The sequence below is a fragment of the Ursus americanus genome, chromosome 12 (assembly GCF_024610735.1).
Source record: "Ursus americanus isolate L20-20 chromosome 12, mUrsAme1.1.p, whole genome shotgun sequence".
Taxonomy (NCBI): Eukaryota; Metazoa; Chordata; class Mammalia; order Carnivora; family Ursidae; genus Ursus; species Ursus americanus.
Window position 1 is genome coordinate 70281763 of NC_142138.1, and position 563352 is coordinate 70845114.

The 563352-nt window shown below is 43.7% G+C and overlaps 27 protein-coding genes, 3 non-coding genes and 2 pseudogenes across 86 annotated transcripts in view; 16 read left to right on the forward strand and 16 right to left on the reverse strand.

Moving 5' to 3' along the window:
- Window positions 1–5186, reverse strand: part of ENSA (endosulfine alpha) — a 7200-nt gene extending 2014 nt beyond the window's left edge. The window contains exons 1-3 of one of the 2 annotated variants that reach the window (XM_045790622.2): window positions 4976–5185; window positions 3133–3258; window positions 1702–1868 (exon numbers count right to left, since the gene is read on the reverse strand). In XM_045790622.2, coding sequence (XP_045646578.1) covers window positions 1702–1868; window positions 3133–3258; window positions 4976–5032 — 350 coding nt within the window. In that variant the 5' untranslated portion in view covers window positions 5033–5185. Of the gene's footprint in view, window positions 1869–3132; window positions 3259–4975 lie in introns of both variants that reach the window. The other variant, XM_087866254.1, reaches the window with a different exon arrangement.
- An 11555-nt stretch (window positions 5187–16741) lies between these two features.
- GOLPH3L (golgi phosphoprotein 3 like) lies at window positions 16742–56702 on the reverse strand. The gene is made up of 5 exons (XM_045790620.2): window positions 56497–56702; window positions 54434–54628; window positions 33008–33139; window positions 30873–30987; window positions 16742–19524 (listed from the first exon to the last, which is right to left on the reverse strand). The coding sequence occupies exons 2-5, from the start codon at window positions 54614–54616 to the stop codon at window positions 19097–19099; spliced, it is 858 nt and encodes a 285-aa protein (XP_045646576.1). The 5' UTR covers window positions 54617–54628; window positions 56497–56702; the 3' UTR covers window positions 16742–19096.
- An 891-nt stretch (window positions 56703–57593) lies between these two features.
- HORMAD1 (HORMA domain containing 1) lies at window positions 57594–75544 on the reverse strand. The gene is made up of 14 exons (XM_045790677.2): window positions 75406–75544; window positions 74526–74670; window positions 71193–71256; window positions 70601–70637; window positions 68802–68822; window positions 68510–68536; window positions 66913–66980; window positions 66250–66401; window positions 64564–64823; window positions 63146–63212; window positions 62989–63065; window positions 62192–62275; window positions 60100–60171; window positions 57594–58197 (listed from the first exon to the last, which is right to left on the reverse strand). Exons 1-14 carry the CDS (start codon window positions 75436–75438, stop codon window positions 58117–58119), a joined length of 1188 nt encoding a protein of 395 aa, XP_045646633.2. The 5' UTR covers window positions 75439–75544; the 3' UTR covers window positions 57594–58116.
- Window positions 75545–86207: 10663 nt separating this feature from the next.
- CTSS (cathepsin S) lies at window positions 86208–107547 on the reverse strand. 2 transcript variants are annotated; one of them, XM_045790618.2, is made up of 8 exons: window positions 107395–107547; window positions 106377–106503; window positions 104441–104563; window positions 103218–103367; window positions 100412–100639; window positions 99314–99479; window positions 97870–97972; window positions 86208–86663 (listed from the first exon to the last, which is right to left on the reverse strand). In XM_045790618.2, exons 1-8 carry the CDS (start codon window positions 107418–107420, stop codon window positions 86564–86566), a joined length of 1023 nt encoding a protein of 340 aa, XP_045646574.2. In that variant the 5' UTR covers window positions 107421–107547; the 3' UTR covers window positions 86208–86563. The 2 variants fall into 2 exon arrangements, with proteins under 2 accessions (XP_045646574.2, XP_045646575.2); XM_045790619.2 differs by having other exon boundaries at window positions 106377–106500; window positions 107395–107544.
- Window positions 107548–114731: 7184 nt separating this feature from the next.
- On the forward strand, window positions 114732–115606 carry LOC123787763 (glyceraldehyde-3-phosphate dehydrogenase pseudogene; annotated as a pseudogene).
- Window positions 115607–124910: 9304 nt separating this feature from the next.
- CTSK (cathepsin K) lies at window positions 124911–136272 on the reverse strand. The gene is made up of 8 exons (XM_045790617.2): window positions 136162–136272; window positions 134514–134637; window positions 133915–134037; window positions 133673–133828; window positions 132506–132724; window positions 127995–128160; window positions 127646–127751; window positions 124911–125606 (listed from the first exon to the last, which is right to left on the reverse strand). Exons 2-8 carry the CDS (start codon window positions 134634–134636, stop codon window positions 125507–125509), a joined length of 993 nt encoding a protein of 330 aa, XP_045646573.2. The 5' UTR covers window position 134637; window positions 136162–136272; the 3' UTR covers window positions 124911–125506.
- ARNT (aryl hydrocarbon receptor nuclear translocator) lies at window positions 136163–202178 on the reverse strand. Of its 8 annotated transcripts, none has more exons than XM_045790611.2 (23): window positions 201981–202177; window positions 183558–183669; window positions 176694–176738; window positions 172198–172242; window positions 169080–169124; window positions 166765–166978; window positions 163114–163327; window positions 160986–161088; window positions 159469–159534; window positions 158990–159075; window positions 157185–157261; window positions 152519–152653; window positions 150205–150279; window positions 145673–145824; window positions 143200–143310; window positions 142986–143058; window positions 142704–142815; window positions 142425–142527; window positions 141892–142039; window positions 140919–141081; window positions 140413–140579; window positions 139565–139664; window positions 136163–136280 (listed from the first exon to the last, which is right to left on the reverse strand). In XM_045790611.2, the coding sequence occupies exons 1-22, from the start codon at window positions 202003–202005 to the stop codon at window positions 139575–139577; spliced, it is 2361 nt and encodes a 786-aa protein (XP_045646567.1). In that variant the 5' UTR covers window positions 202006–202177; the 3' UTR covers window positions 136163–136280; window positions 139565–139574. The 8 variants fall into 8 exon arrangements, with proteins under 8 accessions (XP_045646567.1, XP_045646565.1, XP_045646568.1 ...); XM_045790609.2 differs by lacking the exon at window positions 136163–136280 and adding an exon at window positions 137668–139410; XM_045790612.2 differs by lacking the exon at window positions 136163–136280 and having other exon boundaries at window positions 137668–139664; window positions 140919–141078; window positions 201981–202178.
- On the forward strand, window positions 147731–147921 carry LOC123787782 (U2 spliceosomal RNA). Its single transcript, XR_006778319.2, has one exon. It is a non-coding gene; the product is annotated as a U2 spliceosomal RNA (small nuclear RNA).
- Window positions 202179–207985: 5807 nt separating the features above from the next.
- LOC123787762 (SKA complex subunit 2 pseudogene) lies at window positions 207986–208386 on the forward strand (annotated as a pseudogene).
- A 4884-nt stretch (window positions 208387–213270) lies between these two features.
- Window positions 213271–234537, forward strand: CTXND2 (cortexin domain containing 2). 3 transcript variants are annotated; one of them, XM_087866257.1, is made up of 3 exons: window positions 213271–213469; window positions 224285–224353; window positions 233075–234537. In XM_087866257.1, the coding sequence occupies exon 3, from the start codon at window positions 233148–233150 to the stop codon at window positions 233313–233315; it is 168 nt and encodes a 55-aa protein (XP_087722383.1). In that variant the 5' UTR covers window positions 213271–213469; window positions 224285–224353; window positions 233075–233147; the 3' UTR covers window positions 233316–234537. The 3 variants fall into 3 exon arrangements, with proteins under 3 accessions (XP_087722383.1, XP_087722382.1, XP_045646563.1); XM_087866256.1 differs by lacking the exon at window positions 224285–224353 and adding an exon at window positions 229514–229669; XM_045790607.2 differs by lacking the exon at window positions 224285–224353 and having other exon boundaries at window positions 213281–213469.
- LOC123787783 (U6 spliceosomal RNA) lies at window positions 216582–216684 on the reverse strand. The gene has a single exon (XR_006778320.1). It is a non-coding gene; the product is annotated as a U6 spliceosomal RNA (small nuclear RNA).
- A 7881-nt stretch (window positions 234538–242418) lies between the features above and the next one.
- Window positions 242419–274092, forward strand: SETDB1 (SET domain bifurcated histone lysine methyltransferase 1). 5 transcript variants are annotated; one of them, XM_045790600.2, is made up of 22 exons: window positions 242419–242547; window positions 243613–243883; window positions 244695–244846; window positions 256708–256742; window positions 257165–257264; window positions 258105–258230; window positions 258392–258593; window positions 259107–259180; window positions 260277–260467; window positions 261591–261720; window positions 262392–262566; window positions 262650–262808; window positions 263636–264271; window positions 264709–264825; window positions 268727–268896; window positions 269452–270080; window positions 270934–270962; window positions 271066–271198; window positions 271428–271593; window positions 271978–272189; window positions 272453–272541; window positions 272687–274092. In XM_045790600.2, exons 2-22 carry the CDS (start codon window positions 243624–243626, stop codon window positions 272802–272804), a joined length of 3903 nt encoding a protein of 1300 aa, XP_045646556.1. In that variant the 5' UTR covers window positions 242419–242547; window positions 243613–243623; the 3' UTR covers window positions 272805–274092. The 5 variants fall into 5 exon arrangements, with proteins under 5 accessions (XP_045646556.1, XP_045646555.1, XP_045646554.1 ...); XM_045790599.2 differs by having other exon boundaries at window positions 242447–242547; window positions 243586–243883; XM_045790598.2 differs by lacking the exon at window positions 242419–242547 and adding an exon at window positions 242561–242735 and having other exon boundaries at window positions 243586–243883.
- Window positions 273385–283782, reverse strand: CERS2 (ceramide synthase 2). Of its 3 annotated transcripts, none has more exons than XM_045790606.2 (11): window positions 283767–283782; window positions 277139–277312; window positions 276603–276720; window positions 276294–276412; window positions 276021–276078; window positions 275865–275915; window positions 275570–275662; window positions 275248–275376; window positions 274946–275052; window positions 274663–274816; window positions 273385–274483 (listed from the first exon to the last, which is right to left on the reverse strand). In XM_045790606.2, exons 2-11 carry the CDS (start codon window positions 277309–277311, stop codon window positions 274343–274345), a joined length of 1143 nt encoding a protein of 380 aa, XP_045646562.1. In that variant the 5' UTR covers window position 277312; window positions 283767–283782; the 3' UTR covers window positions 273385–274342. The 3 variants fall into 3 exon arrangements, with proteins under 3 accessions (XP_045646562.1, XP_045646559.1, XP_045646560.1); XM_045790603.2 differs by lacking the exon at window positions 283767–283782 and adding an exon at window positions 282141–282291; XM_045790604.2 differs by lacking the exon at window positions 283767–283782 and adding an exon at window positions 282141–282272 and having other exon boundaries at window positions 277139–277355.
- A 4194-nt stretch (window positions 283783–287976) lies between these two features.
- On the forward strand, window positions 287977–296533 carry ANXA9 (annexin A9). 9 transcript variants are annotated; one of them, XM_087866260.1, is made up of 14 exons: window positions 288004–288081; window positions 288180–288332; window positions 288784–288869; window positions 289050–289146; window positions 289907–290001; window positions 290206–290319; window positions 290530–290620; window positions 291825–291904; window positions 292078–292137; window positions 292678–292762; window positions 292905–293000; window positions 293084–293142; window positions 295808–295930; window positions 296161–296533. In XM_087866260.1, exons 3-14 carry the CDS (start codon window positions 288795–288797, stop codon window positions 296221–296223), a joined length of 1038 nt encoding a protein of 345 aa, XP_087722386.1. In that variant the 5' UTR covers window positions 288004–288081; window positions 288180–288332; window positions 288784–288794; the 3' UTR covers window positions 296224–296533. The 9 variants fall into 9 exon arrangements, with proteins under 9 accessions (XP_087722387.1, XP_045646550.2, XP_087722384.1 ...); XM_087866258.1 differs by lacking the exon at window positions 296161–296533 and having other exon boundaries at window positions 288000–288081; window positions 295808–296121; XM_087866259.1 differs by lacking the exon at window positions 296161–296533 and having other exon boundaries at window positions 288000–288081; window positions 288180–288290; window positions 295808–296121.
- A 557-nt stretch (window positions 296534–297090) lies between these two features.
- On the reverse strand, window positions 297091–306179 carry MINDY1 (MINDY lysine 48 deubiquitinase 1). 3 transcript variants are annotated; one of them, XM_045790591.2, is made up of 11 exons: window positions 306028–306179; window positions 305553–305925; window positions 301638–302454; window positions 301212–301269; window positions 300740–300804; window positions 300174–300332; window positions 299728–299830; window positions 299246–299388; window positions 298314–298505; window positions 297853–297996; window positions 297091–297630 (listed from the first exon to the last, which is right to left on the reverse strand). In XM_045790591.2, the coding sequence occupies exons 3-11, from the start codon at window positions 302088–302090 to the stop codon at window positions 297550–297552; spliced, it is 1398 nt and encodes a 465-aa protein (XP_045646547.1). In that variant the 5' UTR covers window positions 302091–302454; window positions 305553–305925; window positions 306028–306179; the 3' UTR covers window positions 297091–297549. The 3 variants fall into 3 exon arrangements, with proteins under 3 accessions (XP_045646547.1, XP_045646549.1, XP_045646548.1); XM_045790593.2 differs by lacking the exons at window positions 305553–305925; window positions 306028–306179 and adding an exon at window positions 305020–305494; XM_045790592.2 differs by lacking the exons at window positions 305553–305925; window positions 306028–306179 and adding an exon at window positions 303556–303847.
- A 1143-nt stretch (window positions 306180–307322) lies between these two features.
- Window positions 307323–326658, forward strand: PRUNE1 (prune exopolyphosphatase 1). 3 transcript variants are annotated; one of them, XM_045790585.2, is made up of 8 exons: window positions 307332–307612; window positions 314905–314997; window positions 315532–315734; window positions 317329–317513; window positions 318637–318795; window positions 319700–319794; window positions 321715–321873; window positions 324750–326658. In XM_045790585.2, exons 1-8 carry the CDS (start codon window positions 307574–307576, stop codon window positions 325176–325178), a joined length of 1362 nt encoding a protein of 453 aa, XP_045646541.1. In that variant the 5' UTR covers window positions 307332–307573; the 3' UTR covers window positions 325179–326658. The 3 variants fall into 3 exon arrangements, with proteins under 3 accessions (XP_087722394.1, XP_045646541.1, XP_087722392.1); XM_087866266.1 differs by lacking the exon at window positions 307332–307612 and adding an exon at window positions 312165–312186; XM_087866268.1 differs by lacking the exon at window positions 321715–321873 and having other exon boundaries at window positions 307323–307612.
- A 71-nt stretch (window positions 326659–326729) lies between these two features.
- On the forward strand, window positions 326730–334665 carry BNIPL (BCL2 interacting protein like). Of its 6 annotated transcripts, none has more exons than XM_087866273.1 (11): window positions 326730–327343; window positions 327817–327873; window positions 328126–328224; window positions 328647–328711; window positions 329010–329234; window positions 331260–331442; window positions 331636–331738; window positions 332107–332238; window positions 333041–333127; window positions 333312–333410; window positions 333886–334665. In XM_087866273.1, the coding sequence occupies exons 1-11, from the start codon at window positions 327300–327302 to the stop codon at window positions 333920–333922; spliced, it is 1131 nt and encodes a 376-aa protein (XP_087722399.1). In that variant the 5' UTR covers window positions 326730–327299; the 3' UTR covers window positions 333923–334665. The 6 variants fall into 6 exon arrangements, with proteins under 6 accessions (XP_087722399.1, XP_087722400.1, XP_087722401.1 ...); XM_087866274.1 differs by having other exon boundaries at window positions 328132–328224; XM_087866275.1 differs by lacking the exon at window positions 327817–327873 and having other exon boundaries at window positions 333886–334664.
- A 29-nt stretch (window positions 334666–334694) lies between these two features.
- On the forward strand, window positions 334695–337192 carry C12H1orf56 (chromosome 12 C1orf56 homolog). The gene is made up of 2 exons (XM_045790588.2): window positions 334695–335861; window positions 336669–337192. Exons 1-2 carry the CDS (start codon window positions 334827–334829, stop codon window positions 336687–336689), a joined length of 1056 nt encoding a protein of 351 aa, XP_045646544.1. The 5' UTR covers window positions 334695–334826; the 3' UTR covers window positions 336690–337192.
- Window positions 337193–338900: 1708 nt separating this feature from the next.
- Window positions 338901–345151, reverse strand: CDC42SE1 (CDC42 small effector 1). Its single transcript, XM_045790584.2, has 5 exons — window positions 345013–345151; window positions 341567–341881; window positions 340904–341014; window positions 340107–340195; window positions 338901–339547 (listed from the first exon to the last, which is right to left on the reverse strand). Exons 2-4 carry the CDS (start codon window positions 341618–341620, stop codon window positions 340121–340123), a joined length of 240 nt encoding a protein of 79 aa, XP_045646540.1. The 5' UTR covers window positions 341621–341881; window positions 345013–345151; the 3' UTR covers window positions 338901–339547; window positions 340107–340120.
- MLLT11 (MLLT11 transcription factor 7 cofactor) lies at window positions 345089–351901 on the forward strand. 4 transcript variants are annotated; one of them, XM_045790581.2, is made up of 3 exons: window positions 345089–345227; window positions 346000–346072; window positions 350605–351901. In XM_045790581.2, the coding sequence occupies exon 3, from the start codon at window positions 350611–350613 to the stop codon at window positions 350878–350880; it is 270 nt and encodes an 89-aa protein (XP_045646537.1). In that variant the 5' UTR covers window positions 345089–345227; window positions 346000–346072; window positions 350605–350610; the 3' UTR covers window positions 350881–351901. The 4 variants fall into 4 exon arrangements, with proteins under 4 accessions (XP_045646537.1, XP_045646538.1, XP_045646539.1 ...); XM_045790582.2 differs by lacking the exon at window positions 345089–345227 and adding an exon at window positions 345234–345537; XM_045790583.2 differs by lacking the exon at window positions 345089–345227 and adding an exon at window positions 345234–345531.
- A 774-nt stretch (window positions 351902–352675) lies between these two features.
- Window positions 352676–384384, forward strand: GABPB2 (GA binding protein transcription factor subunit beta 2). Of its 4 annotated transcripts, XM_045790579.2 has the most exons (9): window positions 352677–353255; window positions 357408–357547; window positions 359202–359369; window positions 359910–360104; window positions 363424–363562; window positions 369808–369924; window positions 372124–372309; window positions 379000–379127; window positions 379281–384384. In XM_045790579.2, exons 2-9 carry the CDS (start codon window positions 357440–357442, stop codon window positions 379578–379580), a joined length of 1341 nt encoding a protein of 446 aa, XP_045646535.2. In that variant the 5' UTR covers window positions 352677–353255; window positions 357408–357439; the 3' UTR covers window positions 379581–384384. The 4 variants fall into 4 exon arrangements, with proteins under 4 accessions (XP_087722395.1, XP_045646535.2, XP_045646536.1 ...); XM_087866269.1 differs by lacking the exon at window positions 359202–359369 and having other exon boundaries at window positions 352676–353255; XM_045790580.2 differs by lacking the exon at window positions 369808–369924.
- A 6433-nt stretch (window positions 384385–390817) lies between these two features.
- Window positions 390818–403740, reverse strand: SEMA6C (semaphorin 6C). Of its 3 annotated transcripts, none has more exons than XM_045790576.2 (20): window positions 403496–403740; window positions 401413–401462; window positions 399561–399732; window positions 398119–398233; window positions 397761–397824; window positions 397548–397604; window positions 397112–397213; window positions 396791–396881; window positions 396468–396587; window positions 396210–396298; window positions 395671–395888; window positions 395255–395386; window positions 394822–394974; window positions 394412–394585; window positions 393981–394127; window positions 393622–393699; window positions 393438–393493; window positions 393222–393266; window positions 392757–392852; window positions 390818–392338 (listed from the first exon to the last, which is right to left on the reverse strand). In XM_045790576.2, the coding sequence occupies exons 3-20, from the start codon at window positions 399676–399678 to the stop codon at window positions 391290–391292; spliced, it is 2904 nt and encodes a 967-aa protein (XP_045646532.2). In that variant the 5' UTR covers window positions 399679–399732; window positions 401413–401462; window positions 403496–403740; the 3' UTR covers window positions 390818–391289. The 3 variants fall into 3 exon arrangements, with proteins under 3 accessions (XP_045646532.2, XP_087722404.1, XP_045646533.2); XM_087866278.1 differs by having other exon boundaries at window positions 403492–403740; XM_045790577.2 differs by lacking the exon at window positions 392757–392852 and having other exon boundaries at window positions 403496–403739.
- Window positions 403741–414217: 10477 nt separating this feature from the next.
- LYSMD1 (LysM domain containing 1) lies at window positions 414218–423564 on the reverse strand. Of its 4 annotated transcripts, XR_015726413.1 has the most exons (5): window positions 422757–423564; window positions 417509–417873; window positions 416907–417111; window positions 415960–416039; window positions 414218–415590 (listed from the first exon to the last, which is right to left on the reverse strand). XR_015726413.1 is itself a non-coding variant. In XM_045790573.2 (3 exons), the coding sequence occupies exons 1-3, from the start codon at window positions 422934–422936 to the stop codon at window positions 416973–416975; spliced, it is 684 nt and encodes a 227-aa protein (XP_045646529.1). In that variant the 5' UTR covers window positions 422937–423563; the 3' UTR covers window positions 415873–416972. The 4 variants fall into 4 exon arrangements, 1 of the variants encoding a protein (XP_045646529.1); XR_015726412.1 differs by having other exon boundaries at window positions 415960–417111; window positions 422757–423563; XR_006778314.2 differs by lacking the exon at window positions 414218–415590 and having other exon boundaries at window positions 415873–416039.
- TIPE2 (TNF alpha induced protein 8 like 2) lies at window positions 414798–415872 on the forward strand. Its single transcript, XM_045790574.2, has one exon. The coding sequence runs from the start codon at window positions 414798–414800 to the stop codon at window positions 415350–415352; it is 555 nt and encodes a 184-aa protein (XP_045646530.1). The 3' UTR covers window positions 415353–415872.
- A 121-nt stretch (window positions 423565–423685) lies between the features above and the next one.
- Window positions 423686–425894, forward strand: SCNM1 (sodium channel modifier 1). Its single transcript, XM_045790572.2, has 7 exons — window positions 423686–423905; window positions 424144–424214; window positions 424457–424545; window positions 424645–424742; window positions 424857–424945; window positions 425390–425584; window positions 425734–425894. Exons 1-7 carry the CDS (start codon window positions 423855–423857, stop codon window positions 425831–425833), a joined length of 693 nt encoding a protein of 230 aa, XP_045646528.2. The 5' UTR covers window positions 423686–423854; the 3' UTR covers window positions 425834–425894.
- A 657-nt stretch (window positions 425895–426551) lies between these two features.
- TMOD4 (tropomodulin 4) lies at window positions 426552–431274 on the reverse strand. Of its 2 annotated transcripts, none has more exons than XM_045790571.2 (10): window positions 431139–431274; window positions 429943–430107; window positions 429579–429735; window positions 429146–429262; window positions 428515–428604; window positions 428218–428348; window positions 428010–428117; window positions 427470–427613; window positions 427068–427212; window positions 426552–426670 (listed from the first exon to the last, which is right to left on the reverse strand). In XM_045790571.2, exons 2-10 carry the CDS (start codon window positions 430063–430065, stop codon window positions 426648–426650), a joined length of 1038 nt encoding a protein of 345 aa, XP_045646527.1. In that variant the 5' UTR covers window positions 430066–430107; window positions 431139–431274; the 3' UTR covers window positions 426552–426647. The 2 variants fall into 2 exon arrangements, with proteins under 2 accessions (XP_045646527.1, XP_045646525.1); XM_045790569.2 differs by having other exon boundaries at window positions 431111–431264.
- A 379-nt stretch (window positions 431275–431653) lies between these two features.
- VPS72 (vacuolar protein sorting 72 homolog) lies at window positions 431654–441793 on the reverse strand. The gene is made up of 6 exons (XM_045790568.2): window positions 441587–441793; window positions 437932–438084; window positions 437633–437747; window positions 437069–437245; window positions 432536–432680; window positions 431654–432222 (listed from the first exon to the last, which is right to left on the reverse strand). Exons 1-6 carry the CDS (start codon window positions 441701–441703, stop codon window positions 431835–431837), a joined length of 1095 nt encoding a protein of 364 aa, XP_045646524.1. The 5' UTR covers window positions 441704–441793; the 3' UTR covers window positions 431654–431834.
- A 3569-nt stretch (window positions 441794–445362) lies between these two features.
- Window positions 445363–482580, forward strand: PIP5K1A (phosphatidylinositol-4-phosphate 5-kinase type 1 alpha). Of its 3 annotated transcripts, XM_045790562.2 has the most exons (16): window positions 445364–445888; window positions 455609–455647; window positions 464942–464973; window positions 466517–466597; window positions 468212–468342; window positions 468779–468896; window positions 469079–469231; window positions 470216–470515; window positions 473747–473952; window positions 474734–474817; window positions 475644–475692; window positions 475900–475984; window positions 477036–477182; window positions 477382–477511; window positions 480595–480643; window positions 480923–482580. In XM_045790562.2, exons 1-16 carry the CDS (start codon window positions 445807–445809, stop codon window positions 480923–480925), a joined length of 1689 nt encoding a protein of 562 aa, XP_045646518.1. In that variant the 5' UTR covers window positions 445364–445806; the 3' UTR covers window positions 480926–482580. The 3 variants fall into 3 exon arrangements, with proteins under 3 accessions (XP_045646520.2, XP_045646518.1, XP_045646519.1); XM_045790563.2 differs by lacking the exon at window positions 455609–455647; XM_045790564.2 differs by lacking the exons at window positions 477036–477182; window positions 477382–477511 and having other exon boundaries at window positions 445363–445888.
- On the reverse strand, window positions 459271–459376 carry LOC123787784 (U6 spliceosomal RNA). Its single transcript, XR_006778321.2, has one exon. It is a non-coding gene; the product is annotated as a U6 spliceosomal RNA (small nuclear RNA).
- A 4188-nt stretch (window positions 482581–486768) lies between the features above and the next one.
- Window positions 486769–496141, forward strand: PSMD4 (proteasome 26S subunit ubiquitin receptor, non-ATPase 4). Of its 4 annotated transcripts, none has more exons than XM_045790565.2 (10): window positions 486769–486866; window positions 491682–491855; window positions 493090–493204; window positions 493587–493673; window positions 493861–493929; window positions 494099–494314; window positions 494707–494815; window positions 494983–495114; window positions 495198–495265; window positions 495853–496141. In XM_045790565.2, exons 1-10 carry the CDS (start codon window positions 486841–486843, stop codon window positions 496021–496023), a joined length of 1167 nt encoding a protein of 388 aa, XP_045646521.1. In that variant the 5' UTR covers window positions 486769–486840; the 3' UTR covers window positions 496024–496141. The 4 variants fall into 4 exon arrangements, with proteins under 4 accessions (XP_045646521.1, XP_045646522.1, XP_045646523.1 ...); XM_045790566.2 differs by having other exon boundaries at window positions 491682–491822; XM_087866279.1 differs by having other exon boundaries at window positions 486779–486861.
- A 34484-nt stretch (window positions 496142–530625) lies between these two features.
- On the forward strand, window positions 530626–540031 carry ZNF687 (zinc finger protein 687). 3 transcript variants are annotated; one of them, XM_045790553.2, is made up of 9 exons: window positions 530626–531475; window positions 534511–536633; window positions 536771–536949; window positions 537289–537465; window positions 537554–537716; window positions 537866–538198; window positions 538293–538405; window positions 538624–538765; window positions 538911–540031. In XM_045790553.2, exons 2-9 carry the CDS (start codon window positions 534528–534530, stop codon window positions 539406–539408), a joined length of 3711 nt encoding a protein of 1236 aa, XP_045646509.1. In that variant the 5' UTR covers window positions 530626–531475; window positions 534511–534527; the 3' UTR covers window positions 539409–540031. The 3 variants fall into 3 exon arrangements, with proteins under 3 accessions (XP_045646509.1, XP_045646510.1, XP_087722406.1); XM_045790554.2 differs by lacking the exon at window positions 530626–531475 and adding an exon at window positions 531550–531682; XM_087866280.1 differs by lacking the exon at window positions 530626–531475 and adding an exon at window positions 532689–532999.
- A 237-nt stretch (window positions 540032–540268) lies between these two features.
- Window positions 540269–563352, reverse strand: part of PI4KB (phosphatidylinositol 4-kinase beta) — a 26196-nt gene continuing 3112 nt past the window's right edge. The window contains exons 2-13 of one of the 4 annotated variants that reach the window (XM_045790558.2): window positions 557707–558643; window positions 553160–553204; window positions 550533–550760; window positions 549238–549465; window positions 547312–547421; window positions 546667–546771; window positions 546321–546444; window positions 545288–545553; window positions 542614–542746; window positions 542242–542362; window positions 541523–541585; window positions 540269–541131 (exon numbers count right to left, since the gene is read on the reverse strand). In XM_045790558.2, coding sequence (XP_045646514.1) covers window positions 540950–541131; window positions 541523–541585; window positions 542242–542362; window positions 542614–542746; window positions 545288–545553; window positions 546321–546444; window positions 546667–546771; window positions 547312–547421; window positions 549238–549465; window positions 550533–550760; window positions 553160–553204; window positions 557707–558615 — 2514 coding nt within the window. In that variant the 5' untranslated portion in view covers window positions 558616–558643 and the 3' untranslated portion in view covers window positions 540269–540949. The remainder of the gene's footprint in view (window positions 541132–541522; window positions 541586–542241; window positions 542363–542613; window positions 542747–545287; window positions 545554–546320; window positions 546445–546666; window positions 546772–547311; window positions 547422–549237; window positions 549466–550532; window positions 550761–553159; window positions 553205–557706; window positions 558644–563352) is intronic. The other 3 variants (XM_087866281.1, XM_045790555.2, XM_045790556.2) reach the window with 3 other exon arrangements.

Consider the following 563352-nt stretch of genomic DNA (forward strand, 5'->3'; position numbering starts at 1 on the left):
AAAAGTGAATGGCCGGTCAAGAAAGAAGTATACACACCTGCCATCACCCCGCATGCGCATCAGCAAGTTCACGGTCATTCTCATTGGGCCAAATGTTTGGCATATCGGAATTAATGAGGTGAGACGGCAAGAGAGGATTACAGAACCTTGCCCTCTTGAACAGTTAGTTCTCACCCTGGCCCTCTCTGTACTAACTAGCAGTAGGATTCAGGCCAAGTGAAGTAGACTGAAGGTGCCCGCCACCTGCACCCCTCTCCTCCACCTGCTCACGAATCCGCATTGCTGCTTCTCATCCCACGGGAGCTGAGTTACTGAGCTCTAGAAAGGCAGAGATTTCTTGGAGATCTCTCTCCCTGACCACCTCCCCGCACCAGCTTCCTCCCAGGTGAACCATCCCCTAAGAACCTGCCGCTCTCCCTGCGTAGTACCAAGGCCCGGAGGCTGGCTTCAGCTTGTCCCTTTTCTTCTGCTCTCCCTAACAATACACTTGACGTCTGATTACATCTGAAACGTGGGACTCCACCACATGTGCGTGACTGAGCATGTGTCCTCAGGCCTGCAGATGGGCTGCCAGAGCAGCTTTTTGGCAGCAAAGATCCAGACTGGAGGCCGGGAGAGTGGGTGCAGGCAGAGGCAAGAAGCTTCCATAGAAGCTAGCTTCTTAGAACTTTTTCCTTGAGCCTTGAGACCGTGATACTTATGAGGCCCTCTTGACTGAATTTATAACTCCCACATCTCAATGTCCTCTCTCCCCATGTAGTCTTCAAATGGTTCCCTCTGTAGGCTCACCCACAGGTCTTCCCCGCTTAGTTTTACAATGAATAGCAAAGACTTTTTTTTCAGCTGGAGGTTAAACGATTTTTAAATTTGAATCAATCTTATCTATATTCAGTTCTTTTATAGATGAGGAAATGGAAATCCATAGAGGTTAAATGACTTGACCAAAGTTACACATCAGCTCTGCTCAGACAAGTGCAACTAGAACGCAGATAACTTCAAACCCAATGCTCTTCCCACTACCCCATACTTGCAAAAGCAACATACTGGAAGAGAGAGAGAAGGTGCCCATTTCGCGTAAATGATGTTCTCCAATCTTTACATTACTTAGGAGCCAGGGCAAACTGTCAGAGACACTCAATGAGTAAGGGAGGTTAAGTGGGCATTGTAGTTTTAGGCAAGCAAATCACTTTTTCTTTTTGAGGATTCTCTAAACCTGCCATAATGGAAACACGAAGCAATAGCAGCCTAAGGGAAAAAACACTTAGAAGCACAGAAAACAGATCTCATTCAATCTACCTTTCCCAGCTATGTCAGGTTAGCCTCTGGATGTAAACCTACCAAATTATTCCCGAGGCTTAGCCTAACCAATTTTGGGATATTCTCTTCCAAAGGAAAAATCACATCTCCCATTTCTCATACAAAAGAAAAAAGAGCATTTGCAGCATTATCCAATCCTAGTCTCTTATTCCTGGGCCCCTACCTGGGCTACAGTGAGGGTGTGGAAATCTCAATTTAATCAAAGAAATGAACTCAGAACCCCTTTCCAACCCACATCACCTTCTCAGCAGCCCCCAGCAGAATCACAGTCATTTCTGGCTAGCAAGCTGAGAAGAGCTAACTAGGCGCTCATTCCATCCCTGCCTATGATATATAAAAGTCCAGTGGGTGAGGAAGGGGACGGGGGGGGAGGGCCCAGGTTACCCCGCAAGCTTGCTGGTGACGAGCGAGGACTTTCTCTGGGGCAGATCCTGTGGGGTGGGGATGTGGTCACCAGTCACCAGGTTCTTGTCTGGTCCTGCACTTGGCAGCTGCTTATTCTTCATCTTGGCTTTGGCCATGTTGTAGTCTCCTGAGTCAAAGTACTTTTGCTAAGAGACAAGAGGAATGTTTAAGTGAGTGAGGAACTCTGGCCTACCTCAAAAGCAAGGAGACTCACAACCATTATAAACCCTCATCAACTTAGATCTTTCCAGTCTTCCTTGATTAACCTCACGCACACATAGTTCAGCATTAATTACACGTACTTATGTCTTCTCCCCAATGTGTTCTGACTTTTTCAGGTATGTAAGCAGTTTCCTAGCTATTAGGAGTTAAGAGATAGCCCCTACATCCTTCATGCACCCACCAGTACAGGATGGTTCTACCAAATTACTGACTATTCATAAAAGCTTACTGAGGGGTCAGTCTCCAATGGACTTGGTGCGGAGGAAACAAATGATAAGATATAGAGAAGCGTCAATCTGGGGCTATCCTAGCAGTCAGCAGGAGATCAACCTCAAGTCAACAACCTCAAAATTAAAAACGATTCCCTCAGACCATGAATAGAAACTGGGCTTGTTCATGAGGATAATGTACTTTTCCTCTGACTCCCACGGCTCCCACACATGTTCCATGGCTGTGACAGCCTGCCCACGCCTGCCTTGCCTACAGCAAGGTAAACTGCAAATCAGCATCACATCATCATCTGTGACTAACACTCAGTAACTAGGATTCTCCACAGGGATCTGTTTTACTGTCCATTTCACCACACCTAGGAACACACTCCAGTTTAATGACTCACAATCCTCAGTTAGTTTTAGGTACCTCGGGACAGAGAACCCGGGTCAGGAGCTAGATGGCTATGAAGGCAGATTCTCCCTTGGTGAGGAGGACCACTCTGGATGGAAAAATAAGTCTCTTGAGGGAGTACAGTTAATGGCTGGTACTAATTTCAAGGATCTGAAGAAATCTATTTCAAGTTGAAGAAATCTATAGGACAGATGGTTTGATCTTTTTTTGAAATCATGCACCCCAAAATTGAGCTCTAATCTTAAAACATGCAGTCCTAAAACTCCCACCATCTAAACACACAAATGCCTGGGGGAGTCAGCATTTCAGTTTCTAACGTCCTTCTTTCCGTCAATCCCCCAATGCCCCCACACCCAAATGTCTCAACTTAAGCCTTAATATCCTGTATGATACCAAATCAGGGATTTATAATCATTTGCCTTGCTCTTTACAAGTTTCTAATTCTTCTCTGCTACTGCCCAACAACAAAACCTCCAGATAAGCATTCAGGAGAAGCTCTACAGTTCTCATCCCTAAAGCCCCCTTGGGCTCTGAAGTAAGAGTATAAGAGATTGTGTCCCATACCCCCTTCTGGAGTCTCTTCATGAGGAAGTCGGAGCCTCCAGGCTTTTGTCCTAGGCTTGGATATTTGGCCTTTAGCTTTGCCTCCTCAGCTCTCTCAGGGAGAATACCTTCTTTCTCCTGTGTGTCCTGGAGGAAACAAAAGGGCCAATTAAATTAAAAACTGAGAAGCAACTGCTTCTAATATCTAATAACTTTTATACTATCAACTTTTCCTAGAGATGCACCCTCTTGTGAACATACTGTCTCTATTCTGCTCCTAAATAAAGCTAGACCTTTGTTCAAATCCCTGAAGCTCAAGATGACTGTACTGTGAGGAAAAACAAAAACAAAAACAACCAAGCTGCTTCTCACACTACACCCAAGGAACCACCTCAGTGACCTGGGAGTACTGGGTTAAAGATAACACCTAAACAAAATACTTCAATCAAGAGCAAACCATAGCTCATTCAGCACAGAAGCTAGGGAAGACAGAGAGAAAAGAGCTAACCAGGGTTTCTGGTGACCCAAGATGAGTAGCAGTTCTCTGGCAGTCCCTAACACACAGTACAGGTCAAACAGAAAATCAAAGGGGATAATTCTACTGAGATGTTCCTCTTATCCAGAGTCTAAGGTAGTGATCTGATAAGTCTCTCTTTGGAGGAGACCAGAGCTATGTGGCCTTCTCCAAAAATCTCCACCTTAGTAATGGAACAACATCGCTTCAGCATTTCCATAAACATTAGGTAGGAAGGTGACAGGTAAACAGAGATGAAAATGACACTATTGTTAACCCCAGGAGAATTAAGATACAGGAGGCTCACTAGTATTTACCCACAGTTGTTGCCAAAAAGTCAACACCTTCCCAAGTGGGGCAAGTAATGGAAGTTTGGGGAACATGCCAAGAGCGTGTAACCGGTTTGCAGGAGGCTCACACAGTTGTTATTACTCTCTTCTTGCTTTTTGTGAGCCCCAATGCTCTTTTCTTTGGTGACTTTTTACAAGGACCTGAAGCTAAATTGTGGCTCTTTTTAATGGAATATATTCCCTTCCCTTGACAATCCGGCACAGTTACAACCAGGTGCCTTTCATGAACTCCTAAGCTCAGTACTAAATGTTGTAAGTCAAATACAAGCCCCAAAAGAGGCTTACTTGGGGTGTTTTCATCACAGAACTGTGGGTGAACTAAGGCCCATTGCCTTGGAAGTCGGGGGGGGGGGTGGAAAAAGGGTGGCGTCTTTCTTGTCACGACTCTTTCGATGTCTTTTCTAGGTTTAACCTCCATTATTCTGTATGGAACTCTAGTCCTCTTCAAGCCTATTCGTTCCTGACTGTGAGTGGGCAACCGACCACCCCCAAACGTCAAAATAGGTCTCTTGAGAAAGTTGCCGCCTTAAACTAGCCATGATAATAATTACTTCTTCTCCCTTCTCCCAGTGCTGGTCTTTTAAACATCTTTACCTCCACTTCTACCTTTCTGATGCGGGCCCCAGCCTGGTTGTTGGGTCATTTGCCTCCATTAACCAATGATACACATAGCTTCCCGGTACCACCAGCCCCCTTTCATTCACCCAGTCTTTCCAAACACCCGCCCCGCGCCCAAGCTTGGCCAATGATAGCATAGCTTCAATGACTAGAGCGGTAGGCCTCTTGGCCAATCAGGAAGAGCACGGCACTGACAGACAAAGGGCCCAACTAATCAGAGCCAGAGCTGCGAGCTGTGTTGAAGCTCACCCGGCGTGATGCAAGAAGTGGCCAACCCCTGCAGAGCTTGAGACCATGGCGACCAATCCGCACTGCTGGGAGACCGTCTCCCGCCCCCTCACAGTCGCCCCCGGCTCGCCCGCCCGCACCCCCTCCATTTCACCTGCTTCTCCTCGCCGGTCTCCTCCGCAGGGTTCTCTTCTTCTTGTTTCTGGGACATGGCGGGACCAGGACTGTGGAGTGCAGGGGGCCTGGGAAGTCAACCGGAGAAGGGAAGGGGGAGGGGAAACGGGGACAACCTGCGCTGCTGCTTCGGCTCCTGTCAGTAGGTTTGCTCAGTCAAAATGGCGGCCCTTCCCTGTGACGTTGTGGCCGCCCCTTCCAATGAGAGCCAATGGGAATGGGGTAGATGGGGCAATGACGTAACGATCTACCAATAGTCACTGGCTAAAGGCGGGGTCTTTGGAGGCGACAGGCAAGCTGGAACACCAATCTGAAAAGAGAGTGAGCCCCAAGGACCAATTGGAAGCCCGTGGGGGATTTTAGGGGACGGCGCTGCTAGCTTTGGCATTTTTGTTCCTTTGGTGGGAGCAGATATTCTTCAGCTCTGGCACCCGGTGCCCGGAAGGCTTTGCTGAACTTCAAACTGGAGAGCGGAAGGATGGAGACCTTTTATTTTCAGATGGAGAGGATTAAGCTTTGCGCAGTGTTAGGAGAAAATTATCACTCTCCAGAAAATAATTTGGAGGTCAGAGTGCACCTTAAATTGGTACACGTTACTATTGTAATATATGTACTTGGCGTGTGGAACGGAGAGACTGGGACCCCAAACCAAGTTGTCCGCAGAGATGGCTTTACGTTCCATGATTTAACTCATCTGTACAGTTTTATACTTGTTCGGGGTCAGCCCATGGAGAATAAGTTCCTTGAAACGGAAATACAGTTCTAGGTACATACAGTTAACACAAGTTAACGTATCCTGAGTCACAGTTAACAATATTTCTTGAGTGTTGGTGTGTAGATGGTAATGTATTAGTTTTACAGGGGTACGTATAGAGTAAGACAGTCTTTGCCCTTAGAAAGCTTAGTTTAGTGGGCATGTGGGGAGGGTTGTCACAGTGTGCCAGGTGAAACCCAAATCCGTGAGATGAGATTATAGATACTGGAGCGTTAGTTCACATTTTATATTAAAAACATTAATACTGATAACACTGCAAAATTCATATTAAAATGTAATTTTCCAGGCAGCTTCTTGTGACAGCCTTGGGGCTATCTGCTCATTTTTCTGTATAATTAGGTGTACTTCTGGAAAAGTCTGAGAGGCATTGTAATACACAGATTATTATAGAAGGCAAAATCTGGTAAGCATTGAAATAAAAATGTTAAAGTACTTATAAGGGTTCAAAGGAACACTAATTCAGTTTCGATTCCACCCCCCCCCAAAAAAAAAAGACTTCATGAAGGAGGTGATATTTGAAACAAGTTTGTTTGTTTGTTTTAGGAGAGTGTGGTGTTGGGGGGGAAGGGGCAAAAAGAGAATCTTAAGCAGGCTCCATGCCAGCGCAGAGCCTGAAGGGTGGGGGGGCTCAATCCCATGACCCCAAGATCATGACCTGAGCTGAAATCAAGAGCAGGACCCTTAACCAACTGAGCACCCAGGCACCCCTGAAATAAGTTTTAAAGAACTTAGCAGTTTGCTGGGTAAAGATGAAGGAAGGAAGGGTATTCTAGATGAAGGGCTCAAAATGAAGGCCAGAAAAACAGAATTGAATTCAGATATGTAGGGCTTTGAATGCCAGGATAAGGAATTTGTGAATAATTTAGTAATCCATCAGAGACATTTAAGATTTTTAGGCCAGAGACTGGCAGATCAGAACTTCCCTTTCGGAAGATTAATTAGGAGGTAATAAATAAAAATAATTCAGAATTCTAGGCAGAAAGACACCAGAGACCTGGCAGTCTAGCCAGGAGTATACTGCAATATTCTAGGTGGGAGATAATTGGGATTTAAACTGGAAATGTGATAGTTTAGAGTAGAAAACTATGAATCTAATTGAGAAAGTCTGTGGCAATGGAGTCTATGAGATTAACAGCTGAGTGAATATAGGGAATGAGGAGGCCATGTGCTTCAGGGTGACTGCAGAAACAATAAATTCAAGAAGAGGAGTCAATTTGGGAATGGAATCGGAAACAGAAAATGAGGTGTTCAATTTTGACTTTTTAAAACCAGTGGGCTATTTTGTAGAGATATCCAGGCAATGAAGCGTTAGATAAAGACCTCTGAGATCTCCTCCAGAGCTAAAATTTTCGAGGTCTAGGAAATGTAGACCTAGCGTCTGGGAGAAAAGTAGAAGGTAACTATGAATAAAACTTCTTCACATAGGGTGCCTGGGTAGCGCAGTCGTTAAGCGTCTGCCTTTGGCTCAGGGCGTGATCCAGGCGTTCTGGGATCGAGTCCCACATCCGGCTCCTCTGCTGGGAGCCTGCTTCTTCCTCTCCCACTCCCTTGCTGTGTTCCCTCTCTCGCTGGCTGTCTCTCTGTCACATAAATAAATAAAAATCTTAAAAAAAAACAAAAACAAAAAGTGACATAAATGTAAATAAAGTTGTGGAAGTAGATGAGATCACCAAAGGAGAAAGAAAAAAGGAGCCCCAAGATGGAAACCTGAGCAAAAGTTGGCGAGGGACACAGACACAAAAGATCGAAGGGGTAGGAGAAGAACAAGGAGAAAAGTGACAGAGAAATTAAAGATGGAGAGGACAGGGGCACCTGGGTGGCTCAGCTGGTTAAGCATCCAAGTCTTGATTTCACTTGGGTTGTGATCTCGGGGTCCTGGGATCAGGCCCTGCGTCACCCCCCACCTCCGTTGGGCTCCATGCTCAGCAGGGGGTGTGCTTGAGGATTCTCTCTCTACCTCTCTCTGCCCCTCCGCACCACTTGCAACATGCATGTGTGCGTGTGCTCTTTTTCTCTCTAGAGTGAATAAATAGATCTTTAAAAAAAAAGATGGTGGGTACAAAACTAAGTGCATGTGGTTGAAGTGTGAGGAGGTGGTAACAATATTTAACTGTAAAGCAAAGAAGGGAATCAGCAATGAATTGAAGAGGAAGCAGCAGAGGATTTTCTTTTTTGGAAAACAGGAAAAATTCAAGCATATTTTCAGAAAGGGCAAGGCGCTAATTGATAGAAACTAAAAATGTAATTATCCATTTTAAAGAGGAGATAATGAAAGAATTAAAGTCTCAGAGGACAGCATTAGATCAAGAGGGAGAGAGGCCGACAGGTTGGAGGGGAATGTACAGAGAGATTTTGAAGTACCTAACATTTAGGGAAGTCACATTGCATGGCCTTGCTTTTCTGAGGTCAATCTTTTGAGAATAAAAAGGATGGCGGGGTGGGATAGAGAATCTAGGAAAAATGGGGGTAGAAACAGCACTATAGAAAATAGTAATGTTTTGAAACAGCAAGAAAGATCCGAGATTAGATGGGAATGAATTTCTAATAGTCCTAATCACCATGACTTTGGTCAATAACTCTTGATTGCCTTGGAATGGAGAAAATAGACATCCTGTTAACAAGGGAAAAGGACTGGAAAAGAAGGAACAGTGGAGGGAGGACGATGAGAAGTCCAGATTGCTTTGCTGGTTTGTTGAAATAGCTGACCATGGCATCTAGGCTCTTTAGGAAAGACAGAGTAGAAAGGAGATGAAGAACTGGTCATGACGCAGATGAAGCTCAGATTTGGTGGGAATGACAGGGAGAGGCAGAAGAGTAGGAGGCTGCAGTGAGAGGGGAGTTTCAGTGTGTATCTAGGAAGGTGGAGAAATTACAGGTTATGATGAGCTCTAGCCTATAATTATACTTGATGCAGATATGGCATGGCTATAAAGTCACAGACTTTGATGTAATCAAGTAAATGTGAAGTCACAAATGTTGAAGTCTCAGAGCATAATCATAGGGAAGGAGGTTAGGACAGGGTAACCCTGAACCCTGTGTTGGGAATAAGCTGTAAGTCTTCAGCATATATATGTTATTTAAATATGTAAGGCACCACGTTGTAATACCTACAATATTAGTAAACATCTATGACACTTACCAAATGAGTTGTATTTGTAAGTGTTTAAAAGAACATTTCTGGCTGACCTGGTCAAGGAATGTTTCAGACAAGGTAGAACCTAAACTGGGACTGTAAGGATGAATAGGAAGGTTGGAGATTGGGGGGGGGGGGAGGAAGACAATTTAAAGGACCACCTTATCTTATAAAAGGTTAGAGGGTAAATGAGGACAATGGAAAAGAGAGAGAGAAACTATACGAAGAGTAACAACTTCCTAGAGGGAGAGAGACCCTACTAGCCCAATCTGTATTTTTGAAAAGCTCCCTAAAGAGAGTCTACGGCTAAGGCTGATCTGGGAACCTGTGTAGAAGCAGCAAAACACGAAGCTGTTCAGGTTGCTGGGGTCCTGAGGAGACTAGTAATAAGTCCTGCTAAAGTTTTGGGGTTTCATGAAGACAAAGGGGAACCCAGTTTCAAGCAGGAAAACGGTATTGTTAGACTTGGGATTAGGCAAGATTTAACTGTGGTAGCTGTGTGGAGTGGACTAGAGGGAGGGGGAGGCCAGCTGGACCTCTGACTGTGGTAGTCCAGGCAAGACTTGAGAGGCCTGGGGCGCCTGGGTGGCGCAGTTGTTAAGCGTCTGCCTTCGGCTCAGGGCGTGATCCCAAGTCCTGGGATCGAGCCCCACATCAGGCTCCTCCGCTGGGAGCCTGCTTCTTCCTCTCCCACTCCCCCTGCTTGTGTTCTCTCTCTCGCTGGCTGTCTCTCTCTCTCTGTCAAATAAATAAATAAAATCTTAAAAAAAAAAAAAAAAAGACTTGAGAGGCCTGATCAAAGACAGGCCATGTGAATGGAGAAGAGCAGAAGAGACAAATGATACTGGATGTGGGAAATAAAGTTAAGGAGAGGACCAAGGGTGAATCCCAGGTTCCTGAGTGAAGTGCCATTTACAGAAAACCAAGTCCAAGGAGAAGAGCAAATTGGAGGAAAGGAAGTAAGGAGAGAATGGGACTTGACCTCCTTAACTTTCAGGGATTCTTCTTGCCTCTGTCTGAATTTCTTAAGTCGGGACCTAAATCTGTTCACAGAGCATGAGATGGGCTATCTGGAGTAACACTGTAAAATGTGTCTATGCTTTAGCTACGTTCTACAGAAGAATGGCTATTAAAAAGAAGTGAGACTGCAGAAATACCTGGGTTTAAGACCTATGCTATTAGCACCCTCTGATGGGCCAAACTGAGAATACCAGGAAATTAACCAAGCTCTAGCCTCTCCTTGCCTCCTTTACAAACATATACTTTTAAAACGGGCCTAAGGAGTATAGCCTAAGGAAAAGTAGCTAAGTGATCAGAATAGAACAATGTTAAAGACAATTTTTTTAAGGATCTTATTTATTATTTGACAGAGAGTGAGAGGACACAAGCAAGGAGGAGTCGCAGGCAGAAGGAGAGGGAGAAGCAGGCTCTCTGCTGAGCGGGGAGCCTGATGCGGGGCTCGAGCCCAGGACCCTGGGATCATGACCTGAGCTGAAGGCAGATGCTCAACTGACTGAGCCACCCAGACGTCCCCTTTGCTCATTTCAAAGTCTTCTATCATTTTTTCCCTGAGAACAGAAAAGCCTCTCTTTTCATAAGCACCTCACCTTGGCCTTCCATTGCATTGAAGTTCCATTAAAGTGACAACATATTACTCAGAAGATACCAAATCAATTATTATCAGTTGCCATTTTAAATTTGGGTTAAGTAATCAGATAAACTTTAACTAACAGCTACAATGTGAAATATTGGCCCAGGGAAGGCCCTAGAGAAAATCACAGAAAAGGAAGAAAATGTACCTAGTGTCAGCTACTGATAGCAGCTTACTCTTTGTTGTAGTTTTTGTATTTAAAAGAGTATTCAGCCAAAAGGGGGCAATTATAACCCCAAAGAATGGATCACTAATGAAATTTAATGTGCTACCTGAGACTTGTGAGGGAGAGTTGGAGCAAAGGGCTTTCAACCTTAAAACCCTGTCAATGGAGGTGGGGTAGAGAAAGAGGTAGGAGGCTGGAACAGGAGAAGGAAGCAAGCTTTTTTTGGGGGGGGGGGTGCGGGGAGAGCGAGAGAAAGCATGAGCAGAGCAGAGGAAGAAGCAGACATCCCCCCTGAGGAGGGAGCCCAACACAGGGCTTGATCCCAGGACCCTGAGATCATGACCTGAGCTGAAGGCAGACACTTAACCTACTGAGGCCCCAGGTGCCTGAAAGAGGCGAGCTTAAGGAGAGTATCACAGTTGGGTTTCTTGGGCAGCCAAGCAGGTAGCAGATTTTCTTTCTTCAAACCTCCATTTTCCCTCCCTCCCTCCTCATCCTCATTTTCTTTCCCTCTTCCCTTCTCCTCTTTTTAGATCATCTGGACCTCTCCTTTCCAACTTCGTTTCCTCCACTAAGCTGCTTTATCTGAAAAACCCTGTTAAGGTAAAACTGGTCAGTGTTGTTAGAAGTTACCCTCAGAGGGTAGTAACTGGGAGGGAGCACAAGGCAGGTTTCTGAAGTGCTAGTAATGTTCTGATTCTTAATCTTGGCGCTGGTTACATGGGTGTGTTCAGTTTGTGAAAACTGAGCTGTACACTTAATACATGTGTACTGCTCTGTAAGTGTATTTCAATGTAAGTCTTAAGCTAACACAAAACAACCCCCCCCCACTTGTTTCACTTGCTTCAAGGAAGTGATTGGATAATAAAAGGGGGTATAGAGGAGTGTAGAAAATGATCTTCATATTTTTGCCCACAATCACCAGCCACTGTTCCCAAGGTCTCATGACTCCAGTTTTGGCATATTGACAAGGGCCAGTGGCAGTAGGAATGGAAAGGCACAGAAGAATGAGCCATCTCAGTTACCTTAAACAAACAAAAAGACGGAATCGAATACACAGAACTAACTGGGAGAGGTTTGGGGGATAGGCAAAATAGAGAAAGGAGATTAAGAGGCAAAAGCTTCCAGTTATAATGTTTTATGAATGATGAAAAGTACAGCATAAGGGGGCGCCTGCATGGCTCAGTCAGTTAAGTGTCTGCCTTCAGCTCAGGTCACGATCCTGGAGTCCCGGATCCAGCCCTCATCGGGCTCCCTGCTTGGCGGGGAGTCTGCTTACCCCTCCGCCCCTCATCCTGCTTGTGCTCTCTCTCAAATAAATAAATAAAATCTTAAAAAGAAAAAAGAAAAGTGTAGCGTAGGGAACATAGGATCTTGTAATAACGTATGGTAACACGTGGTGACCACACTTACAGTAGTGAGCACTGTGTATAGAATTGTTGAACCACTCTGTTCACCTGAAAATACACATTTATGTCAACTACACTTTAATTTAAAAAGCCATCTTTTTTAAAAAGATATTTATTTTAGAGAGGGACGGAGGGAAGGAGGGGGAGAGAGAGAGTGTGTACCAGGGGAGGGGAAGAGGGACAGAGAGAGAGGGAGAGAAGCAGAACTCTGCACTGAGCCTGGAGCCAGACTCAGGGCTCAACCCTAGGACCCTGACACCATGACCAGAGCTGAAACCAAGAGTCGGAGGCTCAGCTGACTGAGCCGCCCAGGCACTCCAAAAAATCATCTGTTTTTGAAACATGTCTTGTATTGCCTTAAGCATTTAAAAATAAGTATTTCCTCAGTCTTTTAAATGTTCATGATGTTCTTAAGAATCTGGGGCGCCTGGGTGGCTCAGTCAGTTAAGCACTGGCTCTTGATTTCGACTCAGGTCATGATCTCAGGGTCCTGGGATCCAGCCTGGTGTTGGGCTCTGCACTCAGCGGGTTGTCTGCTTGGAATTCTCCCTCTCCTTCTCCCTCTGACCCTCCCTGCTGCTCTCTCTCTCTCTCTCTCTCAAATAAATAAGTAAACCTTAAAAAAAGAATCCATTCAGCTATTCTGCTACCTTCTGTACTTTTCCCTCTTTGATCATAACCATCTCTCCCACAACCAAACAGAAGTCTAATTTAGTTTTTTTTTTTGTTTTTTTTTTTAAATATTTATTTGAGAGAGAGAGAGAAAGAAACAGAGAGTGAGCATGGGGGTGGGGAGGAGCACAGGAAGAGGGAGAGAGAAATGCAAACAGACTATGCACTGAATGCAGAGCTTGACGTGGGGCTCGATCCCACAACCCAAGAGGTCATGACCTGTGCTGAAACCAGTCTGACGCTTAACCTACAGGCGCCCCTAATTTAGTTTAATATAAATCAGTTTAACCTAAGTTATCTACGAACTTTTTGGCCTCCACCTGAAGTTTAAGAGAAGCTGAGGTGACAGAGCTGGGGATAAATTTTTGTTTTTAATATTAGGCTAACTCAGAAATATTTTGAGGTATGATGGCTTTAAATATCCAGAAATCTTTGAAGAAGTACTCATCTTAGCATGGGAGTGGGAGGAATTTCAACATCTCTGAAATGCAAGAAAAATTATGGCTTTGAATTTTTCCCCATCAAATCAGGAAAATGATGCACATCTACTGGGCCTATTTATGTGTCAGAAACATGTAGATTTGGTCAAGAAGTCCTTCTGAAGGGGTAAAAGCCCCTAGAATCCTGATTTCTAAAGTAAGTTCAGATAAACTATGCTATTATACTTAGGGAGGTTCAAGTAGGTTGAAAAAAACCAAAGTGGTAGACAGATTATTGATAGGGGAAAAAAATCTACACAAAACGTGTCTATTTGAAGAGCTCTTAGGGAGTACTTGATCTCCCCTCCCCAGTTGAATCAACTTCTTTATAATTTGGAATGTAAAGGAAACTAATGGCAGTAAGTTGTACTGCTAGAAATAGATTTTTGCCAGGATGTGACCCTTTCTTTGTCTGACTTGCATTCTGAGAAAATTTTACTGCTTCCTGGGAGAGATGGCTCCCTTTCTCGCTTAATACACAGTCATGTCTGTCTGGCTTTTTTTACTGGAATTCAATGAAAAAAAAGGGAAGACAGACCAAAGCCTGGGGAAGAATTGGGGACACAGGAACAGTGATCATGTATATATGTAATAGATAATAGGGGAAAAAAAGTTCTACCTTATTTCAGCATTAAAGCAATTATTTTTAGTATTTAGGGAGTAAGACATTTTTAGAAGTCATATGAATATATGTCTACAGATATTTTCGCTGTATGGAAAAGGGGAAGAACAAATTTTTAATCTTTTTAATTAGAATCCTCTTCACAGTTTTTAAAAAATTTGATGTCAGAAAACATGCATGCAAGGAGAGAAAAAAATATTTAGTGTTATAAAAAAATAACAAAACAACTCTTTAACCTAGAATTCTATATTTAGTGAAATTATCCTTCAAAAGGGAAGGATAAATACTTCCTCAGACAAAAACTGAGGGAATTTATGTGCAGCAGATATACCTTTTAAGAAATATTAAAAGCAGGGGCGCCTGGGTGGCACAGCGGTTAAGCGTCTGCCCTCGGCTCAGGGCGTGATCCCGGCGTTCTGGGATCGAGCCCCACATCAGGCTCCTCCGCTATGAGCCTGCTTCTTCCTCTCCCACTCCCCATGCTTGTGTTCTCTCTCACTGGCTGTCTCTATCTCTGTCGAATAAATAAATAAAATTAAAAAAAAAGAAATATTAAAAGGAGTTAGAAGGAAAATGATATGTCAGAAATTCGGTTTTATATAAAGAAAAGCATCAGGGAAGGAATAAATGAAGATAAACAAAAACAGATAATTTTCTAGTTTCAAAAAACTTTTATTTTTATTTATTTTTTAAAAGATTTTATTTATTTATTTGACAGAGAGCGAGCCAGAGAGCACAGGTAGGGGGAATGGTGGAGGGAGAAGGAGAAACAGGCTTCTGCCCTGAGCAGGGAGCCCAATGTGGGACTTGATCCCAGGACCCTGGGATCATGACCTGAGCCGAAGGCAGCCGCTTAACTGACTGAGCCACCCAGGCGCCCCTCAAAAAACTTTTAGTTAACTTCAATATATTTCCTTAGAATGGTATCTTTTAGAAATCTAAAGACATGTGAATAAGCACACATATTCACAAATTCCAGCACATGACAAATTATTTTGTACATACTGTTCTCCTGCCTCAACTAGCTCAGCTCTTCCTCCTCAACCTGAAAAGATTCTTCAAGACTGAGTTTAAATGGAGGCAGGAGAGAGTGGTGGCTAAAAGCATGTGTTTGAACTTAAGCTCTGCATTTGTCCTTAGGCAAGCCTTATTACCTGAGTTTTCCTTAAAATAACATTATAGGATTTAGTGTTGTGAGGAATAAATAACACAAAGTAGCATAGTACCTCACAAATGCTCAGTACATGGAAGCTACTATAAATTAATATAACTCCTCTAAGTCTGTCCTAATGGTCCCAGGAAGAAGGTTACTTCTTTCTTTGTGCGTCCAAATATTAACTTTAGGGGCACCTGGGTGGTTCAGTCGGTTGGGCGTCTGCCTTCAGCTTGGGTTGTGATCCCAGGGTCCTGGGATAGAGCCCCATGTTGGGCTCCGCAGGGAGCCTGCTTCTCCCTTTCCCTCTGCCTGCCATTCCCCCTCCTTGTCCTCTCTCTGTCAAATAAATAAATAAAATCTTAAAAAAAACCCCACAAATATTATGTTTCTATTAGAGCACTTATCAAAAAGTATCTTATTTGCCCACTTTAATGTGAATTCTTGGGAGTGAAATTGTGTCCTACACACTTTTTATTGTCAACACCTAGCAAGTGCCAGTTTTTGGCACTTGTAAGTGCCAAATTTGTAAGTACTCAATATTTTGGGGATGAATGAATTACAAGCAATAAAATATCAAGCGGTGTTCTCAAAATTTAACATGCAGCTTTTGGAGACTGTATTTAAAATGCAGCTTCTTAAGCCCCTAACCTACCAGAGACGGATTTACTAGGAACCTGCATTTTAGCAAGGTAACCCCCACCCCAAGGTCATTTTTGGTGCAGTACTCTTTGCACCACATTTTGAGAAACGTATAAAGGATGACTTAAGGGAACAATGCTTTGCCTGAAATAAAATTAACAAGTACAAATAATCCTAGTAAATATATTCTCGTCCCTTGTGCTGGAGACATTATAAAGAAGGGAAGAATAATAAGCCAATTACAAGCACAATTATCTTTTTGTAGATGCCACCTTTAGGCAACAGGCTTGAGCAATGAAAACTTGAGCAAGGCAGAAGGGCCCACCATAACCCCCTGGCCGAATACAGACAGGCCATCAGGTGACACACCTCAAAATATCCAAAGACCCCAACTAACCAAGGGGCTACTTACAAACAGGCACAGTTACCCAAAAAGGGAAAATCCCCTACATCCCCATACCTCCTCACCTTCTCCTTTTAAATACAGTCCCCACAGTCTCTGCTTTGCTGTCCTGCCCACCACTCCCTTGCAGTGTATTCAGTAAACTTCTATCTTCTTTGTTCTGCTTCAGGTGAAATCCTTTCACCACTTGCACCTCCAGATTCCACCTGACTGGGTTGCCTCACATCTAATGGGGAGAGACACCATATTTTTCACATGTTGTTAACTCTGGCACAGTGAGGTATGTTACCTGTGTTGTGAACTTAAGACTTTCAGCTCTTAGATAAGTTTAGGTGTCACTTGCAAGTAGATATTAATAGGACAGAACATACTCCTTTTCTTCATGATAATAATGTTATAATTGGGTAAATTATTTTGATTGAGAAGGAGACATTATCCAGACTACAACATTAGCTGCTCTTCAGGTTAGCCTTGATGTGCCCTGCCCCCCAGCCTACATATGTTACAACTCTATTTGTGTATTCCTAATTTTCTACACAGGATGAAACAGGCCGGTCTCCTGGTGTAAAGGGATAGTGTTACTGGCCTTGTGTGGAAAGTTCTTATTTCCAGTTAAAATAACTGAAGTTGTAACACCAGAGAACCAATAATTGATATTTATTATACAGAAATGTGAAGGCCATATGCATTAAAGCAGAAGGTGTTTTGCAGTGAATACAGATTCAAACTGAAGACATCCTCATTGAGATACAATATAAAAATAAACACTGACCAAGAGTTGCAAGAAAGAACTCAACTTCTACCCCCCATCCCCCCAATCAAGCTGATACTTTCCACAGGAAAACCTGGTTTCAATTCGTGCTGAATTGTTCAAATGGAAAGGAAAACTAAATCAGGTAGATACAACACATGGACTGGTTTTTGTACTTTCAGAGAGCCAGACTGAAACCCTACTCAGGCTCACATTTAGAATTCATTTCACACTAAAACTTGTATGTCTAGTCACATAAGCAACACCTGAAGTGAAAAACTTAATTGAGTTGAGTTGGGGAATTTGGTGGGGCTTAAAAGGTTTGAGGGAAGGGATGAAAGTTGCAATCATTTGGGGCGCCTGGGTGGCCCAGTCGTTAAGAGTCTGCCTTCGGCTCAGGGCCTGATCCCAGGATCCTGGGATCAAGCCCCGCGTCAGACTCCTCTGCTGGGAGCCTGCTTCTTCCTCTCCCACTCCCCCTGCTTGTGTTCCCTCTCTCACTGGCTGTCTCTCTCTCTGTCAAATAAATAAATAAAATCTTCAAAAAAAAAAATTAAAAAAAAAAAAAAAGCTATTTTCTAAAAAAAAAAAAGTAAGTTACTGAAGGTCTGGTATCAGGTCTGGGTTGTCTGTATTAGCCCTCTGACAACCTGTTTCTCTGTAATGGTCAAGAAGCATGATCCATTAAAAAATATTAGCATAATAACTGCTTGACCTTAGCACAACTTGGTGCCTGTCCTCTTTATACTCCCAAACACTAGACTTTATATCAGCATGCTTTGACCCAAATTGCTCTTCTAAATAGGATTTGTCCTAATCTTCACTTTGTACTCACTACTGAATTGAAAAAATTGAAACTTTTTAGAGATTTGGGTAGATAGATGGTTGTGTTAAAACAAGACTAATGACTAGAAGGGTAACTGGATTAAATACAGACAAAAATACTCCTAGTACCCTTAAATATAGACAGAATCTATCAATTTATGAAGGAAGGTGAAAATGGGGAGCAAGAACATCTGGAGTTTAGATGGACTGTCTGGACTCAGGATGCTGCTGTTCAGCAACTGAAATTTCTAACTCCCCTCAATTCAATCAGAGACATGTAGAGGAATCTGGAGGAATCACGGCAGTCATGTGCTAAGGGGTGGAAATTCTCAGGCTACCTCCCTCCCTTGTAAATCATACTGCTGACTGAAGGACATGGTTGAGAGATACATTTTTTTTTTCATTCAGATTTTTGTCCTAATGAATGAGGGAGTAGGATAATGCGAAGAGATAGTATAGAATATATTTCTGATTCTAGGGCTGTGAGAACCAGGCAATCAATTTGTAATATTGTCATTTGGTTAGAAAAGGAAAGATGAAAAAATCATTAGTGGGACCTACAATCCCAGAGACCATCTGCTCCAAAAATAAGTTTTGTTTTCACTGCCCCTTATTCAAAGAGACAGTTATTTCAATAACTACATACTTAGTAGAGTCTGAAAGACAAAGACTGTGAAAACATGTACTTAAGGTAGAAAACAGGGGTGCCTGGCTGGCTCAGTTGGTAGAGTATGTGACACTTAATCTCAGGGTCATGAGTAAGCCCCACATTGGCAGTGGAGCCTACTTTAAAAAAAAAAAAAAGAATAGAATACAAACTTTAAAAAACTTAATAAATGGTTTGCTCTATATCTCATTCACATTTTCTTTCTTTTTTTTTTTTTTAAAGATTTTATTTATTTATTTGACAGAGACAGCCAGCGAGAGAGGGAACACAAGCAGGGAGAGTGGGAGAGGAAGAAGCAGGCTCCTAGGGGAGGAGCCTGATGTGGGGCTCGATCCCAGAACGCTGGGATCACGCCCTGAGCCGAAGGCAGACGCTTAACGACTGCACAACCCAGACGCCCCTTCATTCACATTTTCTGACTGGAGAACTCCAAATCCCACTTAGATATTCCTGCTTATCCAAAAGCACACTGGGTGGAAGTAAACCAAGAAATGAGAGAAAATGATTATTGGGTGTGTGTGGGTTCACCTAGTTTATTCACCTCTGTAGTGGAAAAATACGGGGAAATAAAGTCTGTTTACAATGGCCAAAGTTTATGGAGAAGCCCTGAAGCTGCTCTCCCCAAATCACAAATCTGATTCAAGAGAAGGAAAAAAAAAACAAACGAAAAACATCTCATCACACAAAACTCAGTGTGGTGTCTCTGACAGTCACCAGCCAGCAGGGGAAAAAGAAGAAACCCACCCACTGGCTTTAGGATTTATTGAAGGCTGCCAGCACAGCCCAGATCATCTCTGTAGCACTGTGCTTTGTCCCCTCCACTTCAGGGTCCAGTTCTACTAGGTCCTTGGCTCGATTCATAGCCACATCATACTTGTCATCTGTCAGAGAGGAGAAGACATTCTCTAGCACATCAGAGGAGTGGGCTAGCACCAGGAGTGCTAGTGTTCGCTTGTCCATACGCTGAGGGTCATTTACCCACCGCTCTAGGACACTATCTTGAAGTTTTTTCACTAGTCGCTGTTTCTCTGTTGTATTGGTCACTGGATGAGTAGTCATGTCAAATAGGAGGAAATTCTGCTTCTCAGTGGTTAGAATACCCTTTTCTACTAGGTTCTTTGCAATTCGCTCTCTTACATTTCTTAGCTGGTACTGTAATTTGAAGGGGTTCCAGGTCTCACCTTTGGGGGAAAAAAAAAAGAAGACTTGAACAACACTATAACTAGACCTAACTAGACCTAACACGACATCTACAGAACATTCCACCCTAACAGCAGAATACATATCCTTCTCAAGTGCACATGGAACATTCTCCAGGATAGACCATATGCTAGGCCATAAAATCAGCCTTAACAAATTTAAAAGGACTGAAAACATTCAAAGTGTGCTATCTAACCACAACAGAATTAAATTAGAAATTAATAGACAAAAATTTGGGAAATTCAAAAATATGTGGAAATTAAACAACACACTCCTAAATAACCAATTGGTCAAAGAAGAAATCACAGGGAAATTTAAAAAAATGCTTTCAGTTGCATGAAAATGAAAACACAACAGACCAAAGTTATGAGCTGCAGCTTAAAGCAGTGCCAAGGCAGAAATTTATGACCCCAAATGTTGTATTAGAAAAGGAGATGTCAAATCAATAACCTAACTTTCTACCTTAAAAAAAGTAGAAAAAGAAGAGCACATTAAACATGAAGGAAGCAAAAGAAGGAAATAATAAAGATTAAGAGAGGAGATAGATAGAAACAATGAAAACAATAGAGAAAATCAATAAAATCAAAAGTTGGTTCATTGAAAAGATCAACAAACTGACAAACCTAGACTGATCAACAAAAAAGAGAGAAGACTCAAATTACTAAAATTACGAATGAAAGAGGAAACATCACCACTGACCTTAAAGAAATAAAAAGGACAGTAAGAGGACACTATAAACAACAGTATGTCAACAAATTAGATAACCTAGAAAAAATGAACAAATTTCTTGAAACACACAAATTACCTAAATTGACTCAAGAAGAAAGACAAAATCTGAATAGATCTATAACAGTAAATAGATTGAATAAGTAATTTAAAATTCCCCCTCAAAAGCATGGTTAACATGGGTTAGTGGTAATTCTACCAAATGTTTAAAGAATACTACTAATCCTTCACAAACGCTTTCAAAAAAACAGATGAGGAGGGAACACTTCCTTAAGTATTACTCTGATACCAAAACCAGACAAAGACATCACAAGAAAACTATAGACCAATACCCCTTATGAATATAGGTACAAAAATATTCAACAAAATACTACCAAAAAGAAAATCAAGCACATATAATAAACACTATGTAACAAAATTAGGTGGGATTTATACCAGAAAGGCAAGGTTGTTTTAATACCCCAAAATCCAATTATGTAACACATCATATCAATAGAATGACAGAAAAAAACAAATGATCATCTCAATCGACACAGAAAAAGTATCTGACAAAATCCAACATACTTACATGATAAAAACACTCAACAAACTAGGAATAGGTAGAAACTTCCTCAACCTGATAGACAGCATTTACAAAAAACCCACAGCTAGCTTCATACTTAATGGTGAAAGAGTCAGTTTTGTCCTGCTAAGATCAGGTACAAGACAAAGATGCCATTTCCATCACTTCTATTTAGCACTGTACTGGAGGTTCTAGCCAGGGCAATTAGGCAAAAAAAAAAAAAAAAAAAGAGAAAAAAAAAGGAAAGAAAGAAAGAAAGAAGGAAAGAAAGAAAGAAAGAAAAGCATTCAGACAGGAAGAAGTTAAGCTATTTTTATTTTCAGATGACATGATCTTGTATACAGAAAAATCTAAGGAATCCACTTAAACTATTTCAACAAATAAATTTAGCAAGGTTGCAGGATACAAGATTAATATACAAAAATCAATTGAATTTCTATTCATTAGCAACAAATAATCTGAAAATAAAATTAAGAAAACAATTACATTTTTAATAGCATCAAAAAGAACAAAATACTTAGGAATATATTTAACAAAAGTAGTATAAGACTGGTACACTGAAAATTACAAAATATTGTTGAAAGAAATAAAGATCATCTAAATAAATGGAAAGACATCCCATGTTCATGGATTGTAAAACTTCATATTCTTAAGATAGCAATATTCCCCCATACTGATCTACAGATTCAGTACAATTCCTATTAAAATCCTACCTTGCTTTATTGTAGAAACTGACAAGCTAATTTTATAATTCATATGGAAATGCAAAAGACCCAGCATGGCCAAAAAAATCTCGAAAAAGAAGAATAAAGTCGGAGGGCTCACGCTTCCTAATTTCAAAGCGATCATAAAACTATAATAATAATTAAAAAACACCAAAAACAAGCAAAACCTACAATAATCAAGAGAGTGTGGTACTGCATAAGAATAGACATATAGATCAAAAAAAGAGTCCAGAAATAAACCCATACATTTATGGTTAAATGATTTTTGACAATGGTACCAACATAAATCATGGAGGACAGAACAGTGTGAGGACAAACAGTGCCAGAACAACTGTATTTATGTTTTCATGCAAAAGACTGAAGTTGGAGCTCTACCCCATACCAACTCAAAATGGACGATAGACCTAAATGAAATAGACAAAGCCTCTTAGAAGAAAACACAGGAATACATTTTTAAAAAAGATTTTATTTATTTGAGAGAGAGGGAGCACATGTGTGCAAGAGAGAGAGCACAAGTGGGAGAGGGAGAGGCAGAGGGAAAGGGAGAAGCAGGTTCCTCATTGAGCAGGGAGCCCAATGCAGGGCTCAATCCCAGGACCCTGATATAATGACCTGAGGTGAAGGCAGACGCTTAACCAACTGAACCACCCAGGTGCCCCAGGAATAAATCTTCATGTTAGGTTAAGCAATCATTTCTTAGCTATTACACAAGTAATAAAAGAAAAAAAGATTAATTGAAAAGTATTAAAATTGAAAAGTTTATGCTTTGAAGGACACTATCAAGAAGTGAAAAGACACAGAATGGAAGAAAAGTTTTGCAAATCCTGTATATGATGAGATTTGTATCTAGAATATATTTGAAAAGTACAAATCAATAGTAAAAAAAGGTAAACCTAATTAAAAAATAAGTAAGGTATTTGAATAGACAATTCTCCAAAGAAGATATACAAATGGCCATACATAAAGATGGTCAATATCATTAGTATAAGGAAAATCCAAATAAAAATCACGATATACCACTACATACTCATTAGGATAGATAAAATAAAATAAAAAAGAGAATAACAAGTATTGATGAGAATGTGGAAGAATGAAAACTCATACATTTAAAATCTAGTATGGGGTGATAGTGGGGAGACAAAAATAGTATTTGAAGTGGGCCCTAATGACAAACTCAAACTGGACATAGATGATAAGGTTCTTTAAATTGTTAATCATTGAGGTATGACATCAGGGATGATGACAGAGTATGAAGTGCCAGACATTCATATCTTCACGTAGACAACAATTACACTAGAACCTAGAATCTTTTCTTTTTCCTTTTTTAAACTGGGTTCCACGCCCAGGGTGGAGCCCAACACAGGGCCTGAACTCACAACACTGAGATCAAGAGCTGGATGCCTCACTGACTGAACTACCCAGGAGCCCCTAGAATATATCTTTTTAATAACTATTTGGAACTCTGGAACCAATATGAATGCTCGTAGGTTCCAGGCCGAGGCTTGACTGGCAAAATGTGGTTCATATAGGCCAATTTCAGCCTTCGGCATGATAGTGGCTACTTAGCCCCTACCTCCCAGCCCTGTGATAGGAACCTATAGGGAGGGCAATCTGTGGTTTTGGTGAAGCTTGCTGGAATCAGGGTGGGCAATAAGGACCTTGTCCTTGAAATATCAGGATCTGTGTTCTGATTACAGATTGCAGTTTCTCATGGCTGACATGAAACTAGAAGCTGGATGCCACTGTTCAAATCCCCACCAGCTAAAGCAGTTTCCAGGGGATATAAAGGATAAGCACTGTGGGGTTGTTTCTGTTTTTACACTAAAAAACGTATCCTTGCTCAGGATAAGATGTACCTCACAAAAAACCCGAGTCTGAAGCTTTCTCCTCAGTCTGATCCACAGCACAAAGACACTGTGCAATAGCAAACCCTGGGAAATGGGGAGACTGATTTCCAGAATTACCACATTATAAGATTCAAATGTTCAGTTTTCAAGAAAAAAATCACAAGGCATACAAAGAAAGAGCAAAGTATTACACATTCAAAGAAACAAAAGAAATGGACATAATATGTGTCTCAGCAAGTTAGATATCAAATTTACCAGACAAAGACTTGAAAACAACTGTCTTAAAGATGCTCAAGGGCTAAGAGAACACATGGACATAGACAGGGAAACAACATATGAACAAAATGAAAATATTAATAAAGAGAGAGAAATCATAAAAAGGAACCAAAAAGAAAGTTTGGAGCTTACATACAATAGCTGAAATGAAAAATACACTATATGGGGTCAAAAGCAGAACTAAGTAGGCAGAAAAAGAATGAACAAACCTGAATATAGGAAGCTGAAATTATATAGCCTGGGGAACAGAAAGAAAAAAATGAGAAAAGTAAACAGAACCTAAGGGACCTCTGGTACACCATCAAATGGACAAATACATGCATTGTGAGAATCCCAGAAGGAGAAGAGAGAGAAATGGGGCAGAAAGACTATCTGAAGAAATAATAGCTGAAAACTTTCCGAATTTGATAAAGGACATGAATCTATAAATCCAAGAAGCTTAAGGAACTCAATGTCAGATAAAGCATCCATACTGAGACATATTATAATCAAACTGTCAAAAGCCAAAGATAAAGAACCTTAAAAGCAGGAAGAAAGGAGTCATCACATACAAGGGATCCTCAGTAATATTATCAGCTGATTTCTCATCAAAAAAAATTCGGAGGGCAGAAGGCAGTGGGCTGATATATTCAAAGATATAAAAGGGAAAAAAAAAAACAGTAAAATGAGAATTCTATATCCAGAAAAACTGTCCTTCAAAAATGAAGGAGAAATTAAGACTTCCCAACATAAACAAAAACCGAGGAAGTTTATTAACACGAGACTTGTCCTGCAAGAAATACTAAAAAGGAGAGGACCCTGGGTGGCTCAGTCTTGGTTTTGGCTCAGGTTGTGATCTCAGGATTGTGAGATCAGGCTCCATGCTCAGTGGGGAGTCTGCTTCTCTCCCTCTCCCTCTGTCATTCCCCAGCTCATGCTCTCACTCTAAGATATATAAATAAATATTTTAAAAAAATACTAAAAAGGAGTCCTGCAGGTTGAAATGAAGGGAAGTTAGACAGTAAGTAGAAGCAATATGAAGAAATAAAGATCTCCAAAAAAGGTAAATACATGTACAAATATAAAAGCTAGTATTGGTTTGTAACGCTACTTTTTTTTTTTTTAGATTTTATTTATTTATTTAACAGAGATAGAGACAGCCAGCGAGAGAGGGAACACAAGCAGGGGGAGTGGGAGAGGAAGAAGCAGGCTCATAGTGGAGGAGCCTGATGTGGGGCTTGATCCCATAACGCCGGGATCACGCCCTGAGCTGAAGGCAGACACTTAACGAATGCGCCACCCAGGTGCCCCTTTTTTTAAGATTTCTTTTAGAGAGCAAGTGAGTGAGCATGAGCCAGGGGAGGGGCAGAGGAAGAAGGAGAGAATCTCAAGCAGACTCCCCGCTGAGCATGGAGCTGACTTGGGGCTTGGTCCCACAACCCCAAGATCATGACCTGAGCCCAATCAAGAGTCAGGACACCCACCACCCAGGTGCCCCTATATGTTTTAAAAGATAAATACATTAAAAAACAACTAATTTATGTTACTGGGCACACAACATATAAAAATATAATCTGTGACATTAAAACAGAAAGAGGGTGGAATGCAGCTTTATAGGGGCAGAGTTTTTATGTTGTTGAAGTTGGTATAAAATCCAATTAGGTTGTTGAAACTTTAGGATGTTAAATTCTATGGTAACAATAAAGAAAATATCTATATAAAAGAAAATGAGAGGGAATACAAATGTTTCACTACAAAAAACCACCTAAACACAAAAAAAGACAATAATGCAGGAAATGAAGGACAAAAACCTATAATCATGCAGCAAAGAAACAGCAAAATGGCAGAAGTGTCTTTTTATGAGTAATTATTTTTATTTATTTACTTATTTTTAAGATTTTATTTATTATTTATTTAAGAGAGAGCAAGTGGGAGAGGATGAGTGGGGGAGGGGAGGGGCAGAGGGAGAGGGAGAAGCAGGCTCCCCGCTGAGCAGGGAGCCCAACACGGGGCCCAAACCCAGGACCCTGGGATCATGACCTGAGCTGAAGGCAGACACTTAACCAACTGAGCCACCCAGGTGCCCCATGAGTAATTACTTTAAATGTAAATAGATTAAGCAATTCAATACAAGACAAAGATTGGCAGAATGGGTTTTAAAAAACATCATCCAATTATATGCTATCTACAAGAGACTCACTTTAGTCACATTATTGACCAATAACTCTTACGAATATTGATGCAAACATCCTTAATCAAATATTAGCAAATTGAATCCAACAGCATATTAAAAGGATTATTTACCACGAACAAGTAAAATTTATCCCACGAATGTAACATAAAAAAATCAAATGGGGAAAGGATCTGAATACTTTTTTCCAAAGAAGATAAAAGATGGCCAACAGACACATGAAAAAGTGCTCAACATCTCTGATCACCAGAGAAGTGCAAATCAAATCACAATGAAATATTACCTCACACCCGTTAGCGTGGCTGTTATCAAAAAGACAAGAAATAACAAGCATTGAAGAGGATGTAGAAAAAAAGAGAACCTTTGTGCACTTTGTGTGAGAATGTAAACTGGTGCAGCCACTACAGAAAACAATACAGAAGTTCCTAAAATGTTAAAAATAGAAGTATCATATGATCCAGCAATTCCACTTCTGAATATTTATTCAAAGAAAATGAAAATGCTAACTGGGAAAGATATATGCACTCTGATGTTAAGTGAAGCATTATTTACAATAGCCAAGACATAGAAGTAAACTAAATGTCCATCAATGGATGAATGGATAAAGAAAATGTATACACACACACACACACACACACACACACACACACACACTATGGAATATTATTCAGCCATAAAAAAGAAATCTTGCCATTTGCAACAACATGGATGGAACCTGAGGGCAGTATGCTAAGTGAAATAAATGAGACAGAGAAAGACAAATACTGTAATGATCTCACTTACATATAGAACCTAAAAAACAAAAACCCAAAAGGAGTGCCTGGCTGACTCAGTCAGGGAAGTGTGTGACTCTTGATCTCAGGGTTGTAAGTTTGAGCCCCACAATGAGTGTAAAGATTACTTAAAAATAAAATCTTAAAAAAAAAAAAACAAAAACAAAAACCCCAAAACAAAACAGAAAAGTTCACAGATACAGAGAACAGATTGATGGTTGCCAGAAGCAAGGGATGGGGGGGTGGGCAAAATGGGTGAATGTAGTCAAAAGGTACAAACTTCCAGTTATAAAATAAATAATTCCTAGGGATATAATATACAGCATGGTGACTGTGGTTAATAACACTGTATTGTATATCTGAAGGTTGCTAAGAGAGATCTTAAAAGTTCTCATCACAAGAAAAAAAATTGAAACTATATGTGGGGATGGATGTTAAGTAGACGTATTGTGATCACTTCACAATTTACACTAATCCTGAATCAATGTGTTCTACATCTGAAATTAATACAATGTTGTATGTCAATTATACCTCAATAAAAAAATAAATAACAGAATACATCACATTAATAGAGTGAAAGAAAAAAGCCAAATAGTCATCTCACTTGACTCAGAAAAGACATTTGGCAAAAATGAACCCACTTTCAAAAAAACAACAACAACACACTTTCATGACAGAAAACTAGGAATAAAAGGAAAATTTCTCAACATTGTAAAGGATAGGTATGAAAAATCCACAGCTAACATCACATTCAATAGTGAAACTGGAAGCTTTTCCTCAAGGGTCATGAACAACACAAGGATGACAGCTTTCCCCACTGCTATTCAAACCAGAGCTGTTAGAGAAGGGAAAAAAGATGAAAGGCATCCAAATTGGAAAGGAAAAGCTAAAACTATCTCTGTTTGCACATGACATGATCCTATCTATAGCTGACCCTTGAACAGCCTGGGAGTTAGGGGTGCCAAACCCCTGCACAGTCCAAAATCTGTGTGTAACTTTTAATTCTTTAAAAACTTAACTAATAGCCTAAACTGAAAGCCTTACTGACAACATAAACAGTCAATTAACACATATTTTGTATGTTATATGTATTATATACTGTGTCCTTATAATAAAATAAGCTAGAAAAAATGAAATATTAAGAAAATCATAAGGAAAATACATTTAGAGTAATGCATTATATTTATTGAAAAAAATCCATGTATACAGGGACCTGCATGGCTCAAATCCATGTTGTTCAAGGGTCAACTGTATAGAAAATCCCAAAGAATGCACAAAAATGCTACTAGAGCTAATAAAATAATTCAGCTAAGGTGCAGGGTACAAGAAAAACACACAAATATCAATTGTTTCTACATACCGGTGAAGAACACAGGAAATTAAGAAAGCAGTTCCATTTATAATAGTGTCTAAAAGAATTAAATACTTAGGAATAAGTCTAACCACGGAGGTGAAAGATTTCTATGCTTAGAACTATAAGACATTGCTGCAAACATTAAAGATGACCTAAATATGGAAAGACATCCCATTTTGATCGACAGGCAGACCTGACATTGTTAAGATATCAATACCACTCAAAGAGATCTACAGGTTCGAAACAACCCCTAACAACATTCCAATAGCCTTTCCCACCAAAACGGGGAAGCTGATCCTCAAATTCACATGGAATTGCATGAGACCCAGGATAGCCAAAACAATCCTGAACAAGATAAAGTCATGGGACTCATACTTCCCAACCTCAAACCTTACTATAAAGCCATAGTAAGTAAAACAGTATGGTATTGGCACAGGACAAACATAGATCAATGCAACAGAACAGACAGCCCAGAAATAAATCCTCACGTCTATGATCAACTGATTTTCAACAAGGCTACTAAGATTATTCAATGGGGAAACAGCAGTCTTTTCATGGATATGAGACCAAAAGTGCAGGCAACAAAAGAAAAAATAGATAAATTGGATTTCATCAAAATTAAGAACTTCCGTGCGTCAAGGATTACCATCAAACAAGTTGAAAAGACAACCTAAAGAATAGGAGAAAATATTGGTAAATGATGGATCTGATAAGGGATTAATATCCAGAAAATATAAAGAAGTTCTAAAACTCATCAACAATAATAACAACGAGGAGCCAACAGGGTGGCTCAGTTGGTTAAGCGTCTGCCTTTGGCTCAGGTCGTGATCTTGGGGTCCTGAGACGGAGTCCTGCGTTGGGCTCCCTGCTCAGTGGGGAGTCTGCTTCTCCCTCTCCCTCTGTGTGTTTGCTAGCTCTCTCTCAAATAAATAACTAAATATTCAAATAAATAAATAAATAAATAAAATCTTTAAACAGAAGCAATAACAACAGACTCCAGTTAAAAAATGGGCAAAGGACTTGAATAGACATTTTTCCAAAGAAGATCTATAAATGGCCAATAACCTATGAAAAGATGCTCATCATTGGCCGTTAGGGAAATGCAAATCAAAACAACGAGATATCCCTTCATGCCTACTAGGCGAGCTATAATTAAAAAAACAAAACAAAACAAAAAACAGAACAAGTGTTGATGGCAATGTAGAGAAACTGGAACCCTCATGCATGGCTGGTGAGAGTCTAAAAGGGTGCAACCTGTTTAGAAAATAGTTTTGTGGTTTCTCAAAACAGAACTATCATATGACACAGCAATTCTACTCCTAGGTATATATCCAAAAGAATGGAAAGCAGGGACTTGAATAGATATTTGTATACTAATGTTCATAGCAGCATTATCCACAATAGCTAAAAGGTGGAAACAACCTAAGTGTCCATCAACAAATGAATAATAATAAAAAAAAAGGGTAGATCTAATCAATGGAATTGATTGGCCATAAAAAGGAATGAGACTTTGATACATGCTACAACATGACCAGACCTTGAAAACATTATGCTTAATGAAGTAAGACAGATATAGAAGGACAAATATCATATGATTCCACTTTTATGAGTTACCTAGTACAGGTAACTTCATAAAGACAACAAATAGAAAAGAGGTTGCCAGAGAATGGGGGGCGGGAAGAAATAAGGATGTTTGGGATGATGAGAAAGCTTTGGGTATAGAGATAGGTGATGGTTACATAACACCTTGAATGTATTTAATGTCACTGAATTATACATTTATGAATAGTTAAGACAATAAAGATTATGTTATGTGTATTTTACAGTAAAAAGAATTAACTATACACCCAGAAGAAATTAAAACACATCCAAAAAAACATGTCTGTGAATGTTCATAACAGTACTCATAACAGCCTAAAAGTGGAAATAATCCAAATGTCTATCAACTGATGAATCAATAAATAAATGTGGTACATCTACACAACGAAATATTCTTTAGTGATAAAAAGAAGTCAAGGTAAAACTGGGCAAGTTCTAATAAGATTGGTGGATTGTATCAATGCCAATATCCTGTGGGTCAGATTATATAATAGTTTTGTAAAAGGTTATCACTGGGGGACTCTGCGCAGAGTGTATAAGGGATCTCTCGGTATTATTTCTTACAACTGCATGTAAATCTACAAATATCTCAATAAAAATTTCAATTAAAAAAATTGAACCAGAAGGTGACACTGGCTGTGATCTCAAAGTGTCCTGTTTTCTCCTAAAATTCTACTTACTTACATTAAAGTTTTTGAACTTGCCCTTAAAAAAAAAGGAGGATGAGGTATTGGTACATGCTAAAACATGGATGAACCTTAAAAATATTGTATCTTAAAGCCAGTTACAAAAAAAGTTGTACATTTCATTTATATGAAATATCCAGAATAAGCAAATCTATAGAGATAGAATGTAGATTAGTGGTTGGCTAGAGCTGGGCAGGAGGCTTGGGAAAAACTGCTAATGAGTATGGGGTTTATTTTTGGGGTGATGAAAATGTTCTAAGTTTAGACTGTGATGATGGCTGCACAATTGTGTGAATATACTAAAATCCATTTAATTGTGTACTTTCCATGGGTCAACTGTAAGGTGTGTGAATTATATATCAATAAAGATGTTAAAAATTTTTCTTGTGAAGAATACTGTTAGAGAGCTGGGGTGGGGTGGCAGAAGTAAAATGAAACTTTGGAAAATTTTTTGTATTGATTAACCATGCCTTTTCTGTCCCTCTTTAATAGTTAAACAGTGAACCATATATTTCTTACCCAGCAGCTTGAAATCCTGTACTCATTTTCTTGAACTAGTAGGATAAAGATTACAAAGTGTGGAATTTTTGAACCATTTTGAGCCATTTTACCTGTGAGTAGCTCTATCCATGTCTGGACGGTTTCTGTAGGTTCAGTTGCTTTGATGTGTTTGAGAGTTTCATCCAGTAAAACATCCCCTGTTGGGCTATCTGACTTTAGCAGTACCTTTAAAAGAAGAATCAAGGGACCCTGGTTCATTTACTTAATTCAAATTAAAATCTTTCAGTATACCATATATACATTATTGGTCAAGTGTTGTAGGAAATGCAAAGCAACATAGTATACTGTCCCTTTCCTCAAGAAGTTTAAAATCTAGTATGGGGTAATAGTAATGAGACAAAAATAACATTTGAAGTGGATCCTAGCAACAAACTAGATATAAATGATCATGGAGAAAATACACAATAATAACTCTTTGGGTCTGGAAAACCAACTTGGCTTTTTAAAAAATATTTTATTTATTTATTTGAGAGAGTGAGAGAGAAAATGAGGAGGGCCGGGGGGGGGGGGACGGTACAGGGGGAGAGGGAGAAGCAGACTCCCTGCTAAGCAGGGAGCCCAATGTGGGACTCAATCCCAGAATGACCTGAGCCAAAGGCAGACCCTTAACCAACTGAGCCACCCAGGCACCCTGGAAAACCAGCTTGTGAAACAATTAATAAAGGTAGGAAAGTCAGAAAAGGAATCAGTTTTGGGGGAAATGTTGATTAAGTTTAGTTTTAACTGATAAGGGATAGCCAAGTTGAAATGCCTACTCAATAGTTAAATAGGGTAGAAAAAGAAGGCCTAGGATTTGATAGGTTAATATCATGGAGGTGATAGATGAAGCTGTGAGGTAAATGATATCTCCAAAGGGACAGGAAGTTATGCAAAAGGATACAAACTGAGACTTAGATGTTAAGGAATGGAGAGGTATAAGAAATAGGGTACAGCCAGAGAAGCAAGAAAATGTAATATGACAAAGGCCAAGAATGGAGAAAACCTCAAGTAGGAGGTGGTGGTCAAAAATGTCAAATGTCACATGTAGCTTAAAAGAAAAATAAATTGAAGACAAAAGAGAGGGTGGTGATGGGGCACCTGGCTGGCTCGGTTGATAAGAGCATGTGACTTTTTTTTTTAAAGATTTTATTTATTTGAGACAGGGGGATAGTGAGAGAGCAAGAGTGGGGTGGAGGGGTACAAAGAGAGGGAGAAGCAGGCTCCTGGCTGAGCAGAGAACCCGATGCAGGGCTCGATCCAGGACGCCAGGATGATAACCTGAGCCAAAGGCAGATGCTTAGCAACTGAGCCACCAAGGCGACCCCCCCTGCACCTTTTTAAAAGATTTTATTTAATTGACAGAGAGTGCAAGTGACACAAGCAGGGGGAGCGGCAGAGGGAGAGAGAGAAGCAGGCTCCCTGATGAGCATGAAGCCTGCTGCGGGACTCCATCCCAGGTCCCCAGGATCATGACCTGAGCCAAAAGCCAGATGTTTAACTGACTGAGCCACCCAGGCGCCCAGAGTATGTGACTCATGATCTCAGGGTTGTGAGTTCAAGGCCCATACTGGGCATAGAGCCTGCTGGTGATACCTAAACAATGTAGTTTTGGTAGAGTTCTGAGTATGACAGTGAAGTTATGGGTGGAAAAAATAAGTAGTAAAAAATAGAGACAGGAGTATAGCTCACATGGTGGACCCGACTTGCTATAAATGGAAGGAGAAAAATCTAATGGTTATCTGAGCATGACTAGAGTTCAACAAAGACTAACCTGACCGATGTTTGCCCCCTCCTATATAACACTCCATTTCATAATGTTATAAATATACAGGGCGTAATAACAGCATCTTAAAGTGATTTTTCTGAATTAAAAAGACAAAACCATAACCTTCTTATAACTCTTTAGATGATGGATATTTGAATTTCTCCCTCTGCTATAGGTTAATTAAACCTGTTAGACAATGGGACAACTGAGTCAGTGGTATTTATCTTGTTTCACTACTCAGATCTTCCCATTCCCCCCAGGGGCACCTGGGTGGCTCAGCTGGATAAGCGTCTGACTCTTGATATTAGCTCAGTTGATCTCAGGGTCATGAATTCAAGGCCCTCGGGAAAAAAACAACAACAAAACTTCCCATTCCTCCAAAATGGACCATTGGTATCTGCCCTTTTGTAAGTTAGGAGGATGTCCACAGAGATGCTGTACCTTTCTGTCCAGAAGTCGCTTCTTACGCATTGTGGGGGGTTCCAGATAGATTCGACCCCGCATGGCCAGCTCTATCAGGATACCCCCTCGCAGGCCAGATGATATGCAGTCATTCCAGAAAGATGTGTAACCCTAGAAAAGGCAAAAGAGAAGAGAGAGAATGTTCTGAAAGGGTTATAGACTTGCAGCAAGCACCTTAAGGATGGCTTACTTTGTTGTGATTCATTTCATGTCACATTACATGAACTCAAAGCACAGAGTAAGAAAATAGAATCTCTTTAATCCCCTTAATCTAAACCCCCCCCCCAAATAAGGTTTTCTGTCTGACTTCCAGCTCTTTGTGAATTCCCATGGTTCAGCTGTTAGTTGATAACTGGCATGTCAAATTTTAATTTTTGAAAAGAATTTTGGCTTCTTGGAAATGTTTCCATGACACCCTAAATTTCAGAGTAGAATATAAATAAGGAGAAAAATGTATACACCATTTGAGCCTTTTACTCCTCCAAGACATGTTTTATTTGCAAGCTATTTTGATGGGTGGTGTGGTAGAAACCCAGCTCTGCCACTGACCACTTAAGTGCCTTGGTATGTTATTTAACCATTTTCAAGTGCAATGTCCTCATCTATAAAACAGGGACACTACTATCTATCTTTCTAAGTTTGTTGTGAGGAATAAATTAGATGTTACATACAAGAAGGCATTTAGTAGAGTGCCTGGCATATAGTAGGCACTTAAATATTAGTTTCCCTTTCCTAGGAGCTATGGGGGTACAAAGACATAGAAGAAATACCCACTGTCTTAAGAAACAAAAAAACCTAACTGGAAATACCATAAAAAAGTGAGGAAAATTATGTGATAATATAAATTTTAAATAAAAGCTCAATTGAAAAAGCAGCAGAAGACTGGCAAAAATGACTACTGGAAGTTTGATTTAGATGATAGTTTTTCAAACTATAAATCACATTTGGGCTAGTCGGAAACTTTTATGGAACTTGAACTGGGGTTTGAAGAACAGGTTGAATTTTTCAGAGAAGGGAGGGTTTTCCAGATGAAGATGAAGGAAATCACCCAAATTCTACTATTTGTCAAAAGGGCATTCTAAGCAAAAGCATAAAGGAAAGAGACATCAAATATGTTTAGAGATCTAACTCAAGGACATGAGATCAAGCTGGCTGGGGCCAGGCTGTGGAAAATCTTGATGCTCTGAACTTTTACTGAAAGGCAATATTGAATCCTGAAGGTTCTGAGCAAGGAGTTACGATTAACACAAGAAGACCCGTCAGTTATTAGAACTGTTCAACACTAGCCATCTTTCGGTGCAGCACTCCCTCTCCTGGGAGAGAAGACGGGTGAGATGTTGGCAGGAAAGTTTTAGCATGGCTTTAAAGTATCACTTTTAATGTTCACTATATAAATCACTATTTAAAGATTTTTATTTTACTTATTTACTTAGTTTTTAATTTTTTTAAAAAACAAGCTCCATGCCAAAATGGAGCTTGAACTCATGACCCCAGGATCAAGGGCCTCATGCTCCACCAACTGTGCCAGTCAGTTTTTGTGCCAGTCACAACTCACTATTAATAGTAGTAATGTCTAATATTTATTGGATACTTACTATGTAGATTTGCATTTAGCTTTTTTTGCATGCACTATCTGATCACATCTTCACAACAACCGTACAAGGGAGGTACTACTATCCACATTTTAAAGATGAGGAAACTATGGGGCGCCTGGGTGGCACAGCGGTTAAGCGTCTGCCTTCGGCTCAGGGCGTGACCCGGCATTCTGGGATCGAGCCCCACATCAGGCTCCTCCGCTGGGAGCCTGCTTCTTCCTCTCCCACTACCCCTGCTTGTGCTCCCTCTCTCACTGGCTGTCTCTGTCAAATAAATAAATAAAATCTTTAAAAAAAAAAAAAGTTGCATGTTACACTGACTGAGCCAGCTAGGTGCCCCCAGCTGGGACCACATTTAAACCAAGCTTCCCCATTTTATCTCAACTCTGAGGTTTATTTCTGACTATCCAATTCCTGGATCTCAGGACTGATTTGATAATTTGTCCCAGGGCAATGTGGTGTTCATGTTTGTTTATTGCTCATCTCTAGGATTTTAAGTTTGGTGCTGAAGATTTCTTATTTTCCAAAGTCCCAACAGTACTTTAGAAATTATGTCTATTCAAGACTTAATATCTCTGACCACTATACTGTCAGAGACAGAGGTCTTCTAATTCCAGTTTTCCCATTATAGCCAGGATGATCTTTATGCTCAAAGCTAATAATGATATAACTCTCTTCCCCTCTGCTTAAAACTCTTTGAAATGCTCCTCCCAGTCAAGTCCAAATTCCGTAGTGTAACACTCAAGCCAAGAGGTTACTCACTGGTCTCTCCCTGGTGTCTTTTCCCTAGAACACTATGCTCAGCTTTCCAGAACTATTTTTTTTAAGTTTATTTTATTAGTAATCTCTAAACCCAATGTGAGGCTCAGACTCATGACCCTGAGATCAAGAGCTGCATGCTTCTCAGACTGAGCCAGCTGGGCGCCCCCAGAACTATTTAAGTACTCTTAATATATCATTTTCGCCTATTGGCCTTTGTACACATTGTTCTCTCTGTCCAGAAGAACCAGTACCCCTCTTTTCCCAATTCCTCCTTGTTCTTAAGGACTGTGTACAGGGATCACCTCTTCTATGTACCTTCTCTGACAATGTCTTTCCTTCTACTCCACCCTCTAGGTTAGGCTCCTCACCTGGGTGTGCCTATATATACTTCTCCCTTATCATTTCTTTTATCACACTGCAATCAACTGTCCTCAGTAGACTATAAATTCCTTAAGGAGAGAGTACCTGACTAATAATACATAGCATTTCCCAATGTTTCTTGACAGCCTAAATTTAGGATTTGAAGTAAATATGTTAACCTGGCAAAAGCTCAGTTTGAACCATAAACATCCCTAAACCTATCCACATTTCCTGTGGGCCTGATCTTAGATTCAAAACTGGGATTAGATCCATCTACTACCTGCCTCATGGCTACATCAAAAGAGTCATATTTAGAACTCCTCTTTAAGGAGGGTGTAGTCTTTTTTAAAGATTAATCATTGGTTTCATGCAATTCAGCTGCCTAATTAAGGTTAAACTATAACTTTCTTCAGGACACATAATTTATTTAGGCATAACTTTTATATAATCTTGGTAATTTTATAAATCTCAACAGGTGTGCAAACACATCAGCCAGTATTAAAGCAATTAGAGGAAACTAATTTGTTTGTTTTTTTCATTTCTTCCTGACCACACAACTTCTGTTACAGTAACAGTGATGTCAGATTGTCAAGAGAACTGTAAATGAGAAGCACTGTAAATAAAGAAACAATGGAAAGCAGGATGTAGAAATTATGCTTTTTAATATCACTCCCATCATAGCATCTAACGTAAAAGTCCCCAAATGAGTTTTTTTAAACTTTCTTTTTATTGAGTCATGCATCATAATAGAAAAAAGCTTAAAAATACACACATGGAGTTTTAAAAGATAATTATAATTTTAAGGTCCATATTCTTCTAAATAAATACATCCAGCTGTACTGGTGAATTCTGAAACCATCTATGATAAAGATTCTGTGTTAAAGGGCCAGTGCTTCAGTATGCAGGCTGATCTCACACACGCATACTAAAGCTCACCATTAGTCATCAAATTTGGTTATCAAAGTCTCTACACACGAGGGAAAAGAGAAAAAGAAAATTTTAGGATTTACTAAAACAAATGGAATCACACATTGCCTCATGAACAACAGAGAATCTTGAAGGCTTGGCAGAATAAGATCTTTGAATAGTGGACTTTGTTTTGTCTTAATTAGAAATGTAATAAATGATTATAAAAAAAGGAAAAAAGACCATATTATAGAAATGTATAACTTATAAACTGAAAGTTTATCTGGAGGGAATAACAGTCTACTGTGTATTTTCTAGATTTTATATACATATTCTATCTTTATTATTATTATTTACAGAAACTTTTACAGAATACTGAGTGGCAACTTTTTCACTTCACCATTATTTTGGCTCTCTCTCCACATGAGTAAATACAGATCTACCTCATTCATCATAATGGCTACACAGTATCGCACTTTAAATGTACTATAATTTATCTATTCAAGACTTTACTGGCGTACATTTGCTTAAAATTTTTGTCGTTACAAAAAAAATGCCATGAAGAAATATCATTGTGTGTGTTTCTGTTGAATAAATTCCTAGAAGAAATTTTGGGGTCAAAGATTATACATATTTACATTTTTTAAAAGAGAGTTATTTATTTGAGAGAGAGAGCATGCACGGGCATGGGGGGGGGCAAGGGACAGGAGGAGAGGGCCGGAAAGCCCTAAGCAGACTCCCCGCTGAGCCAGGAACCTGACTAGGGGCTCCAACCCAGGATCCCGAGATCACAACCTGAGCTGAAACCAAAAGTCGGATGCTTCATCTACTGTGCCGTCCAGGTGCGCCCCAGATCTACACTTTTGGCACTGTCATTTTGTTCTTTAAAAAGGTAGGGCAATGAGATTTCTCTCTCTTTTTTTTTTAGATTTTATTTGAGAAAGCACGAGCAGGGGGAGGGGCTGAGGGAGAAGCAGACTCCCCGCTGAGTGGGGAACCCTACATGGGGCTCAATCCCAGGACCCCAAGATCATGATCTGAGACGAAGGCAGACGCTTAACAGACTGAGCCACCCAGGTGCCCCAGCAATGACACTTAAGTAAATTCAGACAGTCAACATTTTATGCTGAATTTCCATCTAGTCAAATATTCCTTATTTAAACTTCCTTAAAGCCACGCCTTAAAACAACTCTGAAAGTTAAAAGATTTTAAAGTTGCCTGGTTGTGGTAAAAAGGACAGAAAACAAGAAACTTAAAGCATCATTAAAAACTATGCTTACAAGGAGTTTTAAAAAATAATGTTAGAAAATTCTTGCGAATTTTCGCCTGGCTGGCTCTGTTAGGAGAACATGCGACTCTAGAGGCGCCTGGGTGGCGCAGTCGTTAAGCGTCTGCCTTCGGCTCAGGGCGTGATCCCGGCATTCTGGGATCGAGCCCCACATCAGGCTCCTCTGCTGGGAGCCTGCTTCTTCCTCTCCCACTCCCCCTGCTTGTGTTCCCTCTCTCGCTGGCTATCTCTCTCTCTGTCAAATGAATAAATAAAATCTTAAAAAAAAAAAAAGAACGTGCGACTCTTGACCTTGGGGCTGTAAATTCAAGCCCAATGTTGGGTGTAGAGATTATTTAAAAATAAAATCTGGAAGAAAAAAAAGAGACAAAACAAAACAAAACAAAAAAAAATTCTTATGATAAAGTTTAATGAAAAACAGCCAAATACATAACTGCACATTCAAGATTATCACAATTACGTAAAATACCTTACTTTAAAAAATGAGGCTGCTTTAAAAAATGGTTTTCTAATTTTTCCAAGTTATATACACTGAGAAAATATCATTTTATTAGAAAAAAATCTCAGAAAAAAATAATCTTTTCCTCTCTCCAAATATAACATTAGAACTGCTTCGCCTTCCATGAGAGAAGAAATCTTACCGTCTTTTTTTTTTTTTTTTAAGATTTTATTTATTTATTTGTCAGAGAGCGAAAGAGCACAAACAGGGAGAGCCAGCAGGCAGAGGGAGAAACAGGCTCCCCGCTGAGCAAGGAGCCTGATGGGAGATTCAATCCCAGGACCCTGGGATCATGACCTGAGCCAAAGGCAGATGCTTAACAGAATAAGCCACCAAGGTGTCCCCTTCCTGCGTCTTCTTAAAGTCTTTTCATATTATATGCCTAATGTCTGTATAATGACTTCTAGGGGATGTCAAGAATTACCAGAAATTAAAAAAAAAAGAATTATCAGAAAATTACACAAGCAAAACTAATTTTTTTCCTCTAAAAAATTACTTTAAAAATAGTTATTACTGTTTTTCTTTAAAGTGCTTTATTGCAATATTGGCTTCTAAGATTTGAATTAAATTCCTCTTATATAAATTAATGTGATTCATTCTAACTCCAATTAATATTTCTATGCCCACATAGCCAATAGAGACATTTCATAAAAGAGATTAAGCATTAAAAACTTACTCAGCTTAATCATAACGGGGAATGAGGAACTGTGACCTGGATGTTATTCCGGTTTAACACACGATCTCGGCATGACTAAGGATAGACTATTAACCTAAACAAATGGACAAAATTTCTCAATCATGAGAAGAATCTTCATGAAGATTATATCCTTTCAGGCTTATTCAGGAAGTTGGGTGAAATAAACAAAGCTAGTCATAATGATCAGTTTATTAATTTTCTCAACTTTGTTGAGTTTTTTCTTAAAATAAAGCCATTATCAAAAGTTCAGGGAAAAAAAAAACATGACAATGCTTTATCAGTGAAAAAGAAATTCAAAATAAAGGAAAGCAACTGGTAATCTTTGGATAGTCCTACATAAGCTTTAAGTCTCATTCTTGCCAACAAAAATATGCTGAATTTTTTACTTTAAAAAATTTGAAAGTGATTATAGCATCAAAACAAGTAATTTACATGCCTTTCTTTTCCCACAATTTGCTACTTATAAGGAAAAGGATAGTGCTACACACTATCCAAACAGAAAACAGTTGAGAAAAGGGAGTAAAAATCTGAAAACACGTACGTAACTCTAAATCTATTTCCCCGCAACTCCCAAGTAATTTAAAATAGATTTAGAAACACTTCCTAAGGCAATTATGGCATCAAACCTCAGAAGAGCAAAACTTAAGTAAATGCAGATTCATCTTGTTTTCAAACAGCTCTTTCTCCCTGATTAAAAAGTAGTATAGATATATTTTAGAAAATTAGGAAAGAAAAAAATCATAAGAATATAAATGACCCATAAATTTCATCATCCTATTATCTTTTGGGTATATGTAAAACCAGATTTTTCTTTATACATACAGTACACATGTCTGCTCTCCTAAACACTAATTTTCCCATATGCTTCTTCCCCAACTTCAATTTTGGGCTTTCCTTCAGACAATAGCTTTGTGTGAATTACGAAATGATGGAACCTATATATTACAAGTTTTCATACAACATTGGGGAATAAAGATAGAACAAACTGTGAGAGTGGTAATTTCATCATCTTTCATAACAGGGAGTCAACAGGATATTGTGTAAAATGGAATCATGTGGTTAAGAAAATGTCATTTTTTTTTCTTTTTAACATTTTTGGCTTAACGTTCCCAACACACACAAAATAGAGAGACTATAAACCTCTATATATCCATCATCTAGCTTCAACAGCTACCAATATAATCATCTCTCTTCTATAACTCTCCCTGCTCATCAGATTATTTCAAGACAAATCCAAGTTATTTTAACATATCATCTATAAAATATTACCATACTCTCCTCAAGGCAGGAAGGTTTAAAAAAAACTGTAATAATATCACCCCTAAAAATTAATAAGATTATTTTAAAAAATTAACAAGAATTCCTTAATTTTATCAAATATTCAGTAGGCCTTCAAATTCCACCAAATGTTTAATATATATATATATATTATATATATATATATATAATTTTTTTTTAAGATTTATTTATTTTGAGAGAGAGAGAGAGAGCAGGCACATGTGTGTGGGGGGGTGGAGGGACTGAGGGGAGGGACCGAGGAGGAGGGAGAAACTCAAGCAGACACTGTACTGAGTGTGAAGCCCAAAGCAGGACTGGAGACCCTGAGAGTATGACCTGAGCCAAAACCAAGGGTCAGCTGCCTAACTGACAGTACCCGTATATATATACATACATATAAATATATATTTACATATATACATACATACACACACATATGTACATATATATACACACATATACACACACACATATATATGTACATACATATATATATACACATACATATACATACACATATATATGTGTGTGCATGTGTGTGTGTGTGTGGTTTTTTTTTTTTTAAGAGATGGGGAGAGAGGGAGGGGAGGGGCAGAGGGGCAGAAAGAGAGGGAGCAAGAGAATCTTAAGCAGACTTCACGCCTAGCGAGGAGCCCGACTTGGGGCTTGATCTCACAACCTTGAGATTACGACCTCAGCTAAAATCAAGAGTCAGATGCTCAACTGACTGAACCACCCAGGTGTCCTGCTTTACACTTATTTTATTTTATAGATATAATATTGACTTCATAGTGCTATTGTGAGAATTAAATTACATATATAAAATATTTAACTCAGAGACTGACATGTATAAATGCTCCATAAATAAAGTAAAATAAGACAAAGAGAAATACTGTATGATCTCACTTATATGTGGAATTAAAAACAAATCAGGGGTTGCCAGGGGTAGGGGGTGGGGGTGGGTCAAAAGGTACAAACTTCTAGTTATAAAATAAGTAAGTCCTGGAGATGTAACGCTCAGCATGATGACTGCAGTTGATAATACTGTATTATATATTTGAAAGTTGCTGAGAGTTCTCATCACAAGAAAAAAAAATCTGTAAGTCTGTGGTAATGGATGTTAACTAGACTTAGCATAGTGACCATTTCACAATGTATACATATTGAATCATTATCTGTCAATTATACTTCAGTTAAAAATAACCATATAAATTTATAATTTAAAAATTGGGAAGTAAAGGAATAAAGATGGGAGAAGGTATAGGAGAGATGTTAATTTTTATTTTTTATAGCAAGAAGTCAGCTGGATATTGTCCAAAATTAAAACATTCAGCTAGAAAAAATGACCCCAACCTCTTAATAATCTTTCTTAAGCTTAGAAAGCAGTGTTTTAGGAGATACCTCTGATAATAAAAAAAATGTTTGAAGTTCAATAATAATTCCATCAGTTTCACTTCATTTTCTTATGTTGAATTTAAGTAAAATTTTATTTATTATATTTTACTTTAAAAATAGCACAATAAGGGGTGCCTGGGTGGCTCAGTTGGTTAAGTGTCTAACTCTTGATTTCAGCTCAGGTCATGATCTCAGAGTCCTGGAATCAAGCCCCAGGTTGGCTCCGCACTCAGCATGGAGTCAGCTTGAGATTCTCTCTCCCTCTACCCCTCCCCCTGCTCTCTCTCTCTAAAAATAAGTATAAAATCTTTTTAAAAAAATCGCACAACTGGAATGATTGATTCCATTTTGTTAAAAAGATGGTAAGGGTAATGTTATTTGAATTTTACATAAAAGGGTAATTTAGGTTAAACTGAATATTGCTTTTCTTCATCACAAAATATTCACTGAAAGGTCCCACAAAAGTTAAAAAAAGAGCTTATGAAAAACATAAAGCTATGTATGTGTGGACCTTGTTTGGCTCCTGATTCAAACAAACCAGCTATAAAAAAATTGTCTGCTTGAAGATTCTCTCCCTCTCCCTCCACCCTTCCCCTCACTCGCCAGTATGAGTGCACTCTCTCAAATAAATGAATAAATCTTTAAAAAAATGTAGTAAGTGGTAGACTTTTTTTAAAAAATAGTATTTAAAAAAAAAAGATTTTATTTATTTGAGAAGGAAAGAGAGAAAGCACAAGCAGGGGGAGCAGCAGAGAGTGGGAGAAGCAGGATCTCTGCTGAGCAGGGAGCCTAATACAGGGCTTGATCCCAGGTCCCTAGGATCATGACCCAAGCCGAAGGCAGACACTTAACCGACTGAGCCACCCACGTGCCCCTAAGTGGTAGACTTTGAATCTGAATGTAGATATATCTGATTCCAAGTCCTGTGTTTTTATTTTTTTTTAATTTATTTTATTTAATTAATTTAATTTTTTTAAAAACTTTTTTTTTAAGATTTTATTTATTTTTTTGACAGAGACAGCCAGCGAGAGAGGGAACACAAGCAGGGGGAGTGGGAGAGGAAGAAGCAGGCTCCCAGCAGAGGAGCCTGATGTGGGGCTCGATCCCATAACGCCAGGATCACGCCCTGAGCCGAGAGCAGACGCCTAACGACTGCGCCACCCAGGCGCCCCTCAAGTCCTGTGTTTTTAAACAATGCGTATCAGAAAATTAGAAAATACACTAACTAAGTACATTGGGAGATAAATGCAAGGGAACTTAAAGAATGGGAAGGTCATTGTTTTGTGATGTTCCTTCTCATCACTGGATTTGTGATGGACTTTAAAAGGAAATGCAGAGGCACTTACGTGGCTCAGTCGTTAAGCGTCTACCTTCGGCTTGGGCCTTGATCCCAAGGGATCAAGCTGTGGGATCGAGCTCCACATCAAGCCCCACATTGAGCCCTACATGGGGCTCCCTGCTCAGCGGGGAGCCTGCTTCTTCCTTTCCCACTCCCCCTGCTTGTGTTCCCTCTCTCACTGTCTCTGTGTCAAATAAATAAATAAAATCTTTTAAAAAGGGGGGAAATTTATTTAAGATTTATTTTTAATTTTTAAAAAAGATTTTATTTATTTATTTGAGAGAGAGACAGAGATAGCAAGAGAGAGCACGAACAGGTAGAAGAGGGAGAAGCAGGCTCCCCACTGAGCAGGGAGCCCAATGTGGGGCTCAATTCCAGGACCCCGGGATCATGTTCCAAGCTGAAGGCAGATGCTTAACCAACTGAGCCACCCAAGCGCCCCATGATTTACTTATTTTAGAAAGAGAGAGAGAGGGAGAGAGAGTATGAGCAGGGAGAGGGGCACAGGGAGAGGGAGAATCTCAAGCAGACTCCCTGCTTAGCCTGGAGCTGACCTGGGACCCTAAGATCAGGACCTGAGCCAAAATCAAGAGTCGGATGCTTAACCAACTGAGCCACCCAGGAGCCTGAGGAAATGCAGAATTTAAATTAAAACAAACTACAGGGAAGGTAACAAAAGAGAAATGTGGGGATTCTGGGAAGATGACAGAGCAGAAAACCAGAAATCTTTGTCTGATGTGATCAATTTTTTTTTGTAATTATGCATCTCTGTGTGTGTATATATATATGCACAGAAAACAGTCTATAAGCATATATAAAAATATTTTAATAGCAGTTATCTTTCTGTGGTGACATTATGGGTGATTTTTATTTTCTTTAAACTTTTTACAAAAAACTGAGGTATAGGGGGCCTGGGTGGCACCTGGGAGTCTGCTTCTCCCTCTGCCTGCCACTCCCCCTGCTTGTGCTCTCCCTCTCTCTTTCTCTGTCAAATAAAATCTTAAAAAAAAATACAATTAAAAATTGAGGTATAATTTATAGAGAGTGAAATGCACAGATGTTAAGTTCAGTTTGTTTGACAAATGCATATATCCATGTATCTCATTCCCCTATCACTAAGTTTTCTCATGTAGACTTCAGGACTTCCTAGTATAATCTATTTTGCTTTTTAAAAAATTTTATAAGATTATTTATTTATTTATTTATTTGAGAGAGAGAGAGTGGGGGAGGGAGGAGGGGCTGAAGGAGAAACTGAAGAGGGAGAAGGAGAAGCAGACTCTCTGCTGAGCAGGGAGCCCAATGCAGGACTCGATCCCAGGACCCTGAGATCATGACCTGAGCCAAAGGCAGATCCTAACCAATTGAGTCACCCAGGCACCCCTATTTTGATTTTAAAATAAAAATAAAGCTATTTTTTTAAATCTTCGACATACTTTTTTTTAAAAAAGTCAATAATAGCAACAAGGGGTGAGCACAATCTACCAATGAGCACATGGAAGCCTGAAAACCATTGATTCAGTTGGAGGGTTTATTTTTATTTTTTTGCCATTCCCACTTTAAACCTTCTGGACAACTGTGAATAGGTGAGGACAAACATAGAAAGTACAAAGTAACATCCAAGGAATTTCCTCCTCTTCATGTTTTTGTTTTTATTTTTTTCCTTTTCCCTGTTCTTACAGCACTTTTTGTACCTTTCTTACAGCACTTACATATTGTATCTAGTAGTATGGTTATTGTATACAGATCTTTTCTCCCATGTCAGATTCAAATGCTTCTTGAGGAAATATAAACACATCTTAATTACTTCTCTTTTCCCTTATTTTACTCAGTGCCTTGGACAGAGCAGGTGCTCAACTAATGTTGGCTGACTTGAACTGAAGGAAAAATCACATCCTTATAATAGTTTTAATGACACTTTCTGAGGCTGAAGTGTACTCCAGGGGCGTATAAATAAATAATTACAAAATTATCTCCAAAATCTATTTCCTCTCAAACCTTTCTAAATCATTGTTATGGGGTGAAGTGTGTCTCCCCAGAATCCATATGTTGAAACCCTAACCCCTAATACCTCAGAACATGACTGTATTTGGAGATAATGCCTTGAAAGACGTGATTATGTTAAATAAAGCTGTTAGGGTGGCAGCTCCTAATCCAATCCGACTGGTGTCCTAATAGGAGGAAGAAATTTGGACACAAGGACACTAGGGATACACGCACAGAAGGAAAACCACGTGGGGACACAGTGAGACGATGAGCAGAGAGGCCTCAGGAGAAACTGATCTTGGACTTCAAGCATCTAGAATTGTGCAGAAAAAAAGTTCTGTTGTTTAAGCCACTTAGTCTGTGGTATCTTACTATGGCAGCCCTGGCAAACTGAGCAACATACTCCTACTGAAAAACCTAGACGGAACTTATCTTACGTTTTAAAATTAAAGAAAAAAGTACACTACCTACTCATTTGTATCTTTTTCGTTAATAGTCTCCTCCTTCTATAATGAAGATATATGACATGGGCTGTAATCTATGGCCGGCATTGTGAACTGAGAAAGAAAAATATAAAATGCCTATTTAATTACACACTAAACTTTCTGAAGACATGGTTATAATAAATCAAATCAAATATTATTTACTGCCTGAAAAAAATTTTTTTTAAGATTTTATTTATTTGTCAGAGAGAGAGCGGCAGGCAGAGGGAGAAGCAGACTCCCTGCTGAGCAAGAAGCCCGATGCGGGCTTGATCCCAGGACCCCAGGATCATGACCTGAGCCGAAGGCAGACGCTTAACTGACTGAGCCACCCAGGTGTCCCGTGTTTACTGCTTCTTTAAACATTTTTCATTTTGAAAATTGGGTTCTTTAAACTTCTTAATTGGACTTATTGCTCCTTATGACCAGAGTACCTTGACAGAACAAAGAAAAATGAAAAAATGTGTAAGACGTTCATATTTCCTCCTTAAATTGTGAGGTAATGGGATGAAATATAAAACAAAACCATATCATTCAGACTTGCTAAATGGTACTTTCCCTTATTTTGCCATTATTGATGTCAACTTAATATTTTTTTATGGGATCCCAAAATCTTTAAAAGCGAAGCTTGCTAAAAAAACAAAACATAAAAACAAAAAACACAAAACAGAGTGAGCTTTGCTAGAGTATTAAACATTCAAATAAGAAAGCCATGGATAAGACTTGAAAAATAACTTGGGCCAAATATTACTGCAGAATGTAATAATCTTCTATCTTACTAGGAGGTATAAGTTAAGCTCTATATGAAGCTATCCTAGAAAATGAAATTCTTGGGTTTCCACTAAGCATTAGTAATCCTGAACAATTAATTCTCTTTGTTCAGCAAGAAATACAAAAAAATATGTCATATGTGCTTTGCAAGCATGTCCTTTTAAAAACTGTCTTTAGAGTCAATTTGAACATAAATTCCACCACTTATTGGCCAATTAACCAATTAACTTTGCTTTCATAAAGAGAAGACAATATTTGCCTTGCAGGATCAAGCATGAGAAAGTGCAAAATGTTTTGAAAACTCTAAGTTATACAAACACAAAAAATGGAGGACACAAAAGACATGGAATGGCTCACATCAAATTTATAGGTTCAGTGGCTACAACCAAAGGTCCAAATATAAGTAAGGGGTTTTTATTTTAATATCTATACCAGATATTTTGGAAGAGAACAGTGTGCAATTAGGGGTTGGGGGATAGGGAGAGGCAGGCTCTCAATGAAATAGCTTAAACTATTATTTCCTACTGTTAAAACAGGACTTTGGTCTCCCAGTTTATTTCCTTTTGTACCCATAGTAAATTTGGGGGGGTTATATGAATGGATATAATAAAACAATAGTTTTTTTTTTTAACAGCCTATGTTAATAAAAACCACAAAACCTGACAAACAAGTCCTTCTGATACACTTACTTGCCCTATTCACAATGGCAACGACTACTGACAAGGGATTTATTGTTCATTTTGTGCAATCAGGAAACTAAAAGACCAGGCAGTGACCTAAATGAGACTTTTAGTCTTTTGATTTTAATAAAATGTTTTAGGACTGAGCAACTTTTTAAGAGGAGCACTTTTCTCCATTGATAGCCAGTCAGTGACAAGTTGTATACTGACTTCTTGCGTTTTTTTTTTTTAAGTTTATTGATTAGTTTACCAAAATTTTTTTTACCAGCTTTAAAAAAGCTTGTCCTTCTAATCTCCTGTTGCTAATAAATTATAATGAATTAATGAAAACTGAAGGATGATCATTAGTAGCTTGAAAAAGTTGGGCATTAACATATTTTATAACTTACAAGTTTTATCCAGTCTGATTTATCATTTTTCTTTTTTTAAAATATTTTATTTATTTATTTGACAGAGAGAGACAGAGAGAGCACAAGCAGGGAGAGCAGTAGGCAGAGGGAGAGGGAGAAGCAGGCTCCCCAACGAGCAAGGAGCCCGACGAGGGGCTCGATCCCAGGACCCTGGGATCATGACCCAAGCCAAAGGCAGATGTTTAGCCGACTGAGCCACCCAGGCGCCCCATATCATTTTTCTGTATGTATGAATACTGGCATTGTTTGAAAGAACATAACTGATAAATGTAAGAATAGTCTTAGTAGCACCGTTTATAATGGACTCCTGAATGTCTGTTAACCAGTAGATTCAATGAATAGTGGAATAGTGATATAACCGAAATTCTATATTGCAGTGAACTGAATTAAATTATATGCAACAACACTGATGATTCTCGAACATCCTATTGAACAAAAAAATACTTAACAGTATCAACCAAATAACATACAGTTTAAAAACAGGCAAAACTAAAATACATTGTTTAGGAATATACACACACATGTTAGAAGTATAGGGAGGTGAAGCAGCATGTGATTAGGGAAGGACACAGAGGATGACCCCACAATGCTGATAATGTTCTTTTGGGGGTGGTTACATGATTGTTTGCTTTAAAATTACTTGTTAAATTGTACATATGTGTTTATATATTTTTTTAGATATGCTGTATTTCACAATTTTAGAAAACTTTATAAAATACATGACTGAATACTGAATGTCCAGCTAAGTTTTGGTAGTTGAGTTTGAAAACATCTGAGTTCATTTAGAGGAGATGAGATGCCTTCAAATACCTGTGGTTATTCCAGTTGCAAATCACTGAAATTATCACATTAAGCTGATTTTTTTTTTCTTCCTAGAACCTGTTTCTCCTCAAAAACTACCTCTTGCTCATCTTCAGAATTCCGGTTAAGAGTTATCACATCCCAGGGGCACCTGGGTGGCTCAGTCGTTAAGTTAAGCCTCTGCCTTCGGCTCAGGGCGTGATCCCAGAGTCCTGGGATCAAGCCCTACGTCAGGCTCCTCCGCTGGGAGCCTGCTTCTTCCTCTCCCACTCCCCCTGCCTGTGTTCCCTCTCTCGCTGGCTGTCTCTCTCTCTCTGTCAAATAAATAAATAAAATATTAAAAAAATAAAAGAGTTATCACATCCCAGAATTCTTTCCAGTATCTCTTTCCTCCCCTCTCCCACTAGCATTTTCCACCACGCATCTGGGTTAGGTACCTTTCCTCTTTGTTCCCTCTACCCAGAACACAGTCACACACACATTACATGTACTGCAATGGTCTGCTAGCATTCCCAATCCCCTTCCCAACCTCTCCAGCCACTCTCATCCCACTAGACTATAAATATCTCAAAAGCAGGGACAATTGTCTTTGTTCTCTTTCAATATCTAGCACTTTATATATGAGACATTCAGTAAGTTTTTGGTGACCAAATGAATGAAAATATATTTCCATAATTCCAACGAGCAATACTTCTTGCCAATTTTGACTCCAGTGACATGAGAAATATGACTAAAACCTTTTATGTCACAGCACGTAAGTATTCAATAAATGGCATTACTAGGAGAAATCTTTGCAAGGAAGGGAAGAGGGTTAAAACACTATCCACAAATTAAAAAGATTACTGCCAAAAGTCAAAAGCTCACTCCTCTTATAAGTAACTTAATTTAATAATAAAGATTTCATAAAGGAGAAGTTTCAAATATCCTAGCAATTTAACTAAAGTATTAACTGTCCACAAGTCAATAATATCTATATTAAAACTCCTACCAAAGGGAATAATGATAAATAAATAGGATTTTGATTTCAACAGAAAATAAATCTATATTATTTTGGTCAGGTTGGTGCTCAAGTTTAATTTTCTCAGTTGAGGGCAGTGTTGTTGAACTGAGATTTTTATTTTATTTTATTTTCATTTTATTTTACTTTTTAAGTAGGCTCCATGCACAACGAGGGGCTTGAACTCACAACCTTGCTATCAAGAGTCTCATGCTGTACCAACTGAGCCAACTGGAGGCCCCTGATAACATCTAATTTTAAATGTACTCAAAAGGTTAGACTTCAACATATACTTAGATTTCGTGATTATTTTCACAAGACGGTGAAGCTTAACACAGTTGACCCTTAAACAACAGTAGGCTATTTGCAGCTAAGCTAAGCAAAAAGTTACACATGGATTTTCAACTGTATGGGTAGTAGGCACCTCTACCCCCCATGTCGTTTAAGGGTCAACTGTATTTTTTTAAAGATGTATTTATTTATTTGAGAGAGAGAGGGAGAGTGTAAGTGCATGGTGGGGAGGGGCAGAGGAAGAGAGTCTTAAGCAGACTCTTCGCTGAGCCTGGAGCCCCAAGCCGGGCTTGATCTCACGACCCCAAGATCACAATCCCAGCCAAAACCAAGAGTCAAACATTTAACTGACTGAGCCACCCAGGCGCCCCTGCCACAGAATAGCTTTAAAATACAGTTGACCCTTGGGGCACCTGGGTGGTGCAGTGGGTTAAGTGTCTGATTCTTGGTTTAGGCTCCGGTTGTGATCTCAGGGTTGTGATATAAAGCCCCACTTCAGGTTTCGGGCTCTAGGCTCACTGCAGTCTGCTAGTCCCTCTCCCTCTGCTCCTCCCCTGGCTCTTGCACTCTGTCTCTCTCTCTCTCTTGCTCACTCTCTCAAATAAATAATCTTTCTTTTTTAAAAGATTTTATTTATTTGTCAGAGAGACAGAGAGGGAGTGGCAGGCAGAGAGAGAGGGAGAAGCAGGCTGCAGGGAGCCCGATGTGGGACTAGATCCCAGGACCACAGGACCATGACCTGAGCTTAACGACTGAGCCACCCAGGCGTCCCACATAAATAAATAATCTTAAAAAAAACCCCAAAAAACAAAAAACAACATTCTATGGCAGCTACGCTTCAGAGGAATCTCTCTCTCTCTCTCTTTTAAGATTTTATTTATTTATTCGAGAGACAGAGCAAGTGAGAAACAGCATGAGCATTGGGGGAGGGGCAGAGGGAGAAGCAGGGAGCATGAAGCAGGGCTTGATCCCAGGAACGCAGGACCATGACCTGAGCCGAAGGCAGATGCTTAACTGACTGAGCCACCCAGGCGCCCCGCCTCAGTAGAATCTTAAGAAAGGGATGGCAATAATATTTCACAAGTGATTTGACTATATGTGACCTACTGTCATTCTTTTCTAGGCCTACAATTCTTCAAATATTAGTTTCTTTATATTAGTTTCTACTCTATTATTTTCTATTTTCTACTTATTATTATTTTTTTTTTTCTAGGATTTATTTTAGAGAGAGAGAATGTGCACAAGCAAGGGGAAAGGGAGAGAATCTCAAGCAGACTTCTGAGTGCAGACCCTGACATGGGGCTTGATCCCAGGACCCTGGGATCATGACCTGAAGGCAAATGCTTGACCAACTGAGCCACCCAGGCATCCCATGTTTTTTTTAAAACAGATACAATTTAAAAAATTATAGTATTGTGTTCTAAACAAAGAATCTTATGGAAATCTTGAGCAAAAGTTAACTTTGGGACTTTGAGATGCAAAGTTTAACACTTAGGATTTTTTTGACATGTCACAAACCTCAAGCCATTATATACATATTAAAACATATATTCACAAAGAACACAGAGCAAAAATATAATTAAGTCCTTAATTTGGACACAAAAATGAAATGGGCTTTGCTGTTTTCATTAGGCTGATCCCCTTACTTAAAGGAAAGAATCTATAACTATAGAGAACAAATTGATCATTGTGAGGGGAGGTGGGTGGGAGGATGGGTGAAATAGGTTAAAAGGATTAAGAGTACACATATCGTCATGAGCATTGAGTAATGTGTAGAACTGTTCAATCACTATATTGTACACCTGAAACTAATATAATACTGTATGTTAACTATACTGCAATAAAAATAAAAATAAATAAATAAAGAGTCTAAAAGTCTCTGCCTGGCACTCAAAATTTGCCACACTCTAGTCTGAATCTAATTTGCCAATTTTGACTCTCATTGTTCTCCAAGAATACTTCAGTCATAGTGGTTACTTAATTATCTCCCAAACTCATCAAGCTCATGATAATTTCAGGTTCCCTCATCCAGAATGTGTTTCCTTCACTCCATTTATGTTAATCCTATCTGCTCTTAAAGGCCCAGCTTGTTTTACTGCCTTCATTCTTTCCCCGATTATTCCAACCCATTACATTCTCCCTTCCTTCCAACTGTCTTGGCTCTTACTGTTCTAACATGGAAAAACTTGCTGGATTTTTACTGTTATTTACCTCTTTAGAAATCTTCTGAACTGTGAAATATAATACATACACAGAAGAGTGCATGAAACAAAAGTGAAAAAAGCTCAATGATTTATCTCTAAGTGAATATACATGAAACTTTCCCCAAGTACAGAAACAGAAAACTGTTAGTACCCAGAAAGCCCCCTCATGTTCTTTTCTAATCACTAATACCCTCCTCCTCTCTCATCCCCTACAAAAAGGTAACCACTATGCTAACAGCTACGGTAAAACCTTTCTTGCTTTTCTTTATAGTTTTAGTCATCTAAACATACAACCCCAAACACTATAGTTTAGTTTTTTTGAATTTTATATACATGGAATCATACAGTATGTCTTTTGAGTCTGGCTTCCATTACTGAACATTACATGAGAATCACAAATGTTTTGTAACTGTTCATTTTCATTCTGTAAGATGTTCATACTCATTTAGATAAATGGACGATTCATTTTTATCCATTCCACAGTTGATGGACCTTTGGATTACTTAACTTTTAAAAAGTATGTATGTCTTGTCTCCCCAGCTGGCATGCAAGTTTCATGGGGGCAGCGACCATATATTACACTATTTTATATTTATGTTACTATTTGCATAATGCTAAGCGCATAATGGTGCCCCCAATCACACTAAACAATGATTAAATAAATCTATGAGTACTTTAGGAGGTGAGAAGAGATAGTTATATTACTGGCATTTTGAACAACACTACTGCTTTAATAAATCAGAAGGTTTGACCTCTCCTACTTATTTACACCTAAGAATTTATCATTTCTTGTTCTTCTTGAGCCAACTGAAAGCTAAAAATGTAATTTACCAACTATTTTCAAAAATAAAATTAGAACAACTCAAAAGGTAATTATTCAAAAGGTTAATTATCTTTTCATCTTTGTACAGTATCTCACCAGAGCTCCTTTACTTTTATTCTATTTCCTTATATTAACTACCAACTATTATAAATTTAAAAACACATAAAGAGAAGTCCAAAGTTAGATTCTCTACAAAACAGAAGCAAAAATTCTAGTATCTAGGGTCAGCAGGAAATTAATCATTCCCATTCAAAAGTAAAACAAGGGGCACCTGGGTGGCACAGCGGTTAAGCGTCTGCCTTCGGCTCAGGGCGTGATCCCTGTGTTGTGGGATCGAGCCCCACATCAGGCTCCTCTGCTAGGAGCCTGCTTCTTCCTCTCCCACTCCCCCTGCTTGTGTTCCCTCTCTCGCTGGCTGTCTCTATCTCTGTCAAATAAATAAATAAAAAATCTTTAAAAAAAAAAAAAAAGTAAAACAAACCAAATAGCTTTTTAGTTCTAATATGCTCTTCTACAGTCAGTGAGCATTTCCTTGGCATTGTGTAAACATCTCAATACAGTATTTATACTACCTAATCTTCAGACCTACTCTCTTGGAGAGTCAGTTTTGCACTGTCATTGGCTTGATTTTCATAAAACTAGAGCTTCATCAACTTTCTCAGCAAATAGGAAAGTACACCCGCGGGCAAGATTTTCTGATATATCTGTGTCTTGGAAGTACGTATGTGCATGTCTCTAATATCAGTTTTAGCAATACACAGGCTATAAGAAGTCTTGTAAGTTTTGTTCAAGTAATTTGACATGACAAAAAATAGAGAACAGAAAAGTGGTAAAGAAAATGTAAAGTCTAAGAAACAAGGATAATCCCAAATTAAGGAATCAATGCAGAAAAGAACATATGTTACTAGGTGTATGTAGCGAATTCATTACTAGCTAAGGATAATTATCAAAGCCAAATTTACTCTTTTTTAATGTAAAGTAACATTTTAGTTTAAGTTTTCAAAACCAAGGCCAATAATAAATGTGACATTATTATTATTATTATATGTCCTAAAGGCTTTCTTGGAAAAGCCCTGGAAAAGAAGTAGATTGTTCAAATATTAACAGTTATAGTTCTTCATAACCTCTTCGTGAAGGAAGAAAGTGAAACACAATGAAAGTTAAATTACAAATGAAGGATAATGTGCTACAGTATGAAAACCAACAAATATGTGATTATACCATAAGACTTGCTATCTCAAGACTAATTCTATTGTAAAGTGTTCTATTAATAAGGGAAAACTCAGAAAGAGAAATCTGCAATTAATTTAAAATTTTTTCTAAAATTAAAATATTCTTTTATCAGTTGTTATTTAGTTTCTAAAGATCCACAGACTAGAATTAAAAAAAGTTATTTCTACTGCATTGTAAGTTGAAACCTATCCACTGTTTATTTTTGTAAAACAGCTAATCATACATGTTTCTTGTCATTTAAAAGATTTTCCTCCTCATAGTTCAAGATAATTTCAATGTGTGCACCCTCTTTCTTAGTTTAATAGGAGGCTATTTCACCATTAATTTCACTTGGGAAACTGCAAATACAAAAATTTTACATGTTATACTCTCTCGTATCTTCTAAAATTTTGGAGGAATTTTGTAATTAAATTACACTTCAAGTAAATATACTTCTGGATTTTATCCTCCAAGTATCAGCCACCCTCCCAAACTCCCCCAGCCCCCAGATGGCTAGAGCACCATTCTATAGCCAATTGAGCATTAATGAAAAATATTTTGTCAGATTACTTCCTAAAAACATTCAATATTCAAGAATCTTTGGGAGAGCCCAGCAAACCCAACTGTGTTACCTCTTTATCTTTCAGTCCCAGGAGCAATACTTCTTCCATAAGGGTAAGGCGAATATCCTTAGAGTCACCAGAGTCCTCGTTGTCTGGACTCCTGTCTCGATTAGTGTCTTCCTCACTTTCTACCTTCTTTTCAGAGTTCTTGCCTACCTCAGTGCGACGGGCTCGGTGAGTTAAAGTGGTCATTCTCACCTGTTTCTGGGGGGTGATGAAAGAAAATATGTGTAAGTGAGCTTATGCAAACAAAAACATATACATATTCATACAGACCCAGTACAAATATGAAATATATATAAACTTAAATAGAAAAAGAAAGAAGTAATGACCAGAAAAATTAGGCGGGTAACACAGTATGTTTTCCAAAGTACAATAGCTTGAAGGCACAGAAGGCATTGACAGAAAATCAAATCAGTAATTTTAAAGACTGGTACAACTGATCTATCTATCTTCCTTCCTTCCTTCCTTCCTTCCTTCCTTCCTTCCTTCCTTCCTCCCTCCCTCCCTCCCTCCCTCCCTTCCTTCCTTCGAAATGATCATCTTTTAAGCCTGCTGATTTTGTGCGCATAATTTATTATCCAGGAGTATATATACATCATTGTAACTCCTCTTTCACAGAATGAATCCTCCCCAAGTAAATAACATGGAACAGCAAAAAATTGTGAGACTCCAGGCCCAAAATTCATGTAATAATTTATATGTAACTTCTATAAACATTCAATGGCACATCATAAAATATAAAAAAAAGAAAGTAAAAAAATAAGAAAAACTAAATATATATATTCTCATATTTTCTTCCCATAATAACTCATCTCATGCACTCCCTTTGGAAATCACATCTACAGAGTAACACTCAGAAGATCATGTGTATAATTCCATATAGACAGAAAACTTTCATCGCTATCCCTAGCTAGCCATCTTGCAAACACTCAAATAGCTGCCAACAAAAAGTATCAGCAAGAGAATGTTAAAAAGATTAACAACTTCTTTCTCAATTGCAAAAAAAGTCAAAGCACATGCCCTTTTATACCATGTACAACAGATGTTTTAAAAATCTAGTCAAGAGAAATGGCACTAAATCATGTATGATAAAGTTTAAAGTTAGCATACTTTATTTTAAAATAAATCTAAACGTCAGTTTTTAAGATGACATACAATAAATCTTTTTAACCAGTAATTATTTAAAAGAACATCTTTTTCAAGATCAAAAGAATACATTCAAGAGCTTCTGTGATTGGATCCTGTTCTAGCAATATTTCCCATTACGTTACTTTCAATTACGTACTGTTAACAAACCATTTCTAAAACATGTCCCATGCTGCCATTTCTGCTCCTTTGTACATGCTGGTGTTCTCTCCCCTTTCCTTTCCTCTTTATATTCTACCCATTCTTCAAAGGCCTAGTGAGGATCCAGGTAAAGCCTTAAGTGAATCCCCTTCTCCATTACCCTTATGTCCCATGGCCAGAATTGGTCTCTCTCTCGGCTGTACTTTCACAGAACTTTATTTATACTTACATCCTTTAAAGTATTTATTATAGTCTTTCTTTTGGTATGGCTGTCTCTCAACTGTAAACTTCTTGAGGGCAGGGACATTGTCTTCTTGGGTTTTTATAGTCTCCATAGCAACTAGCACAATGTCTTTAACGTTGTAACTGCTCAATAAATATATACTGATTAAAATGAATACTCAGAAATGCATGTGAACATTTTTAAATAGAAATACAAGTGAAGTGACTTACAAAAGATTCTTTGTACAAGGCTATATTTCAAATACAATTCTTGGTGGGAGGCGGGAAGAAGGGTGAAGGAGAAAAAAAAAATGAAATAAATGCTTAAGGGAACAGGGTTTATTTCCTAACCCAATCCAAGAAACTTAAGTCTTCAGAGAAAAAAAAGGGGGGGTATTTTGAGGAACTGACACCCCCTGGACATTTACTAGTTAAAAATTCTATTTGGAAAAAAAAAAATGACCAAAAAGTAACTAAATAAGACCTCCCTCTCCCCATAAAATAAAAAAATCTGTAGGCTTTTTTTGGACATTAGGAAATGTATATCCTCCGTTGCTTACCTGTCGTTACTCCTGGGTTACGGCCGGACGCAGGCAGCAGCTTGCGCTCTATTTTAGGGGGACACCTGTTCCCCCACGTCCCTCCCGCCTCGTCCTAGTAGGTGAAAAAAACTTCTCAGCCACGCAGAGAGCACAAACTTCCTGATCCTTCGATGCAGAGAAGGAATAACACATCAGCTTCCTTAGGATCCCTAGGCAACCTACCTTGGTGTTTCTTCATTGGACCAATCAGAAACCGCCAAGGTTGAGTTCAGCCAATCGGAGCTTACAAGGGGAGGCTCTCCTCGGGCTATTGTGTTGCGATCCCGACAAACACCACCAAAAGGAGGCAGGTTTGGGTCAACCTGACAGCTGGTCAATCCAATGAAGTAACCTTGGTAAAAGGGAGGTGCGCTCCCCACCCCCATTAAACTGGCCAATCAAAGCGTTCAGTGAGCAAGCGCAAGCTGCCCATCTACAAACGTTTTTGTTGGTCGATCTGTGGAGCAGGTGTGTTAACTGCAGCAGCGTCTTCTAGGACAATTAGGTGAGATGTGCTAGGAGCCAAAAAAAGCTAAGAATAAATAAACATTTTAAAATTGGTTGTTTTCGACAAGTAGCATGTCCCTAACTTTCCTGTTCCAGAAAAACCTGATCTGGGTCAGTCTGTGGACGTTTACTTGGTATACATTAAGCAGGATGGGTACATTTCTACCATTACATGCACACCAACCTTCTCTGTTAGCACTTGTTACTGGCAAACCTATGGATAATCTATGTTTTATAATATGGCTGCTGAAACTGCCAGAAGCATACACACCAAGTTTTAAGTCTTCCTTTTTTAAGGCAAAAGAAATGGTGGAAGCTGAAACCAGGTCCCAGGTTTCTCACTGAACGCACAGTACTTTTCACACTACCATTCAAAGGTTCTGGGAAGTGTGCTCGACTCTTGCAAAGCACCATCTATCAAAATGATCTCAAAATTAGTACCTAAACATTTTCTGCTAATTAAATAAAAATTAGAAGCCATGAAAGAGTCTAGATGCTGAACAATATTTTATTTATGCTGCCCGAAATGCCAGACCTTAAAAATCGGTCCTCATTTTGCCTTGAAAAAAAAAAAAAGTTAAAAAAGATAAAGAACCAATTTTTAATGGTATGTTATATATTACCATGTTAATACACTCCATCAAAGTACGGGAGAACATTGTTTTAATGACACAGGGACAAACAGCCAGTTAAGTGTTATAGTTTTAACATAAGTAAAAAGTAAACTCCTACCAAAATTTAATAACAAAATAAACATTATTTTTTAAAAATTGGCTCTAGAGGGCCTTAAAAGTTAATACATGTTTAAAGGAAGTATCCACCAATATGGAAGATAGATCAATATTGAGTAGATAATGAACAAAATCAATTATGACACTGGTACTTTTGGTTTTATTCAAAAGTTCTCTTGCATTGTCTCAGATAAGATAAAGGATCACAATATGACAGCTAAAAATTCATTTTAGTGTACTAACTGCTTAAGACTACATATAAATTTTCACAGGTAGGCCAAATACACGTTAAAATAGTAATACAGTGTCCTGTAGTTTAAACGTTGAGAACTTCACCAACATGCAGAAGAGAAAATAATTTTTATATATGCTCCTTTGGTTCACTAAACTTTCTTCTTTTTGGCACTGACTCTTGACTAGAAGAATCAAAGTGATGAAGGACCTGTCAAAAGAAAACAACTACTAAGGATACTTTCCAGTTTACATGTCTTTACTTTTAGGTTTTTTTCACGTCTCTGAGGTTTGTTTGCTCCTTCCTTCCCCCCCTTTCTTTTTAAAATTATACATAGTGTAACTATTTCTTACTAAGATAGGATACCTGAGTTCTTTAAAAAGTAGGGTAAATTTTATTACTGATATATCTTCTGATGGCTGCTGAAAGTATATAAATTATAAAGTGTAAGGTCTTCATTAGGGTTGTTGGAGAAGTCAAAAACATAGATCTAACATTATGTCCTCAAAATAGTAAAATATTTTGGGGGGATAAGAAGAAAAAAAGATTTTAAAATGAGCTGCAGATAGAGAAACATTCTATGTTGGCACCATGTAAGATTTAAATCATGTATTCTTTTTGTATTCCTGGTACTTAGCAATGCCTGATAGAAACTAGACATCACTGCACACTTTTGAATGAACGGGAGGACAAATAAAGAAAACCTGGGGCGCCTGGGTGGCTCAGTCAGCTAAACATCTGCCTTCTGCTCAGGTCATGATCCCATGAATAAATAAATGACCCCGAATAAATAAATAAAATCTTAAAAAAAGAAAATTCCTAAAAGTATTCCCTGAGTTACTTAACTTTGATTTTTTTTGAAAAAACTAATGATACAAATTGAATGATTTGGAAAAAAAATCAAAGCTTAATACGCTGGGAAAAGTTAGACAACTTAATATGTTAATGAAATGTCAGGTTATTTCATTCCCTTAACTTATATAAATTGAAAATAATATTAACTACATTTTTGAGATTACCCTTTTAACATTAGATTTTTTAAAAGCAGTCTTAGATATTCAGTTGTCTAAATGTTAACCTACTAATAATACTAAAAATTCTAGTTGAAAATATATTTATCTCAGAAATGACAAATACAAGATCTGATATGGTAAAATAAAGTCCTAAATTTGAAACAACTGTTAAAAAAATTAAGGTCAAGAAAATTTTTCTTTCTCCTAAGGTACTAAGAGGAGATGCTATTTTTTAGGGAACAAGTTCATTTAGTAACTTATTTATACTTCATTTTTGTTCTCTAGGAAGCTCAGCTCAAATTTGTGACCCAATTTTAGCTCTACATAAATTAAATGGCCTAAATATTCTTATACTCTCATTTTCTCATTCTACTCATATTTTTCTGGACATACTGATTTTAATTTTTTTATTAATTCCTCCAACTACTTCAAATTATTCATGAAATCAGTAAATATTTACGTGGAAAAAATTAATAAACATAGCACATCTTATTTTAAAATCACCTCTTTTTTTAGAACAAATTACATATAAACAAGATTTGGATATCAGTACTTTGAGGTAACATCCAGGGATATTATCATATTTATCATTTAAAATTTAATCTAGGGGCACCTGTGTGGCTCAGTTAGTTAAGCATCCAACTCTTTTTTTTTTTTTAAAGATTTTATTTATTTATTCGACAGAGATAGAGACAGCCAGGGAGAGAGGGAACACAAGCAGGGGGAGTGGGAGAGGAAAAAGCAGGCTCATAGCGGAGGAGCCTGATGTGGGGCTCAATCCCAGATCGCCAGGATCACGCCCTGAGCCGAAGGCAGACGCTTAACCGCCGTGCCAGCCAGGCGCCCCAAGCATCTAACTCTTGACTTTGGGTCAGGTCAGATCTCAGGGTTGTGAAATTGAGTCAGGCTCTGCGCTGGGCATAGAGCCTGCTTAAGATTCTCTCTCACTCCCTCTCCTTCTGACCTTCCTCCCTGCTCTCCCTCTCTAAAAAAAAATAAATTAAAAATAAAGAAAGAAAGAAAAATAAAATTTAATCTATAGTAATCATAGTCTGATACTTGCCATTTTATTCAACCTATATATTATCATAAGACTTACTGTTTTCCCAGGTTCGAGCTGACTTCTCTTCCGATTTTCTTTAGAAGATTTTACTGGCTGATTTCCATTAGCCTCCACAAAGATGGAATAATTACTAATTGGTTATTTCTCAAAGAACAACCAACACTTGATTTTTTAACGATAGGCAACTATATGCAGTTTTTTTAAAAAAAGCTTTCCTGAGATATAATTCAGATGCCATACAATTCATTTGAAAGTTTACAGTTCAATAATTCTAAGTATATTCAGATTTGTGCAACCATCATAGTGGTCAATTTTAGAACACTTTCATCACTCCAAAAAGAAACCCTGAGGTTGGTTGATTTGTTCCTTCCTTCATTCTCTTTCTTTTTAAAATTATACCTAGTGTAAGACAGAATACCTGGGTTCTTTGAATGTAGAGTAAAGCTATCACTTCCTGATTCCCCCCTTCTCCCACTAGCTCTAAGACTTTCTCTCGCTATAGAAATCCCTATTCTGTACTTTCAGATAAATAGAATCATATAATATGTGGACTTCTGTGACTGGTTTCTTTCATTTAGCATGTTTTCAAGGTTTATCCAGTTGAAGCATACATCAGTACTTCATTCCTTTTATGGCTGAATATTAGTCCATGGTATAGATATATTACATTTGTTTATCCATTTGTCTGTTGATGGATATTCAGGTTTCTTCCACCTTTTGGCTATTGTAAATAATGTTATCAATGTGGTTTTTTAAATGAATATTGGATGATGACACATTATTAGCTGTCATATTATTATTCTCTAAAAGGACATACTTATTTTCTGATGCTAAAAATGTACTTTTTCAACGATAACTTTCTTACTGTATATACTATTAAAGATTTTCATTTCTTGCCTTTTCCTAACAATAATTCAGCCATGATTCTCCAAATCAGGGGTACTGTGGCAGATAGTTCATATTCAAAAACATGGGCAATTTCAGAAATGAATGTCCCCAAAGTATCTTAATGTCATATTAATATCCTAATGAAGGATACTTATCCTAAGTAGAAGCTGCCTCAAAGACCATTTTGCTGCTAGTTGTACTAATTTTTGAAATTCTTTTATTTTTTGCTTTCATCAGCATACTAGTTTGAATACTGCCTTCTGCCAGTTCAAACTTCCTATGGAGAATGTAGAAAAAGGGGGCCTGGCCAGCTCAGCTGGAAGAGCATATGACTCTTGATCTTGGGGTCATGAGTTCGAGACCCAATTGTGGATAGAGAATACTAAAAATAATAAATAAAAACTTTAAAAAAAAAGAATGTGGAAAAAAGGACACCAAAAAATGGCACTATAATCAATGGTGTGCTGGTAAATGTTTAACAACAAGTTCTCCAGGAGTAACAAATCCTGAGTTGAGGCATTTGTTGATTTCCATGCTGTGAATATTCTCTTCATGTCCAATTTCAAGCTACCAATATGATGTCACTGAATGAGGAGTTGGGGAAAAAATACCACTATACCACTGTTAGAATGTGCTATTTGTTTCCTAAATTTAGATATAATGTTTTACAGAATGGTTTTTCTTCATCTCTGAACCTTTGAGTAACTTAAAGGTCTAAAATAAAATATAAATTTCCATTTAGTAAAAATAGAAAACTAAAATAAAGCAGTGGGTTTTTTGCTTAAAACATGAGATTCATTTTATGCAAAAATATATACTAAACATTCATTTTTAATGTCTTATTAACAAGACAATCTATTTACAGGATAGAACATGAGAATATTTTGGCATTCTAGGCCTAGTCTGGATGACAGTGTCATTTCTCAAAGCTTTTTCTGAATTCTCCTCTTTTATGTACCTACAATAAAATTCCCCATTCTCTCCTTTGTTCCATGTAGCCTATTCAAACTTCTATCATGGCCCTCTATCACTGCTTGTTGACCTCCAATTACTAAATTTTTAGCTAAGAGAAGGAACTATATTCATGTTATATCTCCAGCACCTAGTAAAGTACCTGACACATAATAGGTGCTTACTAAATATTGGTCCAGTAAAGGAAGGATTAAGAAGCAAAATAAACTCACATGTGGGAAAAAATTATAAGGTTAGAATGGAAAAAAAAATCTAAAGGTACACTTACTATTTTATTCTGAAAGATTTTTCCACTTCTTGTTTTGCTTTCAGACACATCAAGTTCAGATGTTTTACTGACTAACTGTTCAACCTAGAAAATAACACAAAATCACATACCATAATAAAAACTTTCCATAACACAATAATGGGGCTCCAAAATTCAATACCATAAAATCTTGGGTCTTATGTTAATGAAAACCGTGAATTTTAAGTAGTTCTTACTGTCACAAAAAGTGCAAAGGTAAAGATAGTGAAACTGACACTGCATGTAATTGCTCACTCACTGAACTGAAAAAGTCTCAAACGATCATCAGGCGCTACACTACTCTTCCAGAAGATAAGGACGTCAGCTCCCTCCCACTGGAGAAAGGGGAAGTGCAGAGGAAGGTGGACAATAACCAGTCCCATTATTTTCAAGTTCTTTTTATCTAAAGGTTATATCAAGATTTTATTGTCTATGGAAAACAAAATTAATCACGTCTGCTCCAGGCAACAAAAAGTATTATATTCTCCATTTGTAAATACAAAAGGCAGTAGAATAATTGCTTAAAGATTCTATCTAGCTCTGAAATTCTGAAATGCTATGAACAGTATTTAGGTTTATTACTAAATAAACCCAGTAAAATACTCAAAACTTTTCAACATATACTTTTCAAATTTTGTTAAAAAGCATTCTTAAGACCTAATTTTCTTCTAAAAGACCTTGAATATAATAAAAAACCCTGAAAATTAACTAAATAAGTATATAAGTAATAGTCTTCTGAAAAAAAAAGTTAAAAGTGAGATGAATTATCAAATTTATACCTGAGAATGAGAAATGGAAAGATCTAGACTTTCTTTAGACCTCATAATTTCATCTTCCTCACAAACTAAACTTGGTTCTGTTAAAAAAAAAAAAGAGTTAAAGTGTTATAAAATTGAATTGGAAGTGAGTTAATCTACGTTTTCATTAATTTCTTACCTCCAAGTTCAGAAGATCCAGGGTGTTTTTTCTGCTCTTCCATTTTAGTTTCAATGTCAAAATCATCCTACATAATTACATGAAGAAAAAAATGGATACATTTCAAAAAGCAATTAAAACAACTGGGTAGAAGTATTTATGAACAAATGTGTTTTACGCGAAGGTTAAATATAACATAACACTACAACTTACACTTGCTAGAAATAAAGTCCTATAATTACCATAAAAAGGTACCATATTTATCCAAAGTATAAACTATTACTTTACTTTGCAGGGTTGTTTTAAGGACTAATATACAACTTTCTCAAAATATATAATGGTTCTAAGAATCCTTAGCTCTCACTATTGTTTGAGGGCAATGAATTAGACAAGTTTATACAACTACTACTTCTATATCTCCAGAATTTCTATATAGATGGCTATCATATACTCTGAATAAAAAATGCCCCAACCCTCTTCAGGGAGTTAGTGAATAAGCCCAATCATGGTATGACAGAAATAGCAACAAGTTTAATATCTACTTTATAATTCTTTTTCTCTTTGTGACATACATCAAAGAGCTTTAAATATTTTAAAGAATGCTACATAAATTCCAGCTATACTTGTTTATAAACCATCACTGGGATTTAGGTTTTGAGAAGACTTCTTCTTTGACTAAACTGGTTGAAAACTGAATTTTCTATTTGTTAGAATGTGATAGAACCTAAATTAGAAAAGTTAGTCTCTCTATATAAATACTGAGGTTATCATTTAGAATAAAATGAGGTAACAGAACAACAAAGATTAGATTTAAAAACAATCACGTTAATGTGAAAGATTTCCTGGGAGTGAGGCAACAACAACAACAAAAGCCTTTTTTATACTTCTGTTCATCCATTCATTCAACCAATACTGAGAATGCACACTGTACACTAAAGTGCTAGGCACAGGAGGATTACAAAAATGAAAGACACTTTCCCTGCCTTCTGGGAACTTCCAGGCTGCTTCAGGACAGTGACTTTGCAGGCCCCAAGGAAGTTCAAGCACAGGTCTAAAATGAGCACCTAGTAGGGGTATGTATGGTAGGAAGGATTCCAACATTATTTGGGCAATTGGAGCAGTTCAGTGGTTTTCAAATTATGCTCCAGACCAAAGAGTTTCCTCAGAGTCCACTCTGAGGGTAGTTGAGGGAGGCTGGGCCTCCAGGACCATTCCCTGCTTCATTCCGAATAGTTGTGCTTTTACATTTCTGAGAATGCTTGCACCAAGGTAAAAAGTTTTAAAACAAAAAGCCCATACCTTCTTTAAGATCCCTACCGACCCTGAGTTTATGATTATAATACAGTATTTACATAAATATTAATGAGAACTACTAGTCTTCAGAATTGAGGCAAACATTTGTTACTATTGTACTTTATAACTCTTTAAAATGTACTGACACTTATATAATGCTCCTGTTCATCCTCTACATCATCTTTGTCCATGAGAATTTTTTGAAGTGGTGTTTTAAATTGTTTTGGTGATAATATAGCTGAATCAATATTTTCCATTCGTTCTCTCTCAGTAGTCACTTTTACTTTGAAGGTGTGAAAAGGTGTTGGGACTTCTCCCACATTTAAGTACATAGGCTCCCCTTCAAATATCACTCCTTCACAATCACCATCCTTAAAACCAGGAGGCTGGTAATCTGGAGGTGTAACTGCAAAAAATAATGATGTTCATGAAATTGAAGAGAGCATCATCATCATCATCATCATCAAAACAGATTGAAAACATTTCAAATAGTAGAGAAAGGAAACCTTTTTTTTTCTTCACTTGACTGACTGTATGACCTTGAATAAATTATTTATCATCCTTGATTTCGTTTTCTCATCTGTGAAATGCAGATAATAGTAGTACCTACCCCATGGGGTCACTGTGGGTATTAGATGAATTAAAGTGTGTAAAATGCTCAGACCAGAACTGGCACATTATAAGTATTCAATAAATGTTAGTTATTATTATTGTTGTTGCTTTATGTTCTTCTAGAAGATATTACGCATTTAAAATATATATTTCATATATATGTATATCCTTAACAAAACACAAATAAGATCATGTTGTTCGATACCTAGCTGTTTTTTTTTAGAGATTTTATTTATTTGAGAGAGAGAGAGAGAGCATATGTGTGTGCGCATGCGGAGGGAGAGGGGGGCTTGAGGGTGGGGAGGAGCAGAGGGAGAGGGACAAGCAGACTGGTACTGAGTGCGGAGGCCCAAAGTGGGGCTTGATCGACTCTGAGATCATGACTTGAGCCGAAATCAAGAGTCAAGTCTTAACCGACTTAGCCACCCAGGTATCCCTATACCTACCTAGGTATTTTTAACATTTCTTTTTAATCTATATTTAACATTCCTTGGATAAATTACCAGCACATTCTTTTTAATAGCTTGCACGGTATCCTCATAAACATATAACGTTGCATGTTTGTGTTAAGTATATTCCCAAGATATTTTTCTAGCTAAAGAATTTCTGGATTAAAGAGAACGTGCATCTAAAATTTTGATACTGCTAAATTGTCCTCTAAAAATGTTGCACCTGTATACATTCCCTCAAGAATTTATAAAAGTGCCTGCTTTCCCCCACACCCTTGCCAATAATTGATTTACAAATTTTACTACTCTGGTTAAGTGAAAAGTGGCATATCAACTGTTTCATTTCTATAATTATGAGTGAGGTTGTACCTCACATGGATATGTTCGTATCACTGGAAAAGTTTGTGTATATTTGAAAGTCTATTTTTTCAAATCTTTTTTTTTTTTAAGATTTTATTTATTTATTGGCTAGAGAGAGAGTGAGAGAGAGAGCACGAACGGTGGGGAGGCACAGAGGAAGAGGGAGAAGCAGACTTCTCGTTGAGCAGGGAGCCTGATGCAGGGCTCAATCCCAGGACCCTGAGATCATGACCTGAGCCAAAAGCAGACATTTAATTGACTAAGCCACCCAGGTGCCCCTGAATCTTTTTCAAATACTGATATTAAATGAAAATTTTATAATTTCAAAAACTATATTACAATTTAGGTGCTTAAAATCATTTGGGATGGAAACCAATTGTTTCAATAATATAACATTGACACCAATAGTACCTTCATCGTAGTAAAAAAGTTTCATGGTCAAACAAACATCATTAGGTAAAGGTCCCAGATTTTGCATTAGAATATAAATCTTGCGAATGAGGAGAATACTTGCTTTCTTGGTGTCAGCAGACGACATACTAGATTCATTGCTTTTGTTTTTACTAGAAGAGAATTACACGTTAATTTCTTTTATGACACCCATAGCTTCTAGTAACAACTTCACGTTTTACTATTTGAGATTCTTATTCCTATTATATCACTAAATTTTTAAGTTGAAAGTTACCATAAAATGTGTTTTAATGACACTATTATTAAAATTTAATATCACTAATATCATTATTAATAACGTTATAAACTAATAATTTTATTTAAATTAATATGCATTTTATATGAGATGGTCAAAAGAAATGAGTGAGGGACTTTAATTAAATTTCTAATCACTCAAGCATACAATAGCTTTCCTACTCTTTGGCTCTGTTTCACAATTAAAATAGTATATAATTAGCCACACATTCTGGGCTTGCAGCTACTCGAAGGATATTTTGTACAGCCGCACCTCAATGGTTAACTGGGGATGTTTGAGAAGTTTCAGAATTAATCCTGAAGTTTAGCAATACAGTATTAATATAAATAAGTGGTAATCTGTAATACAAAAAGAAAATGATAAAATACCTTATGAAGTCCATGATTGGTCCATTATTAGTATACTTGAATTTAAATTGGTAACATTCTGAAATTGTCTTAAATAGAAAACATTGCAATTATGTATTTGATATACAGTACTGGTGGCCAAGTCGTTATATATAGCTTTTGTATGACTCTTAACATTGATTTAATAGATTTTTCTGCCATGTTAATCCTTACTGGTCCACTGAAACTCTCAAGTCCTAACAGTAAATTCCCATGATTTGGGATTTGGGGCTTCAGTTTTAAGAGAGATATATATTCTCCCACTAATTGCAACGTATATCATATACACCAGAGGGAAGGAACTCCTTAGCAGGCAGGTAAGAGGGGCAGTATTATCTCTTACTCAAGCAGAATGGCTTTAAGCACAGGGCTTAAATCCTTGCTGTATGTAACCAGAAGCAAGTTATTTAAGTCTTCTAGGTTTTAGTTTCCCCAGCTAATAAAAGGGGTTGAAAATAGTATCTATCTCATTGGTGGTTGTGAATATTTAACAAATAGGATAATTTATACAGAGCCCTTAATAAAGTGCCTGGCACACCGAACCATCAATAAGTATTAGTGAATCAACAAGGTTGCTCTTTTACTGAAAGAAAAAATGTTCAACTATATAAAACGTCGGAAACTAAATGACTATTTTCTGAACAATTAGTTAGCTTCTGAACAATCAACTAATTCACAGCTGTTGTCCATGAGATTTTTTGTCCCCGTGGACATATATTAAGCATTAATTGCAGGCATGAGTATCAAAGAGAAGACACACTGCCAGCCCTCTTGAAGCTTTTTTTATTGCTTCCTTTACATTTCAGTGCTCACATAGGAACAGGGATCAGCTCTCTTTAAAAAAAAATCTGCTTCTCCATGACTGAACGAAAAACTATATTATAAATAGTGATACTGTAATGGTTAAAGCACCAAGATCATGGACTGGCCTTCTTAGGTCCGAATTCTGGTTCTGCCACTGTGACCTTAGGCAAGAAAACTTGTATCTAGGTTTCCTTATCTATAAAGTGGAAATAATGGTAGTTACCTCTTGAAGGTTATGATGAGTAAATGAGACAATTCAAAGAACAGAGCCTAATAATAGCAAGTACTCAAAAGATCTTTCCCCTTTGTTTCTTATTACTGGTTTTCCCTGTCACTTCTTATAATCCCTTCTTTGTCAGATGAACAGTTGGATGTGACTGGATTGGGATGAATATTCAAAGCTCAAGGATAAGTATCTTATTTTTGTCAAATTCAACCCCTTTCATAATTTTATAAAAAGAATGTTATATAGAAGCAGAAGGCAGGAGACTTAGGTTATTTCTAAGGGGTTTTGGATTTGTGGCCCAGGATCAGTCACAAAATCTCTCTGGTAGTAAGTATATTAATCTGTTTAAAGATAACAATACAAGCCTTGTCTTACCTCAAAAGAGCCCTTATGAGGTTCAAATGTGAAAATACATGTGAAAGTGAATACAATTAAAGGCATAAGATAAAAAAAAGAAAAAGAAAAAAATAAAAGCATAAGATATTATAATTTATGTTATTTTTTGATATTAGAGATACTATGTTTCTTTACTAACTTAAGCACACCTACCTGAGGGTCTTCTGGATTGGTGTATACCTATTTAAAAATAATTCATAATTGAGTTATATAAGACTAAGTATTCAAGGAGAACTAAATTGGATGTTTAGACTAAACTATTAAATGGATTCAGAAAAACAAAATATAAAATGACCCCCCCAAAATATTAGTTACTTTTTTCCCACTGAATAGATCATTTGTTTGAATAAAGTGACATAATCAATGCTGGTTTTAATGTTATTTAAATAAGCAAGGCCGAATTTGACTGTCTTTAAGAAAGAACATACAATTTAAAAATACTTACAGCTAGAACAACCATCCTTAGCTGAAATATAACAAAGAACAAAAATCTTACTTTTACTTTATAAAATATTTTTTCATGATGGATCACAAGAATTCTTTGTCCTATTTCAACATTTATTCCTCATAAGAAATAATATTGCAGAAAATATGATGTATATAAAGCAACACCCTGGATGTTCTTCCTTATTCCCCCAAATATCTATTTCTAGTTGACTTACTGAAGGTTGACATTCATGTCTTTGATGTAAGCAAATACAGGCATTTCTGCCAGTTACAAGGAAAATATATACTGTGAAATAACACGTTAAACCTTACCAGTGTAAGAACTGATTTTGAAAAGAGAAAAGCAGAGTTCAGGACTCTGTTCCTTTAATAAAGGGAAGAGGTTTTGAAGACCATAGGAATAGAGAATCGCAGGAAATAACCCACTCAGGTAATCTGTCAAAAATCTGAGTCATCCTTGGTTTGGATCTTTTCCTTACATTCTACAACCAATCTATCAAGTTCAATCAGTTCTACTGCCAAATATATCCCGAATCTTTTCATTTCTTTCCTTCTCTGCCATGCTGGTTCACCAGAACTGCATTAACAGATTATGCACCATTCTCCTTGTTCTCCTTCTCCTGTATATTGTCTTAACAACAGCGGGAGTGATTTTTAATTTAAAGTATAAATCAAATGATGTCACATTTCTACTAAAACCTTCAAATGGCTTTTATTTGCACTTAAAATAAAATTCAAACTCCTTCGCCTATACAGTTCTGAATGCCCTGGCCCTGCTTACCTTCTCAGGCTCCTCTAGGCTATTCTCCCTCCCCTACTGCTCATTGCATCCCATTCCCATTCACACTGGCCTTCTTTTTGTTCCTTGAACTTTCTAAATTCCCCTTCAACTCTGTATTTGCTGTTCTGCCAGGAATATTCTCTCCCAAAGTCAATGCCCGGCTGGTTTCTTCTCAATCAAGTCTCAGCTTAAATGTCACTTACTCAGGACCACCCTATCTAAAGTTACCCCACCTCTCCACCTGTGACACACTTTCTTGCAATATTTTATTGGCATTTAACACAATTGGAAATCATCTGATTTACTTGTTTTATTGACTGTTTTCCCACTACAGAAGGGACCCTCTTTGTCTCATTGATCACTGTTAGTTCACCCAGCTCCTACCTAGAATATGTGTCTAGCACATAGCAGGCACTCAATATTTAATTAGTATTAAATATTTAATGCCTTAATAAGGGAGGTTAGTGACCATGGATAAAATTTTATCTTTTTTACAATTTTGTTTAGAGCTTGACTTCTTCATATATGCTGATATAAACATAAGTATATAAAAATGCTTATAGTCAACAGTAAACACTTATTAATTGAAATTTCACTTATTCAGAATTTGTGACAATTTAACCTAGATCACACGGAAATTTATTTTTGAACTCTCACAAAGAAATAATTTATTAAATTATTAGTATAAACAAAATTGTAGAAGGCATGTAAATTAATAAATGAATTATTTTAAAAGACTTTTTAATTCATTAAGTTTTTGTAAGTTAGTATGTGTTACTAAAACAAATACGTGTTAACAGTTAACACTGGCTTGGCAAAATCTGTCAAGTATTAATTCTATTGGCTTAAAATGAGTTGAATATTAGTCTTTAAAATATTCAAATGTTCAAACTTTTGAGTAATTTGGACTGGCCTATGCCCAAGTTAGTTTAAATTAATGTTTTACTTTGTGGCAATTGCTGTTACATTTGTAGAGTATAAACTGTAGGAAAAAAGATAAAGAAATATTGACTTACGTATTTTTTTTGTAAAGCATCATAGCATCCTAGCATCCTAAAAAATAACGAAGGATTCATTTTTAGACTGAATGCATTTCCAGAAAAGAATTCTTTTAATAAGTCTCCATGTTATCTCATTACTAAATAATACAAAATTTTCTTATTAAAGCTCCCCTTTTTTTTAAGATTTTATTTTTTTTTAAGCAATCTCTACACCCAATGTGGGGCTCAAACTTACAACCCTGAGATCAAGAATCACATGTTCTACTGACTGAGCCAGCCGGGCTCTCCAAAGCTCCTTTATTAACCACCTTAAAATAGTAAAACAAATAGTGGCAGAAATATAAACTGTTGATAGAGGATGGCTCGGGATAGGAGGTAAAATATCTGACAGCTACTCATGGGGAACATTAACAGGAAAATGAATGCTGTTCACATGGAGCCTAAAATAAAGGAAAGTTTTAAGCAAAAATCCAAAGACCTACAAAAATGGTATCTAGTTGAAGGGAGAATTACTAAAATTGGGTTAAATACTGAAAGGTATCCAAGGTATAAAAAAAAAATGTGATTTAAGAAAAAAATTAACATCATTAGGTATTCTTTTACTTACCACTTCACTAACTGTGTAGATCCTGGACAGTTTTTATCTTCTCTCAGAATTTTGACACAAAGATCTAAACACCAAAATGATATAAATATAGAGTTGCTTAAGATTAGTAAACAACTAGGGGCGCCTGGGTGGCACAGCGGTTAAGCGTCTGCCTTTGGCTCAGGGCGTGATCCCAGCGTTATGGGATCGAGCCCCACATCAGGCTCCTCCGCTATGAGCCTGCTTCTTCCTCTCCCACTCCCCCTGCTTGTGTTCCCTCTCTCGCTGGCTGTCTCTATCTCTGTCGAATAAATAAATAAAATCTTTAAAAAAAAAAAAGATTAGTAAACAACTAGAAATTTAACTGAGGATTATTTTCTTCAGCTGTGTATGAAATATATTATTAAATGGCAATGACCTTCCAGATGATTGGTATTAATATAATTTAAAAGAAGAAAGGTTTTATGGAAACAAAGATTTTTTTATCCTTATTATAAAATGGCATCATAATGATTAGGATACATGTTGATGGGTAGAAAAAAAATAATTTTTCAAAGTTATAAGATATTTAAAGTTAGATATAATGCTTTCACACAATCATTACCCAAGAGTCTCAGACTATTTGCATGGGCCCTTATCCCAATTAAATACTTGTAAGAGACCAAGAAGTTAACTAGCTATCAGAGATAGAAACCTGCAAGAAAACAACAGGTAATACAATGGAAAGGACTGAGATCTCTGTCTCAGGTTTCTTATCTGAAAAACAGAGATAATATCTAACTCAAAGTCCGGTAATATGAATTAACAAGATATAATACATACCATAGCACTTAACATATTACCCAGCATATAGTTAGCACAAAATTAGGTACATACTATCACTGGGTAATGAATTACTACTGTAGTATAAATAGGTTATATTATTTTTACTTCGTTAAAATAACACAAGAACATATACTACCACTGTACAAAGCTATTAATAATAGAATGCTTGTATCTACTTAGTTCGTCATTATAAAAGTAACGTCAGGTAAAATTAAACTTGAGAAACTGAGGAAAAATTTTATGATTAAGTGCTTCTAAAGGTATTAATATACTTAAAAAAAAATTCATGTATTTCAGTGAGAGAGAGCATGCAGGGGGGAGAGAGAAACTTAAGCAGACTCTGGGCTGATTGCTGAGCCCCACACGGGGCTGATCTCACGACCCTGAGATCAGACCTGAACTGAAACTAAGAGTCAGATGCTGAACCAACTGCACCACCCAGGCACCCCTTGAATATACTTTTTAAAAAACACTGGGGCGCCTGGGTGGCACAGCGGTTAAGCGTCTGTCTTTGGCTCAGGGCGTGATCCCGGCGTTATGGGATCGAGCCCCACATCAGGCTCTTCCGCTATGAGCCTGCTTCTTCCTCTCCCACTCTCCCTGCTTGTGTTCCCTCTCTCGCTGGCTGTCTCTATCTCTGTCAAATAAATAAATAAAATCTTTAAAAAAAAAAAAAAAACCACTTAGTCCACACAAAAACTTGTACATGAATGTGGCATAATTTATAATAGCCAAAAAATGGGGTTGCTGGGTGGCTCAGTTGGTTCAGCAACAGACTTTTGATTTTGGCTCAGGTCATGATCTCAGGGTCATGAGATAAGCTCCACATCAGGCTCCATGCTCAGTGCAGAGTCTGCTTGAGGTTCTCTCCCTCTACCCCTCCCTGGTCCTGCTCGTGGGTGCTCTCTCTCAAATTTAAAAAAAAAGAAAGAAAGAAAAAAAATGTAATAGACAAAAAGTGGAAACAACTGAAACAAATGTTCATCAACTGATGAAGGATAAATAAAATGTGGTATATCCATATAATGGAATATTATTCAGCAATAAAAGAGAATGAAGTACTAATTCATGTTACCATATGGATGAACCTTAAAAACAAATTAAGTGAGAGGAGCCGTTCACAAAGGACCACATATTGTATGATACCATTTACATTAAGTGTCCAGAATAGGCAAATCCATAGAGACAGGGAGCAGGTTGGTGGATGCCTAGGACTGGGGAGGTAGGGGAAGTGGAGAGTCACTTAGTGGGTATGGAGTTCTCTTATGGGTTGACGAAATGTTCTAAAATCGACTGTGGTAATGGTTGCACACCAATTTGAATATACTAAAAATCATTCAACTGTGCATTTTAAATGCATGAATTATCAGGTTTGTGAATTATATCTTAATAAAGCTATTATTTTAAAAAATATCTAAACAAAAAATTACAGTATTACAGTTTTATCTATTATTTTCCCCATTTTAATTTTTTAACATAGATTTAATTAACATATAGTGTATTATTAGTTTCAGAGGTAGAGTTCAGTGATTCATCAGTCTTATATAATACCAGTGCTCATTACATCACGTGTTCTCCTAATGTCCATCACCTAGTTACCCCACCTCCCTCCCTCTCCCCTCCAGCAACCCTCAATTTGTTTCCTATTTAAGAGTCTCTTATGGTTTGTCTCACTCTCTGATTTTGTCTTATTTTTCCCTCTCTTCCCCTATGATCTTCTGTTTTGTTTCTTAAATTCCACATATAAGTAAGTTCATATGATAATTGTCCTTCTCTGATTGACTTATTTCACTTAGCATAATACCCTCTAGTTCCAGATACCTGGGTGGCTCAGTCAGTTAAGCATCTGCCCTCAGCTCAGGTCATGATCCCAGGGTCCTGGGATGGAATCCTGCATCAGGTCCCTGCTCAGCGGGGAGCCTGCTTCTCCCTCTGCCTGCCGCTCTCCCTGCTTGTGCTTGCATGCACTCTCTCACTCTCTCTGATAAATAAATAAATAATCTTTAAAAAAAAGAAAAAAAATACCCTCTAGTTCCATCCATGTCATTGCAAATGGCAAGATTTCATTTTTTTGATGGCTTAGTATTCCATTGTGTGTGTGTGTATACATCTTCTTTATCCATTCAACTGTCGATGGACATCTGGGCTCTTTTCATAGTTCGGCTATTGTGGACATTGATGCTATAAACATTGGGGTTCAGGTGCCCCTTCGGATCACTACATTTGTATCTTTGGAGCAGATACCTAGTAGTGCAATTGCTGGGTCAAAAAATCACAGTGTTAAAGCAAGCCAAAATAAAAACATGTTTAAATAAAGAGTTTTGTGTGTGCGTGTGTTTTTAAATAGGCTCCGTGCCTAGCATGGAACCCAACACAGGCTTGAACTCAAGACCCTGAGATTGAGACCTGAGCTGAAATCAAGATTTGGACACTTAATCCACTGAGCCACCCAGGCACCTCTAAAGAAAGTTTTAAAATGAACATTACATTTAAAAAATTGAAACAAAAAAACCATAAACATGACATTACCATCTAGATATCTTGTTCCATAAGCACATTCCGGAAATATTCCTCTCAAATATGTGATGCAGGATACTGAAACTGCTAGGAGCCTCTTCACTAATACTAAGGACTGTTGTTCTGTTGATATCTTATTGGGAAACACCAGCGCACTCTAAATTCAAGGAAAATTAAAACATTTTATTTAGATTAATTAAAACATTTTATTTAGATTTATAAAAAATAACATCTTCCTGAACTTTGAGTAGATCTAATTTTGCATATGCATGTTACTTTCCCTAAGAATCCTAACCATAAAAAAAAAAAAAAAAAATTCCTAACTATAGTGGTTAGTAATCCCCAAAAAGTCAGGGTGGCTTCTAAGATGTGAGGGTAATTCCAGGGTTTCAGCCTAAAGATAGAATGCAAAAAGTGGTTAAGAATCATGGTAAAAATCCTCCTGCAGGTTGACTGTCTGTAAGTGCATAATACATGATAGACAGCACTTCTTTTCTCTTTAGTTACTGACTAGGTTTGACACAGGTAACTATAATACAAGAACTGTGCAAAGATGAGAATTTTATCTTTGTGAGGCATAGACATTCATTTCCTAGGAATGGACTGCTAAGAATGATAATTTTATCAAAGCAACAGAATAGCATTTATTAACACCTAATGTAAATTGAATATGAACCAGTTATTTAATGCAATGCATCAAATATCTAATACAATTCTCCACTGACTCTATAAAGAGTTTAGTAAATATCTTCATTTCTTAAAATATGGAATTTTCTGATCTCATTAAACCCTCAAACAGTTGACTCTAACTTTAGACTATAAAAACAGCTGAGACTTCAAGAAACAATAAAATTAGCTAAATTAAAATATATTAAAATACATGAAATCATACCATGGAAGTTCTTTGCAATTGTGCAGTGGCCATCTTCTGATAAAGTCTTTTCTTCAATTCAACCTAGTGACACAAATACAAGCTTTAACTTCAGATCTTATTTTTATCCCTAATTTTCTTTTTTTTTTTTTTTAAGATTTTATTTATTTATTTGACAGAGATAGAGACAGCCAGTGAGAGAGGGAACACAAGCAGGGGGAGTGGGAGAGGAAGAAGCAGGCTCATAGCAGAGGAGCCTGAGGTGGGGCTCGATCCCACAACGCCAGGATCACGCCCTGAGCCGAAGGCAGACGCTTAACCGCTGTGCCACCCAGGCGCCCCTATCCCTAATTTTCTAGTTTACTACATGTAAAGTCAGAAAGAACTTTACGTAAATAAATGAAAACAAATTTTGTGAATAATTTCATGTAAATAAATTTTACATTAATAAATAAATCACAGTATTCAAGCATTGACTACATTGCTACAGTTAGGTAGGTATTAGGTATGAAAACTGCCCCTGCCAAACTCTTTAAAATAATCTTAAAATTTTTGTTCTGGATGTGTCTGAGGGTGTTGTGGATGAGATGAACGTTTGAGTTGCTGGACGGAGGAAAGCAGATCCTCCTCCCTAGTGTGAACATGCTTCAATTGACTGAAGACCTGAATGAAACACAAAGCCTACTCTGAGTAAGAAGGAACCCCTCCTGGCTGACTGTTATGCTGGGACATCGGTCTTTTCCTGCCTTTGGACTCAAACTGAAACTTCGACTCTTTCTTGGGTCTCCAGCTTGCTGACTACAGAGCTTGGAACTTTTAATTGTGTGACTAATTTCTTACAATAAAAATCTTTTGTATACGTATACCTGAAACAACAATAACAACAACTGTGGGGGCGCCTGGGTGGCTCAGACCGTTAGGCGTCTTCCTCGGGTCCTGATCCTGGGGAGCCGCTGCTCTGGCTCCTGCTCAGTGGGGAGTCGGCTTCTCATTTCCCCTCTGTCCCTCCCCCCTGCTCGTGCTCTCATGTGCGCGCTCTCGCGCTCTCTCGGGTGCTCGCTCTCTCTCTCTCAAATGAATAATAAAAATCTTCAAAAAATAAAAATAAAATAAAAAAATCTTAAAATTCTTGTTTTAAGTTTGTAGTTTCAAAATGACTGAATCAGGTAACGTTTCCTCCCTGAACTTCAGCATGGCTCTCGATATAATAACATATCGTCCTACTGTGTGGTACAACCACAAAAGACGAACAGAAAATATTCCAGATTTTGGCTGATTCTGATTTCTCAATTATAACTGATCTTTTCATGTAAGTTTCCATTTTTTTGGTCCCCAGTTTCACTTTTCTTAATCAGACAATTCAACTGGAAGAGGTCCCAGAAGAGACGATTTATTGTGTTTTAATCGATCCTGACGAAGGCTGGACCAGATGCCATAGTTAACCCTCGTCTCAAGAACCTCTTGTGAAAAACAAGTAGGTCCACGTTTCCCCCCGTATGTTTCACCATTAACTCTTTAAGTAACTTAAAAGTAGTTGGGAGGTGTTAGAAAAAGAAATTAAAAAGCCAACAACAAAAACGAACACGAAAGAAAGAAAACAAACAAACAAATACATTACGGAACGTCTGAGGGCTGGCGCCGGCGACCTGGAAAGCTGCACCCTGCACCACGCCGCACGCACTTCGCCTGATGCGCAGGCGTCTTCCTTCAACGGTCGCCCGCAGAGGCGCCACCGCAACCGTGTGACCTCCAGTTGCTTTCCCGCCAAGAGCCGCGCAAGGCGCTCTGGGAATCACGAGAGGCTGAAGAGCCACTCTCAGCCCGAGAAATGCCAGTTTGCCAGCAGGCTAAGGTTAGGTAATTGCATGCGCCAAGCCTTCCCGAAATACTGAGCTTTCCTACAGTGACGAAAGTATTCTCAACCGCCGTTTAATCTTGTTAATTTCTGATTGTTTTCTAACTGTCGATTTTGTTAGTGGATCTGCCACAGACGCTTTCCCACCCTAGTCTCTCTCGTGTCTTGGGGAAACCAGGTGCTCTGGCAGTCTCCTGCTTAGGTATTTCTGCTGTGCTGTCTGTGGGGACAGTGGATAGCTTCGAGGGTAGTTACTGTCTCATTTAGAAACAATAATGAAGTCAGAGCTGGTCAGTAGTTGGAGATTGCTAAAGAGTACAAGCTGTTTACAAATTGTTATATATCCGAATAAATTGTGTTAGCAGTGTAAACATATCATAATTATTCATCAACTTTGATTTGTCTGCATCACCAGTTAGGAAACAGCCACCCCAGTATGAAAAGATTTGCCCAGAGTCAGTGTGGAGAGGAATGAAGTCTAGAACCTTGTTTTCAGTCAAAAATTGTGAAAATCCCCTGGTCTCATGATTATTTTGCTTTATAGTTCTCTCACTCTTGAAGTTTCAAGGGGCTTTCAAAATTCACTATTTTATTCTTCTATCTTACTCCTACTTTGCTTCTTTTAAGACCTTTGTCTTAGGAGGAAAACACAAGCATTTCTCCTGTTTTAGAGATGAGAAAACTGATTCAGGTAAACTTGGTTTCCTGAGACCACAACCAATTTCAGCCCTGCCAGAGGGGGAGCCAGGACACCACAATAATGGACAGGTCAGGTTTATGATTTGGTGCTTCATATTAAATTTACCTGTTGAGTTATCGACAACCATAGAGAAAAAAAAGTAAATAGCTCATCTCGAATCACAGAATCAAAATAATGCTGTAGGGGATGAATAATTTCTCCTCTACTTTCTTAGGGTCTCGGGCTGGACCTATGAATTTAACTGACAGAAAACAGAGTAACAGGAAAATATATACAAATTTTAATTATATCTTCTTTACATGCGCCTGGGAGTCTTCACAAGAAAAGTTAAGGCCCAAAGAAACAGAGTTGAATGCTTATATACTGAGTTGGACAAATAGTGAATTGTGAAAACGTGACCAGGCAAAGGGGCTTGGGCTGGAACAGTTATATGAGTGAAGTGACTAGAAAGATAGGGGTTAGGTTAACAAGGTTTGATAGATTTATCTTGGCCTCGACCTCATGCCCTTGGTGACAAGAAATTCTCTTTCCTTCTAATATAGGGAGGATATCTTTCACATGGGCATTTTATCTCCTGCTGTCAAGAAAAGGAAGGATATTCAGAGTGTCCTTCTTGCAGCTGCTATTTTTCAAGGGCTTTTAACTCAAAATAGTCAGTATGCCAGAGCAGCATGTTTTTGGGTGCTGTGTTCTGAACTCCTTCAATACAATCAGTAACTACTGATTTAACTAACTATATCACTGGCTGTATTTTGAGAATGAAAGTGGAGAAACTGGTGATGTTGATACAAGACCTCTAAAACATCGATTACCATAATAGTAAGTAGATAACATTAAAAAGAGCAGTACAAATACATTAGAAACCTGAAGTTAAATACTAAAAGAAACAGCTAAAAGAATTATCATTGATTTAGAAGTATTATTGATTTAAAAAATAATTGGTTAAGGGTCGCTTGGGTGGCTCAGTCAGTTAAGCATCTGCCTTCAGCTCAGGTCATGATCCCAGAGTCCTGGGATCGAGTCCAGTATCAGCCTCCTTGCTCAGCTTCTCCTGCCTGCCTTGCTGAGCTTTTCCCTCTGCCTACCACTCCCCCGCTTGTGCTCGCTCTCTCTCTTTCTCTGACAAATAAATAAATAAAATCTTCAAAAAAAATTTGGTTAGGAGAATGGGACGTTAGGTTTTTACAGATACTCACTATAAAACAACCAACCTTCAGTTATGCATAGTGTTAATCACAGTACCATTTTGAATATGCCTCTGAATTGTTTGATAACAGCTACTAGGTACTTACTGTAGAGAACATAACATTTTTGCTGTCTAGAAATTCATAAATTCTCGGTTATATTACGCAAGTACTGTGCAAATACACCTATCTATATACTATGGATCAGTTTTTGTACAATTTATCATTTGCTGTTTGAAATTGTTGGGGAGGAAAATCTTTTCCTGTATCCTTTTCAATTTTGTACTTGGGGGCCTGCAATTTAAATGAACAACAGACGGATCAGCAAGAGGGAAAAACAAATTTAAGTATGTATATATGCAAGGAGTTCACAAAGAAATGTGACTCAAGGATGTGGTTAGATTTTGGAGTTTATATGCCATCTTAATAGGGGATGGGGAGGAGCAGAGGGGAACTTATGACAGAACATATGACTTGCAGGAAAAATGAATGGGCCCTTAGGAGAATAGGTGGGATATATGACAGTGTCTCTTTAGGTGATTTCTTATCCAGGTGCTGACTTGTGCTGACTTCTTGTCTTTGGTAATGGGTTAATCGTCCCTTGTTGTGAAACTCCTTCGGAGGGGATTCAGGACAGTTGAATTTTGGGGGGAAGCTTTGCTTTTAAGAAAATAAAAAGAATGGAGAAAAAGCCTCTTCCTACAGTCATGGATTTTCAAATTTCTTCAGTTCAAAATATTCCTTATGCCACTGGGGCGTAGTCTGGATCCCTTCAAAATTAATGATAAAAAAGTAACATGCATGTATGTTTAAGTTGCCTGTATATGCATAATAAATTCTAGAAAGATATACAAGAAACTGATAATAGTGATTACTTCTGAGGAGGAGGGATCTAAACCTTTAGGGGAAAGGAGTGGGATAGAAATTTTTCACTGTTCTATATAGTCAATCTTCATTATTCACAGACTTCATTAAAGTGAATTTGCCCAGTTACTTAATTAATTTGTAACCTCCAAATGAAAAAGCAATTCAAGGAAACCACAAGAAAGTAAATCCATGGAACGGAGCTCTTCTACTGGACTACATGGAATCCCCCAATATCATGAGGACACACTAGAGTTCTGGGCTAATAAGCCAGGACATATCTGAGCAGAAAGAAAATGCCAGTAGGTAACTATTAGAGCAGCCATTTATGTGAGCCCAAGTTGTAGTTCTGACAGCCCAGTTATGAAAAGTGACTTATGTACAAGGTGCCAATCTGTCAAATAAATGGAGACTAAATTAAAAAAAAAAGAGCAATTCAATATGGTGCTTTTGAATTCATTTGCAGACATGTGCAGAGTGGCAAAAAAAAAAATTAGCATCTTTCTAAATCCACATTCCCAGACAAGGTTGAACAGGATGATATTCAGCCTTCTTGTTTCAGCTCTCATATTGTAAACAAGTGTCCTTTTCGTGGCCTACTTAGTACCATATTTTTGCATTTTTTAAAATGTTTTTGCATTGCTGTGCCTTTTTCTTTTTTCTTTTTTTTTAAATAGATTTCTTTTTTAAAAAGATTTTATTTATTTATTTGACAGACAGAGAGAGAGCACAAGCAGGGGGAGCAACAGAGGGAGAGGGAGAAGCAGGCTCTCCACTGAGCTGGGAGCCCAATGTGGGGCTGGATCCCAGAACCCTGGGATCATGACCCGAGCCAAAGGCAGATGCTTAACCAACTAAGCCACGCAGGTGCCCCTTTCTCTCTCTCCCTTTCTTTCTTTCTTTCTTTCTTTCTTTCTTTCTTTCTTTCTTTCTTTCGTGTGTGATTTCACTGTTTAAAATGGATAGTGCTTAAGTGCTATCTAGTGCTCCTAAGCATAAGAAAGTTGTGATGTGCCTTATAGGGAAAATACACGTATTAAATAAGCTTTGTTCAGGCATGCATGCAGTGCTGTTGGCTGTGAGTTCAATGTTAATGATGTCAACAAAATATATTGAATAAGGTGTCTTAAACAGAAACACACATAAATTAAGGTTATATATTAATCAGTTGATGAAAATGTTGTAACCAGGGGCTCACAGAAACGTAACCCTCTATTTCCCTTAGAAGCAATGGTTCAGTATTTGCTAATGCAGTGTTCACGGTATTATTTGCACGTAACTACTGCAAATAATGAGAATTGACTACTATATACTGACAAGGTTCAGAACTCATTACCCCAAAATATGACACCCTGGCATATTAAATATTTTAAGTTGAAGGAATTGGAGAAACGGCAGGTGCAGGAAGGATTCTCTTATCTGTCCCAGTTCCTCTGAACCAGTTCATAGAGACAGCAGGTGACAGAAGGACTCTCTGACCTCCTTCTTTTCCTCTGAAGCATGTCCTAAGACCCTCATTGAAAGGTGCTCTCCCTGAACCTAAAGGGAAGGAGCATCCTTATCTCCACAGACAAAGTGATGCCAAGAGAAATCCAAATCAATAAGCCTTAGTAAGATACCTGCAGTTTGGTACCTTTAGTTTATACCCTTTTGTCCTCTCACATTTTTCCAGGACTTTTTCTTTTTCTTTTTTTCCAGATTTTATTTATTTATTTGCTAGAGAGAGAGCATAAGCAGGGGGAGCAGCAGGCAGAGTGTGTAACAGGCTCCCTGCTGAGCAGGAGCCTGATGCAGGACTCGATCCCAGGACCCTAGGATCATGACCTGAGCCAAGGAAGATGCTTAACTGACTAAGCCATCCAGGCATCCCCGGGACTTTCCATTCTTCATCAAGCATAGTATAAAAACAGTCAGGTTTATTTCTTCTGGTCTTCATTTCCTTATGAAGGCTCCATGTCATGTAAAACTTATATTAAATATGTATGCTTTTCTATTGTTAGTCTACCTTTTGTCAGTCCAATTTACATGGCTCCAGGGACAGAATCTAGGAGGGTAGTAGGAAAAAATATTTTTTTCTCCCCTGCAATCCTTTTATTTTTGAGCCATGTGAATATATTAGCTGTACTAAGAAAAAAATTAAACAAACAAGTAAATAATCTCAGGAACTGATAGCTACCTGAATATTATAAAATTTTAGGTTACTGTTTTATTAAAGCAAACTCTTTCATTAATTATCTTTATCTCAGTAAAGTAGAAAGGAAGAGGAGCAATATCCAGATCAAAGTATAGGCCTAGGAGGGATAGGAAAGAGAGGGAAGAAGGAAAAGAAAGTTTTGAATAATAGGTTCCTTTAAATTTTAATAGAAGTTTTAAAATAGTTTCTACAAGTGCTAGATTTCCATTATTGTGAAAGAACTATTAGGATATAGTTTTACTTCTAACTCTTATAATGTGCTGGTCATTCATTTGCATTCATCCATCACTCCTGTATTTTTTTCTTTCAATAAATAGTGACAGACTACTTTGAGACAGGCACTGTGCTATGTTCTAAGTACAAAGTGGTAAGTAAACAAGAGTCGTGATTTCTGCCCTAGTTCAACCTATGATCTAATGAAGGAGACAGATGTTATACAAAGAAGTATATAAATACATATATAATTATAATGTGATATAAGGTTTGAAAGAAAAACGCTGGATTCAATGAGAGTCAAAGGAAAAGAAACAATTTACATGAGAAGCTGGGTCATGGAAGGCCTAAGGAAATGACATTTGAGTTACAACCACAAGGATGAGTGGAAGTTACTGGAAGAGTGTGGCCGGAAAGTATTCTGGGCAGAGAGAACAACCCTTGCAAAGGTCCTAATATAAGAAGTGCTTCAAAAACTGAAGGAAGGCCAGTATGGATCAGCACATAGCAAATGAGGAAAACTGACTCCAGGTGCGATAGGAAAGCCAGGATATGCAGAATTTAATAGTCAATGTTAAGGAATTTGTGTTTTATTTCAGGTGTAATGGGAGCTATTGAATGCTTATTGGGAAAGATATTATCAAATTTATATTGGTAAATGATCACCTTGGCTGTTGGTTGGAGAGCTGAATTGAAGGTTGGGAAGGGGGGCAGGCATCAGCAAAGATACATTGATTCATCTTGTGTCGTTATGTTTCTTTTTTTTTCTTAAAGATTTATTTATTTATTTGAGGGGAGGTGGGGGAGGGACAGAGGGAGAGACTCTTAAGCAGACTCTGTGCTGAGCGCCTGATGCGGGCAATCTCCTGACCCTGAGATAACAACCTAGAGGTCACGACCTGAGCCGAAACCAAGAGCTGGACACAACCAACTGTGCCATCCAGGCACCCCAGAGTAGTTATGTCCTTTAAGGATTGCTTTCATTTTAAAAGATGCGTGTGTTCTGATTTATGAAGTCTCTCTGGTAACTTAGAGTGTGACTATTTGAGGCATCATCAAGATTCTCATCTAGAGAACAGTAAGAAAATAATTTTATTCAAGGAAATAGTCTCTGTCTTCATATTTTTCTTATATGTTCATAGTGGCATTGTCCAGTGGATTCCTAATTCTGCAATGTTTAAACCCTTGTTTCTTTACCTTTATTATCCAGTTAAAAGATTTGTCGGCTTTTACTTTATGATGACTCCCAAATTTGCTCCTTGTTTGTTTTCTTTTTCTTTTTTCACAGCTGCTACAGTGGTCAAGGTTTTATATCACCTCACATATGTACTTACTCTAGTACTTTCTAGCTAGTGTCCTTTTCATTTTCTTCCAATCATCCCTATGTATAGGTTCCAGAATAAGTTTATTCTTTTCTTTTTTGCTTTGAAGTTTTAGTTTTTTTAAAAAGCTCTTCATTTCTATAAGTTTGAAATTACTTATTGCTAAAAATTTCCCTTTATGTTGCACATAGAATAAAGATCTTTGTTAAATATTTCCTTACTCTCTTTATTTAGTTCAACGGTTCTTCACCTGGGACCCAGGGTCTATGGATAGAGTTCAGAGAATTTGTATGGGAAAAAAATTACATCTTTATTTTGTAACCTCTAACTGAAAGTTATCATTTCCTTCAATTCTGAATATAGCTTATAAAACAGTAATATTAGCAATACTTGTAATTTTATCACCAAAAGAAAAAACAGATATTTATATATATCATATATATATATCATATATATATAAAACATTATAGTTTCCGCATATATCTGTCAAATATCATTTATACTCATAACTACTTCAAATTTAAGATAGTTATTAATTCTTGTTATAAAGGAGCACATGTATTACTGTGGCACAGATATATATTTTAACTTTTTTAAAAAAGATTTTGTTTATTTATTTGGCAGAGAGAGAGTGAGAGAGAGCACAAGCAGGGGGAGTGGCAGACAGAGGGAGAGAGAGAAGCAGTCTCCCCACTGAGCAGGGAGCGCGATGCAGGGCTTGGTCCCAGGACCCCGGGATCATAACCTGAGCTGAAGGCAGACGCTTAACCAACTGAGCCACACAGGTGCCCCCCCCCATATTTTAACATTTTAATAACTGTATTTCAATAAAATTGGTTTCCTTTGTATTCCTATATAGTTTATTTTATGTATTTAAAAACATTATTTTGAGAAAGTGTTTATAGGCTTCATCAGACTTACAAAAGTTAAAACCTACCTATGTTTTTGTTCCATTTACAGTGCTTAAAAAATTGTGGGCAAAATAAAACCGAAAGAATAATCTATTAAATATTTTTTTAATAAACACTGTCATTTTTCGTCTTCTTCTTCTTCTTCTTCTTCTTCTTCTTCTTCTTCTTCTTCCTTCTTCTTCTTCTTCTTCTTCTTCTTCTTCTTCTTCTTCTTCTTCTTCTTCTCCTTCTTCTTCTTCTTCTTCTTCTTCTTCTTCTTCTTCTTCTTCTTCTTCTTCTTCTTCTTCTTCTTCTTCTTCTTCTTCTTCTTCTTCTTCTTCGTAAGCTCTATGCCCAGCATGGAACTTGAGCTCACAACCCCAGAGATCAAAATCCCAAGGCTCTATGAACAGAGCCAGCCAGGCAACCCTTGACTAAATATTTTTTAATTACAATGTTTCTCTACACTTTTGATGGTAGTCATATATTATGTTCATGCTTTTATAGTTAGCAATTCTTGTTCTTTAAAGTGTTCTTTATGGGGGCACCTGCATAGCTCAGTTGGTTGAACATCTGACTCTTGGTTTCGGCTCAGGTCATGATCTCAGGGTCGTGAGATTGAGCCCCACGTCAGGCTCCCTGCTCAGTGCAGAGTCTGCTTGGGATTCCGTCCCTCTTCCTCTCCCTTCCCTCCTCCCAGCTGCCCTCCTCCCAGCTCACGCACTTGCCCTCTCTCTCAAATAGATAAATAAATACCTTTAAGAAAATAAAATGTTCTTAACGGAGAGGGAACCAAAGATAGTGAAATTAGTTTAAGTTCATTTTAGTATCAACTTATTACATCATCCCACACATTTTTCATGTCATAGGCATGAACTGATTAAAATTTGTGTATTTATTTTTTTAGAGGGGGAGGGACGGAGAGAGAGGGAAAGAGAGAGAATCTCAAGCAGGCTCCGTAACCAGCACAGAGCCTGTTGCGGGACTCCACTCACAACCCTGAGATCATGACCCGATCTGAAATCAACAGTTGGTCATGTAGCCCACTGAGCCGCCCATGCGCCCCAAAATTTAAAGTCCTTGCTGTGTCTTCAGAATCTACTCTTCTAGAGTAGTTGGGATAAAGCTCAATCTGACTTGGATAAAAATATCATTAATGGAATTTTTTTTTAAGTGGGCTCCACGCCTAGCATTTATTGACTGAGCCACCCAGATGCCCCAGTAATGGAATATTTTAAGAGATACGGTTTGTTTTTTTTTATTCAGTTCGAGCTAATTATTTGCCCCCAAAAGGTTCTGACCAAATTGTTAATGACTAGGTAAAAAGAGTTTGAAATAGTATATTAATTGTTGACCATTAAAATGATTCTTCCAAAGTGCTTGAAAACAGATTGCGTCTTAAGAATTTGCCTACCTTAAAAAAAATTATCAAATCCTTTAATGTGCAAAGATATAATCTGAGCCCTCAGGACATTAATAACCTAGTAGTTTCCTCCATTAAATTTGCCAAAGCCCTTCACCAGCATACTATAATTTTCATCTTCATGAGAGATTGTAATAGTTACCTAAGGATAAGAAAATAATTGTATGTGGTAATGATACAAAGTTGAAAAGAGATATTTATTAAGCATTTATATGACATCATTTTACAAAAGGATATCAGGGAACTTAAAAAGACAAAGTATGTAAAATAAGACAGTGACAAAATAAACATGACAGATTTCTTAGGTTGGCCAATTCTCATACAGCTATGTCTATAGTGCATCATTAATTTATGTGCAAAATTTTTCCAATATCTGCAAAGCTAAAAAAATAGAAGAGTCAAACTACATATTCTATTAGTACAGTGAATATACATTGGTCATGACATACTTATTTCTACAGGTTACAGCAGGTAAAATTAAGTTAAGAGAAAGTGTTTCATGTCTTTGGACTTATTATAAAATGAAGAGACCCTCTAGATTTCTGGGTAAGAGGGATAACTAGCAATTCCACAGTGATTTCCACTGTTTCTTGCCATCCGAATATATCCTTGGTCACCAAAGTTGAGGCCCCAGCTTTAGAAAAAGAAATAACACAAAATTACAAATGAATATAATCAAATCACATTATCAACTTTTTATCTCCTAGATTGTTTTTCTCCTAAAGTGATTATATATGAAAAGCTATAAAACAAAATTAGAACAAAATAATATAATAATTTCTCCAGGGCTTTTAGGCAATTTTCAAAGGATATTTTGGAAGGCTTTAGTGCTATATTGATGAATAGACTTAATACCTAAGGAAAACAGTATAAATTCCATCCCAAATCTTTAATCCTCCTACTTTGTAAACATGCCTCCTGCAGGGAAAGTGTGTTATTGTCCTTTCTAAGGCCCCATCACTAAATGTTTTTGCATAACAGGATCATAGGTTATAATTTTCTATGAAACTTAGATTCCTTTAGAGAATGTCAATTAAGAAATATTTTTGAGTGGCTACTATGAAAAAGGCATAAGGTATGGCATTCCAAAGTAAGCAATAAGAAGTGCAGCTCTCAAAGAGCTCTTTGATTTAGAAGTGGAGCTGAGGTAAGACTTTCTCACAGGAAAAGCTGTGGGAAAATGGAATACACTATCTTAGGAGGAGGTGAGCTCACTGGCTCTGGAAGTGTTCAAGGAGAGGTTTGCATAACTTGTTAGAGACGTTTCAGAGGGAATTCGTGGGTCAGGTAAGGGTTCTTGCTTTTTGATTTCATGAACTTTGAGAATTAAAAAAATTTGCAAATTTGTGTAAAGTTACCAGTATTTTATAGGCATTTTAAAGATTTTATTTATTGATTGATTTTTAGAAAGAGAGAGAGAGAGCGAGTGAGCAGGGAGAGGGGCAGGGGCAGGAGGAGAGGGAAAGAGAATCTCAAGCAGACTCGGCACTGAGCGTGGAGCCCAGTGCAGAACTCGATCCCATGACCCTGAGATTGTGACCTGAGCCAAAATCAAGAGTTGGACGCTTAGTTGACTGAGCCACCCAGGCACCCCAAAGTTACCAATTTTTAAATTATCAAGTATGGACATAAACCCCCCCACAAAACATGCTGTTTATATCACCATCATATTGTAAAAGAAAGGATGTTTCAACACCAAAACAAAGCTTAAGAGGACACAGTCTTTAAGGATAGTCCTTTGAGCCAACTAAATTTATATATTTATGAAGGATACACCAAAACATTCCTTTTTCTCAGTTTGCCACAGACTAGTGAAAAAACTGATAAGATTTTTGTAAGAGAAATATTTTCTTAAGTGTTTTTATGATTCTGAGATTTTGTAATTGTAGATACACAAATAATTATAATATGAAGTAAATTCATTAGGTGCTATAACTAGGATACAAATAAAAGTGTGAATTTGAGAAAATGCCTTACTATGCTTGTATTTGGAGAGCAGCATTTAGTTGAAAGGAAAATTGGATGTCTTTAAGGTAGTAGGGGACAAAGAGGGTAGAAAGTTGATTTGAGGCTATGTTGTGAAGAGCTTAGAACAACAGGCAAAGGAGCCTGTCGTTTTAATTCCACAGGCAAAGGGAAACCGTTGCAAAGTTTTGCTCAGGACTCAAAGGAAAGGTTGGTTGTGTCTTTGCGTGCAGTGGACAAACTAAGAAATGTTGCTCCGTCGCCAGCAGACAAATGGCATCATTTAAAATGGCTGTGCTGTAACAGGCTTAAATGTTCTCTGTATCAGCCATTCAGCGGACACTTTACGGGTCTTATTTTTCTCTCTTGTATTATTTAACAAGGTTGTCCTCACTTCTCTCCTGGCCTTAAGATAACACATGTCTGATTTTTCCCTTCTCTCTCTGTTCACTCCTTGTTAAACTCTTTCATGGGCTTCTTGATTGTTTCTTTTCACTTATTGCCACTTTGCTGCTTAAAATCCTTTAGAATAAAATCCAAACTCCACTGTCACCTCTTATCGATGGATGCAGTATTCGTTTAGTTTTCAAAAGCAGTGATAAATCCTGGTGAGGCTATTATTAATATTAACAGCCATCATTCACTGAGCACTTAGCTCTGTGCTAAGCCCCGTAACTTATAGTACCTCACTTAATCATCACCCTGGGAGGTGGGTAGTATCTTCCTTGTACTGAAGAGGAAAATGGTCAAAGTGGTAAAAGAGCTTGCTCAGTTGGTTAATTATGAAGCCAGGGCACAAATCTAGGATTGCTTTACTCCAAAGCCTACTCTAACATTTATACTATGCCTAACCCTACATTATTCCTGTGAGGTAGCATGAGGGATGAAATTAGACCAGAACATCCAGGACCTTATATAATTGATATCTTACGATATCTTGCTTTGTAATTATTTCACTGCCTAAAAAAAATAGGTAAAAAAATTTTAGACAAACTGAGTTTGGACCTAAGTTCTGGTAATGAAAGTTGCATTGAGTTGTAATTACTAGCAGTATGAACTCAGTCAGTGAGGTCCTATTCAGAATCTGGATATCTTACCCTTCCCAGCTTCATAGACCAAGATCAACTGTCCCAAACTTTGTAGAAATCCCAGACCTCTTTTTGACTGAGTCTTGCTAACCTTCCCTTAAAGAATAAAACTGATTAAAAATCTCAAGCTAAATAAATCTGAGGACAAGTTCTTTCCTTCAGAGCTGTGCAAGGTCAGCTCCAAATGTTCATTTCGGTCCTTACCAAGTTGTTTATTTTTATTGGCTCTATAGCCCTTCATTTAAACTTTCTTAACTCTGTCAGTATCAGGAGTTTCCTATTCTGTATTATGGAGATAAAATGCTTATCTCATAGATTACCTTAAAAATTAAGTGAGAAAATGTATGTAAAGTACTTGCACAGTGTCTCTGGGTAGTAAATACTCAGTAAGTAGAGATGGCTATGTCTGTTATTATCCACATATGAGTCCATTTGATTGGACTCAAGTAGAGTCCATCTCCTTTAAAAAAAATACAGCCTTTTTCTTGGGGTAACCAACAGTCCAGTTGCCAGGGACTATTCTGGTTTAAAAAAAAAGTCCTGGCCTGGGAAACCCATTAGTCTTTGACATGGTGAGATGGTTGGCCATCCTACCTTCTCCCTGCATATTGTAGACTACTGACTTGTTAGACATTCTTTCTAGAATGTACGCCAGCTTCCTTGTAATAAACTGCAGTTCTGAGTTTCCTGGGCTGTGCCAGATACCATTCTAGGCATTAGGATTATGGAGGTAAACCAGATAGACAGAGTCTTTTCAAAGCCTACATAGGAAACATACAACAAACAAACAAAGAATATGATAAAATATAAGTACTATAAAGAAAAATAAAGCAGAGTAAAGGGATACGGAATGTTGGGAACCAGGGCTACATTTTAGCAGGAGTAGTCAGGGAGTGTTCTCTGAGGAAATATTTGAGCAACGATAGTCAGCGAAGATGCAAATGATGCAGAGATCAGGAAAAAGCTCGGAATAAACTTGATGTGTGGACGTAGCAAGTGTACCTTGAGAAAAGAGACGGAAAAAAAGCTAGCGCTCTTGGAGCTGAGTGAGACAGGGGAATGTAGTGGGAAATGCTGGAGAGACAGGCTGAGGCCAGAAATTGTCATGGTTTTATGGGTCACGGATTTTATTCTGAGTGTGAAAGAAAGCCATTAGAGCATTTGGGACAGGAGAGCAACATAATCTGCTTTATGCTTTGGAAAGATCATCCTGGCTAGAGGGTTGACCATAAACAAATAAGAGGAGAAGTGACTACTAGTTAGGAGAGTATCAGTAGACCTAGAGACGGACGGTGACTTGAACTAGAGTGGTAACGGTAGAGATATTCAGAAATGGTAATATTTGGGAAAATTTAATGATGATAGAAATGACAGAATTTGCTGATGGTGTAGGAGTAAGGTATCAAATGAAGAAAGAAAGGATGGTTCCAAGGTTCTGACCTGGGGTAAATGTTGTTGGCGTATACTGAGATGGGAAAAATTGGAGCAGTGGCAGGGAATCAAGAGTTCTGTTTTGGACGTGTTAAGTTAAAGAAGCTTACAGATACGCAGGTGGAGAGGTCAAATAGTAGGCTTTTGGACGCGGAGTCTGGAGCTCAGAAAAGAGGTTAGGGCTGAAGGTACAAAGTTGAGAGTCATCAGCTGCTTGTTGTTTAAAACCGTGACACTAAATGAGATCATCAAAAGAGTATAAAGAGAGGGGCGCCTGGGTGGCTCAGTCGGTTAAGCATCTGCCTTCGGCTCAGGTCATGATCCCAGGGTCCTGAGATCGAGCCCCGCATCGGGCTCCCTGCTCGGTGGGAAGCCTGCTTCTCCCTCTCCCACTCCCTTTGCTTGTGTTCCCTCTCTTGCTGTCTCCCTCTGTCAAATAAATAAATAAAATCTTTAAAAAAAAAAAGTATAAAGAGAGAGAGAAATTGAGGCCTGGGGCATTATAATATTTAAAAGTGAGGAAGAATAAGAGGAACGACAGAACTGAGGAGACTGAGAGGTAAAAGAGGATGAAACCCAGGGGCGTATGGTCCCCTGAAAGTCAAATAAAGTGTTTCAGAAAGTAGAGAATAACCATACATCAAACGTTAAGAGTGCAGGAAGATGAGGCCTAAAAGCTATTTAATGAGGCAAGATGGAGGTGAAGGCTGATCTTCACAAGAGTGATTTCAGTGGGGCAGTGGGAATAAATACCCTATTTGAGTTATAAACCGATATGCACATTCTTAATCTCTTTGCAGAGAAATCTCTAAGAAAAATCGTTAGATTATAACTTTTTCCTTTTTTAACTCTTTTCCAGCCTTTGATTCCATGGAGAGGAGGTGGTACGTATGAGTTTAATGTAGACCCCTATGATGTTTAATGTAGAACATTAACTCTAAGAGTTCATCTCTTGAAAGATCAGACAGTAGCTTTCAGTGAGGGAAAATGGAATCTGTTCTTTTTTCCAACTTGTATTATACTAACTTAATCCGTTTATGATGAAAAGGAGGCATTCCAGTCTTCCATCCATCAACTGCATCCACTTACTTCATTACCTAGAGGCCCATCTATTTTGCAACTATTTATCTTATAGAGTTCATCAGATATTGCTTAAAGGTGTTCTGGGTGCTTTCTTAGTTTTGGGGGAGTGTGCGTGTGTGTATGTGTGTATTTAAGGTTCTCGTGAGCTTATGAATGGTTAATGCCTTAAATTTTTTCCCCAGGCTAAAATTATTCTATGCCCAATAACTTTGGGCCTCCATTACTCATTGATCTGTAGATTAGATTAAACTCCTCCCTTTAAAAAAAAAACATAATTGACATACAATATCCCATTAGTTTCAAGTGTGATTTCACAGTGATTTGTTATTTTTATACATTACAAATGATCCTCATGTCTAGTTACCACCTGTCACCATGCAAAGTTATTAACATATTACTGACTATATTCTCTGTACTGTACATTATATCCCCATGACCTATTTATTTTATAACTGGAAGTTTGTACCTCTTAATCCCCTTTACCTATTTTTCCCATCCACCCAAACCCTTCCCCTTCTGGTAACCAATAGTTTGTTTCCTGTTTCCAGGAGTCAGTTTCTGTTTTGTTTTATTTTTTAGATTCTACATATAAGTGAAATCATACAGTATTTGTTTATCTAACTTATTTCACTTAGCATTATGCTAGGTTCATACATGTTGTCACAAATGACAAGATTTCATTCCTTTTCTACAGCTCAGTAATATTCTCTTGTATGTATATACCCCATGTTCCTTATCCATTTATTTATCAATGAACATTTAAAGATTTTATTTATTTGAGAGAGAGAGCAAGTGAGAGTGCATGCACGCAGGGGGGGGCAGAGGGGGAGGGAGAGGGAGAAGGAAAGAATCGCAAGCAGACCCCCCCCTGAGCATGGAGCCTGATGTAGGGCTCGATTGCATGACCCTGAGATCATGACCAGAGCTGAAACCAAGAGTCAGAGGCTTAACCCGCTGTGCCACCCAGGTGCCCCAAGGGAACTAGTCTCCTATCGAAGATCTGCCTGGCTTCAAAGTTACTGCTTTTCTCACTGTACTATAGTGTATTATATAAAGAAGCTAAATACCTATGTCCAGAAAGGGGAGAAAAATTCAGGGACATGGATCAATGTTATACACCTACCAGAAAGATTAAGTATAAACAAAAGGAAGATGGAAAAGAAGCCAAACAGAAGATTCACATTCTTTTACTTGAGGTTAACTTGGTAGCATTGAAAATGACATATAACCTTTGAAGAGCTCACTAAGACAGATCTGATGACCTAAGAGGATTTCGTTTGAGTCCACTTCTTGTGGAGTCTGGAATTCACGTCCCTGTGCAGTCTCTCCTGGTTAGTACCCAGTGCCAGCGATCGCTGTGGTCTCTCATAATTTGGTCCCTTTTGATCTCACTTCTCTAACGGTCACTTTATACTACAGCCTTTATAAAAGAACACGCAGTTCCCTTAACTCACGTATTTTTTTCACCCTGCGCTTTTGCACATTTCGCTTCCTCTGCTCTGAGTGTTCTTTTTCATGTGGCAAATTCCTTCTTGTCTTTTAAGAATCCGTCAAATAACCTAGCTAAAAGGCCTTCCCTGACTTTCCAGGCTAGGCCAAGTACTCTTCTGTGCTTCTACCCTTGATCTTAGCGTTTACCACATTCTCCTGCAATGGTCAGTACGTGCACATACTGTTAGGCGATGAGTAATTTGAAGGACGATAGAAAGGCTGTATTTTTCATTGCCAAATCTGCTTGGCACTCTGTCATTTGATTGGTACTCAGTATATGTTCGTTGAATCAAGGTATGAATGAAGATGCAAAAACAAGTAAGAGACTATTCTACCTTTAAGAAGTTGACATTCTAGTAATGGAGCATACTTTACAGAAATAGCTAGGATTTCTAAAGCATTTCTTTCTTTTTTTTTTTAAAGATTTTATTTATTTATTCGACAGAGATAGAGACAGCCAGCGAGAGAGGGAACACAAGCAGGGGGAGTGGGAGAGGAAGAAGCAGGCTCATAGCAGAGAAACCTGATGTGGGGCTCGATCCCACAACGCCGGGATCACGCCCTGAGCCGAAGGCAGGCGCTTAACCGCCGTGCCACCCAGGCGCCCCCTAAAGCATTTCTAAAGCTTTGAAGTTAGAGAAACAATTCTGAGTAAATTCATGGGGTATGGAGGAGATAGCATGTGAAGTAGGTTTTGAAGAATGAATAGGATTTTTAGTGAGGGTTTTTTTTTTTTTCATTTTAAAAGTAATAAGGTACTTGTTAAAGACTTTTGAAAGTACATAAAGGTAGACAAAGATAACCATTATTAACATTTGGTATAATTCCTCCTGGACCTTTAGTATAACATAAATCAGAGAAATTAGGCATACTATTTTAAACTTAACACTTATATTATATGTACATTTTATGTTTATATGTATTCTCCATTTAAAAACATATTCCAAGTATTTTATAGGGTTATTAATAATAGTCTGAGTAAATATAATTTCTAATACATGGTCTTGGTTGTGTAATAGTTTAATATTGTCCCTATTATTAGGTATTTTCAGTTGTTTACTGGCTTTCACTATTAAAGAAGAAGAATGAATGCTACAATTTACATAAATTGGGTATGAAGCTTTCCCCATATTTAGGATTATTTTCTTCATATAGATTCTAAGAAATGAGGAAAAATTGGACAAAGAATGTGAACATTTAAAATGGTTTTGATTCATATTATCGAATTGCTTTCAAGAAGGATTGTAACAATTTAATCTTCCACTGGAATGTATGAGAGTGCCCGTTTCACCATAGACAGGTGGGATTTCTGTAGGCAGCAATAGGCTTTAATGGCATTTCAGAAAGATGAAACAGCACAAGCAAAAAAATAGAAATAGCTAAGTATCTATACACTTAGGGAATGATGAGTAAGTAGTTCACTGTGGCCAGAGTGTAAGTATGGGTGCATGAGAACATAGGGGAGGAAAAGTCTAGAAAGGTATGTTGGAAACTAGATAATGGAGAATCTTGAACGCCTGGCTAGGACTTCGTTTAATGTAGAGCATCATTATGGTGACAATGATAAACTATTAAGAATGTTTGACCACGGGTTTGCATGATCTATATTTTAAGAAGATACTTCCCTAGCTGGGTGAGAATGGAATCTGAATTAGAGCAGGAATAGAAAGAAATATGAGATACGATTCAGAGGCTGAATGGACAGGGCTATGTGTGTTGAAGGAGAGAAAGGAGAGTCCAAGATGATACCAAGGCTTTGATAACCTGAAGATTGTGATGCATTACTCAAAACAGGGAATTATTTCCCCTTGGGCTTATTCCAAAATACTTTTCAGGGACGGAGGATGGAAGGGGAGTTTAGATGGAAGGAGAGAGGGAATTTGAATTTAGACATGTTGAGAGAGAGAGAATGTGTGTATGTGTGTGTGTGTTGTGAATAGCAGTAGGGTAGGCAGGTGGGAAATTCGGATTTTTTGTAAAGATTTTATTTATTTATTTGAGAGAAAGAGTGAGTGCGCGCGCGAGAGAACACAAGCGGGGAAGGGCAGAGGGAGAGGGAGATGCAGAGTCCCAGCTGAGCAGGGAGCCTGGCATGGGACTCGATCCCAGGACCCCGGGATCATGACCCAAGCTGAAGGGAGATGCTTAACCAACTGAGCCACCCAGGTGCCCGGAAATTTCAAAAGATTTATTTATTTATCTATTTATTTGAGCGAGAGCACACGTGTGCGTGATGGGAGGGGCTGAGGGAGAGAATCTTCAAGCAGATTCCCTACTGAGTGCGGAGGAGGGGCAGCTGGGGGCCTGAGGCTCGATCTCATAACCCCTGAGACCACAACCTGAGCTGAAACCAAGAGTCTGTTGCTTAACCGACCGAGCCCCTCAGGTGCCCCGGAAATTTGGATTTTTTAGCAAAGCTGTCAAGTTGGAAGTTGGACATGGAAGTCTGTTGCTTAGTAGAGAGGTTGTTTTCTAGAGATTGTGAATTGGCTACCATCCACATAATGGTAAGAGCTGAAACTCGAGTTGCCGATGACTTTGCTTTGGTAAAGCTAGAGCGTAAGGGACAGGTGGAAGAAAACAGGAAATGAAGCTACGTCTGACACAGCAGAACGAGGCAGGATGGTGTTATGTCTCATGCTGTAGACGCCAAAGAAATCAATGCAGCAGAGAGTTTGTAAAGCCGAGAAATCTTTCACATTTCTGTGCCATTGCATATCCTTTTTTAGGTGATTGGGCCACTTATTTTCCTCCTCTAACACATGAGCAATTCCACTCATCTGAAAACTTAATGCAAGTAAGTAGTGCCTTCTCTGTGAAACTTTCAGGCAGTTAGGCATCCCCTCATCTATGGCCCCATAGCCATTGAGACACATATCATTATACCCTGACGTGCTGTATTTTATTGTTTGAGTCCCCACCGGACTATTATGTGAGCTCTTTTAGGACAGGATGAGTTCTCATTAATTTTTGTATTTCCAGGGCCTAGATAATGCCCATCACATTACAGACGCCTGGTAAATGCCCAGTGAATGAATACGTGCTGAGGAGGGGTTTTGAATTTAAACACTAAAAGATTTAGGGGCGCCTGGGTGGCACAGCGGTTAAGCGTCTGCCTTCGGCTCAGGGCGTGATCCTGGCGTTGTGGGATCGAGCCCCACATCAGGCTCCTCTGCTGTGAGCCTGCTTCTTCCTCTCCCACTCCCCCTACTTGTGTTCCCTCTCTCGCTGGCTGTCTCTATCTCTGTCGAATAAATAAATAAAATCTTAAAAAAAAAAAAAAAGAAAAAAAAATAAACACTAAAAGATTTAAATGGTCTTCAAGAAGAGCAGTTTCAATAGAGAAGGGAAGTTAGAATACACTATAGGAAGTCAACAAGAAAAAAGATGTCAGTGAAAAAGTTGCTTCACATAAAAACATTATCACTGGTCCAGGCCCAAGCTGATCAGTGGTGTGAACAGGTTACAAGCGAACCAAGATGTTATTTTCCGCAACTACTTTCCCAACAGACCATACAAATACTACCATCTTCTGCGCGTGCCGTGTGTTGTGCTAAGGATACAAGGACAATACAGACCTTTACCCCAAAGGTGCATACAGAATATTAGAGCGATAGACAGGAAAACATATAATTTAAATATAATGTATAAAATATTCCAGTATGCATCAGACATTTTGGGAGCATAGAAAAAAAGACATTTTACCCAGCCCAAGGATTTAGAGGGGAATTCCTGGTATGCCTTAGCTGGTTTTGAAGGAAAAGGAGAAATAAATCAAGTGAGGAGAAAGAATGAATGTTCCCAGCAGAGGGAACAGCATAACCAAGATATGAAGGTATTAAAGATAAAGTGGTGTGTACGGGAACTCTGTATAGTTCAAGGTACCTGGAATGAAATGTGTAAGACAAGTGCCAGCAACTGAGCCTGGCAAGGCAGAGAGACACCACAACATAGATGACTTGTCTTCTCCGCTAGGGAACATTAATTTTATACCAGATGGTACTCTGTAGAAGAGCTGTCAGCCCAGTTTGTCATATTTGAGACACACCAGTTTGGAAGCAGTAAAGATGGATCTGAGAGTAAAGGAGATCAGTTTGAAGGCTACAGGACTAGTCCAGGCAAGAGATGTCTGAACCAATACAGTAACGGAATAAATGGAGAGGGGACAGAAGCAAGGACAGACGTGTGGAAAATTAGATCGACTTGTTGCTTGATTAGATTGGGAGGGGCCTACAATAAATCCATAGTATCTAATTGGGTGGGGGGACAAAATGGTAGAGAGGGTACTGAATTTCTTGGACATATTGAGTTCGGAGAAATTAAGATACATGGAAGGCGCTATGTCCAGATAAATAAGCCCGAATTTCAGAGCAGAGATTAGAGCTAGAGCTTGAGCTCTGGAAGCTACTAGCATATAAGTTATAACTAAAATCATAAGAAAATGTAGGTTAAGAAGAGTAATGGGCAAAGGATGGAGCCCTGGAGGAAAGACCAACATGTGGGGGCTAAGCAGAGGAATAGATATTTATAAAGGAGACTGAGAAGGAATGATCAGAAAAGTATTCTAGAAGATAAATCATGAAAACACACTGCTGAAGCCAGAGTAGGAAGTGAAGAAATGGGGGCACTGAGTAATTAATTTAGAATGTCACTTATAAGAAGCTATAAATGTTTATCACTGTCATTATCATCATCATCATCATCATCCCAGGAAAGCATTTGTTGAAGCTCCATCGAATTCCTTATTTTAATTAAATATACACTAAAGTGCAAATATTTTACCTGTTTTTCACAAGCCAGTAGTCTTTCCCATTAAGGTTACCGTAGCCAACCACTAATACACCATGATTCACATTCTGAGTACAGGATGGGTCATAGTAGACGCCTGAGAATAAAATATAGGTGGAGAAGAAGAGTGAACAGTACGTGGCAATGAAGGACATTTGCAAATGCTATTGCTTTTAGTGGACTGTTTTGTATACATGGCAAGCAAGTTGAGTCATAATTTGAGGAACGTATACTCTCATAAAACTATGTACAGTTCATAATTCTTCGCCATCAATGCTGTATTTGTCAGTTTTCTTGCCGAGTTTGGCATCAATTCAATCACAGTTCCCTCAGAAATCTTTGAAAACGGCTACCTTTTTCTAATTATTTTTTTAAAAGATTTTATTTATTTATTTATTTGAGAGGGAGAGAGCGTGAGTGAGCACAAGCAGGAGGAGGGGCCGGGGGTGGGATGGGGAGAGAGAATTCCAAGCAGACTCTGTGCTGAGTGTAGACCCTGACACGGGGCTCGATCTCACTATCCTGAGATCATGACCTGAGCTGAAATCAAGAGTTGGATACCAACTGAACCACCCAGGAGCCCCCTTTTCCTAATTATTATTATTTTTTTTAAAAGATTATTTATTTATTTATTTATTTATTTATTTATTTATTTATTTATTCGACAGAGAGAGAGACAGCAAGAGAGGGAACACAACAAGGGAAGAGGGAGAGGGAGAAGCAGGCTTCCCGCTGAGCAGGGAGCCCGATGTGGGGTTCGATCCCAGGACCCTGGGGTCATGACCTGAGCCGAAGGCAGACGCTTAACGGCTGAGCCACCCAGACGCCCCTCCTAATTATTTTTAACTTATTTAGAGTCAGTTATACTGTATTTCTTTGTATATATTCCTAAATTGTTTATTCCGTATATTTTTATCCTTTACTAGATGAGATGATCTTTGGGTGAGTTGTTTTTTTTTTTTTTTTTAATAAAACAGTATAGCCGTTTACTTGGCTTAGCACGGTGCTCGAGCACTGGCAGGCGCCCTCCTTGTTCACCGCAGAGCTACACCGATGGCACTCGGTGGCTCCAGGGCTTAGGAGCCCGGGCTCTGGAGTCAAAGCAGCATGGTTTCTGATCCTAGCTGACCACCTCCAGACTGTATGACTCTGGGCAAGTTAAGCGTCTAAGACTTGTTCATTTGTAAAATAGGGTTACTGTGAGGATTAAATAAGATAATGCATGGAGAGAATTTATCATAGTCCTTGGCATGTAGTATTAGTAAATTTTAAAGAGTATTACTTTACTAATTAGAACTGGATTTAATTTAATTTAAACATGAAATGGAGGATTCTGTTTAACCTGAATATTCAGAGGTGGGGTGATAGGGAAGGATAATATTCTTTCTTACAGCGCAGGTCAGCATATAACAAGAAGAGAGCATATCTGAATTTTTACCACTTCTGTACAGGAAGAAAGAAGAGTGTCTTGCATCAATAGCAACAGACACGGGTCCTTTATTGGCCACAGCTTCTTTCAAGTCATCTTCACTGCCAGAGGGAAGTTCAGTATACTTTGAACATGTGGCAGCTCGATTTTTTGAGTCATACCTGCACTTTCCATCCTGCAAAACAAGGTATAAATCAGAGAACGAAGTACACTTCGACTTCCTTTATATCACCAGCATCCTCAGTCTGGATTTCAAATATGTTTTCTTTCCTCATTTAGCCTTTCAAATGTCTAAGGTTCCTTCCTCCTTTTAAAGGAAGAAAAATCAAATCTTCCAAAACCAGTAACAGAGGAAATGCATAACGATTATACTGTTTTAAATTGCGAACACCTTCCTACATCCAAAAGTTGCTGGATCATGTCCCTCAGACTCTCAGGTGGACTGTGGGGTGGACTGTGTGAAGATCAGAGACTCTGTACCAGAACTTGAAAATCTTTTTGATGATATAATGCCTGCAAGACAATCTTCAGTCTAAACGATGGCTTATCAAGACCATATACTCTGCAAAACACTTAGAGTGTATATTTTAGGAGGAAAAGAGAGGTTACAAATTCACTTCTGTTGTGCATATATCTATGGTTTTTTAAATGCTTAGTAGGACACAGAACTTGAAAGAAATAAACCAAAATAATGGTGGTTAAGGTAGGAGGTTTTGGAGTAGTATTTTTTTATCTTTTCTAAATTTTCTGTAATATGGATATATTAATTCATCTAACAGAACATGTCATGAACTTGTGGGGAGGAAGAAGAGAGCATTATTTAGCTTTTTAGTAGGTAGGAGAATGATGTGGTTGAGCATGGGAGGCCGTAGGAAAAACAAGTTGAAATACCAGGCAGATGGACAGAAAGAACGGTTTTACATTGTGTCACTGATGAATTAAGAGAACTACTGAAAAAGGAAGTGAGCTCTTGTGAATTTAAGAGTCCCTGATCAGGATTTTCATACAGGGCTTCTCAAGCGATTGGCTTGGTTGTGAGTTTAGTTCCGTTAGTCAAGGGATGGCATAAGGTCCCAGGGCAGCACAAAAAGGTGGTCTGTGACGCACCGTGGCTTTGTAGGGATAGGAAGCTTCTGAATCGATGCCGTTGTTATCGATAATATACTGGAAAGCCTCCGTCATGAAGCCTCCATTGCAACCTTTATTCCCATACGTTTCAGTTGAGCAATCTACCAGGTTCTGTGCACTCAGAGACACCAGATTTCCTGTTTTCAGCTTCAGCTGTGCTTCCAGGGCCCCCACAGCACTGAAAGCCCAACAAGCACCGCAAGCACCCTAAAACAGAGACGAGGTCACAAAGGTAATCATAGAGAGTCTAGGAGGAGAACTTCCATAACACAAAATGGGTACCTCCCAACATGTCTGCCCTGTCGGTTGCTATAGGAACAGCTCCCCCACGACAATTTCTTCATTTCTTAGACAGGGACAGGAAGACTAAATACTTGGTTGTTCTCTGAGCAGGGTCTAATATTGATAGAGATTTGCAAATGGCCGAACTCAGAACATAACTGCCGTAGTCAAATATATTAAGAAACAGTACCGACTGACCACGCACCAGATCCCAGCTATCTTCACCCGTAAAAGTAAGGTAGACGGGCATCTACAGTACAGTGATATTGAGAGGAGCTAGGATGATTCTTCTGACCTAAAATACCCTTTCTCCTGTCAAAATATAAGGTTAAAATTTTTCAAACATTTTTAGCTTCATAATTTTTTGATCAAAGATAGATTACAGGGAAGCATAAACAAACAGAAAACACGAAGCTGCTTTAGTTAGGAAAGGTCCAGAGCCCTATTTTTCTCTCTCTTCTTCCTTCTTTCCACCTTGCTCTCAACCCAAAGGAAGCAAATTGAATTTGCTTTTGGTTAAAGCAAAATCGCCCATTAAAATGCAAGCATCCAGGGAAAGGAGCTCATTAGATTATTTATAGTTAACACCTAAACGTGTACTTGGCTGGATCTCCCCAAACTTTTATTTTATTTATTTATTTATTCTTTTTAAGTACCCTCCATGCCCAACATGGGGCTTTAACTCACGACCCTGAGACTGAGTGTTGCTTGCTCTACTGACTGAGTCAGCCAGGCGCCCCCAAACTTTCATTTTATTTTTATTTTTATTTTTTTTATTTTTATTTTTTTTAAAGATTTTATTTATTTATTTGACAGAGATAGAGACAGCCAGCGGGAGTGGAGAGGAAGCAGGGGGAGTGGGAGAGGAAGAAGCAGGCTCCCAGCGGAGAAGCCTGATGTGGAGCTCGATCCCATAACGCCGGGATCACGCCCTGAGCCAAAGGCAGACGCTTAACCTCTGTGCCACCCAGGCGCCCCCAAACTTTCATTTTAGACAAGCTCTAGTAAGAAACACAAAACTAATTGCAAGAAAAATAAATAGGAAGAAAAGAATAAGATATTAGCAGTACCAGTCACTTCTTAATTTTTACTTTTGGGGCACCTGGGTGGCTCAGTCAGTTAAGCGTCTGCCTTCCGCTCAGGTCATGATCCCAGGGTTCTGGGATCGAGCCCTGCATCAGGCATCCTGCCCAGCGGGGAGTCTGCTTCTCCCTCTCCCTCTGTCCCTCCTGCACTGTGCTCTCTCTCAAATAAATAAATAAATAAATAAATAAATAAATAATAAATAAATAAATAAAATCTTTTTAAAAAATATATTTACTTTCTTCATTGGTTACCAGGTGGGGCTGCTGCTCATGACACAGCTTCCTCTCCCTTACCCTGACCTCTAAGGTGATACATGTGTTTTACCCTTAGTTATCCCTAACTAGTTTAGGATTTTTGCTGCTTTTTTTTTTTTAAGTAGTCTCCATGGCCAGTGTAGAGCCCAATGTGGGGCTTGAACTCATGTCCCTGAGATCAAGACCTGAGCTGAGCTCAAGAGTCAGATGCTTAACCGACTGAGCCACCTAGGCACCCCTTAAAGTGAACTGAAGGAAATACAAAAACATAGGAACAAATTTATAAAACCCATGGTGTATTTCTTTTTTTCTTTCTAAAGATTTTATTTATTTATTTGACATAGAGACAGCCAGCGAGAGAGGAAACACAAGCAGGGGGAGTGGGAGAGAAAGAAGTAGGCTCCCAGTGGAGGAGCCTGATGCGGGGCTTGATCCCAGAACGCTGAGGATCACGCCCTGAGCCAAAGGCAGACGCTTAACGACTGCGCTACCCAGGCGTCCCCCCCATAGTGTATTTCTTATCGTAACAATGCAAGCCTAGTCATCAGTTAACTTGACTGGTACAATTTGTAGGCCACTCTTAGCTCTAGGTTTTTCCTCTCCTTCAACCCTGAAATGAAGGGAAAAACTCCTGATCCATATTCGCTCACGCACACAATACTGTTTCTCAAGCAATTGTCTTGGTAGAAGACCCAGTGCAGTTGATCGATAGTATGAACACTAAACATCTGTCTTCAAGAAACATATTTGCTCAGTTCACAGTTTTGTTTAATGTGGCTCTAACCATTGGTATTCTAATTATCAATTTAGATTTACATAAGTATGGTCACTTACTCTAAAAGGTTGTGAGTAATCTTTAGACAATGCTTTCTAGAATTAATAAAAAAACGAAAGCAATAGTAGCCTGCAAGTTTCAAATATTCCTCTAAAAAATTTGTTGAGGAAAGTGGTCACAGTAGGACTAAACAAGGACTAAACTATGGAGAATACAAATAAAGTATGATATGTGGTCATTGTCCTCAAGGACCTTAGAGTTTAATTGGGAAGATGAGAATAACAAAAATCATTAGAAATAACATTCGGGAGATTCCACTGCCAGGCTAAGTATTGACAGAAGATGGAGCTCTTCCTGGGGTACAGAAGCCTGGGATGACAATACTCACCTGGTACTTCACTTGAGTAACACACCCCTTCTCTCTCCAGTCCACAGAATCAGGCAATTTCTGATTCGAGTTTGACTTGTAAGTGACATTTCTCGGCCATTGGCTGGGAACTCTCAGGGAACTCATCAAAGATATCACTTCTTCACTGGTCTGCAAGATAAACATATATATCCTTTCACTTGTGACCTTCTTTTCAATATTCTAATAAGTGTAACTGTGGATCTATTTAACAACTGAGAAAAACCAGTGGTAGTTGTGACCAACACAGGTTCTGCTAACTATCTGATAGGTGAACCATCTGGGTCTCTTTCACACTCTGTCTTAGCACCCAATTAGGCATTGGGAAGAAGAAGAAGAAAGTGGTAAAAACTAGAAGTAATAGGGTGGCAGATTTTTGGTTTAAAACAAGGCAGAATTTTTTTTAAAAAGATTTTATTTATTAATTTGACATAGACAGCCAGCGAGAGAGAGAACACAAGCAGGGGGAGTGGCAGAGGAAGAAGCAGGCTCCCAGCGGAGGAGCCTGATGTGGGGCTCGATCCCAGAACGCCGGGATCACGCCCTGAGCCGAAGGCAGACGCCCAACGACTGCGCTACCCAGGTGCCCAAGGCAGAATTTTAAACAGGGGTTGTCTAAAAAGTGGACTGAACTGGTTTTCCTTGTGAGAAAGAATTACAAAGGAGATGCCTACATTTAAGAAGAAATTTAATCTACCCCAGGTTCTCTTCCAAGAAGTACTATGATTCTTAATTTTGGCCTCAACAGCAAAGTTCTGTAGGATAGAAAAAAATTTAAGAACTAACGTGAGAGTATTTGTGATATTAAATACCTACGCTCCCTCATTAAGAAAGCAGGTGGACCATATTGAATTATCAGTTTAGAAGTACATAAGTATGGTAACTTACTCCAAAAGATCGTGGGTAATTTTTGGGCAGTGCCTTCTAGAATTAATAAAAAACAAAAGCAATACTAGCCTGTGAGTTTCAAATATACCTCTAAAAAAGTTATGAAGAGAAGTGGTTACAGTAGGACTAAACAAGGAATCTACAAATTATGTCCTTAAATTCTACTGTTTTCTAACTTCGTGCACACACACACACACACACACACACACACACACACACACACACACTCCTTTGCTGTTTACCTTCAAATTGCTTTTGGGGAGATGGAAATCATGCATACCCAAAGATAAAAGCGGGATTATTTGTAACTTACTGACCATGTCTCCCAGATGGTTCATGCCTAGATCATATGAATGCATTCCCAGTGAGTGTTCCAGATTGTGAAGCATCACAAATTTTAGATTCTTTTCCCAGATAAGACGCCGGGCTACTTCCTCATTCTAAAATGTAAGGAAGAAGAGCATAGTCACAGGCATATCTTGAAGATATTGTAGGTTCAGTTCCAGACCACTGCAGTAAAGCAAATATCACAGTAAAGTGAATCAAATGAAGGGTTTGGTTTCTCCATGCATATGAAGTCACGTTACACTGTACTACAGGTTATTAAATGTGCAATAGCATTATATTATTTGAACTTTGAGATCAATTATAAAGGTAGAATACTAATCAAAAGTAATTTTCATTCCTTCCAAGGGACTGGAATCATTGAAAAGAGAGATAGTATTCATTTAACCAGATAGTGGTGCTAACTGAACATCTTCCTCTAATTACCCTTGAAATGAGAGGCTTGTTTCTAAGGGGGATTGGATGAGGGTAAAATTCATCACTACTAAGAAAACAACTCAGTGCACATCCTACTAAAAGTGTCATTTTTGTACAAAAATAATGTATCAAATAAATTAATACATAATTCTTGCTTACAAAGTCAGAAATATATATATGTATGTGTATTTATATATCTTAAAGATTTTATTTTTAAGTCATCTCTATACCCAACATGAGGCTTGAACCCACAACCCTGAGATCAAGCGTTACATGCTCCACTGACTGAGCCAGCCAGTTGCCCCTCAGAAATATTTTTAAGTAGGCTCCACACCCAACATGGGGCTTGAATTCACGACCCTGAGATTAAGAGTTGTGATTAATAGTCTCCTGACTGAGCCAGCCAGGCATCCCCAAACTCAGAAATATTAGTTACAGGACTTAGTTTTTTGAAGCACTAGGATTAAGGTCTTTTTTTTTTTTTTTTAAGATTTTATTTATTTAGGGGCGCCTGGGTGGCACAGCGGTTAAGCGTCTGCCTTCAGCTCAGGGCGTGATCCCGGCTTTATGGGATCGAGCCCCACATCAGGCTCCTCCACTATGAGCCTGCTTCTTCCTCTCCCACTCTCCCTGCTTGTGTTCCCTCTCTCGCTGGCTGTCTCTATCTCTGTCGAATAAATAAATAAAATCTTTAAAAAAAAAAAAAGATTTTATTTATTTATTTATTTGACAGAGAGAGAATGAGCAGAGGGGGAGGAGCAAGGGGAGAGGGAGAAGCAGACTCCCCACTGAACAGGGAGCCCAACATGGGGCTCCATCCCAGGACCCCAGGATCATGACCTGAGCTGAAGGCAGATGCTTAACCAACTGGGCCACCCAGGCGCCCTGGTTAAGGTCTTAAAAATCAATAAGTATGCGCTGAAATAAAAACAAAAGTACATCAGGGGAATTGAGTCAAAAAAACACATCTTGTAGGGCTTCTATACACCAGGGACTGAAATAGGTCTTCTCGTCCTCAAACTTGTACCCTATCCCTCTTGACCTGGAACCTGCATTCCAACAACTTTGTTTGCTCCCTGGCTTCTGTGAATTCTTGGCTCACATGTCACCTTTGATGAGTGTGCTTCCGTCATGTATCAGGAATAATCACTCCCAACCCCTCACAGCCGTCTCCCAGAGCCCTCCGGCCCTAGGTCTCGCTAGACCACGATGCCTTGCTTTATTTTTCTCTCCTGCACTTGTCACCACCTACCACACTACATATCTGCTTCTTTAGTTCCTATCTCCCCTGCTAAATATGAGCTCCACAAAAACAGGAACTTTGCTTTGTTTCCTGCTATATCTCTGGGTCCAAGAATAGAATCTGGCAAGAAATGAGTGCGTAAGCATTTATTGAGATTTTTGCTTGTAAGAATATAATTTGGAGGTGGGGGGGGGGAAGCATAGGATCCTTGAGCAAAAGCGAATTGCTCAAGCGACAATCGCACCTACCTTTTCCTTGTATTGTTTGCCGTAGGTTTTCTTCCAGAGACTCCAGTGATGATCCAGAGTGGGGTCTCTGGCTACCTGCGCCGCCGCATGGGAACATGCCAGCAGCGCCCACACCAGCCATGTCCTTCTGGCAGAGGACAGGTAACACGAGAAGAATAGTTACTAGCTGCATGTATCGTGCGCAAGTGTTTACATTAAAAAATAGCATGGTGACGTCTGTCAAAAGGGCAATACAAATTAGAATTACACAGGAAACTTTCTGGGATTTATTGTCACAGGGAGTAACTGTAGGTTTAATGACTGGACTACCACTTCCAAGACTTAGTAGCACTTTAAAAAGTGATTTTCAGAAATTTCCTACTACCTGGTACACCAAACTTTCATCCAACGTAGGGGGAATTGGGTAGGGGAGGGGACCTCAAAAGGAGGGCAAACCTTTGAAAAATCAGTTTATCTTCATAATTTTTGAATACATGGCTCTTCTTAACTGGTCTATTTAAGCGTCCACAACATTTAGAGATAGTTCAAAGACAATTCTCATGTTTTGCTTTCAAATCCCAGAGTCATTTTACCTTTCTATCCAGTTCTTCCAATAATCAAAATACCTATTTCAAAGGAAGCACTTATGTACTTTTGAAAACACCACCTCTATATTTAATACAAAAAGACAAAAAAACAGTAATTCAGTGACTACTTCCCCCAAACTGGATTCTACTTCCTTTTCTGTTTCTTTTAAATTCAAAACAGCTGGAATTTGAGACATGTAAATCTTCAAATTACATTCCAATGAAAGCTACGTTTTCAGCCTCTGGTTTAGATGTGCAAGCAGCCATTAACTTTTCAAAAATAGATTCTTTTTAGTCAAAAAAACAAGAGGCAAATTGAGCGGCACAATATTTTCGTTTACTTCCTGAAACCAAAGCTTTTTTAAAGCCTGGCAGGCCCAGCAAGCTAAAGAGGCACAAACGGAGGGTTTAAATTAAGACCAAATAGCAGAAAAAGACCAGACGGTACGTACCTGGCAGAACCGGCAGGTGCTCCCATACTAAGAAAGCCGGCAGGCGAGCCCTCTCCGCAGGTTTTAAGGCAGCAAAGAGACTTCACTTAGACTTTAAAAAGATACGGGTCTTGTCACATGAGGCATCCACAATGAGGAAGTGAACTTTCATTTCAGTTTCATTTAAAATCTAACCACATCAGCTATCTCTGGCCCTCACCCTTATGGTTTTGGAGCCAAAACAAAGTGGGTGCAGTAAGCCATGAAAAAGACCCCCCCCCGTGGAGCCAATCAGTACAACTCAACAAAATGGGAGCAGAGCAAGTTTACCTTTTACTCCTTCTTCATTTTGATAATTCACTTTACCTCAAAACACCAACTTTCAGAAGGAAAAATTTAGTTATGAAGAGGTCAGGATTAAGCTCCTGCAATCCCAGTTTCCTCCAGAATTTCCTGCAAAAACTTGTGACTATCCATGATTACTGTTGTCTCGTTCTTACTCAGCTATTCCTTGGTTCATCAATTTAAAATACCTTTTTTTTTTTTTTTGAAAGATTCTATTTATTGTTTGAGAGAGAGAACAAGCGGAGGGAAGAGACAGAGCGGGAGGGAGAAGCAGGCTCTCTGCTGAGCAGGGAGCCGAATGTGGGGTTCGATCCCAGGACCCTGGGATCATGACCTAAGCCGAAGGCAGATGCTTAACCGACCGAGCCACCCAGGCGCCCCTCAAAATATCTTTACTGATAGTAATATATGTTAGCATATTCATGGAAAGAAAATATGCCTAGGTATATCTAAGTGCTAGCGTGGTTAGCTGGGTGGAGCGGGGGCAAGCTGAGCTAGCATTTTTTATAGTTTGCATATCCCTACTTACCAATGAGGTTGAGTATCTTTTCACACATTATGGACCATTGGAGTTTTCTGTGAAATGCCTGTTCATATGTTTTTGTTTTTCTATTGTGTTGTTGCATTTTCTTAGTGTTTTGTAGTTGTTTTATATATATCTATATAAATATATATAAATACATAAACAAACAAATATATATATACACATATATATATTCTGGCTACTAATCTTTGACAGTTCTATATACTAATATATCTTATTTATAGATACTATATACTAAAAATATCTTCTCTCAGTCTTCCACAGGTGTCTAGCTTATATTAACTTTTTCTATATGAAATTTTACAATGTTGGTGTAGAAAAATTCACCTCTACCTTATGATATATGCTTTTTTTGGTTTCATTTAAGAAAATGCTTTTCATTCCAATGTAAAAAAGATACACTCACCTAATTCTCATAGCGTTAGAGTATTATGTTTTTCTTTTTTATAGTCATTGCTTTTAGGTCTTTATTTCATCTGGAATTTAGTTTTTGTTTATGGTGTCTAGTAGGGAGCTTACTTTATTTGCTTTCCCGTTGTGATGGGAAGCCTCTATCGTATACCAAATTCCCATGTATACACAGGTCAGTTTCTGAGCTCACTGATCTGTTTTTTTTCTATTGCTCTTTCAATACCACACAGTTTTAATTAAAACAGCTTTGAATATCTCTTGATGTTTAGAAGGACAAGTCACCCCTGCGACTCTTATTTTTTTCTTTTTCAAAGTTGTTTCAGCATTTTGTGCATGTTAAGTTTATCATATGAATTTTTAAAACCAGTTTATCAAGTTTTCTGAAAAATTCTGTCAGAGCTTTATTTGAATTGCTATATTTATATTTATATTGAATTGCTATGAATATAATTGAATTGCTATATATGTAATTATGTACATATGTATATAAACTTGGGAAGATTCAATGTCATAATGTTGAATCTTCTATTCTGTAGTAGACGTCTTCAGGCTTGTAGTCATTTAGCTTTAAAAGAATCTTTTTTACATATTTTACACATATATACAAATAGGGATAATAGTGAAATGAGCCTCCATAAAACCATTATCCTGCTTCAAGTTATCGATATATGACCAGCGCTGTTTATTTACACTCACAGTACCCAGATTATTTTGGAGTAAATCTTAGACATCAGATTATTCCCTATAATAAATAGTCCACTGTGTATCTCTAAAAGATAAAGATTTTTTTAAAGATTTTATTTATTTATTCGACAGAGATAGAGACAGCCAGCGAGAGAGGGAACACAAGCAGGGGGAGTGGGAGAGGAAGAAGCAGGCTCATAGTGGAGGAGCCTGATGTGGGGCTCGATCCCAGAACGCCGGGATCACGCCCTGAGCCGAAGGCAGACGCTTAACCGCTGTGCCACCCAGGCGCCCCTCTAAAAGATAAATATTCTTAAACCAATATAACTACAATACAATTATCACATCTGAAATAAATTAAACAATAATTGCTTATTCCCATCGAACATGTCAGTATTCGCATTCTCCTGTCTTAATACATTTCTAAAAATAGCTTGTTTGAATTGAGACCCAAATCAGATTCATACATCACAAAACATTGGGCTACTTTTGTATCATTATGAATTCATGGATTTAACCATATTTTGGTGTTTGGATCCATTACAGTTTTATCTTTATTGGTACTCATATTGTCTCATCTTTGGGCAGTGGAAACTTAACTCAAATTGGCTCCTGAGTTCTTGAGTCTCAGTATTTGGCATGACAATAATACTCTTTAATAGGTTCTTTTCTTTCTAGTATGACAAGCCACTGTAGGCTTATTTTGAATAATTCCTGCCCTAGACCTGGAATCAGCCATTTCTCCAAGGGCATCTGGTTCCTTTTAGTGGAAATGATGTTTAAATGCATAATCTAGACACCAGGAATGTCACTGAGCCAGACTGACCATTGTTTCTAAGCCTTTCAGTAGACGGAGCTAGGGAGTTTTATTTATATGTAATTGAGTAGTATATCAGATATTATACAACTCTCATGTATATTATATATAATTATTATATAGATTAAGTAAATCCCAAGCTCCCACTGATACTTCAAATCCAAATTCAAGGCTATGGAGTATTTACCTAATTTCACCAGTCTTTCATCTGTACCTCTTTCAAACATGCTGAAAATTTCAGTTCTCTGAAATATCAACATAAATACTCATTTAATTTATCCCGTAATATTCCATAGTAACAATACCTAGCCTACCACCAATAAGATTATTACTGAGAATAATTTTAAGATTTTATAGGGGGACAGATTCCCCCCACTTAGGCCATATTCTGCTCAGGATGTAACAAGTCAATCATTTTGTTTTAAGTCACCTGCGATGATTCCCTGTATGGCTGTGCCACCACCTGTATACCCCGTTAGGTTCACTTGTTTCATTTTACTTCTGATTTTTTCTCTTTTTGAGAGAGTGTGTGTGCACACACGGGGGAGAGGGTCAGTGGGAGAGGGAGAGAGAACCTTAAGCAGGCTCCAAGCCCAGGGCAGAGCCCAACGTGGGGCTCAATCCCATGACCCTGAGATGAAGACCTGAGCCAAAACCAAGAGTCAGATGCTTAACCGACTGAGCCACCCAGGTGCCCCTCATTTTACTTCTGATTTTTACAGACTCCTTTTAAATTTATGTAATTTTGTTTTATAATTATGTAAAACACGTGTGGATCCAAAGCCAATGCAGCAACGTGAGGTAAATTCAGAGAAGTCTAGCTTGTAGTCCTGTCCTCTCCACACTCTTCCCTTCCTCCCTTGGTAACAGGCACCCGGTTAAACAGTTTATGGTTTATCTTCCCATTTTAAAAAATTAGAAAACATGCAAATGTATTAGTATCCCTCCTTTCTTAAGTGAAAGGTGATATAATACACATATTTTTCTCCACCTTGGTTTTCTCCACTTAACATTGTGCTAAGACAATTTTTCAGTACTGAGAAACAGGCAAGAGTCTGGACACTGTCTAGTAGACCTTGAGGCAGGATTGTCTGATTTTATGAGTGCACAACTTCGATGACTTCACATTGACTGGCTAGTTTACAACTCTGTAGGGAGAGTTAGGTCGTAAAAAATTAATAACACGCCTGGGTGACTCAGTCAGTTAAGCTTCTGCTTTCAGCCTGGGTCATGATCACAGGGTCCTGGGATCAAGTCCCGCATCGGGCTCCCTGCTCAACAGGGAGCCTACTTCTCCCCCTGTCTGCCTCTCCCCTGCTTGTGCTCTCTTTCCTCTCTCCCTCTCTCTGAAAAATAAATAAGTATAATCTGCCAAACATGAATAACTATGCAGATGATTCCTATACATAGCAAAGCAAATGAGTTGTGTCTAGTAGATGCTACTGAATAGAGAACGTAAATAGCTGTCTCTTTAATTCTTATTTAAACTGGCTTTAATATCTTACTAAGATCCCTTATCAATTGATGACTTGAATAAAATGTTGACACGTGTTCATTTTATATTCGTATAAGTCATACTCTCAAAATTTCGGAAACCACACTTCGGCAATTAAATCCTGAAATGACTCAACAGTACTATATATAGTCCTCATTTACTTTTATGGCCATTTAGCATCTTTTGAACAATCTTGTTATGTTTGGAAAATTTCCCACACTAGTAATTTTTTTTTAGGCTCTAAAACTGTGGGAAATAAATTCTGTTGTTATAAACCAGTTCGTGGCATTTTGTTGTAGAAACCTGAGCAGACTAAGGCATCTGTCCTCACATATGAACCTCATACTTAAAGCACCTAGTTTTCTTCGTGTTTCCAGAACATCTATGCTGATCATCCTGTGCACTTCATACTCACTTTATTATTACAACAGTCCCGGCTAACATTTGCTGGATGCCAATTATGTGCCAGTGTGTGTGCCATACTCTTCATGTATGATTATTCAACCTTTACAACACAACGAATTAGATACAATTACTGTCCTCATTTTACAGAGGGAAAATTCAAGTTCTGAGAGGTTATAAAACTCGTCCTCTGTCAAGAGGAGAGAACTGGTTGCTGACCTGGGATTGAACCCAGTTGTAAAAGTAGCGCTTTTCCCACTGTTGTTTTGCTGAGTAGGGAGCCCAATGCGAGGTTGCCAGATGTGGGTTCGATCCCAGGACTCCAGGATCACGACCTGAGCCAAAGGCTGACACGTAATCGACTGAGCCACCCAGGCGCCCCTAGAACAGACCTTTAACTCTCAGCCTCTGCTCTAGTCAAGCTGGTCTTGTGGGCCTCCCCCATCGTGTGGTCATTCATATCTTTCTTGAAATGGCTGTCTCCATTCCTTGACCTATCTTGCAAGACCTACCTCAAGTATTGCCTTTCCATGGAGACTTCTCTAATCATCTCTCTCATCTTTCTTTTCCATATGCTTTTATGACACTTACAAATTATACCACCCAGTTTGAACTTACTCTGTATCTTTATGAGACAGTTTTATCTCACGAGCTAACTGGAGAATACAGAATCCTGTATTACTCATCTTTGTATTGTTCTGTGGCTTAACACACGTTTAGTCTGTAACACTTATATTCGTTGGATTGATTTTCATAATTACATCTTCTGTATGTTTTATCTTCATTTCTGATTCATTCTCATTTGGCAATGGCTCCTGAGGCTTTTTTTTTCCTGAGGCTTTTAGCCTCAGGTTTCTCTGCTGCTTTTGTTCTCCTGGTATATAAAAGTCTATAAAAATATAGTGTTTATTTATTTATTATTTTTTTAAAAATACTTTATTTATTTATTTATTTGAGAGAGAAAGAGAGCACAAGCAGGGGGAGAGGCGGAGGGAGAGGGAGAAGCAGGCTCCCCGTGGAGCAGAAAGCCCAATGCAGGGCTTGATCCCGGGACCCTGAGATCATGACCTGAGCCGAAGGCAGACACTTAACCAACTGAGCCATGCAGGTGTCCCCCCAAAAATATAGTATTTAAATACATCGAGGGAACATGTTATTACATAGTCTAACCCATGTACACTTAATGCATTTTATAAAATTAAAAATCATTCTGCAACATTCTACAGCTGTAAATTGGGTTTTTGTATGGTAACTTCCTTTGAAATGGGACACCCTTGCTGTTGCAAATTTACTTAACTACCGATGGTCCGAGACTTATAATTTTTCAACTTTATGATGGTGCAAAAGTGATAGGCAATCAGTAGAAAACTTGCTTCAAATTTTGAGTTTTGCTCTTTTCCTGGGCTCGCGATACGTGGTGTGATGCTCCTGGCGATGCTGGCCAGCTGCAGGGAGACGCAGCTGTGCGTCAGCCGCAGGGTCACGAGGCTGAGCGACCAGTGCACTTGGAACCACTCCGCACCCACACAACATTTCATTTCTCACTTTCAGTACAGTATTCATTAGGTGTCCGATGCTTTATTATAAGATAGGTTTGTGTTAGACGTTGCTACGCCGTTGTAGGCTGATTCGAGCCCCGAGCACGTCGGAGGTAGCAAGGCTAGTCTGTGGTGTTCAGTAGGTTAGGCTACTAAATGCATCTTCAACTTACCAGACGTTTATGCAGATGTTACCCCATCATAAGTTGAGGAAGATCTGTAGAGAGATTAAAAGCAAACAAACCCCAAGGATCTGCTGTTGTACATTTCTGTATCTTACACAGAGTGCTGCGTCCCTTCTAACACAGATGATCGCATATGAAGAAACATCTGAATGATACGGAACAGGGAAATGAAAGCAGAAATAGGAAGCTTAGTGCCTTCTCCAGGTTTTAAAGTCACCCTCTTTTAGCCCCACACCCTCCAAGTTAGCTGCTTCAGGTTTCTCTGAGGAACTGTCTTACTTAGTCTTAAAGAAAAGGGCTCTGAATTTTAGGATCATACTGATGTTAATTTACCCTCAAGTGATTAACTTTGTGCTGGGAATTTAATAACAGACATCATTTCCATAGTTAAAATAGCTCACTTATGGGGCGCCTGGGGGGCTCCATCGGTTAAGCGTCTGCCTTCGGCTCAGGTCATGATCCTGGAGTCCCGGGATCAAGCCCCACATCGGCCACCCTGCTCAGTGGGGAACCCGCATCTCCCTCTGCCCCTCACCCCGCTCACACTCTCTCACGCGCGCTCTCTCTCTCAAGTAAATAAATAAAATCTTAAAAAAAAATAAGTAAAACAGCTCACTTATCACTGACCCTTCTGCCCAAAAAATACACAAAGATGAGATGAATACCCTTAAAAGAGTATAGGAGACTAGAAAATTAATTACCTTTATGTTAAAATTATCCAGTTTACACTTTGAGGAATGCAAACAGGCCTCTCAGCTCCTCCCCATTCGACAGACAGCTGCATCTTCTTGTGCAGCGCCAGCTGCGTCCATCCCCGAAACACAATGGCGTAGGTCAGAATAAACAGATTTGGCTCTATTTGGCACCTGGTCACCAGGGCTGCTTTTAACTCTGGCAAGTGGGTATTGTTGCCCTTAGCGACCCCTTCATTGACCTCAACTACACAGTCTACATGTGCTGGTATGACTCCCCTCCTGGCTAAGTCAACAGCACAGTTAAGGCTGAAAACGAGAAACTTGTCATCAATGGAAAGCCCATCTCCTATCTTCCGGGAGAGAGAGCCACCACCATCAAATGGGGTGATGCTTGTGCTGATCATATTGCAGAGTTCACTGGGGTCACTGGGGTCTTCACCACCATGGAGAAGGCTGGGGCTCACTTGAAGGGTGGGGCCGAGAGGGTCATCACTCTTCCCCTTCCTGTTAATGCTCCCATGTTTTTGACGGGTGTGAACCATGAGAATCATGACAACTCTCTCAAGATTGTCAGCAGTGTCTCCTGCACCATCAACTGCTTGGCCTCACTGGCCAAGGTCATCCAGGACAACTCTGGCATCATGGAGGGACTCATGACCACAATCCATGCCATCACTGCCACCCAGAAGACAGTGGATGGCCCCTCTGGGAAGCTGTGCCGTGATGGCCGACTGCATCTCTGCTTCTACAGGTGCCCCAAGGCTGTGGGCAAGGTCGTTCCTGAGCTGAAGGAGAAGCTCACTGGCACAGCCTTCCGTGTCCCCATCCATGAGGTATCAGTTATGGATCTGACCTGCCTCCTGGAGAAAACTGCCAAATACAATGACATTAGGAAGGTGGTGAAGCAGGCATCGGAGGGCCCTCTCAAGGGCGTGGCGGGCTACCCTGACGACAAGGCTGTCTCCTGCGACTTTAACAGTGACACACCATCTTTGATGCCGGGGCTGGCATTGCTCTCAATGACCACTTTGCCAAGCCCATTTCCTGGTATGACAATGAATTTGGCTACAGCAACCGGGTGTTGGACCTTATGGTCCATATTGCCTCCAAGGCATAAGAGCCCCCTGGACCACTAGTCCCAGTGAGAGCAAGAGAGAAAGGCCCTCAGCAGCTAGGGGAATCCTTGCCCCAACTCATCCCCCAACATGCTGAGAATCTCCCCAACTCTACACAATTTCCATCCCAGAACCCCTGAAGAAGGGAAAGGGCTTGGGGAGCCCTACCCTGTCATGTGCCATCATCAATAAAGTATGCTGTACCCAGCCAAAAAAAAAAAAAAAAAAAGGAAACAGGGTTCTTGAATCATTGGGAAAAATAGATATGTTCTAAATTAAAAATATACATTAATTCTAATACTTTCTGCATAGATTATGTGCTTGGTGCATTTGTCACTGGAAATATTTGATCCCAGTGGATACACCCCATTATCCTGGGTGCTTCTTTGCTTCTTTCTGTCACCTGGCAATGTTTGCTCTAAGGAAGAAGGTTAATTTTACCAAGAGATCATCTTTTTCTTTTTTTTTTTTTTAGTTATCTCTACACCCAACGTGGGGCTCAAACCCACAACCCCAAGATCAAGAGTCGCTCGCTCCACTGACTAAGCCAGACAGGTGCCCCAATTTTACCAAGAGATCAAAATAAGACATAACTGAGGAGAACTTGGGGTGCCAAAGATAAGATCCTTCCTCCAGGAGTATAATGGCTGTGACATACTTGGTGTGTTACCAGTTAATTGCAAGGTAAGTCACAATAAATTTGTTAGTAGTAATAAAGTACCACAATTTGCCAGTGATATATTTAAGAATTAGAGCCGATTCAGGTTATCTCTGAACAACATCACTTTGATATAAGTGCATTTCAATACGCCTTCTGGGAGAGGAAAGGGGAGAGTCTATAGTAGCTACCAGAGACTGACATTATTTTGTGAATATGTCATGAAAATGTCTTAAATGTGAACAGCATCTGTCTTCTCTGTAGTGCTAAAGAAAAGTTGAAAATACCTGAGCCAAGGGCGCCTGGGTGGCTCAGTCCATTAAACGTCTGCCTTCAGCTCAGGTCATGATCCCAGAGACCCCAGGTAGAGCCCTGAATCAGGCTCCCTGCTGGGCAGGGACTCTGCTTCTCTCTCTACCCCTCCCCCTGCTTGTGCTTTCTCTCTCTCTCAAATAAATAAAGTCTTAAAAAAAAAAAAAGGAAAAAAGAAAATACCTGAGCCAGAGGATGTCTGACGGTGTAAATTATTTTTGTCAATCAGCTTCCATTTCCCCTTCTTGTGGCAATAGAAGGGGATTTTAAAGTGGGGACCATCCCCCAAGACACACACACTCCTGGACTTCAGAACAACTACAGCCCTAGTTCCAAGGATGGGTGTATGTCAAGATTAGCCTGTCAAAGCTTGGCATCGCTTTGGCTGGGAAAATTTTTTTTGGCTGTGGTAACTAGCAGAAGGAATTGAACCTTTTATGGAAACTATGTTGCCAAAGAAACCCCAGCCTAACTGTCTGTTGCTTGTCTAGGCTCCCAGCTTGTACCACAGCTGGAGTTGAGTAGTCTCCAGAAAGGGCATTTTCCCCATGCCCACCTCTGGCGTAGCCATCTAGAATAAGGACACGCAAGATCATGTAGCAGGAAGAACCAGAGGTCATGGTGGACAATAAGGAAGATCCTTATAGACAACAGACCTGGAGATTCCCAGTTGGCTGGCCAAGAAACTCACTCCACCACCACGGAGAATCTTCCATATGCCTGCCTGGCAGGATATAATATATGCGGTAGAACAACGATACCTGTGTGCTATTTTCCGTCCATTCTCCCCTTTCTAAGTTAGACTTTTCATCATAGTTACCCTGTTTCTTCTTCATTATTTTTTAGATATGTTAGATATTAGATAAGTTTTAAGTTGCCAGGTCTCAAGGGGCCATTCCCAAACTGATGAAGCAGACTATATACACCAGCCAAAATACCCTGGTCTTGTATCTGAGCACAATAACCAGATGAAGCCCTGGGCTTTCTCACTGGGGAGGGGACACTGGTAAGTACTTTTTTATATAGGCATGAACACTTAAAATATTTTATTAAGTAATCTCTTAACGCCCAATGTGGGGCTTAAACTCATGACCCTGAGATCAAGAGTTCCATACTCTTCCGACTGAGCCAGCCAGGCGTCCCTAGACACGAACATTTCTTTTTTAATATTACACTTATTTTTTTTAAAGATTATTCATTTATTTATTTGACAGAGAGAGAGAGGCAGCAAGAGAGGGAACACAAGCAGGGGGCGTGGGAGAGAGAGAAGCAGGCTTCCTGCTGAGCAGGGAGCCTGATGCGGGGCTCGATCCCAGAACGCTGGGATCATGACCTGAGCCGAAGGCAGACGCTTAATGACTGAGCCACCCAGGCGCCCCAGGAACATTTTTTAACAACAACTATTTACCCCATATTTCCTTTTCAGCAGAATTCTTATTTTGTTTAGAGAAATGCTCTTCATAGGGCCATGGGCTGAAATGAAGTCAGAGAGGTAGCCTCAGACCAGATCATATTTGCAGCCACTTAAGAATTTTGTATTATATTCTAAATTCACTAAAATATAAGCTCCATGAGGTCATGGATTTTTGTCACTGCTGAATTCCCAGAACAGTGCTTAGCTTCTTAAATGAAAGTGTAGTGGGAGGGCTTTGCCCACAAAGTGATGCGATCTGTCGCACAGGGAACAGACTAGAGTGTGGGCTACAGTAAAGCAGTGGTACATGGGAGTGGGGGTTACTGGGGCTACCACAGAAGCCCGGGGGAGAAAGGATGGGGTCTTAAACTGGGACGTCATGGTGGAGGTAAAGGAGTGGCCGGATTCACATATTTTGAGGATGGAGCCCCAGAATTTGCTAATAGAGGCCATAAGAAAAGTAGAGAAGACAGGAATAACAACAAACAGTGATTGAGCAATGTTTAGTTCAAAATTACATGGCTGGATAATAAAGTTTTCAGTAGTCGCTAGAAATGCTTTGATTCTTTTTTAAAAAATTGTGATAAAGTACACATAAAACTTACCATTTTAATGATTTCTAAGTATACAATTTAGTTGCATTAAGTACATTCATAATGTTGCATAACCATGACCACATCTATTTCTAGAACTTTTTTTAAAAATAGATGATTCTTTAGAGTTTTAGATTTACAGCAAAATTAAGCTGAAAATACAGAGAATTCCAAAATATTCTTTTTTAAAAAGATTTTATTTATTTGAGAGAGAGACAGAGCACAATCGGGAGAAGGGGCAGAGGAAGAGGAAGAGGGAGAAACAGACTCCCTGCTGAGCAGGGAGCCCAATGTGGGGCTTGATTCCAGGACCCCAAGATCATGACCTGAGCTGAAGCGAGACACTTAACCAACTGAACAACCCAGGCCCCCCCCAATACATTCTTTGTCCCCATAAACCCACGACCTCCCCAACTTAGAACGCTGTCATCATTCCAAACAGCAATGCCGCACCCATTCAACGATATCTCACTGTTCTACCCCCTCCCCAGCCTCTCCACATAGCTAGAGCTTCTTCTACTTTCTGTCTCTAAATGTGCCTGTTTTAAATGCCTCAGATTAAGTGGAGTTGCTAGTCCTTTTGCGTCTGGCTTCGTTCGCTTATCATGTTTTCAGTGTTCTTCCATGCCGTAGTATGTATCGGTTATCATGCTGTAGTACGTAGTAGCTATCATTTCATTCTTTTTGAAGGCTGAATGATAATCCATTGTATGTATATACCACATTTTCCTTATCTTCATTCATCTGTTGGGGGAGACTTGTTTTTGCCTTTTGGCTATTGTGAGTAATGCCGTGAAGAACACTGGTGTACAAATATCTGTTTGAGTCTCTGATTTCAATTCTTTTGGATATATATCTAGAGTGGAACTGCTAAGTCATATGGTAAACCTATGCTTGAGAAACCATCATACTGTTAACACAGCAGTTGCGCCATTTTACATTCCCACCAGCGATGTTTCAGAGTTTCCATTTCTCCACATGCTCGCCACACTTGCCACACACTTTCGTAATAGCCATCCTGCTGGGTGTGAAGCGGCATCTCATGGTTTTGATTTGCACTTCCCTAAAGACTAGTGATGAGCACATTTTCATGTGTCTATTGACCATCTCTATATCTTCTTTGGAGAAATGTCTATTTAAGTCCTTTGCCCAGTTTCACATTGGGCTGTTTTGTTGTTGTTGAGTTGTAGGAATTCTTTATATATTTTGGATATTAATTATTAGATATCTGATTTGCAAAAATTTCTCCTGAGGGTTATCTTTCACGCTCTTGAGTGAGTTTGATGCACACTTTTTGATGTTGATGAAATCTATTTATCTGTTTTTTTTTTCTTTTGTTGCTTATACTTGTGGTATCATGTCTAAAAAGCCAAGATTTATCCCTATATTTTTTTCCTAAGAGTTTTATAGTCTTAGCTCTTACATTTAGATTTTTAAACCATTTTGAATTAATTTTGTGAATGGCGTGAGGTAGCATTCTAACTTTATTCTTTTACACGTGGTTATTCATCTGTCCCAGCACCGTTTGTTGAAGAGACCATTCTTTCACCATTGAATTGTCTTGGCGCCCTTATTGAAACTCGATCGAACATAAATAAAAGAGTTTATTTCTATATTCTTAATTCTGTTCCACTGATCTGTAGCTTCTTGGCAGTAATACACTGTCTTGATTACTGTTGGTTTGTAGGAAGTTTTGAAATTCAGAAATGTGAGTCCTCCAACTTTATTCTTTTTCAAAATTGGTTTCGCTATTCTTGGTCCCTTGGATGCCCATGTGATTTTAGTGTCAGCTTGCTAATCTCTACAAAGAAGCCAGCTGGAGTTTTGATATGGATTGTTTTGAATCTATAGACCAATATGGGGAATACTGCTGTCTTAATGATATTATCTTCCAATTGGGATGTCTTTCCATTTATTTAGGTCTTCCGAAATTCCTTCACCAGTGTTTTGTAGTTCTCAGAGTATAAGCTTTGCACTTTAGATTTGTTCCTAAGTATTTTATTCTTTTTTTTTTTTTTAAGATTTTATTTATTGGACAGAGAGAGACACAGCAAGAGAGGGAACACAAGCAGGCGGAGTGGGAGAGGGAGAAGCAGGCTTCCCGCTGAGCAGGGAGCCCGATGCAGGGCTCGATCCCAAGGCCCTGGGATCATGACCTGAGCCGAAGGCAGATGCTTAACAACTGAGCCACCCAGGCACCCCTATTTTATTCTTTTTGATGCTATTGTAAATGGCATTTTTTTTCTTTTTTTAAATATTTTAATTATTTGACAGAGAGAGAGCGTGTGCGCACAACCAGGGGGAGCAGCAGGCAGAGGGAGAAGCAGGCTCCCCGCTGAGCAGAGAGCCTGATGCTGGGCTTGATCCCAGGGATCATAACCTGGGCCTAAGGCAGACGCTTAACTGACTGAGCCACCTAGGCACCCCAATGGCATTTTTTCTTGATTTCATTTTCGGTTTGTTCTTTGCTACTGTATAGAAATAAAAACAATTTGTTTACTGATCTTGAAACCTGCAATTTTGCTGAGCTCATTTATTAGTTCTAATAGTTTTTTAGTTAATTCCTTAGAATTTTCTCTATAAACATCTTGTCATCTGTAAAAGCATAGCATCTTTACCCTGATAATCTATATATAAAGAGAGTCTTAGGAAACCATGACTTTAGGCTTAGGTTTCACCCAGAAGTGAAGAACTAGGTTCCTGAAGTCCTTGGACAAACTCAGCTTATAAGTATTATAAAGCCTGTCAATGACTCATAGAGATTTTTCAAGAGCTGAAGAGCCTGAACATTCAGCCAAAAGGATATGTACTGTAAAAGAATAAACCTGCCCAGGATTTCTAGAATATCTGTACCATTAAAAGTTTAATGGGCTATCACTTATATGTTTTCATTCCTCATCACAGCATCTCTGAAGGAAAGCGAGAAATAGGGCATATTGCAGTGGTTAAGCACACTAGGACCTTAGATTCAGAAAGAACAAGCTATCAGCCAAATCTAGAATATGAGATATTCTACTGGGCAAATGATCTGGCTTCTCCATGAAATCAATTATAGGAAGAAAAAAAAAAGTATGTGTGTTTGGGGGTGTGCAGGTAGGGATGTGACTGTCAAACAATACAGTACACTTAATAACAACCAAGTGCAATGTGTAAAACTGTTTGGATACTGACTTGAATAAACTTAACGGTAAAAAGATACCTTTAAACAACTGGAAAATTTTAAAAATGGACTGAATAGTAAATGATAATAAGAAACAATTGTTAATTTTGTTTGGCATGTTAATGGCATGGTGATTATATTAAAAAATTCTTCCGAGATGCATAATGACTATGAGTGAAATGATATCTGGGGTTTGCTTTAAAATACTAAATTAAAAAAAATGGAAGCGGAATGGATGACATAAGATTGGAAAATGTTGATAATTGTTCAAGATGGATAATGGGTACATGAGGCTTCACTCTGCTACTCTCTCTCCTTTTGCATATGTTTAAAATGTTCCATAACATAAATTTAAAAATACTAATAAAGTGTATAAAAGGAGACAGAAAAACAAACGTCCTGGGTATGAGTCCTGGCTCAGCCATTTACTAGCTAGCTTATCTTGGGCAAGCTATTTGACATCTGTAAAATGCCAATAACAAGGGTACTATGTGTAAGGCATTGAACATGGTATGAGCTGCATAGTAAAGCCCAATAAATGTTAGCTAATATTGGTATTATTAAAGAAATAAAACATTATAAACTGACAGGTTTAAATGTATGATCACTTTAAAAGTTTTTTTGTGTTAAAATATCAATCATTCATTGCAGTCTTTTCTGTAACTGAGAACATTGGAAATATAAATTTTGACTTATTGGGATTCACTTAAATTAATTGGAATTTCATGCATCTATAAAAATAATAACAATTCTAGGTCAGGGTCTATCAACTCTAGCATCATTTTGAAGTTTTATCTAATGCAAACAGACAGGAAGAAATTAGAGATAAAAATCAGAAAGAAAGGGGTAAAATTTACCTCTGTGGGTGATATACTTGTATATTCAAAAAAATCCAAGAAAATCAACTGAAAAATGTATAAACAAAAAGAGAATTCAAGGTAAGGTATCTGAGTATAAAAACTAACATAACAGAAATCTACAGCTTTCAAATATACATCTAATCAGAAATTATGTTGGAAAAGACCCCATTTAAACTGCAAAATTTTTTTTTAAAACCTGCAATAATAATAATAACAATAATAAAAGGTAAATATCCTGGGTTGCAAAAAAGGTTAGCAAGAAATGAGCAATATCTTTAAGGGCACAAAACAGTACTTAAAAAATTTAAAGGCATTTCTTATTCTTAGATAGGAAAAGTCAGTAGTATACAGAGGTCAATTTTCCCTAATTAAGGTATAAATTTAATGTGATCTAAATAAAAATACTAGTGGAATTTTTGATAAATTGACAAGCTGATTCTGAAGAGCACATGGAAAAAAGTAAAAAGCAAGAATATTCAGGAAGAATTCTAGAAAAGGAGGGTGATAAGGGGAAGACTAACCCATTAGGTATGAAAACGCAGTATAAATGTGTGGTACTGGTCATGTATAGATATACAGATTAATGTCCCAGAAGAGAAAATCTAGGTATAAATTCAAATACATACAGGAACAGAGTAAATTTGTTGTCCACATATCTGTACAAAAGGAAATTCTAAAGGATGTTCTTTAGGCAGAAGGAAAAAAAAAATCCCAGATCAAAACAACAGAACAGTGTAGATTTGCCCAGAGGGGAGTCAGACATCTCTCCAGCTCATCTTTAGCACTTTGAAAGCTCAACAAAAACTACTTGCAGATTGCGGAAAGTTCTCCATCACGCCTACACATTTGAATAAGCTATTCTTTGGGCCTGGAAGGCCTTTTCCCACCTTCCCATCTGCCAAACTCATACATAACCTTCAAAAACGTTCAGGAGTCGTTCTTCTGTGCAGTATTCTTTCTTTGAGAAGACACAGAACATGTGCAGTGTCTCCTAAATGTTGACTCGTCTCCAATTTCTTCTATTTCCATTTTGTTCTCCATCTGTTATTTGTTCTTTACAACACTGCCTTGCCAGAGGGATGTTGCTAAAATATAGATCTGATCATGTCTCTCTCCTGTTCAAAAATATTTGATGCCTACTAACTGCCTGTTTCTGTAAGTTACAGTATGAACTTCTTGAGACATGGAAGGCATTCAAGGCCTTCCCGGATTTAACTCCCATCCACTTTACTCACCTCACTTCTACTATAGATGCCTTTGCACCTCTTAGGTCACACCAGCCCTCACCACTCCTTCCGCTCTCTAGGCGCCTCTGTTCACCCAAAACATTCTGCCTGATAGGCCCTCCCTCCCTCTACTCCATCCCCACACCCATCTTTTCTGCCCATTCAGATCTTTCAAAGCTCTGTTCTCACTGAAGCCTCATCTAAAATCCCATTAAGAAGTAATGATTCATTCCTGAGCTTGCATAATTAATATTTATTTCTTATGGGTGGTGTTATTAGTTTATATGTCTGTCACTAGTCTATAACATTCTCGAAGTCAGAGCCATGTCTTACTATTTGTTGCATCCTCCTCACCTTAAATACACTGCTTACCACAGGGTAATAAATATTTACATACAAAAATAATTTTTGTGTAGAATGAAATAAAATAGTGCCTGACACCTGATTAGAATTGAATAAATGTGAACTCTTTCTAGTGGTGATAATAGGTACTCAACATTTTGTGAAAAATGGCAAAACTGGTTGTGCTGATTTATTATTAGTCAGCCACTTTCTTTTAGAGTTAATACTGCTTGGAAACGATAATAGAGTTTTAGTTTCCTCTTTTGATGACAGCAAATGTTTAGACTGTAGAACCTCAGGAAGGGCCTTAAGATATTTGTCAAGACCTACGTTTACGTGTCACTTACTCTGGTTCCCCTACACATAGAACTAAACATTGAAGTCTCCTTATATCCATGGAATCCCTGAAATTTAGAAAGCTCTTAGTACACAGTAAGGACTTCATAAATGTTGGTTGAAGAAATGAACAAATACATGAATTAGGGTGAAATGTTTATGTGAGAGACTCCAAGTAAACTGGGAGCACATCGAATATAAGGAATACATATTTTTTGTTTTTGTTTTGTTTTAAAGTTTTATTTATTTAAATAATCTTTACACCCAACATGGGGCTCCAACTCACAACCCCAAGATCAAGAGTTGCACATTCCTCCAACTGAGCCCGCCAGGTGCCTCAGATACATGTTGGTTTTTTTTCATCTTTCTGTCTCCAGCACCTAGCACAGTATCTGACGCAAAATGCATGTTTACTAAATAGGTATTTATTAAATTAGAGACAAGAGATAAATACTTGGTTTACTTTAAAAATGCAAAGAAGGAAAAAGAAAACACATTTCTTGTATCACATAAACTGGTACCAAAGATTTATGAATAGATTTATGAATTGGGGTAGAAAACATAGAAATTTCTATCTTCAGGATACAGAAGAAGTGAAGTTGGAGACTGAGAGGTCAGGTCACCTTAGTCCTCTAGGTGGTTAAAGCTAACTAGCCACTGTGAATGAGAATCTGCCCGAAGATCTCTAGCCTCTGACTCTTCACATAGCATCAGCTGCAGGACAGCAGTCCGGGCAGGCTGTGCTCACATCTTCTAGCCCAAGAATGTACATCTGTTAGGGAAATTCCTACTGCGGCCACAGTGAAAAAGAAAGGCCTTGGGTGGAGAGAAGGAAAGTAGTAGGGGTGTCACTTGACGCACAAACGGGGGAACTGAATGGACAATCTCTATATTGCTACATCTGCTTCAAAAAAGACACACCGACTCCCTTCCAAAGTACGTCAGTATGTCGTACCATCGTGGAAGGAACGGAAGAGCAGGATGAAGTTGGCTGGCTGAAGTCACATCTTGGGGAAGCTGGCCAGGTTGGCAATGCCACAAGCGTTGTTCTTATTCCGAGCCATGAGGATATAGCCTTTGTTTCCCCAGTTTTCTCCCCAGCTGTAGGACCAATTAAGGAAAATACTTAGTACCCTCAGTTTATTTATTCATTAAACACTATTGTGCTAGGTACTGATGGTATAAAAAAATGAATAAAACAGTTTTTACCTTTGAAGAGTTTAAAGTAAAGGAATGGAGAGAAGGCATAATGCTATAGGCCTCAAAGGTAAGAGAGACTGCTTGTGATCAAAGGATCAAAAAGGCTTATGCAAATGGGATGCCAGCAGAGGACTATGAAATGAATACTAGAGGCAGGAGAGCATGGGACATGTGTTAAGATCATGTGGCCGAAAAATAGGGTGCCTGACAGGGTATAGTAGGAAATATGTCTGGAAAGGTAGACTGAGATCAGTTTGTATTATCTTTACTGCCAGGCTGAAGAGTTCGACCCTGTGGCCCATCGTAGTGGAGGAGACACTGAAAGTCTCAGACTGGGAGTGTAACATGGTCCAATTGGTGTTTAAGGAAGAGTAATCTTGAAAACATGAGTCTAGAGCATAAGAAAGAAGTAAGAGAGGCTGAAGCAGGTGATCTTGGTCTTACTGGGTAAACCCAATAGGAGAGATGAATGAAGCTATGAGAATGAATTAGATTGCTAAGGGAACAGTGGCGAGAATGAAAGACAAGGCAGTGCGAGAGGGAGACCGGTCTACATATCTTCCTAAATTGTTTTCATGCGTTTTCTTTTTCCCCAATCAGCGAATTCCCCAGTTACCCAATACATTTTACTTAAGACCTGTACCCTACTCCTATTCCCTTCTCTATGGGTCTCCAGTGATCCTGATCCTGCTTAAGTGTGTCCCTTATTCCTCCCAGAAATCTTGGATGCAGGCTCCACCCTTGGCACCTGACCAGGAAGGACAGAGTAAGTCCTTGGGACTGGGAGTCGAGAAAGGGAGAACATAGGACAGAAGCTGTGGGAGAAGGAGCACCTTCCTAAAAAGGTGCTTGGGTTCAGCCTTAGTTGGGACTGTGACCTATACTGCCTACCCTGTCAGTCCTCTAGGTAGCAGCCCCACTTGCTCACAGCACTGTTTTGGCCTGTGAACTCGCCAGCATCTAGGACTCCTGCTCCCTGGAGCCACCAAGGACAGGAAGTTTAGTTAGTGCTGTTGCCAGGCCTGTATTGGCCAATGAGAAAAGGAAAAGTATAATTCTCATTAAGTCTACCCCCCAAAGTCACAAGGGCCTAAAGAAAAATGGGGAGCCGAAGTACTGTATAGTTTTATTTACTCCCAATAATAGGGAAGGAAACACTAATTTTTGTTGTTGTTGTCATATCTACTTTCCAAAAAGTGTTTCTCTTCACAGACTTCAAAATCTTTGGCCAGTTTTTATATATGTTATCCTAAGTATATCTGGACAGGCAAAAAGTTGCACAAGAGGATACTAAACCTTTACGTTGGTTCCCTATCGCTTCCAAACAGACTGATGATGGAAAGCTTCCTAAGAAATTGATCACATTATAGAAAAAAGAAAGAAAAAACTATATAATTAAAAACCTCCTGCTGGTTTCTTGGTGTTCCTGTATGTTCTGGATGTAGTTAGCTCTGTCTTTCTTAGGGGGCTGTGAGATCACGGAAGGCGAGCATTCTGTTCATTTCTGTATAACTAAGCACTTTGCATGTGGAGCACCCAACACAGACTCTGAGTACTGCTGTCTGGCCATTACGTGTTAGAATTAAGAGCCTGTAGGGGCGCCTGGGTGGCGCAGTCGTTAAGCGTCTGCCTTTCGCTCAGGGCGTGATCCCGGCGTTCTGGGATCGAGCCCCACATCAGGCTCCTCAGCTGTGAGCCTGCTTCTTCCTCTCCCACTCCCCCTGCCTGTGATCCCTCTCTCACTGGCTGTCTCTCTCTGTCAAATAAATAAATAAAATCTTAAAAAAAAAAAGAATTAAGAGCCTCTAATTGGGAAGGGAGAACTAAAAAGTCTGAGACAACTTTCTCTTGAAGTGAGAGAAAGAAATATTGGGAAGTTGGAGTTGAGGCTGAGTGTTAATAGGGTGATTGCATGACAAACTTAGTATCCTCATCATTACCTGTTTTTAATGATCCAGTGCTTGTTTCCTTTCTGGATGCCATATCCCACTGCCAACACCGCGTGGTTCAGATTATCGCTATTACAGTTTTCATCGTAGTACACACCTGGGAAACAAACTATCAAGGTGAAGCTTTCTGCATTCCAAGGGCCACCCTGAAGAATCCTGCCCTGTCAGGAGGATTGGTGACAGAGAGATGTGCTGCACTGTAGTAGCTGTTCCGTTTCCCTTGGTCAGACTCATCTAAACGTGGAAACTAAGTACTGCCAATGCCCAGTGGCTTTCGAGAAGCTGCCAAGCCCCCATCATAAGAGATGGCTGATTGTGCTCTCTAGGAACAGCTCCTTACCTTTGCTGTAAAACTGGAAGGAGGTCAGGCTTGCATCAATGGCCACAGAGATGGGTCCCACTCGGGCCACGGCCCTCTTCAGGGCCTTCTCATTCCCCTCAGGAATCTCTCTGTACCCTCTGCACTTAGCTGCCTTGCCTGTTGGGTTGTACATACAACTTTCATCCTGGAAAAAAGGAGGTTAAAACAGAAGTAGGACAAAGCAGCAGGCCAGGAACTGGTGGGTGAGAAACTCCACCAATGCTCTGAGTGATGTCGGTAAACTGACAGGGGCAGCAGGCCTACAGTCTTTAGAGAGGGTCTGTTCTCTCCTCGCCATTTTAGATAACTATAAAAAAAGAACATGAAAAGTGGATACCTTGCACATACACAAAAATCAGCTCTGGGTGGTTTTAAAACATAAATGTGAAAGGATATACTGTAAAACTTAAGAGAGGGAGTATTTTTATTCCCTCAGGGTAGAGAGAGATTTCTGGAACAAGGTGTTTTAAAAGCACAGATCATCTTTCTGGCCATGTAGTATGTGCAAGCCTCGGAGGGCAGGGAGTCACCACTGCTCTGTGGGGAGGAGGCCAAGGCCCGGAGAGAGGGAAGACCTGGGCCCTATACACATATACCAGGGGAACTAGTGTGAGGCAAAGAGTTTTGGCTGGTGTTCTTGAAAGCACATAATATGACATTAAAACAAATTAATAAAGAACTTAGCAATTTAGCCTGTGGATTTCCAACATTATGTTTCGGAGGTCCAGTTAACAATAGTATGTTTCACTGGCAAGCCACAGTTTCGAAGTCTTATGGCAAACTATGTCAAGGTGGTGTAGTCTCTTTTGCAATTAATTTTCCTACAGGCTACCCTTTCAAAAACCTAAAGCTGACTCTGTAAGAACACGTTATCTAACTATTAACAATAATGGCAGCATTTGACATGATATTCTAAGATTACAGTAGTCTCCTGTCTTAATTTCTCAGGATTCCTTTGTTTTCTGCCGTATGATCCAAACCTTGATGCCTCCTAGTGCCAAAAATTGTTCAAATCTATAAGTAAATAAAAATATCTCAGGAATGGATTTGGAAGAATGTCATGTGATGATACTTTAAAGTCAGAATTAGCTGCATTATGGCTGGAACGAACATAAATTACTGTATTATCTGACTGCTTTTATTTTATTTTTCTTCACCTCCCTCCATTCATTCATGTGTTTATATGAGAAGTTCTTTTACTTTTAGATAATAATTGCTTTTAACAACTGTAAAGTAGATACAAGCTCAAGATTCAGAATATTAAAAATATAGAATATGGATGTGCCTGGCTGGCTCAATCGGTAGAACATGTGACTTTTGATCTTGGGGTTGTGAGTTCGAGCAAGCCCCACACTGGGTGTGGAGATTACTTAAAATCTTAAAAAATAATAAAAATAGTAAAAATGGACTACATGTCTTATATGGCTCATTCTTCATTTTAATTGATTATGAGACCAAAGTCATTCCACATTGCTGTCAAATGCTGAAGAGATCATTTGAGGGGGCAGGAGAACAGAAATTAGAAGTCAGATGCTCTTTTTCTTCCAAATTAAGGTTTCAGATATTATGTAAATTTCATTTAAATTATTCAAACTCTGAGCTATTAAACTGTCTCTCAACAAACTGATTAATATAATACCATGTAATCGATATAAGCTGTCAATCGATGAGTAATCAACTATTAGCTCTGATGCTATTTAATTTCTTTTTCTTTAACATAGTTACACAATCCTTTAAATTGGCTGCCTGGATTAATCGATATGGAAAAAATTGTAAACACAGACCTGGTTTTGGGTGGGATTTCTTTTGTATATACTTTTGGGATTTAATTTTTTTAAAGATTTATTTATTTGAGAGAGAGAGAGAGTGCATGAGTGGGAGGGGCAGAGGGAGAGGGAGAGAAAATCTCAAGCAGACTCCACACTAAGCGTGGGGACCGATACAGGGCTCAATGTTATAACCCTGAGATCATGACTGAGCCGAAACCAAGAGTTGGTCACTCAGCCGACTGAGCCACCTGGTTGCCCCAGGATTAAAATTTTTGATATCAAGTGACAACAAAAAGTTGTTGAAAGAATATTTAACAATTTAAAAGAGAATATTTTGGGGCACCTGGGTGGCCCAGCTGATTAAGTGTCTGTCTGTGCTTCAGGTCACGATCTCAAGGTCCTGGGATGGAGCCCCACGTCAGGCTCTCTGCTCAGCGAGGAGTCTGCTTCTCCCTCCCCTTCTGTGCTTGTGTGTGCACTCTCTCACTCTCGAATTTATAAGTCTTTACATAAATAAGTAAATAAATAAATAAGAATATTTTGCTACATTATCTCACTGATTAGCCTGATGTATTCAGAATTTAAAAGTTAATCTGTTAGGGCAGCTTTAGTATGGTGCCCTAAAGTTAGCACCTTATAGTAAGTAGTAGCCCCAGAAATCAAACATGGACTTAGGACCCAGGAGTTCTGAAAATTGTATACAGATTAAAGAAAATTTATTTTAGGTACAACCTCCAATATTTCTGCCTTGTATACCTGACAGCTAAAAAACCACAACATGGAATAATAATACCATGAAATTTACAAATTAATGTCTGTTTTGGTGTGGCCAATGTCCATGAAAATGTGAAGTGACTTTCCTATATAGGTTGTTGAGTATCCAGTGAAATGGATTTGTTCAGCCATTTACATTAATGAGCATTTATTGCAACAGACACCATCTGAGATGGGATCAGAACTAAACATGAATGAATAACACTCATTGCTACTGGATTTTTTAAAGGCACAAATTACAAAGGAAAATAATTTTACTAGTCTGAAATTAAGAACTTCTCTGAGTTGAAAGATATAAAAAGACAAGTGTTCACCTACAACACACACAGTATTAGTATCCAGATATCTTTTTTAAATTCCTAAAAATCAGTGGGAAAAACAACTAATTAAAAATGTACAAAAGATATAAACAGTGAATTCACTGAAGAAATGCAGATGGCCAGATAAGCATACTAATAAAGATGGGAATCAATGGGAATTTTTATACACTTCAGGTGGGAATATAAATGTTTCCAGGGGCGCCTGGGTGGCACAGCGGTTAAGCGTCTGCCTTCGGCTCAGGGCGTGATCCTGGCATTATGGGATCGAGCCCCACATCAGGCTCTTCCGCTATGAGCCTGCTTCTTCCTCTCCCACTCCCCCTGCTTGTGTTCCCTCTCTCGCTGGCTGTCTCTCTCTCTCTGTCGAATGAATAAATAAAAAAATCTTTAAAAAAAATAAATAAATAAATAAAAAATAAATGTTTCCAAACACTTTGGTAAACAATTTGTCATTATCTAGTGGGTTGAAGATACATGTACCCTAAGACTCAGACAATTCTGTTCCCAGGTATTATATCCTACTAAAGAAAACTGCACATTTGCACAGAAGACATGCTGGAAGTGTGTGTAGCAGATGAACAGACACAGTAGATAAATCTTGGTGCTGCTACATGACTAGTGGTATGAATTTGAGCATGCTATTTTCTCTCCTTCAGTGTCAATCTCCTCACCTATAAAGAGAGGATAAGTTTACCTTACATGTCTGTTATGAAGATTAAATGAGAAAATGAACTAAGCACATGGCTTAGTACATAGTAACCATCAATCTTTTTTATTTTTTAAAGATTTTATCTGTTTACTTGAAAGGGAGAGAGAGAGTGAGAGTGAGAGAGAGAGAGACGAGTGGGGGGGGGTAGAGGGACAAGCAGACTCCCCTGCTGAGTGCAGAGCCTAACGCAGGGCTTAACCCCAGGACCCCAAGATCATGATCTGAGCTGAAGTCAGATGCTTAACCGACTGAGCCACCCAGGTGTCCTGTAGCCATCACTCTTATTACTCAAACTTGCTATCTCTGTTTCAAAAGCTCCTATTACAAAAGCCCTATGCAACCCTATTATCTATCAACCCCATGTATATAAAAGCCCTTAGATCTTCCTTTTAGATAAGAAAGGTCTTCTTCCGATTACTAAAGGAGGAAGTAAATTAATCTCTAAAGTTAAAACAAGTATGAAGCAACTTATTTTTTCTCTCATTACGTACATGTCAGCATGTTAACTTACATAATTTGCATAAACATTCCCGTGGGTTCATGCTGAGATCATGCAAAATAAAGGCATACGATTCAGCAAATTAGTGTGGTACGATTCAGCAAATTAGTGTGGTACGTTTGGGATCTGTGATGGGAGCGAAGGAGCTGAGCAGGAGGTTGCAGAGGCATACTCAGATGTCTGTGGGGTCACCTGTGCTCTGTTTCCTCCAGGGCAAAGAGATGGATAGGGTTATGGTGGCCTGAGCCCCCCCAATCTCCTGGGCTGTGGCAATCTTCTTGGCCTTCTATGGGAAATTATCCTATCAACAAGGCAGTATAGGGGAACAGAAAACAAGATTTCTGGAATTGTTTCTAGGACAAAATACCAGGAAAGGAAGAGCCATTACTGAGCTGTGTAACTGCATGGTGCGGTCTTACCTGTCCCACATATGGGTAGGCATCTTCAGAGTCAATGCCCCGGTTCTTCTGCACATACTGGAAGGCATTGGTCATGTAGCCCCCTCCACAGCCATCATTCTCAGAAACACAATCCACCAGGTTCTGGGGACTCAGATTTAAGAGTTTGCCAGTTTTCTTCTTGAGTTGGCCCTCCAGGGCACCCACAGAGCTAAATGCCCAACAGGAACCACACTGACCCTGAAAGGCGTAACAGAGCAACTGTCAGTGACTGCTGTTCACCTTTTTGTTTCTTCCCTCTAAACTGCCTGATGCAATTCCAGCACACATGTCCCCTTTTCTGTGAAGTCTTCCTCTTTCCCTTTGTTTAATATTTGTTACATTGTTCTATTGTTATTGTTTGTATTGGTAACATTGTTACCACTGTCCCCATTAGCTGTAGTGGAACAGAGTACTGGCTTTGCAACCTAGAAGATATGCGACCTTGGGGAAGTTACTAAACCTCTCTGTGCTTTATCTGTAAAATCTGGATAATAATATACTCAATTATGGGTTATGGAGACTTAAAAAGTTAATTCATGTAAAGGATTTAGAAGTTTCTGACACACAACAATCTCTCAAAAAGTGCTATTACTATTAGTGTTTGTTCAGTTCGATTATACATTTTTCTTTCTTCCCTGTTCTATTTTTTAGGACTGAGGATTTCTTGAGGACACGGGTAATGTCTTAGTCATCTTGACTCTCCACTGCCTAGCACTCCTGGTAGGTTCTGAAAAAGATGTATTTATTGAATGAATGTTAAATCAGTTGTTGATCTGGTTGATATAATCGGCATTGCTAAGGTTGAGGGAAAAGTGGCATTCTCTGGCTGGTGAGGTGTTAAGATCATAAAAAAATTTTTTGGAAATGATACTCTGTGACCTAGCAGTTCCAATTTTAGGGTTTATTTTGCATAAATATTTGCACATATACATGAAAACATATTCACAGGGTGCTTACAGCAATACTACTTGTAAAAAAACAAACAACATAAACATACAAAAATAGGTGATGACTTAAATAACAGAATAAGCTGTATTCTCTTAGCATTGGGAGAGATCCCTTAGTTCCTTGCCCTCTCTTCCTAGTTCCCTCCTACTGTAAGAACAAAGAAGCAGAAAGAGGTCATGCCAGGAGAAAGGACGGTACCTGGTTCTTGACAGGAGTAACATATCCTTTCTTCCGATAATCAATGGAGTCTGGGGCTCTGCTTTCCCAGTCTGGGATATAGAGGGTATCATTATTACGGGAATGAGAGGGGGGTACTTTGAGTCCAGTCATCTTCTGAACCACCTCTTCACTGGTCTGGGACAAAGAACAAAAAGGCAAGGCATTAGCAGGGAACTAAGGCAAACAGGGCAGGTAGGCCCAGGAGCCGAGGTTCAACTCACCATGTCCCCCAAGTGGTTCATGGCCAGTTCATATGTATGGACACCAAGAGAGGCCTCAAGATTATGGATGGAAATATGCTTCAAGTTTTTTTCCCAAATTAAACGCCGAGAGATTTCATCCACCTAAACAGAGCATAGTCAGTACTGGCACAGACTGTGTCCTGTGTATAAAGTTACATAAGTAATACTGTGGAGGTTTTTAGGAGAAAAGATGAAACTTACAATCATTCAGTTTACAGTCTAGTTGGGGAACTCACCATGGGATTAAGAGGATACAAAAAGAAATATGCAAACAAATACAAAAAAAATAGAATGCAAAGCTCTGGAGAGATGTATAGAAAATTGCTTATGGATGAAAAGCATTCATCTGAGAATTCTTCCCCAAAGAGAAATGTGACAGTTATAAAGAAAAAGCCAGAACTTGAGGGAAAGTGAGTCAAGGAGAAGGAATGAATCTGTATGTTGAGTTAGAGAACAGGGGCAGGTTTGCTTGGTTGGAGTGGTTAAGGTATCCAGATTGAAGAAGGGAATCTGGATGCTAAGCCTGGAAGTCTCACGTTCCACCTCCCCGACCGTGCTACCCTCCAGGTCCCAGGCACCTTGCTGTTATACTGCTTCCCGTAGGTCTTCTTCCATAGCTCCCATTGAGTGTCCAGTATCTCCTCAGGATATAGAGCAAAGCTTGCCATGGGCAGCAGCAGCAGAACCTCGAGCCCCCACATCCTGGGGAAGGGGATAATTAGGGGACATTCTTCTGTGGGCCAAGGGGTTCACAGACTGGCTTGGGATGAGGAAATAGCTGGAGCTATATTCCCAGACAGGTGGTTCTTAACCCTTGGCAGTCATGAACTCCTTTGAGAAGCTAATAAAATTTTGTAACCCATTATATTCCCACTCACCCGAAAAACGCATGCACACACAATTCTGGGGAATTCATGAACCCAAAGATAAGAACACCTTCCTTGGGACCGTGATGCAAAGGAAAACAAGGATTTATAAGGAAGGAATCCAAAGAATTGAGGATGATCTGCATACGATAAAACAATGATAGGAAGGATCTGGGTTTGGTTGGGTGCCAATACATCTGGTTCCAAGCTTTTTGACCTAGGAAGATTACACACACACACACACACACACACACACACACACACACACACACACAAACTTGCCGAGAAAGCCAGAAATGGGGTAGAAAATGGACAATCAGAAGGGACCCAGCACCTGTTTCCTCCAATGTCCCCTGCAGACCTGAAGGAGATGGACAAGGCTGGAGGTTGGAAGGGGGTTGGAGAATACACAAAGGAAAAATTTCCAGCTAAGTTTTGCTTCCTGACCATTTCTTCAAGGTATTATTTACTCCCTTGCCCCAAGTTCGGGATACTTTCCCAGATCTTGCCATGAGACGACCAGGAACAGCTGACAGTATTTCCTATTCTCTAGATGTTTATTGTCTCCTTAGTCTCACACATTTCTTCCTCCTTTCTCTTCCTGCTCCCTCCTCAGGCAGGAAACTGCCCCTAATCTCAACCAGATGCTGTGGGCAGGAAAGTTTTTCTTTCTTTTCCTGACAACAAAAAACCTCTGTGATTGCGTCACAGGACAAAAGCTTCAGAACCAAAGTTTGTTAGAAGAATGTAAGACAAAAAGCAGTGTTCTGTGATCATTAAATTCACAGCTTTTCAGTTTACTCTAGCTTCACTCATTTCTTACAGCGGCTTAATTCCGTGTTCTCCGTTTTAAGAACAATTTACAGTCTGAAGCAAGTTATACAGCTTCTATCATTTTTGAATTTACAGTCCCAATTTTGTGTAATCTTTGCAGACTGGCAAAACATTCAACAAGACATTTAATATCTGGAGTGTTAAAGGCTTTGAGACAGAGTGGAAAAGCACCTCTGGGCACCAGTCCTCCTCCCCGCTAGTAAGTTAACCCTTTTGGTACCTTTGGGCAAAACAGAAGACCCTACAAGGAGAGGCCCCTCTTCAAGGGATGGGCAAAGGATTCCCTGTATCTTTAGCTTTCACTAATAACTATGTATACACACATATAAATCATAGTAGGAATCCTAAAGATTTCCAGGCAAATTTTGTTTAGCCAGGAAATGACCTAAGATGGGCATATTGCTGTTTTCACCTACACAACCTACAAATCTCAACCTTATCCCCAAGTCACTACATCCATAATACTCCTAAAATGGAGAAAGCAAGGAATGAGAAGCTAAAAGATCTAGCAAGTAGAAAATGTTACCTGCTGATAGGGATCTGTGCTCTAGGCTCCGTTCGCTGGGGAGTGTGGATATGTGGGCGGATGACTAGGGGTGCTGGATTTATTCCATCAGGATTGCGGAAGTCAGTTTCAGCTGTGGGCTGGAAAATTTGAATAGGGGAGGGAGGCGGGGAAAGAAATGCTGAGAGAAGCAGGGCTGGGGAGGGAAGGAGGCAGCGGATTTGCAGTGTTTCTGTGTGCGACTGGAGTGTGCCAGGGTGGAGAGTTGCTAGGTATTTAGTTTCACATGACTGTCTTTGAGGGCAGACAAAAACAAACAAAAAAACCCACTCTGACACACATTACACAAGTTGGGGCTTACCTTCACTTTGATGGTTAATAGGACACAGTCCTGGTCTCCCCCATCCTTCTTTATTATGTAGTATTTATTATATTGGGGATTACATTTTCTCCTGTCCTTTTCCTGTTATCACCCATCTCTCCAACTTCAAAACCTTAATTTTCAAATTTGTGTCTGACTCTCACAGCAAGGATGAGGGAATAAATTACAGAAGACTAGAAAAGAGTATGTAGGAAGCCAAAGGCTCCAAAATCACTTGAGTTTAACAAGCTTGTTGGCTAAAAGTTGTCAGTAGCTCTCCCAGACTAATAAGGTTTTGCTGAGGTAGGATATGCCCAGAAAGTCAAGATGAAACTGGTTCTAAAAGTAACAAAAAAACCCAGCACTCCTAGTTATTAATGACTTTACTTGAATCAATGCCATGAGCACTGACAAACTTGCATGTGACTTCTTTGTTGCTAAAATTCTCAGATGGTGGGATGCCTGATGAACATTATCTGTTTCAATTATTAAAATCCCTGATCCAAGACCAGTCATGTGAGCTTCTCCAAATGATTCCCCCAACATCCAGGCATGTGACAGATCATAAGAGTCTAGTTCAGTCCCTAAACCACATCCCCAAATTCCCACTTTCTTCCATAAATAGAGATGGGGGAAGAGGAAAAGATGGTCCTTGGAACAGAAAAGATAATACATAGGACAGACTCAGTTTCTAGCTGGATTGCACACATCGACCCTCACGAACACAGGGTGTTCTTTTAAGATTATGAACCATATGGTCCTAGAGGGAAACCAAGTCCAGACCTGAAGAGTTTAAATTTCCCCATCCCTAATTCCTTTTAATCCAGGTGAGCAGGACATACTGGGGGAAGGAATCCGATGTGCTCTACTGGTCTCAAGTCCCATCTCTGTCTGCTCTGCAGGACCGGGCAATTCCCCAACCCCCATCTCACGGTCAGATGTCCCTGATGATTCTACTCAGAATGAGTCAGGATCAGGAGGACAATCAAGGAGTGCTGAGTGATCAGAGCCCTGTGATTTCTGAATCCTGAAATTACAGACACACTGTGCTTTGTGTTTGCATATTTGGAGTTCAAACTATGGATTCAACTAGTTGTGAGTATTTGTTGTTTATGAGCTGGAAAGGAATAATAAAGCCGCAATCAAGATCACACAACACAAGAAAGTTTACAAAAGGAAAAAATATTTTGTTTTTAAAATCTTTGCTACATGTCATTATTTTTGCCACTGTAAAGCTCAGCACAGATGCCAGCAGTACAGAAATGGCCAACAAGAAAAAACAATCAAAAATAAAACCCTGAAGGAAAAGCAGAAACAAAACCCCCAGAGCATCTTCTCCCTCCCCTCTCCTTCCCCAAAAGCCCTATAATAACTGTACAATATTATAGTCCTGATCACATTTAAAAACAGTCAATTATTAAAAAACAAGGATTCCATTGGAAACTCAACTTTTTGGTTTCTTAAATTGTGATATAAATATATATATGTATACGGTATGTGTGCACATAGAATAAAAAAATAAACTGTCTCCTTTTCAACTCCACTACCTGGCACCAGACTGGAGACAAAAGGGAGAGAAACCCAGTAATGATGCTCTCTCAGCCTCTCTAAGGCCATCTGTGCTCCTCAGTCTCCTATGGCTATGTTTAATATGTCTTCTCCTTATTTAATTCAGTCTTGCACTTAAGATACTGGCCTGAGCCAATTAAAATAAAAAAAAAAAAGTCTGATACACATGACTGTTACCTGAGGAAGGTAAAGAGTGAGAGTAGTAACCGGTATCTGCATTTTATATGGCTATAGTTAACTCAGTAACCCTGTCAGAATGGGAGTCCAGGCCCCATCTACCACATGGATTTATACTCTTGCATCATAAAGCAAAATCCAATCTTAAGACTGGAGGGAGCAAAGAGGAAGAACTATAGGTCCAGAAAAGACCTAAATATCAGTTTCTAGCCAGACTGAATTGAGAATGGGATGAAAGAGGCTACTTTGCAAGAAGGCTTGGTATTTGGTTTGAACTCCAGCAGTGAAGATTTCATTGGGACTGCTAATCCAAGAAGTTGAGTTTCCATGCAGAAATAACCTCTACAGAACACACATTGTATGTGATTCTGACAGAAAAATGCAGCAAGTATGGCCAAGTATGGGGTTTTTGAAAGGGGTTTATCTTCCCACCCTAAACACCTGTAATGTTTGCAGATCTTCCATATAAGGTGAGAGCACCAACAGTGGGAATGACCCAGCTTTATCACTAAATATGTTTGATGAGAGACCAACCACATCAACAGAAGACTTTATATATTTGCTTACAGTTGCATACTGGCTGGGCATAGATGTAAGTGCAGCAAAGACATTTATTTAAATACTCTTTGGCTGCAATACTAAGTGGAAAATACCTAGAAGATTTAACTCCTTAGGACTCTTTGAAGAATACACAGAAAAACAAAGATAAAATCTGGGACAAATTTTGCATAACTCCCTAATAGGGAGAAAGAAACAAACACAGAAACACACGTGTGCACATATGTGCGCGCACACACACACTCTCTCTCTCTTTCTCCCTCTCCCTCTCTCACTTCCTCACTCACCAGGCAGCAGAAAGAGCCTACACTCACTTCCTGAAGCCCTATATATACCTACCATGTTTCATGGTCCTCAAATATGAGGACATTTCTCCTCTTCCCCACCTTATTCAGAATTTCTTTCCAAAAACAAGCCACAGTATACAAGGCAAACAGTGGATGTCAGGTTCTCTAACCTGCCTCTTGACCCTAGCACAAATAATTTCTGCACAAATCTCTGGTCAGGAGACATAAGGAAAGGCATTCTTAACTTCACCCAGCCTTAGTTTTTCAAAGGATCCCCAAAGCCTTCAGGATTCGCCCTATTTCTTCTATAAATGTTATCTTGGAGGCAGAAGGGCAAGGAAAGGCCAGAAGGGGAAAGGGGTACACATTAGGGGTGAGGGAAGGGAAGGGAGAGGGACTTTTATTCTCTTTACAGAAAGATTTGCTTTTTAAAAACAAACAGTGATTTTTCTCCCCCACCCCTTATCCTCACCCCAATACTTCTATTCTGAAAAGGAGGGAAACATAGTTAGGTCAGGAAATTCTTCGTTGTTGTAGCTGTTGCTCTGGTCTCCAAGCATGGACAGCATCTCCTGATAAGAGAAACAGAGCAAGTCTGGTCACACACCTTAATCCCTTACGTTTACTGAGCGTCTTCCCAACACTCCCCTGAAGCATCACCCCTTGCCCCACAGAGTTTCTGCAGGGTTAGGCTCCCTGAGCCTTCCCTACTCCCAGGAATTCTTGGACTCCTTTAAATGACAATTTTGTTCCTAGTTCCTAGTTCCTAGTCCCTTCCTCCTACAGTTCCACATTTTTCCTCTTTTCTAGTCTTCCATATTTTCAAAAGGAGAAAAATCTGCTTGCCACATTCCATATAACCCCCTATGAACACATATGGAGTATCTCTTACTCTACCTGTTTTCTACCCAAACCTGTCTGCCTTCTTTCAACCTGTGTTTTAAATAAGCTCTTCTTTTGTCCTAAGATTACTCCATGTGCTCTTGCAGTCCCCTCAGGACTGAGGTAAATGGGCCTTTATAGCTATAATCAGTATGTTTATACCCAAGCTACTGTGCAGCGGGGATGTGGCTCTCCTTGCATGGGCTAAAATGACTTCCTTTAACATGGTGCCTCACATCACTAACGATGGTCTGGTTAAAGGCTGTGCATCACACGGTAAGGTCCAGTTAGTGACATCTATCCCTACCCATTCCCACTCTGGCTTCTCCCACATTCTCCCAAACACCTCAGTCCACATGCATACTTCCTTCTCTGTCTCTGCTCCCTGGCCCTTTCTCCTCCAGTTTCTGATTTTCTGAAGTCTTTTCACCCTCTCACCTGGAAGACCTCAGGCTGGCCAGGTTGCTGTGCTGATGGCTGCTGAACATGTTGCTCGTTAGAACTCGACCGATGATGAGGCTGCTGGCCCTGCCACTGTGGCCAGACACCTACACCCTCTGCTGTCCGTGTCTGGAATTGTCCTGTAGTCTGTCCAGTCTCAGGAGCTAGAAATACAGCAAGGACGAACAACCAACCTTAAGCCACTAACTCCACTGGCGAGGAGAAACTAGTACGTAAAACCTAGCCCCAAATTAATTTTTCTCTGGTTAGCCTTTCCAAACAGTCCTTTGATCATTTAGATTAAATTTGCTTATTACTTAATATATAATACCTTATGTACTTTTTTTTATCTGTGCTAAAGTCCTCCTCATGTGGGTACATTTTAAGTTCCAAATGGACTGTCACTCTGCACCCAGGACATAAGCAAACTATTTTAACTACCAAACCCTTTCTCTTTAGAGGTGTCATTTTCCTGTTACCCTCCTTTCTCATCTGAAACTTACCAAAGCTGGATCCACGACTGGTGAGACTAGGGTAGGCAGCAGCACCAGGTGATGCAGTAGAAGCACCAGGAAGGGACATGGGGCTGAAGGAGGACGGAGTCTGAAAGTTGCCCACACCAAACTGGGAAGAACGAGTCTTGGCTGTAGCCTGAGTAGCCACCTGCTAAAGAAAGGGATAGGGAACAAATGGAACATTAACATTATTGCATGTGTCACTCCTATGAGTCAAGTCTCTGTCAATCACTGGATTCTTCTGAGCCAAGCTCATCACTTATTTCTTACTCTGTACTTCCTCTAATTAATGTCAATCTTCTTTGACACTACTTTTAGGCAGGTATGACAAAGTGCAAAGAGCAAAGAACTATGGAATTAATAAACTATACATTGAGAGTTGTGAGAATTTTTTCCAGTTTTTATTTTCCTATACATTTCTTATGCAATTGAGATCACAGGGCATGTAACAATTTTGGAGTATGCTTTTTGGTTTGGGCTTTTTTACTGAAAAAATTACTGTACAATATAAGCATATATTATATATGAAAGAATATGAGCTTTAAGCTTATCATATATAATATATATTTATAGCCTTATATAGGCTTTTAAACATATTTTTTAATAGACATCACTGTGTGTAAATTATAGTTAATTTTCTCCTTTATTCCTATACTTTCTAGTACAAAATGGAAACTCAGAATTGACTCCAAAACAAATCTGTAAATCAAACCTGTTTAACATGTTCTGTGTGAGCAATTCTGAATAAGAGTGAGTACGTGACAACCAGAGTCTGAGTTCTGGGGATTATCTATGTTTTTAATTATCTAGCTACTCGCAGCAAAGAGAAAAATTGGAAGGTAGGGGTGGGGGTTAAGGAGAAAATATCTAAGATAGATGACAATAATTTCACATATGGAAAAAAGCCCAACCAACCAAATAAAAACTAGTACACAGGGAACAGACAGAAGAGAAGCTTTACCTGGGCAGAGAAGCCTGGGCGGGTGCTAGGGGTCCAAGTTGGGGCTGCTCCCTGGGGCGGGTTGGAGTGGCGGGAAATCTGGGCCAGCATCTGCCCTGCAGAAGCTGATGGCTGGACGATGGTTACAGGAGGGGCCAGACCACTATTTCTAGGAGTGAACAAATAGTGCAGTAAAAGATTAAAAGGATGGGTTTACCACAAAATCTAGGAATCACAGGACAATCTAGTGCTATTACTAGGTCCCCTTGACTTCCCTAGGGTTAAGGAAAACTTGATAACAGAATTTGGAAAAGATGAGAAAAACTGACAGTCACACACCAATCAGGACACACAGAGATGGAACCTATAACAACCAACAGGACAGGTGCAAAGAAATAGGGAAGAAAAAAAGCAGCTTGCCTCATCTTAAGCCCTACAAGTTTTCTACTGCCTTGTCTGAAATAACCAGAGAAAGCTAGGGAAGAATAAAACTTGGATTCAGCAACTGAATGCCTCAGTTGGCCCGTAAAGCAGCACATACATAAGGGGCTCACCTGAAATTCTCTGCCGGCCGGGGGGTAGGAGGGAATGTGTTGCCCTGTGAGAATAGCTGTTGGGTGGCAGGGACAGTGCTGGAGGAGATGCCTTTACTCTGATCTGTGGACCAAAAGGAGTGGGGGGAGGGCCAGTCAAGGGGCTGTAGTACATTAGTTCAGCAAGTTCCTATTTACTCATGAGGTATTATGATTCAGTGGAAAGATGTCGGGCAGCAGCAGGCACATCAGTAAATGATCTAAATGAGAACTTAGAAGTAGAATGAGAGAGAAACGTACCCGCATTGATGTTGGAGTAGATTTCTGAAAATCTCGGATCTCTATCCTGGGCAAACAGACCATCTGTCTTCTCGAGGGGCTTGCTGTGTTCTGGCCCTGCGGCTGTCACAGGCTGAACAGAAACATGGGGGATACGATGATAAAAATAACCATGAAAGATTTAACATGACAACTCAATAACCCCAACATTCACTTAAAGATACACATGCACTCTAACTGGCATTGGGGGACATTTCTTAAGGAAATGATCACAGTCTTCTTCAAACTGGACAACACACTTACCTGGGAATGATTGTAGCCAGCCAGTCCATCTCTTGCTGATACCACATCCAGTTCTGTTTGCTGTTGCTGCTGCCTACATGTTAAAGACCAGTGAGGAGAGAAGTTTTTTTTTTTTTTAATGTTGGGAAAGGGCTTAAAATAAACAAACAAACAGGACTGCAGATGCCCACTCCCTGGGCCACTGATCATTTACGATTCTTCCACCATTTCTCACCTGGATGCCAACTGCCCTGAGCCTATCTCCAGGGGTAAATTAGCTGTGGGACCTAGCTGTGGTCTCTGGATTGTGTTGGACAGTGTAGGCCTTGGTTCCTGGCTGGAGTTCCTGAAAAAATGGGAGAGCAGACAGAACAGAGGGGGGAAAAAAGGATCTGACACTGTACATAAAACTGTACAGATTCACTTGTAGGTGAAGCAATAACTAATAAATTCCCTTTTGAAGTCTAATCCTTCAAGTAACCTATGACTTCAAATTCAGCAGATATTTCATACCGTGGGTGACAAGAAGCAAACAAAAACTATGTCCTATGGCACAAGGGTTTATCTTGTTTGGGTTCTAACTCCTTTTAGGTATTCAATATCTAAATCGTATATATATATGTGCATCCGTATACTGTGTTTTTAAAAAGCATAAGTAAAAAAACTGACAGTAAATATACAAGCATTAACAACGACTCTTTCTGGGTAGCAAAAATTTTTTTCCTTCTCTTTATAGTTTTCCATACTTTGCAAATTTTCTGTAAAAAATATTTTAAAAATTTTAAGATTTAATTAAAATAAATTGTGGTAGGGGAAAACAGTAAGTAAATATGGAGAACACCATTATTTCCAAAAAAAAAGTTCTTAGAAGTACTTAAAATTTCAGGGGCGCCTGGGTGGCACAGCGGTTAGGCGTCTGCCTTCGGCTCAGGGCGTGATCCCAGCGTTATGGGATCGAGCCCCACATCAGGCTCCTCCACTATGAGCCTGCTTCTTCCTCTCCCACTCCCCCTGCTGTGTTCCCTCTCTCGCTGGCTGTCTCTATCTCTGTTAAATAAATAAATAAAATCTTTAAAAAAAAAAAAAAAAGAGAAGAAGTACTTAAAATTTCAAATTTAAACAAAATGGAAACACAAAACAATGGTTAGTCTGTAATACAAAGATGCAAAAACAAAAAGAAACCCCAGAAAACTACAGTGACCATGACCATATACCTGAGTCCTAAGTAAATATAATTTCTAACTCAATCCACTCTGCTATACTAATTAGAAAAGAATTAAACTTTAAAAGCCCTAAAAGGAGGATGACACAGACTCAATGTTGTCACCAGGTATTATATATACTTGATCATTGTTTCCAAGCAGATATTCAAGAGCTAGGCTTAGGGCCAATTCTATATAGATAGATTAAATGAAAAAGAAGTAATCTGACAACTAACATCGACTGGGATGGGTATAATAAAAAAGATAGTAAGAATGTGGAGAAACCGGAATGCTCATTACATTGCAGATGGAAGTATAAAAGGGTACTGAAGCTTTGGAGAACAGTTTGGCAGTTCCTCAAAAGATTAAACACAGAGTTACCATGTGACCCAGCAATTCCACTCCTAGGTATATACCCAAGAGAATAAAAACATACCCACATAAAAACTAGTATATAAATGTTCATAGCTGCATTCTAGTCAAAAAGTAGAAATAACCCAATGTCCATCAACTAATGAATGGATAAAATGTATCCCCATACAAAGGAACAATTTGGCAATAAAAAAAATGAAATACAGATAAATGCTACAACCCAGATTACCCTTAAAACATTATACCAAGCAAAAGAGGCCAGTTACAGGGAATCATGTATTGTTATGTTTCCATTCATATGAAATGTCTAGAACAGGCAAATTTATAGACAGAGAATAGTTTAGCTGTCATATAGGGCTTGGGGAAGGGGGAGGATGACTGTTAATGAGTACAGAATTTCTTTTAGGGGAAATGAGCATGTACTGAGATTAGACTGTACAACTCCGTGACATACTAAAAAACTGTACGCTTTAACTGGGTGTACTACATGGTATGTGCAATCTATCGCAATAAAACTGGTTTTCACAAAGTTGAGAAAGAAAAGCTCAAACAGAAAGGAATCAAGGAACAGAAACTAACAACAGTGGATGTAGCCATGCTCTAAAGTAAATCACGGTCCATGGGCCAAATCCAGTCCATTGCCTGTTTTTGTAAATAAAAGTTTGTTGGAACATAGCCATCTTTGTTCATTCCATTTGTCTAGGACTCTTTTCATGCTACAATAGCAGAGTTGGATAATTCAACAGAGACCATATGCTACACAAAGCTAAAATAATTACTACCTGGCCTTTTACAAAAAGAGTTTGCAGACACCTGCTCGAGAGGAAAATCATACCAGAACAGAGCAATAAACTGGTATATAAAACAATATCCTTTTTAGAAAGCGTTGAAGCATAAAACTGAAATACAAACCCTTCACATCTCAGAACTTACTCTCTAAAGTACTGTTTGTTAAAAACCTCATTCTACCTGGATGAACCACCCTAAATCCTATAGCAACTTGGAAGATGAGGAACTTCAAACTAATGGTGTTTACTACTATAAAAGCAGAAGAGTAGGAGACAGCTTGATAAGGCTAAGCAGACTTGGTCCACAAGAAATCCCAACATCGGAAAAGGCCTTTATGGTACATACTTCACATTGGTGTTGGTACAGATGATGTACTCAATTTCATCTGAGTAAGGGTTCTGGAAGGTAAAGGAGCTGGTTCTCATCCAGAGCCATTCTCGGTTCTTAGACCGAAACCGGAACATGACAGATAGCACCTGGCCTTTTAACTTCACCACCTGAAAAAGTTTTCATGTTATCAGTGAAACCCACAAAAATTTTCTTTAGAATTTGTTTTTAAATTTCCCATTTCTAGAAACCTAAGATTCGTGTGTTACTGTCTTTCAAGTACCAGTCTCTTTCAACGTTACTGATGAAACAACATGCGGAGTGAAAGCTAAGCACTAAATAATGAGGGGGTATATTTATTTTTCTTCTCAGAGTCCCAAGCAGCTATCTGACCACTCTAGTCAATGTCAAACAGGAGTAACAATTTTTTCCAGAAAAGTAAAGTCTGTTTTCCCCCACTTCTCTTGGAAAGTCCCTTAAGGATATGTGCATCTAGCTTTACGAGTCTACCATAGAAATTTGTAGTTTGATATTGAAATGGTTTACATGTTACTCCTCAATCCTACCTAGGTATTCCCCCCAAACTTGAGAATTGTTTTCATAGCACCCATGGAGGTTTCTACAAGTAAAACTAAGTTGGCTTTAGTCTTGTTTTGCTTTTGTTTTTTTTTTTTGCTTTTGTTTTTTTTTTTTTTTTGCTTTTGTTTTTTAAAATAATTTTAGATTATTTTAGTTTCTAGTCTTAGGAAATAGAAAAATATCTTTTGACCTCCCTTCCTAACAATAAAAAAATAAGATTGGCAGCTAACATTTATTTTGTAGTTACAGATGTCAAGCACTGGGCTATGTGATTTTCTATTTTAAGAACATCAACATTTATTTAACATGATAAAAAAGAAATGAGATATGAACATTTGCATTTAAACAATACTAGACAGTCTAATTCTCACATGTGCTCACTGTGTAATATATAGAGAATGACTATAATTACATTTGTACATAACTAAGTACTGTATTTGAAACCTGCTTACTAAGTTTATATCTATTCCAATGAAGTATAAGCCCAGTGCTTCAAAATACCTACACTTTATATTGTTTAAGTGTGGAAATAACTGCTGACATTAAAGCTGACTGAGAAATAATTATAGCAGAAAATGGGACATACTTCACTTAGCAATAATAAAATGGCACATTTTATACACACACACACACACACACACACACACCTTTCACAAATCAAGTGTGCAACACAGCACTGCAGTAACCAAAATGGAGGAGGAAAAGAAGAAAACAAGCTAATAACTTCGAGATTATGTAGAGTATATAGGCGTCATTAAAGCTGTTTTGGAATAAACATTTTCCAGAAGTGATAAAATGATACTCTGTGGCCAAAAGTTGTCAGAATTAGGAATTTCAAGAATTTAAAATACACTGTACAGGGGCGCCTGGGTGGCTCAGTCATTAAACGTCTGCCTTCGGCTCAGGGCGTGATTCCGGCGTTCCAGGATCGAGCCCCACATCAGGCTCCTCTGCTGGGAGCCTGCTTCTTCCTCTCCCACTCCCCCTGCCTGTGTTCCCTGTCTCGCTGGCTGTCTCTCTGTCAAATAAATAAATAAAATCTTTTAAAAAAATAAATAAATAAAACACACTGTACAATATCTTCTCACACTGCTGAAGGTCCATGTCCTTAGTTTTGAATGGATTCAACAGAAGTCAGAATAGTTTTTCAGAATGGTTTTTCTGAGCCTACACAGACACAAAATGTGATTCTTCCATGAGCTGCAGCTGAGTGCATGGAACTGGTAATGCTGAGGACTCAGGAGAAGACATTTTACTGCCATCATCTGATTTTCTCTAGAAGTTGGGCTAGTGTTTTAAATGCATTATCTTATTTAATCTTCCCAATAACCGTCTGAATTTAAGTACTGCTATTATACCTATTGTGTAAGAACACTACTGAGGCTAAAGAGGGAAATTAGTCTAATATAAAAAACTGCTTCCTAAAGCCAAACCTGTACTGAAATTAAATTCACCAGGTCTTTTCAGAATCTGGTGCCTGAAAATAACAAAGAGTCAGTTTATTCTTGGCCTTCTGGCTAAGATCAAGTGTTGTATCTGTTCATATCAGTTTAATATCTGATATGTCCACTATCAGAGGACAATATATTAAATGGATTTTTGGAGCAGTGAGATGGAATAGGAGATTGCTCCCTCCACTCCATGCGTCAACCTGGTATTACAAAACCTCCAGGAACGGTGCACTCCCTCAGGGGAAATACTTAGGTGCCTAAAGTCAGCTTGCGCTGCAGAGGAAATATATCACGTGGGACTGTATGCGTTGGAATGTTTCTGCCTCCCAGTGAGTGTCTGAGCAGGTGGCTTGTGTCCGGCCTCCTGGAGGGGGAGGTGTATATATATGCACCATGGTCTTCTTAACACTGTACGGGGAGCATGAGTAGAAGTATGATTATGCCAATGGTGGAAATGGTTTTTGTTCATTTTTCCTTTCTTTTCGTTTCTGTCTTCAGTGATTTCCTCTCCTAGGTTTTGCTTTCTTGTACTTAAGTTGACTATTTTTTGAGTTTCTTAGGAAGATTTATTAAAGAAAAAAAAAAGAGCTTGCAATTAAAAGTTAACTCTTGCCTTTGGCTTCCCGAGCAGTGCCATGGAGGATGGCAAAAACAAGTGCCTAATAAAAGGCAGCAAAAAGGAAACCAAGAAGAAAGTGGTTGACCCATTTTCTAAGAAAAACAGGTACGAGGTGAAGGCACCAGCTATGCTCAGTGTAAGAAAATACTGGAAAAACAGTAGTCGTGAGAACGCAAGGAACCAAAATCACATCTGATGGCCTCAGGATCGTGTTTCTGAAGTGAGCCTTGCCGATCTACAGAATGATGAAGTTGCACTTAGAAAATTCAAGCTAGGGGCGCCTGGGTGGCGCAGTCGTTGGGCGTCTGCCTTCAGCTCAGGGCGTGATCCTGGCGTTATGGGATCGAGCCCCACATCAGGCTCCTCCACTGGAGGCCTGCTTCTTCCTCTCCCACTCCTGCTTGTGTTCCCTACCTGGCTGGCTGTCTCTCTGTCAAATAAATAAATAAAATCTTTAAAAAAAAAAAAAAAGAAAGAAAGAAAATTCAAGCTAATTATTGAGGCTGTTCAGGGCAAAAACTGCCTAATTTCCAAAGCATGGATCTTACCCGTGACAAAATGTGCTCCATAGTCAAAATACAGCAAACCATGAAGCTCACGCTGATGTTAAGACTACCAATGGTTATTTGCTTGTCTATTTTGTGTTGGTTTTAACAGAATTTTTAAAAAAGATTTATTTTTTATTTGAGAGACAGAGAGTGCATGCGTGTGTGCACATGGGGTGGCAGGGGTGGGAGGGGCAGAGGGAGAGAGAGAATCTCAAGCAGACTCCTTAGTAAGGAGCCTGACCCAGGGCTCAATCTCACAACCCTGAGATCATGACCTGAGCTGAAATCAAGAGTCTGACGCTTAACCAAATGAGCCACCTGGGCACCCTTATTTTGTGTTGGTTTTACTAAAAAATGCAACAATCAGATTCAGAAGACCTCCTATGCTCAGTACCAAGAGGTCTGACAAATTTGGAAAATGATGATGGAAATCATGACCTGAGAGGTGTAGACAAATGACTTGTAAGAAGTGGTCAATAAGTTGATTCCAAACAGCATCAGAAAAGACATAGAAAAGGCTTGCCAATCTCTCCACTCCACGATGTCTTTGTAACAAAAGTAAAAATGCTGAAGAAGCCCAAGTTTGAATGGGAAAGCTCATGGAGCTTCAGAGTGAAGGTGTTAGTTCTGGAAAAGCCACTGGGGATAAAACTGGTGCTAAAGTTGAACGAGCTGATGGATATGAGCTACCAGTACATAAATCTGTTTAAAATTCAGACACTAAAAAATCTTTAAAAAAAAAAAAAAAGGGGGGGGCGCCTGGGTGGCACAGCGGTTAAGCGTCTGCCTCCGGCTCAGGGCGTGATCCCGGCGTTACGGGATCGAGCCCCACGTCAGGCTCCTCCGCTATGAGCCTGCTTCTTCCTCTCCCACTCCCCCTGCTTGTGTTCCCTCTCTCGCTGGCTGTCTCTACCTCTGTCAAATAAATAAATAAAAAATCTTAAAAAAAAAAAAATAAATAAAATTCAGACACTGGTGACAAATAAAAAATCTTATTTGTGAAGAGTTAACTCTTACTGATCTAGGAAAGAACCATGAAATGATTATTTCTACCACCACCCATAGTTTAGTGAGGCCTGGAATATTTTAAGTAACTTAAAGAGTCTCTTGGTTACAGCTAGCTGGATACAGGACAGTGAGTAGCCAAAGCCAAAATATCTTGGACATTACTCATAGTTTCAAAATACTGGTCCTTTTCTGTTCCTTAAAAATACAGGTTTTGTACTAAAGAACATAAGATTATGATGCCTGTCACAGTACTCAATCAGTAGCCAATAAATGTTTGAGGAATTAATATGATATCAAATATTAGATAAAAATATTATTCAGATCCAAACCAGGGGAAAAAGTTACCTGTTGGAAGCTATCTCTTAGAAGCTGCTGGTCTTCAGGATGACAGAATTCTACAATATTCTTTCCTAAGAGTTCCTAAAAGTGAAAAAAGAAGAGTAAAATGGACACTTATGATCATCTAACTTTCCTGGCCTATTAGCAAATGACTTGGATTTTATTTCTCCTGTCTCTAGCCTAGGATTATAGTAAGTGTGGAGGGGGAAAAAAAAGAATATGAACATTATATATTTATTTTAGCTGCATTTTTATAGATTTGAGGTCTAATATACACATATAATTCACTCATTCTAAATCTACAATTTGATGGCCTCTAACATATTTATACAGTTGTGCAACCACCATTATTACCACAAATGCAGTTTCAGAAAATGTCCACTGCTCCCAAAGTTCCCTTTTGCCTGTTTGTAGTCAACACCTGCTCCCAACTTCCTAGCCAACCAGTGACCTGCTTTCTGCTTTAGTACTGCCTTTCTAGAAATGTCATACAAATGGAATCATATATGTAGTCTATTGGGTCTGACTTCTTACATGTAACTTAAGACTTTTGGAGCTCACCTATGTTGTTGCATGTATCAGTCATGTATTCCTTTTTATTACTCAGCAGTGTTCTAACATGGATATATCACAGCTGTGTATCCATTCACTAGTTAATGGACATTTATAGCTTTTCCACTTTGGGGTTACTGTGAATAATACAACTATGAACACTTGTATATAACTCTTAATGTGAACAGAGGTTTCATTTCTCTTGAGTAAATGCTTAGGAGTGGAACTGCTAGGTTGTGGGATTAAGTATACATTTAACTTTTTACAAAACTATTTATCCATTTTTCCAAAATGTTTTTCCAAAGTGGCTATACCATCTTATAGGTCTGCCAAGAATGTATAACAGTTGCAATTTCTCCTCGTTCTTACACCACTTTCTGAGTAGAGTGGACCGACGGTGGTATCTCACTAAGCGCATCCCAGTGGGCGTACAATGGTATTTCACTGTGGTGTTAATTTGCACTTTCCTATTGACTAATGATGATAAGCATTTTTTTTTTTAAAGATTTTAAGTAATCTCTACACCCAAGATGGGCTCAAACCTACAACCCCAAGATCATCGATGCCCCATTATGAGCATCTTTTTATATGCCATTCATGTTTCTTCTTTGGTGAAATGTCTATTCAAATCTTGTGTCTTTTTTTTTTTTTTTAACTATTTATCTTAATAGCTATAAGAGTTCTTTTGTATATTCTGGATACAAATCCTTTTTCAGATATATGATTTGCAATATTTTCTCCCAGTTTATGGATGGTCTTTTCACGCTTAATCATGTCCTGTTAAGAGGGTAAATTTTAATTCTGATGAAATCCGACTTGTAAGTTTTTTTCTTTTGTGAACCATGCTTCTGGCATCATAGAAGAAATCTTTGTCTAACTCAAGATCACAAAGATAATCACCTATGTTCTTCCAGAAGTTTTATAACTTTAGCTCTTGTGCATTTATGTTTTTGAGTTGATCTCTGTCTATGGTATGGGGTAAGAGCCTACGTCCTTTTGTGGGGGGGGGGGGGAATATCCAACCTTTCCATCACCATTTGTTGGAAATAATCTTTTCCCCACAGAATTGTCTTGACATCTTTGTTGAAAATTAGTTGACCATAAATGTGAAACAAGACTCTATTCTCGTCTATTGATCTATACATGTATCCTTACACTGATATCACACTACCTTGATGACAACAGCTTTATAACAGGTGTTTAACCAGGTAGTGTAAATCCTCCGACTCTGTTCTTTTTCAAGACTTCTTTTTGACCAGCTTCTTCACAGAGCCATAGCCAGAAGTCTGTCACAGTTTTGAAGGTTTATATAATGATTTATTTTTCAACTCTGGTATAGCTACCTGCTCTGCTGAATGAGAAATCTCCATAAAATCATAATAACCAGCACCAAACTTGCATATTTTGTGGGTTACTATGGTACATAACCCAAGTGATTACATAAATTATCTAACAATTGTCATACAATTATAACTAATTAAAATGAACAATTTTGCATTATTATCTGTATGAGAATCAATAACAAAAAATAAATACATATTCATGCCTACTGCTCCCATGTGAAAGCAGACATATTTTTCTAGATTGGATGAATAACATTGGTAGAAACCTGAGAATAAATTTAGCTACAAACAGAATAGGATCATCTCTTTTTCTGATCTGGGCCTGATATGTTTTGGCTATTTTGGAATACATGATTGGATAATCTTAACAAAGCCAAAGGAAAACAGGCTTAAGCATCAGTGGTGTAACAGCTCCAGCTCTTCACCTGTGGTTGGTAGCCAACAGTAGCCACACAGCGGTGATCCACAAAAGTGAAGATTCCCTCAATGTTGTGCCGAGAGATGAACTCTGTTGGTTGACAAACATTACTCATGTCTGTACAGTTGGGAGAACTAGTTACCTGAAATTAAAGAGATAAAAACAAGATAAAATGATACCATTCTTTACAGATGCATTTTCCATCTTGTCATGGTCATATACATAGACATGAGGCTCCCAATTTTAGGGATTTCTGAGCTTCCACATCTCATCCAGAAAGAAAAAACATGACCATCAAAACCAGGGAGGGCAAAAGGACTACTCCCACTCTCACTAGTTCCACTCTCACATATGAACTCTTTACCAACTTTGTGAAGAAAGATAAAAATTCATTCCACCCAAAACTCACCTACTTTCATTTAGCTAGGCTGTGTTCATTATTCAGATTGGAAAATTAGTCCCCAGTGACCAAGAAACTTATCTAATTTTATGAGAAGAATAAAAATAATTCCACTTTTCTAGTCATGTAATGATAAAATGAAAAGATCGCTCTTCTCCTGGGGCAGCTGGGTGGCTCGGTCAGTTAAGCATCTGCCTTCAGCTCAGGGCATGATCCCAGGGTCCTGGGATCAAGTCCCGTATCGGGCTCCTTGCTCAGCGAGGAGCCTGCTTCTTCCTCTGCCTGTTGCTTCCCCTGCTTGTGCTCTCTCTCTCTGACAAATAAAGAAAATCTCCCCCCCCCCCAAAAAAAATCTCTCTCCTCCTGTATAGGAGCAGAAGAAATTAGTTAGAAATAGAAAATTCAGCACTGTGAAATTCACAGTATGAAAGATAAGGGGAAAAGATCTCCCTCCCTCTCTCAACCTTTTTCAGCTTCTGGTATCCAAGAGAAGCAAACTATGAATGCCACGTTCTTCCCAAAATCTGGAGTTTCACAGAATTCATTTGTATTCAGAGAGTAAAAGAAAAATTACATGAGTAAGTCCTGAATGAGATTTCTTCTCATTTAAAAGGGACAATACGGGACTTCCGGGGAAGATGGTGGAGTAGGAGGACCCTAAGCTTACCTTGCCCCATAGAAACAACTAGATGACAGCCACATCAGTGTAAATAACCCAGAAAAGGACCCAAAGACTGGCAGGACAAACTCTCCACAGCTAAATGTAGAGAAGACAGCAGGAAGAGTAGAGACATAGTCAGGAGCTAAATGGACCCACTAAAAGGCCCCATGGACTGTCTGCAGGAGGGAGGACTCTGTGGGCACAAAGAAGGGAGAGAAACAGACTCTCACACCAGGGAGTCCCCACAGGGAAGACAAATCCCAGTAACACTTGGCTTTGAAACCAGAGGGGCTGAATTTCAAGAATTTTTACAAACAGCAGGGCTTAAAACCTGGAACACTAAACATTAGCAGGCTCATGAGAAAGCTGGGAGGGCAAGAGGAAACTAAGTCCCCACCCTTAAAGAGAGAGCACAACAAAGAGCCCCATGGAAATACAGCATAGAAGCAGCACTCTGAAAATCACCTGGGGTATACGGGAGGGAGATTTGTTTACTAATGTCAGAACATGTGCTGGAGGAGCAGGGATCACTGGGAAAATTCTCCAGTAGTAAAGGAGCTGGCTGGTGCCATTTCCCTCCCCTGCCCACCCCCCTCTGGCACAAACACACGGACACCTGCAGGAGCCAGTGTGATACTAAGACTCACTACTTCACTTGCTAACCGCATGCCCCACCCATGCATACACATGTGGGCACACCCCCTCAAGCCGGGCTGCAACTCCAGGTCTCCTCCCATAGCAGACCCCTGCAAACCTTGCTAACACCATGCACCCCACCCCTGCATTCTCCTGTAGTTCACTGCTACTTATATCTGCAAAATGCCTGGTCTGACTCAACTTAAGCCCACGGTAGCCCAAGACTGGCCCACTAACAATACAAGGACCAAACCCTGCCCACAACAGACAAAGAGAGCCACTGCAAACAACTGGACTAAAGGCAAAAGCTGCTCAGCCACAACAGTAGGGCACATGCAACACACATAGGAGACACCCCTGAAGCACCAGATTCTGGTGAACAGGGGACATTGCACTGCAGGCCACTACTTTCAAGAGCAGGAGATGTACCTGAATTTCCTAACACAAAGAAACAAAGAGTTAGACAAAGTGGGGACACAGAGGAATAGGTTCCAAATGAAAAAGGACAAAATCACAGCAAGAGACCTAAACAAAACAAAGATAAATAATATGCCTGATGGGAGAATTTAAAGTACACTGGACTTAAGAGAATGGAGGACCTCAGTGAGACCCTTAATAGAGACAGGAAAACATACAAGAACCAATCAGAGATGAAAAACTCAATAACTAAAATTCAAAATACACTAGATGGAATAAATAGTAGACTAGAGGAAGCAGAACAGATCAGCAAGCTGGAGGACAAAATAATGGGAAGCAATCAAGCCTGCTTGAGAGTGAGGAAGAGAAGGAAAAATATAAAAATGAAAGCAGACTTAGGGAACTCAGTGACACCAGCAAGCATAAGAACATTCACATGATAGGGATCCCAGAAGGAGAAGAGAGAGAAAAGGGGGTAGAAAATATTTTGAATAAATAACAGCTGACGACTTCCCAAATCTGGAGAAGGAAATAGAAAGCCAGGTACAAAAGGCACAGAGAGTCCCCAACAAACTCAACCTAGGAAGTCCACACCAAGACATACAGTAATTAAAGTGGTAAAAAGTAGAGATAAAAAGAGAATTTTAAAAGCAGAAAGAAAAAAGAAACAGTTACATACAAGGGAAAACCATAACATAATCAGTAGATTTTTCAGAAGAAACTTTGCAGAACAGAGGAAGTAGAATGATCTATTCAAAGTGCTGAAAGAAAAAAACCTGCAGCCAAGCATGTTCTCTATCCAGCAAGGCTATTACTCACAACAGAAGGACAGATAAAGTTTCCCAGACAAGCAAGAGTTACAGAAATTCATGACCACTAAACCAGCCCCAGAAGAAATGTTAAAGGAACTCTTTGAGACCATAAGTAGGAATAAGAAAAGTAGGAAACACAAAACCAGTAAAATTAAATATGTTTATAAAAATCAGTCAAGGGATTCACAAAATAAAAGGGTGTAAAGTATGACACCAATATACCTAAAACATGGAGGGGAGAGGAATAAAGAATGGGTTCGAACATAAGTGACCATCAACTTAATATAAACTGCTATATGCATAAGATGTAATACACAAACCTAATGGTAACCACAAACTAATCCAGTCATAGGTATGCAGAAAATAAAGAGAAAGGTGGGGCAGGTGGGTGGCTCAGAAGGTTAAATATCTGCCTCCGGCTCAGGTCATGATCCCAGGGTCCTGGGATCAAGCCCCACATGAGGTTCCCTTCTCAGCAGGGAAGTCTGTTTCTCCTTCTCCCTCCGCCCCTGCTCATATTCTCTCTCTTGCTCACTATCTCAAATAAAAAAATAAAAAAATAAATAAATAAATAAATAAATAAATAAAATCTCTAAAAATAAAACACAAACCAAAAACAGAAACAAACACAAGAAACAAGTGTTGGCCAGGGTGTGGAGAAAAAGGAACTCTCATGCACTGCTGGTGGGAATGCAAACTGAGGCAGCCACTGTAAAAACAGTATGGAAGTTCCTAAAATAATTAATAAGAGACCTACCATATGATCCAGTCATTCCACTACTGGGTATTTACCAGAATTAAAAAACAAAAACACTAATTCAAAAAGATACATACACTATGTTACTGCAGCCAAATTATGGAAGCAGCCCAAGTGTCCATCAACAGATGAAGGGATAAAGATGTGTACATATACAATGGAATATTACTCAGCCTTAAGAAAGAATGAAATCTTGCCATTTGCAACATGGATAGATCTGGACAGTATATAATTCTAAGTGAAATAAGTCAGTCAGGGAAAGACAAATACCATTTCACATATATGTGGACTTCAAGAAACAAACTTACAAAAAAAAAAAAAAAAAAAACACAAAGAAAAACCCAGACTCTTAACTATAGAGAACAAACTGATAGTTACCAGGGGGAGGTGGGTCTGGGCATAGAGGAAATAAGTGAAGGGGACTGAGTACATTTTTTCCCTTTGCAAGTTTTTATTTGAATTCCAGTTAGTTAACATACAGTGTAATATTAGTTTCAGGTATTGAATTTAGTGATTCATCACTCACATACAACACCCAGTGCTCATCACAAGTGCCCTTCCTAATATCCATCACCTATTTAACCCATCTCCCCACCCAAGAGCACACTTATGATGAGAACTGAGTAATGTATAGCTCTGTTGAATCAATGGGGACCCGGATGGCTCAGTCGGTTAAGCGTCTCTTGATTTCGGCTCAGGTCATCATCTAGGGTCATGAGACTGAGCCCCGCGTCAGGGTCTGCACTGCGTGTAGAGCCTGCTTAAGATTCTCTCTCTCCCTCTCTTACAGAAAAAAAAAAAAAAAAGAATTGCTAAATCATTATACTGTACACCTCATATAACAAATATGCTAATAAATTAATATGACACCATATGTTAACTACACTGGAATTAAAGTTTAAAAAAATAAATGTACAAAAAAGACTAAAAAAAAAGGAAAAAGGAAAGGAAAGGAAATAGATGATATAGATGTGGAAAATTCATACTTGCCTGCAGTCTGCCAATGGCCACTAGGCAAAATTTGCTCCCCTGGCCAGCCTCTGGATCATCATCTGGGAGGGAGACACCTTTAGGAAGATGAAGTTAAAAGGTTTAAGAGGGATGTCAAACTCAACTGCCTTCAATTCAGATAGAAAAAGATTTAAAATACATGTAGGTATGAAGAGACGAGATATAAAATAAGAGTGCCAAATGATAAGAATAAAGATAAACAACTGCACAGAATGTTTTAAGTATTTTTACATATATTAATTCATATATTTTACCCATATTAATTGTAATAAACTACAGAGTACAAGTCCCACTCAAAGTATTCTAAAAAACTATGCTGATCAAACCAAACATATGAAGACAGTCATTTATTCTAGGACTATTCCATAGGCAGAGAACAGATGTCTTGCCCAACTTGCGGTTTTAACATAAGCAAACAACTAAAAATGAAATTAAACCAACATCAATAGTTAGTTACTTATGTCCTTTGGAAAAGAGAGAAGCCAAAGTTTCAATGTTTTATGTGGAAAGGGAAAAAGGTTGCATTTTCTCTCTAGTCTTTGCATATATATCATCTTTTTACCAAGAAAAATATCATTTGAGAGCAACAGAGAAGTATAAAAGACCATGTATAATACGGCAAATGTATGGTTTATTCAGTATATACACTAAAAAGCTCAAATGTCATTACACCTAAAATTAATTTTTCTTAATTACATTTAACTACCACTTATTGAGTGCGTACTATATGCCAGGCACTGGGCTAAGTGCTTTTCTTACATGAACTCTAATCCTCAAAATAACTCTACATGGGATATATTATCTCCAAATTATAGATGAGAAAACTGAGGGGTTCTTTTTATAAAGATCAAGTGTCTTACCCTAAGTTATACCATTAGTAAGTAACAACGCCAGAATCAAACCCAAGTTTTTCCAAATACAAAGTTTCATCTCTTCCCCAAATATACCACCTTGCCTCCCTTTTCTCTTAGTTTACCTCTCCTTACAATCCCACTTCTCAATAATACCCATCCAGCAGGGAAGTAATAAAGTTGCTAAGATCTGGAAATTCTGACAAACCAGTTTAAAAGGCTGATCCCTGTACCCCAACCACCCTTCTTACATTTTCTGTTTGACTTCGAGTTCTAGTAAAGCTAATGTGCTGACATCTTGATTTAAAGCCTTTTAAGAGAATATCCCACTTATAAGTTACTACAATTAAGTCATTTCCCTCTTCTCCCTCAAAGTCATAATCCGACTTTAAAAAGCTTTCCCAAATTAGCTGCACTCAATGCCAATTGTTTCTTTGCACACACGTACTTAGAAAATAGGTATTCAGATATATTATTATGAATCTGCACGCTTAAAAATTGCATTCTGTGGGGCGCCTGGGTGGCGCAGCGGTTAAGCGTCTGCCTTCGGCTCAGGGCGTGATCCCAGCGTTGTGGGATCGAGCCCCACATCAGGCTCTTCTGCTATGAGCCTGCTTCTTCCTCTCCCACTCCCCCTGCTTGTGTTCCCTCTCTCGCTGGCTGTCTCTATCTCTGTCAAATAAATAAATAAAATCTTTAAAAAAAAAAATTGCATTCTGTGACACAGCTAACACTAAATCATTTTCAAGTCTGAGTAATCCATCTCCCCAGCTGGAATATAAAGGAGGGGCAGGAGCCTGCTTTTTCTTTCCTATTTTCTTATAGTTTATACCACAGTACAGTTCACATACCAGGTACATGATAAATATCAGCTAGCTTTCTCAGACTCTGTGACAAACCTGCTGCGCCATGGGAGAAATCCAACTTTCCTACCTGCTGGGGGCCAGGCCTTGATGTAGCCTGTGCAATGGACCACCACAAAGTGAGGCTCCCCATCCTTCACAGAGCCAAGTCCATTCCTAGAAGAAGTACATATGTGAGGAGAAAACCCACCCGGTAACATTTAAAAGGCAATGCTGGCTTAGCTCTTGGATATTTAGAAAACAGGCTACTTTTTGACTTTTCCCAGCCAAAAGTGACTACCAATATCTCTGACCCTTGCCAAAGTAAAGAAACAGAAAGGTACTGCAGCAGGAAGAAAGTTGGTAAAGGGGTAGGGCAACTTCTTTTAACAAGATGAGCAAAAGAAGTTACAAAAGTGCAGGAAAATATTGCCAGAAAAAAAGTAACTGGGAAGTGAAGGATGAAGGTGAGGGCTGCTGAAGAAAGTACTACAGTAAAATAGCTGAAGAGGTGGTGCTCCCTACAGGTACGTGGACATCCCTTTGGTTTCTCCTTGTTTAGGATCTCACCTGCATCTGTTCCTCACAAAGCTCAACCTATTCATGGAGACTGGGTCCACTGAGCTACTGCCACACCTGTTTCAAAGAACAGAGAGATTAAAAGCAAGTAAGCTGTGCTATTAAAGAACCCCCATCCATTAACAGCCAGAAAAAGGGGTTCTAAATACAACTAGACACAGAAAGATACAGAAGTCGGGCTTGATATTTTTAAATTTGTAACTGCCCAGAATTTGAAGTTCAAAATGTTCCACATACTCTTCAATTGCAGAAATTCTCCACATCGGGGTCAGTATACTTTTTGTATCAAGGACCAGATGCTAAATATTTCAGCTTTTGTGGGTCATACAATCTGTTGCAACTAGCCATCAGAGCATGAAAACAGCCATAGACAATATGTAAACAAATGCACATGGCTATGTTCCTATGGCTTCTTTTACAAATAAAGAGTTGTGGTTTGCAGACTCCTGTTCTATACCACAACCCAATCTATTTGCAACATTTCCTTATTATTTATCTTACTCTTGCCCATGTCTCTACATAGGCCATGCCCACATATTGCGACATTCTCACCCACCCTCTCTACCTTCCTTAGCTCATTTCTTTAAAATAATGGATAAAACTTAGAGTTTAATGTGTGCCATGAACTATTCTAAGCATCTTTACATATGTTTATTATCTCATGCTTATTAACAACTTTATGAGGTTGATATTAATATAATTCCCAACATTAGACGAAATCACAACACAAAGTAGTCATGTAATCTGCTCAAGGTCTCAGAAGATAGTAAGTGGCAAACCTAGTAGTCTAGATTCAGAAGTTACTCTAAACCAGTAAGCCATATAACTCTCAGGAAACCTTTCTTAATATCCTACTCATCATTTCTAATAAGCATCCTCTCAGTACAATGTAGGCAATTTCCACCGTACAACCTGAACTTACTTTGCTACTTTAAGAGGTATCTTTTCTACCTATGTAGAATGTACCACCATCTTTCTTCAGAATACTAAAAAAGTATAATTTATAATTATAAACACTAAATACTAACTGAAAGATGTAAGAAAGTATCAACACTCTATGAAAAAAAGAAAAATGCAGAAATGGGCTGAGTACATGGATGTTGTCTTGTGATGTCCTGGGAAAAAATACAGGTTTTGGAATCCAACTACTCTGGATTAAAATAAAATCCTATACCAGACCTTATCTCTGTAATCCTGGGAAGTTAATTTTGAGGCTTTTTTTTTTTTTTTAAACAGCAGAATAGTAACCATGAATTCAACCCCAAAGGACAGATGTGGGAAATGAGATGACAGTGATAAGTCTCTTATAATATCTGGCATAGGAGGAGTTCATTAAATTTTTAGTTTCCTTATCAAACACTTTATTCTATTATAATCCGTGTGGGTCTTGACAGTTAAATTTAATCCAACTAGAGCTTGGATTTAAGTTTACTTCCCCTAACCAAAATTCAAACCCCCTGCTCTTAATTTTTCTTCTATCAAATCACAGTCCTCAGCCTGACACTCACCTCATACGGCAAATAAATGATCTCCTTGAGCCCATACACATCCTCATGGAAGACTGCTGACCTTCCTTTTTCACTGTTCCAGTCTTCAGATCAAGGATACGCCCTGAAAATGATGTGAAAAATAGTCTGGAGTGTGTTCTTGTATGTGGTGAAAAGGGACAGGAGAGACACTGGAGGCAAAGATAAATAAGTATCCTACTCATGCCCTCCAATCTCCTTGCTTATAAAAGAAGAGGACAAGTAGGGGATGGATTTTTTTTCAAGTCCAAAATACCTCAACTCCCATCAATGAATGTTATTCTTAGATTCAAAGGCAGGACTGGAGATAACATTGTGCAAGGAAGGAAGGTGGGAGTGGAAAGTAGTATTCGCAAGCAAGAGGCCCGGCTATATTCTTGGGTCTCATTTTTATACACATGCACATACATGTGTGCGCACACATGCAGACTGAGGGAATGTTATTGTTTAAAAACAAATAATTTTGTATGCTATAGTAACACAATATCTATCTCCAGCCAAAACTGTGCCTCCCTTTATTATATAGAAATGAACGGCGAGGGCGCCTGGGTGGCTCAGTTGGTTAAGCGTCTGCCTTCAGCTCAGGTCATGATCCCAGGGTCCTGGGATCGAGTCCCACATCAGACTCCCTGCTCAGTGGAGAGCCTTCTTCTCCCTCCCTTTGCTGCTCCCCCTGCTGTGTGCTCTCTCAGTCAAAGAAATAAATACAATCTTAAAAAGAAAAAAAAAAAAAGAAACGAATAGCAACTTTTGGAAAAAAGAACTAGAAACATGAAATCCATAAAGACCTAAAAGAAGGGAAAACAAAAACACAATTAATAAAACCGAAATCTTGCCATTTGCAATGACATGGATAGAACTAGACAGTATTATATTAAGTGAAATAAGTCAATCAGAGAAAGACAATTATCATATGGTCTCACTCATATGTGGAATTTAAGAGACAAAACAGTATCATAGGGGAAGAGAGGAAAAAATAAAACAAGAGGAAAAAAAAAATAAAACAGAGAGGGAGACAAACCACAAGAGACTCTTAATCACAGGAAACAAACTGAGGGCTGCTGGGATGGGGGGGATGGGGTAACTGGGTGATGCACATTAAGAAAGGCAGTGATACAGTAAGACTGATGAATCATTGACTTCTACCTCTGAAACCATAATACATTATATGTTAATTAATTGAATTAAGTAAGTATAAATAAATAAATAAAGGACTTTCTTGTATTACCAATTTTTAAAAAGATTTTATTTATTTATTTACTTACTTACTTACTCATTTATTTAATGAGAGAGAGGCAGAGAACACGGGAGCACACGTGTGTGCTTAAGCCCAGGGAGGGGCAGAGGGAGGAGGAGAGAGAGAATCTCAAGTAGACTCCGGCTCAGCATGGAGCCTGACACGGGGCTTAATCCCAAGACTCTGAGATCACGATCGGAGTCGAAACCAAGAGCTGGGACACTCAACCAACTGAGCCACCCAGGCGGTCCTTAATTAACAGTTTTGATTTGCTTTCACTTTAAATTTTTTTCCAGAGTTGTTTAAGAAGCAGATGTGTTTCCTATAGCCAAACTCTGGCAAAAGGACTGAATAGATTTAAAATAGGGGAAAGAAACAAAAATAAAAATAAGACCAAAAAATAGTACAGATATAAAAAAACAACAGTAACAACTTATATACTGATAACCATTCCCCTCTAAAATAAAATCTATTAACATAGAACCCAGTATAAAGCTAAAGATATGCGCAAACAGGTAGAAAAAATACCAAAAAAAATTATGAGATTTGTCTCAAATGAGACAGAAAAATGGATAATTTAATTCTTTTAGAAGGGAAAAAACAGTTCATTGTAGATTTGGTTTTTACTGTTTTATTTACAGTAATAAACTTTTATATGTGCACTGTCACTAAAGAAACATTTTCTAAGGATAAGCTACAAATTATATTACCTGCGTGTGGATAGAAAAAAATTATTATATTCATTATGGGAGAAAATTTCTAGAAGCCCTGCTAGCTAGATTCACTGAACAAACTGAAGAGCTAAAACACCTCTTCTGTTTCAGGAAAAAAAGAAAGGGCTTCCCATTTCTTTTCAATCCACATAATTCATACCTGTCAGGGCATTTTCGGAGGTGGAAAGCTGTTCACGAAGTTTGTCCACGTCATCTGGATGCACCTGATCATAGAGTGTGCTACCAAACCATTCAGACTGTGGCTGGTTCAAAACTGGGGTCACTGAGTCAGAGACATAAACCACCCGGCCTGTTTCACATGAGACAATAAACAGAAAGCCATCTGCTGCCTCCAAGATCAAATGTTTGAGTTCCTGCCCAAAGAAGAGAAATAAAAGTTAATACTGAACTCTTAAAAGCCAAGTATTATTCATGGAAGGAAGGAAGACATTTAAGGCCTTATTTATGCACCTCTCCATAAGCAATTGCTGGCTCCTGCCTGATCCACAGACCTAGCTTTGCACTCTAAATGTAATTGCCTTCACGACAGCTTTTTCTAATAGATATTTCCTCAATCTCTCTATGTCACTATTCACCTCCTCCTATCTCAGGACTCAAGATGGAGAATAAAAAAGGTTTCCCACTAACAATAATTTAGTCCTTGATCTCACCCCCCTGGTCTCTTTTTCGGATCTTGCTCTACAAACACTCCCATTTTCACTCTCTTTCCCCTCAGATCTATAAATATGATCAAGTTTTCTCAATTCTATACAAATCTTTCCTCAATTTTGCCCAACTCATCTCTTTTTCAGTGCCAGGTTTATATTAAGAGTAATGTTATATTCACTGGTTCTATTCTCTTACCTTTCATTTATTTCTCAATCCCACTACAGTTGTCACTCTAAACCATTCATGTTGTTTGCAGCAGGTTTAGCAGTGTTCTCCTGACTGCCAATTCAAGTCCCCTTTCCTGGGTCTTTATCATGTTACTCAATCTCTATCCAGAATCTAGTAATGTTGTCCATTCCATCCTTTTATTTTCCTCTAGCTTCTACGACACCATCCTCCAACTTTTGCTGCCTTTCTAAATGTCCCTTCTCTGCTTCAGGCACCCTTCCCTTTGTTCAAGTCTTAAGTATAGATATTTCTAAGGTTCTAAAGTTCTCTTCTCTATTTATACCATACTCTCTCCCTGCAAAATTATATCTACTCCTCTCTGCTATGAAATGATGCCCAAGTCTACATCTCCAGACTCACCTAAATTTTTTCTTCTTTAGCTTTAAGTAGACCTAAATTCCAACCAAATAACTGTTAAACATTTTCAACTTAGATATTCTACCAGCAACTCAATTTCAACATCTCAAAAGCAGTCACATTTCCCCCTCCAAAGAACAATCCTCTGTGCTCTTCTAGCATTTCCTTTCTTGATTAACAGTATCACCTTCCTCTCAGGCTATAAGATCAAAATCTAATTACTCTCTCTCATGCTCTAGTTATAACTGTTTTATCAATTCTATTTCCAATACTACATCATTGTCCTAGTCATCTTATGCCAAGACTAAGGAAACGGTCTCTCTGCGTTCATTCTCTCAAATCCAGCCTTAAAATGCTCTACATTGACTAATACATTTTTGGGGGAGAGTGATGAGAGAGGGGCAGAAAGAGAAGGAGAATCCCAAGTAGGCTCCACGCCCAGCACAGAGCAAACTCGGGGCTCAATCTCATGATTCTGAGACCATGACCTGAGCCAAAATCAAGAATCAGACACTTAACTGACTGAGCCACCCAGGCACCCCATTGACTGATACATTTCTGATGGCTCCCTATTGCCTAAAAATTAATACCTAAATTCTGTAACATAACACCTAAATATTCCATGATCAGGTCCCAGCCTACTCCCTATTATCATCTCCCAAGGCTTGCTAAACTATTTCATTTGCCTTGAATAATCCAATCATTCTCAATAGGCATTTGCTCAAATTATTCGCAGTATTTATGACACTAATCCCTTACCTCTCCTTTTCCATGTTTATACTTCTACAGGACTTTAATATCGTACCTCTATGATAGAACTAATTGTGTGTTTATATTGTGATTTATTTACATGTCTCTTTCCACTAGTGACTATATAAACTGGAGTCTGTTCAATCAGTATCTCTATGTATATTGTTAGAACAAACTAACTATTTCAAAGTACATATATATATATAATCCATGCTATGTGTGTTTTCATATAGACACTCCTATTTGGAAAATTATTCTTATTGCTTTCTTCCAAACCACATTCCTTCCTTCTAATCCTCCAAATAAAAGGGTGACATTATAGGTCAATTTTTTCTTTCCTGCATCTTCCAGAATTTTCTGCAATAACCATGTGTTATTATTTTTTTTTAAGATTTTATTTATTTGAGAGAGAGAGACAGAGAGAGAGATCACAAGCAGGAGGGAAGGACAGAGGGAGAAGCAGACTCCCCACCGAGCAGGGAGCCTGATGCGGGACTGATCCCAGGACTCCCGGATCATGACCTGAGCCGAAGGTAGACGCTTAACCAACTGAGCCATCCAGGTGTCCAACCCTGTGTTATTTTTAATAATCAAAACAGAATATGCCTTTCTTACTCTTAGAAGTCTTTGCTAACCATCCCCATTCAAACCTGGTCATTCTATTCACTTTAACCATCCCTCCACTATATATTTATCTAGTCCCATATAAATTATTAATAAGTTTTGAAGAAAGGTTATTTCTCAGGGTGCCTGGGTGGCTCAGTCAGTTGAGTGTCCGACTCTTGGTTTCGGCTCAGATCATGGTCTCATGGGTCAGGAGATCCAGCTCCGCAGTGGGCTCCACGCTCAGTGGGGAGTCTACTTGAGATTCTCTCTTTCTCCTTCTGCCCTTCCCCCTGCTCACATTCTGTCTCTCCCTAAAATCAATCAATCATTTAAAAAAGGTATTTCTTCTATGTATGTATTTTCCTCTTATTTTTCACTTATGTGTGTATCCACCCACTCAAAAATTCATATTCAGACTGACTTCCACTCACTCACATATTCATATTCAGACTAAGTCCCTGAGAGGCCAGAAATGTTTCCGCCTTCCCTATTCTTCTCACTACATGTAACAGAGCACATCTCTAAGGAATGATAATTGCCCTGTTAGACTCCTTTTATCACCAAAACCGAAAGCTACTTCAGGAATGAAAAATAGATTTCTTCCATCTTCTATAACCCTAAAGCCAAGGGAGAAAACTGGTTCCATGGACACAGTCATTTCTTCTTCCTACAATTCTACTCTTGTTTCACCTTTTAGGCTACATTCATGAGTGAAGTTTAAAATACATATAAGCTTGGGGCACCTGGGTGGCTCAGTTGGTTAAGTGTCTGCCATCAGCTCAGGTCATGATCCCAGGGTCCTGGAATTGAGCCCTGAGTGGGGGGAGCGGGTCCCTGCTCGGGGGGAGTCTGCTCCTCCCCCCAGCCCTCCCCCCTGCTTGTGTGCACACACTCTCTCAAAATTGATAAAACCCTTAAAAAAATTAAAATACCTATAAGCTTGCTAAATAATTTGCACAAGTCTTCTGTACTTCTCACTGTTCCAGTGCTAATGAATATTATAGCCAGGAATTCAAACTACTTTCCCATGGTCTGAATTTTTCCTTAACATATGAATTCTTATACTTTAAGCAATCTACAGACTCAGCTTGGCTCTGACTCTCAATATAAGGCACTAGTTAGAATTATGGTCATCTACCCTCCAAAAAATAAAAATTTTCAACAGATTCTAGACTATCTCAGAGTTGTACATCCCAGAGACCTGATCAGTGAGGAACGAAGGCTTGTAGGTGCCATCAGTGGATGTATTCCCAGTTCCTCGCAAGGATTTCATGTGAGACACTGCCATGCGTAAGATAGTTAGCTTGTCTGGTTTTCGAGCCAGGGCACTACAGGTGGGCACCATGTCTGATAGTTCTGTGATGTAGGCTGTCATCTTGTTCCGTCGCCGCCGTTCAATTTCACTATGATTTTCCCTGCATGGAGAGAGGAGAAGCCCCACCCAGGTGGTCACATCTGGCCATTTGGGAGCAGGGAAGAGTGATATAAAAACGGAGTGAGCTGCTGAAGAAATGTAGTTTTTAGATTTAGGAGTGCTTAAGTCTCAGAAGGTAGAGTCAGGTTTGCCAACCTTCTCATGCAGAACAGGCATGGAATAGAAACCAACAAGGCAGACGGAGAATAAGCAGATACCAGCAGTTCTCCCTATGTCCTGGAAACTTCACATCCTATGTAAATTACCACTCCCCCAGAACAAAACAAAACAAAAAACGTTTTAAGAAGTGATAGTCTTAAAAGATGTTGATTTCATTTACTTTAGTTCCTGAGAGGCAAATAATCTTGGCTTGGCTGACTCCATGTTAACTAATTCAACTTTTTAAGGCTGAAAATAAAATGACCAGTTTTTTCCAACAGAAGTATATTGCCCAACAGCCGATAAAAAGAATTGATAGTATAGATTCCTTTGGTCTATAATATGTTGCCTGTTCTAAGCTTCTCTCTTACTCTTAACACTAGAAGGCAGAACTGGAAGATTTTGAAGTTTTATTTGTCTCACTAATGTACAAAGTCCTACCTTCTCTATCTGGGTGTGGCGCCAGTGTACTGAGCTCAAGAGATTTTAAGATATCATTTACTAAAGGTCCCTTCTGGGTCCCCAGTTGGAGCAAAATGAATTGGAGAGTAAAAGTAGAGTGGGGAGGAAAAGGCCTGAAAACAGACAATTTGGATCTCAACAGGGTAAGTGGATCACATCTCCAATGCTGATTTCCTCAAAATCAAGACAAAATCTTATCATTGTTAAAAATAATTTGGATTTCTGAAAAGCCCCACAGTTCCTCAGTGTCTTCCACAGGGATGCCCCAAGGAGAACCAAACAATGTGCTGCATTTCTGCTTCTCCTTGAGCAGCTCTTGCTTTATCTTTTTTATTTACTTTCATTACCACTTAAGGATCCTATCTGAATAGAAGTTTTGTCAAAACAAAAAGAAAAATAAAAACAACTGGTCTAACATAAATCTCTTTGTGAGAAGAGCAAACTAAGGTTAAGAAGTTAACTAAGTGACTTTCCCAAAGGCAGCACTCATTCCCAATTAATGCAATGGCTTTCCCACCATACCAAGCGAGATCAGCTTCCTGAAGAGTTAAAGAGTTAGCAGGAAATGACAACAAAATGAGCTTGTGGCCCTGCTAAAAAAGGTAATGAGATGAGGGGGGAAAGTAGTAAAAATAGGTACTGGTATCAGTGAACTATCTCCTACCGAGTGGTCCCAAATCACAGAAGCCAGAAAATAAAAAAATTTGGGCACACCATTAGTATCCTAGTATTTCTACCTTATTGACAACAGTCTCCAAAGAGAACTCTAGAGTCTCCTTTTCAAATGGCAAAAAGGTCTCACCACTTAAGTCCCCATTTGTTAATTTGCCTGAGAAACATAACATTCTACTTTCAAACTTAAAGCAAATTTAAAGCAAACTTAAAGTCCTAGTATCTGACAGATTTCTGGCACTGAAGTCCAGAAGGCTGCTCTTTTAAAAAGCCACATCAAGGCTGCTAAAACTTTTCTGGGAAACCACAAAAGATTCAATCACCAAAGCAAGACCAGTACTGCTATGACGCAGTAATCTAGCCTGTGAGTCTACACAGGAAAATAAGGGTGTGCTTTCTAGGGAGTTGTGGAATAAATGCTAAGGCCTAAATGTTGGGAACCAATTGCAAACAGATAAATTTATTAGTCTTTTGATAAAAAGTATGCCCCTGCTAAAGCACCAACTGGCACCACTGCCCTGCTTCTGAAGCCTTTTATTCTGTGAAACAGTGCCGAGATAAAGAAGAAAAGAGAAAACTATAAAACTAATAGCAATGTCTTAAATTCCTTAGTAAAGTTCCCTCAACTCACCCACTTTCTGATGGGGGAGGCCAAAGTTCCTGTTACACACAAACTTCTAAAAAATCTTGTCCTCTCTTGCCACAGATAAGGAAAAACACAAAGAGAAAGGGGAAGAAAAGAGCAGAGTAAGAAAAAGGAAAAAGCAGCATCATCTGCTTCATCATGCTGAAAGACACTGTTCTCCTACCTGGCGAGTCTCTCTTTATCCGCAGAGCTCTGCTCATCATCCGACCTAAAAATAGAATTAATGAACTAAGCTAAAATTAAAATAAAAAGAAAGAAAAAAAGAAGGATGGATGGATGGATGAATTGATGGAAGGAAGTAGAGGGGAAAGGAAAGGAAATAGGAAATAGAACAAAATAGATGCAGAGAAGGGAAAATTAAAATATGGACAGGAACCTTGCCTGTAACTCTACAAAACCATTTGTTAGGATAAAGAAAAAGAAACTTACAGGACAAAGGCTGACACAAAAGCAAGGCCAACATTCATTATAAATTAACATAGTCTGAACAACAGAAAGCATTTTGCCAATCAATCTCTGTAGAGATCAACGATATATAGTCTGAACAAGAACCAAACAATGGAATATCATTCTCACACACTGCTCCCAATCTGGAAATAAAATTATATCCAATACGCTATTTTTTTAAGATTTATTTATTTGGGGGAGGGGGAAGGTGCAGAGGGAGAGGGAGAGCAGACTCCCCACTAAGCACAGAGCCTGATGTGGGGCTCATTTCCAGGACCCCGCGATCACATCCTAAGCCGAAATCAAGAGTTGGTAGCTTAACCAACTGAGCCACCCAGGCGCCCCCACATGTTATTCTATAATAAAGAAAAAATCAATCAGTAAATCATGATAAGAATGTCAAACAAATGATTACAAATAGAATCTCTCTGTAAGATGCAGACACACACACATGCACTCACAGACAAAATAACCAAACAGGCTTCACTGGAGAAATTACATAAATAAAACTGAAGAATTAGGTTTCTGGCACATCCCCTATCATTGATTTGATACTGAAGTAGTAAATTTCTATGTATTCACTCTCCCATTTCTTTGCAGTGCTGATCCCCAGTGCCAACTCCCCCTCCCCTGGAGGGGGCTACAAAGGATTACCACTACGTTTTTCTGGAAAACTGAAAATAGTAAGGGTTGGTGGCAACTGAAGAAACATCAAGGTGTTGGTAGGCCAGTATATCAGTAATCAGTTCCGTTCCATTAAAAACAATATATATAGATATAAATACAGATATAGATTAAGAAGCCTCAAATAAAATGTCTAAGTACGTATGACATATTAACAGGCTAAAACACTATTTCATTACTAAAAGTGACATGTACATGGGGCACCTGAGTGGCTCAGTTGGTTAAGTGGCTCAGCTGGTTAAGCATCTGCCTTTGGCTCAGGTCATGATCTCAGGATGGTGAGATGGAGCCCCACGACAGCTCTGTGCTTGGTGTGGAGCCTGCTTGGGATTCTCTCTCTCTCTCTCTCCCAGCCCCTCCCTCCCATGCTCACTGACTCATTTGTTCTCTCTCTCTCTCTCAAATAAATAAATCTCAAAAAAAAAAAAAAAGTGACATATACAATAACTGGCAATACGTGGGAAAGTTTCTACGAAATGCGCAACAGGGAAAAAAAGAGACTCAAAATAACACAGTAGTAGGAACAAAAATATGAAATTTACGTATATTGATGAGAAACATAGAGAACTGCCTTATATTCAGTAAAGTTTCATGTTCATTGGTTATCATGGTTCCTTAACAAACTACAAATCCTTTTTTCAAAGAATTGAGAAAATACATACATTTTCAGCTTTACAGACCTTCTACTGAATTCCCAAGGAGAATATGTGAGGTGAACTGGCACAACAAATCATCTCTTACAGGAATAAGTTGTTTGAAAGAAAGTTAAATATCTGAAATTCCTACTATTACTACTCCTACTACTACAAATCGATAATCCCTTAACAACTCAAGTAACTCTGAATGAAATATGTGAATGTATAAATATTCATATTAAGTAGGACAAATGAAGACTAAAATAATTCAGGTCATGTCTTCATAGCTTTTTGGAATTTCAATCAAGAGACTGTTAACCTGTATGACCAGTACTGTTTGATGGCTTGACTTTCATTCTTTTTTTTTTTTTTTTTTTTTTTCTTATTTAAGCAATCTCTACACCTAATGTGGGGCTTGAATTCAGGACCCTAAGAACAGGAGCTGCAGGCTCTACTGACTAAGCCAGCCAGGTGCCCATGATGGCTTGACTTTCCAATGCAGCTTGAAAACCTATTCCCCAGATATCTATAATTAACTTCTCATTTTACAGATGGTTTAAACCCTAAAGTATTTATAAGTATCTATTTCAATAAGTAAATTATTTGAAAATCTCTTAAGTTCACTCCTTTCCTATTGCCATTGCCTCCACTCTAGCCCAGACACTCATGATTCTATAGCTATCTTATTATTCACCCTCTCATCTACCTCCCTGACTATAGTGCTTCTCTTTAATCAATCCTGTACATTGCTACTAGAGAAAAATCCCATGTGCATTTTATTTATTAAAATCTCTTATTCAAAGCCCATGATGGCATCTTACTGCTGCAGATAGTTATAAGCTACTATGACTGGTATTTCTTAGCCTTCTACATCAGTGCTTCTCAAGGTATGGTCCCCAGACTAGCAACATCCACAATAAAGTTAAGCTCTGGATTTTTGATTATTCATTTTGCTGAGGTGGCTGCAAACTGAATTTTTAAAAAACAAACTAATTTACTGTTTAAAATATACAGAATGAACTTTCTAAAAACAAATACTTTGCTTTTTATTCATAAATCCTTCTCAACTCATATGGTTTAGCTGAGAAGGATTTATGAATAAAAAAAGTATTTTTCATAATCTTAACAAAATTTAAATAAATTTGTTACAATCAAAATTCATCTCCACAAAAATTGTTTCTGTTGCCATTTTTAAAGGAAAACTATTATCTGTACATATTTTGTGGACCCATTTAATAAATGCAATCAAGAAATCCTAACTGTGTTCCTGTGGACACCCAGCAAGCACACTGTATAGCTGCTTATCATATACAGAAAAACACTGCGTAAACTGTATCATCAGTTTGAAGCCATGTTATCTGAACATAAACAGTAACTGTCATACTAAATTTTGTCAGTTTTCAGAGTAGGATGACGACTGGACAGAGAATTTAACTCCTAATGAGATCAAATTAAACTCAATACACTTGAACTGCCTGGTCCCAAAACATGGCCCAAGATGCTCTACTACATTACCTGGCAAACCGCTCCTTATCATTAGACATCTGATCATCATCACACCTAAAGAAGAAAAATAAGATTAGCCCAAAGCATTATACTTGTTACATCTGAAATAAAAACTAGAAAGGAGTAAAAATATTCAACAGAAAAAAAAAAAAAAGCCAATGGAAAAGCATCACAAAGCAATAGAGATAGTAATACCATCCCAAAGAATTTAAGAAACTCATGACTGTTATTTGTCAGGTTTCCGATGTTCTCCTTTACCCTTACTTATCAGAAACTCCAAAAACAGATGATGATCTCATGAGGGCACAGATGACTGCCCTGTCACCACCTCTCTGAAGTTAGGGATAGTTTTGTTTTAATTATGACAAAAAAACATGAAACATAAAATTTACCATCTTAACCAATTTTAGAGTACAATTCAGTAGTGCTAACTATATTCACATTCATATCTATAGAACTTTCTAATCTTGCAAAACTGAAACTCTATGTACACTAGCCATCATCTTCCCACCTGCTCCCCACCAAACCCCCAGCTCCTGGTAACCATCACTGTACTTTCTGTCTCTAATTTTGACTACTTTAGATACTTCATATAAGTGAGATCATATAGTCTTCTTGTGACTGGCTTATTTTACTTAGTATAATGTCCTCAACATTCATCCATGTTGTAGCATATGCCAGGATTTCCTTCCTTTTTAATGCTGAACAATATTCCATTGGACATATATGCCACATTTTCTTTATGCATTCATCTGTCAATGGATATCTGGGTTGCTTCCACCTCTTGGCTATTGTGAAAATGGGGCAGTGCACAGGAGTGTGCAAATACCTAAGACCCTGCTTTCAGTTACTTTGGATATTTAGAACCAGAAGTGGGGCTGCTGAACCATACGATGATTCTGTTTTTAATTTTTTGAGGAATCTCCATACTGTTTTCCACAGGGTTAAATTTACAATTTACATTCCAACCAACAGTGCACAAGAGTTCCCTCTTTTTCACATCCTTACCCAACACTTATTTTCTGTTTCTTTGATGGTGGCCATCATCATGAGTGTGAGGTGGTATCTCAATGCAGTTTCAATTTGCATTTCTCTAATGATTAGTGATGTTGAACATCTTTTCATATGCTTGTTGGCCTTTTGCATACCTTCTTTGGAAAAATGTCTATTCAAGTCCTTTGCCAATTTTTAATCAGGTTGTTGTTTTAATTATTGAGTTGTGGTAGTTCTTCATATATTATAGGTATTAACCTCTTATCAGATACATGATTTGCAAATATTTTCTCCCATTATATGCGTTATCTTTTCACTGTTTTCTTTCATGCACAGAAATTTTTCAGAGATAGTTGTAAATTATGACATAAACAATGTTCTTTATTTCTCTGATCAAGGAAACACAATCCATTCATCCCAACAACTTCTACTTAATAAGCCAATAAATCATATCTGCTAAATACAGAAACTACAGGATTTGTTGAGGGAGGAAAACCTAACTTTAAAAACACTACTCTCTGGATGATCTAAATTTTCCTCTTCTCACTGCCACAAGATATTAACAAAGATCTATCAACTTTGGGCAGAAAGTGCTTTTGGGGGGCGCCTGGATGGCAGAGTCATTAAGCGTCTGACTTCAGCTCAGGGCGTGATCCCAGCGTTCTGGGATCGAGTCCCACATCAGGCTCCTCCGCTAGGAGCCTGCTTCTTCCTCTCCCACTCTCCCTGCTTGTGTTCCCTCTCTCGCTGGCTGTCTCTCTCTGTCAAATAAATAAATAAAATCTTTAAAAAAAAAAAAAAAGAAAAGAAAAGAAAAAAAAAAGAAAGTGCTTTTGGGAGACAGGTAAGTCTCACAAAATTTGCAGTTAAACCAGCATATTAAATTAGAGCCAAAATTTATACTGCTCCTTCACAGGCTGTAAATCCTCAACTAATCCAACCCCAAGAATTTTCAGTTTTTGAAAATAGCAGGACAGCAGAAGAATGGACAAACATGGAGATGTAACTGAATTCCAGCTCAAGTACAAATGGTCTGTTCCTAGGACACAGAATATGTTTTAAATCAGATGCTGCTAATTCCTAGTGAAAACATGTAACCTAAACTGAAATGAGAGACCTATCATTTACATATTAACTTTGAATCTCAAGAGTGAGTTTTCTAGATCCTTACTACTGAAAGTATGGTCAGTGCCTGGAAGCAGATTCCAAAAATGAATCAGAACACAGAACCCTGGGCCCTACTCGAGGCCTACTGAATTACTTTTTTTTTTTAAGTAATCTCTAGACCCAATATGGGTCTTGAACTCACAACCCTAAGATCAAAAGACGCATGTTCTACCAACTGAGCCAACCCAGACCAACTGAATTAGAATCTTCACCTTAATAGGAAACCCCAGGTGGCTTTGCATACACAGTAAAGTCTGAGAAGCACTACTGTGGATACTAGTAAACTCTGACATTGTACCTGGAGTTTCAAAGCCTTGATATTATTAGAAAGGATTTTATAGGTGTCTAGAGAATATAACAAAATGACATTTGAACAAATCAATGAAAACAGATGATAAATTACAACTTTCAAAAGTAGCATCCACCAAGGAGATTTAGTGACTTATGGATACAATGCAAGGAAGACTTTCACACACTGACCAGAGTGGAAAATTCCAATTGTTTTAAAAAAAAAAAAAAGATAAAGAAACTTGGTGATGCCTCTCTCAGACATAATGACCCACTAGGTAAAATGAATTGTGACAGTCTTTTTTTATGGTTGGGGAAAGAACAAATGAACCTTTCTGGATCTGCATATAGTTTGTGACTACTAAATTTTGTGGAAATGAAGACAATGACTCAGGGCCAGAACTAACTGAGAAGTATAAATAAGTCTACTAGTGGGGCACCTGGGTGGCTCAGTCATTAAGCATCTGCCTTCGGCTCAGGTCATGATCCCAGGGTCCTGGGATGGAGTCCCGCATCAGCCTCCCTGCTCTGCAGGGAGCCTGCTTCTCCCTCTCCCACTCCCCCTGCTTGTGTTTCCTCTCTCGCTGTCTCTCTCTGTCAAATTAATAAAGTCTTTTAAAAAAAAAAAGTCTATCCTCCCCCCAAAATTGAAATATCATCCCCTCTTCACATTTATTAATACTCATGAAGTCTCAAGAGCTCTTTTGGAGAATTATTTTCTGCAATGTTCTGCAACTATTTCTTCATGGTAGCCAAGTTACGGTTGTTGTTTTCAAGAATATCTGGAAGGGTTCAGCAACTAGTTAGTAGTGAGAAGTATAAGCCTAAATAAAAATTACCAAAATGAAAAAAAAAAGATGTCTCTGACAGAACTTAAGCATTATAAAACTAAACAATGGCAAGGAATTTACAATATGGACATTCTCCTTGCAAAAACAAAAACTGAGGACATTATGAATGTATGTACACACATATACATTTAAATACACTTACATATGTACTGAATATGTCTAGAAGGATACTCAATAAACTGGAAACTGTAGTTGTCTAAGGGGAAGGGTCTGAAGTGAAAGAAGACATACCTGAACTACACACAACTTTGCGCTGTTTAAAAACTTACAAAATATATTATTTTTTAACATCTAGTTAGTAAGACAAATGAAATCTGGACAATCACATAATAAAATAATGGCTTTTTTTTTTAACAGGGCTCCTTTACTTATTAAATATTTGTTACTCAACAAAGTAGACCCACCTAGGTAATATTTTCAACTTTGAAAAGGAAAAACGGCAGGTTGCAGTCAAGGTTATCTTTCTTTCTTTGACTCTTACTGCTTTTCTTACTTAAAAACAAAGCCAAATAATTTATCTTTAGCAGAAATAAATATTTCCCTTCTTTGAAAGAACTCCTCCATCAATATATCAAGAAGTCCATTTTCAGTGCTCCAGAAGATTCATTATTCAAGGATACAAATTCCAATTCCTGCTCTGTAGAAGTCAACGGGTATCAGAAAGTATGGAAGATACATTAATGACCCCCCCCCCCCAATGAATTATACCTTAGCCTCCCAACACACTGGCTCAGGACATGGACATAAAATTTGCTTTGGCCAATGGAACAACAGCAAATGTCAATACAAAGCAGAGGCTTGATAAGCACTTAGACCGGGACTTGCCCTTCAGATTGTAGCCATCAGCATGTAAAGAAACTCAGTTTGACCTCAAGGATAAAAGACCACAAAGAAAACAGAACAACCATCCAACCAATCCACAGCATTGTGAGAAATAGTAAGTTGTTGTTGTTTTTAAACCACACAGCAACTAACTGTAACAGAGGGTCTTGGAAATTCTCTGACCTCTCTTCACTGAGCTTCTTCCTCTGGAGCCATTAACAAAATGCTTAAAAAATTTATGAGGTATAATACAATAGAAAACTTTAGTTTTAGGATAAAGCACTCACCTTAGGCCTAAGGACAAAAATATTACAGGTCAGAAATATAAAGATCATGAACTAATTTTTAATATCAGAAATCTAGAGAAAAAATTTAAAATCTTACCTCAAAAATTTACTGTTCCCTTCTCCATCATCATCAAAATCCAACCTGGGTAAAGCCAACAATAAATATTATAAGCCCACTGACAATACAGAACACTAAGAAATTACAAATTCTTGGGGCACCTGGGTAGCGCAGTCATTAAGCGTCTGCCTTCGGCTCAGGGCGTGATCCCGGCGTTCCAGGATCAAGCCCTGCATCGGGCTCCTCCGCTGGGAGCCTGCTTCTTCCTCTCCCACTCCCCCTGCTTGTGTTCCCTCTCTCGCTGGCTGTCTCTCTCTTGGTCAAATAAATAAATAAAATCTTAAAAAAAAAAAAAAAAGAACACTAAGAAATTACAAATTCTCAACCCACAAGCTATCTGAACACCCACCCAAATGGAATAGGAAAAGAGCAAGAGGACAGAAGTCAAATGAAGATATGTGACTTCCCCCTTGTACCAAACTCGGCAATCAAAAGAGCACCCACTGCTACCTTACATTTTCCTAAGTTGGCAGTCCACCTTTGCCAAAGTTTTGTATCAGAGAATAAGAACCTCTACCAAAGGAATAGGCATCCACTCAAAAATGAAAATAAAAAATTAATATGAGTAAGTCAGGTCCATTTTTCAATTCTATAGTCTAAGCTATGTTATTAGATTTCTGAAACATATTCCAAAAGAGTGATGTTACATAATGGAGCAATTTAAGGTCTCAGAAGATTATTAATTAATGCTTCTTTACATCACACATTGAATAAACATGTAATATATGCTACAGTCAAGACAATGCTAGATGAGAGGAAAACAAGAGACTTGCCCTCAAGGGATCCTCTACAAATATAAAACAAATGAGAATAGGAAGGTGCCATGTGAGGAGCACAAGCAATATGCTATGAGACATTTAATGAAAGCAGCAGTGACTTTCATTTCAAGGGATTAGGGAAGATTATAGGTAACAAGGTAGGCCAATCTCCTATTAATCTCTGTACTCTATTAAACTAAAATGTTACCACCTTAACCCGGTGATCACTCTTGGCATCTCTAGTAGCCTCATAACCTGGCAACTCTACTAGCCTCATAACCTCACATTATGAGCCTCTAGATGGATTATATATGAAGTACACAGTGTTAATACTGAAAGTGTTCATTCCTCTTCCCCCCTGTAGTCCCCTAACTACTTGTCAAAATCTACATAATAACTCCATTTCTAAGAATCTACCCTAAAGAAAATAAGAGAAAAAATTTATGTACAAAGATGTTCATTGAGCACTACATATAATAGCAAAATCTTCAAAACAACTTAAATGTCCCAAAATAGGAACTTAGTACATCCATTTATGTAACTTAAAAATCATGTTTTTAAAAAATATTTAACAATATGAGAAAAAGGTTACATATGGTTAGGTAAAAAGACCAGGCTATATAAAACTATATAATTATAGATTACAACTACTAAAAAGATCTAAATATAAAGAATGAAATTATACTAAAAAACTGATAGGTGATAACGGAGTAGTAGGATTATTGCTATTCTTTCTTTGTTTCTATTTTCCAATCTTTATTTAAAAGAATGTGTATTAATGAGACAGAAGAAAGAGAAGTTAAGGAGTTAATCCCACTTACAACTGCACCCAAAACCATAAAATACCTAGGAATAAACCTAACCAAAGAGGCAAAGGATCTGTACTCAGAAAACTACAGAACATGCATGAAAGAAATTGAGAAAGACACAAAGAAATGGAAAAACGTTCCATGCTCATGGATTGGAAGAACAAATATTGTTAAAATGTCTATGCTACCGGTGCGCCTGGGTGGCACAGCGGTTAAGGGTCTGCCTTCGGCTTAGGGCGTGATCCCGGCGTTGTGGGATCGAGCCCCACATCAGGCTCTTCTGCTATGAGCCTGCTTCTTCCTCTCCCACTCCCCCTGCTTGTGTTCCCTCTCTCGCTGGCTGTCTCTATCTCTGTCAAATAAATAAATAAAATCTTTAAAAAAAAAATGTCTATGCTACCTAGAGCAATCTATTCATTCAATACAATCCCTATCAAAATACCATCAACTTTTTTCACAGAGCTGGAACAAATAATCCTAAAATTTGTATGGAACCAGAAAAGACCCCACACAGCCAAAGATATGATGAAAAAGAAAACCAAAACTGGTAGCATCACAATTCTGGACTTCAAGCTCTATTACAAAGCTGTAATCAAGACAGCATCATACTGGCACAAAAACAGACACATAGATCAATGGAACAGAATAGAGAACCCAGAAATGGACCCTCAACTCTATGGTCAACTGATCTTTGACAAAGCAGGAAAGAATACCCACAAGAAAAAAGACAGTCTCTTCAGCAAATGGTGTTGGGAAAATTGGACAAGCACATGCAGAAGAATGAAACTGGACCATTCCTTACACCATACACAAAAATGAATTAAAAATGGATGAAAGACCTAAATGTGAGATAGGAATCCATCAAAATCCTAGAGGAGAACACAGGCAGCAACCTCTGTGACCTCGGCCACAACAACTTCTTGCTAGACACATCTCCAAAGGCAAGGAAAACAAAGGCAAAAATGAACTATTGGGACTTCATCAAAATAAAAAGCTTTTGCACAGCAAAGGAAACAGTCAAAAAACCAAAAGACAACCAACAGAATGGGAGAAGATATTTGCAAATGACATATCAGATAAAGAGCTAGGATCCAAAATCTATAAAGAACTTGTCAAACTTAACACCCAAAGAACAAATAATCCAATCAAGAAATGGGCAGAAGACATGAACAGACATTTCTTCAAAGAAGACATACAAATGGCCAACAGACACACGAAAAAATGCTCAACATCACTCAGCATCAGGGAAATACAAATCAAAACCACGAGATACCACTTCACACCAGTCAGAATGGCTAAAATTAACAAGTCAGGAAATGACAGATGTTGCCGATGATGCAGAGAAAGGGGAACCCTCTTAAACTGTTGGTGGGAATGCAAACTTATGCTGTGAACTCCGGAAAACAGTATGGAGGTTCCTCAAAAAGGTGAAACTAGAGCTACCCAAGACCCAGCAATTGCATTGCTGGGTGCAAAGATACAAATGTAGTGACCTGAAGGGGCACCTGCACCCCAATGTTTATAGCAGCAATGTCCACAATAGCCAAACTATGGAAAGAGCCCAGACGTCCATCAACAGATGAACGGATGAAGATGTGGTATATATATACAATGGAATACTATTCAGCCATCAAAAAAAAAAGAAATCTTGCCATTTGCAATGACATGGATGGAACCAGACAGTATTATGCCAAGCGAAATAAGTCAATCAGAGAAAGACAATTATCATATGATCTCACTGATATGTGGAATTTAAGAAACAAAACAGGATCATAGGGGAAGGGAGGAAAAAATAAAACAAGACAAAATCAGAGAGGGGGACAAGCCATAAGAGACTCTTAATCATAGGAAACAGAGGGCTGTTGGAGGGGTGGGGGAATGGGGTAACTGGGTGATGGACATTAAGGAGGGCATGTCCTGTAATGAACACTGGGTATTATATTAGACTGATGAATCACAGACCACTATCTCTGAAACCAATAATACATTATATGCTAATTAACTGAATTTAAATAAAAATAAATTAAATTAAAAATAAATAAAAGAATGTGTAGTAATTCTTTTAATATATTTTCCTGATTATCAATAATACCCATTCATTTCAGAAAATGTGAAAATAAAAACAAGTCTCCCATAATCTCATCATCCAGAAATCTGATGAGTATCCTTTCAGTTTTGCTATGCACACATTACACATATTTCTTTCTGACACAGTAAGTGGTATGTTACATAAACTATAACCTCCCAACATATTGTGAACTTTTTTCTGTACTGATACATACTTGTCACCTCCAATAGCTGTACAGTATTCCATTTCATATATAATATACTCAACCAATCCTCTAATTTTGATACTTATAGTGCTTCTAATTGTTTGCTATTATACGTAACCATTTACACTGTGTTTAAAAGAGTGAACTCTAAAGCTAACCTTCCAAGGTTAATATCAAAGATCTTCCACTTACTGGCTTTAGAACCTTGAGTAAGCTACTTATTCAATGAGTTAAAATGTGTAAAACTCTTGGAGACATAGCAAGTCTTAATATGTTACTCATGTTACCACCTAAACCCAATGATCACTCTAGCATTATTATTAGCTGGTGAAATTTAAAGATTAGCTATATTAGCTACACAATTTTTCTTTTTGAAAGAGAGAGATAAAGCTAGTGTGCATGTGTGAGTCGGGGGAGGAGACAGAGGGAAACAGAACCTTAAGCAGGCTCTAGGCCCAGCATGGAGCCCGATGCAGGGCTCCATCTCATGACCCTGAAATCATGACCCGAGATGAAATCAAGCTGGACATTCAACCAACTGAGCCACCCAGGTGCCCCTTAGCTACACAATTTTTAAAAAGAAAGCAAAAACAGAAATTTAACAACAAAAAAACAGACAAAACACTACCCATTCTCCCAGGCTTTTTTTTTCTTTTTTAAGATTTATTTACTTACTTGGGGCACCTGGGTGGCTCAGTCGCTTGGGTGTCTGACTCTTGGTTTCAGCTCAGGCTATGGGTCATGGGATGGAGCCCTGAATCAGGCTCTGAGCTCATCAGAGAAGATTCTCTCCCTATGCCCCTCCCCCCACACACAGGCACTCCCTCTCTCCTAAATAAATAAATCTTTTTTTCTAAAGAGTAATACACAAACTATACTAATAAAGAAAAAAATCTTAAAAGCAGCAAGACAAAAGAGGTCCTTAACTTACAAGGGAAAACCCATAAGGCTACTAGAGATTTCTCAACAGAAACTTGGCAAGCCAAAAGAGTGGCATGATATATTCAAAGTGTTGAATGGGGAAAATCTGCAGCCAAGAATACTCTCTATCCAGCAAGGCTATCATTCAGAAGAGAAGGAGAGATAAAGAATTTCCCAAACAAAAACTAAAGGAGTTCGTGACCACTAAACCAGGCCTGCAAGAAATATTAAAGTGGACCCTGAGTGCAAAGGAGAGACCAAAAGTGAAAAAGACAAGAAAGGATCAGAGAAAATCTCCAGAAACAACAACAGAACAAGTAATAAAACAGTTATAAATACATATCTATCAATGATTACTTTGAATGAAAATGGACTAAACACTCCAATAAAAAGAAACAGGGTGTCAGAATGGATTAAAAAAACAAGACCCAACTATATGCTGCCTACAAGAGACTCATTTTAGACCCAAAAACACCTGCAGATTGAAAGTGAGGGGGTGGAAAAACATCACACAAATAGATGTCAAAGAAAGTTGGAGGAGCAATACAAAGACAACGTAGACTTCTAGGTTCTTGTATTGTTTTAGACCTGCTTTGGTATCAGGGTAGTACTGGCCTCATGGAATGACTGTGAATGTGATCACCCTATTCCGTTACTTCTAAGATTCTGATAAAGACTGTCATTACTATTTTTTAAATTTTTGTGGGGTTCGCCAATGAAGCCATGTGCCTTGGGTTCTTTTGTGTTGGGAGATTTTTGATTCCTAATTCAACTTTCATTCACGTTATTGGTTTAAAAAGATTTTCTACTTCTTAGATTCAAGATTCATGATTCAATCTTGGTAACTTGTGCATTTTTAAAAATTATGGTTTTTTCCTAAGTTATCGGATTTGTTCTTACATAATTATTCAGAGTAATCTGTTCTCACACTATGTATTTCTGTGGTTATCTATTGTACGGTTTCCCTTCCATTTTGGTTCTCATTCTGGTTTTTGAGTCTCCTTTTTTCCCTGAATGTAGTTAAAGCATTGCCAATTTTTTTTTTTTTTTGTAAAAACTTGTCACTACTTTCAGTGTTATGCTATTGTTTATTCTGTTCTCTTATTTATTTCTGATTTTTATTTCCCTCCTCTACTAAATGTCAGCTGTTTCTTCATTTTCTAATTCCTTGTGTTCCTTGAGTTTTTTAATACAGGCATTTATAGTATAAATTTCATTCTAACATCTGTTTTCACTGCATCCCACAGGTTTTAGAATATTGTTTTCTTTTGTTTTGAGGCATATTTTGATTTGCCATTTGATTTCTTATTTGGCCCACTGCTTGTGTCATAGTGTGTTATTTAATTTTTACGTACTAAATATTTAATATTTACACTGCACATTTTCCAGCTTTATTGTTGATCTTCAGTTTTGTACTCTTGTGGTTGGAAAATACACTTGATATGATTTCAGTCTTCTTAAATTTGTAATATTTGTTACGCTTCTTTTTATGTGATTTAACCAGGGGATTCTTCTGTGTGTACCTGAAGAAAATGTGTATTCTGTTTTTCTTGAATGGAATGTTTTACATATATCTTTTAGAACCACATATTCTGAAGTATGATTCAAATAAGAAATACTCTTGTTGAAGAAAAAAAAAACTTTAACTGAGGGTACTCATTTAAAATAAAACATATCAGAGGGAAGGTGCGGGGGATGGGTGAAACAGATGAAGGGGATAAGAATACACTTGTCATGATGAGCACGTGAGTAACGATGTACAGAATCACTGAGTCACTATATTGTACACCTGAAACTAATATAACACTGTATGTTAATTATACAGTAATTAAAGTAAAAATCTTAATAAAAAATAAAATTAAGAATAAATAATTTTTTTTAAAAACCCTGCACATAAGAAATTTAGATAAAAACAATTCTGTAAAAGGATAAAATTCCAGGGATTGAAGAGCAGTATCTGACAGCAGTGTAGTTAGTAACCACTTGAAATGAGAGGGTTGGGCATAGCAGGAAGGATTCAGCCACTAACTAAATCAGGCTTGCTTATAGGAGAGCCATTCATGACACGATACCCAAACTCACCCTGGTCGCCGCTTAATAGCCCTGTGGACAATGGCTCCTCCACCTTGAATCCCAGGCCCAGGGTTTCCTGAGGCAATGGCTGGACCCAGTGACGGCACATCTGATGTCATTTCTATCAGAGAAAAATGGAAATATACATTTAAGAAAGATAGTCCTTTCTTATCATCATCATCATCATCATCATCATCATCATCATCACCAATTTCACTAGAAGAAAGCTTCATGGTATGGATGAAATCCCAGTAGCTTGCTAGAAAACCCATATGCTTATATCCAGATTGCTCTTCTTGAATTCTTACACTGGTGAAAGTGTACATTCCCAGAGTTTGGAAGAGGGAGTACTATATTCTATCTGCTGCCTTCACTTTTAAAAGCTTGTGATAGTAACATAACGCTAATCGAAAACACACACACACACATACACAATCAGTTTACACATTTTACTCATGCAACAAACATACATAACTTAGATCCTTTTATTTATTTAGAAAATATAGAGAAGAACCCAAAATAACTGGAAGTCTAACTCCACCTAGCAATAACAAAGCAGCACTCTCCTTTCCTCTCCCAAAGTGGTGTCAGTGAAAGCCAGCTAAAACAGGTTTAAATAAGATCTAATATCTGGGACACCTGGGTGGCTCAGCCGGTTAAGCATCTGCCTTCAGCTCAGGTCATGATCCTAGGGTCCTGGGATCAAGTCCCACATCAGACTTCTTGCTCAGCAGGGAACCTGCTTCTCCCTCTGCCTGCCGCTTCCCCTGCTTGTGTGCACACTCGTTCTCGCTCTCTCGCTCACTCTCACTCTCTCACAAATAAAATCTTTAAAAAAAAATAAGATCCAATATCACATAATACAAAATTATTCAAACTTCAATTTTAAGAAAGAAAATCACTCATTATACCAAGAACCAAGAAGATCTCAAATTGAATGAAAAATAACAATGATATGTCATAGCTGTTAGAATTATCTGACAAAGATTTTAAAAGCAGTCATGATAAAAATGCTTCAACATTAACACAGGTGAAACAAATCAATCGAAAGCCTCAGCAAAGAAAGCTCAACAAAGACATACGATATAAAGAAGAATCAAATAGAAATTTTAGAACTGAAAAATAACTGAAATAAAAAGTTAAGTGGATTGATTCAACAGCAGAATGGAGAGAATAGAAGAATCAGTGAAATGGAAGACAGAACACTAGAAATTACCCATTAGAGTACTGGGAAAGAGAAGAGAAAAGAGGGCAAAACTGATGTCTGAAAATTTCCCAAATTTGGCAAGAGATGTAACCTACACATTCAAGAAGTTGAGTAAACTCCAAAAGGATAAAACTAAACAAATGTATTCCAACACACATCACAATTAAACTTCTAAAAACTAAAGATAAAGTTTTGTAAGTAGCTAGAGAAAAATAACACCTTACCTACAGAAGAAAAATAATTCAAACAGCAGCAGGTTTTTCATCTGAAACCATGGAGGCAAAAATACTGTGGCATGATATCTTTTAAGTTTTGGGAAAAGAACTGTCAAACCAGAATCCTACAACCAATGATAGCGAAACTATCATTCAGGAGTGAAAGGGAAATCAACACTCTCTGATGATGTAAAACTAAGGAGAACTTGCAACCAGCAGACCTACCCTTAAAAAATGGCTAAACAAAATTCTCTAAACAGGGAAGAAATTATAAAACAAGGAATTCTGGAACATATCAACATATATCAAGAAATAAAAAAGAACACAGTATGCAAAAATATGGGTAAAATCCATAGGCTTTCCTTCTCCTTTTGAGTTTTCTGAATTACATTTGGTGGTTGAAGCAAAAAATACAACACTGTCTGCTACTATGTTTCTGAACATATACAGAGGAAATATTTATGACAAATTAAGAATGGGGATACTAAAGGGAGGTAAGATGTTAACACTTAAAGTGATAAAATGATACCACCCATAGACTGTGATGTTATGATATATAATGCAATGCCCAGCAACTACCAGAAAAGCTATACAAGGAGATACACCAGCAAACATTACAGATAAATCAAAATGCAATTCTTTTTAAGATTTTACTTTTATTTTATTTTTTTTAAGTTTATATATATTTTTTGGTAATGCCTACACCCAATGTGGGGCTCAAACCCACAACCTCAACATCAGGAGTCACACACTCTTCCAACTGAGCCAGCCAGGTGCTCCTCAAAATGGAATTCTAAAAAAACGTTGAAATAACCTACAGGAAGGCAGAGAAAAAAATAGAGAAACAGAAACCCAAACAAACGAGGAAAAAACAACAACACAGACTTAAGCCCTAACATATCAATTTTATTAAATGTAAACGGTCTAAATACACCAATTAATAAAAAGAGATCAGCAGAACAAATAAAAAAACATGACACAGTCTACAAGAAAGTTGCTTCAAATGTAACAATAGAGACAGGTTGAAAGTAAAAGGATGAAAAAAGATATATCATATAAACACTGATCAAAGGAAAGCAAGAGTAGCTAGCTGTATTAATAATAATCAGATAAACTCCAAAGCAAATAAAATGACCAGAGACAAAGCACATTATATAATATTCAAGCCACCAAGACTCTTGGCAGCTATGCACCAAACAACAGAGCTGCAAAATCTGTTAAACAAAAACTGATAAAACAGAAAGGAGAAAATAATTATAGCTGGAGATTTCAACACCCCTCATTCAACTGCCAGAACAATTAGAAAATCAGCAAAGATATAAAAGATCTCAATGACACCCTCAACCAACAGGATCTAATTAACATTTACTGAAACACTCTACCCCACAATAGCAGGTACACATTCTTTTCAAGTGTCCCCAGAGTATAAATCAAGATAGATATATCCTGGGTCATTAAACCTCAACAAATTTACGAAAATGAAATCATAGATTATATTCTCCAACTACAATGGAATTAAATTAGAACTCAGTAACGGAGAACAAGAAAATCACCATATACCTGGACACTAAATGACACATTTCTAAATAATCAGTGAGTTAAAAAAGAAGTCTCAAGTGAAATTAAAAAAAAACATAGAACTAAAATGCAATTAAAATACAAGATAGTAAAATTTGTGGAACATAGCAAAAGTTATACTAAGAGAAAATTTTGTAGCACTAAAATGCTTACATTGGAAAAGAGGAAAAGTCAAGTCAATCATCTAAGCTTCCACTTCAAGAACCTAGAAAAAGGGCAAAATAAACGCAAAGCAAGCAAAAGGAAGTAAGAGACAACGTAAATCAATGAATTTGAAAAGAGAAAAATACTTTAAAAAATAAAATCAAAAGCTGGTTCTTTAAATAGATCCCAAAAACGGACAAGGCTTAGCAAGACAGGGAAAAACAAAAATAAAAACAAAAACCAAAAAACAACCAATATCAGAAATGAAAAGAGAAAAAATATGAAAAGAGGGATATCACTACAGACCTCAAAGAAATGAGAAAGAAGTGGTAATACTAGGAATAACTTACAAACATAAATTTCACAACTTAGACAAAATGGACCAATTCCTTGAAAAAAAACACAGACCCAATACAAAACAGATGACTTGAATGGCCCCATAAATATTAGGAAATTGAATCCATAATTTAAAAGCTCTCAAAAAAGAAATCTCCAGGTCCAGATGGAGAACTCTACCAAACATTTAAAAAATTAACCAGAAACTGGTTGAGAAAGGCGACACTTACCAATTCATCTTACAAAGCTAGAATTACCTTGATACCAACACCAGAAAAGGTCAGTCAGTACAAAAACAAAGCAAACAAACTGACAAATAACTAGAGATCAATATTTCTCATGAAAACAGATACAAAAATTCTTAATATAGCAAATAAAATTCAGCAATATGCAAAAGAATTATATAACATGACTAAATGTGATTTACTCCAGGGAAGAAGACGGGTTCAATATTTAATAATCAATCAACATAATCCACCATATTAATAAGGTAAAAAAAAAAAAAGGAACCAATGATCAACTTACACAAGAAAGCATTTGATAAAATCCAACACTCATTCCTAACTAAAAAAAAAAAAAATTAGGAAAATAAAAATAGAGGGAAATGTCTTTAACTTGAAAAAAGAATATACCCCTCCCAAAACAATAACAATAACAACAACAACAAAAAGGCCTAAACCTCATATTATACTTAATGGTGAAAGACAACACTTTCATGATTGGGAAGTAAGCAAGAATGTTCCCTCTTATCATTTATTCAAACATAGTGTGGGAAACCCTAGCCAGTGCAAAAAAAATGCAAGAAAAGGAAACAAAAGGCATAAAGATCAAAAAGGAAGAAATAAAACTGTCCCCATTCACAGATGGCATGGCTGTCTTTGTAGAAAATTCTAAGGCATCTAACAAAAAAACTCACATAGCAAGTAAGTGAATCCAGCAAAATTGCAGGATACAAGGTAAGTATACAAGAATAAACTGCTTCTATACATTAACAACTAATAGACACCAAAATTAAAAATACAAAGGTATCTACAGGCACGCCTGGGTGGCTCAGTCAGTTAAGCAGCCAACTCTTAGTTTTGACTCAGATTGTGATTTCTGGGTCCTGGGATCAAGCTCTGCATCAGGCTCTGCACTCAGCAGGGAATCTGCTTGAGGATTCTCTCTCTCCTTCTCCTCTTCCCCCTGCTCACACTCGCTGTCTCTTTCTCTAAAATAAATAAATAAATCATGGGGCGCCTGGGTGGCTCAGTTGGTTAGACATCTGCCTTTGGCTCAGGTCCTGATCCTAGAGGCCCAGGATCAAGCCCCACATCAGGCTCACTGCTCTGCAGGGACCCTGCTTCTCCCTCTGTCCCTCCCCCCAATCGTGCTCTCCCTCGCTCGCTCTCTCAAATAAATAAAATCTTTAAGAAAATATAAAATAAAATAAATCTTTTTTAAAAAGCTATTTGCAATCACTTAAAAAAAGAAAAAAATAAGTATAAATACAACAAACATCACAGGACCTGTATGCTGAAAACAACACAACACTGATGGAAAGAAATCAAAAGATCTAAATAAATAGATATACCATGCTCATTATTTCAAAGACTCAACATAAAGATGTCAATTCTCTTCAAATTGATATACAAGTTTAATGTGATTCCTATCAAAATTCTACCAAGATGTTTTTATAAACAAGATAATTCTAAAATTTTTAAGGAAAGGTAAAAGAACTGTAATAGCTAAAACAATTTTGACAAAGAAAAGTGGGAGGAATCAGTCTACCCAATTTCAAGGCTTATTATATATCTAGGTAATCAAAAGTATGGAATCTTAGCAGAGGGACAGACACAGAGCAATGGAATCCAGAAAGAGACCCACAAAAATATGCCCAAATGATTTCTGACAAAAGTGCAAAAACGATTTAATAGAGGAAAGACTGTCTTTTCAACAAATAGTGCTAGAGCAACTGGACAACTGTAGATGAAAAAAACTGAACCTCAACCTAAGCTTTGCCCTTTATATAAAAATTAAACAGAACGGATCACTATGTAAATGAAAAAACTATGTAATGTTTAGGGGGAAAAAAGGAGAAAATCCAGGATCTAGGTCTAGGCAGAGTACCTAGATTTGGCACCAAAAGCATGATCCATGAACAGTAAAACTGATAAATTGGATTTCATTAAAATTAAAAACTTTTAGTCTGTGAATGACTGCCAGAAGATGAAAAGCCAAGTAACAGTGGAAGAAAACACTGAAGGAGAGGACTTACATCCAGAATATAAAAAGAACAGTCAAAACTCAACATTAAAAATGCGGTCTGACTACAACAGGGGCAAGACATGAAGAGACAGTTAACCAAAGATATAAAAATGGTAAATAAGCATATGAAAACATGGTCAACACCATTAGCTATGAAGGAAATGCAAATTCAAGCCACACTGAGATGCACTACATACCTATCAGAATGGCTAACATTAAAAAAATAAATAAAAAATACCAAATGCTGGGAAGGATACAGAAAAAGTAGATCACTTATACATTGCTGGTAGATGTAATACAGTACAGCCACTTCAGAAAATAGTCTGGAAGTTTTTTAAAAAACTTAGGACGCCTGGGTGGCTCAGTCGGCTAAGCACCTGACTTCAGTTCAGGTCAAGATCTCAGGGTCCTGGGACCAAGCCCGGAGTCCTTTCTTTTAGTTTGTTAAAGGCATGAATTACAAGTTTTCTCAGGTTGAACCATCTTTGAGTTTCTGGAATAAACCCTACTTGATAGCTGCGGTAGATTGAATAATATAAAAATGCATGTCCACACAGAATCTCTGAATGTGTCCTTACTTGGAAATAGGGTTGCTGAAGATATAAATAGCTAAGAATGAGGTCATAATGGGTTAGAGTCGGTTACAAATACAATGACTGCTTTTTGTGGGTTTTGTTTTTTTTTTTAAAGATTTGAGAGAGAGCAAGAGTGCACAAATAGGCACATGCCAGGCAGGAGGAGGGGGAAAGGGAGAGGAGAGAAAGTCTCAAGCCAACTAGCGCTCAGCACGGAGCATTCAGCACTGAGATCAGAACCTGAGCAGAAAACAAGAGTCAGACACTGAACCCACTGCACCACGCAGGTGTCCCTGACTGCTTTCTTTATAAGAGGAAGGAGAGACACATTGGATACAGAGACACACAGATTTACATGCATGAGCTAGAAAAGAGGGAGAGATTTCTCCCACAGAGCCTCCAGAAGAAACCAAAGCTGCTAACACCTTCATTTCAGATTCTGAGCCTCCAGAACTATGAAAGAATACATTTCTGTTGTTTTAAACTCCCCAGTTTGTTAATTTGTCACAGCATGCCTGGGAAACTAACACAATAACGATGTACGATTCTTTTAATATACTCTGGATTTGAATCACTAATATTAGATCCTTTCAAATGGAAGAACTTAGGGTAGCATAGTTAAGGAGTATTCTTATTGCACTGAAATCCAGTACCTTCTATTAAAATCACAATTTCACAGCCTTGCCAGAGGAAAGCATCCACATCCTAGAGACCAAATGGAAAGCCAGGGATTTGGGTGAAGTCACTAACCTCTGCCTCTAGAGTTCTTCCAGCCTGGGTCCTGGGCCTCCAGGTCCTGGGCCCAAGCCGCGGCCTCCAGCCCAGCCATCCCTGAAGCAGACCAGCTGCCCCCACAGCCCATTTCTCCTGCCTAGCGAGGTTTTATGCAATTCGGGAGTTTTTCCATAAACTGACCCTGGTATTAATAGAGGCTTCAGGAGATTTTTGTTAGAAACTAAGGATCTCCCTTCAACTCTGAACAGCTTTTTCCCTCAATTCCAACCCAAAGATTTATGTACCTTTCTAGTTCACTCAAATTTGTGGGTGGCTTCTCTCCCTTTCCTACTCTAAATTCTTTAGTCCTATGTTAGCTTTACATCTCAGAAACAGTGAAATGTATGGAAGTAAGAAAAAAAAAATCACAATTTCACAGAAGTTACAGAAAAAATAGTAAATACAACGTATTTTAGTCATATTTAGTCAACATAATCTCTCAAATTTACAGAAAAGTTATTTCTACATGTAACTTCCTTTCCTGAAATAGGAGAAATAATACAAAAATAAGTCACTGAAAACACACAACAGAGGAAAACAGGAGTGATAAAGGAAGCATTAAAAGTTGGGCGGGGGCCCGGGTGGCTCAGTCGGTGAAGTGTCTGTCCAACTCTTGATTTCAGTTCAGGTCATGATCTCAGGGTCATGAGATCAAGCCCCGCATTGGGCTCAGTGCTCAGCGTGGAGTCTGCTTAAGATGTTCGCTCTCCCTCTGCCCCTCCCCTGACACACACTCACCCTCTCCCTCTCCAATAAATAAATAAACAAAAATATTTTTTAAAAAATTTGGATAATAAAATGTTCAAAAAGAAACCTTGGGAACAATAATTCATCATATTCTTAATGTCTGAAATATGAACTTTGGATGGGTTTTTAATGTTTTATTTATTATTCCTAAAATCTACCTCCAAATTATATTAGTAATAAATTGCAGCTAACCTAAATACACAAAACCTCTTTTATGCATGTCTTTTATCACAAGCTCAAGCATTTATAACTGCCTTTAATAATACTGGATAAAGAATGGACTTAAGTACTCATCATTAAAATGATGATGCAACATCACAAACTATAGTAACCAAAACAGTATGGTACCGGCACAAAGACAGACACACAGACCAATGGAATAAAACAGAGAGCCTAGAAATAAATCCTCACATGTATAGTTAAATGATTTAACAAGGGTTTCAAGACAATTCAGTGGAGAATGGACAGTTTTTTTCAACAAGTGGTACAGGGAAAACTGTATATCCACAAGCAAAAGAATGAAGTTGTACCCTTACTTTACATCATACATAAAAATTACCTCAAAATAGATCAAACTCCTAAATGTAAGAACTAAAACTAGTTAACAGTTAGAAGAAAGCATAAGAGGAAAACTTCATGACAATGAATTTGGCAATTTCTTGAATATATCAAAAGCACAAGCAACAAAAGTAAAAAATCGATAAATTGGACTTTATCATTAGAAACTCTGTGCATCAAAGAACACTATTGGGGTGCCTGGCTACTCAACAGGTACAACATGCGACTCTTGACCTCGGGATTGTGGGTTCAAGCCCCATGTTAGGTGTAGAGATTACTAAAAAATAAAATCTTTAAAAAACACCACACTATCAACAGAGTAAAAAGGCAACACATGGAATAGGAGAAAAAATTTGCAAATTATATATCTGACACGGAATGAATATCGAGAATATGTAACTCCTACAACTCAACAACAACAAAAAACATAACCTGATCTTAAAATGTCCAAAAGACTTGAACAGACATTTCTTCAAAGAAGATACACAAATAGCCAATAAGCATATGAAAAGATGCTCAACCATAACCAGTCATTAAAGAAATGCAAATCAAAACTACAATGAGACATCACTTCACACCCATTACAATGGCCACCATCAAAAAAATTTCAAAATTATTTTTTTAAAAATTTAAAATAATAAAAAATAAATGGGTGCCAGTTGGCTCAGTTGGTAGAGTACATGACTCTTGATCTCGGGGTCGTGGGTTCTGGCCCCATGTTGGGCACAGGGCATACTTAAAACTTCTTTAAATTAAAAAATAACAAGTACTGGGGCACATGGATGGCTCTGTCGGTTAAGCGTTTGCCTTCGGCTCAGGTCACGATCCTGGAGTCCTGGCATGGAGCCCTGCATCAGCTCCTTGCTCAGCTTCTCCCTCTCCCCCCACCCCTTCACCCCTCCCCCCGCTCATGCTTTTTCTTGCTATCTCTCTCTCTCAAATAAATAATCTTTAAAAATAAAGAAAAAGTATTGATGAGGATGGGGGGAAACTGGAACTCTTGTACGCTGTTGGTGGGAATATAAAATGGTGCAGCCCCCACGGAAAACAGTATGGAGAGTCCTAAAAAAATCAGAAACAGAACTACTTTATGATCCAACAATTCTACTTCTGGATATATACTCAAAATAATTGAAAGCAGAGTCTCAAAGAGATACTTAGACAACATCCACGTTCATAGCAGCATTATTCACAATAGCCAAGAGGTGGAAGCAAGCCAAGCGTCCACTGACAGATGAATGGATAAAAAATTGGGGCATGTACATCCAATGGAATACTCCTTGGCTTTTTAAAAAAAAGGAATTCTGCAATAACATACAATACTGATGAACCCTGAAGATATTAGCTAAGTGAAATAAGCTAGTCACAAAAGGAGAAATACTATATGACTCTACTTAAATGAGGTACCTAGAATAGTCAAATTCATTGAGACAGAGCATAGAATGGTCATTTCCAGGGGCTGGGAGGGATTTGGAGAATGCGGAGTTATTATTTACTGGGTACAGAGTTTCAGTTTTGCAAGATGAAAGAAGTTTTGGAGGTAGAAGGTGATGATGGCTCCACAACAATGCAAACATTATAAGGCCACTGTACTGTACACTTAAAAATGTTAAAATGGCAAATTTTATGTTATGTGCATTGGGCCACAATAAAAAAAAAAAACTGTGATATATCGGAAAAATTTTGAGGTGGATCTATATCATTGAAATGGAAAGTTATCCACCATATATGATTATGGAAAAATAAGCTACAGAAAAAATATATAATATATTCCTTTTTTAAGTTTATATGCATAACAAAATCCTGAAAGAATTCATTTAATATTAATTGTATACCTACTATATGCTGGGCACTGTTGCAGATCCTAGAGATAAAGCAATAAAAAGAAAAGACAAAAATCCTAACCCTTACAAACTTTACATGCTAGTGGGAGAGAGAGATCAACAAGAAAAAGAATTAAAACATAAACTGGGATGATAATTTGAAAGTGACATTTTATAGGTAAAAAATGGATAAATATCAAATTTCAAAATCAAATTTCATATGATTCAACCTAATAATACGTTATATAGTGATAACTGTGGAGAAAAATAAACCAGGGGAAGTAAAATCACAAGTCTATAATGGTTAAGGGCACCTGGGTGGCTCTGTCGGTTAAGCATCTGACTCTTGTTTTCAGCTCAGATCATGATCTCAGGATTGTGAGATCAAGCCCTGCATCAGAGTCCATGCTCAGCACTGAGTCTGCTTGAGATTCTCTCTCTCACTCCTTAGGGGGAAAAAAAGTATATAAAAGTTAAAGGATAGGAGGATAGCAATTTTAGATAGTGAGGAAAGACATCACTGAAAAGGTAAAAGGAGATAGGAATAGGAGACAAGAGATAAGAAAAAGATAAGGGAATAAACCATGCAGGTATCTGGGGGAAATGCATTCTAGGCAGAGTGCAAAGATCCAGAGGTGAGAACATGCCTGTTAAGTTCTACAAATAGTGTGGATGACATCATGGCTAGAATGGAGTGAGCCAATGTTACACAATAAACTAACCGTGGTTATCTCTGGGATGGCATTTAGAAACTTCTACATTTGATTTTCTGTATACCCTTATTATTTTGCCTTTTACATTAAGCATGTATTACTTTTACAACTGGGAAATGCATGATCCCAATTTTTAAAAAAGAAAATGGGAGTCGGGGGAGACGGCACACACTGAAAATCTGAGAGAACAAAGCTTAAACTTTAAAATTAGATAAATCTGGATTCTAATCCTAGCATTACCACTTACCACCTGTATGACTTAATCTGAGTTTATCTATAAAATGTAGGTAATAATAGTACTGACTTTTTCCGAAGATTATATTAGATACCGCATGTGAAAAGTACTTAGCATAGCACTTGACACCCTGAAAGTACTCCTTAAATAGTAGCTTTATAAAAATATATCAAACACGAAAATGTTAATTGATTTTGATATTAATTTTTTTCATTACAAAAGTAATATATTAAAATACGGACATACAGAAAACCAAATGTAAAAGTCTCTAAAAATATTCAACAATACAGAAGAAAATAATCAAAAGGAAGATCCTCTACACACATACTCCAATCCCACGTTTCCCTTATGGGTAATTGCTATTAACATTTTGATATGAATCTTTCCAGATCTTTTTCTGTACACCATATATCACAGGTTTTTTGGTGATTTTTACATAAGAAAGGGAGAGATATTATATTTATTCTCAATCTTTTGTTTTTTCCATAAAACAAAAAATTTGAAGGTATGTCATGTCAATAAATAGCTCACTTTGTATATGTATATGTATTATGTATACTTTTACATAATCAAAACATTTTATATGTTTAAACATAAACATGTTTTAGTGGGGAAAAGAAAAGATGTGATAACCAATCAGATAAATACATGAAAGAATCCAAACACTTCCAGTTGCTTAGCCTGGGGAACCGGAAAAACTGTGATAGTCATGGAAGATACAGAAAAGTTAGGAAGGAGATACCCGTGAGCATATATATAAATTGTATGTTAAAGATTATTCAAATAGAGATGTGTTTTAAACAGATGAAAATATGGCAAAGAAGCTATGTGAGAAGACAGGAATGACAAATTTTAGAGAATCTTTTTTTTTTGGAGAATCTTTAATACATGTAAGATAAATGAAGGAAATAGGATATAGTAGCTAGCAAACAGATATTTAAGGTGGGAAAGCAAGTAGGTGAGCAAATACAAATGAAGGAAGTTTATTAGTTGTAAGTTCCAGCCCCAGCAATGAGACTAGAAAAGAAGTATAATGAACGAGAAAAAGAAAATGAGCAGGCAAAAGAGACAAAGAGTCGTCAGTGGGGGAAAAAAAAAAAAAGCAGAGCAGTATCTCCAAGAGGCTCATCGAAAAGGCACAATTATGGGATATGAAGAACTAGGAGACCAATTCCAGTAAGATGCCTAAAAGTTATTTAAAGAGCTGAGAAACAGGGGAGGGCATCTGGGTGGCTCAGTGAGTTAAGCGTCTGCCTTCAGCTCAGGTCATGATCCTGGGCTCCTGGGATAGAGTCCCAAATCAGGCTTCCTGCTCAGCAGGGAGCCTGCTTCTTCCTCTCCCTCTGCTCCTCCCCCGTCCGTGTGCATGCTCACGTGCTCTCTCTCTCTCTCAAATAAATAAAATCTTTAAAAAAAAAAAAAAAACACACTATCTCTTAAAAAAAAAAAAAAAAGAATATTGACTATGGGGGCACCTGGGTGGCTTACTCAGTTGAGTGTCAGATTCTTGATTTCAGCTCAGGTTACGGTCTCAGGGTTGTGAGATCCAGCCTCCAGATGGACTCAGTGTTGAGTCTGCTTGAGATTCTGTCTCCCTCTCTCTGCCCCTCCCCCTACACAGGCATGCTAGTGTTTGTGCTCTCTCAAAGGAGTGCTTCAGTGGCTCAGTTGGTTAAGCATTCAAGTCTTGATTTTGGCTCAGGTCATGATCTCAGGGTCCTGAGATTGGGCCCTGAGTTAGGCTCTGCACTGGGCATGGAGCCTGCCTGACAGTTTCTCTCTTCTTCTCCCTCTGCCCCTCTCCTACTCTCTCTCTCTCTAAAAAATAAAAAAATTTAAAATAAAAGAATGTTGACTGTGTAGACAGACTGCCAACAATCAAATTGTCTCTACTCCCACTAGCTATGAGATTTCAGACAAACTATTCACTCTGTACCTTAGTTTCCTCATTTGTAAAACAATAATATTAATACATACTTCATAAGTCTGTTGTAAAAATTAAACAATACATATGAGGATTAAATGAAATAATGTATTTGGAATAATAGCTGACATAATTTTATTAATAATGCTAGCTATTATAAATTAATTCATGTCAATGGCTTAATCAGTATTACTCTTTCAGAGGTATTTTTATGTTAACCACGCATAAAGATATGAACCCCCATTATTCACTTACTCAACCAACCCTTATTGAACTCTAGTCCTACATCCTTGGCACCACTGTGAGCAGTGGAGTACTGTGGTGAAAAAGGAAGCTAAAAGTCCTGCTCTCATGAAACTTAAATTCTAATTACATTGTTAAAATCCTAAACCTAGTCTGTCCATTCAACTACAGTGAAAATGTAGAGGAGAAAATACAAAATGAAGAAATGATGAAGAGGGGCACCTGGCTGGCTCAGGTGGTAGAGCAAGCAACTCTTGATCTCAGAGTTCTAAGTCTGAGGCCGATGTTGGGTGTAGAGATTACTTAAAAATAAAATATTTTTTAAAAATGATGAAGAGATGTAAAAGTTTAGAAAATTAATTTGGAAAGTGAGAGATGGTTTCTAACATACAGAATAGCCAAAACAGGAAAGTGCAACTTGGCATAAGTAGGAACTTAATAAATGTTTAATCATTCTTAAAAACAGATGGCTCTAGAAGCAGGGCCTATCACTGGGTGTGGATCATGGGCCCAGATACACTCCCATGAGCTCAAGCCTTATATTTCAGAAAGGCCTTAAATGTATTCTTTTACTGTTACATCTAAATGAAATCAGCTAAGGGCACCTGCCTGGCTCAGCTGGTAGAGTATGTGACCCTTGATTTGGGGGTTTTAAGTCTGAGCCCCACTTTGGGTGTAGAGATTACTCAAAAATAAAATCTTTAAAAAAAAAGTTATTAAATACATACATACATACATACATACATACATAAAATCAACTCTACACCCCTCAGATAAAACAGTACCACCAGGGAATTAACCTTTAAAATAAATATTGTGGGGGCGCCTCGGTGGTTCAGTCAGTTAAGTGTCTGACTTTTGATCTCAGCTCAGGTCTTGATCTTGGGGTTGTGACTTTAAGCACCACACTGGGCTCCACGCTGGGCATGGAGCCTACTAAAAAAAATAATAGTAATAAATGAATGAATACTTGAGTGAATAGCTTGAAGGGAAAAAAAAAAAGATGGTTCCAAAAACAGTTGCCACAATCAAGGATTCAAATTTTACTAGTTTTGGAATGAAATACCCACAATATGTCATGGCCTAAGTAAAATACAGGAAAAAAGGGTTTGTTTCCTTGACTGTTACGATTTAGTTTTTGAAGATTAACCACCACTTGGCACTACGTCGCGACCAATAACCTACTGTTATTTCTTTAGAAGAAATTCCTCTATCACAGAGAACCACAAAAGGCTTTCATAAAACATCCAGGAAACACGGTATTCTCATCTGTTAGTGGACTATCGGAGTAGAGGGGTAGGGCTATAATGCAAAAAACTAAAATTAGAGACCACTATTTCATAAAAATAAGAAAGCTAGAGTTCCAATAATGCGTAAGTATCTACTTCCTAGTGTCTAAGAAAATAGAGACAAGTGAGGTTGGTACCACAAATCTAATGCATAGATCTACACAGATCTAATATGCAGATCAAAGTTCCTTTTCAAAATGTTAATTGTATTTCAATTGTTGAATTAGTAAATTATATTTAATATACTTTTCAAAAAAGTTTTTGCAGTAAAGTATCTTGACATCTAACTTTTACACCACATAAATTCCTATTTTTCCCATATCTGAAAAAAGGAAAAGTAATGGGTAAGAATATTGTTAACTAATGCTTTCAAAACTATAATTTACATAGGTGAAGTTTATGTAAGAAGAAAAATTTTTCCTAAAAGTCAGCTTCCCGAACCCAGTGTTCCTTCCTTTACCTTCTGCCACATTCTCCATCCACAATTAGTGGTACCTACTAGCACAAAAAGAGGTGAGATGAGACTACCAGAATGAAAGGAAGAAATACCTACACTCCTACAAATTCATTCAAATCTCTGGTTTGAATACTGAATTGGAAGTCAAGTACCTAATCTCTTCCCAACCAGTGCCTTAGCCAATGCATTATGAATCATACATGCAAATTAAAAAGTGTTCCTCAAGACTGTTAGTATTTCATGGATAAAAAAGACAGCCTAACACTTCATGAACCACCTATCACCCACTTCTACTTGCCAATGGTATGTAGAATTAATGAAAAATAATAGAATATGGGGAATTATCAATCATGCAGAGAAAAGGCCCTTATCACATTAGACCAATTACTTCAACATAACTCTTAGAGAGTAGAGAATAAGCCACATCTTACTCTACTTTTGATCCAGCACCATGTTAAGACATAGTGAAAATGCAAAGGAACCAGGTCCCCTACAAGATACTGAAGGGCCACCAAAAGTCTCTAAACTACACTCTAAGTACAGTTAACATAATCATCAAGCATTATTATTAACACTGAAGATTAACTTATACGGAGCTTAAGAGAGATAAGCTAAATGATTACAAAAATCTTTTGCAGACATTTGTGAAGATAGAATTAACAAGAACTATAGGGAATCTTTTTTTTTTTTTTAAGATTTTATTTATTTATTTGACAGAGAGAGAGACAGCCAGCGAGAGAGGGAACACAAGCAGGGGGAGTGGGAGAGGAAGAAGCAGGCTCCCAATGGAGGAGCCTGATGCGGGGCTCGATCCCAGAACGCTGGGATCACGCCCTGAGCCAAAGGCAGATGCTTAACAACTGAGCCACCCAGGCACCCCAGAACTACAGGGAATCTTAACCAGCAAAAAGATAAAGTAGAAAAAATTCAACAAAATATGTATGTTTCTAGTCCCTAAAATGGCTCTAAGGAAATGTCTGACCATTCAACAAAGAATTCTGACCTGAAAACCATTTACTTTCTTTTTTTAAATTAATTTATTTCAGAGAGAGAGCACACAAGCGTGCAGCTAGCAAGTGGGGAAGGCGGGGAGGCAAAGGGAGAGGAAGAGAGAGAATCTCAAGCAGACTCCCCACTGAGGGCAGAGCCTGCTGAGGGCTTGATCCCAGGACCCTGAGATCATGACCTCAGCAAGAGTCCGAGGCTCAACGAAATGCACCACCCAGATGCACCAAAAACATTTATTTTCTTTTCACTGAACACAGTACACGTCCACCCTGTGACCCTCCATTCATAGTCCACATTTCCCAAAACCCAACAGGCTATAGAAGTCCACCATGCATCTATGATCACTTCCTTTGATAGAGAGTCAAAAGAAGAAATGAAGGGAAAAAATACATTTTCTAGTTACCAGGTGTTGAATGTTGTATCAACAACTTGGGAGAGATGTGAGAATTTTTCAACATCAAAAAGGAAATCTAAAAATTGCAGAAGCAGGCTGTCAAAGGATAATAAACAAAATCAAATGTTTCATCAGCAAGGATTCTACACAAATGCCATTTTCTGCTTCAGATTTAAGCTGCTATGAATCAACTAATGAAATGTGGTAAAGAAACGGTCATTCTGGTCACTGTTGTTGAAAAAACAAAATAAAGCAGCCCCACCCACACTGCTGGAAAAAAGCTTCCGACATATGCACTGAACTTGTTTACCCAGGCCACCTCTTAATAAGAGAAATGCTTCGCAACTTGACTACGGTTATGTAACTATTTTGCAATGTGTTATCAGTTTAAAATTGTGTTTATTCACTCCCTAGTTTTAACACAAAGGTTATTTTACTACAAGGTCAGGTTTGCCATAATAATAGCATCTTTCTATTTTATTCCATCATCAGCACTTCTGCAAAAGAACTTTAGCCATTAATTTTATCTACTTTTCCTCTCAAAAAATTTAACAGATTTTACAATATATTGACATGTGACAAATTAACTTCTTTAAACAGCTCTGTTCCCAGAAATAGGGTAGTAAAGACAGTAAATTTCATAGTTATTCAACTGTTATAGCAAAACTTGGGTACCACAAAATAATACTCATTTCAGAGACATGGAAAAAATCCAATGTCAGTTTCAACACGGGAACACCCGTGAATCCCTTTCACTGCTGTATTCTCAAGTAATTCAGCCCCAGCTTCTGGCTTCTTATTTAAGCCTACCGAAGACAGGGATTTCTGAAAAAGGATTTTATTTCACAAGAGAATGGCTGAGGTCTGCAAGGTAAACTAGGATCCGTAAAATGAAATACTTCCCTGAGAAAAATAACTGTAATACAATGGAAAGAGGGCTAGGGCTAGGAATTTGGAGACTTGATCTGTGTAGACCTGCCCCAATACATCCCACTCCATTGCTTAGATATGACTGGCTGGATTTTTTAATATTCAAGCTTCCCCTTTTGAAGAGATGTTCACTGAAAAATGACATGAAACAACTTTTCTTTCAAAAGAACCCTCAAACTTTTCTTTTTAATTTTTTAAAGATTTTATTTATTTATTTGACAGAGAGCACAAGCAGGGGGAGTGGCAGGCAAAGGGACAGGGATCATGACCCGACCCGAAGGCAGAAGCTTAACCACTTAACCGACTGAGCCACCCAGGCGCCCCCTGAACTTTTCTTAAAGAATGGGAACTGCCTCGATCTACACCCAACAAGATTTTAAACCTCGGGTTCTGGACGCTAGCTGTTGGCAAGACCCGCTCTGAACACCAACCATTACACAAACTTCTGTCCTCAGCAGCTGAAGACACTAGAGGCACTTAATACATAAACTCAAGTTTCAAAGGACAGCGGGGGTGGGGGGAGGTACAGCCTAGAGAAAGTATATATTCAAAGATTTTTAAATTAAAATTAAATTTTAAACATGTAACGTTTGGAAGTTCAACACCTCAGCCGAACAGCAACGTGGTCCAGTGTTTGTAAATTCAAATTACTTTTAAAGTAAAACGAGCCATTCTGCCCAGTTATTCTGCATCAAGCAGCTCCAGTGGGCAGAGCTGAAAGAGGACCACATCACACACCAGAAAGCCGCCAGGAGAGTGGAGGCAGGCCAAGCCCAGAGCGGAGAGCCGCTGCAACAGAACTCGCCCTAAAGAACTCCCACCCGCCCGCTCCCTCCCTCCACCCCAGGTCCCCCCAGTTCCCTCGGGTCGGCCCCTCCCCCCCACCGCCACTCCCCTCCCCCACAACCCTCAGCCACCCCCGCTCGTCCTTGGGCCCTCAGCCCCAACTACTGCCCCTGAGCCCTGGGTCTCCTCAGCTGCCAACCCCTTCAGCCCCTCCTCCTTTAGAGGCGCCCCAGTCCTCCTTCTACTCACCGGGGTTAGCAGCAGTCGCCGCCATGGCCGTAGATGCCACTGCCGTCGCGCCACCCCCCTGTGGGAGGAGCCGCCGCCACCGAGCCGGGGGAGGGGGAGGGGAGAGCCACTCCCCAGACGCGAGGCCCTACAGCCGCCACCGCTACAGCCGCCACCGCTACCGCGGAGTCAAAGATGGCGGCTGCGGCAACCCCCCACCGGCCCCAGCCCCTACGGAGGACAGACCCCGCCCATAGAGTGGGTGGAGTCATTCCCCCCTCGGCCCGCCTGCTCTGGGAAACTGGCCAATGAAAACGCCAAGAGGTGGGGCTGGCCACTGCGCCTGCCGGTCCATTGGAGGAGGGAGGGCAAAAAAGAAGGCCAGCTGTCTCTCTAATCCCGCCTCCTGTGCGTCAGAGGTCAGTGATCGAGTGACGTAAGTGAAAAAAATTTTACTAAAAAGCTTGGCTGGGTGGTGCGTTCGCTCGGCGGACAACTGTGCAGACGAATTGTTTCGTAAATCGTCTTTAGGTGCTCTAATGCTTCAACTTTACACAGCGATTTGTAATCTTTTCTAGATTTGTTCCTGCTTTCAGGACCCTGGTGAAAAAAAATTCAATAACTAATTTTTGAGTGCTTTACACTGGTCGTGTAAAACAATCTGGGCGCTTAAGGTCTGGTGAGGGAGATACCGAGAGCCGAAACAGAAGGCTATGTATGAAGAAGGTATTTTAATCAAGAGTGGAATGACTTCCTTTGGTCAATGAAAGGGACACATAATAGTGGGTTTTTAGTAGGGAAGTGATAAGATGAGGAATGAACGGATTTTTTAATAATAGGAAGCACTGAGCGTTCGGGCCAGACGCTATCCAAACTGCTTTGTGTGTTGACTCATTTAATCCTCCCAACACTGTAATGTAGATTCTATTACTATTTCCATTTTGCAGATAAGGAAAAAAGCAAAGAGATTAAGCAAGTGATAACCAACTAGTAAGTAATGGTGTGTGACGCAAACTGAAGAAGTCTGATTGTAAGAACATGTTTTAGCGCTACAAGATACTACCACCTTACATATATTTCACAAATTGTTTAATATAAATTTAATTCGAATTTTAACAAATTCCATTACACTATTGAACATGTTCACATTCTTATAGGTTAAATATGTACTATAAAGATTACATTGATCCATTCCTCTCATTAGTTAACAGTACAGTTTATCTCTGCTGAGGTATTAACATAATTTGTATATTATTATTTACATTGTTAAAATTATTTTTCCTTTATTGCTATTTTGTTGTGTTGTATTTCCAATTCACCAAAAGAGAAAAATCACTCAAAAGATGTTGACACATAAGAAGTAGTGATGAAGAAAGTAACAAGTGCGGAATTTCAGTTCAAAATGATGTAGTAAAGGTAGCTAGCTATAAAACAAGACTGCTGTTTAGATATAGACTGCAAGTTTTGTGCCTTTAGGTACGTTCATCCAAGCAGCGATAAATAAATGAATAAATAAAAATTTAGATAGAAAGTGCAAGTACGAATATCTATAGGTCACCTGGGTGGCTCAGTCGGTTAAGCAGTTAAGTGTCTTCCTTTCAGCTCAGGTCGTGATCTCAGGGTCCCGGAATCAAGCCCCATGTCAGGCTCCCTGTTCAGTGGAGAGCCTGCTTCTCCTTCTCCCACTGCCTCTCCCCCCACTTGTGCTGCTCTCTATCTCAAGTAAATAAATAAAATCTAAAAAAAGAAAAAAAGAAAAAGAAAAGAAAGTACAACTGTGGATATCTAAAAGTTGGATTTTATTGGACCAACAATCTATTTGTCCATTGCCCACTACACCTTGGCTGTTAGGAACTTTTGCCTAACAGTGACTCAAAAAGCCATCAAAGCTTACAAGTCATTTTTGAACCAAATATAAAAACCTCATTGCCTTGTAAAGTGTATTTTTCCAGAGTGAGTGTAAAATAATGTTTTCCAGTATGAAATGAATTTGTGGATAAAAAAAGATCAAGTTACATCCCTGGTTAAAAAATGGCAAAAGTAGGGGCGCCTGGGTGGCACAGTCGTTAAGCGTCTGCCTTCGGCTCAGGGCGTGATCCCAGCGTTCTGGGATCGAGCCCCACATCAGGCTCCTCCGCTAGGAGCCTGCTTCTTCCTCTCCCACTCCCCCTGCTTGTGTTCCCTCTCTCACTGGCTGTCTCTGTCAAATAAATAAATAAAATCTTTAAAAAAAAAATGGCAAAAGTCATTTTGTTTCAGTGATGCTTGTATAACTAGCTACAAAGTCAATCACAAATGTTTTGCTTGGAGAAAGTATAACAAGCTATTGGCAAAAATCCCTGATCAAATACCACATAGAATCATGCATGGTATACAACATGAAAAGGCAATATTAGCCCTGTACTTGCTAACAGTGGACACCACTGATACCCATAATGTTTGTAATATTTCAAAAGGTAAAAACCTTATATGTAGGTTGGGAGAATGCCAAGAGAAATAAAAATATTGACACAGGAAAAAAATTGAAGTTGCAAAGAGGACATTTTCACTCAGAAAAAAATTTCATTTAAAAAATAATTATTTTGTGAGGTATGAGAAAGTCTGAAAGATATCTTGGGATCAGCACTGAAGGAGTTGTAGTCTTGGTGTCATTATATCCTGTAATAAACAAAATGTCCGTCCACTTTCTGTTTTATTCAGAGAAGAGTTGGTAGCCAAACAGCATTCCTCCTGATTCTGATCAAGCATAGAACAAATTAGTACAAACTGTAAATATATAAAATAGCAGCCAGTAAGCATAATCTTTGAGAAGAAATAGATAAATATTAGAAGACAGCTTTTTCTGCAGTGAAGTGAGGAGATAAGTACTGAGGAAGATGCTCTCACAAATTTTTTAATAAGGACTGGAGTAAAAGATCCCCTTTTGGGACGCCTCTGCCTCAGGCTCAGGTCATGATCCCCGGGTGCTGGGATCAAGTCCTACGTCAGGCTCCTTGCTCAGCAGGGAGCCTGCTTCTCCCTCTGCCCACTCTGCCTTCTCTGCCTGCCGCTTCCCCTGCTTTTGCTCTCTCTCTCTCTCTCTCTCTGACATATAAATAAATAAAATCTTTTTTAAAAAAAGATCCCTTTTCTACTATAAGATGATACTAACAAAAACCGTATTTTCAAGTAGATTTATCTGAGCACTGTTTTCATTCTTTTTATTAACTTGAATTTATTACTTCAAATTCTAAATGACATGATTTTTTTTTGTTTCCAAATGGTGATTTTATCAGATTGTTTGAACATTAAATTTATCCTCCTTTGCAATCCAAAATAGTTACCTGAAGTTTGCCGTGTGTTCGTTTACTTTTCTTGTTTATTTGTTTTCTAAACTCTTTGGCACTATTTTCTAGGGGTGTTGAAACTGCCTTGATACAGGTCAGGAGAGAACTTTTCTTTTGTGCTGCCAATTCTGATAAATGCCATGATTTTTAATCTTAAGAACAAAGTATCAGGATTTTGTAAGAAAACCAGACTGTTATGCAAATGCCTTGACTGCCAAGAGTTTATTATTTCCCAATACGTGATAATTTTATTTCTTCACCAGAGAAAAACAAATGAATGACATGTTATTGAACGTATTTTAAACCACATCAAGATGGTGCAGTTGAATGGGGGAGAAACGCTGTCAGAGCTGAATATAACCCATGCAATGGCGTACAATGCCTGCTCCCTCCCACGTTGAAACATGCAACTTTTGAGGTTGCTCTATGCCCTTCTGCATAACATCTAACAAACTACTGAAAGCTGCCTTCAATTAAAACCTCTCTATAATACTAGGTCCATGTTAGATCCAACTATTCAGAATGATCTGAATGAGTGATAGCCATCACTCACTGCAGTATCTGACAAAGCCACTGTGAATTCAGATTTTCTAATTTTAGTAGAAATGAAAATTAAGAAGTTGATTAACAAATGACCTACTGTGGGCGGCTTGGGTGGCTCAGTTGGTTGAGCAGCTGCCTTCAGCTCAGGTCATGATCCTAGGATCCTGGGATCAAGCCAAGGTCACATTGGGCTCCCTGCTGAACAGGGAGTCTGCTTCTCCCTCTCCCTCTGCCCTTCCCCTCCCCCTGCTCATGCTCTCTCTCACATAAATAAAATCTTAAAAAAAAAAAAAAACACAAGAAATGGTCTATTGCATGTTTTCAGCTTACCAATATTAAAGTTAATATTACTGCTATTAATTTTTAAACGATTACAAGTTGTTTCCTTACTGTAATCATGATGGTAAGGCAGTTTTTTAATTATTTGAAATGGTGGTCTGCAGATGCACCTGTTTAATGTCTCCAGATAGAGTTGCCAGATTTAGCAAATAAAAATACAGGTTGGTGGGAGGCCTGGGTGGCTCAGTCAGTTAAGTTTCTACCTTTGGCTCAGGTCACGATCCCAGGGTCCTGGGATGGAGCCCCGCATTGGGCTCCTTGCTCACCGGGGAGCCTGCTTCTCCCTCTGCCTGCCGCTCTCCCGCTTTCTCTCTCTCTCTGAAAAATAAATAAATAAAATCTTTAAAAATATATATATAGGTTGCCCAGTCAATTTAAACTTCAGATAAACAACAAATGACTTTTTTAGTATAAGTATGTTCCAAATATTGCATAGGAAATATTTCCATTTTTTAAAAAGTCATCTTTTGGGGCACCTGAGTGGCTCAGTCAGTTAAGCGTCTGCCTTCAGCTCAGGTCATGATCCTGGAGTCCTGGGATGGAGCCCTGTGTTAGGCTCCCTGGGGGAGGGGGGTGTCTGTTTCTCCCTCTCCCTCTGCCCCTCCCCCTGCTTGTGCTCTTTCTCTCTCTCTCTCAAATAAATAAATAAAATCTTTAAAAATAAAAATAAATAAATAAAAAGTCATCTTTTATCTGGAAACCCTATTTCTGGAGGTTAAAATTTTAAGGAACAGTGATCCAGGTTATTTGGGGGGTGAGCAGAGACTAGAAGCAAAAAATCCACTTAGGTAAATAACTACTGCAGAAATCCAGGGGAGCAATTACAAGGATCAGACATAGGTCAATGAAACTGAAAACATAATGATTGCCATAAATACTGTTGTGACAAAATAACAAAGTTTGCCATGAAATTCTATGCATATGGAAGTTGTGATGTCAAAGAAGGCTTTTGGATGATATAAATATCAGAGACTGGTGATGTGGGAAACAAAGGCAGAAGAAAAATTATTAAATTTCCTTACTGCCTACAGCCCATTGACAAGTCCTTGAAACGGGCAGAGTGACATTCCTCTAGGAACTCAGCTGCCTCCATGTTAATACTTCACTAAGGGCGAAAGGCAATCTTAGCCCAACCCTCAGGACCCTGTAAGTCTACTTTAACATATAAAAATTCCTGTGGAAACGTCTTTTATCTCTACCCACCAAGATACATGTTGGCAATCATCCCCCAAGTATATGACCCACCGATATACATCTGAAGGGTCTCATGACTTGAGTTTTACTAGACAGTAATAAATAACTTTTTCCCAACAATAGCTAGCCCCATAAAGGTCCTGGAAACCTTGCTTCCAAAATTCCTTAGAGACTTATGCTATCCCTAACCCCCTCCCAACTTGCAAGTTTATAATGGGCCACTCCTCATGACCCAGGTGCAGCTCTTTCTGCCCATAGGTCCGGTCCCTGTGCTTTAATAAAAACCACCCTTTGCACCAAAGACGTCTCAAGAATTCTTTCTTAGCCATCAGCTTTGAACCCTAATGTCTTTTCCTAACCGGAAGTTCAGGTTTGTTTGGTTGAAATTTATTTGTTGGATTGGTTGGAGGGATAGCCAGGTAAAAATGCTTATTAAGCATATGAATTATAGGGCATCTGCCCAAGAGACAGGTTGGGATCTAGACCTAAACTTGTGCATCAACTGCAAGAGACTGTGGCTGCAGAAAATGGGAGCACCATAGTTAAAAGAGATAAGCAAAAGGACACAAAGAATGCTTCATGAAATGCCTGTTTCAGGCGTCTGAGGAATGTCAACTATTCAAGATGGAGGCAGAGGTCAGTAAAATGGAACTCATGTTCCAGAAGGCTGACTCTGATCTGGATTACATTCAGTACAGGCTGGAATATGAAATCAAGACTAATCACCTTGATTCAGCAGGCAAGAAAAATCCAGTTGGCAATAAAGTCTCAATATCAAGCTTTGCATGCACGCTTTAAACCAATTGCTGTGAAGCAGAAAGAGACTAAGAGCTGTGTTTGTGCTACTGTTCTTAATGACCATGATACAAAAACTACAAAAGCAAACAGACCTGCGGCTATCACCGCAGACTAAAGAAGAGAAAACTGCAGTAGAGCAATTAAAATCTCACGTGTAAGACTTATTGAGAAATGGACTTGCAAAAGAGAGCTCTTGTGGAGAAGAGATCCATCCCAGAAAAATTTAGGAAGGTGTCTTGTTAGCACTTGATGACTAGAGGTGGGGGGATGGTGAAGGAAAAGGAGATTTGGCTGAGTGACTAGATAGTCGATGCCTTCCGCAAGAGAGGGAGGTACAAAAAGGGCAGATATTAATTAATAAAGTTCAGCCAAAAGGATGAAATGGGAATAAAGGGACTTTTAAAATATATGCACACACGTGTAGTCTTAGAATTTCAGGCAAGAAAGTTTCTTAACACTATTTTGCATCTGTTTTTATGTAATTGAGATAACATAAATGTCCCCGTCTATTGAAAAGAATATTTATGTGCTATCAGTCAGTCAAATGTGAATGGACATGCTTTGGAAATTAAAGGATAGAAAGAAAAAAAGAAAGAGAGAAATACCTGTTTCAGATGATGGAAGAAGAAAGAGGCAATCTGGAAAGAGCAGGAGGACAATGGAAGCCAAAGGAGTTTCAAGATAAAAGAGTTTGGGGAGCGCCTGGGGAGCGCAGTCGTTAAGCGTCTGCCTTCGGCTCGGGGTGTGATCCCAGCGTTCTGGGATCGAGTCCCACATCGGGCTCCTCCGCTGGGAGCCTGCTTCTTCCTCTCCCACTCCCCTGCTGTGTTCCCTCTCTCGCTGGCTGTCTCTCTGTCACATAAATAAATAAAATCTTTAAAAAAAAAAAAAGATATAAGAGTTTGGGCAGCAGCATCACATGTTCAGAGATGAGGAACAAATCTAAGGAGAGTAGATGGAGTGGAAACCATGGTTCAAGCGAGTGAAAAGCGTATAGAAAGTGAGTAAATATAGGCAAATAGTTAGCATACAGCACTTTTTCAAGAAATATGCCAATGAAGAAAAAGTAATCAAATGGTAACTGGGATGGGGGATAGGATGGGGTGGGAATAGAAAAATATGTCTACAGACTGAACTTGTGAAAAGGGGCAAATTAAAGATGAAGAAATATATATGCCCAAGAAAACAAGTAAGACTGGTGCTGGGGGACACATGGGGACTGGTTGGGGCTGTTTGTGGAAGTATTACTCTGAGAAAAACCAAGGGACCTTTTTACAGAAAATGTGTAGACATTTTGAAGTGGAAGAAAGAGAAATTGACAACTCATGCAGTGGCTTTGATTCTCAAAGAGTAATAATATGTCAAACTGCTGAAAACAAGAGGTAGTGATGGTGTTGGTTCTAGCTATAGTGCCGCGGGTAATTTGGGGAAGTGTGTGACTAAAATTGTATAAATAGGGGCGCCTGGGTAGCGCAGTCGTTGAGCGTCTGCCTTCGGCTCAGGGCGTGATCCCAGCGTTCCGGGATCGAGCCCCACATCAGGCTCCTCCGCTATGAGCCTGCTTCTTCCTCTCCCACTCCCCTGCTGTGTTCCCTCTCTCGCTGGCTGTCTCTCTGTCACATAAATAAATAAAATCTTTAAAAAAAAATAAAATAAAATAAAATTGTATAAATAAAAAGACTGTCTGATGTTCTGAGACCCCAAAGTGAGAGGGTATAAATGTTCGTGAAACTACAGAGCATTGTTAGGACTTGCTCTGCCAACACTCAGAAGCTAAAGGAAAGGACGTAATCAGAGGAATTTACCCAGAATTGGAGTACTGATTGACAAATTAGATCAGTATCTTGGTATGGAAGATTCTAGAGCTGCAGAAGGAGATGAGACAGGGAAACAAGAGACGTGAGAAGGAGGTTATTGGGCTGAGAAGAGAGGTTGAATTCTGGAGGCTGATGTTGACAGAGAGCAGCTTAAAAGTGAGGGAGTGGGAGTGGCAAAGGATAGGAAATGAGAACATGTATCACAAAAAATTATAAGTAAAAATATATTGTTGGGACGCCTGGGTGGCTCAGTCAGTTAAGCATCTGCCTTCGGCTCAGGTCATGATCCCAGGGTCCTGGGATCAAGTCCCACATCAGGCTCCCTGCTTCTCCCTCTCCCTCTGCCCCTCCCCCCTGCTCCTGTGCTCGCTCTCTCTTTCTCTGAAGCTTGCTTTCTCTCAAATAAATAAATAAAATCTTTAAAATATATAGATAGTTGATATATTTGTGTGTATGTGTATGTATATATGTATATGTATATATATAATCTTCAAATCAATAAATAAGAGATGGGGGAGCCTGAATGGCTCAGTTGGTTAAGCATCTGCCTTCAGCTCAGGTCCTGATCCTGGGGTACTGGGATCGAGCCCCATGTTGGGCTCCCTGCTCAGTGGGGAGTCTGCTTCTCCCTCTCCCTCTGCCCCTCCCACTGCTTGTGATCTTTCTCTCTCTCTCAAATAAAGAAATAAAATCTTTTTAAATAAATAAATAAAAGATGAGGGGCGCCTGGGTGGCACAGCGGTTAGGCGTCTGCCTTCGGCTCAGGGCGTGATCCCGGCGTTGTGGGATCGAGCCCCACATCAGGCTCCTCCGCTATGAGCCTGCTTCTTCCTCTCCCACTCTCCCTGCTTGTGTTCCCTCTCTTGCTGGTTGTCTCTATCTCTGTCGAATAAATAAATAAAATCTTTAAAAAAAATAAATAAATAAAAATAAATAAATAAATAAGAGATGAATAGCCCAATGAAAAGAAGGGAAAGAATAGGTATAGGAAATCTGAAAAGATGCATAAACAATAAAAATTCAAATACCATAGAAATTAGAGAAATGCAAGATTTTAAAAATTGAGATGTTATTTTTGTCTATTAGCTGGACAAATATTTAGAAGATTAAAAGTAACTTATATTGGTGGCACTATGAAAAACAGGCACTTTCATACCTATTTTGCCCATTGCAATAACCTTTTTAGTGCGTAATTTGGCGGGTACCTATTAAAATTAAAATTGGGCAGTACCTAATAAAATTAATTTATTATATAAATTAATAAAAGTTATTAAAATATAAAATGTTTATATCCTTCAACCAGCATTTATATTTTTAATATTTTGAGGAATTTATCTCATAAAAACATTTCCACAAAGGCTCAGAGAAATATGTGCAAGGATATCCATTGCAATGTTGGGATACTAATAAGAAATTTGAAACAACCCAAATGCCCACTAATAATGAAAATAAATCAGGGATATGTATGTAATATAGAACTTGCATACTTAGCAGCTGTTGAAATGAATGAAGTGGATCTAAAAGTATTAAAATGGGAAGATGTCCAAGGTATACGATTAAATTTAAAAAAGCATAAAATAAGTATTATCTTATAAATAATAGTAATTATAACAAGTATAAAAATTAGAGCTGGAGAAACCTGCCAAATTGTTAATAGTATATCTCTGAAGAGTGGGATTAATAGGAGATTTCTATCTTTTCATATTTCTGTAATTTTAATGTGATATGACTTTGTATTATATCTATAATTATAAAAAACAGAAGTATAAAACAATTTTATTTTAAGGGTTGTCACTAAACAAATGGTAGCTATTATAATGAGCCGCAAAGCCTGGTTTTGTTTAGCCTAGTTTTTCCTACCCTGAAAACAAAGAGATACTACCCTCATCTCTTCCACACAATTTGTGATTATATGGTCAGGGGCAGGAAAAATTTAGAAACTGAAAATATATTTAAATTGCTGCATTTCGGGGCGCCTGGGTGGCTCAGTCATTAAGCGTCTGCCTTCGGCTCAGGGCGTGATCCCGGAGTCCTGGGATCGAGCCCCACATCAGGCTCCTCCGCTGGGAGCCTGCTTCTTCCTCTCCCACTCCCCCTGCTTGTGTTCCCTCTCTCGCTGGCTGTCTCTCTCTCTGTCAAATAAGTAAATAAATAAAATATTTAAAAAAAATAAAAAATAAAAATAAATAAATTGCTGCATTTCATATTATTTTGGAAAATAAATGTGAGAACTGGCACCGTACCACATTCTCCATTCTGTCCCCAGCATCTAGTACAGTGACACATAACTAGCATGAGGTAAAATTTATTAAATATAGAACCTCTTTCAGGAGAGTTACTTTTTTAAAGTGTGATCATATTTTGAATATGTATCTAGTATTCAAAAAAATGTTTTGAGTAGATTATATGTACATGGTACAATACGAGCCACCCGATTCCTCATCTTGGAGCCCTGGAGTATGTCTCTCCAGAAATGTTCTGTATATTTATAAAACATACGTACATATAGACAGGAAAGGGTGTGTACACGCACAGACACACATATGTCCTATAGAATTTTTTCTTTTTTGAACCACATAAAACCTTAGAGGAGGGACACCTGGTTGGCTCAGTAGGTTAAGTGTCTGCCTTCCGCTCAGGTCATGATCTCTGGGTCCTGGGATTGAGCCCCAATTTGGGCCCTCTGCTCAGCGGGAAGTCTGCTTCTTCTGTTCACTCTCCCTCTGTGCTCTCCCAATCTCTCTCTCTCAAATAAATAAGTAAAATCTTTAAAAACAAAAACAAAAACCTTAGAGGAAATGGTAATAAATTTTGCATTCAAGGTATATATGAGCATGCGTAATACCTAACACAGAGTGAAATAGTTTTGACTTTTCTGATTCAAATGTTCTAAGTAAATTCTTTTTGAAGACAAGAGGTTTTAGAGCTTCACTGATCTTGTTGACTAATAGTTCTCAAATTTGAGCATACATCACAGTCCCCTAGAGGGACGGGTAAAAGCGCAGATACGGACATCCCAAAGTTTCGGGTTCATTAAGTCAGGGTTACAGGTCCAAGAATTAGCATTTCTAACCATTTTCCATGTGGTGCCACTAATCCAGAGAACCATTGCATAGACCAAAAAGCTGGCTCCTGACCCATCTTCTACCACTCGTGTGATCCACTTACAAGGTATTACTTGAGCTATTAACCTTGGCTGCCCCAGCCCTGGCAGAGCTGTGGAAATATTCTTCTACTGACCTGGGCTCCAATTTAATCTAGTGGGATCATTTTCTCACTCACTATGGGAGTGTCTGAAACTTGATCCTGTTTTCCTTGAACTATTCATGAAGCTTCTGAGTTCAGCGTGGGAGTGGGAAGGGACAGAGCTACCAACCCCTTTCCTTTCTGTACGAGTGAGTGGATAAAAAGGGGAGAGGCTGCCAAGAGATGTGCCTGAGCTGGAGGAGACCGCCCTGCCAACAGTCAGCCTTGCATATCACTCTCTCAAAAGGTAAATAACTGTCCGTATTGTCTTTCTGGTGAAGTTTTTATGGGAATAATTCCAACAATTCTTCTGAGTGTCATAGCACTTCTCTACAAGCTTGGGAAGTACTTAGGGAAATGCCTGAGGAAAGTAAAGAACTCTTTCTTTCCTTAGAGGTTTTCTGGAAAAGTGAAACTTTGAGTAAGAGTCACGGTGTTGTTTTGAGGCAAACTGGGGGAACCTGTGTTGGTCCCATTGCCTACAGGATATCTTTGATTTTAGGGATTATAGGAAGAGAGCTCCCCATCACCTCTCCCTTTAGAGTGAACTTATGGCCGGGAGAGAAAAGCTGGGTCTTTTTAGGTGGTTTTTGTTGTTGTCCTGTTTTGTTTTTTGTTTATTTGTCTTTAAGAAATATAGGGCAACAGATAGGAAAAATGAAGTGATTTGGGAAGGGAACACAGGAAAGGAAGAAGGGATTGGTCTTTCTGGGAAATATTAAGTGAAAGCGAACTAACTTCTGCTGCAGAGTTGTAAATGCTATTATTCTGTGTCCTATTTTAGCAGTATCCGATTTTACATAAACCAATAGATTCATGCCCCTCCTCCTGTTCCCTTTTCTAGTCCTAAGCAGTGCTGCTGTTCATCTCAAACAAAACAGGAGCCTTTTTAAAAAGATGTTATTTATTTATTTATTTGTCAGAAAGAGAGAGAGGGAGAGTACAAATGGGGGGGAGGGGAGTGAAGGAGGGGCGGTGGCAGGCAGAGGGAGAAGCAGGCTCCCCGCCGAGCAAGGAGCCCAATGCAGGACTCGATCCCAGGACTCTGGGATCATGACCTGAACTGAAAGCAGATGCTTAACCAACTGAGCCACCCAGGTGTCCCCAAAACAAGAATCTTAGGAACCACTAAAAAAATTCTAGGGCAGGTCTTCACTTTGGAAAACAGATTTTAGATTTACCATGGTATCTGTCACTTGAATCTGTCAGGAAAAGTGATTTTTGCCTAAGAGGTCTTAGAAGAAAGGAAACAATATCCAAGGCTCCAATGATTTGTGATTTTTTTTTTCCATTTTAAAAAACTTTTTACCTAATTTTGCATTCAAAATCTTGCATTCTTTTTCTGAAAAAGAGAGCTCCAACTTGTATAAACTTTCAGGACCTATAAAACCTAGATCTGATCCCTGCATATGAAAATAGGAGCCAAGAACATACATATCATACTTGGAACCAAAACAACATCAGTCTTCTCCTTTTCTTTTCCTTTTTCAATAAGAATGTATTTTACTTTTTCGAGGTGGAGAGAGGAAAGATATCAGCCTAACAGCAGCAAAATTAGCTTACTGGAATTTGGCAGCCATGAGTGAGAAGTTTAAATATGTAAACTAGAGACCTTTCATTCAAAGTTCAGAAATTCAGATTTAACTAGATAAGGAGAAGGAGAATCACAGATGACTTGATGTTTTCCAATTTCCAGATACTGAAGGTTTCCATCGCTCTGCAGTATTTGAGGCTGTCGGCGATACCCCTCCTTGAAATTCTCTCATCTGTTCAATTTCATGACTCTACACTCTTCAGGTTTTCCTACTTACTATTCCATCTGTGGTTTCTTGATCTCTTTCCACCGACATAAAAGCAGGCATTCCCTTGTTTCGAATTCTCCTTTGGCCATCTTATCTACTTCTACGATTTCAGCTACCCTGCGTAAGATGGCTCAGCTCTAAAGATCTTGCTTTTCTTCACTCCTAAACTTCGGTCCCACATTTCTGCCTCATGAGCATATCATACCAGTACCTTTAAATTCAACCTACTCCAAACTGAATGCATCATAGTCCCTTAAAACATCTGCTAATTCCTAAAATAAATAATTCTAGGGGCGCCTGGGTAGCGCAGTCGTTAAAACGTCTGCCTTCGGCTCAGGGCGTGATCCCGGCGTTCTGGGATCAAGCCCCACATCGGGCTCCTCCGCTATGAGCCTGCTACTTCCTCTCCCACTCCCCCTGCTGTGTTCCCTCTCTCGCTGGCTGTCTCTCTGTCACATAAATAAATAAAATCTTTAAAAAAAATAAAATAAAATAAAATAAATAATTCTATAAATGGCAACATTTTTCTTTCAGCCATCCAAAGTCAAACCCCAGAGGGGTGCCTGGGTGGCTCAGTCATTAAACGTCTGCCTTCGGCTCAGGGCGTGATCCCGGCATTATGGGATCGAGCCCCCCATCAGGCTCCTCTGCTGGGAGACTGCTTCTTCCTCTCCCACTCCCCCTGCCTGTGTTCCCTCTCTCGCTGGCTGTCTCTTTCTCCGTCAAATAAATAAATAAAATCTAAAAAATAAAAAAAAAGTCAAACCCCAGAATTTTTTTTATCGTTTCCTTCTTCCTCCCACAATATGTCCATTTAATTTATAAATCATGTCAAATCTCCCTTCACACCCATTCCTTTTTGTTACTATATCATCCTAGTTTGTCCTTTTGTTGCCTCTTACCAAGACTGCTGCCACTCCTTCTAATTGTTTTTCACCCTATCGTGTCTATTTCCTGTCTCCAATATTTTTTACACACTGTTGCCAGTTATCTTCCTAAAGTATGGCTTTGATGATTTACCTTCCTTCAACAAGCATGAATTGTGTATGCTTAATATGCCAGGCACTGATATAGGTATTAATTCATTTATGTAGGTATACTAAACATCTACAATGTACTAGCCCTGCCTAGGCACTGAAGCTATGCCACCAATGGGACACAGACCTAAGGCTTAGAGCTTACATTCCAGTTAGAGTTAGTGGAATGCCCAGTGTGATATGGCTGCTACTCTCATTTATCTGCTCAAAATCCTTCAATGGTTCCCCCATTTGAATAAAATTCAAATTCTTTTTTTAAGGATTTTATTTATTTATTTGAGGGAGAGAGAGCGAGAGAGAGAGCGAGAATGAGGGGCAGAGGGAGAAGCAGATTCCTGGCTGAGCAGGGAGCCCGATGCGGGATTCCATCCCAGGACTCCAGGATCATGATCTGAGCTGAAGGCAGACGCTTAACTGACTGAGCCACTGAGGCACACCTAAAATTCAAATTCTTTATGCTGACTTTCAAGGCTCATTATGATTATTTTCTTCCAAGTTTTTATTTAAATTCCAGTTAGCTAAAAATATGGAATGATTCATGAATTTGTGTGTCATCTTTGTGCAGGGGCCATGCTAATCTTCTCCGTATCATTCCAATTTTAGCACAAGGCTCATTATGATCTTATCTCAAGCAATAGAAGTATAGTACCTAGATGAATAATCTTGAGTTTAATTGGGCACCACATTTTAAAGGAGATATAGACACACTAGATTCTTTTCAGTGGAAAAAGACTAGAGTGATAGAAAGACCATATTCTCTGAGAAATGATTAAATTATGAAATGACTGAAGAAATGAGTCAACAAGTACTTGATAGCTATCTTCATATCCTGAAAATCTTGTGTACGGAAAAGATAGGTGTTATTCTGTAAGGTCCTAAGTTAAAAGTGGAGCAGTGCTAAGGAGACAGGTTTGGCTCAATGTGAAGGACTACTTTTATTATTGTAGCATTGTTTACACTAGCCAAGATATGGAAGCAACCCAAGTGTTGAGTGGATAAAGAAGATGTCGTGTGTTGTGTGTATGTACGCACACACATACATATATAATCAAATATTACTCAGCCATGAAAAATAATGAAATCTTGCCATTTGCAACAGCATGGATAGACCTAGAGGATATTATGCGGAGTGAAGTAAGTCGGAGAAAAACAAATACGATATGATTTCACTTATATGTGGGATCTAAAAAAAAACAAAACAAACAAAAAGCAGAAACAGACCCATAAATACAAGAATAAACTGGTGGTTGCCAGGAGGGGGTCGGGGAAAGTCAGAATGGGTGAAGTGGAGTGGGAGGTCCAGGCTTCCAGTTATGGAATGAATAAGTCATGGGGATGAAAGGCACAGCACGGGGAATATAGTCAACGGTATTATGATCGTGTCGTATGGTGACAGATGGTGACTACCCTTGGGGTGAGCATAGCATACATATAGAATCGTTGAATCACTACATTGTATACCTCAAAGTAATACCATTGTGTGTCAACTATATTTCAATTAAAAAAAAAGAAAAAAGGGGGCGCCTGGGTGGCACAGCGGTTGGGCGTCTGCCTTCGGCTCAGGGCGTGATCCCGGCGTTATGGGATCGAGCCCCACATCAGGCTCCTCCGCTGGGAGTCTGCTTCTTCCTCTCCCACTCCCCCTGCTTGTGTTCCCTCTCTCGCTGGCTGTCTCTATCTCTGTTGAATAAATAAATAAAATCTTTAAAAAAAAAAAAAAAAAGAAGTACTTTTAAAGAATGGGCCACTTTGGAAGATAGTCACTTCTGGTCCCTGAAGGCCGCTGAGGAACTCACCCAAGTAGTTAAAGCAGAAACTTTGCAGGAATGATTAGAAAGCTAATTCCACAACATGACTTTTAAAGGTTCCTTCCAACTATGAGATTCTATGATTTTATACCTTTCACTTTCATGCATTGTGAGCTCTACCATACTGGACCAAGCAGTATTTCCCCAAAAGTTCTCATGCTTCTTTGACTCCCTCACTCTTTCTTCATTGAAGTGTTCTCTCCTTATTCCAGATTGAGCTCAGCCATCACTTTTAGAAAGACTACTATGACTTCTAGAAAGACTACCCCATCTGAGTTCGGTCATCAGACGAGGGCCATACTGTCCATTCTCTATACCCATGAGAAGCGTTCCTTCTGACACCGGTCTCCACATCAACAAACATTTCCTACTGAGTTCAAGCACTGTGCTAATCTATGCTGTGAGAAGTTTAAAAAATCCAAACATTTAGATTTTTGCCCTCTAGAAGCTGTTGGGGAGCAAGAATTCCTGTCCTCTCAAAGGTCCTTGTAGCTGGACTAAGAACCAAAATGGGACAGATTAACAGGAGAAAATCAAATTTAACAGGTGTATGTAGGGGACTCCCCATAGACATGGAAATTCCAAAGGCAGGAAAGATGAGATATATATGTCATTCTGAACTACAGAGAAGGGGCTAGGGGTCTGGGATTTCAGAGGAAAGGAATGTACTTCAGAAGGTGGTAAGAAGAGCAGATGACCCTTATTTTGGGAAAGACTTCCAGTTTAGATTTTTCTGTGTGGTTAAGAGAGAGACGAAAGTTTCTCTTGAGCCCACAGGGTTTCAAGGGCCTCAGCTCTGAATGATCCACTTGCCAAGGTGACACATTGAGGCGGGGTGAGGGGGGCTGTCCTGAATCCCTTCAAAGCTCCTATTTGTGGAAGAATATCAGATTAGTTGTTGTCTCGTGCATCTTCCACGTTCCTGCCAGTCTGATATTTCTAACACAAATATCTAATGGTATAATTTCCACGTTTAAAAGCTTTCCAATGGCTCCCCACTGATTGCAAAGTTGAGTCCAGAGTCTTTAACGTGCCATACAATGGCTCTAACAAACTGGCCTAGGCTATGGCTCCTGCCTATTCTTCGATAGAATACATTCCCAATACTTGCTGAACACTCAGTGTTTCTCAAACATACTATACTGTCCTCCCTGAAGCCCTCGTGTTTGTACTTGAAATATCTTCTCCACCTTCTCCTCTTTACCACCTTTATCTGCCTGGTAATCTCCACTCATTCTCAGCCCTCGGTTCAGTTCATGTATTTGCCTCTTCAGTAAAATCTTCCTTGACTCTTCCCTTTGGGTTCCTTCCCCACTTTTACCAACAGATTGCCATGGGATTATTTGTTTTCACTCAGGAAGTACTTATTTTTGTTTATTTTTCTCTGCAACTTAATATAAAACCAAGAAAGTTTACATAGTATAAAACTATACCCAGAAAGCCGTGATAAAGAGAATAAATGAAAGAAAATTAAAGAAAGATGCAAGTCTCTTGAAATGCAATAATTAAGAGGAGAAGTGGAAAAATCAATGAAATATTCAGGTTGTAACAAGTCTAGTGAGATATGTAGGTGCCAGGGTAAAATAATATGATCTTTTTGAGAAAGTGTAGTAATGAATAAAAGGAATATATGTGCTGGCACATATAATGAGATATTAAAGAAATATATCCAGGGACGCCTGGGTGACTCAGTCGGTTAAGCGTCTGCCTTCAGCTCAGGTCATGATCCTAGGGTTCTGGGATCGAGTTCCGCATCAGGCTCCCTGCTCAGTGGGGAGCCTGCTTCTCCCTCTGCCTGCTGGTCCCCCAGCTTGTGCCCCCACCTAACAAATAAATAAATAAAAATCTTAAAAAAAAAAAGAACTATATCCAGAAAGTGGCATCTGAGGTGTACACAGATTGATAAAGCAGGTTATTAAATTTGCAATGAAATTGCTTTTCTCATTACAACTCAATTATCAGCAAGTGTGTATTAAACACCTAGTATGTCCCAGGATGACTTTTCCATTCCAGTTACAAAAATTCAAGAGAAGAGCTTCAGCCTAACTTCTACCTACCCCAGACCATTGAACTGTGGCAGCCAACATAGTGGGGCCATGTCAGAATATGGCATCTTCCACAACAGCCATATGGATGGACAGGAGGGGAAGTGTGGGGTAGACAATTTCAGAGAGATCCACTGCTTTCTGTTTTGACATTTACCACTTTATACCTATGTCATAGTTTGTGGATATGTCTTACCTCCCATACCAGACTGTAAGCTTCCTAAAGACAGAAACCAGACCTTATGTATTGTGTTATGCCTATAGGACCTGGTTTTTGTATTATACTTATTAAATGGTAAAAGGTGCATTCATATTAAAGTTGATAGAGTTCAAATAGTATCGGCGGGAGAGCTGGTTGTAATCTCCATTTTCCAAACCACACAAGTATGTAGGTAAAATAAAATGACAAGAGGAGCTATAAAGGAGTATTTATTTACGCCCCTGGGACTCAGGTTTCAGTGAGGCCAGGGGAGGTGGGTCAAACAACACTGCCTCATAGATATAGTATTAGCAGAACCTTTTCTCAGATCAGAACCCCATCAGACCCAGGAACCCAGACTGTTTTTGCGCTTAGGGTGAAATTTTCATCAAGAACATCTCTAGTTAGAAATAAACCAAATGGCTGCAAGACGCATTTCCTGTTATCATAAAGACTGGCTTTGACAGTTAAATTCCGGGATACATACAGCCTAAGCTCAAAATGGAATTCTTCCTTCAGGTTCTACCATACATTGGATATCTATTGCACTCCTAGCACCAAATGAACTGAAATCTGGAGTACTTGTCAATGTTTTGAACTATGGGTTCCAGGCCTTTTTACCCTCCCTTTCTGTTGATGTTAGACACTCTCAATACTGCACAACTGTGACATGCGAAGAATACGCTCCGGCACTCCACCTAAATGAAAAAGTAAAGCAGCATTGACTTCCAGACACTCCATAGCAAGAGAAAAAGTGCAAGAAATGAGGAACGTGGGGCGTCGGAGTGGCTCAGTTGTTGAGCATCTGCCTTCGGCTCAGGGCGTGATCCCGGCGTTATGGGATCGAGCCCCACATCGGGCTCCCTGCTCCACGGGGAGCCTGCTTCTTCCTCTCCCACTCCCCCTGCTGTGTTCCCTCTCTCGCTGGCTGTCTCTCTCTCTGTCGAATAAATAAATAAAATCTTAAAAGAAAAGAAAAGAGGAACGTAAATTCAAGGAGGATAATAATAGCAAACACTAAACATAGCAGTTGTAACGTGCAAGGCTCATGTGTGTTCCACGTGCAGTTATTTCTTTAACTTCAACATCTACCTCATAGGATTTTTCTATTATTATCTTAATTTTACAGATGAGGAAACCAAGGCTCCGAAAGGTAAAGTAACTTGCTTAGGATCGCCAAGTTTTATCAGAGCCGGAGAGATTGGCGCCAGAATCCGTGTTCTCCACCATCATGTTATATTTAGTGATTGCCACTGAATTGTTCTCATTGGGGTTAACTTATCTGGAAGGAATCCCCTTTGCCCTTTGTTTGTCCTTGGGATTGTTTGTCCACAAAAACCCAAGAATTGTGTGGACAAGCACAAATTTCCAATGAGCTCTCTATAAGCCGTTTTTTCTTTGACTCTATACTGGACCCCCCTCATCCCCACCGTAAACACAGAAACACACAGTGATCTCTGGAGCCAATGAGCACTTTATTCAATTTTTTTTAATTTATTATTTTTTTTAAAGATTTATTTTATTTATTTGACAGGGAGAGAGACAACCAGCAAGAGAAGGAACAGAAGCAGGGGGAGTGGGAAAGGAAGAAGCAGGCTCCCAGCAGAAGAGCCTGACATGGGGCTTGATCCCAGAACTCCAGGATCACGCCCTGAGCTGAAGGCAGACGTTTAACGACTGAGCCACCCAGGCGCCCCTAATTTATTTTTTTTTAAGATTTTATTTTTTAATTCACCTCTACACCCAACGTGGGGCTCAAACTCACAACCCTGAGATCAAGAGTTTCATGCTCTACCCACTGAACCAGCCAGGCATCCCCCCCAAAGAACTTTCTGATCCATGATAAAATATTTGCAGTGCAGGGAAACTGTTCTTTTCCCGTCCTCCCTTAAGCCTATTCCTTTTTTTAAAAATTTTGTAATACTTGATAATTCAAAAGAAGTTACACCACATATTTAAGTTATGAAACATAGTAATAAATGAGCTGCTGTGAATCCATGACCCATTTTAAGAATTACACACTTACTATTATTTTTTTTAAAGATTTATTTATTTTAGTGAGAGGGCCTGCATGCGTGAGTGCAAGTGGAGGAGGGACAGAGGGAGAGGGAGAGAATTTCAAGCAGACTCCCTGCTGAGGGTGGAGCCCAATGCGGGGCTCAATTCCACAACCCAAAGATCACGACCCTGAGATCATGACTGGAGCCAAACCAAGAGTCAGATGCTTAACTCACCAAGCCACCCAGGCGCCCCTATACCATTACCATTATTACTATTATTTTAAGATCTTTACTTACTTATTTGACAGAGAGAGAGCGCGAGCAGGGGGAGTGGCAGGCAGAGGGAGAAGCAGGCTCCCTCTGAGCAAGGAGCCCGATGCGGGACTCGATCCCAGGACCCTAGCATCATGACCTCAGCCAAAGGCTGATGCTTAACCAACGGAGCCACCCAGGAGCCCTACCGTTACAATTATCATCTACCTGTGTGCTCTTTCCTTTAGATCATCTCCCTACCTCTCTCCTGGAAGTAACCATCACCATGAATTTTCTGCATCACACCTTTGTTTCTCAAAAAATAGATTTATCACATACATATGTACCTTTAAATAAAATAGTTTTGCTTGTTGTGAGATTTATAAAAATAATGATGTACACACTTTTCTGTAATTTGCTTTCTTCACTTAATAACATATTTCCAAGATTCACCCATGTTCTCAGATGCAAACTCTGTTTGTTCACTAATTTTTTTCACTGCTTATAATATTCGGCTGTGGACTATGTTGCAATATACATAAAATTCTCCAGAGAGTCGTCACTTGAGTTGTCTGTTTTTTGCCTGTACAGACAATGTACAATAGCATTGTTTCTTTTTTAAAATTTGTTTATTTATTTATTTGAGAGAGATAGAGTGCGCGTGCTTGCAGGGAGAGGGGCAGAGGGAAAGGAAGAGAAGCAGACTCGCCTGAGTGTGGGGCCTGACGTGGGGCTCCATCTCATGGCCCTGAGATCATGACCTGAGCCAAAATCAAGAGTCTGATGCTAAACTGACTGAGCCGCCCCGGTGCCCCCACAAATAGCAATGTTTTATATTTTTCCTGGTGTATATACGGGAGTGGAATTGTTGGGTTATGGAGAATTTGTAAAGTCAACCTTACCAAGTAATGCTAAAGGGTTTTCCATAGGGGATACTCTGGTTCTGCTGGTAGGCGGCATGTAAGAGTTTCAGAGGCGCCTGGGTGGCTCAGTTGGTTAAGCGTCTGCCTTCGGCTCAGGTCACCATCTCAGAGTCCTGGGATCTGGCCCGAGTGAGGCTCCCTGCTCAGCGGGGAGTCTGCTGCTTCTTCTCCCTCTGCCCCCGCCCCCCGCATGCACATATGCTCTCCTCCTCTCTCAAATAAATAAATAAAATCTTTTAAAAAATTTTTTAAAGAATTTCAGATGACTCACATTCTTTTTTTTTTTTTTTTTTGAAGATTTTATTTATTTGAGAGAGAGAGAGTAAGCGCGGGGGGTGGAGGTAGGTAGAGGGAGAGAGAATCCTCAAGCAGAATTCCCACTGAGCATGGAGCCTGAGGTGGGGCTTGTTCCCAGGACCCCAAGATCATGACCTGAGCCGAAATCAAGAGTCACCAACCCAACCCACTAAGCCACGAAGGCACCCCGATACTCCCATTCTTGCCAACACTTTTTGTTATCAGACTTCATAATATTTAGCAATCTAGTGGATAAAAAAATGGTATCTGTATTTCCGTGATTACTGGTGCAATTGAACACCTTTTCATGTATTTATGGACCATTTATGTTTCTTTTTTGGTGAAATGCCCGTTCATGTCTTTTGCTAATTTACTTGTTGAGTTATTTGTCTTTTTAAAATTATGTTGGATGAGTTTTTTTCTAATTTTGGATACTATTCCTTTGTTAGAAACATGTATGGCAAATATCTTCTCCAAGGTAGTGGTTTGTATTTTTCCTTATCTTGCAGCAGCTGTAGTGATCAGAAGTTCTTAATTGTGAAGTAAAATTTGTCAACTTTTTTTATATATGTTGTACTATTTGTGTCTTGTTTAAGAGATCTTTTCCTATCCTGAGGTCATAAAATTTTCTATATTTTCTTCAAAAGGTTTTTAAGTTTGTTTTTGACATATAACTATAAATTTGGGTTTTTTTTTAAGGACAGCTCTTTTCCAGTATCACTTATGAAACAGTCCATTCTTTTCCTGTGATCAACAATGCCATTTCTGGTATGATTCAAATTTCCCCAAATGTGTGATTTGTTTCCAGGCTCTTTCTAGTCTGCTCAAATGGCTTATTACGTATGCCTACATATACACTCTGCTGTCAAAAATACTATGGCTCTATAATAAGTTTTAATAACTGATATGGGAAATGTCCCCACCCTAAACTTTTCTTCAGAATGTCTTTATTTTTTGGCCTGTGAGTTCCCATATACACTTAAGAAAATTAGTTTGCCAGTTTTCTCAAAAAACCCTAATGGATTTTTGGTGGAATTGCATTATATCTAAAGATAAAGTTGGGGAGAGTTAACAATTTCACCATGTTGAATCCATAAACATGGTATATCCCTTCATTTATTTAGATGGTCTTTAATGACTTTTAGTAAAGTTTGATAATTTCTTCCACACATGTCCTGCTCAACTTTTCTTAGACTTATTTTTAAGTACTTTATGTATTTTATGTCATTGTAAATAATGGCTTTTCTAAAATTACAGTTTCTTATTGTTTGTTGCTGGCATTTATAAATGCAATTGACTTACGTGTCTTATCCAGATTCTTGTGCTTATTTCTCATATTTTCCTTGGGCTATTCTATAGGCAATGACATCTGTGTATAATGACTATTTTTGTTTTTTCTTTTTAAATCTTTATGCTTTTTTTAAAAAAAATCTTATTTTACTGTGCTGGCTAGAACCTACAGAATGATGTTGAATAAAAGTGAAGATAGTAAATATTTTTGTCTCATTACTAATTTTTTTTGGTATTATTCCTGATTTTAAAAGAAATCTTTCAGAGCGCCTGGGTGGCTCAGTCAGTTAAGCATCTGACTTCGGCTCAGGTCAAGATCTCAGGGTCCTGGGATCAGCCCTAAGTCGGGCTTCCTGCTCAGCTGGGAGTCTGCTTCTCCCTCTCCCTCTGCTGTGCTCACTCGTGTTTTCTTTCTCTCTGTGTGTCAAATAAATAAATAAATTCTTTTTAAAAAAGTAAATAAATATTCTTTAAAATAAATAAATAAATGAAATTTTTCAATATTTGGCCATTAAGTAGACTGTCTGCTATACATTTTTGGTTAATACCCTTTATCAGGTTAAAGGTGTTCCGTTCTATCCCTATTTTGCTAATATTAATATAAGTATTTTATATTAGTATTGAATTTTGAATTTTATCAAATACTTTTTTGCAACCACTGAGATATTCCTATGGTTCCTCTCTCATATATATATATATATATATATATATATATATATATATATATATACATATACATATATATATGATATATGTAATGTCATTTATAGATTTTCTAATGTAAATTATACTTGCAGTCCCGGGATAAACTCAAACTCAACTTGGTATTTGTATCCAACAAGGTTTATTTCAGAGAGCAGAAACCATTCTAGGTTTTTCAAGTAGAGAGAGATTTATTTTTTTTAAAAGATTTTATTTATTTATTTGACAGAGAGACAGCCAGTGAGGGAAGGAACACAAGCAGGGGGAGTGGGAGAGGAAGAAGCAGGCTCCCAGCAGAGGAGCCTGATGTGGGGCTCGAACCCCTAACACCGGGATCACGCCCTGAGCCGAAGGCAGAGGACGCTTAACGACTGAGCCACCCAGGCGCCTCTAGAAAGAGATTTAATACACAGAATTAGGATGCCTTTAGTATTACATGACCAAAAACCCCCCAAAAAACTCAATTCAAATGGGATTAAACAATACATGGAAAAGTATAGATTTGCTAAGTGTTGGATGCAGAGTTCTATAGACGTTCAATAAATCAATCTTGTTACTTATATTATTCAAATGTTCTGTATCTTTGCTGATTATTGCCTGGTTGACCTAGCAATTTTTTAATCAATTTCTCCATACAGTCTTATTGTTTTCTTATTTATCTTGAGGCTATTTTATTAGGTACACACAATTTAGAATTGTTACATCTTCCTGCTGAATTTTACCCTTTATCATAACCTATTAATCTTCTCTATCCCTGAGAATGCTTTCTTTTTTTTTTTTTAAGATTCATTTATTTATTTGAGAGAGAGAGAGAGAGACTGTGTGCAGCCAGGCCGGGGGCGGGGATGGGGGTGGGGAGAGGCAGAGGGAGAGGGAGAGAGAAAACCTCAAGCAGACTCCTTGCTAAGCACAGAGCCCGGCGCCAGTCTTGACGCTGGTATCCTAAGACCCAGAGATCATAACCTGAGCTGAAATCAAGAGTCGGATGCCTAACTGACTGAGCAACCCTGCACCCCAAGAATGCTTTCTATCTTAAGGTCTATTTTGTCTGATATTAACATAACGTCTCAGTTTTCTTTTAGTTAGTATTTATCTAGTATACTTTTTACTTTCAACCTTTCCATGCCTTTAAATTTTAGGTGAGTCTCATAAGCAGCATATAGCTAGATTGGGGCCAAGACCAAAAAATAGATGTTTATTATTTTTTTCTCTACCCAACATCCAAAAACCCTCTTATTTGAGGAAAATCTTCCTTTATGTGAGTTAGTAAGAGACAGAACCTTATTCCCACTTACAGAAGCCTAGAGAAGACAAATATTCTCTCTTCCACCCCTCGGTGGCTGAGGCGCTGGTGCATAACTCAGACTTGACCGGTCAGATGCACCAGCCAGGGACTGGAATATTGAGCAATGCAAAGATGACACAGTTTATAATTCAGGCAGGGCAGAGGCAGTGGTATCCAATGACGGTAGCAGGGGTGCTCAGCAAAGTCATCCCATGCCAGCAGTGCCCTTAACCAGATTTTTCCCGTGCTGACCTTGGCTGCCGTTCCCAATGCCTCTTCTCCCTTGGTTTCTGCCTATTTTGTAAGACCAGTTCTACTTAATTCTGGAAGCGACATGGTCTCTTCTCAATAAATACTTGTATGCTTAGGTGAGGGAGATTGTTTCTATTGCTTGCAAACAAGGATCTTGACCAATACAAAAGTATTCTTTCTTTCTCTGGAGTTAGGGAGGAGGAGGAGATACTCTGAAGGGGGAATAGGAGAGGAGTTGTTGGAGCCATTCTTGCTACCATAGGGAAGTCAGCCTGTGTATAAAAACAACATAGAAGAGGGACGCCTGGGGGGCTCATTCAGTTAAGCATCTGCCTTTGGCTCAGGTCATGATCCCAGGGTCCTGGGATTGAGTCCCACATCGGGCTCTGTGCTTGGCGCAGAGCCTGCTTCTCCCTCTTCCTCTGCTGCTCCCCCTGTTCATGCTCTCTCTGTCAAATAAATAAATAAATAATCTTAAAAAAAATAGAAGAAAGGTGGGAATGTGAAAAATCATAGAATATAAAGTCAGAACCCTGATAACACCTTAAATCTCTGGATCCAATGATACCTAAAGTTAAACCTTACTCCGGGCTTCAGCCTCATAAGTTAGTAAATTGCACATATTGTTTACTATCACTGAAGTGGACTTTTCTGTCACTTGCAACCAAATGCATCTGACCTGATGCCTTTTCATTCTGCCTTTGAAAAGAAATCCTTGGGACGCCTGGGTGGCTCAGTCGGTTAACTGGCTACCTTCGGCTCAGGTCATGATCCAGGGTCTGGGGATCGAGTCCAGCATTGGGCTTCTTGCTCAGCGGGGAGCCTGCTTCTCTCTCTGCCTGCCGCTCCCCCTGCTTGTTCTCTCTCTGTCTCTCTGACAAATAAATAAATAAAACCTTTCTTTAAAAAAAATTTTTTTTAAAAAGGAATCCTTTGCTAGATTCTGCAATAGGTTTTTAGCTGCTATTTGACTTTTTTCTTTCCTAGTTGAATTTATAAATGATTTAAAATCTTAGTGTCTTCATTTCCTCACTGCCCTTTCCTGCTTAATCCACTAAAGTCCTTCTTTACCACTTTGCTGACACTATTTTCTTTTAGACAACCAATTGTCTTCTCCTGTCTTAATTCAATGCCACATTCTCAAAGTCATTTATTCATTCAGCAAACATTTTTTACATGCCCACCTTAGCAAAGTGTAGTGCTACATTCATTCATTAAACATATATTTATTGAACAGCCAATATATCCTAAACTTTTAGGATAAAAAACAAACAAATTAGATATGGTCTCTATTCTCATGTCAGATTATTATTTTATCAGAGAAGACACTCAAGTAATTGCAGTCAGCTATAGTGAATGTTACTAGAATATCTCCCTGGGAAATTAACATTTAAGCTAAAGCCTAGAAGTTGAATATAGAAGGTGGGAAATAATAAATGGAGAATGTTAATGAAAACGCTTAGACACAAAGGAGCATCATGCAAAACTCATGGAACTGTGAGAAGTCCAGCATTACTGGGTGAAAAAGTACAAGGGAGAGAGTGAGTGGCAAAAAGCAAGGTTCCCTGGGGTGCCTGGGTGGCTTAATCGGTTAAGCGTCTGCCTTTAGCTCAGGTCATGATCCCAGGACCCTGGGATCAAGCCCCATGTTGGGCTCCCTACTCAACAAGGAGTCTGCTTCTCCCTCTCCCTCTCCCTCTGCACCTGCCCCTTCCCCCAGTCATGGCACGCTCTCTCTCTCTCTCAAATAAATAAAATCTTAAAAAAAGAAAAGAAAAAGAAGCAAGGTTGCTAAATTATGGAGAGCCTTAGAACCCCATTAAAATGTTTGGAGACTTTTTTGAGCCACATGACGACACTTACTGGTAATGTTTCACGGAGCTGTTTAGTTCCTGGCTAGCCCAAACTAATCTTTTATGAAACAAGTGTTCTCTCCATGTTCCCAAAAGACTCATTAAACCATTTTTCAAACTAAATCTATTGCCATTTTTTTTCTCTCTAGGGTTGGAGGATATGCAGGGCTCTTTCTCTCCCAATGTGTTTCTCATGGGTTCCTCAGAAATTCCCTCACTAGGGTTATCTAACGGCAGATCCCTCAGAATCATGTCCCTCCGCTGGCTTAATAGTGCTGAATCCAAGTCCACTTCCAGCCACTTTCTGTTAAGGTAACTTCCTTCTAGCAGGAATCCCTCTTGGGCGAGATCCTTTTTCATATTATCCCCTTGACTGGTCCCTATCTCTAGGGTCATTTATCTGGCCCTCAGGGAAAAAATCCTCCTTGATCAATCTCAATTCTGTCTTCTTTTCTGTTGCTACAGCCTGCTTCAGCCAACCTCTTCTTCCTTTCTTTCTTTTTAATTTCTTTTTTTTTAAAGAATTTATTTATTCTTTATTGACAGAGATAGAGACATCCAGTGAGAGAGGGAACACAAGCAGGGGGAGTGGGAGAGGAAGAAGCAGGCTCATAGCAGAGAAACCTGATGTGGGGCTCGATCCCATAACGCCGGGATCACGCTCTGAGCCGAAGGCAGAAGCTTAACCGCTGTGCCACCCAGGTGCCCCTCTTTCTTTTTAATTTCATGTTAATAGGGTAAGAGCGCTTAACAGGAGATACCCTCTTAACGAGTTTTTAAATATGCCATACATTACCACTGACTATAGATACAATGTCATACGGCAGATTTCTAGAACTTATTCATCTTCCTTAACTAAAATTGTATGCCTGTTGATTAGTAACTCCCCACGACTAGTGACGTTGAACATCTTTTCACGTGCTTATTGGCTGGTTGTGTATCTTCCTTAGAGGGGTATCTATTCAGATTCTTTGCCCAATTTTTTTTTAAAGATTTTATTTATTTATTTGACAGAGAGAAAGACAGCCAGCGAGAGAGGGAACACAAGCAGGGGGAGTGGGAGAGGAAGAAGCAGGCTCCCAGCAGAGGAGCCTGATGTGGGGCTCGATCCCACAACGCCGGGATCACGCCCTGAGCCGAAGGCAGACACTTAACAACTGAGCCACCCAGGCACCCCTTTGCCCAATTTTTAATTAGGTTATTTGTCTTCTTATTATTTAGTTGTAAGAATTCTTTATATATTCTAGATGTAAGTCCCTTATTGGATATATAATTTGCAAATATTTTCTCTCATTCTGTGGGTTGTCTTTATACGTTCTCAATAGTGTCCTTTGAAGCACAAAAGTTTTTTTTTTTTTTAAAGATTTTATTTATTTATTTATTCGATAGAGATAGAGACAGCCAGCGAGAGAGGGAACACAAGCAGGGGGAGTGGGAGAGGAAGAAGCAGGCTCATAGCGGAAGAGCCTGATGTGGGGCTCGATCCCATAACGCCGGGATCACGCCCTGAGCCGAAGGCAGACACTTAACCGCTGTGCCACCCAGGCGCCCCTGAAGCACAAAAGTTTTAAACTTTATTCTTTTTTTTAAATTGAAGTATAGTTGATACACAGTGCAACAATGTTACATTAGTTTCAGGTGTACAACGTAGTGATTCGAAATTTATATATTTGTGCTTTGCTCAGCACAAGCGTAGCTACCATCTGTCACCGTACAATGCTATTACAATACCGCGGATTATATTCCCTATCCTGTACCTGTCATCCCTATGATGTGTTTATTCCATTACTAAAAGCCTGTACTTCCCACTCCCCTTCACCCATTTTGCCATGCTCCAACTCTCTCCCCCTCCTGCAATCATTAGATTGTTCTCTATATTTATGGATCTCTTTCTGCTTTTTGTTTGTTTAATTCTTTGTTTTTCAGATTGTTTAGATTCCACATATAACAAATCGTGTTATTTGTCTTTCTCTGTCTTCCTTATTTCACTTAGCGTGATACCCTCTAGGTCCACCCATGTTGTCGTAATGGCAAGATCTCATCCTTTTTAAGGCTGAGTATAAAATTCCACCTTATATACGTAAATACACCACATCTTCTTTATTGATTCATCTATTGATGGACACTTGAAAACATCTTAAATTTTGATGAAGTCCACTTTATCTTTTTCTCTTCTGTTTCTTGTGTTTGTGAGGTCATAGCTAAAAATTCTTTTTTTTTAAGATTTTATTTATTTATTTGACAGAGAGAGAGAGAGCCAGCAAAATAGGCACAGAGGCAGGCAGAGGGAGAGGGAGAAACAGGCTCCCCACTGAGCAGGGAGCCCGATGCAGGACTCTATCCCGGGACCTGAGCTGAAGGCAGAAGTTTAACAGACTGAGCCACCCAGGTGCCCCTGTGTTATCATAGTTAAAAATTCGTTGCCAAATCCAAGGTTATGAAGATTCATCTTTTGTTTTCTTCTAAGAGTTTTGTAGTTTTAGTGCTTACATTTAGGTTTTTGATCTATTTTCAGTTAGTCTTTATATAAGGGTCCAACTGCATTTTTTAAAAAGAGTTTATTTATTTATTTGACAGAGAGAGAGAGAGACAGTGAGAGAGGGAACACAAGCAGGGGGAGTGGGAGAGGGAGAAGCAGTCTTCTGCTTAACGACTGAGCCACCCAGGCGCCCCCCAACTGCATTCTTGTACATATGGCTATCCCACTGTCACAGTACCATTTGTCTTCTTTCCTCACTGAATGGTGTTGGCACCCATCAAAAATCAGCTGAGGGGCGCCTGGATGGCTCAGTTAGTTAAGTGGCTGCCTTCATCTCAGGTCATGATCCCAGAGGCCTGGGATTGAGTCCCGCATCAGGCTCCCTGCTCAGCAGGAAGCCTGCTTCTCCCTCTCCCTCTGCCTCTCCTCCTTGCTCTTGCTCTCCCTATCTCTCTCAAATAAATAGATAAAAATTTTTTAAATCTTTTTAAAAAATCAATTGACAATAGGTATATGAGTTTATTTTTAGCCTCCTAATTCTATTTCACTGATCTATATGCCTATCCTTATGCTAGTGCCACACTGTCTTAATAACTGTAACTTTCTAGTGAGTTTTGAAATGGGGAAGTAGGAGTCCTCTGATTTTGTTCTCTTCAGTGTTGTTTTAGTGAACTAAGTTTTAATAACCAAAATCGATCCCTTCTGAGATGTACCGGATTTTTCATTAAGAGATGGCAATGATAGGGGCGCCTGGGTGGCGCAGTCGTTAGGCACCTGCCTTCGGCTCAGGGCGTGATCCTGGCGTTCCAGGGTCGAGTCCCACATCGGGCTCCTCCACTGGGAGGCTGCTTCTTCCTCTCCCACTCCCCCTGCTTGTGTTCCCTCTCTCACTGGCTGTCTCTATCTCTGTCAAATAAATAAAGAAATAATCTTTAAAAAAAAAAAGAGAGAGATGGCAATGATAGCACAGTTAAATGTAGTGATTAGAAAAAATAAAAATAATTTCATGTTTACATTGTCTTTATGTTAAGACTCCAGAACAAATTAGTTACAATAAGAACTCAGATTTTTGAAAAATCATAAAGAGGGATTTAGACTTAACACAGAATTGGGATGTTTAAGACAGTTTTACCTGGATCTTACAGGGCCAGGAAGCCCCAGTTGATTTCTGCGTTATACATGTTTGCTCATGTTTTGCTTTGGAGTAAATTTCTAGCAATTTAATGCTTTATGTGTGTATATATTTTGAAAATCACCCATATTAACTTTATCAGTATCATGAGTGCTTCTTAAATAAATCCTGCTGTTTTGTTTTTGCTTTTCTAAGCCTTCTTTGGTTTTGACATAATCTTATTAAGAAAACACATATATAGGGGCGCCTGGGTGGCACAGTGGTTAAGCGTCTGCCTTCGGCTCAGGGTGTGATCCCGGCGTTATGGGATCGAGCCCCACATCAGGCTCCTCCGCTATGAGCCTGCTTCTTCCTCTCCCACTCCCCCTGCTTGTGTTCCCTCTCTCGCTGGCTGTCTCTATCTCTGTCGAATAAATAAATAAAATCTTTAAAAAAAAAAAGAAAACACATATATACACATACAAACCATAAACTTGTTTGATCCTCTTTTGTCCAGGAATATGACAAGCCCGAAGATACACCTGAGAAGGTAGCTACAGCCGAACAAGGGTAAAGAGGCCTGTGTTCCCATGGATGATTCAAGCCTGTCCAGCAGTGTTGACGTGGACAAAGGCTTTGCCATTGCCTTTGTTGTCCTTTTGTTTCTGTTCCTGATTGTGATGATTTTTCGGTGTGCCAAGTTGGTGAAGAATCCCTACGAGGCCAGCTCCACAACCACGGAACCATCTCTGAGCTGAGCTATGAGAAAGCCTGATAGACTCCCCCTCAAAGGAGGTCTGAAATCTTCTATACAGATATTCATGACCCAGACTTTATATTATTTCACCTCTCTGTATGTCAGCCTTCTCAGTCTTGCATTCCACAATAGGCACAGATAATAAAAAGGATGAAACACGAGTCAGTTTAGCTTGTTGCTATTCAGGGAAATGCTTACAAAATGAGACCGAGACAGGTTGAACTCACTGATTAAAGTAAGGCCATGGGTTTCAATTCTCCAGTATCAAATGTCCTTAAGATAAGATAGTTGGACATAATTGTATGATGTAATGTAATATAATGATGCTTGGTGAGGCCCACCTAAAGCTAGAACTCCTAGAGGCAGTCTTAGGAGATCCCTTTAGTTGTGCAAATATAAGGCCAGCAGGAACCAATTGTCCTATGATAAGAGTCTAACAGGACCTTTTTAAAAAAATTTTTTTTAGTTTATTCATTTATTTGAGAGAGAGGGCTGGGTGGGGGGAGCAGAAGGGGAGGGAGAAAGAATCTCAAGCAGACTCCGTGCTGAGTGAAGAACCCTACCCTAGTCTCAGGCTCCTCAAGGGGCTCAATCCCACGACCCTGAGATCGTGACCCCAGCCGAAACCAAGAGTCGGAGGCCCAACCGACTGATTCACCCAGGCGCCCCTAACAGGACCTTTCTAGTGTGTGTGGTTTTGTAAAATCTGCTGCCCTTCTCAAGGGGGCAGAGCTCTGTGACAGAGGGGGAGTCATTTGCCTTTAGTGAATCCCTCAATCTTTTTCACCCCACCGTTCCTCATCTATAAAAGAACATCTAGCAGATTGAAAAGGGACCCTCCAAAAGGTGTGTCCATGTCCTCACCCTTGAAACCTAGGAATGTGACCTTATTTGGTAAAAGGATCTTCACAGATATAATTAAGTATCTCAAGATAAACTCATCCTGGATTATCTGGGTGAGCCCTAAATCCAATGACAAATGTCTTTTATAAAAGACAGTAGAGACGATATACAGAGACAGAGAAAAAGGCCATGTGAAGACAGAGGCAGAGATTGGAGTCATGCAACCACAAACTAAGGACTAAAGGTGGAACCAGCAGATGCTGGAAGAGGCGAGGAAAGATTCTCCTCAGAGCCTTTGGAGGGAGCTCAGGCCTGCCAGCACCTTGATTTTAGATTGCTAGCCTCTAGAACTGTGAGAGAATAAATTTCTGCAGTTTTAAGCCAATGAGTCTGTGGTCATTCATTATGGCGGTCATTGGAAACTTATATATAATACGTAGTGGTGATGGTGGTGGTTATCACCATCATCCCGGGGATTTTTAAAAGAAAAGAAAAAGAAATCATAATCTGTACTCTTCAAAGTCTGAAGTTAGGGAAATTTGGTAGAGTAGACTATGGCCAACTGGCAGGAAAGTCCATAAGAGAATTCCCTGGAAGGACAGAGGGCAGCTAGGCCACTGACCAAGACCTAACACAGGTTTGGCTGAAGGATTGAGTCCGGCACCTAAGTAGGTGAGAGGGAGAGTGATTGTAAACGCTCTCTGGCTCAGCCATGCCGGCCAGATGTTCTGGGCAACAGTGACCTAGCATGTGGATGAGAATTAAGAGAGCCATAACCTTGGAATCTAAGTGTGGGTCATCGCTTGTGCAGGGACTTGGACCAGCATGCAGTCATTTTGGAGGAGACACGTTTTCACGGACCATGCTGAACCAGGCTTTAAGAGCAATGCCAAATGGCACAGAGACATAAACCTATCCATGCACCGTTAGCAGAGACTTGATAACTGTCTCTGTTTCTGACTCTTGGAAACAGGACTGCCGCCTCCTTGGCCTGAGTAAGTCCCCAGGGTTATTTGAAAATGGACACAGGGCAACCAAAGCTTTGCAATGGGGTACTAGACTTTGCCTTCACCAGAACTCTGTTCTAGTGCTATGCTGGTTAAACTGAGGAAAGAGAGAGAGCAAGAGAGAGGGAGAGAGATGATTTGTACACTGTTTTGATAAAAAGAAATTCAGGACAAGGTGCAGGTCAGGGTCAAAGGAAAGCAGGTTAAGATTGATGTCAGTAGTGGAAGGCTCCCGTGTATTCCCCGAGGAACTCAGATAGGGGGAACTCACCTTTCCCCCACCCCCTAAAACAAAGTGCAAGCAAACACATGATTAATGAGAGCATCAATACGCAGCCACTGGACAGTCACGGGTTTGACTTTCCACAGTAACCTATCGAAGGAAAAAATGCATCAGACAGAAGAAGTGGATTATCTGTGGAAGAAACAAAAGAAGGAATGACCCAAGGCAAACTCACAGGGCCAATGTGCATGCCGTTCAGGGGAGAGGGCAGCTTAGCCATTGGTCCGTAGATTATTTCCAGTCTCGGTGGCTAGACAGTCCTTGGTGTGTAGATTCCGGAAGTTGCAACCCACATACCTTGGATCTGTTTTGTTTTTTGGTTTTTGAGTTTTGTTTTTGTTTTTGTTTGGCGGGGGAGGGTCTCTCTGATTTTATTGCTCATGTTATCTCTGTTAATCTGATGTCCTTAAACATTCCTTTCACTCACCTTAAATTGGCAGCTTACAGATCCATCAGTCTGGGAAATTTTATTGGCCAGACGCTTTCCAGTGTTTAAAATCTACAAAGCGTGTGTCCGTGTGTGTTGGGATCTGTATGTGTTTTTTGAGTCAATGTTTTAAAATTATTATTATTATAAAAGGAATAAATGCACACAATAAAAAAATTTCTCAAACATTACGGAAGGGTAAAAATGCAGAAAGTTCCTAGATGCTGTCATGTTTCCCAATCCTTCTATCCAGAGGTAACTGTTATTACGGTAGCTTGTTTTTGCATTTATGAGTGTGTATCTTTCCCCGCATGTTCCTTTTCTTTTAATTTTTAATGTAATAATTTTGAATAAACTATCCATTTTCATGTTTCAAAATGCAAAAGGTGTAAAACAGTGTACTGTGAAAACACCTACTCCCATTCTTGTCTGCCACCTTCCATTCGCCCTCTTCTCAGACAACCACTATTAATCTCTTATGTATCCTTCCAGTGATCTTTTCTGTATATGTAAGAAAAAACGTTATTTTTAAAGATTTTATTTATTTACTTGAGAGAGAGAGAGAAAAAGAGAGTGCACGAATTGGGGGAGGGGCAGAGAGAGGAAGTCCCTGCTCAGCCGGTACTCGATGCCAGGACCCTGAGATCATGACCTGAGCTGGAGGCAGACACTTAACAGACTGAGCCACCCAGGTGCCCAAAGAAAAAAATGTTTAAAAACGTATTATTTACACAAATAACAGCAGCTGTATACCATGTTCTACGCCTACTCTTCTCATTTAATGTTTCTTCTTTTTTTAAGGTTTTATTTATTCATTTGATAGAGAGAGAGCACAAATCGGCAGAGTGGCAGGCAAGGGAGAGGAGAAGCAGACTTCCTGCTGAGCAAGAAGCCTGAGGACCCCGGGATCATGACCTGAGTGGAAGGCAGATACTTAACTGACTAAGCCACCCAGGCGTCCCTTAGTAATGTTTCTTTTTTTTTTTTTTTTTAAGATTTTATTTATTTATTTGACAGAGATAGAGACAGCCAGCGAGAGAGGGAACACAAGCAGGGGGAGTGGGAGAGGAAGAAGCAGGCTCATAGCGGAAGAGCCTGATGTGGGGCTCGATCCCACAACGCTGGGATCACGCCCTGAGCTGAAGGCAGACGCCCAACTGCTGTGCCACCCAGGCGCCCCCCCTTAGTAATGTTTCTTAAAGATCACTCCGTATCAATGCACAAAGAGCTTCCTTTTTTAAAAACCATGGTTGAAGAATATTCCATTTTCGGGCATGTTATAATTTGTTTAACCAGCACCTGCTGATGGAAATGTATATTGTTCCTAAATATTTTGCTATTTCATACAAAGTTGCAGAAAATAATTTAGTGCTTACCTCATATCAAAGGTATGCATATTCAAATGAATGCAATTTCAAAGATATGTAGTTTAATTCCTAGACATGGAATTCCTGATTTAAACAGTATTTCAGAGTGTGCAACATTTTAAAATTAATTGTCAATACTCAAAATTCAGAAGCTTACATACTAAAAGATGGATTTTTAAGCTCATTTGAAAAATCAGTAATCTGGAAACATTGTATGTATCACATAGGGCAAAAATTAGCTGGAATTAAGTAGCAACTTCTCCCTATAGATGAGATACGTATTTCTCAGGTGAACACAGTCCTCACCCACCCCATTTGGCTCCTTTACTTTCCTGATGCCTAAGACCCTTTGAATTTTTAATCCCCAAATTCTTTCATTTTGATTCTGAGATCACTCAACAATGTTTAGATTATGATTTCATTTCCCTTCAGTCTGTCTGCAGGGAAAGGATCATTTGGCATTCCGAGGTTTTGACCCCTGTGCTATGACTTCTCATGGTCAAGTATTAAGTAGCACATGGTTGTGATTTTTCAATGTATCACAATGGATTACAGGAATGACTGTGCTGAGCACACCAATGTGAGTACTCCAAGTAGTTTATCAGTTATTTATTACTCTCTATTACTCAACTAGCAATAAGCTATCTACCTCAATAGTTTGTACATTTTAGTAGCATGAGTCATTTATACCAGGACCTGATCATTTCTGACAGTCTTCGGCCCTTAATAAAAACAAAGCCAGAGTGGCACCTGGGTGGCACAGTTGGTTAAGTGTCTACCTTTGGCTCAGGTCATGATCTTAGGGTCCTGGGATCTAGCCCTGCATTGAGCCCTGCATCAAGCCCGTACTGGGCTCCCTGCTCATTGGGGAACCTGCTTCTCCCTCTCCGTCTTCCCTACCCACCCGCCCCCAGGTTGTGCTCTCTCTCTCTCTCTCTCAAATAAATAAATGAATAATCTTTAAAAAAAAAAAAAAAGAAAAAGCCAGAGCTTGGTTCCCTAAATATTGAGGCCCTGCTCAAACTTGCCTTTCCTATAGTGCTTCTCAAATTTTAGCAAGCAAACACATTACCTGGAAATCTTACTAAGATTCAGATTCTGAGTTAGTACATCCCAAGTAGGGTCAGAGATTTAGAATCTCTAACAAGCTCCTTGACTGCGTGTTGAGTAGCAAGGGTCTTAGAAGATACTTCCTGGGTCCCACTGCTGATTTCTACCAGACTTCTCAAGGCATTGAAGAAATCGGACTGGATATGATGCCGTAAATAGCTCCTATTTCTCTTCAACATTGCCCATTACTCATTCCCACCCCCACCCTCTCCCTACATGCACACATACATCAGAAAGCTGAAGGAGGGGCGCTTGGGTGGCACAGCGGTTAAGCGTCTGCCTTCGGCTCAGGGCGTGATCCCGGCATTATGGGATGGAGCCCCACATCAGGCTCCTCCGCTATGAGCCTGCTTCTTCCTTCCCACTCCCCCTGCTTGTGTTCCCTCTCTCATTGGCTGTCTCTATCTCTGTCGAATAAATAAATAAAAAATCTTTAAAAAAAAAAAAGAAAGCTGAAGGAATCTAACTAACAGAAACATAATCAGGGCAGAACAGATTTCCCTTCACTCATGACACATTACAGAGCATGACATGTACAGGGCAATATGTCAGGTGCTAGGGGAAACAAAGATGATCCAGACAGGTCCTCAGCTTTAAGTTGATCACAAACCAGCAAAGGAGACAGGTACATACAGAGACAACTCACAAGTGGAAGGAACTAAGATCATGGAAGCACACAGACAGGAGTTAGCTGTGCAGAGGGTGAGGGATAGTCTAGGATAGTCTAGGATAATCTAGTGAGTGATTTCTTTAATTGATGTATAATTGACATACAATATTGTATTAGTTCCAAATGTACAACATAGTGATTTCACAGTTCTATACATTGCCAAATGCTTATCATAAGTGTAGTTACCATCTGTCATGATACAAACTATATTCCCAACACTGTACCTTTCATGCCCGTGACTTTTTTTTTTTTTTAAGATTTTATTTATTTATTTGACAGAGATAGAGACAGCCAGCGAGAGAGGGAACACAAGCAGGGGGAGTGGGAGAGGAAGAAGCAGGCTCCCAGCAGAGGAGCCTGATGTGGGGCTCGATCCCATAACGCCGGGATCACGCCCTGAGCTGAAGGCAGACGCTTAACCGCTGTACCACCCAGGTGCCCCCATGCCCGTGACTTATTGACTTATTTTTTTAATTTTTTTTAAAAGAATTTATTTATTTGAGAGAGCAAGAGAGAGCATGAGCAGGGGAGAGGGGCAGAGGCAGAGGGAGAAGCAGACTTCCGCTGAGCAGGGAGCCCAATGAGGGACTCGAACCCAGGACCCTGGGATCATGACCCGAGCCAAAGGCAGACAGTTAAATGACGAAGCCACCCAAGCACCCGACTTATTTATTTTGGAACTAGAAGTTCATACCTCTTTTTTTTTTTAGTTTACTTACGTAAGTCATCTCTACAGCCAATATGGGGCCCAAACTCACAACCCTGAGATGAAGAGTCACATGTTCTTCCAACACTGCCAGTCAGGCCCACTGTGTAGATCATACTTCTAAATCCCCTTTACCGGTTTTGCCCATAGCCCTCCAGTCCCCCTCGTCTGGCAACCGCCAGATCGTTCTCTGTACTTATGAGTCAGTTTCTGTTCTTTGTTTGATTTTTAGATTGCACATATAAATGAAATCATATGATAAGACAGTGTTTCTTAAATTCTGGTCCCCCTACCAGTAGCATAGGTACTACTGGAAAAATGTTAGACATGCAGATTCTCAGACTCCACCCAAAACTACTCCAAGGGTGGGGTGGGGGTGGCAATCTGTATTTTAACAAGCCGTCCAGGTGATTCTGATACATGATGAAGTTTGACAACTGCTGGTCTATGAAAACTTCACAGAGGAGACATTTGAGTTGGACCTTCGAGAATTCATATTATAGCAGGCAGGAAGAGAAGGGGCATTCCAGGTGATAGACCACAATGAAAGAAGGTATGGAGATGTAAAAGTGAAATGCGTAAACATGTCGGGGAAATAGCACTCAACCAGGGGTGCGAAGGCGAAAATGGGAAACGTGGCCAGAGAGCTAAGTCAGGAGCAAATTTTGAAGAGCCTCAAATTTTATACTGTGAAGTTTGAACTTTATTTGATAGATGTAAAGAAAACATTGTTTTAAAGCAGGCGAGTGACATGATCAGAACGGTATTTTAAAGCTCTATATGGGCAGTCCCACAACAAGGCTACCAATTAAGAGGCTATTTTGTCCAGGAAAGAATAAGAGCCAAACAAGAACAGTAAAATTTAAAAAGGAAGGAGGAAAAACATATGATAAACATTTCCAAAAAGCTGTATTGGATAATGGTTTAAGACCACAAGCTCTAGGGCCAAACTGCCTGGCTCTGACACTTAATATAATTGTGTGTCTCAGTTTTCTTATTCATAATAAAAGAGACAATAATAGTTCCTACCTTATAGGACTATTGTGAGGATTAAATAAATTAATAATTGTAAAGTGCTTAGAACAGTGCCTGGTATGAAGAAAACATTCAATAAATACAGTTGTGTGTGCATGTGTCTTTTATAGGGAGTAGCATGTCTAAAATGTCTAGCTCACATTAGAAAATAATACCACAAGATGAGTTAGGAACATGCTGAATTTGAAATACCTAGAGGACCCTTTCACTTCTCTGTATCTCAATTCCTAGTGTCTTAACAATTGGAAACAGGGACTTACAGGAAACTGGTGGACAGGTGAAATGAGCACGAAGTGTGGTCACAAGGAGAGGATTTCAGGGCTGCCTGGCCCTGTTTCCAGTCTTACACAGAAGGTTCTGGTTTATACCTTTTAAATGAAGTTAGGTACGGTTAGTGTAAAGATAGTTGAACAAATTAAAGCAATAACGAAATAATGTAGTAGTCGATACTGCTAGTTCATCAAACACACCCAGTTCTCTCTCCTTCCAGATATGAGACATGGCTGTTCTTCCTGGCCCCCTTGTGGTTGGGTAGGGCCTTATGACTCAGTCAGAACAATGAGTTGTTAATGAAAGTGTCCTGAATCACTTTAACTGCCTTTAGCGGTCTCTCCCTCTGGCATGGCTTACTCATCAGCCTGGATTTCTGAGTAGATATCCTCGCAGAGCTTCAATGTCAATTTACTAGAGAAGATTATGCAGCACGAGCAAAAAATGCATGGTTTTTGTTTTAAACTCTTGGAATTGTTTGTTTCCACAACACAACTTAGTCTATCCTGATGCAGCTATTATTTTAAAACCCATCAAATGTTTAAAAATTAAATAGTTAACATCCAGTCTTAATGAGGGTGTGGGGAAACATGCTTTCAGAGATTTGCTAGTGGGAGTAAAAATTGTTTCAACCTTTTTGAATAGTAATTTGAGAGTAGATTCTATTAAAGTGAAAAAAAAAAAGAGTACATATATATACTTTTTCCTGAGATTCCATTTTGGGGAATCTCTTCCACAGAAATAAAAGTACTACTTCAGAAGGATGCTAATGTTTATTGTCGTACTATTTGTAGTAGCTAAAAACTGAGAACATCTTTCTAAGTATGATTTAGCCACACTATGAAGTATTATGCAATTGTCAAAAAGGCAAATGTTACAGTTTTTATTGACTTCAAGGGACGTCCACGTGTGAAATAAAAGTAAAACAAAACAAAATCCACATTCAGGGGTGCCTGGCAGTCTCAGCGGGCAGAGCATGTGACTCTTGTTCTCAGGGTTGTGAGATCAAGCCCCACACTGGGTATAAAACTTACTTAGAAATAAAATCTTAAAAAAAAAATCCACATTCATGACCTTGTACATACAAGCCTAGAAAACTAAGCTATTTTAACCTCAAAGCCCCAGGAGTAATAAGTGATGGAGGGAGGAGAGGATATTATCACGTTTTTCCTGTTACATTCTATATTCCTCCACTTGTTACAATTTATACCACTTGTGTAATAAAACCAACGGGGTGAAATAGAAAATCTAAACCTAAGTGTTTGCCTACTGAGTCTTTACACGATAAACTAATATTGCTGCCATTAGTTGGGGTTGGCGGAAGAGGCGGAGCTTCTATACTATACTCCAGGCCACGCCTCCTCACCCGGCCAGTTGCCGCCCACGTGTGTCCTGGACGGGTCTGCTTTGACGCATGCGTACTTGTCTGAGTTTTCCTGGCCTTGGAGGGGCGCTCAGAGGCTTTGGGTTTGACCCCGTCAGGCCACCGTCGTGGCGACCGGAACGGCACCTGAGGTTTGCTTCCGGGCGTCTCTTTCGTTTCCCTTTCCCTCCCTCCCTCACGCTTCTTCCCCTCCCCCTGCTCCCTTTCCCTTACGGTTTCGTTCTCCCCCATCGAGGCTGACCCCTGCGTCTCGAGTCTGGGGTCTGGCTGGTGAAAAAGAACTGTTGTAGCTGGAAGCAGGGAGGTGTGGGAAATAGAGGTATTTGGAGGCCAGGGGCCTGTCTGGAATGTTTTGTTTGGGGGAGGAGGTTGGGCGAGGGTGAGAAGGAAGTCTTCCTCGAGAGGCGAGCGGGGCGGGGTTGAGCTGGGTTTGCGGGGTGGGTGGGACGCACCCCCAAAAAGGGTAGCGCGGGGGTGGGGCGGTGTGCGGGCAAAGGAAAAATGGAGGCAGTGAGAACTGGCCTTGGGCTCGCACGGCATTCTGGCATCAGTTTTGCTTGAGCCGTTTTATCAAAACAGTTAACACTAATGCATGGGTTATTTGAATGGTACTTTTTATGTAGCCACATTTTATTCCCAGATTGCTTTAAGTTCCCTTTACTTTGGGGAAACCTCTTTGCTTCTGTATGCTTAGGTGTTAATAGACTTTGAAAAGTAAATTTCCACTTGGAAGCAAAGTAATGTAAGGCGAACAAGTGGTTAAAGAGGAAACAACGAGTTTTAGTGAGTTACAGACTAACCGCTACCCTCCAGATGGAGATAAGTGTTCGAACTGGCATAGCATGCAACAAAGATTTATCTCTTCAGTGAATTAAGGAACACAGGTCACAGAGATACCTTCCTCAGCAAATTGGTTCTCTTCCGTTTCCTAAAACATTATTTTCGGTAGCTCCTTGCTGCATAATATATGTTCTCCATGCCCTCAAACTTTTAAATCTTAGGCCTGTAGTCTATAGGATAAGATACGAATGCTACAAAATCTTAGCGTCAGATACAGGAGAATGAAGAGAGAGAACATAGAATCGAGCTTAACCGTATTTGAATAACAAGTAGTAGTGTGGGAATGAGTTTTATTGGGGTACTGATATTTGGTGGTTATGACTCCACAGGTAATCTTAGTTTTCTGTTCCATGTAGAGGACAACAGCATGTCCTCCCTCCCTGGGTGCATTGGTTTGGATGCAGCAACAGCTGCAGTGGAGTCTGAAGAGATTGCAGAGCTGCAACAAGCTGTGGTTGAGGAGCTGGGTATCTCGATGGAGGAACTTCGGCAGTTCATCGATGAAGAACTAGAAAAGATGGACTGTGTACAACAGCGTAAGAAGCAACTAGCAGAGTTGGAAACGTGGGTAATACAGAAGGAATCTGAGGTGGCCCATGTTGACCAGCTCTTTGATGATGCATCCAGGTGAGGACTACGTGGGAAATAGGAAATCTCCCCTTTGGCAGACATTTCAGAAGTATGATTGTTCATGATATTGTGCACTTTATAAAGCACTTTATACTTTACAAGGTACAAATGTATAGAACCTTCCTCTTCCTCATAGGTTAGGATCCAAAATCTGACCTCAACCACCCATATATAGAATATTCATCTATCAGAAGCTAATGTATAGGCAGCAGCAGGGGAGTTCTTGAGTCCTTTCCCCTTTTTTCTCCTCTATCCTGCTTCCAAACAATTGCTTTGTTTTCTTAGTGGGGTGATCTGGGAAGTGAAGATTGTAAAGTGTTGCTGTCTTGTGTAACTGTGGAGCACGAGCCCTGTATCTACTCCTAAATCCCCAGAAGGTTTGTGTCTGACACCTTAGTTGTCACTTAGAACACATTTTCAGTTCACAAGGTAAATGATGAGATGTGGTTGAGAGGACTGTACTCAGGGCTTATTTTGGATTTTTGAGGAACTAGCCTGGAAACCACTATTTAAACATTTTTCTATGAGAAAAGCATTTTAAATTCTAAATGGTTGGTGCCTAGGTGGCTCAGTTGGTTAAGTGTCCAACTCTTGACTTCAGCTCAGGTGTTGATCTCAGGGTGGTGAGTTCAAGCCCCGCACTGGGCGTGGAGCCTACTTAAAAAATAAAAATAAAAATGAATTCTAAATGAAGAAACTTGGCCTGTTTAAATTGAGGTCAGTGTATACTTAAATATGTATAAATTCTGATGGCTTTTATACCTATTTCTGCTGGCTTTGACCTTTTCTACATGTGTTCCAATATTAGGGCAGTGACTAACTGTGAGTCTTTGGTGAAGGACTTTTATTCCAAACTGGGTCTGCAATACCGGGACAGTAGCTCTGAGGATGAAGCTTCCCGGCCTACAGAAATAATCGAGATTCCTGATGAAGATGATGATGTCCTCAGTATTGATTCAGGTAAGAGATAAGGCTACAGGTAGAAAGTCTCAGGATTGAAATTGAAAGACCGGAAGTTAATTAGATAAAAGAAAGAAGAAACCATTGTCACTGACTACATATTCCAAACTGTTGGACGTGTCTATTACCGAAGAAATAGAACGTTTTAGTACCATATGTGTTCCCTATGTACTACTTCCTGATGGAATGACCTTCCTTTCCCCATTCTGTGTAACCTCTATTCTGAATTCCCTTCCTTTTCTTTATAGGTGGCATTAGCACCTATGTATGTATGTATCTCAAATGGTAGATTTTTGGGTTTTGTCTACTTTTGAGGGGTTTTTTAGGTGTAATTTATGTACTATAAAATTCACCCATTTTAAGTATATAGTTTGGGTTTTCGTAAATTTATATAGTAGTGCAGTCTTCACAGTCCAGTTTTAGAATACTTGGCATTACCCCAAAAACATCCCTCATACCTGTTTGCCTACATTGTCCGTTTTCACCCCCCCAAGTAACTACTGATCTGCTTGCTTCCTTTTTGCCTTTTCTAGAAATTTCATATAAATGGAATCTCAATTTATTGTCTTTTGTATCTGGTTTCTGTCACTTAGCATAATGTTTTTGAGATTAATCGATGTTATTACAGGTATCCATAGTTTGCTCCCCTCTTTTTGCTGAATAATAGTTCATTTTATAGATATACCACAGGTTTTTATCCATTCTTTCCCTCTGCAGTCTCTGCTCTACCAGCTGAGCTATGGAAGAGCGCTTTATCCATTCTTTAATTGATAAATATTTGGGTTGTTTCCAGTTTGGGGGCTATTAGGAATAATGCTGCTATTACACATTTCTGTATAAATCTTTATATGGGCATTATGTTTCATGTCTCTTGGATATTCCACCTAGGAGTAGAATTTACTAGGTTTTAGGGTAAGTGTATGTTTGGGTTTTTAGGAAACTGCCTTACTGTTATCAAAAGTGGCTATACCATTTTACATTCCCACTAGCCAAGTATGGGGTTCCAGTTTCTTTACATCCTTGCCAATGCTTGGGATTGTCGGTCTTTTAGCCATTCTAGTGTGTGTGTGTGATATCAAATTGCGATTGTAGTTTGCATTTCCCTAAGGAAGTTGAGCATCTTTTCACATACTTATTTGCCATTTATGTATGTTCTTTGGGGAAACATCTATTCAAATTTTTAGTCTTTTTTTTTTTTAATTGTGTTGTCTTTTTATTATTGACGTAGAGAACTTAAGTTTTAGGTACAATTCATTTATCATATATTTTACACTTTCTCTCAGATGTGGTCTTTTCATTTTCTTAACGGTGTCTTTTAAGAGTAAAACTTCTCAAGGTAAGGGTTGAGGGCGGGTTGTTTATTTTGATTATGGCTATCCAGTTGTTCCACCACCATTTGTCGAAAAGACTGTCGTTTTGGTACCCTTGTCAAAAATCAACTGGCCATGTATATGAGGGTCTATTTCCAGATTCTGTTTTGTCACATTGATCTAAATATCTCTCTTTATACTAGCACCACACTGCTTTTATTACTGTAACTTTATGGTATGTTTTAAAATCACTTGATGGAAGTGCTCTATATTTATTTGTATTTCATATAACTTCCAAATAAATTTTGGGATCAGCTCGTCAGTTTCTATCAAAAACATTTTTTTAAACCTGTTAGCGTTTTTAATAGGAACTATATTGAATCTAAAGGTCAATATAAGGAGCATTACCTTTTAACAGATACTCAGTCTTCTGGGGCGCCTGGGTGGCACAGCAGTTAAGCGTCTGCCTTCGGCTCAGGGCGTGATCCTAGCGTTATGGGATCGAGCCCTACATCAGGCTTCTCCTCTATGAGCCTGCTTCTTCCTCTCCCACTCCCCCTGCTTGTGTTCCCTCTCTCGCTGGCTGTCTCTATCTCAGTCGAATAAATAAAATCTTTAAAAAACAAACAAACAAATACTCAGTCTTCTAATGCATTCTCTCATAAATGTTTTATTTTTAATGCTAATGTGAGTGAGATTATTTACCTAATTTCATTTTAGGATTGTTTGTTGCTAGGATATGAAAATTTAGTTGATTTTTGTATATGAATCTTATAGCCTGTGACCTTAGTAAGCTCACTTCTAGAAGCTTTTTGTGAATCCCTTTGGATTTTCTGTATGTTACCTCATGTTGTCTGCTAATAAAGTCAATTTTACTTCTTCCTTTCTAATATAGATGTCTTTTATTTCTTCTTCTTGCCTTATTGTACTCTCTAGAACCTCCAGTACAATGTTGAATGAAAGACTTGAGAGCAGACATCTTTTCCTTGCTCTTTATCTTAGGGGGAAAGCATTTCGTCTTTAGGCATTAATTGTAACGTGAGCTGTAGGGTTTTTGTAGATATCCTTTGTCAGGTAGAAGGAAGTTGCTTCTATTCCTAGTTTGCTGAGAGTTTTTATCATGGCTCGATTGGATTTTAGATTTTGCCAGTTACTTTTTCTGTATCATTCTCAGATAATCATAGAGGTTTTGTCCTTTTTCTTATTAATAAGGAGTATTACAATAATGATTTTCTGGATGTTAAACAAACTTTGTATTCCTGGGATAACCCCCCACCCTACCCTTGCCTTGTTGTCTTAGTGTATAATCCTTTTTATATGTTTCTGTATTAGATTTGCTAATATTTTGTTAAGAACTTTTGCACCTGTGTTCATGAGAGCTGTTGTAGTTTTATTGTAATATGTGTTTTTGGCTTTGGTGTTAGGGTATTATGGGCTTTATAAAAATGAATTGGTAAATGTTCCCTCCTCTGAATTTGTATGAAACAGAATTATCTCTTCCTTAAATGTTTGATAAATTCAGCAGGGAGGCCATCTTGACCTGGATTTTTCTTTGTGGATAGGTTTTTTTTTTTTTAAATAAGCTTATTAGTTTGGAATAGTTTTATATTTTTTTATAAATTGCAAAGATAATAGAGAGTTCTTGCATACTTTTCCTCAGTTTCTTCTAACGTTAGTATTTTATGTTACCATGGTACGTTGGTCAAAAGTAAGACGCAAACATGGGTGCATTACTTTCACCTAATCTCTACACTTTTGATTTCTGGGCTTTTTCCATTACAGAATACCACATTGAATTTATTGTGGGAAGGTTTTTTTTTTGTTTTTTTTTTAAAGATTTTATTTATTTATTCGACAGAGATAGAGACAGCCAGCGAGAGAGGGAACACAAGCAGGGGGAGTGGGAGAGGAAGAAGCAGGCTCACAGCAGAGGAGCCTGATATGGGGCTCGATCCCACAACACAGGGATCATGCCCTGAGCCGAAGGCAGACGCTTAACCGCTGTGCCACCCAGGCGCCCCTGTGGGAAGGTTTTTAATTACTAATTACTTTTCTTTACCTGATAATGTCCATTTGGATTTTCTATTCCTTCTCAGGTCCCTTTCATTAATTTGTATCTTTCTAGAAATTTTTCCATTTCATGTAAGTTGTCTAAATTATTGCCATAAAGTTCATAGTATTCCCTTATGATTCTTTTGAATTTCTGTATGTTCTGTAATAATGTCCCTTCTTTCATTCCTGATATTGGTTATTTGGATCTCCTCTTTTTTTTTGCTTGGTTAATCTGGCTAATGGATTGTCATTTTTTATGCTTTTTTCCAAGCAACCAGTTTTTGGGTTCATCAATTTATTTTTCTCTACTGTTTTCCTGTTTTCTATTACACTGATTTCTACTCTGATCTTTATTCCTTCCATGTACTTGGGTTTGATTTGTTCTTCTTTTTCTAGTTTCTTAAAATTAAAACAGATTATTGACTTGACTTTACATCTTTTTTTCTTGCTAACGTTAATACTTAAAGGTATAAATTTCCCTTTAAATGTTGCTTTACTGCATCTCCTAAATTTTTGTGTGTTGTATTTTCTTTCTTTTTTTTTTTTTAAGATTTTATTTATTTATTTGACAAAGAGAGACAGCCAGCGAGAGAGGGAACACAAGCAGGGGGAGTGGGAGAGGAAGAAGCAGGCTCCCAGCGGAAGAGCCCCATGTGGGGCTCGATCCACTGGGATCACACCCTGAGCCAAAGGCAGACGTTTAACGCCTGCGCCACCCAGGCGCCCCTGTGTGTTGTATTTTCATTTAACTCATAATTTTTAATTTCCTTTGTGATTTTTCTTCGACCAATTGATTATTTCAAATATTTGGGAATTTCCTAGATTTCTTTGTGTTGTGAGTTTTTTACTTAATTTCATTGTGGTCAGAAAATATACTTCATATTATTTTAATCCTCTTAAATTTATTTAGATTTTTTTTAATGGCCTAAAATATTATCTGTCCTGGAGAATGATCCATGTGTGCTTGAAAAGAATTTGTATTCTGCTGCTGTTGGATGGAGTATTTTATAAATGTCGGTTAGGTTAAGCTGGCCAATAGTGCTGTTCAAGTTCGTGTCCTTATTAATTTTCTGTGTAGTTGTTTTAACAGTTACTTGGAAAGGAGTTTTGAAATCTTGAACTAAAGTTGTTGAATTGTTTGTCCTTTCAATTTACTTCAATTTTTGCTTCCTCCATTTGGGGGTCTATTATGTATACATTTATAGTTGATTTTTTATTATTAAAAGATATCTCTGTGTCAAGTGATATCCCTTTTCTTAAAGTCCATTGTATCGGATATTAATATAGCATTTCCATTTTTATTATGATTACCATTTGCGTGTTGTGTCTTTTTCTGTCCTTTTACTTAAATTAAAATCTATTTCTTTAAATTTAGTGTATCTCTTACAGACAATATATAGTTAGATCTTATAGTTTTTTTAAATCCAGTCTCACAGTTTCTGGCCTTTAAATAGTGTTGAGTACATTCATAGTTCATATGAATCCGTATGGGTGGATTTATATCAATCGTTTTGCTCTTTTCCCCCCGTATTTTTTATATTTGTTTTTTTTACTGCCTTCTTCATGTCAGACAAATATATCAGTAAATCATTTTAATTCCTCTGATTTTTTTTTTAGCTTTTTAAAAAGTGTTTGATACTTATCTGATCATTATCTACTACAAGTTAATACTGACTTAATTCTGGTAAAATACAGCAACTTTGCCCAGGATAGCTCCATTTTCACTCTCTCCTTGGGTGATACTGTTGTCAAATATATTGCATCTACATATGTTTAAAGCCAACACTTTAGTGTTATAATTATTGCAAGGACCAATCTTATTTTTAAAGAACTTAGGGGAAGAAAAGAGAAATATATATATTTACCCAGATGTTTACACTTCCGTTGCTTTTTATTCCTTCCTATGGATCTGAGTTACCATCTAGTGTCATCTTTTTCCAGCCGGAAAGATTTCCTTTAATATTTCTTGTAGTTCTGCTAAAAGTGAATTCTCTGCCTTCGTACACAAGCAGGGGGAGCGGCAGGCAGAGGGAGACAGAGAAGCAGCCTCCCTACTGAGCAAGGAGCCCAATGTGGGGCTTGATCCCAGGACCCTGGGATCATGACCTGAGCCGAAGGCAGATGCCCAGTTGACTGAGCCCCCCAGGCGCCCTGTGGGATATAGAATTCTTTTGGCACTTTAGATACGCCATCCCAGTGTCTTCTGGTCTCCATTATTTCTGCTGGAAAGTCAGATGAAATTGTTGTTTGTATCCTGGTTGTGAGTCATTTTTGTCTTACTGCTTTTAAGATTTTCTCTTTCGATTTTAGTAGTTTGACTACGATGTGTCTAGGTGTAATTCTCTCTGTATTTGTCCTACTTGAGATTTATTGAATTTGGACTGTAGATTCAAGTTTTTCATCAAATTTAGAAGTGTTTCAGTCATTATTTCTTTCTTTTTTTTTAATATATGTATTTTTTTCAATGTATTTTTTTAAGATTTTATTTTTAAGTAATCCCTACACCCATTGTGGGGCTCAAACTTAACGACCCTGAGATCAAGTTGCACACTCTACCAAGTGAGCCAGCCAGGTGCCCCAGTCATTCTCTCTCCCCTTGCCCTCTGAGATCCCTGTTACCAATATGGTAGAATGCCTCACATTGTCCCATAAGTCTCTGAAGCTCTGTTCATTTTTCTTCAGTCTTCTCTTTGCGTTTCTCTATATAGGAATCTATATTCTAGTTTACTTATTCTGTCATTTTAAATTTGCTTTTTTAGCTTCTCTAATGAATGTTTCTTTGCAGTTTTTGTAATTGCAACTCCAGAATGTCCATTTGCTTCTTTTTGTAGTCAGGTCTTTTGTTTACTAAGTATTAGCATATTTTTCTTTTTTTTAGTCTTTGTAGTTTCTTTTAGCTCTTTGAGCATATTTATAAATCCAGTATCTAGGCTCAGGCAGCAAGTCAGTTTCTGTTGCCACAGTTTTTTCCCTGAGTATAGGCTGCACTTTCCTGTTTCTTTGAACATTTCATCATATTTTGTTGTTGGAAGGTGGACATTTTCGATAATGTAGCAACTCTGAATTTTAATTTAGAGTTGCTGTTTTCTTTCTCGGGTGGGAGGGGGAAAGGCAGAGGGAGAGAGAGAATCTTTTTTTTCTTTTTTTTTTTTTTTAAGATATTATTTAATTATTTGACAGAGACAGCGAGAGAGGGAACACAAGCAAGGGGAGTGTGAGAGGGAAAAGTAGGCTTCTCGCCAAGCAGGGAGCCCAGTGCGGGGCTCGATCCTACCACCCCGGGATTATGACCTGAGCCGAAGGCAGACGCTTAACGACTGAGCCACCCAGGTGCCCTGAGAGAGAGAATCTTAGGCAGGCTTCATGCCCAGCACGGAGCCTGATGCGGGACTCAATCTCATGACCCTGCGATCATGACCTAAGCCGAAATCAAGAGTCAGACGCTTAACCAACTGAGCCACCCAGGCACCACTCTGTTTTCTTTTTCATTCTTTCTTTTTTAAGTAATTTTTCTTATACTGCCAACTCTTTCTTCCCTTTAGTGTGCAGCTGATGTCTCTGCTTGGTTTTTAAATTTAAACTATATATTAGCTTGGCTCCTAACAGTTGCCCCCTTTTTTAAAATAGTTCAGCCATTGAGTTATACAGAAGTATAGAGAATGCATTCAGACTTGTGTTTAGTTCTCTTGTCTCTTTTGGGTTTCTTGGATCTTTTCTGTATGTGCGTAGTTTAGCAGTCACCCACAGATTCGTATATGTTTGTATATATACATGTATGTATACATATACACACACACACATATATATGTATGTATATATAGTCATATATATATATGGCTTGGCTCCTAACAGTTCCCCCCTTATTTTTGCATAGTTTAGCCAGTAAGTTCTGTGGTGTTTTTTTTAAAGATTGATTTATTTATTTTAGAGAGAGTGCCGGGAGGGTGGGGGGCAAAGGAAGAGGAGAGAGAGACCTCAGCAGACTCCGCAGTGAACATAGAGCCCAACATGGGGCTTGGTCCCATGACCCCGAGATCTTGACCTGAGTCAAAGTCAAGCGTCAGACGCTCAACAGACTGCGCCACGCAGGTGCCCCAAGCCAGTGAGTTTTACAGAGGTGTGGAGAATGCGTTCAGAGTTGCTTCTAGTTCTCAAGTCTCCATTGACTCTCCTGGGTCTTCCCTGCGTGGGCATAGTTTAGCAGTCACTCAGGAATGTCTGGAGAATTTATTTAGGCCTGTCTGTGGCTCTCATTTCCAGGATCTGACCGGTTTGCTGCTCACACTAAACAAGAACTGCAGCCTCAGACTGACGGCTGCTCCTTGTCATGGCTAGCGCCTCAGTGGTCGAGCTGTAGTTTCCGCTCACCCAACTAGAGAGGGAGTAGGGATGGGACCTGCCCCAGGCAAGAGCTCCACAGATTTCACCTTCCTTGCCAGAATTTTAGCCGTTTTTCAAGAACAAATACTTCTCAATTTGTTGTTTGCCTTTGGTCAATTTCCAGTGGCCTGAGTTGATTGTTTTTCACAATTCTTTCTAGTTTTATACTTGTTTTCTGGTTAAGGGAATCATCCTTTTCATATCACTATTATCAGAAGTGCCATAGTTGTGCCTATTTTTCAACTGTATAAATGGAATCTTAGCATATGCATTTTTCAGTCATTTCTTTAACATCATGCTGATGTTGCAATGCTTAGTTCAGTAAATACTACAGTATACTGTTCCATCTTGTGAATATGACACACTCTATCTCTTCTCCTGTCAGTTGCCATTTCATTTGTTTTCAGTTCAAATAATACTCTAAATATTCTTATACATGACTCCTAATCCACTTTCTCTTTATTTATAATTTTTTAATTTAAATTTTTTTAGTTAACAAACAGTGCACTGTTGACTTCTGGAGTAGAAATCAGTGCTTCATCACTTAAAACACCCAGTGCTCATCACGAGTGCCCTCTTTAATACCCATCACCCATCTGGCCCATCCCCCTCCCACCTCCCTTCATCAACCCTCAGTTTATTCTCTGTCATTAAGAGTCTCTTATGGTGTGCAAGAATCTTTCTCTTTTGGCAGTCTTACTAAGTTTTTAGGATGTATATGCTGTAAGACTGGAGTTGCTAGTTCTTAGGGTATGGGAATTCTAACATTACTGGATAAGTAACAGACAGCTTTCCAAAGTGGTTGTACCAATTTATATTCGTAACTACCAGTGGATGAGTGTGTCCTGTGCTCCACATCCTTGACAACACTTGGTATTGTGGTTTTTTAATTTAATTTTATTTTTAAAAGATTTTATTTATATATTAGAGCATAAGGAGGGGGAGCAGCAGACAGAGTGAGAGGGAGAAGCAGTCTCCCTGCTAAGCAGGGAGCCCGACGTGGGGCTCAATTCCAGGACCCCAGGATCACAACCTGAGCCAAAGGCAGGCTCTTAACCGACTGAGCCACCCAGGCACCCCTTTAGTTTTTCTTTGAAATGTCTGTTCTTGCTTTTTGTTCAGTGATCGTTTGTCTTTTTCTTGATTCATAGGAAGTCTTTATATGTCACAAATACTAATACTTTGTAGTTATGAGTTGCAAACATCATTTGCAGGTTCTGATTGATATTTACTTTTTATGTTATTTGTTGATTAACAGAAGTTATAATTTTAGCATTTTCTTTTATGATAATCGGTTTTTATAGCCTTTCTGCGCTGGGACTTTATTATAAAGATCTTTTATGTTGCCTTTGAAAGTTTCATAGCTTTGCCTTTAATCCAACTGAAATTTATTTTTTGTGTAGTATTTGAGGTAAAGATCTGAATTTTTTTCATATGGTTATTAATGTTCCAGTGCCACTTACTGAAATGAGTCCCTTCTTACTGATTTACATTGTTTGCTTGTCATAAATTATTTTCATATATTTGTGGGTTTATTTCTGGACTTTCTATTCTGTTTGATTGCTCTGTCGTTTTTTCTTACATAAATTCTATATTGTGTGTAACCGGGCTTTGTAAGTTTTCCATCTGTTAGTTCCGGTAACCTTTGGTTTTCTTCTTTATGGATGTCTTGGTTCTTTTTACCTGTCATGCTTTTATATATATTTGAGAATCAGCTTGTCATGTTCCCCACTCACCTGCTCCCCCTGCCAAAAAAAACTATTGACAATATTAAAAGATCAATTTAGGGATAGCTGATCATTTCATACTATTTAATTTTTCTACACAAACACAATTTATTTAGTCCTTAACATTTTTCAGTAAAGTTGATGGTTGCACAATGGTATCAGTGTACTTAATACTACTGAACTGTACGCTTAACAATGGTTTAAGGTCATATATTTTATGTTACGAGTATTTTACCACAGTAAAAAATTGGGGGGAAAAGAGTCAGATTTATAGATTACTGAGAGGGAATATTTTCCCTAGGTATTTGAAGTGTGGGGATAAAAAGCAACATAAAAACTGCATGTTGAATATGAGTAAAAGGATGCAGAGGGGGAAAAGTACATATGCATGTTTACAGAATCTTTGGCTGCAAGAGAAACTGATACATTGGTTGCTTCTGAGGAGAGTAACTAGAAGCAGGAGTCTGAGGAAGATTGATGTTTTACTGTGTGTCCTCTTATAATGTTTGAATTTTTTTATCAAATGAATATTTTTACTTTTAAAATGCACTTTTATAGTTGTAGAGGTCTAAGATAACAGGTATTTAGTCGTATACTATATTCACAGCTCTTTGAGGAACGTGTGTGTATGCATAGGGGTGTGTCTCTATTCTCTCTAAGGTTTGGTTCGTGTCAAATAAATTACTATGTATCCTAACTTCTGAAACTTAATGTGTTGTTAGCAGTCTCATGTTACTAAAGATTCTTTAGGAACCTCATTTGGAGATACTACAGTTTATTTAACTATTTTATTAAATGGACTTTTTTTTTAGGACATGTACATTGCTTTCCTTTTTCTTTTTTTTTTTAAGATTTTATTTGAGAGAGAGAGAGAGAGAAAGAGCAACAGAGATAGCAAGAGAGAGCATGAGCAGGGAGGTGAGGGAAAAGCAGGCTCCCCGCTGAGCAGGGGGCCTGACGTGGGGCTCGATCCCAGGGCCCTGGGATCATGTCCTGAGCCAAAGGCAGATGCTTAACCACTGAGCCACACAGGTTCCTCTCCATTTTTGGTTTTTTGGTTTTTTTTGCTGCCTTTTTCTCCCGGTTTTATTGAGATATAATTGACATACAACATTGTATTGGCTTAAGGTGTGAAAACAGTGATTTGATATATATCCATATATATCATATATATTGTGAAATGATTACCACCATTGCTTTCCATTTTTTTTAAGACTTATTTATTCGAGGGGGGGGAGAGAGAGAGTGAGCAAGAGCAGGGGGAGGGGCAGAAGAAGAGGGAGTAGAAGGTCCCCACTGAGCAAGGAGCCCAATGTGGGGCTTGATCGCAGGACCCCAGGATCATGACCTGAGCTGAAGGCAGACGCTTAACTGACTGAGCCACCCAGGCAACCCTCCATTTTTAAATAGGTGTTATAAATCTCTAAAACTGCATTGTCCAATACAGTAGTTAACCACTATCTAGCTGTAGCTATTTAAATCATTGAAATGTGAAGGGTCTAGTATTTTCCAGAATATATAAAGAACTGTTGCAACTCAAGGATAAAAAGACAACCCAGTTTAAAAATGGGCAATATATTTGAATAGTTATTTTTTCAAATAAGATGTGTAAATGACCACTAAGTATATGGAAAGATGCTTGACATCATTAGTCATTAAGGAAATGTCAGTCAGAACCCCTTTGTATTAATTAGGATGGCTGTATTCAAAAAGAGACAGTAACAAGTGTTGACGAGCATATTATCACAGCAAGAAGTTCTGTTGGACAGCGCTACTCAAGAATAAACATTTTTGCTTCATTGACCACATTTCATTTTTCAAATCATTCAAATAATCCATAAGCAAATTGTTGTTATAAAATTTTAAATATACAAGGGCGCCTGGGTGGCTCAGTCTTTCAAGTGTCTGCCTTTGGCTCAGGTCATGATCCTGGGGTCCTGGGATCGAGTCCTGTGTTAGGCTCCATGCTCAGTGTGGAGTCTTCTTCTCCCTCTCTCTCTGCCCCTCGCCCCACCCACCCTCTGTTCATGCTCTCTCATTCTCTCTCTCTCTCTCAAATAAATAAAATCTTTTAAAAAAAATTTAAATATACAGTAAAAAACCCAAATCCTATAGACTACCACCTGTCACCGTACTTTATCCTCAGGTAAGCACTGTCATCTGTTTTCTGTGTATCTTTCTGTACCATTTAGTACTTTTACATATATATTTTTATGTGGTTGCCAGTAGTTATTAGTAATAGTTCCATGGTAATGTTTTTAAGTAGCTTAGTTATATATAATACATGCAAATAAAATCCCTCAATGAAAATAAAAAGTTGCTTAGTTATTGGTTTTTTGGAATTTCTTATGTGTAAGTCTCTTACATTCATCAAAGCTTTTCTCATCCATAGGTGATGCTGGGAGCAGAACTCCCAAAGACCAGAAGGTGAGTTGGGACAGGGAAGGTAAAGGTGAGAGGTAAGAATATGAAGATGGGAGAAACTTCTGGCCTGACCATTCTGTCACTTCAGCCATCAACATAATCATCCACTCTATAATTAGCCCTGTGGGTTCCAGGCCTCTAATAGGTGTTCTAAGGATGCAGCAGAGGTTACTTAGAGATGCATGCACTAAGTGCTGTATGAATGTAGAATTTGGCAGCGATCGGCTAGGTGAGATTAATCAAGGAATGTTCCCTAAAGCTGATTTCTGAACCAGATTTATAAGAAAGGGCAGTTTTGCCTGATAAAGTAACCATACCTTCCCAACCATAACTCATTCTGTTTTGTTTTTTGAAAGACAAGTTCTTATTCTCAAGTCTAACCCATGCTATTTTAAAACTTGTTTCCCTCATCACCTTTCTTGTAGCTCCGTGAAGCTATGGCTGCCTTAAGAAAGTCAGCTCAGGATGTCCAGAAGTTCATGGATGCTGTCAACAAGAAGAGCAGTTCCCAGGATCTACATAAAGGTTAGGGTCTGGAGGTACCTTGGTATAGAGGATGGGGGCAGGGATGGGAGGTGAATTCCTACAGAGATTTCATGGGTAAACGGCTTTGTTTTAGCATCTCAGAATCTTCTTCCACCTCTGTTGGGTTCTTTTAAACATCACGGTTTTCCTTGTCTGCTTAAGCCTTTTGTCTGCTGATTTTCCAGTGTGTGGTGGCTTTATCCAAATACCTTTTTAGCTCTGTGCTCATGACTACTTGTTGATGGAGTTTAGAAGAGAACAACTGAAACTTTTTTTTTCTTTTAAGATTTTACTTATTTATTTGCCAGAAAGAGAAAGAGAGAGAGAAAGCACAAGCAGGGGGAATGGCGGGCAGAGGGAGAAGCAGGTGGCCCTCTGAACAAGGAGCCTGATGCAGGACTCAATCCCAGGACCCTGGGATCATGACCTGAGCCGAAGGCAGGTGCTTAACTGACTGAGCCTCCCAGCCATCCTGCAACTCAAACTTTTATAAAGAGGTCCGAGGGAAACTGTCCTGTGGGGCTGTTAACAGATCAACACGAAAATGTTTTATAAATACTACTTCATACTTAATGAGTGTAATTAATATTGTTAATTCGGAGTTGGAAATACTTAAAGTGAGATGGTCTTGAATTATGTGTGAATTTCAGTTATGTAAGTATTTCCTATTAGCATAAATAATTGAGTCAGCTGTGTTTTTTGTCTGCCCAAGAGAGGAGCAGAAGTGGATCAATGATTGCCCCATTTTCCCCAATTACTATATTATACCATCCTTAGTTTCCCATTCACTCTCCCGATCTATGCCATATCTCTTTAGAACGACTTTGCTTTCTTTCGTAGGAACCTTGAGTCAGGTGTCTGGAGAACTGAGCAAGGATGGTGACCTGATAGTCAGCATGCGCATCCTGGGCAAGAAGAGAACTAAGACATGGCACAAAGGCACCCTTATTGCCATCCAGACGGTTGGTATGTTCAAGCTAGAAGAGCTAAGGAAGGGCAACCTGCAGGTCTCCATTGCTGATCATTTCTTCTCCCCACAGCCTTGCCTTTTGTCCTCATGTAACAGTCAGGATTTACACAGAAACTGGTGGTTTTATAAATTTTGTTCATCTTTTCCTTTTATTCAGGACCAGGAAAGAAGTACAAGGTGAAATTCGACAACAAAGGAAAGAGTCTCCTGTCGGGGAACCATATTGCCTATGATTACCACCCTCCTGCTGACAAGCTGTTTGTGGGCAGTCGAGTGGTGGCCAAATACAAGGATGGGAATCAGGTCTGGCTCTATGCTGGCATTGTAGCCGAGACACCAAACGTCAAAAACAAGCTCAGGTACCTGGACAGAGGATTGTAAAGAGAGTAGAGGCCAGTAGCAAAGCACCTGCCCTAATCAGACCATAGTCCAGATCTCACAATTAGCTTTTGTGTTTAGGCCCCAGTGACCAGAAACCCTTGCTCTTTTTTTTGCTACAGGGGTCGTGTGAGTGATTCTTCCTCCTTTTTTTCTTTTGTTCTCAAGGAGAAAACTTGGAGGAAAACTAGGAGGAGAGTCGTCAAAATTGTTTAATGGTTAGGGGAATAGAAGGAAGGTGAAACTAAATGGTTTTAGCAAAATAGGAGTCTGATAGTGAAACAAGAATAAATAGCCTTTGGAAAAGCGGAGGTAAGTTGCTTAGATTGAGGGAGAATCCTAACTCTTAGAAGGGAGAGTAATAGGAAGGAAGTAGTAGACTGGAACATTTTCCCAGGAGTGTCCTATTTGTGATCATGAGTGGAAGCTATGATAATTCTGTGGGTCATGTTAACATAACCCCTGATCTTTCTGCCATCACTCTTTCCTTACAGGTTTCTCATTTTCTTTGATGATGGCTACGCTTCCTATGTTACACAGTCTGAACTCTATCCCATTTGTCGGCCACGTGAGTGTCACTCCTTCCTTCCTGAGTTTTATCCATTTCCTCTTCTACCTTGTATTTCTTCTTAAGATAATCCGTTGAAAAGCCCTGATATTAAAAGAAAAGAAAGGGAGGGAGCCAGGCATGTCAGCCGGCCATGATATTTGTGGTGCTTCCATCTCAAAGAGTGTAAGTTTGGTTAATGTCTTTTGGAAGATACAGTTTTTGGAAGATACAGTTCTGTTTGCTTATCTCTAGTGCTGGATCTTTATAGTCAAAGAGTGGGACACTAGGAGATCATCACTGACCTTGGGGGGACTCTCTTACTGTAGCTGTGTTTTGATTTCAGTTCTGAGTGATTTAGGCTTAAGAAGATGTTACTTCTTTCCTAGTCTTATCCTTCATCTCACGTTTGGTAAATCTGTAGTCTGCATGGTGCTCTCTGCAGAAGCTGAATTAAATGGAGGCTTCACAGTGTCTTCTATACTTGTGTCTCTGGCTTGAGAACAGACTCCTACAAAGCAGTTGTTTTTAATTACAAAAGAGTTAACTAACACTGCTCCCTTTCCACATAACATGGCAGTAAATACATTCAGGGTCCCTGAGAAGTAATCTGATAGAGAATGAGAAGGAAGGACAAAATTTTTTTTATCAATTTCGTGATGCCACCTGATCTTTTTTATTTATCTCTCGATTTATATCAAGTTAGCAAGAATTTTCACTTGAATTTTCCTAAACAAAACATCCATTTTTATGAAATAAGGGACTCACCTGTATTTGCATATTGCTTAGTTAGTATTTCTTTACTTGATCTGTGTGTGCATTTACACACTAGGTTCAGTACTTTTAGGTAGCCTTGGTTTTGCTTCTGAGGTTTTGTTTTCTTCATGTATTTTTTCTCTCCCTCCTTGAAAAATGCCCAACATCTCCTTGCCAACCATTTATTTTTTCCTATCAAGACATGCCCTGGGGCGCCTGGCTGGCAAAGTTGGTAGAGTATGCAGCTCTTGATCTTGGGGTCATGAGTTCAAGCCCCACATTGGGCGTAGAGATTACTTAAAAAAGAAAAAAAGACCTGCTCCACTTGCCCTCTCTCAGCCCCCCTTCTTCCTTGGGACAGTGAAAAAGACTTGGGAGGACATAGAGGACATCTCCTGCCGGGACTTCATAGAAGAGTATATCACGGCTTACCCCAACCGCCCCATGGTGCTGCTCAAGAGTGGCCAGCTTATCAAGACTGAGTGGGAAGGCACATGGTGGAAGTCTCGGGTCGAGGAGGTGGACGGCAGCCTAGTCAGGATTCTCTTCCTGGTACTGTTTCTTCCCCAGAGTTTTGGAGGCAAGGGTTAGGGTGGGATGGGGGAGCATAAGAGGCAGTAATGAAGATGATTTTGTAGTTCTCCATAATTTTCCTCTTTTTTTATCCTATCTGTTCTGTTTCGGGTCAAATTTTACTTTGTGTTTTTATTTCTCTCTGATGGTTATGAAAATAAATTCCCTGGGGCACCTGGGTGGCTCAGTTGGTTAAGTGTCTGCCTTCTACTCAGGTCATGATCTTGGGGTCCTGGGATTGAGCCCCACGTCAGGCTCCCTGCTCAGCAAGGGGTCTGCTGCTTCCTCTCCCTCTGCCTCTCCACTCTCAGCCCGTTTGTGCGCACACATGGTCACTCACTCTCATAAAATCTTTAAAAAATAATAATAATAAATTCCCTAAATTTAATTATGAGTTAATTTGCCTGTTGGTTTGTTTTTCTCTCTCTCTCAGAATACTGCATTGCATGTAGGCACAGAGAAGGCAGTTCCATTTGTCCAGGGTCAGGGATTTGGTAGCATAGTGAGACAAAAAGAAGGCATGAAAGAATGAGAGGTCTTGATGATTTTTTTTTTTAAGATTTATTTATTTTAGAGAGAGAGAGCAAGAGAGTGCAAGCAGGAGTCGGGGAGGAGCAGAGGGAGCCCGATGCGATGCGAGGCTCCATCCTGGGACTCAGGTCATGACCTGAGCCAAAGGCAGATGCTTAATTGACAGCCACTGGGGCACCCCTTGATGATCTTTCAAGGCCCTGTTTAACTCTTGGATCTTCTGTACCCGTCCCCTTCTCCCCATTCATGCCTTTCGTAACGTTACAGTCCTTTGAGCTGTCCTCAGCCCTTTGTTCCTAAGGCCTTACCCGTGTCATACCACTTATACTCAATGTAATGAACATCTGTCTCTCCCGTAATTTCTTAAGGAAGGAGTATGTATATATATATTTTTTCCTGATGGCTGTCATGGAGCCTGGAACATACGTTTATGTGAATACATAAGGAATTTGGGATTCATCAGGGAGGTTTCCTTCAAGGAGGCACATGGAAGCATATTCTCCACAGATGGGAGGATAGATCCTAGCCTTTAATTCATTTCCCTCCAACCTCCTTCCTCCCCGTCCCCTAGGATGACAAGAGATGTGAATGGATCTATCGAGGCTCTACACGGCTAGAGCCCATGTTCAGCATGAAGACTTCCTCAGCCTCTGCATTGGAGAAGAAGCAAGGGGGACAGCTCCGGACACGTCCAAATATGGGTATGTCCTGAAGGGGACACCAAAGGGGAGGAAAGAAACAGACAAAGCAGCAAAGGAGAGTAATACATTAGCTACTGTTTGTTCACCAGGGTGACACTGCTGACTCATTGGAAGCAGGATGTGTGCCCTGAGTTGTTGCCAGTAGTACCGATGGATTTGTGGTGCTGCCTGCACATGTAGTGGCTCTGCTTCATTCTAAACAACCCCATAGAAATCTAAAACAACTGGCTTAGGTTAGGGGCCAACGTGGTAGTAGTTACCTCTGTTATCCACGTGAAGATTGTCTGCTTTGTATGTTATCCATGGTCAATTTTTTTTAAAGCCCAAACTGCTTTTGTTTTTATATGTTCCTGGAATACTTTTTGGTTGGTTTTTCCTGATAACGTTAGTTGATCAAAGAACGCATTTTTAAAATTTTTTGCTAAAAAACGACCTAATTACTAACATAAACCGTGTTTGAGGAAGGAAGATAAAGCCTTACTGAGTCAAAGCCAGCCAGTGCCAGTATTTTCACTCATTGGTGTAAATAATGAGAACCAACAGTCTTTAACACTTACTCAGAATGTTTCCATTGTTGCTTGCGTACATTATGTAAATTGAGGATCAGGTGTGTGCATGAATATACATGACACAGTTGTCATCTTCAGTGGTCAATTTTCTTTTTCCTCTAGGTGCTGTGAGGAGCAAAGGCCCTGTGGTCCAATACACCCAGGATCTGACCGGTACCGGGACCCAGTTCAAGCCAGTGGAGCCCCCACAGCCTGCAGCCCCTCCTGCCCCCCCTGCGCCCCCTGTCCCACCTGCCCCACCTGCTCCCCCTCTGTCCCCACAGGCAGGTGACAATGAGTGAGTGATATTCTTTCTTATTTACTAGTTGCTTTCACATTGCATTTTCTGTATCCTTTACTGTATGATGTCTGATCTCTTAGCAGCTTGGAAAGTCAGCTTGCCCAATCTCGGAAGCAGGTAGCCAAAAAGAGCACATCCTTCCGGCCAGGATCTGTGGGCTCTGGTCATTCCTCCCCTACATCTCCTGCACTCAGTGAAAATGTCCCTGCTGGGAAACTTGGCAGCAACCAGACGTACAGGTGAGAAACTCCCAGGCTCTCTGTGGGGAGATGGCAGCAGAAACTAAATGGTCACTTACGGGGACATTCCTTGGTTCCAAGGTGCTTGAAGTTATAATGGTGAGGAGTTTGGACTTGAAAGCTTTTTTTTTTTTTTTTAAGATTTATTTATTTGAGAGAGAGAGAGAGTGTGCGTGCACTGTCTGTGGGGAGGGGCAGTGAGAATCTCAAGTGGACTCCACACTGAGCGAGGAGCCTGATGCGGGGCTTGATCTCAGGATCCTGAAATCATGACCAGAGCCGAAATGGAGTCGAACATTTAACCGACTGAGCCACCCAGGTGCCCCGAAAAGAAAGCTTTACTTGGGAAATTTCCAACAAACAGGGCGTAAAATTAATTGAATTAGAAATTAGGTGCCTAGAAATATGGAATCACTAGAAAGTCATTTGTTAAAACTTGTCATTGAATGTGGTGTCATCTTGGTACAATAGAAAGATTACTACTGCCTCTGTCCTTGAATCAGGAGTTAGTCAAGATGTCTGTAGGACACATAAAAGAGGAAAAACCTTGGTAGAAAACTGGACTGTTTTTTCTATAATTCACGGGCAAAAAAAGCTAGGAAAAGGTATACTGTTGAGGTGGAGATGTTTTCAGTCAGCGAAGAGTCACCAGGGCCCTTCATTGTCCAGGTGTGGTAACGCAAGGAAAAACATGACTTCTTTGGGTCCTCTGTAGCTTCCCGGGCACAGCTCTTTGAAGGATAAGTGCATTAGCCAGCCGCAGGGGTCCTTCCGCAGCAGAGAGGTCCCGTTGCCCCCTTACCTGATCTCTTGCATGTCTTTCGCAGGTCACCTTTAGGTTCAACAGCCTCTGCCCCAGCAGCACCCCCAGCACCCCCAGCACCCGTGGCACCGCCCGCCTTCCACGGCATGCTGGAGCGGGCCCCAGCAGAGCCCTCCTACCGCGCCCCCATGGAGAAGCTCTTCTACTTACCTCATGTGTGCAGCTATACGTGTCTGTCCCGAGTCAGACCTATGAGAAGTGCGCAGTACCGGGGCAAGAATCCTCTGCTCGTCCCACTTCTCTACGACTTCCGGCGGATGACGGCCCGCCGCCGAGTTAACCGCAAGATGGGCTTTCATGTTATCTATAAGACACCCTGTGGCCTCTGCCTTCGGACAATGCAGGAGATCGAACGCTATCTTTTTGAGACTGGCTGTGACTTCCTCTTCCTGGAGATGTTCTGTTTGGATCCATATGTTCTTGTGGACCGAAAGTTTCAGCCCTATAAACCTTTTTACTATATTTTGGACATCACTTATGGGAAGGAAGATGTTCCCCTCTCCTGTGTCAATGAGATTGACACAACCCCCCCACCCCAGGTGGCCTACAGTAAGGAACGAATCCCGGGCAAGGGTGTTTTCATTAACACAGGCCCAGAATTTCTGGTCGGTTGTGACTGCAAAGACGGGTGCCGTGACAAGTGAGTTGGTAGGGTAATTGCTAGCCCTGCCTCCAACTTTGTTATCCTTGTGTTTCCTTTGCCTTATAACTCCATTCATTTCCTATTTACGTCCTCCTTCAGCTGGAGCTCCTGCTGTAAGGCCTTCATGAAAGCTGTGGGAGGCTTGGGTCTGATGTGGCCCCCACTGCATGACCCTGGGTACACGTGTCCTGTGTTTGTTTCTTTCTCTGATTCTCCCCCTTTTCCTTTGTGTCCCTCCACCGTGCTTTCAGTTGCCACTTGGTTTCATTCTATCTTACCCTCACTCTTGTCATGTTCTTACTGTCTTTACCCTTCTCGTTTACGTGTATGAGAGAAAAAGATTTTCACTAACTTCTCCCTGTCCTTTTGTAGTACTTCCCGCCTCTAAAGAAAGTCTCACAGGTCTAGCCGTCATACCCTTCTGTCTTACTCAGGTCCAAATGTGCCTGTCATCAGCTAACTATCCAGGCCACAGCCTGCACCCCGGGCGGCCAGATCAACCCTAACTCTGGCTACCAGTACAAGAGACTAGAAGAGTGTCTGCCCACAGGGTAAGTAGGGGAAGGTGAAGCACCTCAGACACGGAGTTCTAAAAATTGGAACCAAAAATAGAGTAACTGAAACCAGGTATTTTATCAGTTAAATCTTATTTACTGAATTTGCAGCACGTGTTTGTTCCTTGGGTTTTCCTTTAAATGGAGACTTCTAATGATTGACTGGAACCTAGCAATTGCAGTTAAAGATGTTCTTAATTTCATAGTTGTACGTATACCCTAACAGACTGTGGTTATGCTGGCAAGGGGGACGCGTTCAGAGAGAAGTATGCAGGGACCTGACTATATAGGACTTTGTAAATGAGAATAAAAATTAGAACCAAACCATGGTGCGATAGGAAGCTGTTAGAGGGGGTGCCTGGGTGGCGCAGTCATTAAGCATCTGCCTTCGGCTCGGCTCGGGTCGTGATCCCAGGGGCCTGGGATCGAGTCCCGCATTGGGCTCCCTGCTCGGCGGGAAGCCTGCTTCTCCCTCTCCCACTCCCCCTGCTGGTGTTCCCTCTCTCACTGTGTCTCTCTCTGTCCAATAAATAAAATCTTAAAAAAAAAAAAGAAGAAGAAGCTGTTAGAGAATTTTAAGCAGGCAAATTGATGCCATGTGCCTTTTGAAGGTTACCGTGGCTGCTTTGTGGAGACTAGGTCTTGGGGGTAAAATGGTTATATATGAACATGGAAACTAACAAAGCTGGTGCTCAAGATACATAATCAGCAGAGAACAGAAGAGAGGAGAAAAACATCAATGAAATAATTCAGAAATTGTCCCATAATTGAAGGGTCTGTTTCCAAATGGAAAATGCCAGTCATGTCCCAGCATAACAGATGAAAATAGATCCCCACTAACACACATTGATAATAAAATGTGATCATTGTGTATACAGAACACTGAAGACAAAAAAAAAAAAAAAATCCTAGAGCCTCTAGAGAAGAGAAATAGACCACAAAAATAAAGACTCAGAATATCTTCAGCCTTCTCAAAATGACATTAGAAGCTGGATGGAAATTAAGGACTCTATTCAGAATTCTAAGGGAAAACTTATTTCTAACCTAGAGTTCTAAACCCCAGGCATGAATTTTAAGTGTTAAAGCAAACTAAAGACATTTTTTAGACATGAAATACCTCAAAATTGTCTATTAGTCCCCTTCTCAGAAAGGAAAAAGATCTGTCTTCGGCTCAGGTCATGATCCCAGGGTCCTGGGATTGAGCCCCATGTTGGGCTCTCTGCTCCCCAGGGAGCTTGCTTCTCCCTCTCCGTGCTGTTCCCCCAGCTTGTACTCTCTCTCAAGTCAATAAGTAAAATCTTGAAAAAAAGAAAGTTAACTGGAATTGTTTGCCAGAATAAGGGGAAGAGTTAAAAGGGAGGAAGGCATACTGATGCAGGAAATAGCGGCTCCAGCTCAAAAGAGCATTGAGGGAGAACCCCACAGATGGTGGAGTGAAGGGGTCTTCCAGGCTGACAGCTGTGCACCGGACGGGACAGCCCGCGTGAGAGCAGCACGGATCCGGCTACAGGAGAAGCTCTTGTATGGAGAATGGGCTTAGCAGAAAACCTGGTACGTCTGAGGATCTTCACAAGAGATCGAGGCTACCAGGGAAGTCAGGAGATGAATTTGTGCTGAATGCAAATTGAGAACTAAGCAAAGGGAGAGACAGTCACTAACTTTAGCTGCATCGCTGTATCATGTATGTTTTAATTATAATAAAACCTGAGTCTTGTAACAATGTTTAGATTTGCTAATGCTAGGTAGTAGATAAGTGTTCATTGTATCTTTCTTCGTGTTTGAAATGTTTCATAGAAATATTTCAGATAACCACAAATAATACGTCACTTCCCTGCCTCAAACTTTAATAGCTTCCCACTGCACTTTGGATTTCGTTCTGCCACTCTTCATCTTGGGTCACAAGACACTGTACTATCTGGCCCCTCCTATCTCTTTCCCTTCAAAACTGTACTAACCACACTGATATTCTTCAGTTACCGAATCCAGTTTGCCCGGTGTTTGCCAGCCTACCCCAGGGGCCTTTGTACATGCTGTGCCCTCTGCTTGGCATCTGTCCACTGTTCTTTGCCTGGTTATCTTCTTTAACCTTGAGCTCTCAGCTTTAATCTCACCTCCTCAGAGAGACCTTTCTTGGCCAATCTAAAACTCGGTCATTTTCCCTCCCTTAATGCTCTCATTGAGCACCCTGTTTGTGTTTTTATAGCATCTGGGGCAACTTTCATTTATGTGCTGCCTTGCGTTTGTTCTGTTTGTTTCTGTTAGCATGTGAGCTCCGTGGGGATGGGAACCTGTCTGTCTTGCTCACCCTGGTATCACCAGCAGCTGACTGGCCCAGTGCCTGGCACATAGTAACTACTTAAAGAAATTTTGTTGAATGAATGAATGATACAGTATAACTACTCTGAAAAGTTTCATACAGTGGTGATTAGACCTAAGTTCAAATTCTGACTTCATCCATTCTAAGCTGATCTTGTTTTATTAGCTGTAAACAGAAGAGTTGAACGCACATGCTCCCCATCCCCACTGAGGTTTTCAGGGACCTAACAAAGTTGTTTCTTGATACGGTGCTAGTTAACGTGGTGTGTTTTTGAAAATTCTTTGAGCTGTAGACATGTATGTGTACTTTCCTCTGTGTATGTTATGTTTTCATTGTTTTATTTTTGAGTAATCTCTACACTCAGTGTAGGGCTCAAACTCATGACCTCTGTGGTTGAGTCACATGCTCTACCCACTGAGCCAGCTGGGCACCCCACTTTCCAAGTTTCTTAAGGTTAAAAAAAAATCCTTATAGGGTGCTCCAAGGTTAGAATGGAGAATGTATATAACGCGTATTGGCATGATGCCAAACACAAAGTATATGTTCAGTGAATAGAAGCTGCTTTTACCATCTTTGTCCAAGAAGATAGAACCACTGTCAGCTCTCTAATTGTACTGGTGTCATCTTTCCAAAAGTAGATGTCTCCCAAATTTCCTTGTCAGGAAAATAAGTGAAATCCCAACACTGAACAAAGTAGATGGAGCGGAAAAATTGATACCTGAAAAGATCACAGTTTTCTCAGTATGACCGTTTGCTAGATCTCTCTAACTTTGATAGTTTATTTTTTCAATAGTTAATCTGTGCAGCTCCTTAAACTTGTTAGAATATGAGCTCCCTGAGAGGAAAGATGATGACTTTTTCCATTATTGACTTCCCAACGTGTGGAACAGCTCTTGGTGGTTAGTAAATGTTCACAGAATGAAAGAATGGAAAGTCAGCTATACCAGAATTTTTTTTTTTTTTTAAAGATTTTATTTATTTATGTGACAGAGAGACAGCCAGCGAGAGAGGGAACACAGCAGGGGGAGTGGGAGAGGAAGAAGCAGGCTCACAGCGGAAGAGCCTGATGTGGGACTCGATCCCGGATCGCCAGGATCACGCCCTGAGCCGAAGGCAGACGCTTTAACGACTGCGCCACCCAGGGGCCCCTATACCAGAATTTTTGTTCCAATTCCCCCTCTTTAGTCTCTTTCAGTATCTATTATATTGGTTTCTGCTTTTCTCACGTATCTTTATTTTCTATATCTCTTTCTATGAACTGATGTAGTCTGTGTACTATTTTAATGGATCTTAATCTGTATGCACATCAGTTTGCTTCGCTTTTCTCCAGGTGTCAGGCATTCCGGTATTCACTGTTACTAGCTAGTGCTTTAAGAACCCGTATCAGTCACTTTTCCCCCTTCTGAATTATTTCCTTCGGCTCTATTCCCAAATGAATCCAAGGGCATAGACAGCAGTACATTCACTCACTTAGATCACTGTGTACTAAGTGTTGATACCTTACGAATTGTAACCGTTCTGTGGACTGAACGGATGCTCTAGTGATCATGTTATGATTGAGTTTATTGTCACTCCTCCCAGAGTTTATGAGTGTAACAAACGCTGCAAATGTGACCCACACATGTGCACAAACCGGTTGGTGCAGCATGGACTCCAGGTTCGGCTACAGCTGTTCAAGACGCAGAACAAGGGCTGGGGTATCCGCTGCTTGGATGACATTGCCAAAGGCTCCTTTGTCTGTATTTATGCAGGTTGGTGATGAAACGAAAGAGTTGCCTCTGGGGTTAGGACACGGTGGGGAATTGAATCCGAAAGAAGCTGAACAGAGGAATAAAATGCTTGACATGTGAACTTGGGAGTAAGAGGAGGCCAGGATTTTCTTCCGTAAAGATCAGGACAAGTGATGTGCCTGTCCAGGTGGACCAGGAGGGGACAAAGAGCTTTATAAGGACAAGAAGGAAAAGGGATAAAGTGGACATGAGGATTTTTCAGACAAGGGACATGGGAGCAGAGTCCAGTGTGTCATTTTCTCCCATGTCCCTCCACCCGGAGGCTTTTAGCATGGCTGCAAACACCCTTTTGAGAAACCAAGTAAAGAGGAAGATGGGATGACAGAAAGGGCAGGCTTTAAAACTAGAGGAAAGCTGCCTGTCTTCTCATAGTTAAGACACTGAGGAGACGGGAGAGCCCATAATGGAGGTGTTTTGACTGTGTGCTGGGGGGCTCGGTATTGCTGGCAGGACCCCCCTATACTTTCTGAAAGATCCTTATAACCATGGAAGGCCTTTGATCCTCTTCGTTCCCAGGCAAGATCCTGACAGATGACTTTGCAGACAAGGAGGGCCTGGAGATGGGTGATGAGTACTTTGCCAATCTGGACCATATCGAGAGCGTGGAGAACTTCAAGGAAGGATATGAGAGTGACGCCCCCTGTTCCTCTGACAGCAGCGGGGTGGACTTGAAAGACCAGGAAGATGGCAACAGTGGTACAGAGGATCCCGAGGAGTCCAATGATGACAGCTCTGATGACAACTTCTGTAAAGATGAGGACTTCAGCACCAGCTCCGTGTGGCGCAGCTATGCTACCCGGCGGCAGACCCGGGGCCAAAAGGAGAACGGACTGTCTGAGACAGCTTCCAAGGACTCCCGCCCCCCAGACCTTGGCCCCCCACATATTCCTGTCCCTCCAGTGATCCCTGTGGGTGGCTGCAATCCACCCTCCTCTGAAGAGACACCCAAGAACAAGGTGGCCTCATGGTTGAGCTGCAATAGTGTCAGTGATGGTGGCTTTGCCGACTCTGATAGCCGTTCATCCTTCAAGACTAGCGAAGGTGGGGAAGGCCGGGCTGGGGGAGGCCGAGGGGAGGCTGAGAAGGCCTCCACTTCAGGGCCGGGCTTCAAGGATGAGGGAGACATCAAGCAGGCAAAGAAAGAGGTAAGTGGTGGCAGGAAACTCGGAGAGCAGTGGCTTTTGGGTAACTTTGGTGTAGCAACTTAATGTGGCTTACCCTCGCTCCGCACGTGTAGTTTACGGGATGCATAGTTCTGTGGCAAACCGGATTATCTCCCCCCTCCGCCCAGCACATTCCTAGTGCTTAAAGAACCAAATTATTTTAAAATCAACCTGGCGAAGAAGTATCTGGTTCATTCCAAAGTAAAGGATTTATAAGGATTATTTAAAAGGGTTTTTTTTAAGTGTTATTTCAAGTTTACAGCATTGATTTCAAATTATCTATAGCATTGCTATCTTTTGTTATACTTAAAAACCAAGAATTGAGGGGCACCTGGGTGGCTCAGTCAGTTGGGCATCTGACTCTTGATTTCAGCTCAGGTCATGATCTCGGGGTCATGATTGAGCCCCATGCTGGGCTCACGTCGGCTTGAGATTCTCTCGCGCTCTCCCTCTGCCCCCTGCCCCTGCTTGCACTCTCTAGCTCCATCTCTCTCAAACAAATAAATCCTTAGAGAAAAAACAATTGATTCTAGATTTTTATTGATGGTGAACCTTAGCACATGACAGGTGTAAACTGTCCCTTGTCCTTGTAAGATTCCACCATGTTTGCTTTGAACATCTTTTGCCCTGTCATTGGAAAGGGTTCGAAACCCCCTCTCGGGGTGTCCTGACGAGGACGTGATTGTTCCTGTCACGCTGCAGGCAGTCTCTCTAGATAGCACACTTCTCATAAGCTGGTGTGTTTGGAGGTCACCTGAGATCAAGTCTTAATTGTTGCATTTGTTACCCAGGACCACTGAAAACATTTTAACCTTTCACTTGTTCTTTTTTCCAGGACCCCGATGACCGAAACAAGATGGCAATGTAAGAGCCTCTCTTTCTGACCTGTTTCCAGATCTGCCTTGTTTCAAGCCTATAAAAGAAACCCATAATCTGACCCCCCTCTCATTCCTTCCCCTCCCATTAGAGTTACTGAAAGCTCTCGAAATTACGGTTACAATCCTTCTCCCGTGAAGCTTGAAGGACTTCGCCGCCCACCTAGTAAGACTAGCATGCATCAGAGCCGACGACTCTTGGCCTCTGCTCAGCCCAACACTGACGTAAGCGACCTCTTCCTCCAGCTGTGCCTCACCTGTCAGGGCCTTAATGATAATTCCCAGCATATCCCTTGTTTCTTTGGCTTTGACTTCCTGCCTCCTTTTCTTTCAGCCAGCGTCTCATCTTTCCCTTGCTGTAGTCTTAGCCTCTTCTCGCCTAACTGTAGAAAGAGCAAGAACTCGAGTGGGTCCTTTCCGTTCACTTCCCTTCCTTCTCACCCTTGTTTCCCAGGAGGTCCTAACATTGTCCAGCAGCACAGAAAGCGAGGGGGAGAGTGGGACCAGCCGGAAGCCCGCCACTGGTCAGACTTCAGCCACAGCAGTGGATAGCGATGATATCCAGACCATCTCCTCTGGCTCCGAAGCAGATGACTTTGAGGACAAGAAGAACATGTCTGGTAGTCTGGAAGAATGTTGGGGGTAGTAGCAAGGAATCGTAGGAATGTTGGGATAGGGACTTTTTAAAAGAAGCTAAAGAAGAAAGAAAATATTCAGATCTTAAGAGTTGACGCATGTCTGGGAGGGTTCTAGGATTCCCAGCTCAGCTGTTAATGTTGTTCAACACATCCCCTTCCTCTCTCCTTTCACTTCCCCACTCCTTTCCCTCAGCTCCTTTACCCAGCAGATCTAATCCTGCTTGAAAAAACTGCCCATTCGGATCTTTGCTTTCAGGGTCACAGCTCATCAGTAGTCCTACAATGCAATGAGTGGGATGGAAATAGGGGTAGAAGGTCTAGTCATGAAGTGGGATGGGGCCTAACCCTGTTCTCCTTCCTGTCCAGGTCCGACAAAGCGCCAGGTGGCGGTAAAATCAACCCGAGGCTTTGCTCTTAAGTCAACCCATGGGATTGCCATTAAATCAACCAACATGGCATCCGTGGAAAAGGGGGAGAGTGCACCTGTTCGTAAGAACACACGCCAGTTCTACGATGGGGAAGAGTCTTGCTACATCATTGATGCCAAGCTCGAAGGCAACCTGGGCCGCTACCTCAACGTAAGAGCCCTCTACCTCCCCTGTAGATGCTGGATTATCCCACTGTCCTCAGATTTCTAGTTCTTCTAACACAACTACATAAACCTACCTTTACTTGTTAGAAATTCTTGATCTCTAGGATCTTAAAGAGGTAGGTTGCTTTCAGAACTTCTCCACTATGACGGGGGGATCAAATGGCATCATTTTTTGTCCAACTCATGCTCACCCCACAAAGCCGGGTTCTGTTTTCTCAGTTCTTACGGGTCCTGTCCTTAAACCCACAGCATAGCTGCAGCCCCAACCTGTTTGTCCAGAATGTCTTCGTGGACACTCACGATCTTCGCTTCCCCTGGGTGGCCTTCTTTGCCAGCAAGTAAGAGAGGGTCAGGGAGGGGATGATTGGGTAAGAGCAGCAGCCCAGGGTTGAGGAGGGGCACCCCCCCCTACCTCGTGCTGCAGCTGCACTCGCACTTGGTGACTTGCTGCCTTCGCCACCCCGTCCCTGTCGTCCCGTCCAGGAGGATCCGGGCTGGCACAGAGCTCACTTGGGACTACAACTACGAGGTGGGCAGCGTGGAAGGCAAGGAGCTGCTCTGCTGCTGCGGGGCCATCGAGTGCAGGGGGCGTCTTCTCTAGAGGAGAGCCTTCTTCTGAGCTTTCCGAACCCTTCCTGAGCCATCCTTTCCTCAGGAACTGGGTCTTCCTGACTGTTCAACTCTGACCCCCACGTCTCCAGTCTAGCTCTCCCCCCAGCTCCTCGTAGATAGAAATGGGAGCACTGGATCCGGAGATCCCTTCCAATGTGGTGCTAGCAGGCAAGGTCCCTCTTCCACCTCCTAAAGCCAGGGGTGAGGAGAGGTCGCCACGCCGACCTGGGCCTGACATCCCTCAGTCCTCCCGTTACTCCTCCCTCCCAGACTGTGTTTGTTCAAGTGTTCATGCTTCTGACAGACTTTATTCCCGGAATGAGGGCTGTGTATCTACCACCCTTGATTTGTATGGTTTCTTGAACGTCTTTTAACAAGATGTTAAAACAAAGCGTGATTTGATTTATCTTCCTCAGCCCCCATACTCCAGTTCTGGGTCTTTCGGTGACAGAGGTATTTCTGGGACCCCATCCTTCCCAAGGGGCAGCTGTCATTAATCTTACACCTTCTCTACCTTCGCTGTTCTTATTTGCCGTGTGAAATTTTAAAAAGAAAACATTACATAACCATGAGGAAGACTACCTTAGTTTATTTAGTTGATCTCCCTTCTCAGTTCCTACTAGTCTCAGACACTTATTGCCATGTTTTACTTAATCTTTAATATATTTTAATTAAAAAAAAAAAACCATTAACAGTACATTTTGGTCTGAAGTGGTCCCTCTGCTGAAATGCCAGGTACTAGCTTTAATTCTGGCTTTAAAACCAAAACACCGAATGTTTAATAAATAAAAATTAGAACTAGTTGCCATTCTATTCCAAACCAGCTAGCCTAGGGGATGAGGCCAGAGGAAGGAGGCAGTAAGATCTTGGACCTGTGATGACAGAGAGCTGGCAGAGAAATAACACGTAGACCATCCGAGCAGTCCCATTATGCCACTGCCCCGCCCCCTCCCTATCCCCCCACCTTTTTGGCAGAGGTAGGGTAAGGGTCATATGTACCCTCCTATACTCAATTCATTTGTGTCTCAGGAGGGAAAAAAGTTATAAAGCTCAGCTTTGGTTTCTGGCCCAAGTTAGGGAGCCTAGAAAGGTGAGCCTTGGTCCATCTTTGGCAGAATGAGGCCCACAGATGGGACAGTAAGGCACGACCCTGGCTCTGGAGGTCAGGGAGTCTGAGGCAAACAGCTAGGGCCAAATTCTGAAGAATAAGGAATGTGAGTTGTAACTGCCACCCCCAGAGCTGAGGCAGGGCCTCAAAAGCAATAGAAAGAACAACTTAGAAAATAGAGAGGAAAACAAGTCCATCCCCCTCTAATAAAGGATATACCAACCTCCCCACTACCTGGGGATAGGCTGGTTAGAGTTTGGTTAAAGGCAACTGGGTGACAAAGAAGCAGGGGTTGGGACATAGAACAACTCTCTCCTTGCTTTCTGCTTTCTTCCCCAGGGCTGAAAGTGGTCCTCTGGGGAGGACAGGCTAGTTCCTTGGCTTTATGCATTAATCTGAGGGGCAGCAGGGACAATGGTTCAGTCATTCTTACGATGGTTGTTACTGAGGACGGGGTGGCCATTGGCTAGGGGCCGGCTCTTTGCTCCTCCCCCGGCTACAGCCTCCTCCCCCTCTGAGCTCTCGGTTTCCTCCCGGTCGCTGCGTTCATCTTCTACCAGCTGTGGAAAGGGAAAAGAAGGGTTACGCGCTGTCCTCAAATGCTTAGGGAATGCCTCAGCAGGCTTGTCCTGCTGCCCCCGGGGCCCCACGGTAGTTTCTTAGCAGGACGCTTGCTGATACGCGAGGGAGCTGGGGCTGGTTCTGGAGTTGAAGGTGGTAGGGCCTCCAGAGCATTCACCTTTCCAGTTATGAATTTGTGGGCCATGCGCAGAATGAGGTAGGCCCAGAAGATATGCAGCAGCTGTAGCACCCCCATCATGGAGTTGAAGAAGTAGTAGCCGAAGAAGGCGGGATAGAGCTCCAGCGGGTAGACCACCGTGCAGTGTAAGATCCTGCAACGGGAAGGGAGACAGAACTATAAACACATGAAGGAGACGGTTGGGATGAGGACAGATAAATGAGGCGGGGAGAAGCAAGACTCCTGATTCCTTGAGGACAGGAGTATAGTCTGGCCTACTCACCAGAAGGGCAGGATGACCAGTCGGGTGATGATGAAGACAATGGCGAAGACGATGAAGATGTTGTTGCAGGTGTTTTTCCATCCCGCATAGTTAAACATCTTGGCTGACTGCACAGATAGCCCCCGTCCATCATCACGGGCTCCTGACTCTCCCACATACATTCATATATACACTGGCTCTGTGCCCCCGCCTCCTTGGTCCCAGGAATGTCAACCCGCCCCCACCACCCCCAAAAAAGGGAGAGGGACAGGAGAACCTGCACCAGAGTCTCTAGGTTTGAAGAAATGCCCAGGAAGCCTGACCTCTAGCAGGTAGTCGGAAGAGTCATGCAGAGCCATGATCAGAGTCCCTGCTCGGATGTAATTGGCAAACCAGGAGAAGCTGATGAGGATGATGGTAGCCACGTGGTGGATGATCTGTTCCTTGAAATCCTGCAGAAAAGATGCAGGCTCCAGGGGACTTTTTCCTGCTCCCCAGCCCCTACTCTAATCCTACTTCTCTCCCCTCCACTTAGTTCCCCTTAACCCATGGCTCCAGCCAAATACCCAGAAACCAAAGGGGAGGCTCTCCATCCCATGGCTTTGTTTTGGCTCCTAGGCTTAATGGCACAGCTCCCTGACCCACCTTTCGCTTGACATCAGAGGCAATGCTGAAGAGCAGGGACCAGTAGAAAGAAAGTTCAATCATGTAGTACCAATACTGGGAAGGGATGGTGCTCTGGGAAAGAGGAGAGAAAGAGGTAAGGGACCGTGAACAACAGGACCCAAGGATCTCACTTGTCCAGCCCGGGGTGGTTTAGCACCATGACTCCAGTGCCTTCTGTCATGGCATCTCTTCACAAGGGTGTACATGTCCTAGTCTTGTCCACCCTGCTTCTCTTAATCACCCCAGAGAAGGAGTCCAGAACCCCATCTCATACCTGTATGGGATATCCCTCCCAAACCTTCTTCATGTCATAGAACCAGGGTTTCTGCAGAGAGACGGAGAGAGGTTAAAAGAGGAGAGACCCACATTCTCTGGCCTCACACCACCTCGACAGAGAACCTGCTCGCATCTCCCAGAGGCCCCCACTCACATCCACGATGACGGCCATGCCAGCAATGAAAGCAATCAGGTAAAAGGTGAATCTCCAGCTGGAAAAGGAAGCAGAAAGGATTAGGAGAGTGGCTGGGAGAGTGGCACAGCCCTCCCAACACTCCCAGATGCTCCCAGATACCCTCCCTCTCAAGAATATCGTGAACAACCAAATTCACCTCCTCAACTAGGCACACCTCCTCCCTGCATACATCCGTGGCCCACCCCTCCCCGCAATACATCAGACCTTCCTCTGCCACCCAGCCTCCCCTACCTGGCTTCTCGGAACTTCTTGAGGAGACTGGGCCGGTCCTGGTTGCGGCGGCGGCGGAACCAGCGCTCTACCTGGCGGCCAGAGAGCCCACTCTGCCGTGACAAGAGCTCTACCTCTGCCTGGGTGAGGTGAAGAAGCCCATCACGTTCAGCTTTGGAACTCGACAGCACCCCCGTCCTCCCGCCACCACCTCCCAGCAAGAACCTAGGTCAGCAGACTGCCCTCTCGTCTCTTCACCACCAGGGCTGGCATCGCAACCGTGCCCTCCCCATCAGCACCGACTCCCAGGGCAGGGCCTGCGGCTCACACCTGTTTGGGCTGCTTGCCACTGGTCAGGTAGAAATGCTCCAAGGTGGGGTTAGGTGGTGCCCGCAGCCGAGTTTTCTCCTTTACGTTCAGGAGGGCAGCCAGTGGTGTAGCCACGTAACTGAGGAAGGGATAGGAGTGAGAAAGGTCTCTCTCTTTTAAAGCACCTCAGCCTCTTGGTAGCCCCTAAGCAGGAAGGGGAAAGGATTGCAGGCTCAGGCAACTTTATCCTGGGCCTCAGTTTCCCGACAACCCCCTCTTTGGCCTCCTTGGGCTGCCCAAAAATGACAAAGCTGCCTGTGTTCAGTAGGGACCAGGCGGGTGGAGAGGGAGAACAAATAACCATTGAAGGAAAGGGCCTGGGGGTGCCGAGCCCTCGGGAAGACAATGCTGCGTTCAGTGGGGGGCACATGGTAGGCAGGGATCTGGGTAGCCCGAAGAGCAAGGTCCGGGACCAATTAAACAGCAACAGACAAACTTGAAGTGCAAGAAACTGGCTGGCGGCCCGGGAAGGCATGGGGGAAGGCTGGTATGCTCACAGCTCAAAGAAGTATCGAACGATGAGGAAGAGCAATGCCAGGGGTAGTGTGATATAGAGGTCTGAGGCTTTGGCGTAGACACGTCCATCCCGGTCTTCTAGGTCAGCCCAAGTTAAGTTCACGGGCAGCCACAGCCGTTCCCACCAGAAGTAGTCATACAAGGTCTGGAGCATCCTGAGTGAGGAGGGGGGAAGGCAGAGGGCATCACAGGGGGCAGCTATGGGGGAAGAGAAAGATGAAAGTTTCCATGGTGTGACAAAGGAGCAGGGGACAGAGACTCAAGCCCTGGTGTCTGGTCCTGGCCACATGGCCTTGGACAAACCAGCTTCCTGGCCTGTAATATGGTGGCTTTCCAGTTCTAACGTTTACCGTTTATCACCTGAAGATGATGCTGATGACCCCCAGGAGCCCCAATTCTCTAGAACTAAGAACTTCGGGGTCTCCCCATCATTTTGCTACCCCAGCACGGAGGACAGGCAGGATCTGGTCCTCGTCGTTGTAACCAGCAATCTGAGTAAAGTGGGAGGCATCTTCTCCTCCCCCCACCCCCACTCTCCAGCTACCCCCTCCATCCCTCAAGCCAACCCACGCCTGGAAGCTTCCTTGCCGAGGAAGCCCAAAAACAGATTGCAGAGCTAAGGCAAACCCTCACTGCTCCTTCCCTACAACCCATCTGGGCAGCAGGTCCCTAGGGAAAAGTAAGAGGACAGAGTAAAGCAAAATTATGTCCCTAAAGGCTGCTGAGCTCCAGAACAATCAGCGAACATCAAACTATTCCACACCAGATCCGCACCCCCTGCTGAGCCGTCCAATCCCTGCACACGAGGCAGAAGAACTATCTGAAGCCTCTTTTCAGAAACAAAGTGAAGGCAAGGCTGCAAAGAATTAGGGATGGGGGGCGAGACAATGGAGACAGAAGACCAAGACATGTGGTGCAACTAGGAGCTATTGCTCATTGAGGCTCATCCAGAAAACAGTAACTAGTCTGCAGATGAACACCTATCACAAAGCCTCTCAGCTCAGGGAAAAGCTGCTGCTTCCCACCCCCACCCCACCCCCCTTCCTTCCCCTGGAAGGAAAGGGTCCACAGGGAGGTAGGGACCAACCAGCAGCCACTTGGATACTGGAATGAGGGAGGTACAGACCTCCTTTGAGGTATCCTCTAGAGCCATTGTCAGTGGCTCCAAGGGGAACAGCAGCTGCTGGGAGCTGAGAGAAGCAGCAGGATGGTCCTACAGAGTCGGTGATGCCAGTACCAACAGAATGCCTGGCAGTCCTAGGACTCGGCAACTCACGCCAGTGGACAACAAGGGCAGAAGTTTCTGGGCCCCCTAGCCCTCGTCCTCTCAGGAGGGAGGAGACGTGCTGGTATTCAGGCTGGCTTGGAACTAAAAGCTGACACAGAAGGAAGGTGGTCTCCTCCCACCCGGAGGGAAGAAAGTGGGGAGATTGTGAACTGGAGACCAATTGGTGCCACCGGCTGAGGGCTGATCAGATCTCAGCTGAGCGGGGCTGGTCCTCGGGCCTGCGCTGCCGATGGCTCCGCCCTCACCCACCACAGAAGCACTTGCGAAATCCCTCTCAGCCTGTCACGGGTCAGTATTCCAGCTCAAGGACTTTACCCTCTTGTCCCCACTCCTGGTCACTGCTCTTAGATGAAGTCAGAGGTCAGCACTGACAATAAAGGAGCTTCAGCTCCACCTTCCCCAGTAACACTCAGACACACACACTCTCCAGGCCTCAGCTCCTGAGGGCACTGCCCCTTCCCCCTCTACCTTAGCCAGAATAAATATTTAATTAGTTAAAGAGATGGAAGCCTTTTGAACTGAACAAAATTAAACATAATTCTCCACAGTGGAACTTTCCCCACACAACCATGTGCACAACACACTTTTTTCGTAGAGAAAAAATAGAGAAAATTTAGTAGATAAGGAAAAGGCAGAATGGCTAGATGTGCTGGCATGCCTCTGGCTCCTCCTCCCCCCTTTTTAGCTTAGCTAGATTGGAGGTGGGGAAAGTTATCTCACGCGACCCCCGACTTCCCAGACTTCCATGTCTCTTGGAGCCCACCTTGTCGTCCACTGAGATCTAAAGCCAAAAGTACAGAGAGGCCTGGATATCGGGCCCCATCCCCACCCTGGTCAGTGGAAACTAGCAGGAAGTTTCTCGGTCAGGGACATTTTGAGGATTAAAGATTCAGAGGGCTGGCTGGGGTCCCAGAGGGTGTGAGTGGGGCCTCTCCCTGGCTCCTGGGGCCCGGGCATGTCTTCTCCCAGTCTATACCTACAAAGAAGGTGAGGAGCTGGGGAAGTTAGCAGAAAAAGAGTCAGAGAGTGGCCAAGGGCAAGCACCATGATAGTGCAATTATCTCAACCCCAAGACACGATGACACCTAGCCCCTTCCCATCCCAAGCAGGGACAGCCAGAGAACATGGTGTGTTGGGAGCTCAGAAATGCAGATTGATGGGGGCTCTCTCACACCTGGGTTGCAGGCTTTCTGTGACCGCAGCCCTCCCTTGCTGCCCAGTACTTCCATTAGCAGAGTAAAGCTACCCCATCCCTGACCACCCCTCCCCACCCCCAGGGCCTAGCCCAGCAGGGAGAGGCACCAGATTCAGCAGGGTCAGGGCTTCTGACTCAACATGGGGGGCAGGGCGGGCAGGACAACAGGGGCTCCCAGCAGCCTGGCTTACACATCCCCACAGAACCAAGAGGTCTGCTCCAAGGCAGCCCTGGTGGCTTCATCAGCACACCAAGCCAAGCACGGAATCCCATACAAAAGGCTGGGGCAAGAAGAAGCGATGTGAACTCGGCATAGGGAGACAACACTGCTTTTCTGGCCAGTTGGCCCTCGGGGTAGATATCTGATTTTCTGATGGAGAAATCACACCTACAGATATTTTCCCATCACAGAATTTACTCACCCCACACATGAAGAGTCAACAGAGTGTGTGTATCTGTTTGCCTGTCTCTCTCTCTCTCTCTCTCACACACACACACACACACACACACACACACACACACCTGCCTCAGAGACACAGACGCCACTCTCTGAGGCACAGGCTGGAGAGGGGCCAGCAGAGCAGGGATTTCATGGGCATTGGATTACCAGGAACTTGACTAGGGCGCGGCCCAGCCCCCACCCTTCGCCCCACTTCTGACTGACCCCTCCCAAACTCTCAGAGATGGATGTAAAGTGGGCAGCGGGTCCCCATGGGGGCTTATACACCCAGAATGCTGAGAGGACACAAGTTTGAGTCCGTGAGGAAGGGATCTCACAGACTCAATGTGAAAAGGGTCCTGCTGGCCCTCAGACCTTGAAGAAATAATTAAGGAAAATAGGATCAGCAAAGGAGGAGAGACTGACAAACACAGGGTCCCACAGGCTCCCAGCTGCCACTGAAGTCTGCGGGACTACAAAAAAAAGTGGGAGGATCCGAGGAGTCTTCTTGTTGAAAACTTTCTTTTAGCAACCGCACGTCAAGAACTAGAAGGCGGCAGTGTGGATGAAGCCAACAGGAGGTGTGTCATTGCTCCAGGCGGCAGTGTAGGTCCCCAAATTTAGCTTGTCTGGGCTGCCCCTCTGGAGGCCCCAACACACCCAAATACTGCATGTGACTAGAGCCTCCAGGGGCAGGGAGAGGCCAACAGGTTAAAGAGGCGGGGGGCGGGGGGGCAGTGCTGAAGAGCACAGTAAAGGATCCGCAGGCCAGCAGGCCAGTGGCCAGGGACGGGGGAGAGGGGGAAAGCTGGCCAGAGGCCCCAGTGAAGGGAGCGGGCTGTGGGGTACCAAGGGAGACAAGGAACTCTCTCTTTAGAACAGAGAGTCTGTGCAGGTCACTTTATGATTCGGGCCAGGCCCAGAGGGACAAGGCTGCAGACAAGTCCTTATCCCTAAGAGCCCCATCACAAGTGCAGTCAGCCACCCACATTAAGACCCAGTCACCTGGACTTTGGTATGGGACAGCGACCCCTCCAGCACACAGATGTGGGAGTGACTGCCTGTTGGAGGCCTTCCCAGATTCATTTCTCAGTGAAGAGGGGCTCACTCCGTTCCTCAGGATCCTCAGAACACCCTGAGTACTGGGTCCAGCAACTCAGGTAACTAAGCCCGGGTTTTGATGCCAGGAGCCTGGCTTGGGGAGAGAGAAACCCCCAAGCTGAGGCCCAATATTAATGGCACACACCGGCAATTAACCTACTTGCCAGAGAGCCTCCAGGCCGGTAATTAACAAGCTGTGGCCCAGAAAACCAGTTTCACCAGCAGCTTTCCCCCTCCCCACCCCAGCCACACACACACCCCATAACGGTATAGGAGCCTTAGCCTTGGGGGGCCGGGGCAGACACTCAGAGCCACTCCTTCCTGCTTCCCGTTAAGCACATGGACGCCCTGACCGCGCTCCCGGAGTGGGCACTGTGGGCCGGTCCGAAGCAGCAGCCCCAGGACCCTCCCCGCCCTCCCACTCCAGCCACGGGGCCGGTGCAGGCCAGGAGCGACGCCGCGGGCCCACTGCCAGGCGGAGGCTCTCGCGCAAATGGTCACCAAGCTCTTCTCCCCAACAAAGGGGGCGCCTGTGGCTCGGGCCCTCCGCGAGCGGCCCCGGGCCCCGACCTCCCAGCCCTACCTGTTGCCAGGAGGGCTCGCTTCTGCGGGCTCCGAGCGGCGCGCCCCACAACGCCGAGGCGCCCGGCCAGCCTGCCCTCGGGCGGCGCTGGGGGCCCGGCCGCTCCCGCGAGGCGCTCCGGCCCGCCCTCCCCCAGGCCCGCCGCCATGAGCGCGCCCGGCACAGGCCCCCGAGCCCGCGGCCGGCCCCCCGCCCGGCCGCCCAGAGCCCGGGCCCCGGGCCCCCTGCCCTTGTCGCCCCCCGCGCCCTCCGCAGCCGGGCCCTCTCCGCGGAGCCGCGTCGGAGCGGCCCCCACTTCTCCCAACTTTTCCGCGGCCGCTCCCCGCCCCACCCCTGCGCGCAGCGCCCGCGGCTCCCAAGCCGGGGTCCCGACTCACTCGGCGGCAGCGGCTTCGCGGAGCTGGCCGGGCCGGGAGCCGCTGCTCCGTCTCTCTGGCGTCCGCGCTCCGGGCCCCTCCGGACTGGCTCGGCCCGCTCCTCTCCTCCCCCTTCCGCCCGCCCGCCCGCCGCTCCCTCCCTCCTTCCTCCTCCGCCCGCCGAGCCCAGCCGAGCCGCGTCCGAGCCCAGCCCGGGAGAGCAAGGCCGCGAGCGGCCCGGGAGCCGGGAGACTGGGCGTGGGCCTGCGGACGGCGACGGCAGGGGAGAGGAGGGAGGGCGGCGCGGCCCGGACCTCCGCGCCCAGCCCCCGCTCCCTGCCGCCGCCCCTTGCCCGGCCCGGGGACCCGCGCCCACCGTCGCCTCGGCACCCGGAGAAGCCCCCGAGGAGGGAAGGCGGCGGCCCCTCTGGGCTCTCCGTGGCCCTCGGGGACAGACCCGCGAGACGCCCGGGGCTTCCGGGCGAGGAGCGGCCGAGCGCCTGCCCTTCCCGCCCGCCCCCACTGCGGTCGGTTCCCCGGCGCGACCGCGACCGATTGCCACACTTCCCACCTCGAGCCCCACTGCGCGGCGGACGGAGGAAGGCGCCCGGGCCTCGGGCGAGCGAAGCCTGGGGATGTCCCTTCCGAGCGCGGGGCGCCCAGGCCGAGCGCCTCTCCGGCCGACCCAGGCAGCAGACCCTCGTGATTCCATCGCCCTTCCCTGCGCGGAGCCCGCGGCCCCTGCGAGGTCCCCCACTGCATCCCCGCCATAAAACCCAGGTTTCCACCCAAGAGCCGTGAAACCCACCCTCAGTGGCACACCTATCCCGCTGTAGTAGTCTGAAAGAGCCAACCCTCAACTTTTGTTTTGTAAAATGTATTTGAGCTTGCCATCTACACTGTTTTTCCCTCTTCCAGTTCATATTTTTAAGATGTCTTTCCCTTAGTCTGGTAAAATCGACGTTTCAGGAAGATGTGACATGTTTATCCCAGAAAGCTGACCTCGACTCCTAGCACGGACATAATGCGGCTGGCTAGGCCGTGTTTGTAGGTTCGTTTAGAAAGAGAGCTAGCGCTTACTCCACGTAGAAATAACTTCGTTTTTTACCTCGATGAAATGTTGCTGTTTTTATCCTGTCCAGTTAGAACCTCTGCCGTAGCTTCTTCCCTGGTCTATCTAGTCAAGTTCAGGTGTTTTGATAGCTGTCTCAGGAAGGAGAGTGACCTACCTATTTCCAGTTGAGAACTTGGCCCTCACCTAAGGCTCTTTCTGGAGAGAGAGAGAAGCAGAAGTCGCCTGATTTCCAAGCTATTTGTTCATTTGCTCTCTGCAGCAGGACCCTCAGCCCACTCATTCCTACCAGTGGAGAAATGAGAATTATTGGCCCAACCCCTAGCCCATCTTCCCCCAGACCAGCCCCCAGGGGCCTCTTCTGCCTTTTTAGCCCAACCTGCCTGAATTTACAGTTCCCAGCAAGTCCTCCAGCCCTGTTTTCCTCCCCCCCCCCCCCCCCCGGGCTGAATTCCTCCCTGATTAGCCCTGCTTACATCTTCTTACTTCTCTGTAACCCTCTCTCTCCACCTTCCAATCCAAAGTTCCCTCTACCTTTCCTGAGAGTCCTCCCCAGATTCCTCTCTGCTACATACCCACACACCCTTTTCCAGAAGGGTTCAGTGTCTCTACTTCGATTCCAGCTAATCTTCGGATCCCTCTCTAACTCCTCACGCCTTTGTACTATTTGGTTCCTTTCCTTTAGCTTCTGAGCCCTTTCCTCAAGCAGTTTTCCCAGATGCCAAGTTTCTTCAAGGTCCCCACAAGACTTTACATGATTCCTTAGAGGACTGAAGACCGTTTAACTTTTTTTAAGATAGCAGTGGGCAGGGGAAGTTTGGGGGCAGAAGCTGGATAGTCAAGGCCTGAGAAACAAAGATAAGAGGGTGTACCTCCCCCAGCAGACAAAAGAGAAGGTGGATGGAGAAGGGAAAGTGGCTTCAGGAAGCATTAGAATGATGCTACCAGTTCTGTCAACATACTTAGGACAGAAGCGCACGTCTGCTACACACACACACACACACACACACACACACACACACACACACTCCCTGCCTCAGCTGGACCAGGAGATTTTGATCACCACCTTTCTGACCCATCCCCCCAGTGCTCAGGGCAGGCATGGCCACACCCACAGTGCCCCAAGCTGCCTGCCTTGCTGTGACTCACTTCCTCTGTATGGGCTGCTGAGATGGCCTGAAGCATAGGACACCACCAGGCCTTCAGGCTGGGATTTAAGTATCTGCGCAGGCTTCAAGGACAGGGAAAGGCATGGAACCCAGCTGAGGAAAGTCAGCTTGACCCAGGTCAGCCTGGCTCATGCAACACAGAAGCCTATTCGGGTAAAGGAGTAGAGCACGGCTACCATGTGAGCCGAGGAATGCAGGTGCCAGGAGTTCTGGGGAGAAAAAGTTTCATAACTAGAGAATAATAGCCGGGAGGAATTTCTGTGTGTTCTGAAATCATGCAATGCAAGATTTTGCAGAAAAGCAATATGGAGTTGGAGTTGAACCCATATTCATGAGTCAACGGCTGAGGTTCTATGTATTACTGCCTGTCCCCTATATATTCCACTAAGACGGACCCCAAATCAGCTATGCCCTCATCTAAGTAATGAAGAAAGCACAGGAGAAGTTAGGAGACCTGGATCTGGTTCTGACACCGTGGCCCTTGGGAAGTCACTCCGCCTCCTGAGACAGTAATAAGAGGGTGGTAGACCTGTCATCTCCAAGAACCCCTCCAACTCTGAAATTCTAAAATTTAGAGCACAGAGGTGAAAGGTGATGAGTGAATTTGAAAACAGCCTCAATCTGGCCCTGGACTTGAACAAAACAAAACGCCGGGACAAAAGGAGTGAGATTCCACCAAGTTTCAGTACAGCAGCTATAAATGCATCACACATACTCCCTCCTCACGCTCCTGGACCACAAGGATTACTCCTGCCACGCGGCTGCGGTTCTGCCCGCCTCCTTCAAATGCAGGATTCAGCCTTGCTGATCCGACGGGAATCCCTCACAGAAGTTCAGACTGGGGAAGTAAGAGCCCTTCCTCTCTCCCTCCATGCCCTCTAAGCTTACGTGGAATGTGTGCCCAGAATGGACTCTGAGGGTAGGGAAGTCCAAAGGCATGGGACTGGGGTCGTGAAGACACTGTATTGGGGTAACACAGTCTCCTGCAAGTGTCTTGAGGTCTCGGTGTGGGCGTGGGTCCCTTGAGTAGGTGTCTCCCTGAGGTCCTTCTTCTGACCATGCCTGCCCGCCAGGTCCATCTAGGAACCTGATGTCCTCCAGAGACTGCACTTCCCAACAAGTGCTCAAAGGGAGCCCCTGGATATCTGTGGGAGGAACCAGAGCCTTGGAGACCTCAAGTGGACACTAGGGGGCTCCCGGCTCTAGGTAGCTTCTAATGCCCTCCTGTGGCCAGATTGAAGATTGGCAAGATAGAAGTTGCCGAAGAGAGCCAAGTCTGGACTCCATAGGGAGACAAGTTAACAGTAAGTTATCATTATAAAATAACATTGTATCAATATTTATTGTTATATGTGAGTTAACATTTTGACATGTGTACCTACTAGTCTGTACAGAGCACTCTTCTAAAGTGTTCTACAGGGGCGCCGGGGTGGCTCAGTCGGCTAAGCATCTGCTTTTGGTTCAGGTCATGATCCCAGGGTCGTGGGATCAAGCCCTACATCGGGCTTCCTGCTCAGCGGGGAGCCTGCCTCTCCCTCTCCCTCTGCCTGCCGCTCCCCCTGTTTATGCATGCTCTCTCTCTCTGCCAAATAAGTAAATCTTAAAAAAATACAGTGCTCTACGTGTATTTATTTAATTCTCACAATAGCTTATAATATAAACACTATTATTATCTCTGTTTTGAAAAAGAGGAAACTGAGCACAGAAAGGTTGAGGTAGGGGCGCCTGGGTGGCTCAGTCAGTTAAGCATCTGCCTTCGGCTCAGGTCATGATCCCAGGGTCCTTCGATTGAGTCCTGCATCAGGCTCCTTTTCGGTAGGGAGTCTGCTTCTCCCTCTGCCGCTCCCCCTGCTTGTTCTCTCTCTGTCTCTGACAAATAAATAAATAAAATCGTAGAAGAAGAAGGAGGAGGAGGAGGAGGAGGAGGAGGAGGGGGGGGAGGAGGGGGAGGAGGGGGAGGAGGGGGAGGAGGGGGAGGAGGGGGAGGAGGAGAAAAAAGAAACACTGAGGTCATTGCTAAGGTCACACAGCAGACCTGAATTCTGAATCCCAGAAGTCTGACTCCAGAACCTTTGCTTTTAATCACCATGCTGAAACTGAGTCCCATCTTCCCAATTTCCAGGTAAATTACAGGATGCTCAGTTACATCACAATTTCAGATAAACAACAAAAGATTGTTAGCACACGTGTATCCCATGAAATCGTTGGGTCATACTTAATACGAACAAATTATTTGTTGTTTACCTGAAATTCTAATTTAACTGGGTGTCTTGTATTTTTATTTATTAAATCTGGCAGCTTTATTTTACAAGGCATTTTTCTCTGCCAAATGCCATCACATATATTACCTAATTCAGTTCTCCCAGGAAGGCTATTCTCAGGTGCCCAGGGTGCCCCCGCCCCACATTTCAGCCTCTCCCAATAGTCCCATTTTTTTCTCAGGTGAAGAAAGACACACAGAGACCTGAAATGACTAGCTGAGATTACAGAACAGAACGAGTGGCAGAGCTGGGGCTTGAACCCACGTTCTCACAGCAAACATTGGTGGATGCTTTCCACTTTAACAGGAGACTAAGTGAGAAGCAGTGATTGCCACCAAGGAAATCTCCCTTCGTGCATTCTTAGGCCTTGTCTGCTCTGTGGAAGAGAGGCAGGTCCCTCCTCAGGGATGTAAGAAAACCAGCAAGGGCCTTCCTTGGCGGAGAGAGGGGCAGAGGAGTGGAAACAGCTCTCCAGCTTCTGGGCCCAGCCCCCACCGGGCCCCTCTAGGGAAGCAGGAAGGAGACGGCTCCTAGGTCCCAGGGAGCTGGCTGTGAGGCTCAAGTGGCTGCCTGCTCAGGGGCTCCCCAGGCTCCCCAGGGCTGTTCACCTGCTGCTCTGTGCACTGACAGCCCCAGCCCCAGCTGCTGCGGTTGCCTTGCTGCAGCTAAACCGGTCCTGGCAGCCAAAAGGCGGCAGAAGGGACCCAAGACACAGGGACCCAGAGAGCCTCTCCCAGCTCCCCATTGCCTTTTGGGAGCATGGTGCTTCCGTCCACAGGGAACACCCTTCGCATTTTTCTCTCTCGACTCTGCTGATCTACTCCCACCCTCAAATACCTGTGCTCTTTCTTCCCCACGGATATAAACAGTCCCCCTGCCCTTCCCACCCAGGCTGGCCTGCTCTGATAAGGTCGTAGTAGTCAGGGAGTTTCGGGGTTAGGACCCTCTCTGGGGTGCGGGCTGGGGTGCCCTGCCGGTATGTGCCCCAACAGGTTTTCCTCTATCAGCCTCTAAATCAGCTTGGAGCCTGTCTGACCTGCCCCCCAGGGAGCTGGAGCCAGAGGCAGAGCCAGGTCAGAAGCTGGACTTAACGACTGGGCTTCTATGGTCCCACCTGGCCCCACAGAGAAAGCAACGCACAAAGCCTCTTGTGTCCAGTTGAGCCGCCGAGAGGCTGAGCAGAGCTCTCTCCGAGGGCTGAGGCCGGCTCCCGGGAGGAAAGATGCTTGGTAGGGAGGGGTTTGCCTGCGGGACCAGGTACAGCCTGGTCCTCTCCCACATTTGGGAGGGGCTAGAGCCAGAGGCGACAGCTGGGCTGGGCTGCCAGAGAGGTCATCTGACTGGCTGCCCAGCCTGGGCTGCACACACCCCCTCTCCTCTAGCAGACAGCACAGAAGCTGGTGCCCACACAGGCAGCTGCCAGGCTGTGACGACTGCCACCTCGCCCCCAGCACCTCTGGGTAAGCATTGGACCTGGGCCCTCACGGGGGAAGGGAGGAGGGAACGCTTGTGGATCCCTTGCGAGAGGGAGAAAGGAGTTTCCTTTTTCTGCTGTGAGTGCTTGCTCCCTTGTCTAGGCACCCATGCACCCGAAGGAACACATACGTCGGCCCCGGCCCCGAGAAAGTGCCTGCTGAGCGGGGAAAGGCAGGAGCAGGCCGGCAGCCTGGTGGGCAGGGGGCAGGGGCTCACTCCTGGGCTGGCGCTGAAGGTGGGGAGGTGTTTTAGGAGTTGTTATCTCCCACCCCCCATACTTAACCCTGCCACATGGCCTCCCTCCCCTGCACTGCCCCAGGGTCACCTAGCCAGGCCACCGGAAGGAAAGGATGTGGATCTCAGAAGGGGGTCCTCCACCTGAGACCAAAGTTTGGGAGCCTGGGGACCTACCCTGAGTCAGGGAGGATTTGTTTGGTGCTCATTCTAGCAACATTCCTGAACAATCCTTGCTTCCCAAGGGAGGGGTGAGAGGTGGGGAAGGTGGGAACTTCCCCTTACCCCTCCACTTGGGCTCCCAAACCTGCCAAGCAGGTCGATGTTCTTTTCTCTGCATCGTGGGAAAGGAAGGGTACGGGAGGAGGGCCTCGGGGGTCTGGGGGTCATATAGAGGCCCAAAGGGCCAGAAAATTCTCCTCAGTTGGTTCCTGTTTCCCTCCCCGAGACAGCCAGTCATACCATGTCTGTGACCAGCAGGAAGACTAGACCATCCCTGACCCAGGAGATCCTCAGCCACCTGGGCCTGGCCGACAAGGTAGGGGTGGTGATTGTTGGAGTCACTGTTACTGTATCAGCTCCAGGGCTGTGAGAGAAGGAGGGATGGGGAAAGGGAGAGCAGGCCCTGACACCATGCCGAGGGCTGTGCTGAGGCACCGGGGCAGGTGCGTGCGAACCTGTGATGCTCCCTCCGACCCCCATCCCTCATGCTCTACAGACTGCAGCTTGGGGAACCCTGGGCACCCTCAGGACGTTCTTGAGCTTCGGCGTGGACAAGGACGTGCAAAGGCTGCTGAGGGCCATTGCAGGCCAAGGTGAGCGCTTTTCCCTCCGCGCCCGGGGGTCCACCTTGTAGAAACCAGTCTGCAGACAAGAAGGAGCCAGGAAGGAGGAAGTGACGTTGTTCACTAAATGTTCGTGGGATGCCTTAGTTCTTGTATGTTGAGTACCATGCTGGTGTGTCATTCCTATTCTCAGGACACCCTTGTGTGGTAAGTCTCATATCCAGTTTGCAGATGAGGAAACAGGCTTGGTGAGACAGAGAGGCTGGCCCAAGGTCACACAGCTCATAATGGCAGGGCTGGCATTCTCGTCTAAGTCTATGATCACCAAGCCATTTCTCCCCCACCGCACCAGGCCTCCTTCACCTAATTTTGGGTCAGGTTCACATGCTATTTTGGCATGTTATTTGCATCTTCTTTTTTAATTCTTTTTTTTTTTTTTTTTTTGAGAGAGTGCTCAGGAGGGGGAGGGGGAGGGGGAGGGGCAGAGGGAGAGGGAGAGAATCTTAAGCAGACTGCTGCTGAGCACGGAGCCCAGGACCCTGAGATCATGGGCTGAGCCTAAATCAAGAGTCGGATGCTTAACCGACTGGGCCACCCAGGCGTCCCTGCGTCTTCTTTTGAGGCCAAAGGGAAGTGGGGGTGTTGCAGCCCCTGCTGTTCACAGCCCTTTCCTAGATCTTCTTCTCTCCTCCTCCAGAGGCTTTAAGTCCAAGAAGGAAGGGGATCCCCTCCCCGTAAAGACCCTCTTGGGTTCTGCCCAGATGGTAGCCCAGCCCTCATCTTGGTTCAGGTGTGGACCATGGAGCCATCGTGGGTGTGCTGACCAACAGGAGCAGGGAGCAAAGGCATCTCATCTCTCGAGCCTTCCAGGAGCGCACCCAACAGGTGAGGCCACTGACTGCCCCGGAGCAGCAGACTGGGGTGAGCAGCCCCCCTGGAAGACCGGAAGTACAGCAATAGCAGCTGGGGGGGGGGCAGGCCTGGTGCTTCTGGCCTTAGGAAAAACGAGCCAGATATTCCCAAAGCTCCCCACACATCGGGCCCACTCCATGGTCCCCGCTCCTCTGCCATGGGGACCATTTATTGTAGGACCTGCTGAAGTCCCTGCAGGCAGCACTGTCTGGTAACCTCGAGAGGACCGTGGTGGCTTTGCTGCAGCCTGCAGCTCAGCTCGATGCCCAGGAATTGAGGACGGCCTTGAAGGTACCAGGAGAGGAGGCTCGCTGGGTGTCTCGGAAGTGAGCACACCATTGAGGGGAGGAGAGGGTTGACTGACTTGCCTTTGCTCCCTCCAGAGGACCCGACTTGGCAGGGTCCCCCTTTAAACAGCCCATATTGACCCTTAGAAGGACAAGTGGTCTGCCATCCTAATGACATGGCCCAGTGTCAGAGTGGCCTCCCAATTCCTTGTAGAACTCAGGTTCGGCTGAGGATGTGGCCGTGGAAATTCTTGCCACCCGAAGCCCAGCCCAGCTGCAGGAGTGCCTGACGGTCTACAAACATAGTAAGAGCACGTAAGGAGGGAGGAAAGGGGTAGCAGGACAGCCCCCCTCTCTGGCACTCCCTACAGGCAAGTCCTCCGGGAACCTGTCTGCCCCAGCACTGTTCCCTTGGGGTCTGTCTCCCCACCCACCCTCGCCAGTTCTCAGTCTCCCCAGGGTGAGACCCAGATGTGATCATTAAAGAAAGAGAAGCAATAATTAGTTATCTTAGTCTGGAGCTCCAGAGCAGATTCCAAAGTAATGACAATGTCGGGCACTGTGACAGTCCCAAAGGTGCCCATGTCATCTTCCCAGCCCCTTCCTAATTCTGCCCTCACACCACATCCCAGGCTGAATGGAACCTTGCTGCAGCCGGAGGGTTGGGTGGGGGGGAGGTAGGGGACCTGCTCTCTAACTCATGGGTACTACCCCTCAAGCCCCTGCTTGACTGCCACATGCCTCACCCACTAACTGCTAACTGGCCTTTTCTCATCCTCATCTGAGCACCCCCCCCCCTTTTTTTTGCTTTCCCCAGTTTTCCTTTGATGTCCATTCTTGGCCTGTCTTAATCCCTCTCCTATCTCTCACTTCTTTTTCTCCTTTTTTTTTTTTTAAATATTTTATTTATTTGAGAGAGAGAGTAAAAGAGCACAAGCAGGGGGAGTGGGAGAGGGAGAAGCAGCCCCCACCCCCCGCCCGAGCAGGGAGCCCAACGCAGGGTTTGATCCCAGGACCCTGGGACCATGACCTGAGCCAAAGGCAGACGCCCAACCTACTGAGCCACCCAGGCGCCCCTACCTCTCACTCCTTGATTCTGTTTTTCTTTTCCCTTTCTTCTTTTTCTTTCACTTCTTCCCATCCTTCCACATCGCTTCTCCTTGCCTCCAATGAGGGGGCCAGGCCCTAGCCATCTGGCCTCATGGTGCAGGTTTCCCTATCTCCCTTGACTGCCTGGCCAGCACTCGAATAACAGATGCCTCCTTCCCCTAGCAGGTTGGCTCCCCGTGGTGCCTGACCCTACAGTGCATGGGTTACTGGCAGCTTAGGGATGTTTTCAGGGTGACCATGATGGCGCTTCTTCCTTACGTCCCGGGAACCAGCAGCCATTACGCTACCCCCGGCAGGACATGGCAGTGTAGGCAGGGCACAGTGGGTTGGGCATTTGACAGGGAATATCTACACTGGGAAAAATTGGGAGGCTTCAGAGAGCTCCTGAACCCAACCCAGATTTCCAGGTGGAGGCTGAGGAGGACATCAAATCCGAGACCAGCGGCATCTTGCAGGAACTGCTCCTGGCCCTGGCCAAGGTGAGGAGGACCGGCCTGCAGGGGAGGGAGGGGCTGGGAGAGACTGGGGAGCATTGCTCTGGTACAATTAGCAAGAGAAGGCTTTGGAGGGAGGCGTTTGGTTGGTTTGGGTTGGTTGTCCTGGAGATGAAAAGCTATCCTTCAAAGAGTCCTCCTGAGAGAGTTTCTTCTAGGGGGGCCGTGAGAGCTACTCTGGAATCATTGACTACAACCTGGTGGAACAGGATGTCCAGGTGAGCAGGGGCGAGGAGCTTGCCCCGCCATGCATGTAAGACGTCCTCCTCCACCCGCTCCTAGAGCCAGTGACCTATGTGTCCTCTTGTCCTCCAAACCTCTCCTTGCCTTGGGGAAGGAATCCTCAGTGACACGTGAGGACATGAAGTGTCAGGTAGTGACCCTCTGAAGACTGTTCACTCCTTTAGCCTCTGGTTGCTGAACTCACAGGAAGTGAGCTCGTCAACAACACATTCTCCTCTCAGGGGCATTTGGGTGGTGGAACCCTCCTCAGACCTTCCCTTGGAGATTAGTTAATTCCTTGAGTGCCAGGATTTCCCCAAATTTGGGAATCAAGTTGTGAGGGCAGAGCCCCTCTCTTAACCCTTACTCCTTTTTTGTTTCTTTTAACCATAAATAAAAGCAACTGCTTCACAGGTTCAATTAAGCTTTTCCACCCTGAATCCCGTTTCCATCATCATGATGATGGATTCTGGGAACACCGCAACCATGGCTCCCCTACCCCCAACCGATGATCCTGGTTTACTCCTCCCTCCCAGGCATTAAAACAGGCTGAAGGGCCCAGCACAGAGGGCACATGGGTCCTAATCTTCACCCAGCGAAATCCTGAACACCTTGTCCGAGGTACACACAAGACTTCTTATCTTCCCAGCTTACTCTAATGATGAGTTCTGGCTGAGGAAGGTGGGGAGGGTTCATCCTTCTCTGTGATAATCAACCCTTGCTCCCGTTTATCTTTCTAACTACCTCCCACACCCCCCACAAGTGTTCGATCAGTACCAGCGGTGTACGGGGCACGAGCTAGAGAAGACCGTCCACCACCTTTTCCACGGAGATGCCCAGGCGGCTTTGCTCAGCCTAGGTAGGGCCTGCTCAGCGCTGCGGGGTAGGGCTCTCACCTGGCATGGGAGCTGGCGCTCTCCATCTCTCCCTCTCTGCTTCCAGCCTCAGTGATCAAGAACACACCGCTGTACTTTGCTGACAAACTTCATCAAGCCCTCCAGGTGAGAGGGACGCTTCTTTTCCCTCACTTTGGAACAAAAACTGGGGGGAGATATCTTCTGGGCAAGAGAGAGGAAGTTTCTCTGCTGTTGCTAATGTCACAATCTCATATTGACTTTATAAATACATAGCAGCTCTCTTTTCCTAGGTTTGCAAATTGTCTTGTCAAGAAGAGGAGTGAGCTGCGGTTAAAGCTAACTAGTTGACTCAAAAGGGCACCTAAGCCAGAGTTTGGGCCTAATTGATGTCTACATGGCCACATATAGATGGGAATTTGCTCTGTAGGACAGTGCCATGTCCAGTTTCAGTTGTCACTAGGATAATGATGGTCATAATGCTAGCAAGAATTATGACAAGAGCCAGCATTTCTGGGGTACTCCTTGTGTCCCAGGGCCCATGCCGAGCTTGTTACACACATTTCAATTAATCTTCATGGCCACCCTCCATCCCTGTTTTATAGATGCAAAAAACTGAGGTACAGAGAGGCAAAGTTCTTTGCCCAAGGTCGTATACAGCTAATAAATCATATAAGCTTCCTATAAAACACATTGTGCCTAATATAACATTGTGTGTTATTTCTGTTGGAATTTTAAAATAATTAAAAACCGTGCACACATAATGGTCCTATAGGACATTTACCTGCCAGGCGTCAACTCCGGGTCCACAACGTAGGTGTTGGTCTGCACCACAAGCTATACCGTTAGAGGTCTAGCACCCAGGACCACCTCTCTCCACACTGGCCGAGCTTTGTTTCACGCGATCCACACTTCAGTTGGTGATTTTGGTTTGATTAATTTCATAAACAGAATCCAGTCGTTCTACTCATTGAGCTGGGTCTCCTATTAGTACAACTGTCCTCTAAAACCTATAAATAAAAGACTCACCCCAATTTTTAAGAAGGTAAAAGTAGTTATCATTTTGGTAGATGCCATAGCTTCTTGTGTATGAGCGAGCAATCATCACGCCTTGTTGGCAGCTATGCAAAAGACAGTACATATGTGCACAGATTTTATCAGCAACGGAGACTTCCATTCTGACAGTAGATTAATGTTTTACTTACCCGGTGAAGTCTGTACGACTATACTGACTGAACACTAAGACTGATTTGAAGGGTTATGTTTATCTGGCTCAATTCCCATCATAAACAAACCTGTATCCCAGCAGTAAATGATTATAATGTATTTGGATTGTAGGACCCACACTCTGGGATGTAAATGCCAGGTTTATCCTGGAAGTAGGAATCAAAAAATAATATAGGCCTATTTTTCTGAAAACTTTTTTTTCAAAAGGAAAAACTCAATCATATGCTTCTATCTTATTCTCTTATGAGAAATATGTGAGAACATAGATTGTGACGAGTCCTTATTCAGAAAAATGACCATCAGTGAAGGCTGACTCAGGAAAATTCGGACCAATCTGACCCATACAATGAATGTTCATTAAAAGGTCTTAGGGAAGTAGGAGATGCCAAGGACGTCCTCAAGTAACAAGGCAAGAGTTATGTTCAATGGGGGTTTGCTAGAATATTCAGTTAATGAGTGCCTTGCCCCAATTCTACAACTTTGGAGTAATAAGAGTTGGAGGAAGGGGAAGAATGGATACTGGGGAGCGATCCACAATCTCTCTCACAATACAAAATGGATAATACATGAAATTTAAGATAAAGCAGCCATCAGCACTGACAGGGGTTCTGAGTCCAAATGAAATATGGCATCCTGTTGTTACTTCCTCATTTCCTTTTTTTTTTTCCATGGGAATGTATGATCTGTGTAGATGCCATAAGCGTGGGTATCAGGCAGTTCTGGGAAGGGTCTCGTGAGTCAGGTAACAGGAAACGCTGGGAAAGAAGCTCTTAGGAGATTGTGACGGCGCCGGTGGCCAGCCCATGACATAAATAGGATTTTTGCAACCAATGTTTTTATTTAGAAATCTCTCATGTTAACTAACACATTTATTATAATCAGTTATAATTCGTGATTTGATATAATCAATTATAATTCATGATTTATAATTATAATTCACGTACTCTACCTCTATTATTTCTGAACCAAACCCTCCATTACCTTCTTTAACCAAAAGGCAGGAGACGTGGTGCAGGTTTAGGAGGAAGACAGTGATGCTAAGCCCCAGGGGTCCAACCAGGAGAAACTGGTGTATACAGATGGGGATGTGAGGAGGCCCTGGTAGGTCAGGCTCAGAACCGAAAGCCTCCCTCTCAGAGCCCCATCAACTCTGTTTGGGATAGGCTGGGTATATCCTCCCTGGACATTCACTAACCCGGAAGTTAAAAACTTCCTGGTTTTCATGCTGGAAATCTTTCGAGGTAGGAAGTCTTTCCTGTCCGTTTTCTGAGGAACTGCCTTTGGAGATGCCCACCACTGAGGTCTTGAGGAATGAGGCTCTAAGCTAACGGCCTCAGAGCCGGGAAAGCTGTGTGGCCGGAAGGCGAACTACCCCAGCTGCTCCCACAGAGACCCATCTTTCCTGCTGCATCACCTTCCATGAAGGGAGACAAGGATACATTTTCCTCTTAGATAATGTACACTTCTCTTTTCCCTGGACTCACACCTCGTTTTCCCCTCGAGAGTAATTTCCCATGCTGCCCAGTCTCTACTCTGTGAGACTCCTACTACCACCCTCTCCCCCTGCTGTTTCTCCCTCTACCAGGACCTCAAGCCCAATTACCGAGTCCTGATGCGCATCCTTATCTCTCGAAGTGAGACTGACCTTCTAAGCATCCGAGCTGAGTTCAAAAAGAAATTTGGCAAGTCCCTCTACTCTTCTCTCCAGGTGAGACTTGGCTGGTTCTTAACCTGGAGCCCCAGAGCTTCACGCCTCACCTCCATTCTGCCCTCCCTGCACACCACCGAGCATATTCATGCCCCGGAGAACTCATGAGTCTTGATTAATTTCGTACACAGCTCTTCACATCAGACGGTTCTGGACCAGCACCAGGGAGGAAACAGAATGCGTGGGCCATGGTGCTAGTGGGGTCTAACAATGAACTCTCTTGTCTGCAGGAGGCAGTGAAGGGGGACTGCCAGTCAGCCCTACTAGCCCTGTGCAGGGCCGAAGACATTTGAGGCCTCCCTGCCACACCGTGACATCCAAGGATCTGAGATCCCCATGTTGGGCTGAGCCTGCCGGAAACCAGCTGGACCTCCAAATAGGATAACCCCTCACTGAGCACCACATGCTCCAGCTTCTTGTCGAGGCTACAACTGGAAGTTTCTTTGGAATCCCTTGATTTCCTCATCTCAAACAATGCCTGCGCCTGGATCCCCTAGCTCTGACTTGGGTGTAGACAGCTCTTTGATGGTTTCTGCCCTACTCATCCTTCCCATACACTGGCCAGACGTCTCCCTGACTCTTGAATTCTTTTGGCAAACTTTACTGTTGTTTGTGTTCCCTGATTGAAGTTTGGGTGGAGCCGGACGTGGGCTGGGAGGTCTTGAGGTTGGAGGCGCCTTTGATATGCACTTGCATATTCAACAGGGGTCCTGTCTGAGGCTCTAGGGCTGCAACAAGTGGCCCCCTCGAAGCCCCCCCCCATTATTCTCTTCCCCAGGAAATTTCAGGCAAAGTAACTGAGAAACAGGAGCCAGAATGAGGTCAGAAATAGAGGTAGCAAAGGACCCGAACAAGCTGCCCTCCCCTGCCTGGGAAGTCTTAGGTTAGCAGGGAGCACAACCCCCAAATGCCATCTGTCCAAAACAGGGACTTGGAAACCCACCTCCCAAATTAGATTACCACTCCCATTGAAGACTATCAAAAACTAGTAACAAAAACAGAGAAGAAAATAAGCAGGCTTTGGTTCCCCCTGCTGGCCCTGTTAGAAATGACAGGCAAAGCCACCCTTGGGACCTCTATAACCTACCTCCCCCACCCTTTTGCATTCCTTAATTGGGTCAAATACTTAACCCCAAGTGCTGCAGGGCAAGGCAAACAGATCTCAGGAAACAAGTTTTATTTCCAAACCCCTAGGAAAGCATTACAAATAATGGAGATAGAAACCCAAACCAAACCCTGAAACAACTGGCCAGCAGGATCGCCAAGACGACCCAGCCAGTTGCGGGGGTGGAAGTAGGGGAGATGCATTCTAGATGGGGACCTCACCCTGGAGCCTGAGTCCGTGTATGAGTGTGACTATTCCGGAGAAGGGGAGCTGGGACCCCGAAATCCTCACCCCACCAACCCCAGTGTTGCCCTGATGACTGGGAGGCAGAGAAGGTGGCAGCACATGCGGGCGGGATGTTACCAAGTCCGACCTTGGCGTTTACTGCCTGCTCTGATCCCCCAGAGTCCATAAATAAGTTACCCTGCGTATGTCAGGGCTTGAGCTGGGGGAGCAGGCAGGATAGCCATCGCCTCCGAAGGAAGAGGCAGGGCAGCCCCAGCACTGGGCAACGCTACAGGAGGACACAGTCTGACTCTTGTTTGGGCCTCTGCCGACGCTCTCCGACTGGGCGTCCAGACGTGGCTCCTCTCCCCTGTATGGGATTTAACAGTGGGTCACTCGCCAGCCTGGACAGAGGTTCCAGATGGACACAGGGGCAGGATCTGGAGGGGCGGTGGGGAAAGAAGATGGGACCCAGGGGACAGGAGCACCCGGGCATTACAACACCGAGTGTCTGCCCCGGGCGGAGCGTGGCGGAGCTCTGGCCCGTGGGAAGGGGAAGGCCCCCCGATCAGCTGGGGGGAGGCCCGCTCACCTGCGGGGAGGTCCGCGCCTGCGCAGGCTGCACTGCTTGTTGCTGCTGGTACTCCTCCTGCTGCAGCTGCTGGGCCAGCTCCAAGTCGCTAAGACCCAACGTGGCCTGCGGCTGCTGCTGCAGGGACAGGGCAATCAGGTAGTCCTAGAGAGAGGCCAACAGAACAGGAGTGGTGAGGTCGCTGGGGCCTGGGGGACACTCAGGCTGGCTTTAGGTTTCCAAACCCATTTTTCTTCTTCGGATTCATCAGCTTTTCCTCCAGAGCAAAACCCACAGCCAAGTACGTTCTGTGTGGTGACCGAGAACACACTCCAAGCACGGAGGTGGTCCGGAGGTGACAGGAAGGGGGCACAGGTGTCGCGTGTCATGATGTCTACACGAGGAAACGCGTGCTCCTCGCCTACATCGAGGAGCTGGTTAGCAGACGGGCTCTCCGCACCCTTCCCAAAGAGCCCACACACCTGGTCTACCTGCCGCCGCTTTTCGGGGGAGCCGCTCCCACCTCCGGCTCCAGGCCCCTTGCCGAGGGAATGACTCAGGTGGAAGTCAGAGTCGCAGAAGCAGCTGTCTCCATCCACGTTGTGCAGGCTCTCCCACACCACCTGCTCCTCCTGCAGGAAGCCCTGGTCGGTGACCAGTAGGTACAAGTGGCTCTGCAGAGAAGAGGACGAAGTTCGTGGCGGGATAGCTGGCCCAGCGGCGCTCTACTGCCAGAGGTGAGCTGAGGCTCGGAGACCGTCTGAATCGTCTAGTGTGCCAGCTAGAGCGTGTCCGTGGGAGCACACGCGTCTCTTACAGTCGTGGGGAGAGGGCCGGGATGTCTGCTCTACGGTCAGCTGGGTGTGAGCATGGCAGTCACTGTGGTCAAGTGTGAGTCCTCGGGGCTGGGGTCCCACACAAGATGCTGCTTCCTGCCCTACTTCTCGTGGGTCTCTGGGCTCGCTTGGTGGCTATGAGGATAAATCCCTTTGAGAGCCAAAGACCTTTCCCTCTTCCATTTAATTCCATTCCCTTCCTGGGAGAGGACTTTACTTTCCTGTCCCACTGAGGGCAGGCTGATTCCTTAAGGCTTGCTCTGGCCAATGAGAAGGTAGCAGAAATGACTGGTGTCATCTCTAGGCAGGAGCATTAAAAGCGCGTGCATGGTGTCCCTCTCTGGGTCCCAGAGTGAAGATGATGTGGGACAGAATGGCAGCCAATCTGCAATGACCATCCAGCATGAGAAATAAACCTCGGCTGTGGTAAAGCGCAGGGATTTTCAGGGTCATTTGTCACCTGGACTTAATCTACCCTATCCTGCCTGACACACTGACCCGCAAGCAAAAACCACGAGGAAGGGATAGCAACGCCCGCTCTCCCCCCCCGCCCCCCGCCATCTCCAAAGCCTCATCACCTTGTGCTTAGTCATGGTGCTAAAGTGGTTGTTTCGGAAAAAGACGCTAAGTTCACCCTCCTTGGCAGCGGCCGTGAGCTCACACAGTCCGTGGTAGGTCAGCTGTGCTGCGGAGGTCTCCAGGAACTGCTCTGCGATCAGGCCTGTCGGAAGAGCACAAATCGGGCCACGAGGGCTTGGCTTCAATCCAAGGTCCACAACAGGAAGAAGGATCACCCAGTCCCTGTGAGGAGCCCGCAGGATGGTTCTGAGACCCCCCAAAGCCTGGCTGTACTCATTCATCCAACAAGAGTGACTGAGCGGCTGCCTTGCGCCAGGCGCGGCTCCAGGTCCTAAACGCAACAGCCAGTTCCCCAAACTCTCGCTCGTGGGGTTTCCGTTCTAGGGGGATGTGGTGGGGGGAGACAGACGGTAAGCAATTAACCGAAGCAGCCACCATTCCCTCCACGTAAGACCCACAGGAGAGAAAGCAGGGCCGTCACCTTCTGTCACAAGGTTGGTGTCGCTCGAGTGCTTGCAGGTAATGATCTTCTCCACCAGCTGGTTGTAACTCAGTTTCCCAACCGCGCTCACGGCCTCAGGACTCTGCATGGGCAGTGGGGTGGGGTGGCACCAACACAATGAAGATCTTTTTAGGAAGGAAATGAAGCACGCCCACAGGACTGCAACCCTATAACCAAAGGTTCCTGAAACTTTCCATCTCTGAAGAGCTGACCTTTTTGCACATATGGTTTGCCTGTATTTGAATGTTACCTCTCCCCCCAAAAAGGTTAAAATTCAAGGAATTCTGTACTGAGTCCAGCCTCTAAAGCCTATTCCCTTTCCAAGCCAATCTAATCCCTAACTCCCTAACACCCACCCCACAAAATATTGCTTGTCTGTCAGTTTGAGCTGGAGAGAAGTCTCATTTGGGCCACCCCGCCCTCACCTGTGGGTCAACAAGCCAACCATGGTACAGAGGTATGCCCAGGAGGTCAAAGATGCTGCACTCAGGAGTGTACTCAAAATCAGAGACCCCCGTGAATCGCACGTTGACATCCAGACCCGTGGCCAGTTTAGGCAACACTGTCATTGCGTCGTCCACATTCTGGGGTTAGAAAAGGAAATGCTGCCTTTATCACATCAACACGTTATACGTCTTCAACTTACACAAGGTTATATGTCAGTATAGTCTAATAGAGCTGGGGAGAAAAAAGAAAATGATGGCTACTCTAGCCTCCCCTCCCCTGACTGCTGGCTCCAGAAATAAAAAATTAATCCTGTTGCTTTTCTTCCCTGGTTCTCTTACAGGCCACTCCATTCCTCCCTTGCCTCAACCCTTCTTCATCTTATATAAAGGAACATATTTTCTAGGACAGAAATCTACCCTCCTCCTGCAGAAGGAAATCGTCGTTCAAGGGCCCTTCCTGAGAAGCAGAAGAACGGCTTCTCTTCATAGCCTAGGTGTCCCCTGACAAACCGGCAAACTCCTGTGCCCCCAGACCTTTGCCTCACCTGCTGAAAATTAAGCTGAAGTCCCTCTGACTTCTCCTGGGGCTTGATGGACAAGAGGCAGTCTCCTACAAGACAGGACCCCTCATCAGCTTACCCCAATTGTGCCAAAAGCTGCTTCCTCTTCTCCTGGAGAATGGTCACAGACCACAGACTTTCAGAGCTGGAAAGAGCCTTAGAATCTAACCCAGACCTTTCCTTCTCAGAGGAAGAAATACACTCACGAAGGTGAAGGGCCCACCCAAGGTCACATTGAAAGCTCAGGGCAGAAGTAGGGTTACAATTCCCGACTCCTGACACCTTGATTTTTGCTTTTCATCCCCCAGCCTTGCAGAGAAGCCCTGTAGACCTTCACCCTCCTTGCCACATCAGAGCCCCAAAAGGGAAGTCCCTCAATATTCTGATTTCTGGCTGAGTGGAAAGTGTAAGCTCTCGAACCTTCTGTGTAATTCCTCTCCAAGGCCTAATCACTCACCAAGATGGGCCATGAGCTCATCTGATGTGATCACTTCCTTCTGAGGGGGCAGCTTCACCTGGAGGCAGAAGGGGTGACCAAAGGGTTAGCCATGTGTACATCTTCCTCCACAGAGCACTGAAGGAGAAGTACATAGAAGGATGGGGGGAGGGGGAGGGCGTGGTGGGAAAGAAGGCTTGCAACTGCAGTGAGGGAATGAATGTGAAGTATTGTGAGACATTCGCACTTGCTAGACAGTAGAAGATACAAGAGTAGGACAGAGAATTGTTTTGTTTTGTCTTATCTCACTTGTTCAAGCAGGAGAAATACAGAGAATAATCTGGAAAGTTTTGCCTGGTCTGAGAACAGCAGGATATTCAAGGAGGTGGGTCAGGGAAGAGGGCTCTCCTCAGCAATTTCTGAGCCCTCATCCAAACTCCCTCTTACCTTCCACTGAAGAAAGAGGATGTTCATGATGGCAAGGAGAGGGCAGGGGCCGTTAGTGCTCTGGGTGATGATGGGTGTCCGTTCTCCCTTCCAAGGGATCCACTTCACACAGTAGAAATCTAGCTCAGGCTGTCGGGCCCTGGCGGGCAGGGGGAGCTCCTGGGACCTGGAGCAGGCCCCCACTGTCTCTACCTCAGGCTGTGCCCCGTGGGCTGGCCCCAGTTGGTTTGAACTCACATCAGGTGGAGGGGACTCCAGGTTATCCTTGCCCTCGGCCGGCAGTGAAGCCTGGTCTGCTGGCTCCTGTTCTCCAGCTGCCCCATCAGCAGCTGCAGCACCCCTGTCCTGGGGGTGCTCATCTGGTTGTGACAGGACCTCACGGTTCTCAGGGCTGACTGCTTCTGGAATCTTGGCCTCACTAGAGGCTGGAAGCTCAGCTTGATGGTGTTCCATGGTCAGAAGAGGTCAACTGCGGGGCACCAAAGGACTTTCCTGCCCTCAGGGAGTTGCCTAATCTAGGCTTGGTATGTAACAAAGAGACCAATCCAGTAAGAAGGAAGTCATTGGGCTGGAAAGCACATGGACCCAGAAAAGTCTTATTAAAGGACTCTAGTATGGAAGGCTAGATAGCGTCTACACAGTCACTGCTGGCTACAGGGAGGGCATGTCTTTCTCAGATGGGTAAAAAGGGCCGCAGCCTGAGCTCTTTTCACCTCTCCCTTGCTGTGGCCACATGGGACCGATGAGGGTACAGGGCTTTCAGGTTGAGAGGAAGGATTCTGGTGGGATTGAAGTCATTGGATGGAGTCAGCCTTCCCTGAAATGATAAGGACAAGGAATGGAAAAAAGGTGGAGGGAAAGGGAAAGTAAAAGGAGAAAGAAAGGAAAAAGACAGAGAAAGAAATGTTAATGTTGACCCTTGAACAACGGGGTTTAAACTGCACGGTTCCACTATAGGCGGATTTTTTCTGTAAATATATGAACAGTACTGTAAATGTATTTTCCTTATGATTTCCTTGTTTTGTATAGTTGACACACAACTTACATTAGTTTTAGGTGTATTCCTTATGATTTTCTTAATAATCTTTCCTTTTCTCTAGCTTCCTTTATTGTAAGAATACAGTATAGAATACACATAGCATACGAAATAGGTGTCCATTGACCGTCCATGTTTTTGGTGAGGCTTCCAGTCAACAGTAGGCGATTAGCTCAGTCTGGGGGGAGTCAAAAGTTACACGTGGATTTTCAACTGTATGAATGGTCAGTTACCTAACCCCTGTGTTGTTCAAGGGCCAGCTCTACTAATGGTTATTACTACAGTCATCTTCAGCTCAGCCTGTAACAATCATCACGTTGGTAACCGCCACCATAGCCACGACGGTGGCCACTCCTCCGCCCTACACCAAACCCCGCCGCCCGGCTGTTCACGGACCGCCCAGAGCCCACGCAGGTATTCTCAGGGTTACCTCTTCTCCGCTCCACTCCAAGGGCGAAAAGATTAAGTCACAGAGTGCTTGGGGTGAAGAGTGGAGATACAGACAGACGGTATCATGTCCCAAAAGATAAAACACCAGTGAGAAAGAAGTCTTTCTCCTCAAAGGACTCTCCCGAACTTTACACAATCCCAAACCACAGCAAAAAGGTTTTGGGAGGGGCTTCCTGTAGGCCCAGGAGAGGAAATGTAGGCCTTGGGGATTTGAATCAGAGACTGGTTCTGTAAGTCACTTCAGCACAAAAACCACTCCCCCGACAAATTCTGTCACTAGGAAACTCTTGACAGCGGGAGTTGAGGTAGCAACTTCTCTTCAGTTCCTCTCTGCTCCCCGAATAACCTAAACCCACAGATACTCTCTCACTCACTCTTTATACAGAAGGTGACAATGCTGATTATTGATTTATGTAAGAAATACTCGCTCACGGGGCGCCAGGGTGGCTCAGTTGGTCGGGCTGCCTACTCTTGATGGTGGACTCAATTTCGGCTCAGGTCATGATCTCGGGGTTGTGAGATCGAGCCCTGTGTGTCATGGCTCCACGCTCAGGGGGGAGGCTGCTTGGAGATTCTCTTGAGTTCTCTCTCTCTCTCTCTCTCTCTCTCAAATAAATAAGAAAATCTTAAAAAAAAAAAGAAAAGAAAGAAAAGAAATACTCCCTCGTGATGAGCACTGGGTGATGTATGAAGTATTGAATCGCTATACTGAAACTAATATAACACTATATGTTAACTGGAATTAAAATAAAATATTTATTTATTTATTTATTTATTTATTTATTTATTTATTTATTAAGATTTTATTTATTTATTTGACAGAGAGGCAGCAAGAGAGGGAACACAAGCAGGGGGAGTGGGAGAGGGAGAAGCAGGCTTCCTGCTGAGCAAGGAACCCGATGCAGGGCTTGGTCCCAGAACGCTGGGATCACGACCCGAGCAAAGGCAGACGCTTAATGACTGCGCCACCCAGGCGCCCCTAAAATAAAAACTTAAAAAAAAAAAAAAGGAAATACATCCTCTACATTCATCTAACTACCTCCGCGTGTGTTCTGTCTATTCCCACCCAGGTCATCTTAGATGTAAACCCTGGACCTGTTTAACCTGTTCTCTATCAGCACTAAGCATCGAGTCCAGCACAGACATTTAATTAAGGTTGTGGATAGCAAACAATACAAAACCATAAACCCTGTCCCCTGGAGAACATCTTCCTTCAACCTCCTAGCTCCCCTCTCCCTCTCACTTGGGGCAAGAAAAGGAGAGAAATTAGACTTGTCAGAAATCTTGTCTTTTCTCCAGCTCCCTCCTAACCTGACACTATGCTTCTTTCTCGTAAAGTGGCAGGAATTCAGGACTGCGTTAAGGCCTGGGAGATGAAGTTGAAAGACAGAAAAGTTACCAAAAGAAGCCTGGTCACCCAAATCGATCCTCCTTCTGCTTCAAATATAATTTCTGCTCGCTGCATCGCATTTACATGTTGTTCATTCCGAATCAGAATAGCAAAAAGGTCCTGCGCACCTTACACTTTGTTCCCTCTCTTGTCTTTCCCCTTCCCTCCCAGATGACAGTTAGGGCGAGCCTTGGAAGCAGAAACCAGAGCCCGAGGAAGTTAGAGGAGCTTGGAGAAAAGCAGTGTTCATTTCTTCTCTTTTCTGTCCCATGATAGAAATGATCAAGAATTAAGCAGAGGTTGGGTGGCTAGCTGGGGAAGGGGATGAGCCCAAAGGAACCAGGTGCTGGAAACTGGAGGAAGCTGGGTCTCTGGAGAAACCGGGCAAAGCTGAGTGGGCTAAGTCTTAAGAGATGGAATGGAGGATGTCCACTCCACAAGGTGACTCCTGGTGGGGTGGGCACCAGTATGTCAGAGCAGGAAAGGATGAGGGGGAGGGCACTCACACAAATCCGGATTTCATTCTTTTCCTCTTCTTTTCTCAAGTCCCACGCATTCTCTCCTGCTGGAATTATCCTCTGGCGGTGGGTGAGGAGTTAAAATAGCCCTGGCCCCTCCCTCGCAGCAGCAGTAAATAGCCAAAAGTTGGAAGAAGCATATAAAATGGGCGGGTAGCTTCAATAACACACGCACACCCCCAGGAACTTTCCCACTGCAATCTCCCTCTCAGTCTGGCCCAAATCTTCATGCAACTACGGGTTTAAAATTTTGCCCCCAAGTAAGTCAACCACCCCTACCATGCCCTGTCTATTTGCTTGCAAGCGAGAGGGGGAAGTTTTCATCAAACCAAGGAAATGAAGGGACCAAGCTCGTCCCTTTTACAAGCTCGTGCCTCCTGCCTTAGCTCCTCTCAAAATCCAGACTTGTAGAGACCAAAAGTGGAGGGACATTCCATGTCACCTCCCCAGAGCTGCAGAGGAAAAAGAGAACTGGGTGGGGTGGGGGGGGGTAAAGGAAATGGTTAAAACAAAGTTTTTACCTTAAAGAAGTGGATGCTGTTCCAGGACTAAGAACCAGGGTCCAGCCGTGGCAGTTCGGTGAGGAAGGTGGCTACAGTGACCCCAGTTGCCACAGCCCCAGCTGCCTTCCAGCTGTCAGGGCCAGAGCTTGTCCAGGTCTACACAGGTTTACGAGCGGCTGTCCCGGCTTGCTCGTGGCCACTTCCGGACTCACGCCCACGACTGGGGTCACCAGAGGAGGGTGGGGGCAGGCAGGAGTGCAGCCCAGGTGCTCCCAGGTCGCTCAGAGCGTCTGCAGGTTTCCTGAGTTGCCGAGTCTAGGGCGTGCGCTCCAGGCCCGGACTACAAGCTGGTTTCCAAAGGAAGTTTGTGGTTTTTCTTCTTTCTTTCTTTCTTTTTTTCCCATCGGGACAAAGAAAAATTAGTCAAGGACAAGCTCCCTGGAGGAGGAGGGGCTTGCCCAGCACTGGAGAATTTCCATCAGGGCTTTCTGACCTGGTCAGCAGCTTGCTGATCAGTAGCGAGGGAGAGAGAAACAAGAAGAGAAAAACAACAGACCCTTTCTCTTCCCTCTGCCTGCCGCGGGAAGGGACGGAGCGCTTGTGCCTCTCTGGTGAGAACAGGGAAGAGCAAGTGCCCTTTGCTGAGCGCGGGGAGGAGCAGGACTGGACAGCAGCGGCTGGTTGGATTGGGGCTTTCTCGGTGGGTTTGGCAGGCCTTCGCTCTGGATCCACAGAGGCAGGGCCAAAGAGCATGATATTTGCATATTTACTCATTTAAAGTTAAAAAAAATCCTGCTGCTTTCCAGGCCCTTACTGTATCTTTTTTTTTCTTTCTTTCTTTCTTTCTTTTTTTGTTTTCTGGTCTAGAAATGGAACTGGTTGGGCTGTGCCCCGGTGGTGCAGAAGGTGTGGAAGACTCCCCAGGCTCTGGGAGGAGAGGCAGCAGGGAGAGAACCAGCTGCGCAAGCAGGAGATCCAATACCCCTGTGCTCTGGTCCTTGTTCCCAGCACAGGCCTCAGCTTCTCATGGGTCACCTCCTTTCAATTCTTGGGGGGGGGGGGGGCAGGAAAAGCTGGCAGTAAGAAATAAAGGGGTGGATCAATAAAGAAGGGGGCATTTGATGATGGGAGTACACTTATTTGCAGTACCCTGCACTATGGTGGGGCTGGAAGGTGGCAGTTAAGGGAGGTTGGAACCCAGCTCCACATTCTGAAGGGCCCTCCTAACTTGACTTACAGGGCGGCCGTAGGATGAAACTTCAAGCAACTCGGAAGGCTGAAAGGGCAGTTTGAACAATTAGGGAGGCAGGGAGCAAAAAACCCAGGTTACAACAGCCCAGGGAAAGGAAGAGACATTTGCCAAGGCTGTAGACCAACAGACTCCTGAGTTGTAAAGGAAGTAGCAGCAGGAATTGTCAAGAGACCGCAGGTATTAAGTAAAGAAGAGGTGTCAAAGATTATTCTAATGTTTTTATAACACGGACAGCAGAAAATTGGCCGCCATGGGTCAGTTTGGTAAAGGGGAGAATTCGAGAAAGGAGGACTAAGAACAGTTTTTGCCTTTTGTAATTTAAGATGTCAACCACATACTCGGTGTAACATATGGAAAGATGCTATAAGCCTCGCTCGGGAGGGAAAGTTCAGATGCCACAAACATAGGTTACTGTGACACATATACATTTTCTCTCAAATGAGTAATCTCGGAAAATTCTCCTTTCCTCCATTCTTGGGGCCATTTCGGAACTCCTGGACTACGTTTCCCAGGACGCCCTGCGCCACGCCCCTCTTCACGCCGCTGGGAAGGGGGTCCCGTGAGTCTCTGGGCGCAGAGCTCCGCCTCCGCCGCTGGGGGCGGGGCGACGTCAGACTCCAGGAGCGCCGGATTACGCACTTCCTCCGGGGGTTGGGGCCGAATCGCTGTGTGGCGGGTTCGAGTCCCGCCTCCTGACTTTCGCCCCTAGCTCCTGAGTCCCGGGCGGGGCGCATTCGCTTGGTAACCTCTCCACGGCCAGGGGCGGTGGCACACCTGGTACTTCACCATGGAGGACTACCTGCAGGGTTGTCGAGCCGCTCTGCAGGTAACTAATCTGTCTGTGATCGTAAGGAATGAAGCATGAGGTCCAGAAAAAACGAAGATTTGGGATCTGGGGAGCCCCAGTGCTGTGTGGGGAGGGAACACGGAATTGTGGGGAGGGGGCTTGGGATCAGATCAGGCTTGGGGCCGGAGGAGTGAGGAACGAGAACCTAGCTCTGGGGAATGCTGCTCAGTCTCCCGGTTTGGGGCTTCTGCCTTTGGGGTCTCCCCAAAAGCTGGGAGGAGGAATCGTGGGTCTGGGACCTGCATCTGAGCTTGTGCTCGCTGTCGCCTGGGTCAGTTCCGAGGGCTGTGCCGCCGCCTGTCGTGCCGCGCGAGGTGTATTTATCCCTTTCTCCCCGCCCCTCTTTCAGTTCACCACTCACCGGGCCTCCTTGGCCATTGGCCTCCAGCTGAGCCCCGGGGGTACAGGGAACCTGTGCCCCCGGCCTCATTGCCTCAGAAGAGCTGTTTCTGTCTGGCGGGCCGAGCTCATTCTAGAGTAGAGAACCATAACGTTTTACTTTAAATCTGTTCTGAAGCTACACATGCTCAATGCTGCGGGCATATCTGTTGTTGACCCAAAACTTGCATTCCTTTGCCTCCAGTTTTCTTCTTTGGCCTTAACGCACATAAATTACATAAGAATCCCCGGCCTAGAAGGGATAAGCGCAAAGTGTGTTTGGATTCAAAACTATAAGCTTGACTCCTGAATACTTTGTGGCTTATTTTTGGTGCTCTGAGCTAGTTGGAATCTCCCAGCCATGCTGACTGGTCAGGCAGCATTAGGCTGCTATTCCCAGTTAGCAGCAAAAAGCTGACAAGAGAGAGGCTCTAGGTCACCTGGCCCCCCTACTTCAAGTTACACTGCCCATGTGGAGACCTAGACAGATGGTTGACAATGCTTTCCTTTTGAAGTGTCTTAAACTCTGCAAATTCCCCTCGCCAGTAGATTCTGGTCTTTAACAAATCCTAAAAGTCACCTATTCCTTCTGCGGACTTGGCTGCTGGCATAAATGAAGTATAGGGGCAAAGGACAATTTTAATATTGCCAACTGCACCAAATTTTTCCTTGTGAAATACAAATTTGGGGAAAGTTGATTTAATGCATAGGGCAATTTGGAACCAATTCGATTGGTTACCCCTGATTTGCACCACTGGGAGCTCATCGGAGGACCAGTGAATCTTTGTGGCACTGTTCTGAGTGCAAAGCAGTTGGAATTTCTTCCCCCATTATAACCCGAAGGACGGGTCTCCTTTCCACCATTTGGTAAAGAGCCCTGGGACCCAAAATCTCACCAATGGTCTTTCATTGCATGCATCTGTCCTTTAGCGGCTGCGTGTTAGAGTCTCCCCAGGTTACAGCGTAGCTCCTACAGCAGTATGAAGCTGAAAAATAATGGATTTTTCCAGTATTGCTGGTATCCTGACCTTTTTTTTGCCTGGATTCATCTCCTAAGAAGCAAGATCTAGATCTTTCTTTTTCCAAACTTGTGAAGGTGAAGTTGTATCTTAGAGTTCTTCTTATCACACAGCCTAGCCAGGGCTGGGAGAAATGAGAAAATCGGACTCTAGAAATGTTAGTGGAGGTGCTGGTGGCAGGACATACAGGTGGTCGCCAACAATTTAGACAGCATTTAATTACAGAAGTGGCAAATGCACACAGTGAAAAAACCTAAATAACAAAAAAAGATATGAAATGAAAAAGAACAAGATCTTTTTTCTTCTCCTCATCCAGTTCCCCAGAGGCTGCACTTTTGTTTCTTGTGTAAAGAAAGACATGATTGTCTAGACAGAGACTCTGCTAAGTGTGAGGGCTTCCGTTAAGCTATGTTAACTTTTCGGGAAATGTGAATGCTTGAGTTTTACACAGGATAGAGGCAGCTTATAACCAGCCAACTCTCCTGTTGATATCATTTTTTTCTCTGGCACCTGATACCAGAGAAATTTTCTACAGCCTCTGCCACAACGATAGCAGGATATTCCATTTAAAAGAAATCCTGTGTAACTAAAGGTCCTATTCATGGTGACTCATCTTTCACTAGTAGTGGGGGAAAAACCTTTGCTTCAGGGTGGAGCCGCATTCAAGTGTAGGTATTCATTCCGCAGCCTTCAGATCATCTGTGCTGCTCAATGCGAGAGTGAGGCAGGAATCGGGAGTGGCTGGCTATCCTTCGGACACCACAGTCCTTTCAGTATCGCACCATGTTCTGTGCTGGGAGGGCTTCTCTGTCTCAGGCTCCCTGTCTCCTTTTTTTTCCTCCCTCATTAACTGTTTTGTAGAGGAGGCACCAGACCATATTCAGCTTCAGAAGGGAAGTGGTTGCCTTTGCCAGCCCTACAGCCCATCCTCGCTCCCCGCATTGAGGTCACAAAGAGCATCAGGATATAGTCATTGTGACTAGTGGGTTTGGGTGTTTTTTGGTTGGTTGGTTTCTTTGTTAGGAAGAAAAGTTTGTATTCCCTCGGGGCTCTCAGATTGTATTTCTTCCATCGGCAGCTCAGGTTTCCCCATGCTCTAAGTAGAGCTGTATCTGCCCTCCGCTCTTCCTCTGAGGGTCAGAAAAGCGAGGCTGTTTGGCTTGCGCTTTCAGCTGGTGGAGGATGGGGTGGGGGTGGGGGCTTAAGAGTTATACATGTTTTTCCTAAATGAAGAGGAGAAGGGTGCCTTCTAAGTCGGGCAGCCCAGGACAGTTTTAGTTTATTCGGGCATAACCATTTACTGCACCCCTTTACATTCTCAAAGTGCCCCTGTTGTTTAGTCGCCGAAGTCATAAGCTCTATTCGAGATTAAGATACATGCCCATGAAAAGATAGCGAATTCCTTAAGGTAGGAGTTCCGTGTGAAAGCCACAAGGGCTGGAAGCTGGAGGTCTGGAGGAAGACGATTGCTCTGGCCTGGGTGGTCAGGGAAGGCGACACAGAGACGGTCTTTAGGTACCGTGAATGGACCGGGAGGGAGGGACGGGTAGAGAAAGGAGAAGAGGGAAGGCAGCTCATCTTTCCAACTATAGAGTAGGCACTTCCGGGCCATCTCATTTAATACTTATAACAGCTTCATGAAATTGGTTACAGTATTATCATTTTTATTTATTTATTTATTTTTTTTTTAAAGATTTTATTTATTTGACAGAGAGAGACAGCGAGAGAGGGAACACAAGCAGGGGGAGTGGGAGAGGGAGAAGCAGGCTTCCCGTCGAGCAGGGAGCCCCATGCGGGGCTCGATCCCGGGACGCTGGGATCATGACCTGAACCGAAGGCAGACGCTTAACGGCTGAGCCACCCAGGTGCCCCAGTATTATCATTTTTAAAAACAAAAATGAGGCATAGAGAGGTCCAAGTCCCACAACAAGAAGCAGAGCCGGGGGGTGTGCGCCTGGGTGGCTCTATCGGTTGGACTTGGACGTCTTTGCAGGTCATGATCCTGGGGTCCTGGGATTGAGCCCCACATCGCATCCGGCTCCTTGCTCAGCGGGGAGCCTGCTTCTCCCTCTCCCTCTGTTGCTCCCCCTGCTTGTGCTCTCTCTCTCTGTCAAATAAATAAATAAAACCTTTAAAAAAAAAAAAAAACAGCAGCAGCAGAGCCAGGATTCAACCCTAGTCTGTGGTCTCTTCAAATGGCAGTTGTGCTGCTTTCTGACAGAGAAGAACAAAGTGCGCCAAGGGCAGAGCTGGGAGCATGCACAGCACGTTTTGTGGGTGGTGAGTAGACCGGACAGGCTGGGATGATGGTGGGCCCCAGCAAGGAGAGGAAGGCCACCACAGCCCCTGCTCAGTCCTGTTCCAAGCCATGGCAAAAGTCCCAAAGGACTCCTTTTGTATTCATTCCTCTTGGATGCTCTCTAGGCTTGCCTGAGCAAGGGATGAGTTATTCACTTTCCTGTGGATTTCATTTCTCCTCAGAGTCACAGAGTTCTATGTGGTCCCTACGTTCTTTTTTTTTTTTTTTTTTTAAGATTTTATTTATTTATTCGACAGAGACAGAGACAGCCAGCGAGAGAGGGAACACAAGCAGGGGGAGTGGGAGAGGAAGAAGCAGGCTCATAGCGGAGGAGCCCGATGTGGGGCTCGATCCCAGAACGCTGGGATCACACCCTGAGCCGAAGGCAGACGCTTAACCGCTGTGCCACCCAGGCGCCCCTGGTCCCTACGTTCTGCCTTTCTGCTTGGCCTTCTCTCCACTCTGGGGATCTGACCGGTCCTGATGCAGCGGAAGCAGCACTAATGTGAGGGACTTTGGGAAAGTTTCTTCGGGGGCCCAGCTCTAGGTCTGTCCCGCTTGCTCTGCCGTTTCTCCGTTCCTCGCCCCTTTTCTCTCCAGCGTCAGGACCATATGGCCATGCGTGTTTATGACGCAGTGCCCTTTCTAGGGAGCGGGGGGCCCGCCTTACTGCTTCAGTGAGCACTTTATCTCTGCAGCTACTCACCTCAAGTGCTTTGTTGTCACTTTGGTCCGCAGCCATCTGGGCGGTTCTTGGTATCCAGGAAACAGGGGGGCTTTCTCTGGTACCAGGAGGAGGAATTGCAAGTTACAGGAGTTACTGTAGGACTGAATTCTCGTATTCTGTAGGAAAAGAGGTAATATTGAAAATCTCTGCTCTCCCCTACTGTTCAGTATGAGCGGGTCTGGGCTGCCACCCATGTAATGTAGGCTTAGAGAAATGGGTGCAGGGAAGAACCTAAGGGCGGACTTTCCCCAGAGGTCCTTTCTGCAAAACCTTGACAGGTAACCTCTGCCTTTTGTACTTCTCTGGAGGGTTGGGAATAGGAGATGTGGGAAAAGGTGGGTTTTGGTTTTGTTTTGTTTTTTTTATAGATTTTATTTATTCACTTGACAGAGAGAGAGCACAGCAGGGGGAGCAGCAGGCAGAGGGAGAGGGAGAAGCAGGCTCGCCTAGCAAGGAGCCCATGCTGGGCTCGATCCCAGGACCCTGGGATCATGACCTGAACCGAAGGCAGACGCTTAACGACTGAGCCACTCAGGTGCCCCAAAAGGTGGTTTAAAAACAAAAACCAGGGCGTTTGCCTGGCTCAGTCGGAAGAGCAAGTGACTCTTGATCTCTGGGTTGTGAGTTTGAGCCCCATGTTGGGTGTAGAGATTGACTTAAATAAATAAAACTTAAAAAAAAAAAACCTCTATCTATTCACTGGATAGGGCAATTTATGCCACCAGAAGTCTTGTAAAATTGTACCTTTCTGGCTGTAGCTTTCTGGGGGAGGGAGGGGAGTGGGTAACAGCCAAATAGGTAAGATGATTCTAGGTTTGCTGAGATTCCCTTTCCTTTTTTTTTTTTTTTTAAGATTTTATTTATTTATTTGACAGAGATAGAGACAGCCAGCGAGAGAGGGAACACAAGCAGGGGGAGTGGGAGAGGAAGAAGCAGGCTCATAGCGGAGGAGCCTGATGTGGGGCTCGATCCCACAACTCAGGGATCACGCCCTGAGCCGAAGGCTGACGCTTAACCGCTGTGCCACCCAGGCGCCCCAAGATTCCCTTTCCTCCTACAGTTACATTACTTGATAACTGTTGATTGCTATGTTTTGCTCCCCTGAACCCCTTTACTACTTTTTGAAACTCTTCCATCTAGCAAATCTTTCGTGATTGAAGAAGTCAGAGTGTTCGGATTTTCACCCGTCTGCAACCCAGTAGTTCTCAGCTTGTGGTGATTTTTGCCCCCTCCCCCTCTCCCCGGAATATCTGGCAAATCTGGAGACATTTTTGATTGTCATGCCTGAGGGTGCTACTGGCATCTAGTGGGTGGAGTCCGGGGATGCTGCCAGACGCCCTCCCTCGCACAGCACAGCCCCCACCCACAACAAAGAATGATCCAGTCCAAAATGCCAATAGTACTGAAATTAGGAGACTCTGCTATAACTGATGTTTTATTTTGTCTCTTACGCCTTCCTCTGTCAGAGGCAGGCTGAGATAGAAGTTCAAAAGTAAACTGGTAAGAGAGAATTCTTGTGCCTTAAGCTGAGCCATGGACTTCAGGGTCTCATTGTATCTGGCAGAATGCTCATTCCTGGAATGAAATAATAATTCCTTTTTTTTTCTTTTTTAAGATTTTTTATTTGTTTGTTTGTCAGAGAGAGAGCACAAGCAGGGGGAGCAGCAGGGAGAGGGAGAAGCAGACTCCCTGCTGAGCAGGGAGCCCGATGCAGGACTAGATCCCAGGACCCTGGGATCATGACCTGAACCAAAGGCAGACGCTTCATTGACTGAGCCACCCAGGCGTCCCTGAAATAATAATTCTTAAAGTACCTACCTCTTTGGGTTGTTTCGAAGATTAAATGGTTAGTTTATGCATGTAAAAATATTAGAGCAATGCGTGGCACACTCAATAAAATAAATGTTTCCAAAGAAAGCAAAACCCTGCTTTGTCTCTGCTGTTGTGGGCACTGTGTTTTTAATGTATTTTATTTAAGACTCTGATAGCTAGGGAGATGCAAGGGAACAAGGTTAGTAACAGCAGATATCCCTCCTTCCACAGTTCTTATTACTAGCCGGACTTTTCAAAGCTTTGAAAATAAAAGTTCCAGGGCACCTGGCTGGCTCGTTGGGGCTTGCAGCTCTTGATCTCAGGCTCATGAGTTCGAGCCCCACATTTGGTGTGGAGATTATGTAAAAAATAATAATAAATGATAAAAATAAATTGTAAAAATAAAAGTTCCAGCAGCAGCAGCTGTTCTTGTTTTAATCTGAACCTGGTGGGGAAGGATCTGTGTCCTGGGTGGTGAGAGTGTTGTTGTATCTGGTTATCATAGGCTTCTCTGGGCTGGGGGAGTTTTCTTGGGCTGGATAACTGGATCGTGGGCTAGATTTTATTTTTACGTTTATTTTCAAGAGCTCTTCACCTCTTATGATTTAGAACTGTAAGGATGCTTTTCCCTATTTTGAAAATGGCCGGGGTCGGGGAACAAACAACAAACGGGGGTTGACATGGCTCGACTACGTCAGCCACCTCAGTTGCTCTACCTTTGATTTCTCGAGTGCCCAGAGAAGCATAAGAAGTTAGAGAATCATTTACTGCTGTTCTTCTTTAAGTTGGCAATCAAGGAGATGGTGTAGTAGAAGAAGGGGCACTCTTGTACTTATTGGATACATGTGGGATGCTTAGCTAAACATGGTTGGCCTCTCAGCCAATATCCTCATCCATGAAATGAGGACCTGTAAGATTATCTGACCTACCTCCTCTGTGAAAATCAGTGAGAAGAGGTGTGTGAAGCCCTGCTCACGTATAAGGTAAATGGAAATAGAGATGCTTCTGCTAGTGTCCCATTCTCCTTCCTCACCAGGAGTCCCGGCCGCTACACGTTGTGCTGGGAAATGAAGCCTGTGACTTGGACTCCATGGTGTCAGCTCTTGCCCTGGCTTTTTACCTGGCAAAGGTGAGTGCTTAGCAGCAGAGTCCCTTAGAACGAAAAGATCTGAATGCAAGACCCAGCTCTGCCACTTAGCACTATTTGGTCTTGGGTCAGTTGAATTCCTTGACTTTGCTGAGTCTCGGGTCACCGTCTGTAGAATCTGAAATGATGCTATTTTGCAATGTTGCTGGGAGGGTCAATGAGCAAATGTATTCTGAAGGATTTGTAAATCATAAAGCAATATTCAAACAGTTGATTATTGAGTTCTTCTGGGTACCAGTGATCTCAGGCCCAGGTCAGCTCTTGAGGACTGATAATCCCTTCTCAGCAGCACCTGGAACTAGGTCTTTTCCACGAGTTATCTTGCTGACCTTCGTGTTATGCTAAGAGGGACAGACGGCAAGAGTTGTCCTTTTATTTGTATCAACTGGGTAATTGTGGCTTTGAGAAGGGCAGTGACTTACCCAAGATCACATCTCCTTTGGTCCCAATAATGTTGTTATTTTTCCTGTTTATTCCAAAACATTGCCATGTGTGCTTTTCACTTTCCTTATCCAGACAACAGAGGCTGAGGAAGTCTTTGTGCCAGTCTTAAATATAAATCGTTCTGAGCTACCTCTGCGAGGCGACAATGTCTTCTTCCTTCAGAAGATTAACATTCCAGAGTCCCTCTTGATTTTCCGGGATGAGATTGACCTCCATGCCTTGCACCAGGCCGGCCAACTCACCCTTATCCTTGTTGACCATCATGTCTTACCCAAGTAAGTAGAAGGAAGTTAAGCTGATTTTTATCGCGTGCCATGTTGAGCTCTGATGAGTAAGAAATAAAGAGAGGAAGAAAGAATTTCTGCTCTCAGGGATCTCACAGGCTAATTATAATTGCTGGGTTATCTCAGATGTAGAAAATCAACAGAAAATGTTGTCAGTTCTCCAGTTATCCAAGTAACAAAAAGAAATAGAAACATGATATGGTCAAACTAAAGGAGAACTCAGAAATCATTTAAATCTCCCTTTGGTATCATTATTTTGTGGCAGATTTGTTGTTATAGAAGCCTTTGAATAGTGGTTGCAACTCTATTTTTAATATTTAAAAAGCAAGGGGCGCCTGGGTGGTGCGGTTGTTAAGCGTCTGCCTTCGGCTCGGGGCGTAGTCCCGGCCTTCTGGGATCGAGCCCCACATCGGGCTCCTCTGCTATGAGCCTGCTTCTTCCTCTCCCACTCCCCCTGCTTGTGTTCCCTCTCTCGCTGGCTGTTTCTCTCTCTCTGTCAAATAAATAAAATCTTAAAACAAAAAAGAAAAGCAAAATTGTTCCCTCCATAAGGCAATATCTCGTTAGTTGCACTGTGCGGGGTGGTGGAAGTGTGTGGTAACCGGCACTCCAGAGGACAAGAGGCGCACGAAGGACGGGGGGTTAAATATGCTCAAAGGGAGTGGAGGGTGTGAGGAGGAAAGGTTTCCTAAGAGATCTGACCCTTGATCTCACTCTTGAGTGTTTGCTCCTGGAGTGGGGAGGTGAGGGAGTTAGGAAGCGCATCCAGGTGGGGAAAGAAATTAATATAAGCAAAGGCAGGCAGGCCTGAAATAGCATGGTGAATTGGGAGAACTGGGATTTGTTTTGCATGGCTGGAGCATAAAATGTGACGGAGAAGTAGAACAGAGGAAGAGGTGAGACTAGGGAGGTCGGTGGGGGCCAGATCATGGAGACCCTGTGGCACTAGACTTGATGTTAGGGTCGTGGGGAACTATTGTGAGTTATATTTATTCCAGATCCAAACAGAATCAAATTTGCATTTTTCAAATGATCATTCAGCAGCTTTGTGGAGGACAGCTTGGGGGGCCCGAGATCAGGAGTAGGTCTTTGGTTAGGAAACTGTTGGAATAATCCAGGTGAGAGAGATTGAGGACCTAGAATAAGGCAGTAGCAGAGGTTTGGAAAGGAGGGGATGGATTCGGATTAAGATAGAAGCCTTGGGGGGGGGTGGGTAGAAGCCATAGAATCTGGTGAACTGCATGGAATTTGGGTATTAAGTGGATTGAGATGACAGGAGAGACTTAGACGTTGGATGCCAAGGGTGTGTCAATCAGAAAGGCAACTCGGAAGGACATCAAATACGCAGATAAGGTACTTGTAGCCGATACTTCACCAAATTCACTTATCCACTATTTAAAGATGACTTCAGTTACAACATGAAAGAGAAGAATTGAGAACAGTGAGGCAGAGGTAGACGTGCCCAAAGTTCTGAATGTTTGCCCGAAGTGTGCATTTTCCTTAGGGTGGAGATTTGGTTAGAACGGGCTGGAGCGCCCCCACCTACCTTTCTTTCTCTTTTCCCCACACCCGCTTTCCCACACAGAGGTGACGCAGCCCTGGAGGAGGCGGTAGCGGAGGTGCTAGACCATCGGCCCGTCGAGCACCAGCACTGCCCTCCCTGCCACGTTTCCGTGGAGCTGGTGGGGTCCTGCGCTACGCTGGTGACCGAGAGAATCCTGCAGGGGGCGCCAGAGATCTTGGACAGGCAAACTGCAGCCCTTCTGCACGGTAAGGTTGGCTTTAGGGTTAGGAGAGTGAAAGTCTTTTTTTTTTTTTTAAGTCTAGTTCCTCGTTCTTTTTTTTTTTTTTTTTTTTTTTAAGATTTTTATTTGTTTGTTTGTTTGTTTGTCAGAGAGAGAGCGAGCGAGCACAAGCAGGGGGAGCGGGAGAGGGAGAAGCGGGCTCCCTGCTCAGTAGGGATTCTATCCCAGGATGCTGGGATCGTGACCTGAGGTGAAGGCAGACACTTAACCGACTGAGCCACCCAGGCATCCTGAGAGTGGGAAGGTCTAGACTTCCAGCTTGATCATAGCCTCTGCAAGCTATCCTGTCATTTCAAAGGCTGGGTCCTTTCAGGGGACAATTAGGCATTAAAAGGCTATGGTGAGGGGCGCCTGCGTGGCTCAGTCGTTAAGCGTCTGCCTTTGGATCAGGTTACGGTCCCAGGGTCCTGGGATCAAGCCCCACATCAGCTCCCTGCTCAGCGGGAAGCCTGCTTCTCCCTCTCCCACTCCCTCACTCTCTCGCTGTCTCTGTCTGTGTCAAATAAATAAATAAAACCTAAAAAAAAAAAAAAGGCCGTGGTGAAAGCAGAAAGGAAGCACAGGACAACAGACCTAGAAGCTGCCTGCTGCAGAATTATATGATGGGAAGAGAAGCAGCCAAAGAAGCAGGGAACAGATTCTAATAGCATTCCTATCCAAGAGGTAGTTACATGACCTTGAGCAAGTTTCTTAACCTTTCTTGTTCTCATGTTCTCCATTTGTAAAAAAAAAAAAAAAAAAAGAGTGAGAGAGAGAGAATTGGACTAGACTATCTCTTCTGACTTCTAAGTTTCTTTAATGGAATTTGGCCTGCAGAAGGGAGGTCATCTCTCTCTGACTTGGTTTCAAGATCTCTGAGGATTGGGGTGCTCAGGCACCCTTTCTGCCTTTCCCCCATTTTCCTGCCTACATTTTAATTTGGATTTGGGAGGTCTTACTCAAGACATAGTCCCAGTTTCTTGTTTCGTTTTCAGTGAGTTTGCCACACGGTCTTCTCTGTATTATGTCCATCTGGCTTGAGGGTTATGTGTGTTCTAGTGATCGGGAATGGAAGGACATAGGATTTGAGTTCTGTCTCGTCTCCACAGGAACAATCATCCTGGATTGTGTCAACATGGACCTGAAAGTTGGAAAGGCAACCCCAAAAGACAGCAAATATGTGGAGAAACTGGAGTCCCTCTTCCCAGATCTGCCCAAGAGAAATGACATCTTTGACTCTCTACAAAAGGCAAAGTTTGATGTATCAGGTATGAGGCAGTAAACTGACTTCTTTCCCTTCCACGGGAGGAAACAGGGGCGAGACTTGTTCATTGTATCCTCACCCTCCTCCTCTTTCTTCCTTTTTTTTAAGAGAGAAAGAGAGAGAGCCAATGCGCAGAGTGGGGGAGGGCACAGAGGGAGAGAAAATCCTAAGCAGGCTCCACCCTCAGCACGGAGCCCAAAGTGGGCTCAATCTCGTGACCCTGAGATCAAGACCTGAGCCAGAATCAAGAGTCTGCTGCTGAACTGACTGAGCCGCCCATGCGCCCTGATGGCTCATTGTGTTCTGGAATGCCATTAAAACAGTTTCAGAGCGTGCATAATGCTTTCAGCTTTAGAGCAGAGAGAACCGAGGTAGAACGCGGGTCTGATCGTGAACTCGTGGACCATTTACTAGATCGTTGTATCCTGGCTGTTGGGTAGGAAGAAGAGGGATGTATGAGTGTCAGGTTTCTGGTCTAATCAGAGAACATAGGTACATAGGTAAAATCTGCTGAAGGAATACCAAATCATCTGAGTGAGGTCTAGGTGATTGTTTAGGGAAACAGAAGAAACATGGAGGGTGAATATACAAAGCCAAAGAAGAAGAAAAAAAAATTCCGTAATTTTTTACCCAGATACCACCTGTTGACATAAAAGGAAAGCGAAGTGCCACATGTTCTTGTAGAAAGTCAAAACTATGCAGAAAGGGGAAATGGCAACTATTGTGACTCAGTTATTTAAAATAATTTTTTATTACGTAATTACATTGTTGGTTATTGCCCCTACTCATTACCCCCAAAGAGAGGCTGTGTTTTTCCTCATCCTTGACCCGTCTAGGTGTCCTCACCTTCCTGGTCTGGGGACCCTGGGCTCTCTTGTTTGACCCCTGGTCTCACATCCTTTGTCTAGGACTGAGCACTGAGCAGATGCTGAGAAAGGACCAGAAGACCATCTCCAGACAAGGCACCAAGGTGGCCATTAGTGCAATATATATGGATTTGGAGGTAAAAGCAAGGTGCAGTTGTGGGTGGGGAGAGAAAGCCCGCAGTTATGTGCATAACCGTGCCCCTCACTCCTAGCTCCCCTCTGTAATCTGTCTTGTACCTATGTACCTTTTGTCATGTCTGCTGTCACTCCCACAGTCTATGACCTCTCACTGCACCACCATGGTAGGCTGCATAGTGGTTTCCCTGCTTCTGCTTTTGCACCCTACAAACCATTCTCCCCACAGCAGCCAGAGTGATCTCTTTATGAGATGTAAATCCGAAAAAAATCGACAAAACAAAAAAGATGTAAGTCGATCACATCAGCCCTCTCCCTCAGCTGCCTTTTCGTTGCATTCCTTTTTTTAAAAAAAGATATTTATTTATTTATCAGAGAAAGAGAGAGAGCGCACACGTGTGAGCACACAGTCGGGAATCGGGAGGCAGAGAGAGGGAGAAGCAGACCCCCTGCTGAGCAGGGTTCCCAATGCAGGGCTCGATCCCAGGACCCTGGGATCATGACCTGAGCTGAAGGCAGATGCTTAACCGACTGAGCCACCCAGGCACCCCTCATTGCATTCCTAATAGAATCTAAAGGCCCTGCTGTGGTTTAGAGGGCCCTCCTTGATCTGGCCCTCGTCTCTCTCTCTCTGACCTCGAGTCCTTCCAGCCCCACTCCCACACTCACGGTGTTGCACCCATACTAATTTTCTTTCTGTTCTTTGGAACCATTAAGCTCATTCCCACCTCAGAGCCTTTGCACTGGCTTTTCCCTTTGCAGAGCTGGCTCTTTCTTATCACTCAGGTCTTAATTCAGATGTCTCCTCTTTTAAGAGGTTTTTCCTGACCACTGTAACTGACATAATATCCTCTGCACTCAAAAATCTCTAACGATTATTGAATTTTGTTCGTAGAACTTAATGGACTAAAGTAATCAATTACATGGTTTCCTTGTTTATTGTCTATATTCCTCTGGTAGTTTATCAGCTTTACCGGGGTGGGACCCTGTTTCTTTTGTTTCTGCTGTATCTCTAGCACCTTTGGCAGCGCCTGGCAGCAGTGGGTGCTCAGTGAATTTTGTTGAGTGGGTGACTGAATAGAACTTTGATAATGGTATTTTACTGCCTGGTTCCATGTCATATTGATGTAAATCATTTGACAACCCGATCTGAACACATTCCCTCATAGTCTGTACAGCTTTCTGCTGAATACTATGTAAAAATACTAAATAATTTCTATAAAACAAAGGAGCCCGGTCTCCTCCCTCGCTGCCTCATTTGAGAAACAAACATAAGAACAGAGAAGGCTTGCCAAGTAGCATAAATTGACACAGTACAAATCGACACATTAGAAATGCCAAGGATAGAGCAAAGCCCTGATCTGAAATAGCTGGTGGTATTGCTCAGTAGAGAAAATACTACATGAGACTTTGGAGAAGAGCTGAGATTGGCAAAGAACGAAGAGCCAAGGATACGGTTGTCCTGTGTCTGTTGTTACTTGTATGCCCCCATTGTTCGGTTTTAGAATAAAAATACCTCCGAGGCAAAGGCCTTGCGTGTCTGATGGCAAGAGCAGGAGAGCCTTGGACATGCCAGGCGTATTCCATACATGATCATATGCTGTAAGTTTTAAAACAATCACATTTGGTAAAGGTTTTATCCTCATTTTACAAATGAGGAAATTTAACTGCAAGGAGATTAATGTAAGTCCTTGATAGAGCTGATTGCAAGCCAATTCTGTCTGAACCCAAAACCTGTATTCTCCCTGTTCTATGTACTGCTTCCCAGGACATAGGTAACACAGTAAATATGAGATACCTTTTTTATGGAGTACAAGCCCCAGGTTAACATGGAAAGAAGCCCCTCGTGAGCATGTTTTGTTGCTGGTGACAAGGAGGGGCCAGCTGTAGCCCTTATCACTGCCTCGTTTCTTCTCTTTCAGGCCTTTCTGCAGAGGTCTGGCCTCATTGCAGATCTCCATGCTTTCTGCCAGGCTCACAACTGTGATGTTCTGGTCACCATGACTATCTTTTTCAACACTCACAATGAGCCAGTGCGGCAGCTGGCTATTTTCTGTCCCCATGCAGCACTCCGAATGAAGGTGAGTCTGTCCCTTCTCCAGCCTGAGGTCCCTACAGAGCTCTGCTTGTAAGCACCAGCCTGTGCTGTAAAGACCTGTCCTTGGGGAGAACCTCGGTGGCTCAGTCTGTTGAGTGTATTATATGACCCTTGATTTCCGCTCAGGTCATGACCTCATGGTTTGTAGGGTGGAGCCCCCTATCAGGCTCAGTGCTCAGGGGGAGGTCTGCTTGAGATTCTCTCCCTCTGCCCCTCCCCTCTTCGTGCAGGCACACAGATGCTCTTGCACGCTCTCTTTCTCTCTTTCTCAAATAAATAAATTAGTCTTTAAGAAAAAAAAGATCAGGGGCGCCTGGGTGGCACAGCAGTTAAGCGTCTGCCTTCGGCTCAGGGCGTGATCCCGGCGTTGTGGGATCGAGCCCCACATCAGGCTCTTCTGCTATGAGCCTGCTTCTTCCTCTCCCACTCCCCCTGCTTGTGTTCCCTCTCTCGCTGGCTGTCTCTATCTCTGTCAAATAAATAAATAAATAAATAAAATCTTTAGAAAAGAAAAAAAAAAGATCTGTCCTTGGTTCTGGTTTTTTTGTTTTGTTTTTGTTTTTTGTTTTTGTTTTTTTAAAGGTTTTATTTATTCATTTGAGAGAGAGTCAAAGAGAGAGCATAAGCCAGGGGGAGAGGCAGAGGGAGAGGGAGAAGCAGGCTCCCCACTGAGCTGGGAGCCCAACAGGGGGCTCGACATGGGGCTCTATCCTAGGACTTGGAGATCATGACCCGAGCTGAAGGCAGGAGCTCAACCATCTGAGCCACCCAGGCACCCCTTGGTTCTTGTATTTACACAGAAGTCCCTTGACCTATTTCCAGAATCTTCCCTCCTTGCTTTTCCCCATTCTCTCTATATGTGAATATCCTTAATCATACTGTTGAGAAAGAAAGATTCCAAAGAAAATTAGAGACATAGTTCCTGTTTAGAAGGACCTTGAAATCGGATTAAAAAGCAGTGTTATAAATCTGGAGTTTAAACTCAGTTCTTGGTCTAATCATTAATTCCTCATCCCTGAAAATCAGTCCCTTTCTTTTTACCCTATTGCCTTGAAAATCGGAAACACGAGAGAAGCCTTTTCTACTACTTATCGATGCAGGGAGGAACTACTAACTCTGTAGAGAAGGAATCCAAGAGCAGGTTTGTTTTCTTCCCTCATCTGTTTGGCCACTCTTCCCTGTCTTTCCCTCTGTTGGTTACTGATTAGCCCAGGGAAGAATTTAGAAGTGGGCTTAAGACAGTCCAGGAATGTTTGGGGTTTCCTGGGCTGTGTGAGGACTGCCAAAGACTGGTCTGCATACAGTGAGCTAATCTTTTGCATCCATAGAAGGTATGTCACCCTTTCTTCTTTTCTGGAAGCAAATGTAATTTCATTCAGTGGAAGGTAGTTTGGCACTGTGGAAAGAACTACAGCTTTATTTATTTATTTGACAAAGTGCGCGCACACAAGCAGGGGGAGCAGCAGGCAGAGGGAGAGGGAGAAGCAGACTCCTTGCTGAGAGGGAGCCCAATTCGGGGCTTGATCCCTGGATCCCAGGATCATGACCTGAGCTGAAGGCAGACGCTTAACCAGCTGAGCCCCCTGGGTGCCCCAAGAACCACAGCTTTAGAAGGCAGACGCCCCAGATTTGCCACTTACCTGCTCCTTGAGCTCAGGCAAGTCAGTTGGCTTCTGAATCTGTACACGGCATAATAACACCCGCTGGTTAGTCCGATGTGATCCTGAAACACAAGAGCGTGCGGAAAGCACATTGCTGGGCACAGAGTAGGCACTCAGCCAACGGCGGCTCTTCCTCATCATGTCATGGAGGAAAGGGTGCTTTGGCCGTAAGAAGTGCCTCCTGCCTTCCAGAATGTCCCCGCCTTCTCCCCACCACATCCCGTCTGTGCTGTCCTCTGAAGCTATGCAGATAGCTGAAGGCTCCCCCACTGCACCCCTCTTCTCACAGTGTGCCCTACCTTCTCCTCTTCCTCCTGTGGTAGAAATGATAGAAAAAGAGTGATTTAGAACGCTGGCTTTGGGGGCGCCTGGGTGGCTCACTGGTTGGGCGTCTGCCTTCGGCTCAGGGCGTGATCCCGGCGTTCTGGGATCGGGTCCCACATCGCGCTCCTCCGCTGGGAGGCTGCTTCTTCTCTCCCACTTCCCCTGCTTATGTTCCCTCTCTCGCTGGCTCTCTCTCTCTCTCTGATAAATAAATAAAATCTTAAAAAAAAAAAAAAAAAAAAAGAACACTGGCTTTGGTGGCAGACCTGGGTTCAAGTGTCAGCTTTGCTTCATTCAAACTATGACCTTAGGCAAGTTACTTAATCCATCTAAGCCTCTGTTTCCCTACCTATAAATGAGGGCACTGCTAATACCGATCTTATAAGGTAGCGGTGACGATTAGATGAGATGGTATTTGTAAATGGTCAGACTCGGCACCATGCCTGGCATTCCTTCTCCCCCCGCTTTGATCTGTTCCTTCTTTCTGCCTCTGTCTTGCCCCTGACCTCAGCCTAGATGCTTGTCCCATTGCAGCTAAGGATGGAGATCAAGTTTTTAAGCGCTTGAAACAACCCCAGGTCCTGGGTTGTGGTTGAGAGTCTCCTATCATCTACGTGATTTTGCTCAAGATATTAATCTCTTCAGGCTTCGGTTTACTTATCAAAAAAACGAAATATGATCTCAAATGTTTCTTCTGTTTCCCAATACTATGTGTGTATTAGCTAATGTGCCTTTTTTTGAAGCAATAGTATTGAACTCTGGATGATTTAATTTAAAAAAAAATGTTTTCTCTGTCAGAGAAGCCTCTAACTTAGAAACCGCAGCTGTTTCTTCCCCACCTTATGTACCATCTCCTGTCTTGTCCCCTCTTTAGATCTGTGGAGTGCTGGAACGCTCCCACTCTCCATCCCTGAAGCTGACCCCTGCCCCAAGCACCCACCCTCACCTCCAAGCCTATCTTCAGGGCAACACCCAGGTCTCTCGGAAGAAACTTCTGCCTCTGCTCCAGGAGGCCCTGTCAGCATATTTTGACTCCATGAAGATCCCTTCAGGACAGCCTGAGACAGAGGGTGTGTGCAGGGAGCAGGCAGACAAGGAATTGGACAGGGCAGGTAACTCCCTGGTTCCAGGACTGAGTCAAGATGAGGAGGAGCCGCCACTGCCCCCCACGCCCATGAACAGCTTGGTGGATGAGTGCCCTCTGGATCAGGGGCTGCCTAAACTCTCAGCCGAGGTCATCTTTGAGAAGTGCAGTCAGATCTCGCTGTCACAGTCGACTGCTGCCTCCCTGTCTAAGAAGTGACTGCTGGGAGGGGACAGGCCGGTGAGAGGTTGCTTGAACCACTTAAATGCATGTTTTGAGATGTGTCGGCGGTTCCGTCTTCATGGCTCTGGGATCTGGTGTACTGTGTTCATGAACCGGGGAGAAGAAAGAAGTGAAAGAAAACAGCTGCTTTAGGGATGGCTTCCTGCCTTTTCCCCAGATCTCTACCAATCAGACAAATTGTATTATTTGATTCAGTTCCTCAAAGCTGCGCTGACTCTCCTGTATTTCCTTTGCGAGGGCTACAGTGTGATACCCGCACAGTCCAGCAGAGCGGCTCAAGGTGTACCCCCGAAGTGCCCTCAGTAAGGCTCTGTAACAGAACCAGTATCTCTCATGGAAACAAACATTCATTGTCTCCGTGTATTCATTTATTCTCTTACTCCTTCAAGTATCTATTAAATGCCTACTTTCAGCTAGATAGAAAATAGAGTGTGCTTTGCCAACTCCTATTCCATTTTCAGCTTTCAGCAGAATCCAGCTCCATGATTCCTCTTTCTGTGCCCAGTTAGGTGACGGTAGCTGCGACCAAGATGGCTACATTTGTATTCTGAGCTGATTATGACTCTTTTAAGATCGTTGGGGAGCAGTTAAGAGACCATTATCTTCTTTCCTGGTCCCTGGCTCTCAGTTTCTTTGGGTCCCTCAGTCCCAGAGCCACAGGGACCCCAAAAAGACCCAGAAAACCCCTGGTGCTTGAGAGTTCGGGAGACACCCAGGAAAGCCTTACGACCACATAGGCGCTCTTCCCAAAAGGCAGAAGAACTGCACTGAGAGCCCGGCTCTGGGCCCTGCCTTAGCGGCCCAGCAATTTCTTGTCCGTCCTGTTCTCTTCTCGCTCATACTGAAAGGAAGTATGGAGTTCTAATACTGACAGCCGTGAATCGTGTGTCTCTTGGTAAGACACTTGATTTCTCTAGGCCTCATTCGCCCCATCTGTAAAACTAAGGATTTGGGCTGGATGTTCTCTGGTATTCTGTGATCTGCCTCTTGTTGCCACCGCTTCTCTCCCTGCTTCTCTGTATTTGTTTGTTTCTGTTCTCCCTGGGAACACTCAGGGTGGCTGAACTGTGTATTTATATGTGATTGTACCAAGGGCCTCAGCCTCATGTAGCATGTACAGGGGTGTGACTCCTACTGCAGTGACCCAGCAGAGAGCTCCCCCCGCCAACTTGTTTGCATGTGTGGGGTCTCCCTTTCCCCTTTCTCCTACCCCACAGCCCAACCTCACGTAAGTCGCCAGCAGTTCCCCTGAACGGTGGGGTGTGTGAGACAGTTTTGGCATGATGTCTTCAGTACGAGGGGCATGGTGTGACTTCACTTCTAGGGGATGATGTCTGTAGCCATTGGAAGGTAAGAATAGTGGTGTGATTACTGAACCAAAGGAATTTATGTTTTGTAACTTGGGTACTTTATTTTGCATTTTGTTAAAGTATTAAATACATTTTTTTTTCCTGTTTGGGGTCTTACTGTCTCTTTTTACACTACGATCGGGCCTTTCTGTCTGATAATGGTTTCAGCCCCCTCAAGATTTATCTCCCTTCTTCTTGCAGTATGGAATGTCTCCCTTCATTAAGTTTTTTGGGGGGCATCGAGAGGAACCGTCTTCCATCTCTCTTATCCTCAGCCTTTCATCTGTTTCTTCTTTCAGAACCCTCTTCATAACGGCGTTCCCAATCTTGCTTATGCTCGAAAAGCATAGTCTTAAAACCAAAATGTTTTTTACCATTGCCTTTTTTTTTTCTTTTTTTTAAAGAGCAGCTTTCAGAGGTTATAAAGAGTCTGGAAGGGAAAACAAATTGCCTTCCTTGACTCCCCCAAGACTAGCCACTTTAGAAAATGTCCTCTCTTCCCTAAAACCCGCCCCCACATAGGCAGGGTTTTTCTTTTGGGCAAACCTGCTGCTTGGGAAGGGAAAGGAAGGGAGGTGGCAAAACCTGTTTGAAGGTAAGGTTACCTCCCTTCCACACCTCCCTCCTCCTTGGAGGCAAGAGCAACAACAGTGAGACAGAGAAAAAGGACACAGAAGTGCTGGGGAGCTGGGACAGCCAGCTCCCGGGCAGCCGCAAGTGTTTAAGGGAGACAGGAAGACGTGTGAAGATGGGAACCACACAAGAGGCAGGAGAAAAGACGTTAGACCTTGGGTAAGTAAGATCTGGCTCACTTGATTGGAAGCAAGCAATGAGTAGTCTTGAGGGACTTTCCCACCGTCCAGCTCTGACCAGGGCAAATCTCGGCTTCCTGGAAGAGGCCTGACTGCAAGGGAATGAATTTGCAGAGAAGGGCTAGGGTGGCTCTAGGTAGGAAATGGGGAACTGGGGGTTTCAGGATAATCCCCTATCGTTTTGTTTTTAAAGGAAGCTTCTCTATTTTGTGTCTGATAAAACTGTGCCTGTTGTCCATTTTCTAACACCCACTCCCCAGAACAGCCCTCTGGAAAGCTGACCTAGAAAGAAATTTAGGTCCAGGTACTCCTTACCTTCTTCCCCCACCCCTTCACCTCTGTCATGGTTTTCCCTGACCGCTCCCCAGCGTGGTGGAGGAAAGGCAGGTCTGACGAGGTGCCATCTTCCCCAGCTCTGCCTGGTGACAGCTGGGTGGGTCTGTCCCCTTCCAGCAGGTGTAATGTGGAATGTCTCTACCCACTCTGTGTAGGCGGAGCAATGCCACAGAGGTAAATACGATTAGCTTTACATTCTGTCTTTCCTGTGCTCCTAAGCGCCAGAGTAGGGTTCGTCTGTCTCCGGGAAGTGGTGGATGTGGTAGAAGTGTGTCTGTCCAGGAGCGGGGAGATCTGACGTCTTTTTCAGGCCTGTGCTCTGCCCCTATGCCTTAATTAACCGTTCATTCCAGTGTCTTCTACCTACAACCCAGTTCCCTTAAGACACTGCCTAGCTTGTCTCATGACCCTCCCTTACCCCCGGAGACTCAGGGCCAGGGAGAATGCTGAAGCCGCGGGCCCAGCCTTGGGGAGACTCGGGGAGCTGGAGCTGAAGGAGGAGTGGCAGGATGAAGAATTCCCCAGGTAAGGACTGTGAGGGATGGTCAGGAATAATGGGCCAGAACGATAAATTAGGACTTGAAGGAAGGAGGGGTTAAAGGAAGGCAGAGGCGATAAGATAAAATCGTGGCAGGGCGGGTGCTGGGTGGCTCAGTCAGTGAAGTGTCTGCCTCTTGGTTTCGGCCCAGGTCATGACCTCAGAGTCCTGGAATCAAGCCCCGCCTTGGGCTCTGCACCTCAGCCGGGAGTCTGCTTGCCCTCTCCCTCTGCCTCTGTGCCCCCTCCCCTCCCACCCCCCAGCCCCAACTCGTGTACTCTCTCTCCCTCTCAAATAAATAAATAAATCTTAAAAAAAAATGGTGGCTTGGTGAGAGGATTAATAAACCAATACCTGGCTTGATTCGTTTAAGCTGCATTTCTGCCCTCCTTGTAATCTTTCCCCTTAGATTTCTTCCTGAAGAAGCGGACCCTTCTGAGGATCCTGGCGATCCCGGGAGAGACTCACAGGCAGGTAGGTAAATGAGAACCTGGGCCTCAAGGTTTTGATTCTAGGCCAGTGAAGGGCTGTGCTGCCCTCATGCCTCTGTGGTTCCACTGCTCTTTTTTTTTTTTTTAAATGATTTTTTATTATATTATGTTAGTCACCATACAGTACATCCCCGGTTGGTTCCACTGCTCTTTTCCCAGATATCCCCCGTGTAAGTTCTTTAGAATTCACCCCATAAATCACTACCATATGCAGGAATTCCAACCTCCCCTGCCAACACACACATACTTTTCTATTCTTTTCTCCACTCTTCCGACCCCAGGTACTCCCAGCACTTTAGCCCTGTGTGGCCCACGCCCCATGCGTAAGCGTCTTTCTGCTCCAGAGTTGCGACTGAATCTGACTAAGGGGACTGGAGGCGATGGAACTTCTCCCACTCACTCCACACCTTCCTCTCCTGAGGGCAGTTCTGACCTGGAGATAGATGAATTGGAGACACCTTCAGACTCGGAGCAGCTGGACAGTGGACATGAATTTGAATGGGAAGGTGGGAAAGAAACCTGAGGCCTGAGCTGGTAAAAGTAGCCGCTAGAGTTAAAGCAGCTCAGCATGTATTTAAAGGGACTGAAGTTAGAAACAATAAGGTGGGGCCAAGTGGTAAGGTCAGCAAAATTAATTTCCTCAGAACAGAAGGTAGCGTCTGTAGATCTGATGTGAGAGTAGTCAGTAGAGGGGTGGGATGGGTCCTTCCTTAAGGAAACTTTTATTGAGTGACTGTTACACGCTATTACTGAGCAAGAACCGAGTTATAAGGATAAATAAGATAGTCCTATCCTCAGGGAGTTCTCTGTCTAATAAGAAATTAGCACATATACAAATAAATGTAGTTGAAGATTGCGGTCTACGTATAGGGTGCGATCAGTAGGGATGAGGACAAGGTCAGTTCTGCCTGAGAGGCATTAGGAAAGACTTCGCAGAAGAGGGGATTCTGAGCTGGTCTTCGTCAGGTAGCTGGGGAGGCATTCTAGGTAGAAGAAACAACTTGGGTAGGAAAATGGCATGTGGGACATGGTGGGTAGTTCGAAGTATTAAGCATGACTATTTTGGTATTAAAGAAAACTTTGTTTCTTCTCTACTCGTGACACTTCCGACACCAAATGTATGGGTTTTACCACACCAACCAATTCTCCACTGTTGATGTCAATAGGGTACCCTAGAGTTCATCTGTGGCACCTGCCTGGAGGTAGTACAGACCCCACAGGTGAAGGGCTCACCCCCGAGATTGCCCTCGACTTCAGTCACACGTCCAAGTTGTCACCTGAACTTCTGAATCAGAGTGCCATGTTAAGTTGGCAGGAGTCAAATCATGGAGGTCCTTGCTACCACACTGGGGAGTTTAGATTTTATCCCGTAGGCAGTGAGAACTCACTGAATGGTTTTATAATCAAGGGAGTAACATGATCAAATTTAATGGCTCTAAAGAAGTTGGAAACAACCTAAAGGTCTGTCAGTAGAGTATTAATTCTAATATGGTGCGTCCATGCCATGGGATACTAAATACTAGGCAAACTTTTTTTTTTTTTTTTTAGGTTTTTATTTTTTAAGTAACTTCTGCACCCAACATGGGGCTCACACTCACGACCCCACCATCAAGGGTCAGTGTCACACGCTCCACCAACTGAGCCTGCCAGGTGCCCCTAGACAACCAGTTTTTAACGTGAGGCAGCTGTTTCCGCTGCTATGGGAGGGTCATGCAGAATTAGTGGGTATAGTATATTGCCATTTGAGTAGGAAAGTAGGGTAGAAAACAAAGCTTGCTCTAGCTGTGGGGTAGAGGGTGGAATGGAGTAAACAGACTAGAGAAGGGAAACCAGTTAGGAAGCTAGCACTAAGGCCAGGTGAGAAATGCTAAGACCCTGAATCAGGACCGTGGTAGTGGGAAGAATGAGAAGAGAGTATAATGGAGATAGATAGAAGAAGATTTGGGGTCCAGTTGGCTTAAGGGCTGACAGAAAAGAAAATTTTTGAGGATATCAGTTTTCTCTCTCAGCCAGCTGGATGGATGGAGTCATTCATCCAGAAGGGAAATAGAGGACAGAGGAGGAAGAAAATGAGTTCGAATTACACTTGGGTCTGGTGGATTGGAGATGACAGAAAGACACAAACTAAAGATGTCCACTCTAAGCATTTAGGGACATGGCTTAGAGGGGCAAATTTGGAATCATCACCTTACTGGTGGTTATTAAAGACATGGGAACAGATGAGCTCGCCCAAGGAAAGGCATGGAAAGAAAGAAAGTATCCAGAAAAAAACTAATACTGGTAAGGGCCATGGACCTACCATAGTGCAGGGTGACCTCAAGGCCAGTGTCCAGTGAAAAAGTGAGGATCGTGAGTCATAGGAAAGAGAAACCAGCAAGGCACTGGATTAATTGGACAAACTACGGATGGAGTCCTAGAAAACAACTGATGAATAGAGGGTAGAGCAATCAACTCTAGGAACCTGGGGAGGTTAGAAGATACTGAAGGCGTGTACTGTGTCTTACTCACCCTTCCCCATCCCTCTCTTTCAGATGACCTGCCCCGGGCAGAAGGTCTGGGGGCCAGTGAGGCAGCGGAAAGGCTGGGCCGGGGTTGTGTGTGGGACGTGGCTGGAGAAGATGGTCGTCACTGGAGGGTGTTCCGGACAGGACAGTGGGAGCAGCGAGTGGACATGACTGTCATTGAGCTCTACAAGAAAGTCCTCTCTCATGGAGGTAATGGCTAGCCTATGTGGAGGGGTGAGAACTGGGACTTCTGGAATAAACTGCCGAAGTTGGAAACTCAGTTCCTGGGTTCAAAATCGTTTCTGTAACTTCCAGAGACCCTCAGAGTCCCTCAATCTAAACAGATGTACTGTCTGTCATACATACTTGTTGACTGAATGAATTTTCCTTCTGTCCTCTCCAGGTTACCATGGTGATGGCCTCAACGCTGTTATCGTCTTTGCTTCCTGTTACTTACCCAGCAGCAGCATCCCCAACTATCCCTATGTCATGGAGCACTTGTTCAGGTGAGGTGGAAGCCCTGAAGGGCTCCAGGGGGGATGTTAGGGAGGGAAAAGTAAAAAAGAACCCCCTGGGGCACCTGGGTGGCTCAGTTGGTTAAGTGTCTGCCTTTGGCTCAGGTTGTGATCCCGGGGTCCTGGGATTGAGCCCCACGTTGTCAGGCTCCCTGCTCGGTGGAGATACTGCTTCTCCCTCTCCTGCTGCTCCCCCTGCTTGTGCTCCCTCCACCCCATCAAATAAATAAATAAAATCTTAAAAAAAAAAAAAAAAGCAAAACCCTGCACGATCAGGAGCTAACGAGTCTACAGTAGTGTCCCTCTTGCTCCCCACAACCCCAAGCATGTACCTCCCTTGACAGTTGTGTCTCCCCCAGGTATATGGTGGGAACTCTGGAACTGCTGGTCGCTGAAAATTACCTGCTTGTTCATTTGAGTGGAGGCACGAGTAGGGCCCAGGTCCCTCCTCTGGGCTGGATGCGCCAGTGTTACCATGCTCTGGACCGGAGGTGAGCCGCAAGGACAGGAGGGCTGCAACTCCCGCTGCGCTTTCTCTTTCCCTCTTTCCATTCTTTCCTCTTCCATTTAGTCCCTTCCTCTTTTCCTTCTCCCTCTACAACCCTTTCCAGGCCTCTCCTGTCTTCTGTACTCTCAGAGTCAGGGAAATCTGGTTTCACATCTTGCCTCTGTCATTTACCTGCTGTATCATTTACCTTGGCCAAGTCACTTAACCTCCCTGGGACTCGGTTTCCATCTCTGCAAAATGGCAATGATAATACCTTTGCCACTGGCCATGTGTGAAAATCCGATAAACTGGTGTGGCGCGTTGCCTGGCGCACAGAAGGTACTCCTTCTTTTTCTCCCCATCTTGCCATTTTGTTTAACTGCCCAGGCCGCCATTGGCTGCTTCTCTCCGCCTTCATCCCTGACCCATATGGCTTTGTTCCCCGTGATATTCCTTTTCCCTTTCTTTCCCTTTGCTCACTTTTCTAGCTCATTCTTTTTTTTGTCCCGGGCATGGGGGGCATGGGAAAAGGGGAATAGCCAAGAATTTATGTGAGGGCAGGGCACAGGAGGGAGATGGGGCAGAGGGATCCTGACAAGGGAATTGCCTTAAAATGAGGAGCATGAAGGGCTCAGCACGATGGGTGGAGCTCAGATTACAGGCCAAGGAGTGGGGACTAGACCCAGCTGCTGGAGAAATCTAGAAACTGCAGACGTGAAGGAAGTTAAAGCACAGAACATAGCTCCACCTGGTCTTCTGGCGCAAAGGTGGAAGAAGACTAGAATGATCTCCTTCCTGTTCTTCAGGCTCCGGAAGAACCTACGCGCCCTGGTGGTTGTCCACGCCACCTGGTATGTGAAAGCATTCCTGGCACTGCTTCGGCCCTTCATCAGGTACCAGCTCTGAGGACAAGGACCTCCCTTCCCCCATGTTCAAAATCAAGCTGAAGAAGATTTCGCCCCACCCTGGCTCCTTCAAGCCTTAAACATGCTGCGCTTGTCACATTTCCCTTTGTAAGGGTCTCCGGGAACCCTCTTCCCGGTATAACACACAACTTGGTTTATCCTCTCTTTTCAGTTCCAAGTTCACACGAAAGATCCGTTTTCTGAACAGCCTGGGAGAACTGGCGCAACTCATCTCCTTGGATCAGGTTCACATCCCTGAAGCTGTCAGACAGTGAGTCCTGAGCTTAAGGAGAATAGTCTGGGGTAGGATGTATAAAGCCAGTTCCCGTTTTCTTAATGCTGGAGGGAGATGCAGAGGAACTAAAAGATAGAGGCCCTGCTTCCAGATGCTTCGGTGTATCTGGGAAAACTGCACCCACCCAGAAGAAGAAGTTAAGGCCTGCATCCAAAAAGAACAAATGAAAAACAAAACAAAACCAAACCTGTTGAGGCATCAGAGAATAAAGGGCTATTCACAGCACAGAACTTAGAGGAGATAGAGATCAGCCATAGAAGTTCAGAAATCAAGGAGGACAGCGAAGAGGAGAAAGTACCCAGTGGGGAGGTACTGGGGGACAGAGGAGCCTGATAACCACCAGCTCAAGCACCCAGTCTTCTGACTCTTCAATTCTCTGGCTTCTCTCCCCAAACCGGTGAGTAAAACCCAGGTCCCGCTCCCGTACCACTGTTTTGTTTTTCTCTCCTAGGCTGGACCGGGATCTCCATGGCTCAGGAGGGACCTAGACGAAGGCAGGAATCAAGGGCCTTAGAACCAAGCAAAGATTGATCTGCCTATGCCCTAACCCGGAAACATCTGGGCTGTTCCCTAAACTATCCCATCCTCAACCCCAGTACCACTGGACCTTCACTTTCACTGCGGTGTCATTCCTCTCGTGACGCTGCCTTCAAAGCAGGGCTCCAAGGTCCGGAACCTGATCTGCCTGGTGATCATCATTACAGCTAAAGGGGTGCATGTAGTGGCGTCTTGTGCGGGAAAGGGGAGGGCTGTGGGTTTGGGTCCTGCTTGAGCGGCAGGAGCTTGGGCAAATAACTGCATCTCTCTGAGTGTCCTTTTCCTCTCCTGTCAAGGAAGGTGCTAAGACCCTTTCCACCTGGGGCATTCGAGCAGTCTGTGAAGCTCCGGGAGAGGTGGAGGGGAGGGCAGGGCTTAACTGACCACGCAGCCTGCTGGGAACGGGAGTCAGCTCCCTCAATCTCGAAGAACCGCGGTGTCCTGCGTTGTCACAGCTGCTGCCTGTGAGTCTGGGAAGGAGTGCCTTCAAAACTTGTACTTTTGTGCTCTGTAGTAAATTCAGATCTGTAGCGGTGAATAAACTGCGATGCGAGATTTAAGCCCTGCTCGGAGGAAGCGCGCTGCTAGCCCAGGCCCCTTACATCAGCATGCGGCCGTCGGTTCTGGCACCGAGTTCTGGCGGCCGCGGTTCCCAGGCTTTTTCGCTCAGCCCCTGCGGCTGCTCCGGGAGGGGTTGGGGGAGGGGCGTGGCGCGCGCGTAGGCCTCCCCCTCCCCCCGCTCCGCGGGCCGCGGTTCAAACGACCCGCTGGGTGGAGAGCGGAAGGGAGGGAGAGAAGGTAGGAGTCCCGGCCTCCCTCACTGGCCTCCCTCTCAGCCGCACACCGGCCGGCCCCATGGTCCCCGCCGCCGGCGCGCTGCTCTGGGCCCTGCTGCTGAGTCTGGGGCCCCGGGCGGCGGGGGCCCAAGGCCTGACTTCCACCGAGACGCAGCGGGTCAGTTTCCGCTTCGGGGTCCCTATGTCCCGCCACTACCGGACCACCCTCCGGACCGGTGGACCCAGGAGGATGAAGGTAACAATGGAGGATGAGGATGACGTCGGGGCCAGTGCCGACCGCCTGGCAGGCCCAGCGGCTGCGGAGCTCTTGGCCTCCACAGTGGCCACAGGCGTCAGCAAGTCGATTGTGTCGTCGCCCGAGGAGGATGAGTCTTTGGAAGAGGGGGTTGTGATTAACGCCAGAAAGAATAACATCACTGGAGAGTCTCTCAGCAGGAGTTACCATACAGCAAGGGTGCCCAGCTCAAGGTTTAAAGCAAATACCCAGGAGCCTGAGATCAGGATGTCTTCAGACGTGCCGGCCAACACCTGGCAGCCTACTGGGGACACATTGCACCCTGACAATACCATGAGCCGGTGGTCAACAGCAGGGTCCACCCCAAACCGGTGGCAACAGCCCTCGCACACGGCCATGCCACCTCCCGAGGATCTGCGGCTGGTGCTGATGCCCTGGGGCCCGTGGCACTGCCACTGCAGGTCGGGCACCATGAGTCGGACCCGGGCCGGGAGGCTGCAGGGCCTTTCTGGGCGCCTTCGTGTTGGGGCGCTGAGCCAGCTCCGCACGGAGCACCGGCCTTGTACCTACGAGAAATGTCCCTGCAACCGGCTTCGGGAGGAGTGCCCTCTGGACTCCGGTCTCTGCTCTGACACCAGCTGTACCACTCAGACCACCACCACCAGTACCACCAGTACCACCACCACCACCACTACCACTCCCATACCCCACATCAGTTCTAGAATCAGACCCACCCCCTTCCTCTTCTTTGGCCCCAGCCCCAGCCCCAGCCCAGCCCTTGCTTTTTGGAGACGGGTCAGGATCGGGCTGGAGGATATTTGGAACAGTCTGTCTGCAGTGTTCACAGAGATGCAACCAGTAAGTGTTTGCATGCAGTGTTACTTACCCCGCTTGGTCATGATGCGTGATATACTGGCTGCTCACATTGTTAGCCATTGATTCCACCTATTTCTTGAGCAACTGCTGGTCGGTTAATGGGCAACATTATTATTGGTCATGGGAGGATTATTGCCTAAATTGTGATTATAGATATCAACAGTTCTTGATGCAGGTAATAGATATGGAAGATAGTAACAGTTCTCAGCTTGCTAATGCAGTTTCGTAGTAACAACGGCCAATATTTGAGGTCTTACTATACATACTTTACCTGGAATAATCCTCACAACAATGCTGTGAGGTATAATTATCCCCACTTTACAGGTGAAGGAATGGGGGGAGGGGTTACAAAGCTAGTAAATGACAGTCACAATAGGGTTTTGACACTAGTACAGATAGATGGCCCTAACCACCACTATCCCAAAGAATTCCTGGGATTATTTCCAGCAATTTAAGAATTCTTCAGGAAGGATAGTCCTCTCCTTTACCAAATGAACTACCAAAGGCTCTGATTGATTTGATAAAATATTCTCAATTGACAGGATTTCAGGACCTTTGGGGAGAAGGGAAGGACAATAAAATAGTATACGTGGTCCGTCATTTTGCCAGTTTTTGTCTTTCTCCTTGGGTATCCAATACCATTAATTCAATTTAAAAAAGAAGCATAAACGGGGCAGTGGTGTTGAGGGAATGAGGGCTTCTGGGGAGGGAGATGAAGCAAGGAAGGGCAAAGGATATAGATGTAGTTATAATATTTCCCCTTTTTCTCTATTTTGTTTCCTTACCCAGATAGAGAGAAACCGCAGGTAATGGCCACTTCATCCACAAGACAAGGTGTCAGCATCTCAACCTTTCCACCCCTTTCGATCCCAGCACCCACTGGATATTTTTAGTACAGAAAAACTAGAAAAAAAAATTGTTTGGTCTTGTGTCTTTTTACAGAGGTATCTGAGGGTGGAGACCAGAAATCTCTTGAACCTTAAAAGCAAACTGTGTAACCAGCAACATCGGGCCTGATCCCTGCCCTTGTCCCCCAGCGTATTTTATCCACCCCCCCCAAAGATAAAATGTTGATGTTGCTCTTTTTCTTCATTTCTAAAGTTGTTTTTAAACAAGTGATTCTTTAAAGACTTGAAAACTCTCAGATGAATGCCAAGAGGCGGCAACAGGAAGAACAAGGAGTTGAGCCCTTGGAAGATGATGGTGGTCTTCTTGCCTTCACAATACTCGGCCTTCTCTCCTTGCAAAGGGCGACGTTGGCACAAAATTCCATGTTGGCTACTTTCTAGCAGTTACCTTTATCTACCATATTTATCCTTTGACCCAAAACACGCCTGCAGTGATTACTCTGCGACCATTTTGCTTAAACTTTTTTTATTTGAAAAATGTATTTAAAAGTCCAACACATTTTTAATATAAATTATGACTCTCAAACCCATTCCCATCACTCTTAAATATTGTTCAAGTGATGGGAGCATACACGTTAGAAAAGGTAGCTAAAGGCAAGAGAATACCAAAGAAGACTGTGTCCAAAGAAGAGGCATTAGGGTTAAGGCAGAAGATCGGGGTGACCAGAGAGTCCACGAGTCCCCTGTCCTGTAAACCCTGCAGACTGAATATAAGCCTCAGGCTATTAAGCTACTTTAGGACAACAAGATGAGCTACTTTCAGAACTAGCTAGATCGGAACAGAGTAAATTGGGAATGTATGACCAATCTTAGACCCTGAAAAGTGGCAGGAAATACACTGCAATTGGAACACAATTAGAACTGGTCACTGTAGGTGAGGCAAACTGGATGGATGGTGGACTCGGCAGAGTGGATCTTAGTTCCCACCTTCCTGACCCCTTCACCATCAAACAGGATGCTGCTTGTTGCTGAGCTAACGAGAGACCCCCATCCTCTCAGTCTCAGAGCAGGCAGGAGCTCACCGGTCCTGTTCTGCCTTCCTAGCAACCCTGCAAGAAGGGGCCGGAAGAAAAAACACCTGAGAAAACAAACTGCCTAAAGACCCTGCTCCTGCATTATTTTCCCACCTAGCACAGACTCTTCAGCCAGGTGGGGAGTGGGACCTGGTCTTCAGACAAAACTCCCTGAGTCTTATTTGTGTCTGATTCTAGGACGAGGGCACAGAAATAGAGCTTCAAGTTTGCAGAGGATAAACCTGGGTGTCTGTGCCTCTACTGCTTTTTCTCCTTCCCTTCCCCAATCTCCCCATACCCTGTTCATGCCTCCACACTGCAGGAACCGCTCCTCCAAACAGGAATGGAGCAGCACAGTCCGCATCCAACAGAGACACGAACCCAGGCAAGCATAAGCAACACACTGAGTATAGGACTCTTTTAGCCATTACGTGCAGCCCTTTCGAGCCTACTTTGCAAGAGGGCCAGATTAATCAAAGGCTCAGGCTTAGGATGAATAACAGGATGGGGGTAGGGTGGGAAAAACACGTTAGAGGAAAATACCTTGACTCCAGAGCAGTGGCTCTCATCTAGGGGTGATTTTGCCTCCTAGGAGACATTTGGCAATATCTGGGGGCATATTTGGTTGTCATAACTAGGGTGGGCCAGATACACTACTGAACATCCTATAATGCACAGGCCAGTCCCCCATTACAAAGGTTTATCCAACCCAAATGTCAGAAGTGCCTCGGCTGAGAATCCTTCTCTAGAGGTGTCCCTGCTCCCATGCGGGGAGGATCTTAAGATCCCTAAATTCACAGATGATTGTTTTCAACCTACCACCCCTCTCATCCTCAATGGTTAGGAAGTCCACTCGGAGACATACCTCCTAGTTTTGCAGCATTCTGAGTTTCTCTCCAGATCCCTCTTCCTCCTCACCTGGGCCAGCAGGGAGATTGGCAGAGGGCAGGCCAGGTCCCCAAGACTTAAATGGGATACCGTCAAGTTAAGACCCACTTCTTACCTTAGCTCTTATTCAGTGGGAAACAACAAGGTTCCTAATAGGGATGGGGCTAAAGGTAGAGGTAGTAGAGGGAGGGGGGTAATTAAGAGAACTCATCTTAAATTAAATTTTTAATTAAAAAAGAAAGAAAGATGTTGGGGGACTCACAATGCTGCAGAAACAGGGTTAGAGGCCTACTAGAGAAAGAGCTGGTAGTGGCAGAGAGATATCAAGGGACTGTGAGCTTACGGTCTGAGATGTAAAGAGATCGAGCAGACTAAGCAGTGGTCACCCTCCTACCCCCTGCTTGACGTCTATTTCAGTTCATTCCAGGAGGAAAAAGGAGAAGGGCAGGGAGGTAAGGAGCTTCTCAGCAAAGCCGGCTTCAGCTTTGGTAATCTCACCCACCTACCCCATTTAAGGAGTTCCAGGTTAAGAGTTTAAAAACAGATGGCACCTAGACCGTCATTCAGGAGAAGGGAACACCTTCCAGGTTCCCAGAAAACTCCTATCTCAGATCTGAGAGTGTCCAGGGCTTCAGCTGAGCTCCTCTGGCCAACCAGTAGTCACTTGGTCAGTCCTGCTGCCTTGAGCCCATCTCCAGGAGGGGCTAGAGCCAGAGGGAAGAGAGGGAGTCCAGCCCCCAAGCCTTCTGAGGCACTAATAGGCAGAGAGGGAAAAGAGGGGCCCTGGGGTCACTGGTTCGAGGAGGGGGCAGCATCTCTTCTGGGCTGGACACGGAGCGGAGGCTTCAAACAGCAGAACCTGATTAAAAAAGAAATTGAAGAAGGAAGATAAGCCTCACGGAAAACTGAGGCTCCAGGGAGAAGGCACCACCTAGCGCACACTCTCGACTCTTTCCAGGGTGCTCTTTTCTCGATTTCTATCTGTCTGCACTTTCCTCTCTCTCATTGCCTTTCTGGCTCCGAAATTCTTCTTCTTTTTTTTTTAATACTTAACCTTTATTGAAATCTTAATTTTTTCACACAGCTACAGGCATTCTTTTTTTTTTTTTTTTAAGATTTTATTTATTTGAGACAGAGCACAAGGAAGGGCAGAGGGAGAAGCAGACTGCCCGCTGAGCAGGGAGCCTGACATGGGGCTCCATCCCAGGACCCTGGGATCATGACCTGAGCCAAAGGCAGACGCTTAACCCACTGAGCCACCCAGGTGCCCCTGGATCCGAAATTCTTGACTCCTCCATTCTAATTCGTTCTTCCTCCCCTCCCCTCCCATTCTTGCAGAGGATCAGCGTTCCGAGGCAGGCCATCAGGATGTGCTGACGGGGGCTGGAGGTACTGGACGGGTTTCCCTAATCACTCACCATTTCTGTTGGAGCTACAATCCCCTGGGATTGCTCCATGGCCTGTCTCGGTTTCCCTTGGATCTCATCTGCTCCTGAACGGCACCTGTCTGTGAAAAAGCACACGTGAGACCCTCGTCCTAAGTCTGGATATCGCACGGTAAGCCATCGCCCCCTCTGCCCCTCCATGGAAGCAGCTGACCCCATCTCCCTGGCAATAAAGCCAACCTGAAAAGGTTAAAGCCAACAGCCATGCTTCCAAGGGAAGTCTCAATGGCTGCTTTCATACCGACTCTCGTGAGGGTGAAATAAAGTGGGTCTTGGACTAATAAGACTCTCTCACAAAGGACTCTCATATTTATCTGAGTTTCACGATTGGTGAAAAGCCTCCTTCACGATCTCCAGGCCCATTTCCCTTATTCTGAGGGCAGAAAAGAGTGTCCGACATTATTTAGGACGGGGGTGCTCAGGCTTTTTCCAGCCTCCACACACCCAGCCACGGTATGACTTCCTCTGGCACTGGAATAGCAGTTCTTAATTAACAGATGGGTTCTGGTTGTTGGAAAAAGCCCTCCAAAGAACTCAAGTCGCATATATCCCCCATCCCGATGAAGAACAATCTAACTGTAAAAATGAGGGAGCCTAGGCCAGAGACCTGAAATGCCGGGTCTCGGGTTTATGCAGCTGGTGACCAGGACTAGAATCCTAGCTTCTTACTTCCCCATCGAGTGTTTACCATGTCCCCAGCTTACGCTTCGAAAAAGGGGAAAGGTTCTAGGCTACGATCCCATATCAATCTCTCCCCATTCTCTTGTTACCATGGCAAGTCCATCTCCGGCCCCCATCTCCCCAGAGCCAATGTGAGTCAGGTGGACAAAATTCATTGGTTCCCCAATCATGGTCCGGTCAATTCGTCTCCTCTTCTTCTTCTGTTTAGAGAAGACAGGGGAGTTAGGTCTGAAGCCCCCTTCTCTACACACAGTGGAAGAAGGGAAGGGAATAGAGTCTTGGAAACCACTAGGGGAAGAGCTAAGGACCCAGTGGACAAGGGTATGTAACATTACGACAGCGAAATCACTAGGGTCTGAAAGGCAAGTCTGGAACAACATAGACACAGAAAGGACACAGGGAGGGTGGTGTGGGCAGGGGCCTGCAGGGTGAATACTAGACAAAGGACATATCCAAGTCACCTCTGGCTGATGAGGAAACAATGAGAAAAAGTGACAGGTATTAAGCTCCACCTACAACCCATGCCCAGCTCAGAATGGACAGAAACAGGAAGTGACAGCTAGGACTATTCACTTCCCCCATCACCCAATTCCCCTGGATTCCATGTACACACCTGCCTGGCCAGAGAGACTATCCTGACGGAGAAGGAAGCAAGCAGCGTGCTTCCTAGGCACCAGATCGTAGGTGCTGTGTCTGCCTCACAGGCCATGGTAACTTGTGTGCGGGGGTGGGGGTCGGGGGTGGGGACTCACCGGCTGGGGTTTCTCTACCACGCAGCAACCCAGTTTGTGCCAAAATTCACTCATGTTCCCTGATGGTTCCAGTTTCACTCCTCCACCTGAGGCCCCAGAGGGCTCTTGCTCTGGCCTCTTGACTGCCCACTCCTCGGTCCCCTCAGGTGTAACGACAACCTGGGTCTACTCGGCTGGACGGGTCTAGAGACAGCAGAGTCCAGGGTACCCTTGGCTGGGCAGGGAGGGTCAGTGCCTCAGACACTGAGGGGCTAGCAGGGCCAGGGCAGCGTGAGCAGGCGGGCACGCGGTTATGTCTTCTTCAGACGCAGAACCCTGGATGAGCAGGACGTAAAGAGAGAAGAAAGTTAGTGAGAAATCCCATGTCTACCATCACCCCCTCCTTGAGAAGCCTGCTGATGAGCCCGGATCTTCTCATTCTCCTTTAAAGGCCCGAGTCCTGCACCCAACACTAACCCCTCCAAACACAAGGACCTCCCAGTCTGACTCTCCGAGAAAGATCTGGAAAAGATCCAGAAGGGCACCAACAGGTAGAAGAGCAGTAGCTGCCGGAGCCAAGGGAGAGGCAAGGGATAGAAGCATTTAGGGTGAGGATGGGAGGGGCCGAAGGACGGCGGCAGAAATGAGCAAAGCAGTTTGGGGGTGCTATAAGCCCCACCTCCCTTCTCCCTGGGTTTAGGGCAGAAAGGGAGGGGCAGTTAAGAGTCTATGAAGAGGAAATGGTGGTTTTTCGTTCTCACAAACAAAACAGGGCCTCCACCCTTTTTCCTTACCTTACCCTGAATACCTAGATTTTCTTTAAGACTGAGATCTTGACTGCCCAGGTTGTCCGTGACTAACTACAGCAGGTTGGACCTCAAGACAGAATTTTCTACAGTGAGGAATTTCTTCCCTCTCTTCCCTGCCCTTGTTCCTCCTCATTTCCCTCAGCTGAGATCCAACCTCTCCCAGAAGCCATTTAACAGTTCCTTTACTACTTGACCTTGAGATCCTTCCTCAAGGCTGTCTGCAGTCTGTTTAACGGTGTCCCGTGTGTGCACGCCTGTGTGCCCGCTCCCCTGGCATGGCTGCAGCTGTGCACGTGTGTCTCGTACAGATCACCGGCACACGGGCTGTCGGTACGGGTACCAGGTGTCATCTCTTCCACGAGGAATCTTCTCCAGCCTCCCCACCCTCTTCACATGTCCTGTCGTGCCACTCTGCTCTGCCTCACACCCGGTAAGGCCCAGGCCTCCCCACCTGCCACCTCCCCTCATGCTGGGACCTGTTCTCTCCTCCCTCCTCACCACTTTCATTCCCAAGCTCACCAGCCAACCAGATACAAGGAACTTCGCAGTAGCATTAGTGTCCAAGGAGGAGCTTCCTCCCCTTTTCCTCACTGCCAGCCAGGGTAGGGCCCATCTGGGTCTCCTCTGTGCTCACTGCACTTCCCCAGTCCTATCACACGGGCAACCTCAAGGGCAACCTCAAAGACTCCGAACAGGGTTGTTTCATGAATATTACACTCTAGCCTGAGTAGGAATCTCCTTCCCTTCCAGGCCTGGAACCCCGATGCTCTGGCACCCTAGACTGATCCAAGAACTGAGAGGATTTTTTTTTTTTTAATAGCTCTGGGATGAGATCACAGGCACACTGAGATAGAGCTTGAAGGGGAGAGGAGGGCCCAGGAGCAGGAGCCTGGGCTTTCGCTTACTTCCCTTCCCACCACTGGAGGGGAGGAGTAATGACACAGGGCGGAAGTCAGAACACAGCTGTCCAGAGAGGGGAGCTGTGGTCAGTGGGGAAGTCAGTCAGTCACAGGGCTTGTCGCAATGGCGGTGGCGGCGGCTGGCAAGGGTTGCAGGCGGGGGAATGAAGAAAACAATGAAGAATCAGAGGAAACCCCCAACACCACCAGACAGACTGTACAGAGCATGGACTCTCCCCCAACACCCCTTCTGAACAAAGCTGAGTGGACAGAAGTGGAGGGTGGGAGGGAAGAGGAGAGAAGAGGGGAGAGAAGAGGGAGGGAAAGGGGCAGTGGAGGCAACAAGGACGTTTCTGTTCCCTTTCCAGGGACCTGGCCAGAGCTGGGCGGAGGGAAAGCGTATGTGGGACTTGGCACGAAAGGGCCAATGATGATGAGAAGTGACCAGGAAATTCCATTCCCTGAGACACAGAACATAAGGGTCTCTGAAACCTGGCAGCGGGGTCAGAGTGCAGAGAAGGCTGGGCAGGGTGAATGTGGTGGTGGTAGGGGGGACAGGGCCAGAAAAGGAAGTAAGAGCAACCGGCTGTGCTCTCCTTTAAAGTATCTAAAGAAGAGTGGGTTGAGGAAAAGAAGTCCTGAGCTGGTAAGCCCAGGAGGAAGAGGCACCCAAATTCACTGCCCACTATTTTAGCCACCCACCCCCAGCGAAGGGAAGGGGCTGGGGAAACGGCAGGAGGAATGAGGATTAGACTGTGTAAGGCCATATCCTGACAGACCAGCAGCACTGAGAACTCGGCCAGAGTCCCAAATAGCAAGGGTGCAGTATGGAGCTAGGAGACACCAAGGTCACACTGGGGCTTAGGAGCTTCCCAACTATTGAGGAGTGAGCAGGAGGGATGGGAGAAAGGTTCCAGAGAGGAAGGATGTACAGAGGTAGCTCCCGGGTCCTGTCCTAGCCTGAAACCGGTTTTCCCGGTCCCGCTGCCTTCAGCCCCAAGGCCTCCAACCCGCTGCCCGACAAGCCCTCACAAGAAGCAGCTGGAGAAAGAGAAAGAGAAAGAGAATTGAGAGAATGGAGTGGGCAAATCTGGCTCCAAGCCCGGGGCTGCAGCTGGTTCCTTGTGGAGACCTCCAGACATGGAGGGCTGCTGAGGGGCACCGGCGAAGTAGGGGGACACGCACTTTTCAGTCAAGTGACAGGCATCTGCCCCAGCACCAACTGTGTCCTTTCCCCAGGAAAGGTCTTGGGGGGGGGGGGGACTTACGAGGAAACAGGGCTAGGCCCTAAGCTCCCTCCCCAGTGATTCAGTCCCATCGACTCCATCTCTGCCCACTCCCCAACTCTCCCCAGAAATCCTCTGCTCCTCCCAACGCTACACTAGGCCTGGGATCTCGCTGTGAATCTTTCGGACTCTGCCACTGCTTCCGTGGCTGCTTCGGGCTCACACTTAGCCCTTCCCGGACCCAGCTGTGCTTCGCTCTGTCCGGCACACGCCACCGCCGAGGTCAGCGAGTCTCGAGGAGAACTTCTCCCCGTCTCGCCTCCCCGCCCCCCACCCCGATACCCCAGTCCCTTCTACAGCGCACCACACGAGCGGTGGAGTGGACGGACACCGCTACTCCGGGAGCGCACCCCTTCTCCCACCGACCCAGCATCTCGGCAGCCCCGGCCTCCCCCCCCCCCCAGCATCCGGTGCGTCTCCGCCCGGCGGGGCAGGCGGGGCGCGCGGGCCGGGGCCCCACGCCGCGGTCTCACCTGCCGCGCTCCGGCATCGAGGCGTGCGGCTGCAGCGGGTGGGGGGCTCCGGCTCCGGGCCCGCCAGTGTGGGCTTCCCGGGCTGGCTCCGCGGCGCGGCGGGGGAGCCGAGGGCGGGCCGGCAGAGGTGGGGCTGGCTCAGGGCGGAAACGGCGGCGACGCGATTACGAAACCCGTCCGGCCCGGCGCTGGGCGCACTGCTCCCCCCTGGACTGGTGAGGCACTGCACCACGCGGGGCCGTGGGAGGGGGCCTGGCCGCCGACGGCCGCAGCCCCCGCTGCGCAAACGGCGAACGTGGAGCCCGCGAGGGGCTCTCCTGAGCCGGCCCCCAAGCTGCGCTGCCCGCAGTCCCCTTCGCGCGCCAGGCATTGCGGGGCAACACTGATCGGAGCCCCCAGATGCCCCGGACCCAGCCAAGTTTAGAGATTCGCAGAAGCGCAACGCCCCCCCCCCCCCACAACCCCCAGTCCTCTGGTGCTCTGCCCAAAGTGGAATGGGGCTACGTTTATTTACTCATTGTGAGGGTGCGGAGGCGAGTCGGAAAAGTAGGGATTGGAGGGAGGGGTGGAGGATTTTTCTGATTCTCAAAAATAAAGCACCGTAACTTGAAATCCTTAAATTGGGGAATAAAGGGACACTCTATTGTTATCTAGAGCTAAGCTTTTTAATCCATAAGCCTAAAATTAGGGGACAATTAACTGCTAATTCATTGCACCCCAGTCAGCATGGGGGTGCAATGAGCTCGGGAATAATTGTGCCGACCAATAAGCCTACGGAAATGCTTTAATCCTGTCTCCCTCCCTAAAGTGTTCTGGAACCTATCATTTGAATTAGCCGAGTCAGGCAAGGAGGGGGCGGGGAGTCCTTCCGCCCTTCTTAGGAGGGGCTGCATTGCAGGGGGAGACTGAGCAGATAGACTCAGCCACAGAAGAGAGGGAGTGAGAAGACAAAGCCGTCAAAGCCCCAACAGCTTTCTTTTTCTCCAGCCCAGAGCAGACGCCGGAGCCCCCGAGGTACTCCTTCCATCTTTGGAACACACTAGTAATCCACTGATAACAGGTAAACTAAATTGGGGGCAAGAGGGGGGCAAGGGGCTAAAAAGATAGAAGAGCAGCTGCTTCTGGTTAGGTTGAAGACCCTAAATAAGGATAAGGTTGGGGGACAGCTCAAGAGGAGAGAAGGGGGCGCTATGGACAATGAGTAGTTTTTTGGTCCCCTTGTTATTTCTCTTTGCCAAGATCTCCATCCTTGCCTTCTAATCCACAGACATTAATTTCTAACAATTTACACATGTAGTTGTCATTTCTCAGCGTTTATCTCATTTCAAGTATCTATTTTCCTATAATTTGTCTTATGTATTTTATTATCTTCAGTCATTATCGCTGTCCTCTTTTTCAAGCTATAATTTGTTTTACCTGTTTTTTGATGAATCTCTAGTCTTCCTGTATTGCTCTAGCCTGTACTTCCCTATATTTATTTATTTTTTCTGTAGTGTTCCATTGATGTGTCTACCTTCACCCCAAACTGATTTGTCTCCATAGGAGGGAATTTGGGGGAAGGGGTGAGATAATATTGAAAGTAATCCTGACCTCTCTTTTAACAGTTTCCCACTCCCTATCTCAAACCTTTGCTCCAAATTAAGAGGCAGCTTGAAGTAGGAAGGTGGGGACCTCTGTGTTGGAGAATTGCCTGATCCCATATTGAAATCAGTACAGCCCACAAAAGCTAGATGGTGGCAGATTCTGGAAAAGGAATGCTTATTTGCAGCTCAGTGGGAATAGATGGGGGAAGGACATGGCTAACAGGAAAATCCAAGACCAGAATGAAGCAAATATGAGATGCCAGAGAGCTTCCATCCCCAACCACCATCCCTTGTCCTCCTCCCCACCCGCCCTAAGGTGGCAGCATGACACAGCAAGGCCCTGTTGGGCAGGCCTTGGATTCCCACAGAGGGTCTAGACAAAGGGTATTTGGGTGTGTCTGTGTGGCTCAGAGTGTGTCTTTTTATACTATATATTTGCTAATCGTGTATCTCTAAGAATAGATGGTGATATTTAGAAATTACCTTTGCCTAAAATAGCTGGATAATTTAAAATGAAGGACAGTTAGAAGTATTTATTGAGCTTATATTGTGATCCAAGCCCTTTAAGGAATGTAAAGAAAGGTGAGATATGGGTGGAGAACATTTGGGGAGGGGAGAGAAAGCTTGCTGGAAAGGGACTTCTTGCAAAATTTGGAGATTTGGGAATTAAATCTGTACTCTATTAAATACCAACATTTCATTACTAATGAATGTAATGTAGATGGTATTTTAGTTTCAATTTTCTGTGTAGTCAGTGTTCTTGACTTGATTTTAAATGCCATACATGCTTGTATGAGTGTCTTTCTAGAATGCGTTTGGTACGTGTCTCTGAGTCAATGGCATAGCCACATTTTAGGCCTTGTGAGTTAATACTTCATAAAATTTCCTTTAGCATTTTTAATTGCAAGATACACTCTGCCAGACACTCAGGGATTATTTGGACAATGTTTATATATTCTCCGGTTTTAAGAAAAGGAATCAGCTTGGGGCGCCTGGGTGGCACAGCGGTTGGGCGTCTGCCTTCGGCTCAGGGTGTGATCCTGGTGTTGTGGGATAGAGCCCCACGTCAGGCTCTTCCGCTGTGAGCCTGCTTCTTCCTCTCCCACCCCCCCTGCTTGTGTTCCCTCTCTCGCTGGCTGTCTCTATCTCTGTCAAATAAATAAATAAAATCTTTAAAAAAAAAAAAAAAAGGAATCAGCTTGTCAAAGAGCGTCTTCCCTATCTCAGATTCTAGCTTGCTCTCTACTGCCTTTTGCATTTTCATCATCCGGATCAGAATCACAGGCACAATCAACACCCAATCCACTGACTATCTGTTCTTCAAGAACTAAAAGAATCCTTGCAAGTTTTGAGAATATTGGTATAGGATTATATAACACTGTGGGCAACTGTCTATGTACAGCACATCAAAAAAAGACCAGATTGGGAATGAGACCTGGATCCAGCTGGCTAGAAGGCTTCAGAAGTCACTAGATAATTAGATAACATGTTTTCTTTTCCTTCCTTCCTTCCTTCCTTTCTTTTCTTTTCTTTTCTTTTTTCTCTTTCTTTCTCTTTCTCTTTCTTTCTAAATATACACTGTTATAGCACAGAATATATTTATTTATTCCTTTTTAAAGTAATCTCTACATCCAGCATGGGGCTCAAACTCATGACCCCAAGATCAAGAGTCGCACAGTTCACCTACTAAGCCAAACAGGCACCCCAAACATGTTTCCTAGTTTTAAAATCCTATGGGTTTTTTTCCCCCCTATGATTCTATTTTTTAAAGAATGTATTATGTGCCCAGCATTATACTCAGCTTGCTCTGGAGGGGACCAGTAAGGGAGGGGATATAAAAGAAGCCAGCAAGGTAGGCAAATAACTGGCAATATTGGGGCGGGGTTGGGGGGGGTAGAAAAGAAAAAAGAAAAGAAAAGACATCGGAAAAAAACAGGGGAAAAAAAAATCCCTGTGGTCAGTCAGTAGTCAGTAACACTGATGATTCCTGAGGTTTGCGTCTTGGGATCTCTGTAGTCCTAGACCGAAGCCAGAGTTGGGAGGCTGAGAGAGGCTGAGAGGTACAACCATTTTTTGTAGCTCTCTTTCTGTACACGTCTCTGCAAATTACTGTGGAGATGATCAGAGCTGCATATCATAGGATGATGACCTCACCTTTCTAACATGCTCCCCCACCCTGTTCCAGTCCCCACGTAACCCTCCTTTGAAGCAGCTTCTCTGCTGAGTAATGCTCAGTTCCCAGGGTTTATTTTGGAGCCTGAGCCTCGGAAGAGAAAGAGCAACTGACAACTGGCTTTTAACATTAAAAACATCCTAGTCTGCCCACTCTCCAGTCCTAAAGCCCCTATGCTCACACATAACTGTGTTCTAGATTAAGGCTTTCTTTTTCAGCCTTACTTGAGATGGTTCACATTATCTAGGGTTATAGAATTTCTGTAGTGTAGTCGTTATCCTGTTCACCTAACACATTTATTTTATTTAAGGCCACTATTTAGGAGCCTCCAGGCCTCATAGGGGCCAATGGAGTGTGCTGGGAGGAAGGCCTTTTAAAATGGGGGTTCTATTTTTGGAGGCAATGGAATGTTCTCTCTGCTTCTTTGGGAACATTTCAACTTACTACTTGGCTAGTAACCAGCAGCGTGCAGGAGGTATAACAGTCATGTAACATCAGGGTGTGGGTGGGATGAGCAGAAAAGGTGATAGAAGCACTCATTAAAGCATGGAAAAGTATCTAATTCTGTCAAGGGACTTTCTCCTTCCGATCTAAACTCTTACTCTCCTTACCCGGAATTTCCAATCCATTTGCTCTCAGGTATAATCTAGCATTGGGATCGGAGAAAAAAGGTCTTGTTATAGCACAGGAAAATTCTTTTAGCACCTGGGTTTTGTTTTGAAGGAGAGGTAGGCTAGAGAGAAATATAGGCTGTTAAGGTTTGTCTGTGGGCTAATAGATGGGGGGTGGCTAGGTATGGATTGTATTAAATAAAGAGTGAGAGAAAATTAATCAGCAGCCTCGAATGTCTTTTGTGTGCAAAGCCCAGCACTTGTGAAGAAGGTATAAAGTAGACTGGTTCTTATCTTTAGGGAAACTGTTTCTTGAAGGAGAGAGATTATCCCTATGTAAGACACGTAACAGTGATCTGTAGCCCCAAACTGATAATAGTCAGGTAAAACTCTACAGGGTGTTGGCGGAGATGCTGGAAGATACAGGGTAGAGGGAGCTGAATAAGTCTGAGGAAGACCTCCTGGAAAAGGTGAATTTATAGTAGGGTTTAGAAGGCAGGGAGGAAAATAGAAAGAAATGTCATGGAAGCCCTTTTTAGAGGTAACTATTAAGCCAAAGTCAGGAAAAAGTCAAGGATTTACCAACATAATAAGAGTTCAGGGGAAAGATTCCTCTAAAGACTTGAATTCTTCTAGGGACTCCTCCAGGAGTCTTGAAACTTGGGTAGTTATTTTACGATGGAGAGTAGAGAGGAGCTTCCAGGTAGGTGAAAACACGTCGAGATGTGGAGAGAGCAGTGCACCTGGAGAGGGCATGGAAGCTCTGCACACTTTCCCTGTACCTGGCCTTGTGCATCTCTTCCATCTGCTCTTCCTAAGTTATCGTCTTTTATAATAAACTGGTGATCTAGTAAGTTTAAAAAAAAAGAAAAGATGGAGAGTAAAGAAAAAAAAGAGAGAAGAGAAAGTTAAGCAAGACAGGAATGAGCATAACTAGCAGAGAATGTGCTACTGCTAGGAAGGATGGGGCCGAATTCTAGAAAGCCTTGAAAACCAGACCCAAGCTTGCCTTGAAGGAGTAGGCAGCGAATTAAGTCATTCCAAGATGGGGAGAAGTTAGGAAATGATAGAAAATGGTAATAAAGGAAAGGGTCCCAAAAGTTGTCCTAAGGAATTCAGATCGTGTACAGAGGCAAATGGGCATGTGAAGTTTTTAAGTATGGAAAGGCCATGGGCCATGATCTGGTTGCAGTAGTACGAAGACTAACAAGTGGTTTCTTTCTAGGAAGTTATGAGGGACCCTGTGAGTAGCCAGTACAGCTCCTTTCTTTTCTGGAGGATGCCCATTCCAGAACTGGATCTGTCGGAGCTGGAAGGCCTGGGTCTGTCAGATACATCCATCTACAAGATCAAAGACAGCAGCGCTGGCAAAATGACCGGGCAAGCAGCGGAAGAACAGGAGAAAAACTCTGAAGGCGATGCCCTCCTGGAATACAGCACCTTCAACTTCTGGAGAGCTCCCATTGCTAGCATCCACTCCTTTGAATTGGACTTGCTTTAAGCCCAAGACTTCTCTCTCCCACCACCTTGCCCTCACTGTCTTCCCTTTCAGGCCCCTTCCTTTCCAACCCTTTTCTCCTATTAATCTTGCTCTCTCCCCTCTATTCTGTTGAGGTGGTGCTGATGAATCTGCCAGAGTTGTGTTGTGTTGTATTTATTTATTTATTTATCTCTCTATCTTATCAGTTTCTCTCAAAAGCCCTTAAGGCACAAAGAAAAGGGTTCAAGCAATGGAGTATTGGATCGCAGGGATTCCTTCTCCCCTCCCCCCCATACCAATTCCAGAAAACGAGCCTGGTGGGGGCACCAGAGAGTGGTACAGTGGTACAAAATGGACGACCGATTTCTTTTACTTCATTTTAATCAGCTTTAGAGATTGCTCAAACCTAATTTCCTGTTCCAGATCAGTAAACGCAAATCTTTCTTCCAGGGTTCATGAAAACCTTATAAGTTTTAATTGAGATTATCTGCTACAAGACAGGATTTCTAAAAGGCTAACGTAATAAGTCTCTTGCTATTTGATCCTGCTCCTTGTAATACACTTTTTTTCTCAGAGAAACTGGGGGTAGTTAAAAGTATAAAACAAAAGGAAATAATACATCATGGAAAGTTAAAATAGGGGAAAGCATCGAATCATTTCAGAAATAACTACATTCTCAAAAGGGTGTTCCTCCTTCAAGCCTACTCACTTTTTATCTTTGCTCCTAACTGAAAACTCCAGCTGAGGAAAATTACTCCAGTTTCAATTCTTAAGATGCAATCTTACTGACAACTACGATAATTTGTAAGGTTGATTCCTTTCTAAAAGGCATAGGGTTTGGCCTTTATTGTTTTAGTCTTGCCCTGCATCTGCAATGTATAATACTGATCAGTGGGCCCCAGGCACAGTTCTTCAGCTACCTTGAGACCACGAAATAATCACATTATGACCCTACACCTTGTCCCCTCCATTCCTTTCAAAATTATTGCTGCTGATTTGTGCTGCCATTTACTCATTTCTTTAATAAAGACATTCAATCCCAGGACTGGATTCTAGTTTTCTTTCTCTTCAAAGAGAAGCAGTATAGATATCTGAAATTAGCCTTGCTTTCCCATTCTGCTAAGAAGAAAGCTGCAATCAACCACTTTTCTACTTGCCCATTAGCTACCAACATACTGAGGTAATAATTCTAGATGCCTCAGAAGGCACCTGTGGCACCAAATATGCTCTTCATTATCTCAGTCTAGGTGCCTAAGAAAAGAAACTAATTCACGCAAATAGGTTATCTGCTTATTTACAACTCGTCTCGTTAAAAACCAAACAAAACCCCAACTATCTTAACTTACAAGTAGAGGATGTAAACAGGAAGGAAACAAGATTTTGACTCTCAAAAGGGAAGCCGTAAATATCAAAATGGATCGAACGTGGGCAATGTGCTGTAAATACTTTAAAGACGATGCTAGCAAGGTCAGTAAATAAGGTAGACGCGAAAACCTTCTTAGGCTTTGAAAGGCCCACCATAAACGACAAAAGCCAAATAATAAAGAGTGGAGCTGTGACGTGTCCTTATTTTTGAAGGGCTTCTTTCCCGATTTCTCGCTGCCCTTAGATAGTGGCGACGGGTGGGTGAAGATGGCAACCAATTACTTGGTATGTAAAATGTGTAAGTGGATCTGCAAACTCATTCTGTATCCGCTTTCAAGCCTCTCAAAAGAAATGACTCCATTATCTGGTCCACTGTTCCGAGAAGACAGCTTGGTTCCGGGGTCCTTGCGTTCATGCTGTAAATTGGAAATACAACCGTCAGGGCACCAGAGCTCCATTGGCGCGCAAAGCCGGGGACATCCACCCGAGGTTGAGACAGGGAAACAGGTTTTCCCATCAACCTTAAGGCTGGTCCCGCAGGACCCAGGCTGACTCCTATTTCTCTTCGTCACGTCCCCTGGTTCTTGGCGCCAAAAGAAACCACCGCGTTCGTCCCCTACCGGAACTATACGACACGTAAGACACGTAATCAACAATCCTCCGCCTCGTTAAATAGTCCCATCTGGGTTATCTCAGATACACAGTTTGCCACCTCAAAAAGCCTTCGATAAAAAGAAAATGAGCCTCGGAGGTGCATCGCTCTTCTGTTCGAATGTAAATGTGGGTTTTCTGATCATTTTCTCCTCATGGATCCCTCCGCCAAAAATTGTATTCGCTGAGTCTTCACTTCCGGGTCCGCCATTTTGTTGCCTCCATTTCTCCACGAGGGGGGGTTAAAGGCCCCCAAAATATGCATATATGAAAAGGCCAAAAAGTAACCGTCAGTGACAGGGAGTCTTAACTAGAGAAAGAAACGGGACCAAACTGGCGGGCTCGGTGAAAGCGCGGCCGGCGGCGTCCCGGACGAGGAGGTGAGGGGGAAGAAGATGCGTGGACCCTGAGGGGCGTCGGGGCTGAAAAGGAGACTGCCGTGAGAAGTTGCACCGCGTCCCAGCCCAGCCCCGGACGTCTGGGTGCAGACAGAGCGGCGCCCCTCCACCGGAGCGGGGGCAGCTCGGGGAGGGGGATGAAGAGGAAGGGGATGCTGCCGGGAGGAAGGGGAGGGGACTGGGAGGTGAAGGAGGGGGTGGGTGTTAAGACCTGGGGCTGGGGAGCTGGACTCAGGGAAGCGAGGGCCACGGAGGTGACCGCCAGGGGGCAGTCCGGAGCCCGGGCCGGGGGGGGGGGGGCGGCTGTGCCCCTGGGCTGAGGCCTTGGATCCTAGCCCTCATTGACTCTTCTTCCAGAAAGATAACGTTGCTGTTTGAAACTGGAGGATTTGTGATGGAGGAGAAAACGGGCACTTTCAATTCTCTGACCTCAGTAATAGCCTAGGATTTTGAGTGAGCTCAGTAATCGGAGCGACGGCGGTCAGGGCTCCGCCCCCAGTTTTTGCACCGTTGTTTGTTCAGCTGGCGGCCCGGTGGAGACGTGTGCAATAGAAAAAGAAAAGAAAAGGTCGTCAGAACATGGACTCTTCAATTACATTTCTCTTTCTCTTTAGCTTTCTCCTGTTCTCACAGATTTCCTTGAGCCAGCAGAGATTATCCCATTCTTCTCTCTCTTCCCAGAAGTACCTCTTTCTCTCTCAAACATCTGTAGAAAAGGACATTCTGTGGCTTACGTCCAGCAATTTAACATTTTGGGGCGTCTGGGACCATATTTTCATCGTGCCATTTGACCCACCCAGTCCAATAGAGATGTTCTTAAGCATCTATTTTCATACAGGCTTTGAAACAGTGAAACAGAACTGCCCCACCCAAATTCTTATATCAACAAATGTAATTACTCTGTGATAATAGAGTACTTTGTTGTCAAGAGCTCAAGCACTTCATCAATTATTAAAACACACTTATTCAGAGTTCTTGTATGTTTGTTTGGGAGGGGAAGTGGGTGCTTTGTTACTTTATTCGTCTCCAAAATCCTAAGAGACAAGTTAGATCAGATTTGTTTTTTTCACTTCATATACAGAAGTAGAGGTACGTCCAGTAAGGGAGAATGTTTTTCCTGTGTTTTTAATAATCAGGGAGCTTGAAAGTGCCTAGACTGTCCTCTTGACTCTTTGGCTACATCTCTTGTCTGGTGGGTATTATCAGAGTTTAGGTAGGATATGGGAGAATGGCACATGATCCCCCCCAAATGCTATTATTTTAAAAATACATTTTACTTTTATTTCAGAGAGATACTTAAGGTTAACTCAAAAGAGTGGAGGATGGGGAGAAAAGAACCTTGAACACATTTCTAGAACTTTTTTTATATCAGGTGATAAAAATAATACCCTACTTACATTCTAATCCCAAAGTTTAACTGTATCTTTGTATGGTAAGAAATAAGACTTTCATGGCCTATTTAAAGAATGGGATGACAAATCAGGGTCAGTTGCCATTTAGTGGTACTGATACATGGGCTCACAAATAGGATTAAAGAAAAGTGGGGGCGCCTGGGTGACTCAGTGGGTTGAGTGTCGGACCCTTGATTTTGTCTCAGGTCATGATCTTGGGGTCGTGGGATCAAGCTCCGCACTCAGTACAAAGTCTACTTGTCCCTCTTCCTCTGCCCCACCCCACGCTTGCTCTCTCCGTTTCTTTCAAATAAATAAGTAAAATCCTAAAAAAAAAAAAAGAAAGAAAGAAAGAAAAGCAGAGTGCCTGCGTGGCTCAGTTGGTTAAGCATCCGACTCTTGACTTTGGCTAAAGTCATGATCTCAGGGTCCTGAGATTGAGCCAGCCTCAGTCTCTGCACTGAGCACGAAGCCTGATTAAGAGTCTCTCTCTCCTCTGTCTCTTCCCCTCCCCTCTCCTGCTCATGCACTCATGCTCTCTGTAAAAGAAAGGAAGGAAGGAAGGAAGGAAGGAAGGAAGGAAGGAAGGAAGGAAGAAAAGAAAAGTGATACGATTAATGTATGTTTGAAGACAGACTATGGTGAAAAAAATTGACCTCAGAAATACTTGGCAAGAGTTCAGGTGCTGAAGACAACAGTTGCAGTGGGATAAAATCAACTTACTTAAAGGATCTGTTTTTTAGATGTAGCAGCTTCCCCGGAATGTGAAGCAAACCAGATTTCTCCTTAAGCAGATACCTGAGCCTTCAACTGAATATTTTTTTATGGTAGAGAATAGCTGAAATTTCTCTATTAGGATACTTCTGCTTTCTGCCAGCATTTCTGAACATCCCTGTTTGGGAATTCTTTCTCTTTGTGATCAGTTATTATGGAAGTGTTTAAGACTCGCTGATACACCTTTTATATATAGTGTAATTTGAGAAAATGTGAGGGAGTCATTTATGACTAATGAACCACCTAAAAATTTGCTCTTGTTTTTAACTGTTAGTAATAAGAAAATTAAATTGAAAATTAAATTTGATATTCTAAAAGGAAGATAATTATGGAGAAATGCAAAGTGTCGGTTTTCTATAATAAGGCTTTGCTATCATTTTTTTCTCTAGCATTTTCTTGAGTTGTAAAAACTGACATTATAGAAGTTCATACAATTAAAGTTCATCCTCTCCTCTTGAACATACTTATTCAAAGGGTCTGGACTGGAGCCTGGGGTATACTCATTTTGAACAAACTCCCTGGTGGTCTCCTGGACACCCATGTTTGAGGACAATGCTCTATGATACAGGTTGGAAAATTAAATCACATACTGGCTGAAGGATTTGCCTAAGCCAATGATTCTCAAATTTTCTGGTTTCAGGACTCATTTATATTCTTAAAGATTATTGAGGACTCCAGTGTGTTATATCCATTGGGATTTACTGTTTTAGAAATTAATTTTTAAATGCTCATTAATTAAAATACAATTGTAAATCCTGTACATGTTAACATAAATAACACATTTAAAAAAAATTTATATATTTGTCAGAGAGAGAGACAAAGAGAGCACAAGCAGGGGGAGTGGCAGGCAGAGGGAAAAGCAGGCTCTCCACTGAGCAAGAAGCCTGATGCGGGACTTGATCCCAGAACCCTGGGATCATGACCTGAGTGGAAGGCAGATGCTTAACCGACTACGCCACCTAGGCGTCCCTAAAGAACACATTTTTATGAAAAATATATCTTCCAAGTTAAATAATGAGAGGAATGGCCATTGTTCTTTATTTTTGGAAATCTCTGTAACTTCTGTCTTATAGAAAACAGCTGCATTCTTATATTTACTATTGCATTTAATCTGTTGCAATATGTTCTTGGAGAAAGGAATATTTTAATAGCTTTTTCAGATAATTGTGGGTGTTCTTTGATGCTACGCAAACACTGGACCAAGTGGCAGTTTCTTAAAAGTGGGTTGTGGTGAGGAATTCAAAACCATATCAATGAAATTATTATACTGTTACCTCAAAGTGCACTAATTTGTCTTTCATTTTGACTGTTTTTACCTATACATGATTTTATAACATGCATTGGTCATTTGAAAAATACTGGCTCAACAAATTATGCAGGCCATCCAAATGCTTATGCATTTTATTATACAGTATTAAAAAATCACATTCATTAGTATTACCACTAATTTCATCAGAAAAGTCTGTAGTAAGCTGTCAACTCATAATTGTGGATTTAAGTTTCCCAAAGTTCTATTTTTCTTGAAAGCTCAAATTATAATTAATAATTGTCAGTAAACACTGTCAGTTGTCTTCCTTGAAGTGGCAGGCTCGCTTTGTTCATTTTTGAAAAAATGCCTGCCATATACCTGAGTCGAATAGCCTTGGTTGGTCTGTTCGTCATTCTTTCGTGTGACATAATATTTCTACCCATAGTTGTTTCAAAAGGATGAAATGCTGTTTTATTGATTCCTTAAGCTAGAGGGGTGGTAATGTGTTGCACAGATTTCCAAAGTATTTTTCTGAATATTGAACATTAAGGAACTATTGCTTAGGGCCTGAAACTTTCCCAAATATCTGATTGTGTTAGATGAGGTAGAAAGAAAGCACCCTACTGGATAGTCAGCTTGAGAAGTATCTTACATATATTTAAGTACAAGATGTCTTCTAAAAACATTTTACAGGCAGCTTTCCTTGTGTTTGAGTTATAGCTTCCTGAAAACATTTGTTCCTATGCATAAAGATGTCTTTGGTGGACTTGGGGAAGAGGTTGCTAGAAGCAGCAAGAAAAGGCCAAGATGATGAAGTGAGAACATTGATGGCAAATGGCGCCCCATTCACCACAGACTGGGTAAGCTCTTTTAATTATTCCCAAAGTATGCTTTTACCCGTTTCTTTCTTTTTAAATTTTTTTTTCAAAGATTTTATTTTTAAGTAATCTCTACACCCAGTGTGAGGCTTGAACTCACAACCCCGAGATCAAGAGCTGCACACTCTACTGACTAAGCCAGCCAGGCATGTCCCCAACCTTTTTCTTAAAGGCTAGACAGATTTTATTGATTTTTCTTCATTCCCTTTCTGCCGCATTCTCCCTACAAGAGCTTTATTTTCTTTGTTTCATCTGAATATGTAGTCTTCTAGTTTTCCAAATTGCAAGAGTCTCCTGTGGCCATATAGGTGGTAATTGTAAGGTATTATATACTTGTGATTTTCTATAATGCTTTTTAGAGTGTTTTCTGAAGGTTTAATTCTCCCAGGAGTGTACTTAGGTTATAGGTTTCTGTAATTAGCTAGAAATTAAACAAAATCAGTATAATAAGAGTGCATTTCTAAACTAATAAATTACTTGGTTCCTTTTCTCTAAAGGTTAATCCGAAATAGTCTAGGCATTTCGATTCCTTTTTACCACTGTTAAAAAGCATTAAGACGAAGGTATAATTTCAGGAGCCTAGGCAGCCAGCTTGAAGAGATAGATTTTATAAGCATTGCCCAATTTAATTATTTTTATTTTTTTAAGTAATCTACACCACAGACTGGGTAAGGTCTTTTAATTATTCCCAATGTGTGCCATTACCAATTTCTTTCTTCTTTTTTTCAAAGATTTTATTTTTAAATAATCTCTACACCTGGTGTGGGGCTCAAACTCACAACCCCAAGATCAAGAGTCACATGCTGTACTGACTGAGCCAGCCAGGCGCGCCAGCATTGCCTAATTTTAACAATTCAATGAGCCAATGTCCTCTATCCTGGGGTGATTAATTCATAACTTTAGAGGCCAGCAGGTACTTAGCACTTCACAAAAAGGAAGAAAAGGAAACCTATGAGATTAGCATTTCTATTAATAGACCTGAAAAGAGCAATGTGAATTAAATTCAGTCAGGCAGAGAGGCTGAACATATATGAAATGCAAAGAATAAACAGCATAGGCTTAACATAAAGGACCTAACACAAAGAAAGGAACAGATCTCTGGCCAAAGTGGCCAAAGATAGATAACTCTTACCGGATTTACTTTAAGATGATACAGGCTGCTTATTGCTATTGACACGTCATTGATAAATTTTATAGCCTCGTCATCTCATCAGTCGTTTTGCTTTGCTTTACTGTGGCAACAGACTTCTATTCCAGCCAGTTAAATTTGCACACCAAATCTCAGTAAATTTCTAGTCTCTGCCCTTTTCCTAAGAATTATTTTGAATCCCTTTCCATTACCCCAATGCAGAATGTTCTTGTTTGTCCATTTTTTTTTACCTTCCTCTAAGCTTTAACATCATGTCCTTTAGAGAATTTTTCCTATTATACTTAGCACTTATTTAATTGGTGGTATATTTATTTGCCTGTTAGAATATTACTTTCTTAATTAATATTCTTTACTCCTGTTGCACAACCAGATTCTCACTCCAAGGACAGGAACCATAGACTGAACCTCTTGTTCATTTGTGTCTCTCCAGTAATGATTTAGGACTCTGCACACAGTTGATATTCAATGAATATTATTTTTCCACAGCTTGGAACATCACCCCTCCATCTTGCAGCCCAGTATGGTCATTATTCCACAGCAGAAGTGCTCCTTCGAGCAGGTGTTAGCAGGGATGCCCGGACCAAAGTGGACAGGACCCCTTTGCACATGGCTGCAGCTGACGGACATGCGCACATCGTGGAACTGCTTGTTAGGGTAATAGTGACAGATCTGTATTGTAAAAAAGACACCCACCTCCCTGTTTTCTTACTTAAACTAAGGGTGGTAGGAAACTAGGCTGGGAAAGATTAAGTTTAGGACAGTTCATAGCATGGACTTATGTCTCTTTCAAGAGACATCATGGCTATGAGGACTTTGTTTTCTAATCTTTTACAGGCTAAGCAGATTTTATTGATTTTTCTTCATTCCCTTTCTGCAGGTGTTTTCTGTCCTTAAGCCTATTCTTGTAGGCACTCAGCTCTCCGTTAATAAATGCAACAAAAATCTGTTCTTTCCTCCTTCCTTTCCCATCTGTTATAATTTCCCAGTTGTCCTTAGAAGACCCATTCATTGAAGACATTATGTCTATCATCATTCAGGAGAATTTGAAGAATGTTTTTCCCTTTGATATTTCTATGTGATCTAACTTTGAATATGTATAATCTCCATGGAAATTCTCTTTATTTGGCTGATGGGATCTTGCACCTGTGCTACCATAACCAGTGTCTGTTTGAAAAAAATACTGTTCTGTGACAGAACGGTGCAGATGTGAATGCCAAGGACATGCTGAAGATGACAGCTTTACACTGGGCTACAGAACACCACCATCGAGATGTTGTAGAGCTACTTATCAAATATGGAGCTGATGTCCATGCTTTCAGCAAGTTTGATAAATCTGCCTTTGACATAGCCCTGGAGAAAAAGAATGCTGAGATTCTGGTCATCCTTCAGGTCTGGTTCTTTTTATATCCCCAGAATATATTTTAATTGAATTTAAGAATTTTTTTTATAGGAGCTGAATCAAAATTGAATTTTCTCTGTTTATCAAGGTAGTACTTCTAATATGTCTCAATCTTGTGACTCAGTATCATTGGTATCTTTTAAAAAATAGCATTCTAGGGGCACCTGGGTGACTCAGATGGTCGGGCGTCTGCCTTCGGCTCAGGTCATGATCCCAGGCTCCTAGGAATCAAGCCTCGAATCGGGCTCCCTGCTTGGCAGGGAGCCTGCTTTCTCCCTCTCCTTTTGCTACTCCACCTGCTTGTGTGTGTCTCTCTCTCTGTGAAAGAAAGAAAAGAAAGAAAGAAAGAAAGAAAGAAAGAGAGAGAGAGAGAGAGAGAGAGAGAGAGAAAGAAAGAAAGAAAGAAAGAAAGAGAAAGAAAGAAAGAAAGAAAGAAAGAAAAAGAAAGAAAGAAAGAAAGAAAGAAAGAAAGAAAGAAAGAAAGAAAGAAAGAAAGAAAGAAAGAAAAGAAGAAAAAAATAGCATTCTATAAATAGCCCTGAATTATTCATGGTGATTGGATAGAGAGCATGGTGGGGAGGGGCAGAGGGGGAAGGAAAGGGACAGCAAGTACGGCTCAATCCCACAATCCTGAGATCATGACCTGAGCTGAAGTCAGGAGTCTGACAATTGACTGAGCTACCCAGATGCCCTGAAAATTTCCCTTTCTAATTGAGCTTGACTTGGGACAATATTAAAAGCCTCTTTGGGATGCCTGACTGGGTCAGTTGGTAGGGCGTGCAGTTCTTCATCTCGGGTCATGGGTTCAAACCTCACATTGGGTGTAGAGGTTGCTTAAAATAATAAACTTTTTTTTTAAAAGCCCCTTTATGTTTTCTTTTTTTTTTTTTTAATATTTTATTTATTTTTGACAGAGAGAGAGAGAGACAGCCAGTGAGAGAGGGAACACAAGCAGGGGGAGTGGGAGAGGAAGAAGCAGGCTGCCAGCGGAGGAGCCCGATGTGGGGCTCGGTCCCAGAATTCTGGGATCACGCCCTGAGCCGAAGGCAGATGCTTAACGACTGAGCCACCCAGGCGCCCCCCCTTTATGTTTTCTGAATGTACATCAACTGATATGAGGCAGTACATAGCTCTAATGCATATTGAGTGATAAGGAAGCCATCTCAGAGTTAAAAAGTAGCTATGATGATTTCACCCATTAGTTTCTTAAGCCAGCACTTGTACATCAGGGAATAACAGGATGAGGGATACAAAGATTAATAGGACATGGCACTGCCCTTAGAGTATTTACGGTGTGATGAAGGTAAAGACAAGAAATGAAGCATTACAATACTACATTGATAAATTTGATACTTATCAAGTGTTATAGGAGCACAGATGAATGATGCTTAAAACAAAAGATTGAAGTATATGTAGAGGAGCGCCTGGCTGGCTGTCAGAGGAGCAGGCAACTCTTTTTTTTTTTTTTTTTTTTAAGATTCTATTTATTTATTTGACAAAGAGAGAGACAGCCAGCGAAAGAGGGAACACAAGCAGGGGGAGGGGGAGAGGAAGAAGCAGGCTCCCAGCAGAGTAGGGAGCCCGATGCGGGGCTTGATCCCAGGACTCGGGGATCAGGCCCTGAGCCGAAGGCAGACGCTTAACGACTGAGCCACACAGGCGCCTCGGAGCATGCAACTCTTGGTCATGGAGCGGCAGGGAGAGGGAGAAGCTGATGCAGGGCTCGATCCCAGGCCCCTGGTATTGTGACCTGAGCCAAGGGCAGAGGCCCAACCGACTGAGCCACCTAGGTTACCCTAGAGATTACTTAAAAAAATAAGTATATGTAGAATTTGAACTGAGTTTGGAAGAAGTAAGCAGAGAAGTAAGAAAATGATATTCTAGGCTAGAAAAAGAGTAAATCAGTGACATAGAGGTGTGAAAGGATATGGAATCTTCAGGAAAAAGTTCTGTGACTAGAGATTGAGCAAGGGAAGTGGAGTTTGGGAGTGGGAGGAGCTAAGGCTTAAGGGTTAGGCTGAGTTTTGGATGTAGGGGTGTTACATGGTGTGCAGAGGAGTTTGGACTGTTTGGTGGGCAATGGGGGTCCAATAGAAGCTTTTAAATAGAAGATTGAGATGCTTTTTTTTTTTTTTTAAGTAGACTTCATGCCCAACATGGGACTTGAACTCATGACCTTGAGATTAAGAGACGCATGCTCTACCAACTGAGCCAGCCAGGTGCCCCCCCTTTATTTATTTATTTATTTATTTATTTATTTATTTATTTATTAAGATGATTGTTTGGACTGTGGTAGGCAGACTGGAGAGAAAAGACACTTAATGCTAAATAACCATATGGTGACTCTCACTAGGCCGGGCAAGAGCCAGTGAGGCTTGATTAAGGAAATAATAGCGGAGGATAGAAGAGGCAGACTCAAGAAGAATTTAACAGTAACCAGAAAATGGATCATCTGTTTCAACTGAAGGTCTTAGTCAGAGGAATAATTATATGTAAAAAATAGGTAGCCATTTCTGCTGCATTTTCCCCTGAAAATGTTTGTTTATTCCTTTTTTCTGCGTTGATGGTTCGCTATAAACTGGTTGTTCTCTTTAGCTTTCAATTCCTTATTTAGAGCTCTTTTGTAATTGGACTTCGTAAGTAGATGTCATGTTTGTAGAAAACTGCTTCTGAGAGTTAGAAAATAAAATAAAGATAAGCATCTTTACACCTAAATTGTACAGATATCCCTGGAAGCAAAAGTGCAGCATATGGAACTAGACTTCAAAATCTGGCACTCATTTATTTGCTTGTTATGTATTCTCGTAGGAATTTCTCCAATGGCAAAATGGAACAAGTAGTTGGACAAAACTCTGGAGACTGTTGTTCTCTGTAGATTTGCTGCAGGGATCTCCTGCTGGCACATTGGCCTGTATATAATTGGTCATAGAATGTTCATGCTGGAAATTACTTCTTAGGCCACCCCCCCCCATTTTCCAAATAAGAAAAAACAAGTTCCAGACAGGTTAAGTGAATTGTCTAGAAGTTTTCGCAAATAATACACTTTTTTTGCAAATGATAATACTTTTTTTCTTTAAATTAGAAATAAACTTGGGAAAGCAATCTAACATCTTTGTTGCCCTGGTCTGGAAAACAAACAAACAAAACAAAAAAGAAAAACAGTCTCACTGAGAACTCTGAGCTCCCTGGGACACTGTGTGCCACAGCTAGTTCTGCTCGACAGAGCATTTGGGTGGAGGTGGCTGTTCAGTAACTGCATAACTAAGGCTAACAAGTTCTGACTCTGAAATATCCTGCCTTGTTTTGTAGGAAGCGATGCAGAATCAGGTGAACGCTAATCCCGAGAGAGCCAACCCCGTGACTGTGGCTGCCCCATTCATCTTCACATCTGGGGAAGTTGTCAGCCTCGCTAGCCTTGTTTCTCCAGCCAACACCAGAACAACCTCAGGTAATAATCTGATAGCGTGGCATTTATTTTAGACTTAAAATGAACAGGACCCCAGCTTTCCCTGTGAGATGAATGGATACCCTGTCTGATACCCACTCATTTATTAAAATATTCTCCAAATAGAAGGTTTATAATAGATTTTAAAGCCAATGCGTTTATTCTTCCTGGGGGAAGGGGAGATCACCAACAGGGATTACACGAGTGCTTACTGCAGTAAAAGTAAAATATTTTACAGATTAGTCTGTGGAAGGGTTATATGTGACCACAAAATGAAAAAATAAGGGTGCTTCAATATGGTACCATTAAGGAAAATAGTTAAATGTTCATAGTCTAAAACAGCGACAAATAAACCAGAATAAATGTAAATGGGTGTTGGAGTGCTGACATAAAAGAGGTGCATGTGATTATTTGACTAAAGTATAAGAGCTTTGATTTGTTCTTGGGAACATAAGTAAAAACAGAATAGCAGAGAAAAGCACATTTTGAGTGAGATCTGTATGGTTTTTTTAAAAAAATGTATCTAAAAAGGAGCAAATTGAACTATTTTCCACATTTCTTTATAAATTATTTGTTTTACAACGAGGGAATTTGTGTCCTTGTTTAAATAAATTTTCCAACTGACTCGGTTTCTTTTTCTGTTTCTTTCACTTAAAAATAAGACACTGTATTCCTAGTTAAGTTTGTATAATATCAAAGAAAGATCTTGAATGAGGTGTTATTACTGAGGAGCAGTGTGGTTAAATAGAAAGAATGTATACAATATACATACTGAATTACTTCCAGTGCTACATTCAGATACTGATTTATTAATTGACTACATGCTTGACCTTGGTAAAACTCTTACTTCTCTAAACTTCATTACTCATCTACAAAGTTGAGATATAATAATACCTGCTTTATGAGGTTATGAGGCTTTGTATTTCCATTTTACAGCAGGACTTCAATAATAGCTAGTAGTAAATGAAAATTAACTCCTCAATGAAAGTTTATTCTGTTATGCCCTCCAGGGGGCGCTAGTGACCTTCATTTTGTAGACCATCAACTATCATTCAAAAATCACTGTGCTTTGCTTTCAGCTTGATAATTCAAAAAATTTAGGTTAAATATACATATATACGTAATCAGAACATTCATAGACTTTTGGATTTGTTGTGGTTCAGGCCACAGTGATTAGAACAAGTGCCTTTATAATCCAAAAGTCTTTTTTTTTTTTTTTAAGATTTTATTTATTTATTTGACAGAGAGAGACAGTGAGAGAGGGAACACAAGCAAGGGGAGTGTGAGAGGGAGAAGCAGGCTTCCCAGGACCCCGGGATCATGACGGGAGCTGAAGGCAGATGCTTAACAGTTGAGCCACCCAGGCACCTCCCCAAAAGTCTTTAGAAGCCAGTAAAGGTATATGTTCACAAACATAAAAGGAGCTAGAGTTGGTAATCTAACTATTGAATTCTTCAGACCCTGATTTGAAATGATAAGCAAAGTTGAAGATATTTATATACAGCTTCTTAGCCTTGGTTCCCATGGGCCTATATCATGTTTGTCATGTTGCTTTTGGCAAGCCTATTGTTCTCTCTTCCGTGAATTGCCAACTACAAATTAAGATTGCTAAACCATCACATGATAGAGCTGATCTCTCCAGTGTCGTCTTACCCATGAAACCATTCTACCTACCTCTTCCCCTTCAGGGAAGATAATCAATGAAGATAAAAGAAAGGAGAACAGTGGGGCACCTGGGTGGTTCAGTTGGTTAAGCGACTGCCTTTGGCTCAGGTCATGATCCTGGGGTCCTGGGATCCAGTCCCACATCAGGCTCCCTGCTCAGCAGGGAGTCTGCTTCTCCCTCTGACCCTCCCCCCTCTCGTGCTTTCTCTGTCAAATAAATAAATAAATAAAATCTCTTTTAAAAATAAAGAAAAAGAAAGGAGAAAAGTTATGAGACAAATTCAGGTTGTATTATTCAACTGGGTTAAAGGATTTTCTTTTCCTGAATGGTGGGTGGCTGGCTGCTTTTTTCCCATTACCCAATAACTTTTTTTTTTTTTAGAGAGAGAATATGTGCGTGTGTGTGTGCAGTGGGGGGAGAGGAGGGGCAGAGGGAGAGGGAGAGAATCCCAAGCAGGCTCCATACCGAGTGCAGAGCTGAAAGTGGGGCTTGATCTCACCACCCTGAGATCATGACCTGAGCCAAAATCAAGAGTTGGACACATAACCGCTTGAACCACCTCCCTCTTTTCCCTCATCATCCAGTAATACTTAAAAAAAAAAATTTTTTAAGATTTTATTTATTTATTTGACAGAGAGATAGAGCCAGAGAGCATCAGGAGGGGGAATGGCAGAGGGAGAGAGAGAAGCAGGCTCCCCGCTGAGCAGGGGGCCCAATGCAGGCCTCTGTTCCAGGCCCCTGGGATCATGACCTGACCCGAAGGCAGACGCCCAACTGACTGAGCCACCGAAGCACCCCATTCAGTAATATATTTAAAAATTAACTGAAAGTATCCTAGGATTATCATTTTGAAAGATATTTTTGATAATAAAATTCATATTATAAAGTTTGCTTTCAATTTTCCATTTGTGACTAAAGATATCGCTCATCATTACTGCTACCATCAAAGTGCAGCGGTTCAGAAAGGCAGACTAAATTAAACATTAATCAGGGCAAAAAAGAGTTACGGACATGAATTTCTTACTTCTGTAGGATCATAAGATGCACTCCAAAGTCAAATATAAATAGTTTTGTATTGGTTCATAAAGAGTACAGGCTTTGCGGAATCTAGTGAATTGAGTTCTACTCCGAACTCTGACATTTACTACCTGTGTGACCTGGGCAAGTTACTTAGTTTTTCACCAACTCGCTGAGATGGCCTAGCCTACCATAGCACACTCCCCTAAATACTGGTATGAAGAGCTTAAGCCACAGTCTAAATAGGTAGTAAGAGTCATCCCTGATGATGCCATTTTTTTTAACAAAGATTTTTATCTATTTATTTGACAGAGGTAGAGCGAGGTCACAAGTAGGCAGAGCGGCAGGCAGTGGGAGAGGGCGAAGCAGGCTCCCTGGGATCCCAGGACCCTGGGATCATGACCCAAGCCAAAGGCCGATGCTGAACTGACTGAGGCACCCAGGTGCCCCGGTAATAAAACAACAGCATCCATGTGCATTTTACTTTATTTGGTATTGGTTCTTATATTGAGGAGAAGGAAGTGATTAATATTGTTTAACAGTAAAGTACCTAATTTTCCTAAAATTCGCCGGGATAAGTCTGAAGAGGTAATTTGTATCCTCTCTTTTCAGTTTCAACTGTGTACGTCAGAATATTAAACCCAATTTTTCACAAATGTTCTTTTTTCATTTTGCTGTTAAGGGGAAGTTGGGTGAATCATTATGTATGAATCGAAGGGAGGACACCCTTTGCTTGGTATCATCATGTGCTAAAAAGTATACAGTGCTTTCTCAAGAAGCAGTTTTACCCAGCTCTTCTACGTTAGTTGAGTGACCTATGTGGTGTTTGGCCCTACTTGAACTTTAATTATAACAGCCCTGGTGTGTGTGTGTGTGTGTGTGTGTGCGTGTGTTTTAACTGTGTTAAAATAATAACCTTGTTTTTAGATTGCTATTGTCACATATATTCCAACCTCCTCAAGGTATATATATAAAAATATATCTAAAAATTGCTTGTTCCTTGTTTATTTGTGAGTTCTTATGTCAGTGTTTGGCATGATAAGCTAAGTAATGGGAAAAGCATGAATTTAGTAGGAACATTCGGGAATAGGCTATAGCTGGATCTTTCTCTGCATGAAGTCATTGAATAGACATAGTTTCCTTTCTGGAGGTCAGGAACTGTGTTCCACTCACACTGTTTGGTTCTGAGTATTTTATGAGAGAATTAGAATAAAACGGAGTTATCCTCACTGTCTCCACTATGACCCCCCACTGCCACCATCGTCATCCAGAAGCTTTGATTAAGATCATTTGCAGCTGGGGCCCCTGGCTGGCTCAGACAGTAGAGCGTGCAGCTCTTGATCTCAGGCTTGTGAGGTCACGCCCTACACTGGGTGTAGAGATTACTAAAAATAATAATAATAAACTTCAAAGAAGATAGTTTGTAGCTATTAGAAGTAGTATACAAGTAATCTACTTTTTGAAATTTAAATTTATGAACCAGTTAAATTACCTACATTAATCATATCAGAAAAGGATTCTTTGTGAATGGATTTATTATAAGGAGTGTTAAAAAGGAATTTCCCTAAGTATTTTTAAGTACGTTACAGATAACTGGCTTTTGATAGACAGAAGGCTGGAAAGAATCTTTAAGCATAGTTAGTGGAAAAACAAAAATTGAGAGTACATTGGGGCACCTAGCTGGCTTAGTCAGTGGAGCATGCGCCTCTTGATCTTGGGGTTGTAAGTTTGAGCCCCACGTTGGGTGCAGAGATTAAAATATAACGTTGAAAATATATCTAAAATATAAAAACCTTAAAAATAAAATCTTAAAAAAAATTAAGGGGCACTTGGGCGGCTCAGCCGGTTAAACATCCAGTTCCTAGTTTTGGCTCATGGACTGTGGGATCGAGCCCCACATCGGACTTGTGCTCAGTGTGGAATCTGCTAGAGATTCTCTCTCCCTCTGCCCCTCACAGGCACGCGCACTCTCTTTCTCTCAAATAAGTAAATCTTTAAAAAAAAAAAAATCAAGAGGGATACCTGGCTGACTCAGTCAGTGGAGCGTGGGACTCCATATTCGGGTTGTGAGTTTGAGCCCCATATTGGGTGTAGAGCTTACTTAAAAAAATAGAATCTTATTATATTATATTATGGTGACTAACATAATATAATAAAAAATGTTTTTAAAAAATAGAATCTTAAAAAAAAATTGAAAGTACATTTAAAAAGAAGGTAAGTGTATCAATCAGAGTCCAGTCAGGAGACAGAACTACATGGTGATTTGTATAATTTTATTATAATATATAATATGTATAATTTCTAAAATACCTAAACTTACATGTACAATTTATTAAAAATTATTAGTAATAGTGGATTACTAATACTAAGAGGTGAGGAGAACTCTAAAGAATACAGGAATAACCAACAGAGGGAACAGCCACTACTTCTGTATGACAAAAGCCATACTTCTGTATGACAAAACTTAATTTCATGCTAACTGTCAAGAAATATTGATAGGGGGACGCCTGGGTGGCTCAGTCGGTTAAGCGTCTGCCTTCAGCTTAGGTCATGATCCCAGGGTCCTGGGATCGAGTCCCGCATCGGGCTCTGTGCTTGGCACAGAGCCTGCTTCTCCCTCTTCCTCTGCTGCTCCCCCTGCTTGTGCTCTCTCTCTCTGTCAAATAAAGTTTTTTAAAAAATTTTAAAAAAGAAATATTGATAGGGTCCAGCTTCAGTATGACAAGGCAAGGCAAAGAAGGGTGGATTTGGAGCTGAGAGACAATAAATTCAAAAGTGGCACAGAAGTATCCTTGAAATTATAATGAAAGACATAGGGAAATGCAATTCATTTTATAAAAGCTAGATTTATGCAAAACTGTTAACTAATACTTTTGGTTCATAAACTTAGGCACGCCTGTTGCCAGATCTAATGCACTTTCTTCCTGGAACTTAGCTGTAAGAACACACAGATACAAGAAGAAAAGGTTATAAACAAAGTTTTTTTAAAAAGCACATCATGACAAAACTCAAGTAGGTAATTGTTTTTTTTAGCACGAATCAGTTGTACTACTCTTTGACGTTCAAGAAATGAAATGTCCGGTTTTTAACCGTCCTTGCATTAGAGGCCATTCCAAGTCTTCTCACCTGTCTGGCTGATGGATAGACGCAGTATGGTTAAGTAAAGCCCGTGGGGCCTTCTCCATCAGCACCACGTAGTTTAGGGTAAAGCATGCTTTGTGTGCTTACCGCCTGCTGCCAGGGAGAGCTCTGTACAGCCAGCCTAGGGAGTAGGCGGCACTCTCGGTCTGTTGGCTCCTAATGCTCAGGGCTGTCAGTGCCGAAAAAATGAGCAAATGTGGGGAATGCAGTGGCCCTATACTAAGCACATTACCTTAATCCACTTTGAAGGAAAACCTTTCTAAACCTTAACACCATGATCATTGGTTTATACCAGTTTGTATTAGAGAGCAAGAGAAAGGACATTAGAATGAAAAGCTGAGGTTTTGATTTAATAAAAGCCATTTTCAGTTAATCTCCATTTATTCTCTCCACCAGACCTCATTTGCCTTTTTTACCAAAATAGGTGACCCCTATGCCTCCTCAGCACCACCCTTGTCAAATTCCACCACCTCAGTGCTGGCCACCCTTGCAGCTCTTGCTGAGGCATCAGCCCCCCTGTCCAACTCCCACAGACCTGCAGGTAGGTAAGGGATATCTGCTGGGTGAATCACCATTTCTTTTCTTTTTTTAAGATTTTATTTATTTATTTATTTGACAGAGACAGCCAGCGAGAGAGGGAACACAAGCAGGGGGAGTGGGAGAGGAAGAAGCAGGCTTCCAGCGGAGGAGCCTGATGTGGGGCTCCATCCCGGAACGCCGGTATCACGCCCTGAGCCGAAGGCAGACGCTTAACGACTGCGCCACGCAGGCGCCCCTCTTCTTTTGTTTTTACATTTCCAGCAGATTTAATTTGCATGAAATATTAAAGAATTATGGTTAATTAGAGACATCTAGGAAAGAGGAATGTAGAGTTATTGAGCATCAAAAAGAAAAATCACTAAGCAATATAATCAGATGGCTGAATAATATTAGAGAATGACTCAGTTATTTCTTTGTATTTTTACAGTTTCAAGTTTGTTTGCCCTGACTCCAGTTGCTTCAGATTGAAATGTTTAGTCTTCTATTAGCAGATTATTTGGGAAATACTCTGTGTTATGTTTTGACTGATGCTATCATAGAATGATTCAAAATAGCAGCTTAGATATGTTGTATTTAAAGCATCAGAATACATAGGACTGCTACGTCTCTCATTGTCATATTCTGTGTACTTCAGGGTGGCTTGCTTTTATTTTCACTGGACATGATATTTTGGCATTTCCAATGGAGTTGGGCAGATATATGCTGTATAGTGGCCTTCTGATATGCAGAACAAAAAAGGTTCAGGTCACTTAGCCAGACCTGGTAGCCTGTGGGGAGAAGGCTTAGGGCCTCATATAAGTAGGGGCAGATAGTCATAGGTAGGGCTAAATAGTCATCTAGGAATCTTTCTGGAACCTTCTGACAGTCTGCTCCATCCTAAATGAAAGCAGATTGTTCTTACTTCTTTCTGCCATTGACATCTGGGTGGTGAGAACATTCCTCTAATTCTGTTTCTCCGACTGGCGGCAATCATAAAGATCTCTATTCAGACATGTATGAGTGAGCAGCGTGGCGGAGGGAGAAGCAACGTATTAAACTCGTGCTTTGAGTTATTTTGATTTGCTTTTTGATTTTGGATAAATTACTTAACTTCTCCAGGTCTCGTCTCCTCACCTCTGGCTGAGGTTGGATGGTTGGATCAGATTATCTCTCGAGGTCTTTTCAGCTATAACATTTAACTGTTCTTTGTTTTTAAGAGGTGTGAATGCTCTATTTCCATTAAACCACCTGAACGTGTCTCATGTGGAGAGGCCATACCCCACTTAGTACAAAGTTCTACCTGTGACTCTTTAGATGGAGAATTTCTGTAGTGGAATAGTAAGAACTCTTTTCCCTAATAATTACTGGGGATATTGACTAACCAAACTGAAAATCTTTTTTTTTTTTTTAAGTTTTATTTATTTAAGTACACCCAATGTGGGACTCAAATCATGACCTCAAGATCAAGAGTCACATGCTCTTCCAACTGAGCCAGCCAGGTGCCCCCTCCCCCCCTTTTTGATTACCAAACTGAAAATTTTGATTCAACATAATATATATAAAGTTCTTAGAAGCGTACCTGCTACACTGTGAGTAGTCAGTGTTAGCTGCTGTTAGTATTATTGCTTGTCAGATGGGAGAAGCCACCTGCCGTTGTGTCTGTCAGACTTCATCAATGCTGTGACTACTTGACATGTTATTTTGTTAATTCACTATTAAATACCTCCATTTTCTTCTAGAAATAGCTCTGTAATTATTTTTTCTAAGTTCCATAGATTTATTTAGACTTTCAAAATGCTTCTTGAAAAAAGAATTCCAAGATCAAATATACTGGGGAAACTCAGCATATCTTATGCCCTGTTGGAGAATCACAGAGCTCATTAGCCTGTTGGGGTTTCTGATGCTTCTTACAAAACAAACCAAAAAATTAAGCATATATAAACTGGCATTTTGAAAGTGTGTTTGTGCGTAGAACCCATCCTTCGTGAAAGCTATTAACATCTCAGCGAAGACATTTTAAAAAATACTGTTCTGTTGCACTCACTATCTCTTTTCTCCTCCGACTTAGCATTGTTCACTAGAGCTTGCTTTAGAAACTTAAATCTAACTTAATTTTTCAAGTTTTTCTATCCCTGATATAATCAATTTCAAGGTGGCTGAAATTGTTATACTCTTATTTTTTAGAAAACTGAAATTTTAAATTCATTTTTGTCATCTCTAGCTAATTCAGAGGAAATCATAGAGGGAAATTCTGTTGACTCATCAATCCAGCAAGTGGTGGGGAGCGGAGGCCAAAGGGTCATCACCATAGTGACTGATGGAGTCCCTCTGGGTAATATCCAAACTGCAATCCCTACTGGAAGCATTGGCCAGCCATTTCTTGTAACTATGCAAGATGGACAGCAAGGTGAGTTATTCCATTCAGACAAGTGTTTATGAAAAGATATTTTAGACATTCCACATTCCTCTAAAAATGAGGCATTATAGTAAGTAGCGGGACTAAAAGAATGCCGGATGCCAGATTGGCTCCAAGAAAAAAAAAAGACGGAAACTAGGCTGGCAAAGCCTAATTTCCCCGATATACATACAATTTGCAAGTAAAAGCCAATAGTCTGGTAGAAAAAAGAGTGAAATAGTACGAATCAGTAGTTCACAGAAAACATTGTGGGGTCTTAAAAATATGGGAATATGTTCAACCTGCTTCGTACATAGCAAGAGAAATGCAAGTCAGTTCCGCACTGAGATACCATTATAACACTGTGTTGTTAAAGGTGTGGGGAAATAGGCACTCAGAAATCACTGACCGGCTCAGTCAGTAGAGCATGTGATTCTTGATCTCAGCGTTGTAAGTTCCAGCGCCACGTTGGGTGTAGAGAATATTTAAAAATAAAATCTAAAAAAAAAAATCACTGCTGAGAGTGTAAATTAATATATCCTCTGAAGAACTGATTGTAATATCTATCAGATTGTTTTTAAAGATTTAATTTTGAGAGGGGCACCCGGGTGGCTCAGTCGTTAAGCGTCTGTCTTCGGCTCAGGGCCTGATCCCAGGGTCCTGGGATTGAGCCCCGCATCGGGCTCCCTGCCCCACTGGGAGCCTGCTTCTTCCTCTCCCACTCCCCCTGCTTGTGTTCCCTCTCTCGCTGGCTGTCTCTCTCTCTGTCAAATACATAAATAAAAATCTTAAAAAAAAAAAAAAGATTTTGTTAATGAGAGAGCGAGAGCGTGTGCACATGCGCTCTCAAGCAGGGAGGAGTGGCAGAAAGAGAAGCAGACTCCCCAGTGAGCAGGGAGCCCAACATGGGGCTCAGTCCCAGGACCCTGAGTACATGACCCTGAGCCAAAGACAGATGCTTAACTGACCGAGCCATCCAGCCGCTCCCAATATCTGTCAGTAGTAAAGATACACATACCTTTTGGCTAAAAAGTTCTTTTCTAAGAATTTATATTCACACACACAGAAATGAAATATATACTAAGTTATTCATTACAGCATTGTTTGTAATCATCCAAGATTAAAAGGAATCTAAGTAGATGGTAGCTATACTTGTGGTGAACATAACATGATGTATAGAGAAGTTGAGTCACTGTGTTGTACACCTGAAACTAACGTAACATTGTGGATCAACTATACTCCAATAAAAATCGAAAAATAAAAAGAATCTAAGTATGTGTTAGTAGGGAACTAGATAAGAAATTATGGTCCACCCATACCCTGGGATACTCTGCAGCTGTTGAGAACAATGAGGAGATGCCCTATATGCTAGCGTGATGTCATCCCCAAACCGTAGTGTGAAGTGGGAAGAGTAAGAACAGTGTGTACAATATGCTCCACGTGTGTTTTTTAAAAAGGGGGAAATAGATGTATATTTGCTAGTATATTCATAGACTTAAACCATCTCTGAAGGAACATTCAAGAATAACATTGATAACGTTCGTTGCCTCCTTGCTTGTGCGCGCGCTCTCTCTCTCTCTCTGTTAAATAAATAAATAAAATCTTTTAAAAAGTGTGGGGGCGCCTAGGTGGCTCAGTCAGCTAAGCGTCTGCCTTCAGCTTAGGTCATGATCCCCAGGTCCTGAGATCGAGTCCCACATCAGGCTCCCTACTCAGTGGGAAGCCTCTTTCTCCCTTCCTGCTCCCTTTGCTTGTGCTCTCTCTCTCTCCCTCCCTCTCTCTATGTCAAGTAAATAAATAAAATCTTTAAATAAAAACCAAAACATTGGTTGCCTCCTGAGAAGGTACCTACCTGGGTAGCTGGGGATGAATGGGAGACTTTTCACTACATATGCCTTTTAACTTTTAATATATTTTTAAAGATTTTATTTATTTATTTGAGAGAGGGAGAGAGAGAGCGCACAAGTAGGGGGAGGAGGCAGAGGGAGAGGGAGAAGCAGACCCCCCTCTGAGCAGGGAGCCTGACTGGGGGCTTTATTCCGGGACCGTAAGATCACGATCCAAGCTGAAGGCAGACACTCAACCAACTGAGCCACCCAGGCGCCCCATAACTTTTCATTTTTGAACCTTGTGACGTATTACTTATTCAGGAAATACATCAGTAATTTTTTTAAGGGAAACTAATCATTACAGCTTCATTCCTTAAAAATATTGGAGTTTGGGGCCCCCTAGGTGGCTCAGTTGGTAAAATGTCTGACTCTTGATTTGGGCTCAGGTCATGATCGTAGGTTGGTGAGATTGAGCCCCACCTTGGGCTCCACGCTGGGCACGGAGCCTGCTTAAGTTTCTCTCTCTCCCTCTCCCTCTGCCCTCCCCCCTGCACTTTGCATTCTCTCTCTCTTTGTCTAAAGAAAAAAAATTGGAGTTTGAAAGAGGAGGGTTGGTTCATTGCATTTGAGTCACCAAAATTCTGACTTTGCCCAAATAATGATGGGGATTTTATAATTTTCAAACTATTTAAATTGGTGGATCTAGGGGCGCCTGGGTGGCACAGCGGTTAAACGTCTGCCTTCGGCTCAGGGTGTGATCCCGGCGTTATGGGATCGAGCCCCACATCAGGCTCCTCCGCTAGGAGCCTGCTTCTTCCTCTCCCACTCCCCCTGCTTGTGTTCTCTCTCTCGCTGGCTGTCTCTATATCTGTCGAATAAATAAATAAAATCTTTAAAAATAAATAAATAAATAAAATAAATTGGTGGATCTTTGTAGCATAGAAAGAAAAAGTAGGCATTAAACCTATATAACTGGGGCACCTGGGTGGCTCAGTCGGTTAAGCCTCTGCCTTCGGCTCAGGTCATGATCCTGGGGTCCTGGGATGGAGCCCCGTGTCAGCCTCCCTGTTCAGCGGGGAGTCTGCTTCTCCCTCTGCCCCTCCCCCTGCTCATGCTCTTATGTGCTGTCTCTCTCTCTCTCTCTCTCTCTCTCTCTCAAGTAAATAAATAAAATCTTTAAAAAAAAACAACCCTATAGGGGCGCCTGGGTGGCGCAGTCGTTAAGCGTCTGCCTTCGGCTCAGGGCGTGATCCCGGTGTTCTGGGATCGAGCCCCACATCGGGCTCCTCTGCTGGGAACCTGCTTCTTCCTCTCCCACTCCCCCTGCTTGTGTTCCCTCTCTCACTGGCTGTCTCTGTCAAATAAATAAATAAAATCTTTATTAAAAAAAAAAAACCCTATATATCATGGAACATTGCATCAAAACTGGGGATGTACTGTATGGTGACTAATATAACAAAATAAAAATTATAAAAAAAAATAAATAAATAATAAAAAACCCCTATATAATCCAAGTTTTGGTATCACAAATTCTTATTAGTTTTATTTGGAAATATACTATGGATGTTTTTGTGAACATGGTTTAAAGTTTAGGGGCTTCATTGGCTAGGTGAGAAACTCTGCTAATAATGGAGTTAAATAAATGAGAATGGAGTTGTTTGAGGGGAAAAATATTTGAGGTTTTGCCTGGATGAACTATACTACTTTTTACAAATGAATTTAACCAGGCACAAAGAAGGAAAGCTGAGATTTTGTGAATTATCTGCAGGAAGTTTTAAAATCCCAGCTAAACTGCCTTTCCACTTAGCAGATATCTCAGCTGTTTTCTCTTGGCATCTATTGATGAGTACCCAAAGAATGTAAGCTAATTTTTAAATCAACCAAACCAAATAACTAAGTAAATTTTCTGTTTTAAACAAAAATCATAATGTGCCCTAAAACCTAAATAGAATTTTTTAACTTTTTTATTTTGTGATCATTGTAGATATGTGTATTTTTTTAAGTAGGCTCCGCGTCCAGCCTGGAGCCCAGTGCGGGGCTCGAGCTCACTACCTGAGATCAAGACCTGAGCTGAGATCAAGAGTCAGATTTTAAGTGACTGAGCCACCCAGGTGCCCCAGTGTGTACAGTTCTGAGAAATAATACAGAGAGATCCAGTGTACCTATCACCTAGTTTCTCCCATTGGTAACATTTTGCAGTAATACAATATCACAGGTAGGAAATTGACATTGATACAATTCACCAACCTTAGTGAGATTTTTCCCGTTTTATATGCATTCATGTATTTGTGTATGCACTTAGTTCTGTGCAGCGTAATACAAGTGTAGATTGGTGTGCACACCACCACAGTCAAGACAGAGAGCAGTTCCAGGGCGCCTGGATGGCTCAGTTGGTTAAGTACCCAACTCTTGGATTCAGCTCAAGTTATGATCTTAGGATGGTGAGATAGGATGGTGAGATCCAGCCCCATATGGGCTCTGCAGAGTGTGGAGTCTGCTTGGGATTCTCTCCCTCTTCTTTGGCACACTGCCTCCCTGCCTAGCCCCTGCTTGCACGTGCTCATGCGCTCTCTCGATCACTCTCTCTCTAAAAAAAAGAGAGGACAATTTCATCACAAGGATCTCTTGTGCCACCTTTATATCCACAGCTACCTCCCTTCCCAACCCATTCGTAACCCCTGGCAACCACTAACTCATTTGTTTTCTACCAGTTTACTTCAGTCATGTGTTATATTATCTAAATGGAATCATGTAATATGGAACCTTTTGGGACTGGCTTTTCTTCTCTCAGCATAATTCCCTTAAAATCTATCCAAGTTGGGTGCCTGGGTGGCTCAGTCATTTAGGCATCTGACTTCAGCTCGCGTCATGATCCCAGGGTCCTGGGATCGAGTCTCACATCTGGCTTCCTGCTCAGCGGGGAGCCTGCTTCTCCCTCTGCCTGCTGCTCCCCCTGCTTGTGCTCTCTTTCTCTCTCAAATAAGTAAATAAAATCTTTTTAAAAAGTCTATCCAAGTTGTTGTTTGTATCAATAGTTCAGTCCTTTTTATTGCTGAGTAATATCCATGGTATGGATGACCACAGTTGAACCATTCATTGAAGGACATTTAAGTTGTTTCTGGTTTTGGCTATCTATGAATAAAGCTGTTATGACCAGTAGTGTACATGTTTTATGGGAACCTAAATTTTCAGTTCCCTGGGATAAGTACCCCAAGGTGCAATTGCTGGGTTGCATGCTAAGTACATGTTTAGTTTTGTAAACATGTCTAGTTTTGTAAATAGTTTGGCAACGCACAAACTATTTCCTAGAGTGACTGTACCATTTTACATTCCCACTGGCAATTAATGAATAATCCAGTTTTGCCACATCCATGTCAGCATCTGGTGTTATCACTATTTTTTTAAATTTTAGCCATTCTGATAGATGTGCAGTGCATTGATGTGTTTGTTGACCCTTTTCTCATTTATCTACAAAAGAGAAATAATTAAATTGGCTATAGTGAATGGCAAACTGCTTTCTTGTGAAGTTTCTCAAAAATCTTACGTAAAGACATCAGCCTTCATTAAACAAGTTACTCCCAAGGAATTGTAAGCTTATTGGCCATAGCTTTTTTTTTTTTTTTTAAGATTTTATTTATGTGACAGAGAGACAGCCAGCGAGAGAAGAAACACAGCAGGGGAGTGGGAGAGGAAGAAGCAGGCTCCCAGCGGAGGAGCCCGATGTGGGACTCGATCCCGGAACGCCAGGATCACGCCCTGAGCCAAAGGCAGACGCTTAACGACTGCGCTACCCAGGCGCCCCTGGCCATAGCTTTTAACCTAGTGTTAGACTTCTTTATTTTAGAGAAAGAGAGAGCGTGTGCGCAAGCTAGGCAGAGGGAGAGAGAGAAACTTAAGCAACCTCCACACTTAGCATGGAGCCCGATGCAGTTCTGGATCTCACGACCCTGAGATCATGACTTGAGCTGAAATCAAGAGTTGGACATTTAAACAACTGAGCTACCCAGGTGCCCCTAAAGTTAGTTAGACATCATCTTTCTTTCTTTCTTTCTTTCTTTCTTTCTTTCTTTCTTTCTTTCTTTCTTTCTTTCTTTCTTTTTTAAGATTTTATTTATTTGAGAGAGAGGGGGAGAAAGCACAAGCAGGGGGAGCAGCAGAGGGAGAGGGAGAAGCAAACTCCCTGCTGAGCAGAGAGCCCGATATCGGCTTCATCGCAGGACCCTGGCATCATGACCTGAGCCGAAGGCAGACGCTTAACTGACTAAGCCACCCAAGGGCCCCCCAAGTTAAATATCTTTATATAAAAGCCTCAGATCTGACTGTTAACTGCCTGGCTTCCAAATCTTTTTTTTTTTTTAAAGATTTTATTTATTTATTCGACAGAGATAGAGACAGCCAGCGAGAGAGGGACCACAGCAGGGGGAGTGGGAGAGGAAGAAGCAGGCTCCCAGTGGAGGAGCCTGATGTGGGGCTCAATCCCATAACGCCAGGATCACGCCCTGAGCCGAAGGCAGACGCTCAACCGCTGTGCCACCCAGGCGCCCCCTGGCTTCCAAATCTGATACTCTAATCTTTTCTGTTTCTCTCTGTAGGGCCATGCTTTACCTGTTGATTATAAAATCCAAAGAGATATGAATAATAAAATTTCAGCTAATATATTTCAGTTTATTTTCTAATTTAAAGCAAGCAGGGGTGCCTGCCTGGCTCAGCCGGTAGAGCTTGTGATTCTTGATCTTGGGGTTGTAAGTTCGAGCGCCACATTGCGTGTAGAGGTCACATAAAAATAAAATATTAAAAAAAATAATAAAGCAGGCAAAACCTCTTTGTTTTACTATGTATTCATCACCTCCAATTGGTGTCCTTTGGCTTGTAGTTCTAACTGTACCTGCTGGTCAGGTTGCAGAGGAAACTGTAATTGAAGAAGAGGAAGAAGCAGAGAAGTTGCCTCTGACTAAGAAACCAAGAATAGAAGAGCTGACAAACAGTGTGGAGGAGAGCAAGGTAATGTTTTTAGCAGTAGTAGAGAAAAGAGAAAGGAAAGAATCAAAAGCCAAAACTTTTAAGGCCTGAACCCTTCCTTATGTTTTTGTCTACTCTCTGGATAATCTGGGATCAGGAATTCTGACCTGTTGGTGACATGGTTTACCTTTACAGGAGGGTACCGAAAGAGAGCTACTCCAACAGCAGCTCCAGGAGGCCAATCGAAGAGCTCGGGAATACCGACACCAGCTCCTAAAGAAAGAACAGGAGGCAGAACAGTATCGCCTCAAGCTAGAGGCCATGGCCCGACAACAGCCCAATGGCGTCGATTTCACCGTGGTTGAAGAGGTGGCAGAGGGAGACGCTGTAGTAGTTACGGAGGGGGAGACGGGAGAGAGAGACACGGAAGTGACTGGGGCAGGAGGGACCGGAGAGCCTCATCCTGGAGTTCCCTTGGAAGCTGTTTCATCATAATGTGCAAGGGCCACAACTTGTACCGTGTCCATCTTTTTCCTCTTTTTAAAAGAAAATACAAAGGACAGACATTGTATAAAAGTTAAGAATGTCCTTAAGAAGAAAACTATAGCAGGGTACAGTGCTCGGGCTCGGGCAGGCTTGCTATGCAACTGGAAAATTCAAAGCCAAATTTAGGGAATACTTCTTTTGAGGAACCAAAAGAATACGGACCAGATTTCTCAGCTCACATCATTGCTTTATGCTTAGAGGTAAAAGAATGCTGGATATTGTGGGTTGATTGTTTTTTAAATAACTGACTTTATATCAGAAGATTTTAAGATAACATTCCTAGTATAGACACATACAGAGCCTTTGATAATTGTACCGTCAAGTGACCTTAAAATTTGCCTTAGATTTATGACGTGTACCTGGTAGAGAAGAAAACTAACTGGGAGATGGGTTAGAAGCAAGCTTTGGGAAGAGAAAGAAATATATTCCACTTCCAAAGGAGCAGGCATTCCCCTCTATCCTGAATTAATTTCACTGACAAGAAATTGGTAATTGCCTAATTCTGCATCCATTGTGTGTCCATAATTCAGGTGCCAGTTCAAGAAACTGAAGTGGAGTATTTAAAACTGGAAAGGAAAGAAAACTTGCTTATGTGGGAGAAGTGTATGTAAATCCAAAATCCTCCAGGCTGTGCTTCCACGATGCTGGAAAATGGCCAGAAGGAGGCTTGTGGGTTATGAAACAGTCTGGTCTCGAGATACAAACTTTGCTCTGGCTGGATTTTATAAAATTGAAATCAGGAGGATAGTCTGTTGCTAGAACAACTTGCTTCCAAACATTTATTTATATAATATCAAGCCTTAATATCAACTTTTTTAATTTTATAAAATTTTGTTGAGTCTTCTAAGGGTGCCTTTCTGTGGAGCTTACATGGTATCCTCTTCATTGCAAAAAAAGAAGTCAGGGGAGAGGTGAGTGCTGAGGGTGTTGGTGGAATTTGGTTCCATTTGACTTGGGATGAGCAAATTCTTCTGTTTCCTTAAGATCGGGTTTTGTTCAGAGCTTTTGTGCCTTACAGGTGCTCGGTGTTTGTTGGCAAAGGGGGTGAAAGAACTAGAAGTGCCATAAAGTAAGGAGCCAAAACCGGCTCAGTAACGTCATCTGCCTGACTCCCTTCCCTCCCACTATGCCTGCTCCCTTAGCCTAGACGCTTTTGGAAAGTGTTTCATTGCTAGGTTTTCTTTGTGCACCAGTTTGGAGTTTTCAAAAGAAAAGGAGCTATGGATGGAGAGAGGTAGACTGTGGAGAGGTTACATTACAGAAGTTACTGCCTTTGAAATTGGGCCCCCATCATTCTAGACCTGCTTGCTTGCTTTATTGTAAATTAGAAGAAGAAACCAGAGGATGTGACAAGTAAACATTTGAATGACTGTTTAGAATACTGTTTTCTTAATTAGCAATCATCGGGAAAACATACATTTTTAATTTGGAGTAAAACTTGACAGTTAACATGGTTCTATTTACCTTGATTAGTGAAGTAATTTGCTGCAGTTTTCCAGAGGTGCAGAGTCACTTGGGACTCAAAGTAGACCTAAAACATAACTTGCCAAACAAATTTGACAAACAAAATTGGTTATTAGAGGCTTATAGGCAAAAATACCAGTTTGAAATTAATCTTGGCTACTGGCCACCTTAACTTGGTTTTCTCCATAGACTTCAGAGATTACTCTTGGTTTTGGGGGATGACAAGAAGCCTAGGTAAGGGCCAGGGTGAAATTGTGCCATCTGCTGTCAAATTGTCCTTTTTCTGCCTGCAATGTTTTTCTTTTTTCTGAGTCCCTTTGTGAACCAGGTGCTAACAATAAGCTGCTATTGTGTGCCATTTCAGAGCCTGAGCTTAACTATAGAGATAGAGGGACCAAGTGTCATTTTAGGTATGTTTGGTTTATGTTCTTTGTGTATATATTGACTTTAATTCCTTTATTTTATTTTATTTTTCCCCTTTCCTGTTAAGGGGGTGGAGGTTAACTCTGAAGAGGATATCCGGGCCCAGCCATCTCTCTCTCTGGGGTAGCGTCTGACTAGGGGCAGGAGTTGCCATCCACCACTCCCTGCTGAGCGTACAGAGTCCCTACTGTTTGGGGAGCTGCTCAGAAATTCTTATTCTCTTTCTGTAGGAGACTGTCATTCTCACCTAGAAAAATCTCTAATACAGTCCAAGTCATTTTTGATGATGGGGTCTCTGAGATATAGAGTTGGGATGGGGAAAGAGAAAAGAGAAATGTCTGGAAAGGGAAGAGTAGCAAAAAGGTATTTGTTGTTATTTACTTGAAATACACCTTTTAGCATCCCGGAGAAGGGAAATAGGATTTGATCTCCAGTTGTATGGCCATGGAGAAATGGTAGGTCAGGATCCCTTGAAGTCGGTACAAGTAAATACTAAATGCATTAATGGCGATACCATTTTAGGATTTTGCATCTTTCAGGATCAGCAATGGAAGTTGGGACAATGTTGCTAGATCTTCTGGGTTAATGGGTCCCAACTGGTTTGTTGGCAAGATTGAATTACAGAGAATCAAATACTAGGCAGGTGGTTCGGAGTTGTACTTAAGCAGGAGAAACCTGGAACCTAGATGATCGCCTACTTTAAAATAAAGCTGATTTAGCAATATCAGTATTAATTTATGAATTTTAGACTCTACATTTGCATTTTGGTCTTAAGCCTTCCCCGAAAAAAGAGAAAGAAAGAAGTCTTAATATTTCTGTTCTTGTTCCTAGCTTCAGGGAAATTACTTAGAAATATATAAATGTGCAGTTCCCTTCCTATCACTACCTCTGTGGGGTCTCTGAACTGTAATGCCAGAGTTGAGGTTTCTTAATGGAAATATGCGAGAACTTGACTTTAGGTTTTCTATATTTTGAACTCAGTGCCTTAAAAGATGTTCTTTTTCTCTGTCAGATCCATGTGTACTTACTTTTGGCTTTGCCTTTCCCCCTTCTTCAGCCTCACCATTGCATTATTAAAATGTTTGTGTCTGCTCAGTAATGTGAGAAATCTGTGGCATACAAAATTACTTTCTTTGTTTATATTGATGTAAAAGAAATGAATTTACCAGAGCGTTCTACAGTCGAAGTTAGGTATTGTGTGACCAGGGCATTTTTAATACCCGTTTGCTGGGTGCATATTGCTGTGTACATTTATAAATACATATGGATTTTCCCACTTTTTGTTTATTTGAGGTTCAGTTCTAAAGTACCTGGTATAACCTGGAAATATTTTCATTTCATTAAACACATTAAAGAGGGTTTCTGTGGCTTCACTAAAGGGGCCGAGGAAGAAAAAGCTTTACTTTGGCCCTTCTCGGGGAGCTATGCTCTAACTGGTGTAATGAGAAACCTGAGGAGTAAGCCCAGTATCTGGCTTTACAGAGGTGTGTTTAGCACGTGGTGTGATGACACCATGTAAGCCGAACAGTTCAGAGCAGTGTCGGGGTAAAGACGGAGCTGCCCTTCCACAGAGCAGGCGTCCTTTCCACTCCTCTGGCAGCTGTTTTGACCGGCACTGTAAGATCTCTTACACCTCTGAACAGGAAAGAAACCTTAGGTAAAGGGATCGTGGCACAAGGAGCAGGCATCCTGTGCATCGACTTTCTGTTTAGAAATCTCGTCCTTTTGAGAAATGATCATTTTGAGGGGGCTTGGGTGACTCTCTCCTAGCAAGCATCATGTGGACCTCCAGAGCTAGAAGATGTCAGGCATATAGTGAACTCTTCCCAGAAGTTGAATATTGAGTAGAAATCAGTTTTTATCCAAATTTATTGGAGAATGGCCTCCTTGTGCAAACATCTCTGTGTGGCCAGAAAAGGAGTTTCAGAAAGGAATATATGTCAGCACTGCCTGTATGCTGTTCCAGGCTCTTATCTATCTCCATATAGGTGATGAATATTTTCCGAGTTGGTACTCTTATTTCCTATGCCGATATATTTAATAAGAGGGCAGGAGTAAGAAGGATGTGAATTTGAATTAAGTAGATTTGAGCCTCTGGTGCTGCCGTTTTTTTTTTTTTTTTTTTTTTTTTTGAGCCTCTCTAGGATTAGTGGGTGGGGTGACATTCCTAGACTCTACAGTAGCAATCTGGCCGGTTAATGGCAGGAAATTGTGACTCCCTCTCTCTCTCCCCCCCTTTCCCCTCTAAACTATTTCTGCTTCTGTGCCCCCATTGCTCTTATCTCATTGAGTCTTTCCCAGGCACTAGAACTTAATTAGTAGGTCATTTCAAATCTATGGGCCTTGTCTTTCCTCTTTCCACTCCCCTCCTTCCCTATTACATGTATTTTCTGTTTATTCTGACGTGGTTTGTTTCTGAGAATTAATCTAGGTCATACCCTGTATCTTGTGCTTCCTACTTGATTTCAGACATCTTGCTTTACCAACAAACAATACCGATAGCAGCTCCCTTCTCTGGCTGTGTCCCGTGGCCTGTCCTCCTGCCAAGGCCATTTATGTTGGCGGAGGAGAGAAAGAGGGTGGGTGGGGTGCCTAGATTCTTCTCAAAGTGTCCTCAGTTTTTCAGGTTTTCTGACAGCTTTATGTACAGTATGTTTTAGGAAAACTTAAATATGCTTCTCTTTTTTTTATTTAGGATTTTAATAGGGTTTGATTTTATGAGGAAGGGTGTGTGTGTGTGTGTGTGTGTGTGTGTGTGATCATTTGTGTGTATATACACTTATACAGATCTATATTATATATACAATTTTTGTACTATCATTTAAAATAAAGATGTTTCTTAATAAAATGTCAAAGTCTTACCATTTCAGGGTGTCATTGAAATTTTTTCCATCTCCTGGGCAAAAATTTTATCTAGTCCCTGATCACAGATAAATTTCAATAGGAATGGGGCGCCTGGGTAGCGCAGTCGTTAAGCGTCTGCCTTTTGGCTCAGGGCGTGATCCCAGAGTCCTGGGATCGAGTCCCACATCAGGCTCCTCCGCTGGGAGCCTGCTTCTTCCTCTCCCACTCCCCCTGCTTGTGTTCCCTCTCTCGCTGGCTGTCTCTCTGTCACATAAATAAATAAAATCTTTAAAAAAAAAAATTTCAATAGGAAGTTTTCTCTGTCTAGCTGAGCTAATGAGGGCGGAGCAGGGGGGTTGTGTGTGTGTGTGTGGTGGGGGTCTTCTTTCCCCTTTTGTGGTCTCTTCTAACCCATTCACACCCTCTGCATTTTCCTTATCCTAGCTCCTCCTCAGCTGGCATTCATAGTGGGCAGAGCAAATGGAGGTAAGGACTGCAGTGAGAGCGGAGAGGGCTTTTGACTGGTTTATTAGACTTACATCTCCCTCCCTTCTGTCATCCCCTCCCTAAAAGCAAACAACCAGGAGAAGAGCCCAGGAGCTGAAGGAAATGATCCCGCGCCTCGTGTGGGGGTAAAATCAATGCTAAGATATGGGTTGGGGGGAGGGGAGGGGGCATCAGGTTCAGGGGGGCTTGGAAATAGATTTTCTCTGCTGGCTTCTCAGCCAGTCCTAGTTAGTAAGGTGCTGGTTTCTATCTCAGTCCAATTCAGCACACATTTATTAAGTAAATACGAGTAGCGGTGTGGTTGTAGCACAAACCCCATCGATATCCAGGGCTGAAGAGACCCATCTGGCTGACTAGATGGGGTCCCCATCCAGGGTATAGTGTTCTCAAAAGCTGCTCCATTGGCCGTAAGGATGCTGCTCGTTCATTCGTTCGTTCGTTGTTTTTTTTTTGTTTTGTTTTTTAATAAGGATGCCTTTCTTAAATAAAGGGGGGTAGTACCAAAGTCAAAGACATATAAGCATCTGTGTTCAACAACTAGAATCTCTGAGTCAGTATGTAGGAAATTGAACACTTACCATGTACCAGGCTGCCTATAGATAATTGCTTTTTGGTAAATACATATAGTAAAAAAAATCCAGTATACATATTAATTATAAGGTACATCTGGCAGAGTACCTCATAACTGCGTATACAGTCTTTGTTCTGAGAGAAAAAGAGCAGGCAAAGAAAACAAAAAGAGCAGGCACTTGAGGAGGCTTGAGAAACAACTAAAAGTCTTATTGAAGTAAAATCCTAGTGAAAGAAATCATCAGGAATGTGAGAAAGTTGGAAGGGAACTGGGGAGATAGGAACCTAGAGTTCTCTGAAGAGTAATATTCTTTTTTTTTTTTAAGATTTTTATTTATTTATTCGACAGAGATAGAGACAGCCAGCGAGAGAGGGAACACAAGCAGGGGGAGTGGGAGAGGAAGAAGCAGGCTCATAGCTGAGGAGCCTGATGCGGGGCTTGATCCCGGAACTCCAGGATTACGCCCTGAGCCGAAGGCAGACGCTTAACAACTGTGCCACCCAGGCGCCCCTGAAGAGTAATATTCTTAAAGGATGGGAAAGAAACATGAATGAGGGCAACTTTCCTAAGATTTCCTCTGTGAAAATGGCCCTTTACTCCAAGGAGACCAGTAGACAGAAAATACAAGAGAGGGGCGCCTGGGTGGCACAGCGGTTAAGCGTCTGCCTTCGGCTCAGGGCGTAATACCGGCGTTCTGGGATCGAGCCCCACGTCAGGCTCCTCCGCTAGGAGCCTGCTTCTTCCTCTCCCACTCCCCCTGCTTGTGTTCCCTCTCTCGCTGGCTGTCTCTATCTCTGTCAAATAAATAAATAAAATCTTAAAAAAAAAATACAAGAGAAGGTTGAAGTGGGAGCAACTTAGTGATAACCACACACCTGTGTAGGGTTTGTGCAAGATATCTGACAGGTAAGAGAGTAAGTTTGTTAAGACTATAGGGGATACCTTAAAAAAAATGGAACTGGGTAACTGGGAAATTAATAGTAATGTCCAGCAGACAGTTTAAATATATGTGTTATAAAAATTGGGGGGGGTGCCTGGGTGGCTCAGTTGGTTAAGCGTCTGCCTTCTGCTCAGGTCATGATCCCGGGGTCCTGGGATCGAGCCCCACATCGGGCCCTCCACTCAATGGTGAGTCTGCTTCTCCATCTCCCTCTGTGATCTCGCTCCCTTTTGCTCTCTCTCAAATAAATAAATATTTTTTAAAAATATTTTTATTTATTTGACAGAGAGCGAGAGAGGGAACACAAACAGGGGGAGTGGGAGAAGCCACCCAGGCGCCCAAAAAAATGTTTCTTTAAGAAAAAAGACTGTAAAGGACCCCTGAGCAAGGTGTGGGGCTGCACTCTGCTTCCATAACCAGCCCTAAAGTTTAAGGAAGTTCTTACTATAAAGGAAAGTGACATTTGAGAAGCCAATATTATAAATAATAACAGTAGCTTCTATGCCTAAAGTTTGTTTGTTTGTTTGTTTGTTTGTTTGTTTGTTTGTTTAAAGTAAGCTCTTCACCTAATGTGGACTTGAACTCATGACCTGAGATCAAGAGTTACGTGCTCTGCTGACTGAGCCAGCCACGTACCCCTCTATGCATTAAAGTTTTGTTACATGTCTGGCATTGAGCTAAGCATTTCATATATATACAAACATACCTATCTTGCAAGGTATGTATTCAGACTATAGATTAAACACACACACACACACACACACACACACACACACACACACACACACACACAAGTTGTGCCTGCCCAGAGTCCCTCGGCTTTAAAAAAAAAAAAAAAGTTCTTTATAAAACTACAGTTTCGGGGCGCCTGGGTGGCACAGCGGTTAAGCGTCTGCCTTCGGCTCAGGGCGTGATCCCGGCGTTCTGGGATCGAGCCCCACGTCAGGCTCCTCCGCTGGGAGCCTGCTTCTTCCTCTCCCACTCCCCCTGCTTGTGTTCCCTCTCTCGCTGGCTGTCTCTCTCTCTGTTGAATAAATAAATAAATAAATAAATAAATAAAATCTTTAAAAAAACAAACAAACTACAGTTTCTACATAGTTTTTGGTGTTCTTTCTGCTGTAGTTTATCCTTTAAGCAGAATAAGATCTTACTTGACCTTGGGCAGGTAGTTAAGAAATTGGGGTGACATAACTTCAACGCCTTTTTTGCAAACTCCTCAAAGTCACTTTTGCTCCAAAACTAATTCAGGAGGCATATCCACAAAGTTGCTGGCCAGCAATACTTGAGCAAGGACAGTCAAAGATCACCTCTCTTGCAAAGAATGGATGTGGTCTTCAGCTCTAGGTATGCTGGATAGCTTCTGTCTTTCCTTCCAGAGTATTCTCCTTCCTCTATATCTTTTTCTCTATCCTGGGCGCTAACCTGCAGGAATTTCATCAATGGGCTCCCTGAACTTTGGCTTCCACTTTGATTCAGCCAACAGGGAGCTCTGGCAGGAGACTGGAGGGAGAGAAAAAACTGAAATCAGTCTATGGATTTCCCAGGTTCCATTCCTTGGAGTCCCCAGGGCCTAGCTGTGTCCTTTGATTAAAGGTCACTGCTCCTCTCAATGCAGCCTCTCCTTCCAGGTCCATATAACCACCATCTCCCATTGTCTTTTCAGACCTAAGGCTCTTACTCACCTCCAGTTACTGACCTATCCTTTACCCACACTTTTTAAAATCAGCCCTTCATTATTTTGAGCATGTTGTCTATTTCCTATTGGGACCCTAATACATGTGGTAAAGGTGGGCAGTCTTTTGGATTCATAGGCTTCATATTTTATCCATGTACTTCAACCTTACTCTCATATATGTAACCTTAAATTCTTATGAATCAACATACCTGAAGGTCAACTGCTGGATGAAATAGCAGAAAGTGACTCATACCTGTGTGGTTCCCAAGTGTGGGGTAGTGGCATCAAGGAGACATAAATCTGAGAGACAATAATAGCTTAGGCCCCTGTGACTTAGCTCCCAAAGATCCCAAGATGCTGAACAGCTTTTCATGCTTTGTGACTGCGGAACCTTCTGTGTTTCAGATCCCCAAAGTCTTACACAAGCTGATGGACTCTGCCTACTGGGGCCCTGGTTTCTCCATAACCTCCCAGGATGTCTCTGAGAAATCAGCTTAGAAATCCCTCAGGGTGAGGACTTTATCCTCTTGTTGGAACATGCCGGTTTTTCTAAAGACAAAGTTTGAACTAATACCCTAATTAAAAAAAAAAAAGTGTCAACAGTATCCTTAAGTATCCTTAAATTAAGTATTTAAGTATCCTTGAATTAAGGGGTCATGTTTATCCCTCTGTTGTTAGGAACAATAATTTCTTTGACTTCATTCCCTTAGTTTATTTTTCACTGCTCTCTACCAGGATGAGGTATTTCATGAGTATTAATGAATTGCATACTTCGTAGTAGTCTATTTGGGGCAAATAACCTTTTCCCACAAAGCACTTAATTTAAACCTATATATTTATATGGTGCTTTATAACCTCCTGTTGGCATGTATCCTTTACATGCTTTACAGAAGAAATGGAGGCACAGAGAGGTTAGTCACACACAAATCTATTAAGTGGCAGAGAGTCCAAGGACTCTTGCTCTCACTGCAACATAGCTGCTTTCACTAGACCGGAGAACGTTCTGAGAGTCCAGCTTAGGCCCCCTTGGCTAGAGAAGTCAGCATACTTTGTAAATGAACACACTTCTTGATTAAAATGAAACCAGGACTTTAACCTGTAAATTGCTGTTGCCTGCACAGAGTCACAAGATTAACTTCTCTTTTGAGTCTATATTTAAACCTAAAGATCATTTACCCCTTTGTTGTGACCACCTTCAGGGCAGGAACTGAAGTATTTGTGAGACGTCCCTCAGAAGGCTGAGAAAGGCTGCAGCCCTAACATTTTTCTTTGTCCTGGCTTTAACACCTTAGTTTGAAGAAGATAATGAAGTCAGCTGATGGGAAAGTTGCTCCACTCCTTCCTTGCTCTCCTTCACTGTCTAGGAAACTAGCAATGGGTTTAAAGCATCTTCGTTTAAGTTAAGACATCCAAAGAGGGGAAAACTAAGACCTAAAGGACCTCTCCAACCTGGGGAAACAAGCTCCAAGCAGAGGGTAGGCTGTGGGGAACAAATTTGGCAGAACAAGTTGTGAGGAAAGTTCAGAGGGCGATTTTAAAAAAACCTCGAGGGTAAAATCTATAAACGAAGATTGTAAGGATAAAAAAGAAACAGATTGCTTAGTAGAAGATCGTAAAGTTAGGATGCCTAAGCATGGGTTTCGAGGACTCGACATCTCTCAAGGTACCATGCTTTCTCCTTTAAAAGCATTTTTACATACATTATCATTACTTGAGCCTCTCAAACAACCCCATTTTTCAGATGAGGCAACTGAGGCTTGGGGCAAAGTTCTGACTTGTCAGGATTACAGATAATAAAGGGCAGAGCTAGACACAATCACGGTTCTTCACCAAATTGTTCTCAGCGGTTTCCTGCCCAAGACAGTCGGGTGGCGAACCGGGAAAGGGACTGCCAAGGCTTCCTTAGCTGCAGGGCTTGGGCCGACCTCCAGGCGGCGCGAGTGGCACGGCGGCCTAGGGCTCCCGCTGAGCGCTGCTAAAAACCCCGACTTGTAAATCCGCAAAAGCAGCCGCCGCCCGCGCGAGGCTTTAAGTGTCTTGAAGCTCTAGGTAGTGGCCGGGGCAGACGGTCCTGTCCGCCCCTCCCATTGGCCCCCGGGATAACAGACAGGTGTCTTCAGCCAGCTCCAGCCAGAGGAACCACAGAACCCGCACCCGCTAGCTGATCCTCGGAGCGCTGGGCTGGAGTGCAGCCCGAGACTCCCAAACAGGAGGTTACGCATGCGTGCGAGGAAACACGCGCGCCTACACCCGCTCCGGCTCTGAGAGAGGGAGCTAACTGCTCCTTAGGGAACTGTCAAGGGTAGCCCCTTCCACCAACAGGGCTGGATCCTTCGCTGTTCTTTGCAGCCCACCCATCATGCGACCCACACTCTCCAAATTCTTTAGGACAAGATTTCCTGTTGTGAAACTTAAATCACTTGCGCTGCAGCTTCATTTTATTTCTCAAAAAATACCCTCCCCCCACCCCCATGGAACAGGCTATGAAAACATCCTCGATCCAGAAACGTGCTCCGGTGCCCTCCCCACCCCACCCCAGTTCTGTCGTGGGTCTCCTGGGCCCTGGCTCATCTCCACACACCATTTCTTCGCTTGCCTCCTTCAGGAAACCTTTCCTGATTAACCCCGGTGGGACCGCAGCCATCCCAATTACTCGGGAGAGAGTGCAAGGCCAAGATGAAGGCAGAGATTCGGGGGCAGAGGCGCCTAGCGAGCGGACCGGTTCCCGCCCCGCCCCCTCTGCTAGGAAAGTCAGGCACGGCTCGGGGACACAGCTGTATTGGGAAGCGGAGGCTCCTACACAGTAGGAGGAGGCACGTCCCGGGAGGCCCGAGGACTCTACACAACGCGCGCGCGGCCCCAGCCCCGTCGGTCTGTCCATCCGCCCTGCGGCCCGCCCGCGGCCCAGTCTATGGAGGAAGCCCGGAGGGGCGAGTTAAGGCAGCTTGGCTGAGGGAAGGGGGAGTGGGAGTGCGCCTGTTCCCCCCGAAAAGCTGGCTCACGGAGGGGGCGAGCTTCTCACCTCCCACTCCTCTCTCGAGGACAGGGGGAAAGACAGTCAATAAATAAACCCGAGGCGGGCTGGGACCCCGGGAGACTCTCAGAGTCCAGGAAGGCTGGAGGTGTGGAACACGGAGAGAGGGAGGGGTTCTGTCCTTGGAGATGCGTCCATGCTCTTGGCCTTTGAGGGCACGGGCCTCAAGGGCGCCATTCGAGACCCTGGCGCAGCTCCCTTTAAAAGTTAAAATGGCTGCCGTTGGGGACAGCCGGCTGGGAGGAGGGCGAGACGAGAGGCGGCTTCGGGGGCAGCTGGGGCTTCTCGACGTCCACCCTCTTCAGGGCGCGGCCCCGATATCCCTCCGGCCGGCCCAGGTACAGGAGATGTCTCCCGGGACCCCCGCAGTACCTGGAGGAGCCCCCCGACGGGACCCGAGTGAGCAGGGCGGGGGGTGCACGGTGCGTGGGGAAGGGCATCCGCCGGCTGCTCCCGACCCCTAGCCGGGGAGCAGGGGCGGAGAGCGCGGGCCGGGCGGAGGGCGCCGCGCACTTCCCCTCGGGGGGCACGTCCAGCCTCAGCGGCGGACCACACTCCCGGGGGAGCAGGCTGGAGCCCGCAAAGAGGGCGGGGGTGGGGGTAGGGACCGGCTCCGGCGGGAGCGCCCGCGAGGTCAACGCGGCCACGGCCGGGGGCTCGGCCCCCTTCCTGGGCGGCTGCGGGCCGTGCAGGTAGCGCAGCAGTTCCTCCAGGGTCGTGACTTCCACGGCCTGCCCGGGACAGCCGGGCGGTGGCGGCCGCACCAGCACGCGCGGCGCGGGGCCGCCCGCTGCGTTGGCGCCCCGCGCGCGGCCCGGGCGCTCCTTGGCGTTGTTCCCGTTCTGGTTCCACTCCCAGGGGCCCGCGGCGTGGCGCAGGTGCTTGACCGGCAGCTCGGGCGTGGACTCCGGCGTGGGCAGGCAGGCCACCTCTGGCGGGGCCACGCCCTCGGGCGGAGGCAGGAAGGTGGTGTAGAGCTGCGGCGTCTGCGCCGCGTCGCCGTCCTTGGACGGCGGCAGCTCTGGGCCCGCGCCGTGCAGCCGGGCCAAGCTGCGAAGGGAGAGAGGGCGCGGGAGCCCCGGAGTCTCGACGTCCTTGCTCCGCCGTTTGTGGGCTCGGCGACAAGCGCAGGAGACCAGGAGGCCGGAGACCGAGGCGCCCAGGGCGAAGGCTGCAGCCGCACAGGCCAGGAGGAGTGGGATGGGGACGGAGAGGGAGGCTGAGGCTGGGGGGAGGTCCCGGCGCACGCCTGCCGACCGAGAGGGAGGAGGGAGACTCAGCCCAGGCAGGTGGGCGTGGGAGGGCAAGTCGGAGTTTCACCTCTCTGCGGTTGCTGCTCAGCTTCGCTCCAACACAGGCCGACCGGCCTCAGAATGACCTCCCCTCCCCTCCCCTCCACAGTCAGTCCGTCACACTAGACCTCACACACAGGCTGGAGCTTGGGCCTGGGGAGTCCCCATCCCACCTCTGGCCCCCGTAGCCATGCCAAGAGCGAGTGCCAAACTCTGCCAGTGCAGAAGGAGCTGGGTCTGAGATGCCCAGCTCTGGGGAGACGGAGCTCCAAACAGGCATTAGTGAGCACAAAACGTGTCAGTGAGGGGCTTAGAATTCTTCAAGACTCAGCAGCCCCACACTTCACTCCTATCCCTCCCAGCCAGCCCCCTTACCCTGAGTGTGAGCTCCAAGAGTGGAAGACTGGGGCCGGGGGTGGGCATCACTGGGGGGGCTGGGGGTCTCAGGGGAAGGGCCAGGACCCAGAAGCACTGGTGACAGAGACCAGGTCAGAGCCAGTGAGGCTCCTGTTTTCCACCTCTGACACCCGTTCAGTGGGTCCTCCCCCCCCACCCCCCCCACCCCCCTTTGGAACCCAAAGGTCCAGAACTCCAGCCTCTACCTTCCTCTGGGCGTGGGGAAAGGCTCGCCATGCAGGACATTCTTTCATGTATCTTTTTCAAAAACTATTTATTAAGCACTCTACCGTGTGCCAAGCACTGAGCTATATGCGGGGTATCTGGAGGGTGCTGGCCCCCTTCTGAGACTCCGTGTGCAGCGTGCTGGTCTGCTGCCGTGGAGCGCACTTGGGTGAGTGTGGGCCGAGCAAGGGAAGATGACACCGGGATAGGCAGACTCACCATAAGCAGAATCCCCTGTGCCAGACTGACTCCCAGTAGCTCCATCTATGAAGAAGGAAGACAGAGGGTGAAGAGGGAGGCAGGGAGGAGCTTCACGAAGAACCGAAGGGGGCGACTGTGCCACAGAAGTATGGAAACCCACACCCGGGATGGTAGCTGGTGCCCTTCAGAGCTGTGTGCAGCTATGGCTACAGCTGCCCCTGCCCCTCTCTTTACCTTGGCAGTCACTGTGCTCCGTGGATTCCTGGTTCCCAGCCGGATCCACGTCAGTCCTAGGAGATGGAGGTGGCTTAGTGCTATTATACATCTTGCCCCCAGCCTCCACCCTGGCCCTCAGCTTCCTCTCCTAGTGGTGCAGACAAAACTTTCTCCTCAGGAGATCTGGGGGCCCCTTACTTACCCACCGGGTCCCCTGATATCCACACAGCCTCTGGAGCTATGCCATCCACAGTATGGGTCCTGAGAAGCCAGACAGCTCCTGGGGAAAATGGAGTCATATGAGGCTCTCCACTCTAATCACATCCCATGGCCCAGCCCTTCCACTCTCACCCTGGCCTGCAGGAGGCCCCTAGCCCGAGATTCCCATCCTGACCTATTCCAATTCCTATTCTAGGCCCTGGTCACTGCCCACCTACAGAATGCTCGGGGCAACCCTCCCTCCCAGCCATCCCCTGCACTTCCCTGCCCACCCCCCCCCCCCATGCCTGTGTTTCTGTGCTCCTGCTGGCCCAGGCAGCTCTGGCCTCAGGCCCCTCTCACCTCTGACAGGCCCCATGCCGAGCACACCGGCTGAGAGGGAGGTAGATGATGCAGCCAGAAAAAGCCACAAAGAGCCTGTGACCTTCAGTGTCCAACTCCAGCCCTATGACTCGCCGTTCTGTTTGGGCTGCCCGCTTCCCACTGCACCTAGGGTGAGGCCAGAAAGAATCAAAGATGGGGCAGGGGAGGCTCCTTTCTCCCTGGGTCAGTTAAAGAACAGAAGGTGGGGAGGCGCACAAGCACTGACTACAACTCATAGGGCCGCCCCCCCACATTGTCTAGCTTCTTGCCAAACCCCTCTACCCTGTAGCTTCTGCCATGCAGAAGCCAGTGTTGGAGTTCTCACCCCATCCCCTCGTCCCCATCTACCACCTCACTTCCATTCCTGCTCTGCAGGGGGCTGTGGGGGGACCGCCAGACCAAGGCCTCACCTGGAGGGGCTGTAGGCGTTGATTTCTTCCAACAGGATGGGCTCACGTCTCCCAGATGGCCCCCCTGGGGGCAGCACCTTCAGCACCATCCCGTCATTGGAGCCCAGGAACAGGACTGTGGTGTTACTGTAGGGACCAGCCCTACCGTCCACAGCTAACTGGGTCAGTAGGGCCCTGGAGGGAGAGGCTTCAGTCAGGGCCACCTGACTGGTGGAAGCTGGAGTGTTTCAAGGACAGCCCATGTATCCTGGTACCCACTCCTGGGTCCTTCCCCCAGCCTAGACTTTCCTTCTTACCTCTCTCACTCCACGTTCATGGGTTCTGCCTCCCACCAATATGACTGACCTTGTGAGGTCAGAGAAGGAGAGTGGCTGGGGCGTGGGGTCGGGCAGTAGTTTTTAGCAGCATACCTGCTGGTGAGGGTGAGCAGAGGCTGATGGGCGGCGGGTGGCACAGCCGGGTCCAGCAGTGGGTGAGCTTTGATGAAAGTCAGGACATCATCAGGGAGGTCTCGAGAAGAGGGGAACAAGGCAGCCACACCTACTCCTGCACAGGATCCTGGCCTGGTAGGCGCGTGGGAAGGGGCAGCGTTAGGACAGGGAGCCAGGGCTTAGTTAGGCTCTGTGCCTCCCACGAACTGCTCTCAAACATGACTGGTCACCCTTGCTGCCCCCTTCACGCAGACATTCAGCACTACCGCTTCCCCCTTCTCTACAGCTCACCAGTCCCATGCCAACACACCGAGCCCCCTCCACATAATCCCATAGACCCTCTCTTCATAATCCCATGTGGGGACACACTGCTTGCTTCTGCCCCCCCCAAAACCATTCCCATCCTGGGTACCTGGGGGAGGGAACCCTGTCCTCAGACACAGGTGTCCAGGCCCCATCCAGACTCCTCTGCTCCTTGAACTTGCCCTCAAACCCACGCTCGATATCATCCAGGTAGAAGGCACAGACCGCAGAGCCAGGGATACTGAAGGAGCCAGAGAAACATGTGGGCTAGGTGTTGGAAGGGACAGCACAGCTGCTCCCAGGTGAGACAGGGCGGCTACCCTTCAGCACAACGTGAGGGGTGGAGCCTGAGGGTGAGGCAGCCCCTGGGGGCCATGCTGGGAGAAAAAAGGAGAGAAGAACAGCAAACTGGCTTTGAAGGGAGTTTCCCCTCACTACAGGGGCATCAGTAAGCTTTGAGAGGGGACCTTGGACGCTGGTGGGACAAGGGACAGATAGGACCACACTGGTTAGTCTAGTACTAACCTGTTGGTCTGGGTGGTGAAGACCCCAAAGAGAGCAGGGCGGCCATACAAGTCCACAGGCCCAGTTAAGGCCTGTAAGACGTCAAAATAGAAGGTAGAGTCCCCAGGGACAGAGCAGTTGAGCCTCAGCTTCAGGAAGGATGTCCAGTGGCGGTCCAAGGCCCGAGGCGAGCCGCCCATGTCACGCTTACACACACGGGCCACTCGGGAGAACTGTACCTGGGGGCGGAGAGTGCGGGACGCGCAGAACAGTGAGGGCCTCAGGGCCAGCAGGGGGCGGGGGAGTCTGGAGCACTGGAGCACCAAGAGACAAATGCCACAGCAAAGGAAGGGTGTAGAGTGGTAGATCGGACTGGGTCAAGGATGAGGGACTCAGCAGGATGTGGGGGCAGAGGGGTGGGGGCTACTCCAAGTTGGGGCTCAGAGTCCAGGAGATCATGTGGTGGACATTAGGGCCAGGAGCTCTCCCCTGGCTCTCACTGGCTCCCCAGGATCCAGCAGAACCCTCTAGCTAACCACCCCTGGTGCCCACCTCCTTACCCTTCCCAGCCGGGCATCCTCCACAGAGACCTCTCGGAAAAAGAAGTAGACATGGTCTCCATGCTCCAAGGCATGGACAAAGTGTGGCTCTGAAAGGGGAGAGACAGGAAATGGTATGCTTAGAGAGTCCTGGCCCCACGCAGCCTCCTGCCTTTGCATACCTGCACAGTACCACTGCCATCTGCCTGCTCCCTGCTACGGTCCTCCCCCTGCACCTCCTCCCCAAGAGCAGCCTCCCTCCCCCAGGCCCGCCCTGACCTCTGAGCCACTTGGAGTCGTACTTGGCGGAGCGGAGTGGGGGCTGAGGCCCGAGGCTTCTGTAAACCACAGCATCACTGGCCTGGAAATCCGCAGCTGTGGCTGAGTAAAGGCTGCCCTCTGGAGGGGTGGGTAGGGTGGGGTCAGGGGAGGGCCCAAGGATCCGGCTCTTCTTGGGCCGCCTGACCCTTACCTCATTCAGCCTGGCCCTGCCCCCTACCTCGACCCTCCGCTCTGGAGCATGGGCAAAGACCAAATTGGGAGAAAGGTGAGGTGGGAGCCCCCTCCAGCCAGGCCTGCTTCTCACATGCCTAGGTACACACCTGCAAAGATGGCTACGTTGGACTGGGTGGCATCAAAGGGGCATCGAGCCTGCCCGCTCAGCTCCTCACCCTCCTGCTTCAGCGAAGTTATCTGGAGGCAGAGGGAGCAGGTTCTTGGAATCCTTGGGGTCTCAGAGTCTGGCTCCGTGGCCCACACCCTCACGTCCCCTTGCCTCTTCCCCCATCCCTTCTGGACCCTTGCACTCAGCACTCCCGTTCCTCCACCCCGGCTGGCCCATTGCCACCAAAGTGGTTGCCCATCTTGGGTTCTCTTGCCACTCCCATCCAGACCCCCCCCCCCCCCCGCCTCTGCCTTTGTACCCCGTAGCTGCGGCACACGGGGCTGAATGAGTTCGTTCCACAGGCAAGGAGTGTCTGGGAGTCCCAGGGAACGAGAACACGAATGTAGTTGTGGCACTCGTCCTAGAGAATCCAAAGTTCGAGGTCAGCGACAGGAGTCCGTACAACTGGACGGGGGCGCAGGAAGTAAGGCTGCCTCCCTGGAGCCAGTCAGAGCAACGTGGGGTCAAGTCCCAACTAAGCTCTTCACTGCCCTGCAACCTCGGGCAAATTCTTGGGCCTATTGGAGCCTCACTTTTCCGTGAAGGAAGGTGAAAATTATTCATTGCCTTTCCTGCGCATTTCCCCCTGTGGCCTGAGAGGGAAGCGGGTGGGAAAGTCGGCACAGTGGAGGACAGCTTGGACAGAGTCTGGACTCGGGAGATTCTCCCCTCGAAACTCTCGTCCCGCTCCTCACCGTCAGCTTCCCCCGCACAGCACAGTTCTCCATGTCTTGACTCCGCCATGTTAGATACTGAAGGGAGAAGCAGAGGAGGGAACATCATGGGGCAACCTGGACGCCCCCTCCCGTGATGGCTCCTTTCGGATTCCTCTTCCCACCCACTTGACCCCCACCAGTCCTTTCCCAGCCTCATCTCCACGCCTGCACCTCCTCCCACACGCCCCTCACCTTGTTGGGCACCAGCCCCTCCCCTTCTTCCTGGGCTTGCAGATCGAAGGAGAAAACGTGATCCCTGAAGGGACAGGTAAGGAGGGATCAGAGCCAAGCCAAGGCGCCCCACCCGAGCTCCTCGGCACCCACCCCGCGCAGGTGCAGCAGCTCAGAAACCAACAGTGCAGGCCTCGTGCCCTCTGTCCTCCCCTCTACTCCATGCCTTGGCATTTGTGCTCTGGGTCCCAGCATGTCCATGTCCCATGGCTTGTACACCTGCATGTGTCCCCTGCAAGATGCTGCAGTGGCCATGCAGGTCCCATGTCTGCCCAGGAGCATGCATGTCGGCCCCACAACTGTGCCACGGTCAGATTACCGGGCAGCCACTAGCAAGGTCCGGTTCAAGGTCAGGAATCTCTGAAAGTCCAGCCCAAGTTCTGCAACCACAGCATCATCCTCCAGGCCCCGGAACCAGGATAATGGGGAAGTACCTAGAAGACACAGAGAGGTGGGTGCTGAGGACAAGTCAAACCCTACACACCCCCTCGATACCCTTTCCAACCAGATAAAGCCCAGCCATGGACATCGTGGATGAGCGAGATGAGTTGTGAGGTGTTAGTAAAGCTAGGAATACAACTATTAATAAGATAATGCTTGCCGACTCTGAGCACCGAACTTCCGCCGGCCTCTGCGTTAGCGCTTGAGAAGCCTCGCCTCATTTAACAGCCCTGCGAGGGACGGACTCGCATGGCCCGGTCTACAGATGAGGAGCCCGTGGCTTCACGCCAGTAAGGAACGTGCGTAGCTCATCCAGCTGGGAAGTGGCAGGCGCGGGGAGTCAGATCCAGCTCTGTCTGACTCCACAGCTGAGCTCAGTCCCTTCTCGGCAGGGCGGTGGGGCGAGCGCTCCCGTGGTCCCCACCTCGCACAGCTCCCTGTCTGGAGCACTTACTCCCTTTCCCCCAGCGCTCAACGTTCTCAGCCCTCCCGTACGGCCTCCTCTGACCAACGCCAGCGCCCACTGGCCGGACCGTGGCAGCCAGGATCATGAGCACTCGGAGGGAGCTCAGAGTTCAGGGGTGCCGTCTTCACGCTCGTGTGGTGCTTAGAACTGCGTCTGGCGCACGTAAGAGCTATACTTCTCCCCCAGCACTCACGCCCGGTGACCCAACTGCAATTCTTTCATCCTTAGAATTACTCTAAATCCTACATAAATAACAGGAATCTGCAAACAGATAAAGTTTTTATCTTCCCAGAAAAAAGTGGGTTTATGGTTTCCCTCACGGTGGGACCTCGGCTTAGTTGTGGTGCAAATGGTGGACAGGGAGGTGAGAGGTGTTGGGGAACCACTGAACCGGCCCCAAGCCTTCGTTGTGTAACTAATAATAATAATAGCAAACACACAGAAAATATTTGCTGTGTGCCAGACAGTGTTCTCGGCACTTCTGGGGATGACCTCACTTAATCCCTAAATAACTCTAATGAGGTAGAATACTATTTGTTCTCTTCATTTTGCAGATGAGGAGACTGAGGCAAAGAAAGGTGCAACGACTCAGCCGAGGTCATGCAGCTCCCGAGCAGCTTGGCAGGGACTCAGACCGGCAAAGGTGTGGTCTGGCTGGGTCAGGGCTAGACAGCACTGCCTCGAAGGGAAGACAGCGGGCCCAGCAGTGATGAGCGGCTGGCCTGAGTCAGGGGGCGGGGGGAGTCTACCTGCCCTACCTGCCCCCTCCCCTCTGCTCAGCGGCTTGCCTCCTCGCATCTCACCTCCTACCCTCATCTCACCTCCTACCCTCGGGAGGGGGCCAGGGCACTCACCTTGCAGGTCAGAGGTCAGCAGAGGGAGGGGGTCCTGGGGAAAGGCAGCCTGGGTATGGGGAAGTGAGAGCAACAGCAGCAGGAGCAGCAAGGGCATGAAGTGGGGGGCACGGGGCATCCTGTGCGGGGCAGCTCAGGCCCCTGGGGGTGCCCCCTCACCCATATGCCAGCCCTGAAAGGAGACAGAGAAAAGTGGGGGATGGGGCCAAATCCCTTCACCCTTAACACCAGCAAGCTGCTCCCCTTGTCTATCCCCAGAAGACCCTGTGGGCTGGGGGAAGCAACCCCTTCTCTGGCACTGCCTCGGTCCCAGCCAGCTGCCACTGTCACTCAGGGCCTTTCTCTCTCCAACTGGCCCAAACTGGCTGGTGCGAGGCCTGCGGGCGTGACCCCAGGTAAGGACAGGACACGCCCGCTCCCCTTCCAAGTCTTCTCACTGGGCCTCTTCTCTCCGGACTGGGCCTGGGATATTCGGTAGCTGACACCTCCTGGCCCCCCTCTTGCTAACCCCTTCTCAGTTATAATTAGACGCTGAAGCCTTAAAATTATAAATAGTGACTCCTTGGCACTGGGAGGAGGAAGAGGGCACCGTGTCTGCCTCCCCCTCCCTCACAGACCCCCGAGGCACCCTGGGAGCCATGCAGGCGCGGTGCCCAGGCAGAGGCAGCTGCGAGGAAGCCCTCACCCTCTCTAAGGGTGAGGAAGAACAGAGTGGGGGGAGGAAGCCTAGGGGTCATTGTCCTGGTCTAAGTTCATGCTTCAAGGGTCTTCCCATTGCTAGGGAGAAGCTGGATAGGGAGGGGAGTTGGGGGGGGGGGCTGCCTTAGCCAAAAATGAATGTGCATCAAAGCCAGATCAGAGGCTAAGTTTAGCTCTGGCTGCAGCTGTCTGCCCGACCACTGCGCCCCCTCTCAGCCTCTCTAGCCCCCTGTCCCCTCCCTGGCTCCGAAGAACCAGCACCCGTACTTGATGAAGGAGCAGAACCCCTATGAGCAGCCAGGGATGGAACAGGTTATACTGGTGAGGAGAAATGGCTGAACACGTATGTCCCTCTTTCCCTTCTCTCCTCGGGCTGCCTCAAAATGGAGATATAAATAATTCAATGACAGGCAAGCAACGGTAGCCCAAAGTCCAGGAAAAGATGGATATGCTAGAAGGGACGTGAGACAGCCTTCCTGCCCACCAATCAGCACGGCCACCCACTCCCCGCTGACCCTGGGCGGAACCCCAGTGGGAGGTGTACACCAGCTTCCTGCACTCCTTCCCCTCAGACTGACATGAGGGGCTGAATAGCTCCTGAGATCAGGAGGGAAAGGTGAGAATCCTTTCTTTCTCTGAAAAGACAGCTATTCTTCACCAATCCTTAGGTGCTCATCCCGCCATGTCCACTAAAGAAGTGACCCTGGCTTCTGGGCCCAGCCCATTCCATCTCCCCAATTCCAATCTTGGAGCCAGGACCCAAGTGTACCCCACCCCCAATCCAGCGTCACTGGTGGGGAGGCTGACGTCAGATGGGGTCCCAAGAGGGCTGGAGCACGGGAAGGGGTAGGAACACCTAATGATGACCCCCTCCCCAGGGGCAGAGCAGTCAGCTAACTAACGACCCCCTGGTGCTGAAAGGCCAGGCCTCCCTAACCTCCCCCCTCCCATGTTTCCGGATGCTGTTGCTCCCAAGGGAAGAGAAAGGCCTGTCTGCTATCCTCCCCCTCCAAGTTGCCCTGGGCAACTGGTATCTTCACCCAGGAAACAACTTTGGTCTCTGGCAAGTGGGGAGAACAGCCAGACCCTCTTCCTGTTCCCAGGCCATGCCAGCTTCCATCTCCTGCCCTCAGGAGTGCTGCCCTTTCCTTACCTGGGGTGGTGACTCCTGCGGGGGTTTGAGGGGGATAGGAGACCTCTGACCTGATGGAAGAAGGGACAGGAGGAAAGAGGCTTAATTACACCTCCTTACCACATCCCTTAAAAGTAAATGTGAAAATTCAGGCAAAATCTACTGAGGCTAGGGTAGGGGCCATGCTGCCCTGGAAGAGGGTGTGTGTGGGGGTGGGGAGCAGTTGACATTGAGCTTGAGTACAAAGGTGCTGGCTGCTTCATGCCTAAAGATGTGAGGGCAGGGGCTAGGGCTGGCCACTAGCCAGAAACTCCTGGAATTGCAGGACCAGTCTTGGGGAAAAGATTGATTGGGAGAGTTTGTGGGGGCATGATGACCACTCCCACATTAAAACCCGCAGAATCCAGCAGCCTTCTTAGCAAAAGCGCCCTAGCTGGGGACAATAGAGGCTAATTTGCATCTCATTTACATGCTCTTCAATTCTAGGCAAAATGCTCTGATAGCGAGCACCCCCAGACCCTTCCTTATTCCCGAAGACAGCAGGTCCTGCCTCCCTCCCACCCAATGTCTCTGCACCCCAGCCCCCAACTTAGACTGGATTAGTCCAGCCTCTGAAAACACTTGGTTGGCCTTTGCACTGGCCCCTAGACTTAAGTATGATGTATCTTTAAGAGGGCTTCCCATATGTTCCTGGAGAAGCAGCATCTAAGCAGTCCCCATCCCACCCGGGGTCTGGGGAAAGGCTTACTCTGCTGGGACCAATCCCAGCTGCATAATACCCCCCATCTGAAGCAAATGGGGGAGGACTGGCCGTCTCTATCTCCCTCTCCAAGGTCCTCGCTTTGCTGGGAGAGGAAACAGCCCTTCTCTCTCCTCCTGGCCCTCGCAGCCACCTCTGGGGAGTGGCCAGGTCATAGCCAGAGTCATAACCAGAGTCTAGGGGGGGCTGGGGAAGGGATGGAGAAGGGGAGACTGGGCTGGGGACAATAGCAGGAAGCTCTCAGGCTAGTTGCCCGCCCCAGTCCACCTTCCTCTGGGGGAGCAGAGGAGAGGTAGAGGGGGTGAGGGGCGCGCCGAGAATCCTCGAGGAACAGGCTGAAGGCGCCTTCCCTTCTCCAAGACATTTCCCCCACCCTCAGCCCCTGGCTCCCAACCTACCCTCCCTCCCAACGAGGATAATCCAGGTGTCTAGACCCTGGCATAAGGTGGGCCCAGGGCCAGGGGCTCGACGTGTCTCCCCTTTACTGGATCTGGGGCTCCGAGAGGGGCGGGTAGCAGAGTCTGGGCCGGGACCGGGTCCCAGAGCCACGTTAGCGGGAGGAGGGGCTGGAGGGGCCTGCAGGCGCAGACAGAGTGGGGATGGGAGCGGGGGTTGGGGAGCGGAGGCGGGTCTCCGAGGCCAGAGAAACAGGGCCAGAGGCTGGGAACCGACGAGGGCAGGCCTGGGGCCAGTGCTGAGCGAGGTCCGCGGGCTCAAGGTGCAGTCGCCAGCCTGGCTCTTCCCCTTCGGAGACCCCGGTCTAACAAAGCCCTGGGGCGAGTAGGGTGAAAGAAGGAGAAGGGCACGGGGACTGTTGTTTCTCTGGGGGCCCCCTTCCCCGACTCTCTGTCCAAGCCAACCCCCTGAGAGGTCCTCAGACTCCCGTTTGCACAAGGACAGAGGTGCAGCCGTCACACCAAAGTCCGGAACGCCGCGTCCCCCTTCCCATCCCTGCAGGGACATCGAGAGGGTCCAGTTCTCCGCGGGTCTCAGAGCCTTAGTTTCCCTGCTGGGGAGTCAAGGGACCAGGTTTTCCACCCTCTGTACGGTGCGCGCCTCAAATAATCGCCTTTCGTGCTCCCCAACCCAGAGGACGCGACTCGGAGAAGCCTGGTGGGAAGAGGCGCCCGGACCCTGCGCCCAACTGTGCATTGACCGGGTTCGGCCACGGTCCCCTCCTCCCTCCGTGCACCCCAACTCCGCTGACCCTCTCCGTCAGGCAGGCACACAGCGCGCTGGCACCCTCCCGGGTCCCTCTCGCACTTCGGATGGTTGTCCCCAGCCTGCGGCGCCCCCGGTCCTCCTCGCCTCCCTGCAACCCCATCCCCGCTCCGGGGTACTTGCTCCGAGATCCGGGTCAGCGGGACCAAGATCGCAGCGGGCGGGCAGCGGCCCCGCACCGCGCCGAGTTCGCAATCCGTGATTGGGGCTCTGGCGAGACGTGACGAGCGTCCGAATGGGATGGAGCTCGGATCCGACCTCCCGGGAGCAGTCGGGTCGGGCGAGTCCTGGGTCCCAGTCGCAGCCCCCACTCCCGCCGCGGCTCGGCGCAGGAAAACAATGCGACCGCCCGGGGCTCTGGGCCGGGCCCCAGCCGCCCCGCCCGCCTCCCGGCCAGCCCCGCCTCTGGCCCGCCTCTTGGTCACTGCAACCAATCCGGCTCTCGGAAGCTGGCTGGACACCGCCTTCTCGACACCTCTCCACCAATAGTCCTTCTTAAGGGCGGAGCGCCAGGAGCACCGCCCACCGAGAGGGCCCGGCCGGGAGGCTGAGCCTGAGACCAAAGCCAGGCGCGAGATGGAGAGACCCGCGGACAGTCACTGAGACTCGGACAGAGGGGGTCACATGCTTTAAAATGGAGAGGCCCTGGGGAGAAATCTCGCAAGAGAGGAAGGAAGAGAAGCTGGAAGGAGAGACCGACGGGAAACCCGGGGACCTCGGCTGGGCTGGGCTGTCAGAGCCGCGCGACTCTCCCTCCCTCCTTTCTACCCGGGGGCTTTGGCTCTCCTGCTTCCGCTTCGAGAGTCTCCCCCCTCAACCGCTACTCTGCCCCCAACGCTTGTCCCTCCTCTCTACTGTTTTTACCTCAGTCTCCTTATTTCTCCCCACGTGCCTCCTCCCCATGTTCATCATGACCCAAATAAGGGAGGCCTAGCATGCACTTGAGGGCTTGAGGCCTGGGAAAGGAAAGGAAGATGTCACCGAGAGGTTTTTCTTGTCCCCATCATCTCCTCCCCTCCCACCCCTACTGTCAGAGCAGGATGCGCTTGGGCCACTAGGCCAGGAACTAGGGAGCCAGGAAGCCAGGGTGGCTGGCAGTCAGGCTGTTGGCTGATGGAAGAGGACAGGTGAGTGGGGCTCAAGCCAAAAGAGAGATGTGGAGATTGGGACAAACTGACTCAGAGAATCATACAGAAAGAGGAGCAACACGGAGACTCCAAAGAGGGAATGTGACCAGCTGTCCCAACCCCACATAGCCTTACTGGCCCCCAGACACAGGATTAGTGTTATTCCATCTTTCTTCAGAGGGCCCTGGACATTCCTTCAGACAGCAGAACTGCTCCTTCTCCATCTCCAACCTCCATAAAGACCCTTTGATTCTGGGAAGGTCAGCGGGGAGGGAGAATGAGACTACTTCAGACAGCACTGCTTGGCTCCCACCTTGGTATTGCCTGCTGAGATTTTTCCCCGCGTGGGGGCTGGGACAAAGGACGTTCTCAAAATTCCCAGGACAGTGGGTGGCCTGGGAGACATTGGCATTCTTGGATGGTTTTATCTGAGTGGGCACCTCCTTTCCCCTACTCCCACATACTAGTCTCTAGACTGGAGGAAAGGAAGGGCAGGGGTTTGCTACTTCCGGCCAGTCTTTACTGCATGGAGATCAGGGTGGGTAGCACCGCTGACTGGGCTAAGCCTCACAGTGAGTAAGCAAGACATACAAACACATGCACACAGAAACAGAGAGACACAGAGATGGAAGGCCAGGTGAACCAGTGAGACTAATCAGAAACAACAGAACAATACTTACACAAAGGCTAATTACGGAGGGTTTTGGGTCCAAGGCAATTCAGTGTTTTAAAGGCTGTAAAGAGGTTTTGGGAGAAAGACACTTCAAAATATAGAGGCACTCAGAGGTTAAAGAAATCTCCCCAGCTCTTAGCAAAGGACTTAGGTACTCAAATCATGTGCTCATTAAATAGATTAGTGAATGGAGATTGGTGTGTAATTTATTTAAAAGTTTAGGGCCCAACTAAAATCTCAGTTCCATCCAATAAGTATTAGGAATTACTTCAGGTACAATACACTGTGGGATGTGGTCCCAATCTCAAAAAAAAAAAAAAAAAAAAAAAAATGACCATCTACCATCCCACCAGGGCAGCCCCAGGAAGGAGTGCCCTGAGACCACCAGCCCATGACAGCCAAACTCCAGCCAGCCAGCAGAAGTCACAAGGCGCACAGTCTACACAAGTGATGACCATACATAAGACCATCCCTTTAAGTTTAAGAAGTATCTATTCCACTAACTCATAGAAACAAACACAGAGGGGTACCTAGGTGGCTCAGTCTGTTAAGTGTTTGACTTTGGCTCAGGTCATGATCTTGGGGTCCTGGGATGGAGCCCACATGGGGCTCCCTGCTCAGCGGGGAGTCTGCTTTACCCTCTCCCCCTTCCCCTCTGCCTGCTTGTCCTTGCTCTCTCTCTCAAATAAATAAAATCTTTAAAACTAAAATAAAATAAACAAAATCTTGAAAGAAAGGAAAAACGGAAAGAAAAAATAAAGAAAATGGCCATTGGGGTGCTTGGCTGGCTCAGTAGGTAGAACACGTGACTCTTGATCTTGTGATTGTGGGTTCGAGCCCCATGTTGGGTGTAGTGATTACTTAAAAATAAGATCTTTTGGGGCACTTGGGTGGCTCAGTCAGTTAAATGTCTACCTTCGGCTCAGGTCATGATCCCAGGGTCCTGGGATCAAGCCCTGCATTGAGCTCCCTTCTTCTCCCTCTTCTCCCCGCTCATGCTCTCTCTTGCTATCTCTCTCTCTCAAATAAATTTTAAAAATCTTAAAAAAAAAAACCCACTTTGTTTTTAATTAAAAAAAAAATTTTTTTTTAAGTAGGCTCCACACACAACATGGGGCTTGAACTCATGACCCTGAGATCAAGAATTGCATGCTCTACTAACTAAGCCAGCCAGGCACCCCAAAAATAAAATCTTTGAAAAAAAAAAAAGAAAATGGCCATCTATTTGAGTTAAAATAAAGCTTACATGCACTAAATGATTAAAATGCAATACCAAGTCGAAAGAAAGAAAGAAAGAAAGAAAGAAAGAAAGAAAGAAGAAAGAGAAAAAAAGAAAGAGCTACATTGAGTATAATTCCTAAATGAAAGAAAAGACAATAAATGTTTTTCATGATAACTGTAGGGGGAGATGTTGGATACATTTTATCATGGTGGATGGGAGAGTTTTGGTGGGAGGTGGCTTGGTGCAAAAAAAGGAGAAAATGTTCCAAAGAGTAACATAGCTTAAACAAAAGTTTGTACTTGGTAAGCATTGAGCCTGAAGCATGGGTAGCAAAAAGCCCCGTATGACTAGTTACAAGCAGAGCAAAGGGGAAAGGGAGACAAGTTATGGAAGGCCTGGAACGCTAAGGTGAGTAGGTTAAAATAATCTGACAGGAATAGGATGTTGTTTGAAGTTCTCGAATAACATTGTTATTTGTTAAAATGCTTTATTTTAGCAAGACAAGGAAACCTACTAGCAAGAAAATAGGGGGTTCAAGAATGAGGGGCCAGAGGCAGGCAGGTAAGGACGGTGGCACTGGGTACGGAAAGAAATGGATGAACTCGTTCAAAGGGCAAATCCAAACGACTCGACTCCTGCTCCTCAGTGTCCTGTGGAGAGAATCCCACAGTCCCGCAGATCGAAGACTAATAAATTCAGGATCTCCAAGCTTGGAAAATCACCCTCTCCCAATCCTTAGAAGAAGCTATTTCAAACTTCCACGGCATTCAAGTTTCTTTCCTACTTCTTCCCTTATCTCAGCAGAACCCACATGCATCTTCAGAGAAAACAGTAGTAATGTGAGCATTCCATCAACTTCTTGGGCCCTCTCCAGATGCCCTCAGCGGCATCCTCACATCTCTGGCATCTCAGTAGATGAGGCACCATATTGCCCGCCCCAGGTTCACCTTTCCACATTACTGTAAGCTCTGTGCACACAGGGCCTAGCTAGGCTGTCTTGCTTGTCTCTGTATACTTTGCACCTAGTACAGTGCCTGGCACATAGCAGGTGTTAACTATTAACACATTGGTCGCCTAAATCTGTCCCGTCTCCTACTTAGGGGCCTTACTCCACATGTCTTCAAATCCTTTCTCCTTCATTTTTAAAAAAAGATTTTTATTTATTTGTTTGAGAGAGAGAGAGCATGGGGGAAGGAGCAGAGGGAGAGGGACAAGCAAACTCCATCTTGAGCCCAACTCAGGGCTCAATCTCAGGATCCTGAGATCATGACCTGAGCCTGAAACTGACTGAGCGACCCAGGAGCCCCTTTCTCCTTCATTTTTAAGCTTTCCTTTTTCTACTGACATTTTCCCCTCAGTATCTACACATGCTCAAGGATCTCGTGTGATTAAAAAAAAAAAATTCTCAACTTCCCCTCGATCCTTGCCTGCATTTAACTATTCCTCAGTGTCTTTCTTCCCTTCACGGCTAAACTGTAGAGCCACCTATACTCACGGTATCCAGTTCCCTGTTCTCATTCACTTCTCAACCATCTTATTGTTTACCCCCATTAATCCACTGAGATTATTCCCATCAAGGCCATTAATGACCTCCCTGTCACATTCAGTGAACAGTTCTTCAGTCTATCCTTTTGGCCTCTTTATGACATTTGACCCTATTAACTCCGCCTTCCTTGAAATGCTCTCCTCTTTGGCTCCTGGGGACTCCCTCTTGACAGAAACTAGGGACTTAATAAATATATATATTTTATTAAAAATTTTTTTAAAGATTTACTCACTTTAGAGAGAGAGAGCATAAGCGGCAGGAGCAAAGGAAGGCGAGAGTATCTCAGGCAGACTCCGCCAAGCACAGAGCCCGAGGCGGGGCTGGATCTCATGACCCTGAGATCTTGACCTGAGGGGAAACCAAGAGTCAGACCCTTAACCGACTGCGCCACCCACGTGCCCCAATATATATTTTTAAAACGTGTGAGTGACTTCACTTCTATTACTATGACCTCTCTTTCTCAGCCTTCTCTGACCTCTCCTTAAATGTTGGTGTTCCCTAGGGTCATGCCCTCAGCCATCTCTTCTTGCTCTTCACATTCTCATTGGTCGAGATAAGCCACACCAAACGTTAAAATAATGACTTCTGTGAGGCCCCTGGGTGGCTCAGTTGTGTCGGACTCTTGGTTTCCGACTTCAGTCAGGATGTCAGGGTTGTGAGATCAAACCACACAATGGGCTCTGTGCTCAGCATGGGGTCTGCTTAAGATTCTCTCCCTGCGGAGCACCTGGGTGGCTCAGTCGTTAAGTATCTGCCTTCGGCCCAGGGTGTGAACCCAGAGTCCTGGCATCGGGTCCCACATCAGGCTCCTCCGCTAGGAGCCTGCTTCTTCCTCTCCCACTCCCCCTGCTTGTGTTCTCTCTCCCGCTGGCTGTCTCTCTGTCAAATAAATAAGTAAAATCTTGGAAAAAAAATTCTCTCCCTCCCTCCCTCTCCCTCTGCCCTTCCCCCCGCTCATGCTCTCTCTCTCAAATGAATAAATAAATAAAATCTTTAAGAAAAATGACTTATGTGCTGTTCCTCATAAAATCTAGCTATTCAACCCGGGTCTTTCTCCTAAGCTCTAAACTCACTTTTACAACTGCTTATTGGATACTTCCATTTAGATTTTCCATAGGTTTTCACCACTAAGCGTAAAGACAGGAAGCTTGTCTTTTATCTTTGTATTTCCAGCACTTAGTCATGATGCCTGTCATTTGGTGAGTGGAGGAAGAAATAAGTGCATCAAAGATGTGAACTACTTCCAGCTATGTCAGGCTGAAGTCTTGCTTGACTGCTTCAAATGACACTGAACTTTCTCTTTCTGAAATGATTCGAGAGTACTGATCTTAACCATGGTACAACCTCAGCTAAACAGAAGCAGAGAGACGTTTCCTTCTGCATATTGTCCCAGATAACTGAAGTTTATCCAATTAAGTGCAAAACATTTTCATTTTAACGGTTTCAAATAGGGATTATTCACAAAGGTATTATTAATTTCCTGTGGATCATCTAGTGGGAAGAGCACGACTGGGTCATGAAGACCTAGACTGAGCTGTGGAGTATGGTTTGGATAAATCACTTCTCTCTAAGGCTGAGTCTGCCCTCTGTGAGTGGTCACTTTCCCTGCCTGCCTGCCTCACAGGATCAAGTAAAGTAATGCAGGTGAGATGTTTGGTAAATCCAAAAATGTTTCACACATTTAAGATGCCATCACTTAAACAGTGAGGACACCAAAGTCTAGAATGTACATGGTTAATACTGTGCGCTCCCCTTCTATATGGCCCCAAAAGCTAGTTTTCACTTGTGTCCTTTTTTGTTTTCCTAGCCCCCTTTTGATCTGTGTGAATTTTCTTTTTTTTTTTTAAGATTTATTTGAGAGAGACAGAGAGAGAGAGAGAGAGAGAGAGAGAGAGAATGAGGGGGGAGGGGCAGAGGGAGAAACAGACTCGCCGTCGAGCAGGGAGACAGCGTGGGACTCAGGGAGCCAGACACGGGACTCAACCCTAGGACCTTGGGCTCATGACCTGAGCCAAAGGCAGACGCTTAACCAACAGAGCCACCCAGGTGATCTGTGTGAATTTTCATTGTTATCAGTGCTCTTGCTTCTAAAAGCTTGTCTTTCCTCTTCTAATTTGCTGCTAATTATATGCTGTGGGTTCGGAGGTTACTCAAAATGCGTATAGATTAAGAGAAAATAAAAGACTTGCTCATGAATGAATTAAATGCACAATATTCCATGTGACTGTTATGTTGCCACTATTTCCCCCTTATCTCCTGGCTCTTGGATGGGTCTTGAATTTATTCTTTCAGCCAACATTTATTGAGCACAATGCGTGCCAGCCAGTCTGCAGGCTCTCAGGCATCATCCCTGCCCTCATGGAGTTCACAGGCTAGTGCGGATGCAAATTACAGTGAAGGGAGTCATTCTAAGAGGGAGGTAGACAATTCTAAAGGACTATATATCAGGGGGTCTAATGTGGTTTAGGGACTCGTGATGGCTTCACAGATTCGACTATCCAGCTGAGGCCTGAAGGCTGAGTAGGAAGAGAAGAGCTGTGTGTGGGAAGAGTTCCAGGCAGAGAGACAAGAAGTGGGAAAGTCTAGAACACAGGACAAGGTGGAAGGAGAGGGACGGGAACCACACAGGGTGAGTACTGAAGGAACTGAGAGAATTGCAACACAGCTTCGATACAAGGGGCAGATAGAGCCGAGGATGAGGAGCAGACCTCAGGAGAAGTTGGGGAGGTCAGCGCATAGGAATCGGTAGCAGAATTCTGGATTCAGCAAGTATCATTACATTTTCCTGTAGTCACACTTCCCTTCTTCTTTTTCAATTAGATTGCACATTTCTTTTAAAAAGGACTCTCACTGTCCCTATTTTGGTAGTGCCACCTATGACTGTCCCCAGAACATAGACGAGTGAATTGATCAGAGGATATAGGAGTAGAATGCCGCCACATTCATTATGAGGTCGAACTCACTGCCTCATAATCTTGTGAGGTAGTTAGCAGGAAAGGCACAGGCTTGGAAATCACGCAAGGCCCTCAGTTGGCCATTTAACTAGCTCTTGAATTTGGGGACAGATGATTTAGTCTCTCGAAGCCTCAGCCTTTTCCAATCAGCAAACGGGCTACAGCGACATTTAATTCATAAGGGTACCAGAGAGTTAAATGAGGTCTTTACATAACATGGGGGGGAGTGCACTCAACAAATGCGAGCTCTGGTCTCTCCTCACTTCCCTCTCTAGAACTCCAGCCCACTCTTTCTACCTGCTCCCACACCTTGCCCCTTAGCCACTCCTTCTTGGCACTTTGGAAGCCTTCCTCTCCACCTGCTCATTCTGCTCAGCCTACAAATGTCCTCAAACCCCAAGCTAAAAATAGTCCCGCTTTCAGTCCAGCTCCCCACCCCCTTAAGCTACCTGGAAAGTAGCTTGCTCTTCATCCCTTTACCATCATACTCCTCAAAGGAGTTGTCAGCATTTCCCAGTGTAGGTTGTGTCAGGGGCCCTCAGCTCTAGACCCTTCATTGAGAGATGGGAAAAAGGAAGGGGCCAAGACTCAACCACTGTCTCCAAAAGGCACAACCCACAGTTGTGGCGTCAGTGCTGAGGGTGGCTTCTACTTCTGAACCTCGATTTACTCTTCAACTTTTGCCAACTGCCAATGTTCCAATCCTTCTGCTTCTACTGGAACTTCTTGTAAAATCATCAAAGCCCGAGGTCTCTTACCAGGCCTCATCCTGTGCTTAAGCAAGCTAAACCCTGATCTAGCAGGCCCTCCCACAGCTAAAAACTAAATGAAGCCTCTAACCCATTCCCACCGAGCTACTGATGTCTTTCCCGTGATCCAAAATGCCCAATGTCTCCCGACTGCCCACAGAAGTGTGAACGCTTGAGCAAGTCTGTTAAAGCCTACCACGATCTTTTTCCTTTTTCACTTCTTTCTCAGACAACCTGGGTTGCAGACATACAGAATAAATCAGCACTTCCTGAGTATACCCCATATTACCTTTACTTGTTGTATGGCTTATGCTTATTCCCATTGTCTGGGAAGCACTTCTCCCCCATCTCTGCCTTGTAAATAGTTGAATCCATCCTTCTCCTTCTGCCTCTTCGGCCCTCCTATCAGAAATAATCTAAACTTCTCTTTATTCTCATTATTCTTCCAATTTCTATTAAGTTAATGACATCATTTGACTTGCACTGTAGTTACATATGCTTAAGTTTATCTTCCTGACAAGGCTGTCTGATTCGTTGTTGTTGTTGTTTTTTAAGATTTTATCTATTTCTTTGAGAAAGAGAAAGAGAGAGAGAAAGCTAGCACGGGGGGGGGGGGAGGCAGAAGGAGCCCTGAGGCTGACTCCCCCCCCCCCCCCCGGCAGGGAGCCCATCCCAGGACCCTGAGATCATGACCTGAGCCGAAGGCAGACTCTTAACCAACTAAGCCACCCAGGTGCCCCAAGGATGATTCTTGATGGTTGGCCTCTTGATTTTGGCCTCATTCAGAAACTGTAACTTACCTTCATTTCTGCATCCCTGTAGCAAGCTGCAAAACACAGCAAGTAGGCTTGTTTCCTCTAGTGGTTCAATGCTGTGCTGCCACCTGCTGGTCACATCTGGTTTGGCCGCCCTTGCCCCCCACCTTCCTTCTCTAGTATCAAGGGTGGGGACAGTCCATGCCACCCCTTACCCAGCCAGGTACTGGAAGTCTGTGCTCGTGGTACCACCACCCTGAGCACTACCCTTCCCTGGAGATTCCAGGAACACACTCACATCTGCCAGTCTCTGGCCCGCCTCTGGCATCTCCAGCCTAAGCTCAATTCAATCTTCAGAACTTTCCCCACTGACCCCTACCCTAGTAATTTGTACTTCACCACCTTCCCAGTACCACAGACATATGAGAAGATCTCAAGGAACCGGACATCAAGGAAATAAAGAGGCAATCAATTTGAGAGCAGAGGATGTGCAATCCCTCCTCCTAACCTCACAAGACCGAGGGTATTCCCTACAGAGTGCTATTCCTTTTAACCTTTGTTGCATTTCTAGGAGGCTCTTGGGCCACAGACCGTCTTAGGGACCGCGTGATGAACCGGAGGTTGAGCACAGACTAGGTAGGCGGGGCTAGAGGGGTGGGGCCAAGCCGGAGGGCCTCTCACTTAGAAGCTTCTCCATTCTGTCAGTTCTCCCGGATCGTCCAAGGCAAGACTGGCACCCAGCACACACGGCAGGTGAGGGGCCGTCAATGCCAGAAGGGTAGAGGCTTTAGGGGTGATGGTGGCAGAAGAGTCCCAGCTCTGTCAGCCTGAGCCTTCCATGTTGTGAGACTCTCACTTGACAGAATTCTTGGGTCCCCAGCAGAAGCCCAGCTCAGTCTTCCCTGGGGCAAGGCAGCCTCAGAAAGAAAGACATGGTTTGGGACTGTATAGCGGCAGGGCGGAGGCATGGGGGTGATATGGGTGCGTGACAGAGTACTGAGAGAGATGAGGACATCGTAGGAGACAGGGAGGTAGACATAGGGCCAGAGGGAGAGCCTAGCCAGAGGATCGCAGGGCAGGACCCAGACAAGAGAAGAAGGGAGGCTGAAACAGGAGAGAGAAGACAGTGGACCCGATGTGAGATAACTGTGGGTGCAACGAAGAGCTGGGTAATAGGAAGGCCAAGGAGGAAGGAAGGCTCACATGGAGCAATCTCCTCTTCCGGCTGTGGAGCCTGGTCCAGACAACCCCAGGCAAGGCCAGCAGCAAAAAGCAAGGTTCCAGGTTCCCACTGAACTCATACAGCGGGGAAGACCCTCCCCGCGGCAATACCCATCTCCCCTGTGTCTTCAGGCTCCCATTTTGGTTTGGGGGAGAGGGCGAGGCTGCTCCTCACTGCGGTCACAGCCACATCCTGCAGAGCAGGGCAGGGGGAAGTAAGAAGCAAAACAACCAGAACCACGGGCAAAGACCACGGGGAGAGAAACCTGGATATGTGGCGGTGAGGTGACACCAGGAGGGTCCCCGGTTCAGTCCCAGCAGAAGACCGTGGGCCTCTAGTATTACCTGCCCCTGGACGTGTTTGTTTCTCATGCCCCCTTAGTCTGCATCAACCTCACTGAAAGCATTCCAGGGAAGGTTTCCTTGGGTTCTGTAGTTTGAAGCCCATTTTTATCATTTGCCAGTGACTTTGGCCAAGTTGCTTGATTTCTCCTAGCTTCAGTGCTCTCATTGCAAGACCGGGACACCGACCTTACAAAGGGTTGGGAAGACTGGGACAATTCCCATAAAGCACTTGGCACATAGGTTCTCAATAAAGGTGAGTTATTATTTTTATCAGGATTCCTGGGACCCCTATGTCACTCAGTTCCTTAAAAGCAGCATAGCACACGAGCTGCCACAGACTTCTGGAGTCAGGAAGATGGCTGCGTTTGACCTTGGGTGGATTATTTAAAGCAAGCCTTAGTTTGCTGGGCTGCAAAGCAAGGAGAGTAACAGCCACACCTCACAGATGTAGGGTGCCAGTCAGTGTCCACAATGGTCGCTGCGAGAACTAGCTGCCAGGTAAGCCTCATCTTCTCCCCTGTAGCGCAGCAACAGCCACATCCCCTTCAGACTTCACCTGCGGGGGCTAGCGTCCTGTGTGCCCTCAGGCCCCCAGCCAAAGCCCTCACTGCCCCTCTGGGAAGCGCAGACATCAAGATTTCCTACAGTTCCACAGGAAAAGAAATGGGAAAAGGCATAGAAGACTGAGGGGGCCCAGGGGAAAGAGATGACAAAGAAAGATGAGAATGAGCCAGAAACCAGAGAAACGGGGAAAAGCCATTTCTCTTTCGAAGGAAGCCTGTGGCCCTTCTTCTAGTGACTGCCCGCTACCCCCCTCCCCCTTCCCAGGAACCATGGAGTCCTTCAGCTCCAAGAGTCTGGCGCTGCAGGCCGAGAAGAAGCTACTGAGTAAGATGGCGGGTCGCTCCGTGGCGCATCTGTTCATCGACGAGACGAGCAGCGAGGTGCTCGACGAGCTCTACCGCGTCTCCAAGGAGTACACGCACAGCCGGCCGCAGGCGCAGCGGGTCATCAAGGACCTGATCAAGGTGGCCGTCAAGGTGGCCGTGCTGCACCGCAGCGGCTGCTTCGGCCCCGGCGAGCTGGCCCTGGCCGCCCGCTTCCGCCAGAAGCTGCGCCAGGGCGCCATGACGGCGCTCAGCTTCGGCGAGGTGGACTTCACCTTCGAGGCCGCCGTGCTGGCCGGCCTGCTGACCGAGTGCCGGGACGCGCTGCTGGAGCTGGTGGCGCACCACCTCACGCCCAAGTCCCACGGCCGCATCCGCCGCGTGTTCGATCACTTCTCCGACGCCGGGCTGCTCACGGCCCTCTACGGGCCCGACTTCGCTCAGCACCGGGGCAAGATCTGCGACGGGCTCCGGAAGCTGCTGGACGAGGGCAAGCTCTGAGCGCCCGGGGCCCAGCGCGCCCACCTCAGGCCCGCGGCTGACTGAGAACACGACACCCGACGGGCTCGCTACCGCTGCTCACCTGCACTAACGCTTTTCAGTCCTCAGGCTTCAGGCCTTCCCCAGAGTGCTCCCGCCTCTGAGGCCACCCCACCCCCAAACTGCCGGTGGAGGAGAAGCGAAGCTGAGGGTTGGGGCCTCTCTCCCGCTCCAGCCCCAGGACAGGAAACAAAGCTGCCTGAAAAAGACGAACTGAAACTTGGATCTCTATTTCCCCCATAAGGGACATTTGAAACAGGGAAGCCCCCTCCCTTGTGAACCAGGGGAAGAGGGCATAGCCCATCTAACCCTTCAGGGGACACTAAAGACAGAAGGGGGAATGGGGGCCCCTCTGAGCCACCCTAGACCTCCAGCTCCAGGCAGAGCCTGGACAGATACCAGAGGCTCTGTTCCAGAGCGCAGGAAGAAGGGGCTAGGGCAGGGGAGATTCTCAAAGGGGAAATAAAACTACTAAAACATGCACAGGGCTCAGTGTTTAATCTCTCCAGCTTCTTATACCCTACGACCATCACAGAGGCAAGAGATACAGAAACACCGCTTATCTCACCTCTCACCATTTCCACACGGGAGACTGAGGCATACTTCCAAGTATCACTGGGGTTCCCTTGCCTACTTCTGCTTAAGACACTTAAAAAAAAAAAAAAGAAAAGAAAAAAAGAGAAATTGTACCACAGATCAGTGCTACAAATTGCAAACAAATACGCAGTGAGGAGCAAGGCATAGATCAACAGGCTCTGGTAGGAAGGGAGTGTAACAAAGAAACGCCCACGACACAGTCTCCCCCAACTGTCCTCTTCTTCAAACTCCAAGGTAATTCTTCTTTCATCCCTTAGCCTCACACAGGCTGAACAGGGGAGCAGGTTAGAAGGGTGAACTGGTGGCATGGAGAGTTCCGGTCCCTACATTGCTGTTTTTTCTCAGAGCAAGAGTTGTGAAAAAGTTATGAACTGGTTAGTCAAAACTGAGCCCAAATTCTTTGAGATTGGGGGAAAGGCCCAGCACTGTCTGCCATTCTCTGCAGAAGGGCTAGATCACAGACTGCCCCATCCTCAGTAACATGCTTGCCTAAGAAGGTGGGGAAGGTGGGGAACCAGCTTGCTGTTCCTGGATTCCCCTCACCCCAGAGCTATAGAAATCCCATTTTTCAGTTACAAGAGGGAAACAATAAGATACAGCAAATAAATACTACTTCAATATAGCACCAAATAAATTAGGTAACATAGTCAGAAATGGGGAGGAGGCTGGGGGCTGGGGGAGTCCTTGTCTCCCTACTCTAAGGCCAAGGAATGGTAAAAGGGATAGGAAAGGCAGCAGGGATGTAAAAAGAGCCTTCTGAATCTAAAAGACAGCTCTAGATTCAGCCGAAGAACTGAGGAGGGTTCTATTCCCCATCCCCAATAAAGCTGCCCCGGGCCAAGGAACTCTAGATCGACAGGCTGGGAAGATGGCAGGAGGGAGGGAGGTAGGCTGGGAAGCCGTGTTCTTGAGCCTCACCTCGGGCTCCTCTCCCCTTAAGTTGCTCCTTCAACATCTTGCTTCTCTCAATCAGTTCTGGGGACATCAGAGTTTGAAGATTTCATCCTCCTGGTCTCGAAGCATCCGGGTCCGAGAGGTCCGGGTCAGTGGCACGGGACCCAGGACTGCTCGCTGCTGCACCCGCGGGGAGCTCAGGTGAAGGCCTGAATCCTCCCCAGGTACCCTGCAGGTGAGGAAAGGGGGCAAAGCGACAGGTCAGGGGAAGAACCTGAGAAAGGGGCCAGTGAAGAGGTACATGGGGAGCTGTCCTCCCCGCCTAATATACATGAGCTGCTTGCTCTGAGATGGAGTCTCATTACCCTCTCGATAAATTCTAACCCGAACGCTCCTTCACTGATCATCAGAACTACAGCAACACTCATCTATTTTACCCCAATGAGAACAAAGCACCATTTCCTGCTGCTCTACCCATCCCAACAGCCACTGGCTCTGTTGTTTTAGGGCCACCTGGGCGAAAGGCTTTACCTTGCTTCACTTGCTTACTTGTGTGTCTGGTAAGGTAAGGCTGCAAGGATGAAGAAATCTATGGGGGGGCTTAAAAGGAACTATTCAAGACTCACCCACTTTCCCCCTTTTTCAGCTTCTGGGCAGCAGCCTTCTTTGACAGGCTGATCTGTGAATCAAGCTTCTTAAGGAAATCAGAGGCAGAGAGGTCATGGATGGGAGTTGGGGGTTCCCGGCCAGGTGTGGGAAGGACTTCCCTGTTAGCACGTCCTGAACCTGTCTCTTGTTTCTTCCTGTCAGCTGAGTGTGGGCGAACTTCATCCTTACTTGACTGTGCCTCTTCCTCTCCATCCTTCTCTTCCTCAGAATCCAAACCATTGAACAGGTCTCTGGGCTCTGTCAGGATGGGGATGTAGAGGGTTTTCTTCAGGAAGATGGAGTCATTAGTATAAAGGCGGTTTGCACGCTTAATCTGTTCCATCTTTAAAAAAAAGTCACCGCAATTAATGACAGTAATAGTGATCAATCTTCTCTCTGTTCAGCATCTCATGCCTTTTAAAGGGATTGTACAGAGTCTTATCTGAGCCTATAACAACCAAGCTAAAATACAAAGGGTTGATATGAATATCATTCCTATTTTATTGATCAGCAGTTTCCATACTTTTTGGTGTTAGGGTCCCTTTACATTATTAAAAACTATTGAGGAAAAAAAGCTTTCATTGATGTAGACTATAGCTATCAACATTTAAGATACTATAAATTAAAACTGAACAAACTGAGGGGGCGCCTGGGTGGCGCAGTCGTTAAGCGTCTGCCTTCGGCTCAGGGCGTGATCCCGGCGTTCTGGGATCGAGCCCCACATCAGGCTTCACCGCTGGGAGCCTGCTTCTTCCTCTCCCACTCCCCCTGCTTGTGTTCCCTCTCTTGCTGGCTGTCTCTGTCAAATAAATAAATAAAATCTTAAAAAAAAAAAAAACTGAACAAACTGAAAAACGTGTACTTATTTTAAAATAACCCATTACAGGGGCACCTGGGTGGCTCAGTCAGTTAAGCATCTGACTCTTGATTTCAGCTCAGGTCATGATCTCAGGGTCGTGGAAATGAGCCCCAGCTCAGGCTCCTTGATCAGCAGGCGGTCTGCTGGAGACTCTCTCTCCTTCTCCCTCGGCAGCCCCCCCATGCTCGCTCTTGCTCTCTCTAAATTAATCTTAAAAAAATAAAATAACCATTACATGTTAACATAAATATTTTAATGGAAAATAACTATTTTCTAAAACAACAACAAATGGAGCAAAAAGAGAGGCACCACTTTACATTTGTGCAAGTCACTTTAAAGTCTGACTTAACAGAAGACCACAGAAGATTCTCCTATCTGCCTCTACATTTGATGGGCTGTAATATTAAATGTCTTGTAGCTTCTGGAAAATATAGTACACTCATGAGAATGAGAATGAAAAAGATCCTTGTTATCATTACTATGAAAATAGTTTTGACCTTGTGGATCCCTGAAGAGTCTCAGGGACTCCAAGGGATCCCTAGACCTCACTTTAAGAACTTTTGTTAAATTGGGGGCTCCTGGGTGGCTCAGTCACGTAGTGTCTGCCTTTGACTCAGGGCGTGATCCCAGCGTTCTGGGATCGAGCCCCACATTGGGCTCCCTGCTCCGCTGGGAGCCTGCTTCTTCCTCTCCCACTCCCCCTGCTGTGTTCCCTCTCTCGCCGGCTGTCTCTCTCTGTCGAATAAATAAATAAAATCTTGGGGAAAAAAAAAAAAAGAACTGTTAAAGATGAAGGAACTAAGGCTCCAAGAGATGAAGTTACTTGCCTAAGACTATCCAGCAAGTTAATGACAAAGCTAGAACTGGAATTCTGGGCCTTTTTACTCCTTCTGGGGATGCTTTTCACACTAATATTAATCATTTCACTGACCACATATTTATTTAGTACCTATTTATTCATCACCGAACATAGTGATTGGCATTACCTTCCACTTGCCAGCCAAGGTAGAAACATCAATGCCATCCTTAACTCATTCTTTTCTTTCACCACCCACACCCAACTGGTCAACAAAAGTGCTGCGAAAATCTCTCTCCTGTCTAGTCTGAGCTTCATGTTGGCCGCCATCACCTTAGAACAGATTCTTAATATTTCTCACCCGGGTATTACAATGGTTTTTTTTTAACTGGTCTTCCTCTCTCCATTTCTATGTATCTCCACCCTGCTAACATCTATCTTTCTAAAAAAATTAATCCGATCAACCTACTACCCTGCTTATCAACCTCCAATGGCTCCCCAATGGCTCAGAGATAAAATTCAAATTACAATTCAAGGGTTCTCAACCTACCCCCATAAAATGTCTGGCCTCATCTCTCTTCCTCTGCCACCTACACATTTTGCCATCCCGAACTCTTCATTTTTTTTCTGAACATTTTATGATCTTTCTCACCTTTGTGTCTTTATCTACCTAAAACCCTTCAGCGTCCCCTTCTCTGCTGGGAAAATGTCTGCTCATCAACTATCACTCCCTTTGTGTTACCTTCTCCAGAGCTCCCAGGGTATACTGTAAATAATTCCGTATAATACCTACCCTATTATATTGTTATTCACCTCTTTGCATATTTGTCTTGCCCAAACTCTGCGAGTCCTTTGAGGGCAGGGATGCTGTTTCTGCATCCTAAGGCACTCCTCAGCATCACACAAACTTGGCACACAGCAGAGGTTCATTAATGCTTTATGAGTAAATAAACTAGATAACAAAATATAGAGACCGCAAATGTAGAATGTTAGTAAAAATCTTACGCTATAATGTGTTTAAAATAAAACTGGATTAATTTGAACAATAAAAAAAGTTAAAACTGGCTTGCAGGCTTGTACCTTTATTTTGCAAAGCGCTTTGATGCTATGCATTTTATTTTGCCTAGATAATATCCTAAGTCCCTAGCTCCGAGATGCTATGAATTCTGTGAATTTTCTGGTGCTTTTATTATTTCCTAGAAATACTATATAAGGCAACATCATTCCCCCTTTAAAAAGAATGTAACCAAAGCCGAACCCCAGAGGAGTCCTAGGCTGCTGAGCCAGACTGCTGAGCTAGAAAGGCCATTAGAATCTAGTTAGTTTAACGGAGCAGTTCAAAGTGAGGATTTTAGAATGAGACAACCTGGTCTGAATCGTAGCTCTAAGTAGACTTGTAGTCTGCAGCAAGTTATCTCCCTAAGCCTCACTTTCCTTGTCTTTAAATATCTGGGGACTAGTTACGTTCACTTCATAAAAGCTTATGGAGATAATAGGAGATAATATACAGAACTTGGCACATACTAAGTGTTCGTTAATGATAGGTAGATGATAACTCAGGTAATTATGATTATTTAATACCTCTTCCTCATTTTACAAATGGTAAGGAAAACGAGGTCCCAGACAATTGAAGTGACTTATGCAGGCACTCAGCTAGTAAGCAGCAGAATGAAGCCAGAACCTGGAACCCTTCACTAGACTACAGAGATATTTTGTACTCAGAGGGTACAGGGCTGTAAGAAAACCTCCATAAATAATTGCTGATTTACCAGTGGCACGGTTTCCTTCTTTGCACAGCTTCTGAGCCTCTGCTGGGATGGAGGGGCTACTCAGTACTTTCATATCCACATCCTTTGTTTAGGCCATGGCCTCTACTTGAAATGTTTACGCTCCTACCCTCCCGATCTCCACCTGTGGAAATCTTAGCCATGTTTTCATTCATTCAAAAAACATCTATTAGCTTCTATGTGCTGGGGACTATGCCAGACTCCAGAGATATAAAATTGAAAGAAAATAGTTCCGTCCCTTAAGGAAAGTACAGGTTATTGGAAAGACAAACATGTAAAAGGTATAAACAACTGGATTATAGGTTTGTTCAGAAGCTACAGGAAGGAACTTCTAAATCTTTCAAGGCACCTTAAAACTCCCTTAAAATCTACACTTATGTCTTTCCTTGTCCCTTTCCAAATAAAAATTAATCTTCTTTTCTTATTTCCAACCCTTTGTTAATACCTCTACAAAATCACCATATTTTGTCACCTGCAATCATTATCCATGTCCCTATTCATTTCTCACTAGACTACACATTACATGAGGGCAACAACTACACATTTTATTTATGTTTCTATCTCTTGGGATGTTTAGAACAGTACTTAAACATACCAAGCATAGAAATGTTGGCCAGGGGTGCCTGGGTGGCTCAGCTGCGGTTGAGCGTCGGACTCTTGATCTCTGCTCAGGTCATGATCTCAGAGTGGTGTGATCGAGCCTGGCATCTGACTTCTGCGCTTAGCGGGGAGTCTGCTTGACATCCTTTCTCTCCCTCTCCCTCTGGCCCTCCCCACCCTGTGCTTTCTCTCTCTAAAATAATAAATAAATAAATCTTTAAAAGATGTTGGCTAAAAATTTTTAAAAAATAAAAAGAAATGTTGGCTAAATTTGACAGGATATGGGAAAAAACTCATCAGTTTCAATGCAATGCATTTTTACACCTATTAAATATATTGCACACCTGGACTGAAATGCCTGGTGTAGAGAGTACCTGTTTTGCACCAAGCAGGCCACCCTACTGGAAAGAAGGCAGAGCACTGAGGAATAAAAAAGAACCAGAAGAGATAGAGTTTAAAAACTTAGAACCAGGGGCACCTGGGCGGCTCAGTGGATTAAGCGACGGACTCTTGATTTCTGCTCAGGTCCTGGTCTCAGGTTCCTGGGCTCCAGGCCTGCCTGTGAGTCGGCTTGGGATTCTCTTTCTCTCTCCCTCTGCCCCCCACCCCCCATCCAATAAATACATAAATCTTAAAAACAACAACAACAACTTAGAACTAGAGTGGTTAGAGTGCTGGTCTCATCAAAACTTAGAATTAGAAACCAGCTCTCTGTTGTTTGCTGTAAAAGTTTAATCACTTGCAATTAAAAAGTTTCTATGTGGTAAACAGTACGAGCTTTGGAGTCAGACCTCTCTGAATTCCCACTCTAACACTCATTAGTTATTTAACCTTGGTCAAATTGGTTAGCCAATCTAGGTCTCAGTTTCTTCATCTGTAAACAGGGGACAATAATTGTATGCTTGATAGGGATGTGAGAACCAAATGGGCCAATGCATGTAAAGCCTCTAGGATAAAGACTGACATAATAAATAGAAGCAGCTCCCCTCCCCTGGGATAGTGGCACAGGATCTGTCCCAACCAGACAGGGCAACAATGAGATGGGAAAACAAAAAGATAAAGGTGAATCACCATAACACAACTAGGAAAATTTCAGGGAACGTTGCCTAGAAGGGTCATTACATTCTAATGAGGAATAAATTTCTTCTAAATGGTTGTCTGCATCCCGATCGTGGAAGACTCACCGTCACCCCGTATTTGAGTGCTAGTCCAGCCAGGGTGTCTCCGGGGGCCAACTGATGCTCCAGGCGTCTTTCCCTCACCGGGGAGCAGGCTGACTGCACCAGGCTTCCGTAAGAACGAGCCCGGCTCCCTTGAAGCAGTCCTGACCCCCCGAGGGGGGCCTGTCTAGAGGGAGAAGCCATCTCCTCACCCTGCCGACAGCTGGGGTTGCAACTAAGGGAGGCCTGGCTAAGTGCCCGATAGTGACGAGAGTGGCGTCTAGGAATGGCTATCCAAGAGATTCTTTTCTCCTCCTGTCTCCTAACTCTCCGCCTCCCCCGGCTCTACGCGTCCCCTCAGCTCTCGTTTGTCCTCCTTCCAAGCCTCCTTCCCACAAATCTGTGTCCTGAGTATTCAGTCCCTACCTGAGTCTATCCTTAGCACCCCCTGACTTTCGACCCTCCCACCACAATTCGCTACATTGACCTCTGACCTTTGAACTGTAGCTACCCTCCTCCACACTCGGCTCCGTTTGCCCCCCCGCCCCCGGTCGGGCAGCCCCGACCTCCTGGGTTACCCCCACCCCCTGGCTCCGCCCCGTCCGGGGGTTGGTCCGCTGGTGTCAGGAATAAATCCAGCCCACCCCTGGTGGGCTGTCGGCGGCAGAGGAGGCGCGTGGTGACCTCGAGAGTTTGTAGTACACTTTCCACTTAGAGATCCTCCAAGGCCCGCTCCGCATCAAATCTGTCACAGCATCAAAATCGGTCTCCACGCTTAGGTTCTTGTCTCTCCAGACGCCTCGAATCAGCCAAGACGCCAGGGCTGGGAGCCAGCTGGGCGGCAAGCTCTTTGAAAAAAAAAAAAAAAAAAAAGACTTCATTTCCCAAAAGGCCCCGCGCGTGCAGGGTTGCCGGGTCGCGCAGGAAGCGCGGTCCCCTCGGCCGGCTGTGGGCGGGCTTTCGGATCGCGCTGTGCATTCAGGGAAGCGCTTCCAGGGAAGTAAGGAGGCCAACCGGAAAGAAACCCGAAGGAAAAAGGAGAGGTCCATTCTTGCTACGGTGGCCTGGAAGGAGTGGCGGAGGCGGCTCAGGAGAATTGCTCGCTTCTGGGACTCTGTCGGAATGTCTTTCAAGAGGGAAGGGGATGATTGGAGTCAACTCAATGTGCTCAAAGTAAGCACGAGAGGAGAGCGTCGGGAGCAGTTTCACTGCCCTGTGGAGAGCTGTTTTGTTGCTCTGGCAACAGCTGCGGGGGGGGGGGAGCGGGAGGGAGCGACTAGAGCTGGGTAGTGACCCCTTCTTCGCCCTGTGATCTCTGTTCTCATGGTCCTTATTCCCTTTCAATCCTCGTTCCGGTCGTTTCCCTTCCGCGCCTCCTATCCCTCCGATCCCGTCCGGTTGCCCGCTGTAGAAACGAAGAGTTGGGGACCTGCTGGCCAGTTACATCCCAGAGGATGAGGCGCTGATGCTACGGGATGGACGGTGAGGGCGAGGGGCGATCAAGCCTGAGGGTTCTGCGGTTAGAGGCTTAGTAAAATTTTGTTATCGAGGGGGAGAGCGGGAGTATCTAGGATTCTTTGGTGGGGAGTGAGGGACAGGGATGTGGGTGGTGGAGATGGAGACACCTCAGAGTTTGGCTTTGGAAAGGATTGCTAGGTCAAGGTGGGACCTACAGCCCAGACCCCACTCACCCGGGACCAAATATCTTCTCTCCTCGTCTCCAGCTTTGCTTGTGCCATCTGTCCCCACCGACCTGTACTGGACACCCTGGCCATGCTGACTGCCCACCGTGCAGGCAAGAAACATCTGTCCAGTAAGTTTGAAGGAAGACGGGGTTAGAGAATAAACCCTCCAAATCTCTGCAGATCACTTTTGCCGTTCTGTTTTTAATTCTCTTCCCCTCTGTTCTCAGGCCTGCAGCTTTTCTATGGCAAGAAGCAGCCAGGAAAGGGAATGGAGCAGAATCCCAGACAGCAGAATGAATTGAGGCGATCAGAGACCAAGGCTGAGGTAGTCAGGGAAGGGGGTTGTGTGTGTTTCAGGTGGTCCTGCTGCACACCTTAGGCTTGAAGGGCTTTGCCTTTTTTCTGAAGACTCTGACTCTGTTTCCCATCTCCATACCAGGCTCCTCTGTTAACCCAGACTCGACTTACCACCCAAAGTGCTCTGCACAGAGCTCCTCACTATAACAGTTGCTGCCGCCGGAAGTACAGGTCTGTGGGGTGGGAAAGTCCACCCAGGGGTAGAGAGGGACAGAGGAGATAGATGCCTCTAAAATTATGGTATTCCAAATTGTATTCTTAGGAATACTAGTATTCCAGAGATGTTAACTGGTATTTCAGAAAACAGAGAATGTTGCCTTTTTTTTTTTTTTTTTTTTAGTTTCGGAAATGGCACTTTGTAATCTTACTTGAAGAATAGTAATATTAATATATTTGAAGGGCTCTACAAAGTCTTAAGATTTTAAAAAAACCTCAAAAATTTTAACCTAGCTTTTTAAAAATTCGTTTGATTCCAAAATTCTTTTTTATGCAGGACACTTATTAATGTCTTGAAGAACACAGTTTAGGAAGCACTGCTGTAAGGGGTTGGGAGTTATAGGAGAATTGGCCCTTTTCCTCTGTCACTTTTATAGATGTTGATTCTTCTCTACCCAGACCAGAAACCCCTCGTCCCTCTGTCTCCCATTCCCCTTTGCCACCCCCAGAGGTTGAGTCTGAGTGTGGGAAGATCACCAGGGAACCCATGCCTGGGGCTAGCCCACAGGCCAGAGAGTCAGCAACTGTCTCATCCCCTGCACCCATGAGCCCCACGAGAAGACGAGCCCTGGATCATTACCTCACCCTTCGAAGGTGAGTATGCAGAATCACTTTCTTCAAGTTTTCTGTTTTCTCTCTGACTCTCCTTACTTCAGTCCTTCTCAGTTGTTGTTGTTTTTAAATTCCCATTAACTTCTTAAACCTCTTTTCCTGACCTATTCTATTTTCTCTGATATTTCTAGCTCTGGATGGATCCCAGATGGACAAGGTCGATGGGTAAAAGATGAAAATGTTGAGTTTGACTCTGATGAAGAGGAACCCCCCGATCTCCCCTTAGACTGACGCCCTCTTTCCCCCTTCGGTTGACAAATAAATTTCCTCAGGCTCTGGGAGCCTAACTTTCCTCGAGTCTGCTTCCTTGTCCCATTTCAGGATTTTATTGGTGGATTTTTTTTAAGTAGGCTGCACACCCAGCGTGGAGCTTGAACTCACGACCCCGAGATCAAGACCTGAGCTGAGATCAAGAGTCAGATGCTTAAGTGACTGAGCCACCCAGGTGCCCCCCATTTCAGGATTTCAAATCTGCATTCTCAGCCTGGCTAACTCTTCCCTGCAATGTACACGGCTCCCCATACTTCCAACCCCTCCCCCACCTTCCACCAATGTCATGCCAAGCGTCAGCTGCACGCAGCCCGATGCCCTATTAATAAGTCTGTCAGAAGGAGGTCTTTGCCCTTCATGTTGTCTGCCTTCTTCCCCACCTCCACTCAAAGTCCTTTCCTCCTTCAGATCACATGAGGGTTGTGGATAGGCGCCAGGGGGCCTGGCCACATCTGGAAAGAGGGCTGGGGTAGGTACCCTATGAGAGCAGAAGGGACTAACTGGCATTGGCAGGGCTATGGGGAACACCAAGGGAGGGAGCTCCCCCACCTCCGCCTAGTAACTTGAACCTCCCTGCCTGCTGATCCCCAGAGTATAAATAATCCCCTGATGAACTGGCAGTAACCCTTGGGGGTTAGCGCCAAGATTCCCACCCAAAGCCCAAGGAAGGAGGCAGGCAGAGTGGACAGAAGGGCCTTTATTTACAGGAAGGGGGAGAGATGAGGATTTAGGCATTCATGGCTCCCAGCTCTAGTTGGTAAAGGAAAAGGTAGTGTTATCTCTTTTTTTGCTGGCGACCTGTAACAGGAAAGAGTAAACACAAGTCTTTGTTCCATCTCTTGCTTCCTACAAGAGTGCTCTTCTTCCCCTTTCCAGTTCCTTGGCCAGACTCATAAATAGGTAATGTCTTAGGCCAGCAAGCATGCGCACCCCACATTAACAAAGCCAAATAAGGAACGACATGGCAAGTAAAAATACCATGCCCACAAACAGGTATGTCTAGATTCTTTTCCACCTTTCTACAGGTATAAATTTGGGGCAGGGGACTTTTCTGTCTACTTTCTGGTCACTTATGGACTTCTCACGTGACTGTTGTTTTGGCAGCACCCCAGGCTATTAGTCACTAAGTCAGCTTTCAGGAGGACCCACTACCTCCTTGCCCTTTCCCCCACACAACATGTCTGCATTTACTCACGTAGTTCATTGTTCCGGGTCATGGCCTGGGCTGCCCGAGCTCGTGGCCCCTGCTGTGTAAAGTGGTAGCCAAAGCGAACAATGGAGGGACATTGTTCAAGCACGGTGGCCATCTCCATCTCCACTGCGTCACCAGGCCACTGGCGCTGGGAGAGGGAGAGAGGAGACCTGTCAGCCACCCTCTCTGTGTTGTTCATTGTCCCACACCACCAACCACTGGGGGGACAGAGAAGCTTGTTTCGTCACAGTGGGTGATGAGAGGTACTGACTTGGCTCCCTTCATAGAGACAATGAAGAGGAGAGTTCAGATAAGATCAGATGAGATCCTGACCCAGTGGCTGCCCCACGGAAGAGACTCAGTGAAAATAGCTGAATGCAAAGACCAGGGGAAGGGAATGCTGACCTGGTTGTCTACACGGAGCTCAGTGAGTGTGGCATTTTCCCGAACTGCCTTCAGCACAGCCATGAGCCCTGTGCTGCTGATGAAGTTGGATTCAATGTTCAGGCTCCGTAGGCTACGGTTCTCACGCAACATGTCTGCCACCGCCTGGGTAGTAGGGACTTGGGTTAGGATTAGGGGATAGTTTCACAGATGACTGAGGAGAGGAAGAACAGGAGCAAGAAAGAACACAGCTCTTTGAGAAGGGTCCTTGAGGAGCTGTGGGTGGGGCTAGAGGGAGACGGAAGGGAGCGCAGGTAGTAGGCAAAACACGGAGGTTAAGCGTGCGGTGGAGCTGGTGGGCTGAAAGGGCTGCGGCTCTCTGAGAAGGCGATCTGAGGATTTCAGAGCAATGAGCCATAGGACCGAGGGTGGAGTCTCCATCAGGCTACCCTAAGAGAACACGATGGGAGTAGCGCCCCCAGCATAACCCCTCACGACAGCCCTGGCAGGGGTACATGTCAAGGTATGGGGAGAGGGCTAGGGAATTTCAAGTTGCCTTACGTTGGCGATGGGGTCACCACTCCTTGTGGCCACCAGACTGAAGCTCCGGACGTACGTGTTTGTCTTCATTGCCTCACATAACTCAGTCAGCATGGGTATCGGGATGTCCTGTCGGAGGGGAAGAGATGGCAGGCTAAGGGACTCACATATCTGGGACTCACATGGTTAAATGGGAATTTATTATTTGAAGATTGGGGGGGTCAGATACCTGTATGTTATTGAGGTTCACCTCCTCCAGCTCCTTGTCATTGTTTCGAACACTCTTTAGGATCTCCTCGATGTTCGTAGGATTTGGGGGCTCATCTGGCACTGGCTTATACTTGTCAGGCTGCACCACACCTGGTGGGTGAGGGCCACAAGGAAACCCCAACATGTCCCCCACAATCTCCTCCCCATTGGTTCTCTTATTATTCGTGTACCACATTCTCTCCGTGACCCCCGTTTCACCCTTTGCTACCTTTCCTCAGACCTTGGGACTGCCTGCCATGCCCCCGGACCCACTCACTGCTGATGCCTTCCGTGTTGCAGATCTCTCCGCTGCAGATGGCGTCGTAGTACTGCTTGTTGCTCATCAGTGTGTACATGCCCAGAATGGCTGGAGAGAGCAAGGACAGGGGGTGGAGGTTGTTACCAGTCCCCCTCCGTCCTCATTCTGAAGCGGTGGTAGTTTTAAAGCCTCTTCCACTCTTCCAACGAGGTTCCCACTCTCCCTACGTCCCGAGTTCCCTTCCATGAACTGCTTAAGGTGGTGGTTTGTAAAACTTTGAGACAGGGCTAAGGAAAGGTCCCTAAGGAACCCCTAGAGGGTAAGGGAGGGAAAAACGACAGTGTTTCACATTCAGAGAGAAAAAAAAAAAGGAAAAAAGGGTGAGGGAGTCTGTCAGACTTCCTCCTGTTTTCAGCCAGGATAGTTCCACTTTTTTCTGCTTTAAAATCCCTGTAAAATTGCCTTTGAGATGTGAACTTGTTAAATTAAAAAACGAATGAGTGAATATATAAACAAGAAATTAAAAACCACGACCTGAGGCTTTCTCTAACATCCGTGTCCTATTCAGGGCCTTCCTCTCTAGTCCCATGCCCTGGGTCGGAACCCCTGCCCCTGGTGTCCCCACCCTCAGCTTGCCACGGCTGCCCACCTGCAATATCACACATTTCCGCATCCGTCGCATTGGCCAGTGCCTCTTCCAGTTCGGGCTCCAGAGTGATCTGCTCCTGTACAGGAATTTCTCTCTTGGGCTGAATATAGGGTTTCCCTGATGGGGAGATGAAGGATGGTTCAGGTAGAGATCATTCCTCCTAAGATCCTGGTCTCCAGCTTCCTTTCCTTCTCCAGGAGGTGGAGGTCTGGGTCATTAGGGGCCACTGGAAAGCCTGAGTTGTCTACCAGCTCAGAACTCTGGGTCCCTTGACCTCTTCTAAAAGTCGAAGAGTGAATGATGGCATGTAGGTGTCAGGGTGGCGGAGTCCCTGGGCAGCTAGGAGCTGGAAGGTGAGAGGGAAGCTGGAGGGGGTACACTTGAGAAACAACCATTTGGGTTTTGGTAGGCATGGTTGTTAGGGTTTCCGTACCCTTCTTCTCGCCTGTGAAGGGCACCAAGTCATCACGCTCTTTGACCTCTAGTGCCTGCTGCTCCAGGTACTGCAAAAGGGCATCCCGGTCCAGCGGCCCCGTTGGACTCTTCTTTGTCTGGTCACGTTGTCTTAGTCCAGCTGGCAGGAGCATGTTCTTAGGGATGAGTTTTGGGGAGCAAGTCAGACCGCTTCTCTGATCTGGGGTACCTCCAGGGGTCCCTAAAGCATCTACAGACACCTTTTCCCTGGCCCCCTTGGGACTCCAAGCCCTGTAGGCAGCCCTGGTCTTAGCCGCCCAGGGCCCCTCACCCTTCCCAAATGCCTGGAGACTGCTCCTGGTTCCCTGTGCCGGGGCCCCTACCTCGGGGTCCATCTCCTGTAGCTCGCAGTCCAGCTGCTCTAGCTCCTCGGGGCTCAAGGTCCTTAGGATCTCATCTTCATCTATGTCTCTGTATTTCTCCAGTTCCTTCTGATACGATGACATGATGGCCCCCACCCCCTCCCCACTGTGTGGCACTCACGGAGCCTGGGGGACATGGGGAAAGTGATTGGATAATGGAAAGATGTACACAGACGCAGCAGGACACAGACCAGCCAGGGGGCAGAACGGTGAACTAGATGCCTTGGAGGTTAGAAATCTAGTTGGGCATGGAAAGATGGGGGAAGGTTAGGTTGTTTGGTTAGAATCAGAGCTTCCTTCTTCCTGCTTCCCCAGCTTCAACCACTCTGGATGGGGATCCCAGGCATCCAAGCTGGATTTGTCTGCCCATTGTCTGACAGAGAAATCCTGGCAGGACCCTCCCCTATAACCTCGCCCGTTGGTGCCTCTTGCCCAAGCACAGCTGCCAGGGCCTCTGCCAACACAGCTGGCCCCATGCCCAGTTCCTATTGAAAGGAAGGGGGGCATACAGAAAGCTTCAGGGAAATTTCTCCTCTCTTCCCCATAATCCAGGCTTTTTCCTAAACTGGTTTAAGAAAGCAAAGGGGGTTGAGGGGAAATGAGACTGTCCTCTTACCCTACTCATTTCCTCTTTTATTGTGGGGGAATCAAGATTTCATTTTCTATGTTTGCTAAAACTCTAAATCCCAAGGGAAAGCAAGGGCTCAGAGGAGCTGGGGGACTTCCAGGTTGGGGGAAGGGTGGTATGGTTTCAGGAGAAGGGACTGAGTCCCCATAATTTGTCCCTGGCTTTGGACGGGAAGGTGACACCAGGCCAGTGGGTGGGAAGTGCCTTCTAAATGCGATAAAGTTTCTCTAAAAACAGTGGGAAGATTAAACTTTTACAGTCTTTTACATTATGGGAAATACACACAAGCTACATATACACACCATGCCAAATATGAAAGATCCAGAACGTGTGTGAGATACTTGCATTGACAATGTAAACTACGGTTAAGAGGACGGACGGTGGCAGAAACATATGCCGAGGGACAAAGACACACTTTGTATCATTCCCAATAGGAGCCACCCCTCTCCTCCCATCTCCCACCAGGCTCTGATCCATAAGCCCCCTGCCTTCCCCACCTACCAGTCCTGGTGGCCACCTCCCTTCTCACCTCCCCTTCTGTCGGTTGGTCTGTCAGTGCTACTGGAGTACTGTCCCAGCAGCAGGAGGAGCCCGGTGCCGGGGAAGAGGGTGGGGGAACAGTGAGCTCAGCATTTTATTATTTTAGCTCTGGCCAGGTGGGGGGTAGTGGGAGATCACATATACACAGCCCCCATACCCTGCCCAGCCCTGAGAGCCTCTAGTGGCCGCTAATAGCCATGGCACTTCCTTCCCTTCTGCGTAGAAGCCTGAGTCCTAGAAACTGTTCTAGGAGAATCACATAGTTCCTACTCATTTGGTGCCTTGCTATATTCAAAGGAGTGAATATAAGGTGATATAAAGGTAAGTATAAGAATTTTGTTTGGATGTCTAATTTAAAGGTGTTTATAATCCAGCTGGAAGAACGAATACTTAGAATTTAAAATGGGAAGCTCTCAATAAACGCTATTAAACAAAATGAAGACCCATATATACTCAGACATTCACAAAGACTTCTTGCTCCCAACTCTAGATCAGACACCAGACCAAGGGGATCTTCCTCTTTTATTAGATTAAAAAACACAAAACCAGTAGGAACTGCGGGGAAAGAAATATAGAAAAGGGCTGGGCAAAGCTCAGAGTTGACAAAGAAGGCAGGGAAAGAAGGGGAAACGTGAAGAGCCCCAAGTCAGGGCAGGGAAGAGGTTTCCAAGGACGCAACATCTCCTTATTTGATGACAATTTTCTGGCGCAAGGCTCGGGGCCCAGAACCAGGGAGGGGCTCAGGAGGAGGCGGGCCAGGGCCCAGTGCAGAGGCAGTGGGCGGCAGTCCGTGGGCAGTGATGTACTTCTTGTAGGCCTCACGGATGATCTTGAAGGCTCGAGCAGTGGCATAGGGGATGTCTGTGACAGGGTCCCGGTACAGGGCTGGCCGATGGGTCACAGGGCAGACCTCCCGAACAGGGACCTTTGGGGGCCGCCCTTGGGGAAACCATTCCTCAAATGTTGCATCATCACTAAAAGTGATGAAGGTACGGGAGCAGCGAGCTGGAGGGACGACAGGCCCAGTGCCAGGACGGGGAGTCAGTGCAGAAGCGGCGGGAGCAGGATCCAGTCTAAGGGGAGAGACAAAAAAACAGAAAAACCTCTGAGGAGAGAAAACAATAGACACAGAGATCAGACAGGCAAGGAAAGAGAGGAAGCAGACAGAGATGGGAACCTTCTGAGAGAATCTAAGTGACACATGGGGTAGAGCAAGCTGGGCTGGATGGAAAAACTGGAGAGAGAGGGGAGAAGCTAAAAGAAAGAAACACAGAGCTGAGGGAAGAGGACTCTGAAGGACACCTGCGTGTTAGAGAGAGCTGTGTGAGGAGAGCTGAGGAGGGCAGGGAGAAGGCTCTCTCCCCTTCTTCCCTATGACACACTCACCCTTCCACATCCACATTCTCTTCTTTAGGGCCTGGCTCCCCAACAAGCGGCACCGTCACGGAGTGATAGGTGATTATGGGCCCAGGGCACTTCCGTTTCTTGTGCACCTGCTTCTTTTTGTCAGCCTCGAGCCTCTCGTATGTCTCTTCAGGGTCAAAGGAAGGAATGAGGGGATGGTGAGTTCCCCCTGTGCCCACACCACTTCTGTCCCACAGTCTTTCGATGGCCTTCCTGGCTGTCTAGTCCCTGTCTAAGCCGTTCACACAAATCCTCTGAAGGCCCCTAGCACCTGTACTTCTGACATTTTCTGCTTGCCCCCAACATCCTCCCTGCCCGCTTCTCCTGTCCACTTGGTTCCTCGTGCACTCAGAACAGTGGGACTTCAGATCTAGAAGGGACCGTTGGATAAGAAGCCTGCTGTTTCCCTCCACATTCCTCTATGGCTGCCCTGTCTGCTTGCTCCCAGCAAGAGCAGCGTGCTGTCTTCACACATCTTTCGTCGTTACAGAGTTCCTTCCTATTTTAAGCTGACATATGATGTCTGATGACACTTTTACCTTTTTGGGCTGTAAAGGACGCAGGTCTAATCTGTCTTCCCCATGACAGTCCTTTACACAATTGAAATTAGTGTCCATGTCTCTCTAGGCTGATCATAATGCCCGTTTCATCGAGCCATTACGGTTTTGTGATACACTCTCAGACGGGTGCAAGCTGAGCAGCCCACTTAAGCGTTCTGCGTGATCTGTTTGGTATTGCATTGTTTTTTTTTTAAGATTTATTTATTTGGGGGAGGGGAGAGAGTGAGTGAGCACAAGGGAGGACGGAGAGAGGGAGAGAATCCTTAAGCGGATTCCCTAATGAGCTTGGAGCCCGATATGGAGTTCGATCCCGGGACCCTGAGATCATGACCTGAGCTGAAATCAAGAGCTGGATGCTTAACTGACTGAGCTACCCAGGCGCCCTAAGGAAATTACATTTAAATACAGAGATTTCTGGTTCCTCTTAAAATAACAAGAAAATCCGGCAACTCTGCATGTGTATTGTCATGTGGCAACACTGAGCTGAGCGGAATGACTGCCTCTCCTTCTGAGCGCTCCTCTAATTCGCCACCGTCCCCTGGCTGGACCTGTGACACTGCGCTGTGGCAGTTCATGGTTGGTACACACGTTTCCCCCTCAAGGGCAAGGACTGTGACTCATATCATCTACATATTATCAGGGCCATGCAGTGTTCTGCACATTACAGGCACTTAACAAGTATTTGTTAATGCTCAATAGGCCAAAATATTCCTGTCCCTTTCCTCTGAATGAACTCCAAATTTCTGTTTCCTAAATGTGTGTACAATCCTCTAGATAAAGTCAGACCAGAAAAGTGTGCTCTGGAAACCCCACCAATGATTTAGCCTCTTTTGTACTTGGAATTCTGGTTGGTAATATTGCTTTCTTTCCCTTCAACCAACCTTCCAACCTTTCTCCTTTCAGACACTTCCCCGTACCTTCTGGAAATCCTGCTCCATAATCAGCCAATTCATCTATGTCCTCAAGTTCCTCACTCAGCATGCCTTCCACAACTAGTCTTCCTGAAAGCCTGTCACCCCATCAGGCCACCACTCCCCCTGCAGCCCTCTGGTGGAGGCTGCTCGTGCTGCCACATCCCAAGCAGGGTGCGCCTGCGTCCTGTTGAACCCACGCCGCAGCTTTAGATCACTGCTCCTCTACCCATCTGCAAACCCGCTTCCCTTCTGAGACTTACGCCACCAGGCTAGATCACCTCTCCTTCCTGTCATGCTCGGTCGCTCACTCACTGAGGACTTGGGCAATGATTTCCGCTCATCCTTTCCACCCAACTCCTTTCACCCTGGTGACCTCAACGTGTACACAGGTAACCCCTTCAATATCCCATCCCCGCAGTTTCTTTACCAATCTCATCTCTTACCTATTTTCCTGTCCATGGCACTTGAGTTATTCCATTCCGCGACAGCCACAGCCTGTACTTTGTGAGTGCCTGGAACCGCCCCAGCTCTGACACACTACAATCACACATCCGAGGCTCTGGCCACAACGTCCTATCCTTTGAGTCTGTTTGCTCCCTATTCTAGATACCTCTGTTCCTCCTTGATACCTCCTGTACGCAGACCTCTCCACATTCTCTCTACCTGGCAGCCCCCTCCAGTCTTCATTTTCCTTTGTAATTCAAGGTTAGGTTCCTATTATTTCAGTCACTCCCATCAGTCGGAACTCCCTGGCCCAGACCTGGATTGCTGAGTGCTCCTGGAGAAATATTACGCAACGGGGTAGACTGGAACTACCATGAACGCCTGTTCCCAAAATTCAACAGACTCCCCTAACGTCAGCAGAATATTCTATCTCAACTATTTCAAACACTCTTCACTCTCCTCGAGCTTTCAACTCTTTCAACACCTGACAGGTGATAGTGCCTAAAAGACATTAGATGAGAACCACTCCAACATCCTGCTGTGGGTTTACTAACCTCCAACTAGAAGCCATCCTCCCTCCCTCCCTCCCCTAAGCCAATTACTCCACCTGTGCTCTAGCTACCCCTTCCCTCCACCTCTCACTTCTCCAAAAACCCGCACTATTAACTCCTTTCTTTCTTCCCTATCATTAAACTCAGGTGCTTCTCACCAAAGACACAGTTCCTCCAATCTTTGAATAAAACAAACAAGGAAAACTCTGCATTGACCCCAGACCCTATAGCTTTCATTCCTTCTTCCATCCTTCATAGCCAAACTTTTTAAGCCTGCTTCAAAATGGCATCGTCCCCAAACAGTGCTCCTTAAGGTCATCTCTGACCTCTTTGTCACCAAAACAAATGGAAATGTCTCAGTTCTCCTGAGTGGCATCTCTGCAGCATTCAGAAGAGACTCTCTCGCAAACATTCTCTTTGCTTGGCATTCTTAAGGCAATTCTCCTGGAGTTCTCCAACTCTCTGGCCACTGCTAAGCTCCTCATATATGAGCCCATTACATTCTAGTGTCTGCAGGATTCTCTTTGGCCTCTCTCTTCTCTTCCCCATGCTTTCTGCCTGGCTGATCTGACCACTCCAATGTCACCGATGCTATCTGTACTCTACAGACTTTCAAATTTGTTTCCGGCCCAGATCTTTTGTCCAAACCTGGATGTGTATATTGAACTGAACTCTCAGCACTGCCTGGACTGTTCCCAGACTGCTCAAATTCAACAAGTTCAAAAACGAACTTACTTCCCCCCTGCTGAACCTGCTTCTGCAGAGTCTCCTGTGTCAGCTACTATATAAGAAGCCTGGGAGTTACCCTCCTCACAGTGGTCCAAACCAACCAATGAGGTCAAAGGATGTGGACTATAATTTGTGACATCAAGGTCACCTCACGGTTTGTGATGGTTCTCAGTCATTTGAGGGACAGCTACTGTTTGAAAGTACTGAATTACCATCATACAGATGAAGATTAAATATCCGATTTAAAATCAATATAATGAAACAATCATGAAAACACATCCTGAAGATGTTGGAACTGAAATAAATCTTTTCTCAATCATTGTGTTCTTTCGGAGTTATCTAAATTTGAGAAATATAAAAGTGGAATGGGTTGGGTCCCAGATATTCTGTGTAAACAATCTTCCACTCCACATTTGGGCTATAAACATTCAATTATACATTCTTGCTCACCTAAGAGAAAGAAATCAGAGAAAGACTGACTGGGGGAGGGGTGTACAGAGAAAGAAAAAGAACAAATTAAATACTACAGTTGATTCTGTGTTATTTCACCCAATGAAAGTATGCCCTACATTTAGCATTTGATGGGAGGTGTGTAATTTACTGTTCCCTCATGTACCTCTCATGATTTAAGACTCTCAACACCCTATAAAGAAATGTGTATTCTGGGGTGCCTGGGTGGCTCCATCAGTTAAGCGTCCAACCCCCTGATTTCAGCTCAGGTCTTGATCTCAAGGTTGTGAGATTCTCTCTCTCCCTTTCCCTTTTCCTCCCCCCTCCCCCGCCCCCAATTCCCCAGCATTCTTTCTCTTAAAAAAAAAAAAAAAGAAAAAAAAGAAATGTATGTTTTGTACATCTATTATTGTACACGATTGTGTACTCAGCAGATAAACTGAAGAGATTTTAAAGAATTTTGACTTAAAATAGTTCATCTCATGAACTAATTCTGGTGAATTTCTAATTTTCATGATTATCATTAAAGTAGGCATTATCACCCCACTTTGTAAACCAGGACAGCGAGATACAAGTAGATTTACTTAAGTAACTTGCTGGTAGTCTTACAGCCAACGAACAGTACAACTAGGTTTGAACTCAGTTCTATGCAATTCTTATTTCATACCAATACTTTCTCTTCAATATAACTTGTACTTCAGAGCCCTCCTAACTGCCTTGTTCCTTGCTCCTCATCCCACTCTCTGCACTTCCTTCTTTTGATTCCCTTGTTCCAAATCTCCATCTTCCCAACTGCTCAGGTCCTCCAGGCTCCACTTTTCTCATGCTCTTCAGCCCTCTGCCCTCTGTTCTCAAAACCAGACTGACCCAGTGAACGTAAGTTGAGCTCCTCTGTGATCTTGGCCTCTCTGAGCAGCTCTTCCTGGGTCAGTGGCCGCTCAAAATGGGGCCCCTTTCGCCGCCGTGACTGGCCCTGCCTCTCTTGTACCCGAAGGAATGTCTGTCGTGTATGCTCAGCTGTAGACTGACGCATGGACTTCCGACCTGGGAAAGAAGTCAGAGAGGAAGAAATTTTTGAATTCATGTCCACCTCCTTTATTTCTTTATTTTTTTAACTTTAAAACTTATTTGGAAATCATTTCGAACTTACAAAAAAGTTGCAAGAAGAGTCCATAGAATACCTATGTATCCTTTACTCAGATCACCTCCTGTTAACCTTTTGCCCCATTTGCATTGCATGTGTTTTCCCAAATGATCTGAGGGTTAAGTTGCACACATCCTAGCTCTTGACCCTAAATACTTCCGTGTATATTCCCTAAGAATAAGGGTTTTCCTTATATAACCATAGTAATCAACTTTAGTAAATTTAACACTGATACAATACTTTATTATGTTCCAATTTTGTCAATTGACCCAAACGCCTCCACTCACTGTCAGAGCCATCATCCTGTAGTTCTAGTGGCAGCAGTGCCTTCTCTTCTCGGGCCTTCTGAGAGCTACCAGCTGGAGTGCTGACCTTTCGAGGCCTCAAGCTCTTGAGAGGCTCCTGGGGACAGATTGGAATCAGATACCAGGGAACAAAAGTGATAAGGAGAAAGATGAGGATCTTAAAACTAGCACTGTAGGAAACTGGAGTGGTTGGAGGGGTGGAGTACTGGGACCTCATGAAGGGCACAACAGAGATTATGGGAAATTATGTAAGTCCAAGAAAACCAGGATACCCCCAGCACCTTATATGCTTTGGTGACTACTCGGCGCTTCCTTCTTGGCTCTTCTGCTTCTCCATCACTGGATGGTTCATCCCCTTCGTCAATGTCAAAGTCGGAGTCCACCTCATCCTCTGTGTCTGACTGGTCCCCTTGATATTCATCATCTCCCGATTCCTGAGGACATAGGGAGATGAGGTTCTCACTGTCACTGGAGTCATCAGTGCCCCTCCAGGAACAGAATCTCTTTGCTTTCTTGATGTGAGAGTTGCTCCACTCTCCTTCCCAGCCCAGCCCTTCAGTTTCTTCAGGCAAGAAGCCTTCCAAGCTGATGGCCTTTGGCACCAGCACCACCCTGTCCAGCATTAATCGATTGCCCTTTACCTGTAGCACACTGTGTTAAGTGCTGGGGTACAAAAAGATATGGTTTGATCTCTACCTTCAGGGGTCTCACAGTCTGGCAGAGGACAGGACATAATTGTAAAAGGACGTTTGAATACAAGGCAACTATAAAGTATAAAATGGTACTAAATGGTACTAATATGTTACAGGAGGAGCGCCTGGGTGGCTCAGATGGTCAAGCAGCCAACTCTTGATTTCAGCTTAGGTCATGATCTCAGGGTCCTGAGACCGAGCCATGTGTTGGGCTCCACGGTCAGTGGAGAGTCTGCTTGAAGATTCCCTCTCCCTCTGCCCCCCTTTCTCTCTCATAAATAAATAATTTTTTTTTTTTTTTTTTAATGTTACAGGAGCTCAGAGGAGGGCACACTTCCCATACACTGGTGGTCTGGGAAGGTCTAAACTTTAGACTTTATTCCTTTAGAGCCGGGGTTGGCAAACTTTTACTGTGAAGGGCCAGAACGGGTAGTGGGCCAGATTTGGCCAGCAGGTCAGGGTTTGCTGAGCCCTGCTTTAGACTCTAAAGAACACAGAGGATTTGAGTTGTGGTTTAAAATACTGGTAGTGTTTAGAGAGCCAAGAGGGCAGAGGTATCATGGGTAGATGGAATAGCAAGAACGAAGGTGCAGAAGCAGGAATGTGTATACCTTGTTTATGGAATAAAGATTTAGACCTAAGTAAAGCAGACGGTTTGTTTTGGGCAAGAAATCTTCCTAGCTGACTACCTTTGACTCCAGCACAGCCTTCTTCCAACAGTAACTGCCCTATAAGGCTAGAAGACTTGAAAAGCTTGCATCCAGTCAATAAAGAAACTTAACATATCAGACTGATAAACTCATGACTTTAATTTGCAGGCCAGTGATTCTCAATTGTGTCCCTCTCCTTACTCGTCCCACTACTGATAATCACTGTTGAGGTAAACTTTTACTGAGAAATATGTTTCATTCTTCAGGTGTGTTGGAACAGAAAAATAATTGGGTACTAGTACTCTGTATAATGGGGAGTCAATGAAGGTTTGGGGAGATAGAAAAACTGTACACAAGGGGTGTTTCAGAAAGCTCCGGGGTGGTTAGCCGAGTGGAATAGAGAACATGGCGTACCGCCTAGAATTGAGGGGCTACAAGTTAGTATAGAATGGCAGCCACATTGAAAAGTAAAGGGAAAAACACAGTTGAGGGCAGGGGAGTCAACTGGGCAGGGTGGCACCTCAAACATGTGGCTCTCTCTTCAATCAATGATGTAGACAAACAGGCTAATCTTGGTACACTTGCTGCCAAAGCAAGCAAATAGCACAGACAGTTGACACTCCAAGCTAGCCAGAGTTCGGTCTTGCACTGATGACCATCATTTCCTCCCAACTGATGTTTGTAAAAGACAGCCTGGGAACACATTAATCCCCTAGCTCTAACCTGGTATTAAGTCATCTCACCAGAGCGGAGTAGTGCAACTACACATTAGCTTTAGTGTCCAATCAAAATGCTTTCATTGTTAGGGATTTACTACCATTCCTTTGGCTTTTATCAAGGGTCATGAATAGGCATGACTAGATGAGAATGTTTCTACATCATCTACCAAATCCGTTACTCTAGATATCTTATATAAGGATGCAACTCTTCCTGGGATTTAATGCTGAATAAATTTTTCTCTCTTAAAGAACATATATGTCTCTTTCTTACTGAAAAAAGAAATTCAGGGTTTGGCTGCCAGGAAGCTCACGGCTAAATTTAATATCAATTGCTATCACCAATTTAGCAGAGGCTCCTGGTACAATTACTTCTGACCTGTCTCTATTTTTACTGTTCCTACTTTTTGTTTGTATGGTAAGCCTCCTTTAATCCTTTTTGGAAGCATGAAGGGTACATATTAAATAACGACTCGTAAAATGACAGGAATAGGAAAATGGCCTTTGGGGGAGGGATGAGAACATTCTATTTTAAACTATAGTTAGTCAGGGCAGTGTAAGTAATGACTCCCAGTCATCAAGTCCTGTGGATTCAATTTCCTTAATTTGTCTTGAAACCTACTGCCCATGTTTCTCTACTCCCACTACTTCCTTCAAACCACTCTCCTCATTAGAGTGAGCATTCTAAAGTACAAATTTGATCATGGTACTTTGATGAATCTTCTCAGTCCTCTGGATGAAAAGCAAAACTCTTTAACATGGTTCACAAGGCCCACCATGATCTGGCCTTTGCCTACTCCCTCCAGCCTTACCAACCTTTATTCTCCTACAAGGTTTGGAGAAGAAAATAGGCATGCATGTATCAGACTCAGTACCTTTACATATTCTGCCCCACCCCCTCGGTGGGTTAACCTTTCTCCTCACCCTGCTCCCAGCCCTACTGTTACTCATCCAGCCAACCCCTACTTTTCATACTGTAGTAAGTTTAAACATCATGTCTCCCAGGGATGCCAATCCTGACCAATGACTCTGGCTCCCACATGTTACCACAGCACCCTATGCTTACCAGTTTTTTTACTCCTTATCACACAGTATTTCAACTGTTAATCCAGCTGGCCCCCCCACTGGGGTCTGGAATACGAAGAAGAAAGTGGTGTTTTTAATACTCTCTGCTTCCCTAGAACTTAAAACAGTGGTTGGCTTGCCCTCGCTTCTCAACAGATATTTTAAGAACGGATAGATTCAATCAGTACCAGTGCCAATCCAATCCAGAGAATGGACGTATGCCGTTGAAGAAAACAGACCATTTCTAAACGTACAGAGCTTACAACCTACTAGGAAAGTATAAACAAGTACGCAAACCAAATCTAATTACAATTTGAAATATATTCTATGTAGGAAATAAATGGGCCACTTTTTAGAGCAGTCAAGGAAAGGTAGTTAACATTTACACTGAGATTTGAAAGCTGAAAAAAGAGTAGGCTAAGCCCCTCTATTTTAAAGATATATTCCTTTCTATACTTCAGGGGGGTAACCAGGCAGTGGGCCAACGAGTATATACCGCGTGACTACGACGAGCTCGCCTAAGTTGTTAGACGTCAGAAGTGCGGTGAAACATGCAACTAGAGAATTACACAGTTGCTTTCTTTCATATTCTGAGGTGCCTCGGGAGAGCCCTTCCATCCCTGACCCCGCAACCCCATCCAGGACTCTCCTCTCTAGGACTCCATTTTATCCCCCGGCGACTGTCCCACCCGGTCTCTAGCATCAGCTCCCCAGGGCTCCTCTCCATTCCCCGCCCCCTTCTTTGTCCGAGGTTTCTCCGCTCAGGACTCCTTTTAGCTTCCTCCCCTCCCTCTTCCTGGGCCCGGCTCTTGCCTCTGTGAAACCCCCATAAGTCGTCTGGTAGAACTCATCTTCCTCCTCTGCCTCCAGGAGCCCAGAAAGCCGATTCCCCGCGGTCTTCCGGGGGGCCCGGCCCCCAGCCAAACTCATACTGCCTACCGAGACTGCGCCGCTACCAGCAGCCCCTCGCCCAGTGCGGCGGTCGGAGCTCGGCGCTCGACACCACTACCTGCGGGTGGCAGGCGACGGCGGAAGCCCGTCGCCCACAGGCAGAAGTAGCAGAGCATCGAGAGGTTCCAGTCGAGTCAGCCAAACCTTCTCTCTGCAGCCCCGCCCACTGGGGACGCGGAGACCACTCCCCAACTCACGGCCCTGGCTCGCTGCTACCTGGACCGTGGAATGATTCGACTCGGTGTCATCAGGAGCCTCACTACCCTAAGTCCAGAATTTGGGGTCAACAAATGTTCACTTAGAAGTGGTCAGACCCCGTCTGCTCCAGTCCGTTTTCCATTCTGCTTCTAGTAGTGAACTTTTCTAAAAACCCATTTTTTGGTCACTCTTTTCAAAGATCTTTAATGGCTCCCTGGCATCTACAGGTTAAAGTCTAAAATCCTTGAGGCAGAATAATAGTGTGGTTAAGACCATAGCTTTAGAGACAACCAGACTTGAGTTTGAGTTTAAGGTCTTCTAGCTGTGTAATTTTGGACAAGTGGCGGAATCTCGTTTTTCTTATCTGTAAAAGTGAGACTAGCAGCGCCTGGCTGGCTCAGTGGGTAGGGCATGCGACTCTTGGGCATGGAAACTACTTAAGAAAAATAGTAAGATGGGACTAATAATATCTACTTTTTAAAGTTGTTGAAAAAGGGGTGGGGCTATGGGGTGGCTGGGTGATGAACATTGGGGAGGGTATGTGTTGTGGTGAGCTCTGTGTATTGTGTAAGACTGATGAATCACAGACCTGTACCCCTGAAACAAATAATACGTTATATGTTAATTATAAAACAAAGTTGTTGACAAGGTTAAGAGATATAATCCCTGTAAACTGCTTCACACTGGATTTAGTAAGCACATGGATGGTTTGTAGTAGTTATACTATTAGTTATACTATTAACATGACATTCAAGATCTTTAATAATTTGGCCTCTCCCTGCCTTTCTAGCCTCACCTCCTGCTTCATCCTATCCTAGCATCACTTCCCTATTCTCTGTTGGGCCTGCGTGCTTTTCCTTCTTAGGATTCTTTCCTCATCTTGTATACCTGGCAAAATTCTGGTTCTATAGGATGGTGAAGTCTTCTCACTCACCCACCTCGTTTCCTGCCAGTTTCCATAACCATGGAGATCATGCCTCCTCAATTCTCCAGAGTAGTTCCAATCTCAAACAGTCTGTGGCATTTTCAAGACCCTGTGTCAACTTCTCTTCCCATCTTTTATTCTGAAAATATGGTTGTCAAACCGTAGCAGCTGTATGTACTCTTTGATGGCAGCTATTACATTTTATTCTAATGATTTGTATATCTACCTGATTAGCCTGTGACCTTTTTGAGGGCAGGGACTTTATCTTCATCTGTGTGTACCAGGAACTCTCATAGTGCCTAGGACATAGCTGGAACTAAATAATGTCAATTCAATGAATAAATTAATGAATGACTAATTGAATGAATATGGTACCCACCCTCTTATTTTGCATCTAGGTTGATCTTGCCTGCTCCTAGCCCCTCCATTCCGACCTCAGGAACTGTTTTAAGACATGAAGGTCACTTTAATAAAGCTCTGTGTGAGTGTGTGTGTGTGTGTGTGTGTGCGTGCGTGCACAAGCCTTATCTCTGTTAAGTTTGTATATGGGCCCTATTTTGATTGCTCTGCTTTTCCGAAATATATATTGGTAAACTCCCTTTTCAATTTCCTTGGGGGCACCAAGCCAACATGTTCTGCTTTGCTTCTGCTTCCACACCCTGCCACGTCACCCCAGTTCTGCTATGCCAGGAATGTTACTGGGGAAAAGTTGTTCTATGACTCAGAGGACATCCCAGGGATTGAGTGGGAGTGGAGGTAGAGACAAGGTATGGGAGAAAAGATGGGAGACACCCATAGCCTCACTTTTTGAATTTTGCCTTCATCCCTTCATATATTCAGGAGACATGTATTACACATCTACTTTGTGCCAAGCACTATTCTAGAGCTTGAGATCTAAAAATGGATAAGATGTAATCTTTGTCCTGAAATGTTCAGTCTTAGGAGGGAGACAAACAAGTAAACAGACTGACATAATACAAGGTAGTAGGAGTAATAGTAGCCATTTTCTAGTGTATAAAGAGAAACAAAGATCCCTAAGAAGCTACAAAACAGGGATCTCTTCTTTTCAGGAGGGCTGAAATCAAATTCACTGATCAAATCCCAGGAAGAATCCCTGTTTGACCTACTGCCTTGGTGAGTCAGGGCTTTATTGGTCTCTTTCCAATTTTAAAATCAGAAACAGCTTTGTATCTACACCAGCTGATTTCTAAAATAACTCAGGAAATGGTAGCAGTTCCATGCTTTTAATGAAAACAAGGATAATTTATTCAACAAATATTTATTTATTGAAGACCTATGAGTGAGATCCTGTGCTAGACAGTGTGCCCCCACCCGCCTAGTTCCTGCACTGTTTAGTTGGGTGGAGGGATATATATATATATATGTCACACAATTCCATTGCTATGGAATGAAATGGCAACCTAGTCATATGAAGTTTGTCTACCTTCAGCATCCAAAGGAATATGAATAATCCAGCAGATGGCAGCAGGGAAACAACTATTTTTATCTTGATGAGAGAGGGGTAGAAGGCAGAAGTAAATAGGCAGGGATAGTCTGGGCTTTTGGGTCCTAGATTCCCTTTCTAGAACCTGTAAGACACCTGGAGAGAAGATAACCAGGCCATCTTGGAGGCTACAAAAGCAAGATCCACCTCCGTTTCTCTTCATTTATTAATTCCACAAATAATTATTGAGCCTCTACCATGTGCAGAGCCACAGATGGGAGAAGCTGGAAATACGAGAGTGAAACAATCATTGCTTACAGTCCAATCAGGGAAAGACAGGTCTTAAGATCCCCACCTGGGTTTACAATTTCCAGACAGTACTTGGTTAAAACTGAGCAGTGTTAGTCCGCACACTAGACTAGAATGGGTAATTTATCGTGTCCCCCTGCCCTTTGGCTCACTTATCAACAGAGTTAAGGAGCTAAGGGTTAGCTTGCTTGGATCGCGGGAAGATTGTGGTATGGTCAGATTGCTTTCTGTGGCCCTTTCTGACAGGTCTTCATTCATTCATTTATCAAATATTTACTGCGTTCAGTAACTGTACCCAGCATTGCGTTTGAGGCAAAGTGTAGATCTGTTTTTAAAGTCATTCATAGGAAGGCAAGACGGCCGCACACGTTACAGTAAACAAAGCAGTAAAGCCGGAAGAATACTAAGTCGCATGTGATGTTTTGTGATATTTGAGTGCTTAATGTCTCTGACTTGACAACAGCGCTTTTGTCGGGAGTTCTTCCCTGGGCTCTAAAATTGAGGGCCGGTCGTGCTCTCACTTATCCCGAGCTCCGGCAACCCAACGCGGTCCTCTCGCACGAAGGAATATAAATTGACCCACCGAGCCACCGTAGGGACGGTCTACAGTCGGGGAGGGCTTGTCTTCGACCGGTGGATTCGTTAGGGCGTCGGGAGCCCGCGTCATATGATCTATAGCAGCCCCCCGATTGGCTCTCAGGGCCTCCCTCTCTTCCCATCGAGGGGGTTGAAACTCTGGAAAGATTAAGCGCATGCGCAGCTCCCGGATTTCCCTAGCCACCCAGAGTGGAGCGGTGGGGTTGGGCGGTAAACAGGCTGTGGCTAGGGAGGAGGGGTGAGGACGTTCGTTCCGTTGGGACTTTTCACGCCCCCTTATTCCTTTAGGTGTGGTTAGTTTCAGACGCGGGGTCCTGGCGGGATCTTGAGCTCACTGTCTTGTGAAAGGGGAAAGAAGCTCCCGTGGAGAGCGGTCGAAGTTGTGGAGAGGGTGCGAGACGGGAGTTCTCCCCTATGCCAGCCAAATGGTGCGGCCCTAAGCTGTTTCAAGACCCGGCCCGACGTGTCTGAGAGAGGCCCCGGAGGGGGCAGGGAGGCGGCCCGCAGAACGCGGGTTCTGTGAAGAGACGTGGAGAAAATTCGATTCGGAGAAGAGGAAGAGCCCGATTGAAAGGGAGCGAGGCCGCTGAGGGGGAGGGGGCTGCCAAGATGGCGTCGGCCTCCTCTGGGCCGTCAGCGGCCGGGGTTTCATCCTTGGATCCCGCGGTCCCTTCCTGCGCCTCGTCCTCAGGTAATCAGGGCGGAGCGTGGGCAGGGGTCTGATGACTGCTGTGCGGTGGAAACGAGAGCGAGACCTGGGAGGGCACCTGTAACTGGGGATGTCCGAGGAGTTGGCGGTAAGGAGGACAGAGGCCGGACTTTCAAATAGCAGGGCTTTCTGAGCGGGCAGGGGGAGTCTGAGGAAAGGATGGATTTGGTTGAGGAAAGGGAGGCTGTCAAAAACACTAGCTGTCTTCGAGGAGACCGAATTGAGGACTTGAGGTAGTAGGGTTAGGAAGGGAGGAAGATTGAAGGTGGGGGTAGGAGGAAAACAAGGGAAACCGAAAGGAGTGGAGGAGAAAACTAAAGTAAATGGAGGCTTCATAAGTAGAGAGGAATTAGTGTAAGAGGCAGGTGGAATCCAGGTTGATTATGGGGTTAATTGGGTAAAAATGTGGAAGAGAAGCCGTGGAGTTGAAACATGTTTAAGAGTTATGTGACGCTTTCTTTTGATTGCTGCGGAGTTAGGGAATTGTGGATTTTGTTGGGGGTAGAAGTTATTTGAGACATCTTTTTCCTTAGAGACTCCCCCTCATGCGTCATTCCTTCTCACTCAGTGCCCCCCACCCCCCCGCCACGCGCACGCGCACGCACTCGTACACACACATATGTTCTATCAAACACCCTACTTCGATGAGTCCCATTTCTAGACTGCCCAATTTTGGGAATGAATGGAACATTTTGAAGGAAGGTGGAAAAAAGACCCTAAAAACAGACGGAGAGGGTGGAATGATTCAGTAGAGGCTGAGAGAGGTTATGGTGGGAATTAGGCCTGGAAAGGATGGTGTGGTCGGGGAGGTGGTTCTTCGTGCTGTGGGGGAATATTGCATAATAGGAAGTGCACTGGAAGAATGCTTAGGCTGTATCAGGAAATTGGCACTTGGAGAATGGAGCCAGGGAACATAGCTCAAAGTAGTTAGAAACTATTGGAGATTGAGGGAAGGCCAAGGAGCCCACAAGAAAAGCAACAGATTGTGTGTAGGAGGGAAAATGTGTATAAGTGTGGGGAGGGGGTGGAGATTGAGTCAGAAACTGTTCTAGAGCTTCCATCCGAAATGTCTGGTGTTCCACAGTGACTGTTGCCTCTAAACTGTGAACAGGAGAGGCTGCCAGATGTTGGATGCTGTACTTGAGATGTTGACGTTTCCTTAAGCCTGGGATTTCATCCTTGCCTTTTGAATTGACTAAATAGAAGGTTCCACCTTTCATATTCCAGCTGGGATGAGTACGACTACATGGTCACAAATTTCTTCATAAGCTGCATCTATTTTTAGTTTCTTGAGAGGTGATTTTTACCTTTCCTGTAAAAGCGTTAGAGGACCACAGCAACTCATGTTGCATTCTAAGTGTGAAGGATGAAGTAAAATGACAGTTTTTTAAATAAAGTAGTCCCTTAATTTAAAATCTTTTCTCTCCTTATCCTAATGCAGAAAGAACAGTGGTTGTATGTAGTCCTTAAACTTAACTATCAGGTTAGGTGTTCTATTAGAAACCAGCTTAAGTTTAAAAACCATGTGTTTATATCCCAAAATTTGATTCAGCCTCTATATCATTGGAAGTACTGGCCGTGGACAGATTTAGGAATAGAGGAAATATTTCTTTATCACTTTTTGATACATCTTTCTCCTGTTCCATCTCTGTTCCTGCTTCAGATAGTCCTCCTATCTTTTTCAGATGTCACCGTATGATATTTTTATATGTTTTTATGTTTTCTGCCAGATCCTAGGGCTGGCAATTAGTAATTCAGATTGCGTAAATGTTTTTGTCCTTTTGTGTTTTCACCAGAAAACAAAATATTAGGTTTCAGTGGACCTTACAGCTCCTGGACTCTACTATATTCATATGAGAAGTCAAGGTATAAAAATGTCTAAAAATAGTTTTGGATTTCTATTTTTACTTTTGTTCTTTACACCTTCCCCCTTTGCTTCTTTGACAGATATTGAAGCAATTGGGTTAAGAAAAATTCTGTTTGTAAATATTCCTGAAAACCTAATGGTATTTTTGTGTCCAAATACACAGTGTTGACTATTTGTTCTTCTGCACTTTCACTTAGGTTTGGGCTTAGTAAATTTAATTTAGTAAAATATTTCATTTTAAGGATATGATTGAAGAGGATAGAATATTTGATTCTGATGTCAAAAAAAGGCTATTAAAAATGGGGTTTATTTATTTTTATTTTTTTAAAGTGGGTTTTATTTGTGACTGGGGGTGAGTGTTGCTGTATCTGGATGGTACCAGGGGAATTAGGACATTGACAGGAATGAGTGATGGTTTGTGGCTTCCTAAATTGTTAAAAGCAAGAAGGCTGGTCTTGTAGAAATTCAAAGTAGGTAGTGTGTGTGTGTGTGTGTGTGTGTGTGTGTTTGTAACCATTCTAAAACCAGCTTATTGTTTTTAGATGTTCAGCTGAACTCACTTAAATTTTGGTGAAACTCTGAAAATCCTAAAGGCAAGATTCTTTGGCAATGTTGAAAATAGATTCAAGATAAGAATGTTAGGATTCAGGGACATATTGACTGATGTTTTATAACCTTTGGAGGCTCAAAATCTTTTGGCATTCAAATTAGGAAGGATGGATTATTTAAAACAGTTGTTCCTGTCCAGATTATTTCACCATTAAGGCAGAGCTTGTCTTCTGTGTTGCTGGCAAGTGAAATACAGAGGGTAGGTCAAACCATACACTCTAAGAGATGTTTGACATCTTTTCCCATTGGAATAATTACCATGTTTGGATTTGGAGGAGGCAGTTATAAATGAGTGTCAGCTTACAGAAGCCATCATTCTGTGTTCTTATACTTTGTTAATAAAAACTGATGCAATTTGCCATCTAGTCTCAGCTGTTTGGTGTGTAAAGGAAATTTATTCCTACTTTTGCTTTTTCCCCCATCCTCATTATTTGGACAGTGGCACCTCTTAAAAATAAAATTAGCCCTCAAGAGGTGCTGTTGACAGTATGAGCATCTGTCACACCAGTGTGCAGAGAGTCTGTTTCCCTATCTTTAATTTGACTAGTTTATCAAGAGCTTGAAATTCAGGGGCTCCTGGCTGGCTCTGTTGGTAGAGCATGTGACTCGATCTTAGGGTTGTAAGTTTGAGCCCCACATTGCTGTGTAGAGATTACTTAAAAATAAAATGTTAAAAAAAAAAAAAAGAGCTTGAAATCAGCTACTGAGTCCCTTTTTCTTTTCTTTTCTTTTCTTTTCTTTTTTTTTTTTTTTAACTACCAGGAAGGGAGTAAAGAGTTTCTGTTTTGGAGACTTGATTTGAAGTTTGAAAGAGTTAGAAAGTAAAGTTAGAATGATAAAGTGTATACTGCTCCTCTGAAATAAGAGCAGTTTGATAAAATCACACGTGACTCCCCCAAGGAAAAAGCACTTGAAACATTAGAAGATCATGAACCTGTAGTTCCTTTTTCCTTCAGACCAGAACATTTCTGAAATTGTCACCCTTCACCTATATGATTTTATCATGAGCACAAAATTTGGAAGTAACTTTACAGCTCCTTTCTTTCTTTTTCTTTTTTTTTTCTAAAGATTTTATTTATTAATTTGACAGAGACAGCCAGCGAGAGAGGGAACACAAGCAGGGGGAGTGGGAGAGGAAGGAGCAGGCTCCTAGCAGAGGAACCTGATGTGGGGCTCGATCCCAGAACGCTGGGATCACGCCCTGAGCCAAAGGCAGACGCTTAACGACTGCACCACTCAGGCGCCTCTACAGCTCCTTTTTGACTGTATTTTACTTAACTACTGAGGGAAACCCCAGAGAACACAGACTGAAGCATTTTTGCTTGGGACCTTTATCGTAGGGCCAGCCTCATCAGTCCCTGATTCTGGTGGTTTTGTTCTTTCTAGAAGAGCTTCACTAGTAAATTACGCTCTAATCTGATAACGCCAAATGGTAGGGATTTTGTAGTTTTTTTTGTCTGTGTGTTCTTTGTATCCAGTGTAAAACATTTGTAGGCTGATCCTTTTCCCTTCAATTCTTCCATACTAGTGAAAAATAATACAACTTAAGCCACTTTACTGGAATGAGAAACTGAAATTTGGAAATGTAAAGATAGAACAGAATATCATGTAGTCAGAATATCACCAAGTATCATTTTGGCTGACATTTTATAAGTAGGGAGAGCTGTTTCTGTTTGTTTTTTACATGGGGGTTTTATCACTTCTTTTTTTCTTTTGTTCCCTTGGTAGATTTTGCCAGAAAACTGACATCAGAATGTCATTGTTTTTGATTAACCATTTATTTATTTATTTAATTTTTGAAAAATATTTATTTGAGAGAGTGCGATGTGCACACAAGTGGGGGGCCGGGGCTGCAGAAGGAGGAGAGAATCTCAAGCCAAAGATTTGGCACTGAACTCAGAGCCTGAGGCCGGGCTGGATTTCAGGACCCCAAGATCATGACCTGAGCCAAAACCAAGAGCCAGATGCTCAACTGACTGAGCCACCCAGGCACCCCTGATTAACCATTTATTTCTGCCATGACTGCCCAAGCCTGGTCAAGTATGATTATATAGACTTATTAGGTATCCAGTATCTGATAGTAATTGGTAATAATGTACTGATAAGTTAGCTTTGGCTATCAAAATAATATGTTTTGTTTGTTAGTTTCTGTGTGCTGTTCTAGGTTGATATAAAAGTTTTCTGATTCATAACTTTGCTCAAACAGGTGCCAGCTACTAGTTATTACATATTTTATTAGCCTGTTTTTCTCTGATAATATAATGGAAGCTACAGCCTGTGAAGTGAACAACAGAGATAACACCAGGCCAAAGACAGAACTGGGGATAAAGAAGGAAGGTGGTTATTTTATCCTTTAAGCTGGATATTTTCTTTCCTAGAATTTTTTGATGTTCTGACTTGACATAAAGCAAGAGCAAAGTTGTTAGTTTCTTTCTCTTTTTCCTGAGTGTATTTCTTGATCATGAATAAAAGTATACTTCAGGAAGTATGCTATTTTCTCATAGCCTGGTAGAGGGAATCTCTGTTTCTCTGTGTTCCAAACCCCAGCCCACCATTCAGTCTCAAAGAGAGAGTGTTTGGGCTGATGGTATTTCCTAGAGGAAACCCCTTCCTAGCCCATTTCCCCTATTGCCCTTCACTTCTCCACCCTTTCCTATCAAAAGAGCATTGTTTCTAAGTATGTGTTGGTTGGTTTTGTTCATATCTCCTATGAGCTTCCATCTTCTTTTTATTGTTTACTATTTGAAGTGAACTTTTTTCCTCTACCTCTCCATTTTTTTAAACTTTTGTCTACCTTTTTTTTTTTTTTTTTTTTTTAATCCTTCTGTGAAATTCCAGTCTGTTTGTTTGGAATGGCTGTAGACAATGTGTATTTTTTTAAAGCTTTTATTTTTAAGTAATCTCTACATCCAGCACGGGTCGTGGACTTACAAGATCAAGAGTCGCGTGCTCTACTGACAGCCAGCCAGGCCAGGCATTCCTGTAGACAATATGTATTAATTGGCAAACATCTGATTCCAGAAAAGGCTCCTTTCTGTTGAGTCTGAGGAAGACTTTGGCAAAAAGTAAGGAGGGCAGGGGCGCCTGGGTGGCTCAGCGGTTAACGGTCTGCCTTCGGCTCAGGTCATGATCCCGGGGTCCTGGGATTGAGCCCCGCATTGGGCTCCCTGCTTGGAGGGAAGCCTGGTTCTCCCTCTCCCACTCCCCTTGCTTGTGTTCCCTCTCTTGCTGTGTCTGTCTGTCAAATAAATAAATAAAATCTTAAAAAAAAAAAAAAAGTAAGGTGGGCAGATTCCTTGCAGGGAGTTCAATATATTTTATTGTTTGCCTTGTATACTTTATTGAGTAATATGGAAGTAACCCAGAATAAGCACTATACCAAAGGATCAGTGATGTTTGTAGGAAGTGGGCTAAGGGAGGGTAAGCAAAGGAAGTTGTAGGGAGAGAATGGGAAGAGGGTTTTTTTAGGGTACATACTTAGCTAGAGCAGAGTAGCTTTCCTATGCACAGTCTACGTAAACAAGCCTGATAAACTTCAAATTTTCATTGACAAGAACTTGTATAAAAGGGATGATGGAAAAGTAACATCTCTGATTTTCCTTGTAATTGTCTTGAAGTGCATTTTTGGGACAATTATTGTTCATTATGATATCATTAAAATTAGACTTTCTCTGCTGAAACATGTACATTCCAATCCAGCAAGAGTCTGCTTTTTCAGGATAGGTGGAGCTAGGTTTGGAAATAAGAGGTGGCAGTCTGCCAAGAAATCTCAAATATTTCTTGGTCATGGGTGGCTTATCCAGGAGACTCAGGTCTTTTATTTATTTATTTTTAAATATTTTATTTATTTACTTACTTTATTTATTTATTTACTTGTCAGGGAGCACAAGCAGGGGGAGCAGCGGAGAGAGGGAGAAGCAGGCTCCCCGCCGAGCAGGGAACCCACCATGGGGCTCAATCCCAGGATCCTGGGATCATGACCTGAGCCGAAGGCAGGTGCTTAACTGGCTGAGCCACCCAGGTGTCCCGAGACTCAGGTGGTTTTTTTTTTTTTTTTTTTTTTTTTTGAGATTTTATTTATTTATTTATTTGACAGAGAGTGAGAGAAAGAATACAAGTAGACAGAGCAGCAGGCAGAAGAAGAGGGAGAAGAAGCAGGCTCCCCACTGAGCTGGGAGCCCAATGCGATGTGGGGCTTTGATCACAGGACCCTGGGAACATCACCTGAGCCAAAGTCAGGGGCTTAACCGACTGAGCCACTCAGGTGCCCCGAGACTCCAGTCTTTTAAAGAAGACCTCCCCGCCCCCCGTATTTTCAAAGTGTTAGCGCCAAGAGATACATATTTGAGGCCTGAGAACCATGAAATTTGCCTTGTAGAAGCAAAAGTTTATCACTAGAGGGGAACATAGAGATAGGGAAACAGGTTCAGGGAGCTTGTTACTAGTGGCCTAGGTGTTGCATTGAGTCTATATGTTACCAAGATGAGTCTTAGTTTAAAAAAAAAGAAAAGGATGAGTCTTAGTAAACTTGGGGCTCATTCCTTGGTACTTAGTTGGCTGTTATCTGAGGTGACCCCAGGACTGGTAGATCAAACTGTTTTGGAGCTTTTGTTTCTAGGAGCATCTCTGCCTTTCTCACTTTTTCCTAGAAGATCCTTAGGAAACTTGACACTTGATAGGAAACAGTTTAGTTTTTCTCTGGGATGTGGTTTGGTTTTCTTAATTGACTTCATTTAGTCCCTATTGTGAGGGTATAATGTACTTTTTTGTTTCTAAACACTAAGTTTTTGAGTACTCAGCACTACTACTCAGGAGGTGGGCTGATATTTCAGACATTTCCGAGTATTTTCATTTGAAGAACATATTGTGCCTCCTACCTGCAGGGGTTATGGTCAAAATGGCTTTCAATATTTCAAGGTAACAAGGACCACAGAGATTGCTTCAAATAATGCAGCAGATAACTGGGCTGACTGTGTTTGTATTTTGTTTTGTGTGGGTTTTTGCTTTTAATTTTTTTTCCTTTTAAAACCTATGGCTCTCCGTCTGATCAACCAAGAGAACCCGTAAGAGTTAGCATTGTTTCCCAAAATTCTGCTTTATATCGCTTTGTGCTCTGTGTAGGTAATATTGACACATTTATGTGGTAGTATTGAGCTGGGTGTCTGGGATTGCTTCTCTACGACCTGCTCAGGCAAAACTCCAGTTGTCTGAGGAATGCACATCCGGCCAGCCTCTAGCATCCCCAAATTATATGTGTACTTGAAACATTGAAGTCAGTCACACACTGCCTCTTAGTTTCTCATCTGGTGAATGATGTCATTTCATCTCCAACGGAAATGCTTCTGCTCTGAAAGTGCAGGGAGAGGCTCTGGTATTAAGGCCAACTCTGTTTTGTTCCACACACTGGGGGGAAAAAACTCTTACTTCGGAGGTTTTTACAATTTGGAAACACCTTTATATCAATTATCTCCTCATTTAAAGCCAACTTCTTTCTCCCTTTGAAGTTTGCCTTTTTTCACTTCTCAGAATTATATTGATGATTTTCCCCTTCCTCTACATTTCCTTCTTCCCCTCAATAGTGAATCTTAATCTCCTGTAGTTCAGTAGTAGCAAGCAAATGTATGGAGAGTCACAGTGGTGTTTTGCCAAGAAATCAGCCCCTCCAGTACCTTTTTCACCAGAAACACAATTTAGGGTGGGGCCAAGGACCAAAATGGAGTGCTTCCTTAAGACTAGGGCAGAGTTACTCAGAAAAATATTCTGTGACGTGGTGTGATGATTCATCATTGTATTTTAGCAAGAATCAATTGGGTTGTTTCCATTTGGCACTTGACTGGTTCAGCTGCTTTGAAATTATTTTAGTAACAAAGATTTCCCAGCTTATTTTCATAATTTAGCGGATAGATCTTTTATATTTTTCAGGGCTTGGTATCCAGGAGATACGCTGAAATTAGGTATCCCCGTTTTATAGGAGAGTATTGATATTTTGGAGGACATGAAAGATAAACCTCTTCAGAGAGAACCTCTTATATGTGCTGATGAAGGTTTGTTTCAGGTCGTACAAGCATATCAAAGTAATATGTGGTAGAGAAAGAGAGTGAGTGTAGAGGAGTCATGTGTATTTGTAGCTTGGGATTGTCAGCAGTGTTCTGGACATTTTCTTTCTACATTTTTTTCTTCTGGTGTGTCTCTGCAGCAGCTTAATATGATTGTAATGAGCTTGAGTTAATGTGTGGGTGGGAGTGACGTTGGTCTATGTATGTGGGACTGTCGAGTAGTGGTTTACTGGGGAAAATGGGGCATATAGCAAAGAGCACAACAATAAAGTCACCCCTGTGTATCTCTTCCTTAATTGCTAAATTAAGGAAATAATTATTTTTATATAAAATTTACATAGATATGGAAAAATAGATATTTAAAGTTACAAAATCAACTTAATTCCATTAGTTAAGATAGTTATACTTAAACATTTTGATATATAATCTTTTGGACCTTTTCAATGTGTATAAATAATACAAGTGAATTTATAGATAAGTGTTTTACAAAAATATGGTACTATGTATTTTTTTACCTTTTCCCACATCCTATCTATAAATATACATAAAAATAATGGTTTATATATTCCATTTTATGGCTAGATTTATGTCACCAGTCTGCTTTTGTTCATTTAGATTTTTTCCAGTTACAGTATCTCTCCAGTAATCGTTTTTATATACGGTGATGCAGTAAATATCCTTGTATATACATTTTTGTCCACTTAATTATTTCTTTAGAATAAATTCCCACTTCTGGGTCAAATTGCATATGTATATTTTTAAGACTTCTTGCTAGATATTGCCAAATTACCCTCCAAGAGTGGAAGACCCTCAAATAAGATGCACACACATTATTTCTTTGAAAGGGTAGATAGATGCCTGTATGCTAAAGAGTTTTACACCTGAAAATTTTTTGCCAATATGAAATCACTCCAGAGTGAAATGATTTGGGTTACAAATTTTGTGACCACTCTTGGAATTTTTCTGCCAGAACTTCTCCTTCTCTTGATTTTTGGACGTTTACCTAGAACTACAAAAAAATCATTTTACATTTCATAGTATGGTGCTGGGGAGCAGGTTAGGTCCTGTTCATAATTTTAAATTTCAGGTTTTTTTTTTAATATGCTTATTCTGCTGTAAGCAAGTAGAACCCCAGAAGTAAGTGATAACTTTCTGTTTTTCCTCATTTAGGTTTCAACTTTCTGTGCTGTGGGGTCAGCTGTAAGAGAGGTAGATCTGATGTGTATCTGTGCTGAAGAAGCATGAGCTCCTTGCAGTAACTAGAAGCCAATTCCTCTTCCCCGTAACAATTGCAGACTTTTTGTAGTGGTAGTGCATGGCCTTCTTCTGAGAAGGCTGTGGATGACTTGCAAGCATTATTTGACATTAGCTCCCGTTTCTCTCTGCTCTCCCCCAAAAAGATCCTATCATAACACAGAAGTTTCTTTTCTCACAGTTCCACACTATGATATGAATCAATCGGCTACCTTTTGTCTCCCTCAGAGTCTTCCTATAACTTCATTTCCTTTTGTTTTAGTATATGAGTCTCAATTCTTCTTCTTTTCCCTTTCTGCTGCATTTCTCATTTCCCCTGACCCTTCCATCCTAGAGATAGGTTTCATAATTCACAATGATGATAATAAGTACTAGTATTTGTAGAGCATTTATTATATGTTAAGTGCTGTACATGACTTGTTTAATTCTCTTAACAACCCTGGGGCACCTGGGTGGCACAGCGGTTAAGCGTCTGCCTTCGGCTCGGGGCGTGATCCTGGCGTTATGGGATCGAGCCTCACATCAGGCTCCTCCGCTGTGAGCCTGCTTCTTTCTCTCCCACTCCCCCTGCTTGTGTTCCCTCTCTCTGGCTGTGTCTATCTCTGTCGAATAAATAAATAAAATCTTAAAAAAGAAAAATTCTCCAAACAACCCTAAGAGGAAAATGTTATTTCTCCATTTTATAGATGAGGTAACCAAGACCTAGAGAGTTTTAACTAACTTGTCCAAGGTTGCCTAGTTAGTAAGTGGTAGTTTAGTACTCAAACCTAGGTGTTCTGATTTCAGAGCCCACATTTCTGCCCACTATGCTGTTATTGCTCCCCTGACTAATTTGGTAGTCTGTGTGTGAACTAACTTGACTTTAAACCAGATTAACTGTTTGTTATTGAATGGGTACTGACTGAACCAGGACTCCTTGATGAAGGAGAGAATAGTACAGAAGACAACTTCCCCTTCTGACCTTGGCTGTTCTAGAAAAACAGCAGAATTGTGAGCACTTCTGTGCATAATATGTGGAGTTACTGATTCTTTCAGTCTTTTAGCAAATATCTTAGAAGTTAATATGACCCCCCCCAAAAAAAATTAATTGCCAAGGATTGGTAACTGATTCTGTAGTCAATTCCAAGATCCCTAAAACAAGAAGAGTTTGTCAGATGCCCTCTTTTTGTCCACTGCGAATTCAATAATCATAAAAGCCTTATGCTTTTAATCAGAGGAAGTTATGGTCCCACATAAGCCAAAAAGAAAACTCTAACCTGAGATGAATGGAGTTCTTTTTTTTTTTCTCTGTTAAAGTTGTTGATGTTTTATTACAAAGACAAAAAGGTACTTTCTACTACTAGTGAGGACCTTAACATCTATAAAACTGTGAAACTGCTCTTTCAAGAATCAGACTTGAAAGCAGTTTCTGCTGCTCTAGAATACGGGCATTATTTGGTTCAGAACAAGGATAACCTCACTGAGAGAAGTGAAAGGTATTTTCCTACTATTTTTGTCAGTCACATTGATGACTATTGCCAGAGGAACAGAGTTGTCATTATTATTAACTTAAGACTGATGGAAGACTGATGGGGGGGCACGTGGGTGGTGCAGTTGGTTAAGTGTTCGGCTCAGGTCGTGAGATCGATCCCCAGGTTGAGCCTTGCGTTGCGCTCCGCGCTCAGTGCCAAGTCTGCTTGGATTTTCTCTCCCTGTCCCTCTGTCCCTTCCCCCCATGCTCGCTTGCATGCTTTCTCTTTCACTCTCTCTCTCAAATAAATAAAGCTTTAAAAAAAAATTGAGAGGAATTGAAGGAGGAGGGACTCTGCTCTTAGTCCTCTTTCAGTGAAAATGAAAAATAGATTTCCTTGTCCCAAGGAAAGAGGTACCTCAGGGAAAGAAAGTTACTATTCGTATTGTCTGTTAGCAATTCTGAGCTTTATTTAGTTTTTAGAGCATTCTAGTTCCCCTGGTGCTTTTTGGCCCACCTAGACTTTAGGTGGCCAGAAAATTGAAAACAAAAGATGGTTTAAAAGAAAGTTGAATTGGGGATTAAGAATATGAATTCCCATTCTGGCTCTGTCATCATCTTTGCTCTGTGATTTTGAGCACAACCCTTATGCTTGTGCTTTTATTTATAAAAAAGAGGATTAGACTAAAAATCTCAAAGGCCCTTTCAGAATGATTTTTTTCATAATATAAATGGTTATTGATTTGTTAGCTTGACAGTGGGCAAGTAGCTTCATTTGTGACTGTGAAAGAGCTGAGTTTTCAACTTGTTTTGTTTAAAAATCAAGTTTCATGGGGCACCTGGGGTGGCTCAGTTGGTTAAGCATCTGACTTTTGATTTCGGCTCAGGTCATGATCTCAGGGTCCTGGAATCAAGCCCCAAGTCGGGTTCTGCACTCAGCGCGGAGTCTGCTTGTCCCTCTCCCTCTGCTCCTCCCCCTCCCATTCTCTCTCTCTCTCTTAAATTAATAAAATCTTTTTAAAAAATTAACTTTCATCAACAGCTGTAGATTTCAGCCAGACTGAGCTTGCCTAGCCAGAATTTTTAAAAATTCCCAAAGTGAGAGTGGTGCCAGGGTGGCTCAGCCAGTTAAGCATCTGACTACGGATCAGGTCATGATCTCAGGGTCCTGAGATCGAGCCTTGCCTCAGGCTTCCCACTCAGCAAGGAGTTGGCTTGTCCCTGCCCGTTTCCCTGCTCATGTTCTTTGTTTCTCTCACTCAAATAAATAAAATCTTTTAAAAAAAATTACCAAAGTGAGAGTACATCCTTGCTCCTCTAGGGTTTGGTTTGTTATTGTTTTTGCTTCGCTAAGTCTTCTATGTTTTCTTTCTGCAGAGGAACTAGTATTCAGAGTTGCCATGGTTGGCTCTATATCATCTGTTGGCCCACTCAAAAATAAGTTATTTGAACCATTATTTTTTTCTGATGCAGCCTGTTTGTGATGGCTTCATGTCTTGCTTTTAGTACTGCAACATTAGCTAGTTGTTTAGGATGTTTCTTGGTCCAGGACCTATTAACGAATAGGAGTCCCAACTTAGTGCGATATAAAGACAGTGTTGCTGTTAGAGCTTCATCCTGATGCTTCCTTTTACCAGAGAAAACCTCTGAGAAAGAAGCCTGCTCACATGAAGAAGCTTGATTATCCAGACCTGTTTTCTTTTCTTCTGTGGTATTTTTTCCCTAAACTTTTAGTACAAAACTTTTCAGACATACCCGAAGTAGAAAGACCAGTATAAAGAACCTGCATGTGCCCATCACCTAGACTCAGCAGCAACATTTTACCAAGCTTGTTGCATCTATTCATCTTCATTTCCCCCACTTCCACCTGCTGTAATATTTTAAAGCAAACCCAGTCTTCGTCTGATTTCAGCATAAATGCTTCAGAATGTTATTTCTACAGATAAGGACTGTATTTTGGGGGGAAAGGGAGGTAGGGACTTGTGACATAACCGCAGTAGTATCGTCACATCGACAAAATTAGTAGTGGTTATTTAATTTCTCCTCTTGAGGCTCTTGTCTTAGAAATCTTTTAAACTACTATTTTTCTATTTTGTTGTTGTTGTTTTTTTTTCTTTTTTCTTTTTTTTTTAATATGGAACGCTTCATGAATGTGCGTATCGTCCTTGCGCAGGGGCCATGCTAATCTTCTCTGTATTGTTCCAGTCTTAGTATATGTGCTGCCGAGCGAGCTCTACTTTACTATTTTTCTAATCAGCATCCAGAGAAGTTTCATACATTGTATTTGGTGGATATGTCTCTTAAGTACTTCATTTAATTGGTTCCCATACCCTGTAGTATTGTTTTAAGGGTCAAATGAGCTATATTTGTAAGCTTTTAAAGCGCTATACAAATAAAAATTTTGTCAGTGGAGAGAAATACCCTTTCTAAAAAGGTATCAGTTCAGTTTAGTCTTGTAGCCAGTATTAAGGAGAACTAGGACAATGTGGAGATGCCCAAGTGATGGCGAAAAACACAGAAAAAATTTGTGAGCTCCTCCAGGCCAGGAACATAAAACTCTCTGTCCATAGTGCACATGCATTGTTCCTGACATGTAACAGATGATCAGTAGTTTTTGAATAATTGAATGAGGATGGGGAACAGAAATAATTCAGCATTGAACTGGTACTGAGAGGTGTTAAAATTGAGCCAATAAGGAGAAGCCAAGCTGTCAGCCTCCATACCCACCCCCATTTTGGGCAGTGTGCTCTCTCTTTTGTAGCACATGCTACATTTCATGGTGTGGACTGATTATGTAGGCGTTTTAATAATCCTTCGGAGTTTTGGGTTCGATGGGAGAGGCGGGTCCCTGATTTCTCAGGAGAAAAGTTTTTTGCTGAGTAAAGTAAATTTTAGCATTAGAACTCTGCCCTATACTCTGTTTCCCCATCCAAAAAGAGAATGATATATGTAGATGGTGGATGTGGATTATAAGATAATGTATCCTTATCAGAGAATATTTTATGCAGAGATACTAGAAAACCAACTTTCTGCTGAACAATATTGCGTTTTTTGTTTTTTTTTTTTTAAGATTACTTATTTGAGGCGGCGAGGAAGGAGCTGGGAGGGAGGGGCAGACAGAGAGGGAGAAGCAAGCTCCCCGCTGAGCAGAGTGCCCGAGGCGCAGGCGGGCACACACACAAACCTACCCACCCACCTACCCACCCCGTGGCTGGGAGCTGGATCCCAGGATCCTGGGGTCATGACCTGAGCCGAAGGCAGACAGGTAACCAACTGAACCACCCGGGTGCCCCAACAATATTCTGGTCTTAGCCATAGAGATGAATCTCATTTCCCTTAAACATTGGCTGGCTGGCATTACCAAGCCCAGTGTGGCCATGCTGAGTTGGCCGTCTTGTGGTTTCTGTTTCTCTCTCCTCCCCCCCCCCCCCCCACACACTTCTTCCCCTGCCCTCTGCTCCTCTTCCTCTTTCTGTACTAATAGGAGAGAAAGCTTGATTATGAGGTGAACAGGTACAATGCTGTTGACTCTTCAGTCTCATGGACTTCTCCAGTAGACAGTTTCTCATAGGCAGAGACTTGGACCAAGTGGTCCAGCCTTAGCAGGTGGTATCTGGTTCCTTAAAATGTCACTCTGTTCTTCATTGGGTTTCTGGACCACCTGGGTGTTAACAGCAATATTGGTAAAACTCTAGGTGTTTTTCTCTTCCCTTCCATTCTGCTATGGTAGGTTGGAGCTCTGATTTGTGCCCCAGGAGGAAAACTTCAGGCAAGGAAGAGAGTAGTAAGTCTTAGGTCTTTGCTCTCCTCCTCCTGTGTTACTTGGTCTGATTATCATTATATTTTTCTTAAAGATTCTATTTAGAGAGTGAGGGTGCACACACGTGCACGTGAGCAGAGGGAGGATCAGAGGGAGAAAGAATCCCAAGCAGACTCCGTGCTGAGCGGGAGCCCCATGCAGGGCTGTGTCTCACAACCCTGAGATCATGACTTGAACTGACATCAAGAGTTGGAGGCTTGGGGCGCCTGGGTGGCTTAGTCGTTGAGCATCTGCCTTTGGCTCAGGGCGTGATCCCAGAGTCCTGGGATCAAGCCCCGCATCGGGCTCCTTTGCTGGGAGCCTGCTTCTCCCTCTTACACTCCCCCTGCTTGTGTTCCCTCTCTTCGCTGGCCGTCTCTCTCTCTCTGTCAAATAAATAAAATCTTTAAAAAAAAAAAAAGAGTTGGAGGCTTATGGGGCGCCTGGGTGGCTCAGTCGGTTAAATGTCTGCCTTCTGGTCAGCTCATGACCCTAGGGTCCTGGGATCGAGTCCTACTTAGGGCTCCTTGCTCAGTGGGGAGCCTGCTTCTCCCTCTGCCTGCTCTGCCTGCCACTCCCCCTGCTTGTGTGCGTGTATGCACGCGCTCTCTCTCTCTGACAAAATCTTTAAGAGTCAGAGGCTTAACCTGCTGAGCCACCCAGGTGCCCCTAATCATCATCATCATCATCATCATTATTATTTAGATCCCATTATCACTCTAACTGCATCAGCCGTAGGGTCCTTGGGATTATTCCCAGCTTTACAGTTGCTGATAGCTAAGCAATTGGCACCAAAATTCCACTGAGTAAAGTCTTCTCACCCTGGTTCTGGGTACTTTGCAAGAGTGTAGCAGCCCTAGAGCTACATGTTTGTGGGGTAAAACTAGGAAAGGTAGCAGGTAGAACTTTTCAGGGAGATATGGGGCTTTCTTACTAACCCTGTGCCTTCAAATCACTTACCTGCCTTTGTTTCCTTGCATTGTTTAACTTTGTCTAGTGACTACTTATGTACAGAGGAGGTTATTTTTTAGGTAAGACTGTCAGACTAGGACTGGATGTTGGCCCTTCTTGGTTCTGCCAGATACCTTCCAAACCTTTTCCTCTGTGGTGAAAAAGGAAGGGATAGGCCAAGCACTGACCAAGGAGTCCAGAATTAGTGTTTGTCTTCTCAACCGAAAGCGTACTGATTTTCTCTTTGAGAATCAGTGATTCTGTAGTTGCACGTGTGCACTTGCGGGAGGATGTGGTGGGGGACAGCTGATGGGGGTTTGGGAGGAGCCAAGTAATTTGAGATGCTAATTAAAATTCCTTGAAGGTCTATGTAATTGAACATTAAAACTTGCTGTGAGGCCAACTTTGCTTTTGCTTTAGAAATCACATAGAATATATTTGTATAGCATGTTATGGTCCATTTGATTTAGCTTATCTCATCTAATCTTTACATAAGACTTTTTTTTTTAAGATTTTGTTTATTTGATAGAGAGTGAGAGAGAGCACAAGTGGAGGGGAGGGGCAGAGGGTGAGGGAGAAGCATACTTCCCACTGAACAAGGAGCCTGATGAGGGCCCAGTCCCAGGATGCTGGGATCGTGACCAGAGGTCACGACACTTAAGGCAGACACTTAACAGACTGAGCTACTCAGGTGCCCGCAAGACTTTTTTTTTAAATGATGTAGGCTCCAGAAGAGCCCAGTGTGGGGCTTGAACAGACAACCCTGAGATCAAGACTTGAGCTGAGATCAAGAGTCAGATGCTTAACCGACTAAGTCGCCAGGTGCCACTACATAAACCTTTTTTTTTTTTTTAAGATTTTACTTATTTATTTAAAAGAGAGTACATGAGCAGGTGGGAGGGGTGGGGGAAGAAGGAGAAGCAGACCCCCTGATGAGCAGGGAGCCTGACACAGGACTCCATTCCAGGACCCTGGGATGATGACCTGAGCTGAAAGCAGACACTTAACCTACTGAGCCACCCAGGCGCCCCGTAAGAACATTTTATAAAATCTTCACAAGACCCATACAGCTTTAGTGTTGTTTCCCAATGAATTTTTTTAGTTAAGCATAGAGAACAATTTACCTGATCTAACAGAGATTTGAACCCAGGTCTTCTGATTTTTAAATAGCTCAGCATGTTGACTCCTGGCTGAAGGTTGTAAGATATAAAAGGTTAGACCTCAGGGCACCTGTGTGGCTCAGTTGGTTAAGCGTCTGCCTTTGGCTCAGGTCGTCATCCCAGGGTCCTGGAATCGAGCCCCTCATTAGGCTCTTCACTCACTGGGTAGCCTGCTTCTCCTCTTCCTCTTCCTGCTGCTCTGCCCTACTTGTGCTCGCTCACTCTCTCTGTATCAAATAAATAAAATCCTAAAAAAAAAAAAAAAAAAGGTTAGACTTTCTTTTTCTTTGTTGATGTACATCTTAAATTTTATAGTAAGTCGGTAGCAGTTTTAATGATAAATCTGAGTTATCCTGGCTTATTGTTCCTTGGAAACTTTAGCTTGGGGTTCCAGTACTAATTTACCTGGTCTTTTACTTAGCTGAAGTTGATCTGACTGAAGATGAAGCATCTATAAAGGGTGTAGATTATAGGGCTTTTCCAGTTTTCTGGGTCATTTTATGCAGCAGATCTTCCCAACAGCTAGATGACATTTCCATTGCCTCCTATTTTGGGAAGAGGAATGAAAACCATCTGTTCCCCATTTTTTGCCACCCTGACTCACTATGGGGAAGGAAATTTTGCTGCTCTGCTTATTGGTAACAGAAATATTTGGTCTGTGGCCTCTGTACGGCTAAGGGCTATTGTCACAACCTTTCCTCTGAGCCCAGCTATATTCTGAAATTCTCAGGGCCCTCGATTATTTGTCTTAGACAAACAGTCATAATTAGAGCTTCACCTTATTGCCCTTAATCCCATGTGTTGCTGTTGCTGCCTTACCATTAATCCTTATACATACACTGGAACTGGGATCTTCCTGCTCAGGTATTATTGAAGATCCATCCCATTAGGCTCCTTTTTTAATTTTTCTTTAATATGGGTAATCTTTATTCCCTTTGAATTCTTTAGAATTAGATTGAAGGTATATATCAGTAGTCTTTGAAGTTAAAGGTAAACCTTTTCCAATATGAAGGGGGGAACAGTCTGTCTTCCTGAGTGGACATGTGTCTATTGTGATCATGGATGAAGGTTATGGGTATGGCACACCCTTGAGAACTGATTTAACCTTTCAGAGTAGATTTTCTACAGATAGGTACTTTTAGTCACTTTGTAAACATATTCTTATAATCTTTCCTAAATTTAAATGGATAAAAGTCATAATACTTATGAGATTGAACCACACACTTATCTTACACATCTGCACTGGTTAAACATTTGATAAGTAGAACTCACTTTAGTAAGTAAGTAAACGCCAACAAATTCCTGTTGAGTTTACAGCAGAAATCAAGGTGAGGAGGTAGGGATGCAGAATCTTCATTATTTCAACATTGTATTTTCTCATCCTTAGTTGCCTCATCTCCGTAGATCAACTCTTTACCTATTTTCTGAAATCATTAATAGAGGAGTAAAGCACCATAGATATGCTCTGAAGGTTCTTACCCTTTTAGCTGTACAGGAAAAATTATTAATCAAGCCCTAGATTCTCCAACGAGTTTTAGGTATCTCTTATGCCCTTTCTCTTTCAGCCATGGTATCAAATGATACCCTCTTGACTCTGATGGTTGAATGTATCAAGAACAGATATATTTCCCAGAAAATAATAAGAATTGAATAAAAAAAAGGGACTAGAACAAGAATGGAATATGCATAAGGGTTCTGTGAGTATGGAAGAAAAAGAGGAAGGGATATTTAAAATCCCTGTGCAAAAGGATTTAGTATCAAGAGGCAGGAGCTCATTGTCAGGTTTAGTTGGATTCAAGCCCCAGTTGTTTCTGTGTGCTTGATAGAAATTGTGGGCACTGGTGTGTGTACACACACTTCTGATTGCGTTTTGTTTATTCTTTTAACAGCATCAGGAATCAAGAGATCCATGGCATCTGAGGTGAGTTTGATACTGATACCATGTTTCTGAAACTTTAATTCTGGGATAGGAGGATACCGTTTATGACATCTTTATTTTTCCCCTACTTGGATCTTAGAAGTTAGGTGGGATTCTTACATCTCTTTGGTAAGCTAGAGATTATACAACGACTTTTGTTGTAGTTTATTACAGATATTAATAATAGCTCACGTTGATTGACCTTTTTTTAAATGTATCAAATGTAGTATACCGAAGAGTAAATAATTTATCTAAGTGTCCTTTATTCTTATTTAATCTGGTAAACACTCCTGTGAGCTGAATACCATTGCTATCCCTGTTTTACAGATAAGAAGAGTGAGGAATAGAGTTTCTATAACTTGTCCAAGGTCACACAATTAATAAGGCTGGGATTAAAACCCACACAATCCGACACGAAAGCCCACTCTTTGGTTTTGCTGTTACTGCTTCCTGTTGCATAGCTTCATTTTTTTTCTTCATTTGAAGAACTTCTTTTAACCATACAGATGCTGTTAATTTCCTAAGTTTTTCTTTTCTGTGCAGAATATCTTCCATTTGCTTAACTTTCTTCCTTTCGGTATTTCCCAAACCTCTTCTTATTTCTTGCCTCTCTCCTGGGTTTTGTGACAGGGTTTCAGAATGCAGGCCCCCTTTGGCCTGGGATTTTAGGTTTTTCTCTTAGAACCTCTTCCAAGATCTTTGAGATGATATTCTGAGGGTTTTCTGACATTAAGGGCCTTAGCCAGAAGAGTAGAACTTGAATATCAGGCCCTAAGATCATGACACCCTATTTACACTGGCCTTTTTGCCTCTGGCTTATTAACTTAATGAGTACTGACATCATGAAGAATACCTTTGTGTCTCTTGTACTTCACCTTGATGTAGGAATAGCCTTCTGAGCTCCGCTCTACTGGTATTACTCCTTCCTTATTTCAGGGGCTGTCCTGCGGGTGGAAAACAAAGCCGTATCATGTTCCCAGGAATCTCTTCAAGGCACTGAGGGCTTCTGTCTCAGGGGAGTCGTCTTACTGCCTCGGCTTTTTAATTCCTGGGTTTGCAGTACTTACATTTGCGAGTGGCTAGATCATTTTTACTGGTGAATGCACTTTGAGCAGGTAGTGTTCATGTCCGGTTGAAGGTTAGAGGGGTAGAAGTTTCTGAAAGAAATCTGGTGAAAAAGAACGGGTCTGTGGAACTACTTTTAACCTGTCTTGCTTTTGTGAACTAAGGTTTGTTCTTTTTCCCGGAGCAGCTATTTCATAGTTCTCTTGTTTCTATTTTTCCTTAATGTAACTCATTTTTTTATGTCTTCTTTTTGAGGATCAAAAGTGAAATATATGTCCCTTGGAATTTTCTGTGTTCTTTTAGCCAGTTAATTCATTGGGAAACAACACTAAAGCTGTGTGGGTCTTGTGAAGATTTTATAACATGTTCTTCACCTAGAACGGGTTGAGTGAGTGTTCAGTTTGTTTTAATGTACCATCACGGTAGCCGAATGGTGTATTACATGGGGATCATGTGCTAATTGTGACTCTGCTTTTTCCAGGTGCCTTATGCCTCTGGCATGCCCATCAAGAAAATAGGCCACCGAGGTGTTGATTCCTCAGGAGAGACGACATATAAAAAGGTGTGTCTGGGTGGAACCCTTTCATTTTACTCCAGGAAGAGATAGTTCTGTCCCCTTGGTGTTACTCTTCACATTTTGTCTCATTTCTTGATGTCCTAAGCCTTTGCACAAGAGCTGTCATACAGCTTGGACTTCAGAGTTTGCTTTCAGTTCTGGACCACTGTGGGAGGTGCTCAGGCTTCTCAAGGGACAGTGTTCAACCTTTCCATTGAGCGTCTGTTCCTTGTTTGATACAGGGTATGAAGATTTCTTGGAGTCCTGTTTCTGGCCCACGTAAATTTTTCTTGTGTGTTCTCTGCCTTTATTGTACTGTTAGGGACCTGACGTTCTCTGGGAATGGGGTCGAGGCCCTTGTCAATTCAACAGATATTTATTGAGTTCTATGTGCTGAACATTTAGACAAAAAGATGAGTTTCTAGGCTAATTGGAGAGGCACACACTTCAATCTAGTTTTATATATGTGTATATATATATATATAGGGGGGAGATAGATAATTTGGGGGGGCTAGTAATCTCTAGCAGGGTACCTGGTTGGCTCAGTCAAGAGAGCATGCGACTCTTGATCCCGAGGTTGTGAGTTTGAGCCCCACATTGGGCATGGAGCCTACTTAAAATAAACTAATTTCTACCCCTGACATGGGGCTCAAACTCATGACCCTGAGTCAGCCAGGCACCCCTCTAGTTACCATTTTAGTGCCTAATGAGGACTAAGTAGAAATACAAGTAATTTAATACTTGGTGAGAGTTGGGGATGAAGGAAATCATTTAGAACGAAACTGTCCAGAACTTTCTACAGTAATTGAAATGTGCTATAATCTGTGTTCTCCAGTAGTAGCCACTAGTCTTACTTGAATGTGGCTGGTAAGACCGAAAAGGCAGATTTTCAGTTTTTATTTTGATTAACTTAAATAGCCATCGGTAGCAAGTGGCTAGTGTACTGGACAGCACAGACCTAGATGATGTGATATTTCCCATGGGATTGTACGAGCGAGGCTCTTCAATTTGTGTTTTGACCATAGTGTGATAATTTTAAATCTAAACACTTCTCTCAGAAATAATTTGAGTCTTTTTAGGCTTTCTTCTTCAGTTAGGAACTTTTTTTGCCACTCTGTCGTCCTTGGGACACCAATCAGGCTCTGCCTTAAAGGACTGAAACTTCTGTAGCCAGGTAGTCCATCATGATATCAGTTAATTTTAGTTGCATTCTGTATTTCATGAATAAAAGGTTTGGAGATCCCCAGATACTCTGTGCGCAGCAATCTTTGGAGTGAGACTTAAGATTGTTCTCTCAGTACAACATATCTTCCAAATGTTGATACGGATAGTGGCTTCCAGCTATAGATAGGGATAGGCAGGAACACCTTGCCTAGCTGAGGCTGATTCAGACAGCGCTGCCTTTGCTACTGTGTATCTTCATACCCTTTCAATCTTTACCAGGCTTAACTGCCATGTAAAGCAAGAGGATGGAGGAATTGGATTGTCCCGGTTTAGTCTGAAGTACTAGAAGGGCATTTGCTTTTGAGTGCTTCTTCTGGCTCTTCCCTCCTGAGTTTTTATTGTTCTGATCAGATTTAATACTAGAAACTTTCGTCTCGTTTCTCTTCTGTTTCTCAGACAACCTCATCTGCCTTGAAAGGTGCCATCCAGTTAGGCATTACTCACACTGTGGGAAGCCTGAGTACCAAACCAGAGCGTGATGTCCTCATGCAAGACTTCTATGTGGTGGAGAGTATCTTCTTCCCCAGGTACTTAATGTTCAGGGGAATGTCCTGGGAAGTGTGGCTTTTTCATATCAACCTCAGGCCAGTTTTAGGGGTTCAGGTCTAATTTAGGCATGTGCACAATGTCCAGTCTTTAACTTGATCTTGGGGTGATGTGGGAACAGAGGATTTGGAGAGCAGATGCTGTCCTTTGAATGTTTCCGTGAGCCTCTGGCCTTTGGAGTGAGCCCTAAAAAGCAATTCAGTGCACTAGGTAGGAGGCAGTGTGATTCCCTGTGCCATGTCTTAATCCCTATGCTGTGGCTTTGTCCCACTAAGCAACTGACTCATCTGATCCCTCTGGTTTTCTCAGAAGGGATGTATTGACCTGCCTCTGAGTTACTCTGAGTGTCTGCCCAGGGTGGACTCCCTGGGTGACAGGGACTGGTAAATTACAGCTTTTTCTATTTTAACCCCACAGCGAAGGGAGCAACTTGACCCCTGCTCATCACTACAATGACTTTCGGTTCAAGACCTATGCACCTGTTGCCTTTCGTTACTTTCGGGAGTTATTTGGTATCCGGCCTGATGATTACTTGGTAAGCTTCTGGTTCTCAGGAGCCTATGACTCCAGTATCAGAGGGATCCTCCCAAAGGAAGACCCTCTCTCCACAGTCTTGCTGTAATTTTCCTTTAGAACAGAATTGCATCTATACTTAATTTCTGGTTGGACAGGCCCTGGTATTTCTGAACTTCTTGCTCTCTCTTTTCTGGGCCCCAGTACTCCCTCTGCAGTGAGCCGCTGATTGAGCTCTGCAACTCTGGAGCTAGTGGTTCCCTCTTCTACGTGTCCAGTGACGATGAATTCATCATTAAAACGGTCCAGCATAAAGAGGCGGAGTTTCTGCAGAAGCTGCTTCCAGGATACTACATGGTGAGGGAAGAGGAGCACTGGCTACCTCTGCTGCCCACTCCACTCCTGGACAAGGCTGGCTTGTGCTGTCTCTCGTGCTCACTCTCTCTCAGATAAGTAAAATCTTTAAAAAAGAAAAAAAAGGCTCTCTTCAGCAGGGCAACACAATGTCAGCACTTCTGTCTTAAAGATGTAGTTCATTTTGTGGCTTTTTGCCCCATCTCTCTTGCCTCTCTGGGGCTAAAAGGGGTTTTGTTTATCTGTCTTTTTTTTTTTTTTTTTAAGATTTTATTTATCTGAGAGAGATAGAGCACAAGCGGGGGGTGGGGTGGGAGTAGAAGAGGGAGAGGGGGGAGAAGCATATTTCCTGCTGAGCAGGGAGCCCCATGCGGGACTCGATCCCAGGATCCTGGGATCGTGACCTGAGCCGAAGGCACATGCTTAACTGACTGAGCCACGTAGGTGCACCTATCTGTCCTATTCTAGGTATTATTTGACTTAGACCATCCTACCCAAAGTTGAAATTCCGTGATAATTTTGTCTTCTGTTCTTAGGCCACCTCCTACACTAGGGAATGAGGTGGGTTACTTCTCTTGATAGTACTCTACTCCATCTTACTCTGACTGACTGCTCTCAGAGCTTCTGGAGAAGTTAGGTTTGCTTTGCATCACACCCATAAGAATACACTATACCAAGGGCTTAGAATTAAGACTTTTTCAACATGGTCTTTTCTTACACCTCTTTAAAAGACTATACCCATCATATATTGAGTATCCTGACTGATTACTGTATTGGAGGGTCTGTGGCTCAGCTTGGCGGTGATCGATCACTGAGATAGATGTATTGGGAAACTGTAAACAAACATGATGTGGGCTTATGGGCAGATAAATTGTACCTGAATCCCATATAGCAGACCAAGGAAGGTGGGTGGCAGCTTTTACTCTTGAGTTTCACTGAAAATCAGCTGACTTGCTCTCCTGCTTCTTTTTACTTTTGTGCCCTCAGAACCTCAACCAGAATCCTCGCACTTTGCTGCCTAAATTCTATGGACTGTACTGTGTGCAGGCAGGTGGTAAGAACATTCGAATTGTGGTGATGAACAATCTCTTACCACGGTCGGTCAAGATGCACATCAAATATGACCTCAAGGGCTCGACCTACAAACGCCGGGCTTCCCAAAAAGAGCGAGAGAAGCCTCTCCCCACCTTTAAAGACCTGGACTTCTTACAAGACATTCCAGATGGTCTTTTTCTGGATGCTGACATGTACAATGCTCTGTGTAAGACCCTACAGCGTGACTGTCTGGTGAGTTTATCATATTTCCTTCCCTCTCAGATACCAAAAATCTCAGCCACTAAAACAGCTTATTGTTCTTAGGCATTAGATCTGTTTGAGATGGGACTCAGTTCCTTAGCTCCACATGTCCCAGACTTCATTTAAAATAACTTTTACATTAGGTTATTGCTGAGCCTTTACATTTTTACATTCTGTTTATCCTCTCCCACCTGGCTTCATTTTCTTTACCTCTCCTAGGCCTCATCATCCTAGAGTCTCCTTATTTTCATACCAGCACCATCATTCCTCAGGCCTTGGTCCTGCCTGCCAAATTCAGATTTATATCTTGGAAGCTGAGTGCTGCTGAAGAAAATCACACACCTGTGTCTATTCTACCAGCATCTCTGTAGGTTGATGCTGTCCAGACTCAGTATTGTTCACGAGTCCACTTCCTGTTCTCAGCATAGATGTCACATGATTGGCACTATCCAAACCATTTTTTCTTACCCCCAGCCTTGTTTCTCAACAGACTACCTTAGTCTTCTATTCCATATCATCCCTTTGTCCTACCCCCATCCCCAGTTTATAAACATGTATACACCTACCCATCTTTAATCTCCTTTCTGCCCAATTTGGTGGCTTATTCCAAGTCAATCACTTTTTCAGGACTGTTTCTTTAGGATTCTGTTTCAAATCTTGCTTCCTTTCGCTCCCCTGGCTTCAGCCTCTATCACCTGTTTTCTTTCTGCATGCAAGCCAACTTTTATCTCTTCCATCTTAAGGTTAGGAGGATTTTTTTCTTTTTCTTTTTCTTTTCTTTCTTTCTTTTCTTTTCTTTTCTTTTCTTTTCTTTTTTTTAAAAGATTTTATTTATTTATTTGATAGAGAGAGTGAGCACAAGCAGGGGGAGTGACAGGCAGAGGCAGAGGGAGAAGCAGGCTCCCTGTGGAGCAAGGAGCCCAATGCAGGGCTCGATCCCAGGACCCTGGGATCAGGATCTGAGCTGAAGGCAGTCACTAAACCAACTGAGCCACCCAGGTGCCCTTGGAGGATTTTTTTTTTTTTTCCAATGTCTCCATTTGTCCTTTTCATTTATCGTCTCCTATTCCTGCATCAACCCACTGTCATGGCTTTTGCTCTCACCCCTTCAGTTAAACTACTCTCCCTCAAGACCACCTCAGATGCCAAGTAGAGAATATTTCTCAGTCCTTCCTTGCTTTTTCTGCAGCTTGAAAGTTGACTATTTCCACTTTCTTAATGTACCTTTTTGTTTTTGTGGCACCTTTCCCTACTGGTTTTTACATTTCTGATTGTTTTTTTCTCAACCGCTACTGTGGGATCATCTTCCTCTACTCACTCCATAGCGTTGTCCATCCTTGTCCTTTGCTTACTCTGCATCTACTTATAGGGTAATGCCTAGTTTAGTTTGGCTCCTTTGGTTGAAAGGACTGGACACAGTAGAGAGTTGTTTTCAAACTATGCATAAGAATCACTCCTGTGCTTTCTTCATCCCTTTCTCCCACCAACCTAGCAAAATACCCTTGGTTGAGCTGCATCACCAGAGTGGGCTGCTGGAACTGGTGTGAGTGTACTGTTCTGCACCCTGTTCTGGAATGGAAAGAGGGTTGAGAACCATAGGATATAATCCAGGCTCCTTGAGGCGCCTGGGTAGTTCAGTCGGTTAAGCGTCTCCTTCGGCTCAGGTTATGATCCCAGGGTCCTGGGATCAAGCCCCACATCAGGCTCTCTGCTCAGTGGGGAGCCTGCTTCTGCCTTGCCCCCTCCCCCCCTCACTCCCACCCCACTCGTGCGTGTGTGCACTCTCCCTCTGTGTGTCAAATAAATAAATCTTAAAAAAAAAAAAAAAAGAATCCAGGCCCCTTAGTATGACACATCAGGCCTGTCGTTTTGCCTCTATCAGCCTCTGGAATCTGCCACATCTGGCCTTTGCATTTTCCATTTTAGCAGTACCAAATTATACCTCCCTGCACATACTGTGCTGTTTGTTTTATGCTTCCAGGCGTTGAAATAGTCCTTCCTTTATTTATTTGGACTTACTTTCTAATTTATTCTTCATAAACTTATTTGCATATCACTTCCTGATCTCCTCCGTACTATCAATCATGTAAGCACTTCTGTTGTTGCATGTATTAGACTTTATTGGATTTATTTTTACATTTGTTTTCTAAATTATAATATTGTTGAGAACAGAAACTCTTGAGTATCTTTGTGTCCCCATAAACAGGCACAATGCCTGCAGGTGGTAGGGCTTCAGTAAATACTGAACTGAATCAAAGCTGGTCATATAAAGTCCTGCAACAGATAATACTGCATCATGAAATGTACTTTTACCACACTTCCCTTGCGGATTCTTTATAGCACAGATATGTATTCCACGTTCCCTTGAGAATATAATGCTCTTTTCACAAAGAGATACAAGGAAAGAACAAACAGAGAATGTTATGGGCTAGGCAGTGGCCTAATACATATTTACCGAAATAGAAGAAAGCTGAGGGAATAGAAATAATGAGTGACTAGAGGAAGTTAATATATATATTCTTCTCCAGGGAGTAGGAGGAGCAAAGGATAAGCCTATAGTTAACCCTGGAGGTCAAGAATACTTGAATCTTGGGGTACCTGGCTGGCTTAGTTGGGGGAACGTGCAACTCTTGATCTTGTGGTTGTGAGTTTGAGCCCCACATTGGGTGTAGAGATTACTTGAAAATGAAATCTTTAGGGGCGCCTGGGTGGTGCAGTCATTTGAACATCCAACTCTTGGTTTTGGCTCGGGTCGTGATCTCAGAGTCATGAGAATGAGCCCTGCGTCGGCTAAAGTTTTTCTCTCCCTCTGCCCCTCCCCCTCCTTGTGTGCCCCCCCCAAATAAATCTTTTTTTAAAAATCTTAAATATATATATATATATAAAATAAAATAAACTTAAGACAAAAATGAGGGTGCCTGGGTGGCTCAGTCAGTTAAGCGTCTGCCTTCAGTTCAGGCCATGATCTCAGAGTCCCAGGATCGAGTCCCATGTCAGGCTCCTTGCTCAGCGGGGAGTCGGCGTCTCCTTCTGATCTCCCCCCCCCCCCCCCGCTATGTTCTCTCTGTATCACTGTCTCTCTCTCTCTCAAATAAATAAAATCTTTTAAAAAATCTTAAAAAATAAAAAAAATAATTGAGTCAGGAAAGCTGTGAGATCCTGAAAAAAGTCTTCATATCTCCCAAGGCTCAGAACATGGTTTGTTTTTTTTCCTTCCATTAGGTGCTGCAGAGCTTCAAGATAATGGACTATAGCCTCTTGATGTCGATCCATAACATAGATCATGCACAACGAGAGCCCTTAGGCAGTGAAGCACAATCCTCAGCTGACACTCGCAGACCAGCCCCCCAAAAGGCTCTCTATTCCACGGCTATGGAATCTATCCAGGGCGAGGCTCGGCGAGGTGGCACCATGGAGACTGATGACCAGTGAGTGGGCTCAGGGGCACCAGGATGGAGAGCATAGACTCGGCATTTTTTTTTTCTTGAGGAAAAAATGCAGCTCCTGGCGTAAGAGTAGCCCCGATTCAGCAGTTGACAGTCTTAACACTTACAGAACTATAGAACAAGCCTTCTTAAGGATGTAAAAGGAAAGGAGGAGGGCTTAAGTGGGGGATCTGTAGTCATCTGGGAAGGAGAGCTATTGAAGATTAAAACACCTTTCAGAAAGAATGTACTTAGAGTCTTAGACACGTGTCTGCATATTCTATTAGAACTTCACCAAAGCTAATTTACTACAGGCAGCTTTATGGAAGGCGTCTTTCTTACCATCCTGGTTCTATCAAGGAAGTGTATTTACTGAAGCATCATAAATGTCTTGGAAGTGGTTTCATTTTTAAGGTGTCCTGTACTGTGACTCTCAAGAAGAGAGTCCTAGTGGGCATGAATTAAACTACGAGAGTACTGAGGAAGTTCAGAGTTATCTGAGCACTTCCAGCGTTGCTGAGTAGGGGTGACTTTAGATTCTCTCTGGTGGACTTGGGGTCGGAGAATCAGGCGAGTGAGACTAGGAGAGAAAGAGGTTATAATACATATTCCAGAGTGGCTCTTGGGGTTGGAGGAAGGTTTTCACTCTTCCCCAGTTTATGGAAGATGGGACAGTTATGTTTAGGTCTCAGTTCCCTGTCCTGATCTGACTTGAGGTTAGGAGAAGCCCTTATGTGCTAGGCCAGAGATTTTCTTACTGTTTTCTTCTTGTCTTCCGGAGCAGTATGGGTGGCATCCCTGCCCGCAATAGTAAAGGGGAGAGGCTGCTGCTTTATATTGGGATCATCGACATCCTCCAGTCTTACAGGTGAGGAGCGTATGGATTCCAAATGAGGGGCCAGAGTGGTTGCAGATAACCATTCACATTTTTCCTTTAGAGGAGTTTGTCACTAAATTCTACCTGAAACAGGAACAGTGAAGGCGCATTCTAGCTGCTTACCTCATTGGGTTTCAGATGGGGGTTTATTTCCTGGATTTTGCCTGTCTCCCTGGCTTCGTTACCCTGCCACCTTCCCAAACGTAACATACACCTCTGTGGAGAGCTGAGTCAGTCCTCAGAAGCAACAGGGTAGAATACACCGTCTGTCTCTTTGTGAAAAACCTGTGAGATGAGTCCTACTCCACATTGGGATGCAGCTGGAAACGTGTTCCTCTTTTCCTCAGAGGAGAAAAGAGGATCACTGCGTCCTGTGCTAACTATTAACCTGCGGAACTAAGGCAGTGAAGCGATAGGAGGAGCTGGAAAGGTTAGATCCCAGTTTCACCCTGTAAACAGGTTTCCGCTACTGACGGGGACTGGGCAGTCCTTGGTTTACTGTTCCAGAGTATTGTCATACAGTTTTAATTCCCTTCTTCCAGGCGTGCCCATCTGTCCCTTCATTTCTCCTTTTGCAATAAGTGTCCTTGTTTCTGACTTGCCGGGGACATACTAAGTACCCTTTTTCCATGGGGGAGGTAATTAACTTCCCTAGAAGCAGCTTTGATCTCCGTCCTGATCAAACACTACTGTGTCTGTTCTTTGGAAAGCCAGTGTGATAGAGGGAGTGCTTTCCCAGCTGCTTTACTTCATAAAAGAGAAAACTGTCATTCATTTAAAAACTCTGTGACTATGTGATCCACATTTTTCTTGGCAGGTTTGTTAAGAAGTTGGAGCACTCTTGGAAAGCGCTGGTACACGATGGGGTGAGTAGCCGTTTGCTAGAGGCTCTCCTCCTGCCTCCTACAGTTCTGATTTGCCCCCTCAATTTCTTCTTTCTTTCTTATTTCATTTGTGGGTTCTACCCTTCTGCTAGGGTCTCAGCCTAGAGGAAAATGGGCCTTGGACTAAATAGCGATCCTCTCGCTGGCCTCCCCCTCTCTAACTCTGCAGCCATCTCTTCTGCTCTGCAGGACACCGTATCGGTGCATCGCCCAGGCTTCTATGCTGAACGGTTCCAGCGCTTCATGTGCAACACCGTGTTCAAGAAGATACCCCGTAAGTGGCTTCTACCAGATGACCCCCCAGTGACTCCCTTACTCCAGGAGATGGGTGGGCAAGACACCTCTGTCAGGGAACTGCCAAAGCCTCTTCTGCTCTACCCACCTCCCGTGAGAGCTGCTGCCCGTCTTTATGTCAGTCACTCTGTCTGTCCCAGTGGTTTCCGAGTTGCTGCTTTTCCCCTGGCTCTCCCTTCGTGTGTCATTGAGGTGAGGGGCATTTCTGGGAAATTGGTGGGATTGGGGGGAAGAGTGTCATTGTGGGAGTAGGATCCATGCCATAGGCCGAGATGGAGCCAGACTTACAGACAGAGATAGGCAAGGGTATTACCAGTGTTCTGTTTTCTCTTCATATCCCCAGTGCCAAGGAACTCTCAGACTAGGATCAAAGGGTTGATCTGATTTCTGCGTAGCAGTTGTTCTTACTCTCTTCCCTCAGCTTTCTTGGTTTGAAAGTGCCAGTATCTTTCTTTCCCAACCTTCCAATGCTGCTGCCATTGGCAAATTTCCAACTCCTTCCCGTCTCCTCATCATAGGCCTCAGTCATCTCAGTGCAGCAGAGAGGACTTAGGCATGCCAGACAGTCTTAAGAAGCATGGGAAAATCCCTTCAAAGTCTTTTCAAAGTGACATACAAGCAAGTGTAAAGTATCACAGTGCTGTGTGCGTAAGTGCTACAAGGATGCAGAGTGAGAGGGTCATCTTCGTCAGCTTGAACTGGGGGATGCTGTTAAAGAACAAGGGAGGGACGGAATGGAGGACATCTCATCAGGTCGAAGCAAAGCCATGGAGGTTGCGTGTAGCGGGGGCAAGATATGTATGTGTCTGCTTTCCTCTAGGTTTTCTGCTTTCCAGAGTGAAGTGAACAGAGATGTGTGCCCTCTCCTCTGAAGAGTAGTTCATAGAGCCTGTCTTTGTTGACATTAGTCCTTCTTCCCGCTTTGCAGAGCACCTTTGGGTTTGTGTTGGGGATGCTAGCGATTTGTATCTGTATCTTGGTGACGGTTTCTCAGGTGGGTGCTAAGTAGGCTTTCTCTTTCCCTTTTGAAGTGAAGCCCTCTCCTTCCAAAAAGTTTCGGTCTGGCTCATCTTTCTCTCGGCGAGCAGGCCCCAGCGGCAACTCCTGCATTACTTACCAGACATCGGTCTCTGGGGAGCACAAGGCACAAGTGACAACCAAGGCGGAAGTGGAGCCAGGTCAGCGCCAGGGCTGGGGTTCCCATGTGATTGGGCACTCCCTCCCTTCCTTCTGAGCCCTATCTTATCTGCCTAGGACCTCTACTCCCCGTTCCTATCCAGGAAAAGCCAAGTTGCTACATTTTCCCCCCTGTATTTCCCCCACCCCATTTTGTCTTCCTTTTTATTTATTGATTTTCTTCCCTTTTCTTTTTTCCAGGCGTCCACTTCGGTCGTCCTGATGTTTTACCTCAGACTCCACCTTTGGAGAAAATCAGTGAGGTCTCGACTCTTCCTGACCCCTATTTCTCACCTGTAGTTGGAGAGACTTTGCAAATGCAAACTACAAGGTTGGTTCCTTGGCCCCTTTCTTCATGTAATCTTTTCATCTCTCTCTTCAGGTCCTTGGGAACCTCCATAATTTTGTTTTTTCAAGAGATCATTGTTTGTCCTTTGCTCTTTACTAGATTTTTCTGGGTTTACTTTCCTTTAGCTCATCTTTAGTGATTTGGAGGTGTGTCAACATCTCTGCATCTTTAGGGGGAGTGTAGACTTTCTGATAGTCAAAATACGCCCCAACTAACCCTTTATCTCCTGGTGAGTTAGGTGAGAATTCTCAGCTTACTTTGTAAGCCTGGAAATGTTCCTGGGCAGTGAAGAAAATGAACAGTCTTGTAAAAGGATCCATTCTAAAGATAGTGATTTAATTTTGTTACATGGTGTGTTGATTATCTATTCCATCATAATAAATTAACCCAAAACTTAGTGGATTAAAATAACAAATACATATCATAGCTTCTGTGGGTCAGGATTGTGGGTACAGCTTAGCTGGGTCCTCTGGCTCAAGGTCTTTCATGAGGTGTTGGCCACGGGCTCCCATCTCGTCCTAAGGTTCAACAGAGAGGCTTCACTTCTAAGCTCATTTATATGCTTATTGGCAGGATTCAATTCCTTGTGGGTTGCTGGACAGAGGGCCTTAGTTCCTTGCCTGCAGTTAGCTGGGGCCTCCCTTGGTTCTTTGCCACATGAGCCTCTCCTTAGGACGTCCTAACTCAGAACATCACAGCTGGCTTCCCTCAGAGCGAGCAAGTGAGAGTACATGTACCTATACGGAAGCCATAATCTTTTTGTGACCTAATCTCAGAATTGACGTCCTATTACCTGTACTGCGTTCTAGTCACTAAATCTAGCCCACACTCACAAGGAAGGGATTACACAAAGGTGTGAATACCAAGAAGCAGAACTCATTGGGAGCCACCTAAAAAGTGACCTATCACAGTCCCATCTCCTGGCCCCCAGTGATTCCTATCCCTCCCTGTGCGAAATGCATTCATTTGTTCCCATGGTCTTCAAAAGCCTCATTCCATTATAGCAGCGGCTTAAGTTCCAGAATATTGTCATCTGAATTAGGTCTTGATTTGGAGGAGCTCCCCGGGTATTGTTCCTTGAATACAGTTGCTCTCAATCTTTGGACTGGTGAAACTAAAGAGACAGCTGTTCTCTCCCTACCCACCCAGCAGACAGTGGTGAGGCAGTCAGTAGATAACCAGTGAACACATGCCTGTCCAAAAAGAGGAGTGAGGGAGGCACAGAGGAGTCACTGGTTCATAGCTAGTCCAAAATTCAGCAATTGTTGGAGTTTCTTTAATCAGGGGAAATACAGGGGAAAGGCTTGGGAGTAATTCTCCATGACTCTTGACTCTATCTTGTGAACTCTTGGTTTTGCTTTCTGGGTCTTCCTTTTTCATGAAAGTTAGAATCTGTTTGCAGCTGAATAGTTTTCTCAGCCTGCTTCCTGCCAGTACAGTTTTGGGGTCCAGCGGTTTCTTTGTTTTGCACTGTGTCTGTCCCTTTCAGTCCCAAGCTGTGAATGTTTCTGCTGTTATAATGCCTTCAAAGATTTTCTGGGCCTCCCGTGAGTCTCACTGGTATTCAGTCCCCTAGACAAAAGCCACACCCATAGATACCTTCTTCATAAGCCCTCTGCTTCTTAGAGATCCTGTTAAGTTGAGAGGATCTGGGAGATGTTAATCTTTTTGAATGGCCTTTTGTATGATTGAATAGTACTCTAAGGAACCAACTTTGATTTTTCTGAAGTCTTAAAAAAATGTTTTACAGTCATACATACCCTTGGCTTTGTCTCTAGATCGCATTTTCCTGGCAGTGCTTGCTCACAAGCTGTTTCTTAATTTTCGCATTGTTTGGTATCTGGAGGAACTCAGAATTCTCAAAACCATCAAGTCCTGGCAAGCCCTCCTTTTATTTAACGGTCCTTCCCTTAATTTTTTTCTTCTCATTTTACTATAAGCATTAAGAAGGAACCAGGTGGCAACATTAGCACTTGTTTAGAATTCTCCTTAGGTAGATCACCCAATTCATTAGACACATTCTGCTTTTCACATACCTGCATATGACGTTGTTGCAAAACTTTGTTCCACTGCATTACAGGGATCCCCTTTCTTTCACTTTCCTGTAAGATTTTTCTCACTTTCCTTTGAGCCCATACTGGCAACTCCCTCATTCAAGTCTAAAATTCTACAGTATATTCATGGCACTTCTAAACTTTGACTAAAACTGTCCTTAAAGCCCACTTCCCTCTTCCAAAGCCACTTCCACTTTTTAGATTTTTAGTTCAGTAGCACTTCACTTCCAGGTACAAACATTTATGTTATATATATTATTGTGTAACAAATTACCCCCAATTTGGCAGCTAAAAACTACAAACATTTATTATCTCAGATTTTATGTGGCTTCAATATCTAGGAGTGACTTAGCTGGGCGCCACTGGCTCAGGGTCTCTCAGGAGGTTACAGTGAAGCTGTTAGTCACGGAAGTAGTCTCATCTGGAGGCTCGCCCCAGGGGAGGATCAACTGGCAAGCTCGCTTATATGGTTGTTGGCAAGGTTCAGTTCATTGCAGGCTGTTGGCCAATGTCCTCCCTCAGTTCCTTGTCACATGCTCTCTCCATGTGGCGACTAGCCTCCCTCAGAGCAAACAGTTGGTGAGAGAGCTCGAGCCCAAGAGGAACCTAGGTAGGGTCTTTTTGTAACTTAATCTCAGAATTGATATTCCATCACCTGGCCTATATTCTGTCCTCTGGAAGAGAGTCACTAAATCCAGCTGCATTCAAGAGGAGAGAATTACACAATGGCACAAATATCAGGCAGCAGTGATCACTGAGTGCCTACCACACCTGGGAATTGAGGACAGAAGGGGAGGGTATTAGGAAATATTTTTGTAGTACTCAGGAAGCTAAATAGTTAATTAAAACAACTTGCTTCTAAGTCTGGTAGTTTCTTAGCCTCCTCTTTCTGAATCCTGAGTTGATCCTGAAGTGAAATATGGAGAAGCAGTATGAAATTTGACTTGAGAGGATCGTCCTTTCTCCTTCTAATTCTTCTCCTCTCTGCCTCCATTTTTTTTCTCCTGTTAGTTCAGCCCTCTTGGAAAAGCCTGAAGTTGCAGAGTCAGAGTTCACCCATGTGAGTGTCTGGGACGTGGGGGAGGTGAATGCTTTCTTTGAAGGGTATAAAGAGTATCACTGATGGAGTGGAACAGGGAGTTAGTTGGCAAGGTTAGAGGGAATGGGTGCCCCTTTCATCTTGCCTTTTTAAATTTTGTTGAGACCTTGTACTTGGAAGCGGAGGATGAAATAGAAGAAAACTTAACTCTGCCAGTCAGGCTGAAATGAACTTGAATTCCATTCCTGCCTCCTCATTTCATACTTCACATCCTTAACCTTACACCCTTTCCGTTTCCAGTGAGCAAAAAAACTCAGAAGACCTGGAACAAGATTCTACCGGCTTGGTGATCCCAAGGAGCCAGCCCTTGCCCCAGCAATGCTGAGTTTTCTTTGTGGTCATCACAAAAGGAGTATAATGGAGGCTAGGGGAGCTCTCTGTCTCCTTCCTGAAGAAGAACCTCTTCTCCTTCCCCTTCCTTATGAATGGGCATCAGTGCCTCGGACAGTTGAGGACAGCAGCATCTTCTCCACTTCTGAGTTAGGTGGCACGGATTTTCAACTGGCCAGCCTTGGCTTCCACAATTGAATTGTTTTCAAACCCCCATTCTTCCTGCTGGAAGTGGGGTTGCTGGACTTGGTGGTTTTCTTCCTCTTCATCTACCTTTCACCTGGAGCTGGACTCTTAATTTCCTCAGGACAGACTGGCTGGCACATTATCTCCACCTTCACGCTTTCTCTGGAAGAAGACTTGTAATCTTTGTAAAGGTTTTTGGGAGTAACGGTGTTAAGCCAACTTCCACCTTCCTTTTTCTTTTTCCTTAAAAAAAGGAAAAGAAAAACTAGCACACAGCACACAATTTGACGCCAGACAGTTTCAGATCAAAACTGCAGAAGTGTTGGGAGAGATGCCTATTTGTGGGGTTCCCTCAGAAGAGCCCCCTGGTGTTTGAGAAATGGAAGTATGGCACTGCTTTGCCAGGAGCAGCTCCTCTTTAACTCCTCCTCTCTTGATGAATTTCTTAAGGCTGAAGGAATGGAGAGAGTGGGACATGGGGTAATCTTTACCCCTTTTGTTGAAACAGTAGGGCAGTCATGGGACCAGAAGATCAGAGCCCTTGCTAGGCCGGACCCTACTCACTGCCAGGCCATCACGATTATTACTGTTTTGCAATTTGAAATGTATTCTGCTTGTTTTTCTAAATATGAAGACTTAATCAAATGAATTTGGATCCTTCTCAAAAGGAGGTTTCTTCCTTGCTCTTCCCACCTTTTCCGACAGTGTTCTGCTGTTCGAGGGGCTGAGGTGGAGAGGGGACACCTGTGTCCGTTTAACAGTCAGTCTGTATGAGGCTAGAGAATATTTGCTTAGACTCATGGGGAGCCAGCAGATTCTTGCCTAGGTGAGGTCATTGCTGTGCCACATGCCCTGTCTCTTCTCATGCAGAGAACTCGGAAATGGGAGCTGTGTAATCCGTCTGTTCCCCATCTCCAAGAGTTGTGGCTCCCCACCTGATCCTCCTGTCTGGGGACTGAGGGGGCCTGGCATCTCAGGCAGGTCGTTGAATACTGTCCCGTCTCCCATCCCGCCCGACCTTGATAGTAGGTTAGCCCATCCCTCAAGTAACTGTCTATATTAGACACCCCCAGCCAGTTTCTGGCTGCCTGTCTTTGCTGCCATGTTCTTTTTTACAAGAAGGAAAGAAACAATTCTTGCTATTTTTTTTTCATAATTTACTATTTATGATGTATTTAAGTGTTTTATTCAGGACAGAGTTCTGTAGGGAGTGGGAGGGAATATTTGAGGGAGGCTGGGTCTTAGGGAAGGGAATGGGGAATCAGCATTTTTATGAAGTGTCACTATTTGCCTCCACTTTGTATTGTTCAGAAATGGCAAATGCAATATAAAAGTGATAAATACCTGGTTTTAATGTATTAAACTTTCATCAGTTATTTAGACCTCTTGTTTCTTGCGGATTCTTTTTCATACCATCTGCTCCACCTTCCTGCCCCAGCTCGGGCTCAGTGTTGTTTACGTTGCCCTGAGCAAATGCTGCATCCTTGCCAGTGGCCTTCAGTCTGGTGCAGGCTGGTGCTGGCTTCGTTCCCTACCTTCCAGCCACCTCTGCACTTGAACAACTTCAACTTGACAAGGAAAAGCTGTGAATGAATATGAAGGGAATTACTGTAGGTCTGTTGCCTAATGGCAGCCTACTTTAACTGACCGATCTGGGAATCCAAAGCTCTAAGTCTTCCTCAAGTTTAGGGGGAAAGGAGGAGGGACAAAGCAAGCTCGAGGTCATTTGGCCTTTGGATTCCCTCTTTCCTTCCCCTGACCTGATGCTAAGGTGTCACTTCGAGGACCAGAGACTGGCTGCTTCCCTCAGTTCTGTTTTCCGCTTCTATGAGGTTGAGCTTAGTTATTAATTAGGCTTTTTTGCTGTGATGGGAAACGACCAAAGAGGGGGTGCTTGTTCTAAGGCATGCGTGTGGGGAAGTTTGGAGAGAAGCAAGTTAACTAAATACTGTTCTTTCCGCAGTACTATTCCTTATCTTGTTACGATCATTCTACAAATATTTATGCAGGAGCTAGTGAGCAATGCACTGGGTAGCTGGAGGTCAAAAGAAGTAATTGAGCTTCAAGAGTTTACAGGAGGAGCACACACATACTTGTGTGTACACAAAAACGATGTTTTAGGTGGATTACAGTTAAGGGTTTCAGTTCTCTGAGAGGGTGGTACAGAATATATTAGGTGGAAGAAAATGAGAGGTTACTGTGGACTAGAAGTGTTGGAGAAAGTTGCACATGAACCCAAGAGCCTAGAGGTATGAGAGGGGTCCTATTTTGGAGAAGAAGGAAGACCCCACAGTGGAAGCAATGGTGAAGGAGATCTGAGTGAGAATCCTGGAGTAGGTATAGGTGGGGGCCACACGGGAAACGTTGATGGCTAGGCTGAGGAATTTTTTTTTTAAGATTTTATTTGACAGAGCATGAGCAGGGTGAGGGTGTGCAGAAGGAGAGGGAGAAGCAGGCTCCCCACTGAGCAGGGAGCCTGACCTGGGACTCCATCCCAGGACCCCGGGATCATGACCCGAGCCAAAGGCAGACGCTTAACCGGCTGAGCCACCCAGGCACCCCTAGGCTTGAGGCATTTTTTATTTTAAACTGTAGGCAGTGAGGAACTGTAGGATGTTTTTTTGCCTCTAAGTAGAACATGATCAAAATTATTCAGACTACGGATGCCTGGGTGACTCAGTTGGTTAAGTGTCTGCCTTCAGCTCAGGTCATGATCCCAGGGTCGTGGGATCGAGTCCTGCATCGGGCTCCTTGCTCGGTGGGGAGCCTGCTTCTCCCTCCGCCTGCTGCTCCCCTGCTTGTGCTCTCTCGCGCTCTCTCTCTGATAAATAAATAAAATCTTAAAAATAATTCAGACTAATCTGTTGACAAAGTTCTGTAAAAGTAGATAGAACAAGCAGGTCAGACTATGATTTAGGTGTGAGGTGGTGTGGGAGAGTAGAAGTGATGATAAAACTGACAGAACAAGTAGTAATTGAAGGAGGAACTGGGGATTGTCATTTGAATGTGAGTTTAAGTCACTCCTTTAGACTGGATAAGGAAAAAACTCTTTCCTTAATAGAAATCAAATCTGGACCTGTTTTAGGCGTAAGTGGTCTTTCTGCCACCCTTTTGTGGTCACTCCCTCTTCAACTATCCATGCAACTGCCGAGTGGGGGCAGTAGCTGCCCTCTCACAGTCAGAGGGTCCCTCTAGTGGTGAGCGGCAACCGCTCCTACAGCGGGACCCTGCAATCCAAATGCAGGTAGGGCCTGCTAGGGGAGAACTGCGATAACTCAAGGAAACCGAATGAGGCCATAGGATAATAAAGCTGGAGGGGCACCTGGGTACCTCGCTTAGGCATCTGACTTCGGCTCAGGTCATGATCTAGGGATCCTGGGATTGAGCTCCGTTTGGGACTCCCCGCTCAGCGAGGAGTCGGCTTCTCCCCCTCCCCCTGCTCCTGCGCACGCATGCGTGCGCGCGCTCTCTCTCTCTCTCAAATAAATAAGTAAACCTTAAAAAAAAAAAAAAAGGATATGGGGGTCCTGGGTGGCTCAGTCAGTGAAGTGTCAGGCTCAGGTCATTATCCCAAGGTCCTAGGATCAAGCCCCACGTAGGGCTCGCTGAGCCTTCTCCCTCTCCTTCCTGCTCGTGCTTGCTCTTGCTGTCTCTCAAATAAATTTTTTAAAAATCTTTTTAAAAAAAGATAATAAAGCTGGAAATCCTGGTTTAATGTTTTTCTCTTAAGCATGTCAATCTCAACTATTCTGAAAGTTATTCACCAGAGGTGGAGTCTCATCCCTTCTTGTCATTTAACATATGTTCCAGGGGATGCCTGGGTGGCTCAGGTTAAGCATCGCCCTCTGCTCAGGTCATGGTCCCAGGGTGCTGGGATCAAGCCCCAAATCAGTCTCCCTGCTCAGCGGGGAGCCTGCTTCTCCCTCTCCCCCTGCTTGTGCTCCCTCTCTCACTGCCTGTCAAATAAATAAAATCTTTTTTTAAAAAAGGAACTTTTTTTAAATAAATAAATAAACTGTGTATTCTTTAGTTTTTTCTCTTTTCTTTCTTTATTTTTAAGTAGGCTCCATGCCCAGTGCAGAGTCCAAAGTGGGGCCCGACTGAGGACCCTGAGATCAAAACCTGGGCTGATACCAAGAGTCAGACACTTAACTAACCGAGCTACCCAAGAGACCCTCTTTCTTCCTTTTTTTTTTTTTTTTCTTGAAGATTTTATTTTTTAAGATTTTATTTATCTGAGAGAGAGAGAGAGCTCTAGACAGGGGCGGGGAGCGGAGAGATCACAAGCCGGCGGGGGGGGGGGATGGAGGGAGAAGCAGGCTCCCAGCTGAGCAGGGAGCCTGAAAGGGGACTCGATCCTAGGACACTGGGATCATGACCTGAGCCGAAGGCAGATACTTAACTGACTGAGCCACCCAGGTGCCCTTAAAGATTTTATTTTTAAGTAATCTCTACACCCAACATGGGGCTTGAACTCACAACCCGGAGATCAAGAGTTGACTGCTTTGCTGACTGAGCCGGCCAGGTGCTCCTCTTTAGTTGTTCAAGGACACAAAGAGGTCAATATCATCTGTAAACTTATTTTTTTGAAATATTTTATTTATTATTTGACACACAGAGAGAGAGGGAGAGAGTAAGCACAAGTAGGGAGAATGGCAGGCAGGGGAGAAGCAGGCTCCCCGATCAGCAAGGAGCCCGATGTGGGGCTGGATCCCAGGACCCTGGGATCATGACCCAAGCTGAAGGCAGGTGCTTAACGGACTGATCCACCCAGGCGCCCAATTCAACACATATTTGAATGTTATTCTTTTTTTTTTTAAGATGTTATTTATTTATCTGACAGAGAGAGACAGCCAGTGAGAGAGAGAACACAAGCAGGGGGAGTGGGAGAGGAAGAAGCAGGCTCCCAGCGGAGGAGCCCGATGCGGGGCTCGATCCCTTAACGCCGGGATCACGCCCTGAGCCAAAGGCAGACGCTCAACGACTGAGCCACCCAGGCGCCCCTGAATGTTATTCTTGATTAACAAACCAAATGGTTTACTAGTTTGTCTCCCATTCTTTGGGAGATTGGTTATAAAAGGATTGAGTCATCAAACCTTTTCTGGGTTCTTACCATGTGTGGGGCTCTGTACTGGGCTCAGGGATTATAAAGATTAAGACAACTTTCCTGCCCTTAATTAAATGGAAGAGAGAGATATATATTCAATTCTGGAGGACACGGGCTTAGTGGTTAGGTGCACAAAGCGCTATGGGGCAGTGATAGAGCTGAAACGTCGTTAGCCAGCCCACAAACTTCTAAAAATGACGATGCTAGCAAACATATCCACAGCAATTTCAAGGGGTCCTCCACCAATTCTTTTAGATCCTCCAGCAGGGAATTCAACCAGAGAACTCGGATAACAGGGAAGGTAGAGGTGGACCCTTTTTTTGTGTGTCACCTCAGTCCTCCGTCTGTCCCCCACATACCCTTTTATTTTGGCGGCGCCTACAATTCCCAGAGCGCAACGCGGACGGAAGCGGAAGCGGAAGCGGAAGCAACTGGCTGAGCGAGGCCTGTGATTGGTGGTGAGCGCTGGGCCAATGGGAGGAGTTGTTGTTAAGCCGTCTAGAAGAACCGGTCGGGGAGGGAGGAAGGTGGCAAGATGGTGTTGGAAAGCACTATGGTTTGGTGAGGAGCTACCTCGGGACCCGTGGGGGGCCGGACTGCGTGGGGGGCGCGTGTTGCGCGGAGGCCGGGTGGGCCTGGGATGGGGGTGGGGCACCGATCGGTGAGATGCGGCCCTGGGCCGGGAAGGAAGGAGCCCCATCGACTCCCTGAGTCATCCCAGGGCCCGGGAGAGGAGGACGGGCCGGGAGTACCCCAGTATCCCTCAGCCCTCGGATTGTCATTGACTGGCCGATCCTCGCTTCTTTGCTCTTAAAATTTTAGCGTCGTCTCCCTTAGACCAGTCCCAGATCTGCTGTCTGTAGCCAGAGTCTGCTTCTCAGACTCATCAGCCCTCCTCTCCTCTTCTCAAAATAGTGGATCTTAGCAAGAGAGATTGTAAATCCTTTTCCCGCCCCAGTCTTTCATCTCTGTATCCATTACCTTTCCCTGTATCATCTTCAAAGGTACTATTTATAAATTGCTTCTATGTGTCAGGCATTAATGTACGTTTCCTCACTTAAACCTCACACCACTTCTAGGTAAATATTCGTCGGTTTTACAGATGAGGATACCGAGTCTCAGCAGTTTTAGATGACTTACCCAAAGTCACACGGGTAGTTAAGTGGGGGAGCCAAGATTTAAACCCTAGGCTCTCTGACATTAAAGCTCTTCTCTGGTGAGCTGGCCCTCCTCTTCAGTCTCAGACTTGGGCTGAGTATCTTATTATGAGTTGGATTAGAAGCAGAGGACACAAGCTTTTGCAAGGTTTTCAGTTTCTTCGAACTATGAGAGTAGAATATACTATGGAATAGTGCACAAACAAATCGCCGTTGGATGGAACAGCCACCTAAGAGTTTCTTTTGGGGAGGTGGGGGGGGGGAAGGATAACTTTGCCAGATAAAATATAGGATGCCCAGCTAAATTTGAATTCATATAAACAGCAGTTTTTAACATAAAAATGCCTATAAGTCTGTCCTAAATATTGCGTAGGACATATTTATCCTAAAAAGTTATTTGTTAATTATCTGTACTTCAGATTTAACTGGGAGTCCTATATGTTTATGTGCTAAATCTCGCAACTTCTGGGACAGAGCGTGTTAGAGTAGAAAAAGGACAGGATTTGGAATCCAAACTCCTCTGTGTTCTGCTACTTACTTACCAGCTGCATGTTCTTGAGAATGTAGTAAATCTCTCTCTGGGAATAGTCATAATGTCCCCTTGCCCTACACTCCAGTTAGGTGAAATGCTTGTGACGGCGCTCTGTCCAACTAACACCTGTTAGTTGCAGTGTACCTGAGGAGTCCTCAAGAGGGAGTTTAAGAGGGGCCTTGAAGGAACTTTGACAAATGCTGAGAGACCCTGACAGGTAGGGGTAGGGGCAGAAACAAAGCTGTTGAAATGTAAATGCCTAAGGTGTGGTTAAGGATTAGGGTATAGGTTATCATGACTTGATTTTAAGGTTGATTTACGGTAGTTTCTTTCTTTCTTTTTGAAAGGTAGAAAACCACAAATGTCAAGCTCAGGAGGTTGAACTCTGGTACCTTTCAATAGGGGACTCCTGAAAGAGTTCTGAGCATGGTGGAGGCAGAGCTGTATACAAAATACGGTTTAAAAATATTGGCCTGGGGGCACCTCGGTGGCTCAGTGCGTTAGGTGTCTGGCTCTTCATCTCAGCTTAGGTCTTGATCTCAAGAGTACTGAGTTCAGGGGTGCCTGGGTGGCTCAGTGTTAAGCGTCTGCCTTCGGCTCAGGGCGTGATCCCAGGGTCCTGGGCTCGAGCCCCACATTGGGCTCCCTGCTCCGCTGGGACCCTGCTTCTTTCTCTCCCACTCCACCTGCTTGTGTTCCCTCTTTCGCTGGCTGTCTCTCTCTCTGTCAAATAAAATAAAATAAAATAAAATAAAATAAAATAAAATAAAATAAAATAAAATAAAAAGTTCTGAGTTCAAGCCCCAGGTTAAAGAGAAAGAAAGAAAGAAAGAAAGAAAGAAAGAAAGAAAGAAAGAAAAGAAAGAAAGAAAGAAAGAAAGAAAGAAAGAAAGAAAGGAGAAAGAAGGGAGGGAGGGAGGGAGGGAGGGAGGGAGGAAGGAAGGAAAAGAAAGAGAGAAAGAGAAAGAAAGGAAGGAAGGAGGAAGGAAGGAAGGAAGGAAGGAAAAGAAAGAAAGAGAGAAAGAAAGAGAGAAAGAGAGAAAGAAAGAAAGAAAGAAAGAAAGAAAGAAAGAAAGAAAGAAAGAAAGAAAAAGAATACTGGCCTGGCTTGATGGGAGGAAAGATTAGCCCCAGAGAGACCTGTTGGTGTCCAGTCGTCGCAGCCCAGTCACAGGACAATGATGAGAGCTGCTCCTTTTTTCTGTAGAGCCTCATGCTCTGCTGTGCATGAAAATTCTGTGGAGTTTATTTGACTCCGCCTTCCCTTTGCAGAGGCAGACTCCCAGCCAGGGAAGTCCAGGCGTCTTTATTCTTTTTTTCTTTTTTTAAGATTTTTATTTATTTGACAGAGACACAGCAAGAAGAGGGAACACAAGCAGGGGGAGTGGGAGAGGAAGAAGCAGGCTTCCCGCTGAGCAAGGAGCCTGATGCGGGGCTCGATCCCAGGACCCTGGGATCATTCCCTGAGCCGAAGGCAGACGCCTAACGACTGAGCCACGCAGGCGCCCCTGTATTCTTTTTTAAATGAAGACTTTATGGAATAGCTGGATGATATCATAAGCCCTTGTTTTGAGATGGATTTTTGTTGGGAAAAATTATATACTGTTGAGCAAAAGTAGTCAAGAAATAGGTATATTATTCAATTCATATAAAGTTCAAGACTGGAGAAACTAAACAGTGCGTTTTTTAGGGATGTGTGCCTAGTTTGTTAAGGCATCTGTGTTTTTAGTACCCCCGTACTACCATCACCCTCCCAGCGTTCTGATGGATGACAAAATGTGAGCCCCGCTTCCACATTCTCCAGTGTCTGTTCTCCCTGCCTCTCACGTTGCTGGTGCTCGCAGCCTTTCTTCCAGCCCTCCTCCACCTGCTGCTCTTGCCCACAGCCCTTATACGTAGGAGCTGTTCCAGCCGGGCAGTCCTCAAAGCCTCCATTGTTTTTTATATTTGGACTCACTGCTGTATTTGAAGCTAGAGAGGCTGTTGCTTCTCTGCTGGGAGAATCATCAGGAACAGTGTATCAGGGAAAAAGGAATATAATGCGTGGTGAGTAGAGTCAGCCCTTGACCTCACTACGTAGATGGAGTTTCCCCTATGAGAACTAGTCTGTGTTTCCTGCTTATTGTTAGGCGCTGTGCTAAGTACTTCTATGCATTCCATCATCATAGCAATCCTGTAAGCCTACCTTCTCCTCCATACAGTAAAACCCACTTCACAGATGAAGTAACTAGACCCTAGAGAAATTAAGTAACTTTCTTAGGATCATAGTATTAATAAATAACAGATTGGGGATTTAAATCTGAACCTGAACACTGCCGTTTACTCCCTTTTCTGTTTCTTTCAGTAGTTTCTTAATTGCCTTTCTTCATCGTTTTTGGCTTAGATTTATTGCCAGTCAAAGGATATTAAAGAAAAAGATTGCCCCCACCCATATTTTTTTAAAGATTTTATGTATTTATTTGTCAGAGATGAGCTTGAGCGGAGGAAGGAGCAGAGGGAGAAGCAGACTCCCCACTGAGCAGGGAGCCCGGATTCAGGGCTGGATCCCGGGGCCTCCAGGATCATGACCTGAGCCGAAGATGTGCGCTTAACTGACGGAGCCGCCCAGGCGCCCCCAGCCCATATTTTGTTAGCCAGTGGAAATGAAGTGGGTCAAGTCAGGAATCCTGTTCGCATCTTGTATAACTGCGTCACTTTCTTGCCTTCTTATGGTCTCTGGGAAGCCAGAGCTTGTATTTCATATTATCTGGATTTCTTAGATTGGGAAAATGCAAGCATAAAAGAAGTGAGACCCCATCCATGGAACCTCATTTTTGCAGTTTGGTCCAGCTGCCAAAGCTGTTAAACATTTAACCAGACAATTGCATTGCACTTTCCTGCGCTCAGTGCTGCTGAGCACGTATTATTTTATAAGTATTTTCTACCTTTGGAATACTTTTTTTTTTAATGGATTCTTAAAGATGTTTATTTATTTGACAGAGCATAAGCAGGGGGAGCAGCAGGCTCCCCGCTGAGCAGGGAGCCCAGTGCGGGGTTCGATCCCAGAACCCAGGGGTCATGACCTGAGCCGAAGGCAGACACTTAACTGGCTGAGCCACCCAGGCGCCCCAGGAATACTTCTATCTTGAAGGCAAACTTAGAATATTCTCCCGTGACAGTGCCTAATGTGTTTAACTGCAGCTTATAAGAAGGTGATTGTGGTACTGGAACAGATTGCAGTGTTTGGTGCTTATCAGAATCATTTGTGGAATGGAGATTTAAAATGTGTTTCCTCCTTTGGTCTTTTTTTTTTTTTTTTTTTTAAAGAAAGGGAGGCGTGGGGCAGAGGGAGAAGGAGAATCTTACGTAGTCTCCACACCTAGCGTGGAGCCCGATATGAGGCTTGATCTTACAACCCTGAGATCATGACCTGAGCCAAAATAAAGAGTTGGCTGTCCTACCGACTGAGCCCCCCGGGCGCCCCTCCTTTGATCATTTTGAGTCAGTAAGTCTGGTGTAAGGCTTGGAAGTCTGTGTGTGTGTGTGTTTTAAGTTGTAGGTGGTTCTGTGTTTCACAGAAACTGACAGCCGCTGCTGTGCATGACAAAGTCCCTCAAAGAAGTGTTGAAGGAGGGTAGGGGTCCCTGGAACTAGAGAGGATGTCTCAGATCTTACAATACGTCCTCTCTCTTTCTTTTAATCTGACAGTGTGGACAACAGTGAGTATATGCGGAATGGGGACTTCTTACCTACCCGGCTGCAGGCTCAACAAGATGCTGTCAACATAGTTTGTCACTCTAAGACCCGCAGCAACCCTGAGAACAACGTGGGCCTCATCACACTGGCCAAGTACATGGGGCAGAGGAGGAAGGGGCTTGCTAGGTGGGTGGGTGTTTTCCCATATCTAACCCACTGTGGTATCCAGGTTGCTCTCCTTCTGTAGGTCCCATGAAGTTGCATTTGCCCATCAACCTTCCTAGACTACCTTCTTCACTATTCAGAAGAAGTATAAATAGCAACTTGAGTTTATTTATTTATTTATGTATTTATGTATGTATGTATGTATCTTAAAGACTTATTCACATATTTGAGAAAGAGAGAGCATGAGCACAGGGTGGGTCGGGAGGGGCAGCGGGAGGGGGAGAGAAGCTCCAGTGGACTCCCTGCTGAGCAAGGAGCCTGATGTGGGGCTCGATCTCAGGACCTGGAGATCGTGATGTGAGCCAAAATCAGGAGTCTGATGCTTAACTAACTGAGCCACCCGAGCGCCCTGCAACTTGAGTTTAACATTAATCTGAATTTAATACAGCTATGAAACTAAATCTGGGGTGCAATTTCACAATATGTTTTAGTCAGTGAAAAGTCATTTTAGGCAAGAGTGCCCAGGGCCTGTATCACACATCCTCTTACCCCAAAAGTGATTTGTTTTAAGAACTGATAACCCGCAAATGAGTAACCTCCCATCCCAGTATTTATGTTGCTAGCTGGCAAGTGGGTCTGGAAGTGGAGCAGCGAGGAGACATAGTCACCAGCATCCAACTGCGGCGGGAGATTCTTGGGGCCTGGGAGCAGGATAACATGAGAAGGACTCAAGGGAAACATGGGGAGGAAGAGGGCAGGTTTCTTGCAAAATCAACCGCTTATTTCCTGTGCTCATATCTACCAAATACTAGATGTTTTTCCCCATTTTATTGAGATACAATTGATACATAACATGGCATAAGTTTAAGGTACAGAACATAACGATTTGATATATGTATATATTGTGAAGTGATCACCGCGCTGAGTTTAGTTAATGCCCGTTTCTCACATAGTCACAAATTTTTCTTTCCTTGTAATGAGAACTTTTAAGACCTACCCTCTAAACACTGGATGTCTGATTAAGAAAAGTAGAGATTACGGTTACTATCGAGGTCTTTAAAGAAAAGGTGAGTCAGGGCACCTGGCTGACTTAGTCGGTAGAGCATGTGACTCTTGATCTCAGGTTTGTGTGTTCAAGCCCCATGTTGGGCGTAGAGCTTCCTTTAAAAAAAAGGGAAAAAAAGATGAGTCAAACACAGGTTTGGAGGCACTTGTCCTGACCTGAGATCACAGAAACCCTTTCCCTCCATCCCAGTGACTGTGAGGTGCTGACCACACTCACCCCTGACACCGGCCGCATCCTTTCCAAGCTCCACACCGTCCAGCCCAAGGGCAAGATCACCTTCTGCACCGGCATCCGCGTGGCCCACGTGAGTCCCTCTGGGTCCCTGTGATTGCTCCCCCTTGCTCTGCGCTGCTGCCCCCAGCGTCATTCGTTTCTTCCTGGAATGTGGAGCTAGAACCAGAGCGGGGGAAGAGAGGTGACCCAGGGAAAGGAGTAGAGGATATGGTGGGATGGATTCCACGACTGGTGATGGTGGTGAAGGAAAAGACCCCTGGAATTAAGTCTTAGCCCCTCTTCCTTGTCCACACAGAGGCACAGCAGGGAGGGAAGGGTGGAGGAGGGGTTAGACCTTACGCGAACATGACGGTGGACTTGAACATAGAAACCATAAGAAAAGAAGCAGGGTGCCAGGAGCGAGCTAAGTGATTGCTCTGGCTGCCTGTGAGAATTTGCTCTCGCTTTACAAGCTGGCTCTGAAGCACCGACAGGGCAAGAATCACAAGATGCGCATCATTGCCTTTGTGGGAAGCCCCGTGGAGGACAACGAGAAGGATGTGAGTCCAGGTGACGGCCGGGGAATGCGGGAATGGGGACTCTTGGGGAAAGGCGGATATGGAGAATTCAGTGTTTCTGCTGGGGGGGCCTTGAGGAGGTTAACCGATTTCCGTATGCGCTTGTGAGGTGTGTCATTTCCCCTCATGGTCTGGAACAGATTTCCTCATTTCTCTTCCCTCTCCCTAGCTGGTGAAACTGGCTAAACGTCTCAAGAAGGAAAAAGTAAATGTTGACATTATCAATTTTGGGGAAGAGGTGAGTAAGGACGGGTTGGGGGGCATGGACTCAACTTGGTTATAAACAGAACAGTCCTTACCCAGAGGAACGCCTGCACTGTGAGAGGGTGGTGACGGATGGAGCTGAAATGGCAGAGGAGGGGGAGCAAGGCGGTGAGGAGAGCGTCCTGTGTTCTTCCCTCCCCCAGGAGGTGAACACGGAAAAGCTGACAGCCTTCGTAAACACATTGAATGGCAAAGATGGAACCGGTTCTCATCTGGTGACCGTGCCCCCTGGGCCCAGCTTGGCCGACGCCCTCATCAGTTCTCCGATTCTGGCTGGTGAAGGTGGTGCCATGCTGGGGCTTGGTGCCAGTGACTTTGAATTTGGAGTGGACCCGAGTGCCGATCCCGAGCTGGCCCTGGTGAGCAAACGTCGGCCTCAGGTGGAGCCCAAGGGTCCTCCTTTGTCCTCTTATACTGAGGACCCACATACCACAGTGTCTCTAGGCCTGAACTGTCCTGAACACCCTCACTCATTTTCCCAGACTCCCTTTTGGTCCCTTCTCCCCTTAATCCTGTGTGATCTCTAGGGGCGCCAATGTCCAATTCCCTTGTTCACGTCTCCTCAGTACACCCCAGGTTTCTCCCAAGTCCGTCCTTTTTCCCTGTATCACCTCTCACCTCCCCACGTTCTTCCCCATGTGCATAAACCAGAAGCTGCCCTTTGCGTTCCCTTCCCACCGCTCAGCTGACTTCCCCAAGTGCCTGTGAGGAAGGAGGGCGGAATATCTGACCTTGCCCTGCCCTTTGCCAGGCCCTCCGTGTTTCTATGGAAGAGCAGCGGCAGCGGCAGGAGGAGGAGGCCCGGCGGGCAGCTGCAGCCTCTGCGGCCGAGGCGGGGATTGCTACAGCTGGGGCTGAAGGTGAGGGACGGGGCCGAGCGTACCCTGTGGAGCAGGGTGGAGACGCTGGAGTAGCGGTGGGGAGGCCTGGCAGCATGGGAGTAGAGGAGCTGGGGGGGGGCAGTTTGCGGGTGGGCCTGTGTGGAGCAGGCACTTGTTCTCCTGTGCCGCTCTCCTCCTTTTTCCAGACTCAGACGACGCCCTGCTGAAGATGACCATCAGCCAGCAGGAGTTTGGCCGCACTGGGCTCCCTGACCTAAGCAGTATGACCGAGGAGGAGCAGATCGCCTACGCCATGCAGATGTCCCTGCAGGGTGCAGGTGAGCCCAGGGCCTGGGAAGCGGTGCCCAGGCAGAGGTTGGATAGGGAAGTGGAGCTAAACAAACTGACCTCTTTTCCTCAGAGTTTGGCCAGGCAGAATCAGCTGACATTGATGCCAGTTCCGCCATGGACACATCTGAGCCCGCCAAGGTGAGGGCCAGCGATGACTCCCCACCCCCACCACGTTTAAGTCCCCTGGCAGTCATGTCCGTAGCCCTCTAGGCCTGGAACCATTCTTCAGGGTTTCATAGATGAGCTTCTTGACGAGCAGAGGGAAAGAAACACCTCGATCTACATTTCGTATTTGTAAACCCTGCTGAGGCAACAGAATGAACACATTCCGAGTTGGATAAGTGTCTGACGTTTGGCCGTTTTCCTTCCTTCTTGGTGGGAGCTGTCTGAACAGGTGTATAGGCTCTTGTTTTCCCGGGAGGGTGAGAGAGGGTCTAAGGCAAAGAAAAAGGAGTGGGTGGGTGTCTGATAGCATGAAATCTGAACATGATGACGTCTGGTTTTATCCTGTGTGCTCAGGAAGCAAAGTTCCGGTTTCTCTGTTTGGTCACTCGTGTGTGAGTTCCTACCATACGTAGGCACTGGGTCTGTTCCCGAATTGTCCTTTCTACCCTTGGCCGGAGGTGGCCCCAGCCCCAGACAGTCAGGTGCAGAGAGGGGCTCAGGCAGCAGCGCTTTCCCCAGGTGGCCCAGCCCCTGCCCGAGCCGACACTGCCCTTTTTCAGGAGGAGGATGATTATGACGTGATGCAGGACCCCGAGTTCCTTCAGAGCGTCCTGGAGAACCTGCCAGGCGTGGATCCCAACAATGAAGCTATTCGAAATGCCATGGGATCCCTGGCCTCGCAGGCCAACAAGGATGGCAAGAAGGACAAGAAGGAGGAGGACAAGAAATGAGACTGGGGGCAGGGTGGCTGAGCCCGCTCAGGGGGCTGCATAGCGTGGGCGGGAAAAAGGGTTAGATACGTTATCTGTAACCAGTACAACCTAAATAAAGCTTGGCAACTTTTGTTTCTCTTTTGCTTCCAATAGTGGTAGCTCTAAGTGTGACAGAGGGGAGGAGTGCCTGGCACAAGGGGAGTGTTCCCTATTGAGTCCTCTGTGTCTCCAGCACCTGGCCTCTCAATTCTGACGCCTGCTCCCTCCCTCCCTGCTCCATGCCAGTCTCTCCTGACACTTGCCCTGGGGCTGTTTCCCTGTCTCAGGAAGAGGAGCTTTGCTGAGAGTCAGTTTGGGGTAGGCTCTGGGGCCACAGGGGTGAGTAGAAAACAGTACTCGCCTTAAGGTGCCTGGCTGGCTCAGTCAGAAGAGCGTGTGACTCTTGATCTCGGGCTCACGAGTTCGAGCCCTCCGTAGGGTGTAGGGGTTACTGTAAATACATATATACATAGTACTGGCCTTCGGGGACTCGAGCGCAACACAGGGCCGGCCTGGAAATGAGTGCTGACACATGTCTGGTAGGTGCCCGAGGGGGCATGAACAAGACCCTGTGGAAACAGAAAGGACTAAACCCTCACAGCCTCTGGGAGGCCTGTGACAGGGTGAGACATCAGCCAATGGGAGAGATGCAGGTGTGTCCAGCCAACAGGAACAAGTATGTGCTGATGGACCGAGGCACTTGGGAGGGTTGAGTAGCTCAGAGGCTGGTTGGGCAAGTGGCACAAGATGTGAAAATAGGCAGCAATCAAAACACTGAAGATCAGGGATCCTTGAAGCCTGACTGTCACGAGGTGGGGTCTATGAAGCCGCGAGGTAAGCACGGTGTATCTCTGAATGCAGACGTGCGAACCCACATTTAGAGGAGGGTTGTCTTACAGGGTCTAGAAGAGAGAGCAAAATTCACATAATCCCACAGCAATTTCCTAAATGGGAGAAGATACTTGCAAATGATATATCCGGTGAGGGGTTAATCTCCAAAATATATAAAGAACTTCTGCAACCCAACAATAACAACAACAATTGCCTAAACAATGGGCAGACGACCTGATAGACATTTTTCCAAAGAAAACATGGAAATGGCCAACACACGAAAAGATGCTCAACACCAATCATCAGGGAAATGCAAATCAAAGTGCAAATCACCCATACCGGTCAGAAGGGCCAGTACCAGAAATACACGAAATAACGAGTATCGACAAGGACAAGGGTAACGAAGGAAAGGGAACCCTCATGCACTCTGGGTGGGAATGTAAATTGGTACCATTGTGGAAAACAGATTGGAGTTTCGTCAAATTAAAAACAAATACCATACAAATCAGTAATTCCACTACTGGGTATTTACCCAAAGAACACAAAAGTACTTGCTTAGAAAGACACGTGTACCACTCTAACATCTATAATAGTCAAGATGATTGAAGCAACCCGTGTCCATCAGCAGATGAATGGATAAAGAGAAAGACACATGTACATATATAGATCGCTATATCTCTATAGGTATGTCTGCATATCTACACACAGACACACAGACACGGGGATAGTAGCCATAGAAAGGGTGGGATCTTGTCATTTAAGGCAACATGGATGGACCTAGAAGGTATAAGTGAAATAAGACAGACAAATATAGTTTCACTTATATGTGGATCTTTAAAAAAAAAAAAAAAAGGAACAAACACCAAAAAAGCAGAAATAGTCCCATAAATACAGAGAACAAACGTGATTTCCAGAGGGGAGGCGGATGGGGGGTAAAATGAGTGTAGGAGACACAGGCTTCCATCATGGAATGAGTCAGTTATAAGGATGAAAGGCACAGCATAAGGAATACAGTCACTGGTATTGTGATAGTGTTGTGTGGTGACAGGAGGCTTCAGTAGTGGGAGCACAGAATATGGACTTATGGAATCACTATGTTGTATACCTGAAACTATGGTAACAAATAACTATCAGCTATACTTCAATTTAAAAAAAATCATATTGTCCTCTTGTTTACTATACTTAAAGAGGTAATTAATATTTGACATAAAATAACATATATAAATCATGAAGCATAACAACAAAATGAACATACCATCTGCACTCAGTTTAAGACCTAGAATATTCCAGGGGCACCTGGGTGGTTCAGTCAGTTAAGGGTCTGCCTTCGGCTCAGGTCATGATCCCAGGGCCCTGGGATCGAGTCCCGCATCGGGCTCCCTGCTCAGCGGGCAGTCTGCTTCTCCCTCTTGCTCATGCTCTCTCTCAAATAAGTAAAATCCTTAAAAAAAAAAAAAAAAAGGCTATAGAATATTCCTAATGCCACATACCTACGTGTGTCTTCTTGAACCCACTTCTATGTCCTCCTCAGAGATAACTATTTTTTAAGGATTTTATTTATTTGACAGCACAAGCAGGGGGAGCAGCAAGCAGAGGGAGAGCGAGAAGCAGGCTCCCCGCTGAGCAGGGAGCCCAAGGTGGGGCTCAGGCTCATGACCTGAGCTGAGTGCAGATGCTTAGCCGACTGAGCCACCCAGGCGTCCCACCCTGAAACTTCTTAAACAAATGTTTCATTTCGAGGGCTCTTCAAAGTTGTTGCATGTAGCTGTTCATTCATTTTTTCTAGTTGTATTACATGCTGTGGATATACCACAATCTTTCCATTTTCCTGTTGATGGCCATTTGCATCGCACCTAGTTATTTTTCTATTAGCAACAGGCTTACAGTGGAGTGTTTTGCACACCCCTCCTGATGCACATGTGCGAGAGTTTCTGGGCTGCTTTACAGAATAATCCTCAATTGTTTGTCAAAGTGGTTGTATGGATTGTACTTCTTCCTGTGGTGTAAGAACTATTGACCAACATCCTATCCAGCCCTCGGTATCATTAAGACTTTTTAATTTCTGCCAATCTAATTGGGATAAATGATAATTCATCGTGCTCTTGATTTGCATTTCCCTGATTACTAATGAGATTGATCTTTTTATAATTTTTAAAACTAGGTTTTTGTATTTCCGTCTTTATGAAATGTCTCTTCATGTCTTTTGTCCATTTTTCTATTGGGTTGGCTTTTTGTTTTAATATTTATTTATTTGACAGAGAGCATGGAGCATGAGCTGGATGGAAGGAGCAGAGGCAGAGGGAGAAGCAGACTCCCCACGGAGCAGGGAGCCTGATGTGGGGCTCGATCCCAGGACCCCGGGATCATGACCTGAGCCGAAGGCAGACGCTTAACCGACTGAGTCACCCAGGCGTCCCTGGGTTGTCTTTTTATTGATGTTTTGTAAGAGTTCTTTAGCTCTTTTTGATACTAAATTACCAATTATATGCATATTATTTTATTTATGATTTCTCTTTTCACTTTATTTTTTATTTTTTTTATTAAAGATTTTATTTATTTATTTGACAGAGATAGCCAGCGAGAGAGGGAACACAAGCAGGGGGAGTGGGAGAGGAAGAAGCAGGCTCCTAGCGGAGGAGCCTGATGTGGGGCTCGATCCCAGAACGCCAGGATCACACCCTGAGCCGAAGGCAGATGCTCAACCGCTGTGCCACCCAGGCGCCCCTCTCTTTTCACTTTAAAAGTGTTTTTTAGTGAACAAAATTCTTGATGTCAAATTTCTCAATGTTTTCTTTCAAGGTTAGTGTTATTTGTGTCCAGCAAACTCTTCCAGGGATCAGAAAGATATTCTGTTTTCTTTTTAAAGGTTATGGCTTTGTCTTTCACATAGAAATTCCGTGTTCTATCTAGAATTGATTTTTGCATACATTGGAATAGGGATACAATTTCAATTTTATTTACTTATTTATTTATTATTTATCTTTTTTTAAAAAGTAGACTCCATGCCCAGCATAGAGCCCAACATAGGGCTTGAACTCATGACCCTGAGATCAAGGTCTGACCTGAGTTCAAGGATTAGATGCTTAGCTGACTGAGACACCCAGGCACCCCCCAATTTCAATTTTTAAGTATGGACAACCATTTGTTACATTTTTTATTGAAAAATTCCACCTTTCACCACTGATCTGCATTATTACTTCTGCCTGGGCCAAGATTCCATGAGTTTTGTTTCTAGTATCCTGAAGTCAGACCTTGAAGTCTGAATATAAACAAGATTCCACAAAAAGAAGCTAGAAAACCTACTATGTGCTTACATTATATTCAGGTTGGATAAGTTTCATTTCTGAATAATGAATTTGTAGGTACTTGTCTCTAAATTTTGGGGGGAGACTCCTATTTTTTGAATCAAATATTACTTGAAAGAAATGGCCCATTATCAAGTCCTGGGAATCTCATTGGTGTTGGTTGTCAAGATATTGGTCACTTTCCTGGGCCTGGCTGTGGTTGCCCAAGCAAAATCCTGTTCTAGCAGAGCCCATCTGTCAAGTAACAACAGGACCTGTGTGTCAGTCTTCTGACCCTCTGTAGGTCAATTGGGTGACATCAGTGTTCCTGAGAATGACTCGGCCAACACCATGGCCTCTTCCAAATTCATCACCACACATTCATTCTGTGATCATCATCGCAGTTCATTCTTTCACGCTTGTGGCTACACCCTGGATTGTGTCCACCTGAAGTAATGCTCCCTGCTGAAGTAAAATATTCACTTGGTCCACAGGCCCCTGTCTTTTCAGCTCTCCTACAATTGATATACTCTGAGCACTTTTCAACACTCCTGTGAAGAAATGGTATACTCCTTGGGCAATTCCACCTCAAGAATTAAGTACCAAAGATTTATGCATAAGGGGGTTCAAGAACTGGAAACAACCTAAAACCCAACAATTATGTTATGTTAGTATGAACTAATGCATTATAAATAAATTTATTTTGCAGGACCATTGGATATTTGGCTATAATATTAACAAATGCTTTTCTTTTCTTTCTTTTCTTTTTTTAAAAAAGATTTTATTTATTTATTTGACAGAGAGAGACAGCCAGCGAGAGAGGGAACACAAGCAGGGGGAGTGGGAGAGGAAGAAGCAGCCTCCTAGTGGAGAAGCCTGATGTGGGGCTCGATCCCAGAACGCTGGGATCAGGCCCTGAGCCGAAGGCAGATGCTTAACGACTGTGCCACCCAGGCGCCCCAACAAATGCTTTTCTAACATGATGTGCCAGAGACTATTTTAGATGTTTTCTGTGTTTTAAATTATTTAGTTTTCACAACAATCCTGGTCTACTCCCCCATTGCTCTGAGGTAGCTGTGGCATTATTAATCCTACTTGATAAATAAGGAAACTGAAACCCTGCAAAACTAGGTAACTTCCACTACAATGATGATTCTCACAGTGTGATCTGCAAACCCCTGGGCATCCTCAAGACACTTTCAAGGGGGTTGTGAGGTCAAAACTATTTCCATAATAATACTAGAACGTCATTTGCCTCTTCCACTGTGTTGGGATGTGCACAGTTACAAAGGCAATGAGGGGAAACTGCTGGTGCCTTAGCACAAATCCAAGGCAATAGCACCAAATTATACTGGTAGTCACGGTATTCTTCACCCCCACATCCTCATGGTTTAAAAAAACAGACAAGAAACTTCATGGTGAAGCAGTAAAACATATTAGTTTTATTTCATCTCAATCCTTGAGTACACAACTTTAATATTTTCTGAGGCAAAGTGGGAAACACACGGAGCACTTTTGCTGCAGGCTGGAGCTCAACGACTGTCTTGAGGAAAAGCACTTGAGCGACTGTTTGAGTTGTGAGATGAAGTAGCCACTATTTTCACAGAACATTTTTACATAAAAGAACAACTGCCAGACAAACAAGTGTTATTTAGACTTGGGTATTTGGCAAATTTTTCTCCCCCAGAAGATGAATGGAAGGGAGCCTTGCTCAAAGACAAACAACCATTTTTGTTGTCAGTGAAAATTTGAGCTCTCGAGTGAAATCTTGGAAAACTAGCATGTGCCACTGAGCTTGACATTCTCAAAAATGTATTTTTTAAGATTTTATTTTATTTTCAAAAAGACTTTATTTTCAAAGATTTTATTTTATTTTTTAAAAAATTTAAAAAGATCTTATTTATTTATTTGAGAGACAGAAGGGAAGGGGAATGCACAAGCAAAGGGGGAGGGGCAGAGGGAGAGGGAGAAACAGACTCCCCGCTGAGCAGGGAGCCTGATGCGTAACTCGATCCCAGGACCCTGGGATAATGACCTGAGTAGAAGACAGACGCTTAACTGACTGAGCCACTCACACCCTAAAAGATTGTATTTTTAAGTAATCTCTACACCCAATGTGGGACTCCAATTTACAACCCCAAGATCAAGAGTCGCATGCTCTTGGGGAGCCTCGGTGGCACAGTCGGTTAAGCATAGGATGTTTGGTTTCCACTTAGGTCGTGATTTCAGGGTTATGATCTCAGGGTCATGAGGTCAAGCCCTGAGTCAGGCTCTGTGCTCAGTGCAGAGTCTGCTTAAGACTCTCTCTCCCTGATGCAGAGAAGCCCCCCTCAAAATCAATAAAAATAAGTCAACACCCTGATGTATAATAGTGAAACATGCAAATCTCAGAGCCAAAGAGAAAATCCTGAAAGCAGCTAGGGACAAGAGGTCAGTAATATACAAGGGTAGAAACATTAGACTGGCAGCAAACCTATCAACAGAGACCTGGCAGTCCACAAACAACTGACATGATATATTCAGGGTGTTAAATGAGAAAAATATGCAGCCAAGAATATTTTGTTCAGCTAGGATGTCATTCAAGCTAGAAGGAGAGATAAAAAGCTTCCAGAACAAACAGAAACTAAGAGAATTTGTGATCACCAAACCAGCCATACAAGAAATATAAAAGGAGTCCTTTAAGCGAAGAGAGAGCCCAAAATTAACATAGACCAGAAAGGAACAGAGATAATATACAGAAACCGTGACTTTACAGGTAATACAATGGCACTAAATTCATATCTTTCAATAGTTACTCTGAATGTAAGTGGGCTAAATGCCCCAATCAAAAGACACAGAGTATCAGGTTGGATAAAAAAGCAAGACCCATCGATATGCTATCTGCAAGAGACTCATTTTAGACCCAAAAGACAGCTCCAGATTTAAAGCAAGGGGGTGGAAAACCACTTATCATGCGAATGGACATCAAAAGAAAGCTGGGGTGGCAATCCTTAGATCTGACAAATTAGATTTTAAGCCAAAGACTGTAATAAGAGATGAGGAAGTATAGTATATCATAATTAAAGGGTATATCCAACAAAAAGACATAACAATTGTAAATATTTATGCCCCTAGGGGCGCCTGGGTGGCACAGCGGTTAAGGGTCTGCCTTCGACTCAGGGCATGATCCCGGCGTTCTGGGATCGAGCCCCACATCAGGCTCCTCCACTATGAGCCTGCTTCTTCCTCTCCCACTCCCTCTGCTTGTGTTCCCTCTCTCGCTGGCTGTCTCTATCTCTGTCGAATAAATAAATAAAATCTTAAAAAAAAAATATTTATGCCCCTAACATGGGAGCAGCCAATTATATAAGCCAATTAATAACAAAATTAAAAAAACACATCAATAATAATACAATAATAGTAGGGGACTTTAACACCCTCCTCACTGAAATGGACAGATCATCTAAGCAGAAGATCAACAAGGAAACAAGGGCTTTGAATGACACACTGGACCAGATGGACTTCACAGATATATTCAGAACATTCCATCCTAAAGCAAAGAATACACATTCTTCTCTAGTGCACATGGAACATTCTCCAGAATAGATCACATTCTACATCACAAATCAGGTCTCAACTGGTACCAAGAGATTGCATATTTTCAGATCACAGTGCTTTGAAATTGGAATTCAATCACAAGAGGAAATTTGGAAAGAATTCAAACACAAGCAGGCTAAAGAGCATCCTACTGGAGAATGAATGGGTCAACCAGGAAATTAAAGAAGAATTTTTAAAATTCATGGAAACAAATAAAAATGAAAACACAACTCTCCAAAATCTTTGGGATGCAACAAAGGTGGTCTTAAGAGGGAAGTATATGGGGCGCCTAGGTGGCGCAGTCATTAAGCGTCTGCCTTCGGCTCAGGGCGTGTTCCCGGCGTTCTGGGATCGAGTCCCACATCAGGCTCCTCTGCTGGGAGCCTGCTTCTTCCTCTCCCACTCCCCCTGCTTGTGTTCCCTCTCTCGCTGGCTGTCTCTCTGCCAAATAAATAAATAAAATCTTAATTAAAAAAAAGAGGGAAGTATATAGCAATACAAACCTTTATAAAGAAACAAGAAAGGTCTCAAATACACAACCTAACCCTACATACACCTAAAGGAGTTGGAGAAAGAACAGCAAATAAAGCCTAAACCCAGCAGGAGAAGAGAACTAATAAAGATCAGAGCAGAAATCAATGAGATAGAAACCAAAAGAACCATAGAACAGATCCATGAAACTAGGAGCTGGTTCTTTGAAAGAATTATTAAGATTGATAAACCTCTGACCAGACTTACCAAAAAGAAAAGAGAAAGGACCCAAATAAATAAAATTATGAATGAAAGAGGAGATATCACAACCAACACCGAAGAAATACAATGATAAGACCATATTATTAGCAACTATATGCCAACAGATTAGGCAATCTGGAAGAGTAGGATGCATTCCTAGAGACGTATAAACTACCAAAACTGAAACAGGAAGAAATAGAAAACCTAAAGGGACCCATAACTAGCAAGGAAATGGAAGCAGTAATCAAAACTCTCCCAACAAACAACAGTCCAGGGCTGCATGGCTTCCCAGGAGAATTCTACCAAACATTTAAAGAAGGATTAATACCTATTCTGAAGCTGTTTCAAAAAATAGAAATGGGAGGAAAACTTCCAAACTCTTTCTATGAGGCCAGCATTACCTTGATCCTAAAACCAGACAAAGACCCCATCAAAAAGGAGAATTACAGACCAATATCCCTGATGAACATGGACGCAAAAATTCTCACCAAAATACTAGCCAACGGGATCCAACAGTACATTAAAAGCATATTTACCATGACCAAGTGGGATTTATTTCTGAGCTGCAAATCAATCAATGTGATACATAGCATTAATTTAAAAAAAGAACAAGAACCCTATGATCCTCTCAACTGATGCAGAAAAAGCATTTGACCAAGTATGGGATCCTTTCTTGAGTAAAACTGCCCACAGTGTAGGGATAGAGGGAACATAGCTCAATATCATAAAAGCCATATATGAAAAGCCCACAGCAAATATCATTCTCAACGGGGAAAAACTGAGAGCCTTTCCCCCTAAGGTCAGAAACACAGCAGAGATGTCCACTATCACCACCGCTGTTCAATATAGCACTAGAAGTCCTAGCCTCAGCAATCAGACGACAAAAAGAAAAAAAAGGCATCTGAATTGGCATCCCTCTTTGCAGATGACATGATACTCTATGTGGAAAACTTAAAATACTCCATCCCCAAATTGCTAGAACTCATACCGGAATTCAGCAATGTCACAGGATATAAAATCAATGCACAGAAATCAGTTGCATTTCTATAAACCAATAATGAGACAGAAGAAAGAGAAATTAAGGATTTGAACCCACTTATAATTGTACCCCAAACCATAAGATACCGAGGAATAAACCTAACCAAAGAGGCAAAGGATCTGTACTTAGAAAACTATAGAACACTCATGAAAGAAATTGAGGAAAAATGGTGTTAGCTGTGATCTCTACTCTTTCATGTCTTTCAACAAAGAAATGGAAAAGCATTCCATACTCATGGTTTAGAAGAACAAATATTGTTAAAATGTCTATGCTACCTAGAGCAATCTATACATTCAATGTAATCTCTATCAAAATACCATCAACTTTTTTCACAGAGCTGGAACAAATAATCCCAAAATTTGTATGGAACCAGAAAAGACCCCGAATAGCCAGAGGAATGTTGAAAAAAGAAAAACAAAGCTGGTGGCATCACAATTCCAGGCTTTAAGCTCTATTACAAAGCTGTGATCACCAAGACAGCATGGTACTGGCACAAAAACAGACACATAGACCAATGGAACAGAATAGAGAACCCAGAAATGGACCTTCAACTCTATGCTCAACTAATCTTCAACAAAGCGGGGGAAAAAATCCAATGGGAAAAAGACAAATCTCCTCAACAAATGGTGTTGGGAAAATTGGACAGTCACATGCAGAAGAATGACACTGGACCATTCCTTACGCCATACACAAAAATAGACTCAAAATGGATGAAAGACCTAAATGTGAGACAGGAATCCATCAAAATCCTAGAGGAGAACACAGGCAGCAACCTCTGTGACCTCAGCCATACAACTTCTTACTAGGCAGGTCTCCAAAGGCAAGGGAAACAAAGGCAAAAATGGACTATGGGGACTTATCAAAATAAAAAGCTTTTGCACAGCCATGGAAGCAGTCAACAAAACCAAAAGACAACCGACAGAATGGAAGAAGATATTTGCAAATGATATCCAAAATCTACAAGAACTTATCAAACTCAACACCCAAAGAACAAATAATCCAATCAAGAGATGGGCAGAAGACATGAACAGACATTTCTCCAAAGAAGACACACAAATGGCCAACAGACACATGAAAAAATGTTCAACATCACGTGGCATCCGGGAAATACAAATCAAAACCACAGTGAGTTACCACCTCACACCAGTCAGAATGGCTAAAATTAACGAGACAGGAAATGACAGATGTTGGAGAAGATGTGGGGAAAGGGGATCCCTCTTAAACTGTTGGTGGGAATGCAAGCTGGTGCAGCCACTCTGGAGAACACGTGGTTTCCTCAAGAAGTTGAAAATAGAGCTACCTTATGACCCAGCAAAGATACAAATGCAGTGATCCAAAGGGGCACCTGCACCCCAATGTTTATAGCAGCAATGTCCACAATAGTCAAACTATGGAAAGAGCCCAGATGTCCATCGACAGGTGAATGGGTAAAGAAGATGTGGTGTAGATATACATGATGGAATACTAGTCAGCCATCAGAAAACGACATCTTGCCATTTGCAACATTGTGGATGGAACTAGAGGGTATTATGCTAAGTCAATCAGAGAAAGACAATTATATGATCTCAGTCATATGTAGAATTTACAAAAAAAAAACCCGGAGGATCATAGAGGAAGAAAGGAAAAAAATAAAACCAGACGAAATCAGAGAGGGAGACAAACCACAAGACACTCCTTTTTTTTTTTTTTTTTAAGATTTATTTATTTATTTATTTATTTGACAGAGAGACAGCCAGCGAGAGAGGGAACACAAGCAGGGGGAGTGGGAGAGGAAGAAGCAGGCTCATAGCGGAGGAGCCTGATGTGGGGCTCGATCCCATAACGCCGGGATCACGCCCTGAGCCGAAGGCAGATGTTTAACGACTGCACCACCCAGGCGCCCCCCACAAGATACTCTTAATCATAGGAAACAAACAGGGTTGCTGGAGGCGAGGGAGGTGGGGGATGGAGTTACTGGGTGATGGACATTAAGGACGGCACGTGATGTAATGAGCACTGGGTGTTTTATGAGACTGATGAATCATTGACCTCTACCTCTGAAACCAATAATACATTATATGTTAATTAATGGAATTTAAATTTAAAAAAAACCCATAAGACTGTCTCCTTCTCTCTCTGCCCTTCCCCCAAACTGCGCTCTCCCTCTCTCTCTCTCAAATAAATAAATAAATAAATCTTAAGGAAAAAAAAAAAGGCTTGCATGCTCTTTGGATTGAACCAGCCAGGCACCTCACTATGCTCAAAAAAAATTTTTTTTAAGATTTTATTTATTTATTTGAGAGAAAGAGAGAATGAGTGGGGTGGGGAGGGGCATAGGAAGAGGGACAAACAGACTCCCTGCTGAGTAGGGCCCCCCCCACCCCCACCCCCCGACTTGGGGCTCTATCCCAGGACCCTGGATCATGACCTGAGCCAAAGGCAGACGCTTAACCGACTGAACGACCCAGGTGCCCTTCAAAATTTTTGAGATGGATGATGATACTATTTTTTTCTACTGTATATCAGAATTGTATATTGTAATGTGCCAACATTGGAAAGATCTGCATTACACATTGAACCAGTATCCTCCAATCTAACTGTTCCAAATGCAATAAAAAGCAATGGATTCAAATATATAGATTACAGAAAGTTTATTGATATGGTTTCAGATTCTTTTTTTTTTTTTTATGTAAAGTTCCATGATTCATTAGTTGCGTATAATACCCAGTGCACCATGCAATACGTGCCCTCCTTACTACCCATCACCAGTCTGTCCCATTCCCACCCCCCCTCCCCTCTGAAGCCCTCAGTTTGTTTCCCAGAGTCCATAGTCTCTCATGGTTCATTCCCCCTTCTGTTTGGTTTCAGATTCTATTTTGCAACTAACGTTTAAGAAACCTCTATGAGGGGCGCCTGGGTGGCACAGTGGTTAAGCGTCTGCCTTCGGCTCACGGTGTGATCCCAGCGTTCTGGGATCGAGCCCCACATCAGGCTCCTCCGCTATGAGCCTGCTTCTTCCTCTCCCACTCCCCCTGCTTGTTCTCCCTCTCTCGCTGGCTGTCTCTCTCTCTGTCGAATAAATAAATAAAATCTTTAAAAAAAAAATCATCATCTCTGGTAAAATGACATAAGATATTTCAAAGATCACACTATTTTCATATTATATGAGATAGGAATGGACAATATATACACTTTCAACAGATGCTTTAACGTACATAGAAACCTCTATGAAATGTTACGACACATGTAGAATACGTCTGCATTTTTTGTTGACGTATAACTAACATACGGCGTTACATTAGTTTCAGGTATATCATATAGTGATTCAACAATTCTGTACATTTCTTGCTGTTCATCATGATACGTGTACTCTCAAACCCCTGTATCTATTTCATGCATTCCCCCATCCACTGCCTCTTCAGCAGCTATCGTTTCTCTGTATTGAAGAATCTGGTTTTTTGTTTATCTCTTTTTTCTTTGTTTTGCTTCTTAAGTTCCACATATGAGTGAAATCGTATATTTGTCTTTCTCCTACTGACTTATCTCACTTAGCATTATACCTTCTAGGCCCATCCATGTTGTTCTAACTTCTGCATTAAAAAAAAAAAAAAAAAAAAACCAAAAAACTAAACCCATAGCTCATCAGAAACAAAATAAATTTTCGACTTAGTGCTTTGAGTAAATGTCACTTCAAAATTTTATGACCAACTTTGGTTAATAAAACCAGTAAACTCTTTAGCTCAGTTAGTTCAGTGTTTACGATAGAAGATTCGGATTTCGTTCCTCAAATACTGCACATGCAGCACCCTTCCCCTCCTCCAACAGCGGACCGTAGTTACTGGGGGTTGTTTGTGTGTGTTTGTTTCGGTGCTGAAAGCCAGGAGACCATAGTTTTAGGATCAGTTAGTATTTATTTATTCTTTTTATTTAAAGATTTTATTTATTTATTTGAGAGAAAGAAGGGGAAGGGGCAGAGGGAGAGGCAGACTCTCCACTGAACAGTTATCCCAACGTGGGACTCAATCCCGGGACCCTGAGATCATGACCTGAGCTAGAGGCAGACGCTTAGCCAACTGAGCCACCCAGGTGCCCAGTATTTATTTTTATATGGTTATGACTATGTGTATTTTGTTCACAATTAAGCCAAATAATTATGACTAAGCTTGCCTCATATAAATTTTTGTTTTTCCTGGAATTTCCAATTGCCTTGGGGTTTTTTCTTTGTTGGTTTTGTCTCATACACTCTGTCAGAAGTGTAAACCTCTTGGGGTGCCTGGGTGGCTCAGTTGGTTAAGTGTCAGACTCTTAGTTCTGACTCATGTCATGATCTCATGGGTCCTGAGGTAGAGCCAGTGTCAAGCCCCTAAGCAGGTGGAGCCCTGAGTGGAGCCCTGCATTGAGCTCCAAGCTCAGCCAGAGAGTCTGCTTGAGGAGTCTCTCCCTCTGCCCCTCCCCCCACCTGTGTGTGTGTGTGTGTGTGTGTGTGTGTGTGTGTTCGCACGCACGCATGCTTGCTTGCTCTCTCTCTCAAATGAATCTTAAAGAAAAAGAAAAAAGAACTGTAAACCTCTCAAGTTGGTTAAACACAGTGGGTAGCCTGTTGACTTCATGTGATGTCAAGCTGGTCTGGCGGCCGGAGGACTGCTGCAAAGTTGTCCTGGCTCTTCCCTACACCTTCGTCCAGGGAATCCCTTTGTTTCTCTTCTGTGTGGATCAACTGTTTATTTTCGGGATACCATGTTTTGATTTTCCCTGGTTTCATGCTCTATTTTAGTACTTCATCATGCAGTAGCTTCCTGAGGAAAGGAGCACAGAAAGAAAATTTCCTGTCTTTGCATGCCTGAGAACATCTAAGAGGAATATAGGATTCTAGGTTAAAAATAATATTCATTTAGAATTTTGAGGGCATTGCTCCCATCATTTCCTAGTTTTCAGGAGTGTTACTAAATCCAGTGCCATTCTGCGTATGCAACGGAGTATCCCTTGTATGCAACCTGATTTTCTCTCTCAAAGCCTTTAAACTGTTTTTTTTTTCTCTTTTGAGAGAGAGAGAGCGCGAGATGAGTAGGGGTGAGGGGCAGAGGAAGAGGGAGAGAGAGAATCTTAAGCGGCTCTGCAACAAGTGCAGAGCCCGCTGCCAGGGTCCGATCAGGATCCTGAGATCGTGACCTGAGCCCAAATCAACAGTCCGATGCTTAACCCACTGAGCCACCCGGGCACCCCTCTCAGGAAGCCTTTAAAAGTTTCACCTAGGGGCACCTGGGTGGCGCAGTCGTTAGGCGTCTGCCTTCGGCTCAGGGCGTGATCCCAGAGTCCTGGGATCGAGCCCCACATCAGGCTTCTCCGCTAGGAGCCTGCTTCTTCCTCTCCCACTCCCCCTGCTTGTGTTTCCTGTCTCGCTGGCTGTCTTTCTCTGTCAAATAAATAAATAAAATCTTAAAAAAAAATTTCACCTAATATTACTTTGAAATTTCATAATGAAATACCCTTGGGTGTTTGATTTTCAAAAAATTTTTTGTTTCTTTGTTTTTTAAATTTACTGCGTAAGACCCTTTCAATCTGGAAACTCATGTCCTTCAGTTCAGGAACACGTGTTTGAATTATTTCTTTAATAATTTCCCACCAACTACTCTATTTGTTCTGTCTTTCCAAAACTCCTATTAATCAGATATCCTAGCTCCTAGATTAAACCCCTGATTCTTTTTAAAAAAGATTTATTTATTTGCGAGAGGGAGAGAGAGAAAGAGAGCTAGAGCAGGAGTGGGAGGCAGAAGGAGAGGGAGAAGCAGACTCCCCGCTGAGCAGGGAGCCAGAAGGGGGCTCGATCCCTGGACGCTGGGATCATGACCTGAGCTGAAACCAGGAGTCAGATGCTTAACCTACTGCTGAGCCACCCAGGCGCTCCTCTGAAGATATTAATTGCAGTTTTTTGTAATTCTCTTCTGAGCCCTTCATTATCCATTACCCTCTTGGTTCCTTTTCTCGTCTTTCAGGTTTGAGGCTGCCTTCAGCTTTCTGTTGCTCCTTGGCTATCTGTTCCAACTTAAGCGTGAGGTCCAAAAGAGAAATTGAAAGCTCACAGAGGGTCCAGAAAAAGTCACCGTGTAGTGAGGGAGGGAGGAACCAGCCCCTGAGCTCCTGTAAACTTTTTCTCCTGGGTCAGCCATTGTCCCCAAAAAGGGATTTTCCAATTCTCCTGACCCTGCTTTCAAAGGACTAAGACCTTCTAATTTTTTATGTCTTTACAAGTTCTAAGACTCCAATTATCTTACACCGTTTTGGATTCCAACTCCACACCTCATGAGTAGAATGGGAAATATTCAAACTTAAGGATTTACTTTTTTTAAAGATTTTATTTATTCATTTGACACACATAGAGAGAGAGATAGTGAGAGAGCACAAGCAGGGGGAGCGGCAGGCAAAGGAGAAGCAGGCCCTCCTCTGAGCAAGGACCCTGATGCGGGGCTCGATCCCAGGACCCCAGGATCATGACCCAAGCTAAAGGCAGATGCTTAACCAACCGAGCTACCCAGGCGCCCCTAAACTTAAGGATTTAAAACCTCACACATATGACTTTCCATTTTTCAAAATTCCATCTCTCATTTGCTCCAGTCTTCTTTCTCTTTGTCCTTGTGCTTTTTGTTTTTTTTATTTCCTTACTCTCATTTTTTTTTTTTTTTAAGTAGGCTGCATGCCCTGTATGGAGCCAAACACGAGGCCTGAACTCATGACCCCGAGATCAAGACCTGGGCTGATATCAAGAGTTGGACACTTAACTGACTGAGCCACCCAGGTGCCCCTCCTTACTATCATTTTGATATAGTTTCTGGAGGGAACAGAGATAAATGTGTGTGCTCAATTCACCATATTTAACCAGAAGCTTCTTCCTGAAGTCTCAGTTATGTCATTTCTCTAACTCCTACGGTGGATGTGAAAATTAACAGTAGGAGTGCATATGTAGCAGGGTGTTGAAAGAGATCCCTCCTGTTGCCTTGGAATTTGAGCTGAGTCCTCAAGGAGAGAAGAAGAGCCTGTAGGTACTCCACATTGTAAGGAAAGACTACTGGACAGACTAAAGAGAACAATCTCTCCAACAACGATGGTCCCTAGCCTCATCTTCAGCCTACGGAAGATGAGAAAGTTGACGAGAGAATGAAGAGGTGTGGAGATAGAATAGTGGTCTGTTGTGGAGTGCTTTGTTTTCCCCATCTCTCATTGTGAGGGAGGTGAGCAGAGGCTATAGACCAAGTAAGGAGGGTATCAAGAGACTGGGGTACTTGCAAGAAACAGACGTGGGCATCTCACTCCTTGGCTGGATGTTTCTTGGGTGGTGCAGTTACTGTCCCAATGGTGCCAAAGAGTACAACAGAGCATAAGTTCCAGAGAGATGCATATGAGCAGAGGGATAGTTTGGTTGGCTGGAGCCAAGACCCGGAATGGTCGTCCTAGGGGGCAGCCTGCACTTCCAGCATTTGGTGTGGTAAGAATGTGGGAGTTTCCCATGAACCAAGAAGACATCATGGAAAAGTACTTGGGCTTGAACCATCTAGTTGGGACCCTGCCCGAGAGGGCCCCTGCAGGGCAAGAAGACCTTGATGGGCACTGTGGGCTGGAAACTCAGGGTACTGTGCAGGAGGTCAGCTGGCGCGTGTGTTGCAAACATGGTGCGGCCGTGCAGTGTGGAGTGCCTTATGTGTCTCCTCCATATCACCTCCCCACAAGAGAAAGCCAGCACTTAGCACCTGTTGTTCAAATGCTCTAACAGCCCAGTCAATCATCACCCTTTTTCTTTTCTTCCACTGTTTCTTTTCTTTTTTAAAGATTTTTATATTTTTTTGCAGACAGCCTCTCCTTTGCTGTCTTGCCCACCACTCCCTTGCGGTGTATTCAATAAACTTATTTCTCCTTTATTTTTTAATTAATTAATTAATTAATTAATTAATTAATTAATTGTAGGCTCCATGCCCAGCATGGAGCCCAATGCAGGGCTTGAACTCACAACCCTGAGATCAGAACCTGAGCTGAGATCAAGAATTGGACAGTTAACTGACTGACCCACCAAGGCACCCCAACTTCTTTCTCTTAAAAAAAAAAAATATTTTTAAGTAATGTCTACACCCAACACGGGCCTTAAACTCACAGCTCTGAGATCGAGAGTCACATGCTTTACTAACTGAGTCAGCCAGGAGCCCCCTTTCTTCCACCATTTCAACCTGAAGAAGAGGCAGAGTCAGTAGGTAAAAGAGGGTGGAGAAGAGCCAAACCATTGCAGGTCTCGGGCGGTGGGTCCGGCCTGAGCTAGGGGAGGAGGAGGCTATGAACTGAATATAAAAATGAAGTTTTAAAAATGGGCTGTTTAACACTTAAAGTCCATGAAAATTACCAGAAAGCCATGAAGTCTACTTGAGAAATGCGTTCCAGGGATGGGGAAGTTTGCTGACAGCACGGATGAAGGCAGTGATTGATGGCATGGGGTGGGGTGGAGATTCTTTGCCCCTTATTGAATCCAGACAGTTCAACAAACCAGGTATAACTTAAAGTGCCAGGCATTCATTCAACGAGAATTTACTGAGTGCCTCCTCTGTGCCAGATTCTATGTGAATTTCAGGGGATAAAAATGATGAGCAGGGGTGCCTGGGGGGCTCAGTCAGTTGGGCGTCTGCCTTTAGCTCAGGTCATGATCCTGAAGTCCTGGGATCGAGCCCTGCATTGGGCTCCCTGCTCAGTGGGGAGTCTGACTCTCCCTCTGCCCCTCACCCTGCTCTCGTGCTGTCCCTCACTCTCTCTAGCTCTCTTAAATAAATAAATAAATAAATAAATAAATAAATAAATAAACAAACAAATAAATACCTAAATAAAATCTTAAGAAAGAAATGATGAGCAAAACCAAAGGAGTCCCTGCCCCTGTGGATAATCAAGTGAGGAAGATATATGGTCTAAGGTAAAAACTGCATTTAGCTGCTCATAATGGAGACCAGACATAACAGTGACTTGAATAAGATAGAAGTTTTATTTTTCTCTCATATAAAAAGTCCATAGGTAGGTAGTTCACAGAACCCCAATCATTAACAGGGCCCAGGCTCCTTCTCTCTCTCTGTGTCACCATCCTCAGCCTATGGTTTTTGTTCTTAAGTTTAACTTGTGGTCCAAGGTGACTGATGGAGCTCCAGCTATTGTATCTGCATTCCAGCCAGAAATCAGGAGGATGGGGAAAGGGCACAAAAAGATTAATATAATTTTTTGTCCTATTTATTTATTTATTTATTTATTTATTTAGTTTTTTAAGTTTTTATTTTATTTTATTTATTTATTTTTTATAGTAGGCTCCATGCCCAGTGCAGACCCCAATGCTAGGCTCAAACTCACGACCCTGAGGGCAAGACCCTGAGATCAAGACCTGAGCCAAGATCAAGGGTCAGATGCTCCACCGACTGAGCCACCCAGGTGCCCCTTGTGTTTCTATTTTAATCACCCACTGCTTACCATGGCAAGTGCATTCTTTAATCCCCTTCACCTATTTTACCCATCCCACCACCTCTCCCCCCTCTGGTAACCATCAGTTTTTTCTTTATAGTTAAGAGCCTATTTCTTGGTTTCTCTCTCTCTCTCTTTTTCCCCTTTTTCTCATTTGTTTGTTTCTTAAATTCTGCATATGAGTGAAATCATGTGGTATTTGTCTTTCTCTGACTGACTTATTTCATTTAGCATTATACTCTCTAACTCCATCCATGTCATTGCAATTGGCAAGATTTCGTTCTTTTTTATGGCTGAATAATATTCCATTATATATATCTCACATCTTTTTTATCCATTCATCCATTGATGGGACACTTGGACTGCTTCTGTATTTTGGCCATTGTAAATAATGCTGCCGTAAACATAGGGGTGTATGCATCCCTTTGAATTAGTGTTTGTGTATTCTTCTGGTAAATACTCAGCAGTATGGAGAATGGAGTTTAGATAGGTAACTACTAGACTCTGCAGCAGTACATCCCTTCAGCTTTACTCAGTCTCTCTTATGTGGCTATTTGTGTTCCAGCAACCTATACTTATTTATATAAGTAATCTCTGCACCCAACGTGGGGCTCGGATTCATGGCTCTAAGATCAAGAGTCACATACTCTACCAACTGAGCCAAGTGCCCCTAGCAACCTATGAACCAAAGACAAAATATCAACTGCCAAGGCATCTTGTGTACAATGGTGGAATAGAAGAGTCAACCACAAGCAAAGCTGTCTCTTTTTCAGGAAAGCATAGGAAACACCCAGCAGTCGCTAGTCACTGGTCCATAGACCCCCGAGTGGCTTGCCTATGTTCTCATCCTTTGAACCTGGATGTGCGGGTGTCCGGTTGACCAATAGAGGAGAGCGGAAGTGATGCTTTGTAACCTCTAAGGCTAGATCCTGAAAGGCAATGCAGCTTTTGCCTAGTTTGCTGGAACACTGATGCTAGGACCCTCTAAGTTAGCACTCCAACTGCCTGAAGGCCACCATCTTGTGAGGAAGCCCACAGCAGCCTACACAGCAAGCCCTTGAGAAACCCCCAGGATATACAAAAAGAGTGAGATGCCCAGTCATCCCCTGGCTGTTCCGGTTCCAGCTGTGCGACTACTACCACACGAGACACCCTGAGCCCGGGTGCCCAGCAAAACCCTTTGGAGCCACAGAAGCTGTGGGGATAATAACTGATTGCTATTTTTAAGTTTTGGAGTGATGTGTTACACAGCAACAGACATGTAGAACCACACGGCGTATCAAGTCCGGGAGGGGCCAAGGACCAGCCGCGCTGACGGAAGAGTAAGTTCCTTAGTTGGTCGGCTTGGATCACCCTCGTCCTGCCCTTTGGGAAGATCTCCGCTGTTCTCCATGGCCTCTCGCTCTGCCCTCAGGGAGGTTGTTCTTTGTCCATCCTCCCTCACGGCCCATCGGGGGAGGCCTCCGCGGGGGACACGGTCCTCAGGGGCTGCGCAGCTTTGGCAGCCGCCTCTAGAGGGAGCCACTGTGTCGTGGAGCCAGGGTGTTCCCGGTTTCGGCCGAAGGCTGGGGCAGGCCAGGTGTGGATTTTCTCTTGTTTGTTTGTTTTTGGTTCTATTAACATAGTTTCATGAAATAATTAGTAGGATTCCAGTTAATTCTTAAACATGAGTTACTGTGGCCAAAGATATCATACTGAGGCGAGGCTAGAAACCCCTAGTTTGCATCCCGGCCGCGGCGTCATCCTTCCCCTCCCCCACCGGGAGCCCTGCCAATTGTTGGAGGCTCGAAGGGGAAGATGAGGCTGTGAGTGGGATCTTTGCTGGGAGTCTTGCTCCCCGGCCAGGCACAGAGCTCTTTTTTTTTTTTTTTTTTTGATTTTATTTATTTATTTATTCGACAGAGATAGAGACAGCCAGCGAGAGAGGGAACACAAGCAGGGGGAGTGGGAGAGGAAGAAGCAGGCTCCCAGCGGAGGAGCCTGATGTGGGGCTCGATCCCATAACACCGGGATCACGCCCTGAGCCAAGGCAGAAGCTTAACCGCTGTGCCACCCAGGCGCCCCAGGCGCAGAACTCTTAACCAAAGGTGCTTGAAAAGGTTTGGGGCCACAGTGTTACCTCCTCGTGGGTGACTGTTTGGCAGCCGCCATTCGGAGCTGCTTCGGTGTGGACAGACAAGCAGTGGCTTTCTCAATCCAGCAGCCGCCATATGAGACTCTCTTATCAACTTTTATATTCCTGGTTGTATGTGTGCGCGCGCTCGTGTGTAAAGAGAGGGACAGAGAGTGCTTTCCTTAGCAGTGCTATCTCCGTTTCTTTTCTCTTTTTTTTATGCTTACAGACTGGTTCGAGCGTAATTTCATGTCTCATGCAGAATTTTGCTAAAAGCACCGACAAACGAGAACACGAAACCCTTTCTCGGGGGCTTTGTAAGGTTCCGCGAGCAACTGTTGGATCAAGTGGTTCGCAAGTCCTAGCGACTGCTCGTTTCCAGACTGCAGTGCAATGGGTCCTCCCGAAACGGTCGGCCAGCGTGCTTCCCCTAAGCGAATGCCTCGTTTTAGATACGACTCCACTTCATCCGTCTGGAACTGCATTTATGTTTGTAACTGAGCCTGGAAATAGCAGAGACTTAAACGAGCGGAAGTGAGTTTTTCTCTCACGGTGATGAAGTCCGCATGTAGACCGCCCAGGGCCGACCTGGTGTCGGCAATTCCTCAGCTTCCCTGTTTACCATCCTTAGCCTGTGTTTTCCACCGCGACGTGCCTCCAGATCACAAGATCCTTCAGTCATCAAGTCTGTGCTCCAGATAGGAACAGAAGGTGGGGAGGAGGGAAAAAGGATGAAAGAGGGTGTATGTCAGCTGTCTGCCCCTTCTTTAAGGAGCATTTCTGGAAGATCCATCCAGTAAACGCCACTCATGCCTTTTTCGTGTTTATATACATAGAATGTAGTCACATGATCACAAGTAGCTGTAAGAGGTGAAAAACGTAGTCTTTAAACCAGTCACGTTGCTACCCAAGAGAACAGGGGCACGAGCAAACTTTCGGGTTCATCTTCTGCGTGGTGCTGATGGCTTTGTGCACGTGTAGTGAGTGAGACTTACAAATTGTGCATTTTAGGGGCGCCTGGGTGGCACAGCGGTTAAGCATCTGCCTTCGGCTCAGGGTGTGATCCCGGGGTTATGGGATCGAGCCCCACATCAGGCTCCTCTGCTATGAGCCTGCTTCTCCCTCTCCCACTCCCCCTGCTTGTGTTCCCTGTCTCCCTGGCTGTCTCTGTCTCTGTTGAATAAATAAATAAAATCTTAAAAAAAAAAATTGTGCATTTTAAATGTGTGCAGCTTATTGTATGTCAGGCATACCTCAATAAATCTCTTCAAAATGTTGTATGTGTTCGAGGAAAAAAATATGTATTCTCTAGTAATTGGCTGCAGGGTTTTACATAAGTTCATTAGGTCAAACCGTTGATTGTGTTGCTCAAATCTTCTATATTCTTGATGAAAAACATACACACATGTATTTTTTCTGTTTTCTTGATCCATCAATTAACTAAGGGACCTATGTTAAGATTTCCCACAACTGTGGTGGATTTATCCATTTCTCCTGGGCATTCTGTCCATTTTTTCCTGATAAAATTGAAACTGTATTATTAAGAACATGTAGGTTTATAATTATCGTGTCTTTGTAGTGAATTGAAACATATCAGTGTAGTAGCTCTTTTTATCTGTGGGTACTTTTGTCATAAACTTTATTTCGTTTTTATCTGGTTTTAATGTCTCTACACTAGCTTTCTTTTGGTTGTATTTGCCTGGCACATATATATTTTCTAGTCTACTTTTAGCCTTTGTATTTCTTATGTTTTAGGTCTCTTGTAATCAGTATATATGGTTGGATATTAATTTTTATTTAGTCTAATAAATAAAAACTGCCTTTTAACTGGATAATTCACTTTATTTATATTGATTGTGATTGGGAGATCATTGGATTCATTTCTAGCAAATTTTTTTTGGTGGTTTTTATCCATTCAGAGTTTTCTAAGTCTTTTATTTATTTTTCTCCTTACATGACTTCTTCTGGGCTATTTGAGTCCCCCTCCATTCCTTTTTTCCTCCCTACCTACTTGGATATCATATACTCTGCTTCTATTCTATTAATATTTAAATGAAAAAATTTATTTTATTTTTTATTTTTCTTGTTATTTTGTTGTTGTTGTTGTTAAAGATTTTAAGTAATCTCTACACCCAGTGTGGGGCTTGAACCACAACCCTGAGAGTCGCACGCTCCATTGACTGAGACAGCCAGGTGCCCCTAAATGAAAAATTTTGACATGAACATGTAATTTAACAATCAAAATTAAAACCTTAGAGTAACTTTAATCAACCCCTCCCAACCAATATGCAGTTAAGCTCAAGATTTTTTTTTTTTTTAATTTATTCGACAGAGATAGAGATAGCCAGCGAGAGAGGGAACACAAGCAGGGGGAGTGGGAGAGGAAGAAGCAGGCTCATAGCGGAGGAGCCTGATGTGGGGCTCGATCCCATAACGCCGGGATCACGCCCTGAGCCAAAGGCAGACGCTTAACCGCTGTGCCACCCAGGCGCCCCTAAGCTCAAGATTTTAGTTCTATCTTTTCTAGTTTTAGTTTTGATTTTTGAGTTATAATTTGGAGGTAAATAGTTACAATACTTGTTAAAACAACACATCCCAGCCCACTCTCTCCGTTTCCCCCTGCCTAGAAGCAACCGCTTTCAACTCCTGTGCCTGGTAATTTATCAGTTACCTCCATATCCCTAAATAACATCTTATATTGTGAATACTTCATTTTTTGCTTTATAATATTATGCATGGATTTCTAAAATGGAAGATGAGGACTCAGCTCTTCCATAGCCTCACCCTCCCTCTCCACTTCCTCCATGTAATTATGTAACAACTTTGGTTAAAGGAGTATTCAGAATTTTCATTATTTTGACTATGTAAATGTTATTCATGGATGTGTCACCATGATACTTTTCCTTCCTTGGAGTGCTTTTTGTCTTCTGCTTATTACTAACTGACCCTAAACTCTTCGCCAACTGTCTGCATTTCCTCTGAAAGCACTCAGTCAATCTCACCTTCCCACTGAAGTCTTTCCTGAGAAGGCTCCTGACCCGATCCTCTCTGACCTCTTTGCCCTCTCCCGTGACTTCCCTTCGCTCTCAAGCCTGCAATTCTCCTTGCTTCTTGCCTCTGTCAGATCCTATTTCCCACATTCCACTGGAGTTCCTTCTTCTTCTTCTTCATTCGTGGGCCAAAGCCTACAGTTTTCTTTGAAAGCGTTATCCTAGCCCTAGCAGCTAACAGGCAGCCTGCGCTAATCCGCCGGTCCCGCAGTGAGGGAGACCACAGACCCAAGGAATCCCAGGTATCTCACCAAACAAAGGAAGAGATACGGGGACTACAGGCCTTGGGGCAAGGGTGAGGCTTAGGTGAAATTTAAATGAAGCGGTGTTCGAATAGGCTCAAGGTAAACAGGGATGCCTGCAGAGCGGTTCGTATCAGGGCTGGACTGAGAAGTAAACGTAGATGTGGAATACTATTCCAGAAACCCCTTATCTGGGGGCACCCGGGGGGCTCAGTCGTTAAGTGCCTGCCTTCCGCTCAGGTCCTGATCCCAGGGTCCTGGGATCGAGCAGCATCTGGCTCCCTGCTCAGCGGGCAGCCTGCTTCTCCCTCTCCCTCTCCCACTCCCCAGGCTTGTGTTCCCTCTCACGCTGTATCTCTCTCTGTCAAATAAATTTTAAAAAATCTTAAAGAAAAATAATAAAATAAAAAGAAAAGAAAGAAAGAAAGAAAAAGAAACCCCTTATCTGGAGCTCTGAACCTGGGTTGTAAATCAGGACTGCTTTCCGTCTCAAGGTGACTTGGGTCCTTCAGGCCAAAGGAGAATGACTCATCCTTACTGATAGGCTTTCAAATAGCAATGTTTCTTGTACCCCGTGAGTTTAGAGAACAAAGTTTCTCAGTGAGTGAGAAAGCAGTAGTTGCAGGAGGGAGTCCTTACGAATTTAATGCTACATACCCGGGGAGAAAGAGTGTTTTTTGTTAACCTTGCTGGCTTTCTGTGTCTCTTATTCCTAGCCTCATGAATGGACAGGGCAGGCTTTTACCTTCTTTAGGTTTTACTTTTTTGGGGTGTGTGGGAGACACTGTTTTTGAACCTTGGTGGGGAGCTGTTAGCTGGAAGGTTCTTTCTAGCATAATCTGGCCAGACATTTTCCTGGGGGGGTTCCTGATGTCAGTATCTTTAGATCAGATCCTTTGAAGCAAGCATATTCCAGTCTCTTTCTTGGAAAGTATGGCTCTGATTGCTAGCATTCTGGGTCCTGAGTTTGGAGAAAGGGCTGGGGTTCTCAGAATTCAGGGTGTAAATGTTCTTTTGGTCCTCTTGTTTTTAGCACGATATTCCTGCCCTCTCTGGAGCATAAGACTCCACTTTCTGCCGTGGTGGAGGAGGGAGTCACAGAGTGCATGGAATGCGTTAGGGGACCTGGGATACCAACCTCCTTAGACAGATTTTCAAATAGTTTCCCTGTGTTTCACCATGCCTTTGTATCCCCGTCAGAAGTACCTGGTGTTGCTGACTCCTGATAGTCAAGGGTTCTAGTCCTGCAGTCTAACCAGTTTGTCTTCCAGCTTTGCCCACTGACTTAGAATTCGGTTTTCCTTGGTCTGTGCCATCGGTTATAAACGTTCACCTGCTTTCTAGCTTCCCAGATTTCACTTTTCTGATCTCTTTGTCTTTGTGAGCTTATGTCTTTTTGGAAAATGCCTTTATTTTCATTTCAGTAGATTTCAGGAAGGAGCAAAACTAAATGAGTATCTATAATATTCCCTCTCTACCCAAAAGTCTGTCTTGCTTTTGAACCACACAGATTAGGTATGATTATTATTGTCATATACAAGCAGTGTTGATTTAGCTTTACCCCCAAGTTTACTAATTTTTTTTCTCACTGATTTTTTGCTTCATAGACCTCTCTGGGGTAGTTTGTGTGCCCCCAGAAGGCAATCCTGTAACATTCTTATACTAAAGCTGGAGGTAAACCCTCTGCTTCTGTCGGTGTAAAAATGTCTTTATTTCCCCTCGTATGTGCCAAGGAGTTTGGACTTCATCATGTGGGCATTTGGAGAGAATGAGGGGTTTTAACCATCTCAATACGCTTAGTTTTGTTCTAGGAAAACATTCTCACTTGGGGTGGGGCAAGGGTAAAGAATCTGTTGCAAACAACCAGGTTAGATAGGATGGTGGCTGGAACGAGGGTTGTGATGATGGGTCTGGGGGTGGATTTAAGAGACATTAAGGACTTAGGCCTCGGTCATCACGCGTGATGAGGAAGAGGAAGCCGCCTCCCAGGTTTCTGTGCGTGGGTTAGCGGTGCCAAGTTTCCCTGAGATGCAGGTCCTGGGACGAGAGAATGTTTGGTAGAGAGTGGTGAATGTGGTTCTCATCAGGGGGCCTTGGAAGTGTCTGGCATTTCCGGGTGGCACTCTGGACCTCAGGTGGGAGATCTCCCAGGTGGGAGACGAGTGAGGGACACACATGAGGAGCTGTTAGGCCGAGGTGACTGGTGTTTGTGGCTGAGGCACTCAGGAAGACTGTGTGGACTGAAGAGGGGGTTTTGGGGTCCGGGGGTGTGAAGCCTTCTAGCATCTGAAAGCTGAGTCTACCTGGGTGACTGCAGTGGCGGGGGGAGGGGGGATGAGACTGAGCCGACTTGGGCTACACTCTGCACACTCACGTAGGGTCATTTCAGCAGCTCACTTTCCCCTTAGGGGGCAACAGCCTAAAATAAACCACAGGAAGGCTTTTCCCTTCTTCGTTACCACAGTTCCACCAACTCCATAACAAGGGTACAATTGCTGGGACAATTAGACAAATTTAAGCTCCAGGCAACAATATGTGTACCAACAGCACTGGAGACAAACCCGATGAGTAGTACACACAGGTGGGAGGTCTTGATTGGTCAGGGTTCAGTGCAAAAGCCAAAATCCAATCTTAAGAAGAAAGGAATTCAATTTATTGAATTAGGTATTTGCAAAGTACTCGGAAGGGTTGCAAGGGAGGGCTCTATTCGGGGCTTCCAGGAATGATTCTCAGAAAATCGCAGAACTAGTCCGCCAGGGAACTGTTATTTTTGTCATGATTAGGAAGTTGGGAGAGTATCAGGAAGCTACTGGTTACTACTGGAACTATTCATTTCAAGAGCACAACACTACTCCATTGCAATTGGGGGCGGGGTGGGGGGGTGGGAGGAGTGGGGGAAGGATGGTCTTTTCAGTAAATAGTGAATATCCATATGGGGGAGAAATGAACTTTGATCCCTAACCTCACACCTTCTGCAAACATTGATTCACAACAGATCATGAATCTAAATGTGAAAAGTAAAACAAAGCTTTTAGAAAAAAAAACAAAAACAAAACCTTCTTGACCTTAACCAGGACACAAAAGCACTAACCATAAATGAAAGGTTGATAAATTAGACTTTATTAAAATTAAGAACTTCTTGGATGATTTTTAAAAACATTCTGCTAAGTGAAAGAAGCCAGACATAAAAGGTCATATATCATAGGATTCCATTTATATGAAATATCCAGATAGGTAAATTCACAGAACCATACAGATTGCTGGTTGTCAGGGGTTGGGAGGGTGGGGAACGGGAGCGATTACTTAAAAGGTACAGGGTGAAAGGAAAGGATGAAAATGTTTAGAGTCAGATGTGGTGTTTACACAACGTTGCGGTTATACTGAATGCTGATCAATTGTGCACTTTACAATGTTAATTTTATGTTATGTGAATTTCAGTACAATAAAAAGAAAGAACTTGTGTTCACCAAAAAATACCATTAAGAGAGTGGAAAGGTACCCCCCAGACTGGAATAACTGAAATCAACATACTTGACAAAGCACTTGTGTTCAGAATATATAGAAAACTACAAATTGATGAGCAAAAAACCCGCAATAAAATCATGGGCAAAGACTTGAACAAGCACTTTACAAAAGATATAAATGGCCAATAAGAATAATGAAAAGATGGGGCGCCTGGGTGGCACAGCGGTTAGGCGTCTGCCTTCGGCTCAGGGCGTGATCCCGGCGTTCTGGGATCGAGCCCCACATCAAGCTCCTCCGCTATGAGCCTGCTTCTTCCTCTCCCACTCCCCTGCTTGTGTTCCCTCTCTCGCTGGCTGTCTCTCTCTGTCGAATAAATAAATAAAATCTTTAAAAAAAAAAAAAGAATAATGAAAAGTTGCTTAATATCATTCTGCATTAGGGAAATGCAAATTAAAACCACAAGGAAATACTTCAACATAACCACCAGAATACCTAAAACTAAAAGGTCTGACAATACCAAATGTTGGTGAGGAAATTGTAGGGCAACCAGAACACTCATACATTGCCGGTAGGAGTATAAACTGGAATACTTAGGAAAACTGGCACCATCTACTAAAGCTAAACATACATATCTCCTATGGCCCAGCTACATACTCAAGAAAAATTAGTGCAGCTGTGCATGAAAATACAGGTACAAGAATGTCATAGGAGTTTTATTCAGGATAGCCAAAAACTGAATATTACCAAAATGTCCATTAACAGTAGAATGGATAAATTGTGGGTTTGTCCATAAAACGAAATACTACATAGCAATAAAAAGAATAAACTATTGCCACAGCATTAGATTTCACAACCAAAATGTTGACAGAAGCTAGATACACAAAAATTACATATTGTATGATCGCAGTTTACATGAAGTTCAAGAATGGGCTAAATGAATCAATGGATAGAAGCAGATAGTAATTGGGGCATCTGGGTGGCTCAGTTGGTTAAGTGTCCAACTCCTGATTTTGGCTCAGGTCATGATCTCAGGGCCATACGATCAAGCCCTGCATTGGGCCTGGCACCTGCTTGGTATTCTCTCTTTCCCTCTCTTCGGCGTCCCCCCCCCGCCCCCCCATCTCTACCTTAAAAAAAAAAAAAAAAACAGCAGCAGATAGTAGTAATTATTGCCTGGAAAGGGCTAAGCGGAAGCCTTTAGGGAGCTAGTAATGTGGACACACACACACACACACACACACACACACACACGCGCGCGCGCACACAGCAGTACCTTCTGATTAAACCATGACCACCTCTCCTTGTTGCCGCCATCTGCTGCCCCCACCCCACCCTGTCCCTCTTTCCGGCACTATTCCTGTCCTAATTCTTGACTTCAGCGTCCTTGTAAATGAATCTTCCAACCCTGTAGCCTCTCAGTGCCTTGATCTGCTCCTGAAGGCCTATATCCCACCTTCCTCCAGCTCCTCCATCATCCTCACTTTTACGGGATGGGCGTGACTCTCACACCCCTGCAACAGAAGCAGCGGGAGAGAGATTGACAGCTTCCCTGCCGTGCCCACTTACTCTGCTTTCTCTCCTGTCATCCTTGGCCCTCCACTTGCTAACTATAGCCCACCCTCATCTGTTTAACCACTTGGCTCCAGGAACTTTTTCCTGTTTCTGTTGCAGTCCCAGGTCTTCATCACTGCAGGCTCTGTCCCCTCCCCGTACTAACATACTGTGACTCCTTCATCTTTTTTTTTTTTTTTTAAGATTTTATTTATTTATTTGCCAGAGAGAGGGAGCACAAGCAGGGGGAGCGGCAGGCAGACAGAGAAGCAGGCTCCCCACTGAGCAAGAAGCCCCACACCGGACTCAATCCCAGGACCTGGGATCATGACCTGAGCCCAGGGTCCCCACAATTCCTTCATCTTGAAATAGACCTTTCCTCACCTCTGTTTCCCGTCTCGTTACCACCCCATTTCTCTCCTTCCCTCCTTGAAAAGAACTGTCTATAGTCACTGTCTCCCCCAGGCCACTATTATTCTTTTGAACCCACTACATACAAGCTCTTGTTCCCACCAATCCACCCAATCTGTATTTACCATGCTCGCCCATAACCTCCATTTTGCTTAATCCACTGGTCAGTTCTCCGGTTTCATCTTATTGGATCTTTCAGTGCCATCTGACAATTTACCATTCTTTTCTCCTCCTCCCCGAAACACTTTCTTAAAAACAAACAAGCAGGGGCACCTGGGTGGCTCAGTCGTTGGGTGTCTGCCTTCGGCTCAGGGAGTGATCCTGGCGTTGCGGGATCGAGCCCCACATCAGGCTCTGCTGGGAGCCTGCTTCTTCCTCTCCCACTCCCCCTGCTTGTGTTCCCTCTCTCACTGGCTGTCTCTCTATCAAATAAATAAATAAAATCTTAAAAAAAAAAAAAAGCCAAGCAAACAAACAAAGAAACCCTTTATGTGACTTGGAGGATACAATGTTCTCCTGGTTCTCTCTTTTTTTTTTTAAGATTTTATTTTTAAGTAATCTCCACACCCAGTGTGGGGCTCGAATTTACAACCCCAAGATCAAGACTCCCATGCTCCTGATTTCAGGGTTGTGAGATCAAGCTCCGCATAGGGCTCTGTGCTCCGCGTAGAGTCTGCTTAAGACTCTCTCTCCCTGGGGCGCCTGGGTGGCTCAGTCAGTTTATCATCTGCTTTTGGCTCAGGTCGTGGAGCCCCATGTTGGGCTCCCTGCTGAGAAGCCCTGCTTCTCCCTCTTGTCCCTGCTTATACTCTTTCTCACTATCTCTCTCAAATAAACAAATAAAATCTAAAAAAAACCCCAAAACAACAGACTCTCTCTCCCTCTCCCTCTGTTCCGTCCTTCCCCCTCTCAAGTAAATAAATCTTAAAAAAAAAAAAAAAAGCTGCACGCTCCACCTACTGAGTCAGCCAGGCGCCCCTCTCTTTCTTTTCTTTACAATTTTTCTCAGTCCCATTTACTGGTTCCCCTTTTGCCCTGACCTTCAAACTCTGGGGTTCCCCATGGCTCAGTCCTTGGACTTTTTTTTCTTTTCTATCTTCATACATTCCCTTGGTGATCTCATCCATTCTGACTGGGATTTTAAATACTATCCATAAGCTGATGACACCCAAAATTTATATCTCCACTTGGAAGTGTCATATGACTGACCACGACTGAAATTGAGCTGCTGACCTTGCCCTGGAACATGCTTCTCCTGGTAGCATTCCCAGCTCAAGAAATGGCAACGTCCGGTGCATCTGGCCGGCTCGGTCAGTAGAGCATGTGACTCTTAGTCTCAGGTTTGTGAGTTCAAGCCCTATGTTGGGTGTGGAGCCTACTTAATTTTTTTTTTTTTAATGGCAACATTATTATACTTCCTCAGGTCTCGAGGTTTTGAATTTTTTTCTCATATCCCACATCCAACTTTTTAAAAATGATGTTTTATGGGACGCCTGGGTGGCTCAGTCGGTTAAGCATCTCCTTCAGCTCAGTTATGATCCCAGGGTCCTGGGATGGAGTGCCGCATGGCATCGGGTTCCTTGCTCAGCGGGGAGCCTGCTTCTCCTCCTGTCTGCTGCTTCCCTGCTTGGGCACTCTCTCTCTCTCTCTGACAAATAAATCTATAAAATCTTTTTAAAAAATGTTTTATTTATTTATTTAGACAGATTTTTCTTATTTTTAAAATTTTAATTCCAGTGTAATTGACATAGTGTTATGTTAATTTCAGGTATACAATAGAGTGATTGGACACTTGCATATATTACCTGGTACTCATCAAGGTGAGTGTGCTCTTAGTTCCCATCACCTGTTTCACCCAGCCCTCCACCCAGCTCCCCTCTGGTAGCCATCAGCTTGTTCTCTCTAGTTAAGTGTCTATTTTTTGGTTTGTCTCCTTTTTCCCCTCTTCTGTTCATTTGTTTCTTAAATTCCACATATAAGTGAAATCATAGGGTATTTGTCTTTCTCTGACTGACTTATTTCGTTTAGCATTATACTCTCTAGATCCATAGATGTCACTGCAAATAGCAAGATTTCATTCTTTTTTTACGGCTGAGAATAGTTCACTGTATGTATCTGCCACATCTTCTTTACCCATTCCACTGTCAATGGACACTTAGGTTGCTTCCATAATTTGGCTATTGTAAATAATGCTACAATAAACATAGGGTGCTTGTATCCCTTTGAATTAGTGTTTTTACATCCTTTGGGTAAATACCCATTAGTGTGATTACTGGATCATAGGGTAGTTCTAATTTTTTGAGAAACCTCCACACTGTTTTCCATGGTGGCTGCACCAGTCTGCATTCCCACCAACAGTGCATGAGGGTTCCTATTTCTCCACATCTGTGTGAAAACTTGTTTCTTGTGTTTTTTATTTAGACATTCTGACAGGTGTGAGGTGATATCTCATTGTAGTTTTGATTTGCATTCCCCTGCACACCCAGCCCCAAAGTAAGTCAGGCCACTGTCATGTCTCCTTCCTATCTCACTCTGAGAAAACACCGAAGTCCTTCCAATAGCCCCCAAAGCATCCCATGATCTGATCCATTCCTTCTACTCCTTTCCCCTCTGGAACACACTCCCACCTCAAGATCTAGTATTTACTCTTTCTGGAATTTTCTCACAGATAACTATGGAGATAGCTGCCTGGCTCACTAACTTTCAGCCTTTACTTAAATGCCATCTTCTCAGGCCTTTACTGTCTGTCCTATCTGAAATTGCAACCCTCCCCCACTTCCTGTCCTCCTTCCCTGCTTTATTTTTCACATTAAAAACAGATTAATAGAATACCTCTTAGAGCAGTTTTAGGTTTATGGAAAAATTGAGTAGAAACTACAGTTACCGTAAACTTCCTTCTCCCTAGTATTCCCTATTACTAATATCTTGTATTAGTGTGGTACATTTGTTGCAATTAATGAACCAAATTGATATATTATTATTAACTAAAGCCCATAGTTTACAGTAGGGCTTTTGACAAATATATAATGTCATGTATCCACTGTGACAGTATCATGGAGAATAGTTTCACTGCCTAAAAATCCACTATGCTCCACCAATTCATCCCTCCCTCCATCTGAACACTTTGCAACCACGGATCTTTTTACTGCTTCCACGGTTTCTCCTTTTCCGGAATGTCATATAGTTGGAATCATACAGTATACAGACTTCACAGTTGACTTCTTTCAGTTAGCAATGTGCATGTAAACTTCCTGCATTACTTTTCATGGCTTAAGAGTCTTGCTTAATTTTTCTCCTGGCAATTATCGATTTTAACACGCTTCTAGTTATCCTACTTATCATATTTATTGTCTTCTCCGTATGTTTCATGAGGACAGAGATTCTTGTCTGCTTTGTTCACTGCTGTATCCTCAGTGCCTACAACAGTATTTTACTTATAGACGATGCTCAAGTATTGGTTGAATTAATTAATTGAGTGAATAGTGCATCTAATTGAAGAACAAACTTGTACTCAGAACTCTTCTGACAAAAGAATCTGTGAAACAGTGTTTAGCTTTCTAGGCCCTTAGAATTTCAACTGCACTGCCTTTGACCTTGGTTAATACCTAACCTAACCTGCCTGTGCCACAGTTTCCTCCCCACTAAAATGGAGATAATAGTAGTACCTCCCTCATTCAGTTGTGGTAAGGATTATGTAAGTTAGTACACATGGAATTCTTATAATAGGTCCCACACACAGTCCGTGTGCATCGGTAGTAATTATTACTCCATGCAGGAAAATGCAGAGGGAAGGGAATGTCAGTCGGCCTCATCCAGGAAGCTACTCTCCTTAGTGGTTCAGAGGTGGAAGGGCGCTGTGAGTTGGAGTAACTGCAGGCAAACCTCGAGCAAGAAGGCGGCAGACAGGGGGGTACTAATTCCATTTGCCCATCACTTTATAAATCACGTTAAGTTCTAAACGCGTTTATTATTATTTTTAATTTTAAAAGATTTTTATTTATTTGAGAGAGAAAGAGCATGAGCGGGGAGGAGGGGCAGAGGGAAAAGGAGAAGCAGGCTCCCCGCTGAGCAGGGAGCCCCACGCGGGACTCCATCCCAGGACCCTGGGATCACCACCCAAGCTGAAGGCAGCCGCTTAACCCACCGAGCCACCCAGGTGCACTAAACGCGTTTAATCCTCACTAAAACAATCATGTCGGTTGGTATTATAATCCCCATTTTATCCATGAGAAACCGGTTCAGGGAGATCGAGCGACTTGCCCCATGGAACCATTGATTTCCCAAGATTTCCACCCAGGGGCTCGGATTCACATCTCAATACAGTCGCTATTACTCATGCAAACTCTGAGGGTGCGCCGAAGAGTCCTAGATCCAGAGGCCCAGAGGCCCAGACGTCCGGTGACTCCTGCGCAGGGTAACAGAACCACTTTTAATAACTACGTCCGGGCGGTGAACGGCTTCGTGCTCCGCAACCGTGGAGGTTGGCAGGCGGATAAACCTTCCCACTGGTGGGCACGCTGGGCTTGCATATGCATTCTGAGTATCACGGCAACTGGTTTTCCCAGCATCCCCTCCCCTTCCCCCGCCTCCAGGGGGCGTGGCAACAAAGCGCGGGAAAACCGGCTTCGACTCCACCCCCACCCCGTGCTGGGGGCGGGGAAAAGGAGAGCTCTTAAATGGGAAATGCAAGCGACAGCCGGCTCACACCCCATCCCCGTGCTAAGGAAGCCTACCAGCATACCGCTTTAAGATCCCTTTGGAAAAGGCCCAGGCCACGCCAGCACTCTAACGTCATCTCTCCTCCACTTCCGGTCTGCAGGGCCGCCCCGGGCTCCAGGAGCCTGTTCCTTCTACACTCCTAACTAATCCCGCCCCTACTGCAAGCCCTCCTGCAGAGGGAGAAGGTACGGGTGACGCCATCCGCGCGAGATCCCTATCCATCCAGATTATATGACGATTTAGACAGTGGGAAAACGGCAAGGAACTGGTCAACCAGATGACGTAATGTTTTGGGTAACGTCCCATTTTGTGACTTCTGCACAGCATGACTGACATTGGGGTTTAGCTTGAGAAAACAGAGCAAACGGAGCTACGCATCCGCGCTTCGCTCAGAGTCGACGAGGTTCTCCACAAAGTGCCCACCAAATAGAAGCCGAGAGTTCTTTTAATTTGCATAAGTGAACTGCAAGCTTCAAAGATTGCGGCCAATAGGAGTGAGGGGGCGGAGACGCGCCTGGAATAGTCACCGCCTCTAGAGGGAAAGCAGGGGATCAGATTGGCTTTTTCCTAAGCGACAGTAGCGGAAGCCAGTCGTTTTTGAGATGCCCAGATGGTGCAGGTGGGCCCGGCGTAACCAATGGGGAGAGGCATCTTCAGAAGGACTAGGCTCCTTGCCCAATGAGGCTGGGAGGACTGTGCGGGGCTAGTTCCGAGCGGCAGTACTTACGGCCAACCCAGAGCGGGCTTGGGCGGGGCGCAGTGCTGAACGACGGGGGTGTTGGCCAATGGCGAGTGCGGAAGCGGGCAGCCCAGACCTGGAACGCGGAGGGAGCTGAAGGAGGGGGAGGCTGAACCGGAGAGAAGCAGGAAGTAGCGGCGGCCTCGGGGAGGGCGGCGACGGCGGCGGTGGCGGTGGGAGCAGGGTAGAGACCGCCGGGTCTCGGCCCGCACTTGGAGCGGAACAAGTAAGCATGCCTGGGGTAATACCCGCCCTTGGCCCCGCCCCCTGGGGGGGGCGGGTAAATACCCCCGCCCCTCCCCCACTTGGTCAACTACCCCCTTCTCCGCGCCGCCCCCCTGGGGCGGCTTCTAGGAAGGCCCCGCCACCGCTTCCATCCCTTGAGGCGGATGGGCGAAACTCCCAGCCTGTTGAAAGCACAGCCCCTAGCCGGGTAAACGTGGAGGGAGGGTCGGGGTCCTCAAGTCCTGGCGCCCCGAGCCTAAGAGGCGTCCGAAGCACGGCCCGGTGACTGGTGGCTGCGGGATGTCGCGACCTAAAATGGTGTCCGTGTTCGGGGGCGGGGGCGGGGGAGCTGGGCCAGGCCGGAGCGGAGCCTGCACCCCGACTGGGCGCGGGTCAGCGTCCGGGCCCGGGCCGGACGCAGGCTCGTGCCCCGGGCCGCCGCGCGCCTAAGGATCACTCCTCAGTCTCGAGGGAGCCGCGGGAGTCTGCGGGAGGAGGAGGCTGTGCCGCGCCGGGACGGGAGGGTGGGAGGTCGGAGTTGGGACGGACCCCGGCCGGAGAGCTGCGAGTCACGCAAAGACCGTCCCCTCCCCACTCCTCTCTTTCTGCGCGCCTCCCCTACTCCGCTGAAGTCCTGGGCCGGGAGGTGCTGCGCGGCAGCTCCCCAAGGGCCTGGCCTGGCCGGGGCCCGTCCTTCCCTTCTCACGCCGGTGGGAGCGAGAGAAGCGCGGTCCGCCTCAGTTTCCCCATTGGCTTCTTCTCTGTATACCCCGCCCCCTCCCTGCAACCCCGGACATGCTCCCGGCGCCGGCCCTCGGCAGATGGCAGGGACTTAATTCCGCCCGCTGCCCAGCTCGGCGGCAGCCTAATCGCCCCCGGCCGCCGGCCCCTCGCCCTGCTCTGCAGGCCCCGGGCCAGGGAAAGAGCAGTGGAACCCCCTCCCGACCCAGGCCAGTTCACCCTCTTCCTGTTCGGCCCCTTCCTTTGGCTTTTGGGGAAGAACAGAGGGAAAAGGGGGGAGGGCCCGAGCCCAAGAGTCCGGGCACAGCAGCCGCAGAAAGGCCTCGGCCGTGGGCTGGGGGAAGCCTCTTTGGCCTTGAGCTCCAGCTGCTTGGTGGACTGTCCGCTCCTGGCTATCGCATGACCTCTAAGTCACTTGGACGCCAGAGGGGGAGTTGCTTGGGGAGGGCGAGTGGGGAGATGTTTTCTCCTAGTCCCCACTGATTGTGCTCCACCAGCCCACTTTTCTGAGGGCCGGGGTGGAAGGTAGCTTGGTTTCTCTCTCCTGGTGGGGAGAGAAGCAGGCAGAGGAGGGAGGGCCCTAGCTCTCCCATCAGGGCAGAGGCAAAGGGTGGAGGGCTTTGTTCAAACGCAGAGACTGCAGAATTAAGTAGGGGGTGGTGAGGGGAAACTTCCCTTTCTTCCTCTTGTTGGTACCCTCTTCCTACACCCTACCTTGGTCCCGGCATTGCCAGCTGCCACCTGCTGGGACTATCTCCAGTTTCGGTCTAAAGGCTTGCAGGAGGTGAGAGAATTGTCCCTGAGAAAGGGCTTGCATCCTGGGCAGAGAATGTGTTGTGACAGAGACTTTTTCAGTTTCTTTTTCCTACTTACAGAAACACTTGTGGGGAGAAACTGGTGAGGAACAGACCTGGGTCCCCCACAAGCTCCAGGCTGGCCATGTTGGTTTAGTGCCACATGCGTCTTGTGGGATATTTGTGTGCGTGTGTGTGTGTGCGTGCGCGCGCGTCTGCGTGTCTGCCTGCACGCATGTGTGCACACACACTGGGCCAGGTTGGGGTTGGGCAAGACTTCCTGGACTGGTGTTACCAAGGGAAAATGAAAAGGGTGAGGAGTGTGAGTTAGGAGCTCAGAGCAGGGATGACACGGGTGAGGGGGCTTGGCTTTCCCCTTTGTGGCAGCGTGCTGGATAAGTTGCCCTGGAGTTTGGCCCTGAGAGAGCAAGATGGAGAGGGAGGGAGAGAGGAGGGGCTGGCCCCGGGAGGGCCATGGGAGGGCAGAGGCACTCTGGGGAAGGTAGGTGAGCTAGCGGCAGGTGTTTGTGACAGGAGAGGCCTAGGCTGGGGCCCTTGTGACCAGACTGCCGGCACGGTTTTCCCCTGTCTTTTCTCTTTGTCTCTTTCTGTTCCTGTGTCTTATTCTTTCCATCTTGCTCTCTTGGGTGATTTCCCTGAGTCCACTTTTCCTTGTTAACCAAGCTAGATCGCCAGGTGTCAGTGATGACCCCAAGTCCCCAGACTTGACCCCTGACTCTTGTCTCTGACCCCAGCCCCAGATTCCTAGTGCTTACTCCTTCCCAGCTTCTCCTTGACTTGACATGTCCTTGTTTGTCCCAGCTGTAATAATAAATCCTATTCTGGGTTCTGATTCTCAGGGTTATGATTCATACTGTGCGCAGAATCACCCTGTTGTGTATGGGTTACTTGCCTCCCCTTTCAGAAGTAAGGCAGTGGACATCAGGTCATTGATAAAGCTGGAACTCGAATCATTTCTTCATCTTGGCTTAAGTCCCTGTCCCTTTGTACACGTGGCCTGTCAGATCTCTGCGGACCCCCAGAAGATCCATGAAGAATTATGAGTGGATCCCATGCTGCCATGAACGAGCCCTTAGACCCAGAGCATCGTGTACACCTTCCTCCTTAACAGTGGTGTTGATTAACGGGTTCTGTGCTGGGCACAGGAGGGGCCGAGGTGGTTTCAATCAAGGTGTTCACTGAGCTCCCTCTGTCTGTATTACCCTTGTCTCTCAGCTGTATTTCTGAGAAGTTCCTTTGCTTCTGCTTTTCCTCGATGTTGGTGTCTTCCCTGGAATGTGCACATAACCTACCTTTCAGTTTTAGGGTTTGGCAAACCAGGCGCTTCCATCAGCTCTAGGATTCGCGCTGTGGTAGAAGTGTACCCAAGTCAGACTGCTCGTGGTCCCGAGAGGATAAATATGGAGATCCCGAGGGAGGAGGGCCAGGGTTCCTGCCTCCAGAGGGCTTAGTTTCTCGCTCTTTTTTCTGTTTTCATCAGGCCTGGGACCTGCTGCCATGGGGGACATGAAGACCCCTGATTTTGATGACCTTCTTGCTGCATTTGACATCCCCGATATTGACGCGAATGAAGCCATCCACTCTGGGCCAGAAGAAAACGAAGGGCCTGGTGGCTCAGGAAAGCCAGAACCCAGTGTAGGCGGTGACTCTGGAGAAGCAACGGCAGCAGCTGCCAGGGATGGTCCCGAGGTTCCAGCTCAGGCCTCTGATCATGGCCTGCCGCCGCCAGACATCTCAGCAGTCAGCGTTATTGTCAAGAACACTGTGTGTCCTGAGCAGCCTGAGTCCCCGGCTGGGAGTTCAGGAGGGGAAGGGACCCGGGCTGGAGGGGTGACTAAGGAAGGGCCTGTGGGGCCTCGTCTGATGCAGAATGGTTTTGGGGGCCCTGAGTCATCCCTTCCAGGTACACCCCACTCTCCAGCTCCTCCCAGTGGGGGTACCTGGAAAGAAAAAGCCATGGAAGGCAAAGCTCCTTTGGACCTCTTTGCTCATTTTGGGCCTGAGCCAGGGGAGCACCCCGATCCTCTCCCTCCCTCTGCACCCTCCCCACCTCGGGAAGGGGCCATGACCCCTCCTCCTTTCCCCTCTCCCTTTGAGCTGTCCCGGGAGAATGGCCCAGCCTTGCTGCCACCTGGTTCTCCCCCACCGCTGGGGACCATGAAGCAGGACAGCTGCAGCCCCCTTCATCCTCAGGGCCTAGCCGGGTTAGGCTCTGGCTTGAGCCCAGAGGCCACGGGCATTACTGCTAGCGCCTCGCCTCCCCGGGTTGCTGGGTTGCCCTTCTTCAAGCAGTCTCCAGGGCATCAGAGCCCTGTTGCCTCCCCCAAAGTGCCCCGCTGTCAGCCCCTGAAGGAAGAAGAGGAGGAGGGGCCAGTGGATAAGGCTTCCCCCGAAAGTCCCCAGAGTCCCTCTAGTGGAGCCGAAGCTGCAGATGAGGACAGCAATGACTCCCCTGCCTCTTCCAGCTCCTCAAGGCCTCTCAAGGTGCGGATCAAGACCATTAAAACATCCTGCGGGAATATCACAAGGACTGTAACCCGGGTCCCCTCAGACCCCGATCCCCCTGCCCCCTTGGCTGAGGGGACCCTCCTGGCTGAGGCTGGCCTCCTGAAGCTGTCCCCCGCAACCTCGACCCCTGAGGGTCCAAAGGTGGTGAGCGTCCAGCTGGGTGACGGCACAAGGCTAAAGGGTACCGTGCTGCCCGTAGCCACCATCCAGAACGCGAGTACTGCCATGCTGATGGCGGCCAGCGTGGCCCGCAAAGCTGTGGTTCTGCCTGGGGGCCCTACCACCAGCCCTAAGACGATGGCTAAGAATGTGCTAGGGCTGGTGCCCCAAGCCCTGCCCAAGGCGGAGGGGCGGGCAGGGCTGGGGACAGGGGGGCAGAAGGTGAACGGGGCCTCAGTGGTGATGGTGCAGCCTTCCAAGGCGGCCACCGGGCCAGGCGCTGGGGGTGGCACGGTGATCTCGCGGACCCAGTCCAGCCTGGTGGAGGCCTTCAACAAGATCCTCAACAGCAAGAACCTGCTGCCTGCCTACCGGCCCAACCTGAGTCCCCCGGCTGAGGCCGGGCTGGCCCTGCCTCCGACAGGCTACCGCTGCCTCGAGTGCGGGGACGCCTTCTCGCTGGAGAAGAGCCTGGCGCGGCACTATGACCGCCGGAGCATGCGCATCGAGGTCACCTGCAACCACTGCGCCCGCCGCCTGGTCTTTTTCAACAAATGCAGCCTGCTGCTGCACGCCCGAGAGCACAAGGACAAAGGGCTCGTCATGCAGTGCTCACACCTGGTCATGAGGCCCGTCGCCCTGGACCAGATGGTGGGGCAGCCGGACATCACGCCCCTGCTGGCTGTCCCGCCCGCCCTCGGACCTCCAGCCTTGCCCGCCTTGGGCAAGGGTGACGGGGCCATCACCGCCGCCATTACCGCGGTTGCTGCTGAGGCCCCTGTGCTGCCGCTCTCGTCCGAGCCGCCCGCCGCCCCTGCCAGCTCGGCGTACACGTGCTTTCGCTGCCTGGAGTGCAAGGAGCAGTGCCGGGACAAGGCCGGCATGGCTGCCCACTTCCAGCAGCTCGGGGCCCCCGCCCCTGGGGCCAACAGCACTGTGAGTTCCCTCTCGCGGCCCTTCCCAGGGGTGGAGCCCGAGGCCATGGGAGTAGGATCCGGGGTGTTGGGGCTTGGCCAGGAGAAGTCATGGGGGCAGGCCACTCCTCACTGACCTCGTTTCCACCCCCTTGACAGGTGTGCCCAACCTGCCCCATGATGCTCCCCAATCGCTGCAGCTTCAGCGCCCACCAGCGCATGCATAAGAACCGGCCCCCCCACGTCTGCCCGGAGTGCGGGGGCAACTTCCTGCAAGCCAACTTCCAGACCCATCTTCGGGAGGCCTGTCTACATTTGTCTCGCCGTGTGGGATACAGGTGCCGCCCGCCTCTCCTGCCCGTGGTCTTGCCACTGTCCCCCCCCCCCCCCCGCCACCACCCCTCCAGTGCTCAGTGGCCTCCTGTGTCCCAGCACCAGCCTTTTAGCTGGCCTGTCAGGGAGAGCCCCGTCTCTCCTGCCGAACCCCTCAGTCTGAGATCTGTCTCTGCCCCGCCTCCACAGGCCTCAAGGAGCAGGGTCCGCGTACCCCCCTTGTCCCACCTTGCTCACGCTCCGCTGCCGCCGGTGAACTTTTGAGTCCGGCGGTTCCCAGGAATGACGGGGCTGGGGGACGGGCCGAGACAACCTGCCTCACCTCAGCGCCCCCTTGCCCCCAGGTGCCCCAGCTGTGCAGTGGTGTTCGGGGGTGTGAACTCCATCAAGTCCCACATCCAGACGTCGCACTGCGAGGTTTTCCACAAGTGCCCCATCTGCCCCATGGCCTTCAAGTCTGCACCCAGCGCCCATGCCCACCTGTACACCCAGCACCCCAGCTTCCACACGCAGCAGGCCAAGTACGACCTGGCAGGGAGTGGGGTGGGCTGGAGCGGGGCTGGGGCCCCGCCGGGCAGGGTGTCTGCACTGTCCTCTCCACCCACACAGGATGATCTACAAGTGCGCCATGTGTGACACGGTCTTCACTCACAAACCCCTCCTCTCCTCACACTTCGACCAGCACCTGCTGCCCCAGCGTGTCAGCGTCTTTAAGTGCCCATCTTGTCCTCTGCTTTTTGCCCAAAAAAGGACCATGCTGGAACATCTTAAGGTATAGGAGTTAAGGGACAGAGGCGGGTGCTTAGCTGTGGTGACCTGGGGCTAGGGTAACATAACCCTCAGGAAGTGGGTGGGGGAACGACGAGGCCTCTGGCAAAGCCAGGCCCTCCCCCACAGCGGCTACCCCCTTGTCTCCCTCAGAACACCCATCAGTCCGGGCGCCCGGGGGAGGAGACTGCTGGGAAAGGGGCTGCGGGTGCCCTGATGACCCCCAAGGCTGAGCCCGAGGAGTTGGCTGTGTCTCGGGGAGGAACAGCTGCCCCTACTGAGGAATCGTCTTCATCCTCAGAAGAGGAAGAACTACCCAGCTCTCCTGAGCCCCCTCGCCCAACCAAACGGCCCCGACGGGAACTAGGGAACAAAGGCATCAAGGGTGGGGGTGGGGGCCCTGGAGGCTGGACCTGTGGCCTTTGTCACTCCTGGTTTCCTGAGCGAGATGAGTATGTGGCTCACATGAAGAAGGAGCATGGCAAGGTGAGTGGGGCTTCCCCTTGGGATTGGGCTGTGTGGCTGTGGGGATGGGGTCTTAGAGCCTGGTTTTGAGGTTCCCTACCCTCTGCTCTTCCAGTCAGTGAAAAAGTTTCCCTGTCGCCTGTGTGAGCGCTCCTTCTGTTCTGCCCCCAGCCTGAGGCGTCATGTCAGGGTCAATCATGAGGGTATCAAGCGAGTTTATCCATGCAGGTAACCCCCACTCCCGCCTCCTTCCTCTTTCTGAGCAAGTGGCCTGCCCACCCCATGCCCCCAGCCCCTCTAAGTACCTTCCAGCCATGACTCATCTGAGTGGACCAAAGGTTGAGGCCTCCCTCTGCTCTGGGACCCCCCCCCCCCCCCGCCAAGCCCCAGGCCTTGGTCTTTGGGACAGTCTCCTGGCGCCCACGCCGCCCGCTGTCCCCCTGTAGGTATTGCACAGAGGGAAAACGCACCTTCAGCAGCCGCCTCATCCTGGAGAAACACGTCCAGGTCCGGCATGGCTTGCCGCTCGGGGCCCAGTCCCCCAGCCGGGGGAGCACCCTGGCTCGGGGCCCCGGTGCCAGAGCCCAGGTAGGCAGAGGCCCAGCCTGCTGTTTCAGGGCTGTGGGACTGGGAAGCCGCAGGGTTGGAGGCCCTGGCCTCAGGAAGCTAGGTGGGGGTGCCAGGATCAGCGTGGGGATCGGGGGAGGCCTCATTTCTTCCCTCTCATCGCCAGGGGCAAGGACGGAAACGGCGCCAGTCCTCTGACTCCTGTAGTGAGGAGCCCGACAGCACAACACCTCCAGCCAAGTCCCCCAGGGGTGGGCCTGGCTCGGGAGGCCACGGCCCCCTGCGCTACCGGAGCAGTGGCTCCGTGGAGCAGAGCCTCATGGTGGGCTTGAGGGTGGATGGCGGTGCCCAGCAGTGCCTCGACTGTGGCTTGTGCTTCGCCTCCCCCGGCTCTCTCAGCAGGCACCGTTTCATCAGCCACAAGAAGAAACGGGGTGCGGGTAGCGCCAGTGCCCTGGGCCTGCGTGATGGGGAAGAGGAGGCCCCTCCTCCACTGAGGTCTGACCCAGAGGGTGGAGAGTCTCCCTTGCCTGCTCCTGGAGGCCCGCTGACCTGTAAGGTCTGTGGCAAGAGCTGCGACAGCCCGCTCAACCTCAAGACCCATTTCCGCACACACGGCATGGCGTTCATCAGGGCTCGGCAAGGGGGCAGTGGGGACAACTAGGCCCGGGCCTGGACTGACCCGCCCCCTCCCCTCCCTCTTCGTCAGGAGCCTGGGTCACTGCTGCTGTCTGGTCCCTGGGCTAGGGATTTCATCCGAATTCATGTTTTGTTCAGCTCCTCTCCCCCAACCCCCAAACACAGGCTTTTGAGGATCATAGTGATTTGCAGTCCCCCCTTTGGGTTTGGCCTTTGGGTCCTGGTAGAGTGGGCCCTCCATTCCTCCTTTCTGAGCCCAACACTAATTATCCTCCTGCCGCAGACCCCGAGTGGGTCAGGCTGGGAGGAGGGACTTTCCTAGGCCTGTTAGCTGGGCCCAGGGAAGGCCCCCGCTGGGGCCCTCAGGATGCTTCTCAACGCTCAAGGGCCTGGCCCTGCGCCTGCACCATCCTTCAGACTCCCTGGCACTTGAGCCCCCCACCCCCACCCCTGCAGTGCCTTTCACTTTTTTTTTTTTACCCAGAAATCCAGGGGGGTTGGTAGGGATGAGTCCTGTCAAGGGGGGCCCAAGGGAGAGGAGGGGACAGGCTCTCAGGAATCCTTTATTCTTGTAGTAATAATACTAACAGTGGGGAAATGGGAGGGAGAAAAACCAGACCATTAAAACTGCTCGTGGTTTAATCCCCATTCAGGCTCCTCTTTTTATGTGACCCGGACATTGTGGGCTTGTCAGGGAGGGGGCGAGAGTCAAGGTGGGAGGCCCTTCCCAGAACAAGGCAACGCTGACTGAGACAGGCAGGGAAAGAGCAGTCTTCTTCCACCCCGTTCTTCGTGGTGCCTCTGGCGTCCAGGACACTGAGGCATCTGCTCATAATCCTCACCTACCCCCAACCCCTGAAAAAAATACAATCCGGAAAGGACACAGATGGCTAACTAAGGACTTTATTTCAAACAAAAATTGAAAAGTTGAGAGCTAGTTCCCTGGGTGTGGGGAGGGGATCAGGCCAGGGAATCCCCTGTGACTCGGCTGATCCCCTTGTCCACTGGAGGGGTCGTGATCCTTCCCTTCCCCGCCCCTGGGATGGGGAACCTCTGCAAGTGTAGACCCTACGCCAGAGCAAGGGGAGCTCGGCTTGGGCCAGTCGCGGGGAGGGGACAGAGTTGGGCAGCAGCATGGCCAAAGGCCAACCACAGGATCAAGTCCTAAGTACCAAGAACCTTCTCTTCCCCGCTCCGCCCCCCCCATTCCTGGGACCCAGAACGGAGTAAGGATGTCCTGTGGAAAGAACCTCTTGGACCCTGGTGAGAAGAAAGGCCCCAGTGCCCCTCACTGTCTATCACCTCTGTTCTCTGGAGGGTGCGAGTCCTGCAGTCTGTCACATGGGGACAGTGACACCGCCGGGGACAGGGAAGCCCCAGCAAGTCTGGGCCCCGCAGCCGGCTCTCCCACCCCCGGGGAGCGCTACCGTTACCACATGATCCTTTGTATTTCTTGCCTTCCATTTCCCGTGGGTGGGGTCTCCTGGTCTGGGGTTTCTTGGACACGGCCCCTCCCGGGGAGGGTGCTCCAAATCCCCCAGCACTCCAGGGCCTGAGAAGCAGGTGTCACATGATGCCGTTGGTGAGGTACTGGAAGCCGTCGTAGAGTTTGGTGGTGATAGACCGCATGCTGCCGTCCACCATCTGCTCCACCAGCAGCTGGAGCTGCTCCTCCGTCATGCTCATGTGGAACCGCTCTTTGAGGTTGCGGATGGTGCTGGAGCCATGGAAGCAAGGAAGCTGAGAACCTGGGGGAGCGGTGAGGACAGCAGGTCACAGCAGGAAAGGGGGGAGGGGCAGCGGTAACAGCCACAGCAAGTGATACAGAGCCGGGGTATCTGAAGTGCCCCCTCCCTCCCACGTCGGAGGGCTCCCTGACCGGATGCGGTTCTGCCTGGGACGGGAAGGTGGAGTTGGGGGGCCCTGGCTTGAGCCCATCTTCTTCCACACTCCTAAGCCCCTCTAGGTGAGGGTGTAAGGGAGGGGGAGAGGGCCGGCACCACATCGCCCCCAGTAAGCGCGGAGGGAGCAGAGTCTCAGGACCCAGAGGGAAAGCTGGGAAGAGGGTCTGGGGAACGGGCCCTGAGCCGGGCACTTATCTGGTTGCAGGCCTCTGCCTATGCTACGTCTGACACTCACAGATGACCTGGGCCACCGTCATCACGGGGCCAGCCGGGGATGCTCCCGAGCAACGGCGACAACCTGCGGGGTGGGGGCAGGGATGGGGGGGGAGGAGGAGACTGGCAGCTCAGCCCAAGTGCACACTGCAGCCTTGAGGAGGGGGCTGGAGACGAGGGCCCAGAAGAGCTGGGAGAGGAGAGACTCTGGGCGGCAAGGCAGTGAGGAAATGGCTCAGGGAGAGCAGATCAAGAGCAGAGAGGAAATACTTTGAGCGCACCGAGAGGAGCCAGTGTTGGGACAGGGAAGGGGGCTGGGGACAGGGCAGTCAGTGGTCAAGGGCCAACAGGGAGGAAAGTGGTGACCGGAAACACCTGGACTGGCAAAGAGCAGAGCCAGAGGGATGGAAGGAAACAAAAAATCAGGCGGACAAGGGATGGGGAGACGGGTAGGGACCGGGAGGCTGGAGATGGGGCTGTTCTCTCCCTGAGGGTGCCTAAGGGGTAGTTACTGCAGTCTGTACCCCCCACCCCCTCCCATCCCTGTCAGGAGTCAGGAGGAATGTCCCAAAGGACAAATGGCACTGGAGCTTGGAAACCCTCCGGGAAACCACACCCCCAGTTTTGAGGTAGAATCCACGTTTTGGAAGTTCCATGCCCCAGGGCCCCAACATTAAGTGGGAAACCTGAAACTCTATGGGCACTGCCCTACCCCCAATGCACGGCCTCTTCCCAGCCCACCTTGCTGCATGATCTCCACGATTTGCACCACTTTATCCATGTGCTTCCGAGCAGCGATCAGCCCCTGCAGCATCAGCATCTTGTAGTAGTTGAACATGTCGCCGTCCAGGCCCCCCATCACCTGCGAAGGGAGACCTGTATGTGTACGGGGGCTCACAAGCCAGCCGGGACAGGACTTCCTCCATCGGGGCAAACATGCCAAACTCCGTGACTTCCCCGCTCTCTTTTCAGGCAGGAAGCCTCCGGACATCTAGCCTCACCCTGACTCGCTGCCGTCTCTGTTCTGTTGGTCCCTAATTTGGGGGGAGCCCACAGCTCCCTCTCCCATGACAGAGAAAGAACACAGTGAGGCACCTCTCCTTCCTGACTCACGTCCACAAACTCTGTGGTCAGCTTAAAGGCTGACGTCTCAAAGCCCAGGTTTCGGGGTGAGCTGGACAGGATGAAGCCAAAGTCGATGTGGATGATGTGGCCTTCTGCATCCAAAAGGATGTTTCCATTGTGTCTGAGGAGGGGGCAGAGGAGAGAAAGAGGCAGTCGTAAGTCTGACTGAGGCAGGAGCCTCAAGCTGCAACACCCTGGCCACGTGATACCAGGTTAGGGAGCCTCCTGCCAAGTTTGTTGCTGCCTAGAACTCTGGGCCCAACCTCTTACGACCTAAAGCTAATCAGAGGAAAGAAGCGAAATCAGAAAAGTAAACTGCTGTCAAAGGCTCTGGGGTCTGAAACTGCCATCATGATTTTTTTCGAAATCACCATTAACTGACAACTTAAAAACAGTTTAAGAATATTCCCATTTTTAAAAATCATGCTTCTAGCACCCAAACTGACTCCAGCTGAGTAGAGAACCTGGAAGCAAGGAAAGGTCTCTATAGCTCCAGCCAACCATCTCAGAGGCCAAGCCCTCCGCTCGGTGGGAGGCCTCCAGTCAGACCCTACTTACCGAGTTTTATTGGTAATTCCTGTCAGCCCACTGCAGAGCAAGAGCCCCACCCCAAGAGAGCGGGCTGAGTGGAGTTTAAATGTTAAATACTGTGTGGGGGCTCTGAGGAGTAGAGGAGTAGGTTTTAGCCATTTGGTAAGATCACTTATGTAAAGAAAATCTCAGGAAGCAATTACTAGGGTCTAGCTGCAGGAAGAAGAGTTAGAGGGAGATAAATCCCAGGTCTCTGTGATTCCCACATGAACGGCCAGCAGGAGGAGGAACAATTAACATGCTAAGCATGTGAGCCAGGCCCATTCAGCATAACCGACCCCCTCCGTGTCAGCAGAGGCTTTGTTAGGCTAAGAGCTCCTGGTCTGAAGCCATCTTCTTTGGTCTGACTGGCCACAAGCGGGACGGAGGGAGAACTGGTCCCACCTCAGTCCTTCCCCCTTGGGGAAAGCATTAGAAAATTTACCAACACAGGCACCATCTTGGGAGTAAGAAAGGTTCTAGATGTCCTCGTCCAACCTCTCATTTTGCAGGTGAGGAAACAGAGGCCCAGAGGGGAAAAGTGACTTTCAAGCACAAGGACCCAGGGCTGCCGGGGACAGCTTCTCTCCTAACTGCCGGAGTAGCTCCAGAAGCACAGGTGTTCGGGGCTCATTCTGAAGCAGTTGGGGAGATCGCGCACCTGATTTCAGTTTGGGGCCCATTCACTGTTGCCACTTTTTTCCAGTGGCTGATTCCATTCATGGCTTCACTACGATTCTTTTTTTGCGTTATTAGAAAAGGTTTATCAGCTGCCTGCCCCCTCCCCCTCTTTAAAGGGATGGACTAAATCTTCCAGACATTAGTTTCTACAGGAAAGCCCAGAGGCCTGACTAGCCCCTGCCTCCCTGCCACCCACTTATTCAATCCAGGGCTCAGCTCTAGACTCCCTGGGCCCTGGGTTCAAAATCCTGCCACTTCAGGGACAGTCGAAAGCTTGCAACCAAACTCCTTATAAATATAGTTCCGTTTCCCGTCAGCCTGCACATGCAGAGCCTCTGCCGGGCTCGTTTACGGGGCTGGCAGGGTAGAATGAGCAGAGGTTCTGAAAGCTCCCCGACCCTCATTTCCCTCACAAGAAAACGCCTGCCTGACAGGGTTTTCGTCGGGTTTTAACAGAAGAATGACAGGCACTTAACAAATGTTAGATTTCTGAGAAGCAGCCCTGTGAGTTAGGTCTTCATGTGCTGCCATGCCACTGGGAACCCAAGGAGCATGGGCCACCGCAGCTCAGCCTTTTCAGGAGGCTGCCCTCTGCGCGGTGAGAGGTGCGGCTCACAGGCGCATTCAGGGGGCTGACCCTGAGTCACTGTCTTAGAAAGCAAGACCCTAGGCGGTGTAGTTATCTCTGTCCGACATGCTCGCCTATATGCGAAGCTGGACCTCACAAAGGTCAGTGTGATATTGGAAGAAATGACAGCTCTGGGCAAAACGAGAGATACTTAAAAGTTCTGAAATTCACACGTTGGAATAAGAAGAGGTCAGGGCCGGGAGCTGCAACTGTACCTCACCGTGGTCCTCATACCCGTCTTCTCTTTCTGGCTCTCGGTGGCCACCGCTACCCTCGGGCCAGGCCTCAGGACCTCCTGCTTTACTGAAGACCCATTTACATCCACCCTCACCCTCTGTGCCCGGGGGGCAGTCCCTAAACACAGCCTGGATCTTGTCACCCCTCTGCGTGCAAAACAAAGCTCCTCAGCCTCATACTGAAGGCCCTTCTGACCGACCGCGGCTTCCCTGTGACACCACCGCCTCCTCCTCTGCCAGCCAGTGTAGCCCGAGCTTCCGGCACACTGCGCCGTGCCCTTGCCTGGAGCGTCCTTCCCCCGCAGCTTCCGGTCCTCACCTTCCTTTGTCCCTGGAGACCCTGTTCGCTCAAATCCTTGCTCCTCCCACAAGTCCTTCACTTCTTTGCCCCTGGACCCTAGCCCCTGTTTATGTCTCTCTGCTTAATGGCACATCAACACGTCTCTGCTTAAGACGTGCTGTGTGCTCCACTTGTACGTCTAGGCGACGGGAGGTGAGGAGCAAGTGAGACCGCCAGGAGGGGACAGGTTAGGAGGAGTTCACCCACCTGTCCTTCACCTGCAGGAGGTAGCAGACCAAGCAGTAGCCAGCACAGCTTTGTACGAAGTTGCGCTGTGCGCTGAGGAACGCCTCAGTGGTGTAACTGCCATGCTCCTGCAGGAAGTAATCGAGCAAGGAGAGCTGTGACTGCTTCTTCACCTGGTGAATGGACACGGCGTTGACCACTGGCTCAATCATGCCACTGTCGGCAGAAATCACAAGGATCTTGTATGGCTTGATCCACAGGGGCACTCGCTCCTGTTCCCAAATGGACTGTGAGGAGACACAGAGGCACGAAACTATCATCTTTCCAAACTAGGGAAGGGGGCTAAAATTCCCCCTGTCCCCCACCTTGGACAGTTCCCATCCTTGTGGCCGTGGATTCTAGGCCATCAAATGAGTAAAACCCACTGATCCCCCTGAGGACCAGGGAGTTCTGAAAGAAGTGCAGGGTTCAAAAAGATACAGGGAAGTATGTGAGAAAAGGCATCATATAGGTAGAAAGCCCCAAAAAAGGCAGGGAGAACAGGAATTCACACTGACACCTCAAAGGCACAGAGAATGAGCCATTAATCCAAATTCAAATAATAGGGAGAAGACAGGAAAGGATTTAGGTCCAGAGAAAGCCTCTTAAGAAAATCACAATATTTATAGAAAGAATAGGATTAACAGGTGAAGTTGCTTGCAGGTGACCAATCCAAAGGTTCAGGGGATCGACATCTCAGCACACTGCGGAGCAGCTGCCACAGACCAGTTAGGAGACTAAAGCACAAATCCAGCCTCCCGAGTTCAGAGATCACAGCAGGCGCAGGTCAAAAAGGGCCACGAGGCGTCGCTGTGGAGCTGTTCCTGTGGCTGTACTTCCCAGGGAGGTAGACAGGGGAAGGAAGGAGCACCAGCGTCCGCTGGTCTGCATCCAATTCAGACCTGGGCAGGGAGCTGGTCCCCGGCAGAGCTCCCCGTGGAACCACCTGCGTAACAACCTACACGCTCACCTCAGCTGGGCTGAGTTCCCCTTCTTCCTCCCCCCCCCCTCTTACCTGCAGTTGCTTCAACACCTGGAAAGCCAGGAGCTCCTGCCGAAGATCATCCCCGCACTTGACAATGACTGACAGGAGCCGCCAGTTGGGAAGGTGGCCATAGGGGGAGCCCTCTCGGATTCGCCTGTGAAGAAGGAAGCAAAATGTGTCAAAGCGTTGACGCCAGGAGAGGACAGACATCGCTTCCGCCTGAAGTCCAAATCAGACTCCCCACAAGGCAAGGATTCAGATGCCTGGGAGCCTGATTGTTTGGGAGAGACTGGCGGATAATCCGGACGCTGAGGTGAGTACCTGAGGCTGCCTCTGAGCTTTGCAGGGGCCTAACGACCACACCCGCCCGACTCACCTTACTTTCTCCTGCCAGGGCTCTTTGAGAGCAACTGCAGAAGGGTCTTCCGGGTCTCGTCTGAAGGCTGTGGGGGTGTGAGCCAGCTGCTCCGAGAGCCGCCGTCTAGCAGGAAGAAACTATATCATTTGCTTGGAGGAGTTACCCCAGAGCCTCATGTCCCTGTCTAATGTCTAGACATTTCCTGTACTCTTTCCTTGATTCTGGGCACACAGAGATAGAAACCTGGGCTGAGAGTTTTGCTAACCTGGTGGTTTGCTATCATGTTGCAATGCAGGTTACCAGGCCCTCCCCATTTCTCCACCGAGTCTCTGATTCAGATCAGGTGTGGCTCCAGCATCTGCATTTCCAGCAAGCTCTCCTCCCTCTCCCTTGATTCTGACACGTGTGACCCGCTCCAAGAACTGCTGCTCCAATTCCTTCCTCTGGGCTTTCATCCCTTTGGAGTCCTCTTAAACGTAACTTCCTTCTGTGGTAGCCCAGTAATTTCTCAACCTGTACCTTCACTGGCTCAAGCTTGGGGACTTCAGGACAAGAATGGAGTAAGGACAGAGAAGAGGGAAAGGAGAGGCTGACAGGAAAGGGACAGAGACAGACAGTGCCTGAGAGGGAGGAGGAACTTGGGGCAGGGTGGTGTGGCCATACCGGATGTCCCCTGCTGCTATGAACACAGGCTCCTTGCTCTCCTGGCTGGTGATGCTGTCCACAGAGAACTGGGAGATGTTGTCACAGCTGTTGGTGTGCACTTCAGGGAGCTGGGAGAGCAGGGAACCATGGGTCAGAAGCGCCAAACACAGGCCTCACTTTGTCACCCGCTCCTCCAGTCATTTTGCATGCTTGCCGCCCCTGCATCGTGATCGCCCCCCCCACCCCCGCCTGGGCTCTGTTCCAGAAAGCCTGCCCTGCTGCCACGCCATCCTCACCACTTGGACCCCAAACGCCTGGGCACTCACACGGGCCTTACAGCAATGTTTCCGTAAGTGTGAACTACCTCATCAGCATTACCTGGGATGCTGCTAAAATGCAAATTGCCGTATCCCACCATCAGTCTGAAGTAGAATTACTGGGAATGGGATCTGAAGTCTGTATGTTTAACAAATTCTCCAGAAGACCCCGCCACGACTGCCAGAGAAAGCTGGACTTTCAGCCTTCTACTAGGAGTTCTCCCTGGCTATAGTTGCGTTCTCCCGTAGGGTCCAGAACAGAGCCTCTCCCAACTAGGCCCCTCTGACCATTTCTTCAGTCTCAGCCATTCAGTCTAATCTCCCCATCTCTCTCAAATACAAAATATTCTACCAGACCCCATGGTCCACAGCAAGGCCCTTCCCTTCTTCTTCCTCCGAAGCAGATCGCATCCTCCACTCCACTTGGCACTTACCACACACTGCCTTGTTGTATATCCTATAAACAGATTCTTCCCCCTAAATGTCTGTGTCCAATCTCCCTAATTGGACTGTAAGCTCAAGGGCAGAGAGTCTGTCTTCACAAAGTGAAATCTGGTTGTGTCAGAGTCCTACATAAAATGCGGCTCTACGTCTGCCTTCGGCTCAGGGCGTGATCCCGGCATTATGGGATCGGGCCCCACATCAGGCTCCTCCGCTATGAGCCTGCTTCTTCCTCTCCCACTCCCCCTGCTTGTGTTCCCTCTCTCGCTGGCTGTCTCCATCTCTGTCAAATAAATAAATAAAATCTTTAAAAAAAAAAAAAAATGCGGCTCTGGCTCTTCACAACCCCAGCAGAGAGTCCGAGTTTCCTTCCACAGTTGACAGGATCCTTCCTACAAACTGGCTCACGCCAACCTCTCCAGCCCCCTTCTTGACCACTTCTCACCCACACTGCACATCACAGCCACACATAATGTCCTTCGGTTCCTCAACTGGGCCGAGCTGTCTCGTCCTCCAGTCTCTGCACATTTGCTCTTCCCTCTGCTGGGAATGTTCTGTCCAGCAAATTCCTACCCATCTTCAGGGCCCCGCTGACCTATTTCCTACTCAGGAAATCATCTGGGGTGTGCCCAGGCCCAAGTCTGGAGTTAAGTCCTACCCCCACCCTCAAGGGCTGCCAAAACGCCCCGCTTTCTGCAGTACAACCTGGACCTCACCACACTACAGCTACCTGCTGACTGGCTTGGTTCCCTTTCTTTTTAGGTCATAAACTCCTTGTAGGCAGGGGCCCCTGGTTCACAAGTCCACAGTACTCCAGGCTGGCAACAAGAAGGCTCTCCATAAATATTTCTTGAAGGAATGAATGTATGACTTATTCTCTACTTTCCTAAGACAACTTTATATAGCAGATGTTCAATAAATATTTTCAGTTTCCCTCACTCCCTTAGGCTTAGAAGTTCATCCTTATATTTAACCTAAATTCCTTCTGCAGGAAAGTGAGCTCCACCTGAATATTCCAGACTAGCGGTATTCAGGGCTTTCCCCCTCCTCCCCATTACTACCTACCTCACCCGTGTGGGCACTTGCCTCAGCCTGTCTCAGGGTGTGTTGCCTTGTCTCGAATACAATGAAAGCTCCTGGGGAACGGGTGCTGGGCCCCAGGACCACCTCCTGGGAGCTCCCTCACCTCCACCTGCAGCTCGCCTATGTCATCCACCGACCAGGCCTCATCATCGTTGTCATAGTTGGGCACCGTGCTGAAGCTGCCTGCCCGCTGCTCATGGGTGATACCGCATTCGGGCAGGTTCTCCACGGACCGTGTGCTCCGAATTCGGTTCTCGGGTATCCGGGCGGGGACGTTGGTGGTGTCGAAGTTCTCACATTCAAGGACTTCCACATAGATCAGGTAGGGAGCCTGGTGGGGCGGTGTGTGTGTGTGAGAATAGAATTCCCTCCACCACCGCCCCCCAAATCTCAACTCTGCTAACAGTCTTTCCAGCTGCCCACTCCTAGCTCCAACCCTTACCTGTCAGTCCCTTGACACTATGAATGCCACATTCAAGGCAGGAACTTGTTCTGTGAACATGCATTTCAAGAATTTGGGTGAGAGAGTGCAAAGGTCTTTAAAATGTTTCAGCTGATGGGCACCTGGGTATCTCCGTTGGGTAAGCGTCTGCCTTCGGCTCAGGTCATGATCCCAGGGTCCTGGGACTGAGTTCTGCATTGGGCTCCCTGCTCTGCAGGGAGTCTGCTTCTCCCTCTGCCCCTCCTCCCACTCATTCTCTCAATCTCTCTCTCTCTCTCAAATAAATAAAATCTTTTAAAAAATAAAATGTTTCAGCTGGGCTTCAACAGGTACAGATGATATACTTGGGCAAAACTATCAATTACCACCTTCAGAGAGGCCTGGGAGCCTATCTTAGGGTCTTGTCCTAAAGACAGACAGAGACGGGAAAAGCCGGGCACTGTTCCAAGCAGGGTTCTAATCCTCAATACTTCTTCTGAAAGAAGAATCTGAACCATCAGTACTCATTCCAATCAGCAAACAGCTAACTCTCTCCAACATAAGTTCAGCAACATTCTCTCCTTTTACCTTCCCATTCTGATTGGAAAACATCCTGGAAATAAGAGACTTCTCTACTCCCACTGTCACTGTACCTAGAAAGCCTAAGAGTTATGGAAGGACTGGTGAAAAGCTACCAAAGGGCTGGAAGGAGATTCGAGAGCAATTCTCTCCTGAGACATGGGAAGGAAGAGGCAAGCTGAAAAGGTTAGGCCTCTTTGGTCCAGAAAAACAAGCCCCAAGGAGGGGAACAAGAGGGCCCCCAGAATCACAACAGCACTGAGGTAAAGTCAAGACTGACACATGCGCATGAACCGTGGAGGCGAGGATGTTGGTGGGGCATCCCTGGTGTACACACAAACCTGGACAACCACGGGAGGGGTCAAATGGGGGTAGGGTTTGAGCCAGAGCCCACCTACCTTGTCCTTGGAGTTGAGGACAACAGCCTGGGTGTGGGGCACACGGACCACGTGGTGGTCAAAGCCAGCAGTGGGCAGCCAGACTCGGGCAGGGAGCTTATGGTTGAGCAGGGAGAGCTCTGAGATCAGCCGCTGTGTTTTCTGCTCCTTGGTGGGGAGCGTGGCCAGCCGCTTGCCAATCGCCATCAGGGACTTGATGAATTCTCGCTCAGGAGCCAGTCTGACAGGCTACAGGAGGTTGGGGCAAAGTAAAAGACGGTGAAGAAACCATAGAAAAAAGTGGCCCACCCACTTAGTCACTCCTGGTCATGGATCCCAATGTCTGGAGAACTCTAGGGAAGGAGCTACCTTTCAGCACTGGTGGGAGGTCCCACCACTCCACCCCTGACAAATTCAGCTGGGAAAAGGTAGAAAAGCCAGCCCACTCCTCCACAGGCTGATTCTTGAGGGTGAAGGGGGTATGAATCTGTGTCACTGGGAGGTACCCCTCTTCTCTGGGACCTGAGTTTGTTACAAACTGTCCCAAGGCTTTGAGATGGGTCGGGGGACAACATCCAGAGAGCAGAGCTGCATAAGCAGCTGACATGACGTGCTTCACTTATCTCCAGATCTGTGGGCCGAGTCTCTGCTGAGGGGCACTGCCAGTGCCCCCCAAGGCTAGGGAGGGGCGCTCTGCGTCATTATGTCGCCTTTTAAAGAAGGAGGACTTACTCCATTCAAATGACTTTTGTTACCTTTCATAGCATCCCCCTGTCCACCCCACAATCTCTTAAAGGGGTCAGCACACATGCAGGGGATGTGAAGGGGATGAGCAGACTTTGCATTAATGAGGGAACAATCAACGGGGACAGAAAAAGCAGATGGAGGGAGGTGGATGTGGGGAGTGGGTGGAGAAAGCAACAGCTCCTTTCAGCCCTTGACAAAGGCCCTGAAGGTCTGTCTCTTTCGGTGATTCCTCCTTACATCCTCCTCCCCTACCTCTCAGGGATAGGCTCCCCATATTAGCTCCCTGCTGTGAGCTTGGCTCCTCAGACTGGGTACTTCATCATTCCCAGAAAGGGCAAAGTCCGTCCGAGTGGTGAGGTGAGGGTGGGGGAAAAGATGGACACAAAGAAGGGCTCTTTTCCCAGCCTAAATCCTTCTACCACTAAGGGCACTTTATCAAGGTAGCCACCAGCATCCCCACCCCAGCTCCCCTCAGCTAGATAAGAACATTCCTCTTCTTATAGAAACAGTATTTCACTCACCAGGCCTTTCTCTCCCTCTCTGTGGATCCTGCTTAGTTTCCTGAGAACTAAGAATTTTTACCCTCACTCTCTCACACTACAAAAAAGAGCTTCTTTCGAAAGCTGGGTAGTATCAGGCCCATCTCTACATGTGCAAAGAGCCAGGGTTCAAAGGAATAGCTCATCTCTCAGCCTCTGCCCCACTGGGGGCTGGCTGAGGGTCCCACATAATAATGAAACAGGGTGTCGGAATCAATCGGGGATGCTCTGGGAGACGGGGTTGAAAAGAGATCAAGACAGGAAGACAGTAGAACTGGGCTTCTGTGGTCCCTGGAAATATCCCAGGAGCCTCAGGGAGAAAGCAAAAGAAAGGAAGAGGAAATCTGGAAACTCACTCCTTCATTCATCCTGATCCCCTAATCCATCCACTCAGGTGGCAAATGGTCACTGTTCCAAGGACCCTTCACCCCAACCAATTCATAGTCATCTCAGATTAGAAAAGGCAGAATTCCTTCCCATCTTCAAATCAGCATTTGGGTCGGGGCCCCTACGTTCCTTCAGCATGTTGGAGATGTGACCACAGGCCTCGAGACAGGCCCTGCCACATGGGAGGAGATAGGAATCATGACTGAAAGGGGATCAGCACAGAACGGAGAAAACTGATTGGGTAGACAAATCAAAAAGAAAATGTAAAAAAATCATCCAAACTCCCAGAGGGTCCAGCATTTCCTCTCACGTCTCTGCCCAGCAACAAGGTCTGAGACCCTGCGGGACCAGAGGGTCAGGGGTTAGTCCAGAGGGAACAAGAAAGGAGAATGCAGATTAAGGAACCTCCTGGACAGTGAGCTGGGAAAGGGAAGAACTCAGACCTGGAAGAAAGATGGTTGAAACTAAAAAAGAAAACCAGCTGTGGGGAGGTAAAGCTTTCCTTCAGGCCAAATCCTGTTACTTTTGGGGTCTGCTCCCCCAGCACAGGGCCTAGCATTTAGAAGAACCAATGGTCTGATGGCAGAAGCCATGGGGCAAAGGTTCTGGATGGGAGAAACAGGATCCTGGGGGTTTCTGCCAAGCAGTTCTTGGCTCCAATCCAGGGGTAAATTCTACCTCTCTCCCAGCTGTTTGCTCTAGAGACCCAGGAACTGGGGGCTGAGTTGCACTGCATCCCAGCTGTGTCTGGGAGAAGGATCCAGCCGGACTAAGCCTGGGCTCAGGGCACTGGTGACAAAGGGCAGTGGACTCCTCCAGTCTGGGGAGCCCTGGGAGGGAGGGACTGATCTCCCAGGAAGAAAAGGCACCTTTTAATTCCAGCCTTGGCCTGGGGACTCAGAAGACCTGGGGACGGAGAGGAAATGCGGCCACAGGGGGGAGCCTGCCACCCAGTCCCAGCCTGGCCCCACTTACGGAACTGAATGAATTATCAATACTCTCGGTGCTGGAGGAGAGCTCCTGGGAAAGGGCCAGAGGGCAAGGGGAGGAGGACGGGCAGGGAGGGAGGGGAGAGAGACAAAGGCAAAGAATTTAGCTCCAACTTGGATCGTAACTGCTTCTCTCGTGTATCTCTACCTGGCTGCTTTAATGAGAGAAAGTCAACCCAGAAACACGACTTGCCCAAATTCTTGACCCTTGTGGGAGACACTGGAGGGCTGGCTCAGACCATGAGGTCAGAATGGCTGAAGAGACAGAAGGCCTCAGCTTTTCACTTTCTCCCCTTCTCTCCTAGCCTGTACCGAGCTCTCCCTCCAGGACAGACCTTACAGCTGGGTGCCTCGGGGCGGTAACTGCACTGCCAAACTGCCTGCTTTCTCTTCAGTCACTCAACACGCTCCCAACCAAACTCTTCTCTGTGGAAACCACCACAAAGGAACTGAATTTAACAAGCAGCATGGCCCCCATACTGGAAAGCCTGCATTCCTTCAGCTTCTTGTGAATGTCAGGGAGGAAGCAGAAGAGCTGAACTTTCAGTGCCAGAGGTGTCTCCTTTTCAATCAGCCTCATTATCATCCTGGGAAGACCAGTCCCAACCTTGAGCCATGTGATGAGGGCCACCCCAGGCCCTGGGCGTGACACCCCTGGGCTAGATGCTGCTGGGCATACAGGATGGATAACTCTCCTACACTCAACCTCTGCAGACTTCCTATCAGGCCATTTCGTGTCACACTCAGTAAACTACAATTTTTGGACCTCAGTTGGGGAGCTGGTCCTAGCTGCAACCACCTGAGAAAGCTGAGTAGCCGAGCAGCAGCTGTCCAGGTCCCAGCCTAGGAGATTTATCTAAATCTCACCCCATGCCTGTGTCTTACTGGTGCCCGTGAGCAAAACAGGGGAAAGAGCTGTGGTCAAACTCGCTTTCGGCAGCTCTACTGCAGCTTGTCCATGAGCCCATCCTGGGTTCTGTCCACCAAGGTCCGCCGGGGCAGGGAGAAGGGGCAACACGCATGCACAAACGTGCAGGAGGGCAGGGGCCTGGACTTAGACAAAGTCCTGGGAGCTCCCAGGTCAGGAGGGCAGTGGTCACCGAGCTTCTACTCTGCAGTCAGCATTCCAAGCATCTGCTTAATTCCATTCCATGGTTTACATTCTCTTCTAGCTGGAGGTCCTATAGTCAGGTCATTCCTTGAAGAATCTGAGGAGAGGGGCACTTGGAGGGAGAAGGCGGGCCAACCACTCTCCCAAGGCAACAACCCCTCTGCTTTGGGTAGAGGTGGCAGGGAGAACTGAGGCAGTGAGGGTGCCAGACTTAGTGGTTCAATTTCTATCCATGAGCTGGCTGGGGAAGGAACAGCAGGCAGGATACTAGCTCCACGAGCAACGCTCCAGCTGATTCTTCCACAGACGTTCCTGACTCATTAGTAGCCCTGGGGGAAGGGAGGTATATCATGATCTGTCCCTCTCTCCTACTCTGTAGGCTTGAGTCACTCCTACTGAGTCAGCTCCAGGAGAAAAGCTGAGGCCAAGAAGCTGCCATCACACCACATCACGCTGGAAGGCCCACTGGGGCTTCCAGTGTGACATGCAGCAGATTTCTCTGTACAAAGGTTATAGTCCTGAAAAGACAAAGCTGATCAACTATGAGTGTCATTATGTGGAGCAGGGTGTGGGGTGGGGGTGGTACCCAAATCATCTCTGACCCCTGGGCCCTGTTCTAGGCCAAAATGTCTACCATCTGGTTACTAATGGGAAGAAAGACTACCTGAGCAGAGTCCTTCAATGAGGCTGACAAAAACTGCTTGGAAGCAGTAGGCTTCAGGGGCTGAAATGGGGGCTGGGAGAAACCCGTGCTCGAGCCCTTGGCCTGTAGTGGAGAGCGTGAAAGAGCCGTCATTAAAAAAACAGAACCCTGTGTGAGATCTCGGCAGAAAATGACCGTGCAGGGAGACTCTGGGCAGGAAGAGAGCTACACGACAGCCAGGGCCTCTTCTCTGTGGCCTCACTTTACCCTCCAGAGCTTCTCTTTAGATAATTACGTGCTTTGTTTAGTAAGCTGTAGACTTCCTCCTTATATGCAGGAAACAGCTTTTCAAGAGAGCCACATTCCACCAAAAAACTGTTAGAACTGATAAATTAAGTAAAGTTTCAGTATACAAAATTGAGAGTCACACACTAAATGGACTCTCAGATAATGGGGTCTCCACATTACAAGTTCCTGGAGGGAAGAGCTGCACTTTACCCTTCATCCCTCACTGCCTCTGGCATGGGCTGTGCACACAGTATAAGCTCATTCGTTGAGTGAATGAATGTTGCGTAACAGGGGAGGAGGAGCAGAAGGAGGAAAACCAATTCGCTTGCTATCTGGGGAACAAAAGCCTTGAGAGATATCCTCGAACTGCCAAAGGGGTTTGGCCAGACCTCTGTGCCCGAAGACTCCAGTGCTCAGACCCCTAGAGATATCCATATTTATTCTCTCACTTCTGCTCTCACATTTCCTAAGAACGCACAGTGGATTCAGGTGTCTCATTCTGCCAGCATCAGGTAACCTAGGAATGCCTAGGGATCTGGTATCTCCTTCCTTTCCTGGATCTAATAACCTATGATAAGGAGCCAGGCTGGGAAGAATGGCAGCCAGAGAAGCCACCCCAGAGGATTTAAGCTCTCACAGAATACCCGTGTCGCAGAGTCACTCATAGTCCCATCTTGGGAAGGAGTTAGATCCAAGGAAGAGGAACCAAGGACCAGCACAGAGTAGGCCCGAGGCCTCAACTTTTCTGGTCCTGAGATGATGACTACCAAATGCACACGGGGAAAAGCCATGCCTGACTGGAGGCACCAAGGGGCTCACCTGCAGCTGCTCACACACATACTGCTATGGGCTTGACCCCAAGAGGAGGAGCTCCCAAACCCTTCAGGACCTCAGTCCCACCAGATCTGGATGATTCTTCTTATTCTGCAACAACCTCCCTTCATGACTTTGAACTTCCTTGCCAAGCTCAACCAGAAAACGGTCCATTTTGGTTCTGAGAACAGTTGGGCTCTTCCGCCTGTGCATGGAATTGTGGAAACCTGGATGGCTAGGACCTAGGCCATTCTTCCCCAAGTGGACTCGGAACAGCTGAGGGCACGGGAACACAGATGCTGGGCAATGAGCAAGATGGCTCAGCTGAATGATTAAGAGCACCGGCTGTGATCTGAGGCCTAGCTGAGGGACCCTGGGCAAATCACCTCACCTCTCTAAGCTTGTCTCTTCAATGGTAAAATAATCCCTGTCTCTTAGGACTGTTGAGGATGAAACGTAAAGTATGTAAAGTACTTGGCACGATGCTTGGCACAGAATAAGTGCCCAATGTTAACTCTTTTAGCTTCACTGTTATTAAGTTATCACAACAAAATCCCAAATTTCCAGAAAGCAGGCTCTACAGTCTCCCTCCATCCTGCCTTTCCCCTTCCCTAGTCACTCTGAAAGAAGCTGAAAAGAAGTCCTATTGTATCAAAACCGTGGGTGGGTTATGTGCCCCACAGAGGCAGATGCCAGCACCACGGCTATACGCATTTTCCAACAAGTGCAAATTCCTTGTTCTTTTCTCCCCTTCTTTCCTAGGCTGGGCTGGCAGCCAGGATGAGAGCTGGGACAGTGGTGAGTCAGAGTGGGGGGACTGGGGCATCATTGTCTGGCTGGGACACCAGGTCACTGACACTTGGTTGTCCACTGGCAACTTCCCAAGCTATCTGTCCAGACACAGAATGGAAGGTGGGCATAACCTACTGATGTGCTTATCTCTTCACTGCTCTGGACACCCCCAACTGCTCCTGCAGCCTTCTCTTCTTTCCAGACTTCAGGTCTCTGACTAGACTCTGGGCATGCCCAAGATTTACTCTACACCAAGACCGTTTCCCTCTTCCCTCTGTGCTTTTCCCAAATGCTAAGACATCCCTTCCCCTCAGGAAAGGCAGGCATGAGGGCATTCTGCAGATGCCTCAGTGATACGAATGAACCCTACTCTTAAGTCAACAAAAGGCAGAATCTCTGGAGAGTGGGGCAGAGGGAATATGAGGAGGAGCAACCAGGAGAATGAAGTTAAGGCTCTATTTAATACCCCTCCCCCCAGCACACTCGCCATCCCTTTTCCTCCCTGGTGGCTGCTACCCTGAGAGGTTCTGGTAGATAACCCAGGTCTCAAGTCAGGGTGGGTAGGGTCTCTGCCACAGTTCTCAGTAAGTAAGTAGTTAATGGAATGGCAGAAGTTGAGTAAAAACAACTGGTCGGGAGTGTCAGCCTTGCTATTAGCTACATGACCTGAGGCAAGTCACTTCCATTTCTCTAGGTCTCTGAGTTGTTCCTTTGTAAAACGAGACAGTAGGAATACATGAATTCTAAGATCCTTTTCCACTCTGACATCCCATGCGTTTATCAGTGAAATGAAACAGAGGGAAGGAAAGAAAAGGACAGAGGAACTGTATGTCAGACATCCTGTCTCCATGCCGTCTTGCCCCGCTGCCCCTCCCAGGCATTTTACCTCATCCTCATTTTCCACTTTAGGGTTGCTGGCTGTCCGTTTCAGGTTGCTGCTGAGACTTATGCTGGCGGTGGCATCGGACTTAGAGCGCTGGTGAGTCCTCTTAGAGGGGGACAGCCCCATGTCAGGGGCTGGGCTCAAGGAGGGCAGCTCCCTCTTCCGGTGAGCTGGCTTCAGCTCATCTGAGAGAATCAGCTTCCGGAGCTTGGTCCCACGGGAGTGTCGCTGAGTGGAAATGTGCATGTCTGAAGAGTAGGCCCCAAGCAACAGGGCGCACTGGAGGGAAAAGTTAATGCTCTGGCGGCAGCGATGGACTATGTAGGGCTTGATGGCGTCACCCACGTCCTCGTCCATGTGGATGTACATGTTAAGCAACTGGGGCAGGTAGAAATCCACATCCTCGTTGCGAAAGCAGAAGAGCCGGTTGCCGATGTAGGCTTGTACTCCAGGCTCTTTGGAGTTGTACAGGTATGAAATGGCCATGGAGATGTCAAATAGTTTTGACTCAAATAGCCTCAGCAGCCAGGACTGTTTGGCTGAGTTGTTCTGCCGTCGCCTCCTTGCTCCCTTGGCTGTGCCCGAGGCCACCGTGGCCCCCATTTCATCTTCCTCCTCCCTTATCTGGGCAGGTGGATCGTCCAAGCAACGGATCGCACTGTCCAAAACATCCCCATTGACCAGCTCCAGTGGGCTGTCTGTGCTAGACACAGCCACGCCTCCACGCAAAAGCTTGACTTGCTCCAGCACCTCCTGGCAGGCCTTCTGGGCCACCTCACGGTCAATCACTGATAGTTCCCCGACCCCCTCTGTGATGACGCCTAGCAAGGAACCCCCATTATTCCCTGGCGGGCCAGGAGTGGGCTCACAAGTTGGCTTCAGGGGGGCAGGTTCCACCACCATGTCTCCCATGGCCACAGCCAGACTTCGAGCTTCCAAGCTACGGGAGGAAAGAGGGAGAAACAGAAAAGGAGACACATACACACATACTGGTTAGTGGTGCCATCCTCAGGTCTTCCTTTCGTCTACATGAAACCTTCCCAGGCACCTCCTCTCTTTTGTCTTCCTGGACCCCTTCAAAATCGGATAAGAAGTCATCTGCCAGGAAGCCTCCCTCACTGCCCCCCTGCTGATCGCCGCATCACTCTTCCTTCCTTCTGCGCCTAGCTATCAGCTTAGCCTCTGTCCCTACCTTGCGTCTGCAAAAAAAATGTTACGTTTACATAAGTTTGCAAATTCTTCAGGTAGACTGGAAAGCAATTCGGGTCTTATTCCCTGTCCCTAACTCTTCAAATGCTTTTCTATCTTTGTGTTCTTCTTGTGTCTCCCTTGACACGCCTGCCAATAACCTTTCTCTTTTCCTCTTTAGATTGTATTTCCTCACTCATATAACACTCCAGACACGGGTCTTAGCATCTCACCTCCATTCAGTATCAAAGTCTTTTTTTTTTTAAGTTTTATTTTTTATTTAAGTAATCTCTACACGCAATGTGGGGCTCGATCGAACTCAAGACCGTGAGATCAACAGTCCCACTCTCTTCCAACCGAAACAGCCAGATGCCCCTGGTATCCAAGTCCTGATGTGTTTTCTAGCTACAGATACTTTCTTACCTTCCCTTCAGACTCAAAGTTCCCAAGGACTAAGGGCCAGCAATACCATCCAGGCGTCACCGAGAAGAAAACAGCTCAACAACCACACACAACCTTGCTGAACTGTGCCGTTTCTCTGCTTGTCTGACTTCATGACATCATTCCCTCTTCCTCAAGTGCTGCAGCAGTTAAGTATAGTGGAAAGATTCCTGAACTTGGAGTCACATGGGCTGGGATTCAAGATCCTGGCTCTGTCATTATGAGATGTGTAAACTTATGCAAACCATATATCTTCTGAGTTTGTTTCCTCAACTGCAAAATGGGAAAAACATATCTACTTCTCATTGTTGCTGTGTGGGAAAACTTTATGAGTGTAGAAGGATCTAGCACAGTCCTTGGCACACAGTAGTACTCAATAAATGTTAGGTGAATCCTAATCACCTAACAAGTTAGTAAACAGTGCGTATGTGTACGAGTGTGTGTGCACACACATATACTGCTTATAAGAAAAGTGAATTAGAATTACATTTGTTGTCTAAGAATCTCCCAAAACATTTATGATAGCCCTCTCCTACCCCAACGCTACTTTCTCCATTATCATACACATAGCCAAAGAACTGGAAGGCTGGGAGAAGGCAAAAAGAATTCAGCTAGAGCTCATGGGTCTATAACATCCAAAGAATGGGGAGGAACAGGAATCACATCACCAAGAATCCCTTTCTGGAGTGAGAACATTGCTGACTAAAGCCACTGCCCTCCTAGAACGATTCTTCGGAGCCCCACCAAATTTGGATCAGAATAGTGTAGAACAGAAGGAAATCTCAAAGCAGGGACTGGGAGGGGCACATGTTAATGTCAGATCAACCCAGCTCCAGAGCCAACAATGGGCTCAGAGGCCTCTTCACAAAAACACAAATAAGAGTGAGTCTAAGATCAACTCAAGAGCGTAAGCAAGAGGAAGGCAGAATTTACTGGAGAGCTGAAATGCAGGTAGTTTCCAACTATTAGTGACATTACCTTTGATGCTAGTGAATCTGGGTGCATATAACTTTGGGTAGGTGAAAGGAGGATTTTGATACAATTTCTCTAATTACTCTGGGAAGCCCCATTTTCCACCACCCCCCTTCCAGTCCAGTGCCTCTTCCTGCACCTCTGAAATGTTAAGAGTCAGTTACTCTTCTCTGCCCAACACTACAGAGCCTAGCTCCATGCCTCCCAGCAGTCACCACTAAAGCCTTGCAGGAAGACAGATGGGGAACTCTTCTGTTCTCAGAGATCGCCAAAAAAGGCTACTTCAGTTTATCTTTCTCCCAACTCTGTCAAACAAGAAGTTCCCATCCCTGAATTTAATTTCTCTGATGCAGCTTGAGCTTGGTATCAGTAAAAATTTGGCAACTCGTTCATCATGCTCTCTCCTGAAATTAGGAAGAGCCCTCTGAGCAGTAGAACCAGCATGGCTGCCTATGTGGATCTGTCTCTACTCGCAACTTTAGGTTACACAGAAATAATAAGAACGCTTTAATCACTCCTTGCCACACCTTTGCAGGGCACTCTAATCCAACTGAGACCACCACCTTTTAGGTCTGCTGAAAAACTCACATAATAGCCTCAATTGTGTTATACAACCAACTCCCCCCCCTCAATCTCTCTATGCTTGGCAAATCTTTCCCCTTCCCTCTACTCTGGAGACTTCCAAGTTAACGAAAGCTCCTAAAATTCACTTTTCAAAACTTCCAAGGGAGGGGCGCCTGAGTGGCTCAGTTGGTTAAGCGTCTGCCTTCGGCTCAGGTCATGATCTCAGGGTCCTTGGACTGAGCCCCACATCGGGCTTCCTGCCCAGCGGAGAGCCTGCTTCTCCCTCTCCCTCTGCCTGCGTGTGCTCTCGCTCTCTCTTTCAAATAAATAAAATCTTAAAAAAAAAGAAACCCAAAAACTTCCAAGGGACATGAAATTCAGACATCTTCCCATATATATAGCACCTCAGACCTCACTAGGGTACTCAGCAGATGCCTGCCCCAGCTGATCACAATTTCACAACTGGGATGGATTATTACTGGCACCAGGAGGGGAGGGAAGGATGCTATTATTATTATTATTATTATTATTATTATTATTATTATTATTATTTATTCCAGGGCTCACCCACGAATCCTGCATCATAGTACTCAGGTAAGACTTATCCACTGAATAGATCCCCCGTCTCACAGTCTTTATTCCCCAGGGAACCAGATGGTGTCAAGAGATGCAGGAAAACTGGACTCCTCTCTAGTGGCTCTGCCACTAGAAACTACCAAATTGGAGCTGGACCTCCCTCACCTCCCTGAGCCTCAAGGATTGCCTCCATCTGAAACAAGTCATGGGGGGAGAAGTGTTGAGTTGCCAATTTAGACAATAAGAGATAGGAAAGGGATTCTTCAAAACCTAAGTCCTAATATGGTCTTCAACATCAATTCATTCATTTTCAAAAGCAAAGACAATATATTTTGGTTAAGTAACTATTCTAAAGAAAGTGAAAGGATTAGAAAGCGAAAGAAAAAAGGAAGAGGTCCGGTATTCATCACCCTTCACCTTGTAAGAGAATAGGAAAAAAGGAGAAAATCCAAACTTTTAATATCAAATGGCTCCAATGCTCTCAAGGATGTTCAAATAACTGAGACTCCACATTTCACACTGGGAGCCTAAACTGGCCTTCCGCTTAGATGATGAAGGAGCCGAAAGAGACCTCTCCCAACCCCAGCCTAGCAGCTGGCTCCGAGGCGCTGGGGTGGGAGTGGAGAGTGTTAACAACTGATGGGGCTCCACAGCTAATCGTCTCGGCAATGTAGGCAGTCCTTGTCTGAGCACCAGGGGCTGTTCAGGGCTGAGCACAGCAGCGGCTATCGAGGACAGACAGGGTGTACATGCTTGTGTTCTGTATGACCTAGTATTTAAGTAAATGTCTGCAAAAACTCTAGAGGGAGGGGATATTTAACCTGACTTCCAGCTTCTCATCACCTCAAAAGATTTCAGGCAAAGAACCCTCCGACCCCCTAACGATCTCTATTAAAGGATTTCCTGGATTGGTCTCCCCTAGGACAGCACAGAAGAGAGCCCCAAATCAATCCCCTCACCAGTTAATGACCATTCCGTTCTTGGGGGACTAGAAAAATATGGATTGGTTCAGAACAATCCTCATGTTTTTACAGGCTCCTGAATTCTCATGGAATTGTCTTAAGAGACCATCTGATTTCCAAGCAGGTAGGCAAGCTCAATTTTCCTCCCTTTGAGATGGATCATGTGAGTTGGAAAAAAGGATAGTGAAGCCACTATCTTCATCCTACAAGGTGGGTAGTTAAGAGAGACTGTTACAAGTTCATGGAAAAGAAAGGGAAGTTCACGTATGTTATTTACAATGACACAGGCTTCTAATAAATAAAAATGACAATTATATAAACAAGAAGTGCAAATCCTCTAAAGTTCAATCCTCTTTTGTAACAATTAATAAATCAAGAAATAGAGGCACAAGCATTTTATCCAATGCTATGGTGATAACCTTCAGAAATAAACATTGAGGGGTGCCTGGGTGGCTCAGTCATTAAGCATCTGCCTTCCACTCAGGTCATGATCCCAGGTCCTGGGATCGGGCCCGTATCAGGCTCCCTGCTCAGTGGGAATCCTGCTTCTCCCTCTCCCACTCCCCCTGCTTGTGTTCCCTCTCTCTCACTGTGTCTCTATCAAATAAATAAAATCTTAAAAAAAAACAAAAAGAAACAAACATTGAGATAATTAAGATGTTAACTCTAAAGGAGGAGTGGGAAGAATGGAAAGGGACTGTTGATTTCATCATAAACTCTTAAGTACCATTGGATTTAGTACCAAGTGCATGTTTGCCTTTGATAATAATTTTCTTTTAAAGATTTTACTTTTTTAAGTAATCTCTACACTCAACGTGGGGCTTGAACTTACAAGTCAGAGGCCAAGAGTTGTGTGCTCCACCAACTGAGCCAGCCAGGCGCCCCACCTTTGATAACTTTTTAAAAGAAGTTGCTCTTCTTTTAAAAGAAGTCTTTTCCAAAGAGA

Coding starts and splice junctions, on each gene's coding strand:
- PIP5K1A (XM_045790562.2), top strand. CDS start 445,807: ATGGCGTCGGCCTCCTCTGGGCCGTCAGCGGCCGGGGTTTCATCCTTG. Junction 468,897..469,078: donor TCCGGCCTGATGATTACTTG/GTAAGCTTCTGG, acceptor TCTGGGCCCCAG/TACTCCCTCTGCAGTGAGCC. Junction 477,183..477,381: donor CAAGGCGGAAGTGGAGCCAG/GTCAGCGCCAGG, acceptor TCTTTTTTCCAG/GCGTCCACTTCGGTCGTCCT.
- TIPE2 (XM_045790574.2), top strand. CDS start 414,798: ATGGAGTCCTTCAGCTCCAAGAGTCTGGCGCTGCAGGCCGAGAAGAAG.
- MLLT11 (XM_045790581.2), top strand. CDS start 350,611: ATGAGGGACCCTGTGAGTAGCCAGTACAGCTCCTTTCTTTTCTGGAGG.
- CTSK (XM_045790617.2), bottom strand. CDS start 134,636: ATGTGGGGGCTCGAGGTTCTGCTGCTGCTGCCCATGGCAAGCTTTGCT. Junction 133,829..133,914: donor TGAACCACTTGGGGGACATG/GTGAGTTGAACC, acceptor TCTTTGTCCCAG/ACCAGTGAAGAGGTGGTTCA. Junction 128,161..132,505: donor CCTACCCATATGTGGGACAG/GTAAGACCGCAC, acceptor CCTTTTTTCCAG/GATGAAAGTTGTATGTACAA.
- GABPB2 (XM_045790579.2), top strand. CDS start 357,440: ATGTCTTTGGTGGACTTGGGGAAGAGGTTGCTAGAAGCAGCAAGAAAA. Junction 359,370..359,909: donor TCGTGGAACTGCTTGTTAGG/GTAATAGTGACA, acceptor GTTCTGTGACAG/AACGGTGCAGATGTGAATGC. Junction 363,563..369,807: donor CAACACCAGAACAACCTCAG/GTAATAATCTGA, acceptor TTACCAAAATAG/GTGACCCCTATGCCTCCTCA.
- BNIPL (XM_087866271.1), top strand. CDS start 327,707: ATGGTTTTCCCTGACCGCTCCCCAGCGTGGTGGAGGAAAGGCAGGTCT. Junction 332,239..333,040: donor TACCATGCTCTGGACCGGAG/GTGAGCCGCAAG, acceptor CCTGTTCTTCAG/GCTCCGGAAGAACCTACGCG. Junction 333,128..333,311: donor CTGCTTCGGCCCTTCATCAG/GTACCAGCTCTG, acceptor CTCTCTTTTCAG/TTCCAAGTTCACACGAAAGA.
- VPS72 (XM_045790568.2), bottom strand. CDS start 441,703: ATGAGTTTGGCTGGGGGCCGGGCCCCCCGGAAGACCGCGGGGAATCGG. Junction 438,085..441,586: donor CTTATGGGGGTTTCACAGAG/GCAAGAGCCGGG, acceptor CTATGTCCTCAG/GAATCGGGAGATGATGAATA. Junction 432,223..432,535: donor GAGAATGTGGATGTGGAAGG/GTGAGTGTGTCA, acceptor CTCTCCCCTTAG/ACTGGATCCTGCTCCCGCCG.
- GOLPH3L (XM_045790620.2), bottom strand. CDS start 54,616: ATGACCACTTTAACTCACCGAGCCCGTCGCACTGAGGTAGGCAAGAAC. Junction 30,988..33,007: donor AGCGACTTCTGGACAGAAAG/GTACAGCATCTC, acceptor CTTCTTTTAAAG/GTACTGCTAAAGTCAGATAG. Junction 19,525..30,872: donor ATGGATAGAGCTACTCACAG/GTAAAATGGCTC, acceptor TTTCCCCCAAAG/GTGAGACCTGGAACCCCTTC.
- CTSS (XM_045790618.2), bottom strand. CDS start 107,420: ATGGGAGCACCTGCCGGTTCTGCCAG. Junction 104,564..106,376: donor GCAAACAATACAAGGAAAAG/GTAGGTGCGATT, acceptor CTTACATTTTAG/AATGAGGAAGTAGCCCGGCG. Junction 100,640..103,217: donor TTACTCAAGTGAAGTACCAG/GTGAGTATTGTC, acceptor TCTCTGTTTTAG/GGTGCTTGCGGTGCTTGTTG.
- ARNT (XM_045790611.2), bottom strand. CDS start 202,005: ATGGCGGCGACTGCTGCTAACCCCG. Junction 157,262..158,989: donor CAAGGCCTGGCCCCCAGCAG/GTAGGAAAGTTG, acceptor ATCTTCCTAAAG/GTGTCTCCCTCCCAGATGAT. Junction 142,528..142,703: donor CTACTCCAACATCAATGCGG/GTACGTTTCTCT, acceptor TTTGGTCCACAG/ATCAGAGTAAAGGCATCTCC.
- C12H1orf56 (XM_045790588.2), top strand. CDS start 334,827: ATGGTCCCCGCCGCCGGCGCGCTGCTCTGGGCCCTGCTGCTGAGTCTG. Junction 335,862..336,668: donor TGTTCACAGAGATGCAACCA/GTAAGTGTTTGC, acceptor TTCCTTACCCAG/ATAGAGAGAAACCGCAGGTA.
- CTXND2 (XM_087866257.1), top strand. CDS start 233,148: ATGGATGATTCAAGCCTGTCCAGCAGTGTTGACGTGGACAAAGGCTTT.
- ANXA9 (XM_087866261.1), top strand. CDS start 288,795: ATGTCTGTGACCAGCAGGAAGACTAGACCATCCCTGACCCAGGAGATC. Junction 292,138..292,677: donor TGGTGGAACAGGATGTCCAG/GTGAGCAGGGGC, acceptor CCTCCCTCCCAG/GCATTAAAACAGGCTGAAGG. Junction 293,001..293,083: donor GGCGGCTTTGCTCAGCCTAG/GTAGGGCCTGCT, acceptor CTCTGCTTCCAG/CCTCAGTGATCAAGAACACA.
- LYSMD1 (XM_045790573.2), bottom strand. CDS start 422,936: ATGGCTTCTCCCTCTAGACAGGCCCCCCTCGGGGGGTCAGGACTGCTT. Junction 417,874..422,756: donor CACTCAAATACGGGGTGACG/GTGAGTCTTCCA, acceptor TTTTTTTTAAAG/ATGGAACAGATTAAGCGTGC. Junction 417,112..417,508: donor CTGAAAAAGGGGGAAAGTGG/GTGAGTCTTGAA, acceptor CCTCACCTGCAG/GGTACCTGGGGAGGATTCAG.
- HORMAD1 (XM_045790677.2), bottom strand. CDS start 75,438: ATGGCCACTGCACAATTGCAAAGAACTTCCATG. Junction 64,824..66,249: donor ACTTTTTTACTACGATGAAG/GTACTATTGGTG, acceptor TATTTTTTGCAG/TTACACCTCCAGATTACCAG. Junction 63,213..64,563: donor AACAGGAGCATTATATAAGT/GTCAGTACATTT, acceptor GTAATTATGTAG/GATGATTTTGACATTGAAAC.
- CDC42SE1 (XM_045790584.2), bottom strand. CDS start 341,620: ATGAGTGAATTTTGGCACAAACTGGGTTGCTGCGTGGTAGAGAAACCC. Junction 341,015..341,566: donor TGGTAGAGAAACCCCAGCCG/GTGAGTCCCCAC, acceptor TTCTCTAAACAG/AAGAAGAAGAGGAGACGAAT. Junction 340,196..340,903: donor CCGGAGATGGACTTGCCATG/GTAACAAGAGAA, acceptor GCTTTTTCACAG/ACAGGTGCCGTTCAGGAGCA.
- SCNM1 (XM_045790572.2), top strand. CDS start 423,855: ATGTCTTTCAAGAGGGAAGGGGATGATTGGAGTCAACTCAATGTGCTC. Junction 424,215..424,456: donor CTGATGCTACGGGATGGACG/GTGAGGGCGAGG, acceptor CCTCGTCTCCAG/CTTTGCTTGTGCCATCTGTC. Junction 424,546..424,644: donor AGGCAAGAAACATCTGTCCA/GTAAGTTTGAAG, acceptor CTCTGTTCTCAG/GCCTGCAGCTTTTCTATGGC.
- MINDY1 (XM_045790591.2), bottom strand. CDS start 302,090: ATGGAACACCATCAAGCTGAGCTTCCAGCCTCTAGTGAGGCCAAGATT. Junction 297,997..298,313: donor AGCGGCGGCAGGTAGACCAG/GTGTGTGGGCTC, acceptor GCCTCTCTCTAG/GACTACCTGATTGCCCTGTC. Junction 297,631..297,852: donor AGGCGCGGACCTCCCCGCAG/GTGAGCGGGCCT, acceptor AATCCCATACAG/GGGAGAGGAGCCACGTCTGG.
- TMOD4 (XM_045790571.2), bottom strand. CDS start 430,065: ATGTCATCGTATCAGAAGGAACTGGAGAAATACAGAGACATAGATGAA. Junction 429,263..429,578: donor CTTCACAGGCGAGAAGAAGG/GTACGGAAACCC, acceptor TCTCCCCATCAG/GGAAACCCTATATTCAGCCC. Junction 428,118..428,217: donor TGAACCTCAATAACATACAG/GTATCTGACCCC, acceptor CCCCTCCGACAG/GACATCCCGATACCCATGCT.
- PRUNE1 (XM_045790585.2), top strand. CDS start 307,574: ATGGAGGACTACCTGCAGGGTTGTCGAGCCGCTCTGCAG. Junction 315,735..317,328: donor GACCATCATGTCTTACCCAA/GTAAGTAGAAGG, acceptor TTTCCCACACAG/AGGTGACGCAGCCCTGGAGG. Junction 318,796..319,699: donor GGCAAAGTTTGATGTATCAG/GTATGAGGCAGT, acceptor TCCTTTGTCTAG/GACTGAGCACTGAGCAGATG.
- ZNF687 (XM_045790553.2), top strand. CDS start 534,528: ATGGGGGACATGAAGACCCCTGATTTTGATGACCTTCTTGCTGCATTT. Junction 537,466..537,553: donor TTCCACACGCAGCAGGCCAA/GTACGACCTGGC, acceptor CCACCCACACAG/GATGATCTACAAGTGCGCCA. Junction 538,199..538,292: donor TGAAGAAGGAGCATGGCAAG/GTGAGTGGGGCT, acceptor CTGCTCTTCCAG/TCAGTGAAAAAGTTTCCCTG.
- CERS2 (XM_045790606.2), bottom strand. CDS start 277,311: ATGCTCCAGACCTTGTATGACTACTTCTGGTGGGAACGGCTGTGGCTG. Junction 275,916..276,020: donor GCATGGCCGTCATCGTGGAT/GTGAGTGGGGGC, acceptor GTCTCTCTGCAG/AAACCCTGGTTCTATGACAT. Junction 275,053..275,247: donor CTTCCGACTACCTGCTAGAG/GTCAGGCTTCCT, acceptor CTATCTGTGCAG/TCAGCCAAGATGTTTAACTA.
- SEMA6C (XM_045790576.2), bottom strand. CDS start 399,678: ATGCCCCGTGCCCCCCACTTCATGCCCTTGCTGCTCCTGCTGCTGTTG. Junction 396,588..396,790: donor CAACGTAGCCATCTTTGCAG/GTGTGTACCTAG, acceptor CCACCCCTCCAG/AGGGCAGCCTTTACTCAGCC. Junction 395,387..395,670: donor TTCACCACCCAGACCAACAG/GTTAGTACTAGA, acceptor TGGCTCCTTCAG/TATCCCTGGCTCTGCGGTCT.
- SETDB1 (XM_045790600.2), top strand. CDS start 243,624: ATGTCCTCCCTCCCTGGGTGCATTGGTTTGGATGCAGCAACAGCTGCA. Junction 262,567..262,649: donor CCACAGGCAGGTGACAATGA/GTGAGTGATATT, acceptor CTGATCTCTTAG/CAGCTTGGAAAGTCAGCTTG. Junction 272,190..272,452: donor ACCTGGGCCGCTACCTCAAC/GTAAGAGCCCTC, acceptor TTAAACCCACAG/CATAGCTGCAGCCCCAACCT.
- PSMD4 (XM_087866279.1), top strand. CDS start 486,779: ATGGGAGGAGTTGTTGTTAAGCCGTCTAGAAGAACCGGTCGGGGAGGG. Junction 493,205..493,586: donor CCGGCATCCGCGTGGCCCAC/GTGAGTCCCTCT, acceptor TCGCTTTACAAG/CTGGCTCTGAAGCACCGACA. Junction 494,816..494,982: donor TGCTACAGCTGGGGCTGAAG/GTGAGGGACGGG, acceptor TCCTTTTTCCAG/ACTCAGACGACGCCCTGCTG.